The sequence below is a fragment of the Cervus elaphus genome, chromosome 10 (genome assembly GCF_910594005.1).
Source record: "Cervus elaphus chromosome 10, mCerEla1.1, whole genome shotgun sequence".
Lineage (NCBI taxonomy): Eukaryota > Metazoa > Chordata > Mammalia > Artiodactyla > Cervidae > Cervus > Cervus elaphus.
In genome coordinates this window covers 33,182,306-33,759,021 of record NC_057824.1, presented here as the reverse complement: position 1 = coordinate 33,759,021, position 576,716 = coordinate 33,182,306, and the positions used below count along the sequence as shown (strand labels likewise).

The 576,716-nt window shown below is 38.1% G+C and overlaps 5 protein-coding genes and 1 pseudogene across 6 annotated transcripts in view; 3 read left to right on the top strand and 3 right to left on the bottom strand.

Annotated features, from left to right (window-relative positions):
- LOC122702003 (phospholipid-transporting ATPase ABCA3-like) overlaps window positions 1-178,207 on the bottom strand; it is a 223,302-nt gene extending 45,095 nt beyond the window's left edge. The window contains exons 1-25 of the mRNA XM_043915525.1: window positions 178,148-178,207; window positions 177,567-177,819; window positions 175,821-175,948; window positions 160,909-161,050; window positions 150,463-150,719; window positions 144,614-144,724; window positions 143,734-143,851; window positions 124,394-124,567; window positions 120,419-120,600; window positions 115,075-115,218; window positions 106,954-107,100; window positions 91,745-91,873; window positions 72,558-72,713; window positions 72,041-72,251; window positions 68,647-68,797; window positions 65,430-65,528; window positions 49,232-49,400; window positions 48,173-48,467; window positions 39,790-40,036; window positions 39,436-39,640; window positions 34,802-35,021; window positions 32,812-32,976; window positions 20,860-21,047; window positions 18,721-18,846; window positions 18,275-18,469 (exon numbers count right to left, since the gene is read on the bottom strand). Coding sequence (XP_043771460.1) covers window positions 18,275-18,469; window positions 18,721-18,846; window positions 20,860-21,047; window positions 32,812-32,976; window positions 34,802-35,021; window positions 39,436-39,640; window positions 39,790-40,036; window positions 48,173-48,467; window positions 49,232-49,400; window positions 65,430-65,528; window positions 68,647-68,797; window positions 72,041-72,251; window positions 72,558-72,713; window positions 91,745-91,873; window positions 106,954-107,100; window positions 115,075-115,218; window positions 120,419-120,600; window positions 124,394-124,567; window positions 143,734-143,851; window positions 144,614-144,724; window positions 150,463-150,719; window positions 160,909-161,050; window positions 175,821-175,948; window positions 177,567-177,819; window positions 178,148-178,207 — 4,272 coding nt within the window. The remainder of the gene's footprint in view (window positions 1-18,274; window positions 18,470-18,720; window positions 18,847-20,859; window positions 21,048-32,811; window positions 32,977-34,801; window positions 35,022-39,435; window positions 39,641-39,789; window positions 40,037-48,172; window positions 48,468-49,231; window positions 49,401-65,429; window positions 65,529-68,646; window positions 68,798-72,040; window positions 72,252-72,557; window positions 72,714-91,744; window positions 91,874-106,953; window positions 107,101-115,074; window positions 115,219-120,418; window positions 120,601-124,393; window positions 124,568-143,733; window positions 143,852-144,613; window positions 144,725-150,462; window positions 150,720-160,908; window positions 161,051-175,820; window positions 175,949-177,566; window positions 177,820-178,147) is intronic.
- On the top strand, window positions 4,486-6,878 carry LOC122702120 (annotated as a pseudogene).
- Window positions 178,208-224,060: 45,853 nt separating the features above from the next.
- LOC122702002 (phospholipid-transporting ATPase ABCA3-like) lies at window positions 224,061-491,456 on the bottom strand. The gene is made up of 31 exons (XM_043915524.1): window positions 491,421-491,456; window positions 466,500-466,586; window positions 465,899-466,154; window positions 453,088-453,215; window positions 448,287-448,407; window positions 440,355-440,614; window positions 427,650-427,766; window positions 427,217-427,334; window positions 425,323-425,496; window positions 400,281-400,462; window positions 391,452-391,589; window positions 374,512-374,641; window positions 368,596-368,750; window positions 368,184-368,339; window positions 367,642-367,852; window positions 363,965-364,115; window positions 348,307-348,405; window positions 345,798-345,951; window positions 344,123-344,423; window positions 308,692-308,944; window positions 308,253-308,457; window positions 300,089-300,311; window positions 278,998-279,159; window positions 276,547-276,725; window positions 257,492-257,617; window positions 257,073-257,267; window positions 232,645-232,832; window positions 231,620-231,790; window positions 230,978-231,168; window positions 224,574-224,647; window positions 224,061-224,206 (listed from the first exon to the last, which is right to left on the bottom strand). Exons 2-31 carry the CDS (start codon window positions 466,557-466,559, stop codon window positions 224,072-224,074), a joined length of 5,013 nt encoding a protein of 1,670 aa, XP_043771459.1. The 5' UTR covers window positions 466,560-466,586; window positions 491,421-491,456; the 3' UTR covers window positions 224,061-224,071.
- Window positions 491,457-496,597: 5,141 nt separating this feature from the next.
- On the top strand, window positions 496,598-519,181 carry CRYM (crystallin mu). The gene is made up of 8 exons (XM_043914487.1): window positions 496,598-496,870; window positions 497,344-497,497; window positions 499,362-499,424; window positions 504,879-504,980; window positions 512,317-512,500; window positions 516,109-516,230; window positions 516,921-517,005; window positions 518,826-519,181. The coding sequence occupies exons 1-8, from the start codon at window positions 496,701-496,703 to the stop codon at window positions 518,888-518,890; spliced, it is 945 nt and encodes a 314-aa protein (XP_043770422.1). The 5' UTR covers window positions 496,598-496,700; the 3' UTR covers window positions 518,891-519,181.
- A 4,539-nt stretch (window positions 519,182-523,720) lies between these two features.
- ANKS4B (ankyrin repeat and sterile alpha motif domain containing 4B) lies at window positions 523,721-541,967 on the bottom strand. Its single transcript, XM_043914486.1, has 2 exons — window positions 541,751-541,967; window positions 523,721-525,270 (listed from the first exon to the last, which is right to left on the bottom strand). The coding sequence occupies exons 1-2, from the start codon at window positions 541,912-541,914 to the stop codon at window positions 524,196-524,198; spliced, it is 1,239 nt and encodes a 412-aa protein (XP_043770421.1). The 5' UTR covers window positions 541,915-541,967; the 3' UTR covers window positions 523,721-524,195.
- A 3,024-nt stretch (window positions 541,968-544,991) lies between these two features.
- Window positions 544,992-576,056, top strand: ZP2 (zona pellucida glycoprotein 2). Of its 2 annotated transcripts, XM_043914484.1 has the most exons (19): window positions 544,992-545,125; window positions 546,864-546,909; window positions 564,617-564,696; window positions 565,623-565,706; window positions 566,128-566,222; window positions 567,639-567,791; window positions 568,502-568,543; window positions 568,684-568,848; window positions 569,571-569,667; window positions 569,753-569,934; window positions 570,611-570,737; window positions 571,538-571,725; window positions 571,814-571,905; window positions 572,006-572,130; window positions 572,285-572,474; window positions 574,068-574,203; window positions 574,278-574,374; window positions 574,817-574,900; window positions 575,882-576,056. In XM_043914484.1, the coding sequence occupies exons 2-19, from the start codon at window positions 546,884-546,886 to the stop codon at window positions 576,025-576,027; spliced, it is 2,109 nt and encodes a 702-aa protein (XP_043770419.1). In that variant the 5' UTR covers window positions 544,992-545,125; window positions 546,864-546,883; the 3' UTR covers window positions 576,028-576,056. The 2 variants fall into 2 exon arrangements, with proteins under 2 accessions (XP_043770419.1, XP_043770420.1); XM_043914485.1 differs by lacking the exons at window positions 544,992-545,125; window positions 546,864-546,909 and adding an exon at window positions 564,401-564,521.
- The last annotated feature ends 660 nt before the right edge of the window (window positions 576,057-576,716 follow it).

Here is a 576,716-nt window from a genome sequence, read left to right as displayed (position 1 = left end):
TATAAAACTCTTAGAGGAAAACATAGGCAAAACACTCTCTGACATAAATCACAGCAAGATCCTTTATGATCCACCTGCCAGAGTAATGGAAATAAAAATAAAAATAAACAAATGGGACCTAATTAAACTTAAAATCTTTTGCATAATGAAGGACTCTATAAGCAAGGTGAAAAAGCAGCCTTCAGAATTGGAGAAAAAAGTAGCAAATGAAGCAACTGACAAAGAATTAATCTCTAAAATACAAGCAACTCACGCAGCTCAATACCAGAAAAATAAACGACCCAATCAAAAAATGGGCCAAAAAATTAAACAGACATTTCTCCAAAGAAGACATACAGATGGCTAACAAACACATGAAAAGATGTTCAACATCAGTCATTATCTAGAGTGTGTTGGAACTCTCAGAGAAATGCAAATCAAAACCACAATGAGGTACCATCTCAGGCTAGCCAAAATGGCTGCCATCACAAAGTGTACAAGCAATAAATATTGGAGAGGGTGTGGATAAAAGGGAACTCTCTTACACTGTTGGTGGATATGCAAATTAGCACAGCTGCTATGGAGAACAGTGTGGAGATTCCTTAAAAAACCGGAAATAGAAGTGCCATATGATCCAGCAATCCCACGCTGGGCATACACACTGAGGAAACTAGAATTGAAAGAGACACATGTACCTCAAAGTTCATTGCAGCACTGTTTCCAATACCTAGGACATGGAAGCAACCTAGCTGTCCATCAGCAGACAAATGGATAAGGAAGTTATGGTACATATACATGATGGAATATTACTCAGCTATAAAAAAGAACACATTTGAGTCAGTTCTAATAAAGTGGATGAAACTGGAGCCTATTATACAGAGTGAAGTAAGCCAGAAAGAGAAACATCAATACAGTGTATTAATGCATATATATGAAATTTAGAAAGATGGTAATGCCAACCCTATATGCAAGACAGCAAAAGAGACACAGATGTAAAGAACAGACTTTTGGACTCTGTGGGAGAAGGCGAGGGTGGGACGATATGAGAGAATAGCATTGAAATATGTATATTACCATATGTAAAACTGATAACCAGTGAAAATTCAATGCATGAGGCAGGGCACCCAAAGCTGGTGCTCTGGGACAACCCAGAGGGATGGGGTGAGAGAGGGGGTCAGGATGGTGGGACACATATACACCCATGGCTGATTCATGTCAATGTATGGCAAAACCACCACAATATTGTAAAGAAATTAGCCTCCAATTAAAATAAATAAATAAATTTAAAAAATAAAATGCACACTGATATGATAGCTGTCACAGTACAATCTAATAAAAGTTTTTTGAATGAAGTTAAAGACAACTAAGCACTACTAGAGCCATCTTAGTAGCCCAATGAACCTTTTCACCCATCCAATATTACTTGTTTTTCTTTTCAGATCTCCTATAGTTTCTGTTTTAGGGAGGTTGTTTCTGTGTCATTTGGTGCAAAAAATATTTGTAACTTTTCCATTTCTCTTATAAATGTTACCTTTTAGCATTAGTGCCCCTTTTGTCATCTGTGATGCTTTTAGGCCATCATTCCATCTTGTTTTATAATTAAGGCTGATTCTCCTTTTATTTTTTTCCTGGTATTTACCAATATTATGTTGTACGAATGATATCTTTTATAAATATACATTCACATGTCTTTAAAAATGTTCAAAATTTATTGAGTCTTGTTTTAATCTAACATATAATCAGTTCATCTAAATAAATATTCTTTGAATGAAAAAATAGCATTATTTTTCATTTGTTGGGTACAATGTTTATATATTTCTTTAGATTAAGCCTGTTAATTTTTCTTTTAAAATAGTCTATATAAATTATTTTTAATGTCTTTGTTCTATCATGGTAAGAAAGAAGTATGTTAAAATTAACTACTATAATCATATAAGTATCAGTTTCTCCTTGAATTCCCCTTCTTTTTTATGTTTTATAAATTTTGAGGCTGTATTCTTAAACACCTAAAATTTAAAACTATGTTTTTTCTGATGAAAACCATGTAGTTACATTCTTCTAATAGTCATTGCCTTAAAGTTTTGTTTAATATTATAGCATAAAATAGTCACATTATTATAACATAAAGTCATATATTACAACATAGTCAAATTAATAAATCAAAAGAAAAATGAATCACCTAGTTTACTTCTAGACTATACAAATAAGAACATTTTAACTTCATTTACAACATTTGGAACTTGTATCTGGGCATTGCCATATGTATCAATTCTATTATAATTCTTATTAATATTATTTTAAAAATCAATGTACACTGACATTTATTAATATGTTTATAACTTTTATTTTCTTTTCATTTTCATTCCTTTTTTTAAGTTGAATGCCTTTTGTCATGGATCAGTTTTTGTATTCTTGAAGTGTAAATGCTTTGTGCTTAGTCGTTCAGTCGTGTCTGACTCTTGCGACCTCGTGGACTATAGCCCGCCAGGCTCCTCTGTCCATGGGATTTTCCAGGCAAGAATATTGGAGTCAGTTGCCATTTCCTACTCTGTAAATGCTTTAGTATTTCCTATAGCAAGAGTGTGCAGGTAGTAAGAAATCATATATTGTTTTCTCTGAAAAAGGTTTTATTCTGTTACCACTCACCACCATATTCTGTTATCAGTTTTGTTAATGTATAATTGATGTAAAATACATTGCACATATTAAACAATGTGATAACTTTGATAAATATACAAACTGTGAAACCATCACCATAGTCAAGATAGTCAGTGTATCCAACACCCCAACAATTTTTTGTATCCCTTTGTAATCCCTGCCTCCCACTCCTCCTTACCCCCTACTCTTCAGATAATGACTGATGTACTTTCTGTCACTATGAATTAAAGTTTAAAAAGAGCTTCATGTAAAAGGAATCATATAGTATATATATCTTTAATCCAACTTCTTTCACTTGGCATAATTGTTTTGAGATTCATCCATATTGTTGTATGCATCAGTAGTTAGTTCATTGTACTGCTGGGTAGTATTCCATTGCATTCTTATATCACAATTTGTTTATCCATTCACCTATGAAGGGACATTTGGATTGTTTCCAGTTTGGGGGATATTACCAATAAAAATGCCTTCAGTTTTAAAGGATATTTTTGCTGGATATAAAAGTTTTAATCTCACTTCTGAATATTAATGCAAACTCCTAAAAAAACACATAAAATCCAGCAGCCTCCTGAAACCTGATGCCTTTTGAGCAACTAGAGTTTACTCTAGGATGCAATAATGAATTAATATTAGAAGATATGTATATATATGTGTGTATATATATATATATATATATATATATATATATATATACAATTTATCCTATTAACAGATATAAGGAGAAAATAGTAAGACCTTCTCCATGGATACTGAAAAATCATTTGATAAAATTTAATAGTCGTTCTTCTTAAAAACACTCAAAAATGAAAATAAATGGCTAATTTATTTACATGACTCATCTAAAAAGAAATCTATGTTGGATACACAATATCCTAGGCACAACATAAACAATTCTCATAGATCATAAATAACAATTAGACAAGGCAACTCCTTAACTGTTGTGGAACAAGATAGAATTGCCGCTCCATGACTATGTCTGAAATAAGACAGAGACAAGGATATAGTCTCCAATCACAAAAATAACTGAACAACTTTCTCTCTGACTAGCATATGTAACCGGTGCTTTTATTTTGACAATGACATCTGTTATCTTGCTTTAATCTTCTTACCTCTGTTTGAAAATACAAGATTTCTCCTAGTTCCTGCAGCTTCTAATCTCTATTTCTTTCTAATCTCCAGCAGAAACTCAAATCCTGTAACAATCCCTTCCCCTCTTACTTAGAGCCCTTCAATTCTTCTGTTGTGCATTTCCCTTTGCTGCAGCAAGGTAAATAAACCTAAATTTGTTTGACTACAGGTATGTTTCTACTGATTTTAGCTAAAGAGTTTTACTGTACCAATGACATATTCAAGTGGCCATGAAAGAAAATTGATATATATTTACCTACTTAGAAGTTTCTGTGGGACAAAACAATGTAAGCAAAGTCAAGAGGCAAATAAAATATATTTGGAACTCATATTACAGAGATTAATAACATATGAGGAAACAAAAGAAATAGAAATGTCAATAATTTAAAATGTATAAAGAATATGAAAAGACATCACAGGAAAGGAAATGACTTTTAAAAATATAAAATGTTGAAGTGATGTCAGAAAGATGGTGACAGAAAGTGATGTCAGAAAGAAATAGGAGGATTCTGACTTTCTCTCTCTTCACAGATGCACTGAATAAACAGCTACATAGTTGAGAGATTCTTATACTCTGAGTGACAGGAAATACTCACAACACAATAGGTTGGAAAAGCTGAGTCACATTAATGAAATAAACTCCATCCCTGGATTACAACTTGGATGTACTCCAAATCCCAATTTCTTCCTGAGGAGTGAAGATTTTGGACCACACACCTAATGTCCCAACTTCTACGGCTTCCAAATGAAAATCCAGCTCCCAAATCACCCAGCTATGAGACTGAAAGGAGCTTGGCATTTGTGTGTCCCCAGGACCATATGAGGCAAAGAAGTCATTCTAAACTGATGTGTAAGCACTTGCTCTGGTTATAAACACTTGCTCACCAGGCTCACTGTAGAAGGAGCAGGTGAAAGTACTTCAGATTCTTCCTGGAAAGGGTTAGACTGAATATTTTTCAAGCTACTGCCTGAGAATCATGTTTCTACCTAGTCTGCACCTGGGAGGTGACTGTGCAGGAAATTAGCAGAATTTTAGGAACACAGTGTATACAATGCCACATCTTTCCCAGCTGTTGCCTGAAGTTTGGGCTTTCAATTAGGTTTCATCTAGGAGCTGACAGGGCAGGCAATTTAGTAGTTTTCTAGAAGCATGTCCACATTTCCTTTCCTTCAGGGCACCGATGAAACTTGGCAAAGCATAATCTCCCAGGGGCCACTAAGAACAAAGATGGCAATTTGGACAAAAAGAAAGATTTGAGAGGCACTTAAGAATCTTTAATCAGACTGATGGGCAAGAATCATCTCCTACATGAGGCCAGTCTGTCAAGACTAGGAGAGATGGCTGTTTTATTTAAAGTATAAAAACCAATATGAACATTCGAGGAAAATGAAGAGAGAAATAAAAGAACAAACAAAAGAATAAGATAAATATCCAGAAAACTGACCCTAATGGGATGGAGATAAATAGTTTATGTGACAGAGAATTCAAAATTGTGGTCATAAAGATGCCCAAAGAGGTCAGGAGAGCAATGTTTGAAGAAAGTGAGAATTTCAACAAAGAGGAAAAAATATGTAAAAGCACTGTAAAATATAAAATCAATCCCAAATATTCATTGGAGCGACTGATGCTGAAGCTGAATCTCCAATACTTTGGCCACCTGATGTGAAGAGCTGATTCATTGGAAAAGACCCTGATGCTGGGGAAGATTGAAGGCAGGAGGAGAAGGAGGAAACAAAGGATCGGAAGGTTGGATGGCATCACCAACTCAATGGACATGAGTTTGAACAAACTCCAGGAGACAGTAAAGAACAGGGAAGCCTGGCATGCTGCAGTCCATGGCATCTCAAAGAGTCAGACATGACTTAGCAACTGAACAACAATAACAACAACTAAGCAAAAATCTCTTTATAGTGGTGAAGAATACAACAACTGAACTGAATATTTCAATAGAGAAAATAAACAGCAGACTAGATCGAGTGGAAAAAAGTATCAGTTAATTCAAAGACAGGAAAAGGAAATCATTCAATCAAGAAGAGCAAAATGTTTAAAAAAGAATAAAAAAGAGAGAAGGTAGTTTAAGGAACTTACGGGTTACAATCTAGTGTACCAATGTCTGTATTATGGGAGTCTGAAAAAGCTAAGAGAGAAAGAAAGGGACAGAAAGTTCACTCAGAGGAATAATGGTTGGCCATTCTTTGCTACCCAGAGAGGGGTGCATTGTTCTGAGTTCTTGTCATAAATTAAAGGAAAACCTCCACTACGTCTGGAGCCTTTGATGCCCAGCAAATGAAAGAGGTGTATGACCTCAAATTCCTTGCAGCAGGAACCTACTTAGGTGGCATCAACCTTAACTTTCAAATGGAACAGTTAATCTACAAAGAAAAAGTGGTAACATCTACATCATAAATCTGAAGAGAACCTGGGAGACGTTTCTGCTGACAGCTCATGCCACTGTTGCCTTGAAAACCTGGCTGATATCAGAGTCATATCCTCCAGGAATACTGGTCAGCAAGATGTGGTAAAGTTGCTGCCACTGCATCCACTCCTATTGCTGGCTGTTTCACTCCTGGAACATTCCCTAACCAGATTCAGGCAGCCTGCAAGGAGCTATGACTTCTGGTGGTTGCTAATCCCAGGGCTTACCACCAGCTTCTCCAGAGGTATCTCATGTTAGCCTACTTACTATTGCTCTGTGTAACACAGACTCTCCTTCCCACTCTGCAGATATTACCATCTATGTAACAAGGGAGTTCACTCTGTGGATGCTGTCCCAGGAAGTTCTGTGCATGCACGTATCATCTCCTATGAAAACTTGAAGGCATGAAGATCATGTCTGATCTCTACTTTTCAAAATTTTGAAAAGCAAAAGCAGGACACTTCTGAAATGGATGTAAGCATGGAGAAATTTCAAGACGAATGGATTGCTTCAGCTTCCAAATTTATTGCTACTCAGCCCTAGGTTGCAGACTAGTCTGAAGGTGCCCTCTATGCTTACTCAGAAGCTTCCTATTGAAAACTGGGACACTCAGCCTGCATTGCAGACCGGTCTGCAACTCCCAATGCTCAGGTCACTGAATGGGTAGGAACTACCACTGAAGCTATTCTCCCATAGTCTCTTTAATAGAAAATGGAATAAGGATGTTGGAAAATAAACAATTTCAAAAAAAGAAAAGAAAAGAAAGAAAAAAAAAAGTCTGAGGATGTCCCAAACTGGAGGAAGGAAAACTAAATCAAGGAAGCTGAAAGAAAGCCAAAAAGATAAACCAAAGAGATCCAGACCAAGATACATTATAATCAAATTGTCAAACGTTAAAGAGAAGTCTTGAAAGAAGAAAAAGAAAAACCTGCCAACCAAGAATACTATATTGGGCAAATCTGTCCTAAAATGAAAGGGAGATAAAGACATTCTCAGAAAAACAAAAGCTGAACTAATTTATCATTACTAGAAATGTTAAAGGAAATTCTTCAAGTTGAAATAAAGTACACTAAATAATAAAAGCCTTTGGACTTGAACACAGCAGAAAATTTGAAGAGGAATTATAGCTCAGAGTTTAAAATGTCCAGGTCATGGGCAGAAATAAAATCCTCTAGAAATACAAAATAAACTGGGTTTACACATGGGTTCAAAACTTTCACCACTCAGAAAGTACAGAAAATCTAAAATAGAAATTGAGAAAGAAGTTTGTAAACCTTTAAGACCTAGGTAGACATATGTAAAATATATAGCTAGGGAAGTTGCTGTGTAACACAGGGAACTCAGCCTGGTGCTACTGACAACCTAGAGGGGTAGGATGGGGTGGGGATAGTGAGGTTCAAGAGGAAGGAGATATATGTATACTTATGACTGATTCACGTTGTATAGCAGAAACCAACATAATATTGTAAAGTGACTATCTTCCAATTAAAACTAAATTTAAAAAAATTAATAAAATGCAAAAAATAAAATAAAGACTTAGATCAAGATGGCAGAATAGAAGGAAATGAAGTTCACCTTCTCCTACATACATCAAATACGCCGTACTTGTAGAACAATTCTAACAATGTACATTCTGAACACTGGCAGAAGAGCCCATACAAACAAATCTGCAAGAAAGACCACCACATAACTGGGTAGGATGAAGGAAAAATAAAACAGGAATTGAGATAGGATCTGCACCCTTGGGAGGGAGTTGTGAAAGAGGAAAGAGTCTCTCACCATTTGAACAAACTTTACTGAGTGGAAGATCAGCCAGGACAGGAAGAGAGCTTCAGAGGCTCAAAGGAGAGTGCAATTAGCCAAAATGCAGCAGGAGTGCAGAGAGACCAGCACAAATGTTTCTGGCCACTTTGATGCACTCCCCAGCCTGAGACATGATAAAACCAAGAGCTTGTTTTATGAAAAGGTAAACGAAATTGACAAACTTATAGCCAGGCTTACCAAGAAAAAAGAGGGAGGACCCAAGTAAACAAAATAAGTGACAAAGGAGAAATAACAACTGATCCCACAGAAACACAAAACCATAAGAGAATACTATGAACAATTACATGCCAATGAAGTCAACAACTTGGAAGAAATGGGAAAGTTTCTAGAAACATACAGTGTACCAAAACTGAACCAAGAAGAAATAGATAATTTGAACAGACCTAGAAGTGAAGTATAATTTTTAGTAAAAAAAAAATTCCCTGCAAACACAATTCTAGGACTAGGTGGCTTCACTATGGAATTCTATCAAGCATACAAGGAAGAGGTTTTACTTATCCTTCTCAAACTCTTCCATAAGATTGAAGAGGGAGGTGGGAGGGGGGATCGGGATGGGGAATACATGTAACTCCATGGCTGATTCATGTCAATGTATGACAAAACCCACTGCAATGTTGTGAAGTAATTAGCCTCCAACTAATAAAAATAAACGAAAAAAAAAAAAAAAAAAAGATTGAAGAGGAGCGGACACTCCCAAAGACATATTCTGAACAAAATACTAGCAAACCAAACACAACACATTAAAAAGAAAAATCATACACCATGACCAAGTGGGATTCACCCCAAGTTGACAAGGATGGTTCAACATTGCAAATCAATCAACATGATACACCTCATCAACAAAATAAGACAAAAACCACATAATCATCTGAATGGATGCAGAAAAAGCACTGGACCAAATTCAATATTTATTTATGATAAAAACTTTTTATAAAGTGAGTATAGAGGGAATATATTTCAACATAATGAAAACAATCTATGACAAACTCACAGACAATACTCAACAGTGAAAAGCAGAAGGTCATTCTGCTAAAATCTGGAAGAAGGATGTTCACTCTCACCACTTCTGTTCAATATAGTATTAGAAACCCTAGTCATAGCAATCAGAAAAGAAAAGGAAATAACATGTATCCAAATTGGAAGGGAAGAGGTAAAATTGTCATTATATGCAGATGTTCAGATCAGTTCAGTTTAGTTAAGTGGCTCAGTCGTGTTTGACTCTTTGCGACCCCATGAACTGCAGCACGCCAGGCCTCCCTGTCCATCACCAACTCCTGGAGTTCACCCAAACCCATGTCCATTGTGTCAGTGATGCCATCCAATCATCTCATCCTCTGTCGTCCCCTTCTCCTCTTGCCCCCAATCCCTCCCAGCATCAGGGTCTTTTCAAATGAGTCAGCTCTTCGCACCAGGTGGCCAAAGTATTGGAATTTCAGCTTCAGCATCAGTCCTTCCAATGAACACCCAGGACTGATCTCCTTTAGGATGGACTGGTTGGATCTCCTTGCAGTCCAAGGGACTCTCAAGAGTCTTCTCCAGCACCAGAGTTCAAAAGCATCAATTCTTCGGTGCTCAGTTTTCTTTAAAGTCCAAATGTCACATTCATACATGACCACTGGAAAAACCATAGCCTTGACTAGATGGACCTTTGTTGGCAAAGTAATGTCTCTGCTTTTTAATATGCTGTCTAGGCTGATCATAACTTTCCTTCCAAGGAGCAAGCGTCTTTTAATTTCATGGCTGCAATCACCATCTGCAGTGACTTTGGAGCCCAGAAAAATAGTCAGCCACTGTTTCCACTGTTTCCCCATCTATTTGCCATGAAGGATATGCAGATGACAGAATACTATATATAGAAAACCCTAAAGACTCCACAGAAAAACTACTAGAACTGATGAACAATTTCAGCAAGGTAGCAGGATATAAGATTAACATACAGAAATTGGTTCTATTTCTTTGCACTCACAATGAAATATCAGAAAGCAAATTTTTTAAAAAATCCCTTTAAAATTGCATCACATGGTAGCTCTATTTTTAGTTTTTAAAGTAACCTCTGTATTGTTCTCTGGTATTGATTCCTTCCTGAGTATTATTAATTTCAAAAATTGTGCTGTTTGTCTCTGTATGTTCATTCCTTATTTCTTCTAGGTCTTTGTTAATTGATTCTTGCATTTTCTCCATTGTATTTTTGAGGTTTTGGATCATCTTGACTATTATTCTGAATTCTTTTTCAGGTAGTTTGCCTATTTCTTCTTCATTTACTTGGACTTGTATGCTTTTAGGTTGTTCCTTCATTGTGCAGTATTTCTCTGCCTTTTCAATATATATTTTTTAACTTATTGTGTTTGAGGTCTCCTTTTCCCAGGCTTTGAGTTTGAATTCTTTCTTCTTTTTGGTTTCTGCCCCTGTAAGTTTGGTCCAGTGGTTTGTGTAAATTTCATGTAGGGTGTGATTTGTACTTGTGCTCTGGTGGGAGGAAGTGAGTTGTTTTTTTTTTTTTCTTTTTCCTCTTATGGGCAGGACTGAATGAGGTGGTAACCCTGTCTGCTGATGATTGGGTTTGTGTTTTTGTCTTGTTTCTTGTTCTGATGAGGTGTCCTGCACAGGGTGCTACTGGCAGGTGGGCTATGCTGGGTCTTGTATAAAAGTGGTTGCCTTTGTGGGAGTTCTTACTATTTGATACTCCCTAGTGTTAGGAGTTCTTAGGCAGCTTAGGGTCTTGGAGTCAGTGCTTTCACTCCAAAGGCTCAGGGCCTGATCTCTGGCTGGGAATGGAGATTCCACAGGTGGTTTGTTATGGCATTAAATGGGATTAAAACAAATACCCCAAAATGAGAAACAAAAGTCACACCCTAGACAAGTGGCAATTGCAAAATCAAGCAAACAATAGCTAAAATAATGGAATATACACACATACATATATACCCATAAGCAAAAGCAAAACAGTCCAAAAGAAAAAAAAAAAGTACAATTGATTGACCCGGTGAACAAAGGAAATCTAAAATGATATCCATCAGTTAAGAGCAAAACTAACTAAAGCACAAACTGAAAAACAAAACTAAAGCAAGGTGCCAACTGGGGAATAAAGCAATGAAAATAATGAAAATATAGTGAGAAAAAGAAAGAAGTGTAAAGTTAAATAGAGGTAGATAAAGAAGATTTATATATATTAAAGGTTAACTGCAATGAGAAAAGAACAGTAGGAAAAGCAAATAAGGGAATAAATGTAGGAAAAATAATAATAAATCTAGAAGATTAAAAAATTTAAATTTAAAATTAAAATTTAAAAGAGAAGAGAAAAAAAAGAAAATCTCACAGAATCTTATAAGGCTAACATAGAGGCAGAAGTATATAACAGAAATAAAAAGTGTGATTAAAAAAATTCTCAAAAGCTTAAATAGATTTAATAGTACTAATGAAATTGACAACTACAACAACAGAGGGGGAAAAAAGGGAAAGGGAAAAAAGAAAAAAATATCCAGAAGCAACCACAGAACAAGTCAAAATAGAAGAATAATAAATGTTTTTCTTGAGTCTGCTGTCAGCATCCTTTCCCTCGCTGGGAGTCACAGTCCACCTTGACTCTCTAGGATGCCCTCCAGTAACTGGGCTGGTCTCTGGACCTGCTGTGGGGGCAGCTCAGTCTCTAATCTGGTCCTGCTCCCGTGTGTTCTTGTCTCCAATTTTCACAGCTGTCAGAACTAGTGCGTTTTCTTTTGTGAGAGCTCTCATTGTCCTTTTATACATTCCATAGTCACAGAGTCTGCCTGGTTGATCAGGCGGATTTAATCTGCAGCTTGTACAGCTGGTGGGAAGGTTTTGGGTCTTCTTCCTTAGCCACACTGCCCCTGGGTTTCACTTGTGGTTTTATCTTCACCTCTGCCTGTGGATTGTCCACTGGAGTTTGCTGCTGAGGCTGCTCTGGAGGACTTGGGTCTGACACAGTGGGGGCCAGGTGTGGAGGTGGCACAGATGCTTGGGTGGCAGTGGCCCTGGCATCACCAGGTACTCAGAGGAGCCAGTGGTTAGGGCAGCAGGAAATATCATGCTCTTAGAAGGGCATGGCAACCCACTCCAGTATTCCTGCCTGGAGAATCCCCCAGACAGAGAAGCTTGGCAGGCCACAGTCCACAGGATCTCAGAGTTGGATATGATCAAAGTGACCCTATGTGCACAGATGTAGGACTTTTTCTAGCCTCTGGCAGCTCTGTCCCAGTGAAGAGCATGCATGGAAGTGGTGCAGTTGCTTAGATCATGGGGACCCTGGCAATGCTGGCTATGCAGGAGCACCGGCAGCTATTGTCACTGGAGATATGGTGCTACTAGGGCTTTTTCTAGCCTGTGGCAGCTCTGCCCCAGTGATGACTGAGCATGAAGGTGGTGCAGCTTCTTGGGTTGCCGGGACCTTGGCAGCGCCAAGTGTGCCGGGACACGGGCTGCTTCAGATGTAGGAACTATGGCCTTATCAGAGTCCTTTTCTAGACTCTGCCACCTCCTTCTTTTGCCTTCAGTCTTTCCAAGCATCAGGGTCTTTTGCAGTGAGAGTTGGCACTTTGCATCAAGTATTGGAGCTTAAGCATCAGTCCTTCCAATGACTATTCAGAGTTGACTTCCTTTAGGATTGATTGGTTCGATTTCCTTGTAGTCCAAAGGACTTCTCCACCACCACAGTTGGAAAGCATCAGTGCTCAGCCTTCTTTGTGGTCCAACTCTCACATACTTACATGACTACTGGAAAAACAGTAGCTTTGACTATATGGACCTTTGTTAGCAAAGTGATGTCTCTGCTTTTTAATACACTGTCTAGGTTTGTCATAGGTTTCCTTCCAAGGAGCAAGCGTCTTTTAAATTCATGGCTGCAGTCACTTTCTGCAGTCATTTTGGAGCCCAAGAAAATAAAGCCTGTCACTGTTTCCAGTTCTATTTGCCATGAAATGATGGGACTGGATGCCATGATCTTGGTTTTTTGAATGTTGAGTCTTTAGCAGCTTTTCCACTCTCCTCTTTCACCTTCACCAAGAGGCTCTAGTTCCTCTTCACTTTCTGCCATTAGTGTGGTATCATCTGCATATCTGAGGTTGTTGATATTTCTCCAGCAGTCTTGACTCCAGCTTGTTTCATCCAGCCCAGTATTTCACATGATGTACTCTGCATATAAGTTAAATAAGCAGGGTGACAATATACAGCCTTGATGCACTCCTTTCCCAATTTTGAACCAGTCCATTGTTCCATGTCTGGTTCTTGGACTGCATACAGTCCAACAGAACTTGTTGCTTCTTGATCTGCATACAGGTTTCTCAGGAGGCAGGTAAGGCAATCTGGTAGTCCCATCTCTTGAAGAATTTTCCAAAGTTTGTCATGATCCACACAGTCAAAAGCTTTAGTGTAGTCAATGAAGCAGAAGAAGATGTTTTTCTGGAACTCCCTTGCTTTCTCCATGATTCAACAAATGTTAGCGATTTGATCTCTGATTCCTCTGCCTCTTTGAAACCCGGCTTGTACATCTGGAAGTTCTAGGTTCACATACTGCTAAAGCCTAACTGGAAGGATTTTGAGCATAACCTTACTAGCATGTGAAGTGAGCACAGTTGTATGGTAGTTTGAACATTTTTTTGGCATTACCCTTCTTTGAGATTGGGATGAAAGCTGAATTTTTCCAGTCCTGTGGCCACTGCTAAGTTTTCCAAATTTGTTGACGTACTAAGTGCAGCATTTTAACACCATCATCTTTTAGAATTTTAAATAGCTCAGGTGAAATTTCATCACCTCCACTAACTTTGTTTGTACTAATGCTTTTTAAGGCCCACTTGACTTCACACTGCACGATGTCTGGCTCTAAATGAGTGACCACACCATTATGGTTATCCCAGTCATTAAGACCTTTTTGGTATAGTTCTTCTGTGCATTCTTGCCACTTCTTCTTAATCTCTTCCTCTTGTGTTAGGTCCTTACTGTTTCTGTGCTTTATCGTGTCCATCCTTGCATGAAATGTTTCCTTGATATCTCCAATTTTCTTGAAGAAATCTGTAGTCTTTCCCATTCTGTGATTTTCCTCTATTTCTTTGCATTTAAGAAAGCCTTCTTATCTCTCCTTGCTGTTCTCTGGAACTCAGCATTCAGTTGAATATATATTTTCCTTTCTCCTTTGCCTTTTACTTCTCTTTGACCTCAGCTACCTGTAAAGCTTCCTCAGACAACCACTTTGCCTTCTGACATTTCTTTTTTGGGGGGATGGTTTTCATCACTGCCTCCTGTACAATGCTATGAACCTCCATTATAGTTCTTCAGGTACTCCTTCTATCAGGTCTAATCTCTTGAATACATTAATCACCTCTACTATGTAATCACAAGGGACTGATTTAGGTCATACCTGAATAGCCTAGAAGTTTTTCCTACTTTCTTCAATTTAAGCCTGAATTTTGCAATAAGGAGTTCATGATCTGAGCCACAGTCAGCTCCCGGTCTTGTTTTTACTGACAAGTAAAAGATAGTTCTCCATCTTTGGCTGCAAAGAACATAATAGATCTGATTTTAGCATTGACCACCTGGTGATGTCCATTTGTAGAGTCTCCTGTGTTGTTGGGAAAGGGTGCTTGTCATGACAAGTGTGTTCTCTTGACCAAACTCTGTTAGCCTTTGCTTTGCTTCATTTTGTACTCCAAGGCCAAACTTGCCTGTTATTTCAGTATTTCTTGGCTTCAGCATTCCAATCCCCTGTGATGAAAAGGACATCTTTTTTTTGCTGTTAGTTCTAGAAGGTTTTGTAGGTCTTCACATAATAGGTCAACGTTAGCTTCTTTGGCATCAGTGGTTGGGGTGTAGATTTGAATTACTGTGATGTTGAATTGTTTGCTTTGGAAAGGAACCAAGATCATTCTATCATTTTTGCGGTTGCACCTTTGCTTGGCTCCCTTGCAGTAAAGTCTTTTCTTGTAATAGGCTGCACAGTGGGTAATGAGCCCGACTGCTTGGTACCATGATCAGACTGGCTAACGCCCAAAAAACTGATGATAGGCTCTGTTGTGATCAGTGTAGGATAATAGCCACTCTCAAACATTGCTGATTTAGTGCAAATTTATATATCCACATTTGGAAAACAATTTGGCAATGTCCAAAACATTGTATGCCGCATACTACATTTTGTGCAATAAATGGAAAAATAGATCTTTATAATTGATTGTATATAAAAAAAACTATAGAATAAGAAAAATGGTTTCCTTCTTGTAAGACTTGTAAGACTTGGGATGGAATGAGGCAAATGGTGGGTAGGGGTGAAAATAACTTGCTACTTGAAACCATTTTATATTGCTTTGATTTATAATTTGTATGGAGGAATACTTGCTCTTTCAGATAGCTCCTATTACTATGGGACTTCCTTAGTGGCTCAGACGGTAAAGAATCTGCCTGCAATGCAGGAGACCCAGATTCAGTCTCTGGGTCTGTAAGATCTCTTGGAGAACGGAATAGCAACCCACTCCAGTATTCTTGCCTCCATGGACAGAGGAGCCTGGCAGGCAAGAATCCATGAGGTTGCACAGAGTTGGACATGACTGAACGACTAACACACACACACCTATCACTATATATTTAAAATTTTCTTTTTAAACAACTTTTAAAATTGCTCCCCCAACCCCCATTTATACAAATATGTTCTGGTTGCTAAAAATTACAATTCTGTCTTTACCAACTCGTTAAGTTCTGGATGTCATTCTTTTCTCCATTTTTTTTGACATCTTTTTTTTCTTCTAGGGTTGATCCACATTCATTATTTCCCTATCCTCACTGTTTATTTGTCATTCCACTGCATTCCTATTTCAGTGATGTCCAGTGGACACTGTTAAGGCCTATCTTGCCTAATATCTCTGTTTCATTTTCTTCTTGACATTTTTCCTTCTTGTGGATTTTGTGATAAAATTTTATCCAGTGCTGGGAACTCTGAACATCTACATGTAAAAGAATGAAATCAGAACACTCCTTAACTCCATACACAAAAATAAACCCAAAATGGATTAAAGACCTAAATGTAACACCAAACACTATGAAACTTTAGAGGAAAACAGGAAGAACACTCTGACATAAATCACAGCAAGATCTTTTTTGACCCACTTCCTAGAGTAATAAAAATAAAAACAAAAGTAAAAAAATGGATTTAATTACATTTAAAACGTCTTGCACAGGCTTCCCCAGCTGGCTTAGTGGTAAAGAATGTGCCTGCAATGCAGGAGACACAGGAGATGTGGGTTTGATCTCTGGGTTGGGAAGATCCTCTGGACGAAGGCATGGCAACCCACTCCAGTATTCTTGCTGGGAATATCCCATGGACAGAGAAACCTAGTGGGATAATGTCGATGGGGTCACAAAGAGTCAGACATCAGTGAAGCAACTGAGCACAGCACAAAAGGTTTTGTACAAGAAAGAAAACCATAAATGAGATGAAAAGACCACCTTCAGAATGGAAGAAAATGTTTGCAAATGAAGCAACTGGGATTAATCTCCAAAATACACAAACAGCTCATGATATTTAACAGCATAAAAGCAAAAACCCAATCAACAAATGGGCAGAAGACCTAAACAGACAATTCTCCAAAGAAGACATACAAATGACCAAGAGGCACATGAAAGGATGTTCAATATTACTAACTGTTAGAGAAATGCAGACTAAAACTTCAATGAGGTGTCACCTCACTCTGGTCAGAATGACCATCATCAAAAAATCTGCAAAGACTAAATGCTGGAGAGGGTGTGGAGAAAAAGGCACCATCTTGTACTGTGATGGGGATGTGAACTGTTACAGCCACTATGGAGAACAGTATAGAGATTACTTTAAAAAACTAAAAATAGAACCATATGATCTAGAAATCCCTCTACTGGGCATATACCCTGAGAAAACTGTAATTAAAAAAGACACATGCACTTCAATGTTCACTGCAGCACTATTTACAGTAACCAGGACATGGAAGCAGCCTAAACATTCATTAACCTATGAATGGATAAAGAAAATGTGGTACTTTTATACAATGGAATATTCTCAGTCATAAAGAGGACTGAAATTGGATAATTTCTAGAGAAGTGAATGGACCTAGGCTCTGTCACACAGAGTGAAGTAAGTCAGAGAGAGGAAAACATTGTATATTAACTCATATATGTGGAATCTAGAAAATGGTACAGATGAGCCTACTTGCTGGGCAGGAATAGTGATGCAGATATAGAGAACAGACGTGTGGACACAGAGTCGGGGGAAGGAGAGTGGAATGAATTGGGAAATTAGGATTGAAATATATACACTATCATGTGTTAAATAAATAACTATTGGGAACCTTCTCTGTAGCACAGGGGGCTCAGCTCAGTGTTCTGTGAGGACCTAGATGGGTGGGATGGGTTGGAGAGAGGTCTAAGAGGGACGGAATACATGGACGCATATAGCTGATTTGCTCTGTTGTACAGCAGAAACTTGTAAAGCAACAATACCCCAATTAAAAAATATTTATCCAGATTTTCTTCCTAACTCTCTAATATTCCTCAAGTTTTTCTCCAATTATTCTCTCTCTCACTCCATGTCTTAGAAATGTTGATCCTCGGGACTCAGCCCATATCTTTCTTCTCATTGTTATACATACTCCAAATAGATTGTCTCACTTCCACAGTTTAAATTTCACTTGTACTTTGATGAATTCTGAGGGATTTATATCTCCATATCAATTCACTATCATAGATTTCAACTGTCTACTGGATATTTTCCCATTTAAATGTGTCATAAACATCTAACATTCAACATATTCTTCTCCAAATATACTCATCTCTTGTCTTTACTATCTGGATAAACAGAACTTTCACTCATTCATTGGCTCAAGATAGGTTCCTGGGCAATATCTTAGGTTCCTTTCTTTTCTTATAACCCACATCCAAATGGAGCCCAAACCTGGACAAATTTTACTTTCTCAGTATCTTTCATAATCACTTTTTAAAATCACTGTTTTATATCAAACTCCAATTATGTAAGAGCAGGTTATGTGAAATAATCATTCTTCCTGTTTTTCATTTGATTCATTTACAGGTAATCAGATTTTTTTCAGCCAGAAAGAGTATTTGCCTTTTCCCAAACTTGGGATGTTATCATGACTATTACTGTCCCTGCACTCTGTTACATTTGAGAAAATAATGTGTATGTGTGTATATATATATATATATCTCAATGCTTTCTTCCATGCCCTCCACCCATTTCTCTGGTTACCTTAGGGCACGAATTCAGTGATTAGGTCTAGAAATACCTTTCTGATATTTTCAGTGATGTTAATGCCATCAATTAACACAACTCCAGAGGTTGTGATCTCCTCTCCAGTCAACATTTTGAATGTAGTGGTTTTTCCGGCTCCATTTAATCCAAGTAATCCAAAGCACTCATACTTTGAGACTAAAAGGGAGATATTTCTCACAGCCTTTACAACTGGACACTTATAGTAAATCTGAGAAAATTAAAAGAGAACCACAGTGTACTGAAGCACTGATAATGGGTCAACCACAACCATAACCTCAGACCCTGTGGACTGTTACGTATGGACAGTTTCCGAAAAGTCTTTCCCCTTTCAGTCCTCTATTTTACCAGAATGTACATAGATCCCATAGAACTCCAATGAATTAGTAATACTACCAACAAATTCGTGGCAGGGAAGGTGGGCTAAATCTTGGTGCAAGGTTGGACACTGAATGACTTTACCTTTGAAAGTTCATTGAAAAGCAAAGGGGCAGCCGTCAACCTAGGTAACAGTTTCTGGACTCTCTTTCTTTCATTTATTACATCTTTATCTCCGTATTCCTTGATTACTTGGATGGAAACTGTAGCCTGTATTTTCAAGACAAAGATCACAGATTTGAATACACGTTAGACATTTTGGCTTAAACTGGGTGGCTTTTTGGAAAGCTGACCTGAGGGAGTAATTTCAAAGATGTCACAAAATATTTGAGTAATTTCTATTAATGAGCCTCTCTACCAATTTCCTGAGGAGGGCATGGCAACCCACTCCAGTCTTCTTGCCTGGAGAATCGCCATGGACAAAGGACCTGGCAACCTACAGTCCATAGGGTCACGAAGAGTTGTACACGGCTGAATGACTAAGCACAGCACCAATTTCCTGAACTCTTATGCACAAATTTATTCCTGACTTGCTTATTTTTTTCTTTGTCATGTGGCGTGCAGGATCTTAGTTCTTCAACTAGGGACCGAACCCGTGCTCCCTTCAGTGAAAGCCTGGAGTCTTAACCACTAGACTGCCAGGGAATTCCCATGACTTGCTTATTTTTGAAATTGTAGTCATGAACAAATTTTCTTACAAGCATGAGTAAGCAGTATGTCCTTGCCAGTGATGTGGACATTTTGTGGAGAACAAAAGCAACAATGATACTATCACTTATTACTTAGTGTGATCTGCTACAACCAAAATATATTCAAGAGAGCATTAGGTTTAAGAGAGAAGAATGAGCTACTTTTTTTGATTAGGGCCCCTTATTGGTGAAGTTTGAGCTGAGTTTGGAGAATAAACAAAAATATATTGAGAGAATGAAGGTAGGTTGGGGATGGAAGAAAGGTTGCCATTAGTAGTGGGAGCTTAAAGAAAGTTGTGTGAGAATGAAACATGGTGTGTCTTGTGAACAGTAATTTGTTACTGCTTGAGCAAAGTTTTGTTGTTTTGAACTGCTCATGTTTAATTCAAGTACTCATTTAATGGTAATGGTTGAGGAATGGATCAGGAGAATATATTCAGCTCACATGCTAATTCAGTAAACATGCTAATCACGAGAAGAGAGCTGCTTTAATTGCTTTTTTCTTTTCCAATCTCAAAATTGATAGAATGCAAGTGCTAAGAGTGAATATCCTCACCCAATTTTCAATCTTAGAGGGAAAACATTTAGTCCTTCTCTTTATGTTTACTGTAGGCTTTACATATAAACACGACTGAAGTGACTTAGCAGCAGCAGCAGTTACATGTAAACAGATGCCACTCATTAGGTTAAGGTAGTTCCTTTCTTTCCCTAGTGGTGTAGTTTTAAAAAAATCATAGAAGGTTGTTAAATGTCACATGATTTTCCTGCAATAATTGACATGAACATGTGATTTTTCTTCCTGAGATGATCAATATTGTAACATTGATTTATTTTCAAATATTAAACTAATTTTATATTCATGGAATAAATCCTACTTGTTCATTTCTTCCATTTATTCCTATATTCTTTTTTTTAAAAAGATTTATTTATTTATTTTTGGTTCTATTCAAGTGTAGATCAGTGAAAGTTCAATCACTGAATGAATGAACAATTAAAAAATCCCAAGGCAAAACTTGGAGATTGTGTGAACTATGAGACCTATGTAAAGCAATAGTTAGTAATCTGACTGGTAGAGACCCATCTCAGCCTAAGAATGTTAAAGTTTGAAACTAAGAAAGACCAGGAAAAAAAATCTTAACACAATATTTATATGTTTAATCCTAGGCAATAGGAAAAAGTCCTGACTGGTAGAGACCATGAAACTCTATAATTCTACCCAGCTTTAAAGAAGTCAATTCTATAATTACAACCAAATACACCTCAAAATCTGTACAGGCACGAGGCAGCACTTTCTATCATAGTCAGTTCATTATTATGGATTATTTTCTTGTAGGCAGAGGATTCAAAATTCAGAACTGAAAATTCAAACTAAGATGAAAGACCTGTGATTCAAATTAGTCCCAGTTAGATCTTGGTATAATTGAATGATATCTTCTTTATTAAGTAACAAAGGTAGGGATATATTAATTTATACATTCTGACCTAATGCTGAGCTTTCTTTGAGTTGTATCTAGAGTCTGTATTAGTTACTCACCTTCTTGTTGTTCATAAATATCTTATAGACATTAAATACAATTTTATGAAAGACAAAGTTTCTCAGGTTCCAGAATGTACTTTCCAGACAAAAAAGCAAAAGCAGAAAAATTAAGCCCAAGGCAGCTGATGAAATCAAAAAGTTTGCAATCCCATGTTCTCCAAAACTGTAGACATTGTTATTCTTAACTGGGGGTGATAAAAGAGATAGCCTTATTTTAAAAACTTATACAAAGTCTAAGATGACACCAAATATTAAGAAATATAGGATAAAATGAATGTTAAGTTATTTTAGAGAAGTATAGATATGAAAAATAAGCAATTGTCAACATTTTATTTGTTTCTTATTTAATCTTCACTGATATTTATGATTATTATAACAGTTCCCCTGCAAACACTTTTTTTCTCTCTCTTTTTTTTTAACCAGTTTTGATAGGCAAAAATCTTACTACATACTCAGTGAGTTTCAAAGGCTGAGCCTTTGTAAACAGAATTATCATGGATCTAGATGGTGATGATGATTGCACAACATTATGAATGTACTCACTACCACTGAAATGTATACTTTAAAATGTAAACTTTATGTTATGTGTATTTTATTACAATAAAATTAGTGTTTGTGCATACTGGCACAGAAAATGCAATTCTTACTGAAAAAAGAGTGATTGTATTATCTTCACATCTCAAAGATGCCTCCTATTTGCGTATCTAGAATTTAGATGTTTGTGTTAGCTAATTTTCTGTGTAGTAAAATCAGGAAATATCAATTATTACCTACTTACATCTAAACTTTGTTCTTTTCTTCCTCACCAGTGTTTCCAGCAATACTCTTTTCCCACTTATAGAAGAAAATGTCTTCTCACCCTGAAGGACTTTATGGACAGTAGGCATGACCTACAATAATAGCTAAAGATACCATAAATACCTGTTTGTTTTATTTAATTGCCAAGAATTCTGTTGTTTTTTATTTTTGTCGGTTGTACTTATTTGTTTAGTAACTTTTGTAAACTGTTTTTGTAAAGACTGTATTTTGTTGTTTTTGATCAGTGGAGTTTCTGTTCTGCTAACTTAGCTATTAGCTACGATTTGATGGAAATATCTTTAAATGTTTGGAGCAAAACACACATACACACAAACCAAACTTCTCCTATCCTTTTTAGATTAGCTGTGAGTTGGGGCTCTCTTAAAATAATTAACCAGTCCATGTACAATTTTTATTTAGTCCACATATCTTGCTTATGCAGGGCCTAAAGATCAGAGAGTTCATTCATAAAGTCTTATCAGGTTTCAGCCTCGAATCTGCATGTGGCACTCTGAATTATCCATTGCAAATGGTGGTTTTTGTAATTGATTATTCCCCTCACACTCAATCACTTTCCCCAGCCTCTTACTTCTTAGGCTTTTCTTTCTTGCCACTTGCTTTCCGTTTCTCGTCACTTGCCCTAGGTGGCTGTGGTTAGCATATCCCTTTAAATATTTTTGACAAAGCTGCCCAGGAGGTTGCTCCAGCCCTCAGAAAGTTCCAAGAAGAGCTAAACAGTGCACCTCCTGAACTGATTCACTGGGTCATTGCCAGACAGATCCAAAAACATAACCACAATTCTTTGAGAACAAGAATTGTTCTTTGCCCCTTCTGGTGTAAGAAAACACACCAGGAATGCAGGTTACTATCATTACAGTTACTGCTGCCTAGCTGGAAAATGGGAAGGTAGGCAGGTAAGTTAAAACTCTACATTGATTTCTTGACAAAATTGAGCAGCTTCTTCCTTCATTTTCTACTTCCTTGCTTTTTATAAGTTTTTGATTGAATTTCAGAGTTCCAGAAAATTGATTCTGACAGTTTCTGCCACCTTAATCCTTGTTTCAAGGGAGGGATAGATCCTTGGAGATACCTACTCTGTCACTTTCAGTTTCAATTTATTTTATATACTGATTTTTGGTTTTAATTCAGCAATCTAGCTAAAGATTCTAAATATTCTAGTATTTTATCTGTAGAGTTTTAAATAGCTCATGCCATATATAAAAAGAATTCCATGGCTGATTCATGTCAATGTATGGCAAAAACCACTACAGTATTCTAAAGTAATTAGCCTCCAACTAATAAAAATAAATGGAAAAAAAAGAAAAAAAAGAATTTCAAATATTACTTTATATCAGTGTTCATACTTGAAAATTATTTAAAAATGTAACATAAAATAAGCTCTCAGGAGCCTCCCACTTAACAAAATAACCAAAACATTATTAATAGCTTCCTTCTAGCTATGTTCTCCTTGATTTTACCCCTACTATCTATATTCCAGATATAATTGTCTTATTTCTTTGGAAATTTTCTAATATAATTTGACCAGAGAAATGCATTTCTATAAATATTATGTTGTTTGTAATAGTCTGTTTATGAGGTTTATAAAAATAGCATCATGTTGTTTGTAGTTATAGCAGCAAGGTTTACAAAATATTCATTGTGTTTCTAAGATTTATTCATATTGTTTGCAGCTGAAGTTCATACATTTCCACTCCTCTATGATACTCCATTATGTAGGAAGAAAAGCCTTAATTTATCATTACATTCTGCTGTTAATAGACATAAGCTATTTCCATTTCTTTTTGCAATTACAGATATTGCTGAAGAAAATATTTATTAAGGTTTTCCATCTTGGAGTAAAAATATTGGTAATTGGCATGTCAAACTTGGTTAGTGCTAACTCATTTTCTTTCTTTTTTTTTTATTTTTTATTAGTTGGAGGCTAATTACTTCATAACATTTCAGTGGGTTTTGTCATACATTGACATGAATCAGCCATGGAGTTACATGTACTCCCCATCCCGATCCCCCCTCCCACCTCCCTCTCCACCCAATTCCTCTGGGTCTTCCCAGTGCACCAGGCCCGAGCACTTGTCTCATGCATCCCACCTGGGCTGGTGATCTGTTTCACCCTAGATAATATACATGCTGTTCTTTCGAAACATCCCACCCTCACCTTCTCCCACAGAGTTCAAAAGTCTGTTCTGTACTTCTGTGTCTCTTTTTCTGTTTTGTATATAGGGTTATCATTATCATCTTTCTAGATTCCATATATATGTGTTAGTATGCTGTAATGTTCTTTATCTTTCTGGCTTACTTCACTCTGTATAATGGGCTCCAGTTTCATCCATCTCATTAGAACTGATTAACAAAATTTTAGCAAACAGAATCCAACAACATATTAAAAAAATCATACACTATGACCAAGTGGGCTTTATCCCAGGAATGCAAGGATTCTTTAATATCTGCAAATCAATCAATGTAATACACCACATTAACAAATTGAAAGATAAAAACCATATGATTATCTCAATAGATGCAGAGAAAGCCTTTGACAAAATTCAACACTCATTTATGATTCTCCAGAAAGCAGGAATAGAAGGAACATACCTCAACATAACAAAAGCTATATATGACAAACCCACAGCAAGCATCACCCTCAATGGTGAAAAATTGAAAGCATTTCCCCTGAAATCAGGAACAAGACAAGGGTGCCCACTCTCACCACTACTATTCAACATAGTGTTGGAAGTTTTGGCCACAGCAATCAGGGCAGAAAAAGAAGTAAAAGGAATCCAGATAGGAAAAGAAGAAGTGAAACTCTCGCTGTTTGCAGATGACATGATCCTCTACATAGAAAACCCTAAAGACTCTTTCAGAAAATTACTAGAGATAATCAATGAATATAGTAAAGTTGCAGGATATAAAATTAACACACAGAAATCCCTTGCATTCCTATATACTAACAATGAAAAAACAGAAAGAGAAATTAAGGAAACAATACCATTCACCATTGCAACAAAAAGAATAAAATACTTAGGAGTATATCTACCTAAAGAAACAAAAGACCTATACATAGAAAACTATAAAACACTGATGAAAGAAATCAAAGAGGACACAAACAGATGGAGAAACATACCGTGTTCATGGATTGGAAGAATCAATATTGTCAAAATGGCTATTCTACCCAAAGCAATCTATAGATTCAATGCAATCCCTATCAAGCTACCAACGGTATTTTTCACAGAATTAGTGCAACTCATTTTCAAAGTAGGAAATTATTTTCACTCACAATATGTGCGTATTTTCATTTCTCTACATTGTAATGCTTCTTGACCTCAGACTTTTAAATTTTTGTTTAGTGATAGTTCATTGTGGTCCAAGTTCATAGTTCTTTGATCACTCATGAGGTTTATGATAACTCCATATAGGCCATTTTTGGACCATATTTTATTCTTTATTTCTGTGAAATTCTTCTTCATGTATTTATTCTCCTATTTTATTCTAGATAGCATAATTTGTCTTAATTTATCATTCTTATTCCAGATAGTAATGCTTTGTTCATTATATATGTGTTAAAAAATATATTTGCTTCTGAGGCTTTTATTTCTTTAGAATGCCTCTAAATTAACAGTTTTAAATTTTAATGTAGTCAAATTTATAAATCCTTTCTTTATAATTCAGGGATTTTGTACTTATTTTCTTAGTTTGTACTTGATGTCATAAAACTATTTTAACATATTTTCTTATAAAATTCTTGAACTTTATCCTCTCTATTTCCTATGTCCACCTAGATTTTGTGTGTGTGTGGCTGTACAGGCTTCAACAGTACATGAACTGTGAACTTAACTTCCAGATGTTCAAGTTGGATTTAGAAAAGGCAGAGGAACCAGAGATCAAATTGCCAACATCCACTGGATCATTGAAAAAGCAAGTGAGTTCCAGAAAAATATCTACTTCTGCTTTATTGACTATGCCAAAGCCCTTGACTGTGTGGATCACAAGAAACTGTGGAAAATTCTTAAAGAGATTGGAATACCAGACCACCTTACCTGCCTCCTGAGAAACCGGTATGCAGGTTAAGAAGCAACAGTTAGAACTGGACATGGAACAACAGATTGGTTCCAAATTGGGAAAGGAGTATGTCAAGGCTGTATGTTGTCACCCTACTTATTTAACTTATATGCAGAGTACATCATGAGAAATGCTGGGCTGGATGAAACACAAGCTGGAATCAAGATTGCTGGGAGAAATATCAACAATTTCAGATACGCAGATGACACCACCCCTGTGGCAGAAAGCGAAGAACTAAAGAGCCTCTTGTTGAAAGTGAAAGAGGAGAGTGAAAAAGTTGGCTTAAGACTCAACATTCAATTCTCCTTCTTATGGGGCAGTGCAGCTCTAGACCAAGTTGTATCTGTTTAGGAAGGGAGAAAAAGCAGTAGCTGGCATCCATAGTAGCTTCTTCAGGTGAGTGGTGCTAGAGAGGTGTGTAGGCCAGCCACAGGGGGGAAAAAAATACTCAACAGTCAAAAAACTAAGATCATGGCACTCGGTCCCATCATTTTATGGCACATAAATGAGGAAACAGTGGAAACAGTGGCAAACTTTATTTTGTTGAGCTCCAAAATCACTGCAGATGGTGACTGCAGCCATGAAATTAAAAGACAATTGCACGTTGGAAGAAAAGCTGTGACAAACCTAGAGAGCATATTAAAAAACAAACACATTACTTTGCCAACAAAGGTCCGTCTAGTCAAAGCTATAGTTTTTCCAGTGGTCATGTATGGATGTGAGAGTTGGACTATAAAGAAAGCTGAATGCTGAAGAAATGATGCTTTTGAACTGTGATGTTGGAGAAGACTCTTGAGAGTCCCTTGGACTGCAAGGAGATCCAACCAGTCTATCCTGAAGGAAATCAGTCCTGAATATGCATTGGAAGGACTGATGCTGAAGCTGAAACTCCAGTACTTTGGCCATCTGATGCAATGAACCGGCTCATTGGAAAAGACCCTGAGGCTGGGAAAGATTGTAGGCGGGAGGATAAGGGAGGATGAGATGGTTGGATGGTATCGCTGACTTGATGGACATGAGTTTGAGTAAGCGAAGCCTGGTGTGCTGCAGTCCCTGGGGTCGCAAAGAGTTGGACATGACTGAGCTACTGCACTGAACTGAACTGTACAGAATATGGATCCACCTGTTTTTCCCTTTTTGGTTAATACACTTACTAGCATTTATTAAATGGTGTATTTCTGCCCAATAATATATGATGCCATCTCCTCTATACATCAAAATTCCATACATGCCTTGGCATAATTGAGGGCTCCCTTTTAATATAATTGTCCATTTACTTCTATCTCTATATGTCTTATAAGTCATTATGTTTACAAATATTTGCATTTCAAATCTTAGGGAATTGAACCAATACCTGAGAAGGCACCTATCAAGAAAATATCAAGCCTTGTTTTAAAAGTAAGTTTTACTAAATATTGAGCAAAGAGATGTTTTACATAAGCTAGTCTGCTGAATAAAAAAACTAGAAAATACTCCACAGTTCATTATCTGTTACTAGTATAAACTCCATATACAGTGCAAACATGGACACTATGAAAAAACAAAATAGCAGGTCAATCTTTCTCATAAACATGGATTAAAAAACTCATAGGACTATTCATCTACTTCAGTGATGAATAATCTTGCATTTTAAAAGCTTATGGAAAACTCAATTTGAAACGATTAAAAACTGTCAAGTATAATAAGCTGGTATTTAAGATGCTTGTAAATATTATTTATGTTTTTAATTTTGTAAAATAAAGATAAAAACTCATGAAATATTAACAAATGGAATAGACAGATACACAGACAATTGTGTTTATTTAAGGAATGCAAAGTGTTTAATATTTTAAAAATATATTAATATAGTTGTATGGCTTCCCTCACAGCTCAGTCGGTTAAGAATCTGCCTGTGATGCAGAAGACCCAGGTTTGATTCCTAGGTCGAGACGATCCCCTGGAGAAGGAAATGGCAACCCACTCCAGTGTTCTTGCCTGGAGAATCCCATTGACAGAGGAGCCTGGCAGGCTACAGTTCATGGGGTCGCAAGAGTTGGACACGACTTAGCAACTAAACCACCACCACCACCACCACATCGATACACTAATGGCCAAAGCCACATGGTGATCTCATATAGTCATAAAACCTATTTAAAGTAAAACGCCTCATACATAGCACTCTCTAACCTAAAAAGGGAACATAACAAATATTCAAGCATCATAATCAACAGTGAAATTACTGAGGTGTAGAGCCAACAAGTTGCAGAGCCAGGATTCAACTCATGTCATATGACTCCAGGCCATCCTCTTACTATACTGCCTTTATATAAACATAATAGTAAATTAGTGCGAGATCAACAACACCAGTTACAACGAGGGCTTCCTTGGTGGCTCAGTGGTAAAGAATCTGATTGCTAGAGCAGGAAACACAGGTTCAGTCCCTCGATCAGGAAGATCCCCTGCAGTAGGAAATGGCAACCCACTTCATTTTTCTTGCCTGGGTAATAACATGGACAGAGGAGCCTGGAGGGCTACAGTCCATGGGATCACAAAAGAGTCAGACAGGACTTAGTGACTAAAGAACAACAATAATGAGATCACCATGTTTATGGTCATAAAGAAAACCTTAATAAATAGCTCCAGTATAGTTAAATGCCAAATACTGTGACCATATCCAATAAGACTAAGTAAAGCAAAAGCAAATTATAAACAGAATATCTGAAATTAACAAAGTAGAAAACTTAAACCTTAAACCAAAATATTAAATTACATGTAAATAACTTAATTAGATATATATATCTTGATATATATCAACCCACTACAGTATTCTTACCTGGAGAATTCTATGGACATAGGACCCCAAGCTATAGTCCATGGGGTCGCAAAGAGTTGGACACAACTGAGCAACTGAACTGAACTGAACTGAACTGAAGTGACTTAGGACTCATATGCTCCAAACAAGCCTCCATTCTAGTCTTTAAATATTTAAGATCCTTCCCTGATTTAAGACTTTTCTCTTGGTCTTCCATCAATGTGAAATATTATTCCTCTCATTCTTCACTGGCTAGATCAATCTCATTCTTTTAGTCATCTAATCACACTCTGCAGTAATGACCTCCGTAAGTATTCTATCTGAAGTGACGTAAGTTACTACCTCCTTTATTTCTCTTACTGTCTTACTTCAAACGGTAACTATTGTGTCTATTTACTTACTTTCAAAATTTTTCCCACTTGCCACAACTCACATTATAAACTCCATGAAACCAGGGACCTTGTCTATCTTTTTCTATAGACAAGTGTAGGAAGTACAGCAGTCATAGAGTAAGAGTTCAAGAAAGAGAAAACAGAAGGGATCAGGAAAAGTGATAAAAAGTGAAATTATAGATGTTTTCCTGCCACTAAATAAAGACAAGAGCCTTTAGGTTGAAATTGCCATCAAACGATAAACAGAATAAAGAAGAGAAAAATCTGTCTAGACAGCTCATGGAAAAATTTCACAACACTAAGGATAACAATTTTTGCAAGACAGAAGTTTTTAGAGTAATAAAGAGGCTATCTGCAAACAAATCAAAATCAGATTAACATGAGTCCTCTTAACCAGTATAATTTAACATCAGAAATAAACTTAATATACCATATTAAAAGAATAAATGACAAAATCTCCACGTGATCTCAAAGGCAGAGAAAAAGAATTTAATCTCATTCATTTACAAAAATTGTCAATGAACTTGGAATAGAATGGAACTTCCTCAAACCAATAAAGAGGAACTAAAAAAACACTTATAGCTAAAAATCATATTTAATGGAGAATAACTGAATACCTTCCTCTTAAGGCTGGGAACAAGCAAATGTGTTTACTGCCATGGCTACTATTCAGTACTGGAAATTCTAGTCAGTGAAATGAAATAAAAATGTTTAAGAAAAAAAGAAATCTTGATTTTTGAATAGAAGAGTATTCACAAACAACATAATATTGCAAATAGAAAATCTTAAGAAATCCACATAAAAACTATTGGAATGAATAAATGAGTTAAGTTCATAAGATAGAAGATAAAAAATCATATAAGTTCATAGTATATAATATACAAAAAGTCACTGGATTTCTATATTTTAGCAATGAACAGCAGAAAGTTAACATATCCCATTTTCAATAGTAGCAAAAACATCTTAGAAATAAATTTACCAGAGAAATGCAAGACCTGTAAACTGAAAGCTATACAGCATTGCTGAGGGAAATGAAAGATCTAAATAAACAGACAGCCATTCCTTTTCATGGATTGTACGGCTCAATATTTTTAAGATTACTCATTTTCCCAGATTGATCAGTAGTATCAATGCAACATCTATTCAGATTCCAGGAGTCTTTTTTTCCCCCAGTAAATGACATGCCAATACCAAAAATTTGTAGAGAAATCCATAGGATCCACAAGAGCCAAAACAGTGTTAAAAAGATCAAGGATGGGGACTTCCCTGGTGGTCTAGTAGAGTCCACTTTTCAAAGCAAGGGACATGGATTTGACTCATGGTTGGGGAACTAAGATCCCACCTGTCATGGAGCAACTAAGCCTGTGTGCCTCATCTAGAGAAAAGCCTGTGCTCCACAAAGAAGACCCTGCATGCTGCAACAGAAGATCCTACATGCCACAACTAGAGGAATCGGGTGGAGAGGGAAGTGGGAGATGGGATCGGGATGGGGAATACATGTAACTCCATGGCTGATTCATGTCAATGTATGACAAAACCCACTACAATATTGTAAAGCAATTAGCCTCCAACTAATAAAAAATAAATGAAAAAAAAAAGAAATTAAAAAAAAGACTCAACGCAGACAAAATAAATGGTTAAATTTAAAAAAGACCAAGGATGGAGGATTATATTTCTCAATTTAAAACTTACTAAAATGCAAAAGTAACCAGAATAGTGTGGTACTGGTATAGGATAGAAATACCAATCAAGGGAACAGAATTTATACTCCAGAAATAAACTCAGGTGAATTCATTTTTAATAAAAGTGTTAATTTGATGGGGAAATGATATCCTTTTTGACAAACTGTCCTGGGACAAATCACGTTATAACCTGAATATAGACCTAGTCATGTAGAAGGCATAGAGAAAATCTTCTTGACCCTGGTTTAGACGACTTTTAAAATATGATACAAAAAAACACCATTGATAGAAGAAAATGTTGATAAACTGGATTCCATCAACGTTTAAAACTTTCAAGCTTCAAAGACACCATTAACAACTTGTGTCCAAACAAATGTCCATCAACTAATGAACAGATAAATAAATGTGGTATATCAATACAATGGAATACTATTCAGCAACAGCAAAGGATACTGAGATATGCTATAACCTGGATAAACCTCAAAAACAGTATCATAAATGAAAGAACAAAGACACAAAATAACTCTAATGATATAAATTAATATATAATGATATAAATATATGAAATATTCAGAAATACCAAATATTTTGAGGCAGTAGGTTTATTAGTGGATATTGGGCTGGACATGGAAATGAGGCTTGACTGTAAACAGGCATAAGGGGTCTTTTTCAGATGATGGAAATATTCTAATGTTAGACTGTGATAATGATTGCACAACTTTATAGACTTTTTAAAAGCAATGAATATGAAATTAATTAATGAATTAAATCTGATGACTGGTAAGTAAATAATAGCTCAATAGAGCTGTTTTTAAAAAGCAGAGAGAGAAATTTATAGTGCAAATATGATAAAAACTAAAATGTGACATAATTTTTGTTATTCAGAAATTGTAAGAAAATATAATCAATTTGTCTTTGTTGTTATTGTTCAGTAGCTAGGTCAAGTCCGACTCTTTGTGACTCCCTGGACTGGAGCATGCCAGGCTTCTCTCTTTCACTATTCCCTGGAGTTTGCTCAAACTCATGTTCATTGAGTCAATGATGCCATCCAACCATCTTATCCTCTATTGTCCCTTTCTCCTCCTGCCCTCAATCTTTCCCAGCATCAGGGTCTTTTCCAATGAGTTGGCTCCTCGCATTAGATGACAAAGCGTTGGAGCTTGAGCTTCAGCATCAGTCCTTCTGATGAATATTCAGGGTTGATTTCCTTTAGAGTGACTGGTTTGATCTCTTTGCAGTTCAAGAGACTCTCAAGAGTATTCTCTAGCACCACAATGCAAAAACATCAGTTCTTTGGCTCTCAGCCTTCTTTATGGTCCAACTCTCACATCCATATATGATTACTGGAAAAACCATAGTTTTGACCCTACAGACCTTTGTTGGCAAAGTGATGTCTCTACTTTTTAATACACTGTCTAGGTTTGCCATAGCTTTCCTTCCAAGGAGCAAGCATCTTTTAATTTCATGACTGCAGTCACTGTCCACAGTGATTTTAATAATTATATTTAATCTTGCACTGATTTAGTCAAATACCATTACATTTCCCTTTTTGTGGCTGCATATAAGTTATTTGGTTCCAGAACAAACTGCACACACACACACACACACAGTAAACAAATTTACGAACAGGAAATATGCTAATTACTACTCAATTTTTAGAGTAAATAGTAAATGTACTCATTATTTGTCAGTTCTTAGAATTAATCTGAAATATGAAATCAGCCTAAAATATGGAAAATTTAATATAATACTTTTATTTTTTCCTGATTTTGATCTGGCTGTGCATTTACCTTTATCTTGATACTTAAAACCTAGAGTCCCAAGGAACTACTTAATTTTCATTTTAAGTAAAGCATTCAGTTTCCTCATTATAAAATTGGGATAATAGTAGCTGACTTGTAGGGTACTGTGAAGATTCAAGATAATGTATGTAAAGCTACTTTCACATCATAGGTGAGTAGTAACTCATTCTAAGTTACATCTGGTGATGGCTTCATGAAATTTATTGTGGATTTTATTTTGAGGCTTCATTTCCTACCCCACCCCCCCAAGCAGTGAAAATAACTTTGGTACAGAAAAGCACTCAAATCAGCAAGTCTTACTGTCTCTGTTGAAAAAAAAGGACAAGTTTCTCTTTATCTTCCACAATCCAGGCTTGAATGTGGAAATCTAGAAAGATTTTTAAGGACTTGGGAGAACTGCATATACTCACATGAATCACTGCAGTCCACATAGATGTTTTGAAATTGGTTGGCACACAGTTTTTTCACCTCATGGTCATCAAAGAATTTGCTGATACTCATTGCAAAGTTGTAACTAGGAAGCACCATTAATGCATTATTCATTAAGGTTCTTGTGAAATCAGAAATGTCATCATCTATGATTAAAAAGATGATAGATTAGCTTTCAGTTAGAAAGCAGTGACTCTCCCATAACAACAAAGATGATCAGAGGATTTCCTAAGATGATCAGAGGATTACCAGTCTAGCAGATCATCTTTGAGAAAACACTAGTTACTAAGTCATGAAGCTTCTTCATCTTCATAGTTTGTAGTAAGGATTTGTCAGTTACAGATTTTAAAAGAAGACTTTTGCTAACAGTATTTCCCTAGGGTCTGTCTTCCACCATCTTTATGGGTGGGTCTGCTATTAAAATCCCTACCTTGGCTTGGCCTTAGATTTTCCCTTTGTTCCCTGTCCAGCCTGAAAAATGGAAAATCATGGGACTGTGAATATTACTTTGTTGTTGGCCTCTGAAATTTCTTGAGAGGTAAATGATGTGTTTAAAAAGTTTGAGTAATTTTTTGTCCAACATACATTGTTATTTTAAGTAGGAGGGCAATTTGCCTTCCAGAATCCTCCATTCTTCTGGACATGGCAGTCTCCACTGAATTTCTCATTGCCAAGTTCAATAGCCTCTTTGTCATATTTCTTTTATTTTTCACTTTGAACCAATACTCTACCCTTTTCCACTGTACTTTCTGCCCTGGGAGGATTATCTGTGTAGAATAAATCAAAGGACTTCTTTGCTCTCTGGCTCTTAGTTGGCCTAAGCAAGGCCCATAGCAAGCCCTGACTAGAGAGAGGAAGGTTTCACTAGTATGTTAACTTTGTGAAAATTTATTAAGCTATACATTTACGGTCTCTGCATTTTTCTGAATGCAAGTTATATGTCAATAAAAAGTAAATATGAGAAATACATTCTTGAAGAGCTCTGTGCTTACAGTCCTCTGTAGGGTGAATATAATGATAGAGTATGTTACAATAGAATGTGGTTCCCTGACACCTTTGGGAATAATGGAATTCTACAAAGTAGAAGTCAGGTGGCAGAACTTAACTATTAGAAGCAAGGTAGGAACCATTACTACAATAAGTAACAGGGACAGTCCACAAAATCATACTCCAGGAGAAGAGTCTTCATTATTAGAAACTGGAATTCGTAAAACCCATATTATCGGAGAGGGCTGAGTTGACTAATATAGCTCAAAATTCATGGTTATAGAGAAATTCAACAAAGGGATATTCTAGATGCAAACAAAACAAATCTTATTGGTGATAGTCACCACCAGCAACAGCATGTCTTTAAATTTCATAACCAGAAAAGGGAGAACCTACTCCTGATACTCTTTTGAAATCAGAGAAACTGGTTTAATGATGACTACATTAGTTGTCTATTTGTTTCCTTCTGAAAAACACTCATTAGGAGGTTCAAGATTATGTGCTTCATTAAATTAGGAGGAGTTATACCATAGCACCTTCCACTCTCCAGTCTCACCACCTTGCTCCAAAGTGCTCTTAAGATGTTAAAACTGAAGGATCAAGTCTCAAGAGCATGGTGTGTGTGGGGGGGTGATCTTTCAAAGGACATAAAATTTGGCACAGGTGTGCTTTAATCTTTTAATCTTTAATTTTCTAACTTTTTTTTTTTTGGTCATGAGGCTAGAATGATACTGAATCCATCGCCTTCAGAGGGCTTAGTGTCTCTCTCGTCCTCTCGCCCACTTTCTCTTTCCCTTCCCCTCTCTCTCAACCTCTGTTTCTCACATATATGTTCAATAAGCATTTGCTGACTCCAAAGAGCACAAGTTTTCAGCTTCCTGGAAAGTAAGTGTTCAGCAATTAATATTTTTATCCTCCAGCTCTTTCATCATCATTTATTTAATGCTTTTCCTGGAGAAAGGAAAAATTGTGTGAAGTCCTTACCATAGAATTTCATTATGATGTGAATGACGATACTGAACACAGTTGAAAAGTAGTTAAAGAGGGTGAGCTTGATGTAGGCAGCAGTACTGCTAGAGAACAGGAGGCTTCCAAGGTACATGAGGGGAACAACGGACCAGCCATACAGCATAAAGATCATCATTGTGTCCAGAAAATGGAAGTTTGCAACAAAGGCATCCACTCCACAGTATACGAACACTCCCTGAGACAGAGTGCAGAGGCAAAGAGCAAGGTGAAGGACACCGTATAACAAGTTGTCAAGCCAGAGAACTTGGAAAACAGCAAGCACGGCCTTCAGTAGTGCATAGATTCATTACTTAAGCAATTTTACCCATTAAAAATAAGCCTGAAGTGAGCAATCTCGTTTTCAATAGAGGACTCTCATGAACAGAATGACTATATTTCCTTTCTCTTTTTTTTCTTTTGGAAGAGCATCACTTTGTAGCACTCTCATGATTAAAATTAAATTAACTATGTCTACAGGAAGCCCAACCCTGAATTTTCCCAGAAAAAAAGTGATCTAGTGCATAGATGATTTCTCTAGAGATTTTCTTTGGATGAAAGCATGTGCATGTATGCACTTTCACCCTACCACATCACTCTGCTTGATACGCCCCCCCTCCCAAATTGTATGTAACTATTTTATATTGTTAAGTTAATCACGTTCCCATTATGGCTTGCAATTGCAATTATCTTTTATTTTTTGTCTGACTGTTGATTGTGGAAACTGATAAACCTCTTTTGCTATTGTGATTATGTAATTATTACTCACTTAATACCATTGTATGAATGGTCAACAGAAAAATAATAGAACTCTGTATCACCAGAACTAGTATCTACTAGAAAAACCTGTAATTACTTTTTAAAATCCAGATGCAAAGCAGAATTATCTTTAAATTTTTAGAAAAATATAAATACTCAGGTATTGTTTTTTTTCTCCAGAACTCCAGATATGTTTCTCATGAGCAGTCATATTTAAAACCAACTGGACTATATGATGATCTTTTACTTTTATGTAGTTTGTTTTACTTTCTCTATTTCATATTCAGTGCTCCCATTTCATTTAGTTTATGTACTCCAGTTTCTCCATCTCTTTTTTTTTTTGATGTTCTTTCTCAGCCTTTATCAAGTGTAGTAGAAAAGCTTTTGTATACATATATAAAAACATGTATAACATATTACATTACAATCATAATATATAAATATATTAAAAAAAGATTTTCTCTGTGACTGCTGTAGTTTTATGCAATCGCTTTGCATCACACCTCACATTCACACTGTCTCCTGGCTCCACTCTCTACCCCAGGCCTTTCACATCTATCTCAGGAACTCAAGGACATCCTCTTTCAATCACTTCTCCTTCCATTTGAGAATCAGACAGGGAAGCATAAATTTAGAGTGGGCAGATTAGGAAAAAGGGAACCTCTAGAACTATTAAGAAGATAATTTTCTAATAACCTATATGGTAATTGTTGGTAACTATAATTTCTCTAAAGATAGCAAGTTTGGCCCTTTTAAGTTTCACCTTTTAAAATAATTTACAAAATTATTTATCAGGGCCACTAATAAACAGAAAGAGTTAACTAAGAATAGCCACATTACAACACTGTGATGCTCTTGGAAGTAGTTTATACTTAAGCAATAATGTTTAAAGAAAATATATGAAGAGGATCAGCAATCTTGGGTGAAAACCAGCTTTAACTATAGTTGGTTTTCCCCTAATCCAAGTAAGAGAAGTAAAAAGAGTATAGTCAGCAGGAAACCACAGGTAACCTAGAAGCAGCTTCATTCCAAGGTTTATAATGCTTAGGGATGTCTTAAATTAGAACTATTCCAAAGAAAATTTAAATTTCTACTTGGAAATATGAAGACACACCCTACTTTTAGATAGAATCTGACCCAACATAGTAAGAAAGTAAATTCTCCCCAAATTACTCTACATAAAAAAGCAACAAGATTTAAAAAAATTAGATAAGCTGATTTTACAGATTACATGTAAACAAACAAAACATATCAAGATAGCCAGGAAATTCTGCAGAAGAAGGTTAATGAGGCAAGTGAGGAAGGTCAATCCATAAAAATAATTAAATATATTATAAAACTACCATAATTAAAACAGATTCGTAGAGGCATATTATAGACACATCAATGGAATATAGTAAAGAATACAAAGTGAGAGTGAAACTGAAAGTCGCTCAGTTGTGTATCTGACTCTCGGTGACCTGATGGTTTATACAGCCCATGGAATTCTCCAGGCCAGAATACTGGAGAGGGTAGCCTTTCCCTTTTCCAGTGGAATCTTCCCAACCTAGGGATTGAACTCAGAACTCCTACATTGCAGGCGGATTCTTTACCAGCTGAGCCACAAGGGAAGCCCTAAGATACTTAATATTGTTAAATTATAGGATCTTGCCTCCTCTTGTTGGGTCCAAGAATAAATCTAGCTGGTGGCATTTTACAGAACCAGAGCAGAGTGAGGGAGTGTCTCATTTAAAACAACAAAGGGATAGCCAAGTCAGATAAATAAGCAAAGCTAAGAACCCATGGAGAACTCCATCTGAGAACCATGAAAGGGAATTTTGGGAGGGGGAGAGCAAGACAGAAAGAGAAGAGGAGAGAGAGAAACCCATATACACACACACACATGCAGAACAAGCACTACCAGGCAAAAAGGATACAGAAGATATAAAGTGAAGTATGATGTTAAGACAGACAGAACTGCATATATGAGAGTAGAAATAAGTTTAAAGTACATTATTCAGGATGACTTTGAATATATAAATTACAATACACTGAAGTAAGGCTAACTAGGGTTATGAAATTGGGTGAAATTGGGTAAGTAAATTAGATCTGTGAGTCTTAATTTCCTTGACTGTAAATATGGTGAATTAAAATTACTTCAGACTTGAATGTTTTTGAATGATATAACACACACACACACACACACACACACAAACATATGGCAAATAACTTCTCATGAGCTATAAATGGCAATATTGCTCTAAGTATTAATAATGGATGGTCTTATTTATAGATCTATTAACCAGGAAATGGCAGCTGGGTGTGCCAGTCAAGTTTAAAGAACCAGAGAAAGAATGGATCCTTGGCATGGAGATGAGAAGATGCAGAGGTTTTTCTTATTGATTTCAATACTGCATTACATAGAGGGGAGATAGTAAAGAGATTGTGCTTAGATCAACTCCCCTATTCTTGTGGCAAAAGATGAGAACTGGGGCCCTCAAAAAGGATGGTGGTCTCCCCTAGTTATGCTAGTTGGCTAGTTAGCTGTGAGAAGAAACTGGCACTGAGAACGCCGGCCAGAGTCTTGCACTGTGACAAGAAAGTGCTGCTCCGCTCTTTCAGCTTTGGGGCACCTCTGTACACACTATTTGCTCACCGCTCCCATCTATGCCTCAACTGTTCCAGCCTCTGGTCCCTGCTAAGGAGCTGCTACACCTGGTGGGATGCAGCTCTCCTTCATAACTAAGCCTAGGGCTCCAAACTGATCAAAAGTTTCTCCTTTTTCCTCAAAAAACTAATTTTACCTTTCCATGGTATGTATAGTTTGAATTAGGACTTGGTAGCTCATTCTTTATAGTAGAATTAGCCACCTATGTTATATGTCCATTGTTGAACAGTGAACTATTTGAGGGCTGAGACATTGTCCTACTCGTATTTAAGTCCACCATACCTCTGATAGCCACTTGCTATGGTGGCTCAGATAGTAAATTATCTGCCTGAGGTGCAAGAGGCCCGGGTTCAATCCTTGGGTAGAGAAGATCTCCTGGAGGAGAAAATGGCAACCCACTCCAGTATCTTGTCTGCAGAATTCCATGGACAGAGGAGCCTGGTGAGCTACAGTCCATAGGGTCGGAAAGAGTCAGACACAACTGAGTGACCAACACTTTCACTTTCTTTTATAACTTTTGTACATAAAAAAACCTTACTTCCTTTACTCATGTGTCTATCCCTTTAGTAACTATACAACTTCACATCTACCTCAGCCTCAGATATGCATACAAAGTAAAAGACATTGCTAAGTTCACTAATGAGAAAATCATTACATTAAAGGACACTGTAACATCCTTACAAGCTTGCTCTTTAGTCTCAATATCTAAAATTGGGTGTCTGAGTCAAAGTTAGTTCTGCTTTGCAGATCTAGCCATTTTGGATTTGGGGCATGAATGGGAGACTACTGTGAATAGTAACAGAAAGCCTCGCTTAAGTCATGATTCTAAATTGCTACAGTCCAGTTTTACCAGAGAGCTCAGCATTGGGAATTAGTGGCAGTGAATTATCTATATGATTAGTGAGGGATAAGTAACAAGTAATAGCCCTTTTCCCTTTAGTTTTGGGCCCTGGGCATTATGCTGAGCAATTACATGGGAAGCCAATTCAAGAGAGACTTTTCAAAGAAAAGTAATTTTTTTCCAATTGAAAGAACATAAGGTAGTACACTTCCATAATGAGGTTTTCACAATATATTCTCTGGCATAATAAGCCAAAGTAGTTTCAAATTTCTTCAAGTTTTATTTCAGGATACAATTAATTGAGTAGAAATTTCCTGTGGGAGACATAAAAAAATAAGCCTTTGTGCAAATTCAGCTAACACTCACCAGTAGGAAGCAGCAGGTAATGGAGAAGTAGATGAGATCCCAGAGCAAAGCAGAGAGCCAGTAAGTCAGTAAATAGACTCCACTCACAAACTGGATGTGCTTTGCCTTAGTGGTTCTCTCGGTCACTGTCTGAACGCAAAAACTACCAATCACAACAGCCAGGCCAAAAGCCAAACATAATACTACTTGTGATCCACTTGTAGGCCTATGGAAAATGAAATAAAAGATGGAATAAATAATGAAATAAAAGTATAAAATGCTAATTTCAGTAGTTATTTTCAAATATACATTGCTACTTAACAAGGATATATATTAAGGCTCAATTCCAGTAAAAGGAAAGTCAATCATACATACACTGTGTTAGAACCGTAACGAGGGAGAGGTTGAGGCTTGTTGGAGACTTTAATGGAGGCATTGGGGCCAGAAACTGACATGAAAAGAACATTGTCGAACACCGCTAGGGATGTTGCAGCTGAATGGTATGCCTCATTATTGAAAAAAATAGTAAATACTGTATTGTTTTTCTCAACCTCAATGGAAAATGCAATCAGGGAGAAGTCACGATACTCTTTACTTTCCTTTATGTATTTCATTACATTACCTAGAATAAAGAAAGAAATTGATTAGTCAGTATGTAATAAGTCACCTACTACTTATGTCAAAGTGGAAAGACCAAAACTTTTTCCCATTGTCTCTTCCCTTTTCAATTCCCACAATGGCTACTTCAAATTTCCTCAAGAATTCTGCACCATCAGTAATCCCTACTATAAGTTTACAACTTGAAAAAACAGTAAACTACTAAGAATTTCTTGGCCTATTCTTGTCTAAAACAAACATAGTTTTTTTTTTTTTTCAAAATTGTTTTGGTTCTTCTAGGTCATTTACATTTCCTCATACATTTGAGGATTGACTTGTCCATTTCAGCAAAAAAGTCTGCTGAAATTTTGATAAGAATTGTGTTGACTGTATAGATCCACTTGGGGAAATTTTCTATCTTAATGATATTCAGTATTCCAATCCATGATATGGAATATCTCTTCATGTATCTAGAAGATTAATTTTCCTCAGAAGTATTTATAACTTTCAGTGTACAAGTCTTGCACTTCTTCTTACATTTATTTGTATGTACATTATTCTTTTTGATGCTGTTGTGAGTTTTGGTAATCTGTGTCCTCACCCCACCCCTTTAATCTTTCATTTAAATTAGATTTTAAAAATTCCAGTCTGAAAAACCTCTGCCTTTTGATTGGATTGTTTAATGCATTTATATTTAATATAATTACTGATATTCTAGTATTTATAACTGACATTTTGCTTTGTGTTTTCTATATGTCTTATCTCCTTTTTGTTCTTCTATTATGCAAGTATGCATTTTGTGTTAAATATATATTTTATAGTGTACCAGTTGTTGGTATCAATAATAAATGGACCATTGTCAGCAAAGTGATGTCACTGCTTTTTAATATACTGTCTAGGTTTATCATAGCTTTCCTTCCAAGGAGCAAATGTCTTTTAATTTCAATGCTGCAGTCACCATCCACAGTGACTTTGGAGCCCAAGAAAATAAAATCTGTCACTGCTTCCACTTTTTCTGTTTTGTTTTACTATTTCACTTTTCCTATTTGCTGTGAAGTGATGAGAGAGATGCCATGATCATATTCTTTTGAATGTTGAATTCAAGCCAGTTTTTTCACTCTCCTCTTTTACCCTCTTCAAGAGGTTCTTTAGCACCTCTCAATTTCTACCATTAGAGTGGTATCATCTACATATCTGAGTTGCTGATATTTCTCCTAGCAATCCTGATTCCAGTTTGTGATTCAGCCAGCTTGGAATTTCACATGGTGTATTCTGTATAGAAGTTTAACAAGCAGGGTGACAATATACAGACCTAACATACTCCTTTCCCATTGTGAGCCAGTCAGTTGTTCTATGTCTGGTTCTAACTGTTACTTCTTGACCTGCATACAGGTATCTTAGGAGACAGGTAAGGTGGTCTGGTACTCCAGTCTATTTAAGAATTTTCCAAAGTTTGTTGTGATCCACAGTCAAAGGCTTCAGCATAGTCAATGAACCAGAAGTAGATGTTTTTCTGGAATTCCCTTGCTTTCTCTCTGATCAAACGAATGTTGGCAATTTGATCTCTGGTTCCTCTGCCCTTTCTAAACCCAGCTTGTTCACCTGGAAGTTCTTGGTTCATGTACTGCTGAAGCCTAGATTAAAGGATTTTGAGCATTACCTTGGTCTCATGTGAGATGAGTGCAATTTTGTGGTAGTTTGAACATTCTTTGACATTGTTCTTCTTTGGGATTGGAATGAAAGCTGATGGTTTCCAGTCCTGTGGCCACTGTTGAGTTTTCTAAATTTGCTGACATATTGAGTTTAGCATTTCAACAGCATCATCTTTTAGGCTTTGAAATAGCTCAGCTGGAATTCTATCACTCCCCTAACTTTGTTTGTAGAAATTCTTCCTAAGGCCCACTTGACTTCACACTCCAAGATATCTGGCTCTAGGGGAGTGACCACACCATCATGGTTATCTGGGTCATTAAGATCTTTTTTGTATAGTTCTTTTGTGTAGTTTTGCCACCTCTTCTTAATCTCTTCTGCTTCTGTTTGATTCTTACCATTTCTGTCTTTTATCATGCCCATCTTTGCATGAAATATTCCCTTGATATCTCTAATTTTCTTGAATAGATCTATAGTCTTTCCCATTCTCTTGTTTTCCTTTATTTCTTTCCATTGTTCATTTAAGAAAACCTTTTTTAAATCTCTCCTTGCTATTCTCTGGAACTCTTCATTCAGTTGAGTTATTTTTCCCATTCTCCCTTGCCTTTCACTTCTCTTCTTTCCTTTCCTCAGCTATTTGTAAAGCCTCCTCAATCAACCACTTTGATTTCTTGCATTTCTTTTCCTTTGGGATGGTTTTGATCACTGCCTCATGTACAATGTTATGAACCTCCATCCATAGTTCTTCAGGCACTCTGTCTACCAGATCCAATCCTTTAAATCGAATTCATCACCTCCACTGTGTAATCACAATGGATTTGATTTAGGTCATACCTGAATGACTTAGTGGTTTTTCCTACCTTCTTCAATTTAAGTCTGAATTTTGCAGTAAGAAGCTCATAGTCTGAGCCACAGTCAACTCTAGGTCTTATTTCTGACTGTACAGAATATTTCCTACTTCCACTGTAATAGAAACACATTAGGATCTCTGAAGACAAAAGCAATATCTGGACATTTGTATTTTTCAAAAAATTCCAAGGTAATTCTGACATGCATCTGGATTTTAAGAAGTGATTACAGGTTTTTCTATTAAATGTTAGTTTTAGTGATATACAATTCTATTATTCTCTATTGACCAATCATGATACAGTTGTATTAAGTAAATAATACTAATAGTGACATAATCACAATAATAGAAGATGTTTATCAGCTTTCACAATCAATAGCCAAACCAAAAAAATAAAAGATAATTATATTGCAAGTCATAATGGGAACATGATTAACCTAATGATATAGAATAATTACACACAATTTGCAGGATTGAGTAGAGTGATGTGGTATGTGCTAAGCTGCTTCAATTGTGTCCAACTCTTAGCAACCCCATGGACTGTAGCCCACCAGGCTCCTCTGTCTCTGGGAGTCTCCAGACAAGAACACTGGAGTGGGTTGCCATTTCCTACTCCCGGGGATCTTCCTGACCCAGGGATCAAATCCATTTCTCTTACGCCTCCTGCAGTGGCAGGTGGGTTCTTTACAACTAGCACAACATTGGAAGCCCTAATTATTGATAAGTATCATCCTATTACACTTTTCTTAATTGTTTTGCATTTATTTTGTGTAAGTTTTTTCCTTCTCTCGTGTTTTCTGCCTAGAGAAGTTCCTTTAGCATTTGCTGTAAAACAGGTTTGGTGACGCTGAATTCTCTTAACTTTTGCTTGTCTGGAAAGCTTTTGATTTCTCCATCAAATCTGAATAAGAGTTTTGCTGGGTAGAATATTGTTGGTTGTAGTTTCTTCACTTTCATCACTTTAATATATCATGTCATGCACTTCTGGCTTGTAGAGATTCTGTTGAGAAATCAGCTATTAACCTGATGGGAGTTCCATTGTATGCTATTTATCATTTTTCCCTTGTTGCTTTTAATATATTATCTTTGTATTTATATTTTGTCAGTTTGACTACTATGTGTCAGTGTTTCCCTCCATGGTTTTATCTTGCCTGGGACTGTGTGCGCTTCCTGGACTTGGTTAACAATTTCCTTTCCCATGTTAGGAAAGTGTTCAGCTACTATGCCTTCAAATATTTTCTCAAGTCCTTTCTCTCTCTCTTCTCCTTCTGGGACCCCTATAATGTGATTGTTGGTGCAGTTAATGTTGTCCCAGTCATCTCATAAGCTATCTTCATTTCTTTTCATTCCCCGCCTCCCCGCCCCCCCCCCCCCCCCCCCCCCCCGCCATATTCTGTTCCGTGGCAGTGTTTTCCACCATTTCGTCCTCCAGGTCACTTCTCCATTCTTCTGTCTCAGTTATTCTGCTATTGATTCCTTCTAACGTATTGTTCATCTCTATTTGTTTGTTCTTTAGCTCTTGAAGGTCTTTGATAAACATTTCTTGCATCTTCTCCATTCTGTTTCTGAGATCCTGGGTCATCTTCACTATCACGATTCTGAATTCTTTTCCTGTAAGGTTGTTTATCGCCACTTCATTTAATTGTTATTCTGGGGTTTTATCTTATCCCTTCATCTGGGACATAACTCTGCTTTTTCATCCTGATTAACCTTCTGTCATGTGGCTTTTGTTCTAACACTGTGGAATTGTGGTTCTTCTGGCTTCTTCTGTCTGCCCTTTGGTGGATGAGGCCAAGAAGCTTGTGTAAGCTTCTTGATGGGAGGGACTGGTGGTAGGAAAAACTGAGTGTTGCTCTGGTGGGTGTTGCTCAATAAAGCTTTAACACAATTATCTGCTGATGGGTGTGGTTGTGTTCCCTGTTAGTTGTTTAACCTGGGGTGACCCAGCCCTGGGTCTATGGGCTCTGTGGTAGGGTTAATGGTGATCTCCAGGAGTTCTTATACCAAGCAGGACCTTAAAGGACTGCTGTTGCCAGTGCCTCTCTCCTTGTGGTGAGCACTTGCTGACCCATGCCTCCACAGGAGACCCTACAACACTAGCAGGCAGGTCTGGGTCAGTCTCCTGTGGGGTCGCTGCTCCTTTCCCCTGGGTCTTGGTTACAGCAAGATGGTTTTGTCCCTCCAAGAGTGAAGTCTCTATTTCTTCCAGTCCTGTGGAAGTCCTATAACCAAATTCTTCTGGCCTCCAACGTACCAAATTCCCTGTTGATTCCCAGTTCCTTTGTCAGATTCCCAGGCTGTGAAGGCTGATGTGGGGCTCAGAACCTTTGCAACAGTGGGAAAACTTCTTTGGGATTATTGTTCTCCAGTTTGTGGGTCACCCACCCACAGGGATTTGATTTTATTGTGATTGTGCCCCTCCTATTATCTCGTGGCTTCTTGTCTTTGGACATGGGTGACTTTTTCTGGTGGTTCCCATGCCCTCCTGTCAACAACTAGTTGTGATTCTGGTCCTCTTAAAGGAGGAGAGAAGTGCACATCCTTCTACTCTGAAATCTTGAACCAGAAGCCCACATTTTTCTTAATCTCCCTGTTTTTAGAGGAGCCCCTTACTTCCTCCCACATCTATGCCTGGCATCCCTGAGCCCGGAGTTCCTCTGATTCTATGGTTCTAACCTCATCTGCACATTGGAACCACTCTTGAAGACTTTTAAATTAATTACTTTTTTAAAGATCTAATATCCAAATACAGTCACATTTTGAGATATTGGAGGTAGGGTTTAGCATATTAATTTTGAAGGGACACAATTCAGCCCATTACTCTTTCTCTTATCATTCTGCTGTTGTTGAAAACTGGGCATATAGGATAGTGTATCAACTCTGGTATCTGAACTTCCCTGTGTGTTGTTACTGTTAATTTTGTTGTTGTTGCTGCTACTCATTTGCTTAATGATTTCTATGGACAGTTCTGTAGGTAGATTTTGTATTCTCTACAGTATGCAGCCACTTATTTCTTTGATGAACTTAAAAAAAATTCTGACCTTTAAGCCTGGCTTCTAGGGGTCAGTCTTAAATCAATATAACTTAGCAATTAGCTAAAAGATTCTTTTAAATGTCTAGAGCCAGTAAGTCTACTACCCTTGGCCAAAGAGATCTTTGAACAAAGGCACACCTTCAAATTTCAGGCAGCTTACAAGTCAGCCTCAGCTTTCATTGCTTGCTTGGGTAGGGCCTCAACATCAACTAGAAGTAAGTGACTGGATCCTTCTCATTTCCTAGGTTATTTCTGGCCATGCATACTACCATTCTGAGCTTTCTAGGTCTGCAGGAATATCAGAACTTTAAAGTCCACTGTGGTCATCTAGCTCCCCAGGTATTCCTTTAAAATTGCTTTCTGGGTAAGCTCTTATTTGGCCCAACTGAAAGCACAGCCTTAGCTACCTGTGATGCTATTACCAGTGGATTTCTATTTTTTATTTTATTTTAGTTTTTTGGATTTCTATTGCTTTAAATAATTCCCTTGGGTTAGGGATTTTCCTAAAGAGTTGAGCCCTAATTTAAATTCAATAGGAATAATGCCTTGGGAATAGAGTTTTTCAAAGAGCTTCTATTTCAGTCAAAGTGTTGGCAATCCTCATAAATGGGACTTTTAACAGGGCTCTGAAGAGATTAGCTCTTTCCATCAACTGTGAGGTTCTGGCTTTCATGGATACCACACCACTGAGGGGAGGGAGACCCATAGGAACTGTTGTTATTCAGTCACTAAGCTGTGTCCAACCCTTTGTAACCCCATGAACTGCAGCATGCCAGGATTTCCTGTCCTTCATTATCTTCCAGAGTTTGCTCAAACTCATGTCCATTGAGTTATTGATGCCATCCAACCATCTTATCATCTGTTGTCCTCATCTCCTCTTCCCCTCAGTCTTTTCCAGCATCAGGGTCTTTCCCAGTGAGTCGGCTCTTCATATCATGTGGCCAAAGTATTAGAGCTTTAGCTTCAACAACAGTCCTTCCAATGAATATTCAAGGTTGATTTCCTTTAGGACTGACTGTTTGATCTCCTTGCTGCTGTCCAATGGACTCTCAAGAGGATTCTCCAGCACTGTAGTTTGAAAGCATCAATTCTTCAGTCTTATTTGTGGTCTAATTCTTACATCAGTACATAACTGCTAGAAAATCCATAGCTAGGAATAGTTCTAAGTTAAAATGCCACAGATTTTGCTATTATTTTTTTAAATAGATGTTCAGTAGTTTTAAAAATAGACACTTTTTAGCTTGTTCTGTGCTTTTGCTTAATTTTCAATATTGTAAGTTGGTTGATTTTTAAGAATTATTTTCAAAGTATTTATGTTGCTTTTGTGGAAGAGTGGACATACAAAGAATTCAAAATTCTCCATCCACTAGGTTTTGGGCTAATTTATGGGCTTCCCAGGTGGTCCTGTGGTTAAAAAAGAAATGTTTTCCTGTCAATGTAGGAGATGCAAGAGATGCAGGTTTGTGTTAGGGTTCACAAGGGGCTGGCTCATAGCATATTGTTTAAAAATAGCCCATTATGGTTACCTGACAAACAAGGGATGAAGTCACAGTGGCCACATTGCCCTGGTGGCACACTGTTTTTTCCTTAAGGTGATATCCTGTTTTTCCCTGCTGGTGCCAGTTTCTCAAGACTATGTGACCACCCAACCACGAGACCCCTCTGACTACATGATCACAAGACCCCAGCTGCAGGCTGAAGATAAACAAAGGCCCCCTCCCTTCAGGGCACAATTTCCCATTGATAGGGTATAAGAAGGGTTGGCTGTAAAGGGAGAGTACTGGTTTCTCTCTAAAGCCAGTCACTTGCTTTCTTTCTATAATAAATCGTTCTCTGCCTGACTGCCTGGCTCATTCTCTTTTTCTCCACACTCGGCTTACAGTTTGATCTCTGGGTTGGGAAGAGTCCCTGGAATAAGAAATGGTAACCCACTATAGTGTTCTTGCCTGGAAAATTCCATGGACACAGGAGCCTGGCACACTACAGTCCATGGGGTCATAAAGAATTGGACATGACTGAGCACACATGCTTTACACATAAATGGACAGAAAAAAAAAGCTACATAAAAAGGGTTGCTTTTAGCATTTAGAAACATAATGCAGAAGAATTGTTCAGTATATTCACAGTTCTGACCAAAAGTAAACACTGAACAAATAAGTACAGCTATTTGTACTATCTTCAAAATAGTAGTTCTGAAAAATCAATCTATTAAGTCTTCAGCCACCTGTTTTTAGAAAGATCAATATTGTAAAGAAGAACCTTCAGATCTTGGAACTATTTTACCCTGTGAGAGCTTAGAGAAACATTTTTATATTCTGGTCAGAATACAAATTTGTATGCTAAATTTCACAACAACATAGTATTTTGGCTCTTTTATTCATCCTTTGAAAGGTGATACAATTAGCTGAAAGACCACTGCAGCGAGAATGCTTCCGTTAATTATTAACTTTTGTGCCCAGCTGCCGTAAAGTGTACATTTTTGATCTTTGATTTAGCTGCCTCTAAGATACTGGTAGTTAGTAGGAAAAGAAAGAAATGGGTAGCTAGATAGCATAGTTAACTTTCTTCTTTGCAAGTGATACATATAGGTCTTCATATAGCAGCAGTCTCTTTTTCCCTAAAGGTCTTACCTTGTACTTCCCGAAGTTCTTGATTCTTAAGCTTTAAAAAAATCTCAAGGTTCTTTATGAGATTTAGAGCCAAAACGGAATTCCCAGAAATTGAGTAAGGCACAATTGTTCGACCATATTGACTTAAGTCCATTTCTCTGGCAGGCATAGTATAATACAAGTTTAGAGTTGTTAAGAGGTAAGTAGTGACAAACAAAATTATTGATATATGTAGCAATGTCAACTTCCAACTGCGCCAGTTGAATAGTGCTCTCTTTAAAAACATGGAATGAAACTGCTGGCGGTAAAGTGGAAACTAAAAAGAGGAGAAGAAGATGGCGTCAGAATTACTCGTGATCCAAAGAAGATATTCAAATTGAAATTCAATGCTTAAAATTTTTATAGCAAAAGATTATTATACAAATATATTATACAAATTATACACATTATACAAATATATTCTTGAATTTAACCAAAGAAAACAAAATGGTATGGAAAAGTTTATTTGTATAAGGTATTAAGGGGAAAGACTTAACATATGGTTTCTTACCTAACTACACTGAAAATCTTGTCAAGGTGATTTTATTCAATAATATATTTGTATTATTTCTGATTGGAAAAAATTATATTTATTTATTTTATTTAACATCAAACCATAATCTTTCCATCTCTCTTTTTTAAGGGAAATATCCCCATAAAACTTGTATACAACTACTATCTTTTACTTTATTTAGTATATTAACAATGGTTCATAGTGAGAAAATGCCCCTAATCTGATAAACCAATATCTTCTAAAAGTAACTCTTGGGTCTTGCTAGAACCAAGCAAAGGGAAAATTTATTAGAAAATGAAGAGAACTTCTCAGTGATTCTGAGAAATAACAATGGTGAGAGTGGCATAGCTGTGATCTTTATCTAAAACCCATTTCTCTTGCATCAGGAAATTAATGGAGTTGTAGTACAGACTGTTCCATATCTGCTTGACTCTCCTATGGCCATACTCCAAACATCTTTTAAGTTCAGATAGTATATACACCCAAGCCAAATATACTAGTTTTACATTCTTAGTGAATATACTCACCCCAGTATTAAATTTAATGTTAGCAATTTCATTTAATCTGGTAATAACTGGTCTTTCATAATTTCTGAACACTCTCTTACTCCGATTCCTGTTTTGACTTCTTTGGCTCATCAAATGAAGAGACTGGATAGATTGACTCTCCACTTCAGAATCTGCCAGCTTATTTACCCTAAATACACACATATACACACAAAAAGCACAAAATATTTTACTTGACCATACCTTCAATCTATTTTATTTGTCAAATAGCAAACAAATTTCCAAATTTGAAGGACTCCTTGATCTTTCTTACTGATTGTTAAGTATATTGTATAAAAGCAGTATGATAATGTGAAAGTGAAAGTATTAGTCACTCAGTCCTGTCCGATTCTATGTGACCCCATGGACAGTAGCCCTCTAGTCTCCTCTGTCCATGGGGTTTTCCAGCAAGAATACTGGAGTGGGTTGCCATTCCCTTCTTCAGGGGATCTTCCTGAACCAGGGATTGAACCCTGGTCTCCCACATTGCAGGCAGATTCTTTACCATTTGAACCACCAGGGAAGACCACGTATGATAATGATGGCTCTCAATACACCAGTCAGAAGACTGATGCCAATCCATGGTAAAGTTTCTACCATTCTGTGGTAAGATGAGAAAAACAATGATAACATATTGTGCTTCATTAAGCTGAATTTATTCAAGTTAAAGCGCTTATCTTAAATCAAAGATAATAACTCTTCTTTGGATGTTAAGGTGTTCTTTATGTTATAAAATGATAGGGACTTTGGATAGTAGGTTTTGTTTTAAATCTTTACATTTTCCATTTAGTGCCTATGTCTGAAGCTGTGTCTTTTGGTATGGATGCTTAAGAAGAATGAAAAAAATATACACAAGTAATTATAACCTAAGGAAGAAAAATTCTCTGTCATTTTTCTAAAATTTTTATTCTTCATATTTTATTTATTGGTAATAATTTCCATTAGGAAAACACTACAAAATATAAAAAAATGAAAGGAAAATAGTTCCAATACCTAGAGATAACCCTGATGAAAAAATCTCCCACACACATACACATACTCTCTTACAAGCATGTGAATTGTTTTTAGGCTATTTACATGTAGTGTAATTAGTGATATATTTGAGTTTGTATCTAACATCTTGCCATTTGCTTTCGATTTATCTTCTTTTTATTTTCCAATTTAGGTGTGACTGACAAGTGAAAATTATAAATATTAAAGGTACAAAATATGATTTTCAAAAAATTTTTACTTGAGTATGTTAGCTTTGTTGCTCAGCTTGTAAACAATCTGCCTGCAGTGAGGGAGACCTGGGTTCGATCCCTGGGTTGGGAAGATTCCCTTATAGAAGGGAAAGACTATCCATTCCAGTATTCTGGCCTAGAGAATTTCATGGACTATATAGTTTACGGGGTCGCAAAGATTCAGACATGACTGAGCCACTTTCACTTTCACAGTAGCTTTACAATGTTGTGCTAGTTTCTACTGTATAGCAAAATGAATAGATTATACATATACAGAAGTAGCAAAAGGCAAAACAGGCAAATTGTACTTCATGAAAATTAAAAACTTTCATGTATCAAAAGACAATATCCACAGAATAAAAACATAACCTATAGCTTTAGTTCTTACATTTAGGTCTTTGATCCAGTTAGAATGGTGTTAACTAAGTTCTACAGTTTTCCACAAGTACACTATGGTGACTATAATTAATAATAATGTATTGTAAATTTGAAATGTTGTAGAATAGTAGATCTCAAGTGTTCTCATCACCAAAAAAGAAAATGGTAACTGTATGAGGTGATGGACATGGATATGTTAATTAGCTTTACTGTGGTTACTATTTCATAATGTATACACATATCAAACATCATGTTCTATACTGTATAGCACAGGGAATTCTACTTAATGCACTGTGGTGACCTAGATGGAAGGAGGTCCAAAAGAGAGGGATATATAGTTATTTGGACCCTTACTTAACACCACTCAAAATGGGTCAAAGACCAAAAACTATTATAGAAGAAAACATAGGACAAAAGAGTCATAACATTGGATTTGTTAATGATTTCTTGTTTATGATATCAAAGGCATAAGCAACAAAAGGCAAAATAGGCAAATTGTACTTCACAAAAATGAAAAAACTTTCATGCATCAAAGACAATCTCCACAGAGTGAAAATACAATTTACAGAAAAGCAGAAAGTATCTGCCAGTCATATATCTAGTAAAGAATTAATGTCAAGAATATACTAGGGTGGTGCAAAAGGAATTGTGGTTTTGCATTGTTGAAATTTGCTGTTTGATATTAGAATACATTCTAAATAAATGTGGTTATGTTACCCATCATTTTAATGCACATTTCTCACTATATGCTTTTTTGCTAATGACTTACTCCTTACTGTTTATTTTATATTTATTTTGGACTATGGGAGTGATGTTAGACAAAAATTAAATTCAAGAGCTTTTTTAATTTGAGTTGAAAATGGGTCATAAAAGCAGCAGAGACAACTCACAACATCAACAGTGCATTTGACCCACAAACAGATAATGAATGTATAGTGCAGTTGTGGTTCAAGAAGTCTTGCAAAGGAGATGAGAGCCTTGAAGATGAGAAGCATAGTGGCCAGCCATTAGAAGTTGACAGCAACAAACTGAGAGCCATCACTGAAGCTGATCCTCTTACAACTACAAAAAAAGTTGCCCAGGAACTCAACACTGACCATTCTATAGTCATTTGGCATTTGAAGCAATTGGAAAGGAAAAAGCTCAATAAGTGGAGTGCCTCAAGTGCTGACCAAAAAAAAAAAATGTTGTTTTGAAGTGTTGTCTTCTCTTGATCTATGCAAGAGCAATGAACATTTCTTGATCAGATTGTGATGTGCAACAAAAAGTGGATTGTGTAAGACAACCAGTGATGACCAACTCAGGGGTTGGACCAAGAAGAAGTTCCAAAGCACTTCCCAAAGAAAACTTGCCCCCAAAGAAGTTCATGTTCACTGTTTGGTGGTCTGCTGCCCATCTGATCCACTACAGCTTCCTGAATTTCGATGAAACCATTACATCTGAGAAGTATGCTCAGCAAATTGATGTGAAGCACTGAAAACTGCAATGCCTACAAACGGCATTGGTCAACAGAAAGGATCTTAATTCTTCTCCGTGGCAATGCCCAACCGCACATTGCATGACCAACACTTCAAAAGTTGAAGGAATTGGGCTACAAAGTCTTGCCTCATCCGCCATATTCACCTGACCTCTTGCCAACTGACTACCACTTTTTCAAGCATCTCAACAACTTTTTGCAGAGAAAACACTTGCACAACAAGCAGGATGCAGAAAATGCTTTCCAAGAGTTCACTGAATCCCGAAGCGTGGATTTTTATGCTACAGGAATAAACAAACTTATTTCTCATTTGCAAAAGTGTGTTGATTGTAATGGTTCCTATTTTGATTTATAAAGGATGTGTTTGAGTCTAGTTATAATAATTTAAAATTCATGGTCTGAAACCAAAATTACGTTTGCACCAGCCTAATATATATAAATTCTAAAATTCAACAACAAAAAAGAATCTGACTCAAAAATGGGCAAAGATCAAAAATAATTAAATACCTAGGCATAAATCTACCTAAGGAGACAAAACAAAGACCTGTAACTCCAAAACTATAAGATGCTGATGAAAGAAATCGAAGGAGGTATAAGCATATGAAAAGATATACCATGTTTGTGGATTGGAAGAATCAATATTGTCAAAAACTATATTATCCAAGGCAATCTACAAATTCAGTACAATTCCTATCAAATTACTAATGGCAATTTTCACAGAACTAGAACAAAAAAAATCTCAAAATTTGTATGGAGACACACAAGACCCCATATAGCCAAGTTCAAAGTTCAGTCACTCAGTCGTGTCCGACTCTTTGCGACCCCATAGAGTGCAGCACACCAGGCCTCCCTGTCCATCACCAACTCCTGGAGTTTACTCAAACTCATGTGCATTGAGTCAGTGATGCCAGCCAACCATATCATCCTCTGTCGCCCCCTTCTTCTCCTGCCTTCAATCTTTCCCAGAATCAGGGTCTTTTCAAATGAGTCAGTTCTTCCCATCAGGTGGGCAAAGTATTGGAGTTTCAGCTTCAGCATCAGTCCTTCCAATGAATATTCAGGACTGATTTCCTTTAGGATGGACTGATTTGGATCTCCTTGCTGTCCAACGGACTCTCAAGAGTCTTCTCTAACATCACAGTTCAAAAGCATCAGTTCTTCAGCACTCAGTTTTCTTTACAGTCCAACTCTCACATCCATACATGACCACTGGAAAAACTGTAGCCTTGACTAGAGAGACCACTGTTGGCAAAGTAATGTGTCTGCTTTTTAATATACTGTCTAGGTTGGTCAAAACTTTTCTTCCAAGGAGCAAGCAACTTTTAATTTCATGGCTGCAGCCACCATCTGCAGTGATTTTGGAGCCCAACAAAATAGAGTCTGTAACTGTTTCCACTGTTTCCCCATCTATTTGCCATGAAGTGATGGGACCAGATGCCATGATCTTTGTTTTTTGAATATTGAGTTTTAAGCCAACTTTTTCACTCTCCTCTTTCACTTTCATCAAGAGGCTCTTTAGTTCTTATTCACTTTGTGTCATAATGGTGGTGTCATCTGCATATTTGTGGTTATTTATATTTCTCCTGGAAATCTTGATTCCAGCTTGTGCTTCATCCAGTCCAGCATTTCTCATGATGTACTCTGCATATAAGTTAAATAAGCAGGGTGACAATATACAGCCTTGACGTACTCCTTTCCCAATTTGGAACCAGTCTGTTGTTCCATGTCCAGTTCTAACTGTTGCTTCTTGACCTGCATACAGATTTCTCAGAAGGCAGGTCAGGTGGTCTGGTATTCCCATCTCTTAAAGAATTTTCCACAGTTTATTGTGATCCACACAGTCAAAGCCTTTGGCATAGTCAATAAAGCAGAAGCAGATGTTTTTCTGGAACTCTCATATAGCCAAAGCAATCTTGAAAAATAAAAACAGCTGTAGGAATCAGGCTCCTTGACTTCAGACTATACTACAAAGCTACAGTCATCAAAACAGTATGATACTGGCACAAAAATAGAAAATAGATCAATGAAATAGGATAGAAAATCCAGAAATAAGCCCATGCACTGATGACCAATTAATCTTGACAAAGGAAGCAAGATTGCACAATGTTGGAAAGACAGTCTCTTCAACAAATATTGCTGGACAAACTGGACAGCCATATGTAAAAATGAAAATAGATCATTATTTAACTCCAGACACAAAAATAAAATGGATTAGAGGCTTAAATATGAGATCAGACACTATAAAACTCCTAGAGGAAAACATAGGTGAACATTCACTGACATAAACCACAGCAACAGTTTTTTTTAATCCAGCTCCTATAATAATGGAAATAAAAACAAAATAAATCAGACCTATTTAAACTCAAAGTTTTTGCTCAGCAAAGGAAACGATAAACAAAATGAAAAGACAACCCACAGATTGGGAGAAAATATTTGCAAATGATGTGACTGACAAAGGATTAGTCTCCAAAATTTGCAAACAGCTCATGAACAGCATAAAAACAAACAACCCACTCAAAAAATGGGCAGAAGACTTTAATAGACTTTTCTCCAAAAGAGACATACAGATGGCCAGTAGGTACCAAAAAAGATGGTCAACATTGCTAATTATGAGAGAAATGCAAATCAAAACTACAATGAGATATCACCTCACATCAGTCAGAATGACTATCATCAAAAAATCCACAAACAATAAATGCTGGAGAGGGTGTGGAGAGAAGGAAACCTTTCTACACTGCTGGTGGGAATGTAAATTGGTAGAGTCATTATGGAGAACAGCATGGAGTTCCTTAAAAAAAACTAAAAATAGAGCTACCATATGACCCTACAATCCCATTCCTGGGCATATATCCAGAGAATAACATGATCTGAAAAGATACATTCATCCCAATATTCACTGAAGCACTGTTTACAACAGCCAAGACATGAAAGTAAATGTCCATCGACTGAGATAAGGATAAAGAAGATGTGGTACACATATGAGAGGGTAACAGGCAGGAAGGCCAGGGGTCTCCAAATAGAGGAAATAGGCTGCAAGTGTCAGACATTTTTCATCTCTCTCTTAAACAGCAGGAGGAAACAAACTAGTCATATATATATATATATTTTTTCCCCTTCTCTATACAAATTTAAAAGGAGGTTTCTCTTAAAATACTGTGTTGCCATAATGACACCTGGTTCCACCTGAAGTTAACTATTCTCAAACCTTGAGTTAACCAATGCATTCTTCTTATGGAAATGTTTGTCTTAAGCTATGTTAATGTACTATGCATTTACCCCAGACTGTCTTCAAGTCAGTTCCACCTAATGGCTCAGAACCGACTTGACAAACCACTATGTTATACTCAGACATTGTTCCCTTAATCTATGTAAATAAAACTATTTGTATGGTAATCTGCCCTTCTACAAGATTCAAGTCAATCTTTTTATGGCCCGGGATGACTCGTCTGGTGCCAGGATTATCCCAAAATACATTTTATGGATGAGGGGCCTGGTGCCATTCTGAGTTTTAAGACATTCCTTTCTTTCATTAACAGACTGCTAGTAACTATCTAACATCCAGCTAAAAACTAGCAGGGGGTACTCTTTCTGTCCCCGTCTGATGCCTATGTCAGAAGCTTTCTCTATCTCTTTTATACTTTAATAAAACTTTATTACACAAAAGCTCTGAGTGATCAAGCCTCGTCTCTGGCCCCGGATTGAATTCTTCTCCTCCGGAGGCCAAGAATCCCAGCGTCTTTTCGTGGGTCAGCAACAACCTTTCATCTATATAATGGAATATTACTCAGCCATTAAGAAGAATGAAATAATGCATTTGAAGCAACATGGATGGACCTTAGAGTGTCATACTGAGTGAAGTAAGTCAGATAGAGAAGGAGAAATATTGTATGAAATCCCTTATATGTGGAATCTAAAAAGAAATGAAACAAATAAATATACTTACAAAACAGAAAGAGTCTCATAGAAAACAAACTTATGGTTGCCAGGAAGAAGGGACAATTAAGGAGTTTGAGATGGTCATGTACACACTGCTATATTTAAAAATGGATAACCAACAAGGAACTATTGCATAACACACGGAACTCCGCTCAATGTCATTGGTAGCCTGGATAGAAGGGGGCTTTGGGGTAGAATGGATACATGTATATGTGTGACTGAGTCCCTTCATTGTTCACCTGAAACTATCACAACATTGTTATTTGACTATCCCCAATACAAAAATAAAAAGTTTTAAAAAATGGGCAAAGGATTTGAATAGACATTTCTCCAAAGAAGATGTGTGAATGGGCAATAAGCACATGAAAAGATGTGAAATGTAAATCAGAACTGTAATCAGAGTCCACTTTACAGCCATTACATGGCTACTATCAAATCAACAGAAAAAAAAATGTGGGTTAGAAGTGAAGAAATTGGAATTTTTGTGCTCTCTTGGTAGGAATATAAAATGGTAGAGCCACTGCAGAGAAATGGCATTCCTTAAATAATAAAAATAGAATTAATGCAAAAGTTAATTTTGATCCATTATCTTGGTCTGAATTGAGACTTCATAAGATTTACAGTTGTAAAAGAAGATTCACAGAGTAACACTTTATCCTTTCTTATGGAGTGCCTATTCTAGCATTTGACTCATTTTTCTAGTGGGTATTCAGTATTTTGTCTCATTGGAGAGTATGATTGTATCTACACATATTTTAGCTTAATGTACTTTACCAGATGTATGTAATTAAAATCTCTTCACCCATTCAGGTTTTGCATGCCCTCAGTCCTTCTGGAGAATTTTGGTAAATACTAACTCCTTACATAGGACTTCCCTCATGGCTCAGACAGTAAAGTGTCTGTCTACAATGCAGGAGACCTGGATTCGGTCCCTGGGTTGGGAAGATTCCCTGTAGAAGGAAACGGCAACCCACTCCAGTATTCTTGCCTAGAAAATCCCATGGACAGAAGAGCTTGGTGCAGGCTACTGTCCATGACGGTGGTTCGTGACATTGTACAGGAGGCAGTGATCAAGATCATACCCAAGAAAAAGAAATGGAAAAAGGCAAAATGGTTGTCTGAGTAGGTCTTAACAAATAGCTATGAAAAGAAGAGAAGCGAAAGGTAAAGGAGAACAGGAAAGATATATCCATTTGAAGGCAGAGTTCCAAAGAACAGCAAGGAGAGATAAGAAAGCCTTCCTCAGTGATCAGTGCAAAGAAATAGAGGAAAACAATAGAATGGGAAAGATTAGAGATCTCTTCAAGAAAATTAGAGATATCAAGAGAACTTTTCATGCAAAGATGGGCACAATAAAGGACAGAAATAGTATGGACCTAACAGAAGCAGAAGATATTAAGAAGAAGTGGCAAGAATACACAGAACTATACAAAAAAGGTCTTCATGACCCAGATAATCACGATGGTGTGATCACTCACATAGCCAGACATCCTGGAATGTGAAGTTAAGTGGGCCTTAGGAAACATTACTACAAACAAAGCTAATGGTGATGAAACTTCAATTGAGCTATTTCAAATCCTAAAAGATGATGCTGTGAAAGTGCGGCACTCAATATGCCAGCAAATTTGAAAAACTCAACAGTGGCCACAGGACTGGAAAAGGTCAGTTTTCACTCCAATCCCAAAGAAAGGCAATGCCAAAGAATGCTCAAACTACTGCACAATTGTGCTCACCTCACACACTAGCAAAGTAATGCTCAGAATTCTCCAAGCCAGGCTTCAACAGTACTTGAACCATGAACTTTCACATGTTCAAGCTGGATTTAGAAAAGGCAGAGGAACCAGAGATCAAATTGCCAACATATGTTGGATCATCGAAGAAGCAAGAGAGTTCCAGAAAAACATCTACTTCTGAAGCTGAAACTCCAATACTTTGGCCACCTGATGGGAAGAAATGACTCATTTGTAAAGACCCTGATGCTAGGAAAGATTGAAGGCAGGAGGAGAAGGGAACAACAGAGGATGAGATGGTTGGATGGCATCACCGACTCAATGGATATGAGTTTGAGTAAGCTCCAGGAGCTCACGATGGACAGGCGTACTGCAGTCCATGGGGTCACAAAGAGTCAGACATGAATGAGCGACGGAAGTGAGCTGAACTGAACTCCTTATATAACATAATATGATCCAAGTTATTAATATAATTTCCCCTTATTTGTTTGAATATTGTCACATTATTTATTTAACTTATATGCAGAGTACATCATGTGAAATGCTGGGCTGGATGAAGCACAAGCTGGAATCAAAATCGCCAGAAGAAATATCAATAACCTCAGATATGCAGATAATACCACCCTTATGACAGAAAGTGATGAGGAACTGAAGAGTCTTGTGATGAAAGTGAAAGAGAGTAAAAAAGCTGGCTTACACAGTCATCAAGACAGTATGGTACTGGCACAAAGACAGAAATATAGATCAATGGAACAGAATAGAAAGCCCAGAGATAAATCCATGAACCTATGGGCACCTTATCTTCGACAAAGGAGGCAAGGATATACGATGGAAAAAAGACAACCTCGGGATGGGGAATACGTGTAACTCTATGGCTGATTCATATCAATGTATGACAAAACCTACTGGGAAAAAAAAATAAATAAAGGAAAAAAAAAAAAGACAACCTCTTTAACAAGTGGTGCTGGGAAAACTGGTCAACCACTTGTAAAAGAATGAAACTAGAACACTTTCTAACACCATACACAAAAATAAACTCAAAATGGATTAAAGATCTAAATGTAAGACCAGAAACTATACAACTCCTAGAGGAGAACATAGGCAAAACACTCTCTGACATAAATCACAGCAGGATCCTCTATGACCCACCTCCCACAATATTGGAAATAAAAGCAAAAATAAACAAATGGGACCTAATGAAACTTAAAAGTTTTTGCACTACAAAGGAAACTATAAGCAAGGTGAAAAGACAGCCCTCAGATTGGGAGGAAATAATAGCAAATGAAGCAACAGACAAAGGATTAATCTCAAAAATATACAAGCAACTCCTGAAGCTCAATTCTAGAAAAATAAACGACTCAATCAAAAAATGGGCCAAAGAACTAAACAGACATTTCTCCAAAGAAGACATACAGATGGCTAACAAACACATGAAAAGATGCTCAACATCACTCATTATCAGAGAAATGCAAATCAAACCCACAATAAGGTACCATTATGCGCCAGTCAGGATGGCTGCTATCCAAAAGTCTACAAGCAATAAATGCTGGAGAGGGTGTGGAGAAAAGGGAACCCTCTTACACTGTTGGTGGGAATGCAAACTAGTACAGCCACTATGGAGAACAGTGTGGAGATTCCTTAAAAAACTGGAAATAGAACTGCCACATGACCCAGCAATCCCACTTCTGGGCATACACACTGAGGAAACCAGATCTGAAAGAGACACGTGCACCCCAGTGTTCATCACAGCACTGTTTATAATAGCCAGGACATGGAAGCAACCTAGATGCCCATCAACAGACGAATGGATAAGGAAGCTGTGGTACATATACACCATGGAATATTACTCAGCCATTAAAAAGAATTCATTTGAATCAGTTCTAATGAGATGGATGAAACTGGAGCCCATTATACAGAGTGAAGTAAGCCAGAAAGATAAAGACCAATACAGTATACTAACACATATATATGGAATTTAGAAAGATGGTAATGATAACCCTATATGCAAAACAGAAAAAGAGACACAGATGTACAGAACAGACTTTTGGACTCTGTGGGAGAAGGTGAGGGTGGGATGTTTCGAGAGAACAGCATCGAAACATGTATATTATCTAGGGTGAAACAGATCACCAGCCCAGGTTGGATGCATGAGACAAGTGTTCGGGCCTGGTGCACTGGGAAGACCCAGAGGGATCGGGTAGAGTGGGAGGTGGGAGGGGGGATCGGGATGGGGAATACATGTAAATCCATGGCTGATTCATGTCGATGTATGATGGGAACCACTGCAATGTTGTGGAGTGATTGGCCTCCAACTAGTAGAAATGAATGAAAAAAAACAAAAACAAAAACAAACAAACAAACAAAGCTGGCTTAAAACTCAACACTCAAAACACAAAGATCATGGCACCTGGTCCCATCACTTCATGGCAAATAGATGGGGAAACAGTTGAAACAGTGACAGACTGTTTATTGGACTCCAAAATCACTGCAGATGGTGACTGCTGCCATAAAATTAAAAGATGCTTGCTCTTGGAAGAAAAGTTATGACCAACCTAAACAGCATATTAAAAAGCAGAGACATTACTTTGCCAACAAAGGTCTGTCTAGTCAAGGCTATAGTTTTTCCAGTAGTCATGTATGGATGTGAGAGTTGGACCATAAAGAAAGCTGAGAGTTGAAGAATTGATGCTTTTGAACTGTGGTGTTGGAGAAGACTCTTGAGAGTTCCCTGGACTTCAAGGAGATCAATCCAGTTAATCCTAAAGGAAATCAGTCCTGATTATTCATTGGAAGGACTGATGCTCACACTCCAACATTTTGGCCACCTGATGCAAAGAACTGACTCATTGGAAAAGACCCTGATGCTGGCAAAGACTGAAGGCAGGAGGAGAAGGGGACAACAGAGGATGAGATGGTTGGATGGTGTCACCGACTCGATGGACATGAGTTTGAAAAGCCCTGGGAGTTGGTGCTGGACAGGGAAGCCTGGTATGCTGAATCCCATGGGTTCGCAAAGAGTCAGACACGACTGAGTGACTGAACTGAACTGAACTGATTTATTTGAATTTTTTTTCTTTGTTTCTTGTTATTTTTTCATTCATTTCTACTAGTTGGAGGCCAATCACTCCACAACATTGCAGTGGTTCCCATCATACATCGACATGAATCAGCCATGGATTTACATGTATTCCCCATCCCGATCCCCCCTCCCACCTCCCACTCTACCCGATCCCTCTGGGTCTTCCCAGTGCACCAGGCCCGAACACTTGTCTCATGCATCCAACCTGGGCTGGTGATCTGTTTCACCCTAGATAATATACATGTTTCGATGCTGTTCTCTCGAAACATCCCACCCTCGCCTTCTCCCACAGAGTCCAAAAGTCTGTTCTGTACATCTGTGTCTCTTTTTCTGTTTTGCATATAGGGTTATCATTACCATCTTTCTAAATTCCATATATATGTGTTAGTATACTGTATTGGTCTTTATCTTTCTGGCTTACTTCACTCTGTATAATGGGCTCCAGTTTCATCCATCTCATTAGAACTGATTCAAATGAATTCTTTTTAATGGCTGAGTAATATTCCATGGTGTATATGTACCACAGCTTCCTTATCCATTCGTCTGTTGATGGGCATCTAGGTTGCTTCCATGTCCTGGCTATTATAAACAGTGCTGTGATGAACACTGGGGTGCACGTGTCTCTTTCAGATCTGGTTTCCTCAGTGTGTATGCCCAGAAGTGGGATTGCTGGGTCATGTGGCAGTTCTATTTCCGGTTTTTTAAGAAATCTCCACACTGTTCTCCATAGTGGCTGTACTAGTTTGCATTCCCACCAACAGTGTAAGAGGGTTCCCTTTTCTCCACACCCTCTCCAGCATTTATTGCTTGTAGACTTTTGGATAGCAGCCTTATTTGAATTTTATTGTATCAAAAGAAATAACTTTGCTCCCTACTGTGAAAAAAATAGAATTACTGTATGATCCAGCATTTCTGCTTCTGGGCATATTCCAAAAGGAATTAGAAGCAGGATTATTTTATATGACATTCAAAGCAGCATTTATTCATAATACCCAAAATTTGGAAGCAACATAAGCATCCACTGACCAATGAATGGATGAGCAAAGTGTGGTATATAATACAATGGGATACTATTCAATTTCCAAAAGGAAGGAAATTCTTCAATATGCTACATTATGTATAAACCTTGAGGACATTAAGCCAAGTGAAAGATACCAGTGAGAAAATGAAAAATACTGTATGGTTCCACTTAGAGTAGTAAAAATCATAAAGACAGAAAGTATAATGGTTGTTTCCAGGGTAGGGGTAGGAAAGAAGGGAGAGTTATTGTTTCATAGTGTTTCATACCCAGATATTCAGTTTTACAAGATGAAAAGAGTTATGGTGATGAATATTGGTGATGGTTGCACAACAATGAAAATACCACTGAACTGTATATGTAAAAATATTCAAAATGTGAAATGCACGTATATTTTAGCATGATAAAAAAAATGAAAATAAAAAAGGTTGGAAAGGAGACTCTGTAACAGACTATGACATTAACCCATAGAAGAGACAACCTAGGTGTCATGGCCCAAGGTTTTAATTTGAAATTCCCAGAAGGTGGTAGAGCATCTATTGTGGAGATAATGGTTTTAAATGACATTAATTAATTCATTTATTCATTCAAGAGCAGTATCAAATTCTGTGGCAGGTATTGTTTGGGGCCCCAAGAATAGCTAGTGAACAAAACAGACATGGTCTCTGCCCTTATGATGCTTGATCTAATTAGGCTTACAAAATAAATTTCTTATTATCATTTTGCTCCCTATGCAACTTGCCTAGAGACACACAAGATGACATTAAATGGCAAAGAGGCCATAATCATTATAAATCATTCTTATTATAGTTCATTATAAATTAATGAAGCAGCCTTTAATTTATATATATTAGTCTGTGAACTTATTTACCCTAAGTCAGCTCTGAGACACTGACAATTTTAAATCCCTGAGTCTGAGAGAATGAAATCTAGATGTAATTATGTCATTACCCTATCAAAAAAAGGGCATTTTGTAAAACCTTTGATTGGTAACCATCTGACTTTGCTAGGTAACAGCCTGAATTCTCTGAGCATTTTCATTTTGCACTTCTGCACAGTGCAAGAAACAAACTGTGTACAAATTAAATAAATTATAGAAATGTAGGGGAGGAAAATTTGCCACCCCCAAATGTCTCTTTCCATGTGGGCAAGCTGAAAACAATTGAGCCTAGAGGACTCAGGAAAGTCTTTCTTTTTACTTCCATTTAAGCCTTTGACTGTGTGGATCACAATAAACTGTGGAAAATTCTTAAAGAGATGGGAATACCAGACCACCTGACCTGTCTCTTGAGAAACCTATATGCAGGTCAGGAAGCAACAGTTAGAAGTGAACACAGAACAACAGACTGGTTCCAGATAGGAAAAGGAGTACGTCAAGGCTGTATATTGTCACTTGCTTATTTAACTTATATGCAGATTACATCATGAGAAACGCTGGGCTGGAAGAAGCACAGGCTGGAATCAAGATTGCTGGGAGAAATATCAATAACCTCAGCTATGCAGATGACACCACCCTTATGGCAGAAAGTGAAGAGGAACTAAAAAGCCTCCTGATGAAAGTGAAAGAGGAGAGTGAAAAAGTTGGCTTAAAGCTTAACATTCAGAAAACTAAGATCATGGCATCTGGTCTCATCACTTCATGGCAAATAGATGGGGAAACAGTGGAAACAGTGTCAGACTTTATTTTTTTGGGCTCCAAAATCACTGCAGATGGTGATTGCAGCCATGAAATTAAAAGATGCTTACTCCTTGGAAGAAAAGTTATGACCAACCTAGAGAGCATATTAAAAAGCAGAGACATTACTTTGCCAACAGAGGTCCGTTTGGTCAAGGCTATGGTTTTTCCAGTGGTCATGTATGGATGTGAGAGTTGGACTGTGAAGAAAGCTGAGCACTGAAGAATTGATGCTTTTGAACTGTGGTGTTGGAGAAGGCTCTTGAGAGTCCCTTGGACTGCAAGGAGATCCAACCAGTCCATCCTAAAGGAGATCAGTCCTGGGTGTTCATTGGAAGGACTGATGCTGAAGCTGAAACTCTAATACTTTGGCCACCTCATGCGAAGAGTTGACTCATTGGAAAAGACCCTGATGCTGGGAGGGATTAGGGGCAGGAGGAGAAGGGGACGACAGAGGATGAGATGTCTGGATGGCATTACCGACTCGATGGACATGAGTTTGAGTAAACTCCAGGAGTTGGTGATGGACAGGGAGGCCTGGCATGCTGCGATTCATGGGGTCACAAAAAGCTGGACATGACTGAGAGCTGAACTGAACTGAACTGAAGCTGCCTGAAATATTTTGGAAAAGGGCCTTTTCTAGGAATAGAGCTATTATGAGAGGTATCTGCTAAGAATATAGGTTAGCTGTGTGGAGGAAACTCAGGCAGGGACTATAGATTAAAGTCTATTCTGTGTCCCATAGTTTCTGCCTGGCCCAGCAAATGTATTTTTACCAAACATTTGTTTTTTTCAGCTCCATTTGAATTGTCTTCCTCCCTTTTGAATTCCAAAACCTCTACTCCCAACATCTTTTGTCTTGAGCTGAAGATGGTATTTAAGGTGAGGGTTTCAGCCATTTTAGTTAGTTACTTAGTGCTCCTGGGTCTCTCCCATGTATATATGTTACTAAACTTTTGTTTGATTTCCTCCTGCTCTATCTCGCATCAAGTTAATTCTTAGACCAGTCAGAAGCACTTAGAAAGGTAGAGGAAAATTTCTTCCTCCCCAACAGAAACACACTTAGGTCAAAATTTTAAACTCATTTCTAGTTAATTTTAAAGTCATTTAAAGTTAAAACTAGAACTTCTCCTATGGTGACATAGACATATTAATCCTTTATTTTTCTTGGTGGTGGTGGTTTATCTGTGATGTCATGTCTGACTATTGTGACCCCATGGAGTGTAGCCCACCAGGTTCCTCTGTCCATGGGATTTCCCAGGCAAGAATGCTGGAGTGGATTGCCATTTCCTTCTCCAGGGGATCATCCCCACCCAGGAATCAACCCAGGTCTCCTGCATTGTGGGTGGACTTTTGCATTACCGGCAGACTACTGTATTGCGTGCCAGATGCTTTACTGACTGAACTGTAGGGGAAGACTTTTTTTCTTGACTAACTCCTAAATCTTTTACCACAAACAATAGGGCCCAAGCTCAACATCTTCATATAGGCTCACCTGAAAATATAGAAATTCAATAGCATTATATATATATATATATATATTTAAAAAGCCATAACTGCAATGACTTTATTCCAATGCCAACTGGGTGGGGTTTGCTCTCTAACTGATGCAAGATTTTAGAGGTAGAAGTTTTGTAAGTTTTTTTAAGGTCATTATCACTCACTTAAGGAAGACTTCTTCCATGGTAGTGATTGAAGCACCAAAGTTGGCAATGCCCAGCTCTTCTTTTTTCATTTCCAGAACATTAAACAGAGCTTCGAACCTGGAAAGAGAGAAGGAAGAGGAAAGGAAAATACTAGTACAAGTCTAGAAAATACTAGCACAGCTCCTATTAAATGGAATCAGGAGAAAAAAATATGAGCACTTACTTTTTTCCCAATTAATATATAACTTTATGTCCAATTGTATTCTTCCCTATTTTTTAAAAAATTTTTTAATGTGGTAAAATGTATAAAACATTAAACTTACCGTTTCACCATTTTAAGTGTTAAATTCATTTAAGTTTAAATCCAAGCAGCATTAAATACACTCACAATGTTGCACAATTATTACCACCATGCATTTCCAGAACAATTTTATAATCCTAAAATACACCCCTTCCTCCATTTTCTCAACTTCACATTATTTTCTGTTTCTATTAATTTGCCTATTTTATGTGCCTCACATAAGTTAGAATCATACACTGCTTGTCTTTCTGTGTCTGGCTTATTTCACCTAGCATCATTTTTTTCTAGGTTCATCCATGTTGTAGCATGTATCAGAATTTAATTTCTTTTTAAGGCTGAATAATTGTTGTATGAAGACATAACTTCATATGCTGCTTATCCATTCATTCGTAAGTGGGCATTTGGGTTGTTTCTACTTTTTGGATTTTGTGAATAATGATGTGAACATTGGTGTACAAATGTCTGCTTGAGTTCCTGCTTTCAAATATTTTGGGTATACTCTAGAAATGGAATTGCTGTGATCACATGGTAAGTCTATGTTTAACTTTTTGAGGAACTAGTATACTGTTTTCCATACCAGACATACCATTTTATATACCTAATAGGAACACACGAGTTTTCAATTTTCCACACTGCTACCAATATTTATTTATTTTTGTTTGTTTTTTATTTGCCTTTCCCTAACTAAAGGAGATCAGTCCTGGCTGTTCATTGGAAGGACTGATGCTGAAGCTGAAACTCCAATACTTTGACCACCTGATGTGAAGAGTTGACTCATTGGAAAAGACCCTGATGCTGGGAGGGATTGGGAGCAGGAGGAGAAGGGGACAACAGAGGATGAAATGGCTGGATGGCATCACTGACTCAATGGACAAGAGTTTGAGTAATCTTCAGGAATTGGTAATGGACAGGGAGGCCTGGCGTGCTGCGATTCATGGGGTCGCAAAGAGTCAGACACGACTGAGCGACTGAACTGAAGTGAACTGAACTGAATGAGTAGTTATGTCAAGCATCTTTTCATGTGCTTATTGGCAAATTGTATACTTCCCTTGGATAAATGTTTATTCAAATCTTTTGCCCATTTTAAAATTAGGATATTAGAGCTTTTTGTTTTTAGATGTGATTTCAATATTGTTTTGTTCCATAATAATTTCTGGTTGGCCATGGGAAAGATACTTTGTAGCTCTTTATTCTGTAATGCTTATTGTGAAACAAATGGAAATAACAAAGAGATATTTACTTTACCAAATTTCTCCCCACTAAAACTTGATCTTTGATATGAATTCTTTTGTCCTTTTAAAAAATAATCAACATATTTTCTGTAAGTGTTAAGGACTATAGCTAGTTAATAAAAGTTAATTTATTCCCATGTGGTTCCTGCATCAAATGGGAAAAGAGTTCAAATTACAGGAGGTGTAAATCACTAAATGACAAAAAATGTAGTTACTGAAGTACAAACTGCATATCAAGAAAGAAAGATTTAATCAAATAGGTAGGTGAATTGTATGGCACCTTTGCTACTTGTGTAGTTATATCAAGGATCCTAAAGAACAGTATTACCAAGGAAGAATGAACACTGTTTTAGGTTCAAAGACTTCCCTGGTGGCTCAGATGGTAGAGTGTCTGCTTACAATGTGGGAGACCCGGGTTCAGTCCCTGGGTTGGGAAGATCTCCTGGAGAAGGAAATGGCAACCCACTCCAGTATTCTTGCCTGAAAAATCCCATGGGCGGAGGAAGCTGGTAGGCTACAGTCCATGGGGTCGCCAAGAGTCAGACACCACTTCACTTTCACTTTCTTTAGGTTCAAAAGATCTCCAGAAACCCATTGACTTCTTAAACACTCTCATTCCCAGTGAGGGACTATCAAGAATATAAATGATCAGCCTTGGAGGTGGTGGACTAAACACTCTCCATCTGCTAAATTTCCTCTGTATTTTAGTTAAATTCCATTTCCGTCTAACTTTATCCAGCTTGGATATTGGTTCTATTCTCGCCTTTCAGTTCAGTCTGACCCTGCTTCCTATGACAATTTGTCATGTGACTCCTTGTCATTTTTATTCTTTTCCTACTATAGTGACCTATTCTGTGAATTACACAGGTTATTGACATCTAATTCTGGTAGTTTTTTCTCTTTCATTAGTTGGTCTATAAATATCCTGTTACAAAAAACTTCATTGTGAACAGTCTTTCCTAACTTCATGATACATATTTTATGCTATGTTAGATAAACTCACTGCCCATGGCCCAGAAACCTGCATCATATATGTTGATATTAATCTGTGTGACTAGTTGTTCATTTCCCAGTTGCTAACCAAATTAATTATAGAGGAGAGACACACAGATGGGAATCCCAAGTAGAATTATCATCAGTGTGTCTCTCCTGTATAATTAGTTTGGCTAACTACTGAGATCAAATTCCTAGTTTTCTCTGTGTTATTGTCACCCTTGCTCCAAGATTTGCTTGTTTAAGCTGCTTTTTTTTTATCACCTTATATTTCCCTAGACTTTATTCACCACACATAAAATTTATATACCATAAGGACCATACCATTAGTTACCCCTTATTAACCAGGAAGTTATAAATATTAGGTTGTAAACCTTCCTCCGACTCTGCCACCCGCAAAAGAAAAATGGAAAGAAAAATATTAATGTCTTGAATGAACTTGAACTTACAAGGCAATTTTTTGTACAGTGAGAGAAATCTTCAGCTGTGAAATCAACTGTAGTTAGCAAATGACAGCTATAAACTCGATACTTGGTTTGTTAGTAAAATACTACCGATGAAGCTTTTGTTGTTGTGTAGACGCTAAGTACTGTCTGACTCTTTGCGACTCCATGAACTGTAGCCTGATTCACTAAACTTACTAAACCCTAAAAATTAAAATGATTTCTGGTCACCCAAACCATTCATCTAGGACTCTCTGAAACTATACCTGTGTGCATGCTTTTTGGGTAGGATAAATGATAATTCAGCTCCAAGACAGCTCTCCAAAATGGCATCTGGAATATGAGACTGAATAATTGCACAGATCTTTTCAAGATCACAATATGGTTCCTTCTCCATGAATATATGATATCCAGCACCTGAGAGAAACCATTTAGAAGACCAAATGAAGCAGTTTTATACTTTTCCATCTCCCTTTAAGAGCAAATTTTGCTCTCCTTGATTCAGTTACCTAGGTCCACAAGGAAGAAGACAGGATATGTCACAGACATTCTGCTAGGACTCTGAAGAGTCTCACACCTAAAACTTCTAAATGTTATTCTAAGAACTAAGACACTGAATAAACAGCAACTTCCTCTGTAATTTCAATCACTTTCTCAGTGAATAATAATAATCTAGTGTATACAACCAGATATAGTAGATATATGAAGAAAGGCCCCTGTTATGTGGCTACTTAGTTTTGAAACTGTTATCTTGATAAATATTCTTTTATTATCACTGGCTGTCCATCATGTATTAAGCACTAATCTTGAACCTGGGGATAGAGCAGTGAAAAAGCAGGTAAAAATTCCTGCCTAGTCGAAGGAGACAGGTAATAATTAAGAGGATTAAGTTGAAATATATACTGTATTATAAAAAATTAAACAGAGAGGAAGATATGAAACATTGAAGGAATGTTGTTAAATTGTAGACAGAGATCCATGGAAAGCCTGAGAAGACCTTAAAAAATCAGAGAACTATTATTCTTAATTAGTGCATTGCCTATATAGAAAAACTATTTTTTGGAATTTGAGGAAAATACTATCACTTTTGTATGTATACATTTCATGATACAAATGAACTTACTTACAAAACAGAGACTCACAGACTTAGAGAATGAACCTATGATTGCTAAGGGGAAGGGATAGTTAGGGAGTTTGGGATGGACATGTACACGCTGCTATATTTAAAATGGATAACCGACAAGGACCTACTGTTTAATACATGGAACTCTGTTCAGTGGGAAAGGAGTTTGGGGAGAATGGATACATGTATGGCTGAGTACCTTCTCTGTTCACCTGAAACCATCACAACATTGTTAATCAACTATGAGTGAGTGAGTGAAGTCGCTCAGTCGTGTCCGACTCTTTGCGACCCCATGGACCGTAGCCTACCAGGCTCCTCCCTCCATGGGATTCTCCAGGCAAGAGTACTGGAGTGGGTTGCCATTCCTTCTCCAATTATACCCCAATACAAAATAAAAAGTTAAATAAAACAGATGAAAGGTTGCATTTAGAATAAAAAAAATAAATGTATGCATTTCAAATGGTCATTGTATTTGCATTTATATTTCTTATTAAGATTTTAAAAAAGAATAACACTTTTCAGCATAGATCTCTTAGCTGAAATCTGACTTATTTATCTAGCTGTTAGTAGGAAAGACACTATTTCATTTTACAAATGAGGCAACCTCAGAGAATGAAGGGACTTATCCATTATTTACTAGCTTTAGAAACCAAAACTATTACAAAAATAATACATAAATAATATTATTTTTCACTTCTCAGGAATCATGACACAATAAATTTCTCAACTGTCTTGTCCTCTTACGACCTGAATCAACAGAAAGTGTCTTCTTTTGAAGAGATGCAAGGTAATTAGTGAGAGCTGAATGCTGATTTTTGATGGAATTTCCTATTCTATCAAAGAACTGAACACAAATTCTAGGCTTTTGAGTAAAATGTAAGTTCAGTTTAAGTTTATTTAAGGCTTAGCAACTATAAGAAGGGGCTTCCCTGGTAGCTCAGTTGGTAAAGAATCTGCCTGCAATGTAGGATTCCCTGGTTCAATTCCTGGGTCAGGAAGATCTGCTGGAGAAGGGATTGGCTACCCACTCCAGTATTCTTGGGCTTCCCTTGTGACTCAGCTGGTAAAGAATCCGCCTGCAATGCGGGAGACCTGTGGGAGACCTGGGTTTGATCCCTGGATTGGGAAGATCCCCTGGAGAAGGGAAAGGTTACCCACTCCAGTATTCTAGCTTGGAGAATTCCATGGACTGTATAGTCCACGGGGTTGCAAAGAGTCAGACACAACTGAATGACTCTCATTTCATTTCACTTCACTAATTATAAGAAGGGACCTGAATGTCTCAAAGTATTCTACCTTTAAAATATCTAGTTACATACTATGTATTATTTTACAATAATAATATAAGTACAATTAGTGAATGCTATTAGAAAGCATTATAAATTATCAAAAGCATACTGTTTAAATCATGTGGATCTTAACTCAGGCATCCCCAATTCAAATGGCATAAATCTAATATTAGATAGCTTCCCTCCCCCTATTTGTGATAAAGGTCCCTAGTGTTATTTGCTTAGCTGTGTCTGTCTCTTTGTGACCCCATAAACTGTATCCTGCCAGGGTCCTCTATCCATGGAATTCTCCAGGCAAGAATACTGGAGTGGATTTGCCATTTCCTTCTCCAGGGGATCTTCCCAACCCAGGGACTGAACCTGGGTGTCCTGCTTGGCAGGTAGATTCTTTACCATCTGAGCCACCAGGGAAGCCCTAGGTATAGAAATCCCTATAGAACTCAAACCTATAATGTGATCATAAACTTTGAACTAAATGGATATATAACTATGACTTATCTGGGCCACAGTTTTTTATTCTATAAAATGAAGTTGTTGTTTTGAGTATTAAATATGCTGCATAAAGTGGATACCATAATAACCAGTGTAGAAGAAATAGTTAAGGTTAGTTAAAATGAATTAAAATAGTGAATAAATGAAGAAGGAATTCATCCCTAATTACTTTCATTTACATTTATACCCTACAATTTTGAATTCCTAGGACTGTAATTTTAGCCTTCATTATCAATTTTATCTCCTAAAAAAGTTTTATCAAAGTCAAGGACTGTATTATTACACTGACATGATTCTTTCATTCTACACTACATCCAGAGTTATCTCGTCACACTGGGGATTTGATATCGGTTTGGCAAAGGAGAAACTAGGCTCATAAACAATTGATTGCTCTAGTTTCTCCCCTGAGCCAATCAATCACTCAATAAAATAAATACATCTGAGCGCACAATTGCATTCCAAAGACAAAGAAAACTGTTAGTACATGCAAAATGGGAGAAATAAGTATGGCCTTTATAGGTTGATAAAAGCATTTCCTGAGTCTAAAGCTATGTCTTTGAGGAAAAAGTAAGAACGTATAAGGAATATGTAGATTGTAAAGGGCCTTAAAAACTAACTAGAATAGTTGCCACCTAATTAATAAGACAGAGGGAGTCATTGAAGTTTTTGGTATTTAGAAAAAAATATCATTGAAATCTCATTAGAGAAATATTTTTAAGCAATCAATATCCTAAGAATAATCAAAGGGGGAGAGACCGTATGTTTTTTTCAGGAAGATTGAAGAGCCACAGCACTGCAGGGTCCCCTTGACCATGATGGCAATTCGGTCGCCCAGGATGTCCGCTTCATCCATGTAGTGAGTGGTCAGTAAGATTGTGCGATCACGTTTAAACTGCTGAAGGACGTCCCAAGTGGCTCTCCTTGAGACCGGGTCCATTCCAGACGATGGCTCATCAAGTATCACTACCTAAAAGCCGGAAGAACAGTTTCATAACCACTGAAAATTGATGCTATAGTACACGTCTGATAATTTACTATTTGAGGGGAACACTTTTAAGTGAAGACTGAGAATCTAGACTAAAAACAGTAGTAAAAGCAATCCCAAACTAAACAATTGAGCCAATACTGCCAATTTCCTCTGATCATTAGTGCCAATGTTCCCTTAAGATTCATATCAACTCTCAGGTTTTTGTCAGCTTTCTAGACTGGTTATCAGAAATCCATTTTTAGTGTCCCCTCTCCCTGCCCTCCTCCATTCTCTCTTCCTTAATACCTTGGAGCCCCCTAAAAGTGCTATAATGATGGAGAGTTTGCGCTTCATTCCTCCACTCAGAGACTTTGAAAATGTATCACGCTTTTCTAGCATGTCAAAAGCAGACAGCATATGGTTAATTTCATTAGGAGACATCTTTTGATGTATACTTTTTACCTAGAAAGAGGAGTCAGAATTTACACTATGCATTTAGCCTTATCCTTAGAAATTTCTTAGATCTTAAGTTTTCTTATATATCTATACAGATAAATAAAGTTTCTGGTAACTATATCTTTAAAACATTTTATACTACCTCTGTTCTGACGTTAGCTATATAGTATCTTCTTCCCATTGCCTCCTTTTATGTCTAGAGTTCCTAAATTTAAAAAAAATGTTTTTTCATAATTAATAGACACACCTGAAGCTCATGAACAGAGCGAAAAAAGAAACACATCTGTAGCTTCCAGATATGATGAAGTAAGCCCACACACCCCTTATCTCCTACTGAACTCAATTATTAAACCTGTAAAACTACTAAAAGGTAAACAGCAGCATTTGGAACAGGAAGAACACCATAATTTAAAGTGCCATTGAATTTTAATTGGTTGAGTTTACCGTTTTCACTTATGTATCCCATAGTCTGAACTGAAAAGCAATCCAAAGCATTCATCTGAGCACTGCAGAGCAGACAGAATAAGATTAAGGAAAAACTTTCCAGTTTTGGCTTGAAGAGTGGAAAAGAGAAAACCCCTAAAGCTCTGAGAAAGTGTAGAAGAGGCAATCCTAGTTTTTCCTCTGAGGAGGGGAAACTTCTCAATTCAATTGATTCATGCTTCAGAAAAGACATAACCAAATTTACTTGCTTTTTACCACTCTGTCTTCCTGCCACTTGGTTGTGGCTCAGTCACGAAAGTGGGTGATTTCTGGCAGGAGGACTAGAAATTGGAATCCTGGGGAACCAGAATGCTTGGGAGATAATAACAGAGAGGAGCAAGAAAGTGATACCATAAAGTTGTTCATGAACTCTTGTGTTTATCCCATTGTTTGCACATATGGATCTCATTAGTACGTGCATAGGTGAAGTCTAAGTCGCTTCAGTCACGTTTGACTCTTTGTGACACTGTGGATTGTAGCCTGCCACGTTCGTCTGTCCAAGGGATTCTCCAGGCAAGAATTCTGGTTGCTGTGCCCTCCTCCAGAGAATCTTCCTGACCTAGGGATTCAACCTGCATCTCTTTATGTCTCCTGCATTGGCAGGCAGGTTCTTTACCATGCTGATGAGTAAATTCCTAACCAGGTGTGAGCTGTGTATATGATAATATATACACAGAGAGACTGGAATAGTACTGCGAAGACTTTACACATGACATTGGACCCACAACCCACAGAGACGATATAAATAAGATGGAGAATCTCATGAAGCATTGTTGAAAATATCAAGGATAAAAATAAAAACTAACAGGCACACAAAGAATCACAAAAGTCTCAACTCATATAGTCAACAGACATTAGTGATTAGGTGGCACAGATGTTGGGATTAACATAGAAAGTATCATCAGAGAGAGCAGCTGGGAGCTGACCTGCCTGCCAGTCATGCTGTGATGGCTTCCTGGCTTTGCTGTCTTTGCTGAGGTCCCCGCTGCTGGACTCTGGCTCCAAATTTAACCTAAAGTAGGTTAAGATGGTGAAATAGAAGGATCCCAAGCTCACCTCCTCTCATGAGCACACCAAAATCACAACAATCTGCAGAACAATCATTGGTGGAAAAGTCTGAAACCTACCAAAAAAGGTCTTTTACAACTAAAGACATAAAGACGGAAACACAGTGAGACAGGTATGAGGGATGGCCTTGCAATATAATCAAACCCCATATCCCTCAGTGAGCAACCCAAAGGCTGGAGAAAATTGTACCACAGAGGTTCTTCCACAGAAGTGAGAGTTCAGAACCCCATGTCAAGCCCCCCAGCCAGGGGATCTGGCACAGGGAAGAGGAGCCCCCAGGGCAGTTGACTTGGAAGGCTGGCAGGCCTTGACTGCAAGAGCTCCACAGGATAGAGGGAAAAGAGACTTTACTCTCAAAGGGCATACAAAAAACTCACATGCACCAGGAACAAGGACAAAAGCTGTAATTTCATAAGAGCTTGGGCCACAACTACCTGCTAGCCTTGCAAGGTCTCCTGGGGAAGCAGGGGTTGGACATGGCTCACTCTGGGGACACAGACACTGGTTACGGACACATAGGGGAGAGTATTCTTCTGTATGAATTCTCTTGGAGGCTGACATCTTGCTTGGGTCATCAGCACCAAGATCAGGCCCCACCCAAAAGTCAATAGGCTCCAGTGCTAAAATGCCTCAGCTAAAATGCCTCAGTCTAAACAACTAAGTCGTTGGGGCTATATTCCCATTCATCAGCAGATGGGCTGCCTAAAGATTCTCTAAGCATACAGACAACTATAAACAAGCACTTGGACAGCTCTGCCCAGCAGAGGGCCAAGACTCAGCTCCACCCACCAGTGGGCAGGCAAGAGCCCCTCCCACCAGGAAGTTTGCACGAGCCTCTGGACCAGTCTCACCTACCAGGAGGCAGATATCAGAAGCAAGAAAATTATGGTCTTGAAGTCTACAAAATGAATCTGTGAATCCCGGCCAGGCACTACCCTTGGAACAGCTGGCTCCTGGCCCTTGAAAAGTGCAGTGCTGGGACAGAAGGCCAGCAAGGTTGAGAAACATAACTAATCTTTCACATACATAAACATACAAATATCAATTTTGACAAAACTAGGTGAAAGAGGAATATGTTTCAGATTAGGAACAATACAAAAACCTGGAAGAAAAACTAAGTGACATGGATATAGGCAATCTACTTGGGAAAGAGTTCAGCTAATTGATTATAAAGATGTTCCAAGAACTCAGGTGGAGAATGTATGCACACAGTGAGAAATCAGTTTTTTTTAAACAAAGAACTAGAAAATATAAAGAACAATGAAATAGAATTGAAGAATACAATAATTGAAATGAAAAGTACACTAGAAGGAATCAGTAGTAGACTAAATGAGGAAGAATGGATAACTGAGCTGGAAGACAGAGTAGTGGAAATCACTATGGCTGAACAGAAAAAGGAAAAAAAAGTGAAAAGAAATGAAGACAGTTTAAGAGACCTCTGGGACAACATCAAGAGTGATCATATTCATATTATAGGGGTCCCAGAAGGAGAAGAGAGAGACAAAGGCCCTGAGAAAATATCTGAAGAAGTAATAGCTGAAACGTTGCCCAACTGGGCAAGGAAACAGTCACCCAACTCCAAAAGACCAGAGAGTCCCATACAGGTTTAACCTGCAGAGGAACACACCAAGACATATAGTAAGCAAACTGACAAGAGCAGAAAATAAAGAGAGAATATTAAAAGCAACAAGAGAAAAGAAACAAATAACATACAAGGGAACTCCCATAAAGCTATCAACTGATTTTTTAGCATAAACTCTGCAGGCTAGAAGGGAGTGGCTTGACATACTCAAAGTAAAAAACATACAATCTAGAATATTCTACCCAGGAAGGCTCTCATTCAGATTTGATGGTGAAATCAAATGCTTTACAGACAAGCAAAAGCTAAAACAATTCAGCACCACTAAATCAACTTTACAAGAAACACTAAAGAATATTCTCTAGGCAGAAAAGAAGAGGCCACAACTAGAAACAAGAAAATTATGAATGGAAAGCTCACTGGTAAAGGCAAACATACACTAAAAGTAGGAAGTCATCCATACACAAAGCTAACAGGGGGGCTAAAAGACAAATGTAGTAAAATCATTTATATCCACAATAAGCAGTTAAGGGATACACAAAACAGATTATCAAAAACAGTAATCATGAGGGGACAAGAGTACAAATGTAGGGTATCTAAAATGCACTTGAAATGAAGAGAGCAGACACCTACAACAAGTGTATATATATATATATATACATACATATATATATACACACACACACACACACATATATACATATATATGAAGTGAAATGAAAGTGAAAGTGGTTTAGCCGTGTCTGAGTCTTTGTGATCCCATGGGCTATAGTCCATGGAATTCTCCAGGCCAGAATACTGGAGTGGGTAGCCTTTCCCTTCTCCAGGGGATCTTCCCAACCCAGGGATCGAACCCAGGTCTCCCACATTGCAGGCGGATTATTTACCAACTGAGCCACAAGAAAAGATGTCTGTATATATACACACATCTATATACACACTGCTATACAAAAGCCTCATGGTAAAAACAGAACAAAAATCAGTAATAGATATACACACAAAAGAGTAAAAGGAATCCAAACATACACTATAGATAGTCATCAAATCACAAGAGAAGAGAACAAAAGAAGGGGAGAAAAGAACAAGAAAAGCAAATTCAAAACAATTAACAAAATGGCAATAGGAACACACATAGCAATAATTAGCTTAAATGTGAACAGACTAAATGCTCCAAACAAAACACATAAGTGACTTAACAGATACAAAAACAGGAAAGTCACTTCAGATCTAGAGACACGTAAGAAACAGAAATAAGAAACTCACTTCAGATCTAGAGACACATATGGGCTGAAAGTGAGGGGATGGACACATGCCAAAAATGGGGTAGAGAAGGAGTGGTAGGCCTAGGCCCCCCCAGGTGTTCTTTCAGTATGGTGATGGGTAGAGGGGATAACTGAGTTCTAACCTTTATAAATAGGGAGACCCAAACCTCTAGACAGACTTATAATTTTTATCCTGATTAGCCATTTTAAACCAACAAGGGATAAAAAAAAATAACCCTGATCTAAATTAAAAAGAAAAAAATGAGGGAATGGAAAAATGTATTGCATACAAATGGAAATCAAAAGAAAGCTGGAGTAGCAATGTTTATATTGGACAAATAGACTTTAAAACAAAGACTGTCCCAAGAGAACAAGAAGGACACTGTATAATGATCAAAGGATCAAGAAAAAGATATGAGAATTTAAAATATATATGCATCTAACATAGCATCGCAACACATAAGGTACATATTAACAGATATAAACAGAGAAACTGACAGTAACACAGTTATCTGTAGTAGTAGTGAAAGTCACTCAGTCGTGTCTGACTCTTTGAGACCCTGTGGACTGTAGCCTGCCAGATTCTTCTGTCCATGGAATTCTCCAGGCCAGAATACTGGAGTGGATAGCTGTTCCCTTCTCCAGGGGATCTTCCCAATCCAGGAATCAAATCCAGGGTTCCACATTGCAGGCGGATTCTTTATCAACTGAGCCACCAGGGCAGCCCTGTTATAGTGGGAGACTTTAACACCTCATTTACATTAATGAACAGATCATCCAAATAGAAAATCAACAAGGAATCACAGGCCTTAAATGACATATTAGATCAGATTGACTTTAGTGATAGTTACAGAGCATTCTATCCAAGAGCAGTGGAATGCACATTCTTTTTAAGTACACGTGGGACATTCTCCAGGATAGATCACATGAGCCACAAAGCAAGCCTCGGTAAATTTTAAGAAAACTTAAATTATGTCAAGCATCTTGTCTGAAAATATGAGGCCAGAAATAAACTAAAAGAGAAAAACTGCAAAACCCCACAAATACTTGGAGGCTACCCAATAGGCTAGTAAATAACGAATGGATCACTAAAAAGGTTAAGCAGGAAATAAAAAATACCTAGAGACAAATGACAGTGAAAACATGACAACCCAAACCCTATGTGTGTGTGTTAGTTGCTCAGTTGTGTCCAACTCTTTGTGACCCCTTGTACTTTAGCCTGCCAGTTTCCCCTGTCCATGGGATTTTCCAGGCAAGAATACTGCAGTGGGTAGCCATTCCTTCTCCAAGGGATCTTTCTGACTCAGGGACTGAACCCAGGTCTGCTGCATTACAGGCAGGTTTTTTTACTGTCTGAGCCACCAGTGAAGCCCCCATACCCTATGGGATGCCGCAAAAGCAGTTCTAAAGAGGGGAGTTTTTGGCTTACCTTGGGAAACAAGAAAAATCTCAAGTAAACAACTTAAACTTATGCCTAAAGCAACTAGAGAAAGGAGAACAAAACCCAAAGTTTGTTGAAGGAAAGAATTCATAAAGATCAGAGAAGATATAAATGAGATAGAGTCTAAGAAAAAAATAGAAAAGATAAGCAAAACTAAAGGCATGTTCTTTGAAAAGATAAACATAATTGATAAACCTTTAGCCAGGCTTATCAAGAAAAAATGGGAGGGGGCCCAAATTAATAAAATCAGAAATGAAAAATGAGAAGTTACAACAGATACCATAAAGATACAAAGGATCATAAAAAAACTAGTTCAAGCAACTATATGTCAATAAAATGGACAGCCTAGAAGAAATGGATAAATTATTAGAAATGAACAATCTCCCAAGACTGAACAAGGAATAAATAGAAAATATGAACAGACCAGCTACCAGAACTGAATCCATAATTTTAAAACTCCTAATAAACAAAAGTCCAGGACCAGATCTCTTCACAAGTGATTTGTACCAAACATTTAGAGAAAAGTTAGCACCTACCCTTCTGAAACTATTCCAAAAAATTGCAGAGGAAGGAACACTTCTGAATTCATTTTATGAGGCTGTGCATGTGCTAAATTGTTTCAGTCATGTCTGACTATTTGCAACCCTGTGGACTGTAGCCCACCAGGCTCTACTGTCCAAGGGACTCTCCGGGCAAGAATACCGGAGTGGGTTGCCATGCCCTTCTCCAGGGGATCTTCCCAACTCGGGGATTGAACCTGTGTCTCCTGTGCCTCCTGCATTGCAGGTGGATTCTTCATCACTGAGCCACTGGAGAAGCCCCTCTATGAAGCCATCTGGTATCAAAAGCAGATGAAGATATCACAAAAAATTACAAGGCAGTATCACTGATAAACAGATGCAAAAATATTCAACAAAATACTAGCAAAATGAATGCAACAATACATTAAAAGGATCATACACCAGGATCAAATGGGATTTATCCCAAGAATGCAAGGATTCTTCAATATCCACTAGTCCATCAATGTGATACACTATATTAACAAATTTAAGTATAAAAAACCATGTGGTCACCTCAATAGATGCAGAAAAACTTCTGATAAAATGCAACATACATTTATGATAAAAACTCTTCAGAAAGTGGCCATAGAGGGAACATAACTCAGCACAATAAAGGACATATATGACAAACCCACAGCTAACATCATATTCAGTGGCAAAATGTTGAAAGCATTTCCTCTAAGATCAGGAACAAGACAGGATGGTCACTCTTCCAGCAATCAAAGGAGAGAGAGAAATAAAAGCAATCCAAATTGGAACAGAAGTAAAACTGTCACTTTGCAGATGACATGATGCTATACATAGAAAATTCTAAAGATACTCCCAGAAAACTACTAGAGCTCATTAATGAACTTGCTAAAGTTGCCAGATACAAAATTAATATACAGATACCTGTTGCATTTCTACACATTAACAGTGAAAGATCAGAAACAGAAAGTATAGAGATCATCCCATTTATCATCACATCAAAAAAAAAACAAATAAACAAAAAACCTAGAAATAAACCTATCTAATGAAGCAAAAGACCCGTACTCCAGGAACTACAAGATGGTGATGAAAGAAACTTAAGAGGACATAAACAGATGAAAATATATATCTTGCTCTTGGATTGAAAGAATCAGTGTTGTTAAAATGACCATACAACCCAATGCAATCTACAGATTCAAAGGCAGCCCTATCAAATTACCAACTACATCTTTCATCTTTCACAGAACTAGAAAAAAAAATTCATAATTTGTATGGAGACACAAAAGATCCTGAGTAGTCAAAACAATCTTGAGAAAGAAGAGTGAAGCTGGATAAATCATGCTCCTTGACTTCAAAGGAGACTATACTACAAAGCTACAATAATTAAGCCACTATGGTACTGGTACAAAAACAGACACATAGATCAATGGAACAGGACAGAAAGCCCAGAAACCAACCAGACACTTATTATCAATTAACCTATGATGAAGGAGGCAAGAATACAAAATGGAAAAAGAGTCTCTTCTATAAGTGGTGTTGAGAATACAGAACAGGTACATTTAAAAGAATGAAATTAGAACCCTCTCTAACACCACATACTAAGATAAACTCAAAATGGATTGGAGACTGAAATGTAAGACCATATACTGTCAAACACAAGACCATATACTGTCAAACTCCTAGAGGAAAACAGAGGCAGAACACACTTTGACATAAATTACAGCAATATTTTTTTGAATCCATTACCTAGAGTAATGGAAATAAAAACAAAAATAAACAAATCAGACCCAATTAAACTTAAAGGCTTTCACTCAACAAAGGAAAACATCAACAAAAAGAAAAGACAACATACAGATGGGGATAAATATTAGTAAACTTTGTTACTGACAAGAGATTATTAATAATTTACAAAATATAAAAACACCTCATGTCCTTAATAATAAGAAAAAACCCAATCAAAAAATAAGCAGAAGATCTAAATAGACATTTCTCCAAAGAAGATATACAGATGGCTAACAGCCACATGAGAAGATGCTCTATGTCACTAATTATTAGAGGAATGTAAATAAAAACTACAATGAGATATCACCTCATGCAGATCAGGATAACCATCATTAAAATGTCTACCAATAATAAATGATAGAGAATGTGTGGAGAAAAAGAACACTTCTACACTGCTGGTGGGAATGTAAATTGGTGCAGCTTCCCTTGTGGTTCAGCTGGTAAAGAATCCGCCTGCAATACGGGAGACCTGGGTTCTACCCCTGGGTTGGGAAGATCCTCTGGAGAAGGGAAAGGCTACCCACTCCACTATTCTGGCCTGGAGAATTCCATGGACTGTATAGTCCATGGGGTCGCAGAGTCAGACATGACTGAGCGACTTCCACTTCACTATGGAAAAAGTATGGAGGTTCCTTACAAAACTAAAAATAGAGTTACCATATAATCCTGCAAGCCCACTGCTGGGCATATATTCAGAGAAAACTCTAATTTGAAAAGATACATGAACCCCAAGTTTCATGTCCACTGACAGATAAATGAAGATGTGGCATATATACACAATGAAATATTAGCCACAAAAAGAATGAAATAATGCCATTTGCAACAACATGGATGGATATAATAGAGATTATCATATTAAGTGAAGTAAGCCACAGAAAGAAAAATAAGCAATATCACTTATATGTGGAATCTAAAAGTAAGATATGAATGAACTTATTTACAAAATAGAAACAGACTCACAGACATAGAAGACAAACTTCTAGTTATAAAAGGGGATAGTGGAGGGGGAGATAAATAAAAAGTTTGCAATTAGCATGTACACACTATTGTATAAAAAATAGAATAAAAACAAGGACCTACTATATAGCACAGGAAGTTATATTCACAATCTTTTATTAACCTATAAACTACTTTGCTGCATACCTGAAACTAGCACAACATTACAAATTAACTATACTTCAAGATTTTGCTTCTTCAGGAAATATTTTCTAATTTCCCCTAAACTCTGTTGGGCATACACTTCACACTGTTCATACATCTCAACTGCTGTTAAGTAATACTCCTTGGTGTTTTAATTATGCATTTATATCTTTTATTCTCTACATTTCCACTTCTTAAGGGAATAGATTGTTATAACAATCTTTGTAGTCCTGGTCCTGGCAGGTAGCTGACCTTAATAAAATGTTAAAAAAGAAAGTGCCATCAAAATAAAGAAGATATACTCAATAGTAGAATAAATATAATAAAGAGTTAGTGAACTTGAAGACAGATCAATAGGCATTATTCAATCTGAACAACTGACAGAATAAATGATATAAGAAAAATAAAGCCCAAAGGATTTTGGGGATGGACAACAAAATGTCTAATGTTCATGTCTTTGAAGTTCCAGAAGGAGACAAAAAAGTATCATGAAGAAATAATGACTGAAAACTTCCTAAGTTTGATGAGACACACAAGGCTACAGATTGAAGAAGCTGACCAAATCCCATCTAGAAAGATAAAAAGAAATCCAAGCCAGACAAATCACAAACAAATTCTTAAAATGTAAAAGCAATACTTCTTTAAGTATTGAGATCATCCAGAAAAAAAGAAAACCCAGAGAACAACCTAATTACCTACAGGGAAAAAATTCAGATGACTGTAGATTACTCATCAGAAACCATGGTGTCCAGAAAGCAGTGAAACATTTTAAGTCTTGAAGGAAAAGCACTGTCAACCCAGATTTCTGTGTCAAACAAAAATATGCTTTAGGAATGTGGTGAATTAAAGATACTCTCAGGTGAAGGAAGGCTACGAGAATTCATAGCTAACAGTACTGATCTAAAACAACTGATTAGGAGTGTTTTTCAAACATGAAAGAAATGATACTGAAAACTTGGAACATCATAAATGGTAAAAATACAACAGAAATGGTAAATAATAAAAAAACTATTATTCTCTCAAGGTTCTTTAAATATGCTACATGGTTTTAAGGAAAAAATACAACACTGTTTAATGATGTTTTCAATATATGTAGGTGTAATATATGACAACTATAGCAAAAAGGAAGGAGGATAAAATACCTATAAGGTGGTAAGGTTTCTACATTCCACATAAAAGTTGGAGAATATTGTTTCTACATAACTATGAAAACTAAGTCTATATTTTGTAAGTCCCTAGAGCAACCAGTAAAAATGTACAAAGAGATATAGTAAAAACAACAATAGACAATTTGAATTATAATATTAAAAATGTTCAAATAACCCAGAATAAGACTGGAAAGGGGAAACAGGGGGAAAAATGCAGTGAGAACAAACAGGAAACAATTAATAAAATGGCAGATTTAAATACAAACATAAAAAATAAATGCTCTAAACGCATCAATGAAAAGGTAGAGATTGGCAGATTGTATTAAAAAAACATGACCTAGCTATACAATGCAGAAACTCACTTTAATTTTAATTATATAAGTAGGTTTAAAGGGAAGTATTTGAAGAAGAAATACCATGCAAACAGAAATCAAAAGAAAGGTGAGGGACTTCCCTGATGGTGCAGTGGGTAAGACACTACCCTCCACAATGCAGGTGGTTTGGGGTCAATCCCTGGCCAGGGAACTTGATCCCGCATGCTGTGACTGACAGTTTGCATGCCACAACTAAAAGATCCCAATTGGACAATGAAGATCAAAGAACCCATGTGTCACATCTAAGATCCAGTGCAGCCAAATAAATATTTAAAATGAAAGTTGGCATGGTTATATTAATGTCAGATAGTTGTTGTTGCTTAGTCGTAAGTCGTGTCCAACTCTTTTGTGACCCCATGGACTGTAGTCTGCCAAGCTCCCCTGTCCATTGCATTTCCCAGGCAAGAATACTGGAGTGGGTTGCCATTTCCTTCTCCAGGGGATCTTTCTGACCCAGGGATCAACCTGCATCTCCTGCACTGCCTTGCAGCCAATCTCCTCTATTGCAGGTGGACGGTTTACTGCTGAGCCACCTGGGAAGACCCAATATCAGATAGCGTTGACTTCAAAGCAAAAATTAGCAGAAATAAAAGAGGGACATTACATTCTTACAGGGAAGAGCCAATTCTGACTCCATCCTGGATCTGTTTCTTTGAATTTAACCTTTGTTTTTTGTTGTTTTTGTTACAATCATATACAATGGGCTGCCTCGGGGACCCTGCCCCTCTGTCTGACTGGTAAAATGCCTTTGTTCAGCTCACAGTGAGACAAACCCATCTCACATATTTTTCAAGATAAATCGCCTTTTTACTTTTCTTTTTTTACCGCCTCTCTTTCTCTGTTCTGTAAAAGAAACTGGTATCCAGACCCTGACAAGACGGTTATTTTAGGACATTAGTCTGCTACCTTCTCTGTCATCTGGATTTCCAAGTAAAGTTGTATTCGTTGTCTTAACACCTGATCTTTGATTTTATTGGCTGGCTGTGCAGCAAGCAAAGTGAGCTTGGATTTTTGTAACAATGTTATCAAAGAATCATTTCACAAAGAAGACTTAACAATCCTAAATGTGCATATACCTAACAACAGAACTTAAATCAGAGAAAACAAAAATGACCAATTTAAACATGAATAGGGAATATATAACTATAGTTGAAAATTTCAACATTTCTCACTCAATAACAGAACTACTAAGTGGAAATCAGCAAATATACAGCAGAACTAGACAACAATTTCAAGTCTGTTGCTGTTCAGTCACTGGGTCATGTCCAATGCTTTGCGACTCCATGGACTGCAGCACACCAGGATTACCTGTCCTTCACCATCTCTCAGAGCTTGCTAATGTCCATTGAGTCAGTGATGCCATCCAACCAGAGGTTGATGCCATCAACCTCTGTCCTCCCCTTCTCCTCCAGCCTTCAATCTTTCCCAGCATCAGGGTCTTTGTCAATGAGTCAACTCTTTGCATCAGGTGGCCAAAGTATTGGAGCTTCAGCTTCAGTCCTTCCAATGAATATTCAGGGTTGGTTTCCTTTAGGATTGAATGGTTTGATCTCCTTGAAGTCCAAGGGACTCTTTTTTTTTTAATTTTTAATTAATTAATTGATTAGTTGGACGCTAATTACTTCACAACATTTCAGTGGGTTTTGTCATACATTGATATGAATCAGCCATAGATTTACACGTATTCCCCATCCCGATCCCCCCTCCCATCTCCCTCTCCACCCGATTCCTCTGGGTCTTCCCAGTGCACCAGGCCCGAGCACTTGTCTCAGGCATCCCACCTGGGCTGGTGATCTGTTTCACCCTAGATAATATACATGCTGTTCTTTCGAAACATCCCACCCTCACCTTCTCCCACAGAGTTCAAAAGTCTGTTCTGTATTTCTGTGTCTCTTTTTCCGTTTTGCATATAGGGTACATATACACCATGGAATATTACTCAGCCGTTAAAAAGAATTCATTTGAATCAGTCCTAATGAGATGGATGAAACTGGAGCCCAAGGGACTCTTAAGAGTCTTCTCCAACACCACAGTTTGAAAGCATAAATTCTCTAGCGCTCAGCTTTCTTTATGGTTCAACTCTCATATTCATACATGACTACTGGAAAAACCATAGCTTTGACCACATGAAACTTTGTTGGCAAAGTGATGTCTTTGCTTTTTAATATGCTCTCTAAGTTTGTCAAAATTTTCTTCTAAGAAGTGATCTTTTTTTATTTTCATGGCTGCAGTCATCATCTGCAGTGATTTTGGAGCCCAAGTAAGTGAAGTCTGTCACTGTTTCCATTGTTACCCAATGTTAATCTTAAGTTACTGAATCTAATTTATGTTTATAGGGAATTTCAACCAAATAGAAAACATTCTTCTCAAGTACACATGACAGTCACTAAGATAGATCTTTTCTTGGGTCATAAAAATATAGCAATTTAAAAACATTTGAAACCACAAAAAGTATGATCTCTGACCAGAAGAGAATGAAACTAAAACAGAAAGAAAACAGAACTTCTCATTATTTGATATTAAAGAATATGCATGTAGATGATCTATGCCATAGAAGAAGTCTCAAGAAACAGAAAATATTTTGAACTGAATGTAAGTGAAAATATAACAAATCATATCAAAATTTGTGGGATGTAGCTAAAGGAGAGCTTGAAGGAAAAAAAAAATCACAGCAATAAATGTTTACATTATTAAGCATTTAATTACTCTCAAATCCATTATTAATACCTATGCACTGACATAAAAAAAAAACCAAAAAAGAGTAAAAACCCCAAATGAAGTTGAAGTGTGAATATAATCAGCATATAAACATTAATAAATGAAATAAAAAGCAAAATGTAATAGAGAAAAGTAAAATAAAAGCAGGTTCTTTGAAAAGTTAAAAGGAATAAAATTTTAGTCAGAATTACAGAAAAAAAGACAATTATAACCTGTCAATATCAGGAAGAAGAGAGACATTAAAAGGGTAACAAGGGAATCCTGCAAATGTTCGTAAGATTTCAATTTAGAAGAAATACATCAATTTCTCAAAACTCACAAAGTACCATAGCTTGCCTAATTTGAAATAGATAACCTCTGAATAGTCCTGTAAATATTAAGTAAATTAATTTGTTTTTTTCCAGTTTTATGGAGATACAATTGATAAGTTAAATCTGTAAGCATTTAAGGTGTATAATTTTACATGTATACTATGTAGAAATTATCACCACAATCAAGCTAATAACACATCCATCACCTCACATAATTTCCATTTTCTTCCTTTCTTCTCCCTGTAGTGAGAAACAGTTAAGATCAAATATCTTAGAAAATTTCAGTATACAACACAGTATTGTTAACTATAATCTCATTGCTGTGCATTCAGTTCAGTTCAGTCGCTCAGTAGCGTCCGACTCTTTGCGACCCCACGAATCGCAGCATGCCAGGCCTCCCTGTCCATCACCAACTCCTGGAGTTTACTCAGACTCATGTCCATCGAGTTGGTGATGCCATCCAGCCATCTCATCCTCTGTCGTCCTCCTCTCCTCCTGCCCCCAACCCCTCCCAGCATCACAGTCTTTTCCAATGAGTCAGCTCTTCGCATAAGGTGGCCAAAGTATTGGAGTTTCAGCTTCAGCATCAGTCCTTCCAATGAACACCCAGGACTGATCTCTTTTAGGATGGACTGGTTGGAGATCTCCAGAAATTATTCTTTGTCCTTAACTGATACTTTGTTCAATCAATTGACCAACATCTCTGCACTGCCCCTTCCATCCCCAGCCTCTGGTAATTACCATTCTATTTTCTGCTCCTATGAGTTTGACAACTTTAAATTCCACATATAAGTGAGATCATGCAGTATTTGTCATCCTGTATCTAGCTTATTTTACTTAGCATGATGTCCTTTAGGTTAATTTATGTTGTCACAAATGTCAGGACTTTCTTTTTTTAAAAGGCTGTCTTCCCTAATGGCTCAGTCAATAAAGAATATGCCTGCAATGCAGGAGACCCGGGTTCAGTTCCTGGGTCAGGAAGATCCTCTGGAGAAGGAAATGGTTACCCACTCCAGTATTCTTGCCTGGAGAATCCCATGAACAGAGGAGCCTGGCGGGCTACAGTCCATAGGATCGCAAGAGTCGGACACGACTTAGTGACTAAACCACCACCACCTGTAGATACATCACATTTTCTCTATCCATTTATCTGCTGATGGACATTTCGGTTGTTTCTATCTTGGTTATCATGAATAAGAGTGCAGGTATCTCTTCAACATCCTGATTTTGTATCCTTTGGATATACACCCGAAAGTGTAACTGTTGGATCACCAATTAGTTCTTAAATAAATTGTATCTATAGTTTAAAACATCAAAAAGTAAATCTTCAGGTTCAGATGATTTTACTACTAAACTTTACCTAACATTTAAAGAAGAAATAAATTAAAATTAGTTATTTAATTAAATAAAAATAAAAAATTCTACATAATTTCTTCCATATAATAGAAGGGGAAGGAACACTTCTCAACTCATTTTACAAAGTCAGTACTACTCTGATACCGAAACAGACAAAGGCAAATCAAAAAGAGGGTACTATAGGTGAACATCCCTCATAAACTTAGTTCTGAACAAAATATTATCAATCCAATTGAATTATATATTTAAAAATGCATGACCATGTGAAATTTATCCAATGAATGTAAGGCTGGCTCAATATTTGAAAATCAATCAATCCACCATGTGTAAAAATAGTCTAAAAGAAGAAAAACTACATACTCATTAATAGATGCAGGAAGAAACTCTGATCAAACAATAAAAACTCTCCACAAAATCAAAATAGAAACAAATTCTTCAAGGTGATAAAGATTATATATGTAAAAAATCTTAATGAAGAAAGACCAAATGCTTTCCCTATGAGATCAGGAACAAATCAAGAATGCCCATACTCAATAATCATATCTGGTATCATATTCTTCCTAACCAGCGAAACATGCTAAGAAAAAGAAATAAAGGGCATACAGATTGGCACTCATAAAAGAAACCGTCCATATTCTCTGATGACCTGATTGTCTATGTATAAAACCAAGGAATCTACAAAACACTCCTAAACCTAACAAGTGAGCTTAGCAGGGTCAGAGGATAATAGGTCAACACACAAATATCAATCATTTTTCTATGTACAATTAATAAACAACTAGAAATAAAAATTCCTTAAAGTTCCAAATCATGAAATGAAACACACACACACACACCCATTTAAATAGGTATCGAATCTGTATGTGCTCAGTCACTATGTTGTGTCCTACTATTTGCAAACCCATGGACTGTAGCCCGCCAGGCTCCTCTGTCCATGAGATCTAACATAACATTGTAATGCAATTATACTACACTAGGAAAAATCAAAGCTCTCATTTAATGGAAAGAGATACTGTGTTTAAGTATTTGAAATCTCAGCATAATAACAATGTTAATTCTCTCCAAAGTGATATGTAGATTTAATGTAATATTGATAAAAATCACAGCAAAATTTTGTAGATGTATAAAATATAATACAAAAGATTTTCAGGAAAGACCAAACAGCTTAATAGATAAAATGCTTTTGGAGAAGAATATAGTTGGATGAATAGCACTATCCATATTGAGTTCTTTCATAAAGAGATATACACATATCAATGGGACAGAAAAGAGTTCAGATATAAACCTACAGAAGTATGACCACTTGACCTTTGACAAATGCACAAAAGGCAATTGAAAGATGAAAGAGTCAGTTCAGTTCAGTCGCTCAGTTGTGTCTGACTCTTTGCAACCCTATGAATTGCAGCACACCAGGCCTCCCTGTCCATCACCAACTCCTGGAGTTTACTCAAACTCATGTCCATCGAGTCGGTGATGCCATCCAGCCATCTCATCCTCTGTTGTCCTCTTCTCCTCCTGCCCTCAATTCCTCCCAGCATCAAGGTCTTTTTCCAATGAGTCAGCTCTTTGCATGAAGTGGCCAAAGTATTGGAGTTTCAGCTTCAGCATCAGTCCTTCCAGTGAACACTGAGGATTGATCTCCTTTTGGATGGACTGGTTGGATCTCCTTGCAGTCCAAGGGACTCTCAAGAGTCTTCTCCAACACCACAGTTCAAAAGCATCCATTTTTCAGCGCTCAACCTTCTTCACAGTCCAACTCTCACATCCATACATGACCACTGGAAAAACCATAGCCTTGACTAGATGGACCTTTGTTGGCAAAGTAATGTCTCTGCTTTTCAATATGCTATCGAGGTTGGTCATAACTTTCCTTCCTAGGAGTAAGCGTCTTTTAATTTCATGGCTGCAGTCACCATCTGCAGTGATTTTGGAGCCTCAAAAAATAAAGTCAGCCACTGTTTCCACTGTTTCCCCATCTATTTGCCATGAAGTGATGGGACCAGATGTCATGATCTTAGTTTTCTGAATGTTGAGCTTTAAGCCAACTTTTTCACTCTCCTCTTTCACTTTCATCAAAAGGCTTTTTAGTTCCTCTTCACTTTCTGCTATAAGGGTGGTGTCATCTGCATAGCTGAGGTTATTGACATTTCTCCCAGCAATCTTGATTCCAGCCTGTGCTTCTTCCAGCCCAGCATTTCCCATGATGTACTCTGCATATAAGTTAAATAAGCAGGGTGACAATATTCAGCCTTGACGTACTCCTTTTTCTATTTGTAACTGGTTTGTTGTTCCATGTCCAGTTCTAACTGATGACAGAGTAGTATTTTCAAAAAATGCTGTTAGAACATTAGTCATCTATATGCAAAAGTTAATATAGATCTAAACTTTACATCTTTATACAAAGCGTAACTCAAAATGGATCATAGGTATGTGTAATATGTAAAATTACAAAAGTTTAGAAGAAAATATAAAATAAAATCATGTCTTGGGGTCAGGCACAGAGTTCCAGAAAAGATAGCAAGGGCAGGAACATTAAGAAAGATATGATAAATTTAATTTTAATATTTAAAATCTTCTGCTCTGCCAAAGACATTGTCAAGAAAATGAAAAGACTAGTTACAGTTTGGGAAAAACATTTGCAAAGAATATCCATCAAAGACATTTATCCAGAATATATAAAGAATTCTCAAAAATTAAATAATAAGGAAACAAACAACTCATATTTTAAAAAGAGGGTAGAGGGTCTGAACAAACGTTATCAAAAAGACTGTAAAAATGCAGCTAAGCACATGAAAATGATCAGCATCATTAGCTATCCATGAAATGACAGTTGACACCATGATTAAACTACACATCTATTAGAATGGTTAATTTTTTAAAAGTATTAATATCAAATTCTGGCAATTATGTGGAGCAACTGAAATTCTCTTTGCTGGTGGGAGTGCAAAATGGTACAGCCAGTCTGGAGAGCTGTTTAGGTTTCTTATAAAGTTAAACACTTAAAATATGATGCATTAATCCTATTCTGAGAGAAATAAAACCCATGTTTGTACATGAAACTCAGAACACATTTATTTATATTCATTATGCTTGGAAACAACCCCAGTGTCCTTCAGTTGGTATACTGTGTTATCTCCAAACATGAAATATTATTAAGGAATTAAAAGAAACACACTGCTGAACATGCAACAGCATAGATAGATCCCAAAGGCACTATGCTCTGTGCAAGGAGATCCAACCAGTCCATCCTAAAGATCAGTCCTAGGTGTTCATTGGAAGGACTGATGCTGAAGCTGAAACTCCAGTACTTTGGCCACCTGATGTGAAGAGCTGACTCATTGGAAAAGACCCTGATGCTGGGAGGGATTGGGGGCAGGAGGAGAAGGGGATGACAGAGGATGAGATGGCTGGATGGCATCACCGACTCGATGGACATGAGTCTGAGTAAACTCCAGGAGTTGGTGATGGACAGGGAGGCCCGGTGTGCTACGATTCATGGGGTCGCAAAGAGTCAGACACGACTGAGTGACTGAACTGTGTAAGTAGATAATCTCTAAAGGTTATATACTACTTGATTCCATTTATATAATACTCTCAACATGACAAAACAACAACAATGATAAAGAATAGACCAGTAGATTTTCCCAGTAGTTATCGGTGGCGGGGGTGGTGGGGGCAGCGCGGGGGAGTGTGAGAGGGATGACTACAAAGGAATAGTGTGAGGGAGTGTTTTGGGGTGATGAAACTTCTTGTATCGTGATTGTGCTGATGGTTAAATGAGTTAAAATCACATATCTGTATATTTTAAAAGGTAAATTTACTGTATAATTTTTAAAAATTTGACTCACCATAGAGTAGAAGAAAAGGTGTTCTGATAATGTCAAGTCATTAAACAATAAATCACCCTGTGGGCAAAAGCCCAAATTTTCTCGAATTTCAGTTATATTCTTTGTGATGTCATATCCATCAATAAAGACCTCTCCTCTGGTAGGAGGGTAATGACCTACAAACAAGCCAAAGACATGACAGAACTGAACTTTGGTAAGAAAGCATATGATGTTGCAAGTTAGCATCTCAAATCCAGTCTATTTGTGAATTACTCAAAAGAATTAACACTGTCTCTTCTAAGAGAATAGTTACAGGAAAGTATCAATAGTTACACCTCAATGGCAGGATTAGCTGTCTTAATTTTTTCTTTTCATTTTTGCTTAAATTATTAATTTTCTACAATGGATTGGGTTATATTGGTAATAAAAACATTTAAATAATTTGCTATATTTCAATGTATTTGCATTGCAGTCAGTCAGTTACTATATATGTGATCCATATTAGGTACTGTGTAGATGCTAAGGAAAACATAAGATCTGGAATATGTAACTTTTGCCCTGAAGAAATTTAAATATTAATAACAATTAGTTCAGATCTTGTGGGAAATTATTTGATAATATGTAAGAAATGAAACTATAAAACCATTTAAAACACTTGAATCATTTATCCTATTTAAGAATATATTCTTTTTTACTGAGATACTGACATATAACATAGTAATTTCAAGTGTACAACATGATTTGACATTTGTATATAGTGTGAAATGAAGAAAAAAACTAGCGTTAACTAGAGTTAACATCCAGCACCATACAGTTACAAATTTTTTTCTTATTGTTAGAACTTTAAGGTTTACTCTCTTAGCAACCTTCAAATTTACAGAACAGTATTAGTAACTGTAGTCATCATGCTATACATTACAATCCCATGACTTGTTCATTTTATAACTGGAAGTTTGTACCTATTGACCCCTTTCATCCATTCAGCCTAGTCTCCATCCCCTGTCTCTGAGAACTACCAATATTTTTTTCTGTATTTATGTTTTCTGTATTTATGAGTGGCTTAAGTTTTTTTTTTTTTTTTTTTAAGATTCCACATAGAAGTGAGACTATGTGGCATTTGTCTTTATCTCATTTATTTTGCTTGGTATAATGCCCTTGAGGTCCATCCATGCTATCACAAATGGTCAGATTTTTTTTATATCTGAATAATATAGCATTGTATAATGTACTACTTCTTCATTCATCTATTCACACTTTGAACACATTCCCAGGTAATGCTGGTGATGCTGCCGGTCAGAGGACCAGACAGTAAATTAAAGTGAAAAGTGAAGTCGCTCAGTTGTGTCCGACCATTTACAATCCCAGGGACTGTAGCCTCCTCTCTCCATGGGATTTTCAGGCAAGAGTACTGGAGTGGGTTGCCATTTCCTTCTCCAGGGGATCTTCCCCATCCAGGGATCGAACCTGAGTCTCCTGTATTGTAGGCAGATGCTTTTACTGTATGAGACAGTAAATTAGGGTAAAGGTTAACTTGCTTTATAAAAGAGGCTGCAAAGAATTTTAAAGGCTTCCCAGGTGGCACTAGTGGTAAAGAATCTGCCTGCCAATGCAGGAGACACAAGACACATGGGTTTGAAGCCCGGCTCAGGAAGATCCCCTGGAGTAGGAAATGGTACACCACTCCAACATTTTTGCCTGGAAAATTCTATGGGCAGAGGAGCCTGGTGCACTATAGTCCATGGGGTCACAAAGAGTCAGACATGACTAAACAATTGAGACATGAGACATAAAAAAAGCTTAAATAAGACAGAAATTTTGCATTCATATGATAATTCCAAGATGAATTATTCAAGTTGGTAGGAAGACCAACTCCACATTTTCCTTATCTAATCATCCATCAAAGAATATGTAGGTTTTTCATCTATGTCTTGGCTATAGTAAATAATGCTGCAACAAACATTGATGTGGGGGGTGTGCATCTTTTTGCGTTAGTGTTTTCATTTCCTTCAGACATATATGAAAATTGGAATGGCTGAATGATATGGTTGTTCTATTTTTATTTTATGAGGATCCTCCATACTATTTTCCATAGTGGCTGCAGCAATTTACATTTCCACCCTGAAGGTTCCTTTTTCTCCACATCTCTGGCAATACTTGTTATTTATTTTTAATAATAGCCATTCTAACAGATGTATAGTGATGTCATCGTGGTTTTGGTTTGCGTTTCCCTGATGACAAGTGATGTTTCACTTGTCAGGTATATTTTCATGTACCTGTTGGCCATCTGTATGTCTTTATGAAAAAATGTCTCTTCAGATCCTTTGTCCGTTTTTAATTGCTTTTTTTTGCTAATGAATTATATGAATTCTTTATATATTTTGGATATTAAGTTTGTCAGAAATATATTTTGCAAATATTTTCATTTGGCAAGTTCCTTTTCACTTTACTATGCAAAAGTTTTTTAGTTTGACATAGATCCACTTATTTTTTATTTTGTCACCTTTGCTTTTGGTGTCAAATTGAAAAATTATAGCCAAGACTAATGTCAAGGAACTTGTTGCCTCTTCTATATTCTGGAAGTTTTACGGTTTCAGGTCTTATGTTCATGTCTTTAATGATTTTGAGTTGATTTTAGTGTATGATGTAAAATAGTGGTTTTTTTCATCCTCTTACCTGTGGCTGTCCAGTTTTTCCAACATGATTTATTGAAGAGATTGCACTTTCTCCTTAGTTTATTGTTGGCTCCTTTGTCATAAATTAGTTGGTCATATAAATGTGGGCTTATTTATGGGCTCCCTATTCTGTTCCTTTGATTTATGTGTCCGTTTTTATGCCAATACCATCCTGATTTGATGACTATATTTTTGTAATATTGTTTGAAATCAGGAAGCTTGATGTCTCCAGCTTTGTTCTTTCTCAAGACGTCTTTGGATATTTGCGATCCTTTGTGGTTCCACACAATTTTTAGGATTGTTTTGTTGCTGTTAAAAGTGTCACTGGAATTTTGATAAAATTGCAGTTAATCTGTAGATTGCTTTTGTTAATATGGTTATTTTAATGGTACTAATTCTTCCAATCCATGAGCATGAAATATCTTTCATTTATTTGTGTCTTCTTCAATCTGTTTTAATCACGTCTTATACTTTTCATTGTACAAGTGTTCTAACTTCTTTTTTTCCCCTAACTTCTTTGTTAAATGTATTCCACAGTATTTTATTCTTTTTGATGTAATTGTCTTTTTTTCTACATTTCCCTTTCTGATAGTCTGTTATTAGTGTATAGAAACAGAACAGATTAAAAAAAAATTTATTTGACTGTGCCAGGTCTTCATTGCTGCATGCAAATTCTTAGTTGCAGCATGTGGGCTCTAGTTCCCGAACCAGGGATCCAATCCAGGCCCCTTGCATCGGGTGTGTGGATCTTAGCCACTGGACTACCAGGGAAGTTCCAGAAAAGATTTTTATACATTGATTTTGCACCTTAAAACTTAACTAAATTTGTTTATCAGTACTAATAGTTTTTTGAGGTGTCTCTAGAGTTTTATGTATATAACCATGTTGTCTGCAAATAGTGACAAATTTACTTCCTCTTTCATGATTTGGATGCTTTTAAATTTCTTTTTCTTGCCTAATTGCTGTAGGTAGCACTTCCAGTATTGTTCTGAATAAGAGTGGCAAAGTGGGTATCCTTGTCTTGTTCCTGACATTAAAGGAAAAACTTTCAGCTTTTCACTGGTGATGATGATATGATGTGTAGGTTTGCAATATGTGGACTTTATTATGTTGAGGTCATTTCCCTCTTACCCACTTTGTTGAGCCTATATCATAAATGGATGCTCAATGATTTTTCTTCATCTATTTGGATGATTAAAAATATGTGCTCCAAAATGGAAAATTATATTCAAAGGCATCTAAATAAGGCTATTTGACTGAAGACTCAAAAGAAGAAAAGAAAATGACTAATTGCAGCATATTACCATACAGCTATTAAGAGGAACATTATATAACAATTAGAAATACCATGTCACCTTGGAAAAGATAAGTATATGGACTATGGCGATATAAGAGAATTTTAATGTGAGATTATGTTCTAAAAAGCAGAACACAAACTGCCATGTTACACAATCGGTTCAGTTCAGTTGCTCAGTCGTGTCCAACTCTTTATGACACCATGGACTGCAGCATGCCAGGCTTCCTTGTCCATCACCAGCTCCCAGAGCTTGCTCAAACTCATTGTCCATAAAGTCAGTGATGCCATCCAAACATCTCATCCTCTGTCATCTCCTTCTCCTCCTGCCTTCAATCTTTCCCAGCGTCAGGGTCCAATGAGTCAGTCCTTCATATCAGGTGGCCAAAGTATTGGAGTTTCAGCTTCAGCATCAATCCTTCCAACGAATATTCAGGACTGATTTCCTTTAGGATTGACTGGTTTGATCTCTTTGCAGGCCAAGTGACTCTCAAGAGTCTTCTCAAACACCACAGTTCAAAGCATCAATTCTTCCACACTCAGCCTTCTTCATGGTCCAACTCTCACCTCCATACATGACTACTGGAAAAACCATAGCTTTCACTATACAAACCTTTGTTGGCAGAGTAATATCTCTGCTTTTTAAAACGCTATCTAGGTTTGTCATAGTTTTTCTTCCAAGGAGCAAGCGTCTTTTAATTTCATGGTTGCAGTCATCATCTGCAGTGATTTTTGGAGCCCAACAAAATAAAGTCTGCCACTGTTTTCACTGTTTCCCCATCTATTTGCCATGAAATGATGGGACTGGATGCCATGATCTTGAAATGGGAGCGAGATCAAAGTCCCCAATTATAGTAACAACCTTTTGCTTTCCCTTCTGTTAGTTTGTGTTAACAGCTGCTGCTCATCAATCACTGCTTCCACTTCTGTGATCCTGCCTGCGGTTTACATCCATGGGAACTTGGACTACCTGCGGAGGAGAGGGATCTGAGCTGTCTGAGAGGGAAATTTACCCTGCATAAAAGACACTCAGAACAAAGCCAGGGCACTCAGCTTTTGGAGGTGACTCCACTGAGCCTGCACCAGTGCTGAATAAACCTTGCTGCTCTGCATCTTTGGGTGCTGCTTGTCTCTTTGTGTCGCCACGGTTTCTGTAACATTTTCTGGTGCATTGGCCGGGAAGCTGACAACTGAGTTGGCCCCTTGCACTACCATTGTCGGGGAACTGGAGAAAGCTGGGGCTGCTGCCTGTTGACAGATGAATAGATGCTGCCCAGGCCATTTGCCAGATCCCAACTCACTCGAGATGCGCCAGCCTCGGCCCATGCCGCTTCCTGAACTGACTCAGGAGAGCAGAAGCGGGTTCCAGGACAGGACGTCAGACAAATAATTGTCCTGGGGATATCTGACAGAGTTAGGACTCACTGTATGGTGGAAGGGGGGCCTGATCACCTCCTAGTGACAGGAGAGTAATTCAGAATAGGGTTTGTTCCCTTGGGTGGTCTGTCAACTCTGGTGTGTGGGGGAGAGTGACTGAGCTGAGAGCCAGTTCTCCACCATCTTCCAACTACGGAGCCTGAGTGGATCCTAACCTGCGCTTCTATGGTGACCTCATATGGCTCAGGGCAGTGCCAGCCTCTGGGGGATCTAATCCCTCCCTGTGAAGCTGGTCCGGTCTGGTGTTAATATTGATCTGCCAATGCTAAGAGGTGCCTAAATCTCCGTAAGGGTAGCAGCCAGGTGGGTGAAAGTGAGTGTCTCCCTTTGTTTTGTTGTGCAACACTGCCTCAGGGTGGGAACGTTCACATAAAGGGCAACTTGACTTCTAAACCCACTGTCTTAGAGTATATGGTGAAGAATTTTAAGAAAGGATTATTGGGGCTTCCCTCATAGCTCAGCTGGTAAAGAATCCGCCTGCACAAGGATATACAATGGAAAAAAGACAACCTCTTTAACAAGTGGTGCTGGGAAAACTGGTCAACCACTTGCAAAAGAATGAAACTAGAACACTTTCTAACACCATACACAAAAATAAACTCAAAATGGATTAAAGATCTAAATGTAAGACCAGAAACTATAAAACTCCTAGAGGAGAACATAGGCAAAACACTCTCCGACATAAATCACAGCAAGATCCTCTATGACCCACCTCCCAGAATATTGGAAATAAAAGCAAAACTAAACAAATGGGACCTAATGAAACTTAAAAGCTTTTGCACTACAAAGGAAACTATAAGCAAGGTGAAAAGACAGCCCTCAGATTGGGAGAAAATAATAGCAAATGAAGAAACAGACAAAGGATTAATCTCAAAAATATACAAGCAACTCCTGCAGCTCAATTCCAGAAAAATAAATGACCCAATCAAAAAATGGGCCAAAGAACTAAACAGACATTTCTCCAAAGAAGACATACAGATGGCTAACAAACACATGAAAAGATGCTCAACATCACTCATTATCAGAGAAATGCAAATCAAAACCACAATGAGGTACCATTACACGCCAGTCAGGATGGCTGCTATCCAAAAGTCTATAAGCAATAAATGCTGGAGAGGGTGTGGAGAAAAGGGAACCCTCTTACACTGTTGGTGGGAATGCAAACTAGTACAGCCACTATGGAAAACAGTGTGGAGATTTCTTAAGAAACTGGAAATAGAACTGCCATATGACCCAGCAATCCCACTTCTGGGCATACACACTGAGGAAACCAGATCTGAAAGAGACACATGCACCCCAATGTTCATCGCAGCACTGTTTATAATAGCCAGGACATGGAAGCAACCTAGATGCCCATCAGCAGATGAATGGATAAGGAAGCTGTGGTACATATACACCATGGAATATTACTCAGCCATTAAAAAGAATTCATTTGAACCAGTCCTAATGAGATGGATGAAGCTGGAGCCCATTATACAGAGTGAAGTAAGCCAGAAAGATAAAGAACATTACAGCATACTAACACATATATATGGAATTTAGAAAGGTGATAACGATAACCCTATATGCAAAACAGAAAAAGAGACACAGAAATACAGAACAGACTTTTGAACTTTGTGGGAGAATGTGAGGGTGGGATATTTCAAAAGAACAGCATGTATACTATCTATGGTGAAACAGATCACCAGCCCAGGTGGGATGCATGAGACAAGTGCTCCAGCCTGGTGCACTGGGAAGACCCAGAGGAATCGGGTGGAGAGGGAGGTGGGAGGGGGGATCGGGATTGGGAATACATGTAAATCCATGGCTGATTCATATCAATGAAATAAAAAGAAAAAAAAAAAAAAGAATCCGCCTGCAATGCAGGAGACCCCTGTTCAATTCCTGGGTCGCGAAGATCCGCTGGAGAAGGGATAGGCCACCCACTCCAGTGTTCTTGGACTTCCCATGTGGCTCAGGTGGTAAAGAATCCACCTGCAATGTAGGAGACCTGGCTTCGATCCCTGGGTTGGGAAGATCTCCTGGAGAAGGGAAAGGCTACTCACTCCAGTATCCTGGCCTGGAGAATTCCATGGACTTGTATAGTCCATGGGGTCACAGAGAATTGGACACGACTGAGTGACCTTCACTTTCACTTTTCTCTGGGGATTATGGTGTAAAATTGAGTCCTGAAAAACTGCATACTCTTAGTACCTTGGAGTGGCCCTCCTTCAGGGTTGTATGGCCCTCAGGAGGGACCTTAGATGTGCCCATAGTCTGAGCAGTGCATAGTCATAATGGGAAACCCTGGCCACCTGGACCAATTCCCATATATCAATCAATGTTCGGATATTGCCCAGTTAAGGCCCCTTTGGGTTCAATTCTATGCCACAGGTCAAAGACAGTGTAAGGTCCTAGTAGCTCAACCAAAGAAAAGGACCTTGCACTGAGAAGGAACCACCTATCCTCCAGGCTGAGGCTGAAGAAATGCCTCCAATGCCCCCACCTTAAATCCTCATGGCTCCCTCGCCAAGAGCAGTAGATCTGCATTTACCAGACAGTCCACTGCCTTCCGTTCCACCTCTTCCTCCTAATGCCTCTGAAGCCACTGTGTCCCCATGACATGCCACTCCAAAACCAATGGGTAGATGCCTCCAGTCTACCTTAGCAGCACTACATATGTCCTTATGAGAGACTCAAGGGCTGCAGCACTTTGCCGCCGACGGGCCCTACATGAGGGAGGACCCATTTTTTTTTAATACCAGCCTTTTTCCATGACTGATCTCCTTAAATGGAAACATCACACCTCCTTGTACTCTGAAAAGCCCCAAGCAATGGTTGATCTTTTAGAATCCATCTTCCAGACCCACCGCACAACCTGCGTAGACTACCAGCAGCTTCTCCTCACCCTATTCAATACAGAGGAGCACCAACGAGTAAGAAAATGGCTCCAGGCCAATGCCCCAGGGGGTCGGTTAGACATGGACAACTGGGCTCGGGAGAACTTCCTGAAGGAAGAGCCTCCCTGGTACCCCAACACTGAGAGGGTAAGAAACCAGTTGGAGACGTATCGACAGGCCCTCCTACAGAGGGTAAAAGCGGGGGCTAAGAAGCCTACTAACATGGCTAAGATTACTGAGGTGCTGCAAAAGCCAGGTGAAAGCCCAGCCGCTTTCTATGAAAGGCTGTGTGAGGTCTTTTGGGTCTTCATCCCTTTGTTCCTGAAGCCCCTGAAAATCAGTGGATGATAAATGCAGTCTTTGTGGGACTGGCCCAATTGGACATCTGAAAAAAATTACAGAGTTAGAAGGGTTTGCAGGTCAAAATGCTACAGAACTGCTAGAAATAGCCATCAAAGTCTTTGTCAATTGTGACCAAACAGCATGCTGAGAAGCAGAAAAGAAGATGAAGCAAGACACTCTTGGCAGGTGCCCTGTCAAAGCCTGCACCCCCTGGCAGGACCACCCCATAAGGCAAGAGGTCCAGATCCAAAAAGGAGAGTTCCCCTCAGCCAAGATCAGTGTGCCTATTCCAAGGAAAAGAAACACTGGAAAAGTGAGTGCCCCAGTTGCCCTGAAAAGAAAACCAAAGCTGCCGGCCCCCCAAGCCGATATCAACCTGAGCCACCCAGCACTAATCTGATTGGGCTAGCTGGAGCAGAATCCGAGTACAGGGGACTGGGCTCTCTTCAACTGTTCCCCCAAGAGCCCATGATCAGAATTAAAGTAGGGGGCCATCCAACGAACTTTATGGTGGATACAGGCACTGAACATTCAGTGGTCACCCAGTAGATAGGCCCCTTCCTGGGAAAAGAAACTACCATCATCAGGGCCGCAGGTGCCCAGACCCATAGGCCATTTTGCAACCCTCGACTATGCCGACTGGGTGACCATGAGGTAGTGCATGAATCTTTATACCTGCCCAACTGTCCTATTCCCTTGATGGGAAGAGACCTGCTTGTTAAGATGGGGGCCCAGATTTCCTTTTCTGTTGACAGGTCAACTCAGCTAAAGCTAGCAGGACTGCCCTCCTCCTTGATTATGACTCTGGCTGTAAGGAGAGAAGAAGAATGGCACCTCTTCCCCTCCAGAAGAAAGGACCATTCCTCCTGAATTAGAGACTGAGTACCCACTACTTTGGGCCAAGAAAAATCCTCTAGGTCTGGCAAAACACTATGCTCCTATCCTGATTTATCTGAAACTGGGAGTTCAGCCTGTAAAACTGTGACAGTATCCAATGCCCTGGGAGGCCTGATTGGGAATCCAGGCTCATTCAGACAGACTACTCCAACACGGACTTCTGATGAAATGCCAATCACCCTGGAACACCCCATTACTACCCGTGAAGAAGACAGGGACGCGTGACTACCATCCGGTTCAGGATTTGAGAGCTGTAATCAAGCCAACAGCTAGTCTGCACCTGGCAGTGTCTGCTCTGTGCACTCTACTAGGACTGATCCCTTCCAGAGCCGAATGGTTTACTTGCTTGAACTTGAAAGATGCCTTCTTCCGCCTCTGGGTTGCACCTGTCAGCCAACCACTATTTGCCTTTGAATGGGAAAAACCACACACGGGGAAACAAGGAACAGCTCACTTGGACGAGGCTTCCTCAGGGGCTCAAGAACTCCCCTACTCTCTTCAGCGAAGCTTTGGCCGCCGACTTGGATAAATTACACTGTGTCCTGTTGCAATACGTCGATGACCTTCTGCTGGCCAGTACAACACAGGCTTGATGCTTAGAAGGAACAAAGGCTCCCCTCTCCTTGTTAATGGAAGCTGGGCACCAGGTATCAAAGAAAAAGGCACAAATCTGTAAAAGATGAGTCAAATATCTAGGTTTCAACATCACGTGGGGCCGGCGAATGCTCGAAACTGAAAGAAGCAGTTTGCGCCATCCCTACCCCTACCACTTGCCGGCAGATCCACAAGTTGTTGGGAGCAGCAGGATTCTGCAGGATATGGATTCCTGGATTTTCAGACCTGGTCAGGCGCCTATATCAAGCTCTGAAAGGGGAGGAAAAGGCTCCCCTTGAATGGGGACCAAGCCAAGAGGTGGCATTTCAAACAGTTAAGGCAAAAATCTCTGAAAGCTTCCTGATGTAACCAGAGTTCAATCTCTGTTCATAACAAGAACAAAATGGACTTGGGAGTCTTGACCCAAGAATTCGGACCCTGGCAAAGGCTGGTGGCCTACTTGTCTAAACAGATCAATTCGGTTGTGGCCGAATGGCCACCCTGCCTCCAAGCACCAGCAGCCACTACCTTGCTAGTGAGGGAGGTTGACAGATAAACGTTAGGTTTAACAAAACCTAAATGTTAAAGTCCCACATTCAGTTGTAACCCTGATGGATATAGCAGAGGCCACCATTGGCTCATGCATGCACAGATGACTCAGTATCAAGGGTTACTATGTGAAAATTCGTGGGTAAAACTGGAAGTTGTACGGACTCTAAACCCAGCTGCCTTCCTACCAGATGAAGCAGGACCCTTGGACCATGACTGCTTGGAAATGCTAGATGAAGTATTTCCTAGTAGACCAGACCTGACTGACAAGACACTCAACAACCCAGACCTGGTCCTATAGACTGATGGTAGCAGCTTCATGGAAAATGGGGACAGGATGGCTGGGTATGCTGTGGTGTCTGATTCTGAAGTGGCAGAAGCAGAGGTGCTTCCTCAAGGATGGTCAGTGCAGAGAGCAGAGTTATGGGCATTAATCAGGGCACTGTAACTCAGCTGAGACCAGGGAGTCAACATCTATACTGACTTGTGGTATGCTTGTGTTACTCTACATGTCCACTCTACATGTCCACGGAGCCTTATCCAAGGAAAGAGGACTCCTTAGAGCAGAAGGAAAAGGGATTAAAAACCAAACCAAAAATCCTGAAGCTTCTGGAAGTAGTATGAGAACCAAAAGAAGTGGCAGTTGTCCACTGCGAAGGCCACCAGAAGGGAGGTGACCCGGTGGCCAAAGGGAACCGCCACGCTGATGCAGACACCAAGGAGGCTGCCTGGGGACAGCCGCCAGACAAACCGAACGTCCTGCTGGCCCTGAAGATACGAGTTGCCCCTAGGTACTCTCCTGAGGAGGAAAAATGGATAAAAAAGGAAGGGGGAACCAAGGCCAAGATGGAATGGTGGATCACACAGGACCACCAAGTCTATGTTCCAGAACAGCTAGCCTACAAGCTGGTCCACCAGCAACATAAACTGATTCATATAGGCAAGGTCACCTTAGAGACTTTGCTAGGCTGGTACTATCTCAGTGCTCACCTCCCCACACTCTGTTCTTCTGTCTCCCAGCAATGTGTAACCAGCTTACAAAATAATGCCTGCCAGGGGCCGAGTAGGCCAGCAGGGGCACAACATTGTGGACTATCCCCCTCTGAGGATATGGAAGTAGATTTCACTGATATCACCCCAAGTTGAGGATTTAGATACCTTTTAGTTTTTATCTGCACCTTTTCAGGCTGGGTGGGAAAGCCTTTCCTACCCAAACTGAAAAAGCTAGAGAAGTAACCAAGACACTCCTGAAAGACATTGTCCTCAGATATGGAATGTCTCTGATCACAGGGTCGGACAATGGACCAGCATTTGTAGCTGAGACAGTTCAACAGGTGGCAAAGGCTTTGAAAATCCAGTGGAAACTGCATACTGCCTACCATCCCCAGAGCTCAGGGAAAGTGGAAAGCATGAATCAAACTCTCAAACAAACCCTAGCAAAACTGCCAGGAGACCAGCTTACATGTTGACATGTTGACCAGCTTACAGTAGACATGTTACCTGTGGCCCTCTTAAAGGTGAGGTGTTCAGCCCAGGCAGGGATAGGGTTTTCACCATTTGAAATCCTGTATGGACGGCCACTCTCACTAGTCAACTTAAGGGGGTACACCAGAGAACTGGGGAACTTGGACTTATATAGGCAGCTACAAGGGTTAGGATACACAATCTCTCAAATACATGAATGGAAAATTGATATAATATCCATATAATTAGGCATAACAGTACATCCCCACCAACCAGGAGATCAAGTATGGGTAAAGGATTGGAAAATAGAGCCTTTAAAACCCATGTGGAAAGGGCCCTATTCTGTAATCTTAACTCCTCCCACTGCTCTCAAGGTGCAGGAATAGACAACTTGGATCCATTACTCCAGAGTCAAACCTGCAAGTCTGTCTGCTAGCTGAGAGAAGTGGGAAATGGCCCACAGTCTAGAGCAATCCCTGTGCCTGACTTTGTGAAGAAGGAAACAACCACCCTGAAGCCCTGATCTGGCCACATCAGAAGCTGGTCAGTCAACACAAGGCTGAAGCTTGAGGAACGAACAGGATGGACAAAAGGCCATATTGATTATTAATTGGACTGGGACTCCCCCTATTCATCTTATTCAGAATTGGGCTTTACTCTGTTTTTCCCCAAGAGTAGACTTGTATCCTAAAACTTTCCCTCTGCTTTGCCTACTTCTTCATAGTTCTTGTTTTTGGGCATCTCCTCCTACTGTGATCAGCTTAAATATGAAAACAGCATATTTTTGCCTTATAGTTCTGTTAAGTTGTAAAATCCCCTCCTCATCTGAGAGTCAGGATGATTGTTCTGAATGTATGGAATCTTTCTACCATGAAAGGAAATGGGTCCGAGGATTCACTTACTATATATACCAACTGGCTGCATGTTACAGTTCAGCTTCCCCATGCACTAGGGAAGGGAAAATCACTGGAAGGGAAAAATTAGAGCCCTCAGAGTGAAAGGCCTCTTTGGAGGATGGTTCTCTTAGCTGCTGCTGCTGCTAAGTCACTTCAGTCGTGTCCAACTCTGTGCGACCCCATAGACCCCATAGAGCCTGGCAGCCCACCAGGCTCCCTCACTAGGTTGGCTTAAAAAAATGATGGGGATGGTCGTAGTCATACTCTCTGGATGTCTGCTCCTTCCCGGTTTCATACCCCTCCTAATCAGAGTTGTAACAGGTTTCACAGAGACAGCTGTCGAATGGAGGATGGCCATCCAGTTGCTGCTTTTAAAGGGATACCAGCAGGGGCCAGAAGATGGTGTTCTGTGATGGCTGCAGATGCACCCTAAACATCAAGAGATGGGCATGAGATGGGAGCAAGATAAAGCCCCCAATTAAGTAACAACCTTTTGCTTTCCCTTCCGTTATTTTGTGTTAACAGCTTGCTCCTTATATCCGTGGGAACTTGGACCACCTGGGGAGGGGAGAGATCTGAGCTGTTTGAGTGGGAAGCTTATGATGTATAAAAGATACCCAGAACACAGCCTGGGTGCTCAGCCTTTGGAGGCGACCCCACAGAGCCGGCACCACTGCTGAATAAACCCTGCTGTTCTGCATCTTTGAATGCCACTTGTCTCTTTCCTTCGCCACGGTTTCTATAACAACCTCAGTTATTTGAATGTTGAGTTTCAAGCCAGTTTTTTCACTCTCCTCTTTCACCTTCATCACGTGGCTCCTTAATTCCTCTTCTCTTTCTGCCATATGGGTGGTGTCATCTGCATATCTGAGGTTACTGATATTTCTCCCGGCAATCTTGATTCCAGCTTGTGCTTCCTCCAGCCCAGCATTTCTCATGATGTACTCTGCATATAAGTTAAATAAGCAGGGTGACAATATACAGCCTTGATGTACTGCTTTCCCAATTTGGAACCAGTCGGTTGTTCCATGTCCAGTTTGAACTACTGCTTCTTGACCTGGATACAGGTTTCTCAGGAGGCAGGTATGGTGGTCTGGTAGTCCCATCTCTTTAAGAATTTTTCACAGTTTGTGGAAAAATAAATCACTATGTCATATGACTGAAACTAAAATAATATTTTGTAGAAAAAAAATGTTCTAACCACAATAAAAGAAAAATAAAGCATGGCGTGTATTACAGGACAAATTATATAAAGCATATTAACTATATATATTATGCATAAATTAATATTATAATGAAGGTAATGATAACTTGAATCATGACCTTGTGTTAGCTAGGCAGTCATTCTTTTAAGAAAAGTTTTAACAGACATAGAGGGAGTCAGTTCAAGTACACAAAACAGCAGAGAATATGAGTAGTGTCTGCCCCTCCTGTTAGTTTTGGCATCACTTTTGTAACAAACAGAAGCTGTTTTTATCTTGAGTATTGGGCTCAGCCCTGCTCTAGCCTCTAGGACATATACTCAATATACAGTTCATTGTTCTAATGGTCCCTAGTATTCTTTATCCATTCTTTCTTTTTAGTGAATGCAATATTTCTAAAGTATAAACCTTCATAAAATATCCTTTTATGACTTTTCATTGCTCTCAGAATAAATTCTAAACTTTAATGCATGGCTTCCCCCAATTCTTTTATGATTTGACTTTTTGATTATTCATCCATCTTCATCTTTTGCCATTATTTACATTCCTTTCATAGTCTAGTCATGTGTCTGTTCCCTGCTCTTCAGTTTTCTAGTCTTTGCTTATATAATGTTCTTCTTTACCTTCCATCATAGCTCTTTATATCTCCTATTTGCCTCATATTGATGTCACTATCCTATTCATCATGCCCAAAACAGGTTAGGTGTCATTCTTTTGGATTCTACATCTTCCTTTTCATTTATGGTGTGTTGTATGTTTCACATTTTTGTCTGTATCTCTACCAGAGTATAAAACTGAATGTAACAACTTTGAAATCACCACTGTGATATCTATTCCTATAAAAAGAGCAGGCACATTTTTAACTGGTTAAATTAATGTATTATATCATGTGAGCATCTTCATTTTAAATAATTAAAACTGTAATAATAACTACAACACTGAAATGACAACATACTTTAACACTAAAAGTTGTTGACTGATTTATAGTTTAGAAGGAACCTGACTGCTGCTTTGGATAGAGCCAAATACATACCTGTGAGAATAGACAAGGCTGTGGTTTTTCCTGTCCCATTTTGTCCTAGGAGAATAGTGATCTGCCCCTTATATAAATTCAAAGACATATTGTTTATTACTACTTTGTCACCTAATTCCTGTGGAATAAAGAAAAGAATAACTTGATATTTATCACTTATCACTTATGAAAGACACTTACATCCTATCCTTAGAAGAAACATCATATCATCAAACTCACATTGTATAAAGAAGATGATACTGTGAACAAGGAACAATACATGTAGGTGCATTGAGTTTGTATACTAGTCAAAATAAATATGAAGTCTTGGTGGCATGTATATCTATTTATACTTGGTAAGGAAAATGGAGACTTCTTTATATTTTATGTATAAAGAATATCATATTGTAATTGTGGGTTTATTAAACTGTAGCAGGATCTAGGAAAACTCACAGAAACTGCCACCAATGATTGGAAAAGTTGATGCCATGATTTCAGCCAGAAGTTTAGTTATTGATAAAAGCCTGATGGCTCAGCTGGTAAAGAAACTGTCTGCAATGCGGAAGACCTGGGTTCAATCCTTGAGTTGGGAAGATCCTCTGGAGAAGGGAAAGGCTACCCACTCCAGTATTCTGGCTTGGAGAATTCCATGGACTGTATAGTCCAAGGGATCACAAAGAGTCAGACATGACTGAGCAACTTTCACTTCACTTCAAAAGCATGTCCAGAAATTCTTAAGATTCCAAACAGCAGCTCAAATATGGCCCATTATCTATTTTTGTATGGCAAAAAAACTAGGAACAGCTTTTTATACTTTTAAAGACTTGGTAAAAAATACAAAAAGAATACGTGACAGACACTCTATGTGGATCATGGAGCCTAAAATATTTATTTGATCCTTTATAAAACATGCTTGACAACCTTTCAGAAGGGTCTTTTGAAAATTCCCACTATAGTTGACTTTTGGACAATGTGGGGGTTAATTCACATATAATTTATAGTTGGTCTTCCATATCTGTACTTCCTGCATATTGACTGATTCAACGAACCATAGACTGTGTAGTACTACAGTATTTACTTCTGAAAAATATCCACATAGAAGAGGTTGATGTATGGCAAAAACCAACACAATATTGTAGCGCAATTATCCTCCAGTTCAAGAAAATCAGAGATACCAAGGGAACATTTCATGCACAGATGGACACAATAAAGGACAGAAATGGTATGGACCTAACAGAAGCAGAAGATATTAAGAGGTGGCAAGAATACACAGAACTATACAAAAAACATCTTAATGACCCATATAACCACAATGGTGTGATCACTCACCTAGAACCAGACATCTTGGAGTGCAAAGTCAAGAGGGCCTTAGAGAGCATCATTACAAATAAAGCTAACAGAGGTGATGGAATTACAGCTGAGCTATTTCAAATCCTAAAAGATGCTGTCAAAGTGCCACCCTCAGTATGCCAGCAAATTTGGAAAACTCAGAATTGGCCTCAGGACTGGAAAAGGATGGTTTTCATTTTAATCCCAAAGAAGGGCAATGTCAAATCATGTTCAAACTACCACACAAATGCACTCATTTCACATGCTAGCAAGATAATGCCCAGAATCCTTCAAGCTAGGCTTCAACAGTATATGAACTGAGAACTTCCTGATGTACAAGTTGGGTTTAGAAAAGGCAGAGGAACCAGAGATCAAATTGTCAACATCTGCTGGATTATAGAAGAAACAAGAGAATTCCAGAAAAAACATCTACTTCTGCTTCATTGACTACACTAAAGCCTTTGACTGTGTGGATCACAACAAACTTTGGAAAATTCTTCAAGAGATGGGACTACCAGATCACCTTACCTGTCTCCTGAGAAACCTGTATCCAGGTCAAGAAGCAACAGTTAGAACCGGACATGGAACAACGGACTGGTTCAAAATTGGGAAAGGAGTACATCAAAGCCGTATATTGTTGCTCTGCTTATTTAACTTATATGCAGAGTACATCATGTGAAATGCTGGACTGGATGAAACACAAGCTGGAGTCAAGACTGCTGGAGAAATATCAACAACCTCAGATATGCAGATGATACCACACTAATGGCAGAAAGTGAAGAGGAACTAGAATCTCTTGGTGAAGGTGAAAGAGGAGAGTGAAAAAGCTGCTAAATACTCAACATTCAACAAACTAAGACCATGGCATCCAGTCCCATCATTTCATGGCAAATAGAAGTGGAAACAGTGACAGGCTTTATTTTCTTGGGCTCCAAAATCCCTGTGGACAATGACTGCAGCCACGAAACTAAAAGATGCTTGCTTTTTGGAAGAAAAGCTATGACAAATCTAGATAGCATAATAAAAAGCACAGACATCACTTTGCCACAAAGTCTTGTATAGTCAAAGCTATGGTTTTTCTAATAGTCATATACGGATGTGAGAGTTAAGCCACAAAGAAGGCTGAGCACTGAAGAATTGATGCTTTTGAAATGTGGTGCTGGAGAAAGTTCTTGAGAGTCCCTTGGGCAGCAAGGAGATCAAACCAGTCAATTGTAAAGGAAGTCAACTCTGAATATTCATTGGAAGGATTGTTGTTTTAGGATTTCAAACCCTAAAAGATGATGCTGTGAAAGTGCTGCACTCCATGTGCCAGCAAATTTGCAAAACTCAGCAGTGGTCACAGGACTGGAAAAGGTCAGTTTTCATTCCAATCCCAAAGAAAGGCTATGCCAAAGACTTTTCAAACTATCGCACAATTACATTCATTCACATGCTAGCAAAGTAATGCTCAAAATTCTCTAAGCCAGGCTTCAACAGTACATGAACCGTGAATTTCCAGATGTTCAAGCTGGATTTACAAAAGGCAGAGGAACCAGAAATCAAATTTCCAACATCCACTGGATCATCAAAAAAGCAAGAGAATACCAGGAAAACATCTACTCCTGCTTTATTGATTATGCCAAAGCCTTAGATTGTGTAGATCACAACAAAATGTGGAAAATTCTTCAACCGATGGGAATACCAGACCACCTTACCTGCCTCCTGAGAAACCTGTATGCAGGTCAAGAAGCAACAGTTAGAACCGGACATGGAACAATCAATTGGTTCCAAATTGGGAGACGACTACATCAAGACTGTATATTGACACCCTGCTGATTTAACTTATATGCAGAGTACATCATGTGAAATGCCAGGCTGGATGAAGCACAAACTGGAATCAAGATTACCAGGAGAAATATCAATAACCTCATATATGTAGATGACAGCACTTTTATGGCAGAAAGTGAAGAGAAACTAAAGAGCCTCTTTATGGAAATGAAAGAGGTGAGTGAAAAATCTGGCTTAAAACTCAACATTTAAAAAACAAAGACCATGGCATCTGGTCCCATCATGTCATGGCAAATAGATAGGGAAACAGTGGAAACAGTGAGAGACTTTATTTTTGGGGGCTCCAAAGTCACTGCAGATGGTGACTGAAACCATGAAATTAAATGAAGCTTGCTCCTTGGAAGAAAAACTGTGACCAACCTAGACAGCATATTAAAAAGTAAAGACATTACTTTGCCAACAAAGGTCCATCTAGTCAAAGCTATGGTTTTTCCAGTAGTCGTGTATAGATGTGAGAGTTGGACTATAAAGAAAGTTGAGTACCCAAGAATTGAAGCTTTTGAACTGTGGTGTTGGAGAAGACTTTTGAGAGTCCCTTGGACTACAAGGAGATCAAACCAGTCAATCCTTAAGGAAATCAGTCCTGAATATTCATTGGAAGGACTGATGCTGAAGCTGAAACTCCAATACTTTGGCTGCCTGATGCGAAGAACTCACTCACTGGAAAAGACTCTGATGCTGGGAAAGATTGAAGGCAGGAGGAGAAGAGGACAACAGAGGATGAAATGGTTGGATAGCATCACCGACTTGATGGACATGAGTTTTAGCAAGCTCTGGGAGTTGGTGATGGACAGGGAAGCCTGGTGTGCTGCAGTCCATGGGGTCGCAAAGAGTTGGACAAGACTGAGGGACTGAACTGAACTGAACTGACATGTACATTTATACATGTGTGCTAAGTCACTTCAGTTGTGTCTGACTCTTTGTGACCTCACGGACTGAAGCAGCTAGGCTCCTCTGTCCATGGGATTTTCCAGGCAAGAATACTGGAGTGAGTTGCTATGCCCTCCTCAAGGGGATCATCCCAAGTCAGGGATCGAATGCGCATCTCATGTCTCTTGTATTGGCAGGTGGGTTCTTTACCTCTGATGTCACCTGGGAAGCCCCCATAGTATACACATATGTTAATCAGGCAACGTTTAAGTGGGATAATTAGCGTTTTGGATGTTAATCAAACCTCAACAGTTTGGTTTTAAAAACACATGGATATGGCCTAGACGATGCTGTTCTTTTCAAATACAATAAATTATACAGACATTCAGAAAATATTTTAATTTGCAAATTAAAACCAATAACCTGAAAGTCTTAGTGTTATTATAGTAAAACAGAATCCAATAATAATCATAAAAGGTAAGTGGTGTGGCTACATAAACAACAATTAGAGTAGATTTAAGAGAGAAAAATATTGCCAAAGATAAGAATGTCACTTTATAATCATAAAGAGATCATAATATTACTAAATGTTTCAAGAAGACATAATATTACTAAATGTTTATTTAGCAAGCTCCGGGAGTTGGTGATGGGCAGGGCAGGCTGGTGTGCTGCAGTCAAGAAGACATAATATTACTAAATATTTCAATTTACAAGAAGACATAATATTACTGAATGTTTATATACCCAATAACAGAATTCAAAATACATGAGGCAACAATCAATAGAACTACAAAGAGAAATAGAAAAATGCAGTTATTTTCAAAGACTTTGATCCTTTCCTCTTAATAATTGTCAGAATATGTAGAATCAGTAAGGATATAGAATACTTGAAGAGCTAACAACTAACTTGTCTTAATTGACATTTTTGTATCAATTCACTTAACAGCAGCAGATTACACATTATTTTCAAGTACTTATAAAATTTATTTAGACAGATGATTGACTGAAACAAATAAGAATCAATACATTTAAAAGAACTGAAGTCATACAAGTGTCTTTCTTTGACCATAATCAGAGTTAAATTAGAAATTAATTACAAAAAAAATCTCAGGAAAATTCCCCAAGTAATTAGATACAAAATAATACATGTACAAAATCTCTTCTGGAAAATTGAAAAAGAGGAAATACTTCCCAACTCACTATATGAAGCTATCATTATCCTGGTATCAAAATGAGAAAATACCTTACAACAAATGAAAAGAGACCAATATCTATCATAAAAAAACCTAATTAAAAAGACTATAAACAAAACTTAAGAAAATTGAACCCATTAAAAAAGACATAAAAAGATTCATTTCTGGGAAGTAAGCATGAAGAGCTCCATAGACCCACTCCACAGTGGAACAAGAAATTCTGATAAAAATTAAAAAAACATGTTTCATGTTGAGGTTTGACAGAAAACTATAAAATTCTATAAGCAATTATCCTTCAGTTAAAAAATAATAATAATAAAAGAAGTTCAGAGCTGAAAAACAAACAAACAAACAAACAAAAAACAACCACTTAAAGCTTCCAGAAACTGATCTGAGAAAATACAGCAAGTGGAGAAACATTTAAGAAAATCTACTATAACTTGGTAAGAACAGCAAAGGTCTATGTTATTTAACATTTAATTGCCCTATTAATAGTTTGTTATCTAGTTTCCTTCTTCTCCTTCAGTGCCCACTTATTCCCCAATAGTCTCCACTCTGTGGAAAATATCTTGGATTTGTCTATTTCTTTTAATATGTATTGCTATGACCTTTGTTCAATTATCATTATTTCTTAGGCAAAGTACCACTGGTCTTTGTTTCCTACACTTCTTTTTAACTCCTCAATTTCCAACATCCCATTTCCCACAATGTAGTCAAAATGATCTTTTTTTTTTTTTTTTTTCTGTTAGTACACAGGGTCTGTTTATTTATTTATTTATTTATTTTTATTTTTATTTTTTTTTATTATTTTTTTTTTCCAGTGGGTTTTGTCATACATTGATATGAATCAGCCATGGATTTACATGTATTCCCAATCCCGATCCCCCCTCCCACCTCCCTCTCCACCCGATTCCTCTGGGTCTTCCCAGTGCACCAGGCCGGAGCACTTGTCTCATGCATCCCACCTGGGCTGGTGATCTGTTTCACCATAGATAGTATACATGCTGTTCTTTTGAAATATCCCACCCTCACATTCTCCCACAAAGTTCAAAAGTCTGTTCTGTATTTCTGTGTCTCTTTTTCTGTTTTGCATATAGGGTTATTGTTATCACCTTTCTAAATTCCATATATATGTGTTAGTATGCTGTAATGTTCTTTATCTTTCTGGCTTACTTCACTCTGTATAATGGGCTCCAGCTTCTTACACTGTTGGTGGGAATGCAAACTAGTACAGCCGCTATGGAAAACAGTGTGGAGATTTCTTAAAAAACTGGAAATAGAACTGCCATATGACCCAGCAATCCCACTTCTGGGCATACACACTGAGGAAACCAGATCTGAAAGAGACACGTGCACCCCAATGTTCATCGCAGCACTGTTTATAATAGCCAGGACATGGAAGCAACCTAGATGCCCAATAGCAGATGAATGGATAAGGAAGCTGTGGTACATATACACCATGGAATATTACTCAGCCGTTAAAAAGAATTCATTTGAACCAGTCCTAATGAGATGGATGAAGCTGGAGCCCATTATACAGAGTGAAGTAAGCCAGAAAGATAAAATGATCTTAAATATATATATATATTCCTCTAGCCAAATAATGACTTCCCAATGAAGCCATTTACTAACATTCCTATGCCTCCAAATACTGTTTTTTTTTTTTTTTTTCTGATCCTCAAACACATTGAGAGGGTAACAGTTAAGAAGACTAGGGGTCCCCAAGAGGCAGGAGGAAATAACTGCAAGTGGCAGACTTTTCCCCCTAATCCTATGCTGTCATGACAATTCCTGGTTCCACTTGAACTTAGCTTTTCTCAAACCTTGAGCTAACCAATGTGTTTTTCTATGGAAATGTTTTTCTTAAGCTATCTTAATGAAACTATGTACTTGCCTTGGAATCTGCCTTTCTTCAAATCCATTTCCACCAAGACTAACCTTTTTCTCAAAACTTGAACTGCTAATGGCTCTACAAACCAGCATGTCTTACTCATGGAAATGTTCTCTTAAGCTCTGTTAATGAAACTATGTATTTGCTTGGAAATCTGCCTTTCTTCAAGATTCATATCAACTATTTTATGGCTGGGGATGACCGACCTTGTGCCAATGCTATCTCAAAATGCATGCTGAGGGAGAGGGGCCAGGTGCAGCTCTCTCAGTTTTGAGGTGTTTCTTTTATCTAATTAGCAACTTGCTAACAGATATATAACTCCTTGCTAAAAAACTAGCAAGGGGGCACTCTTTCTGTCCCCTTCTGATGTCTATGTTGGAAGGTTTTACTATCACTTTTATACTTTAATAAAACTTTGCTACACAAAAGCTCCTAGTGATTGAGCCTCATCTCTGACCCCAGATCAAAATCCTCTCTCTGGAGGTCATGAATCCCGGCAGAGCTCACGGCTCAGAGCAGCAATCTTTCAACATGAAAGTCTTTCTCACCTCAGGGTTTTCAAATTTGTGACTTTCCTAAGTGTTTTTCCTTTAGCTTTTCAAATAATTGACTCTTCTCATTCTCTAGTTCAAAGGTTATCCCTTCAGAGAGGTTTTGCTTTAACTACCTTTAATGTTATCCTCTCCAACCACACACCCAAATGTTCTTATTGCATTATCAAGTTTATTTTCTTTAGAGAATTTTATTACAAAATTCAAATATCACTTGCTGTCAAATCCATTAGAGGAGATTAAAAATAAGCACAATGGGTAGAGCAAATAAGATCACATACAGAACATATATTTATATGTTCTATGAATGCTTCAGATGAAAACTATATTAACTATGATTATTTATTAAGCATCTCATTTGATTTCTTGGAATAGCTAGCTACGAATAATCCTAATAGTAGTATGTAGTATTCAGTCTTTGTAGGAAAAAGAGACTTTTGAAACAATACCTTGTACAAGTGTTTGATCTTGATACCTGTCACCAAACCAGTAGGTTCAGCCTCAAAATACTTGTTTTGAGTTATCCCAGAATCTTTCATTTTTTCTTTTTTAATTTTAATTCTTGGTTTGCTTGGTTTGAACCAGTACGAGTGCTACAAAGAAAGCCAAAGTGAAATTACCAAAGCGAACATTAAGAAATGAAGCACTCTATCTGAACAGTCTTATAACAAGTAAATCAACTGAGTCATTGTCAAAAAATAGGTGAAATGAAGAAAAGTCCAGGATCAGGAAACTTCGCTGATGAATTCTACAGATCATTTAAATAAGAGTTAACAGCAGTCCTTCTCCAAGTCTTCCAAAAAGTATAAGAGGAGGAAACATTCCATAATTCATTCTTATAAGGTCAGTGTTACCCTGACACCAAATCCAGATAAAGAGATCACAAAGAAAGTAACTATAATCCAATATATCTTATGACTATAGATGCAAAAATCAACTACTAGCAAACTGAATCTAATAAGCATATCAAAAGAAGTATACATCATGATAAAGTGTGATTTATCCCAGGAATGCAGGGGTGTTTCAACAAAAGAAAGTCAATCAATGTAATATATCACTTTAATAGAACAAATGGAAAAAACACACGTGGTCACCTCAATTGATGGAAATAAAGCCTTTGACAAAGTGTTTCAAGATAAAGAAGAAAACTATATCAAAATGATAAATCATAACAAAATGATATCAAAATGATATGAATTTTTATGAAAAAAATTCATAGATAATATCATACTCAATGGTGAAATACTGAAAATCTTTCCCCCTAATATCAGGAACAAGATAACGAGGCCTACTTTCACTTTTGCTACTCACCACTGTACTGGGAGATTCAGTCAGAACAATGAGGCAGAAAAAGAAATAAAAGGCACTCAAATTGGAAAGGAAAATGACATGATCCTACTTATTAAAAAAACCCCAAAGAATACACCATCAAACTAGTAGAGATAAACAAATTCAGCAAAGGTGCAAGGTATATGAACAATATGCAAAAATAAGTTGTAGTTTTATATACTAGCAACAAACAATACAAAAAGAAAACTAACAATTCCAGTTACAATAGAGTCCAAAAGAGTAAAATACTTGGGAATAGAGTTAACAAAAAGTGAAAGACTTGTACACTGAAAACTATAAAACTTTGCTGAAAGAATTTAAATAAGACCTACAAATAATATTTTAAATATGGCAATGTTAGTTAAGACAATCAACAAATTCAATGTAATTCTTATAAAAATTTAGATGAACATTTTTGGAGAAATACAAAAACTGAGCATTAAGTTCATATGGACTTGCAAGAGGCCCCTAACAGCCAAAACAACCTTGGCAAATAAGAACTAGGTTGGAGTACTCACACTTTCAAATTTCAAAGTTTACTATAAATATACAATAATCTAAACAGTATGGTACTGTTATAAGGATATGTATATAGGTCAAAGGAACAAAATTAAAGGTCCAGAAATAAACCAGTACATCTGTGGTCAATCTTTTCCATCAAGTGTGCTAAGTCCATTTAATGGGAAAGAATAGTCTTTTCAAATAGCGTTGTCAAGACAACAGGATATCCACATGCAAAAGACTGAAGTTGGATCCCTACCTCACACTGTACAGAAATTAAATAAAAATTGACCAATGATCTAAATATAAATGATAAAAATCACCAAACTCTTAGAAGGAAAAATAGACACTTTATATTTGTCATTGTCAAGACTTTATATTTCACAATGGCTACTAAGATATGACACCAAATTCACAGCAACAAAAGAAAAATTGGTAAATTGGATTAATCAACACTTAAAGCTTTTATGCATGAAAAGACACTGTCAAGATAGTGAAAAGACAACCCACGGGATGGAAGAAAACATTTGCAAACCATGTATCTGGTAAGAGTCTAGTGTCCAGAATATATACGAAGACAAGCAACCCAATTTTAAAACTGGCACAGAACTTGCATAGACATTTTTCTAAATAATATATACAAATGGTCAATAAGTACATTAAAAGACCTCAGCATGATTAGTCATTAGGGAAATGCAAGCCAAAACAAGATACACCTTATATCCTCAAGGGTACAATAAAAGCAAAAAAAAAAAAAAAAAGGAAAGAAACAGTTCAGTGGTTTCATTAAACATAGAATTACCAAAAACCACCAAACTGAAAACATTAAACATAGAATTACCACGCCTAGGTGCAGTCCCAAATTCCACTCATAGATATAGTTCCAAAAGACCTGAAACAGGTATTCAAACAAACACTTATACATAAATGTTCATAGCATCACTACTCAATAGTCATAGGATGTCCTGTACTTCCGACTAAGAATGAATAGATAAAGGAAATGCTTAACCTCTGTATATATACAATAGAATATTATTCAGCAATCAAAAAGACTGAAGTACTGATACATACTATAACATGGATAAACCTCAAAAACATGGTAAGCAAAAGAAGTCAGACACAAATGATCACATATTGACTGACTCTATTTCTTTGAAACATCCAGAATTGGTAAATCCATTGAAAAAGAAAGCTGATTAGTAATTACTAGGGACTTGGGATAGGGGAAAATGGGATATGACTTCTTAATGAGTAAATAATTTTACTTTTGGGTGATGAAAACATTTTGGAACTAGATATATGCGTGTATGGGGTTTCCTGGGTGGCTTAGTGATAAAGAATCCAGCTGCTAATGCAGGAGACAACAGAAGATGTGGGTTTTATCTCCAGGAAGATCCCCTGGAGGAGGAACTGGAAAGCCACTCCAGTATTATTGCCTGGATAATCCCATGGACAGAGGGATATTGTCCAGGATTCTGTCTCTGGCAGGCTATACTCCACTGGGTTGTAAAGAGTTGGACACGACCGAGCAACTGAGCATACCACATATGCATGTATATTGTAAATGTATAAAATGGTTACTTTTAACTTATATGAATTTCACCTAAATTAAAACATTAAATGTGAAAAAAATCAGGCACTATAAAATTAAAAACACTGTAGCTTGGTTTACTTTCTGAGATACAGGAAATCTGCTACATACTTTCAGGGGTTATTTTGCTGTTGTTTGGTCCCTAAGTTTAGTCTGACTCTTTGCGACACCATGGACTGTAGCATGGCAGGCTCCTCGGTCCTTCACTATCTCCTGGAGTTGGCTGAAATTCATGTCCATAGAGTCAGTGATGTTATCTAACCATCTCATCCTTAGCCACCTCCTTCTCCTTTTGCCTTCAATTTTTCCCAGCCTCAGGGTTTTTTCCAATAAGTTGGCTCTTTGTACCAGGTGGCAAAGTATTGGAGCTTAAGCTTCAGCAACAGTTCCTCCAATGACTATTCAGCATTAATTTCCTTTAAGATTGACTGGTTTGATCTCCTTGCAGTCCGAGGGACTCTCAAGAGTCTTCTCCAGTACCACAGCTTGAAAGCATCAGTTCTCCATAAAGAAGCTCAGCCTTCTTTATGGTCCAATTCTCACATGTGTACATGACTACTGGAAAAATTATATCTTTGACTATATGGATCTTTGACTATACAGACCTCAGCAAAATAATGTCTCTGCTTTTACTATGCTAACTATGCTTTCCTTCCAAAGAGAAAGCGTCTTTTAATTTCATGGCTGCTGTCACCATCCACAGTGATTTTGGAGCCCAACACAATAAAAATCTGTCACTGCTTCCATTTCCCCCCTTCTATTTGCCATGAAGTGATGGGACCAGATGCTATGATCTTAGTTTTTTGAATGCTGAGTGTTAAGCCACTTTTTAACTCTACTCTTTCACCCTCATCAAGAGGCTCTTTAGTCCTCTTCACCTTCTGCTATCAGAGCAGTATCATCTTCATATCTGAGGTTGCTGATATTTTTCCCTGTAATCCTTATTCCATCTTGTGATTCATCCAGTCTTGCATGTTGCATGATGTATTCTGCATATTAGGTTAAATAAGCAGGGCAACAATATACGGCCGTGTCATACTCCTTTCCCAGTTTTGAACCAGTCGGTTGTTTCATGTCTGGTTCTAAATGCTGCTTCTTGACCTGCATACAGCTTTTTCAGGAGACAGGTAAGGTGGTATGGTACTCCCATCTCTTTAAGAATTTTCCACAGAGTTTTGTGATTCACACACTCAAAGGCTTTAGCATGGTCAATGAAGCAGAAGTAGATGTTTTTCTGGAACTCCCTTGCTTTCTCCAGTGAGCCAATGTTTGTTGGCAAATTGATCTCTGGTTCCTCTGCCTTTTCTAAACCCTGCTTATACATCTGGAAGGTCTCAGTTCACGTACCTCTCACAATACTAAAGAATGTTCAAACTACCATACAATTGTGCATATTTCACATACTAGTAACGTTAAGCTCAAAATCCTTCAAGTCAGGCTTCAGAGGTATGTAAACTGAGAGATAGCGACAGACATCACTCTCTTGGGCTCCAAAACCACTGCTGATGGTGACTGCAGCCATGAAATTAAAAGATGTTCCTTGGAAGAAAAGCTATGACAAACCTAGACAGCATATTAAAAAGAAGAGACATTACTTAGCTGACAAAGGTCCATCTAGTCAAAGCTATGGTTTTTCCAGTAATCATGTCTGGATGTGAGTTGCACTGTAAAGAAGTGGCGCATCAACTTTCAAAAAATTGATGCTTCTGAACTGTGGTGTTGGAGAAGACTCTTCAGAGTCCCTCGGACTGCAAAGAGATCCAACCAGTCAATCCTAAAGGAAATCAGCCCTGAATATTCATTGGAAGGACTGATGTTGAAGCTGAAGCTCCAATACTTTGGCCACCTGATGCAAAGAACTGACTCATTAGAAGAGACCTTGGTGCTGGGGAAGATTGAAGGCAGGAGGAGAAGGGGACGACAGAGGATGAGATGGATGGTATCACTGACTCAATGGACATGAGTTTGACCAAGCTCTGAGAGTTGGTGATGGACAGGGAAGACTGGTGACCTGCAGTCCATGGGGTCACACAGTTGGGCTGAGCAACTGAACTGAACTGAACCCTCCACTCACCAGGACCTAAGAAACTATCACATATGAACTTAACAGGGAACATCATAGTTTACAGACACTTTTACATTTCTTTATTCTCCAAACTAAGTACTACTTGACTGAAGAACAGCTACATTACTCACAATGTTTTAATGTACAGTGTTTCAGTATCTTATTCATACTGTGCATATGTGGAAGGCCTTTAAAGTATATCAAGAAATGGCTAGTATTTCAGTATGGATGGCATGCGAATGATTCTGTACATGCCCTTGCTCATAAGGACTATGGTTTTCACAACAATAGCGGCATTAGAACTTACCATAAGAAAAAAGTACCATGGTTGGGGAATGCCATACTGCCCTGGAAAGACAGCTTCTATGTACCAGGTCACAAGGCCATACAAGAAAGCATCAATTACAAGCATTCCCATCATATAGCCAAAGGTGAGTGTATCCTCAAGGCTGGCTGGTGTCCAAATGTTATTCCAGTTAACACCATTTTCTGAAATAAAAGGAGATATATACCATAGATGACAGCTCTGTGATTGAAACAGCAAAAGGCAAAACAAAACAAAAAAGAAACAGTTGATACTCTAAATTTTACGAAGGTGAATTATTTATATGTTGATACCCTTAGTAATTAGTTCATCCAAGAAAATGATGGAATATATAATAACACTGATTTCTTTCCTCCTCCCGTGAAAATCTACAAAAATAATAGGAATGACTGAGATAATGTCAATGACTAAAACAAAAATAAAGAGTAACAAAGACAGCCAAGAAAAAAACATACCTATTAGAAACTATCCCTCTACTTTTCCTCTAATGTTAAGTTCCCACTGAAATAACCATTAGTATATATACACATTTGGAAAAACATTTAATATCACTAGAGAAGGATGATTACCAAGTAGACGAGAAAAAGAAGTTTTGCTGACAGTACTGATGGAAAGGGAAAAGCATGTCACCAAAAGATGACAAGCAGCACAACTGAAAAAGCATCAGGGTCTGCGATGAACTCCTAATGCAAATAAGAAAGATATTAAACACAATGGCCCATGAAACCCATCCTGCCTTCAACTTTAGCCCTTCTCCTATAGCTCAGCACCATGAGAAGAATATTCATAAACACGGTGTCTTTGAGAAAGCTGTATAAGCAAAGGCACTAGCCTGAGAAAAAAGAATTTGGTCAATTAAAGGTGATTATCAAAATGAGAGGCAATGAAGAGTACATTAGAAAATGTAGGAAAAAAAAGAATGCAGAATACAAACTTCGGGAAGTCTATCATAACTTGAGAAATTCTGCTACTGAAAATAAAATAGGAGTTCCTGAAAAACAAAAGTAATACAAAAAAAGAAAGAGCAAATGATTAATAAAATAACTTCACAAAAGTAACTCAGAACAGTAAAACTGTTTTAGTTTTAATTCTGTTGCAATTAAGCCGATTAAATTAATTAATTAAACTTAGTAAATTTTCTAATGCTTCATGTATAAAGTAAGAATGATCTAAGTGTCCACAAAGAAATCTTATATATATTCCTGTGATTGGCTACTCATTTGGATTAGACTGTTGTTCACAGATGAGAAAACTATCTTCAATCCTCATTAATCAATAAATGCAATGAAATTCCCACTAAAGATTAACAAGATTTTTCATAGAATTTAGCAAAGTTATCCTAAAGTTCAAGAGGTAAGCAAAATGATAATAATGACTGAAGAGCAACAGGTATGAAGACAAGACCAACAGATATTAAGACTTATTATAAAGCTATAATGAGTAAAACCACCATGGCATTGACACAAAAACTGACTAAAAAAGAATGGAAACTATTAATATCACTAGAACCAGATCCATGCATGTATTGAAACGTGATGTGAAGTAGGCGAAATGAAAAAGCAATAGAGAACAATAGACACTCCAATAAATTATTGTAAAAGCTTGATTTTCATGTGAAAAATAAATAAAATTAGGTTCTTATATAAAATAGATACAGCAATTCTATGCATATTGAAAATTCAGATGTAAAAATTTAAAAAGACAAAATTTAAAAGAAAATATAGGATTATCTTTATGACTCTGGGTATTGAAGGATTTCTTGAAGATTACACAAATGTATAAATTAAAGGAAAAGACTGACAAACCTGATTACATTATAGTATTTTTTTTGGAAAAAAGATACCATGAACACAAGTTAAATGAATCACAGTCTAAGGATAGTTATTTACATTGTGGATAACTGTAGCCATGAAATTAAAAGATGCTTGCTCCTTGGAAGAAAAGCTATGACAAACCTAGACAGCATATTAAAAAGCAGAGACATCACTTTGCAGACAAAGGTCTGTATAGTCAAAGCCATGGGTTTTCCAGCAGTCATGTATAGATGTGAGAGTTGAACCACAAAGAAGGCTAAGCACTGAAGAATTGATGTTTTTGAACTGTGGTGTTGGAGAAGACTCTTGAGAGTGCCATGGACAGCAAGGAGATCAAACCAGTCAATCCTAAAGGAAATCAACATTGAATATTCATTGGAAAGGCTGATGCTGAAGCTGCAATACTCTGGCCACCTGATATGAAGAACGGACTCACTGGAAAAGACCCTGATGCTGGGAAAGATTGAGGTCAGGAGGAGAAGGGGGTGACAGAGGATGAGATGGTTGGATGGCATAGCCGACTGAATGGACATGAGTTTGAGAAAACTCTGGGAGATAATGTAGGACAAAGAAGCCTGGTGTGCTGCAGTCCATGGGATAGCAAAGAGTCAGACATGACTGAGCAACTGAACAACAACTTAACAACATTTAGACAATTCAAATACTTTTATGTAGCAAGAAAGCCTTCCTTTTCTCCCTTAAAACTGATAGATTTAGATGCTATTTTTTACTTAGCATAAAAGATAAAATAATTCCATGGTATAAAGGATATAAAATTTTGAAATACTCCCCAATTTACCATCCATTTCTCCTTATCTTCTAATGTTCTGGCGTTTTGTGTCCTGGGAAGCAGCAATGCAAATATCCGTTTGAAAAGGATGTCCCTTCTAAAAATGAAGACAGGTAGGAAAGGCAGCCCCTCACTTCACATAAGAAAAGAAGGAAAATAAGGTACAGAGGACAGGTACATGGATCCTAGGTTTTCCTATTTCAGGGAAACCGTGGTGAAATGTTCAGGTGGGATCATGTAGAATATCCAACATTGCATGATTGGTGGCATTGTTACTGGCAGAGTAAGGCAGCTAGATAAATAAACCTGAAGTGATGTTCCTGGCCCCTCATACCTTAAAAGTCGCATTCAGAGCCTGTATAACTTTCCAAGTGTTTATAAAGGCCAAAGAGTCTCAGAGAGGGCCAGAGGAAGGCAGAGAACTGAATGAGGACTTTTAAGGCTAGATCTAGCCAGCACCGTGTTTCTACCAGATGCGGGCCAAACATAAAGAGTCACACTTCAGTCTGTGAGAGTCCATAAAGCAGCTCAGGCTAGGTACTCTACTACAGATATAAAAGATCCAGAAGATGCCACATGTATTTGAGGCCACCATGTCCTTCCCTCATAAGAGATCTCATAAATTTCCTTCCCTTCCATAGTATTTTGAAGAATATAAGAAAGAAAGAGATGTCTGAAAAACTGACTCATTCAGAAGAACCTGAGTAAATCATTAAATTAGACTTACACTTATTTTCTTCAGCAGAGTAGTGCTGAGTTTGGAGGAAAATTAGTTACAGGAAATAAAGACCTTATATATGCTTTTGACATGAAAGTAGTATAATGTATTATTGGAACAGATGTAGAAAAACTCATGTATTACTGGTGGGAGAATAAACTGATCTAACCTTTTTGAAGATTATCATAATATTAATTAAATCAAGCTATGAATACCATATTAGATATTATATTTAGGAATTTATTTATTTATATATTATTATTCATGCCGTATGAGAAAATACATGAATACAATTGAGGGCAGTAGCAAAAAGCTGGAAAATTCTTAAGCATACATTGATAAAGAATGGTTAATTAATTATAATACCTCTTTGCAATGGAATACTAAACAACTTTGTAAAAGAAAAGAGTCTATCTCTATGTGGGAAGAGGTCTAACATATATTATTAGGTAAATAAGGAAAGTTGTAGAATAGAAGGTTAGTTCACACAATTGCCTTCATAGTAAAAAAACAAATCCGGAAATAATTTTTATAGTATGTTCTTACCTCTTTACCCACTGTCCCACCCACACTGCCTCTTTCTACATTTCTAGGAATCAAATAGAAAAGGCAAAACTTGCAAGGCAAACGCTTACGTTTTGTTTCGAACTTGACAAGGAGTTTAATCCCCAGTGCCAAGGCAATATTTGGGCTAAGACAAGCAGCTACCTTCATGGCGAGGTTTATCCGTCCATAGTGTTGAGCAATGGAGTTAAATGGAAAGAAACTGGCAAAATATATGAGGCTTCCAGCAGAAGCAGCCAAACGGGCTGCAAATTAGAAGGAAATTATAAGGTCAGGTTAAAGCAATATACAAAATAATGAATTATAAATAAATTATAAATAAATTCATAAGAATACACTAAAGGATAAGAATTTAAACTCTATGAGGGAAGAGAATTTATCTTTTTCGCCCTCATATCATCGATGTCTGGAACACAGTATGTGTTCAGTAAACATTTATTAAATGAATGAATTAATGTATAGGATGACAATGTATAGGATATTTACCACGTACGATAAAAATGTGCAGTCATTTAAACAAAGAATGACCCTTACATTTGTTCCTTTCTCCATTCTAAAACTTATTTATTCATTATTACTTGGTCTGGAGAATTATAAATGCACACCATTAGTATTAACATAAATTTAATATCTTTGTGTTTCTAGAGTTTGAAATTATGGGTAGAATAATAAGCCATGGATGAAGTTTTTAACACATGCTTTCACTCTAAATCATGATAGTTAAAAGAGAATAGTTAAATGAATAGTTAATTATTGAGAGTTGGATATGATTAGGTCCATAAATACAGGCTCCTGTAAGCTAGAAGAAGAATTTTTGTCAAGATTATCATTGAGACAGGAGATCAAGATGGTGGAGTAAGAGGACGTGGTGCTCACCTCCTTTCATGAACACATAAAAAAAATACATACACATGTAGAATAATTCTCACTGAAAACTAACTGCAAACAGGTATAAAGATTATTGTAAAATCAAAGCTCTAAGAAAGATTCTCACAGACTATGATAGGATGGGAAGAAAAACAATCAGGTTGTGGAACCTGTGCCCTTGGGAGGGGAATCAGAGATTGCATGGGTGGACATTTGCCATGGCGACTGAGCAGGCTGAGCCACAGACTGGGTGTCCCAGCCCTCGGGTCCTATATGGAGAAGACAAGCCCCTTGGCTGGTTGGAGAACCATGGAGACAGAATAAAATGTTGGAGATGCCTGGACTCCACTTGTGAGGAATGTTCAGGTGCTCGCTTGCCCCAGGCAAGGCTGAGAAAGATCTTTTCCAGCAGCGGCAGGGTTTCCTGAGACCACCTCCCTACACTCCCCAGCCCAAGCCAAGCAAAAATACTAGCACTGCTCACTCCACACTACAGTGTGGCACTGGAGCTAGGGTGGTCAGGATTTAAAGACTCAAACTTGGGATGCAGAGACGACCCAGTCCCAGGGATGAGCCCACGTGGGTGGTGGCCATTTTTGGCACCTTAAGTGACGTTCTAGAAGCAACCCAGACCTTTGACGCCAGCACGGCTGCTGGGCTTCCCACAATTGCCTGTGTGCCCTTGTCCAAGCTGGAAAAACTCTCTGGCCCCACTCACAGCACACATAGTGTGGCACTAGATCTAGGACAGTCATGACCAGGGAAGAGATGTGATTATCAGCTGCATCTGAGCAGAGTGGCAGATGCCCACACAGGCAAAAACTGGACTCCTTTTAGGTGCATGTGCCCACTTGCTTCAGCATACCCCTCCTTTGAGGCAAAAGTCCTGGTAAGGACCTTGTAAAGTGAAAAGGTTACAATTATATTGTCACCCTTCTTATTTATCTGATCAACAACATCAGCTATGCAGATGACACCACCCTCATGGCAGAAAGAGCCTCTTGGTGAAGGTGAAAGGGGAGAGTAAAAAAGGACTGATGCTGAAGCTGAAGCTCCAATACTTTGGCCACCTGATGTGAAGAGCTGACTCATTGGAAAAGACCCTGATGCTGGGAAAGATTGAATGCAGGAGAAGGGGACAACAGAGGACAAGATGCTTGGACAGCATCACCAACTCAATGGACATGAGTTTGAGCAAACTCCAGGGGATGTTTAAGGACAGGGAAACCTCACATGCTGCAGTCCATAGGGTCGCAAAAAATTCAGACATGACTGAGTGACTGAACAACAAAGCATCTATTTATGGTAAAAACTCTCCGGAAAGCAGCATAAAGGGAACATAACTAAACATTGTAATGACCATTTATGACAAACCTCTGGCAAACATCCTACACAATGGTGGGAAGCTGAGAATATTTTTTTCTAAGATCATGAACATAACAAGGATGTCCACTCTCACCAATTTTATTCAACATAATTTTGCTATAGCAATCAGAGAAGAAAAAGAAATAAAGGGAATAAAAATTGGAAAAGAAGAAGTAAAACTTTCACTGTTTGCAGATGATGTGATACTATAAATAGAAGATCCTAAAGATGCTACCAGAAAACCACTAGGGCTCATCAATGAATTTGGTAAAGTTGCAGGTAACAAAATTAACAGAGAAATCTATTGCATTTCTACACACTAACAACAGAAGATCAGAAAGAAATTCAAGAAGCAATTTCATTTACCACTGTATCAAAAAGAGTAACAAACCTAGGAATAAGCTTACCTAAGGAAACAAAACACTTGTACTCTGAAAACTACAAGATGCTGATGAAAGCAACCAAAGAAGACACAAACAGATGAAAGACATGCCATGGTCATGGGTTGGAAGAATCAACATAGTCAAACAAGGAAATCTAAAGACTGAATGCAATCCCTATCAAATTACCAAAGGCATTTTTTCACAGAATTGGAACAAAATATCCAAAACCTTGTATGGAGAAGCAAAAGCCTCCATGTAGTGAAAGCAATCTCAAGAGAGAAAACAGAGCTGGAAGATCAGGCTCCCTGACTTCATATTATATTACAAAGCTACAGTCATCAAAACAGTATGGTACTGCCACAAAAACAGAAATATAGACCAATGGAAAAGGATAGAAGGCCCAGAAATAAACCCACACACCTATGGTCAATTAATCTATAACAAGGGAGGCAAGACTACATGATGCTGGAAAGACACTCTCTTTAACAAATGGTGCTGGGAAAACTAGACCGTTATATGTAAAAAATGAAATTAGATCATTCATTAACACCATACACAAAAGTAAGCTCAAAATAGATTAAAGACCTAAATGTGAGACTGCACACTACAAAACTCCTAGAGGAAAACACAGGCAGAGCATTCTCTGACATAAATTGCAACATCCTTTTCAAACCATCTCCCACAATAATGGAAATAAAAACAAAAACAAACAAATGGGACCTACTTAATCTCAATTGCTTTTGCACAGCAAAGGATACAATATACAAAATGAAAAGACAACCCAGAGACTGGGAGACAATATTTGCAAATGACTTGACCAACATTAGCCTGCAAAAACTACAAACAGTTCATGAGGCTTAACATCATCAAAACAATACAATACAATTAAAAAATGGACAGAACATCTAAGTAGACAATTCTCCAAAAAAGATATACAGATGGTCAGGAGGCACATGAAAAGAGGCTCAACATCACTAATTATTAGATAAATGCAAATCAAAACTATAATCAGGTATCACCACAAACTAGGCAAGTGGCTATTATCAAAAAATCCACAAACAATATATATTGGAGAGGTTGTGGAAAGAAGGGAACCCTCCTACACTGTTAACAGGGTATTGGTGCAGATGCTATGAACAGTATGGATGTTCCTTAAAAAACTAAAAGTAGAGCTACCATATGACCCTTCAATCCCAACGTTGGGCATATACCTGGAGAAAAAAACATGGTCCAAAAGGATACATGCACTGCACTGCTCATTGAAGCATTGTTTACAATAGCCAAGACAGGAAGCAACCTAAATGTCCATCAACAGAGGAATGGATAAAGAAAATGTAGTACATATATACAATGGAATATCACTCAGCCATTAAAAGGAATGAAATAATATTATTTGCAGCAACATAGATGGGCCTAGAGAATGTCATAAGGAGTTATTAAAGTTGGACAGAGAAAGATAAATATTGTATGACATCCCTTACATACAGAATCTAAAAAGAAATGATAAAAATGAACTAATTTATAGAAGAGAAACAGACTCACACACTTAGAGAATGAACTTATTGAAGTGCGAAGGATGGGAGGAAGGGATAATTAAGGAGTTTAGGATCAGCCTGTACACAATGCTATATTTAAAGTGGATAACCAATAAGGACCTAGTGTATATCACAGGGAACTCTGCTCAATGTTATGTGGCAAACTGGATGGGAAGGGAGTTTGGGGGAGAATGGATACCTGTATATGTATGGATGAGTCCTTAACTGTAACCTGAAACTATCACAAACTTGTTAATCAGCTATGACAGTATTAGTCGCTCAGTCATGTCTGACTCTTTGCAACCCCATGGATTAATCGTAGCCCACTAGGTTCCTTTGTCCATGGAATTCTCCAGGCAAGAATACTGAAGTGGGTTGCCATTTCCTTCTCCAGGGGCATCTTCCCGACCCAGGGATTGAACCCGAGTCTCTTACGTCTCCTGCATTGCAGGCAGATTATTTACCATCTGAGCCACCAGGGAAGCCTGTTAATCAGCTATACCTCATCACCAAAAACAGTTAAAAATAAATAAAAAATCCATCTTTTGAGGTATAACTAGGTTGCTTCCATGTCTTGGTTATTTTAAATGATGCTGTAATGAATACTGGGGTACAGATATCTCTTTGAGAAGTAATTTCAGTTCCTTTGGATGTATACCTAGAAGTGGGATTGCTGTTATCTTATGGTAACTCTATTTGTAATTTTTTGAGAAGCCTCAAAACTGTTCTACAGAGTGGCTACAACAATGTATATTCCACCAACTGTATATAAAGGTTCTTTATTCTCCATATCCTCACCAACACATGCTATATTTTGTAATCTTGGTAATAGCCAACCTAACACAATTGTGATAATTCAATTGTGACAATTGTGATAATTCAATTGTGATAATTGAATCTGAATTCCAGATTACCACATTATGAAATTTAAATTTAAATGTCAAGTTTTGAAAAAATTGACAAGGAATACAGAAAAACAAGAAAGGAGAAAATAAATCAACAGCAGTTATCCCTGAGAAAGACCAGATGGTGGACTTTCTAGATAAACAGATTTAGACAAATGTTCTAAGATGCTCACACAGCTAAAGAAAGATGAGGATAAACTCAAGAAAATGATGTATGAACAAAACAAAATATCAATAAAGAGGTGAAAAACATAGAAAGGAATAAAGAAATTCTGAAGCTGAATAATACAATAAAAGCAAGAGTTTTCACAGGCAGGAGACTCAGTGAACTTTAAGACAATACAATTGAAAAGTTCAGTTATGAGTAATATAAGGTAATAAGATAGAAGAAAAGCAAACAGTGTAGGGATCTGTGGGATAACATTAACTGGACCAACATAAGCACTGTCAGAGTGCAAGGAAAAGAAGACAGAATAAAGGAGGAATTATTTGAAGCAAGAGTGGATGAAACTTTCCCAAACTTGATGAAAACACAAATATGATTCAAGAAGCTTATCAAGAAGCTTAACAAACTCTAAGTAGCACGACCTTCAGAAGACTGACACTGAGACTCACTGTAATCAAATTGTTAAAATCTAAAGACAGAGTTTGGAAAGGAGCAAGAGAAGAGGATCACATGCAAAGATCCTCATATGATTATTGGAAGAATTTCTAAACAGAAAGCTTGAAGGTCAGGAGGCTGTGAGTGAATATATTCAGATTTCTCAAGAAAAAAAAAAAACCAGTAAAAACCAAGAATTCTTAATGCTTCAAGTTGTTCTTTTAAGACGAAGGAGAAATGAGTAACAAATAAAAAAAAATTACCTGTCCTGGAGTCTTTTAGATTGAAAGAAATATAGTTGAGACTATATGAACAAGCAAAGATCTCCAGTAAAAGTAAATTCATGTACAATTATTAAAGCTAGTATTACTGTATCAACTATACCTCAACTTAAAAAGAGGAATGCAGGAGAGTCTGAGTCAGAGATTATGTGATGATCAAAGTAGAGGTTGGAATGATGCAATAGCCAAAAGAGTTCATAAGCCAAGAAATGTTGACTGTTTTCAAAAATGGGAAAAAAGCAAGAAAATGTATTCTTCACTATAGGCTCCAAAGGAATACAGTAGTGCTTCTTTTAGCCAACTGCACACAGGATAGTCTTCAGGATAGAGCATTTGTTAGGCCACAAATCAAATCACAAAACTTTTGAGTTAAGATAAATATCATATAAATGATCTTCTTCAACTACAACAGAACTAGAATACTGGAAAGAAAATTGAAAAATTTACAATTTTGTGGAAGTTAAACAGTATACTTCTGGACAACCAATGGATCAAAAAAGAAATAGCAAGAGAAATTAAAAGGTATATAGAGATAAATGAAAATGAAAACATAACATTAAATGAACTAAAAGCAGTACTAAGGGGCCAAATTATAGCTATAACTGCTTACTTTGAAAAAGAGGTAGGATCTCCAATCAGTAAATTAACTTCACAACTTAAGGAGCTTGACAAAAACAAACAAAATTGAAAACTATCAATAAAAAATTGAAAGCTGGAATAAAGAAGGAAATGCTAATAATAAAGATTATGGCAGAAATAAATAAAATAGAGAATTAAAAAATAGTAGAGAAAATAAATACTTATATGTGGAACTTAGAAAAATGGGACTGATGAAGTTACTTGCAAAGCAAAAGTGACTTACAGCATTAGAATATGAAGCTATGGCTACCAGGGGAAAAGGTTAGGGTAAGGGATAAATCAGGAACGTGGGATGAACAAACACACACTATATACACAAGATAGACAACCAACAAGGATATATTGTATAGCACAGGGAATTCTATTCAATATTCTGTGATAACCTGAGAAAAGAATCTTAAAGAGAGTGGGTATACATATATTAATATGCATAACAGAATTACTTTGTTGTACACCTGAAACACAATATTGCAAATAAACTATACACTAATAAAACTAAAATATTTAAAAAAACACAAGAAAAAGCACTAAAACTTTCAATCCATAAGCACAGGATATCTTTCCTTTTATTTGTATTTGCTTTAATTTCTGGTCAATGACTTACAGTTTCAAGTGAGCAAGTCTTTCACCTCCTTGGTTAATTTTATTCTTTTTGATGCTATTGTAAGAGGGAAGATTTCCTTAACTTCTTTTTTGAGTAGTTCATTGTTAACATATAAAAATGTAATTGATTTTTGTATCATTTACTTTAGTGAATTTATTTTTAAAAATTTATTTAAATTGGAGGATAATTGTTTACAATATTGTGATGGTTTTTGCCTTACATTAATATGAATCAGACATAGGGCATACATTTGTCCCCTCCATCCTGTACCCACCTCCCTCCTCAATCCATCCCTCCAGGTTTTCACAGAGCACTAGCTTTGGTTGCCCTCTGGCATACATCAAACTCCCAACGACTATCTATTTTACATATGGTAATGAATATGTTTCAATGCTATTCTCTCAAATCATCTCACCTACTCCTTCTCCCACTGAATCCAAAAGTCTGTTCTTTATGCCTGTGTCTCCTTTGCTGCCTTGCACATACGGTCCTTAGTACATCTTTCTGGATTCCATAGATCATATGGTACTTGTCTTTCTCTTTCTGACTTACTTCCCTCTGTATAACAGGCTCTAGGTTCATGCACCTCATTAGAACTGCCTCAAATGTATTCCTTTTTATAGCTGAGTAATATTCCATTGTGCATATATACCACAACTTCTTTATCCATTCATCTGCTGATAGACATCTAGGTTGCTTCCATGTCCTAGCTGTTGTAAATAGTGCTGCAATGAACACTGAGGTTTTGTTGTTGTTCACTCACTCGTGTCCAACTCTTTGTGACCCCATGGGCTGTATAGCACACCAGGCTTCCCTGTCCTTCACTATCTCCCAGAGTTTGCTCAAACTCATTTCCATTGAGTCAATGATGCCATCCAACCATCTCACCCCCTATTGCCCACTTCTCCTCCTGCCCTCAGTCTTTCCCAGCATCAGGGTCTTTTCCAATGGGTTGGCTCTTTAGATCAGGTGACCAAAGTATTGGAGCTTTAGCTTCAACATCAATCCTTCTAATGAATATCCAGGGTTAACTTCCTTTAGGATTGACTTATTTGATCTCTGTGCTGTCCAGGGGACTCTCAAGAGTGTTCTCCAGCACCACAGTTTGAAAGCATCAATCCTTTGGTGCTCAGCCAGACTTAAGGTCCAACTCTCACATCTGTGCCTGACTACTGGAAAATCCATAGTTTTGGCTATATGGAACTTTGTTGGCAAAGTGATGTCTCTGCTTTTTAATATGCTCTCTAGGTTTGTCATAGCTTTTCTTCCAAGAAGCAAGCATCTTTTAATTTCATGACTGCAGTCACTGTCCACAGTGATTTTTGGAGGGATACATATGTCTTTCAAATTCTAGCTTTCTCAGGGTATATGCCTAGTAGTGGGATTTCTGTTATATGGTAGTTTTATTCCTAGATTTTAAGGGCATCTCCATACTGTTCTCCATGGTGGTTGTATTAATTTGCATTCCCACCAACACTTTAATAGGGTTCCCTTTTCTCTACATCCTCTCAGCATTTATTGTTGACTTTTTGATGACAGCGATTCTGATCGGTGTGAGATGATACTTCATGGTGATTTTGGTTTGCATTTCTCTTATACTAAGTGATATTGAGCATATATTCATGTATTTATTAGCCATCTGTCTGTCTTCTTTGGATAAATGTCTGTGTAGGCATTCTGCTTGACAGTGAATTTATTAGTAGCAACTGTGTGTGGTCTTTAGGATTTTCCACATATCAGATTATATAGTCAGCAAAGAGAGATATTTTTACTTTTTCTTATCTGGATAACTTTTACTTCTTCTTCTTGCCCAATCGTTTGACTAGAAATTCCAATACTATACGTAAAATTAGGTTACCTGTTTGACCTTTCTAACCTTTTTAAATGAATGTTTATTGCTATAAACTTTCTCTCAGTCCTGCTTTTCCTGCATCCCAAAAGTTTTGGTATGATTCTATTTGTTTTCATTTCCCTGAAGATATTTTCTTATTTTGACTCCTTCTTTGACCAAAAACTGGCTGTGTTTTTTTAAAAATCACAAATTTTAAGTTTTTTTTTCTTTTTTTGGTTTTATTCCATTGTGATTGAAAAGTAAATGGAATTTCAATCTTCTTAAGTTTTTAATGACTTGTTTTCTGACCTAATGTGTTAGGCTCTAGACTATACTCCACGTACACTTCAGAAGACTATATTCTGTTATTGGGTGAAACGTACTGTGTATGTCTATTGAGTTCATTTGGTCAATGGTGCTCAAATCTTGTTTCCTTACTGATTTTTCTCTCTAGATGATCTACCCATTTTTGAAAGTGGGGATATTGAAGTTTTCTCCTCCAACTGTATTGCTATTTCTCCCTTAATGTATTTCAATATATGCTTTATATGCTTAGGTATTCTGATGGTTGGTCCATATATAAGTTATTTCTTCTTGATGCATTGAACTTTTTGTCATCATGTAATGTCCTTTTTTGTTCCTTGTGAATTTTTAACTTAAAATCTATTTTTATGTTCTAAGTGTAGCTACCATCTCTATTTTTTGGTCAATATTTTTATGTAATGTATATTTGCATCCCTTCATTGTGAAACTAAGTGTGCCTTTAATTCTAAAGTAAGTCTTTGTAGACAATAAATCATTATATCTTTTTGTGTGTGTGTTCATTCTTTGTTTTCTGATTGGCATGTTTAATCCATTTATGTTTTAGTTATTATGGACAAACAAGGACTACTATTCCCATTTTGCTACTTGTTTCTGTCGGATCTGTCATTCTTTGTGTCTTTTACTCTCTTGCTATCTTCCTTTATGATTTGTTGATCTTTTGTAGTGAGATGTTTTGTCTCTCTTTTCCGTATGTATATATTTTAGATTTTACTTAAAATGTAACTATCTCATTTACACCAATAACAATTTCAAGTGCATAAGTCTACACTTTCAATTCTCCCCCTCAAAGTTTGCTAATTCCATCTTTTATATTGTTATGTATCAAGAATTTAAAATTTTTTATTCTTAATACTTTAACTTTTACAGTACAATTAAAAAGGATTTATTTACTATCATTACAACATTATAATACTGTATTTGTCTAGACATTTGCCTTTATCAGTGAGTCTGTGCTTTCACATGCTTTGCACTCTTCTTTATCATCCTTCTGTTTCAACTTAAAGAAGATCCTGTAGAATTTCTTTTAATGCAGATATAGTGGTGATAAATTCCCTCCAATTTTGTCTATTCCTTCAGTTTTAAAGTACAGTTTTGCTCAGGATAGCATTCTTGGTTGGCAGGTTTCTTTTAGCACTTCAAATGTATCATCTCATTCCTTCCTGGCTTTCATGGTTTCTGCTTACAAGGAGTTCCTTGAACATGATCATTCGCTTTTCTTTTCCTGCTTTCAAAACTGTATGTTTTTCTTTTAGTTCTGACCATTTGATTATAACTGAGACATTGAGACAATGTAGACTTCTTTTGGTTCATCATGTCTGGTGTTTATTTTGAGGCTTCATGAGTCTGGATGTTCACTTATCTCTCCAGATGAGAGAAACTGTTACCATATTTCATTCAATAAATTTTCTATTTCCTTTTCTTTTCTCCTTCTGAAGTTCTCATTACATATATATATATATTCATTTTTATGTGCCCCTTAATCTCTTAGACTTTCATTTTTTTCGAGCTTCTAAATTGATAATTTCAAATGTCCTATATTGAAATTTGCTGATAATTTCTTCTGCTTGATAAAGCCTGTTTTTGAATCATCTTAGCAAACATTTCCAGAGAAGGCAATGGCACCCCACTCCAGTACTCTTGCCCGGAAAATCCCATGGACAGAGGAGCCTGGTGGGCTGCAGTCCATGGGGTCGCGAAGAGTCGGACACGACTGAGTGACTTCACTTTCACTTTTCACTTTCATGCATTGGAGAAGGAAATGGCAACCCACTCCATTGTTCTTGCCTGGAGAATCCCAGGGACGGCGGAGCCTGGTGGGTTGCCGTCTATGGGGTCACATAGAGTCAGACACGACTGAAGTGACTTAGCAGCAGCAGCAAACATTTCAGTTCAATTATTAAACTCTTTGACTAAATATTTCTATTTGGTTATTCTTAAAAAACCATTCCTGTTGGCATTCTCAGTTTATGTATCATTTTTCTGAATTAATTCAGTTATGTTTTTGTCCTTTTGTAACTTGAGTTTAAAATAACTATTTTGAATCTCACCCCATGCAGTTAAGATATCCTTTCTCATGGTAGGTTACTAAATATTTATTTCTGTGTGTGTGTCTCATGTGAGTTTGCGTATTATTTTGTCATGTTTTCATGGTTCTTCCTGTTCTTTGTTGCTTTCCATTAGTGTATGCACATTTTAAGAAACTTCTACTTCTCTCAGTCTTTAAGGACCGGCTCTGATTGTGAAAGACTACCATTCAATCCAGTTAGATTCTGGGCATTTGTTCTTAGCTGCCCCATGTCCAGTATATATATATTTCCCTTAAGGAGCTCATATTATTTCACTCCCTCTATAGTCTATGACAGTTTAGTCAGTGCTCCATGTGAGGCAAGACAGAAACCAGACCCTCGCACTGTGCCCTGGAAGGCTAGAGATGTTGGGAGCCACAATCCACTAGATTCTCTTCCTCCTGGAGAAAAATCCTGTTCTACACCTTCCGTAAATCTTGCAGATCTGTTCTGGTTGTAAGATGCTGCCTGCCCCAATTCCTTTGTTCTTAGCTGCCCTGTTCACCAGGACTGTGTCAACTTCTGCAGTGCTCCCTGCATGCTCTGAAACAAGCCCCTCAGGGACTGTACTGAAAGGCAGAGGAATTACAGCTATTCTCAACTCCTCTCTCCCTTCTTGGGGAGGAGCCTGTGCCTTCAGTTCTGTGTGTTCTCTAACTCTCAGAGAGTCATGTGGATCACAGGAAACTGCTCATCTTTTTTCTTCATTTCTAACTGCTCCAGGCTTCTGTTCTGTTCCAGTTTTTTCAGCACTCCATGTGTTGCAAGAGAGAAACTAGTTCTTCAGGTAACAGAAAATGGCCAGGAATGTCAGATGTTTGTCCCACTTTCTCTTACCCTGGCCCTCCTTCAGGGACAAGTCATGGGCTGAGGTTATCTCTCATGTCTGAGCTGAAAGAGCTTGGAAGAGGGGCTAATGCAGTAAAACAAAATTGCTCTCATCTACTTACCTGTGGCTACTGTCAGTGAATACCAGGTGTAGGAGTAGGAGTAGTCAATTAAAGCAAGAAACCAAACAGTGAAGCCTTTAATCACTTACTGCAATAGTATATGCAAAAACCTAACACTGGAGAAAGCACAAGCTTTCTTATTCCATTTTATCCATGGATTCAAACAGTGGTTGAGAGTCACATGGGTCATCACAGAGGTGGCGGGGGAGGGGGCTTACTCAACTAACTGTTGAGGAAGCCCTGAATAAAAGGCTTCTTAAATTTTATGGACTTGACTAGGAGTAGAAAAGTTCTGAGTGCTAAGTCAGAGTGAAGAGAAGTGTCTTCAAGATTTCACACATCAAAGAAGTCTCTGCAGAGGTAACTGCAAAGACCTCAGCCAAAGGCCCTCAATATAGACCTAGTAATAAAGGCCAGGAATGCAGATATGCAGAAGAGCATGGTGTCAGCAGGACTACACACATTCTGAAGACTCTAGGGAAGATGGCACTCCTTACCTCTTCCAGCTCCTGGTGGCTGCCAGCATTCCTTCACAGAACTCCAAATTCTGCATTTTACAATTCTAAGTTACATAAATCCTACTTCCACTTAGGCTTCTCTACACTCAGTTCAGTTCAGTCGCTCAGACATATACGACTCTTTGTGACCCCACAGACAACAGCATGCCAGGCTTCTCTGTCCATCACCAACTCCTGGAGCTTGCTGAAACTCATGTCCATTGAGACAGTGATGCCATTCAACCATCTCATCCTCTGTCCAGCCCTGCTCCTCCTGCCTCAATCTTTCCCAGGATCAGGGTCTTTTCAAATGAGTCAGTTCTCTGCATCAGGTGGCCAAAGTATTGGAGTTTCAGCTTCAGCACCAGTCCTTCCAATGAATATTCAGGACTGATTTCCTTTAGGATGGACTGATTTGATCTCCTTGAGGTCCAAGGGACTCTCAAGAGTCTTCTCCAACACCACAGGTCAAAGGCATCAACTCTTCGGCGCTCAGCTTTCTTTATACTCCAACTCTCACATCCATACGTGACTACTGGAAAAACCATGGCCTTGACTAGATGGACCTTTGTCAGGAAAGTAATGTCTCTGCTTTTTAATATGCTCTCTAGGTTGGTCATAGCTCTACTTCCCAGGAGCAAGCCTCTTTTAATTTCATGCCTGCAGTCACCATCTGCAGTGATTTTGGAACCCCAAAAAATAAAGTTTGTCACTTTCCATTGTTTCCCCATCTATTTGCCATGAAGTGATGGGACCAGATGCCATGATCATCGCTTTTTGAATGTTGAGTTTTAAGCCCGCTTTTTCACTCTCCTTTTTCACCTTCATCAAAAGGCTCCTTAGTTCTTCTTCACTTTCTGCCATAAGGGTGGTGTCATCTGTGTATCTGAGGTTATTGATATTTCTCCTGACAATCTTGATTCCAGCTTGTGGCTTCATCCAGGCTGGCGTTTCGCATGATGTACCCTGCATATAAGTTAAATAAGCAGGGCTATTCACTTTAAAACTCTTTTAACTGTCTTTAACTATTTTCTTTACTTAAATTGAACACCACATTTGATGGATGATGTTATAATTTTGCTTCATCTATAAATCTGATCTAATAAACACAGGAGAAGTAGAATGGTCTATTATACTTATGCCTATTTTTACCCATTTACATGTTCTTTTCTTTGTGGAGTTCAGAGATTTCTGTTATCTCCCTTCTGCTCAGGAAACTTCCTTTAGCGATTCTTTAATGGTAGTTTTGTAAACAACAAATCTTTGTCTTCCTTCTTCTAAGGATTTATTTCCTATTCATTCCTGGAGGATAGTTTTCCTGGATACAGAGTTCACTGTTGGTATTTCTTTTCTTCAACACTTGGAGACACATGCTGTTTCCTTCTAGTTTAGATGAGAAGTGTGGTTATTCAAATTGACATTCTTCTATAAATAATGCATTATTTTTTCTGTGTGCTTGTTAGGTTTTTTTCATGGTCTTTAGTTTTCAGAAGTTTAATTATGATGTGTCTTGGCATGAATTTTTTCGTATTTATCCAATTTGGTGTTACCCAGTTCCTTGAGACAGTGTATGTCTGTCTTTCACCAGACTTGATAAAATTTCAGCCATTATTTTTTTGAATACTTTTTTATTTTGAAAACTTTTTCAGTCCCACATTTTTCCTACTCTTCTTTAGAAACTCCATTGATACAAATAAGTGTTAGATATGTGGTTATTGTCCTACATGTCTTTGAGATTCTATAAATTTTGCAGTGTATTTTCTCTTTATTCAGAATGTGATTCTACTGAATCTGTCTTCAATTTGACTTATTCTATCTTATCTTTATTCTACTTAAGCTTTAAACTTGCTATTATATTTTTCTATGATTTCCATTTGTTTTTTAAATAATTTCTATTTCTTTGCTGAGATTTCTATTTTCCCATTTGTTTTCATAATTTCTTGCTGAAGCCATTTTTATGATGGCTGCTTATATTGCTTGCCTACAATTATAATACCTGCTTCATCTTAGTGCTGTGTCTTTTGCCATGAATGTCATTTCTCATTAATATTGTGATTTTCCTGGTTCTTTGTATGAGTTATTTTCTATCATGTCCTAAGCATTTTAGGTAAAATGAGACTATGAATTCTAATCTTTTTTAAAAGCGGGCAGCACACAAAGGTCAGATGGGTGTGGCTGTTCCTCTTCCCTGCTGACACTTCCCTGGGAAAAGCAGGGTACTGATATACACCTCCTCACTGCAGACAGATGAGGTGGAAGTTCAGACCTCTCTCTGGCCTTGCTAACACCTTTATGAAAGTGGGGCACTGATGCATACCACCTTTTAACCTCTGACTGAGGAAGCTTAGCTCTCTACTGGGCTTCACTGATGCTACGCAACAGGAGACGTGGAAGGAGTGCTGACTAGTTTGGCACCACACTTGTTCAGCTTCTTATTGCTGTTTGGTAGATGTGGAAGGTTAGCTGATGGCAAAGGATGCTTATTAGAACCAATTTGTACTACCTCAAGTATTACTGATACTGTATGTGGATGGAAACTCAACTCACTACTGGACACTGATGGCAGTAAACTGGCAAGGGAATTATTAATTGAATAGTGCCTGACTCTGGAAAGATGGGATTGAGATGGAGGATCAACTTCTTTCTTGACTGACTCAGCCATGAATATAGAGGTGCAGCGGTTTTTCACTTAGTGTTGGGCTGGAATAGGGCAAGTATTGCCAAAATCTTTGCTATTGTTAGGGCACAAATTTCCTAGTCTTTTGGTGCGGGAAAACAGGCTTTGTGTGGAACTTTTTGTATGCTGTTAGTTATAGACTAGGCACTTCTGAAGTGCTTTTTCAAAGATATATGAGTAGCGGTAAGAAATCCCAAGGAAGTAAAGGTCAAGTCAATTCCTCAAGTTTCAAGGTTTCTAAGCAGCCTTTCTTCTTCTTTATAACTTTCAGGGACTTTCTATTCTTATTCATTGTTATATCCAAGATTTTTAATTTTGAGAACTTGGGCTGAATTAAAAATAAGTTTGATCTCCTTGCAGTCCGAGGGACTCTCAGAGTCTTCTCCAACACCACAGTCCAGAGGCATCAACTCTTTGGTGTTCAGCTTTCTTTATAGTCCAACTCTCACATCCATATATGACTACTGGAAAAACCACAGCTTTGAGTAGATGGACCTTTGTTGGCAAAGCAATGTCTCTGCTTTTTAATATGCTGTCTAGGTTTGTCATAGCTTTTCTTCCAAGGAGCAAGTGTCTTTCAATTTCATGATGGCAGTCACCTTTTGCATGATTTTGGAGCCCCCCAAAATAAAATCTGTCACTGTTTCCATTGTTTACCCATCTATTTGCCATGAAGTGATGGGACCAGATGCCATGATCTTAGTTTTCTGAATGTTGAGTCTTAAGTCAGTTTTTTCACTCTCCTCTTTCACTTTCAACAAGAGGCTGTTTAGTTCTTCTTCACTTTCTGCCATAAAGGTGGTGTCATCTGCTTATCTGAGGTTATTGATATTTATTCTGGCAATTTTGATTCCAGTTTGTGTTTCATCCAGCCCGGCATTTCGCATGATGCATACTGCATATAAGTTAACTAAGTAGGGTGATAATATACAGCCTTGATGTACTCCTTTCCCCATTTGGAGCCAGTCTGTTGTTCCATGTCCAGTTCTAACTGTTGCTTCTTGACCTGCATGAAGATTTCTCAGGAGGCAGGTAAGGTGGTCTGGCAGTCCCATCTCTTTAAGAATTTCCCACAGTTTGGTGAGATCCACACAGTCAAAGGCTTTGGTGTAGTCAATAAAGCACAGTCAAACCAGTCAATCCTAAAGGAAATCAGTTCTGAATATTCATTGGAAAGACTGAAGCTGAAACTCAAATACTTTGGCCACCTAATGTGAAGAACTGACTCACTGGAAAAGACCCTGATGCTGGGAAAGATTGAAAGCGGGAGAAGAAGGGGATGACAGAGGATGAGATGGTTGGATGGCATCACCGACTTGATGGACATGATCTTGAGTAAGCTCCAGGACAGGGAAGCCTGGCGTGCTGCAGTCCATGGGGTCACAAAGAGTTGGACATGACTGAGCAACTGAACTGAACTGAAAAATAAGTTTAAAAATATTAACTAATATTTCAATTGTTTTAGATGGGAAGAGTCATTCTAATTTAGTCTATTATACCACCAGAAATAAAAGTCCTTTTTCTTGTTTATATAAATACATTGACTCCTGTCTGACAATCTTATTTTGATTTTCAACACATCACTTTCTGTTTTAGCTCAACATACTATTTTTCTTTATCCACAATTTTGTTAATTGTTTTGTTGAGGTCCTCAAGACCACTCTGGATTCAGTCACTTTCTAGGACAATTCAAGGATATAGCATATAGTCATACTCAAGAGTTATGATGAATAAATAATGATGCTATAATAACAATGTAAGGATACAAAGCACAATCATTGAAGGGAAAAGGAGCATGTGGCAAAGTGCAGATGGAAACAGGCACAAGTTTACAAGAGTTCTCTCTTAGTGCAATCACACAGGTTATGCTTAATTCCTCTAGCAAGGAACTGTGACAACATGTATAGGCCAGATATTGATTAGAGATTGAAGGACTAAGGTTTTTGTTGGGAGCTTGTCACACAGGTGTACCTAACATATATCAAGACTCTAGACTCCCAGAAAGCAAACCTGTGTTTATTATAAAAACTGCTTGCACAAGCACTTTAGGAACCATGAGCCACTCTTACTATTAAGAGAATGGGGAGAATCTTCTAAAAATTTAAGTTCTTAGATGCCAAGCAAAGGCAAACCTTTCTAGGAAGGCTTTCTAAGGAAATGAGTTTCAGGACTGCTATGTTAATTCCTTTCATCACAATTCCAAATACTAATTGTGAATTCTGAAAACCAATCGGCGATATTTGTGATAATATGCAGGTCAGGAAGCAACAGTTAGAACTGGACATGGAATAACAGACTGGTTCCAAATAGGAAAAGGAGTACATCAAGGCTGTATATTGTCACCCTGCTTATTTAACTTATCTGCAGAGTACATCATGAGAAACACTGGGCTGGATGAAGCACAAGCTGGAATCAAGATTGCTGGGAGAAATATCAATAACCTCAGATAAGCAGATGACACCACCCTTATGGCAGAAAGTGAAGAAGAACTGAAGAGCCTCTTGATGAAAGTGAAAGAGGAGAGTGAAAAAGTTGGCTTAAAGCTCAACATTCAGAAAACTAAGATCATGGCATCTGGTCCCATCACTTCATGGCAAATAGATGGGGAAACAGTGGCAGACTTTATTTTTTTTGGGCTCCAAAATCACTGCAGATGGTGACTGCAGGCATGAAATTAAAAGAGGCTTGCTCCTTGGAAGGAAAGTTATGGTCAACCTAGAGAGCATATTAAAAAGCAGAGACATCACTTTGCCAACAAAGGTCCGTCTAGTCAAGGCTATGGTTTTTTAGGTGGTCACGTATGGATGTGAGAGTTGGAGTATAAAGAAAGCTGAGCGCTGAAGAATTGATGCCTTTGACCTGTGGTGTTGGAGAAGACTCTTGAGAGTCCCTTGGACTGCAAGGAGATCCGACCAGTCCATCCTGAAGGAGATCAGTCCTGAGTGTTCACTGGAAGGACTGATTTTGAAGCTGAAACTCCAATACTTTGTCCACCTGATGTGAAGAACTGATTCATTGGAAAAGACCTGACGCTGGGAAAGACTGAAGGCAGGAGGAGAAGGGGACGACAGAAGATGAGGTGGTTGGATGGCATCACCGACTCAGTGGACACGAATTTGGGTAAACTCCGGGAGTTGGTGAAGGACAGGGAGGCCTGGCGTGCTGCAGTCCATGAGGTCGCAAAGAGTCAGATATGACTGAGTGACTGAACTGAACTGAAGTGATTAAAGGTTATATTTTGATACTTAAAATTCTTACTGCAAAAATATATTTATACACTAAAATTATTTAATAGGGACTATACTTGTTCAATACAGAAAATACAGGAGAAATAATGCTTAATAGGTGTGGTATAAAAAAGAAATATTCCTTAATTTGGGGGGAAGTTATTAAAAATTGTCAATAGAAAATTATTTCTATAAGATCTGTAGTAGGCCAATCTGGGGTTATCTGATGATATATATCTTTCTCATGTGGGCTTTCAAGAAGAATCATTTTCCTTTGTCTATGTATGTGATACAAAGTCTTACCACATGTTAAGTACATAAAGCACATGCTGAATAAATGAATGAATGAATATCTCCTTCCCTTGATTTGCTTTCGGAAGTGATTTGAAATCAACTTCTGCAGGAAGCACTGTTTAATCTATCCTAAGTTCCAACTGGTAACAATCTTATTTTATATACTGTTTTTACACATGCATTGGGCAGTATTAAATTTCAGTGCACCCTCTACCTCCTGTAAAATCATTTCATGTGCAATTCATCTTCTATATTAGAATGTATACCAAGACTGTATGTGAGATAGCTACATGGAGCTCCCAAATATGGCCTTATTTTGGTCAATTAAAATGGTAATTCTGTTACAGAAGAAGTCTTAGACTTACCTTTATCGAAGAATGTGCTAACCATAAAGCCAAAGAATATTGAAGCAGTGGCATAACACATAAGAAAGACAAAGATGAAACTATAGTCACTGTAGCAGAAGACTGGATCATTGAAAATCTACAATAAAACAATTATGACATCATGTAAAATATGCAGTAAGCAGTACCATATAAACACAAGGGAAGAGGGAGAAAACTATGGCCCTAAAGAAACAGATCACACTGCCCAGTGACTGAAACTCAATGAGATGCCAAGTTAACTAATTGACTTATTTCTTACAGAAGGATTAATGTTTTTCTCAGAGATTTGGCAGTCTCCGAATTTCCATAAAAGCCATTTTTCATTCTCTTGAAAACCTGAGACTAACCAGTCCATACTATGATTACTTTTTCCTTCTCAAAGGATAGTTGCAGTAGGTTGCAATCCACTGGAAATAAAATGTTAGATGTAACAGCCATATACAGCATGTAACTATTAAACACTTGATACATTAAGCACCTGGAAAGTAGTGAGTGTGACTGAGGAGTTGACTTTTTGTTTTCATTGAATTTTAGTTATTTTTAACTTAAACTCAAAAGATAAAGCAGTGTCAAATACAGATGAAGTATTTCTAATGAAAATACAGTGCATAAATTGAGATGTGCTCTAAATATGAAACATACACTGGAGTTATAAGTATTTAGTACAGAAAAGAATGTAAAATATCTAAATTTTTAAATTGGTTGCATACTGAAATAATATTTTGTATATATTGGCTAAATCATATACATTATGAAAATAATTTCAACTTTTCCTTTTTAAAATTTCTAGTAGCTACTAAAATCCTAATAGTACATGTATGACTCATCTCTGTTGAATGAAACTAACACTTGCCTTGGCAAAAACTAACACACATATCAAGGAGACAATAAAGATATAAAAAAAGAAGAACGTGAAGAAATACGCAGCCCAGATCATCCAACTTCTAAGTCCAACTGTAAGCTGGTACTCCTGTAGGAAATTAAAAACAAATCAAATATTAAATATATCAGCAATTCATAACATTTTCACATACATTTAAAAACTAAATTCTCATAAAGACACATTTAAATGGATAATATGTTCATTTTATGAGTGAGAAAAATCAAGGCTCAGAAAGTCATGTGAGTTGATTACATTTATGCAGTTAGTAAGGGCAGTACTGACATTCAAATCTTTTCCTCTTGAGTTCAGAAATCTTTCGTCAACATTACACCTAGTATTAAACCAAAATGGAGAGCATTTAAAATTAAACTTTGAAATATCGAGATTAAGATCTCTTTTCCATTACATCCACTTCCAGGGATATTAGATAAATGTGTTTATGGTTTCTTTCCTTTTTTAAAAATTCAATTGTAAATTAGAAGTCAGCAGTACTTCTTATACTTGTTCTTTTTAGGCAATGAGTCTTTTCCTTCCCTCTAGCTTATCTCTGAGCTTTTTGGAACTGTGGTTTGATGTCTACCATTAATTTTGTAAAAGTCTCTGCCATTATTTCTTTAACTTTATTTTCACATTTCCTTTTTGAATTCCAATTATATACATGCTATATCATTGATGGTGTCCTATAGCTTTTCAATGTTTTCTTCTGGATCTTTACATAGTGTTTTCTTTTTGCACTTAAATTTGTGTAATTTCAACTTTCTTGTATTCAATTTTTGATTCTTTCCTCAGCAAGGTCAAGTCTACTTATGAGTCTGTCAAAGGCAGACTTCATTTTTGTCAGCACGCTGTTTTTAATTTCCAGCAATTCCATTTGACTCCTTATAGCTTGCTGTTTCCAATCAGTTCAGTTCAGTTCAGTTGCTCAGTGGTGTCTGACTCTTTGCAACCCCATGAACTGCAGCACACCAGGCCTCCCTGTCCATCACCAACTCCCGGAGTTGACTCAAACTCATGTCCATTGAGTCAGTGATGCCATCCTGTCATCCCCTTCTCCTCCCACCTTCAATCTTTCCCAGCCATCAGGGTCTTTTCAAATGAGTCAGTTCTTTGCATCAGGTGGCCAAAGTATTGGAGTTTCAGGTTCCACATCAGTCCTTCCAATGAACATTCAGGACTAATTTCCTTTAGGTTGGAATCTTCCTTTGGTTGGATCTCCTTGCAGTCCAAGGGACTCTCAAGAGTCTTCTCTAACACCACAGTTCAAAAGCATCAATTCTTTGGTGCTCAGCTGTTTCTGATAGCATTACCTATCTGATCATGCATGTTATCTGTTGCGCTGAAAAGAGAAAGCTTGACACTACTATTTTTAAAGAAGGCATGTTTGCAAGATTGGCTTTTGGTTGGTATATGGAAATTTGGCTGATAAACCACTCCCTTCACTGATATAAAACATTTTCTAAATGATAAGTGTGGCTGACTGTGCCTAAACTGTTTGTACAAATAATATGGTGTATGCTGGATATCTGCTGTCTAGGAGTTTGGAATTTTGGTATGTGGTAGGTCAAAGGTGCTTATATAATATAACCAGCATGCCAATCAAAACCTTGGATGATAAGTCTCTAATGGATTTCTCTGGACAAGAACATCACAAATATGTTGCTGGATTTTCATCACTGGTGCAAGAGTATGCCCTATGTGATCTCTTGTGAAATTACTTGTGGAAGCCTACAGGTTAATTCCTCTAGGCTTTGCCTGTGTCATTTTCTCTTATGATTCAGCTATCACCTATACTTACTCTACCATTAAAATAAACCTTAGCTGTTAGCATATCTACATGCTGAGTCACATGAATCCTTCAAGTGAATTTCAGAAAATAGGGATGGTCTTAAGGATCCTGGACACCTCTATCTTTTCCTTTAGTGCCTTAAATTATTAATCACAGTAATTTAAACTGTGAGGCATGGGTCGGCGGTGGACTGTGGCAGGGCCAGGGGCATTGAATGCCCCAGTGCTGCACAGGACCTTTTGAAAGAGGTCCTTAAATTATCTTCATTACCTTCACCAGTCTGGCCTCAGGTAAAACAAGAGGGAGGGAACACAGTCCCGCCCATCAATATGAAATTGGACTAAAGATTTACTGAGCATTGCCCCACCCATCAGAATAAGACCCAGTTTCCCACTCAGTCAGTCTCTCCCATCAGGAAGTTACCATAAGCCTCTTACACTTATCCATCAAAGGGCAGACAGAACGAAAACCACAATCACAGAAAAATAATCAAACTGATCACATGGACCACAGTCTTGTCTAACTCAACGAAACTATGAGCCATGCCATTTAGGGCCACCCAAGATGGATGGGTCATGATGGAGAGTTTTGACAAAACATGGTCTACGAGAGAAGGGAATGGCAAACCACTTCAGTATTCTTGCCTTGAGAACCCCAAGAACACTTTGAAAAGGCAAAAAGATAGGACACTGAAAGATGAACTCCCCAGGTTGGTAGGTGCTCAATATGCTACTGGAGAAGAGTGGAAAATTCTGAAAGAGATGGGAATACCAGACCACCTGACCTGCCTCTTGAGAAATCTGTATGCAGGTCAGAAAGCAATAGTTAGAACTGGACATGGAATAACAGACTGGTTCCAAACAGGAAAAGGAGTACGTCAAGGTTGTATATTGTCACCCTGCTTATTTAACTTATCTGCAGAGTACATCATGAGAAACACTGGGCTGGATGAAGCACAAGCTGGAATCAAGATTGCCAGGAGAAATATAATAATCTCAGATATGCAGATGATACCACGCTTATGGCAGAAAGTGAAGAAGAACTGAAGAGCCTCTTGATGAAAGTGAAAGAGGAGAGTGAAAAAGTTGGCTTAAAGCTCAACATTCAGAAAACTAAGATCATGGCATCTGGTCCCATCACTTCATGGGAAATAGATGGGGAAACAATGGAAACAGTGGCAGACTTTATTTTTTTGGGCTCCAAAATCACTGCAGATGGTGATTGCAGTCATGAAATTATAAGACGCTTGATCCTTAGAAGGAAAGTTATGACCAACCTAGAGAGTATATTAAAAAGCAGAGACATTACTTTGCCAACAAAGGTCCGTCTAGTCAAGGCTGTGGTTTTTCCAGTGGTCATGTATGGATGTGAGAGTTGGACTGTGAGGAAAGCTGAGTGCTGAAGAATTGATGCTTTTGAACTGTGGTGTTGGAGAAGACTCGCTTGGACTGCAAGGAGATCCAACCAGTGCATCCTAAAGGTCAGTCCTGAGTGTTCACTGGAAGGACTGATGTTGAAGCTGAAACTCCAATACTTTGGCCACCTGATGTGAAGAACTGACTCATTGGAAAAGACCTGATATTGGGAAAGACTGAAGGCAGGAGGAGAAGGGGACAACAGAAGATGAGATGGTTGAATGGCATCACCGACTCAGTGGACATGAATTTGGGTAAACTCCGGGAGTTGGTGAAGGACAGGGAGGCCTGGCGTGCTGCAGTCCATGGGGTCGCAAAGAGTCAGATACGAATGAGTGACTGAACTGAACTGTACAGTGGAGAAATAACTCCAGAAAGAATGAAGAGATGGAGCCAAAGCAAAAACAACACCCAGTTGCAGATGTGACCAGTGATGGAAGTAAAGTCTGATGTTGTAAAGAACAATATTGAATAGAAACCTGGGATGTTAGGTCCATGAATTAAGGCAAATAGGAGGTGGTCAAACAGGAGATGGCAAGAGTGAACATCGATATTTTAAGAATCAGTGAACTAAAATGGATTGGAATGGGTGAATTAAATTCAGATGACCATTATATCTGCTACTGTGGGCAACAATCCCTTAGAAGAAATGGAGTAGCCCTCATAGTCAGCAAAAGAGTCTAAAATGCAGTCCTTGGGTGCTGTCTCAAAAATAACAGAATGAACTCTGTTCATTTCCAAGGAAGCCATTCAACATCACAGTAATCCAAGTATATGCCCAACCAGTAATACTGAGGAAGCTGAAGTTGAATGATTCTATGAAGACCCACAAGATCTTCTAAAACTAACACCCAAAAAAGATGTCCTTTTCATTATATGGGACTGGAATGTAAGCACAGGAAGTTGAGAGATACTCGGAGTAACAGGCAAATTTGGCCTTAGAGTACAAAATGAAGCAGGGCAAAGGCTAACAGTTCTGTCAAGAGAATTTACTGATCATGGCAAATACCCTCTTGCAACAACACAAGAGATGACTCTACACATGGACATCACCAGATGGTCAATACTGAACTCAGATTGATTATATTCCTTGCAGCAAAGATGAAGAAGCTCTATACAGTCAACAAAAACAAGACCAGGAGCTGACTGTTACCCAGATCATGAACTCCTTCTTGCAAAATTCAGACTTTTGCAAAATTGAAGAAAGTAGGAAAAACCACTAGACCATCCAGCTTTGACCTAAATCAAATCCCTGATGATTATACAGTGGAAGTGACAAATAGATTCAAGGAATTAGATCTGATAGAGTACCTGAAGAATTATGGACAGAGGTTCGTGATATTGTACAGGAGGCAGTGATCAAGACCATCCCCAAGAAAAAGAAGTGCAAAAAGGCAAAATGGTTGTCTGAGGAGGCCTTATAAATAGCTGAGAAAACAAGAGATGCTAAAGGCAAAGGAGAAAAGGAAAGATACACCCATTTGAACACAGAGTTCCAAAGAATAGCAAGGAAAGATAAAAAAGCGTTCCTCAGTGATCAATGCATACAAATAGACGACAACAATAGAATGGGAAAGACTAGAGATCTCTTCAAGAAAATCAGAGATACCAAGAAAATATTTCATGCAAAGATGGGCACAATAAAGGACAGAAATGGCATGGACCTAACAGAAGCAGAAGATATTAAGAAGAGGTGGCAAGAATACACAGAACTGTACAAAAAAGATCTTCATGACCCATATAATCATGATGGGGTAATCATTCACCTGGAGCCAAACATCCTGGAATGCAAAGTCAAGTGGGCCTTAGGAAGTGTCACTATGAACAAAGCTAGTGGAGGTGATGGAATTCCAGTTGAGCTATTTCAAATGCTAAAAGATGATGCTGTGAAAGTGCTGCACTCAATATGCCAGCAAATCTGGAAAACTCAGCAGTGGCCACAGGACTGGAAAAGGTCAGTTTTCATTCCAATCCCAAAGAAAGGCAATGCCAAAGAATGTTCAAACTATTGCACAATTGCACTCATCTCACACACTAGCAAAGTAATGCTCAAAATTATCCAAGCCAGGCTTCAATAGTACGTGAACCAGGAACTTCCAGATGCTCAAGTTGGATAAATAAAAGGCAGGCAAAGCAGAGGTCAAACTGCCAACATCGATTACAGATTTGTCTCTTTGAAACGTTTTCTTCTTAATTTTTGGTGTGGCTTGCAATCCTTTGTTGAAAATCAGACATGTTAGCTAGGGGAGCATATATGAAGGTAAATAGGCCTATAGTGTGAGACTTCATATTAGATTAGCTAGGACCTGAGTTGTTTGAAATTTTAACTCTAGGTACTAGAAACATCAAATTCCTCTAGTGACCTTTCACTGTGTCCCTTCTTGCCATCAGGTTTTACTTTACCTTTCTGCTGCTCCACACAGTTTGCTTCTGGAAATCGGCCAGCTTGGTATTCACTCTTCCTGCTCTGTATTTGTTGTTACTGGGATATAATCTACTTCTATGGGATGCAACAACCATCCACAATGCTGAACATGCAGAAATAATCCAATCCTCTGTGTAACACAACTCTACATGCTTACAAATCCTTTAAAGAAACTTTATAAGAAAATAATTTGGATTACCTTCAATCTTTTCTCCTTTTCCCATACAATAGATCGAATGATGGAAAGTATAGTTGGAGAGAACATGAGTATGAACATCAAAGGAAGGAAACTACCAGTGAGTAAAAGTACTCCGTCATCAGGATAAGCTGGATATGGAAATCTCTGTACAAAGATGCTGACATTGTCAAACAACTGTTTAGCACTGCTCTCATGATACACAATGATGGCCTTATCTAAGGCATGCTGTATAGCCAGGAATCCTTCTCTGATGTACCCTATATGATAAAATAAACATCATCAAGTAAAACATGCTAAGGAACATCTAATCAGACACATGCAAAAAGCAAGGTAATTCAAGTCAGTCACAGCTTATCACATATAGAACCTAAACTTAGTGTTGCATCAGGGCTAACTGAACATAATAGCTCTGAGAACCTATTATAGTTCTCACACAGAAACAAGGGTTACTTCTTCAGATTGAATCTAATTCACATCTTCTAAAAATTAAATATATTTAATAAAAGTGGTAGATTTGGTAAATGTAATTCATATTTACAAAAAATGCAACTTTAAACACTGGTGAGATGAAGACTTGGAAATGTAAAATAAAACGTGAAAGTCAGATTGACAGATATATAAAGTGAATAATACAGTTTGGACCCCAAGGAAAATTGTTTCACTGAAACCAAGTTATCCATAAAGCTAAAAGGCAGTTTAGGATTTAACTTGCTTTTCTTTTACTTATTTTTTCTACTTGGAATGTGCTTTTAATTTACAAATCTAGAGTCTTATGCATTGGTAAATTAGGTGAGACTAAAAAAAAAATGATTACACTTGGGATAGACTCAAACTGCTTTTTTAAAAACTGAAGAATAGTTGATTTACAATAATGTGATAGCATCAAGTATACAGCATAGTAACTCAAGCACATTTTTTCAGATTATATTCGACTACAGGTTAGTATAAGAAACTGAATATAATTCCATATACAGTAAACTCTTATTGTTTATCTATTTTATGTATTTTGTAGTTGTTTAGTTGCTCAGTCATGTCCGACTCTTTGTGACACCATAGACTGCAGCATACCAGGCTTTCCTGTCCTTAACCATCTCCCAGAGCTTGCTCAAACTCATACCCAATGAGTTGGTGATGCCATCCAACCATCTCGTCGTCTGTTGTCCCCTTCTCCACCTGCCTTCAATCTTTCCCAGCATCAGGGTCTTTTCTAATGACTCAGTTCTTCACATCAGGTGGCCAAAGTATTGGAGCTTCAGCTTCCACATCACTTCCAATCAACATTCAGGGTTGATTTCATTTAGGATTGACTGGTTGGATCTCCTTTCAGTCCAAGGGATTTTCAAAAGTCTCCTCCAACACCATGGCTCAAAAGCATCAATTCTTTGGTGCTCAGTTACTTTTATGGTCCAACTCTCAGATCCATACACGAATACTGGAAAAGCCATAACTTTGACTATATGGACTTTAGTCAGCAAAGTGATGTTTCTGTTTTTTAATAAGCTGTGTAGGTTGGTCATAGCTTTTCTTTCAAGGAACAAGTGTCTTTTAATTTCATGGCTGCAGTCACCATCTTCAGTGATTTCAGAGCCCAAGAAAATAAATTCTATCACTGTTTCCATTGCTTCCCCATCTATATACAATGAAATGATGGGACCGGATGCCATGATCTTAGTTTTTTGAATGTTGAGTTTTAAGCCAGCTTTTTCACTCTGCACTTTCACATTCATCAAGAGGTTCTTTAGTTCCTCTTCACTTTCTGCCGTAAGGGTGGTGTCACCTGCATATCTGAAGTTATTTGTATTTCTCCCGGAAATCTTGATTGCAGCTTGTGCTTCATCCAGCCTGGAATTTTGCATGATGTACTCTGCACATAATTTAAATAAGCAGGGTGACGGTATACAGCTTTGACGTACTCCTTTTCCAATTTGGAACCAGTCTGTAGTTCCATGTCCGATTCTAAATGTTGCTTCTTGACTTGCATACAAGTTTCACAGGAGGCAGATAAGGTGGTCTGGTATACCAATCTCTTCAAGAATTTCCCACAATTTGTTGTGATGCACACAGTCAAAAGCTTTAGCACAGTCAATGAAGCAGAAGTATGTGTTTTTATGGAATTCTCTTGCTTTTTCTATGATCCAACAGATGTTGGCAATTTGATCTCTGGTTCCTCTGCCGTTTCTAAATCCAGCTTGAACATCTGGAAGTTCTCAGTTCACACACTGTTGAAGCCTAGCTTGGAGAATTTTGAGCACTACTTTGCTAGCATTTGAAATGAGTGCAATTGTGTGGTAGTCTGAGCATTCTTTGGTATTGCCTTTCTTTGGGATTGGAATGAAAACTAACATTTTGCAGTCCTGTGGCCACCGCCGAGTTTTCCGTTTGGGGGGACTCTACATGGCACGGCTCATAATTTCATTGAGTTAGACAAGTGATCCATGTCATCAGTTTGTTTAGTTTCCTGTGACTGTGGTTTTCATTTTGTGTGCCCTCTGATGTATGAGGATAAGAGGCTTGTGGCACCTTCCCTGATGGGAGGGACTGGCTGTGTGGAAAATTTGGTCTTGCTCTGGTGGGCAAGGCCATGCTGAGGAAATATTTAATCCAAGTTTCTGCTGATGGATGGGACTGTGTTCCCTCCCTTTAGTTTGGCCAGAGGCCAAACTGTGGTAAGGGTAATGGTGACGTCCTTCAAAAGGACTATGGAGCCTGCCGGGCTTCTCAAGACTGTTGTAGTCAGTGCCCCTGGCCCCACAGCAGGCCAACGTTGACTCACGCCTCCGCCGGAGACTTAAGGACTCACAGGCAAGTCTGGCTCAGTCTCTTGTGGGGAGACTGCTCCTTTCCCCTGGGTCTTGGTGGGCACAAGGTTTTGTTTGTGCCCTCCAAGTTTTTTTCCCCAGTCCTGTGGAAGTTCTGTAATCAAATACCACTGGCTTTCAAAGTCAAATTCCCAGGGGGTTCTCAGTCCCTTTGCTGGATCCCCAGTTTAGGAACTCTCTTGTGGGCCCTAGAACTTCTGCAACAGTGCAAGAACTTGTTTGGTATAATTGTTCTCCATTTCATGGGTCATCTGCTCAGTGGCTCTATAGTGGAGCTAATGGTGACCTCCTCCAAGAGGACTTATGCCTCACACCGCGCCACCCAGGTCTGATGCAGCCAGAGCCCCTGTCCCCGTGGTAGGTAACTGCTGACTCGTGCCTCTGCAGGAGACAGACACCCCAAGGTCGGTCTGGCTCAGTCCCTTGTGGAGGTCACTATTCCTTTCCCTGGGTCCTGGTGCGCACAATTATTTTTGCATCCCCTCAGCATCTGGCAGGTCTGAGACTTGATTTTAAACATGATTGCACCCCTACTACTGTCTTGTTGGGATTTTTCCTTTGCCCTTGGATGCTGGCTATCTCTTTCTGCTAGGATCCAACATTCTCCTGTTGATGGTTGTTTAGCAACTAGTTGTGATTTTGGTATTCTTGCAGGAGAAGATAAGCACACATCCTTCTACTCCAGTATCTTAGAAGTTAATCAGTTTAAGGCAAGGATGAGACTTTAATCAGGGAGCCATCTGACCGAGAAGATGGAGGGCTAACATCTCAAAGTAACCATATTATCTGGGTCTGGATGCCAGGTTCTTTTATAGATCAGAGATCAGGGGGAGGTGAGGAAGCAAAGTAAAAAGGCCATTAATCTTGCAAACATCTCCTAGAATGGCAAGCCTCAGGCAGGGGATGTGTTCATTTCTTCCCGCCATTGACAGGTGGACAGAGTTCTGAACAAAGGCACTTTAGTTTAACAGTCAGGCAGATGGGTAGGACTCTCTGAGGCAGAGCATTCTGTATGATTATAGTAACAAAAGCAATGAAAAGCAAGTCAAAGAAACAGTTTCCGACATGGAGTCAGCATTGGCTTCTTCTCCACAACATATTCGCATTCCACTCAAAGCATCTCCTTTTCTTCTGAATTCATGCTGAGGTTTCTCCCCAGAAACATCCTCAAGTCCAAGACACTTGGTTTAGAGCCTCCACAGTCATTCCCTCAAGTATGGAACCTTTTGGAAACGGAGCTATGGTTCTCACTGCTGAAGCGGCACTCCAGGCTATGGGGTGCAAGCTTGGCTTGCCCTGCCTCTTCTGTGATGCCCTTGGTCTAAGAAGCTGCTTGCATATGCCTTCTGCTAGCTGTAGTTGCATACTGCATTTTATGTATGAAAATGAAAGTGAAGTTGCTCAGTTGTGTCCGACTCTTTGTGACCCCGTGGACAGTAGCCCACCAGGCTCCTCCGCCCATGGGATTCTCCAGGCAAGAATATTGGAGTGAGTTGCCATTTCCTTCTCTAGGGGATCTTCCCGACCCAGGGATTGAACCCAGGTCTCCTGCATTGCAGGCAGACACTTTAACCTCTGAGCCACCAGGGAAGCCTAGTTACTAATTTTTTAAGGCTGGGAATCAGAATTAATTTTATACTTTTCAGTTTTTCTCGTATCAACATATAAACATTATAGAGTTATTTCTAAGCATTGCTTTTCTTTAGCTGTATCCTCCTAATTTTTCTCCTGAAACTTAACATGTTATTTTTTGGGAGAAAAACACCCTTTACACTTCCTAGATTCAGATAACTATTTCCTTTCCTATGGTAGGGAATTTTTTTTTACTATAATCTCTTCAAGTATTTTATCAGTCTCTTTCTCTTCTCCTTCAGCGATCACTATACTTTGACTGCAGATGAGTTTAATGTTGTCCCAAAGGTCTCTAAGACTGTCTGCATTTCTTTTCATTCTTTTTTCTTTATTCTGTTCTGCAGCAGTGATTTCCACCATTCTATCTTCCAGCTCACTTTATCCATTCTACTGCCTCAGCTCTTCTGTACTTTATTCCTTCCACTGTCTTTTTCATTTCAGTTATTAGATCATTCATCATCACTGTTCATCCATTCTTTAGTTCTTCTAGATCTTTGTTATACATTTCTTGTACTTTCTCTATCTGTACCTCTATATCCCAAGATCTTGCATCATCTTTATTATCATTGCTCTGATATTTTTCAGGTAGATTGCCTATCTCCTCTTTATTTAGTTGGTCTTGTAGGGTTTTACATTTCTCCTTTCTGTAACACATTTCTGTTATTTCATTTTGTCTAACTTACTGTGTTTGTGGTCTCCACTCTGAAGGCTGTAGGATTGTACTTCCTCTTGCTTCTGGTGCCTGTCCCTTGGTGGGAAGGTTCAATCCAGGGGTTTGTGCAGCTTTCCTGGTGGGAGGGAGATGAGTCTTGTTCTTCTGGTGGGCAGGGCTGTGTCAATGGGCGTGTTTTGGGGTGTCTGTGAGGTTAGTTCAACTTTAGTTATTCTAAAGTTTAGTTAGTTCCCCCTGTCTACTAATGGGTGGGGCTGTGTTCCTGTTTTTTTGGTTGTTTGGCCTGAGTCATTCCAGCACTGGAGCTTGCAGGCTGTTGGGTGGGGTTCAATATTGGGGCCAAGATGGGCAACTCTGGCAAAGCTCATGCTGATTAATATTCTGGGGCTGGAAATTCTCCAGTGGTCCAGTAGGTAGGACTTGGTGCCCCCACAGTAAGAGCTCAGGTTCCACCCCTGGCTGGGAAACCAAAACCCCACAAGTTACATGGCATGGGCAAGAAAACAAAAGAAACAAATGATAAATGAACAGACAGACAAAACCAAGACAAACCATAAAAACAACCCCCCCCCAAAAAAAGAAGGAAAACAACCAAAGAAAAAATTCCAAACCAAAACAAAGAATAAAAACAAAACAAAGCCCCCGAGAAGCAAAGATAATAATACAAAAAAACAAAAAACAGAAAAACAAAACAAAAATTAAAGTAAAACAAAAAAGAAAAATACAAAGTATGTTTAAAACAAACAAAAAATAACATTACAATTCCCTGTGGCCTCTGCTATCAGTGTCATTGCCATCCTTGTGAACCACAGTCAACTACCACCTCCTCAAGAGGCCCTCCAAGACCTCTAGGTAGGTCATGAGACCTCCTGTGGGCACTGTGGTGGGAGCTCAGATTCTGACCTGGCCCAACTTCTGCATGTGTGTGCCCACAAAGTCCACAGCTGCTAAAGTCAAACCTATCTCAGTTGTGGGACACTCACTGTCCATTTAGATGTTCCACAGGTGCTGGGTTTACTAAGTCCATCACAGGGATTTAACCCACACCTTGTGCAGCTGCAAGAAGCGGTTTCAGTTCTTCCTTAGTCACACAGCCTCTGAGACTCAGCTTAAGTTTGGGCACAAAATTTGCATGTGGGCCACCCTCAGGCATCTGCTCCCTGTTCAGATGAAACGGGGTGAGGGCGTGTTTGATTGCTTAGGTGGGAGGGAGAGAGGCTGGTGTGTGGGTACAGAGGCCTTGATGGTGGCCCCACCCTTTGGGTACCACTCAGGGTGCATCCCTCTGAGGGGAGACAATGTTTCCTCTGGGAGCAACCAGGCTGCAGAGCGCCTCAATTATGTCCCTTGAGGTTGTCTCCATGCAGCCGACAGAAGTCTTCTTAGTTGCGCTCTCCAAACCCCATGCTTTAGCGCCCAGTCCCTGCCAGCACTGGCAGACACCATCTAAGACTGAGGCATGGACCATCCTGTAAATCTTGCTCTGCCCTGCTTGCCACAGACCAGCTGCCGCACTCCTTCCTGATAGCCCTCAAAGCTCTCCTGTTTCATCTGATCTTGAGGAAGAGTGAGGGGACTTCCCTGGATATGATAACTTCTCCCCTCCTTCAGCTTCCACCCAGGGGTGTGAGTCCCACCTGTTTCTTTTTTTCTTCCTTCAGGAAAACTCCCTGGGGTTGGGAATTCCCTGGCAGTCCAGCGGCGAGGACTCAGCACTCCCACTTGGGGAGTCTGGGTTCAACCCCCAGTCAAGGATCCAAGATCCTGGCAAGCCATGTGGCCTGTCCAAAAACGAAATAAACAAAACAGACAAACAAAAATCAAAACAAATAGCAAAAATAAAACAAAACAAAACAAAGAAAAAAACAAGAAAACAACAAACCAAAAACCAAAACAAAACCAAAACAACAACAAAACAAGAAAAAAAAAAAACAACAAACAACCGCATAAAACCAAAAAGATATTCTCCGAAGAAAATAAAAATAGAATAAATGAAAATTAAAAAAGACAAAATTAAAAAAAAAATAAAACAGGAACAACAACAACAAAATTCCCTGGGGCCTCTGTTGTTAGTGTCCTTATCGCCACGGTGAGCTATAGCCAACTCCCACCTCCCCAGGAGATCCTCCAAGACCTCTAGTTAGGTCACTGGACCCACTATGGGTAGTGTGGAGTCAGCTCAAATTTTGACATGGCCCATCCCATTCCCTACCCTGTGTACGTGGCCACAAGTCCACAGCTGCTAAAGGCAGACCTGGCTCAGCTGCAGGCTCAGCAATTTTCCATTAAAATGTTCTCTAGGCGCTAAGTTCACCAAGCCCCCTGTGTGGGATTAATCTATGGTTTGTGAAGCTTGAAGGAAAGATGTCAGTTCTTGCTCAGTCTCACAGCCCTAGGGCTCTGCTTTGGTTTTGGCTGCATCTCTGTATTTGGTTCACCCACAGGTGTCTGCTTCTTGCCCAGCCAAAAAGGGGTTAAAGGCAGAAACTGGGGGGAGTACTGACCTGTTTCCCACCATTTTGCTACACATATTTTTTTCTGCCCTCTTCTATTTCTGAAGGATGTTAATTATACAGTTTATTTTAGTACATGGCATTATGAGGGAATGTTCTAATCTCATTGTTTTACATGTAGCTGCCCATTTTTTTCAGCGTAACTTATTAAAAAGACTGTTTTTTCTTCATTGTATATTCTTACCTATATAAACCGACTATAGGTCTGCGGATTTATTTCTGGGATCTCTACTCTGTTCCACTGGCCTATGTACCTGTTTTTGTGCTGCACCATTCTGTTTTGATTACTGTGTATTTGTAGTGTAGTCTGAAGGCAGGGAATATGATAGCTAGCTTCAGCTTTGTTCTTTTTTTATCAAGCTTGCTTCGGCAATTTGGAGTCTTCTGGTTCCATATAAATTTTAGGATTGTTTGCTCTAGTTCTGTGAAAAATCTCATAGGTATTTTGAAAGAGATTGTATTAAATCTGTAGATTGCTTTCAGTATGGCCATCTTAGCAATATTAACTTGCTAATTCAGCAGCATGGACCATCTTTCCCTTTCTTTGAGTCATCTTTAATTTCCTTCATCAATGTTGTATAGCTTTGTTTTTTTTAAAAAATAGAAACTTTTTTCTATGAAGGAATTGCTGTTTTTGGGCTTCAAGAGATTCTTGTGTGGTTATAAAATTGAAATATCAAGCATTGAGGTTTCTCATTCCTTCTTTGATATATTTAGTACCTATCCAAGGAAGGTCCCCCTGAGGAGGACATAGCAACCCACTTCAGTATTCTTGCCTAGAGAATCCCATGGACAGAGGAGCCTGATAGTTTGCAGTCCATATGGTCTCAAAGAGTCAGATATAACTGAAGTGAATTAGCACGAAGCAGTAGCTGTCTTAATATTCTGCTCACCTATTTGTCAATCCTTCTTAATCTCTGTATCCTTGTCTTCTTTTCTTTACTCTTCCTTAATTTAAATATTACCAAACATGCTTCATCCACCCTTCTTTTCATAACATATTCCCACTAATAGTATGGTATTAAGGAAACCCAAGCACATACTGCCTGGTGTCAAGTAATATAATACTCAAAATCAAGAAGTGAAATAACAAAACAAAATTCAGATGTCCAATGCAAAAAAAGGGTCATTCTCTGAAACATTGCAATCAATTATACAAATTGTGAAATATAGGTCACAGTCATCTTTATTCATCAATAGAAACAAAAGTTTGTGTTAGATTTAAACAAATACCAAAGATGAACATGAGTGTCATTACTTGGAGAGTGTCATTACTTGAAGAGATGCATCCACTACCATATCATTTCTCCTATTCAAACTAAATATTGCTATGATTTTGTCTCTCATAACTTCCAGGAAGAGATTTCATATTCCTTCACTTTACACATTAGATATTTAATGATCTATTTGCCTCTCAGCTTCACCTCGAATAGCCTCCTGTATAAGTCTCTATTCTCGCTATAAAAAAGAAAACAAAATACCATGTAGTCCTCTGAATGTGGCATCCTATCTTGATGTGTTCATGATCTTACTTGCACTATGTGGAATAGTACTCATTTATCTCCATCTAGCTAATTCATATAGTTACTTGTAGACTCAGCTTAAATTCTTTCTCAACAGACTACATAAAGATTATTTTTAATGACTGTCTAATATGTTCATCTATTCTCTTACTGGTTATGGCGTTTCCAATTTTTGTTGCTAATGCTAAAATGTGCATAGATTTTTTTCTTCTACTGAATATTTGCTAAATATTAAAAGCTCAAGGGCTTCCCTGGTAGCTCAGGGAAGAATCCACCTGCAATGCAGCAGACCCCGGTTTGATTCCTGGGTTGGGAATATCTGCTGGAGAAGGCATAGGCTACCCACTCCAGTATTCTTGGGTTTTCCTGGTAGCTCAGCTGGTATAGAATCTGCCTGCAGTGTGGAAGACCTGGGTTTGATTCCTGGGTTGGGAAGACCCCCTGGAGAAGGGAACAGCTACCCACTTCAGAATTCTGACCTGGAGAATTCCATGGCTGTATCGTCCATGGGGTCACAAAGAGTCGGACATGACTGAGTGACTTTCACTTTCACTTTGCATATAAATCTCAGGTATAGTTGGTAAACTCATATTACACATTAAGGGCTTTTCAAGAAAATATGCAATATGAAAATTTGAATTAAAAATTATCATCACAAGTTTTAAAGTTTTAGATCAAATCAACAGAATTATACATAGACATGAATATTCAAATAATACCAATAAATTAAAATATATGTATTTGGAAAGCAGAACACTAAACCACAATTAAATAAAGATAAGCGTATTGGTATAAGAATTGAAAGAGTTGCCCTGGTGGCTCAGTGATAAAGAATCCACCTGCCAAAGGAGACATGGGTTTGATTCCTGGGTTGGGAAGTTCCTCTGGAGAAGGAAATGGAAACCTACTCCAGTATTCTTGCCTGGGAAATCCCATGAACAGAGGAGCCTTGCAGGCTACTGTCCACAGGGTCACAAAAGATTCTGACATGAATTAGAGATTAAATAAGAACAAAGCATAATATACATACATGTATTATATATCTCTCTCTATATATATATGTTAGTTTACCAAATGTATAAGATTTAGTAATTTTTATATAATATACATTTAATTTAAAAATTACAAGAATAAAGTGATTTATTTCATATAATTATATAGATACATATATGTGTACATACACATATACACATACACACATATATACACACAATATAAATAACATATATATTATTATGCAAGTGTAATAAAAGTTAAGTATGTATATGCATTAAGAATCTGCTCACCAGGACCTCCTCCATCATGATGATCTGGATTCCTGGGTCCTACAGAGGGCCTACTAGGAAAAAGTAAGGTTGTTTTCCAGCCTATCTCGTCTGGCCATATGATAGTCCTCTGTATAGCAGCAAAACGGAGACGATACTTTACCTAGAAGTAGCAGCAGAAAACAAACAATGTTTAAAACCAAACTAAACTGAAAAGCAAATATTAGAAAATAAAGCAAAGTTAAATCCACATACGAAACCATGTGATTTGAAATTGAGACTCATCTCATATGAAAGTGGTTCTGAATGCCTGCAAGTGACAGTGACTCCAAGCACAACAAATATAATCCAATCATATTTATATTTTAAGTCCTCTCCCAATGCAGACAGTTCACAAAAAGAAGATATACAGGTGGCCCACAAATATATAAAAAGCTTCTCAATGTCACAGAATGGAATAAATACAAATTAAAACTACATTGATATCTTTCTTACCTGTCACACTGGAAAAGTCAAAACATGCTGTGTTAACATACTGCGTTGACAAAGCAGTCAACGGGCACTTTAATACATTGCTTGTAGTATGCAAAATGGCACAATAATAATGGAGAATCTGACAATGTTCCACAAAACTATATATGCATGCATTGTTTAATTCAGCAATCTTACTTTCAATAACAGACTTGGAATATAAACCTCAAACAGTATGGGAAAAAAACTACATGCACAAGATTATTTGTTGTAACATTATTTGTTGTGGAAATACAGCATACTGGAATCAACCCAACTGCTCATACATAAAAGACTGCACAAATTACAATACAGAGTTCTGTATCTGCTCAAGGTATAGTCAGAAAACAGAAACTAGATAACCTAATGGATAGGTTATACTATCTATACTAGATAACCTAATGAATAGGAGAACTCTAAGATATCAGATAGAGACAGAAGGAACTAGTCATTGGCCCTAGGACTAAGGAAACTAAACCAAGGGTTTGCAATTATTAAAAATTGCGAACTTAAATGAGAGGTCATGTAGGGATGAAAAATCAAGCCTCAAAGGAGGGGCATATATCAGCTAGTACTGGGTTATAGAGCTTGAAAGAGGGGACTTTGGACAGGGACCTTGACTTCTGAAAAGGAGCTCCAGTTGCCTAGTGCTGGGTATCTTTGAGAGGGTGTGACAAGGTTGATATTGAAAAGCGTTGAGCAATCTTCAAACTGCATTTGTCTGCCGCTATGAGAAAGAAAATGCTACTGACAAAAAAGAGAGATATTTCTGGGGTGTCATTCACAGCAACTACAAGCAGCCAGAAAGCCAACAGAAAAGTTCAAACTACTTTTTTTTCTCCAAGTCTGGCTTCTAATGTCTTTTATTAGCTGAGTCCCATAGGTGGCTGAAAAAAGCTGTAGCATCAAAAAGCAAAGTAGAAGAATGGATTTATGGCTCAAAAAGAAAAAAGAAAAAAAATTACTGACAAGTATGCTACCTTTTCCATAAAAAAGGCAAAATCAGGTGTGCATATATGATTTATATTATACATCAGGGGTAAGCTTAAATATATATATATCTATATAAACTTGTATATATGTAATATCTATATACTTTATCTATCAATATACTTAAGTTTTGGATGCACTGCAAAGAAAGTTAGACTTCAGCACACTTTCAGCCAAATAGTTCACCATTTACTAGATTTTAATATTTGCCTATAGTTTTTTTTTTTTTTTTTCCAGTGGGTTTTGTCATACATTGATATGAATCAGCCATGGATTTACATGTATTCCCAATCCCGATCCCCCCTCCCACCTCCCTCTCCACCCGATTCCTCTGGGTCTTCCCAGTGCACCAGGCCGGAGCACTTGTCTCATGCATCCCACCTGGGCTGGTGATCTGTTTCACCATAGATAGTATACATGCTGTTCTTTTGAAATATCCCACCCTCACATTCTCCCACAAAGTTCAAAAGTCTGTTCTGTATTTCTGTGTCTTTTTCTGTTTTGCATATAGGGTTATCGTTATCACCTTTCTAAATTCCATATATATGTGTTAGTATGCTGTAATGTTCTTTATCTTTCTGGCTTACTTCACTCTGTATAATGGGCTCCAGCTTCATCCATCTCATTAGGACTGATTCAAATGAATTCTTTTTGACAGCTGAGTAATATTCCATGGTGTATATGTACCACAGCTTCCTTATCCATTCATCTGCTGATGGGCATCTAGGTTGCTTCCATGTCCTGGCTATTATAAACAGTGCTGCAATGAACATTGGGGTGCACGTGTCTCTTTCAGATCTGGTTTCCTCAGTGTGTATGCCCAGAAGTGGGATTGCTGGGTCATATGGCAGTTCTATTTCCAGTTTCTTAAGAAATCTCCACACTGTTTTCCATAGCGGCTGTACTAGTTTGCATTCCCACCAACAGTGTAAGAGGGTTCCCTTTTCTCCACACCCTCTCCAGCATTTATTGCTTATAGACTTTTGGATAGCAGCCATCCTGACTGGCGTGTAATGGTACCTCATTGTGGTTTTGATTTGCATTTCTCTGATAATGAGTGATGTTGAGCATCTTTTCATGTGTTTGTTAGCCATCTGTATGTCTTCTTTGGAGAAATGTCTGTTTAGTTCTTTGGCCCATTTTTTGATTGGGTCATTTATTTTTCTGGAATTGAGCTGCAGGAGTTGCTTGTATATTTTTGAGATTAATCCTTTGTCTGTTTCTTCATTTGCTATTATTTTCTCCCAATCTGAGGGCTGTCTTTTCACCTTGCTTATAGTTTCCTTTGTTGTGCAAAAGCTTTTAAGTTTCATTAGGTCCCATTTGTTTAGTTTTGCTTTTATTTCCAATATTCTGGGAGGTGGGTCATAGAGGATCTTGCTGTGATTTATGTCGGAGAGTGTTTTGCCTATGTTCTCCTCTAGGAGTTTTATAGTTTCTGGCCTTACATTTAGATCTTTAATCCATTTTGAGTTTATTTTTGTGTATGGTGTTAGAAAGTGTTCTAGTTTCATTCTTTTACAAGTGGTTGACCAGTTTTCCCAGCACCACTTGTTAAAGAGGTTGTCTTTTTTCCATTGTATATCCTTGCCTCCTTTGTCGAAGATAAGGTGTCCATAGGTTCGTGGATTTATCTCTGGGCTTTCTATTCTGTTCCATTGATCTATATTTCTGTCTTTGTGCCAGTACCATACTGTCTTGATGACTGTGGCTTTGTAGTAGAGTCTGAAGTCAGGCAGGTTGATTCCTCCAGTTCCATTCTTCTTTCTCAAGATTACTTTGGCTATTCGAGGTTTTTTGTATTTCCATACAAATTGTGAAATTCTTTGGTCTAGTTCTGTGAAAAATACCGTTGGTAGCTTGATAGGGATTGCATTGAATCTATAGACTGCTTTGGGTAGAATAGCCATTTTGACAATATTGATTCTTCCAATCCATGAACACGGTATGTTTCTCCATCTGTTTGTGTCCTCTTTGATTTCTTTCATCAGTGTTTTATAGTTTTCTATGTAAGGACCTATACATTGCCTATAGTTTTTATTTGAGGTAAAATTTACACACAATAAAATGTACAAATCTTAACTGTACATTTCCTTAACTATGTAAGTTTTAACAAATGCATAGCTATTCTAACTCAACTACTATCAAGATAAACATTACCCTCATTCCAGAAAGTTTTCGTAATGCCCTTTGCCCATTGATCCTGACCACAGTCAGAGGTATAATTTTTCTAATTTCACTATAGATTAATTCTGCCCATTATAAAATTTCATATAAATGGCATTAAATATAATATTGTACTCTTTGATAGAAGACTTCTTTTACTCCGTATGTTTTGAAATTCATTAATATAATTGCTATTTTCAGTAATTAACTCCTTTTCATCACTGAGCAGTATTCCATAGGGGGCTTCCCTGATGCTCAGTGGTAAAGAATACACCTGCCAATTCAAGAGCTGCAGGAGATTCGGGTTCGATTCCTGGGTCGAATTCACTCCAGTAATCTGCCTAGAGAATCCCATGGAGCCTGCAGGCTACATGGAGCCTGGCAGGCTACAGTCCACCAGGTCACAAGAAGTCAGACATGACTAAGCATGCAGGAATAGAGTAATATTCCATAGTATGCCTATAACAGAGCTCATTAAGTTTATTATGAATGGTTGCTGAATTTTCTCAAAACTTTTTCTGCATCAATTGAGATTAAAAAGCTGAAAAACTGGCTCAAAATTCAACATTCAACAAACTAAGATCATGGCATCTGGTCCCATCATTCATGACAAACAGGGGAAAAAAATGGAAATGGTGACAGGCTTTATTTTCTTGGGCTCCAAAATCACTGCAGATGGTAATTGCAGCCACGAAATTAAAAGACATTTGCTCCTTGGACATAAAACTGTGACAAACCTATACTCCATATTAAAAAGCAGAGACATCACTTTGCTGACAAAGTTCTGCACAGTCAAAGCTATGGTATTTCCTGTAGTCATGTATGGATGTGAGAGCTGGACCATAAAGAAAGTGAGTGCCAAAGAATTGATGCTTTTGAATTGTGGTGTTGGAGAAGACTCTCGAAAGTCCGCTGGACAGCAAGGAGATCAAACCAGCCAATCGTAAAGGAAATCAACCCTGAATATTCACTGGAAGGACTGATGCTGAAGCTGAAGCTCCTATACTTTGGTCATGTGATGTGAAGAGCCGACTCACTGGAAAAGATCCTGTTCCTGGGAAAGACTGAGGGCAAGAGGAGAAGGGGGTGACAGAGAATGAGATGGTTGGATGGCATCATTGACTCAGTGGACATGAGTTAGAACAAACTCTGGGAGATAGTGAAGGACAGGGAAGTCTGGCATGCTGCAGTCTATGGATTTGCAAAGAGCTGAATAGGACTGAGTGACTGAACACCACCAACACCACTGTGGAAAACAGTATGGAGTTTCCTTAAAAAATTAAAATAGGGCTACCATATGATCCAGCAGTTCTATTCCTGAGTCTTTTTCAAAGAGCAAAATACTCATTTTATTTATTTTTTTTAAATTACAATTAATCATGTGGCTTTATTTTTTTTCCCATTTATTTTTATTAGTTGGAGGCTAATTATTTTACAATATTGTAGTGGTTTTTGCCATACATTGACATGAATCAGCCATGGATTTACATGTGTTCCCCATCCCGATCCCCCCTCCCACCTCCCTCCCCACCCCATCCCTCTGGGTCTTTCCAGTGCACCAGCCCCGAGCACTTGTCTCATGCATCCAACCTGGGCTGGTGGATGGTTTCATCCTTGATAATATACATGTTTCAATGTTGTTCTCTCAAAACATCCCACCCTCACCTTCTCCCACAGAGTCCAAAAGTCTGTTCTGCACATCTGTGTCTCTTTTTCTGTTTTGCATATAAGGTTATTGTTACCATCTTTCAAAGAAGACATACAGATGGCTAATAAACACATGAAAAGATGCTCAACATCACTCATTATCAGAGAAATGCAAATCAAAACCACAATGAGGTACCATTACACGCCAGTCAGGATGGCTGCTATCCAAAAGTCTACAAGCAATAAGTGCTGGAGAGGGTGTGGAGAAAAGGGAACCCTCTTACACTGTTGGTGGGAATGCAAACTAGTACAGCTGCTATGGAGAACAGTGTGGAGATTTCTTAAAAAACTGGAAATAGAACTGCCATATGACCCAGCAATCCCACTTCTGGGCATACACACCAAGGAAACCAGATCTGAAAGACACACGTGCACCCCAATGTTCATCGCAGCACTGTTTGTAATAGCCAGGACATGGAAGTAACTTAGATGCCCATCAGCAGACGAATGGATAAGGAAGCTGTGGTACATATATACCATGGAATATTACTCAGCCATTAAAAAGAATTAATTTGAATCAGTTCTAATCAGGTGGATGAAACTGGAACCCATTATACAGAGTGAAGTAAGCCAGAAAGATAAAGACCAATACAGTATACTAACGCATATATATGGAATTTAGAAAATACTCATTTTAAAAATATACATGCACCCAGTGTTCACAGTTGTATTATTTACAATAGCCAATGTGGAAGCAACATTAATGTCTATCCACAGTTAGATGGATAAAGAAGATATCATACACGGGAATATTACTAAGACACAAAAGAATGAAAATTTGCCATTTGCAACATCATAGATAGACATGTTGCTTAGAGAAAAGATAGAGAAAGACAAATACTGCTTGCTATCACTTAACTGTGGGATCTAAAAACAAAACAAATGACTATAACAAAGCAGACACAGACTCATAGATACAGAGAACAAACTAGTAGTTATCAGTGGGAGAGAGGGAAAGAAGGAGGGGCATATAGGAGTAGGGATTAAGGAATACAAACTATTAGTTTTAAAATAATGAGCCACAAGGACATATTGTACAGCACAGGGAATATAAACAAATTTTATAACTTTAAATGGTGTAAAATCTATAAAAATTTTGAAACTCCATGTTGTATACCTAAAACTACTATTGTAAATAAAAACATCTCAATAAAAAAGGGCATTGGAATTTTGATAAGGAGTGTGATGAATCTAGGTAGCTACTGGTAGTATGATTTAACAAATTATGTCTTCCTACCCATGAACTTAGGGCTTCCCAGATGTCGCTAGTGATAAAGAATCTGATGGATAATGCACGAGACATAAGAGATGCAGGTTTGATCCCTCAGTTGGGAAGATCCCCTGGAGGAGGCCACAGCAACCCACTCCAGTATTCTTGCCTCCATGGACTCCATGGACAGAGAACTCCGTGGACAGAGGAGCCTAGTGGGCTACAGTCCATAGCGTCACAAAGAATCGGACATGACTGAAGCAATTTAGCATGCATGTGCACACCCATGAACTCGGGCTGTCTTTCCATTTATTTTGGTCTTCTTTAATTTCTTTCAGCAATGTTTTGTAGTTTTCAGTGCATATTCTTTGCACCTCCTTGGATAAATTTATTCCTCAGTGTTATATCCTCTTCTCTGCCTACTCTATGATTAAGCCCATTCCAGTTCAGTTCAGTTCAATCTCTCAGTCGTGTCTGACTCTTTGTGACCCTATGGACTGCAGCACGCCGGGTTTCCCTGTCCATCACCAACTCCAGGAGTTTACTCAAACTCATGTCCATTGAGTTGGTGATGCCATCCAACCATCTCATCCTCTGCCATCCCCTTCTCCTACCGCTATCAATCTTTCCCAGTATCAGGGTCTTTCCCAATGAGTCAGCTCTTCACATCAGGTGGCCAAAGTATTGGAGTTTCAGCTTCAACATCAGTCCTTCCAATGAATATTCAGAACTGATTTCCTTTAGGATGGACTGGTTGGATCTCCTTGCAGTCCAAGGGACTCTCAAGAGTCTTCTCCAAAACCACAGTCCAAAAGCATCAATTCTTCAGCACTCAGCTTTCTTTATAGTCCAACTCTCACATCCATACATGACTACTGTAAAAACCACAGCCTTGACTAGATGGACCTTTGTTGGCAAAATAATGTCTCTACTTTTTAATATGCTGTCTAGGTTGGTCATAACTTTTCTTCTAAGGAGTAGGCATCTTTTAATTTCATGGCTGCAATCACCATCTGCAGTGATTTTGGAGCCCCCAAAAATAAAGTCTGCCACTGTTTCCCCATTTATTTGCCATGAAGTGATGGGACCAGATGCCATGATCTTAGTTTTCTGAATGTTGAGCTTTAAGCCAAGTTTTTCCCACCAGGTTATTATTTGTTACTGAATTTAATGTTTATAACTTCTTGTTATAACTTTTATTTCTCTGCTTATATTTCCTATATTTTCATTTGTTTCAAAACAGTTTTTTTTTTTATTAGTTGGAGGCTAATTACTTCACAACATTTCAGTGGGTTTTGTCATACACTGATATGAATCAGCCATAGATTTACACGTATTCCCCATCCTGATCCCCCCTCCCACCTCCCTCTCCACCCGATTCCTCTGGGTCTTCCCAGTGCACCAGGCCGGAGCACTTGTCTCATGCATCCCACCTGGGCTGGTGATCTGTTTCACCATAGATAGTATACATGCTGTTCTTTTGAAATATCCCACCCTCACATTCTCCCACAGAGTTCAAAAGTCTGTTCTGTACTTGTGTGTCTCTTTTTCTGTTTTGCATATAGGGTTATCGTTGCCATCTTTCTAGATTCCATATATATGTGTTAGTATGCTGTAATGTTCTTTATCTTTCTGGCTTACTTCACTCTGTATAAGGGGCTCCAGTTTCATCCATCTCATTAGGACTGATTCAAATGAACTCTTTTTAACGGCTGAGTAATATTCCACGGTGTATATGTACCACAGCTTCCTTATCCATTCATCTGCTGATGGGCATCTAGGTTGCTTCCATGTCCTGGCTATTATAAACAGTGCTGCGATGAACATTGGGGTGCACGTGTGTCTTTCAGATCTGGTTTCCTCAGTGTGTATGCCCAGAAGTGGGATTGCTGGGTCATATGGCAGTTCTACTTGCAGTTTTTTAAGAAATCTCCACACTGTTTTCCATAGCGGCTGTACTAGTTTGCATTCCCACCAACAGTGTAAGAGGGTTCCCTTTTCTCCACACCCTCTCCAGCATTTATTGCTTATAGACTTTTGGATAGCAGCCATCCTGACTGGCGTGTAATGGTACCTCATTGTGGTTTTGATTTGCATTTCTCTGATAATGAGTGATGTTGAGCATCTTTTCATGTGTTTGTTAGCCATCTGTATGTCTTCTTTGGAGAAATGTCTGTTTAGTTCTTTGGCCCATTTTTTGATTGGGTCATTTATTTTTCTGGAATTGAGCTTCAGGAGTTGCTTGTATATTTTTGAGATTAATCCTTTGTTTCTTCATTTGCTATTATTTTCTCCCAATCTGAGGGCTGTCTTTTCACCTTGCTTATAGTTTCCTTTGTAGTGCAAAAGCTTTTAAGTTTCATTAGGTCCCATTTGTTTATTTTTGCTTTTATTTCCAATATTCTGGGAGGTGGGTCATAGAGGATCTTGCTGTGATTTATGTCGGAGAGTGTTTTGCCTATGTTCTCCTCTAGGAGTTTTATAGTTTCTGGCCTTACATTTAGATCTTTAATCCCTTTTGAGTTTATTTTTGTGTATGGTGTTAGAAAGTGTTCTAGTTTCATTCTTTTGCAAGTGGTTGACCAGTTTTCCCAGCACCACTTGTTAAAGAGGTTGTCTTTTTTCCATTGTGTATCCTTGCCTCCTTTGTCGAAGATAAGGTGTCCATAGGTTCGTGGATTTATCTCTGGGCTTTCTATTCTGTTCCATTGATCTATATTTCTGTCTTTGTGCCAGTACCATACTGTCTTGATGACTGTGGCTTTGTAGTAGAGTCTGAAGTCAGGCAGGTTGATTCCTCCAGTTCCATTCTTCTTTCTCAAGATTACTTTGGCTATTCGAGGTTTTTTGTATTTCCATACAAATTGTGAAATTATTTGTTCTAGTTCTGTGAAAAATACCGTTGGTAGCTTGTTTTTAATTGCTGTTGCAACATGTTTTATGATGGTTGCTTTAAAATCTTTCTCAGATAATTCTAACCTCTAATTCATCTTAGTTCTCTTATCAGTAAATTGGTTCTTGGTTTGACAGATGATTTTCTATTTTATTTTGTTAATTTTGTCTATAATTTTAGGAGACTCTGGATACTATTTAAATACTTTATTTTATCAGACAGTCAGCCTATTTTATGCAGCACTGGCTTAATTTCAATGACACTTCAATTTCCAGAGCCCTTTAAATATTAATTTCGGTCTCACAGTTTATGTGGTTCCACTGGGGCTCACACTGGTCCCTGCTATTTCTGCCTAAAGGAATTCGAGTTTTCCTTCTAGGGGCAGAGGAGGCACAAGGCATAAAGACCTCCCCAGGCTAGACCTCTTCTGTGGCTGAGTTCCTCATGTCAATTCTGCCTGTTTTGCTCTGCAGGCTCCCTATATAAGACAGGATATTCAGCCCACAAGAAGGAAGAGGCTTTCCTGGTTGGGCACACGTGGCAGGGACCTGCCTGTATGGGACAGACAATTCTTTCTGAATGTGGGACTTCTTGTAGTGGAGTTTCCCTCCCACTGTTCCTTGACTGCCCTCATGGATCTGAACAGGAAAAAAGAGTCTCTGGCCCATAGGCATTGCCACTTTTTTTGTAGCTGGGACCCTCTTGATGTGGATTCCACTGGCCCACCCACTCCAGAGTCTTGCATTGAGGGATGTCTTAGGCTGGAGGTAATGAAGAGGCTTCCAGACTGGGATACTTGTGGCTGAGTACCTCTTGCTCACGTGTTTCAGTATATATTAGCAGGGGAAGGGCTTGGTAAGGAAGGAGAGTGTTTTTCCTGGCCACTAATTGTTATCAGGGTTCCCTATCCATTCCTCAGGCTAGATGTGTCAGAACTGTCTAATGTTAGAAATGCTTGCATTTGATGTGGAGTGGCATGAGCCTACTTGCTGTCTTCTATTGCCAGGTTGGAAATCAGATAATGCTGGGTCTTGGCTGTCGTCTGTTGGGTGTGATACATTAAGATGTGTGCCCCTGTGCTACTCCTCTAGGCATGAGGTCTTAAAACAACCTGCAGGGTTCTTATCACTTTTCAGAGTTCTGCTTTGCCTTTGCATTACATCCAGCTGTGCTCAGTGAGGAATGACAGAGAGAAATGAGTCCCCACCATCTTGTCCAGACCAGAAGTCAACAGTGTCTTTTGATGATAAGAAGTTCCTAAAAGTTTGATAAAAGTTAATCTATTAATGTTTTCTTTAATGGTTATCGCTTTCTGTGATCTGAAAAACTCCCAAGTAAAGATGATACTTGTCTTTGCTTTACTCTAAAAGCACTGGGTTTAGCTTTGACATTTAAATCTAAAATTCATGAGCTAATTTTTTTGTGTGTAGTATGAGGTCAGTTCAAGGTTCATTTTTTCCATATACATATCAAATCATTACAGCACTATTTACTGAAAACATCTTTCTTTCCCCATAAGATTTCTTTAGTGCCTTTTCTATTTTGAAAAATGAATGAATGAATTAATTTGGCTGCACCCGGTCTAGTTGTGGCATGTGGTATCTTCGATCTTTGTCATGGTATGTGTTATCCTTCAGTTGTGGTATGCAGCATCTTTTAGTCAAATGAGGAATCTTTAGCTGTGGCATGTGGAATCTTTGGCTGCTGCATGCAGGATCTTCAGTTGCAGCATGTGATCTCTTAGTTGTGGCATGTGCGACCCAGTTCCATGACCAAGGATTGAACCCAGGCCCTTGCATTGGGATCAGAATCCTAGCCACTAAACCACAATGAAGTCCCAAATGACTATATTAAAGAAAGCTTACTTCTGGGCTTTCTGTTCTGTGTCATAGATACATTTGTTGATCATATGCCACTAATACACTTCAATGATTACTGTAGTTTTATATGTTTTATATAAGTCTTCCAACTTTGTTATTATTTTACAAAATGGTCTATATATTTTAAGTCCCATGAATTTGCATTTGCATTTAGACCTGATAAACAGGAAGTGACAAGCATTCTAAATGCCTTAGTAAGACATTTGCTTACCACATGTTGAGAAATAAAGCCTATAAAGATTCAGGACCTTGCTAACTGGCGAGCTTTTTATGGGTCCAATGGTCTCTGAGGTATGCCAGGATATATCCTCAAAGAGTAGCTTTGCTGTACTCATAACCACTCAAAAAAAAAAAAAAAAAAAACACTGCAAAAAGTGGTGGGTCTCTTTTTTGATGAGCCTCTTTTTCAAAATTTTGGTGATGGCATATACCACATTTGAGAGAACTGGTCAGATCTATTTATGATGTAAAAATTTTCAGTGGAGTTCAGAAAAAGAAATGGGTCTGCAATAGGGGTAAAGGCACACAATATGCCTCTAGCAGGGGACCTGTTTTGTAGTTAAGGAGATACAATAATGGGCACTGGAACCACGGGATCTATAGTTCTTACTATATGCCATTATGAGTCAGAAGCAGCAGACCTGAGAGAAGAAACTGAAAACGCCTATTACATTTCAGGTAAGGATAATGCTCTGTTAATCTGGGACACGGTGCTATAGGATGTGGCCTATGTAACAATAATTGGTATATGGCTCTATGTTCTCGGTAAAACATAAGGGTAGGGGAACCAAGGCTTGGAATTAGAACTGGCCCTTCTAATCACTCCCAGAGACCTACTTGTGGAATTTATACATCCCATCCTTACAAGCTCAAGTTCTGCTGCATTAAAGGCCTTGTTTCCTGGGGTAGCAGACTTTCAAGAGGAGATACAGTAAAGCTTCCACCAAATAGCTGTACGATTATCCCCTAGTATTACTGAGCTACTCACACTGGTACACTGGTAAATAAACAAATTATGATATGAGAGGAAGCAATTAATCATGATTAAGGTTACTGTTACATAATGAAAACAGTGAGGTACATGGGGGCACCTCTTGGTGCTTACTTTTCCACAGAAAACAGTTAAGACCATTTGCAGCAGCTATGACCTGATAACTAAAGGCTCAAGAAGGGTATGGTTCATCTAAACAGGTAAGCTAGATCCTCTGAAGTGTTTGTCAAGAGTGACTAAAATCTAGAATGTGAATCTGTAAATAGTTCCTTATATAAAAACCCTTTTGTTGAAATGCATTCAGTAGTGTCTGTTCCCATACGAATTCTGACTAACAGAAACATGTGCAGGTTGTGATGAAGACAGAAAAGAAAGGGACAGGTGTGGAAGCTGAGTGGGAGTTTGAATGGGAATTCACAGTAGCATTTGTACAGTAGAGAAAATATGACCAAAGACCCCGAAACAAAAAGCAATACAGTGTTTCCAGGTAATTTCTGGAAGTTAAGTACTGCTGGAGCATAAAAAGTTTGGTAAGGCATATCAGAGATAGCCAAGTACTAGGATATTGATAGCCATATATTTGTACAAAGGACTCTGGACATTGTAAGTCACCAAAGTCTTTTCATCAGGACAGTGACCTGATCATATCTGAGATTTAGTTTGATTTCCTTGTGGATCCTTGTAGATGAACAAAAGATCTGTCAAGATAGTCACATGAGGGACTTCCCTGGTGGCCCAGTGGTAAAGAATCCACCTTTCAATGCAGGGGATGTGGGTTTGAACCCTGGTCAGGGAACTAAGATCCTATATGCTGCAGGGCAACTAAGCCCGCAGGCTACATACCACAACTAGAGAAGCCTTCGCAATGCAAAGAAGAGCCTGAAGGCCATAATCAAGACTCAGCATAGTCAAAATAGTAATAATAAATAAAATTTAAAAAGAGAAAGTCACATAAGATGTGGGAAAGCTGGTAGATATTATTAGATGGTCTATGCTACACATGAAATCATCAATAGAGATCAGAAGGTTTTAGAAAAACCATCAAAACAGACCAAGCAGAATGCAATACATTAGATCCACAGATCTTACTCATCTTAAATATTCTCACCACACGCAAAACTCGTAATTCTGTGAGGTGAGGAATATATCAGCTAACCTTACTGTGGTAATCATTTTGCAACATACACATTTCAAATCATCACACTGAATAACCTAAATTTAACAGTGTTATACGTGAAAAGAAAGTGAAAGTGAAGTCGCTCAGTTGTGTCCAACTCTTCGCGACCCCATGGACTGTAGCCTACCAGGCTCCTCCGTCCATGGGATTTTCCAGGCAAGAGTACTGGAGTGGGTTGCCATTTCCTTCTCCAGGGGATCTTCCTGACCCAGGGATTGAACCCAGGTCTCCCGTATTGCAGGCAGACGCATTACCGTCTGAGCCACCAGGGAAGTTCTATACGTGAATTATATCTCAATAAAGCCAGAAAAAACAAACAAACAGACCAAGTGCCTGAGTACACAATCTGATGTCATAAACCTAGTTCAAACATTTGGTGACACAAGCGCAGTCAATCAGAAATAAGGAAGAAAGTGAAGTCGCTCAGTCGTGTCCAACTCTTTGCGGTCCCATGGACTGTAGCCTACCGGGCTCCTCAGTCCATGAAATTTTCCAGGCAAGAGTACTGGAGTGGGTTGCCATTCAATTCCTTCTCCAGGGGATTTTCCCAACCCAGGGATCGAACCCAGGTCTCCCGCACTGCAGGCAGATGCTTTACTGTCTGAGCCACCAGGGAAGCCTTATTATTCAGCAATAATACTGAAACTTAAAATAGCACTGACGACACTTTGAGCCAATGTTTATTGTTGAGCCTACACCTATATCTGTATATGGATAATTCTGACTTGGTAAATAGAAGTTGGCACAAAAGAAAAGTCATGGAAGAATAGGACACACAGAAAGAATATGTATTGTTCTACGAGTGGTTTTATTAATCTTGCCTTCTACTGACAAGCATCTGTTTTCTAAATACAGAATTTGGCTCCATGTGGAGCTGTTACAGATTGCCCTTTGTTTTCGTCACCACCAGGATACAATGCTTATAAGATCTGCTAAGGAGGCACCAACTTCCAAGCACAGTCTTTTTCTTTCCTTCTCTTGGGTTATGCTATACTCTAATCTGGATCAATGTGGGTAAGCCTTAGAGTTTTCTCTAGAGATTTATGGAAAGACTTAAATTCTATGTCTCATTTAAAGAAAAGGCTCTTTGCATGATTGTGTTTCACTACCTTTTGCAGAACTAGAAGCACTATATGAGTAGTCCAAGAGTCCCATGAATCAGAAGTCCTGTGCCTGAAAGATACAGTTCTTCCCTTAGCATACTTCAAAAGCTACAAACACAGACATTAAAGCTACTCAAATCTGGATTCATATTCTTGCTTTATTTTATACAAGTAGTTTGATCTTGGGAAAATTAGGTTCTTCACTGATAAAATAGGGTAGATAATACAAAATTCATTAAAATCATAGAAACTAAAAATCCAGTTATAAGAAAACTATTTACAAAACTCTAAATACAACTTTCTCACCTGAAGTGGCAATGGATCATGCCTATCTTTGAAGTCACAGTCAAAAACAATGGCAGCCAGCACTTTATGAGCTCGATAGTCATACTTAATGTACTTCTCAAACTCAATTTCTGAAGAAAAACCTTGAACTATAGAGAAGTAAAATTGTTCACTTAAATAAAGACATATGATAATCCCTTCTGAAAGAAAACATATAAATTTATATGGACAAAAACCTTCTATCCAAATATGCAAATTTGAAAACACTGTTTCTTAAATACTGGTATCACAACTACTTAATGGATATTTGGGGTTCAAAATATTTTGATAAAAATTTTATAAGATTTTATTGCAATTTTAAATAATCATTATAAAGCACATACAAAGATAAGTCATTAGTGGTGAGGGAAATGCAAATTGAAATCACAATGAAATCACTTTACTGAGTGATTTCACTCAGTGAAATGACTATAAACCACTGAGATGACTATAATCAAAAAGACAGAAGATAACAAGTGCTGGAGAGGATGTGGAACCTTCATTCACTGCTAATCAGAATGTAAAATGGTGTAACAACTTTAGATAACAGTCTGGCATTTCCTTGAAAAGTTAAAAATAGAGTAAACATATGACACATTTATTCTGCTCTTGTTATATAACCAACAGAAATGAAAACTTATGTCTACATAAAACCTATAGATGAATGTTTGCAGCAGTATTATTTATAGTAGCCAAAAGGTAAAAACAACCCAAATGTCCTTCAACTGATGAAAGATATATTGTACCAATTAAATGCAGTGTATCCATACAATGGAATACTATCTGACAATGAAAAGGAATAAAGAACTGATGCATGCAACATGAGTAAACCCTGAAAACATTTTAAGTATAAGAAGAGAGTCATGAAAGACCACATATTGCATTTTATAAAGTTGATATAAAAGGTTTACATGTAAACAATTTATATTAAAGGTTCATATGTAAACCATTTATTTATATAAAAGATTTATAATATGCAAATCTGTAGACGTAAAAGGAGATTACTGTTTTTCTTATCTTGATAGGGATGGATAATTGTGGGGCTATGACTAAAGATTCTGGAATTTATTTTTGGTGATAAAAATGCTTTAAAATTAATTGTGGCAGTGGTTGCACACCTCTGTGAATATACTGAAGCCACTGAATTACACACTTCAAATGGGTGAAAGTATGGAATGTGCATTATATCTCAAAAAAGTTACTTAATTAAGGGAAACAAATCAGGAGGTGATCACTCTGTGCTTTAAAAAACAACTCATTTGATGGCTCAATACCTGTATAGTTATAATACAGGAAGGAGTCATTCAAGATAGAAATTTTCTAATCTGAACAAGAGAGGAAACAAAAGATTAGACAAAAGTTGAACAGAGCCTAAACAACCTGTGGGACAATACAAAATGTATCATCATAGTCTTAGAGGAGGAGAAAGATGGCCGTGTTAAAAAACAATTTTAAAAATAATTATTGTAAAGTCCCCCAACTTTGTGCAACTTACAGATTCAAAATGCTCAGTGAACCCCAAAGAAAAAAGCCAAAAGATAGCCACAGACACATCATAATCAAACTTTTGAAAAATAAAGACAGAAAATATCTTGAAAGCAGCCAGAGAGAAACGTTCAAATTGGGCAGTGTGATTCGTCCAACTTTATTCTTATTCTTTTCTCTACACTGTTTCAGCTCCATCAAAAACGCTAATGATAAGCTTTACAGTAAACCTTAATTTCTAACCTTTTATACTGATGTTTAGATTCCTCTTCACATTCTCAGTGATCTCTTTTACCACATCAATATTAGAAGGCACATAAATCAATTCCCATGTTTCATCATTTTGGAGGAATGAAGGCAGAGTACTGATGGGTTGAGAAGTAAAACTGTAAGGTCCAGCAACAGTTATATGAATAACAGCACGTAAGAGCAAAAGCATCACTGGAAACACCAGTGTAGTTAGGACTTCCAGTATTAAATTAAAGAACTGCCTCCTCTAGAAGAGGAACAAAAAGATTGTGTTAATTAACTTATGAGTACACATTCAAAGCAAATAGATAGTTCTATTATATTAAGTCTCTGCCAATTTCACCCTGGAACAGATAAGTTTCATATCATCCATCCAACTCCCCTAACCAGTTTTCTTACAGGTCAGACTATACTATTGATTAATGCAGTTTCATACATTTGAAAGAGCTACTTTCAGCTCTGGAATTGATTTTTCAAGTGTGTGCATGTATATAAACTCACCCCCACCCACACCCAAAATCCAAACTGCACCACATGGGCATTTATGGACATTTTCCAAGGATACCTTTACATACCTTTAAGGTAAAATTTTTCCAGAGAAGCACTGTCAACTGGTTGAGTGTCAACAAATCCATTCTTCTACAAAAAGTGTATGTTCAATTCCAGCAATGGAGAAAAAGGTTTTTTTTTTTTAATGTTAAGTTACCTAATAATGTGAACATCAAGCAAATAACAATATTACTTCTCCTAATTTTCTCCTTAATCAGTCTCAAGGTTTGATAGCAAAAATGATTTTGTATTTGAAATAAAGAAAATTAAATTGCTGGTATTTTTCTGTTCAATAATTTCCTTAATATATAATAATGTTCTAATGTGGTCAGAAAACAAAGAAGTAGCTAAACAAACAGTAAGATGTGGTTCCATTTCTCAAGATGGCATAAGTAAACAGGATCTGATATTCTTATGCTACTTTCCAAGACCTGATGGCTTCACAAGTAAATTCTACTAACACCAATCTTTCTCAAGCTTTTCAAAAAATGGAAGGGTAGGGGAACATGTCCAGATTCATTTTAGGAGGCCAGAATTATGCTGATATCAAAGCCACATAAGGACACTATGAGAAAACTACATGCAAATATTCCTGATAAATAAAGATGCAAAACTCCTGAAAATACTTGAGCAAACCAAATCCAATAGCACAATTAAAGCACCACAGATCATGATCAAGGGGAATTATCCTTGTAAGGCAAGGATGGTTCAGTATATGCAAATCAATAAATGTAATACACTAATTGCTAAAATAAAAGATAAAAATCATATAATAATCTCAACACAGAAAGAGTAACAAAATTCAACACTCTTCAATAACAGAAACTCAACAAATTGTGTACACAAACAAGGTACTTTAACATAATAAAGGCCATATATGAAATGTCCACAGCTGACATCATACATAACACTGAAAAACTGAAAGTGTTTTCTCTTAAAATCTAGAGCAAGACAAGGATACCCATTATTGCCACTTGTATTCAACACAGTAATGGACGTTTTAGCCAGGACAATTATGAAACATATCTAAATCATAAGGGAAGAAGTGAAACAGTCTATATTTACAGATAGCATGATCTTATACAGAGAAAATCCAAAGGATTCCACACACAAAAAAAAACCCTTTGGATCAAACTAATGAAAGTAATCATATGAATCCAGGAATGCTGCAGAACACAAAAATAAACATACAAAATCAGATATGTTCCTACAGACTAATAACAAGCCATCCAAAAAGGAAGTTAAGGAAACAAGTCTCACTTACACTAGCATTAAAGAATAACATACTTAGGACGCTGGAAACAGGATGCCAGAGTAGAAGGACATGAGTTGCCTCCTCTCATGAAAACACCCAAATCATACTTAACTGCTGAACAATCATCAACAAAAATGACTAGAACCTACCAAAAAAGATACTCTATATCCAAAAACAAAGAAGCCACAACAAGACAATATGAAGCATGCATTCACAATAAAATCCCATCCCACCCAGATGGGCAACCCACAAACTGGAACATATATTACAGAGACTGTCTCACAAGAACTGAGACAGAACCCCATATCAGGCTCCCCAGACTGAGGGTCTGGTTTCAGAAGAAGTCCCCAGAACATCTGACGTTGAAGAACAGTGGGGCATGATTGGGGGAACTCCGTAGCACTGTGAGAAGCACAAACTCCACTCTTGGAGAGCACACAGGGTCTTACGTATCTATGCCAGGACCCAAGGAAAAAGTAGTAACTTCATAGGAACCTGCTCCAGACCAACATGTTGATCTTACAGGGCTTCCTGGGGAGGCAGAGGACAGCTGTGGCTCGCTGGGGAAACAAGGACACTGGTGGCAGAGGTTCTAGGAAATACTCACTGGTGGGAGCTCTCCTGTAGGCCACCACACTGACACCAAGACTCATTCCATCCAATAGTTTCTGGGATGTCTCAGGCCAACAACAAGAGGGTGGGAACACAGCCCCACTCATCAGGAGACAGGCTGCCTACAGTCTTCCCAAGGCGAGAGTCACCTCTAAACAAACCCCTAATACAGCCCTGTCCACTGGAGGGACAAGACCCAGCTCTCTCCACCAGTGGGCAGGAACCAGTGCCTCCCACCAGGAAGCCTGCACAAGATTCTCAGACCAATCTTACACACCAGAGGGGATACAACAGAAGAGTAACTGCAATCCTGCACTTGGTGGAATGAAGACTGCAAACAGAAAGTTAGACAAAATGAAGTAGCAGAGGAATATGCTGCAGATGAAGGAAGAGGATATTAATAAAACTCCAAAAGAACAACTAAGTGAAGAGAAGATAGGCTACAATCTACCCCAAAAATAACTCATAGTGATGATAGTAAAGATGACCCAAAATCTCAGAAAAAGAATTGAGGAACAGACCAAAAAGATACAAGAAATCTTTAAAAAAGAGCTAAAAGAAACAAAGAACAACAAAAGAGTTGGAGAATACAATAACTAAAATGAAACACACTAAAAGGAATCAATAGTAGAAAATGAGACAGAACAGATAAGTTAGCTTGAAGACAGAATGGTGGCAATCATTGCCACAGAACAGAATAAAACAAAAGAATAAAAGAACTGAGGACAGTTTAAGAAACTTCTGTGGCAACGTTAACACAACATTAGTCCCAACATTAAACATTTGGGATGCTTGCATTATAGGGGCCCCAAAAGTTGAAGAGAGAAAGAAAGGGCCTAAGCAAAAATTTAAAGATATAAGCACTAAAATCTTCTATAACATGGGAAAGGAAACAGTCACCCAAGTCCATAAAGTGCAGAGAGTCCCAAACAGGATAAACCCAAGGAGGAAAATGCCAAGACACATACTAATCAAATTGATAAAAATTAAATACAATGAAAAAACATTAAAAGCAACAAGGGGAAAGCAACAAAAAACACACAAGGGAAATCCCATAAGGTTATCAGCTGATTTTTCAGCAGAATTCTGCACACAAGGTTGTTGCTGTTCAGTTAAATAGTTGTGTCCAGTTCTTTGCAACCCCATGGACAGCAGCATGCCAGGTATCCCTGTCCTTCACTATCTCCCAGGGTTTCCTCAAACTCATGTCCACTGAGTTGGAGATACCATCCATTCATCTCATCTTCTGTCACCTCCTTCATCTCCTGCCCTCAATGTTTCCCAGTATCAGGGACTTTTCCAATGAGTCAGCACTTCACATGAGGTGGCCAAGGTATTGGAGCTTCAGCTTCAGCATCAGTCCTTCCAGTGAAAATTCAGGCTTGATTTCCTTTAAGGGCCAGAGACGAGGCCTGATCACTCAGAGCTTTTGTGTGGCAGAAGTTTTATTACAGTGAAAAAGGGACAGAGAAAGCTTCTGACACAGACATCAGAAGGGGTATGGAGAGTGACCACCATGCTAGTCTTATCAAGGCCTTATACACTTTTTCAGTTGGTTACTAGTAATAGAAATAGATTTCAGGGACTAGATCTGATAGACAGAGTGCCTGACGAACTATGGACGGAGGTTCATGACACTGTACAGGAGACAGGGATCAAGACCATCCCCATGGAAAAGAAATGCAAAAAAGCAAAATGGCTGTCTCAGGAGGTCTTACAAATAGCTGTGAAAAGAAGAGAAGCAAAAAGCAAGGGAGAAAAGGAAAGATATTTCCATTTGAATGCAGAGTTCCAAAGAATAGCAAGGAGAGGTAAGAAAGCCTTCCTCAGTGATCAATGCAAAGAAATAGAGGAAAACAACAGAATGGGAAAGACTAGATATCACCTCAAAAAAATTAGAGATACCAAGGGAACATTTCATGCAAAGATGGGTTCGATAAAGGACAGAAATGGTATGGACCTAACAGAAGCAGAAGATATTAAGAAGAGGTGGCAAGAATACACAGAAGAACTGTACAAAAAAGATCTTCACGAACAAGATAATCACAAAGGTGTGATCACTCACCTAGAGCCAGACATCCTGGAATGGGAAGTCAACTGGGCCTTAGAAAGCATATTACAAACAAAGCTAGTGGAGGTGATGGAATTCCATTTGAGCTATTTCAAATCCTGAAAGATGATGCTGTGAAAGTGCTGCACTCATTATGCCAGCAAATTTGGAAAACTCAGCAGTGGCCACAGGACTGGAAAAGGTCAGTTTTCATTCCAATCCCAAAGAAAGGCAATCTCAAAGAATGCTCAAACTACCACACAATTGCACTCATCTCACATGCTAGTAAAGTAATGCTCAAAATTCTCCAAGCCAGGCTTCAGCAATACGTAAACCGTGAACTTCCAGATGTTCAAGCTGGTTTTAGAAAAGGCAGAGGAAGCAGAGATCAAATTGCCAACATCTGCTGGACCATCAAAAAAGCAAGAGAGTTCCAGAAAAACATCTATTTCTGCTTTATTGACTATGCCAAAGCCTTTCACTGTGTAGATCACAATAAACTGTAGATAATTCTGAAAGAGATGGGAATACCAGACCACCTGACCTGCCTCTTGAGAAACCTACATGCAGGTCAGGAAGCAACAGTTAGAAGTGGACACAGAACAACAGACTGGCTCCAGATAGGAAAAGGAGTACATCAAGGCTGTATATTGTCACCCTGCTTATTTAACTTATATGCAGAGTACATCATGGGAAATGCTGGGCTGGAAGAAGCACTAGCTGGAATCAAGATTGCTGGGAGAAACATCAATAACCTCAGATATGCAGATGACAGCACCCTTATGGCAGAAAGTGAAGAGGAACTAAAAAGCCTCTTGATGAAAGTGAAAGAGGAGAGTGAAAAAGTTGGCGTAAAGCTCAACATTCAGAAAACTAAGATCAAGGCATCTGGTCCCATCACTTCATGGCAAATAGATGGGGAAATAGTGGAAACAGTGTCAGACTTTATTTTTTTGGGCTCCAAAATCACTGCAGATGGTGATTGCAGCCATGAAATTAAAAGATGCTTACTCCTTCAAAGAAGAGTTATGACCAACCTAGAGAGCATATTAAAAAGCAGAGACATTACTTTGCCAACAGAGGTCCGTCTGGTCAAGGTTATGGTTTTTCCAGTGGTCATGTATAGATGTGAGAGTTGGACTGTGAAGAAAGCTGAGCACTGAAGAATTGATGCTTCTGAACTGTGGTGTTGGAGAAGACTCTTGAGAGTCCCTTGGACTGCAAGGAGATCCAGCCAGTCCATCCTAAAGGAGATCAGTCTTGGGTGTTCATTGGAAGGACTGAGGCTGAAGCTGAAACTCCAACACTTTGGCCACCTCATGCGAAGAGTTGACTCATTGGAAAAAACCCTGATGCTGGGAGGGATTCGGGGCAGGAAGAGAAGGGGATGACAGAGGATGAGATGGCTGGATGGCATCACCGACTCAATGGACATGAGTGTGAGTAAACTCAGGGAGTTGGTGATGGACAGGGAGGCCTGGAGTGCTACGGTTCATGGGGTCGCAAAGAGTCGGACACTGAGCTGAACTGGACAGAACAAGACCCACTCCCACAGCATCCATCTTAATATAACAGGGTTAGAACTAACAATAGAAAGGTGTTACCAGACCCACTTCCACATAAGATAACAGAATTAGTCAGAAGGTTCTTGTTAAGAAAGAGAAACATGTCCTAAAGCAAGGTACAGGGGGAGGAGCCAAGATGGCGGAGGAATAGGACGGGGAGACCACTTTCTCTCCTACAAATTCATCAAAAGAATAACTGAACACAGAGCAAACTTCACAAAACAACTTCTGATCGCTAGCTGAGGTCATCAGGCGCCCAGAAAAGCAACCCATTGTCTTCGAAAGGAGTGCTGTATAGTTGGAGAAGTCCTGAGACTACTGAAAGAATAAAACTGAAATCCAGAGGCAGGAGACTTAAGCCCAAAAACCTAAGAACACCAGAAAACTCCTGACTACATGGAACTTTAAGTAATAAGAGATCGTCCAAAAGCCTCCATATCTACACTGAAACCAACCACCACCCAAGAGCCAATAAGTTTTAGAGCAAGACATATCACGCAAATTCTCCAGCAACACAGGAACATAGCCGTGAACGTCAACATACAGGCTGCCCAAGGTCACACCTAACACATAGACCCATCTCAAAACTCATTACTGGGCACTCCATTGCTCAGAGAGAAGAAATCAAGTTCCACGCACCAGAACACCGACGCAAGCTTCCCTAACCAGGAAACCTTGACAAGCCAATCATCCAACCCCACCCACTGGGTAAAACCTCCACAATAAAAAGGAACCACAGACCTCCAGAAGACAGAAAGCCCACTCCAGACACAGCAATCTAAACAAGATGAAAAGGCAGAGAAATACCCAACAGGTAAAGGAACATGAAAAATGCCCAACAAGTCAAACAAAAGAGGAGGAGACAGGGAATCTACCTGAAAAAGAATTTAGAATAATGATAATAAAAATGATCCAAAATCTTGAAAACAAAATGGAGTTACAGATAAATAGCCTGGAGACAAAGATTGAAAAGATGCAAGAAGTGTTTAATAAAGACCTAGAAGAAATAAAAAAGAGTCAATTAAAAATGAATAATGCAATGAATGAGATCAAAAACACTTTGGAGGGAACCAAGAGTAGAATAACGGAGACAGAAGATAGGATAAGTGAGGTAGAAGATAAAATGGTAGAAATAAATGAAGCAGAGAGGAAAAAAGAAAAAAGGATCAAAAGAAATGAGGACAACCTCAGGGACCTCTGGGACAATGTGAAACGCCCCAACATTCGAATCATAGGAGTCCCAGAAGAAGAAGGCAAAAAGAAAGGCCATGAGAAAATACTCAAGGAGATAATAGCTGAAAATTTCCCTAAAATGGGGAAGGAAATAGCCACCCAAGTCCAAGAAACCCAGGGAGTTCCAAACAGGATAAACCCAAGGCGAAACACCCCAAGACACATATTAATCAAATTAACAAAGATCAAATACAAAGAACAAATATTAAAAGCAGCAAGGGAAAAACAACAAATAACACACAAAGGGATTCCCTTAAGGATAACAGCTGATCTATCAATAGAAACCTTCCAGGCCAGAAGGGAATGGCAGGACATACTTAAGGTAATGAAAGAGAATAACCTACAACCTAGATTACTGTACCCAGCAAGGATCTCATTCAGATATGAAGGAGAATTCAAAAGCTTTACAGACAAGCAAAAGCTGAGAGAATTCAGCACCACCAAACCAGCTCTTCAACAAATGCTAAAGGATCTTCTCTAGACAGGAAATGCAGAAAGGTTGTATAAACGTGAACCCAAAACAACAAAGTAAATGGCAACGGGACCACACCTATCAATAATTACCCTAAATGTAAATGGGTTGAATGCCCCAACCAAAAGACAAAGATTGGCTGAATGGATACAAAAACAAGACCCCTATATATGCTGTCTACAAGAGACCCACCTCAAAACAAGAGACACATACAGACTAAAAGTGAAGGGCTGGAAAAAAATATTTCACGCAAACGGAGACCAAAAGAAAGCAGGAGTCGCAATACTCATATCAGATAAAATAGACTTTCAAACAAAGGATGTGAAAAGAGACAAAGAAGGACACTACATAATGATCAAAGGATCAATCCAAGAAGAAGATATAACAATTATAAATATATATGCACCCAACATAGGAGCACCGCAATATGTATGGCAAACGCTAACGAATATGAAAGAGGAAATTAATAGTAACACAGTAATAGTGGGAGACTTTAATACCTCATTCACAACTATGGATAGATCAACTAAACAGAAAATTAACAAGGAAACACAAACCTTAAATGACACAATGGACCAGCTAGACCTAATTGATATCTATAGGACATTTCACCCCAAAACAATCAACTTCACCTTTTTCTCAAGTGCACACGGAACATTCTCCAGAATAGATCACATCCTGGGCCATAAATCTAGTCTTGGAAAATTCAAAAAAATTGAAATCATTCCAGTCATCTTTTCTGACCACAGTGCAGTAAGATTAGATCTCAATTACAGGAAAAAAACTGTTAAAAATTCAAATATATGGAGGCTAAATAACACGTTTCTGAATAACCAACAAATCATAGAAGAAATCAAAAAAGAAATCAAAATATGCATAGAAATGAATGAAAATGAAAACACAACAACCCAAAACCTATGGGACACTGTAAAAGCAGTGCTAAGGGGAAGGTTCATAGCATTACAGGCTTACATCAAGAAACAAGAAAAAAGCCAAATAAATAACCTAACTCTACACCTAAAGCAATTAGAGAAGGAAGAAATGAAGAACCCCAGAGTTAGCAGAAGGAAAGAAATCTTAAAAATTAGGGCAGAAATAAATTCAAAAGAAACTAAAGAGACCATAGCAAAAATCAACAAAGCTAGAAGCTGGTTTTTTGAAAAAATAAACAAAATTGACAAACCATTAGCAAGACTCATTAAGAAACAAAGAGAGAAGAACCAGATTAACAAAATTAGAAATGAAAATGGAGAGATCACAACAGACAACACTGAAATACAAAGGATCATAAGAGACTACTACCAGCAGCTCTATGCCAATAAAATGGACAACTTGGATGAAATGGACAAATTCTTAGAAAACTATAACTTTCCAAAACTGAACCAGGAAGAAATAGAAGATCTTCACAGACCCATCACAAGCAAGGAAATCGAAACTGTAATCAGAAATCTTCCAGCAAACAAAAGCCCAGGACCAGATGGCTTCACAGCTGAATTCTACCAAAAATTTAGAGAAGAGTAACACCTATCTTACTCAAACTCTTCCAGAAAATTGCAGAAGAAGGTAAACTTCCAAACTCATTCTATGAGGCCACCATCACCCTAATTCCAAAACCAGACAAACATGCCACAAAAAAAGAAAACTACAGGCCAATATCACTGATGAACATAGATGCAAAATTCCTTAACAAAATTCTAGCAAACAGAATCCAACAACATATTAAAAAAATCATACACCACGACCAAGTGGGCTTTATCCCAGGAATGCAAGGATTCTTTAATATCCGCAAATCAATCAATGTAATACACCACATTAACAAATTGAAAGATAAAAACCATATGATTATCTCAATAGATGCAGAGAAAGCCTTTGACAAAATTCAACACCCATTTATGATTAAAACTCTCCAGAAAGCAGGAATAGAAGGAACATACCTCAACATAATAAAAGCTATATATGACAAACCCACAGCAAGCATCACCCTCAATGGTGAAAAATTGAAAGCATTTCCCCTGAAATCAGGAATAAGACAAGGGTGCCCACTCTCACCACTACTATTCAACATAGTGTTGGAAGTTTTGGCCACAGCAATCAGAGCAGAAAAAGAAGTAAAAAGAATCCAGATAGGAAAAGAAGAAGTGAAACTCTCGCTGTTTGCAGATGATATGATCCTCTACATAGAAAACCCCAAAGACTCTACCAGAAAATTACTAGAGCTAATCAATGAATATAGTAAAGTTGCAGGATATAAAATTAACACACAGAAATCCCTTGCATTCCTATATACTAACAATGAAAAAACAGAAAGAGAAATTAAGGAAACAATACCATTCACCATCGCAACAAAAAGAATAAAATAATTAGGAGTATATCTACCTAAAGAAACAAAAGACCTATACATAGAAAACTATAAAACACTGACGAAAGAAATCAAAGAGGACACAAACAGATGGAGAAACATACCATGTTCATGGATTGGAAGAATCAGTACTGTCAAAATGGCTATTCTATCCAAAGCAATCTATAGATTCAATGCAATCCCTATCAAGCTACCAACGGTATTCTTCACAGAACTAGAACAAATAATTTCACAATTTGTATGGAAATACAAAAAACCTCGAATAGCCAAAGTAATCTTGAGAAAGAAGAATGGAACTGGAGGAATCAACCTGCCTGACTTCAGACTCTACTACAAAGCCACAGTCATCAAGACAGTATGGTACTGGCACAAAGACAGAAATATAGATCAATGGAACAGAATAGAAAGCCCAGAGATAAATCCACGAACCTATGGACACCTTATCTTTGACAAAGGAGGCAAGGATACACAATGGAAAAAAGACAACCTCTTTAACAAGTGGTGCTGGGAAAGCTGGTCAACCACTTGTAAAAGAATGAAACTAGAACACTTTCTAACACCATACACAAAAATAAACTCAAAATGGATTAAAGATCTAAATGTAAGGCCAGAAACTATAAAACTCCTAGAGGAGAACATAGGCAAAATACTCCCCGACATAAATCACAGCAGGATCCTCTATGACCCACCTCCCAGAATATTGGAAATAAAAGCAAAAATAAACAAATGGGACCTAATGAAGCTTAAAAGCTTTTGCGCAACAAAGGAAACTATAAGTAAGGTGAAAAGACAGCCCTCAGAATGGGAGAAAATAATAGCAAATGAAGCAACAGACAAAGAATTAATCTCAAAAATATACAAGCAACTCCTGCAGCTCAATTCCAGAAAAATAAATGACCCAATCAAAAAATGGGCCAAAGAACTAAACAGACATTTCTCCAAAGAAGACATACAGATGGCTAACAAACACATGAAAAGGTGCTCAACATCACTCATTATCAGAGAAATGCAAATCAAAACCACAATGAGGTACCATTACACGCCAGTCAGGATGGCTGCTATCCAAAAGTCTACAAGCAATAAATGCTGGAGAGGGTGTGGAGAAAAGGGAACCCTCTTACACTGTTGGTGGGAATGCAAACTAGTACAGCCACTATGGAAAACAGTGTGGAGATTTCTTAAAAAACTGCAAATAGAACTGCCACATGACCCAGAATACCACTCCTGGGCATACACACTGAGGAAACCAGATCTGAAAGAGACACGTGAACCCCAATGTTCATCGCAGCACTGTTTATTATAGCCAGGACATGCAAGCAACCTACATGCCCATCAGCAAACGAATGGATAAGGAAGCTGTGGTACATATATACCATGGAAGATTACTCAGCTGTTAAAAAGAATTCATTTGAATCAGTCCTAATGAGATGGATGAAACTGGAGCCCATTATACAGAGTGAAGTAAGCCAGAAAGATAAAGAACATTACAGCATACTAACACATATATATGGAATTTAGAAAGATGGCAACGATAACCCTATATGCAAAACATAAAAAGAGACACACAAGTACAGAACAGACTTTTGAACTCTGTGGGAGAAGGTGAGGGTGGGATGTTTCGAAAGAACAGCATGTATATTATCTAGGGTGAAACAGATCACCAGCCCAGGTGGGACGCATGAGACAAGTGCTCGGGCCTGGTGCACTGGTAAGACCCAGAGGAATCGGGTGGAGAGGGAGGTGGGAGGGGGGATCGGGATGGGGAATATTTGTAACTCCATGGCTGATTCATGTCAATGTATGACAAAACCCACTGAAATGTTGTGAAGTAATTAGCCTCCAACTAATAAAAAATAATAATAAAAAAATAAATAAATTAAAAGAAGCAAGATACATTGTTGTTATATAATCATTAGTACATCGTTTAAGGAAAAACATACCCTTCAGCAAGGTGAATTGTTTTGTTGTGTAAAAATTATCTCCAGGCTTAAAGAAAGTTAGTCTTAGAAGAAATAGATTCTTGCCATAATAACTCAGAGTTTAAGAAAAAAAACAACTTATGTGATTAAGTCAAAGCAATGTAGAAGAAAAAAAGTTTGTCCGTTTCTCCTGCTCAAGAGCCCTGAACGCCTTTCTCCTCTTCGAGGGCCTTGTACTCCTTTCCCCTCCTCGAGGGCCGTGGACTCCTTAGCAACCTACCTAAATTAACTCTTTCAGTTCGACAGCATCAATTCTTTGGCACTCAGCCTTCTTTACAGTCCAACTCTCACATCTATACATGACTACTGGAAAAACCATAGCTTTGACTATAGGAACCTTTGTTAGCAAAGTGATGTCACTGCTTTTTAATACACCATCTAGGTTTGTCATAGGTTTTCTTCCAAGAAGCAATTGTCTTTTAATTTTGCAGCTGTGGTCACCATCCACAGTGATTTTGAAGCCCAAGAAAACAAAATCTGCCACTGTTTTCATATTTTCCCTACCTATTTGCCATGAAGTGATGGGCTAGGATGCCATGATCTTTGTTTTTTGAATGCTGAGTTTTAAGCCAGCTTTTCACTCTCCTCTTTCACCTTCATCAAGAGACTCTTTAGTTCCTTTTCACTTTCTGCCATTAGGGTGGTAGCATCCAAATATCTGAGGTTGTTAATATTTCCCCTGGAAATCTTGATTCCAGCATGTGATTCATCCAGCCCAGGATTGTGCATGATGTACTCTGCATATAAGTTAAATAAGCAGGGTGACAATATATAGCCTTGAAGTACTCCTTTCCCAATTTTCAACCAGTCCATTGTTTCATGTTTGGTTCTAAATGTTGCTTCCTGACCTGCATACAGGTCTGGTATTCTCATCTGTTTAAGAATTTTCCAGTTTGTTGTGATCCATAGAGTGAAAGGCTTTAGCACAGTCAATGAAGCAGAAGTACATGTTTTTCTGGAATTCCCTTGCTTTTTCTATGATCCAACAGATGCTGGTGATTTGATCTCTGGTTCCTCTGCCTTTTTAAAATCCAGCTTGTACATCTGAAAGTTCTTGGTTCATGTACTGCAAGGTAGTGGCATTATATATTTGGTGATGAAAAGGGAAAATGTACAACCAAGAAGGATATTGTACCTAATACAACTCTTATTCAGATTTAATGAAGGAATCAGATGTTTCAGAGAGAAGGAAAGACTAAGAGAATTCAGCACCACCAAACCAGCTTCACAAAAATTCTAAGGAAATATTTCTAGGCAGAAAAGAGAAGGCTACAACTAAGAAACAAGAAAATAATGCATGAGGAAGCTCACTGGTAAAGGCAGACATATAATAAGGGCAGGAAATAAATCACACACAAATATGACATCAAAACAAGCAAAAATGAGAAGAGAATACAAATGTAGGATATTAGAAATACATTTGAAATTAAGAGAACAGCAACTTAAAACAATCTTGTACCTATATAGACTGCTATATCAAAACCTCATGATAACTTCAAATCAAGTATCTACAATAGATACACATACACAAAAAGAAAAAACAATCCAAAACACAACAAGATAGTCAGCATATTGCAAGAGAACAAAAGAGGAAGGAAAGAAAAAAGACCTACAAAACCAAAATGATGAACAAAGTGGCAATAAGAACGTACATATCTGTAGGTATCCTAAATGTAAATAGATTAAACAGTCCAATCAAAAGGCACAGACTGGCTGAATGGATACAAAAATAAGACCTCTATATATGGTGTCTACAGGGGACCCACTGAGACCTAGGGACACATACAGAATGAAAGAAAGGGCATGGGAAAAGGAAGGTATTCCAGGCAAATGAAAATCAAAAGAAAGCTGGAGTAGCAATACTAGTATCAGATGAAGTAGACTTTAAAATAAAGACTATTACAAGAGAAGAAAAAAGGATACTACACAATGTTCAAGGGACCAAACCAAGAAGAAAATATTACAATTTTAAGTACATAGGCACCCAACTTAGGAGTACCTGAAAACATAAAGCAAATGGTAATAGCTATTTGTTGTTCAGTTGCTAGGTCTGTCCAACTCTTTGCGACTCCGTGGACTGCAGCACCCAAGGCTTCCCTGTCTGTCGCCATCTCCCCGGGTTTGCTCAAATTCATGTTCATTGAGTCAGTGATGCTATCTATCTCCTCTGCCACCCTCTTCTCCTTATGCCTTCAATCATTCCCAGAAACGGGATCTTTTACAGTGAGTCAGTTCTTTGCATCATGTGGCCAAAATACTGGAGCTTCCACCTCAGCATCAGTCCTTCCAATGAATATTCAGGGTTGATTTCCTATAGGATTGACTGATTTGATCTTGCAGTCCAAGATACTTTCAAGAGTCTTCTCCAGCACAGTTTGAAAGCATCAGTTCCTCAGTGCTCAGCCTTCTTTTGGAGAAGGAAATGGCAACCCACTCCAGTAGTCTTGCCTGGAGAATCCCATGGACAGAGTGACCTGTCGGGTTACAAAGAGGGTTGCAAAGAGTTTATGGGGTCGCAAAGAGTCGGACACAACTGAAGCGACTTAGCATGAACATATCCTTCTTTATGGTCCTACTTTCACATCCATACATGACTACTGGGAAATCATAGCTATGACTATACGGACTTTCGTTGGCAAAGTGATGTCTTTTTAATATGCTGTCTAGGTTTGTCATAGCTTTCCTTCCAAGGAGGAAGCATCTTTTCATTTCACAGCTGCAGTCACCATTTGCAGTGATTTTGGAGCACAAGAAAATAAAATTTGTCACTGCTTATAGCTATAAAAGGAGACATTTATGGTGACGCAGTGACAGAGGGGGACTCTAAACACCTCACTTACATCTATGGACAGATTATATAGACAGAAAATCCCACCCACGGGGGCAGACTCCACAATTAAGAGGAACAACAACCTTTCTGCTTTCAGAAAGGAGACCCCAAATACATTAAAAAAATGGAAATACAGAGAAACATGTAGCAGATGAAGGAACATGGTAAAACCCCACAAGATCAAAGAAATGAAGAGGAAATATGCAGTTTACCAAACAAAGAATTCAAAGTAATCACAGTAAAGGTGACTCAAAATCTTGGAAATAAAATGGAGGCACAGACAAATACTCTGGAGGCACAGACTGAGAAGATGTAAGAAATATTTTAAAAGGACCTGGAAGAAATAAAGAATAGATAACCAGCAATGAACAACACAATACATAAGATTAAAAATACACTAGAGCGAACCAATACCAGAATAATTGAGACAGAAAAATGGTAAGTGAGCTGGAAGAGAGAATGGTCAAAGTGAAACAGAGGAGAGTAAAGAAAAAAGAATTAAAATAAATGAAGACACTCTCAGAGACCTATGGGAAAACATCAGTGCACCAACATTCAAATTATAGGGATCCGAAAGAAGAAGAGAACAATAAAGGGTATAAGAAAATATTTGAGATTTTAGTCAAAAAATTTCTAACATGTGAATGGAAATAATCACTCAAGTACAGGAAACCTAGAGAGTCACATACAAGATAAGCCCAAAGAGAAACACACCAAAGTGTATATTTACCAAACTAACGAAATTTAAACACAAAGAACAAATTAGTAAAAGCATCAAAGGAAAAGAAACAATAACATAAAAGTGATCCACATAAGGCTAACAGCTGATCTTTCAACAGAAACTCTGCAAGTGAGAAGATAGTAGTAGAATATACTTAAAGTGATGAAAGCAAAAAATGTACAAAGATTACAGTGCCCAGCAAGGATCTCATTCAGATTCGAAGGAGAAATCAAAAGATTTACAAAATACAAGTAAAAGCTAAGAGAATTCAGCAACACCAAACCAGCTCTTCAACAAATGCTAAAGGATCTTATCCAGACAGGAAACACAGAAAAGGATTGTAAGAACAAACCCAAAACAATAAACTAAATGGTAACAGGATCAATAATTATCAATATCAATAATTACCTTAAATGTAAATGGATTAAATTGAAAGTCACTCAGTCTATTTGTCCATGAAATTCTCCAGGCCAGAACACTGGAGTGGATAGCCTTTCCCTTCTCCAGGGGATCTTCCTGACCCAGGGATCAAACCCAGTCTCCCATGTTGCAGGCAGATTCTTTATGAGCTGAGCCACAAGGGGGGAAGCCCAAGAATACTGGAGTGGGTAGTTTATCCTTTTCCACCAGATCTTCCCAACCCAGGAATTGAACCAGAGTCTCCTGCAGGTGGATTGAAGGCAGATACTTTACCAACTGAGCTTCCTAATCAGCTTCCTTTAATACATTTTGGCTTCCTAATCCAGGAAGCCAAAATGGATTAAAGGCTCCAAACAAGAGACATAGATTGGCATTGGCTGAATGGATACAAAAACAAGACCCGTATATATGCTGTCTACAAAAGACCCAACCCACACCTAGGGAGACACACAGACTGAAAGTGAGGGGCTGTAAAAAAATATTCCATGCAAATGGAAATAAAAAGAAAGTGGAAATAGCAATAGTCGTATCAGAGAAACAGACTTTAAAATAAAGACTGTTACAAAAGACAAGGAAAGACACTACATAATGATCAAGGGATCAATCCGAGAAGATATAACAATTATAAATACATATGCACCCAGCAGAGGAGCACATCAATACATAAAGAAAATGCTAACAGGTATTAAAGGGGAAAGCAGACAGCAACACAGTAATAGTGGGAGACTTTAATACCCCTTTACCAACGGACAGATCATTCAGGTAGAAAATTAAGAAGGAAACACAAACTTTAAATCATACATTGGACCAGTTTGACCTAACTGATATCTACAGGGCTGCTGCTGCTGCTAAGTCACTTCAGTCGTGTCTGACTCTGTGCAACCCCATAGATGGCAGCCCACCAGGCTCCACTGTCCCTGGGATTCTCCAGGCAAGAACACTGGAGTGGGTTGCCACTTCCTTCTCCAATGCATGAAAGTGAAAAGTGAAAGTGAAGTTGCTCAGTTGTGTCTGACTCTTCGCGACCCCATGGACTGCAGCCTACTAGGCTCCTCCGTCCATGGGATTTTCCAGGCAAGAGTACTGGAGTGGGGTGCCATTGCCTTCTCCATATCTACAGGGCATTTCATCCAAAAACAGTAGATTTCACTTTCTCCATAAGTGCACATGGAACATTCTCTAGGATAGATCACATCTTGGGTCACAAGCCAAGCCTTGGTAAATTTTTAAAAAATGAAATTATTTCAAGCATCTTTTCTAACCACAGCACTGTAAGATTAGATGTCTACTACAGGGGGGAAAACTATACAAAACACAAACACATGGAGGCTAAACAGTACGCTTCTGGTCAACCCAGAGGTCACCAAAGAAACTAAGGAAGAAAACAAGAAATACCTAAAAGCAAATGACCACGAAAACACAACAATACAAAACCTATGAAATGCAACAGCAGTAGTACAAAGAGGGTAGTTTATGGTAATACGTGCCTATCTCAGAAACAAAAGACACATCAAATAAACAACCTAACCCTACACCTAAAGCAACTAAAAGAGAACAAAACCCCCACAAAGTTAGTAGGAGCAAATCATAAAGATCAGAGCAGTTAATAAATGAAAAAGAAATGAAAGAGATAAGAGCAAAAACCAATAAAACTAAAAGCTGGTTCTTTGATAAGATAAACAAAATTGACAAACCATTAGCTAGAACATCCAGAAATCAAGGGAGATGACTCAAATCAATCAAATTAAAAATGAAAAAGGAAAATTTACAACAAAAAATGCAGAAATACAAAGGATCATAAAAGATTACTATGAGCAACTATATGCCAATAAAATGGACAACCTCAAAGAAATGGACAAATTCTAAGAAAAGCACAGCCTTCCAAAATAGAGCCAGAAAGAAATGAAAACCATTAACACCAATCACAAGCAGGAAAATCGAAACTGTGATTAAAAAAAACAAAAGCCCAGGGCCAGATGGTTTCCCATGCAAATTCTACCAAAAGTGTACTGAAGAGGTCACACCTATCCTGCTCAAACTTCCAGAAAATTTCAGAAGAAGGAAAACTCCCAAACTCATTCTAGGTGGCCACCATCATCCTGATACCAAAACCAGACAACATACTATCAAAAAAGAAAATTACAGGCCAATATCACTAATGAATATAGATGCAAAAATCCTTGACAAAATTCTAGCAAACAGAATCCAACATGTTAACAGGATCATACATCATTATCAAGTAGGCTGTAAACCAAGGATGCAAGGATTGTTCAAAATATGCAAATTATTCAATGTGATATACTATATTAACAAATTGAAAGATAAAAACCATATGATCATCTCAATAGATGCAGAGAAAGCTTTTGACAAAATTCAACACCCATTTATAAAATCTCTCCAGAAAGTAGGCACAGAAGGAACATACCCCAACAAAATAAAAGCCATATACAACAAACCCACAGCAAACATTATTCTCAGTGGTGAAAAACTGAAGGCATTTCCCCTAATATTAGGAACAAGACAGGGGTGTCCACTCTTGCCACAATTATTCAATATACTTTTGGATGTCCTAGCCGTAGCAGTAAGAGAAGAAAAAGAAATTTAAAGAATCCAGGCTGGAAAAGAAGTAAAACTTTCACTGTTTACAGATGACATGATACTCTACATAGAAGTATGTGTAAGATGCCACCAGAAAATTCCTATGACTAATCAATGAATAAATATTGTAAAGCTTCAGGATATAAAATTAATACACAGAAATCCCTTGTATTTCTATACATTAACAGAAATATATACATAAAGTGAAATTAAGAAAACAATCCCATTCACCACTGCAAAAAAATAATAAAATATCTAGAAATGAATCTACCTAAAGAGACAAAAGACCTGTATGCAGAAAACTATAAGACACTAGAAAGAAATCAAAGATGACACAAACAGATGGAGAGATATACCATGTTCTTGGATTGAAAGAATATTGTGAAAATGACCATACTACCCAAAACAATTTACACATTCAGTGCAATCCCTTTCAAACTAACAATGGTATTTTTCACAGAACCAGAACAAAAATACACAATTTGTATGTTCACACAAAAAACACCAAATATCCAAAGCAACCTTGAGAAAAAAATGGAGCTGGAAGAATCAACCTCCCTGATTTCAGACTCTACTCCAAAGTTACAGTCATCAAGACAGTATGGTTCTGGCACAAAAACAGAAATATAGACCAGTGGAACAAGATAGGAAGCCAGAGATAAGCCCACACACCTATGGACACCTTATCTTTGACAAAGGAGGCAAGAATATACAATGGAGAAAAGACAGCCTCTTCAATAAGTCATGCTGGGAAAAATGGACAGTACAAAAAGAACACTTTTCATTCAAAACAAAAGAACAAAGAATGAAACTAGAACACTTCCTAGCACCATACACAAAAATAAACTCAAAACGGATTAAAGACTTAAATGTAAGACCAGAAACTATGAAGCTCTTAGAGAAAAACATAGTCAGTACACTCTTGACATAAATCCAGCAAGATCCTCTATGACCCACCTTCTAGAGTAACAGAAATAAAAACAGAAATAAAAAAATGGGGTCTAATTAAACTTAAAAGCTTTTGTACAGCAAAGGAAAGAATAAACAAGATTAAAAGATAACCCTTAGAATGGGGGAAAATAATTAGAACAAAATAACTGACAAAGGACTAATCTCCAAAACATACACGCAGCTTCAGTTCAGTTCAGTTGCTCAGTCGTGTCCGACTCTGTGACCCCATGAACCACAGCACACCAGGCCTCCCTATCCATCACCAACTCCCGGAGTTTACCCAAATTCACGTCCATTGAGTCGGTGATGCCACCCAACCATCTTATCCTCTGTCGTTCCCTTCTCTTCCTGCCCTCAATCTTTCCCAGTATCTGGGTCTTTTCAAATGAGTCAGCTCTTCGCATCAGATGGCCAAAGTATTGGAGTTTCAGCTTCAACATCAGTCCTTCCAATGAACACCCAGAACTGATCTCCTTTAGGATGGACAGGTTGGATCTCCTTGCAGTCCAAGGGACTCTCCAGAGTCTTCTCCAACACCATAGTTCAAAAGCATCAATTCTTCCGTGCTCAGCTTTCTTTATAGTCCAATTCTTACATCCATACATGACTACTGGAAAAACCATAGCCTTGACTAGATGGATCTTTGTTTACAAAGTAATGTCTCTGCTTTTTAACATGCTGCCTACGTTGGTGATAACTTTCCTTCCAAGGAGTAAGTGTCTTAATTTCACCACAGAGCTCAATATCAGAAAAACAAACAGCCCAATCAAAAAATGGCAGAAGACCTAAATCCTAAACAGATATTTCTCCAGTGAAGACATACAGATGGCCAATAAACACATGAAAAGATGCTCAGTTTCACTTATTATTGTGCATGTGTGTGCAGTCGCTCAGTCATGTCCAACTCTTTGCAACCCCATGGACTGTAGCCTGCCAGGCTCCTCTGTCCAGGCAGATTATCCAGGCAAGAATACTGAAGTGGGTTGCCATGCCCTCCTCCAGGGGATCTTCCCAACCCAGGAATTGAACCCAGGTCTCCCACACTGCAGGCAGATTCTTTACCATCTGAGCCACCAGGGAAGCAGAGAAATGCAAATCAAAATACAGTGAGGCATCAATTCACACCAGTCAGAATGACCATCATCAAAAAAATCTACAAACAATAAATGCTGGAGAAGATATGGAGATAAGGCAACCCTCTTGCACTGCTGGTGGGAATTTAATTGATACAGCCATTTTAGTATGGAAATTTCTTTAAAAAAAAAAAAAATCTACCATATGACCCAGCAATCCCACTACTGGGCATATACCCTGAGAAACCCACAACTGAAGAAGACACATGTACCCTAAAGTACCAGCACTATTTACAATAGCTCAGACATGGAAGCAACCTAACTGTTCATGGATGGATGGATGAATAAATAAGTTTTGATACATATATACAATGGAATACTATTCAGCCATAAAAAAGAATTAACTCAGTTTTAGTGAGGTGAATGAATTTAAAGCCTGTTTTACATAGTGAAGTAATTCAGAAAGAGAAAAACATTGTATATTAATGCATATATAGGGAATCTAGAATAAAGGTATTGATGAACCTATTTGCAGGGAAGGAATGAACATGCAAATATAGAGAATGAACTTGTGGACATGGTTAGGGAAGGAGAAAGTAGTATGAATGGTGAAAGTAGCATTGACATATATACACTACCATATGTAAAACAGATAGCTAATGAGAAGTTGCTGTATAACACAGGGAGCCTAGTCCAGGGCTCTGTAATTACCTAGAGGGGTGGGGGCGAGCAGAGGGAGGCTCAAGAGAGGGAGGTGATATATATATATATATATATATAAAATTATGGTTGAATTACATAATACTGTAAAACAATTTTCCTCCAATTAAAGAATAAGTTAAAAACAAAAGTATTTACCCAAGTTTGAAATACCTAAATACATCACTTGAATACTAACAGATATGAAAGGATAAAGAGACAATACAATAATAGTAGAGGACTTCAATATCTGACTTTCAAAAACATATATATCATCCAGAGAGAAATTTAATTAGGAAACATTATAATTGAACTCTACCTTAGAGCAAATTGACGTAGCAGAAATATGAAGAATATTCCACTCAACAGCAGCATATTCTATAGTGCACATGGAACTTTCTCCAGAAGAGATTATATATAGGTCACTTGACAAGCCTTAGGAAATATAAGAAGACTGAAATCATACCAAATATCTTTCCTGACCACAATGGTAAGAAATAGAAATCAATAATGGGAAGTAAACTGAAAAATTTACAAATGTGTGAAAATTGAACAATACATTTCTGAACATTCAATGAATCAAAGAAGAGAGGGAATTAAAAATATATCTTGAAACAAAGGAAAAAGGAAACACAGCACACCAACACTTATGGGATGCAGCCAAAGCATTTCTAACAGGGAAGGTTATAATATCAATGAATACACTGAGAGAAACAATCTCAGACAGACAACCTGACTGTAAACCTCAAGGAATTAGAGCAAACTAAGCCCAAAGTTAGAAGAAGGAAGGAAATAACAAAGGTCAAAAGCAGAAATAACCGAAATAGGGTCCATGAATACCACAGAAAAGGTTAACAAAAATAAGAATTTTTTAAAAAAAGATAAACTGACAAAGCTTTATTACACTAATAAAAGGAAAGGAGACTCAAAACTAAATCAAAAACAGAATAGGTGACTTTGCAATCGACACCACAGTAACACCAAGGATAAGGGAATACCATGAACCTAGAAGAAATCGTTAAGTTTCTAGAAACATACAACCTACTATGATGGAACTACAAAGAAATAGAAAATTTGTACAAACCAATAATGAATAAGGAGATTAGATTAGTATTTAAAAAAAAAATCTCCCGAACAACAAGAAAAATGTCCAGGACCATGTGGTTTCACTGGTGAATTCTACCAACCTCCTTCAGCCACCACACATTTAAAGAAGAATTAACACCAATCATTTTCAAAGTCTTCCCAAAAAATGAAGAGGAGAGAACATTCCTAAACTTTTACAAGGACATCAAAGACTGACAGATACACTACAAGAAAAGAAAACCAGAGGTTAATATCTTTGATAATTATAGATGCAAACAGTTTCAACTAAATACTAGCAAAACAAATTCAATAGCATATTAAAAGGATTACAGACTATGATTAACTGAGATTTATCCCTGGGTGCAAGAATGGTTTAATATATGGAAATCAATAAAAGTGACACACTATTAATAGGCTGAAAGACAAAATTCTCAATGGATGCAGAAAAGGCATTGCAAAAATTTTTCTTTCATGATTAAAAACTCTCAACAAATTGGGTACAGTAGGGATGTAACTCAACATAATAAAGGCTATATATGATCAACTTACATAGTCCTGAATGTATTAGAACATGAGAGCATTATGGTAAATGAAATAACTCAGAGGCAGAGAGATTTATATGTGAAATCATACAAAGTTAAACTAATAGTAACAGCAATACATCATGGTAAAGAGGCAACACAGAACAAGGAGGCAGTATGACACTGGACCACCATATAATATAAATATGTATAATATATACATATATGTATAATATACAATACATATATATAATTCTTATATATATAATTCTTATATAATATATAAAAAGTAATATACATGGGCTATTTTGGAGTTGTTTTTTCTGGTTTAGCTTTCTTTTGGAGGGGAGCATAGAGAGTTGTGGACGTTTTTTTGTTTTTTTTTTTCCCTTTTTCTTTGAGGGGGGACATCGGGGTAAGCGGGAGAATGCACTTTCGGGCTGGAAGTTCTGAGTGCTGGCAATGAGGTCGGCCTCCCGGGAGTCTTGGGAGCATTCCCCTGAGCAGGGGAACTTGGGAAGAAAGACCAAGGTCTGGGAGGTTCTGACACTCACCGTTCAAGCCTCTCAACCGCCACCACCTCCACCTCTGCCTCAGAAGCTGCTCCGCCCAACGCCCTACTCGCAACCGGCCCTCCGGCCCTCTCCCCCCGCCCCCTCAGGTTTGCGCCGGCAGCTGCCGCGCGGGCATGCGCCGCTTTCAGCAAAGGGGCACCGCCTCAGCCCCTTCCCCGCGCAGGCGCATACCCATCCCGGTCTCAAGCTAGCCTCAACCAGCCGAGCGCCCCCCCCCCCCCCGCCCCCGCTCTTCATATCTCCTCAGCATCCGTCAGCCCTCTCCTTCCTCCCTTTTCAGCCTACTTCACCCCATCAACCCCGCTGTCCTCAAGGCCCTACCTTGGCACCCTGTCGCTTGCTCTCCAGGTTCCTTGCCAATGGACCCTACTGGATGACCCCACAATCCTCCACAACTCGCGGGCCCCCTTCTCTTTAATATGTCAAGGTCATCTTCAGCGGAACCAGTGGCTGATGGCAGGAAGTTTAAGGAGAGTCGGTCGAGGGTAAACAGACAACTTTCAGAGGCGAGGTGCAGGTACAGGGCCCTGCAACCCCCCAGAGGCTGGCCACCCAAAAGCTTCCCCCCAGCCCCATCGCCTCGCGGGCGTAAGGCGCGCAGCCCTTTTCTCCAGCCTGCCCAGCCTACCCCTACCCTAACCCTACCACCCGTCGGCGCGTGGCGCTCTGCCCTGTCCCACCAGGTTTCCGGTTCACCCACCAGCAAACCTTTCTCCTGCTCCCCAGTTTCGTTGGTGCTTTCTCCCCTTGGCAGACCCCACCCGATTGCCCAGTTCCAGTGTAACTTAGCGAATCACAGGTTGTGAATTCTGACTGTCCGAGGTCTAATCCTCTCTCCGCTGCTTTGTGAAAGTGTTAGTCGCTCCGACTAACTGTTAGTCGTGTCCGACTCTAAGAATCCGTGGATTGTAGCCCGCCAGGCTCCTCTGTCCATGGATTTCTCCAGGCAAGAAAAATGGAGTCGGTTGCCATTCCCTTCTTCAGGGCATCTTCCCGTACCACGGATCGAACCCAGGTCTCCTGAATTGGAAGCAGATTCTTTACCATTGGAGCCTCCAGGAAAGCCAAGTATCAATTTGTTGCCTCTCAAGGGGCCAAATAGACTTTTGTTCTTGAACTGATTGACAGGTTAATCTTTGTCAGGAGGGAACAAAGATTAACAAAGGGAACGAAGATTAACAAAGCTGGGGGAACACTGCAGGACAAGGAGCTTCTGTTCATTAAGAGTGCTTTAGATTCTTCTTGCTTTTACCTTCCTGCTGCCAGCAGTAGATGTGGAGCACATTTCGTGGCACTGGCCGCCCCCCGCGCCCCGCTCCTCCCGCCCCACCATTAAGTGTGAATTTCCAGTGATTCACGGAGGTGACCACTTCTTAGCACTACCCTGCTGACAACCCTAGAGAAGAGTTTCCTGCTTGCCAGATCCAACCATTGTTGGTCAGCCTAGGCAGCCTATACGGAGGAATAATTCCTGCTTGCTCAGCAGGTATGGGACAGCTCTGGTCCAGGGACAGTGAACTTCCCCATGATGAAGTGAACCACAATTAAACCTTCTGCAAGAAGATCTGAATCCCAGCCTTACGGAGGATTCATCTTTCAAGTTTGTTTTGGCCTTGAGAATTTTCCCTCAGCATTCTCTTCACTTCTGTATAGATAATCCTTGTTGTTAAAGTGCTTGCTGGAAGATGAAGGGGGAGAGAGAGAGGGACAGTGAAAAAGACAACCAGACTAAAGGAATGTTTAAAAGGGTCATTAGCGAAGCCAGATGGGAGACTGGATACAAGTAAGAGCTTAATAAAATGAGTTGTCTCCCTTTTTTGAAGATGATCAACCTGGGAGACAAAATTTGCCATTACTGAAATCATTTGTCAAAGATCTATGGCAGGTAAGGTAATGGAACCCAGAGGAAGTTATATTACAGTTAAAAAAAAAAAAAAAACCAACAACCAAAACCTCCCAATAGAATAGAAAATAGCTTCTGGATATCACTTTATTTTTACTCACAATATCCAATTGAGGATTTAAAACCTGGAACCATCCCCAAATAGCAGCTTCATGGACTATTTACATTTTGCCATTCAACAAGGCTCATCATACTTGTCTGCTTATCTCCATGATTCTGGAGGTGTTTAGATTTCTCGTGCTGCTTAAGGAAGAACTCCATCTGCCCAAACAAGAATGAAAAGAGCTCCCTGTCTCTTGTTCCTTCGTTCCTGTCTCATTTCTCCTTCATTCCTTCTTAGTTAGAGGTGAGGTAAGGATAGAAAAGAAAATACACTATTTTAAAAAGACTGTTTCTGCTTTCTATCCTTGGATTCTAAATGTGCTTGGTAAAAAGATTCTCTTATGAATGTAAAATCTGGGCTTAAGTTTTGGAGATAATAACCCAATTTGCCCCTTAAATGTTGGTGGTTGTGGTGGTTTAGTCACTAAGTCGTGTCAGACTTTACCAACCGATGGACTGTAGCCTGCTTGGCTCCTCTGTCCATGCGATTTCCCAGGCAAGGATATTGGAGTGGGCTGCCATTTTGTTCTCCAGAGAATCTTCCTGACCCAATGATTGAACCTGCATCTCCTGCATTGCAGGAGGATTTTCTACTACTGAGCCACAGGGAAGCCCTTAAACTTTGGTTATTTATTTTAATGAGATTATTTTTGGTAAACAATTGGTGTGTGTGTGTGTGTTTAGATGTTTATGTACATATCTCTGTGTGTGTACTTATGGGAAAGATGATTTGCTCTAGTCTTTATCCTCCTTTTATCAATACCTCAGCTTTTTAAATATTTTGTTAGTAAGAACATAAACCTCTATCTCTTCAAGCTGTCCTAGTTTCATCATTTCTGGATGTTTCTGTTCAAACAATCAGAATACTCAGGAATAGGTTCTTGACCCCACACTGATAAATGCTGCTCTTTCATATTTCCAGGAGAGAAAACAGAAATTTCACCAACTGTCTTTAGACTTGCACATGCTGGATACACAGGCTGCCCATGTAAATCTACAAAGAAGGGACATGTGTTTTCTTTTGGGGTTTCTTTATTACATAGACATATTTACACTAAGATACACACATAGGAATGCCCCTCCATGTATCCAGATACAGTAGAGAGTAGTCTAAAGAAGACATAATGACTTCTGGTTGGAACTGAATCTCATGGTACCTTTTAAAAATAAGTGTCTGTGTTCTGTAGGTTAGCAAAGGTCAGGAAGACTTGTTCCAGTGTTATCTGACTGATGGAATAATCTTCTAAATTGAATTGATCTTTAGCTTCCTCCAAAATTCCGAACACCTTTAACAACAACAAAAAATGCAGTTACCAATGCAGTCTTCCCTTCCAGCCTCCAACCCATATGAGCCTCTCCACTTCTTTCAACCACTGCCAAGTTAATGGTGGAAGACAAAAGGTACAGAAGAGGGAGATGAGAAAATGCACAAATAGATAATTGAGAAACTAAAAGAAGGCAGTTTTCTGTCCTTATTCTCTTGATGGACCTGGACTAACAACAGGATTTAGGGAGCATTTCAAACTTCAAATATCTAGGGGTATTTGAAAGTAACCTCTCTGCTTCTCCTGCAATGCCAGAATTCCATTGTATATGCCTGATTATCAAATACTTCTCCCATCATTAGTGCTTTCTTAACATGTAATATTACAAAGGCATGTTTCAGCAATCACGTTTCCCCACGTATTGTCCTTGCTGGGAATGTAGTAGGTAAGGATCCCTTGATTCTGCTCCTTTAAAACACTATCTAAGAAAAGAAAGATAGGATGTGTGAATAATCTTACAGTTTTCTTTTTAAGTTGCCAAATATTGCTTTATCTACCAAATTATATATAATAGAAAAGTAAATAGATATGACTAATAGAAAAGGGACACATTTGAATATCCCACTGTTTTTGGTATGTAGGCGTGACACGGTTAATTTTTTTCAGCACATTTATTCCTGATAAGATAATCTCATGTGGACTTTATTATTGAGGGCGGTCTTTTGGGCACAAAAAAATTGTCAGCTCAACGTCCAATACAAAAAACCCGAGCCTTCTAAAATTCTAATGATATTATAAGATTTAATTTCTGAATGCAGTGCTGACAGGGGAAGATTTTCACTCTTCTTGTGTGAGCATGTATGCAGATGTAATGTTCGGGGAGAAGGAGAGCAGAACAAGGCCTCCTCACTATTTGCATTATTACACACCATGTGGAAGAGGAAATCATACACATAAATCACCAAAGTCAGGCCTTGTGTCCTGGTTTCTTTTACAGGTGAGGAAGAGCACACTGGTGTGGTGAAGGCGAAGAGGGTGGTATTCATTTCTAACTTGGAACAGATATTTTACGTTTATCAATGCTCATTTGTATATTATAAATTGGATTAACTGCATTAAAATATTTTAAAGTAAAGCATATATATTTGCAATGCTGAGTGGATTTTCTTAATATGAATTTTAATGCACCTATTGTCTCTGTATTGACACAAAGCTCTTTTTTTGTGTGAAACTTTAAATATTGACTTTAATAAATTATTCACAGCAAACACTGATGAACCTGCCTCCCTCCCATTTAGTTCAAATGATAATGATCCTATGTGCCACTTTCCTGTCTCTATCCCTCAAAAAAAAAATAATAACCAATACCTTCATTGTTATTGTGTACATTTCCTATTTTAATGTCTTTCTGCATGTACCCCTACAAGTTTAGGTGGAATGTTCCCACTTTGAAGTTTGTGTGAATGGAATCATCTAGTGTATATATTCTTTTTTATCTTCTTCCACTCAGTGCTTATAAGATTCATTCATGTCTTTGCATATAGCTATAGTTCATTCATTTTCTTTTTAAATAGTAATCTGTGTATGAATATTTCATAATTTATTTTCCATTCAGCTACTGATAGACATATGGGTTGCCTGACTGCTGTGAATATTGCTGAGTTAAATATTATTTTACTTGTCTCCTTGCCACAGGTGGATGCAAGTAAATAAGATACCTGTGGTAGAATTGTTGGGCATTACTCTTTTTAAAAGTGATTATACCAACTTCAATTTCACCCTGAGATTTGGTGAATTGGAAAGAATGTCACCCCCACAAGAAGGCTGAACAAATTCCAAATTAATGGCTTTTCTTAAACCCATCAGTTTTTCTGATGAGGCAAACTCAGGGTAAATAACTGACGCAATATTTGGGGAGAGATAGGCATCTGCAGAGAGAATCAGGATGAGAGCATTTGCTTATACAAGGCAGACTCTGCTGGATGACATACAAGCTGGTGAGAATATTTAGCTTAAAAATTTTAACATATTGCTAAAGGTAGAGTGTTGACTAGCAAGACAATATGAAACCCTTTTATTCTTTTATTTTTAACTTCTCTGATTTAATTTTTTCCAGTAGTATTTCTTATACTGGATTTTCCTTTTTAGCCAATCTGAATTTTTTTTCATTTAATGTGGGAATTAGCCTATTTACATTTATTGAAAGTAACAGTATATTCAATTATAATCCTATATTTTTAAAAATTACACATATATACATGCATGATTATAAACATAGATATAAACATATAAAATACATGTGTTTGCATCTCTACTATGTAATTGATTTTTTATTCTTCAATTTTTACATTCATGATATAGAATAATATACATTTATTTTGTTCTAATGGTTAACTCCATGCAAATATCTTTATGCTAATACCCATAAATAGTCCCTTTTTTTAAGATACCGTCTTTTGTATCCCTATTAAGATGACATTGGATATACTAGTAATCTCTTAGCTCCCTTCCCTAGCATCTAATTCATGATTCATGTCAATGTATGACAAAACCCACTGCAATGTTGTGAAGTAATTGGCCTCCAACTAGTAGAAATAAATGAAAAAAAAAAAGAAAAGAATTCACAGGAAAGAAATATTGCAAATAAATAAACCAAAATGTAGATAAAAAAAAAAAAGTAACTTTTTATTCCCACTTAACCTTTAAATGGCACTCAGTAAGCAAACTAGTTTCCATATAGTCTCTGACTTCTTCCCCACTATTTTGTATTTTATACACAGTTCTAAACCATATTTCATTTACATAATAATCTATCACCTAGATCCTCTTCATTTAGGCCTCAGTCTAGAGTTGAAAAACATTCAAAGTTTACTGATAATTCTTACGCAGAAGCTTCTCCAGCCTTTTTTAGTAGGGTGCAATTTTTGTATGTATAGTCTTCAGGGAGAACCACTGTGAATAATATTCACTGAATTCTCATGTATTCATGACTCTATGTGAATTTCATTCTTGAAGTTCATTTTGGCTGAAGAAACTCTGCCTTGCATTTTTCTTAGCATAAAATATTTTGTCACAAAGTTTTAGGTCAGTCTGTTTCTTTCCCTTATAAATTTTTTTTCTTTTCCTTGTCTTTTAATCTGGATATCCAAAGGTCCCACAACCTTTATTATTGAAACACAATATTTTAATCAGGGGCTTCCCAGGTGGTGCTAGTGGTAAAAAAAAAAAACCCACCTGCCAATGCAGGAGACATAAGAGACAGGTTTGGAAGGTACCCTAAAAGAGGGCATGACAACCCATTCTAGTATTCTTACCTGGAGAATCCCATGGACAGAGAAGCCTGGCAGGCCTCTCTAGTCCATAGGGTCACAAGGAATCCGATACGACAGAAGCAACTTTGCATGCAGTTATATTGGAATATTCCTTTTGTTGAATGACACTGGGCCAATTTTTCAGGTTGTTCTTTGAATAAGTAGGTTTGTATGATCTCAGGAAATGTTCTTGAATGAGTTTTCAGTATTTTTTCTATTTTATAGCTTTTCATCTTTGTGGACTACTTTCATAGTTGTGTTGGATTGTCTACCTTACCTCTCTCTCATTTTCTTTCTCGAATGCTTGTCTGTATTTCTGTTGGATGGTTTTATGCTTTTCTCTTGAAAATTTCATTTCTCTTGTACCTTCTATGTTTGTTTATTCTTGATAGTTAAGTATTTCTAAGATGTTCATTTAAAAATTCTAATACTGTCAGCTGTATTTTCATGTCAGCTGTTCTCTAGTGTAGTGCTGATCCTGCACACAGTGCTAATTGTCTTGCTGTATTTCACTGTCCACACTGTTCACTGAACTCAGGGTAGGCAAGGCATGAGCTCAGAGGCTGGAAGAGAACTCAAAGAACTGTAAGAATACAGACATGCTTATTCTCTCCTCACTGATGCAGCAGCCATAGCATAAGCTAACACAACACAACCTCTCTCCTGCCTGGCACAGCAGCCATAACAGTCTTCTCTCCTGGCTGACGCAGCAGCCAGAGCAATAAACATGCTATATTCTCCCCTCTCATGGCTGACCCAGCGTACACAGCCGTGACACAGCAATAATGTCACTGCTTCTTTAGGTGGAGCTCACATATCATACCACACACAACCCGCGACCAAGTGAGCACCTCGTGACATGCATGCACAGTACTACAAATGATCTCTGCTGCTACATAATCATTATTTACAAAATATGGTGTGAGACAGCCTGAACACACCATCTTGGCTAATTTGTTCTCTCCCCAAACTCCACCCCTTCAAGGTCTCTCACCGCACATTCCATGTGCAGTCCATCTTCTGTGATACTCCCTTGGTGAGTAACACTGACTCCTGGATTTACATCTTGCAACAGCAGTGGCTACAACAACAAACAGTTACATCCCCAATATATAGCAAAACCCAACACCAGGTGTCACCTGGAACTCATGTTGCAGTCCTTGCCCTCATGGGGTTAGAAGAGGCACCCACTGCATGTGGAGTTCCTTTACCTTCCATGGCCAAATCCGGTCCACCATCTGTCCTTGTGAGATTGCAGGGAAGCCTCCACAGGGTCAACTCCACCCCTGCGAGGTTTCTCATTAAGAATACACAAAAACCCCAACAGGCCCCGGGCCCACCCCTACAAGGAGGGATTTTTTTTTTTTCCCCAGTATTCACAGTCCACCCATATGATTGCATTTTTCTAAATCTGAGGACACAGCCTTTATACACTGTTCTACTAAATATACAACATAGGACACAGCCTTTACAGTACAGTGTTTTACATAGGACACAGGCTTTACAGTACACATCCACACAAATCAGCCCACAGTTGTGTCTGTGTAAACTGCATGGGGCCGCTGCCAGCTTGGGCTCCCTTCAGGTCTTCACACTTTCAAAATGTTGTCTCACATGCTGTCCCTCTATTTCTCTCAGTAACGACCCCCCCCACCCTGCACCTCCAACCCATACCCCCAGCCCATACACAGGTGCTGGGCTCAGCCATGTGTCCCAGAGTCACAAAATCAAGCTTCCAGGGTTCCTCTTGCTTTTACCAAAACTGCTTACCTAAGTCAATCAACTCTACCTGAGTATGTGATTGATACGTCGTGAACTCAGTCACATTGGGGGCCCCTTGAGGAAGTCACCCGTGGGCCACAGGCTGCTCATGCTTCACTTTCTACTTCACAGTGGGCCTCGCTGCCAAGTGGAGACCTATAGTCTCATAATGTTCATCATCACCATCATTTACTGCCTCCCTTTCAGAGATGCTGGGTTCTTGTCCTATTGTCAATATGCATTGCTCTAGTTCTTCCAAGCATCTCTGCATTTTGGACACGGGTGCACCATCAAGGAGACCACTATTCATATTCACTTTCAGGGACAGTAAGGAAAATTCACCCTGCAGTGCCAGCAGCAGTCCACGTGGCCTTATTCAGCAAAAAGGAACTCACCACCTGTAATGTCTTTCCAATGCTATCTGGTGAACCATCCACAGACACCCAGTCTTCCACCAGAACCCACACAAAGAGGATTGTGGGCACGTGGTTGTTGTTAAGTTGCTCAGTCATGTTCAACTCTTTGAGACCCTCTGGACTGCAGCAAGTCAGGCTTCCCTGTCCTTCAAGCATCTCCTGGACTTTGTTCAAACTCATGTCCATCGAGTCAGTGATGCCATCGAACCATCTCATCCTCTGCCGTCCCCTTCTCCTCCTGCCCCCAATCCCTCCCAGCATCAGGGTCTTTCCTAACGAGCCGGTTCTGCATCAGTTGGCCAAAGTATTGGAGCTATACCTTCAGCATCAGTCCTTCCATTGAATATTCAGGATTGATTTCCTTCAGGGTTCACTAGTTTGATCTCTGCAGTCTGAGGGACTCTTAAGAATCTTCTCCAACACCACAGTTCAAAAGCATTAATTCTTTGGTGCTCAGCTTTCTTTATGGTCCAACCCTCACATCCATACATGACTACTGGAAAAACCATAGCTTTGACCATATGGACATTGTCGGCAAAGTAATGTCTCTGCTTTTAATGTGGTGTCTAGGTTTGTCATAGCTTTTCTTGCAAGGAGCAAGTGTCTTTTAATTTCATTGCTTGTCACCATCTACAGTAATTTTGGAGCCCAAGAAAATAAAGTCTGTCACTGTTTCCCTTGTTTCCCCATCTATTTGCCATGAAGTGATGGGATTGGATGCCATAATCTTCATGTTTTGAATACTTAGTTTTAAACACGTTTTTTTCACTCTCCTCTTTGACTTTTGTCAAGAGGCTCTTTAGTTCCTCTTCACTTTCTGCCTTAAGGGTGGTGTCATCTGAGTATCTGAAGTTATTAATATTTCTTCCGACAATCTTGATTCCAGCTTGTGCTTCATCCAGCCTGGCATTTCATATGATGCACTCTGCGTATAAGCTAAATAAGCAGGGTAACAATATACAGGCTTCTTGTACTCCTTTCCTAATTTTGAACCAGTCTGTTGTTCCATGTCCGATTCTAAATGTTTCTTCTTGACCTGCATAAGGTTTCTCAGGAGGCAGGTAAGGTGGTCTGGTATTTTCATCTCTCTGTTTTTAAAAATTAATTTATTTATCTTAATTGGAGGCTAATTACTTTACAATATTGTGGTTTTTGCCATACACTGACATGCTGGTGTACATGTGTCCCCCATCCTGAACCCCCTCCTACTTACCTCCCCATTTCATACATCTGGGTTGTCCCAGTGCACTGGCTTTGAGTGCCCTGTTTCATGCATCAAACTTGGGCTGGTGATCTATTTCACATATGGTTATATACATGTTTCAATGCTATTTTCCCAAATCATCCTACCCTCACCTTCTTGCACAGAGTCTAAAAGTCCGTTCTTTATATCTGTGTTTCTTCTGCTGTCTTGTGTATAAGGTCATCATTACCATCTTTCTAAATTCCATATATATGCATTAATATACTGTATTGGTGTTTTTCTTTCTGACTTACTTCAGTCTGCATAATAGGCTCCAGTTTCATCCATCTCATTAGAACTGACTCAAATCTCTTCTTCTTTTATTGCTGAGTAATATTCCATTATGTATATGTATCACAACTTCCTTATGCATTTGTCTGCCAATGGATATCTAGGTTGCTTCCATGTCCTAGCTATTTTGAACAGTGCTGTGATGAACACTGGGGTGTACATGTCTCTTTCAATTCTGGTTTCCTCAGTGTGTATGCCCAGCAGTGGGATTGCTGGGTCGTATGGCAGATCTATTTTCAACTTTTAAGGAATTTCCACACTGTTCTCCATAGTGGCTGTACTAGTTTGCATTCCCACCAACAGTGTAAGAGGGTTCCCTTTTCTCTGCACCCTTTCCAGCATTTATTGTTTGTAGACTTTTTGATAGCAGCCATTCTGACTGATGTGAGATGGTACCTCACTGTGGTTTTGATTTGCATTTCTCTGATAATGAGTGATGTTGAGCATCTTTTCATGTGTTTGTTAGCCATCTGTATGTCTTCTTTGGATAAATGTCTGTTTTGTTCTTTGGCCCGTTTTTGATTGGGTCATTTATTTTTCTGGTATTGAGATGCCTGAACTGTTTGCATATTTTTGAGATTAATTCTTTGTCTGTTGCTTCATTTGTTATTATTTTCTCCCATTCTGAAGGCTGTCTTTTCACCTTGCTTATAGTTTCCTTCATTGTGCAAAAGCTTTTAAGCTTAATTAGGTCCCATTTGTTTATTTTTGCTTTTATTTCCAATATTCTGGGAGGTGGGTCATAGAGGGTCTTGCTGTGATTTATGTCAGAGAGTGTTCTGCCTATGTTTTTCTCTAGGAGTTTTAGAGTTTCTGGTCTTACTTAAGCTTTAATCCATTTTGAGTTTATTTTTGTGTATGGTGTTAGAAAGTGTTCTAGTTTCAGTCTTTCACAGGCGGTTGACCAGATTTCCCACCACCACTTGTTAAAGAGATTCTCTTTTCTCCATTGTGTATTTTTGCCTCTTTTGTCAAAGTTAAGTTGTCCATAGGCATGTGGGTTTATCTATGGGCTTTCTATTTTGTTCCATTGATCTATAATTCTGTCTTTGTGCCAGTACCATACTGTCTTGATAACTGTAGCTTTGTAATATAGTCTGAAGTCAGGCAGGTTGATTCTTCCAGTTCCATTCTTCTTTCTCAAGATTGTTGAGACTATTCGAGATTTTTCTGTATTTCCATACAAATTGTGAAATTATTTGTTCTAGTTCTGTGAAAAATGCCATTGGTAGCTTGATAGGGATTGCATTTAATCTATAGATTGCTTTTGGTAGTATACTCATTTTCACTATATTGATTCTTCTGAGCCATGAACTTCGTATATTTCTCCATCTATTTGTGTCACCTTTGATTTCTTTCATCAGTGTTTTATAGTTTTCTATATATAGGTCGAAAAATTGATGCTTTTGAACTGTGGTGTTGGAGAAGACTCTTGACAGTCCCTTGGACTGCAAGGAGATCCAACCAGTCCATCCTAAAGCAAATCAGTCCTGGGTGTTCATTGGAAGGATTGATGCTGAGGCTGAAACTCCAATACTTTGGCCACCTCATGTGAAGAGTTGAATCGTTGGAAAAGACCCTGATTCTGGGAGGGACTGGGGGCAGGAGGAGAAGGGGATGGCAGAGGATGAGATGGCTGGATGGCATCACTGACTCGATGGACATGAGTTTGAGTAAACTCCAGGAGTTGGTGATGGACAGGGAGGCCTGGCGTGCTGTGATTCATGGGGTTGCAAAGAGTCAGACACGACTGAGCGACTGAACTGACTGACTGACTGATATATAGGTCTTTTGTTTCTTTAGGTAGATATATTCCTAAGTATTTTATTTTCTTCATCACATTGGTGAATGGGATTGTTTCCTTAATTTCTCTTTCTATTTTCTCATTCTTAGTGTATAGGAATGCAAGGGATTTCTGATATCAACTTTATATCCTGCAACTTTACTATATTCATTGATTAGCTCTAGTAATTTTCTGGTGGTATCTTTAGGGTTTTCTATGTAGAGGATCATGTCATCTGCAAACAGTGAGAGTTTTACTTCTTCTTTTCCAATATGGATTCCTTTTATTTCTTTTTCTTCTCTGATTGTTATGGCTAAAACTTTCAAAACTATGCTGAACAGTAGTGGTGGGAGTGGACACCCTTGTCTTATTCCCGACTTTAGGGGAAATGCTTTCAATTTTTTGCCATTGAGGATAACATTTGCTGTGGGTTTGTCATATATGGTTTTTATTATATTGAGGTATGTTCCTTCTGTCTGAAAAAGTTGGCTTAAAGCTTAACATTGAGAAAACTAAGATCATGGCATCTTGTCCCATCACTTCATAGGAAATAGATGGGGAGACAGTGGAAACAGTGTCAGACTTTATTTTTTTAGGCTCCAAAATCACGACAGATGGTGATTGTAGCCATGACATTAAAAGACGCTTACTCCTTGGAAGGAAAGTTATGACCAACCTAGATAGCATATTGAAAAGCAGAGACATTACTTTGCCAACAAATGTTCGTCTGGTCAAGGCTATGGTTTTTCCGGTGGTCATGTATGGATGTGAGAGTTGGACTGTGAAGAAAGCTGAGCACCGAAAAATTGATGCTTTTGAACTATGGTGTTGGAGAAGACTCTTGAGAGTCCCTTGAACTGCAAGGAGATCCAACCAGTCCATCCTGAAGGAGATAAGTCCTGGGTTCATTGGAAGGACTGATGCTGAATATGAAACTCCAATACTTTGGTCACCTCATGCGAAGAGCTGACTCATTGGAAAAGACCGTGATGCTGGGAGGGATTGGGGGCAGGAGGAGAAGGGGACGACAGAGGATGATATGGTTGGATGGCATCACTGACTTGATGGACATGGGTTTGAGTAAGCCCCGGGAGTTGGTGATGGACAGGGAGGGCTGGCGTGCTGCGATTCACGGGTTGCAAAGTGTTGGACACGACTGAGCGACTGAACTGACTGACTGATGTTCCTTCTGTGCCTGCTTTCTGAAGAGTTTTATCATAAATGGGTATTGAATTTTGTCAAAGGCTTTCTCTGCATCTATTGAGATAATCGTGGTTTTTATCCTTCAATTTATTAATGAGGTGTATCACATTGATTGATTTGCAAATATTGAAGAATCCTTGCATCCCTGGGATAAAGGCCACTTGGTTTTGATGTATGATCTTTTTAATATGTTGCTGGATTCCATTTGCTAGAATTTTGTTAAGGATTTTTGCATCTATATTCATCAGTGATATTGGCCTGTAGTTTTCTTTTTTTGTGACATCTTTGTTTGGTTTTGGTATCAGGGTGATGGTGGCCTCATAGAATGAGTTTGGGAGTTTACCTTCCTCTGAAACTTTCTGGAGGAATTTGATTAGAATAGGTGTTAGCTCTTCTCTAAATTTGTGGTAGAATTCACCTGTGAAGCCATGTGGTCCTGGGCTTTTGTTTGTTGAAAGAATTTTGATTACAGTTTCTATTTCCATGCTTGTGATGGGTCTGTTAAAATTTTCTATTTCTTCCTGGTTCAGTTTTGGAAAGTTATAGTTTTCTAAGAATTTGTCCATTTCTTCCAAGTTGTCCATTTTATTGGCACAAAGTTGCTGATAATAGTCTCTTATGATCCTTTGTATTTCTGTGTTGTCTGTTGTGATTTCTCCATTTTCATTTCTAATTTTGTTGATTTGATTTTTCTCCTTTTTTTTCTTGATGAGTTTGGCTAACAGTTTGTCTATTTTATTTATCTTCTCAAAGAACCAGCTTTAAGTTTTGTTGATTTTTGCTATAGTCTCCTTTGCTTCTTTTTCTTTTATTTCTGTCCTAATTTTTATGATTTCTTTCCTTCTTCTAACCCTGGAGTTCTTAATTTCTTCTTTTTCTAGTTGCTTTAGGTATAAAATTAGGTTATTTATCTGATTTTTTCTCTTGTTTCTTGAGGTAAGTTGGTAATGCTATGAACCTTTCCCTTAGCACTGCTTTTACTGAATCCCATAGGGTCGTCATGTTTTCATTTTCATTTGTTTCTATGCATATTTTGATTTCCTTTTTGATTTCTTCCATGATTTGTTGGTTATTCAGAAGCGTATCATTTAGCCTCAATATGTTAGTATTTTTAATAGTTTTTTTCCCATGTAGTTGACATCTAATCTTACCACATTGTGATTAGAAAAGATGCTTGAAATGATTTTAATTTTTTTGAATTTACTAAAGCTCGATTTATGGCCCAGGATGTGATCTATCCTGGAGAATGTTCAGTGTGCACTTGAGAAAAAGGTGAAATTCGTTGTTTTGGGGTGAAATGTCCTATAGCTATCAATTAGGTCTAACTGGTTCATTGTATCATTTATAGTTCGTGTTTCCTTGCTAATTTTCTGTTTAGTTGATCTATCCATAGATGTGACTGGGGTATTAAAGCCTCCCACTATTATTGTGTTATTGTTAATTTCCCCTTTCACACTTGTTAGCATTTGCCTTATGTATTTCAGTGCTCCTATGTTGGGTGCACATATATTTATAATTGTTATATCTTCTTCTTGGATTGATCCTTTGATCATTATGTAGTGTCCTTGTCTCTTTTCATGGCCTTTATTTCAAAGTCTATTTTATCTTATATGATTATTGCTACTCCTGCTTTGTTTTGGTCTCCATTTGCATGAAATATCTCTTTCCAGCCCTTCACTTTCAGCCTGTATATGTCCCTTGGTTTGAGGTGGGTCTCTTGTAGACAGCATAATAGGGGTCTTGCTTTTGTAGCCATTCAGCCAGTCTTTGTCTTTTGGTTGGGGCATTCAACCCATTTACCTTTAAGGTAATTATTGATAAGTATGCCATTTACTTTGTTGTTTTGGGTTCGAGTTTAGAAACCTTTTCTGTGTTTCCTGTCTAGAGAAGATCCTTTATCATTTGTTGAAGAGCTTATTTGGTGGTGCTGAATTCTCTCACCTTTTGCTTGTCTGTAAAGCTTTTGATTTCTCCTTCATATTTGAATGTGATCCTTGCTGGGTATAGTAATCTGGGTTGTAGGTTTTCCTCTTTCTTCACTTTAAGTATGTCCTACCATTCCCTTCTGGCCTGAAGAGTTTCTATTGAAAGATCAGCTATTATCCTTATGGGGATCCTCTTGTGAGTTATTTGTTGTTTTCCCTTGCTGCTTTTAACATTTGCTCTTTGTGTTTGCTCTTCATTAGTTTGATTAATATGTGTCCTGCTTCAGTTAGGTCCATACCATTTCTGTCCTTTAATGAGCCAATCTTTGCATGAAATGTTCCCTTGGTATCTCTAACTTTCTTGAAGAGATCTCTGGTCTTTCCCATTCTGTTGTTTTCCTCTATTTCTTTGCATTGATCACTAGTAAGGCTTTCTTATCTCTCTTTGCTATTCTTTGGAACTCTGCATTCAAATGGGTATATCTTTCCTTTTCCCCTTTGCTTTTTGCTTCTCTTCTTTTCACAGCTATTTGGAAGGCCTCCTCAGTCAGACATTTTGCTTTTTTGTATTTCTTTTTCTTGGGGATGGTCTTGCTCCCTGTCTCCTATACAGTGTCATGAACCTCTGTTCATAGTTCATCAGGCACTCTGTCTATCAGATCTAGTCCCTTAAATCTATTTCTCACTTACACTGTATAATCATAAGGGATTTGATTTAGGTCATACCTGAATGGTGTAGTGGTTTTCCCTACTTTCTTCAATTTAAGTTTGAATTTGGCAATAAGGAGTTCATGATCTGAGTCACAGTCAGCTCTCAGTCTTGTTTTTGCTGACTGTATAAACCTTCTTCATCTTTGGCTGCAAAGAATATAATCAATCTGATTCCAGTGTTGACCATCTGGTGATGTCCATGTGTAGTCTTCTCTTGTGTTGTTGGAAGAGGGTGTTTGCTATGAGCAGTGCATTTTCTTGGCAGAACTCTATTATCCTTTGCCCTGCTTCATTCTGTGCTCCAAGGCTAAATTTACCTGTTAATCCAGGTGTTTCCTGACTTCCTACTTTTGCATTCCAGTCCCCTATAATGAAAAGGACATCTTTTTTGGATGTTAGTTCTAGAGGTCTTGTACGTCTTCATTGAATCATTCAGCTTCAGCTTCTTCAGCATTACTGGTTGGGGCATAGACTTGGATTACAGTGATATTGAATGGTTTGCCCTGGAAAAAAACAGAGATCATTCTGTCATTTTTGAGACTGCATCCAAATATTGCGTTTTGGATCCTTTTGCTGACTATGATGGCTACTCCATTTCTTCTAAGGGATTCTTGCCCACAGTAGTAGATATAATGGTCATCTGAGTTAAGTTCACCCATTCCAGTCCATTTTAGTTCACTGATTCCTAGAATGTTGACGTTCACTCTTGCCATCTCCTGTTTGATCACTTCCAATTTGCCTTGATTTGTGGACCTAACATTTCAGGTTCCTATGCAATATTGCTCTTTTCAGCTTGGGACCTTGCTTCCATCACCAGTCACATCCACAACTGGGTGTTGTTTTTGCCTTGGCTCCATCTCTTCATTCTTTCTGGAGTTATTTCTCCATTGATCTCCAGTAGCATATTGGTCACCTAACAACCTAGGGAGTTCCTCTTTCAGTATCCTATCATTTTGCCTTCTCATACTGTTCATGGGGTTCTCAAGGCAGGAATACTGAGGTGATTTGCCATTCCCTTCTCCAGTGGGTCACATTTTGTCAGAACTTTCCGCCATGACCTGTCTTGCCTATGGGTGTCCAGGAGTCTCCAGCGAAGGCGTGGGTTGGTGGTGGCCTACTGCAGGGTTGGGGGCATGGACTGTAGCAATACATGCATGGGATCTTTTGAGGGAGGTCACCATTATCTTCACTATAGTTTGAAAGTGAAGGTGAAGTCACTCAGTCTCGTCCAACTCTTTGCTTCCCCATGGACTGTTGCCTGCTAGGCCCCTCCACCTATGGGATTTTCCAGGCAAGAATACTGGAGTGGGTTTCCATTTCCTTCTCCAGGGGGTCTTCCCAACTCAAGGATCGAACCCTGGTCCCCCACACTGCAGGCAGACTCTTTACCATCTGAACCACCAGGGAAGCCCACCATAGTTTGGCCCCAGGTAAATAGCAGGGAACTTTTAGAACTAACACCCAAAAAAGATGTCCTTTTCATTATAGGGGACTGGAATGCAAGCCAAGTCATGTCTGACTCTTTGTGACCCCATGGACTGCAGCACACCAGGCTTCCCTGTCCCTTACCATCTTTTGGAGTTTGCCTAAGTTCCTATCTGTTGCATTGGTGATGCCATCCAGCCATCTCATCCTCTGTCACCCTCTTCTCCTTCTGCCTTCAATTTTTAACCAGCATCAGGGTCTTTCCCAATGAGTCAGGTGTTTGCATCAGGTGGCCTGTGAGCTCGACTAATATTTAATCAGGCTCTCCTGGCTCTACAGTCTGTCCTTCCTTTTTTTTTTTTTTTTTTTTTTAAAAAAAAGCATTTTCTTTAGAAAACTTGTAATTATAAATTCTTTCTATCTCTTTAAGATATATGTAACTCTTAAAAATGAAACTCTTTCCTATTTTACAACCCCAAAGTGTCTTTCTTAAGGACCTAGGAGTCATCCTTTAAAATGCAGTCAAGAAAGATAGCACCCCTATTCCCAGGAGGGTGTGAGCCAGTTTCAGTTGGTACAGACGGCCTAACCACTTTCTCTTGAAAATCTTCTCCCTGAAGTCCTCCAGCCCTTTCCCACTATTTCATTCCAGCCTTTTCCAACCCTTTTGTTTCAGCAGAGTTGAGCTCACACTGAGATCTGCCCTCACGTCCCTATTCCAGTAACTTTGCATAGAGTCTTCCTTGTCTGTTTTAACTTTGTTCTGTGCAATTTTTATTTCACATAGGAAAACTAAGATAAATGAAGCTACTTGTAGCACTTAACTGTTGCCTTAATCATCTGGGAGCAAGTGACAAGAATGAAGAAAGAACACGAAATCTGGTGCAACGGGTCAGGGGACCTGCAGCCTCAAAAGGACTGAGGTGCAGAGTCCACTCTGCGTCCAGCTTTTACTCTTGATTGTAGACTACGACTTTTTTGATATTATCTTTCCCAATACACTACACTGACATAGTCCTTGTTTTTACCCCAGGCCATTCCCTTTTAGGCTAGTTTTGGGGACAATCACCAAGTATGCAGGCAGCATTTATTCCTGATGCCGACATGGCATTCCAAGGTCCATGATTTCATGATCCCAGTCATACTTCCTTCTGGGTCTGGCTTTGGGGTTTGTAATAAGGAGATTATTCTCAAGAAAAACACAGTTTCTTAATATATGCTGTTTTTCCAGGTGCAATTTCTGTGAAATTTCTCAAGGCTGTCAGTCCATGCCCCCAACCCTGCAGTAGGCCACCACCAACCCAAGTACATCATTAGGAATTCCCACTGTATTTAACTCCCACTCTCCTTTCTGCTGTTTACTGAAGTATGTTCTGGCAATTTATTGTAATAACCCTCTAAGATGGGTACAAGTAGTATTCTTTCTCCTATAGATGAGGAAACTGATGCCTACAAAAATCAAATAATTTTCCTTAGGTTATTAGGTAAACTGAATGTTTGTGTACTCCCAACACTCTTATGTTGAAATCCTGATCCCACTGTGATCCCATCCGGAGGTGGGAAATATGGATTAGTGCTTTTATGAAACAGGCCCCTCCAACCATGTGAGGATACATCAAGCAGACACCTTGTCTAGGAACTGGGCGCTCACCAGACAAGGATCTTCACAGGGTCTTGAGCATTCATAACTGTGATAAATAAATTTCTGTTGTTCAGAAGTCCCCCAGTCTATGTTATTCTATTACAGCAACACCAACTGACTAAAACAATCTGCAAATAAATTTTGGATTAGTCCAGATTGGCACCAAAACATCTGCTTCCAAAGCCTTTTCTTTCAAATACTTAGCACAACCAAAAGAAAATTCCTGAGTATGTTTTTGTTTAATTTGTCTTGGTGAGCTCTTGTGTGTGTTTGGAGGGTAGGAGCAAGTCTTTTACTTTGGGCGCTTGTCTGTCGTGTTTTTGTTGGGCGCAGGGTGGAGGTGGGGGTGGGGTAGCTGGACAGCTTTGCCCAAGCGATGGGACTTGGAGAGGGAAAGAAAGAAAGGGAGGTCCTGGGCACTCACCGCTTGGAACTCAGAAGCGTCTCTGCCACACCCGGTCGCAAGCTGAACCTGCAGAACCTCCTCCCAACGCCCTCGGCAATCTCCCTGGCTCAGGCTCGTTGCCACTGCCGGTTGAGGACCTGGCTGATCCGAGGACCCTGTGTGTGCTGTCCCCGCTCCTTCCCAGTGCAAGCCCCCACACACCCTAGACCCCAGCTTGCCCAGACCCGCAGCCGGAGAGCGACCCCCTTGATCTGTCCACCTCCCCAGCACCCGCCAGCCTTCCCCTTCCTCCACTCTCTGAGCACTGCACCCTGTCCCCCCAACATCTCGCGCACACCTCCCAGACCCTGAAGGCCCTATCTCTGCACCCTTTCGCTTGCTCTTCCAGGTTCCTCGCCTCTGGACCCTACTGGACAAGCCCACAATCTTGTAACTCGCGGGCTCCCCGCTCCCTCATCAAAGTCACCCTCAGCGTAACCGGTGGCTTAAGGCAGGGAGGTGAAGGAGAGTCTGTCGCTGACAGTCCCCCGCCACCCCTGGCTCTGTGGGAGTTAAACAGGTAATTTCCAGAGACAAGGCACAGGCACAAAGTCCTAAAACCCCCGCGGTTGGCCACCCAAAAGCACCCCAGTCCGTAACATCGTGCAGCGGGTGCAGGACAGGCCGCCAAGGGGCCCTTTTTCCAGAGTGCACAGCCCAGCCCAGCCCTCCCCTCCACCTTCCGCACATTCAACTATGCCCTGACCCTCTAGGCGTTGGGTTTACCCCACCTCAAAACCTTTCTCCTGCTCCCACGTTTCACTCATGCTTGCTTCTTTGGCTGATCCCACCTGAATGCCCAGCTCCAGTGTAGCATAGCGAATCATAGGTTTGAATTCTGACTGTTGGAGGGCAAACCCTCTGTCTCTCTCCTGCGGCGCCAGGTATCAATGTACTGCCTCTCAAGCGCCAAATAGATCTGGGTTCTTGAATTGACGGGTTAACTTTGTCAGGAGAGGGCGCTGGAGAAATACTGCAGGAGAAGGGACTTCTGTTCATGATTGTTTTCTCTTAGATTCTTCTTGCCCTTACCTTGTCGCTGCCAGCAGTGGATGTGGAGGACATTTCGTGACACTCACCCCACCCCACCACAGCCATGGTATTAAGTGTGAATTCCCAGCGATTCACGGAGGTTACCTTCTTGGCACCAGCCTGCCAGCAACCCAGAGGAGAGTTTCCTGCTTGCCAGATCTAGCCATGGTTCCTGTTGGCCAGCCTCAGCTGCCTGGACTGGGAGCAGTATTTCCTGCTTGCTAAGCAGGTGTGGAATAGCCCTGGTCCAGGGACAGCGAACTTCCTCACCGCATCAGTTGAGCCACAACTAAACCTTTCCTTGGGGAGGAGGAACCATTTTCCAAGTTTGTTTTATGCTTGTGCTTCCCTGGTGGTTCAGATGGATAAAGAATCTGCCTGCAATGCAGGAGACCCTAGTTGGATTCCTGAGTTGAGAAGTTCCCCTGGAGAAGGGATAGGCTACCCACTCCAGGATCTCTTGTGCTTCCTTGGTAGCTCAGATGGTAAATAATTCGCCCACAATGTGGGAGACCTGGGTTTGATACCTGGGTTGGGAAGATCCCCTGGAGGAGGGCATGGCAACCCACTCCAGTATTCTTGCCTGGAGAATCCCATGGACAGAGGAGGCTGGCGGGCTACAGTCCTTGGGGTCGCAAATAGTCAGATACGACTCACCAACTAAGCACACAGAACATTTTACCTTAGCCATAGGACAGAGTCGGGGGTTCTCTTTATTTCCTTATAGCTAATCCCCATTATGGTTAATGATTCTTTTAATTATCGCTGTTCAAATTGTTGCATGGTTTCCTGATTCTTACTAGGGACACTGATAACCCTTCTGAACCTACCAATGAGGACAATAATAGCACTTCCTATCTCAGAGGGTGTCATGGGATTAAATGATCCAATGTATGTAAAGTGCTTAGTAGAGGAACTGACACATTTTTTGTTTGTTTGTTTGTTTGCTTCTTGTTGAAGGATGAAGAGATAGGATAGGTGATAAAGCCTCTCTTTTCCTATTAGACTAGAAGAATATTTTAAAGAGTCATTAGTGAAGCTAACTTGAAGCCAAGATGTAAGTAAAAGGTTAAAACAATGAGTTCCCTTTCTCTTCTAAAGATGGCCAGTCTGGGAAACAAATTTTGTAATTACTGAAGTCACTTGTCAGAGATTGATGGCAGGTATTGGAATGAAACCCAGAGAAAGTTCTATCAATTTTAAAAACAGTACAGAGAATAGCTTCTAGATATTAATTACAATATCTAATTGAGGATATAAAAACCTATACCTGGGGGACTTCCCTGGCAGTCAAGTGGTTAAGACTTCACCTTCTAGTACAGGGGGTTCAAGTTTGATCACTGGTCTGGGAGCTAAGATCCCACATGCCTGAGGTCAAAAAACCAAAACATAAAACAGAAACAATACAGTCACAAATTCAACTGAAGACTAAAAAAAAAAAAAAAAAGCCCTGCACCTCCATGCACCCTGCAATAGAACAGCTTCACTGAATTTATCTCGCAGTTTGAGGAGGATCATCCTACTTGTCTATTCATCTGCCTGTGATTCTGCAGAAGTGATTAGATTTCTCACGTTGCTTATGGGGGAACTTCAACTGCCTAAACATGAATTAGAATATGCTATCTCCCTCTCTCTACAACTCATTTCTCCTTCTTTCTTTCTTAATAAGAGCTATGCCAAGAATAGAAAAGAAAGGACACTTCTTAAAGAATGGTCTGCTTCCTTTCTTGAACTCAAAATGTTCTTAGTGCAAATGAATATATGAGTCCTCAGTCCCTTCAGTCGTGTTCCACTCTTTGCGACACTATGGACCATAGCCCACAAGGGTCCTCTGTCCACAGGATTCTCCAGGCATGAATACTGAAGTGGGTTGCTGTATCTTCCTCCAAGGGATTTTTTGGGAGGTTCTTTATCTCTAGGGCAACCTGGAAAGCCCCTTAGTGCAAATATCCTTTTACAAATGTAGAATGTTGGCTTGAGTTTTGGAAATACACAATTTATCCCTATAAACTTTGATATTAATTTAAATGGACTCTTTTGGCAAAAAATTGGTGTGTCTATTTGTGTGTGTGTTTATCTATGAAAAAGGTAATTTTTGTTCCAGGCTTTATATTCTTCTTATCTATAACTCAACTGCTAAAATGTAAAGTCATTGCTCTCTAGGCTGTACCATTCTGAGAGCTCCATCATTTCTGAATGTTTCCTTTCAGATATCCAAAATACTCAGGACAAAGCCCTGTCCCCACTCTGATAAATGATGTTGTTTCATATTTCTAGGAGAGAAAATAGAAATTTCACTAAATATCTTTAGATTTGCACATGCTGGAATCACAAGCCACTATGAAGAAGGAACATATGTTTCCTTTGAAAGACTCTTTATTACATAAATATATTTATACCAAGATATACACTCACAGGGATGCCCTTCTCTGTATCCAAGTATAGTAGAGAGTAGTCTAAGGAACGCGTAGGATCACTAGTTGCAAGTGAGTCTCAAGATGCTTTATTCTCAGCTTCTGGGTTCTGCTGGCCCGCAAAAGTCAGGAAGACTTCTTCCAGAGTTATCTGACTGATGGAATAGTCTTCTAAATTGAATTCTTCTTTAGCTTCCTCCAAAATACCAAACATCTTTAACAGCAACAACATAAAGTACAGTTACCATTGCAGTCCTGCTTTCCAGCCCACCACCCAGATGAGCCTCTCCTACACTTCCTCCAGCTGCTGCCAAGTTAATGGTGGAGGACAAACGATACAAAAGGTGGGGATGAGAATTTGAGAAGAAGCAGGTCTCTGTCCCCATTCTCTTGATGGATATAGACAAAAAGTGGGACTTAAAGGTGGAAATCTGACTTAATTAAAACTAATTCCTTGGACTATTGAAAGTAACCTAAAGTCTCTGCTCCTCTTATAGCCCATTTCATAAGACTAAATCCCAAATGCTTTAGTGCTCTCTTAACATATAATAATATTAGAAGGGCATGGTTTCTACATTCACCTCTCCCCAGCTATTGTTCTTGCTGGGAACATAGTAGTTAATGATCCCTTGATTCTCATCTTTTAATTCACTACCTAAGAAAGAAAAGATAGGATTAGACACATAATTTTGCATATTTCTTTTTAAATGTCAAAATACTGATACATCAGCTTAATTATATGTGTAACAGAGGGGTAAATAGATATGGCTAGTAAAAAAGGCGTATAATCCAAAAGTCTACCTCTTTAGTATACATGATACAGTTAATTTCTTCAGCAGATTTATTCCTGGTGTAGTAGGCTTTGTTTTATGGGTTTATAGGAATTATTGAGGACAGACTTACAGGCACAAAATGTTGTCAACTCACATGTCTAAAGGATGAAACTTGAGCCTTCTAAAATTCTAATGCTGTAAGATGTAATTCCTAAACATAGGGCTGAGAATATAAATGGGTGGGATTTTCATTCCGGCTTTATGAACATGTATGAATGTACAGCATGTTTCCTGGGGAAGAGAGAAGAGGCTTTCCTTCTTTCTTTCTTTCTTTTTTTTTTTTTTGAGAAGAGGCTTTCTTGCTATTCTCATGATCCTATGCTAGGTTAAAGAGGAAATCATACATATAAACCAACAAAGTCAGGCTGTATGTTCTTTTTCAAGTGAATAAGAATCCTCTGGTGCAAGTTGGGAGAAGAAGTGGTATACTTTCCAGATTTAGAACAAACATATTTGTTTATGCTTATCATAGTATTTTGTAAATTATTACAATTTAGAGGAGCCTGGTGGGCTGCTGTCTATGGGGTCGCACAGAATCAGACACGACTGAAGCGACTTAGCAGCAGCAACAGCAAATTAATTGAGATTTTAAATATTTTAAAATATGTTAATATAATCAAACTAGGAAGTCATTAGACTGAGGTGGCTCTAATCCCTTGACAGTCTATGTAAGGAAATAAAAACCTAAGCCAGAGCAAAAGTACTTGAATCTCAGGAAATTGACTCTAAGAACAGCCAATCACAAAGAGCCAACTACGTTTCCCCAAATAAGGTGACTGCTTAAGATCTAGCAAATCAAATATCTCCTTGCTTTTTCCCATGTCTTCTCGATAAATATCTCTCCCCTAATTCCTGTCTGTGGAGACCACCTAACCACCTTTGGTTTGGTGATGCCCAATTAGAATCAATGTACACTCTGATAAACTCTTGAAAATTTTTGATACGCATCAGATGAGTAGTTCTGACATCAAAGTGAAAGTGAAAAAAGTGAAAATGTTAGTTGCTCAGACATGTCTGATTCTTTGTGACCCCTCAAATTGTAGCCTGCCGGGCTCCTCTATCCATGGAATTCTCCAGGCAAGAATACTGGAATGAGTTGCCATTCCCTTCTCCAGGGGATCTCCCTGACACAGGGATCAGTCTGGGTCTCCTGCATTGCAGGCAGATTCTTTACTCTCTGAGCCACCAGAGAAGTAAAGTGGGATCCAAGAGGATGCCCAATAGCTCTATGAGCAAAGTGCAACCAGATGTAGGTTCTCACTGAGCCCTTTGTTTTCACTACTTTCTCACTGCCCCTGAAGGTCTTAAGTAAGTCCCTCTTGGATACCTGAGCTCCTAGCTTTTCTGTCAAGAGCTCTGTAACTTGATTTGAGGTTTTTTTTTTTTTGTTGTTGTTTTTTAACCTGACTGGGTATGGAGTTGGACTGGGTCTGACTTAAACATCATTAGCTCTCTGTCTACAACCAAACTGGGTTCAGAGTCAGCCTAGGTCTAACTTAAACTGGACTGGGTTCAGTGTGAGGCCTCTGGAAAACATTTTCTTAATGAAAGGAAAGAAGAAAATGACTTCCTCCATATTCAGAGAGTTTGGGACTCCAGCTAACTATAATGGACACAATTTATGGGTCCATGTGTTTTTATCCATTCGACTAATGTCTGTCTTTTGATTGGAGAGTTTAATAAACTTTAAATGGGCTTCATCTTTTCCTGGGCTTCATCTGAAGGATAGCTCTTCCAGTTATATTATTGTTGGTTGACATTTTTTCTTTCAATATGTTGAATATATATTTTCAGTTTCTCTCGGCTTGAAAATTTTCTGCTGATAGGTTTATGGGGTTCCCTTGTTTGACAAATTACTTCTCTCCTGCTTTTTACCTTTGACTTTTGACAAATTTATTACAGTATGCTTTAGCCCTTTTCTAGTTCAACTATTTGGAGTTCTTTGGGCTTCATGAATCTGAAAATCCATATCCCTCCCAAAGTTTGGGAACTTTTCAGCTATTATTTCTTTAAATAGACCTTCAGTCCTTTTCTCTTCTCCTTCTGGGATTTCCATAAAATATAAATTGTTTCTGTTATGGTGCCCTGTAAATTTTGTCAGCTTTCTTCATCTTTTAATCACTCTTCATTCTTTTTGCATCTCTGATTGGATAATTTCAAATGACCTATCTCATAGTTCACTACTTCTTTCTTCTGATTGGTTGAATCTGCTGAATTTTTCAGTTTAGTCATATTTTCAGTTCTAGGATTTCTGTTTGGGCTTTTTTATGGTGCCTGTTTTTTTGTTGTTGTTATTGTATTTTTCATTTTCTTTTTGCATTGTACAACTAATTTCACTTGGTTGTCTTTCTGTGTGTTCATGTAGTTCATTAAATATCTTTAAAAGGATTGTTCTAAATTCCTTGTCAGACAGCCCACAGATCTCCATTTCTTTAAGGAGTTTCATTAGTTTCTTTGGGTAGTGTTATGTATACCTGACTCTCTGTGGTCCTTGATTCCTTGAGTTTGTATCCACTTTTGATAAGTAGTCTCCTCTTGTCGAGTTTACAGACTCACTTCAGCAGGGACACACCTTCACTCATCAGCTCAGCTAGAGGTTTGGACTGTTTGTGTGGCAGCGTCCAGGGGCAGGCAGTCTTGCTAACAGGGTCTTGGCTTGGGCAAGTACACTGCTTGTGATCTGAGGTTGAAGGTGGGTGGGTGGGTAGGGCTATTGTCTGATTTCTGTGGCTGAACTGACCTTCCAGCTGAGCTGTTCAAGCATAGTGGCTGGATAGGCTCCCTGGATGGGCAAGACTCATGACTACAGGCTACCACTTCACAGTCTAGTGGTGACATTAACTGAGATCTATAATCACCTCTGGCCTGTTGAGGTACAGGCTGTGCTCCCGGGAAGGGTAAGACCACTCTTTGACTCCATGATTGGGCAAGGCTGGACACAATTGCTCTTGGGGAAGGGGTTCATATTGTGCTCCCTGACTGGATGGTGCCAATTTCTGGTCTCTATGTTCAGGTGGGACCACAGACAGGGCTTTATCTTTAGATGAGGCCTCAGGCTGTGCTCATGATTATACTGGAAAATTAACTGCACTCAAAGTTGGGTAGGACAGCAGGCCAGCCTTCACAATCTAGTAGGCTGTTGGTTGTGCTTCATTGCTGGCTAAGGCTACAGGCTGGGCTACTTTGAAGAGGGCCGCCAGTTATATTCCACAGTTGTATGGGCTCGAGGCTGTACTCTGTGGTCAGACAGGGTCACTGTCTGGGCTCTGTCTTCAAGTCAGGCCCTAGGCTATGCTCCATGAATGGGCAGAGTCACTGACTGGATTTTTTACACGAGCAAATCCATATGCTGTGTTCTGCAATTGAGCAAAGCTATAATTCTGGGCTCTGCAGGTGGGCAATATCATAGGCTAGATTCCAAGGCCATCCAAGGCCATCCTGGTGATGTATGGCCAGAGGCTATACTTAACAGTTGGGCAAGACTGTTGGTTTGGCTCCCAACCAGGCATGTCTGTAGAATGGGCTTAACAGATGCTCAAATTCACTGGCCAGGCTTTTTGGTCAGGTGGGTTGGAAGCTATACTCAGAAGTTGGGTAGAGCTGTGAATTTGCTTCTCTTCCCAGACAGGGCCATGGAACAGGCTCCATAGCTGATAGGGTTTGTTGGCTGGGGACCCAAATCAGGCAGACCTGCCCTTTGAGCTCTTTGGTCAGATAAGGCTGAAGTGCAGCTATAGGTTGGTCTCATGGTTCTTCCTAAATTTTCTGGCCAGGCTTACTGGTTAGAGGAAACTAGAGGCTATACTCAGCAGATGGTCAGGGGCTTTGAATCTACTTCTCTAGTCAGCAGGGCTATAGAATGACTCTACACCTGATACAGCTAATTGGCTAGGGACTCAAATCTGGTAGAAGTACCCTCCAAGCTCTCACACCAGACATGGCCACCAGTTCTGCTTTGCAGATGAGCAGAGCCATTGGCCTGGAACTCTACTCCAATGCTGTTGCAAGGAAGAATGTGGTTTTGCTAAGATCTGAGTGCTCAGTGCTTGAGGCACTGGCCCTCTTCTCTGTCTTTATATAGTCTCAAGTGGTAAAGTCTCACAGGTTCACCCAGTGATTCTTGAGAGTTAAGACCCAAGTGGGCCTCCAAAGAAGCATTCTGCAACTGGGGGACCTGATGAACACCACTGACTCTCTTTTCCCAAGTGGAGAAACTGCAGGTCTAAGGGAGGGTTGATACAGTCAGTGTATAGCTCCTCCTCTTACTCTTCTCATATCTCTCTTGGTTTCTATTGCCCAGGAGGTTGCTTCAACCTTACCACCAGGTTCTGGGATTTTCATAATGGTATCTTGTCTACAGATAGTTACTAGTTGGTCTTCTTATGAATATGATCTTCCCAACTGATGTTGGGAATGACCTACGTTGCCATCTTTATATCACTCTCAATATTATAAGTTTGACTCATGCTGTTACATATAGTTATTCATTCATCTCCACTTCTTCACAGTGGTAATCTGGTATACGATTATTCCATAACTTATTTTCCATTCAACTGCTGGCAGGTATAATGTGAATATCATTGATTTAAATATTTTATTTATCTCATGGCACAGGTGGATGCAAGTATAATAACATAAGGAACAGCCACCTTCAGTTGAAAATGTTCCTCAAATCACATTTCTATTAAAGTTTTTGTGTCCACATCCTCAAGGATAGGTCTCTGATGTTTAGTGTCTCTTCTTTAAGACTTGTCTTAGAGAAAGTTTCTAGGACAGCATACAGTAAATGAGACTTTCTGTTCACAGCTTTTCTTTGTAGTGATTTAGGCACTATATCTCAGAAATATTTGCTGAATGAATGCATAAATGAGTATTAAACTTAATAGACTATTAATAACAACACTGAGGTAATTCTATTTCCCATACATCTGTTCCCCAGATCTGCTCTATCTTCTATTTCTTTTTATTTTCTGCTCTCCATTCTTTTTTTTTTTTTTCTGCTCTCCATTCTTACTGTGTAATCAATCAGGCTATTTTCTATTGCTTGGAAGATAAACTTCCAACTCCTCAGCCTGACACACAATGGGGATGTCTGTGATATCTTGCTCAGCATAGCAGAATGGAAACTAAGATGAAAAAGCAGAATTAATAAAAGTCTTATCATGTTTCTTCTTCATATTTAGGAAGGAAAGATAAGAGATAGAAAAAAATAATTGCTGTCTCTGGCATTGTACCATATAGTCAAAAAAATGTTTATTGAATATAGCATGAAGAAGTGCTAGTCTTGCAAAGAAAAAAAAGTTTAGTGGTTCTTGTTTGAATTTCAGTTTCATAACTTGATTGGGACAGCAAAAGACCATAGCTATATTTTTCAGTGTGAGGTAAAAAACCTTAAAACTTTTCATGAGTGATATTATGGAAAGAATTGTGTCATTTCCCACCCCCCACTTCCACCCCCACCAAATTCATTTGCTGAAGCCCTAACCCCAGTTGATTGTGTTTGGTCATCTGTCCTTTAAGGAAGTAACTAATGATAAATGAGGTCATAAGGGTGGTACCTGGATCCACTATGGCTGATGTCTTTATAAGAAGAGTAAGAGACACCAGGCATGGATACACACAGAAAAAAAAAAAGCTGTCTGATGACACAGTGAGAGAAGGAGGCCATCTGTGGGCCAAAAAGAGAGGCCTCAGGAGAAACCAGATCTCCTGAAATCTTGATACTGAACTTCTAATCTCAAAACTGTGAGAAAATAAATTTCTGCCATTATGCCAGTCAGTCTGTGGTATCTTATTATAGCAGCCCTACTGGACTAATACAGATTATATTTACTAAAAATTGAGAATTATGTTCAAACATGATTTTAGGTATATAGGTCATATGGACAGCTCTAATGTCACAACTACCTTACTAGTTAATATACACCAAGATATTGGTGAATACTTCTGTTCTTTGTGCAAACTTCTTAGCACAACCAAACATAAAAAGTTTAAAAGAACAAGCATTCCAAAAATAATTCAACATGGAAGGGCAATTAATATCAATAATTCACAAGAAATAGTTACTGGAGATATGCAGCACATGGATGGTGAGAACAATAAATATGATTTAACACATCTATATCAAAGCTAACCCAACCAACCAAGTTTACCTGGGAAAGTTGTTTCCATAAAAGTTTTAAAATCCTCTAATTTGTTCTCTTTTTCATCAGTATTGATCTTGACTTTTAGGATGTAGACATTGCCAAATTTGTTCTTGAGATGCTGAGGGCTGCCCAGGCACATGAACTTTCCCTTCACCATGATGGCCAACTTAGTACAAAGAGCATCGCATTCCTCCATACTAGTAGAACAAAACACCAAAATGATGTGAAGCTTTAAAACATCTCTATCAGAAGATATTCTATAGTTCAAATATCCAGTATTTTGTGACCCTCTTTGAAAATGGAAGTTTCATCTGCCCCTCATCAACATCATGGCATATTTTAAAATTCAAAGTAGTAAGATCATCTACAGGATATAATGTACAGCACATGGAATATAGCCAATATTTTTAATAACTTCAAATGGAGTATAATCTATAAAAATATTGAATCACGAAGTTGCACACTTGAAACTAATATAATATTGTAAATCAACTGCACTTTAATTTTTTAAAAAGTAGTAAAAGACCAGATCCTCAAATGGAACAGTTCCTGAACTTCCTGCCTTCTCATCTCAATGAAAACTCCTTCCCATAGGTCATACCGTTATAACTCTTCTAACCCTTAACCAAGCCTCCCAGTCAGCTGCACCTGTGAGATGTTATGATGATTGCTTTGCCACTTTCACGTGTCTGTGTCACTGCATTCCAGAGAAGGCGCCGGGCTACTGGGTCCATACCAGTTGATGGCTCATCCAGGAAGACGACTGAGGGGTTTCCCATGAGGGCAATAGCAGTACTCAGTCTACGCTTGTTTCCTCCACTTCATAGTTAAGGAAGGAGAGAGAAAGCAGAAACAGAGATGGGTATATGCGACAGCAGTTTAATACATCAAAAACATATATTTAATATATATCCATTATTTACAGGAAACAATTAAATTATTTCCAAAATGCTGAGTCATAGGAAACATTCAAGATATTAAAAATGCTGATTGCATATCATTCAACCAAGGCATTGCACTTCCCATGTGGCACTAGTGATAAAGAACTGCTTGCCAATGCAAGAGATTTAAGAGACATGAGTTTGATCCCTGGGTCGGGAAGATCCCTTGGAGGAGGACATGGCAACCCACTCCAGTATTCTCGCCTGAAGAACCTCATTGACAGAGGAGTCTGGTGGGCTATAGTCAATAGGGTAACAACGAGTGGAACACACATGCATGCAAACCAAGGCATCAGATCCAAATGCAAATATATAAATCAAGTCATTTTCATTTGAAATGTAGAAAGGTGACTTTTGTATACCAGAGTTCCTTTAGATTCCCAGACATATAAACAATATATTTACCAGGCCAATACAAAGAATTTTACATGGTCCTTGAGAGACAAAGAACAGAGAATAAGGGAGAGAGATGCTTTCATTTATAATTCAATGACTACATTTGCAATTGAACCAGGATTGTGTTTCATCTCTGCAAGGGAAAATTGTGATACTAATTAGGTCTGCTTTATTGCTGATATCCCAGTACTGGCAAGGCATTAGATTATTTCCTAGTCATTGCTTCTGTTTGTCAGTGGAACTCTGGCTAGATTGTGGGCACTGATTCCAAAGATTGGAATCAGTAGAAGGCTCCTCAATATTAGCTGAAATGAGAGCATCAGTATGATATCTCACCTGTAAGTGTAAATATACTTGTCAGCATAGGATTCCAGATTCAGTGCTTGCATTGACTTCTTTATATAATTGTTAATTTTGGTCTCAGGAATCCCCCACAATCTGGCATACATGATCATTATTTCTCGAGCAGTCATGTAATCCAGTAAGGCGTCAAACTGTGGGCAGTAACCAATTTTTGATCTTACCTAAAATAAAAGAACAACAATGGACATAAGTCAACTATATCTCACTGAGCATATAGTATACACAAATAACATAGAAGACCTGACACTTTCCAGCCCATGCCTCTAAGAAGGTTATAAGCCAGAGTTTTAGTAAATAATTTCTTTCTCAGTGATTACAGAGTCATTGCTGTTATAAGCTATTGTCATGTATTAAAATTAAAACTTTGACAACCCTAAAAAGTAAAAGAGATCTAAATCAATTGTGATGTCCAGTATTGATAACTGGATGGCTATTTGTGAACTTTGGTATCTTATTTTCTCTAATAAATCTTCATTAGTTTAGCCCCAAGAGATTTCAGGATTTCATAATCAAAGACTGCCATAGAAGGAGAGCCTGGGCAGTTATACCTAGGCTAGACTCAGTGATATCCTACTTTTTGGTAGTGATGGTAAATGGACTACAAGTAGGGTCCTCCATCTCTCTGTTATATGCAATATTAGTTTGTGAGAATCATCTAATGAGCAGAATTGGGATCCTAGCTCTTATTTCAGTCACATATTAGTCATGAAAGAAGTCTGAACATATTATAAAAATTTTATAATATTCAGAGAAAATATCTGACAACATGGAATTAAATTAAAAATCAATAATAAAGCAAATATTTTAGAAACTTCAATATTTTTCATATTTCAAAATGAATTTCTAAGACTACATCCTTAATTCATGAGCTGAAAAGCTCAATTTACCTTGCAAAATATTTTGAACCTATGGGATATAGGCCACTTTAAACAACAGAGTAACAAATGAGTTTAAGTCAATGATTAAACTATTAACATAATAACATATTTGTAAAAATCAGATTCAAAGGATTCTGGGAAGATAGCTGAGTAGGGAGCACCAAGAATTTATCTCTGTCTAATAAAATTATTTTGGGACTCTATAGTCTACTGAAAGCTCTAGGGGAAGATTTGGACTGTAAATTGTGGTTAATTGCAGTCAATTTCAGTTGTTAGCATACTAGCGTCTACCATCCTCCATCCGCACACCAAGTCACATTTGTGCATAAATTCTTGAAGCAGCTTTTACACAGCTAGGAGGAGATAGGATGAGCAAACAAGATCCTGTCCTCCAAATAAAGGGCATCTGTGCTCTAATTGCTTATTGCTGCTTCTGATTGTAGAGGTACAGACCAACAAGAAAGCATGAGCCAACTAAAACTAAATAATCAGGCACTACCCCTAAAAACAAACAAACAAACAAACCAAAAAAAAAAACAACTGATGTAAATCTTCTAGACAGATACTTTAAAGTGACTATCTTAAAGGTGTTCAAGGAATTAAAAAAAGATGTGGAGAAAGTCAAGAAAATTATGAACAAAATGGAAGTACAATAAAGAGACAGAAACTATAAAGAGAAACTAAAATAAATTTTGGATTTGTTAAGCGCAACAACTAATTGAAATGAAAAATTCACTAAAAGGATTCAAAGGCAGATTAGAGTAGGCAGAATAATCAGCAGACAAAGATATGACAATGCAACATGGAAAAGAAAGCAAAAAGAATTAAAGAACAGTAGATTGAGCCTAAGGGACATTTGAAGCCATTAAGTGGATGAACATACGCACTGTAGGTGTCCTGAAGAAGAGAGTAAGAAAAGGACAGAGAGAATATTTGGATAAATGATACTAAAACTTCTCACATTTGAATACAAACATCCAAGAAGATCAAAGATTCAAAGGAGATGAATTCAAAGAGAACCACACCAAGACACATTAAAATCAAGGTTTCCAAAACCATAGACAAAAAAAGAATCTTGAAACCTGTAAAAGAAATGAGACCAATCATATACATGGAATCCTCGATAAGATCATGAGCATGTTTCCCATCAGAAATTTTGGAGGTCGGAAGGCAGTGGGCCAAAAGTACTCAAAGTGCTTTAAAAAAAACTGTCAACAGAAATCCTATATCTGGCAAAACTGCCTTTCTTTTTTTTTTTTTTTTTTTTTAATTTTTTTATTAGTTGGAGGCTAATTACTTCACAACATTTCAGTGGGTTTTGTCATACATTGATATGAATCAGCCATGGAGTTACAAATATTCCCCATCCCGATCCCCCCTCCCACCTCCCTCTCCACCCGATTCCTCTGGGTCTTCCCAGTGTACCAGGCCCGAGCACTTGTCTCATGCATCCCACCTGGGCTGGTGATCTGTTTCACCATAGATAGTATACATGCTATTCTTTTGAAACATCCCACCCTCACCTTCTCCCACAGAGTTCAAAAGTCTGTTCTGTATTTCTGTGTCTCTTTTTCTGTTTTGCATATAGGGTTATCGTTACCATCTTTCTAAATTCCATATATATGTGTTAGTATGCTGTAATGTTCTTTATCTTTCTGGCTTACTTCACTCTGTATAAGGGGCTCCAGTTTCATCCATCTCATTAGGACTGGTTCAAATGAATTCTTTTTGACGGCTGAGTAATATTCCATGGTGTATATGTACCACAGCTTCCTTATCCATTCATCTGCTGATGGGCATCTAGGTTGCTTCCATGTCCTGGCTATTATAAACAGTGCTGTGATGAACATTGGGGTGCACGTGTCTCTTTCAGATCTGGTTTCCTCAGTGTGTATGCCCAGAAGTGGTATTGCTGGGTCATGTGGCAGTTCTATTTCCAGTTTTTTAAGAAATCTCCACACTGTTTTCCATAGTGGCTGTACTAGTTTGCATTCCCACCAACAGTGTAAGAGGGTTCCCTTTTCTCCACACCCTCTCCAGCATTTATTGCTTGTAGACTTTTGGATAGCAGCCATCCTGACTGGTGTGTAATGGTACCTCATTGTGGTTTTGATTTGCATTTCTCTAATAATGAGTGATGTTGAGCACCTTTTCATGTGTTTGTTAGCCATCTGTATGTCTTCTTTGGAGAAATGTCTGTTTAGTTCTCTGGCCCATTTTTTGATTGGGTCATTTATTTTTCTGGAATTGAGCTGCAGGAGTTGCTTGTATATTTTTGAGATTAATCCTTTGTCTGTTTCTTCATTTGCTATTATTTTCTCCCAATCTGACGGCTCTCTTTTCACCTTACTTATAGTTTCTTTTGTAGTGCAAAAGCTTTTAAGTTTCATTAGATCCCATTTGTTTAGTTTTGCTTTTATTTCCAATATTCTGGGAGGTGGGTCATAGAGGATCTTGCTGTGATTTATGTCGGAGAGTGTTTTGCCTATGTTCTCCTCTAGGAGTTTTATAGTTTCTGGTCTTACATTTAGATCTTTAATCCATTTTGAGTTTATTTTTGTGTATGGTGTTAGAAAGTGTTCTAGTTTCATTCTTTTGCAAGTGGTTGACCAGTTTTCCCAGCACCACTTGTTAAAGAGGTGGTCTTTTTTCCATTGTATATCCTTGCCTCCTTTGTCAAAGATAAGGTGTCCATAGGTTCGTGGATTTATCTCTGGGCTTTCTATTCTGTTCCATTGGTCTATATTTCTGTCTTTGTGCCAGTACCACACTGTCTTGATGACTGTGGCTTTGTAGTAGAGTCTGAAGTCAGGCAGGTTGATTCCTCCAGTTCCATTCTTCTTTCTCAAGATTACTTTGGCTATTCGAGGTTTTTTGTATTTCCATACAAATTGTGAAATTATTTGGTCTAGTTCTGTGAAAAATACCGTTGGTAGCTTGATAGGGATTGCATTGAATCTATAGATTGCTTTGGGTAGAATAGCCATTTTGACAATATTGATTCTTCCAATCCATGAACATGGTATGTGTCTCCATCTGTGTCCTCTTTGATGACAAACCCACAGCAAGCATCACCCTCAATGGTGAAAAATTGAAAGCATTTCCCCTGAAATCAGGAACAAGACAAGGGTGCCCACTCTCACCACTACTGTCCAACATAGTGTTGGAAGTTTTGGCCACAGCAATCAGAGCAGAAAAAGAAGTAAAAGGAATCCAGATAGGAAAAGAAGAAGTGAAACTCTCGCTGTTTGCAGATGATATGATCCTCTACATAGAAAACCCTAAAGACTCTACCAGAAAATTACTAGAACTAATCAATGAATATAGTAAAGTTGCAGGATATAAAATTAACACACAGAAATCCCTTGCATTCCTACATACTAACAATGAAAAAACAGAAAGAGAAATTAAGGAAACAATACCATTCACCATTGCAACAAAAAGAATAAAATACTTAGGAGTATATCTACCTAAAGAAACAAAAGACCTATACATAGAAAACTATAAAACACTGATGAAAGAAATCAAAGAGGACACAAAACTGCCTTTCAAAAGTAAGGGAGAAATTGAAGCATTCACAGATTAACAAAGACTGAGGAAATTTGTTACTGTTAGATCTGCCCTCCAAGAAATGTTACAGGGAGTTTTGCAGGGTAAAATTAAAGGACACCAAGGTGTAACTCGAGGCAATATGAAAGAATAAATATTTCAATTAATGTAAATATATGAGCAATTACTATTGACAATAGCTAATACAACACAAATTTATAACTCATTTTTTTTCTACATGATTTAAAAGGTCAATATATATTTAAATTACTAGTCTAATAGTAATTATAACTATAATTACAAAACTTTGTTTTGTAAATTCACATTTTATTTTCTACATATCATTATAAAAGACTCTGGGTTGGAATGATCCCCTGAAGAAGGGCATGGCAACCCACTCCAGTATTCTTGCCTGGGCAATTCCATGGATAGAGGAGCCTGGTGGGCTATAGTCCATGGGGTCGCAAAGAGTCAGACACAACTGAAGCAACTTAGCATGCACACACATGAAAGACTAATTCATTGTTCACACAATGTATAAAGATATAATTTTGTGACATCAGCAAAAAATGGATAGAGACAGAACTATAAAGAAGCAAAATAATTGTTATTGAAGTTATGTTGCTATAAATACAATTAGGGTTATAACTTTAGATGTTAAATATAATCAACACAGTAACCACAATGAAAAATAGCTATAGAATATGCACAAAAGGATATAAGAAAGGAATTTAAATATGTTACTGCAAAAAATAAGTGACTTAACACAAGAGAAGAACATAATGTAGGAAGTACAAAGAACAAGAAAGGAAGGACAAAAAAGCAATAAGGCATATAGAAAACTAACAGCAAAATGTCAGAAATAAGTCATGTCTTACCAACAATTACTTTAAATGTATAAATTAAACAAAAAAGGAAGAATAAAAAAGCAATAAGGCATATAGAAAACTAACAGCAAAATGTCAGAAATAAGTCATGTCTTACCAACAATTACTTTAAATGTATAAATTAAACTTTCCAATTCAAAGGCAGAGATTGGCAAAATGGTTAAAACTCACAATCTAATTATATGTTGTTGTGTTATAAGAGACTCACTTTAAATCCAGGACACAAATACAATGAGAGTGAAAGGATGGAAAAAAGACATTCCATGCAAATAGTAACCAAAATGTGGTGACCCAAGAAAGAGCAGATAAAACCGAGGAGGGTCTTGGAATGTAAGAATGGAAAAACCAGACCCTTATCATCCTTCCCTCCCCCATGTTGTAACTATTAGTGGATTTCAAGTCCTTCTGATCAGTATAACCTATCTCCCCTCCTATCTCCCCATAGGGAGAAGGTATTTGCCTTACTCTTCTCCCCACCCAGTATACATGCCTCATCCAATCAGCAAATGACTCACAAGACCCCTATCCCATTCCTTGTACCCTGGGTATAAAAGTGGACTAAAGACCCCTGTTCAATGTCGATTCTCCCTTAAGCTGGCCCACTGTTCTAACAGCGTTGCCCAACCTAATAACCTTTATTTCCCTCTCATTCTGTCTCATGTCTGGAAATTCTTTTCCAACCTGTGCACAGAACACGACACCAAATAGCAGGGTAGTTATGCTTATATCAGACAAAAGAGACTTAAAATATAAAAAAGATTACAAAATACAAAGGACATGATATATTTATAAGGGTTTCAGTGAAGCAAAAAATGTAATAATTATAAATAGCTATCACCTAACAACAGACCATAAAATATATTAAAAGCAAAACTGACAAAATTGAAGGGAGAAATGAACAGTTCTATAATAATAGTGGAATACTTCAGTATTGCACTCATTAATGGATAGAATGATGAGGTGGAACATAAGTAAAGAAATAGAGGATATTAAAACACCACAAGTCAACTAGATTTAACAGACATATACAGAACATTCTAGATTTAACAGATTTACAGACACATACATAACAACAGCATAGATACTGTTTTAACATTCACATGGGACATTTTCCATAATAGAAAATATATTAAGCCATGAATTATTTCCATAGATTCAAAATGACAGCCATGATTTTACCTTCTCAACCACAAGGAGACAAATTTAGAACTCAAAGTACTTTACTTTTGCAAGAGTAAAATGGAAAAATTCACTAATTTTTGGAAATTAAACAATACACTCTTTCAAATGATGGACAAAAGAAGAAATCATGGAAGATGTTGAAAAATACTTAGAGGTGAATTAAAATCAAAACAAAATATACCAAAACTTAAAGGACCCAGTTAAAGAATGCTACAGGATAAATTAGAGCCTTGAACACTTATGTTAAACACCAAGAAAAATCCCAAATCCACAATTTAAATTTATAATTCAAAAAAATAGAACAAGGGTAAACTAAACACAAAACAAACAGAAGGAAGGAAGTAATAAAGATTAGAGCAGAAATACATGCATAGACAACAGAAAAACAATAGAGAAAAATCAATGAAACCAGAATTTAATTACTTGAACAGTTCAACAAAATTAACAAACTTCTAGCTAAATAAACTGAAAAAAGAAAGAGGACTCAAATTACTAAAATCAAGAATAAAAGTGAGAATATTACTATAGAAGTAATTGCTGCTGCTGCTACTGCTAAGTCACTTCAGTCGTGTCCGACTCTGTGAGACCCCATATAGACAGCAGCCCAGCAGGCTCCCCTGTCCCTGGGGTTCTCCAGGCAAGAACACTGGAGTGGGTTGCCATTTCCTTCTCCAATGCATGAAAGTGAAAAGTGAAAGTGAAGTTGCTCAGTCGTGTCCGACTCTTAGTAACCCCATGGACTGCAGCCCACCAGGCTCCTTGGTCCATGGGGTTTTCCAGGCAAGAGTACTGGAGTGGGGTGCCATTGCCCTCTCTGACAGAAGTAAAAAGAACTGTAAAAAGTCCTATGAAAGAAATGGAAGAAATGTACAAATAACTAGAAACATAAGACCTACCAAAACTAAAGCCTAAAGAAACAGAAAATCTGAAAGCACTTATAACTAGGTAAGTAGACTGAAAAGTAATTTTAAAAAATCTGACAAGAAAGCTTTAGACACAACAGCTTTACTGGCAAATACTACTGAGCATTTCAGGAAGAACAAGTATCAGCCCTCTCAAACTCTTCTAAAAATTGAAGAGAAGGGAACAGTTTCTAGTTCTTTCTATAAGATCGCATTATCTTGATACTAAAGCTAGGAAAAGATGATATAATGGGGAAAAAAAAAAAAAAAAACTACAGACCTTATGAACTTTGACATAAAATTTTTAAACAAAAGAGTAGTGAACCAAGTTCACCAGCATATTTAAACAATTATATACCATGATTGTGTGTGATAAGTCACTTCAGTCATGTCTGACTCTTTGCAACCCTATGGACTGTAGCCTGCCAGGCTACTCCATCTATGGGACTTTCCAGGCAAGAATACTGGAGTGGGTTGACATGCCCTCCTCCAGGGGGTCTTCCTAGCCCAGGGATCGAATGTGCATCTCTTGTGTCTCCTGCATTAGCATGCAGGTTCTTTACCACTAGTACCACCTGGGAATGGAACCCCATGACAAATTGAGAATAATCCCTGGAATGCAAGAATTATTCAATATATTAACATCAATCAATGTAACAGGTCATATTAATTTCAAGACTATAATTTATCCTGTAGAATTCTTTAATTGGGTATTATAATTTTTGAAATATTTTGTTTTGATTTTAATTCACCTCTAAATATTTTTCAACATCCTCCATGATTTCTTCTTTTAGTCATCATTTAAGAGAGTGTATTGTTTAATTTCCAAAAATTAGTGAATTTTTCTCTTTTACTCTTGTAGAAGTAAGCTACTTTGAGTTCTAACTTTACCTCATTGTGGTTGAGATGGTAATTGGGATGATGTTTATCATTTTAAACCTTATGGAAACAATTCATGGCTTAATATATTTTCTATTCTGGAAAATGTCCAATGTGAATGTTAAAACAGTATCTATGCTGTTGCTCTTGTGTATATGTTCGTATATATCTGCTAAATCTAGAGTGTTCTGTATATGTCTGTTAAATTTAGTTGGTTATTGTATTTTTAAGTCAGTGCTAAAAAGGATTTGACAAAATTCTACACTCTTTCATGATTAAAACAGCAAAATAGAAATAGAAGGAAACTGCCTCAGCATAATAAAACCGTATGTGAAAAACGCACAACAAACACTCAGTAGTAAAAGGCTGAAAGTATTTCCTCTAAAATCAGGAATAAGACAAAGGTGCCCATTGTCAACTCTCCTATTCAACACATAGTATAAGAGATCATATTGAAATCAATTAGGCAAGACAAAGGAAAAAACACCATGTCAAAACAAAAGAAGTTAAAAAAAAATTAGGGGGTTATTACATGTAGAAAACCCTAAAGATTTCACAAAAAAGCTATTAGAATAAATTAATTCAGCAAAATATCAAGAAGTTTTCATGCAAAAATCATTTGTATTTCTATATGAGAGTCGGACTGTGAAGAAAGCTGAGCGCTGAAAATCTGATGCTTTTGAACTGTGGTGTTGGAGAAGACTCTTGAGAGTCCCTTGGACTGCAAGGAGATCCAACCAGTCCATCCTAAAGGAGATCAGTCCTGGGTGTTCATTCGAAGGACTGATGCTGAAGCTGAAACTCCAATACTTTGGCTACCTCATGCGAAGAGTTGACTCATTGGAAAAGACCCTGATGTTGGAGGGATTGGGGGCAGGAGGAGAAGGGGACGACAGAGGATGAGATGGCTGGATGGCATCACTGACTCAATGGGCATGAGTTTGAGTAAACTCTGGGAGTTTGAGATGGACAGGGAGGCCTGGCGTGCTGCGATTCATGGGGTCACAAAGAGTCGGACACGACTGAGCGACTGAACTGACTGAACTGATGATACCAATAAACAATTTGAAAGGAAATTACAAAGCAATTTTACAGTAGCATCAAATAAAGTAAAATGCTTAGCAATTATCAAAGGTGGAGAAATTTTTGTACAGTGAAAAGCAGTTGCTGAAAGAAAGAAGACATAGATAAATAGAAGCAGCAAATGTTTGTGAATTGAAAGACAATACTGTTATGGAGTCAGTACTACCCAAAGTAATCTACAGATTTATACCATCTCTATCAAAACCTCAAAGGATTTTTCCCCAGAAATAGAAAAAAAAAAAATCATCGTAAAATTAAAATGGAAATTCACAGTTCTCTGAGTAACCAAACCAGTCCTGAAGAAGAACAAAGTTAGAGGATTTACACTTTTGATTTCAAAACTTACTAAAAATTTACACTAATCAAAACATCACAGTACTGCAGAAACATTGGATGACATATTCAGATTGCTGAAAAGATGAAAACCTGTAACCTGGGGGCACAGTTCTTAAGGCATGAGCCCTCCCCTCTCTGCTGGCTGAGAATTAAAGCCACCTTTCTCTTTCCTCCAAACTCTATTTCTGTATTTTTTTATTCAGCTTCAGTGGGCAGAGAAGGCCAAGATTTTGGCCAGCAACAATTCTGGGGGCTCCTCCAGGATCTGAGGGCTTCCCGGGTAGTGCTAGTGGTAAAGAGCCTGCCTGCCAATGCAAGGGACTTAAGGAACGCAGGTTAGATCCTTCAGTTGGGAAGATACCCTGGAGGAGGAAATGTCAATTCACTCCAGTGTTCTTGCCAGGAGAATCCCATGGACAGGCAAGCCTGGTGGACTAGAGTCCATAGGATCACAAAGAGTCAGCTACGACTGAAGCAACTTAGCATGCACCAGGATCTGATCATGGGCAGGTGGCCCTGCAAGGGGTCGAAAGCTGGGTCAAAAACTCAGGATCTCTCCCTCCTTTGAAAGAGCAGAGGGTTGAAGGCTTTTTCTGAGGTCACAGATTCCCTGCCATAGGGCCGTGCCCGGATCACACCCAACCCACTGACTCTACTGGGACTCCAGGCTGTAGAAGAGAATGGGAGTGAGTTTGCCCTTTGCAGCTGCCAAGGTCTCTTTTGCCTTGAGGACACATTTTTTCTTCTCTTGTCTGCATCAACCTGAACTTCCACTCTGAGAAACGCTAAATATTGGGGGATCAGAAAGAGGGCATCTAGTATGGCATGATACCCACTAGCATTTGGTAAATCCCTGAGGTGCACCTTGAGGCCTCCTGATGCTTTCCTTTTGGGGAAGTAATGCAGTTCCCTTTTGGGGGTTTCTCCCTATGGGAGGGGAGCCCTGTTTGTAAGGTGCTACTTTGAAGAATTGTCACAGGCTTAGTGGGACTTGGAAGTGACATTTCGGACAGACCTGCCATTTGGTTTTGGATTTCTGGGCATCTCTGTCATTTCCTTTTTTTTCCAGTGAATTTCCACTAACATGGTTTGGTTTGGTTTGTCTACTTTGGTTTGTGCACACAGACTTCTGACACTAACTTCTTTAGCTAGAATGGGAAGCACTTCCTATAAAGTTTCATCTCAGAGTCCCCTGAGGAAAATTCCTAGGTGACTGGCCGGCCTATAATTATGCAAGTATTTACTTAATTGGAAGTTAAAGGTGATCACACAAAAAAGTTATTTTTTCCAGGTAGCTCTTTTTCTGTTGTTGTTGCATACATTATGTAATTAACTAAGGTGATGAGAAAATAAAAAAACCTGGCTTAGTAACTTTATACAAAAACCTCCTAGGGGGAAACTTACATTTCTCCATGTTTCTGAGATGTAAATGTTCTATCTGATCTTCCTAAATCATTCTATTGTGTGTTTGTTCATGTTAGGCCTGTAAGAGGTCTTTTTATAATTTATTAGTGGCCAAATGATGGCTCCTTCTTTTTTTTTCTTTCCATTTTATTTTATTTATTTATTTATTTGTGGTTTTTGCCATACATTGACATGAATCAGCCATGGATTTACATGTGTTCCCCATCCCGATTCCCCCTCCCACCTCCCTCCCAATCCCATCCCTCTGGGTCTTCCCAGTGCATCAGCCCTGAGCACTTGTCTCATGCATCCAACCTGGGCTGGTGATCTGTTTCACCCTTGATACTATACTTGTTTCAATGTTATTCTCTCAGAATACCCCACCCTCGCCTTCTCCCACAGAGTCCAAAATTCTGTTCTGTACATCTGTGTCTCTTTTTCTGTTTTGCATATAGGGTTATCGTTACCATCTTTTTTTATTTTCTTTTTTTTCCCATTTATTTTTATTAGTTGGAGGCTAATTACTTTACAATATTGCAGTCGTTTTTGCCATACATTGACATGAATCAGCCTTGGGTTTACATGTATTGCCCATCCCGATCCCCCTTCCCACCTCCCTCCCCACCCCACCCCTCTGGGTCTTCCCAGTACACCAGCCCCGAGCATTTGTCTCATGCATCCAACCTGCACTGGTGGATGGTTTCACCCTTGATAATATACATGTTTCGATGCTGTTCTCTCAAAACATCCCACCCCCGCCTTCTCCCACAGAGTCCAAAAGTCTGTTCTGTACATCTGTGTCTCTTTTTCTGTTTTGCATATAGGATTGTCATTACCATCTTTCTAAATCCCATATATATGCATTAGTATATTGTATTGGTCTATCTTTCTGGCTTACTTCACTCTGTATAATGGGCTCCAGTTTCATCCATCTCATTAGAACTGATTCAAATGAATTCTTTTTAATGGCTGAGTAATATTCCATGGTGTATATGTACCACAGCTTCCTTATCCATTCGTCTGCTGATGGGCATCTAGGTTGCTTCCATGTCCTGGCTATTATAAACAGTGCTGCGATGAACACTGGGGTGCACGTGTCTCTCAGATCTGGTTTCCTCGGTGTGTATGCCCAGAAGTGGGATTGCTTGGTCATATCGCAGTTCTATTTCCAGTTTTTTAAGGAATATCCACACTGTTTTCCATAGTGGCTGTACTAGTTTGCATTCCTACCAACAGTGTAAGAGGGTTCCCTTTTCTCCACACCCTCTCCAGCATGTATTGCTTGTAGACTTTTGGATATCAGAAAGCTTTCTTAAATGAACAATGAAAACAAATAGAGGAAAAATAGAATGAGAAAGACTAGAAATCACTTTAAGAAAATTAGAAACACCAAGGGAATATTTCATGCAGAGACAGGCTCAATAAAGGACAAAAAAAGCAAGGAAGTAATGGAAGCAGAAGAGATTAAGAAATGGTGGCAACAGTCATCAAGACAGTGTGGTACTGGCACAAAGACAGAAATACAGACCAATGGAACAGAATAGAAAGCCCAGAGATAAATCCACGAACCTATGGACACCTTATCTTTGACAAAGGAGGCAAGGATATACAATGGAAAAAAGACAACCTCTTTAACAAGTGGTGCTGGGAAAACTGGTCAACCACTTGCAAAAGAATGAAACTAGAACACTTTCTAACACCATACACAAAAATAAACTCAAAATGGATTAAAGATCTAAATGTAAGACCAGAAACTATAAAACTCCTAGAGGAGAACATAGGCAAAACACTCTCCGACATAAATCACAGCAAGATCCTCTATGACCCACCTCCCAGAATATTGGAAATAAAAGCAAAACTAAACAAATGGGATCTAATGAAACTTAAAAGCTTTTGCACTACAAAAGAAACTATAAGTAAGGTGAAAAGACAGCCGTCAGATTGGGAGAAAATAATAGCAAATGAAGAAACAGACAAAGGATTAATCTCAAAAATATACAAGCAACTCCTGCAGCTCAATTCCAGAAAAATAAATGACCCAATCAAAAAGTGGGCCAAAGAACTAAACAGACATTTCTCCAAAGAAGACATACAGATGGCTAACAAACACATGAAAAGGTGCTCAACATCACTCATTATTAGAGAAATGCAAATCAAAACCACAATGAGGTACCATTACACACCAGTCAGGATGGCTGCTATCCAAAAGTCTACAAGCAATAAATGCTGGAGAGGCTGTGGAGAAAAGGGAACCCTCTTACACTGTTGGTGGGAATGCAAACTAGTACAGCCACTATGGAAAACAGTGTGGAGATTCCTTAAAAAACTGGAAATAGAACTGCCATATGACCCAGCAATACCACTTCTGGGCATACACACTGAGGAAACCAGATCTGAAAGAGACACATGCACCCCAATGTTCATCGCAGCACTGTTTATAATAGCCAGGACATGGAAGCAACCTAGATGCCCATCAGCAGATGAATGGATAAGGAAGCTGTGGTACATATATACCATGGAATTTTACTCAGCCGTTAAAAAGAATTCATTTGAACCAGTTCTAATGAGATGGATGAAACTGGAGCCCCTTATACAGAGTGAAGTAAGCCAGAAAGATAAAGAACATTACAGCATACTAACACATATATATGGAATTTAGAAAGATGGTAACGATAACCCTATATGCAAAACAGAAAAAGAGACACAGAAATACAGAACAGACTTTTGAACTCTGTGGGAGAAGGTGAGGGTGGGATGTTTCAAAAGAACAGCATGTATAGTATCTATGGTGAAACAGATCACCAGCCCAGGTGGGATGCATGAGACAAGTGCTCCGGCCTGGTGCACTGGGAAGACCCAGAGGAATCGGGTGGAGAGGGAGGTGGGAGGGGGGATCGGGATGGGGAATAAGTGTAAATCTATGGCTGATTCATATCAATGTATGACAAAACCCACTGAAATGTTGTGAAGTAATTAGCCTCCAACTAATAAAAAAATTAAAAAAAAAAAAAAAGAAATGGTGGCAAGAATACGCAGAAGAACTGTACAAAAACAGCTCTTAATGACCCAGATAACCATGATGGTGTGGTCACTCATGTCAAGTCAGACATCCTGGAGTGTGAAGTCAAGTGCCTTAGGAAACATTACTATGAACAAAGCTAGTGGATGTAATGGAATTCCAGATCAGTTATTACATATCCTAAAAGATGATGCTGTTAAAGTGCCACATTCATTATGGCAGCAAACTTGGAAAATTCTGCAGGAATTGGCCGCAGGAAGGGAAAAGGTCAGTTTTCATTCTAATACCAAAGAAAGGCAATGCCAAAGAAGGTTGAAATTGCTGTACAGTTGCACTCATTTCACATACTAGCAATATTATGCTGAAAATCTATCAAGCTCAGCTTCAGTAGTACATGAATAGAGAAATTCCTGATTTACAAGCTGGATTTAGAAAAGGTAGAGGAACCAGAGATCAAATTGCCAACATCTATTGTATCATTGAAAAAGCAAGGGAATTCCATAAAAATCTACTTTTGCTTCATTGACTACTCTAAAGCCTTTGACTGTGTAGATCACAACAGACTATAGAATACTCTTAAAGAGGTGGGAGTACCAGTACATTACCTGCCTCCTCAGAAATCTGTATGCAGGACAATAAGCAACATGGAACATGAAATTGGACATGGAACAAAGGACTTGTTAAAATTTGGGAAAGGAGTACATCAAGACTGTGTATTGTCACCCTGCTTATTTAACTTATCTGCAGAGTACATCATGCGAAATGCCTGGCTGGACGAAGCACAAGATGGAATCAAGATTGCCAGGAGAAATGTCAATAACCTCAGATATGCAGATGACACCACCCTTATGGCAGAAAGTGCAGAAGAACTGAAGAGCCTCTTGATGAAAGTGAAAGAGGAGAGTGAAATAGTTGGCTTAAAACTCAACATTCAGAAAACTAAGATCATGGCATCTGGTCCCATCACTATGGCAAATAGATGGGGAAACAATGGAAACAGTGACAGACTTTATTTTCTTGGGCTCCAAAATCACTGCAGATGGTGACTGCAGGCATGAAATTAGAAGACGCTTGCTCCTTGGAAGAAAAGCTATGACCAACCTAGACAGCATATTAAAAAGCAGAGACATTACTTTGCCAACAAAGGTCTGTCTACTCAAAGCTATGGTTTTTCCAGTAGTCATGTATGGATGTGAGAGTTGGACTATAAAGAAAGCTGAGTGCCGATGAACTGATGTTTTTGAACTGTGGTGTTGGAGAAGACTCCTGAGAGTCCCCTGGACTTTAAGGAGATCAAACCAGTCCCTCCTAAAGGAAATCAGTCCTGAATATTCATTGGGAAGAGTGATTCTGAAGCTGAAACTCCAATACTTTGGCCACCTGATGTGAAGAACTGACTCATTGGAAAAGACCCTGATGCTGGGAAAGATTGAAGGTGGGAGAAGGAGGGGACAACAGAGGATGAGATGGTTGGATGGCATTACCGACTTGATGGACATGAGTTTGAACAAGTTCTGGGAGTTGGTGATGGACAGGGAAGCCTGTCGTGTTGCAGTCCATGGGGTCGCGAAGAGTTGAACATTACTGAGCAACTGAACTGAACTGAATGCAATACCTGTATTTCCAAATGATGGAACTGACAAAAGGTTCATATTCAAAATATTAAACTGAATACAAAAAATAAACAACCCAATCGAAAAATGGGCAGAAGACTTGAGTAGACATTTCTCCAAAGAAGACATAGAGATGGTCACAGACACATGAAAAGATACTCAACATCAATAATTATTATAGAAACTCAAACTGAAACAACAATAACCTATCAACTCACACTTGTCAGAATGGCCAACATCAAAAAGTCTACAAATAACAGATGTTGGTGAAGATGTGAAGAAGGGGAATCTTTGTACATTGTTAGTGGAAATGTAATTGGTGCAGCCAGTGTGGAAAATTAAAAAGAATTGCCATATGATCCAGCAAATCCATCCCATGGGAATATGTTTGGAAAAAAAATTAAAATTCTAATTCAAAAAGATATATGCACGCCAATATTCATAGCAGCACTAATTACAATAGCCAAGATATTGAAGCAACCCAAATACACACTCTCTCACACAATGGAATATTGCTCTTCCATTTGCAGCAATGCGGATGAACATTGATAAATTATGATTAGTGAAATAAGTGCGACAGAGAACGGCAAATACTATATGATATCCCTAATATGAGGAATCTAAAAAGTAATGTCAATCAATGTATGTAAAAAACAGAAAGATACTTACTTATATAGAAAACAAACTGTGAGTTTCCCTAGTAGCTCAGGTGGTAAAGAATATGCCTGCAATGCAGGAGACTCTGGATTGATTGCTGGGTTGGGAAGATCCCCTGGAGAAAGGATAGGTTACCCACTCCAGTATTTGTGGGAACCATGTTTTACTGCTTTCTTGGAAATGCCTCCTAGAATTTAATTTTACTCATTTCTATTTCCTTGGTTGCTCTTCCCACCCTCCCCCCCTCCCCAACCACAACACCCTGTCCTAAAGCTAGACGTTCTGGCTGACAGATCAGATTTAGTTAGATGCTGTTCTGCACACAGAGCAACCCTCTTATCTTTAAAGACTTTTCTTTACACCTCTCATGTGATTAACTCCATACCTTCAGGAGGAAGTCTTCTTAATCCCTGAGTTCTCGTCTCTGTCTTGCTTTACTGCTCTTAGTTAAAGATTACAAGATAAGTTACCAATAAAATATGCTCTCAGTATGTTCTCAGGGAGTTGCTTCTCTGAGAACTCTCCCTGTGCTGTCTTTCAAAATCCTGTGTGTTTGTGAGAATTATTCAGCGTGAAATCACCACAAGTATTCTTGGCCTTCCCTGGTGGCTCAGATATAAAGAACCTGCCTGCAATGCGGGAGACCTGGGTTTGATCCCTGGGTTGGGAAGATCCCCCGGAGGAGGGCATAGTAACTGACTCCAGTACTCTTGCCTGGAGAATCCCCATGGACAGAGAAGCCTGGCAACTAGTGGTTACCAAATGGGAGGGAGAAATGGGCTGCAGGAAATTAGGGATGTGAGATTAAGAGATACAAACTACTAATAAAATAATAAGCAACAAGGATATGTTGTATAGCACAGAAAACTATAGCCATTTTCTTGTAATAACTTTTAATGGAGTATAATCTCTCAAAATACTGAATTATTATGCTGTGTACCTAAAACTAATATAATATTGAAAATCAACTGTACTTCAATGAAAATAATCAAAGACCTAAATTTCAGACCTGAAACTATAGAATAAAACATAGGTCAGATGTTTCACAATATTTGGCAACAATTTCTTGGGCATTACACCAATTGCTCAGCAAATAAAAGAAAAAATGGACAAAATGGATTTTATAAAAAAATTTTAAATTATGTACATATAAGCACACTATCAACTAAGTTAAAAGGCAACCCACTGAATGGAAAAAATATTTGAAAATCATCTATCTGATTAGGTATTAATAGCCAGGTTTTATAGAAAATATTGGAAATTCAATAAGAACAACTTATTCCAAAAATTGGCAAGGACTTGAATAAACATTTCTTCAAAGACTATATGTAATTGGACATTAAGTATATAAAAATGCTGACTATCAGTGATCATTAGAGAAATATAAATTGATACTACAATGAGAAACAATTTCACATCAATCAGGATAGCAACTATTAAAAGGAGAAAGTAATAGCTGCTATCTAGATTATAGAAAATTGAACCCTGAGCCATGTTGGTGAGAATGTAATACAGTATAGCTAAAAACCACGGAAGACTTTATGGCAATTCCAAAAATAAAAATAAAAGCAGAATTAATGAGCACAGCATTTTCACATACATATGGCACAAAATACTACTACAGTGAATTCAACATGGCAATAAAAGTATTATTGTACACCAAGAACAAGTGGGATTTATATCTGTGATGCAAGAATAATTCACCAAACACAAAAAATGTGATGCACCAAGTTAATAAAATGAAAGGTTAAAAATCACATGATCTTTTCAAAAAATGCTGAAAAATCATTTGGTAAATTCAGCATCCTGATAAATGATAAATGAAAACTCTGAAAACTTTAGTACAGAAGGAACATATTTCAACATAATAAAGCCTATATGTAACAAGCTCAAAGTTAACATTACACTCAGCAGTGAAGAACTGCAAGCTTTTCATTTAAGATCAGGTATAAGACACGGGTGCCTATTCTCAGCACTCCTACTCAACATAATATTGGAAGTCCTAGTCAGAGCAATAATCAAGACAAAGAAATAGAAGACATCCCACTACTAGGCATATATCCTGAGGAAACTGGAATTGAAAAAGATATATGTATCCCAATATTCATTGCAGCACTATTTACAATAGTTAGGATATGGAAGCAACCTAGATGTCCATTGGCAGGTGAATGGATAAGGAAGTTGTGGTACATATACCCAATGGAATATTATTCAGCTATAAAAAGGAACACATTTAAGTCAGTTTTAATGAGATGGATGAACCTGGAGCCTATTATACAGAATGAAGTAAGTCAGAAAGAGAAAGATAAATATTGTATATGAATACACACACATGTATGTGGAATATAGAAAGATGGCACGGTCAATCCTAAATGCAGGGCAGCAAAAGAGACACAGATATAAAGAACAGACTTTTGGACTCTGAGGGAGAAGGTGAGGGTGGGATGAGTTGAGAGAATAGGATTGAAACATATGCATTACCATATGTAAAATAGATACCAGTGGGAGTTTAATGTATGACACAGGGTACCCAAAGCTGGTGCTCTGTGAAAACCTGGAGGGAATGGGGTGAGGAGGGAGGTGGGAGAGGGGTTCAAGATAGAGGGAATACATGTATGCCTATGGCTGATTCATATTGATGTATGGCAAAAACCATCACAATATTGTAATTTTCCTCCAGTTAAATTAATTTTAAAAAACTTAAAAAAAGAAATATAAGACATCCAAAGCAAAATGGAAGAAGTAAAATTGTTTCCAGAGAAGAACTTGTACATATAAACACCAAAGGAAAAGAATCTGTTATAAACAATAAATGAACTCAGTGAAGTTGCAGGTTACAAAATCAAAATAGAAGACCACTTCTATTTCTATATACATGTGCTCGCTTTGGCAGCATATATACTATTTCTATATACAAACAATGAGCTATCTAAAAAAGAAATAAAATTATCCTATTTACAATAGCATCAAGGATAATAAAATACTTAAGAATAAAATTAGCCACAGTGGTTATATTGGTTACTTGTTTTAATAAAGACTAGCATCTTTAACTTAGTAATATGCATTTAAGGTTCATGTTATCTTTTCGCAACTTGATTGCCCACTTCTTTTCAGTGCTGTATGTACTCCATTGTATGTACGTACCTCAGTGTATATATTAATGCACCTATTGAAGGACTTCTTGGTTGCTTCCAAATTTTGGTAATTATGAATAAAGCAACCATAATAATTTGTATGCAGGGTTTTGCATGGACGTAAGTTTTCAACTTCTTTGGGAAACAACCAAGGGTACAGTTGCTGGATTGTATGGTATATTTAGTTTTGCAAAAAGCTACCAAATTTTTCAAAAATCACTTTGGCATTTTCTATTTGCACCAGTAAAGAATATTTCTGTTGCTCCATAAATACACCAGCATTTGGTATCATCAGTGTTTGGTTTTGGCCATTCTGATAGGTGTTTAGTGGTATGTCATGTTGTTTAAATTTGCATTTTCTTGATGACATAAGTTGTGGGGCTTCTTTTTCTTGATTCACAAAATCCTTTTTATTTTAAAGGTATATTTTAATGTCATCTCTTTTATTTCTAATTATATAATTTTCACAAGTCTCTCTCCTATACCCCCATCTAGTTAGAAGTATAGTTAGACTGTTTATCTGATATTTATTTTCTTTTTTAATGTAGGCATTTATTAATATGAACTTCACTCTTAGTACTGCTTTTGTTACACTCCTTAAGTTTTGGTATGTTGTATTTTTTCATTTTCATATGTCATTAAATATTTTTAAAATTCCCTTTTGATTTCTTCTATGACTCACTGTTCAAGGATAAGTGTTTACAATATTTGTGCACTTTCTCACTTTCATGCTATTACTGATTTCTAGTTTCATTCCATTTTAGTCAGAAAAAACAACTGGCATTATTTTGATCTTTAAAAAATTGTTATAGTATGTTTTGTCACCTAACATATCATCCAAACTGGAGAATGTTCTGTGTGTGTTTGGGAAGAATGTGTATCCTTCTGCTTCGGGGTTAAAAGTTCTAAATATGTCTGTTAGGTCATTTAGTTTCTAGTGTTGATCAGTTTCACTCTTTATTGATTTTCTGTCTGAATGGTTGTTTTTTTTTAATAATTAATTAATTTTTTAGAGGCTAATTACTTTATTTTTTTTTCAATTATTTTTATTAGTTGGAGGCTAATTACTTTGCAACATTGCAGTGGGTTTTGTCATACATTGACATGAATCAGCCATGGAGTTACATGTATTCCCCATCCCGATCCCCCCTCCCACCTCCCCCCCCACCCGATTCCCCTGGGTCCTCCCAGTACACCTGGCCCGAGCACCTGTCTCATGCATCCCACCTGGGCCGGTGGTCTGTTTCACCATAGATAATATACATGCTGTTCTCTCGAAACATCCCACCCTCACCTTCTCCCACAGAGTCCAAAAGTCTGTTCTGTACATCTGTGTCTCTTTTTCTGTTTTGCATATAGGGTTATCGTTACCATCTTTCTAAATTCCATATATATGTGTTAGTATGCTGTAATGATCTTTATCTTTCTGGCTTACTTCACTTTGTATAATGGGCTCCAGTTTCATCCATCTCATTAGAACTGATTCAAATGAATTCTTTTTAACGGCTGAGTAATATTCCATGGTGTATATGTACCACAGCTTCCTTATCCATTCGTCTGCTGATGGGCATCTAGGTTGCTTCCATGTCCTGGCTATTATAAACAGTGCTGCGATGAACATTGGGGTGCACATGCCTCTTTCAGATCTGGTTTCCTCAGTGTGTATGCCCAAGAGTGGGATTGCTGGGTCATATGGCAGTTCTATTTGCAGTTTTTTAAGGAATCTCCACACTGTTTTCCATAGTGGCTGTACTAGTTTGCATTCCTACCAACAGTGTAAGAGGGTTCCCTTTTCTCCACACCCTCTCCAGCATTTATTGCTTGTAGACATTGTATTGGTTTTGTCATACACTGACATGAATCCACCATGGGTGTACATGTGTTCCCCATCCTGAACCCCCCTCCCACCTCCCTCCCCATCCCATCCCTCTGGGTCATCCCAGTGCACCAGCCCCAAGCACCCTGTATCATGCATCGATTGCCTGGACTGGCAATCTGTGTCACATATGATAATATATATGTTTCAGTGCCATTCTCCCAAATCATCCCACTCTCGCCCTCTCCCACAGAGTCCAAAACACTGTCCTATATATCTGTGTCTCTTTTGCTGTCTCGCATACCTCCTAGAATATTGGACATAAAAGCAAAAATAAACAAACAGGATGAAACTGTCTGAATGTTTTATCCATTTTCTATCTTATTACTACTGCATTGATTTCTTCTTTTAGATCTATCAATATTTGTTTATATACTTAGATGTTTTGATGTTAGATTTACGTGCATTTACAATTGTTATGTGATCATGTTGAATTGACCCTCTTTATCATTGTGTAATCTTCTTTGTTTCTAAAAACATTTTAAATCAATGTATACTTTCTCTGATGTAAGTATAGCCCCTCCTGCTTTTTTTCCTTACAATTAACATGAAATATCTTTTCCTGTGTCTTCAAATTGCCAACATCCTTTGGATCATAGAAAAAGCAAGAGAGTTCCAGAAAAACATCTGCTGTATTGAGTACACCAAAGTCTTTGACTGTGTGGATCACAACAAACTGTGGAAAATTCTTCAAGAGATGGGAATACCAGACCACCTTACTTGCCTCCTGAGAAATCTGAATGCAGGTCAGGAAGCAACAGGTAGAACTGGACATGGAACAATGGACTGGTTCTAAATTGGGCAAGGAGTACGTCAAGGCTGTATACTGTCACCCTACTTATATGCAGAGTACATCATGTGAGTACATACTGTCACCTTACTGCTTATATGCAGGGTTACATGCTACTTTTATGCAGAGTACATACTGCTTATATGTCACATACTGCTTAGATGCAGAGTACATATTGTCACTTATATGCAGAGTACATCATGTGAAATGCCAGGCTAGATGAAGCACAAGCTGGAATTAAGACTGCCAGGAGAAATATCAATAACCTCAGATATGCAGATGACACCACCCTTATGAAAGAAAGTAAAGAGCCTCTTGATGAAAGTGAAAGAGGAGAGTGAAAAAGTTGGCCTAAAGCTCAGCATACAGAAAACTAAGATCATGGCATCTGGTCTCATCACTTCATGGCAAATAGATTGGGAAACAATGGAAACAGTGACAGACTTTGGCTTCTTGGCTCCAAAATCACTGTAGATGGTGACTGCAGCCATAAAATTAAAAGAGGCTTGCACCTTGGAAGAAAAGCTATGACCAACCTAGACAGCATATTAAAAAGCAGAGACATTACTTTGCCAACAAAGGCCCGTCTAGTCAAAACTATGGTTTTTCCAGTAGTCATGTGTGCATGTGAGAGTTGGACTATAAGGATACCTGAGTGCCAAAGAATTGATGCTCTGAACTGTGGTGTTGGAGAAGACTCTTGAGAGTCTCTTGGACTGCAGGAGATCAAACCAGTCAATCCTAAAGGAAATCAGTCCTGAATATTCATTGGAAGGACTGATGCTGAAGCTGAAACTCCAATACTTTGGCCACCTGATGTGAAGAACTGACTCATTGGAAAAGACCCTGATGCTGGGAAAGATTGAAGGCAGGAGAAGGGGATGACAGAGGATGAGATGGTTGGATGGCATCAACGACTTGAAGGACATGAGTTTGAGCAAGCTCCATGAGTTGGTAATGGACAGGGAAGCCTGACAAGCTGCAGTCCATGGGGCCGCAAAGAGTCTGACATGACTGAGCGACTGAACTGAACTGATGTCTTCATTTTAGTCAATTTATACCCTTGAATCTACAGTAAGTTTCTTGTAAATAGCACATAGTTGGATCTTTGTTATTCATCTATTCAGCCCCTCTGTTTCTTTTTTATTTTCTGTGAGTATAATGAATTTAATCCATTTAGATTTATTGATAGGGAAGGATTTACTATTGTCATTTTTAAGTGTTTTATTTAATCTTATAGTTCTTTTGTTCCTCTTTTTCTTCTTGTCTTCCTTTTTGTTTTGTTTTCTTTTTTTGATAGATTTTGATTTATTTCTCCTTTTATGAGTGAAACATCTAAAGATATTTCTTTGTAGTTACCAAGAGGCTTTTTAAAGCTAATACCAACTTAAGTTCATTAGCATGCAATAGCACTCCACTTCTATCTCTTATCTCTCCAGCCTTGCCAGGGATTCTTAGATCCTCCTAAACTTCTGTGCTTGTCTAAACCATTGTGTGTGTTAGTGGCCTTAGGAGATGAGGGTGTAACAAGTCCTGACAGTGCCCTGAAGGCTGAGGAAATGATCAATTCAGGCTCCTAGAAGACTACTAGTTCTTACGCACTTGTTGAAACTGCCTTTCAACTCTCCACATTCCAGGGGGGTTCATGAATGCCCCATCCTGTTTGCCCTCAGAACTAGGTGGTTTGAGAAACAGTCTTTCGGATGGTAGACAAAAAATTGAGGAGCTAAATGTGTGAAGCTGGGAGTTGGGAGTTCCATTCTGGTTGTAATGCATTATTTTGTGGGTGGGTTTTATGGTGCAAGTATGTCTCAGCTTATCCTACCCATCTTGATGTGGATATTTTCTCAGTTGTGTGATATGTAGGAGTCTTTCAACTAGTTTTGGATTCATCTCAGAGGGAATGGACCCCAGTTTAACTGTTTATTTGGTGCATCCAAGGAGGGAAAGTCAAGGGTCCTATTTTACCATCTTGCTCTCCGATAGTTTTAAAGAAAATTAAAGACACTCTTAGATTCTCTTGGTAAGGCTGTTCTAATTGCCTCACCATCTCTGACCAAAATTCTCATTTCTCTCTAGAATCCATGGGCTAAGTCAACAGTAGTGATATCAATGTCTACCATGATTCATGTCTATCATTTCCCACAAGTTGCTTTCTGACCTTCACCCACAAATCATGTTTCTCACACCTCAGGCAGTAATGATGTCTTACCTTTAGGATATTTTTGGTGATGCTGAGGCGCTCAACGAACACATCCCCAGAGGAAGCAACCTCCTCTCCAGTCAAAATTTCGAAGGTAGTAGTTTTCCCAGCTCCATTTAATCCAAGCAACCCAAAGCACTCCTGCTTTTGGATTGTAACAGAGATATTTCTCACAGCTAAAACGATTGGACTTGAAAAATACACCTTAAAAAAATACAGAAAACATAATATAGTAAAGAATACTTACAGGTCACATACAAACAATACTTCAGACTCCCATGGACCACCTCAGATAGTTTCACAAGAGTCCTTCTATTCTCTTGAGAGAATACACATAGATTCAAAGAACCACAGTAAGCCCTTAACATTAATGACATACTCTTTAATAGAAATTAAACCATTATAAGTTGTTCATCAAATTATATTACCTTTGTGAGTTCCTTAATAAGCACTGTAGCATTCAGTGACTCCTGAGAGTGCTCCAGGATTCTATTTCTTTCATTTTGTACATCTTCATCTTCAGATTCCCCAGATAATTCCTTGGATACTCTATCCTATATTTTAAAAATAAGACCATAGATATAGATGCACTTTAGACATCTGGTCTACACTGGTTGGCTTCAGGAAGGCTAAACTGAGATAATCTCAAGAATGTCAAAACAGAAGTTTTTACTCATTTCCAAATGATTTCCTGCATATCAACTCAGATCTCACATATTTCCTACATCCAAAGTTTAAAACCTATACCATGAGCAAGTAGCAAGTTCTTAACAAAATGGTCACTTCACAAAAAACTGCAATCACAACAAAACTATTAACTATAACTAATAGTTATTTTTAAATAATTTATTTTTTATTTTTATTAAATATAAAGTTATGTTTAATAATAAATGTATAAATTATAAGATATCAGAAGAGTTGAGAGTAGGGAAAGAGTAACACTTTTCTTTCAGAGAAGAAGAGTGGAATCCAAGAACAGACTCACATAAGAAATGTTTAAGATGAATTTAAATAAAATAGGAGCTCATTAGGCAACTTATGATGGAAAAAAAAGAATAGGTAAGACATCCCACAGAGGGAAAATAATATGGAAGAATACTCTATGACTTGTTTGTCATTCTTTTTATTTTGAAAGAATTTAGATGTACAGAAGGACAGGACAGCTCTAGTATACATTTTAACTTTGCCTAATGACATCATATAGTAATGATACATTGATCAAAACTAAGAAATTAACATTGGTTCAGTTCTATTAACTACAGATCTTACTGACGTTTACTGCAAAATATTTTGAATGCTTTAACACTATTTTTAGTATAAACTATTTATTTAAGCATAATATATATCTTTGTTGCTGCTATTCAGTCACCAAGTCATGTTCAACATTTTGTGACCTCATGAATGGCAGCACATCAGGCTTCCCTGTCCTTCAATATTTCACTTAGTTTGCTCAAACTCATGTCCATTGAGTTAGTGATTCCATCCAACTACTTCATCTTCTGTTGCCCACTTTCCCTCCTGACTTTAATATTTCTCAGCATCAGGGTGTTTTCCAATGAACTGGCTCTTCACATCAGATGGCCAAAGTATTGGAGCTTCAGCTTCAGCATTGGTTCTTCCAGTGAATTTTCAGGATTGATTTCTTTAGGATTAACTGGTTTGATCTCCTTGCTGTCCAAGGGACCTTCAAATGTCTTCTCCAGCACCACCGTTCAAAAGCATCAGTTCTCTGGTGCTCAGCTTTCCTTTATGGTTCAGCTTTCACATCTGTACATGACTACTGGAAAAATCGTAACCTTGACTATGTGGACCTTTACAGGGAAAGTGATGTCTCTGCTTTTTAATATGCTGTCTAGGTTTGTCATAGCTTTGCTTTCAAGGAGCAAGTGTCCTTTCATTTCATGGCTGCATTCACAGTTTTCAGTGATTTTGGAGACTAAAAAAATTAAGTCTGTCACTGTTTCCATTGTTTCCCCATCTATTTGCCATGAAGTGATGGGATCAGATGCCATGATATCAGTTTTTTGAATGTTGAGATTTAAGCCAGCTCTTAATGTTAAAAAGAGTTAGTTCCTCTTTGCTTTCTGCCATTAGAATGGTATCATTTGCATATCTGAGGTTGTTGATGTTTCTCTTGGCAATCTTGATTCCAGCTTGTGATTCTGGCCTGATATTTCACATGATGTACTCTGCCTATAAGCTAAATAATCAGGATGGCCATATACAGCCTTGACGTACTCCTTTCTTAATGTTGAACCAGTCCATTTTTCCATGTCTTGTTCTAACCGTGCTTCTTGACCGGCATACAGGTTTCTCAGGAGGCAGGTAAGGTGGTCTGGTATTCCCATCTCTGTATTTTCCATAGTTTGTTGTGATTCACATAGTCAAAGGCTTTAGCATAGTCAATGAAGCAGAAGTAGATGTTTTTCTGGAATTCTCTTGTTTTTTCTGTGATCCAATGGATGTTGGCAATTTGGTCTCTGGTTCTTCTGCCTTTCCTAAATTCAACTTGCACATCTAGAAGTTCTCGGCTAAAATAGTGTTGAAGCCTAGCTTGAATTATTTTGAGCATTACCTTAATAGCATGTAAAATTAGTGCACTTGTGTGATAGTTTGAACATTCTTTGGCATTTCCCTTATTTGGAGTTGGAATGAAAACTGATCTTTTTCAGTCGTCAGAGTGTTCCAAACTTGCTGACATATTGCTGAAACTTTAAGAGTGTCATCTTGTAGGAATTGAACTAGCTCAGCTGGAATTCCATCACCTCCATTAGCTTTGTTCCTAGTAATTCTTCCTAGGGCCAACTGACTTCACACTCTGGGAAATCTGACTCTAAGTGAGTGATCACATCATAGTGTTATGTGGGTCATGAAGAAGTCTTTTGGAGAGTTCTTCAGTGTATTCTTGCAATCTCTTCTTAATCTCTTCTACTTCTGTTAGGTCCTTACTGTTTCTGTCCTGTATTGTGCCAATCCTTACATGAAATGTTCCCTTGGTATCTCTAATTTTCTTGAAGAGCTCTCTAGTCTTTCCCATTCAATTGTTTTCCTTCATTTCTGTACATTATTTACTTAAGAAGGCTTTCTTATCTCTCCTTGCTATTCTCTGGAATTCTGCATTCAGTTGGTTATCTTTCCCTTTCTCCTCACTTCTTTTCTCAGCGACTTGTAAGGCCTCTTCATGCAATCACTTTGCCTTCTTGCATTTCTTTTTCTTGGGGTTGATTTTGGTCATTAGCTCCTGTACAATGTTATGAAACCCTGTCCATAGTTCTTCAGGCACTCTATCAAACCTAATCCTTTGAATCTATTTGTTTCTTACACTGTATAATGGTAAGGGATTTGGTTTAGGTCATACCTGAAAGGCATAGTGGTTTTCCTTACTTTCTTCAATTTAAGTATGAATTTTGGGATACAGAGTTCATGATCTGAGCCACAGTCAGCTCCTAGTCTTGTTTTTGCTGACTATATAGAGCTTTTCCATCTTTGGCTGCAAAAAATATAATCAATCTGATTTCAGTATTGACCATATGGGTGATGTTTGTGTGTGGTCATCTCTTGTGCTGTTTAAAGAGTGTTTGCTATGACCAGTATGCTCTCTTGGCAAAACTCTGATAGCCTTTTCCTTGCTTCATTTTGTACTCCAAGGCCAAATTTGCCTGCCTGTGATTCTATATATCTCTTGACTTCCTACTTTTGCATTCCAATCCCCTGTGATGACAAAGACATGCTTTTTGGTCTTAGTTCTATTACATCTTGTAGGTCTTCATAGAACTGTTTGACTTCACCTTTATCAGTGCTATTTGTTGGGATGTAGACTTGGATTACTGTGAATTTGAGTGGTTTGTCTTGAAAATGAACAAAGATCACTCTGTCTTTTTTTTTTTTCATTTATTTTTATTAGTTGGAGGCTAATTACTTTACAATATTGTAGTGGTTTTTGTCATACATTGATATGAATCAGTCATGGATTTACATGTATTCCCCATCCCAATCCCCCCTCCCACCTCCCTCTCTACCTGATCCCTCTGGGTCTTCCCAGCGCACCAGGCCCGAGCACTTGTCTCATGCATCCAACCTGGGCTGGTGATCTGTTTCACCATAGATTGCAGCCAAGTACTGCATTTCAGACTCTTTTGTTGACTCGGGGCTACTCCATTTCTTCTAAGGGATTCTTGTTCACAATAGTAGATATAATGGTCATCTGAATTAAATTCACCCAGTCCCACCCATTTTATTTCACTGATTCCTAAAATGTTGATGTTCACTCTTGCCAACACCTGTTTGATCACTTTCAATTTACCGTGATTTATGGACCTAACATTCCAGTTTCCTACACAATATTGTTCTTTACAGCATTGGACTTTACTTTCACCACCAGACATATCCACAACTAGAGGTTGTTTCTGCTTTGGCTTAGCCTCTTCATTCTTTTTGGAGCTATTTCTCTCCTCTTCTCCAGTAGCATATTGGACACCTACTGATCTGGTGGGCTCATCTTCCAGTTTCACATCTTTCTGCCCTTTCATACTGTTCATGGGATTCTCAAGGCAAGAATACTGCTATGGTTTGCCATTCCTTTTTCCAGTGGACTATATTTTGTCAGAACATATATCTAGATATGTATATAAGTCATAAATCAACATCTTAATAAGTTTTATTGTAACCAGTCTCAATAAAGTAAACAGAACATTACCCCTCAATAACAAGAAATAGGACATGTAACTCACTATGTATTGTTATACATTAATTTTGTTTTATATAAATGAAATTCTACTTTACATATTCTTTTATATCTAACTTATTTGGTGGCAATTTGTATCTGAGATTATTCTATGCTGTTGCATAAGTTATAGGCCCTTCCTTCTGATTGCTATATGCTATTGTGTGAATAGACATTTTAAAATCCATTATGCTATTGAGAGACATGTGGTTTGCTTCCTTCTTAAACTTTGCCTTATATAAATAATGTTTTGTGCACATTCTTTCAAATGTCTTTCAGTGAACATGACTATGTCTCTCTGTTGGATTTATACTTAGAAGGGAAGCTTGTAGGACTTAGTTATGCACACTTCATATGCATATAAAATAATGTTTTATTTTTTTAAAGCATAGTTATAAAATATTATATTAGCTTCCTTTTAGCTTCACATTAGCTACAAGGAAAGCCCCCTACAACATAGTAATTTCACATTAATATACACTACAAATTAATCACCACAACATCTAGTAACCATCTGTCATCATACAAAGTATTTGGAATACTATTGACAGTATTCACAATAGTGTACATTATGACCTATGACATTTATTTTAAACTGGAATTTTGTATCTCAATCTTTTTGTCTTTGTCTTTTTCTCTGAACCCTGCCATGCAATGATCACCATTGCCTCTTGTGGTCACCAGTTTGTTCTCTGCCTCTATGAGTCTGTTTCTGTTGTGTTGAGTCTCTGTCATTTGGTTTTATAGACTCCACATATAAGTATATTGTTTAGTCACTAATTTGTGTCTGACTTTTTGTGGTCTATTGACTGTATCATGCCAGGTTCCTCTGTCCTTGGGATTTTCCAGGCAATAATATTGGAGTGGGTTGCCATTTCCTTTGCCAGGGCATCATCCTGACCCAGGGACAAAACCCGCATCTCCTGCCTTGGCAGGCAGGCTCTTTACTACTGATCCACCATGAAACCCCACATATAAGTGAGGTCATAGTAATTGTCTCCATCACAAGCTGGAATCAAGATTGCCAGGAGAAATATCAACAACTTCAAATATGCAGTTGATGCCACTCTAATAGGAGAGTGAAGAGAAACTAAAGAACTTCTTGATGAGGGTGCAAGAGGCGAATGAAAAAGCTGACTTGAAACTCAACATCAAAAATTTAAGATTATGGCATTCAGTCCCACCACTTCATGGCAAATAGACGGGGATAAAGTGGAAGCAGTGACCAATTTTCTTTCCTTAGATTCCAAAATCACTGCAGATGCTGACTATAGCCATGAAATTAAAAGATGCTTGCTCCCTGGAAGAAAAGCTGTGACAAACCGAGACAGCATATTAAAAAACAGAGACATTACTTTGCTGATGAAGATCCATATAGTCAAAGCTATGGTTTTCTCTTGAGAGTCCTTTGAACTGCAAGGAGCTCAAACCCATCAATCCTAAAGGTAATAAGGTAATAAACCCTGAATATTCATTTGAAAGACTGATGCTAAAGCTGAAGCTCCAATATTTTGGCTACGTGATGTGGAAAGTCAATTCATTGGAAAAGACTGATGTTGGGAAAGATTGGAGGCAAAGGTTCTCCTTTTTGTGATTTACTGACTGTATCATGCCAGGCTGCTCTGTCTGGCTCCTCTTGTCAGGGGTAGCAGAGGATAAAATGGTTACATAGCATCACTGACTCAATGGACATGAATTTGAGCACACTCCAGGAGACAGCGGAGTATGGAGGAGCCTGGCGTGCTGTAGTCTTTGCAGTCACAGAGTCAGACATGACTTAGCGACTCAACAACATTGACAATCTGACATTTCCTTAGCATAATAACCTCCAGGACTATCTACCTTGCTATAAATAGGACACTTTCATTCCTTTTTTATGGCTGAGTAATATATTGTGTGTGTGTGTGTGTATTAAGTCACTTCAACTGGGTCAGACTCCTTGCGTCCCTATGGATTGTAGCCTGCCAGGCTCCTCTGTCCAAGGGATTCTCCAGGCAAGAATACTGGAATACGTTATTATGCCCTCCTCCAGGGGATCTTCCTTACCTAAGTATTGAACTCACATCTTTTATGTTTCTTGCATTGGTATGCAGGCTCTTTGCCACTAGCGTGGCCTGGGAAGACATATGTACATGTATATCATATCTTTTATCCATTCATTTATTGATGGACACTTGGACGGCTTCTAAGTCTTGGCTATTATAAATAATGCAGCAGTGAACATAGTGGTGCAAGTATGTTTCAGAATTAGTGCTTTCATTTTCTTCAGATAAATATTTGAAAGTGAAACTGCTGGATCATATGGTAATTCTATTTTTAATTTTTTTAGGAACTTCTATACTGTTTTCTATATTGACTGTACCAATTTACATTCCCACCAACAGTGGACCTGAGGGTTCCCTTTCTCCACATCATCACTTGCCAACCTACCTGGTATGAAGTGATATTGCTATGTGATTTTGGTTTGCATTTCCATGAAAATTAGTGATGTTGAGCATCATTTTGTGTTTCTGCTGGCCATCTTAATCTCTCTTTCTGTTAGTTCATTATTATAATGTATAGAAATGCATCAGATTTCTGTGTATTCATCTTTATCCTGCAACTTTACTGAATTCATTTATTAGTTATGACAGTTTTTGGTCTATTATAGTTTTAATAGTGTTTTGGATTTTCTGTATATAGAGTGGCATATGTAGAGTTAGTGTCTGTGGATACTAACAGTTTCACATTTCCCTTCCAATTTGGATAGCTTTTATTTCTCTTTCTTGTCTGATTGTTGTGGCTAGGACTTCCAATACTGTGTTAAATACAAGAAGTGAGAGTGGACATCCTTTTCTTATTCCTGATTTTTGAGGAAAAGCTTTCGGTGTTTCATTATTGAGTTTGATATTAGCTGTGTGTTTATCATAAAATGTCTTTATTATTTGAGACATGTCTCCTTTATACCCACTTTGTCGAGTGTTTTTATCATAAATAGATATTGGATTTTGTCAAATGACTCTTCTGCATTTATTGAAGGCCTTCTATCCATGGTTTTGTTAACATGTGCATAATATTGATTGATTTGCAGATACTGAACAAATGAATGATGGGTCATTCATTCATTCAATGAGTAATGAACTATCCAAATTCATCATTCATTCTTACACATGAAGAATCATGTGTAAAATCCTTTCAATGCATTGTTGAATTCAGTTTGCTAATATTTTGTTGAGGATTTTTGTATCTATATTCTTCAGGGATATTGGCCTGGAATTTCTTTTTTTGTAGTGTTTTTGGTTTTGCTATCAGGGGAATACTGGCCTCATGGATTATGTTTGGAAGTATTCTTTTCAATTATTTGAACTAGTTTGAGAATAGTAGGCATTAACTCTTCTTTAAATATTTGGTAGAATTCACCTGTGATTCCCTCTAGTTTTTAGACTTTAGTTTATTAGGAGTATTTTGAATACTGATTTGATTTCATTACTAGTGTTGATCTGCTAAGATTTTATGTATCTTCCTGATTGAGTCTTGGGGGATTGTGTGTTTCTAGAAATTTATCTCTTTCTTATAAGTTGTCCAATTTGCTGCTATGTAATTGTTCATAGTAAACTCATGAACCTTTGTATCTGTAGTGTCAGTTGTAAGCCTTCTTTTATTTATGATTTCATTTGGACTTTATCTCTCTGTTTTTAAAAATGAATCTGGCTAAATGTTTACCATTTTTGTTTATCTTTTCAAAGGACCAGCTTCCTGTTTCATTGACTTCTACTTTTTTAAAGTTTCTATTTATTTTGACTCTGATCTTTATTATTTCATTTCTTCTACTAACTTGGGGCTTCATTTGTTCTTTTTCTGGTTCTTTTAGGTGTGAGGTGGGATTGTTTACTTCAGATTTTTCTTGTTTACTGATGTAGACATATTTCACTAAAAAGTTTCTTAGAACTGCTTTTGCTGCAATCCATATATTTGGGAGCATTGTGTTTCCATTTTCATTTTATTTCATCTTTGATATCTTCACTGATCCATTGGATGTCTAGTAACATATTGGTTAGCTTCCACATGCTTGTGGTTTTTATAATTTTCTTCTTGTAATTCATTTTAATTTTCATACTATAATGGTCAGAAAAGATGCTTGACATGATTTCAGTCTTCTTAAATTCACTGAGATTTGTTTTGTGGCCTAATGTGAGAAAGTCCTATGTGCACCTGAAAAGAAGGGGAATTCTGTTGGGGTGGAATATTTCACATATATCTGTTAAATCAACCTGATCTAGGCTGTCTTTTAAGTATTTGTTGTTGTTCGGTTGCTCAGTTGTGTCCGACACTTTGCAACCCCATGGACAGCAGCATGCCAGGCTCCTTGTCCACCATCTCTTGGAGCTTGCTCAAACTCATGTCCATTGAGTTGGTGCCATCCAACCATCTCATCCTCTTTTGTCCTCTTCTCCCCCTGCATTCTATCTTTCCCAGCATCAAGGTCTTTCCCAGTGATTCGGACCTTTGCATCAGGTGGCCAAAGTATTGGAGCTTCAGCTTCAGTCCTTTCAGTGAATATTGAGGGTTGATTTTCTTTAGGTTTGATCTCCTCACAGACCAAGCAACTCTCAAGAGTATTCTCCAACACCACAGTTTATGTATTTATTTTTCCATTTATTTATATTAGTTGGAGGCTAATTACTTTACAATGTTGTAGTGGTTTTTGCCATACATTGATAGGACTCAGCCATGGATTTACATGTGTTCCGCATCCTGAACCCTGCTCCCACCGCTCTCCCCATTCTGTCCCTCTGGGTCATCCTAGTGCCCCAGCCCTGAGCACTTGTCCCATGCATCAAACCTGGACTGGCAATCTGTTTCACAATTGATAATATACATGTTTCAATGCTATTCTGTCAGATCATCCCCCCTCGCCTTCTCCCACAGAGTCCAAAAGTGTGTTCTATATACCTGTGACTCTTTTTCTGCCTTGCATATAGGGTTATCATTACCATCTTTCTAAATTCCACTTATATGTGTTAGTATACTGTATTGGTGTTTTTCTTTCTGGCTAATTTCACTCTGTATAATGGGCTCCAGTTTCATCCATCTCATTAGAACTGATTCAAATGTATTCTTTTTAATGGCTGAATAATATTCCATTGTGTATATGTACCACAGCTTTCTTATCCATTCATCTGCTGATGGGCATCTAGGTTGCTTCCATGTCCTGGCTATTATAAACAGTGCTGCGATGAACATTGGGGTACACGTGTCTCTTTCAATTCTGGTTTCCTCGGTGTGTATGCCCAGCAGTGGGATTGCTGGGTCATATGGCAGTTCTAATTCCAGTTTTTTAAGGAATCTCCACACTGTTCTCCATAGTGGCTGTACTAGTTTGCATTCCCACCAACAGTCTAAGAGGGTTCCTTTTTCTCCGCACCCTCTCCAGCATTTATTGCTTGTAGACTTTTGGATAGCAGCCATCCTGACTGGCGTGTAATGGTACCTCATTGTGGTTTTGATTTGCATTTCTCTAATAATGAGTGATGTTGAGCATCTTTTCATGTGTTTGTTAGCCATCTGTATGTCTTCTTTGGAGAAATGTCTGTTTAGTTCTTTGGCCCATTTTTTGATTGGGTCATTTATTTTTCTGGAATTGAGCTTCAGGAGTTGCTTGTATATTTTTGAGATTAATCCTTTGTCTGTTTCTTCATTTGCTATTATTTTCTCCCATTCTGAAGGCTCTCTTTTCACCTTGCTTATAGTTTCCTTTGTAGTGCAAAAGCTTTTAAGTTTCATTAGGTCCCATTTGTTTAGTTTTGCTTTTATTTCCAATATTCTGGGAGGTGGGTCATAGAGGATCCTGCTGTGATTCATGTCGGAGAGTGTTTTGCCTATGTTCTCCTCTAGGAGTTTTATAGTTTCTGGTCTTACATTAGATCTTTAATCCATTTTGAGTTTATTTTTATTTTTGTGTATGGTGTTAGAAAGTATTCTAGTTTCATTCTTTCACAAGTGGTTGACCAGTTTTCCCAGCACCACTTGTTAAAGAGATTGTCTTTTCTCCATTGTATATTCTTGCCTCCTTTGTCAAAGATAAAGGTGTCCATAGGTACGTGAATTTATCTCTGGGCTTTCTATTCTGTTCCATTGATCTATATTTCTGTCTTTGTGCCAGTACCATACTGTCTTGATGACTGTGGCTTTGTAGTAGAGCCTGAAGTCAGGCAGGTTGATTCCTCCAGTTCCATTCTTCTTTCTCAAGATTACTTTGGCTATTCGAGGTTTTTTGTATTTCCATACAAATTGTGAAATTATTTGTTCTAGTTCTGTGAAGAATACCGTTGGTAGCTTGATAGGGATTGCATTGCATCTATAGATTGCTTTGAACACCACAGCTTAAAAGCATCAATTCTTTGGCACTCAATCTTCTTGATGGCCCAACTTGTACATCTGTACATGACTACTGGAAAAACCATAGCTTTGACTATAGAGACTTTTGTCAGCAAAGTAATGTCTCTGCTCTTAAATACACTGTCTAGGTTTGTCATCGCTTATTTTCCAAGGAGCAAACGTCTTTTAATTTCATGGCTGCAGTCACCATCTGCAGTGATTTTTGAGCTCAAGAAACTAAAGTCTATCACTGTTTCCATTGTTTCCCCATCTATTTGCCATGAAGTGATAGGACCAGATGCCACGATGTTAGTTTTTTGAATGCTGACTTTTAAGCCATCTTTTTCACTCTCCTTTATCACTTTCATCCAGAGGCTCTTTAGTTCATCTTCACTTTCTGCCGTAAGGGTGGTGTCATCTGCATATCTGAGGTTACTGATATTCTTCCTGGCAAACTTGATTCCAGCTTGTGCTTCATCCAGTCTGGCATTTCGCTTGATGTATTCTGCATATAAGTTAAATAAGCAGGGTGACAATATACAGCCTTGACATATTCCTTTTCCAATTTTGAGTTAGACTTCTGTTCCATGTCCAGTTCTAACTGTTGCTTCTTGACATGATACGGGTTTCTCAGGAGGCAGGTAAGGTGGTCTGGTATTCCCATATTTTTAAGAATTTTCCAGTTTGTAGTGATCCACATAGTCAAAGGCTTTAGCATAGTCAACGAAGCAGTAGTAGATGTTTTTCTGGAATTCTCTTGCTTTTTCTATGATCCAGCAGATATTGGCAGTTTGGTCTCTGATTCCTCTGCCTTTTCTAAATCCAGCTTGTACATCTGGAAATTTTAGGTTTACATACTGTTGAAGCCTAGCTTGGAGGGTTTTGAGCATGACGTTGCTAGCACATGAAATGAGTGCACTTCTGCAGTTGAACATTCTTTGGCATCACCCAACTTCTGCTTCTGTTAGGCCCACACCATTTCTGTCTTATTGTACCCATCTTTGCATGAAATTGCCCTTGGTATCTGTCATATTCTTGAAGAGATGTCTAGTCTTTCACATTCTATTGTTTTCCTCTATTTCTTTGCATTGTTCACTTAGGAAGGTTTTCTTATCTCTCATATCTATTCTTTGGAAATCTGGATTCAGTTGGGTATATCTTTCCTTTCCTCTTTGCCTTTCACTTCTCTTCTTTTCTCAGCTATTTGTAAGGCCTCCTCAGATAACCATTTTGCCATGTTGAATTTCTTTTTCTTGGGGGTGATTTTGATCACTGCCTCCTGAGCAACATTACGAAACTCCATCCATAGTTCTCCAGGCACTCTATAGGATCTAATCCCTTGAATCTATTTGTCACTTACACTGTATAATTGTAAGGAATTTAGTTTAGGTCATACCTAAAGGGCCTAGTGGCTTTCCCTACTTTCTTTAATTTGGTGTGAACTTTGTAATAAAGAGTTCATGATCTGAGCCATAGTCTGCTCCTGGTCTTGTTTTTGCTGACTGTATAGAGCTTCTCCATCTTTGGCAGCAAAGAATACAATCAATCTGATTTCAGTATTGACCAGATGGGTGATGTCCACGTGTAGTCGTCTCTTGTGTTGTTGGAAGAGAATGTTTGCTGTGACCAGTGGGCGCTCTTGGCAAAACTCCTCTAGCCTTTTCCCTGCTTCATTTTGTACTCCAAGGCCAAACTTGCCTGTTGTTTAAGTATTGTGTTGGCCAAAAATTTCACTCATGTTTTTCCATAAGATGCTATGGGAAAACCCAAAGGAACATTTTTGGCCAACCCAATAGAATGTTTTCTCTTTCTGGATGGCCTATCTATTAAAACAAGTCCTCTTCTAGTTTTATACAACTGGCACTATCTTGCTTTATACCTGTATTCCTTTGTTAGGTACATAGATATTTGCAAATGTTATATCTTTTTATTGTATTGATCACTCTATAATTATGCAATGACCCTTTCGTCTCAGTACAGTGTTTGTTTTAAAGTAAAATTTAAAAATATATAATCATTGCTACCACAGCTTTCTTTTCATTTGTGTGGAAAATCTTTTCCATCAATTCTCTTTCAGTATGTATATGTCTTTACCTCTGAAGTAAGTTTTTGAGGGTTGCATACACATGGGTCTTTAAAGAAAAATCCAGTCAACTACTCTGTGTCTTTTGATTGTAATATTTATTCCATTTACATTCAAAGTAATTATTGATAGTATTTACTTATTGCTGTTTTGTTAGTTGTTTTCTGTTTAGTTCTCTGATTCTTTCTTGTTCTCTTTCCTTGTAATTTAATGACTTTCTTTAGTGCTATGTTTATATTTCTTCTTTTAAATTTTGTTATCTATTACAACTTTTTTTGTTTGTGTTTACCACGAGGTTTGTATGTAACAACCTATGTATATAGCAGCCTAAGTTGATGATCACTTGAGTTCAAACATGTTTTCAAAGTACAGTCATATCCCACATTTTATGTTTTTGATGTCACATTTTGCATCTTTTAATTTTGTATATTGCATAATTAATTGTTTTAGATACCATTTTACTACTTTTGTCTTTTAACATTCATGCTATTGTTATAGGTGGTTGATCCACTGTCTTTACTATATGTTTTATTTTACTAGTGACATTTTTCCTTTCATAATTTCCTTTTCTAGTTATGGCATTTTCTGTTTTTTCGACCTAAAGAGGTCTCTTTACTATTTCTTGTAAGGCTAGTTTAGTGGTGATAAACTCCTTTAATTTTTGCTTCTTTGGGAAACTCTCTTTCCTTGAATTCTGAATGAATCCTTTCCAGGTAGAGTATTATTGGTTATCTTTTTCTTTCAGTACTTTGAATATATGGCATCAGTCTCTACCTACCTGTAAAGATTCTGCTGAAAAATCAGTTGATAATCTTATGGTGGTTCCCTTATATGTAACTAGTTTTTTTCCCCCTTGCTGCTTTTAAGACTCTTTTGTTTTAATTTTTGTTATTTTAAGTAAAATGTATTTTGGTATGAATGTCTTTCAGTTCATCTTGTTTGGGACTCTGTGATTCTTGCACTTGAATGCCTGTTTCCTTCAATAATTTAGAAACATTTTCAGCAATTATTTCTTCAGATAGAGTTTCTGCCCCCTAATTCTCCTCCTGTAATCCCTATAATGCAAATATTATTATGCTTAATATTTTCTCAGAGGCCCCTTAAACTGTTTTCATTTTTTAAAAATTGTTTTTTCTTTTTTGCCATTCCAATTGGGTGATTTCTACAACCCTGTCTTCTAGATTGCTAATCCATTCTTCTGCATCCTCTAATGTGCTGTTAAGTTACTCAAGTGTATTTTCATTTGTTATTGTATCCTGGAGTTCTGACTGCTTCTTTTTTATATTTTCTAACTCTTTGTTGAAGTTTACTGATTTCATCCATTCCTCTGAGTTTGATGAGGATTTTTATGACTATTTCTTTGAATTCTTTATCTAATAATTGTTTATTTTTGTTTCATCTATTCTTTTTATGAGGATTTTTCCTCGCTCTTTTATTACTTTTGTTTTATGAGGTTTTGCCATGTTGTCTCTGCATTTTGCCTCACTCTCTGTTTGTTTCTATGCATTGGGTATATCAGATATAGCTCTAGGTCTTGAAAGAGTGGTGTTATGTAGATCACTGGTGTCCAGTGAATCCCAGTGGAACAACTCCCCCTGGTCATCAGAGCCAGGTGCTAGGGGTAACTTTATGTATACTAGCGTGCCTTCCTGTTGTGATTGGGTCACAATTCCTGCAGGCATGCTGCATGGCTTGGTAGCTGCTGCAATGCCCTTGCAGACTGGTTGGTCCCCATCCCAACTGTCTGAGACCTGGTCACAACTACTGTAGGTGTGCTCGTGGGCAGGATGGCCCCTCAGCATGGCTGGTTGTGAGGCCCAGCTGTGACCACTGTAGGTCTGCTGGTGTGTAGGGCTGGCGTCCAGGAAAGGGAGATGATTTGGAGGGGTGCCAGATGGGGTGGAGTGAGAGCCACTTTGAGGACTGAGCAGGGGAACTGGGTTGGGCGGGGCTGGCACTTAGCATAAGGCTGGGGTGTGCAACACAATGTTAGTTATATATCTGGAGAATTACAGAAATGATCCCCCTCCAACAGTGGATCAGCTAGGTAGAAGGAGCCTAAAAATATATGACATCCACTAGCACTTCTATTCTTTGAGAGAGTTCCACCAGATCCTACCCTTCTGGCATATGCCCTAAAATTAATCAATTAATTTTCTTCTTATATGATTCAGGTGCTTTGCAAGTCCTTGTGCTGGGACATGGATAAAGTTGAGTTTGTATACAAGCTCTTCACAAGGGGAGTTTTGATTTCCCACAGCCAACTGGTTCTCCTGGTTATAAACCCCACCAATTCTCAAAGCCAGACATTATGGGGACGTATCTTCCCAGTGCAGGTCTTTTGGGCTGGTGAGCCTGATGTGGAGCTTGAATCCCTCCATCCTTGAATATTACTTCTTGGGGTAATATTCCTCCCGTGGGTTCTGGCTAGCCCACATCTCTGCCCCTCCTACCCATCTTGATGTGGCCTTTTCTATATATCCTTAACTATATGAATTTTGTTCTGCTAGTCTTTAGGTTACTATTGGAGACAGTTGTAGTTGTGGTTTTGGCATTTCTCTGGGAACAAGTAAACTCCTATTCTGCTATCTTTATCTGACTCCTGAAGATAATGCCAGACAATTTTCTAACGGAGTATCAGTTTATATTCCCAAAACCAGTGTTTGATGGTTCCAGTTGTACTGTTTCTTCAACACTTGGTATATTTATGTGTATATTGGGGTATCTCTCAGTGGCGTTCTTTGCGCTTACCAATAACTGTTGTTGTTCATTTACATATGCACACGCTAATAAAGCAATGCTCAAAATTCTCCAAGCCAGCCTTCAGCAATATATGAACCGTGAACTTCCGGATGTTCAAGCTGCTTTTAGAAAAGGCAGAGGAACCAGAGATCAAATTGCCAACATCCGCTGGATCATTGAAAAAGCAAGAGAGTTCCAGAAAAACATCTGTTTCTGCTTTATTGACTATGCCAAAGCCTTTGGCTATGTGGGTCACAATAAAATGCGGAAAATTCTGAAAGAGATGGGAATACCAGACCTCCTGACCTGCCTCTTGAGAAACCTACATGCAGGTCAGGAAGCAACAGCTAGAACTGGACATGAAACAACAGACTGGTTCCAAATAGGAAAAGGAGTACATCGAGGCTGTATATTGTCACCCTGCTTATTTAACTTATATGCAGAGTACATCATGAGAAATGCTGGGCTGAAAGAAGCACAAGCTGGAATCAAGATTGCCAGGAGAAACATCAATAACCTCAGATATGCAGATGACAGCACCCTTATGGCAGAAAGTGAAGAAGAACTAAACACCCTCCTGATGAAAGTGAAAGAGGAGAGTGAAAAAGTTGGCTTAAAGCTCAACATTCAGAAAACTAAGATCAAGGCATCTGGTCCCATAACTTCACGGGAAATAGATGGGGAAACAGTGGAAACAGTGTCAGACTTTATTTTTTTGGCTCCAAAATCACTGCAGATGGTGATTGCAGCCATGAAATTAAAAGACGCTTACTCCTTGGAAGGAAAGTTATGACCAACCTAGAAAGCATATTAAAAAGCAGAGACATTACTTTGCCAACAACGGTCCATCTAGTCAAGGCTATGGTTTTTCCAGTGGTCATGTACGGATATGAGAGTTGGACTGTGAAGAAAGCTGAGCGCTGAAAATTTGATGCTTTGAACTGTGGTGTTGGAGAAGACTCTTGAGAGTCCCTTGGACTGCAAGGAGATCCAACCAGTCCATCCTGAAGGAGATCAGTCCTGGGTGTTCATTGGAAGGACTGAGGCTGAAGCTGAAACTCCAATACTTTGACCACCTCATGCGAAGAGTTGACTCATTGGAAAAGACCCTGATGCTGGGAGGGATTGGGGGCAGGAGGAGAAGGGGATGACAGAGGATGAAATGGCTGGATGGCATCACCGACTCGATGGACATGGGTCTGAGTAAACTCTGGGAGTTGGTGACGGACAGGGAGGCCTGGCGTGCTGCAGTTCATGAGGTCGCAAAGAGTCGGACACGACTGAGCGACTGAACTAACTGGCTGGATATTTGTATGTTCATTTTTGTAAAGTCAGTGTTCAAGTCTTTTGCTCATTTTAAAATTGGATTTTCTGTCAATTTTATTAGTGATTTTCAATTCAAAATATTTTTCCTCTGTGTGACTTGCCTTTTGACTCATTTAATGATGTCTTTTGATGATTACAGCTTCACTGTCATGGTTATATTTGCTATGTTTTTGTTCTGAAAGCTATATTGCTTTATCTTGCACACATAGATGTAGAAAAGTTGAAAGCTAAAACCAACCTGTATGAAGTAAGATGGGAATCAAAGTTCATTATGTGCTTATGGAAATCCATTTGAATCGGCATCATTAATTGAGATGAACATCCTCTCTTCACTGCATTTTGTGTCAGTTCTGTCATATTTGTGCATCTATTTCTAGACATTTTATTCCACTGTTGTCAAACTTTAACATGCACAGATTTACTTGAGTGGCTCGTTAAAGCAAGAATAATGGCTGCCATATGACCCAGCAATCCCACTTCTGAGCATACACACCGAGGAAACCAGATCTGAAAGAGACACGTGCACCCCAGTGTTCGTCACAGCACTGTTTATAATAGCCAGGACATGGAAGCAACCTAGATGCCCATCAGCAGACGAATGGATAAGGAAGCTATGGTACATATACACAATGGAATATTACTTAGCCATTAAAAAGAATTCATTTGAATCAGTTTTAATGAGATGGATGAAACTGGAGCCCATCATACAGAGTGAAGTAAGCCAGAAAGATAAAGACCAATACAGTATACTAACGCATATATATGGAATTTAGAAAGATGGTAACGATAACCCTATATGCAAAACAGAAAAAGAGACACAGATGTACATAACAGACTTTTAGACTCTGTGGGAGAAGGTGAGGGTGGGATGCTCTGAGAGAACAGCATTGAAACAAGTATACTATCAAGGGTGAAACAGATCACCAGCCCAGACTGGATGCATGAGACAAGTGCTCAGGGCTGGTGCACTGGGAAGACGCAGAGGGATGGGATGGAGAGGGAGGTGGGAGGGGGGATCCGGATGGGGAACACATGTAAATCCATGGCTGATTCATGTCAATGCACGGCAAAAACCCCTACAGTCTTGTAAAGTAATTAGCCTCCAACTAATAAAAATAAATGAAAAAAAAAAAAAAAGAATAATGGCTTCCAACTCCAAATCTTCTGGTTCAGTAGGTCAGGGATGGGGCCTGAAAAGTTGCATTTCTAAAAATCTGAGCTTATGCAGATAACCACACTTTAAGAAAAAATTATTCTTTCTGTTACATTGCTCCATTTCTCTGCCTTAATTACTATAGTTTAAAAAACACATATATGGTAGTATATGTCTACCATATTTGTTCTTTCTCAATATTTCCTTGGAGATTATTAACACTTTGCATTTCTGTGTACATTTTTAAATCACTTTACATTTCCATGTAAACTTTAGAATCAACTGATCAGATGATCATTCTATAGAGATACACACACAGGATTTTGATTGGGATTGCATTAAATCTTTAGATTAGTTTAGGGAAAATTGTCATCTCCCCATGATTGGGTTTTCCAAGGTAAGAACATGTTATATTTCTTCATTTATATAGGTCTTCTTTAGTATTTCAATTGTTTTTTTGTAATATTCCATGAAGATGTCTTATATAACTTCTGTTAGATTTATTCCTGTTTTTTTTTTTTTTAAATTCAAGTAACACCATTTGAATGTTTTTATGCTATTCAAATGACATAATGTTATATTTAACTTTTTGTTTGTGGCTTATATATAGATATACAATTGATTTTTCTATGTAGACTTTTTATTTAGCAGTAGAACAGAGACCAAAACTTTGAACTTTAAGAAAGAGTCCAGGAGATTTTGACAAATACCAACATTTGAAAACAACTGCAGTAGAGATGTGTTATTAAATATGCATTCTGTAGGCCAACAGAATCAATATCACTTGGGAGTTTATTAGAACTACACAGGGATCAAGTTAGGGTGAATGAGCAATTTTGGGAGGGAATGGTTTTCTGACACAGGAGATGTTCAAGGGAAAGCTTTCTATTATGATCAAAATATTTTACAGTATCATGTTCTGACTGGTAGAGGCCATAATGTTTAGAAACCAAAATTAAAATTATGATAAACATCTTTGATTCATATTGATCCCAGGCAACATGGAGTGATTTATATTCCTATATCTTAGTGATGAAGTTAGGCAGATAGAGACAGGCTTTTGGTCTTAGAAATATCTCTGATTCAATAAGATACTTACCTTAAATAATTTTTTGAAGATACCAAACAAAATGTAGCGAAACACAAAGGTTTTCACTTTCCACAAGGTGGTCTCCAGAAGGAATATCAAGAGGAAGAAAAGAAGTCCTGTGACAGCCATTGCAAGTAAGTATCTTCCAACTGCATCATGTTCCAAGGTATATATACTACGCTCAGTTACTGATGACAACAACAAATAAGATATGGACTTACTTTAAGAGTTAACTCAATGAACAAACTTTAAAAAGTCAACAAATAGGAAGTACTAAGGAATGGTTATCAAATAAGAGACTCTCCTTGCCCTCAAATATTGTTTTCTCTGAAAATACTTTAGATAGAGGTTTTGAAAATTGGAGCAGGAGCAGAAGAATCACCTGGTAGTGTGCTACATATACACTTTAACCTATAAGAGTTAAAGGTTAAAGTTTAGAAGTTAGTTGTAACTTAACATTTAAACTTAAGTTGTAAATGCCTAAGAGCTGGTACTTTCCCAATTACTTATGAGAAAACTTAATAATTACAAGGTTTTGAATTCGTGAAAGCAGTAGATTCATAAAAGTAGTAAATATTAAATTTCTTTTTTACTTCTAAAAAACTTCATATTAAAATATGATATACATACATGGAAATCCACCTAAGTACAGGACTCACTGAATTTTTAGAAACTGAAAATATCTATATAAGGAGCAATATTTTTCACCCAGTTTTAAACTTCAACTGCATCATATTATTTCTTTTCTCTTTTACTTTCTTCCTTTCTTTCACTCTTTCCTTCTAATTTATAATTGTGCATGCATGCATGTCTGCTGAGTCATTTCAATCATGCCTGACTCTTTGTGATCTTGTGGAGTGTAGCCCGCCACGCTCCTCTGTCCATGAAGATTCTCCAGGCAAGAATACTGGAGTGGGTTGCCATGTCCTCACCCAGGAGATTTTCCTGACCCAGGGATCAAACCTGAATCTCTTATGTCTCATGCATTGGCAGGTGGGTTCTCTATCACTAGCGCCACATGGGAAGCCCATTTATCACTGGACGTACTTTTTGTAGTTATCACTCGAGACATTACATTATGCATACATAACTTACAGAATCATGATGTTCTTCCTTTTACCAGTCTGAGTGAAGTGTAAAAATCTTTTCCATGGTTTATATCTCTTTAACATCCCCATTTATTACTGTCTTAAATATCCCCACTATATACACTGAGAACATTATCATACACTGTTACCACTTTTGCTTTAACAACCAAATTTGAGAAAACTCAAGAGGAGAAAGTATATAGTGTCCACTCATATTTTTATTTTTTTCATTGTTTTATTTTTGATGCTTCAGAATTCTTTCTTCAATCATTTATGTTTACAGAATCTCTAGAGCCAATCTTTCAGGTCTTCTAGAGGTGACAACTTTATGTAGATATTCTTCATCTGAAAATGTCTTGATTTCCCCTTCATTCTTGAAAGTTATTTCCTATCTATATGAAGTTTTGAGTAGACAGTTTTTTTATTTACTTGAAGATAATGTGCTGCTTCTTTTAGTGTTTATGCTCTCTGGTGAGAAATCCAAAAATTAGAGGAATTGTTTTGCCTTTATGGATAAGGTATCATTTTTTTCTGTAGCTGCTTTTCTTTAGCTTTCAAAGTTTAATTATGATATCTCTTAGCATGAATTTCTTCAGTCTTTTTAGAATTGAGATATAATTAATATATAACATTAGTTTCAGGTATATAACATAATAACTTGATATTTGTATATGTTGAGAAATGATCACCACAATACGTCTTATTAATATCCATCACCACACATACTTGTGTTTTTTTGTGTGTGATGAGAACTTTTAATATATACTCTCTTAGCAACTTTCAATTATACAATTCAGTATAAGTATCTATAGTTACCATTCTGTACATTACATCCCCGTGAGTTACTTATTTTATAACTGGAAGTTTGTACCTTTTAAATCCCTTCTCCGATTTTGCCCAACCTCACATCCCCCGCCTCTTGCAACCATCAGTTTGTTATCCATGAGTTTCTTTTAAAGATTCCACTTGTAAGTGAAACAATATGATATTCATCTTTCTCTGTTTGACTTATTTCACTAGGCATAATGCTCTCAAGGTATATCTGTAATGTCTCAAATGGCAAGATTTCCTCCTCATTTATGGATAAGTAATATTCCATTACATATACACCCTGTTTTCTTTATCCATTCATCCATGGCTATCATTTCTCATGAGAAAAAGCACTATGCATATGAGTGGTGAATCTTAGCTCTAACTTGTACAAGCTGTATAACAGAATAAGTTATTCAATTTTGTATAAGCTTTAGTTCAAAGAGAGAATAGCACAAAACTTGAATAACTGTGAAGATTCAGAATAATGTAGCTATTCACATGCAATAATTAATTGACTAGTTTTAACTCTGATGAGCCTTGGGTAGCCCAAGATACTTACCTGCTTTACTACAATTCATTAAGGGAGAAACCTTTTCCGGTGAAGCACATGCAAATTTTGTGTACTCGATATCATAATACCGACTGATGCTCATCCCAAAATTATGTATAGGTAACACCATCATTGCTTTAAGCAGGATGTTTTTAGAAGCAGCCTTTTCACCTGTGTTTAAAAAGATAATAACATTAGCGTGATTTATATGAAATGAACTATCCCAGGAAAGCAAAATCTCCCTAAGTTGACCAAACTAAACTGAGAAAATTACAAAGCCATAATATTATCCTTGTAAATCTCTTGCCGCTAAGTATACTGTTTCTGATATCTTGTAGTGTAGTTTGTGTTGATAATTACAAAACTGGAAAATCCTTTTGGGAAAGTTGACGTCCATATTATCTCTCTTCCTGTCACTTGATGTGAACAGTAAACTCATACTGATTATTTCTCATATTTCTTATCTTATGTGATCAATAAAAATAGTCATAATGAGAAATTAGCCTCATACTCAACAGTGAGAAAGAGATAGAGGAACATTTTAAAAGTTGAAAGAAGGTATATTTTTAAAGAACCAAACTTAAAGCTAACTGTGTGTGCATGCTTAGTTGCTCAGTCATGTCCAAGTCTTTGTGATCCTGTGGACTGGAGCCCAGCAGGCTCCTCTGTCCATGGAATTCTCCAGGCAAGAATATTGGTTGTTGCTAAGTCACTTCAGTTGTGGCTGACTCTGTGAGACCCCATAGACGGCAGCCCACCAGGCTCCCCCGTCCCTGGGATTCTCCAGGCAAGAACACTGGAGTGCATAGCAATTCTCTTCTCCAGGGGATCTTTCCAACTCAGGGATCAAACCAGATCTCCTGCATTGCAGACAGATTCCTTAACATCTGAGCCACAAGGGAAGCCCTAAAACTGAGGTTTCTCTAAATATTAAATTAATATGTATAATGTGCTATGTGCTAAGTCACCACTCTGCAACCCCATGGACTGCAGCCCACCAGGCTCCTCTGTCCATGGGGATTCTCCAGGCAAGAATACTGAAGTGGGTAGGTGTGCCTTTCTCCAGGGTATCTTCCCAATCCAGGGATTGAACCCAGATCTCCTGCAATTGCAGGCAGATTCTTTATTGACTGAGCCACCAGGGAAGGCCAAGAATACTGGAGTGGGTAGCCTATCCTTCTCCAAGGGATCTTCCTGCCCAGGAATCAAACCAGGATATCCTGCATTGCAGGTGGATTCTTTACCAGCTGAGCTACCAGGGAAGCCCATATATATAATAGTTGATGAACATACATGAGTAAATATAAAAGTAGTTATAGGTTAAGATATTAAGACTTCAAGATTGATTTAATTGGGAATAATATGTCTGAGCAAAAAGTATTTGTGAGTTACTGACAAAAGAGAGGTGATGAGCAAAGATGATAGAGGATAAATGAGGTTCTTAGGATGTAAATTTTCCAAGTGGTTAAGTCACACCAAGCATGTTCAAAGAGGATAAAAATTAGTTTAGACCCACATAATATGGTGGCCAGAAATAATAATTCTGGACATTGATTGGCCACTTTAGTACTGAAAAAAGGGAAAGTGTTAATCACTCAGTTGTGTCTGACTCTTTGCAACCCCATGGAATGTAGCCTTCCAGGCTCCTCTGTCCATGAAATTCTCCAAGCAAGAAAGCATGCTAAAAGTAGTGTCATTTCGTCTCCTTGGTTACATTTACTCCTTATAATTTTTTAATGTGATTTTAAACAGGATACTCTGAAAACTATAAAACATTGATAAAGGGAATCAAAAATTATTTAAAGAAATGAAAAGACAGACAAAGGATTAATCTCAAAAATATACAAGCAACTCCTGAAGCTCAATTCCAGAAAAATAAATGACCCAATCAAAAAATGGGCCAAAGAACTAAACAGACATTTCTCCAAAGAAGACATACAGATGGCTAACAAACACATGAAAAGATGCTCAACATCACTCATTATCAGAGAAATGCAAATCAAAAACCCACAATGAGGTACCATTACACGCCAGTCAGGATGGCTGCTATCCAAAAGTCTACAAGCAATAAATGCTGGAGAGGGTGTGGAGAAAAGGGAACCCTCTTACACTGTTGGTGGGAATGCAAACTAGTACAGCCACTATGGAGAACAGTGTGGAGATTTCTTAAAAAACTGGAAATAGAATTGCCATATGACCCAGCAATCCCACTTCTGGGCATACACACCGAGGAAACCAGATTTGAAAGAGACACGTGCACCCCAGTGTTCATCGCAGCATTGTTTATAATAGCCAGGACATGGAAGCAACCTAGATGCCCATCAGCAGATGAATAGATAAGGAAGCTGTGGTACATATACACCATGGAATATTACTCAGCCATTAAAAAGAATTCATTTGAATCAGTTCTAATGAGATGGATGGAACTGGAACCCATTATACAGAGTGAAGTAAGCCAGAAAGATAAAGAACATTACAGCATACTAACACATATATATGGAATTTAGAAAGATGGTAATGATAACCCTACATGCAAAACAGAAAAAGAGACACAGATGTACATAGCAGACTTTTGGACTCTGTGGGAGAAGGCGAGGGTGGGATGTTTCGAGAGAACAGCATGTATATTGTCTATAGTGAAACAGATCACCAGCCCAGGTGGGATGCATGAGACAAGTGCTCGGGCCTGGTGCACTGGGAAGACCCAGAGGAATCGGGTGGAGAGGGAGGTGGGAGGGGGGATCGGGATGGGGAATACATGTAACTCCATGGTTAATTCATGTCAATGTATGACAAAACTCACTGCAATGTTGTGAAGTAATTAGCCTCCAACTAATAAAAATAAATGAAAAAAAAAAAGAAATGGGGAAATATTTTAACGGATATTTAATAAAGAGAGATACATAGATGGTAAGCAAATACACGAAAAAGAAAAAAAAAAGAAATGAAAAGACATCCCCTGCTCTGGGATTAGAATAATTAATATTATTAATACAGTTATACTACCCAAAACAATCTACAGATTTAGTGCAATCCCTATCAAATGTCAATTTTCACAAAACTAGAACAAATAATTCTAAAATTCATATGGAACCATTAAAGATCCCAAGTTGCCTGACCAATTTTGAGATAAAAGAATAAATCTGGAGATATAACCCTCCCAGACTTCAGACTATACCACAAAATTACACTAATCAAAACAGTGTGGTATTGGCACAAAAACAGGCAAGAAGACCAGAAATAAGCCCATGCACATACAGTCAATTAATCTGCAACAAAGGAGGCAAAAATGAATAAAAGAGAAAAGATAGTTTCTTCAATAAGTGTTACTGAGAAAACTGGACAACCACAAATTAAACAGTGAGATTAAAACATTCCCTCACACAATATACAAAAATAAAACCCAAAATGGTTTAAAGACCTAAATGCAAGATCTGAAATCATAAAACTGTTAGAAGAGAACATGGGCTGAAAATTATAACATGAATCATGGTGGTACTTTCTTGGATCAGACTCCTGAGGCAAAAGAAATAAAATGAAAAAAAAAAAAAAACAAATAAGATCTAGTTAAACTAAAATATTTTTCACAGAAAAGGAAACCATCAACAAAGTGGAAATACAGCCTATGGAATGGGAGAAAATATTTACAAATGATGTGACAGACAGGGGTTAGTATCCAAAATATAAAAAGCAGCTCATTCAACTCAGTATCCCCCAAAACAAGCAACTCAATTTAAAAAAAAAGGGCAGAGATCTGAATAGACATTTCTCCAAAGAAGACATACAGATGGTAACAGACACTTGAAAAGATGCTCAACATTGCTAATAACTAGAGAAATTCAGACCTAAACAACAATGAGATATCACCTCACATGGGTCAGAATGACTGTCATCAAGGTCTACAAATAACAAATGGTGGTGATAATATGGAAGAAGGGAACCCTTGTACCCTGTTGGAGGGAATGTAAATTGGTGCAGTCACTGTGGAAAACAGTGTAGAAGTTTCTCAAGAAACTTCAAATGAAACTATTGCATGATCCAGTAATTCCTGTCTCTGGTATATATCCAGAAAAAAAAGAAAACACTAATTCAAAAAGATGCATGCACCCCAACATTCAAGACAACAGTAGTTACAATAACCAAGATATAGAGGCAACCCAAACACCCATCAACAGAGGAATTGTTATACATCTCAGCCACAGAAGGAATGGAATTCTGCCATTTGCAGCAACGTGAATGGACCTTGATAATATTATGTTAGTGAAATGTCAGAGAAAAACAAATACTACAGTATATATCTCATATGTGGAATCTGAAAAATAACACAAATTAATGTATATGCAAAAGAGAAACAGATTCATGGATACAGAAAAAAAACGTAGTTACCAAAGTGCAGGAGGAAAAGAGGAGAGACAAACGAGGTTTATGGTATTAGCAAATACCAACTACTATATATATAAGAGACAAGCAACAGTAACATACTCCAGAGCACAGAGAATTATACCCATTATCTTCTAATAACCTATAATGGAGTATGATCTGCAAAAATACTGAATCACTATGCTGTTCACCTGTTACCAACATAATACTGCAAATCACTTATTCTTCAATAAAAATATAAGTGGCTAATGCAGTAGATTAAACTATTAGTCTCGCTCTGTATAGTACATAAATAGCCCCTCACCTTTAAGGAGCAGAGGAAAATCTTCCCAGATAAAGAAGAGTAGTATGATTCCTCACCCCATTAACTGTTGAAAGATGCCATTTGAGGCAGGTGAGAGAAGAAATAAAAGCTGAGAAAAATATGCTGTAATGAATAATGTTTTAAAATATTTAATCTTCCAGCTCAGCATGTGTACTAATCAGCAAGAGCAGAATATCAACCAACCAGATTGGGAACAAATAATAAATAATCACTGTAGCTATCCCTGTGCATTATGACTGAACAGACCTTTTCTAGGATTTAGAGAAAAGCAGAATTGCTGTCTGCAGTTTTGGTTTTCCTCTTTATACATTCTCAGTGTCACTAATAACAATACCTTGACTTTTATGTCATGTCTGAGTAATGACAATTTAATTTCTTTCTATTTAAAAAAAATTTTTTTTAATTTTTATCTATTACTAATTACTATCTATTTCTATTACTAATTAAGACTAATTTCTATTACTAATTAAGACATTAGATGTCATGTTGATTTTCAGGGATCATTTTAAAAGATTTAGCATTGAGTATGATATTCATTGTTTTTTGTAAATGCCTTTTATGAGGTTATGGAAATATTTACTTTGCTATTAAGAAAAGTTATAATGAATCATTGTTGGATGTTTTAATGATATTTTTGCATATATCTATATTTTGTTCATTAATTTGTTAATATTGTGAATTATATTAATACACTTTCTGAGTCTATCATTTAATGAGTATATCATTTGCACTGTTTTTGTTGTTGTTCATATCCTCAGTTGCAGAACACCAGGCTTCCCTGTCCTTCACTATCTCCCAGAGTTTGCTCAAACTCATGTCCACTGGATCAGTGATGCCATCCAACCATCTCATCCTCTCTCATCCCCGTCTCCTGCCTTCAATCTTCCCAAGCATCAGGGTCTTTCCAGTGAGTCGGGTCTTCAGACCAGGTAGCCAAAGTATCAGCATCAGGAGCTTCAGTATCAGTCCTTCCAATGAATACTCAAGGGTGATATTCCTTAGGATTGGCTGGTTTAATCTCCTTGCTGTCCTTACTAGGAAATATCTAGTTTGATCAAAGTGAGTTATCTTTTCTATAGTTTACTGAATTCAGTTTCCAGCATTTTGTTCAAAATATTGCACCTGTATTTATGAGTAATTTTACCTTATAATGTTCCTTTCTTCTATTCTTTTCCATTTATGTTGTCAAACTTATACTATTTTCATATAATAGGTAGAAAAGCTGTTTTCCCCCTCTTTATTCTCTAGAAGGGTCTGTATTAAATTAGAATTCCATTTTTGAATGTTTCATAAAACTTCAATATGGGCCTAATATTTTCCTTGTAGGAAGACTTTTAATTAATAACTTAATTTCTGAATGGTTTATGGGACAATTTACATTTTATAATAACCTCAGATGTGCAGATGATACCACTTTAATGGAAGGAAGTGAAGAGGAACTAAAGAGCCTCTTGATGAGAATGAAAGACGAGAGTAAAAAAGTTGGCTTAAAATTCAACATTCAAAAAGTTAAGGTCAATGGCATCCAGTCCCATCACTTCATGGCAAATAGATGGGGAAAAAATGAAAACCGTGACAGATTTTATTTTCTTGGGCTCCAAAATCACTGTCGATGGTGGACTGCAGCCATGAAATTAAAAGATGCTTGCTTCTTGGAAGAAAAACTATGACAAATGTAGACAGTGTATTAAAAGCAGAGACATCGCTTTGCTGTCAAAGGTCTGTATAGTCAAAACTATAGTTTTCCCAGTGTTCATGTACAGATGTTAGAGTTGGACCATAAAGAAGGCTGAGTGCCAAAGAATTGATGCTTTTGAACTGTGGTGCTGAGGAAGACTCTTGAGAATCCCTTGGACAGCAAGATCAAACCAGCATGCCGTTTTGATGACCATAACTTTGCAGTACAATCTGAAGTCAAGGGATGTGATTCCTCCAGCTCCATTTTTCTTTCTCAGGATTGCTTTAGCTATTTGTTTGTTGTTTTTCCATACAAATTGTAAAAATTTTTTAACTTATTTTGTGCCAAAAACCCCTGGAAATATGCTAGGGATTGTATTGTATCTGCAGATTGCTTTGGGTATTATAGTTATATTCACAATATTGGCTCTTTCAATCCAAGAACATGGTATATCTCTCCATCGGTTTGTGTCATCTTTTATTTCTTTCATCAGTGTCACAGTGTCATGCATACTGGTCTTTTATCTCCTTAGATAAGTTATTTATTTAGATTTTTTATTCTTTTTAATGCTATGGTAAATGGAATTGGTTCCTTGATTTCTCTTTCTGGTCTTTCATTTTTAGTGTATAGGAATGCAAGAGATTTATGTGTATTAATTTTGTATATTGCAAATATACCAAGTTCATTGATAAGATCTAGTAGTTTCATGGTGGTCTCTTTAGGGTTTTCTATGTATAGTATGTTGTTATCTGCAGTGACAGTTTTACTTCTTTTTTTAAAAAAAAATTATTTATTTTAATTGGAAGATAATTGCTTTACAATATTGTGATGGCTTTGGCCATACATCAACATGAATTGGCCACAAGTATACATGTGCCCTCCCAACCTGAACCCCCCTCCCACCTCCTTCCCCACCCTGACCCCTTGGGTTGTCCCAGAGCACCAGCTTTGGGTGCCCTGCTTCATGCATCAAACGTGCACTGATCATCTGTTTTACATATGGTAATATACATGTTTCAATGCTATTCTCTAAAATCATCCCATCCTTGCCTTCTCCCACTGAGTCCAAAAGCCTGTTCTTTACATCTGTGTCCCCTTTGCTGCCCTGCATGTAGGGTCATCAGTACCATGTTTCCAAATTCCATATAATATGTTAATATACAGTATTAGTGGTGCTGGGAAAACTGGTCAACTAACATGAAAAATAATGAAGTTAGAGCACTTTCTAATAACATTCACACACAAAAAAAATCAAAATGAATTAAAGATCAAAATGGAAGGCCAGAAACTATAAAACACTTAGAGGAAAACACAGGCAGAACATTCTCTGACATAAATCACAGCAAGATCCTCTAAACCCCCCTCTTGGAGTAATGGAAATAAAAACAAAAATAAACAAATGGGACCTAAATAAACTTAAAACTTTTGCACAATGAAGGAAACTATAAGGAAGGTGAAAATGAAAAGACAACCATCAGAATGGGAGAAAATAATAGCAAATGAAACAACTGACAAATAATTAATCTCCAAAATATACAAGCAGCTCATGCAGCTCAATAGTAGAAAAAATGAAAAATCCAATCAAAAAGTGAGCAAAAGACCTAAACAAACATTTCTCCAAAGAAGACATACAGGCTGAAAAGACGATCACTCATTAGAGAAATGCAAATGAAAACCACAATGAGGTATCATCTCACACCAGTTAGAATGGCCATAATCAAAAAGTCTACAAATGCTACAAAGGGTGTGGAGAAAAGGGAACCCTCTGAAACTGTTGGTGGGAATGCAAACTGGTACAGCTACTATGGAGAACAGTGTGGAGATTCCTTTTTAAAAAAATGGATATAGAACTGCCATCAGTTCAGTTCAGTTGCTCAGTGGTGTCCGACTCTTTGTGACCCCATGGATTGCAGCACACCAGGATTCCTTGTCCATCACCGACTCCTGGAGCTTGCTCAAGCTCATGTCCATCGAGTCAGTGATGCCATCCAATCATCTAATCCTCTGTTATCACCTTCTCCTCCTGCCTTCAATCTTTCCCAGAATCAGGGTCTTTTCCAATGAGTCAGTTCTTCGCATGAGGTGGCCAAAGTAATGGAGTTTCAGCTTCAGCATCAGTCCTTCCAATGAATATTCAGGACTGATTTCCTTTAGGACTGATTGGTTAGATCTCCTTGCAGTCTAAGGGACTCTCAAAAGTCTTCTCCAACGCCGCTCAAAAGCATCAATTCTTTGGCACTCAGCTTTCTTTATGGTCCAACTCTCACATCCATACATGACTACTGGAAAACCATAGCTTTGATTAGGCGGATATTTGTTGGCAAAGTAATATGTGTGCTTTTTAATATGCTGTCTAGGTTGGTCATAACTTTTCTTTCAAGGAGCAAGCATTTTTTAATTTCATGGCTGCAGTCACCATCTGTAGTGATTTTGGAGCCAAGAAACTAAAGTTTGTCACTGTTTCCATTGTTACCCCATATATTTGTCATGAAGTGATGGGACTGGATGCCATGATCTTAGTTTTTTGAATGTTGAGTTTTAAGCCGGTTTTTTCACTCTCCTCTTTCATTTTCATCAGGAGGCTCTTTAGTTCCTATTCACTTTTTGCCATAAGGGTGGTGTCATCTGTATATCTGAGGTTATTGATATTTCTCCTGGCAATCTTGATTCCAGCTTGTGCTTCATCCAGCCCAGCATTTCACATCATGTACTCTGCACATAAGTTATATAAGCATAGTGACAATATATAGCCTTGATGTACTCCTTTCCAACTTGCAACCAGTCCATTGAACCATGTCCAGTTCTAACTGTTGCTTCTTGAGCTGCATACAAATTTCTCAGGAGGCAAGTAAGGTTGTCTGGTATTCCCATCCCTTTAAGGATTTTCCACAGTTTGTGTGATCCACACAGTCAAAGGCTTTGATGCAGTCAATAAAACAGAAGTAGATATTTTTTGGAACTCTTTTGCTTTTTTGATGATCCAATGATTGTTGGCAATTCGATCTCTGGTTCCTCTGCCTTTTCTAAATCCAGACTGAACATCTGGAAGTTCTCAGTTCATGTACTTTTGAAGCCTGGCTTGGAGAATTTTGAGCATTACTTTTCTAGCTTGTGAGATGAGTGCAATTGGACAGGAGCTTGAACTTTCTTTGGTATTGCTTTTCTTTGGGATTGGAATGAAAATTGACATTTTCCAGTCCTGTGGCCACTGCTGAGTTTTCCAAATTTTCTGGCATATTGAGGGCAGCCCTTTAACAGCATCATCTTTTAGGATTTGAAATAGCTCAGCTGGAATTCCATCACCTCCACTAGCTTTGTTCATAGTGATGTTTCCTAAGGCCCACTTGACTTCCCATTCCAGGATGTCTGGCTCTAGGTGAGTAATCACACCATCGTGGTTATCTGGGTCATGAAGATCTTTTTTGTATAGTTCTTCTGTGTATTCTTTCCACCTCTTCTTAATATCTTCTGCTTCTGTCTGGCCCATACCGTTTCTGTCCTTTATTGTGCCCATCTTTGCATGAAATGTTTCCTTGGTATCTCTAATTTTCTTGAAGAATAGATCTCTATTCTTTTCCATTCTATTGTTTTCCTCTCTTTCTTTTCATTGATCACTGAGGAAGGCTTTCTTATCTCTCCTTGCTATTCTTTGGAACTTCCATACAACCCAGCAGTCCCACTGTGGGGCATACAACGTGAGGAAACCAGAATTGAAAGAGACATGTACCCCAATGTTCATCAGAGCACTATTTATAATACCAAAGACATGGAAGCAATCTAGATGTCCATTGGCTGATGAATGGATAAGGAAGTTGTGGTACATATACACAATGAAATATTACTCAGCTATTAAAAAAGAACACATTTGAGTCAGTTCTAATGAGGTGGATGAACATGGAACCTATTTCACGGAGTGAGGTAAGTCAGAATGATAAAGACAAATACTTCTTTTCTAATTTGTATTGCTTTTATTTATTTTTCTTCTTTGATTGCTTTGTCTAGGACTTCCAGTACTATGTTGAATATAGTGCTGAGAGTGAACATCCTTGTCTTATTCCTGATGTTAGAGAAAATACTTTCAGTTTTTCACCATGGGGAATGATGTTTTCTCTGCATTTGTCCCGTATATCCCTTATTATGTTTAAGTAAGTTCCCTCCAAACCCACTTCCTGGAGAGATTTTATCATTAATGGGCTTTGAATTTTGTCAAAAGCTTTTTCTGCATCTATTGAATGGTTTTTTTATTTTTCAATTTGTTAATATGGTGTGTTCATTTGCATATGTTGATTCATTTGCATATATTAAAGAATACTTGCATTCCTAAGATCTAGTCCACTTGATTCATGTTGGATGCATGTATATTTGTTGTTGCTCTTCAGTTACTAAGTTATGTCCAACTCTTTTGTAACCCTATGGTCTATAACCCGCCAGGTTCCTCTGTCCATGGGATTTTCCAGGCAAGGATACTGGAACAGGTTGCCATTTTCTTCTCTAGGGGATCTTCCCTACACAGGGATCGAACCTATGTCTCCTGCATCAGCGGATAGATTCTTTAACAATGAGCTGCATATTTATTTACAATTGCTGTATCTTCTTCTTATGTTCCCTTGCTCATTATATAGTGTCAATCCTTTTCTCTGGTAACAGTCTTTATCTTAAAGTTTCTTTTGTCTGATATGAGTAATGTTGCTCCAGCTTTTTTTTTTTTATTTCCAATTTCATGGAATATCTTTACCTGTCCCCTCACTTTCAGTCTGTATGTGTCCCTAAAACTGAAGTAGCTCTCTTCTAGACAGCATGTACACAGCTTTTGCTTTTGTATCCATTCAGCTAGTCTCTGTCATTTGGTTGGGATACTTGATTCATTCACATTTAAGGTAATTATTGATATGCAAGTTCCTATTACCATTTTCTCAATTGTTTTGGGTTTGTTTTTGTAGGTCTTTTCTCTTCCTTTCCTATTTGTGTTCTTCTCTTAGGTTTTCCTTTATTGTGCCTATCTTTGCATGAAATGTTCCCTTGGTATCTCTAATTTTCTTGAAAAGATCTCTAGTCTTTCCCATTCTATTGTTTTACTCCATTTCTTTGCACTGATCACTGAGAAAGGCTGGAACTGGAACCCTGCATTCAAATGGGTATATCTTTCCTTTTCTCCTTTGCCTTTCACTTCTCTTCTTTCCACAGCTATTTGTAAGTCCTCCTTAGACAACCATTTTGCCTTTCTGCATTTCTTTTTCTTGGGGATGGTCTTGATCCCTGCCTCCTGTACAATGTCACAAACTTCCGTCCATAGTTCTTCAGGCACTCTATCAGATCTAATCCCTTGAACCTATTTGTCACTTCCACTGTGGATTTGATTTAGGTCATACCTGAATGGTCTAGTGGTTTTCCCTACTTTCTTCAATTTAAGTCTGAATTTGGCAATAACGAGTTCATGGTCTGAGATCCAACCAGTCCATCCTCAAGGAAATCAGTTCTGAACATTCATTGGAAGGACTGACGCTGAAGCTGAAACTCCAATACTCTGGCCACCTCATGCGAAGAACTGACTCATTTGAAAAGACCCTGATGCTGGGAAAGATTGAAGGCAGGAGGAGAAGGGGACGGCAGAGGATGAGATAGTTGGACAGCATCACCAACTCAATGGACATGAGTTTGAGTAAACTCTGGGAGTTGGTGACAGACAGGGAGGCCTGGTGCATTGCAGCCCATGGGTCGCAAAGAGTCAGACATGATCGAGCGACTGAACTGACTGACTGACTGACTTATGTTTTCTACCTAGGTAAGTCCATTTAGCATTTGTTGTAAAACTGGTTTGATGATGCCGAATTCTGTTAGCTTTTGCTTGTCTATGAAGTTTTTGATTTCTCCATCAAATCCAAATCTCCTAGAGCCTTGCTAAGTAGAATATTCTTGGTTTTAAGTTTTACGCTTTTATCATTTTAGGTATATCTCATTCCCTTCTGGCCTGCAAAATTTCTGCTGAAATATCAGCTGATAATATTATGAGGCTTCCCTTGTATGTTATTTGTTGCTTTTCCCTTGCTGATTTTAATTTCTTTATATTTAATTTTTGTTAGTTTAATATGCATCTCAGTGTGTTTCTCCTTGGGTTTATCCTGTTTGGTACTCTCTGTGCTTCCTGGAGGTGGGTGCTAATTTTCTTTTCCATGTCAGGCAAGTTTTTTACTATAATTTTTCAAATATTCTGTCTGCTCCTTTCTCTTACTCTTCTTCTTTCGAGACCCCCATAGTTTGAATGTTCCTGCTTTTAGTAGTATTCCAGAGGTCTCTAAGACTGTCCTGTTTTCATTATATTCTTTCTTCTTTGTTTAGTTCCATGCAGTAATTTCCACCATTCTATTTGCCAGCTCACATATCCATTCTTCTGATCCAGTTATTCAGTTGATTCTTTTTAGAGTATTTTTTATCTTATTGTATTGTTCATCACAGTTTGTTTTTTAATTGGAGTTCTGTAGCTTTTCCAGGTCCTTGTTAATCATTTCTTGTATCTCCTCCATCTGTGCCTCTATTCTATTTTCAACATCTTAGATCAAATTTACTATCATCACTGTGAATTATTTTTCAAGTAGATTTCCTAGCTCCTTTTCATTTAGTTGGTCTTGTGGATTTGTACCTTGCTCCTTTGTCTGCCATGTATTTCTTCGCCATCTCATTTTGTCTGACTTATTGTGTTTTTTGCTTCTTTTCTGCAGTCTGCAGGGTCATAGTTGCTCCAGTTTCTACTGTCTGTCCCCTAGTCAATGAGCGCAATCGAGGGGTTTGTGTAGGCTTCCTATTGGAAGGAACTAGTGCTTGCCTTCTGGTAGGTAGAGCTGGGTCTTATTTCTCTGGTGGGCAGGGCCATGTCAGGGGATGCGTTTTGGGATGTTTGTGAGCTTAGTACTACTTTAGCCAGCTTGTATGCTGAAGGTGGGGCTGTGTTCCTGTTATGCTGGTTGTTTGGCCTTAGGTGTTCTGGCCCTGGAGTTTGCAGACAGTTGGGTGCAACCAGATCTTGATGCCAAGATGAGGACCTCTGAGAGAGGTCATGCCAATCAATACTCTCTAGAGCCATGAATTACCTGGTGGTCCTGCAGCCAGGACTTGGCACTTCACCACAGAGCCTCAGGTTAAACCCCTCAATGGGTAACCAAGACCCTGCAAGTCATGCTGAGCCAGCAAAAGGAAACAAATATAAATCAAGACAAGCAATAAAAATAAAGCCAAATAAAAACAAAGACCACAAAGAAACAGGAAAACAACCAAACATACTAAAACCATGAGACCAAAGCAGAATAAAACCAACAAACGCAAAAAACAAAATCCAAACAAACAACAAAAACCCAGGAAAAAAACCCAAAACAAACAAACAAACAAAAAAACCCCAAAACACAAAGAAACAAAAGACAGAAACAGAACAAAAAGCAAAATAAAATAGAAACACAAAATATATGAAAAAATAGAAATAAGTAAAAGTAAAAAATAAATAGCACAATAACAACAAGAGCAACCATTCCTCGGGGCCTCTGCTATCAATGCCCTTGCCCCCAAAGGGTTGTTGTTGTTCAGTCCCTAGTCATGTCTGACTCTTTGCCACCCTTGGACTGCAACACGCCAGGCTTCCCTGTCCTTCACTATCTCCCAGAGTTCACTCAAACTCAGGTCCATTGAACTGGTGATGCCATCCAACCATCTCATCTTCTGTCATCCCCTTCTCCTTTCCCTTTAATCTTCCCTAGCATCAGAGTCTTTTCCAATGAGTCAGGTCTTCACATCAGTGGCCAAAGTATTGGAGCTTCAGCTTCAGCATCAGTCCTTCCAAGGAATATTCAGAGTTGATTTCTTTTAGGATTGACTGATTTGATCTCCTTACTGTTCAAGGGACGCTCAAGAGTTTTCTCCAGCACTACAGTTCAAAAGTATCAATTTTTCAATGCTCAGCTTTCTTTATGGTCCAACTCTCACATCCATACATGAGTACTGGAAAAACAATAGCTTTGACTATATGGACCTTTGTTGGCAATGTAATGTCTCTACTTTTTAATACACTGTCTAGGTTGGTCATAGCTTTTCTTCCAAGGAGCAAGTGTCTTTTAATTTCATGGCTGTAGTCACTGTCCACAGTGATTTTGGAGCTGAAGAAAATAGTCTGTCACTGTTTCCATTGTTTCCCATCTATTTGCCATGAAGTAATGGGACCAGTTGCCATAATCTTAGTTCTTTGAATGTTGAGTTTTAAGCCAGCCTTTCACTTTCTTTTTTCACCTTCATCAAGAGGCTCTTTAGTTCCTCTTTGCTTTCTGCCATAAGGGTGGTGTCATCTGCATATCTGAGGTTATTGGTATTTCTCCCAGCAATCTTGATTCCAGCTTGTGCTTCATCCAGTCAGGTATTTTGCATGATGTACACTGCATATAAGTTTAATTAGCAGGGTGACAGTATAAAGCCTTGATATACTCCTTTCCCAACTTTGAGCCAGGTGAGCGAGCCACAGCCAAACTTTACCCTCCTAAGAGGCCCTCCAAGACCTCTTTTTAGGTCCAGACATGGATTGGTATCAGTCTGTGACCTGTTAGGAAGCAGGATGCATAGAAATAGGTAAGAGGTGGGTGAGTGTATGTGAAGCTTCATCTTCAACTCCCCATTACTTGCATTACTGCCTGCGCCATCCTCCTACCCCCAAAACATTGTCTTTCTCAATACTGTTCTCTGCTTCCAAAAAGTTTGGGGACTGCTGCTATTTGGGGCAGCTCAGACTCTGACCTAGACCAACTCCCACATGTATGTGTCCACAAAGACCACAGCTACTAAAGCTAGACCCATGTCTGATGTGAGAGCACTTATTTTCCATTCAGATGTTCCACAGGTGTTGTATTTAAAAAAAAAAAAAAAACCCAATCATGGGTGTTTAAATCTGTGACTTTCACAGCTGTATGGAGAGATTCTAATTCTGCTTCCTTAGTCACACAGTCCCAAGAGCTCAGCTTTGGTTTTGGTCACACCTCTGCATGTGGGTTACCCTCCAACGTCTGCTCCCCACCCAGGTGAGAGGGGGTGATGAAGGCTGTGACTAACTGAGGCTTGCTTGCTTTCTTGCTTAGGTCAGAGCCCCCTCTACTGCCTACAGTGGCAGGGTCTGGCAAGAGGTGGTGGTGGACTGGAGCACGGGGGCTTGCTCAAGCCTGAGAGTGACATTGTAGCAATCCCCGGGGCATGTGCTCACTCTGGCAGGAGCCGCTCTCAGTGCCTGCAGAGGTAGGGACTGGTGTATGGGGAGAGAAGCCACAATGGCTGCCCTTTCTGCATGTGCCACTTTCAACAATGGTGCCTTGCTTCCATGGCAGTCTGTGCTTCCTCCAGAAGCATTCCCAGCTGCATAGGTCCTCACTCCAATCCCCTCAGACTGTCTCCATGCAGCCAACAGCAGTCCTCTCCCTAGATCTGCTCTCCAGATTCCATGCTTCAGCATCCATTCCCCCCACCAGCACCGGTGGATACCTGTCTCAGGCTGGGGCGTGAAGGGCTGTGGCACATACCATCTGAGTGAGTCTCACTCTGACCTGTCTGACATGGGCTTGCTGCTGCACTTTCCTCTGGTAGGCCCTGAATCTCCTCTTCTATTTCATCTGATCTTGCCACTAGTGAGGGGGTGTTCCTATGGCAGTAACCTCATCTCCTTCAGCAACCCCAAGGGGTGCATGTCCCATTTTATTTCCTCTTTACCTTGTTTTCCTCTTTTTCATCCTACCAGGTTATTAGAGGATCTTTCCCAGTTATTAGGTGTCTGAGGTCCTCTAATAATGTTCAGTATACTCTGTGCAAATTATTTCACTTGTAGATGTATTCTTGATGTATTTGTGGAGAGAGGCGAACTCCAGATCCTATTTTGCCATCTTAACCCCAAATCCTCTGTAACTTTGTAGAAAGTTTCAAGATCAAGAAACATAGAATTCCAACTTTATTCTTTTTCTACATTGTTCTCTTCATTTTCTGTGCTAAGTCGTTTCAGTTGTGTCCAACTCTTTGTGGCCCTATGGACTGTATGTAGCCGGTTAGGCTCCTCTGTCCATGGGATTCTCCAGGCAAGAATACTGAAGTGAGTTGCCTTCTCCAGGGGATCTTCCTGACTCAGGGACTAAACCTAGGTCTCCAACATTGCTGGCAGATTATTTACCATGTGAACCACCAGGAAAGCCCTGAGCCCATTCTAATTCCTTAAGAATTTTAGGATATTTTTCATTTCTGTGAAAAAAGATGTTGGAATTGTGTAGAGTTTGTGTTGAATCTGTAGACTGTTTTAGGTAGTATTATCTTAACATTGTTAAGTCTTCTAATCTATGAAGATAGATATTTTCGCATTTATTTAGGTTTTGTTTAATTTTTCCCAGCAAAGTTTTACGGTTCTCAGCACAAGTTTTCATATACTTGGTTGGAATTTTTCGTAAGTATTTAATTATTTCAGATGCTATTACAAGTGAAATTGCTTTCTTTAACTCATTTTCAAATTTTTTATCGCTGGTGTATAGAAACAAAGTTGATTTTTATGTGTTAATCCTGTAATCTGAAAGTTTGCTAGTTTTTTCATTAGCTATAGTAACCATCTTGATGGTTCTTTGGGCTTTTCCCTATATAAATCATTCTATCTGTGAAAAGAGATAGTTTTAGTTCTTTCCAACTTAAATGTTTTAAAATTTTTATTTCTCATCCAATTTCTCTGGCTACAATTGCAATTCAACGTTGAATAGCCATGGTGAAAGGGGGCATTCTTGTCTTATTTATGATTTTAGAAGGAAAACTTTCAGTCTTTCACCATTGAGTATACCTGTAGTTTTTACATAAATACCCTTTATCATTCTGAAAAAATCCTAATTATCTGGGTGTATTACCATAAAAGCACACTGAATTTTGTCAAATGTCTTTTATGAATCAGTTGGGATGATCATGTGGGATTTTTTCCCCGTTATTTTGACAATGAATGATTTGATTTTGTTTTGTTGAAATTTCCTTGCATTTCTGGTATAATTCCACTTGGTCATGGTGTAAGCATTTAAATTGCTGTTGGTCTTGTTTGCTACTGCTTTGCCAGAGACTTTCGCACATATATTCACAAAAGGTATTTGTTTCTAATTATCTTTTCTTGTGATATCTTTATCTGCCTTTGCTATAGGGAAATGGTTTCCTCAAAATGAGTAAGGACTTGTTCTCTCATATTCTATTTTTAAAGAGTTTTAGGAAAATTTATGTTACTTATAAAGTTTGATAGAACTTACCAGTTAAATCATCTGATCCTGGGTTTCTCTTTGTTGTGAGATTTTTCATTCTTCTTTTAATCTCTTTATTTGTTAGAGGTCTACTGAGATTTTCTAATTCTTCTTCAGTCAGTTTAAGTTATTTTTGTGCTCCTATGAATTTGTCCAGTAAGTTTAGATTATTTTTGTGCTCTTTTGAGTTTGTCCATTTCATCTCAGTTATCTAATTTTTGATGTGCAATCATTCAGTCTTGTACAACTTTTTATTTCTGGAAAATCAGACATAAATTCCTCACATTCATTTCTGATTGTAGTTATTTCCTTCTCTCGTTTTCCTTAGACAATCTAGCTGAAGTTCTTAAATTTTGTTGCTCTTTTCAAAGAATTTCCTTTTAGTTTCACTGTTTCTTTTACCTCTAATCTTTATCATTTTCTTCCTTCTGCTTCCTTTGACTTTAGTTTTCTCTTATTTTACTCATTTCTCAAGGTGCAAAGTTACAAAAGAAAAATAGAATAATCTTGATTTCATATTTCTTTACCTAGTTACCTTTACTGAAGATCTTTATTTCTTCATACAACTTCAAGTTATATTATAGCATAGTTTTATTTCATCCAGAATGACTCCTTTTAAAATTTCTTGTAATACAAGTTGAGTGGTAGTGTACCTACCTGTCTTTTTTTTTAAATCTGGGAGGCTCTAATTTTCTCTACATTTTTAAAGAACAGATTTGCTGGATATAGAATTCTTGATAGATAAGGTTTCTGGTTTTGTTTTTGTTTTTTTTAATTCCACAGTTTTCTGTTTTCCACGGTTTTTAATGGGAAATCCACTATTAATTTTATCAATAACTCTTTGAACTTGGTGAGATAATTCTTTCATGATGTTTTCAAGGTTCTCCTTTTTGTCTTTCTAGACTTATTATAATGTGTCTTCATGAGGATCTCTAAATTCATTCTAGATGGAGTCTGCTGAATTTCTTGTGTTTTGTAGGTTCATATCTTTTATCGAATTTGGGATGTTTTTGACTATTATTTCTCAAAATATTGTTTTTGCCTCCTTTTCTCTTTTTTCTTCTCTGGGACTATATATATATATATATATATATATATATATATATGGTCTCCCTGATGGAGTCCCAGCGATCCCTTAGACGTTATTCACTTTTCTTCACTATTTTTTCTCTTTTCCTTAGACTCAGTTGTCCTGTCTCCAAGTTCACAGAATTGGCCTGATTAAATCTGTTTTGAAACCTTCCAGTGAATTTTTTTCATTTCATTTATTATGATTTTAATTTGTTTGGTTCACCATAATTTCTTCTTATTTTGCTCAAACACTACCTCTTAATCTCCTCTCATTTTAAGCAAATGTATAATAAGACTTTGAGTATCAGAATACTGAATTTATAATGACTGAATATTATTTTGCATTTTGGCACTCTTTAAATTGTGTATAACTCTCCTCAGAGAATATTAATAAGCAGGTCATTGTCTCTGAGAAAACAAATGACCCTATAAAGTTATAGTGCTATTCTTACAATGAAACTGAATAGAAATCATGCTAAACCAACTATCCTAGAAATATTTCTTAGAGTACACCTTATTACTACAGGAAGTCAGGTTAGTATCTATTTTATAATCATTTTGTATCACATGTCATATGTAGGCAAACTGAGTAAGAGCTCTTAGATATTTCACGAGGGTATTCCAATAAAAATCTAATATTTTAGAAACTTTTAGAACTGCTTTGAATGGGACATGAACATATTCTGTACTTCATACCAGTAGTGATTAAGCAGAGTAGTTGTACTAGAGTATAATTACATTTAAAAGACTGAACTATGAACTGAGATCAGTTTTAGTACAAAATAAATTATAAAAAAATGATCACAAAAAATCCTAGAAAGTCATCAAACATTTGGTTAAAGTAGAAATTACAAGAAAAATTATAAAATATTCCTAACTCAATGATACTGAAAATACAACATATCTAAATGTGTGGGATACAACTAAATTAGTACTTAGAAGAAACTTTATAGATTTAAGTGCTCATGTATTCCAAAGGAGAGAGGTTTAAAATCATGCAATAACTGATCTTACAAAGGTAGAATAAGCGTAGCCAATTTAATCCAAGGTAACAGAAAAAAAGGAAAATAAATATAAGAACAGAAGTTCATAAAGCAGGACATAAAAACACACAACATTAATAAAACCAAAAGATAGCACTTTGAAAAGACAAAAAAAGTGGCAAATATTGATTGGAAAGAAAGGGTGGGAGAGTGTGAGTGAATACAGTATACCAGGAATGAATGAGCAGTTATCAATACTTACAAATAGACCTTAAAGAATCATAAGGAAATGTTATGAATAACTTTATGCCAATAGTTTTAGATACTTAGATGAAATGCAAAAGTTCTTTGATAAATGCCTCAAAAGTTCCACAAGGAGGTATAAGAAATCTTAATAGCCCTGTCTCAGGAAGAAAATAAATTTATAATTAACAACAAAACTTCCCACAAAGAAAACTCCAAGTGTGAGATGAGACCTTTCATTGGTGACCTCTTCTTTCCTTAAGAAAGGGAAAATATCCATTTTAGAAAAAAATCCATTTTCAGGGCTATAATATAAAGGAACTGAATTTCTGCCAACAACTCAAATAAACAAGGAAACAAATTCTCCCCGAAACCTTCCAAAAGTGGATACAGCCTTGCAGATAGTTTGATTTTACCCAATGAGACTTATTTGTTTAAAAGCTATAAGATAATAAATCTGCACAATTCACTAATTTTGTGGTAACTTACTACAGTGGCAATACAAAACAAATACAGACGAATTAATAGCAATGTGATTAAGTATCCTCATATATGTTGCTTAGTCTGCTATTCAGAAATCAATAATTTCTCATATGGCTTAATATTCCCCCTTGAATAGGTGTGCAATAAGTATTATAATAGATCTTCAGCTAGCTCAGGGAATTAATTATTTCATGGGAGGGCAAGATCTAAGGTCAATAATGGGTTGGAAGCTTATTTTTCCCAGTCTCTGCAAATCCAAGGATAGCTGGATTACTTAAAACAGATCACAATAATGTTTGTAAAGTGATTTAATAAAGGCATGCCAACAGTCTGTCTCTTAAGAAATTCCTATTTGATATCTTTGCCAGTCCAGTCAATTTGTCCTTAATCTCAAAATCAAGAGGAAAATAAAGAGATAAATATTCTGCAAATGCTATGCAAAATAAGCCTGAAGGAAGAGGATTGGGTTAGCGAAAATATCAGTGTCGTAATTTGTTTTGCATTGTACACAACATGATTCTTATAATTTTAGCGACACATAATATGGTTATTAACACTAGCATAAAACTTCCCTAGAAACCCCCAAGCAAACAACTTTGCAATGTTCCATTCTTCAAGCCAATTGCTCTTTAACTATTCCTGTGGAAAAGGGGAAATTGTTTTAAGTCCTTACCCTGAATTGCAGATATAACTAAATCTGCTGTTGCACCAAAAATCCCTGCACAGTAGTTAAATATGACGAGCTTGGTGTAGGCACTGGTGTGACTAGAAAACAGGAAACTTATCAGGTACGTGAAGGGAATGACAGACCAGCCAAACACCATGAAGATGAGCATTGTATCCAGAAAGTGGTAATTCGTGATCAATATTTTCAAGTCAGAGAACGTGAACACCACCTGAGATACAGAATACAGAAATAAAGTCAAACTGAAGAAAACTATGCAATATAATACATGAGAACACAAGTCAATAAACTCAGAGAAGGATAAATCTTTCTTTGTTAGAATACAGAGCTATTTATGAATCATATAATTTGATCTGTGATCATGGCTATGAGGTACTTCCACGTTTTCCTTATCAGTGAGAAGAACCCCTTTACTTTACTTTCTACTTGTTTTTATCTATTTGGAACAGTTTCACTTTGTTCTTTGAAAAAGATCAAAGTATATTCTTTCTGCCTCTTCACCTAACCCCCAAAAAACTCACTCAATATTTCCAGAAATTATATTCCTAGTAAGAAAACTTTTGTTAAGGTTTTCATTCTGGCGCTGTAAGCTGTGATGTTAAGGGGCCTACTTTTCACAATTCTCTATTTTTAGATTCTGCCTCTTGACTCTACTGTATTCCTAATCTGTCTCTTCCTATCTCAGCCACTCAGTTGAGAGGCAAACAAGGAAGCCCAAAGTTATAAGGGACCTAATTAAGGAAAGAGAGAACCCACAGAATTATTAAGGAAAATAAGTTTCCAGAGGTCTGCATTGTGTAAGTTATTAATTGTGGTTTTGCCAAATATTCTAGGGTTACCTATTTTGAACTATAAATGATCATGTAGCAGGATACTTGAGAAGTGAATATCAGTGTTATGTTGATAAGATCTACTATGTGATTGGTAGCAAGTTTTCAATGGTAATAGAAAAAGCAACAAAAAGCGAATATAACATTAGTGAAAATATTTGGGTATTATGGACACGACTACTTTATTTCTATCAGAGCAGACGAGAAATAGAATGAATTCAATTGCTTGCACATGTTGTGGCATGTATGATAATTTCAGTACTTTTAAAGATTGAATAATATTCCATTGTATGTATATATCATATTTATTTATCCATGTTTTCATCAGTGGACACTTGAGTTGGTTCCACCAGTTGGCTATTGTGAATAATGTTGCTATGAACAATGATGTACAAATGTTTTCAAATTCTTGCTTCCAATTCTTTTGGAATTCCACTGTTAGTGGAAATGCTAACTCATAAGGTAATGCTGTTTATTTTCTTGAGGAAGTGACAAGCTGTTTTCCACAGCAGCTTCACCATTTTAGATTCCAATTAGTGCACAGTGTTCCAGTTTCTCCACATCCTTCCTAACACTTGTCATTTTCTCTTTTTGATAGTAGTCATCTGAATAGGTATAAAGGAGTATCTTATTACTGTTTTTGGTTTGCATTCCCTTAAAGATTACTGATGTCAAGCATCTTTACATGCTCTTATTGGCCTTCTTTGGAGAAATGTCTACTCAAGCTGTAGCTCATTTTTGAATTGGGTTTGTTGGAGTTATTGTTAATTTTTGGGAATTCCTTATATATTCTGGGTATTAATTCCTTAGCAGGCATAAAATGTTAAATGTTTTCTTCCAAATTGTGGATTGCCTTTTCATTCTGTTGACAATGCCCTTTGATTTATGTGTTTTTTTTAGTTTTCATGAAGTCCAATTAATTTATCTTTTTCTTTCTTCTGCTTGTGCTTTTGCTATCACATCCAAGAAACCACTGCCAATCCAATGTTATAAAAATTTTTCCCCTTCGTTTTCTTTAAAAAATCTTACAGTATTAGCTCTTACATTTAGAACATTATCCATTTTATTTTTTTTTCCTTTATTTATTTATTTTTTTTTCAGTGGGTTTTGTCATACATTGATATGAATTTTAACTTAAGTTTTGTATACAGTTTAAGATAAGGATCCAATTTCATTCTTATATACGTGAATATGCAGTTTTCCCACCATCATTTGTTGAAAGGCTCTTCTGCACTCATTGAATAATCTTGGAACTCTTATCAGAAATCATTTGATCACATATGAAAGAGTTTATTTCTGGATTTTTTTCTGTCCCATTGGTTTATATACCAGTACCAGATTCTTTTGATTACAGTAGTTTTGTAGTAAGTTTTGAAATTAGGAAGAGTGAGTACTACAACTTTGTTCTTCTTTTTCAAAATTGTTTTAGCTATTTAGGGTGATTTTCTCCTTTTATCACTAGATACTACCCTTCTTTATCTCTTTCAACACCGTCGAACATAAAGTCTGTTTTGTCTGATATTAGTATAGCTACTTCAGCTCCCTTTTGTTTACTATTTACATGTAATATCTTTTTCTACTTTTTCACTTTCAGCTTTTTCTTCCTTTTATTCATTAGATCTAAATGAGTCTTTTATAGACAACATTTTTGATTGGGCAGTTTAATCCATCTAAATTTAATTATGATAAGGGCTTACTTTTGTCATTTTGCTATTTTTTAAGTAACTCATTTTTGTTCCACAGTTTCTCTGTTACTGTCTTCTTTTTTATTCAGTTTTCTTCTGTTGACCTGTTTTGAATCCCTTGTCTTTTACTTTTGTGTGTATTCTATAGCTATTTCCTTTGTATCATGGGTTACATATAACATACTAAAGTTATAATAATCCAATTTGAATTAATACCATCCTAACTTTAAAAACATATAAAAGTTCTACTATACAACTCCTTCCAACTCTTTGTTATTCATATTACAACTTACATTTTTATACATTGTAAGCCACTAATATGGATTTGTAACTATTTTTATACATTTGTCTTTTAAAACCTGTGGAAAAGTGGAGCGGCAAACAAAAATTTCATTGTGTTATGGATGAATGCTACATCTCCCCACTTCATATTGCCAGCTTATATCTTGAAGCCCTAAGTCCCAATGTGATTGTATTTGGGATGTAATTAGATTTAGATGAGGTCATGAGTGTGAGGCTTCCATGATGGATAGTGTCCTTAGAAGAAGAAGAAAGATGAGAGACTGCTCTCTCTCTCCCTCCCATGTATGGACGTAGTGAGAAGGTGGCCATCTGCAAGCCATGAAGAGAGTTCTCACTAGGAAACAAGTCAATCAGTACCTTGATCTTGGAGTTCCTAGTTGTCCTTCAGCTTTCATTTATCTGAAAATGTTTTAATTTCGTCCTTGTTTTAGAAAAACAGCTTGCTGGATACAGAATTCTTCAGTGACAGTTTTTCTCTTTCAGTATTTTCAAGAGGTCATCCCACTGCTTTCTGGCCTCTAAAATCTTTACTAAGAAATTGATTAGTAATATTATTTCTTAATATTACTCAGGATTATTTACACACAGGGAATTACTTCTCACTTGGAATATCCTCTCCTTGTCTTTGAATTTCAGCAGTTTAATTATCATGTTTCTCAGTATAGGTCTTGTTTGGTTATTTCTTACATGCTATTTTTTGGGATTCTTGGGGTTTTGGATTCATGTCCTTCATCAAATTTGGGAAGTTTTCAGACATTATTTCTTTAAATAATATCTTTTCACCTGTTCTTTCTCTCTTCCCCCTGGGACTCCCATAATGTGTAATTGATCCAGTTGATGGAACTCCACAATTCTCTGAGGCCTGTTTTACTTTTTGCCATTATTTTTTCCTCCTGCTCTTTCGACTTGGTCATTTCAATTTTCTTAAAGCTTACTAATTCTTTATCCTGCCTGTTCAATCTTCTGTTGAAATCCTTCAGGCTTTTTCTCAACCAGTTATTATATATTTTAGCTCCAGAATTTGTTTGGTTTATTATTACAGTTTCTGTTTGTTATTATTCTTATTTTGCTCATATAACACTTTCCTAATTTTCTTTGGTTCTTTGTATTTTCCTTTAGCTCTTTGAGCATACTTAATACAGTTTTTAATACTTATTATTTATTTGGCTCTGTTATGTCATGCAGATACTTTTGTTGTGGTGCACAGACTCTCTAGTTGTGCATGGGTTCAGTAGTTGCAGCACATACGTAGTTGTTCCACAGCATGTGGGATCTTAGTTCCCCAACCAGGGATTGAACCTGCATCCCCTGGATTGCAAGGCAGGTTCTTAATCACTGGACCACCAGGGAAATCCCAATAAATTTTTAAAAACTGAAATATAATTGATTTACAATGTTGTGTTAGTTTCTGCTATACAGCAGAGTAATTCAGTTATTCATAAATATATGTACTTTTCAATATTCTTTTTCATTATGGTTTATTACAAGATATTGAATATAGTTCCCTGTGCTATACAGTAGGATTTTGTTGTTTATCCATTCTACATATAATAGTCTGCATCTGCTAATTCCAAACTCCCAATCCATCCCTCCTTCATCCCTTTCCATCTGAGATCCAAGTTAGGCTAGGCAGAGACCAATTCTTTTAACATTCTCAAGACAGGTCAGAATGTTGTAAATAAAGTATGTTCTACTTCCTTCACTTTGAGGGAGATAACTAGCAACTGGATTGCCATCTCCTATAGACCAAGATGATGCTGCAGGAAGAAGGGGCTGAGTCAAGGGCCAGTCAAAATGCAAAAAAATTTCCTACTATTTTGAATGTGACTTTTCCTGTTTTGGGCATTCTCCTAAAGAGCAACTGCTATAGGTCTAAGACTGTTTCTCAGAGGTTGTGTAAGGTTAATTTAAACAGTTAATTCTCACCAAACTTCCGATTCAGGAAGCTCTGAACACTCCAAACAGGGTAAATGCCAACCCCCCCCCCCCCCCCAGTATAGTAATAAGGATAATATAGTAATAAGGATAAAAATCTAAGTAAAAATGAGAAATCTTTTTAAAAATCAGTGGGGATAAAAGAAGATATATTACATTCCAAAAAGTAGTAGTAGTAAAAATACCAAAACTGACTTCTTTAAAACTGATGGAAGCAAACCATGAGACATTGGAATATTATTAAAATATAGGAGGGGGAAATTCAGGAAAACATTCTTCAAAAGGTAAAGAAAATGAAATAATTTCCATGCAGATAAAATCTAAGCTTTTTTGTCACCATAACTTTCCTAAAGAAACTATCATAAGAAGTTCTTCAGGAAGAGGAAACTGATGTCATATAAAATTTCAGAATAAAAATGCAGAGCAATCAAAAAAAACTCTATGAATAAGCATGACTATTTATTGCATTAAAAGTGATAATCGGGATGGGGAATACATGTAACTCCATGGCTGATTCATGTCAATGTATGACAAAACCCACTACAATATTGTAAAGTAAATAGCCTCCAATTAATAAAAATAAATGAAAAAAAAAGTGATAATACCTTTTGGGTATGTAGAAATGAAAATGTCTTATCATAGTAATGCAAAAAGTCAGAGGGAGTCATTGAAATGATAAGGCTACAAGATCTTACCACTGTTAGGGAAGTAGTAAAAGCAATAGGTTGTAATTAACCGGAAGTGTGTGTTAATTTTAAGGCAGTCGCTAAAAGAAGCATTAACACAACTTAATAGCAGAAAAAAGGGAGAAAGAGGAAACAAAAATAGATTATTTAAATAGGAAAAAAATAAGATGATGCCATAAGCCCAAACTTCTTAGAATGCACCAAGCTAGATTGCTAGCCTGAAAAAAAAAACAGAAACTTTATATAAATACTTTAAATATAAAGACCCAGAAAATTTGAATATAAAAAGATGGAAAAAAATATACCAAAAAAACAATGATCAAAGTAGCTATGCTATTGTCAAAAAAGTATAATTTAAGGCTAGAATATCAGTACATTGAAAAGGGGGAAATGACAGTGATAAAGGGGTCAACCCACCAGGAAAATACAAATCTAAATTTGTATGCACACATCAGTATACCCATTCCACAAAGAAAATTATATGAAGCAAAATTTCAAACTATATCAAAATGTTAAAGAAAATAAAAACAAGTAGTCAAATGAACTATGGTTTTGGAGAAGACTTTTGAGAATCTCTTGGAGATCCAACCATTCAATCCTAAAGGAAATCAGTCCTAAATATTCTTTGGAGGGACTATTGTTGAGGCTGAAACTCCAATACTTTGGCCACCTGATGCGAAGAGCTGACTCAAAAATAGACCTTGATGCTGGGAAGGATTGAAGGCAGGAGGAGAAGGGGACAACAGACGATGAGACGGTTGGATGGCATCCCTGACTCAATGGACATGAGTCTGAGTAAACTCCAGGAGTTGGTGATGGACAGGGAGGCCTGGCATGCTGCAGTCCATGGGGTCGCAAAGAGTCGGACATGACTGAGCGACTGAACTGAACTGACTGAAAATGTCAGTAACAGTAGTGAGAAGAGCAGCTCAATGAGCAAAATTGACTACATGAAATAATGCCCTCAATAACAGCAGGAGACAAAGTCTTTTTATTGAAGTGTAGTTCATTTACAATATTAAGTTAGTTTCAAATGTACAGCATAGTGATTCAGTATTTTTGCAGATTGTACCCCATTACAGGTTATTACCATGCCTATAATTCCCTATGCTCTATAGTATATCCTTGTTGCTTATCTCATTTGTGAGTAGTGGTTTGTATCTGTTAAAATCTTAATTTTTCCTTCCCTTCTTATCTCTCCCCTTTGGAAATCAAATCTTATCAAATACACATAAAATATTTATAAAATTTTACCACATGCTGGATCATGAAATATGACTCAATATATTTCAAATGATTGAAAATATTCATATAATCTCCAAGAAAAGTGGTATTAAGCTGGGAATATATTTTCAAACTGCTTAGAAATCAAATCATACATGTCTAGAAAACACAGTTCAAAGGTATTTTAGAAACTAGAAAATATTTGGAAATTAGTGATTTATAAAATAATATATTATAGCTGTGGAATGTAGCTAAAGTAATCAGAAATTTTGGGAGGGGGGATCGGGATGGGGAATAAGTGTAAATCTATGGCTGATTCATATCAATGTATGACAAAACCCACTGAAATGTTGTGAAGCAATTAGCCTCCAACTAATAAAAAAATAAATAAATAAATAAATAAATAAATAAATAAGTTTTAGAATTTGTGCAAAGTATGCATAGGGTGAGGAGTAAGTATTGGTAGCGAATGGAGGAGGGAAATCATGGAGCATGAGGTAATATCTGCATTAGCTCCCCCAGTTAGTTCACGTAGTAACAAAAATAACTAGTGGCCTCAAAAAGTTGGTAAGTGGCTATCTGGCAAACCAGGAGAGGAAGGTCGCATTGAGCTCCTTGGCTACAGTAGTGCATATGACAAAGAGAAAAACATCAGGTTTTCCTCTCTACCCTGGAGCTCTCCATACCAACTTAAGCCTCTAATCCTTTTACTTTTTAACATGTAGTAGCCTAGCTCTTCCTCAGAACTAAAAGTGACAACATTCCAGCTCTACAGCCAGTACATCTCTCTTAAAAGAAACAAACAAGTTTGTTCTAACATTCACAGCAGTGGCTCATTGACCTTCTCATAGGATAGAAATATTGCTGTGGAGAAGACGCCAGGTATAAAGAGAGAAAAGCAACAAGCATAAACAGACCAAAAACCCTCCTAATTTTGCTTTTAGTAATAAAAGTTTCAATAGCTCTTCATTATCTATTCAACATTCAAATATTCAAAAACAGAAACATAAAATTTAAACAGTTGATGGCATAAAATTTAAAAATCTCGAGGGAAACTGTAAAAATTAAGCATAAGGATCTCTTTTATAACAAATAACTACAACAGATAATAAGATGGGAAAACACCAGGACCAGAAGGAAAATAATTTTAAAGTATTTGTTTTGTTCAATATGGGACTGGTCTTCTAGTGTGCATATTATATCCTTCAATAGTTGTAGAAGCTTTGGGCTGACTACATATGGGAGAGCAAGCACATAAGCCAGATCAAGAGACTCCTTTATGTTTCAGCAGACAATATTTTATTAAAAAATAATAGAAAATAGAAAAATTTCACTATGAGATGCATTCTACAAAGTATTCTCTGACATAATGAGCCAAAGAACTTTTATCTTTCTTGAGAGATGTATATTTAAGTTAATATTAGCCATATAAGACGTCTCTGGTGTTTAACAGAGAATGAACTCTTAAAATACTTGGTCTGACACTCACCAATAGTAAGCAGCAGGAAGTGAAGAAGATGAGAAAGTCCCATAGCAGAGCAGAGAGCCAGAAATTAACAGCATAAACCCCACTCAAAAACTGAATGTGCTTCGCCTTAGTGACTCTCTCATTTACTGTCAGGAGACAAAAGCCACTAACAAGAATACTCACACCAAAATACAAATTAAGGGCTAATTGTAATCCTGTCAATGCTCTACAAAAGAATGAATAAAGAGGACACATTGGTAAAGCAATAAAGTGGGAAACATTAATTTCTAACAATAACTTTAATTATTAATTTATTATAAATTTTATTTATTATCAGCAGCCATCTTATTATCTTAATTAACTTCTAAAGTTAACTTTTAATTAAATACAGGGTTGGAAAGGGAAGAAGGGATCTATTTAAAGCTTAAAGTTCAAGTTCAATGAAAAAAAGTATACATACCGATTTTCATGTCCACCAGAAGAAGAACGTGTAGGCTGAGGTCTGTTGGTGATTGTAATGGAAGCATCAGGGCCAGAAAGTGACATAAAAATAATGTTGTCTAATACAGCCAGAGATAATGGTGATGAATGATATGCCTGATTGTTGAACCAAAAGTTAACTATATTTTCACTTCCATTAACCTCAATGGAAAATGCAATAATGCATGAGTAAATGCATTCTTGACTATTCGCCAAATAGGCCATCAGATTGCCTGGAATGAGAACATAATACTGATCATGGGCTCAGCATGCAATACAGATCATTAACTATGTATTTTAGAGAGGGCGAACCAAATAATTTTACTTGCCCAATTTTTTTTTTTACCATTCCCTCAATAGCTCTGACAAGCTTTGACCATTTAACTTAAATATTTTATTCTTCAAAAAGTCAACAAATAGTAAATACTGGAGGTGGTGGTGGTTTAATCGCTAAGTCATGTCCAACTCTTTGTGACCCCATGGATTATAGCTGGCCAGGCTCCTCTGTCCATGGGATTCTCCAGGCAAGAATCCTGGAGTGGGTTGCCATTTCCTTCTCCAATAAATGCTGGAGAGGGTATGGATAAAAGGGAACCCTCTTAGACTGTTGGTGGGAAAGGAGATTGATGTAGCCACTATGGAATATAGTAAGGAAGTTCCTTTAAAAATTAAAAATAGAGTTGCCATATGATCCAGCAATTCCACTTCTAGGCATATATTCAGAAAAGATGAAAACTCTATTTGAAAAAGATAAACGCACCCCAATGTTCAGGAAACTAAGATCATGGCATCCAGTCCCATCACTTCATGGCAGATAGATGGGGAAACAGTGGAAACAGTGGCTGACTTTATTTTTCTGGACTCCAAAATCACTGCAGATGGTGATTTCAGCCATGAAATTAAAAGATGCTTACTCCTTGGAAGGAAAGTTATGACCAAACTAGACAATTAAAAAACAGAGATATTACTTTGCCAACAAAGGTCCGTCTGGTCAAGGCTATGGTTTTTCCAGTGGTCATGTATGGATGTGAGAGTTGGACTATAAAGAAAGCTGAGCGCCGAAGAATTCATCCTTTTGAACTGTGGTGTTGGAGAAGACTCTTGAGAGACCCTTGGACTGCAAGGAGATCCAACCAGTTCACCCTAAAGGAGATCAGTCTTGGGTGTTCATTGGAAGGACTGATGCTGAAGCTGCAACTCCAATACTTTGGCCACCTGATGTGAAGAACTGACTCATTGGAAAAGACCCTGATGCTGGGGAAGATTGAGGGCAGGAGGAGAAGGGGACGACAGAGAATGAGATGGTTGGATGGCATCATCGACTCAATGGACATGGATTTGGGTGGACTCCAGGAGTTGGTGATGGACAGGGAGGCCTGGTGTGCTGTGGTTCATGGGGTCGCAAAGAGTCGGACATGACTGAGCGACTGAACTGAACTGAACATAAATAGCAGTGCTATTCAGAATAGCCAAGGCACAGAAGAAACCTAAGCGCCCATCAACAAATAAGTGGATAAAGAATATTAATCCTTTATTATTCAGCCATAAAAAGAATGAGATAATGCCATTTACAGCAACATGGACGGACCTAGTGATTATCATACTAAATGAAGTCAGACAAAAGTAAACATTATGATATCACTTATAGACAAAATCTAAAAAATACTACAAATGATCTTGCAAAACAGAAACAGACACAGAGACCAAAAGAAAAAAAAAAAAAGCTACCAAAGAAGAAAAGGGGAGGAATAAACTAGGAGTATGTGATTAAGAGATACACACTATGAAATATTAAATAAACAAAAAACAAATATATGGAACAGAAAAATATACCCACTATCATGCAATAACCTATAACAGAAAAGAATCACTTTGCTGCACACCTGAACCTAACACAATATTGTAAATCAACTGCATTTAATTAAAAAATAAAAATACATGGAAAAATCTTTATTCTGTTAACAATCCACATACACCTCACACATTTTAGCTAAATTTCACTGAGAAAATATATTGCACTCGGTATTAGTTCTCTCAAACTTCTTTTCCTCCTTCAAACTGTCAGTCCCCAAACTGATTTGTAAGGACTTCCACTTCTTTATTTTTTGAATTTTAAACTTTTTATTTTATATTGGAATGTATCCTATTAACAATGTTGTGACAATTTCAGGTGGACAACAAAGGGATTCAGCCATACATATACATGTATACATTCTCCCCCAAACTCTCTTCCCGTCCAGACTGCCACATAGCAATGAGCAGAATTCCCTGTGATCTACAGTAGGATGTTGCTGGTTTATCCATTTTAAATATAGCAGAGTGTACATGTCAGTCCTAAACTCCCTAACTATCTCTTCTCCCCATTCCTCCCCATGGAGGAATAAGTTCATTCTCTAAGTCTATGAGTCTGTTTCTGTTTTGTAAATAAATTCACTTATATAATTTCTTTGTAGATTCTGCATATAAAGGATGTTATACGATATTTCTCTTTCTCTGACTTCACTCAGTATGACAATCTCTAGATTCATCCAGGTTGCTGCAAATGGAATTATTTCATACTTTTTAATGGTTGAGTAATATCCGGCTGTATATATCCACCACATCTTCTTTATCCATTCCTCTGCTGAAGCAATATTTAGGTTGCTTCCGTATCTTGGCCATTGTAAATAGTGCTGCAACGAATATAGGGGTGCATGTATCCTTTTGAAACATGTTTTTCTTTTAGTATATGCCCAAGAGTGGGATTGCAGGGTCAAATGGTAGCTCTACTTTTAGGGTTTTAAGGAACCTCTGTACTGTTCTCCCATAGTGGCTGTTGTTGTTGTTCAGTCACTCAGTTGTGTCCATCTCTTTGCAACCTCATGGATTGTAGCATGCCAGGCTTCTCTGTCCTTCACCATCTCCTGGAGTTTGCTCAAACTCATCTCCATTGAGTAGGTGATGCCATCCAACCGTCTTATTCTCTGTCGTCCCCTTCTCCTCCTGCCTTCAATCTTTCCCGGCATCAGGGTCTTTTCCAGTGAGTCAGCTCTTCGCATCAGGTGACCAAAATATTGGAGTTTCAGCATCAGTCCTTTCAATAAATATGGAGGGTTGATTTCCTTTATGATTGACTGGTTTGATATCCTTGCAGTCCAAGAGACTCTCAAGAGTCTTCTCCAGCACCACAGTTCAAAACCATCAGTTCTTTGGTGCTCAGCCATTTTTATGGTTCAACTCTCACATCCGTGCATGGCTACTGGAAAAATCATAGCTTTCACTATATGGATGTTTGTCCACAAAGTGATGTCTCTGCTTTTGAATATGCTCTCTAGGTTTGTCATAGCTTTCCTTCCAAAGAGCAAGCATCTTTTAATTTCATGGTTGCAGTCACCATCTGCAGTGATTTTGGAATCTAAGAAAATAAAGTCTTTCACTGTTTCCATTGTTTTCTCATCTATTTGCCATGAAGTGATGGGACTGGATGCCACGATCTTTGTTTTTTTGAATGTTGAGTTTTAAGCCAGCTTTTTCACTCTCCTCTTTCATTTTCATCAAAAGGCTCTTTAGTTCCTCTTTCTTTTTGCCATAAGGGTGGTGCCATCTGCATATCTGAGGTTATAGATATTTCTCCCAGCAATCTTGATTCCCCCCTGTGCTTCATCCAGGTGAGCATTTCTCATGATGCACTCTGCATATAAGTTAAATAAGCAGGGTGATAATATACAGCCTCGATGTACTCTTTTCCCAATTTTGAATCAGTCCATTGTTCCATGTCCAATTCTAACTGTTGCTTCTTGACCTGCATACAGTTTTCTCGGGAGGCAGGTAAGGTGGTCCAGTATTCCCATCTCTTTAAGAATTTTCCACAGTTTGTTTTGATCCACACAGTCAAAGGCTTTAGCTTACTCAATGAAGCAAAAGTCGACGGTTTTCTAGAATTCTCTTGCTTTTTCTATGATCCAACAGATGTTGGCAATTTGATCTCTGGCTCTTCTGCCTTTTCTAAATCCAGCTTGTAAATCTGGAAGTTCTTGGTTTGTGTACTGTTGAAGCCTAGATTGGAGAATTTTGAGCATGACCTTCCTAGCATGTGAAATATGTCCAATTGTGTGGTAGTTTGAACATTCTTTTGCATTGCTTTTCTGTGACATTGGAGTGAAAACAGACTTTTCCAGTCCTGTGTCCACTTCTGAGTTTTCCAAATTTGCTAGTGTATTGAGTGCAATACTTTAACAGCATCATCTTTTAGAATTTGAAATAACTCAGCTGTCATTCCATCATGTCCACTAGCTTTGTTCATAGTGATGCTTCCTAAGATCCACTTGACTTCATACCCCAGAATGTTTGACCCTAGGCAAGTAATCACACCATCATGGTTATCTGGGTAATTAAGATCTTCCTTTTGTACAGTTTTTCTGTGTATTCTTGCCACCTCTTCTTAATAACTTTGGCTTCTGTTATCTCCACATCATTTCTGTCCTTTATTGGCAGTACCAATTAACATTCCCACCAACCGTCTGGAAGGGTTCCCTTCTCTCTACACCCTCTCTAGCATTTACTGCTTGTGAATTTTTTGATGATGGCCATTTTGACTGGTGTGAGGTGATATCTCATGGCAGTTTTGATTTGCATTTCTCTAATAATCAGTGATATTAAGTGATTTTCATGTGCCTTTTCTCCATCTGTATGTCTTATTTGCAGGGACTTCTGCTTCTAACATTGACGATTAAGAAAAACAAATCATTATTAAGAAAAACTAGAAAACCTGAATAATTTTGTGTTTATTAAAAAAAAATGTGGTTGAATGAATCAGAAAATTAGCAAAGCAACTAGTTTTGGAAATACAAAGACCTGAGAGAAAAGGAAAACTCACCTAGTCAAAAATTTTATACTACTTTCTCCTTCTGTACAGTTGTAGAAATAGTCGAGAAGCATAGCAGAAAGTTGAGTAAAAGACTACAGTTAATAAGAACATACAGATGTTTCATGATGCTTAGAATAAAAAACAGAAGTTTCAAGCTTATCCAAGAAGTCACAGTATAAAAATCCAAGATAGAGAAGCTGATAGTAGTGAGCCTTATACTCAATCTCAGATCATGGGCCATATCAGACATGAAGCTTATTTTTTATGGTTCACAAGCTAAGAATTATTTTTATATTTTTAATTGATGAAAAATAATGTAAAAAAGATGAAGGTGGAGAAGAAGAAAGAAGAGAGAGAGGGAAAAAAAGAAGAGGGATGTGGAGGGAAGGAAGAGATGGAGATGAAGGGAGGAGGACAAGGAGGAAGAAGAAGAAAGAGGAGAAGGAAGAAGGAGAACACAGAGACTGTATGTGGACTATAAAGTCTAAAATATATACCATGTGGCTTTTGTACAGAACATGCTGGGTGGCTCTTGTTTTAGTAGCTGAAAAGAAAATGAGAAGCTTGCTTTATGCTGCTTCCACAAAAAATCATTTCTTGATTCCTAAGAGTAACAGGTGAAAGGTTAACAAACTGAAGATAAAAATGATCCTTAAAATGTTGAGGGAAATAAGTAAAGAATCAGGGAGAAAAAATCTCATTCAGGGAGAAAAACTAGAATTCAAGGCTCACTAGGAACAGAGAGATCTGGGAAATACTCTCAGCCTTTCAACAGATATATTTGAGGAGTTATATGCCAAGAGTAAAGATAAATACAATAGATCAGGTCTTACAAGGCTAAACCAATATTATATCCCTTCAATCTTATTAAAGTCAGCTATCCAGAATATAACTGACTGAGTAAATAAATAAAGCCACTCAGGAGGATAATATTAGCTTAATCCTGTATAGACTTTAGTATTTTAACATAGTGTCCAGCATTCACTAAAAATCACCAGATATCATAAATGTGATCAAGAGAAAAAAGTAGTCAAAACACACCAACTATAAGGGTTAAAATAATCATAATTTGGAGCAGGACCTCTGCCCTGGGTTGGGGAAAGTTCCCTGACATGGAGAACAATGACCTGAAATGTCAATCAGTCAATTAGCAGGACCTGGAGGGCTTTATTTAGAAAGCAGGCTGATGGCTGTGATAAATGCCCTGACAATGAGGGAGGATATCAGCCTATAAAATAATTCTATAAAAACAAGACGAGATTCAAGAACATCCCTTTTTGAGGACTGGTTCAAGACGGTGAAGTCGACCCATGTGCACTCATCTCCTCCTGCAAGAGCACTGAAATTGCAACTAAGTGTTGAACAACCATAGACAGGAATATGCTGGAACCCAACAACAGAATAAAGATACTTCACATCCAAAGACAAAGAAGCCACAACAAAATGGTAGGAGGAGTGCAATCATGATAGAATGAAATCATATACCTGCTGGATAGGCAACCCATAAACTGGAGAACAGTAATACCACAGATGGTCTCCCACTATTGTGAAGGTTCTGAGCCCCCTATCAAGCTTCCCAGCCTGGAGATCCAGCAAAGGGACTAGAAATCCCCAGAGAATCTGACTTTGAAGGCCAGCAAGATTTCATTGCAAGACTTCTACAGAGGCCCCAGTTTTGGAGGGCAGACACAAAAATCTCATGCACACCAGGACACAGAGGAAAGGAGCAGTGACTCCACAGGTGGCTGAACCAGACCTACCCACTACAGTTGCAGGGTCTCTTGCAGAGATATGGGACAGTAGTGGTTTACTGTGGGGGCAAAGGTACTGGCAGCAGCACTTCTAAGACGTGCTTCATGTGAGCACCCTGGAAGTTTCCATTAGCCCTTCCATAGAACCTGTAGACTCCAGAGCTGGTTCACCACAGCCCACACAAACAGGGGAGGAGTGCAGCCCCACCCATCAGAAAATAAATTGATTAAAGTTTTATTGAGCATGGCCCTGCTGACCAGAGAAAGACCCAGTTCTACCCACCACCAGTCTCTCCCATCAGGAAGTTTGCACAAGCCTCTTAAATAACATCATCCACCAAAGGGTAGATGGCAGAAGCAAGAAGACCTGCAATCCAGCAGCCTCCAGAATCAAAACTGCAATCACAAAATGAAAAGACAGAGAATCATGTCCCAGTTGAAGGTACAAGATAAAAGCCCAGAAAAATGACTAAATAAAGTGGAGATAGGCAAACTCCCAGAAAAGAGGATTCAGAATAACGATAGTGAAGATGATTCAGGACCTTGGAAAAATAATGGAGAAGATGCAAGAAATGTTTACCAGAAACCTAAAAGAACTAAATAGCAAACAAACAGAGATGGAAAATACAATAACTGAAATGAAAAATGCACTAGAAAGAATCAATAACAGAATAACCAAGGCAGAAGAATGAATAACTGAACTGGAAAACAGAAGGTGGAAATCACTACCATGAAACACAATAAAGAAAAAAGAATGAAAAAAAAAAAATGAAGATAGCCTAAGAAACTTCTGGGACAGTAGTAAATGAACCAATATTCACATTATAGGGATCCTAGAAGGAAAAGAGTGAGTGAAAAAAACCCAAGAAAATATTTGAAAAGATAATAGCTGAAAAATTTCGTAACATGGGAAAAGGAACAATCATCCAAGTCCAGGAAGGCAAAAAGTTCCAGGCTGGATAAAGCCAAGGAGGAATACACAGAGACACGTAGAAATCCAACTGACAAAAATTAAAGACAAAGATAAAATATTTAAAACAATAAGAGAAAAATGACAAATAACATACAAGAAACTCCCATGAGGTCATCAGCTCATTTCTCAGCAGAAACTCTGCAGGCCATAAGTGAGGAGCATGATACACTTAGAGTGATGCAATAGATAAACCTACAACCAAGAATACTGTGCCCAGGGAGGCTCTCATTCAGATTTGACAGAGAAATAAAAACTTTACAGGCAAGCAAAAGCTAAGAGAATTCAGCACCACCAACCCAGCTTTACAACAAATGCTAAAGGAACTTCTCTAGGCAGGAAACACAAGAGAAAGAAAAGATCTAAAAAACAAACCCAAAACAATGAAGAAAATGGGCATAGGAATATATATACTGATAATTACCTTAAATGTAAATAAATTAAATGCACCAACCAAAAGACATAGACTGGCTGGGTGGATATAAAATCAAGGCCCATATATATCCTGTCTACATGAAACCCACTTCACACGTTGGGACACATACAGACTGAAAGTAAGGGGGTAGGAGATGGTATACCATGCAAATGGAAATCAAAAGAAACTTGGAATAGCTATACTCATATGAGACAAAATAGACTTTAAATCAAAGACTATTATAAGAGACAAAGAAGGACAATGATTGTAGGATCAATTCAAGAAGATATAATTATAAATATATATGCACCCAACATATGAGCACCTCAATATGTAAGGCAAATATTAACAAACATAAAGGGAGAAGTTAACAGTAATATGATAATAGTGGGGAGCATTAACACCCCACTTTCATCAAGGAACAGATCATTCAGACAGAAAATGGATAGGAAAACACAAGCCTTAAAATGATAGATAAGCCTCAGTTCAGTTCAGTTCAGTCACTCAGTCGTGTTCAACTCTTTGCAACCCCATGAACCACAGCACGCCAGGCCTCCCTGTCCATCACCAACTCCTGGTGTCCACCAAGGCCATGTCCATTGAGTCAGTGATGCCATCCAACCATCTCATCCTCCGTCGTCCCCTTCTCCTCCTGCCCTCACTCTTTCCCAGCATCAGGGTCTTTTCAAATGACTCAGCTCTTTGCATCAGGTGGCCAAAGTATTGGAGTTGCAGCTTCAGCATCAGTCCTTCCAATGAACACCCAGGACTTATCTCCTTCAGGATGGACTGGTTGGATCTCCTTGCAGTCCAAGGGACTCTCAAGAGTCTTCTCCAACACCATAGTTCAAAAACATCAATTTTTTGGCCCTCAGCTTTCTTCACAGTCCAACTCTCACATCCATACATGACTACTGGAAAAACCATAGCCTTAACTAGATGGACCTTTGTGGACAATGTCTCTGTTTTTTAATATGCTGTCTAGGTTGGTCATAACTTTCCTTCCAAGGAGCAAGCGTCTTTTAATTTCATGGCTGCAATCACCATCTTCAGTGATTTTGGAGCCCAGAAAAATAAAGTCAGCCACTGTTTCCACTGTTTCCCCATCTATTTGCCATGAAGTGATGGGACCAAATGCCATGACCTTAGTTTTCTGAATGTGAAGCTTTAAAAGCAACAACTTTTTCACTCTCCTCTTTCACTTTCATCAAGAGGCTCTTTAGTTCTTCTTCACTTTCTGCCATAAGGGTGAGCCTAGAGGGACTTAATTCATATCTATAAGACATTCCATCCAAAAGGAGAATACACTTTCTTCTCAAGTGCAAATGGAACATTCTCCAAAACTGACCACATGCTGAGCCACAAGGTGAGCCTTGGTCAATTTAAGAACATTGAAATCATATCAGTCATCTTTTCTGACCACAACACTATGAGATTATACATCAATTACAGAAGAAAAAGCCTTAAAAACACAAACACATGAGGACTAAAAAAATATACTAGTAAATAACAAACAGATCACTGAAGAAGTCAAAGAGAAAATACAAAAAGTACCTAGAAACAAGTGACAACAAAAATATGATGAACCCAATCCTATGGGATATAAGAAAAGAGAGATGTTTATAGTATTACAGTCTCTCTTGAAGAAATAAGAAAAATCTCAAATAAACAACCTAACCTTACAACAAAAGCAATCAGAGAAAGAAGAGCAAACAAAACACAAAGTTAATAGAAGGAAATAAATAATATACAGAGCAGAAATAAATGGAAAAAGAACTGCTGAAGAAAAAAATAGCGAAGATTAATAAAACTAAAAGTTGATTCTTTGAGAAGATAAACAAAATTGATAAACTGTTATTCAGACTCATCAAGAAAAAAAAAAGTCTCACATCAATAAAATAGAAATGAAAAGAGAACTTAAAATTGATACCACGGAAATACAAAGGATCATGAAAGACTATTATAAGTAATAATATTCCTATAAAAGGGACAACTTGGAAGAAATGGACAAATTCTTACAAAGACACAATCTTCCAAGATTGAACTAGGAAGAAAAGAAAATATATACAGACCAATCAAAGCACTGAAATGGAAACTGTGATTAAAAAATCCTCAAACAAGAAAACCAACAAAAGCCCAGGAATAGATGCATTCATAGGCTAATTCTATCAAATATTTAGAGAAGAGATAATACTTATCCTGCTAAAACTCTTCGAAAAAAATTGCAGATGGAAGAACCCTCCCAAACTCATTCTATGAGGCCACTATCACCCTGATACCAAAACCACACAAAGTACCACACAAAAATAAAATTACACACCAATATCACTGATGAACATAGAGGCAGAAATTCTCAAGAAAACACTAGCAAACAGAATTCAGTGAGAGGGTAACAGGCAGGAAGATCAGGGGTCTCCAAATGGAGGAAATAGGCTGCAAGGGTCAGACATTTTTTACTTCTCTCTTAAGCTGCAGGAGGAAACAAACTATAAGTGTTAGATTTTTTCCCCTTCTCTATACAAATTTAAGAAGAGGTTTCTTCTTAAAGAGGTGTTGCCATGATGACACCTGGTTCCATCTGAACTTAACTTTTCTCAAACCTTGAACTAACCAATGCTTTTTTCTTATGGAAATGTTTGTCTTAAGCTATGTTAATGAACTATGAATTTACCCTAGACTCTGTCTCCAAGTCACCAACTTGACAAACCGGTATGTTTTACTCAGGCAAATGTTCTCTTAAGCTATTCAAAATGAGACTGTATTTGCTTGGAAACCTGCCTTTCTTCAAGATTCATGTTAATCATTTTATGGTCCAGGACAGCTCACTTTGTGCCAATGTTATCTCAAAATGCATGTTGTGGCTGAGGGGCCTGGTGCCAGTCTCTGAGTTTTGAGACTAATTTTTCTCTAATTAACAGCTTGCTGATAGGTATATAACATACTGCTGAAGGCTAGCAGGTGAGCACTCTTTCTGCCCTCTTCTGATATTTATGTCAGAAGCTTTCTCTACCTCTTTTATACTTTAGTAAAACTTTATTACACAAAAGCTCGGAACAATTAAGCCTCATCACTGGCCCCAGATTGAATTCTCCTCCAGAGGCCAAGAATCCCAGTGTCTTTCATGGTTCAGCATCAACCTTTCACCAACAACACATCAAAAGAATCATACAGCATGATCAAAGGGAGTTCATCCTAGGGATGCGAGGATTCCTCAATACATGCAAATCAATCAATGTAATACAACATATTAACAAATTGAAGAATAAAAACCATAAGATAATCTTAATAGATGAAGAAAAAATATTTTGCCAAAGTTCAACACACATTAATGATAAAAACTCTCCAGAAAGTGTGCATAGAAAGAATCTACCTCACCATAATAAAGGCCATATAAGACAAATCCACAGCAGATGTCATTCTCAATGGTGAAAAACTGGAGGCATTTCCATTAAGATCTGGAACAAGACAAGGGTGTCCACTCTTGTCACTACTATTCAACATAGTTCTGGAAGTCCTAGCCATTGCAATCAGAGAAGAAAAATAAGTAAAAGGAATCCAAATTGGAAAAGAAGTTGAGCTGTCACTGCAGATAACACAATACTATACACAGAGAACCCTAAAGGTGCCACCAGAAAAATGCTAGAGCTAATCAATGAATTTAGTAAGGTCACAAGAGTACTATCTAGAAATCTCTTGCATTCCTATACACTAACAATGAAAGATCAGAAAGAGAAATTAAGGAAACAGTCCTATCCAATATTGCATCAAAAAGAATAAAATACCTAGGGAAAAAGTCTGCCTAAGCAGGCAAAAGACCTGGCACAAAACAGAAATATAGATCAATGGAATAGGATAGAAAGCCCAGAGCAAAACCCATGCACATATGGCACCTTATCTTTGACAATGGAGGCAGAATATACAAGGCAGAAAAGACAGCCTCTTCAATCAGTAGTGCTGGGAAAACTGGACAGGTATATGTAAAAGAATGGAATTATAACATTTCCTAACATCATATTCAAAAATTAAACTCAAAATGGATTAAAGACCTAAGTGTAAGATCAGAAACTCTAAAACTCTTAGAGGAAAACATAGGAAAAACACAATTTGACATAAATGACAGCAAGATTCTCTTTGACCCACCTCCCAGAGTAAAGGAAATAAAAATACACAAATGAGACCTAGTTACACTTAAAAGCTTTTGCACAGCAAAGGAAACCATAAACAAGATGAAACAAAGCCATCAGAATGGGAGAAAATAATTACAAATGAAGCAACTGACAAATGATTAATCTCCAATGTATACACTTAATCTCCAATATACATAGTATTATTTCTAGTTTTTAAGGACTGTCTATACTGTTCTCTGTAGTAAGTATATCAATTTACATTTCCACCAATAGTGCAAGAAAGTTCCCTGTTCTCCACACCCTCTCCAGCATTTTTTTTAATAGATTTTTTTATGATGGCCATTCAAATGAATGTGAGGTGATACCTCATTGTAGTTTTGATTTGTATTTCCCTAATAATAAGTGATGTTGAGCATCTTTTCGTGTGTTTATTAGCCATCTGTATGTCTGTTTAGGTCTTCTGCCCACTTTTTGATTGAGTTTTATTTGTTTTTCTGGTATTGAGCTGAATGAGCTGCCTGTATATTTTGAAGATTAATCTTTTGTCAGTTATTTCATTTCCTATTATTTTCTCCCATTCTGAGGGCTGTCTTTTAACCTTGTTTATAGTTTCTTTTGATGTGCAAAATCTTATGCTTTTGAACTGTGGTGTTGGAGAAGACTCTTCAGAGTCCCTTGGACTGCAAGGAGATCCAACCAGTCCATCCTGAAGGAGATCAGTCCTGGGTGTTCATTGGAAGAACTGATGCTGAAGCCAAAACTCCAGTACTTTGGCCACCTCATGCGAAGAGTTGACTCATTGGAAAAGACCCTGATGCTGGGAGGGATTGGGGGCAGGAGGAGAAGGGGACGACAGAGGATGAGATGGCTGGATGGCATCACCGACTCGATGGACATGAGTTCGAGTAAGCTCCGGGAGTTTGTGATGGACAGGGAGGCCTGGCGTGCAGCAATTCATGGGGTCTCAAAGAGTCGTAGACTACTGAGCGACTGAACTGAACTGAACTGAACTGAAATGAAATGAAATGAAATGAATTATACAAATGAACATATGAAGAAAACAGAAATATACTCGAGTGTGCGTGCATGCTAAGTCACCTCAGCCATGTCTGACTCTTTGGGACCCTACGGACCATAGTCTGCCAGGCTCCTCTGTCCATGGAATGCTTCAGACAAGAATATTGGAGTGTATTTCCATGCCCTCCTCCACGGGATCTTCCTGACTCAGGGATCAAACCTGTGCCTCTCATGTCTCCTGCATTGGCAGGCAGGTCTTTACCACTAGTGCCACTTGGGAATACCAGAAATGGACACACACTTAAAAAACAAATTTATGGTTACCAAAGGAGAAACATGTGGGGAGGGTGGGATGAATAAGGACGCTGGGATTAGCTTATGCATACTACTGTAAATACAATAGATAATCAACAAGGACCTACTGCATGTCATAGGGAACTATACTCAATTCTCTGTAATATGGGAAAAGAATATGAAAAAGAATAGATATGTGTATGCTGTGCTAAATCACTTCTGTCATACCGACTTTGTGATCCTATGGACTGTAGCCCACCAGGCTTTTCTGTCCATGGAATTCTCCAGGCAAGAATACTGGAGCAGGTTTTCATGCCCTCCTCATATATATGTATATGTATAACTAAATCACTTTTCTGAAACTAACACTTGAAGCATTATACCTGAAAGTAACAGAACACTGTAAATCAACTATACTTCAATGCAAATTTTTTTTTAAAAAAATGAAGACTACATAAATAAATGTGAAGATATACCATGCTCATAGATTGAAAGAATTAACATTGTATAAAGACCATATTACCCAAGATGATCTACAGATTCAATATAGTTTGCATCAAAATACCAGTATCATTTTTCACAGAATTAAGATATATAATTCTGCAATTTGCATGGAAACATACAAGACCCCTAGTAACCAATACAATCTTGAGAAAGAACAAAAAGGCTGGAGGCATCATGCTCCCTGGTTTCAAATTATACTGCAGCTAATCAAAACATTATGGTACTAGCACAGTAAGAAACACACAGATCAATGTAGCCCAGAAATGAACCCTTGCTTCTCTGGTCAATTAATCTACAATAAAGGGACAAGAGTAAACAATGGAGAAAAGAAACCTTCTTTAATAACTGATGTAGGGAAAACTAGAAAGCTATATGCAAAAAGAATCAAACTGCACCATTTATCACACCATGCACAAAAGTAAACTCAAATGTTTTAAGATTTAAGTGTAAGACCTAAAACCATAAAACTCCTAGAAGAAAATGCAGGCAGAAACCTTTTTGACATTGGTCTTAGCCATATTTGGGCGGGAGGCGGGGGGTGGGGTGGGTTATGTTACCCCATGCAAGGAAAATAAACTAAAAATAAGCAAATGGAACTACATAAAACTAAAAAGCTTTTGTGCAGAGAAGAAAACTGTCAATAAAATGAAATGTTGCCTATTGAATATATTTAGGAGAATATATTTGAAAATTATATCTGATAAGGAGTAATATCCAAAATATACAAAGAATTCATACAATCCAGCATCAAAGCAAAACAAACAAACATTAAAAATGGGCAGAGGATCTGAATACACATTTTCCCAAAGAAGACATATAGACACATGTATATGGCCAATGGAGTCATGAAAAGGTACTCTACATCACTAATTATCAGAGGTTAAAATTAAAGTCAAAATGAGTTCTCACCTCACACCTGCCAGATTCATTATTATTAGGAAGGCAACAAATAACAGGAGTTGGCAAGGAGGTGGAGAAAAGGAAACTCCAGTGTGCTGTTGGTGAGAATGCAAATTTTAACTAAAATACTCTAAGACATTGCATTCATAGTGTCTGGATAAAAGTACTTATTTACAGCAGACTCTAGTAAGTTAAGAATACATGTTGAAATCTTGGGGTAAACACTGAAAGAGTAGTAAGAGAGAGAATAACAAAAAAAATAGAGAAAAATAGGAATAACACAGATAAACCATCTTACCATTTTAATTGTAAAAATCACCAGACTAAATCTCAATAAACTCAGTTGTAAGCTATTTAAAGGAGACATTCGTCTTTAAATATAACATTAAAGAAATAAATTTCAGTTGAAGAATGAATAACTGGAAGATTCACTATGCAAACACCAACAAAATGAAAGCTGGAGTATCTCTTACATAAAGTTATATAAATGTTATATATAGTAACTCATATAATGTTATATAAAATAAATTTTAAGACAACAATGCATGCCAGAATAAAGAGAAAATTTTCAAAATGATAAAATAATCTATCATTTACAAAGCATATCAATTCAAATTTCTAAGAACCAGTAACATACAGACAAAATACACAAATCAAATCATGGAATTAAAGGTGAAGACTTAAACCCAAATTATGATGAAGGATTCTAATGCATATTTCAGTAGTGGACAGGTCAGTACTAGTTAAAAAAAATGTAGAATACAACAAATAAAATAATGCAATTGAGACAGAATTTGTCATCCAAAAATTTCAGAATTTTTTTTTTTGGAGTTGGGTAAATGAAGCATTTACAAAAATAATATAATATTAGGCAATGAAACAAATGTCAAAAGATTACAAAGTATAGAAAACATTCAGTGCATATTCTTGACACAGTGTAATTAGTGGGCAAGTGACATTTTACCAGACTGACCAGTATGCAGATAACAGCTGTAAACTGGTCAAAATGCAAAACCAGTTACCTGATAGAACCCTAGAGTGAAAAGAAGCATTCAGTTGTTAGAAAGTTTCTGATCCTTTGAAGAGGGAAGTAAAACAGGATAAGATTTTCATTTTACTTCTTTTTTCCTGGGGCAGAGCTTAGTGAGAAGAACCGGAGATCAAATTGCCAACTTTTGTTGAATCATGGAGAATGTGGGGGAGTTACAGAAAAACACCAACTTCTGCTTCATTGACTACACTAAAGCTTTTGACTCTGTGGATCACAACAAACAGTGGGAAATTCTTAAAGAAATGGGAGTACCAGACCACCTTACTTGTCTCCTGGGAATACCAGGCCACCTGACCTGCCTCTTGAGAAATCTGTATGCAGGTAGAACTGGACATGGAACATGTCCAAATGGAACATGGTTCTGGTTCCAAATAGGAAAAGGAATACATCAAGGCTGTATACTGTCACCCTGCTTATTTAACTTATATGCAGAGTACATCATGAGAAACACTGGGCTGGATGAAGCTCAAGCTGGAATCAAGATTGCTGGGAGAAATATCAATAACTTCAGATATACAGACGACACCACCCTTATGGCAGAAAGTGAAGAAGAACTAAACACCCTCCTGATGAAAGTGAAAGAGGAGAGTGAAAAAGTTGGCTTAAAGCTCAACATTCAGAAAATTAAGATCATGGTATCTGGTCTCATCACTTGATGGCAAATAGATAGGGAAACAGTGGAAACAGTGTCAGATTTTGTTTTTTTGGGCTCCAAAATCACTGCAGATGGTGATTGCAGCTATGAAATTAAAAGACGCTTACTCCTTGGAAGGAAAGTTATGACCAACCTAGAGAGCATATTGAAAAGCAGAGACATTACTTTGACAACAAAGGCCCGTCTAATCAAGGCTATGTTTTTTCCAGTGGTCATATATGGATGTGAGAGTTGGACTGTGAAGAAAGCCGAGCACAAAAGAATTGATGCTTTTGAACTGTGGTGTTGGAGAAGACTCTTGAGAGTCCCTTGGACTGCAAGGAGATCCATCCAGTCCATCCTAAAGGAGATCAGTCCTGGGTGTTCACTGTAAGGACTGATGTTGAAGTTGAAACTCCAATACTTTGGCCACCTGATGAGAAGAGCTGACTCATTAGAAAAGACCCTGATGCTGGGAAAGATTGAGGGCAGGAAGAGAAGGGGACCACAGAGGATGAGATGGTTGGAAGGCATCACCACTCAATAGACATGAGTTTGAGTGAACTCCGGGAGTTGGCGATGGACAGGGAGGCCTGGCATGCTGCACTCCATGGGGTCACAAAGAGTCAGACAGGACTGAGTGACTGAACTGAACTGAAGAAACTTGTATGCTGGTCAAGAAGCAACAGAACCAGACATGGGAAAACTGACTGTTCCAAACTGGGAAAGGAGAATTTCAAGTCTGTACATTGCCACCCTGCTTATTTAAATCATATGTAGAGTACATCATGTGATGTACTGGACTGGGTTGAATCACAAATGAATCAAGATTGCCAGGAGAAATATCAACCTCAGGTATGCAGATGATGCCACTCTAATGGCAGAAAGTGAAGAGGAACTAAAGAGCCTCTTGATGAGGGTGAAAGAGAAGAGAGAAAAAATTGACTAGAGACTCACCATTAAAAACCTGAGATTATGGCATCTGGTCCTATTACTAAAAGGTAAGTAGAAAGGGAAAAAATGGAAGCAGGGACAGATTTTATTTTCTTGGTCTTCAAAATCAATGTGGATGGGAACTGCAGCCATGAAATTAAAAGACACTTGCTCACTGGAAGAAAGCTATAATAAACCTTGTGTATTAAAAAGCAAAGACATAACTTTGAAACAAAAGTCTGTATACTCAAAACTATGGTTTTTCCAGTAGTCATGTAGGAATGTGAGAGTTGGACCATAAAGAAAGTTGAACACTGAAGAATAGATGCTTTCTAATTGTGGTGCTAGAGAAGACTCTTGAGAGTCTGTTAGACTGCAAAGAGATAAAATCAGTCAGCCCTAAAGGAAAACGATTCTGAATATTCATTGGGAAGGACTGTTGCTGAAGCTGAAGCTCCAATACTTTGGCCACCTGATGCTAAGAACCGACTCATTAGAGAAGACCCTGATGCTGGGAAAGATTGAAGGGAAAAGGAGAAAGGAGAGACAGAGGATGAGATGGTTAGATAGCAACAACCACTCAATGGACATGAATATGAGAAAACTTCAGGAGATAGTGGAGGACAGAAGACTCTGGCATGCTGCAGTTCACGTGGTCTCAAAGAATCAGACACAACTTATCTTCTGAACAACAAAAACCACAATAATGAGTGATTTTGAGCATCCTTTATATGTTTATTGACCATATGTAAGTCTTCTTTGGAGAAATGTCTGCTTAGGTCCTCTGTTCAGTTGATTGGGCTGTTTTTGTAATATTGAGCTGTATGAGCTACTTATATAGTTTGGAGATTAATCCTTTGTCTATTGCTTCATTTGCAGCTTATTTTCTCCCATTCTGAGGGTTGTCTTTTTCATCTCGCTTATTGTTTCCTTTGCTGTGCAAAATGCTGGAGAGGATGTGGAGAAAAGAGAATCCTACTACACTATTGGTGGAAATGTAAATTGATACAATTACTAGGGAGAACAGTATGGAGACTCCTCAACAAACTAGGAATAAAACTACCATGACTCAGCAATCCCATTACTGGGCATACACCCTGAGAAAACCATAATTCAAAAACACACACGTACCCCAGTGTTCATTGCAGCACTCTTTGCAATAGCCAGGACATGGAAGCAACCTAGATATCCATCAACAGATGAATGAATAAAAAGATGCAGTATATATGTATGTATACATATATACACACACACACACACACTATGGAATATTATTCAGCTATAAAAAGAAATATATCAGAGCCAGCTGTAGTGAAGTGGATGAACCTAGAACCTATTATACGAGTGAAGTAAGTCAGAAAGAGAAAAACAAACATCATATATTAACAGATATATATGAAATCTAGAAAAATAGTCTTAGTAAACATATTTGAAGAGAAGAAATTGAGATGCAGACATAGGCAACAGTTTGTGTACACAGCATGAGAAGGAGGGAGTAGAACGAATTGAGTAAGTAGCATTGATATATAAACATTATCGCGTAAAATAGGTATCCCAACGAGCACTCTGTGATGACCTAAAAGGAGTGGGATGGGAGCAGGGAGGGGTTTTTCAAAAGGGAGGAAATATAGATATATAATTATGATTTACTCATGTTGTTGTGCAGCAGAAAACAGCACAGCATTGTAAAGCAATTATCCTCCAATTAAATTTTATTTTAGAAAGTTAAGACAAAACAATCAATGGGGAAAAAAGAACCACTGTTGAAAGAAAAGACAATTAACAGAAACTAAACCTAAGATTATCCAGATGTTGGAATTAGCACAGTGAGATTTTAAAACACCTGTAAATATTCTTGATGATAAATGTTTGTAATACATAAAATATATTAAAAATTAGATGAAAAATTAGGGAATTCTAGAACTAAAGGAAATAATATAATATATGGTGGGGGGAGGAACCTTTTATTGGATGCTGTTAGAGAAACGGAGACGACAAAAGAGAGAAACAACAATCTTGTTGTTCAGTCACTCAGTGGTGTCCAACTCTTTGGAACCCCATGAACTGCAGCACATCAGGCTCCCCTGTCCTTCATTATCTCCCAGAGTTTGCTCAAACTCATGTCCCTTGAGGTGGTGATGCCACTGAACCATCTCATCCTCTGTCACCCCCTTCTCCTCTTGGCCTCAATCTTTCTCAGCATCAAGGTTTTTCCAATGAGTCGGCTCTTTGCATCAGTGGCCAAAGTTATTGGAGTATCAGCTTCAGCATCAGTCCTTCCAATGAATATTCAGGGTTGATTTTCTTTAGGTTTGACTGGTTTTATCTTCTTGCTGTCCAAGGGACTCTCAAAAATCTTCTCCAACACCACAATTTGAAATTCTTCAGTACTCAGCCTTCTTTATGGTCCAACTATCACATATGTACATGACAACTGGAAAAATCATAGCTTTGCCCATTCAAGTTTTTCTTTTAGGCAAAGTGATGTCTCTGCTTTTGAATACTCTGTGAAAGTGAAAGTCGTTCAGTTGTGTCCCACTCTTTGTGATCCCATGAATTGTATAGTCCACGGAATTCTCCAGGCCAGAATACTGGAGTAGGTAGCCTTTCCCTTCTCCAGGGGATCTTCCCAACCCAGGGATCAAACTCAGGTCTCCCACACTGCAGACAAATTCTTTACCATCTGAGTCACCAGGGAAGCCCAAGAATACTGGAGTGGGTAGCCTATCCCTTCTCCAGCAGATCTTCCTGGCCCAGGAATTGAACTGGGGTCTCCTGCACTGCAGGCAGATTCTTTACCAACTGAGCTACCGGGGAAGCCCTTAATACACTGTACAACAACCTTAAGCCACACCAATAGAATTAATCAAAGAAAAGAAGGAAAAGAAATTTAAATAAATTGGGCCCTGGGGACTTGTTAGACAATATAAAAACCCTAACACACATGTAACTGAGCTTCTTTAAAAAAAATGAGAACTAAAATGCAATAGGAAATGTATTTCAAAAAATAACGTGTGATAATTTCTTGAACTTGATGAAAGAGAAACTTGTAAGTTTTTGAAAAAGCTTTATCAATTTCCATGCATGATAAAGATAACAAACCATTTAAAAATATATCAAATCTAAGGATTGAACAGCAAATATAAAGGGGACTTCTTAAAAAATATCAAAGGAAAATGACAATACTTTCGGTGGAAACAAGAATATGAATAACCACAAACTTCTGTGGGGCCCAGAAATGAATGTGATAATATCTTCAAAGGGATGAAGAAGGAAGAAAAACTGTTAACTAAGAACTGTATAAACAGTGAACATTTTGTTCAAAAAAGAAAGCAGTGTATTAGAAAAAAAAATATGGCAACTTAGGAAAATCCACCTTCCCTGTCACTTCACAAAGATTAATGTATAATCACCTATGAATAAAAGCAGGTCCAGGTGAACAATAGCCCCCACTTAAGAACACCGTATAACAAAAATCTGAGAATAATTACACAAGAACAGAGGAAGACATTTCATTTTGCCTACATTATTACACCCCACAAGCTGATATTATTCAGAAGCAGAAAGGAAAACCCCAGCTAGTAGGAGTTCCTCCTGGCAGGCAAGGAAGAGTAGGGTGAAGGACCAGCTCCTCCAGACTTGTATCACACTGGGTGAAATTACCACTTCAGTTTCACTTCACACAGACTCAGTAAAGCTGAGACTTATTGAGCAGACAAGGAAGAAAAGCACGTGCTTCAAAGCCACTGTGGTTCCGAGAACTGCTAGGCAGAAAAGAGCGGCTTTTGCCACTGGCAACTCAACAGCCATATTTTGTTCCTGTTGTTGTTCGTTCTTACAGTCATGTCCAACTCTTGGCCACCCCATGGTCTGCAGCACGCCAGGCTTCCCCGTCCTTCACTATCTCACAGAGTTTGCCCAAATCATGTCTATTAAGTCGATGATGCCATCCAACCACCTCATCCTCTGTTGTCCCCTTCACCTTCGGCCCTCAGTCTTTCCCAGCATCAAGGTCTTTTTCAATGAGTCTTCACATCAGGTGGCCAAAGTACTGGAGCTTCAGCATCAGTCCTTCCAATAGATATGCAGGGTTACCTTCCTTTAGGATTGACTGGTTTGATCTCCTTGCTGTTCAGGCAACTCTCAAGAGTTTTCTCCAGCACCACAGTTCAAAAGCATCAATTCTTTGGTGCTCAGTCTTTTTTATGGTCCAACTCTTACATCTGTACATGACGATTGGAAAAACCATAGCTTTCACTACATGGACCTTTGTGGGCAAAGGGATGTCTCCACTTTTTCAGAACTTTTCTTACAAAAAACAAACGTCTTTTAATTACATAGCTGGAGTCACCGACTGCAGTGATTTTGGAGCCCCAAAAAATAAAGTCTGTCGCTGTTTCCATTGTTTTCCCATCTATTTGCCATCAAGTGATAGTACTGGATGACATGATCTTAGAGTTTTGAATGTTGAGTTTTAAGCCATCCTTTTCACTCTCTGTTTTCATACTAATTAAGAGGCTCTTCAGTTCCTCTGCCCTTTCTGCCATAAGGGTGGTCTCGTCTGCATATCTGAGGTTATCAATATTTTTCCCCACAATCTTGATTCCAGTGTGAGATTCATCCAGTCCAGCACTTCACATGACATACTCTGCATAGAAGTTAAATAAGCAGGGTGACAACATACAGCCTTAATGTACTCCTTTCCCAGTGTTGAACCAGTTCACTGTTTCACATTCATTTCTAACTTTTGCTTCTTGACCTGAGTACAGGTTTCTCAGGAGTCAGGTAAGGTGGTCTGGTGTTCCCAACTCTTTGAGAATTTTCCACAGTTTGTTGTGATCCATACAGTCAAAAGCTTAAGCATAGTCAATGAAGCAGGAGTAGTTGTTTTTTTTTTTTTTTAATATCTTGTTTATTTTATGATCCAACGGATGTTGGCAATTTGATCTCTGGTTCCTCTGCCTTGTTGAAATCTAGCTTGTACATCTGAAAGATCTCAGTTTATGTACTGTTGAAGCCCAGCTTGAAGGATGTTGAGCATGGCCTTGCTAGCATATGAAATGAGAGCAATTGTGCAGTAGTGTGCAAATTCTTTGGCATTGCCCTTCTTTGGGGATTGGAAAGAAAAATGACCTTTTCCAGTCCTTTGGCCACTGCTGAGTTTTCCAAATTTCCTGACATATTGAGTGCAGCAACACTTTAGGATTTTAAATAGTTCATCTAGAATTCCATCACCTCCACTAGCTTTGTTCATAGTAATGCTTCCTAAGTTCCACTTAACTTCATACTCCAAGATATCTGACTCTAGGTGAGTGACCACACCATTGTGGTTATCTGAGTCATAAAACCTTTTGTTGACAGTTCTTCTGTGTATTCTTGCCACCTCTCTTTAATATCTTCTGTTAGGTCCATACCATTTCTGTCCATAATTGTGCCCATATTTGCATGAAATGTTTCCTTGGTATCTCTAATTTTCTTGAGGAGATCTTCAGCCTTTCCCATTCTATTTTTTTGCTCAAATTCTTTACATTGTTCACTTAAAAAGGCTTTCTTATCTCTCCTTGCTATCCTCTGGAAGTTTGCATTCAGTTGGGTACATCCTTTTGTTCTCCTTTGCCTTTTGCTTCTCTTCTGTTCGCACCTATTTATAAGGCCTCCTCAGAAATCCACCATGCCTTGTTGCATTTCTTATTCATGGGTGGCTTAAAAGGCTAGCTTAAAAATCAACATTCAAAAACCTAAGATCAAAAAAAAAAACAACAAAAAAACCTAAGATCATGGCATCCAGTCCCATCAAATAGATGGGGAAAAATGGAAACAGTGACAGACTTTATTTTCTTGAGCTCCAAAATCACCACAGACAGAAACTGTAGCCATGAAACTAAGACATTTGCTATTGAAGAAAAACTATGGCATACTTAAACAATTAAAAAGCTGAGACATTACTTTGCTAACAAATGTCTGTATAGTCAAGGCTATGACTTTTCTAGTAGTCATTTACGGGTGTGAGAGTTGAACCACAAAGGAGGCTAAGTGCTGAAAAATTGATGTTTTTTAACTGTGGCGCTAGAGAAGACAGTTGAGAGTTCCTTGGACAGCAGGGAGACCAAACCAGCTGATCCTAAAGCAGATCAATCCTGAAATTTTTTTGTATGGACTGATGTTGAAGCTGAAGTGCCAATACCTTGGCCATCTGATGCAAAGAGCAGACTCATTAGAGAAGACTCTGATACTGGGAAAGATTGAAGGCAGGAGGAGAAGGGGATGACAGCGGGTGAGATGGTTGGATGGCATCACCAATTCAACGAACATGCCTTTGAGAAAACTCTGGGAGAGACTGAAGGACAGGGAAGCCTGTTGTGCTGCAGCCCATGAGGTCACAAAGAGTCAGACATGACTGACTCACTGAACAACAAATTGGACAGTCAAGGCCCCTTTTGCTTCTTGTTGATCAGGCCCTGCTGTCTGTCACAGGCCAGTATCACCAAACCCACTTGTAGCTAGTCTCTCCAGCAATGCACTTGCATGCCCTTAATTCAACCCCTGTCACCAGCTTCCACTGTAGACTCCATATCCAAGTTGAGAGTGTGCCACCATAGGAGAACATGCTGACAGCTAGGGATTCCACAGGATCCAATGAGCCCATAGTTGTTCACATCCCCTGCTACCTTCCTTGGCCACCATCACTCTGCACGTGTCCACAACTGTCCTTCACCACATAGGCAGTTGCAGGTGGCACCTACAGCCAAGTGTATGCTCTAGACTCCACGGCTGCCTGATCTGATTCCTAGTTGTTTCACAGGAGGCACTGCTTAGGACACCAACAACCATTACAACCACTGAGTACCCCCAACACACACACACACACACAGTGTTTGCCAAGGACTAAACAGATGGAAGAAAAAACATTTAATGAAATACAGCATCCTTTTATGATGAAATGTTCAGCAATTTTGTAGAAGGAATATACCACCACAATAAAGGGCATATTTTAATAACACAAATCCAAGACTTCATCATACTCAACAATGAAAGGTTGAAAACTTGTGTGTTTCATAAAAATGTAAACCTTTGAATAAATGTTCAAGTAATAATTAACAAGGAAGCCAAGAATATTCAATGGGAAAAAGGCCCTCAATAAACAGTGTTGGGAAAACTAGATATCCACATGCAGAATGAATCTGGACCCCTATTTTACAACATTCACAAAATTAACTCAAAACTGATTAAGGATTTAAAAATAAGTTGAAGTTATAAAATGCCTAGAAGAAAACAGGAGAAACCTCCCTAACATTCTTCTTTATATTGGTACTTTGGATATGACACCATAATCACAATTAACAAAACTAAAAATAAACAAGTGAGAATACATCAAACTAAAAAAACTCCTACACAGCAAAGAAAACAATCAAAAAAACAAAAAGCAATCTAAGGAATGGGAGAAAATTTTCACAAACTATGTATCTGATGAAAAGCTAAAATACAAAATATAAAGGAATTCATACAACTCAATAGAAAAATAATACTAATTCAGTTTAAAAATATGCAAAGTACTGAAACAGATAGTTTTCGAAAGAAGGCATACACGGCCAACAGGTATATGAAACTGTGCTCAACATCGCTAGTCATCAGGGAGATATAAATCAAAATCACAGTAAACTATCACCTAACATCTGTTAGAATGGCTATCATATAAAAGTCAAGAGATAAGTCCTGACAAGAATGTGAAAAAAAGAGAACACTTGTATACCATTGGTAGCAATATAAAGTGGTATAGCCACTATGTAAAACACTATGGAAGTTCCTCAAAAAGTTAAAAAGATAACTACCATATGATTATTACTATGGTAGATATATACACTTCTGAGTATATATCCAAAGGAAATAAAATCACTGTCTTGAAGAAATATCTGCACCCCTCCCCATGTTCACCACAGCATTATTAACAATATGCAAGACATGGAAACAACCTAATTGTGTATCAACAGATTAATGAATAAAGATTTATGTCTATCTATTATTTATAGAGAGAAACGGTAGTTTCCTGGTCCTGGGCTGGGAGGTGGGAGAAATGGGGATATGTATGTCACAGGGCACATATTTTCTGTTATAAGTTCTGGAATCCAATGCACAGCATAGTGACTATAGTTAACAATAGCCTGTTGTATACTATTATGAGAGCCAACCTTTAAAGCTATAACCATGCAATGAAAAACTGTAACTCGCTGAGGTTATGGATTTGTTAACAAACCTTTTGCAGCAGTAATTTTGCAATATGTATGTATATTAAATCATCACATTGTATACTTTGAACATACAAACATCATTTGTCAGTTATATCTCAATAACTATGGGAAAAATAAACTTTGTGTTCAGGTCTCTTGAGATTCAATAAGAATTTTAGGATTGATTTTTCTATTCTTTTTCTTTCTCCAAATCATTAGGATTTGATAGGGCCAGCACTGAATCTGAATGTTTTTGGGGGAGTATTGACACCTTAGCAATATTAAATCTGCTGACCTATGAATATAGAGTATCTTTTCATTTATTTGTATCTTCTTTAATTTCTTTCAGCAAGGTTTGTCATTATACATGTCTTTCATCTCCTGGGTTAAGTTTATTCTTACGTATTTTATTCCTTTTTTGGTAAGAAAATGTATTTTATTTATTTATTTTTTAAATTGAAGGATAATTGCTTTACAGAATTTTGTTGTTTTCTGTCAAAACACAACATGAATAACCATAGGTATACATATATTCCCTCCCTCCCATCTTCCTCCCCATCCTACCCTTCTAGGTTGATACAGAGCCCCTGTGAGTTTCCTGAGACATAAGCAAATTCCCATTGGCTCTCTATTTTACATATGATAATGTAAGTTTCCATGTTACTCTCTCCATACATCTAACCCTCTCCCCATGTCTGTAAGTCTGTTCTCTATGTCTGTTTCTCCATTCCTGGCCTGCAAATAAATTCTTCGGTATCTTCTTTCTAGATTCTGCATATATGTGTTAGTATACGATATTTATCTTTCTCTTTCTGACATACTTCACTCTGTGTAATAGGCTCTAGGTTCATCCACCCCATTAGAAATAATTCAAATGTGTTCCTTTTTATGGCCGAGTAATATTCCATTGTGTATATGTACCACAACTTCTTTATCCATTCATCTGTTGATGGACATCTAGCTTGCTTCCATGTTCTAGCTAATGTAAATAGTGCTGCAGTGAACAATGGGATACATGTGTCTTTTTCAATTTTGGTTTCCTCAGGGTATGTGCCTAGGAGTGGGATTGCTGGGTCATATGGTGGTTTTATTCCTAGTTTTTAAAGGAATCTCCATACCGTCTTCCATAGTGGCTGTATCAATTAGCATTCCTACCAACAGTGCAAAAGGTTCCCTTTTCTCAATACCCTCTCCAGTATTTATTGTTTGCAGACTTTTTGTTGGTGGCCATTCTGACCATTGTGAGGTGATATCTCATTTTAGTTTTGATTTGCTTTTCTCTAATAACGAGCAATGTTGAGCATCTTTTCATGTGTTTGTTAGCCATCTGTGTCCTCTTTGGAGAAATGTCTGTTTAGGTCTTTTCCCCACTTTTTGACTGGGTTGTTTGTTTTTCTGGCATTGAGTTATATGAGCTGCTTGTATATTTTGGAAATTAATCCTTTGTCAGTTGTTTCATTTGCTATTATTTTCTCCCATTCTGAGGGTTGTCTTTTTGCCTTGCTTATAGTGTTTTATTCTTCTGATGCTATTATAAGTGAAATGTTTTTCTTAATTTTGTTTTTGGATTGTTCACTGTTATGTATAGAAATGCAACTAATTGTGTGTTGATTTTGTATTTTGCAACTTTTCTAAATTGATAAACTTGTGGTTTTTTTGTGGGAATTTAGGATATTTTGTATATAAGATCATGTTGAGAACAGAGGTAATTTGAACTTATCACTTTCCAATTTTGATGTCTTTTTGTCTCTTTCCTGCTTAAATTCTGTAGCTAGGACTCCAAGTATAATGTTGAACAGAAATGTAAAAGCAAATATCTTTATTTTGTTCTGATCTTAGATGAAAATCTCTCAGTGCTTCAATATTGACCATGATTTTAGCTGTGGGCTTTTGATACAAATTTATTTATTATGTTAAGGTAGTTTCCTTCTGATTCATTGAGCATTTTCTATCATAAAATAATTATCATTTTGTGAATTATATTTTCTCATCAATTGAAATAATCATGCAGGTTTTTTTTTCTTTCATTCTGTTAATGCAACATATTACATGGACTGATTTTCATGTGTTCAACCATCCTTCCATTCTAGGAATAAATCCCACTTGGTCATTGTGAATAATCCTTTTAAGGTGCATTTGCCTTATTTGATAGTATTTTGATACTGAGTTTTGCATTACATTTACTAGGGATATTGGTCTGCAGTTTTCTTATAATGTCTTTGTCTGGCTTTAGTGTCAGGGTAATGCTGGCCTTACTGAATGCATTTGAAATTGTTCTGTCTTTTACAATATTTTAGAAGAGAGGTTGAGAAAACTTGGTATTAATTCTTTTCTGAATATTTGGAAAAATTCACCTGTGAAGTCATCTGGCCCTGACTGCTCTTTGCTGGGAGTTTTTTCAAAATTACTGATTCAATTACCTTACTTTTTATAGGACTTATTTGATTTTATATTTCTTCATGATTCAGTTTTGTGCATTTCTTGGACTTTGTCGATTTCGTCTAGGTTCTCCTATGTAAAATCAGCAATAGTATTCCCTCTTTCATTTCTGGTTTAGTAATTTGAGTCTTCTCTTTCCTCCTTGTCACTTTGTAAATTTTTCTCGAATATATTGATCTTTTCAAAGAAACAACTCAATTTTGTTCATTTTCTCTATTGTGTTTCTATTCTTTATTTTGTTCATATCTGCCCTAGTTTTTATTATTCCTTCTTCCTGTTAGCCTTGGGTTTAGTTATTCTTTGTTTTCTAGTTTCTTAAGTTGTAAAGTTAGGTGGTTGCTTTGGTAGTGTTTTTTTTTTTTTAATTTACTTTTAATTCAAAGATAATTACTTGACAATGTTCTGTTGGTTTCTGCTGTATAATGCAGCATGTACAATGTACAATGCAAATCAGCAAAATGTATACATATGTCCCCTCCCTTGCGAGCCTCCCTCCTACCCCCAGCTCCATCCCACCCTTCTAGGTTGTCAGTTTTCTTCTTTTAATATAAACATCACACACTGCTTTTGTCACATTCCTTAATATGATATATTTTCATTTTCATTTGTCTCAAAGTATTAATATTTTCTAATTTCTCTTGTTATTTCTTATTTGACCTAATGATAGTTGTTTTTTTGCATTTCCACATTTGTTATTTTCCAGTTTTCTTCCCACTATTCTTATCTAGCTTCATTCAGTTATGATCAGAAAGTACACTTTGTAGGATTTCCATTTTTTAAGTTTATTAAGATTTACTCTGTGGCCTAGCATATGGTCTATCCTAAAGAATCTCTCTTGTGCATGCAAGAAAAATGTGTATTCTGCTGTTTGTTGAGGGAAGTGTCCTTTTATGTATGTTAAGTCTAGTTGATTTATGGCATTGTTCATGGTCTCTCTGTCCTTGTGGATCTTCTGTCTTATGTTCTATTTACTGTTTAAAAATATGATACTGAAGTTTCTGATTATTATTGTATAGTGTTTATTTCTCCATTGTGTCAATGTTTGCCTCACATATTTAGGATATTTGGTGCTACGTTTATAATTGCTATAGATACCCTTTTAGATTACATCCTCTTTGTGACTTAGTCTTATAACACTTTTTGGTTTAGAGTCTACTTTGCCTGATATTGGTATAGTTCATTCTGCTCTCTTTTGCTTATTATTTTCATGGAGTATCTTTTCTTATCCTCTCACTTACAACATATATGTGTCCTTGCCCAAGAAATTAAAACCCGCCACTGCTTCCACTTTTTCTCCCTCTATTTGCCATATTGTGATGGGGCAGGATGCCACGATCTTAGTTGAATGCTTAATTTTAAACCAGTTTTTTCACTCTCCTCTTTCACCCTTAGTTCCTCTTAACTTTCTGCAATTAGAGTGGTATCATATGCATGTCTGAGGTTGTTGATATTTCTCCCAGTAATCTTGAATCCAGCTTGTGGAATCAAGTTTAGCATTTTGCACAATGTACTCTGCATGTAAGTTAAATAAGCAGGGCGACAATATACAGCTTTGATGTATACCTTTTCTAAATTTGAATCACTGTATTGTTTCATGTCTGGTTCTAACTGTTGCTTCTTTCCTGCATACAGGTTTCTCAAGAGACAGGTAAGTGGTATGGTATTCCTATCTCTTTAAGAATTTTTCACATTTTATTGTGATCCACACAGTCAAAGGCTTAGTGTAGTCAATGAAGCAGAAGTAGATGTTTTTTGGAATTCCCTTGCTTTTCCTATGATCCAATGGATGTTGGCAATTTAATCTTTGATTCCTTTGCCTTTTCTAAATCCAGCTTGTACATCTGGAATTTCCTGGTCCACGTACTGTTGAAGCCCAGCTTGAAGGATTTTGAGCATTAGCTTATAGAATGTGAAATGAGCACAATTGTATCATAGTTTGAATATTCTTTGGCATTGCCTTCAGGATTGGAATGAAAACTGACCTTTTCCAGTCCTTTGGCCGTTGCTGAGTTTTCCAAATTTTCTGACATATTGAGTGCAACACTTTAACACCATCATCTTTTAGGATTTTAAATAGCTCAGCTAGAATTCCATCACGTCCACTAACTTTGTTCATAGTGATGCTTCCTAAGGTCCACTTGACTTCACACTCCAGGATGTCTGGCTCTAGGTTAGTGAGCCATCATGGTTATCCAATTTTTTAAGACCTTTTTTTTTTTTTTTCAATATATATATAGTTCTTCTGTGTATTCTTCTCACTTCTTCTTAATTTCTTCTGCTTCTCTTAGGTCCTTGCCATTTCTGTCTTTTATTGTGTTCATCTTTGCATGAAATGCTCCATTGATATCTCCAATTTACTTAAAGAGATCTCTAGTCCTTCCCATTCTATTGTTTTCCTCTATTTCTTTGCATTGTTCACTTAAGAAGGCTTTCTTATCTCTTCTTGCTATCCTCTGGAACTCTGCATTCAGTTGGGCATATCTTTCCTTTTCTCCTTTGCTTCACTTCTCTTCTTTTCTCAGCTATTTGTAAAGCCTCCTCAGACAACCATTGTGCCTTGCTGAATTTCTTTACCTTGGTGGTGTCACCAGCTTCTGTATAGTGTTGCAAACCTTCACCCATAGTTCTTAAGGTACTCTGTCTACCATTTCTAATTTGTTGAATGTATTCATCACCTTCACTGTATAACCAGAGGGATCTGATTTAGGTCATACATGAATGGATTAGTGGTTTTCCCTACTTTCTTCAATTTAAGTCTGAATTTTTCAATAAGTAGCTGATGATCTGAGCCACAGTCAGCTCCAGGTCTTGTTTTCGCTGACTGCATAGAGCTTCTCCATCTTCAGGGCAGAGAATATAATCAATCTAATTTCAGTATTGACCATCTGATGATGTCCATATGTAGAGTTGTCTCTTGTTTTGTTGAAAGAGAGTGCTTGCTATGACCAGAGCAGTTCTCTTCACAAAACTCTGTCAGACTTTGCTCTACCTCATTTTGTATTCCAAGGCCAAACTTACCTGTTAGTCCAGTTATCTCTTAACTTGTTCATTTTGCATCCCAATCCCCTATGATGAAAGGCATCCTTTTTTGTGTTAATTCTAGAAGGTCTTTTAGTTCTTCATAGCATCATTCGACTTCAGCTTCTTCGACATTAGTTGTTGGGGCATATATTTGGATTACTGTGATATTGAATGGTTTGTCTTGGAAACAAAACCAAGATCATTCTGATGTCTTTGAGACTGCACCAAAGTACTGCATTTTGGACTCTTTTGTTGGCTATGAGGGCTCCTCCATTTCTTAGGGATTCTTGCCACAATAGTAGATATAACAGTCAACTGAATCAAATTTACCCATTCACGTCCATTTTAGTTGACTGATTCCTAAGATGTGGATGTTCACTTTTGCCATCTCCTGCTTGACAACATCCAGTTTAACTTGATTCATGGACCTAACATTCCAGGTTCCTATGCAATATTATTTTTTGCAGCATTGAACTTTACTTTTAACACCAGATTTTAGCGATTTACAGTTACTTTTTATTCTTTTGTCTTTCAAATCCTATAAAAAAGTAGGATTATAAACCAAAATTGTAATAATATTGGTTTTTACTTTTATCCATGTATTTAGCTTTACTCTAGAATTTTTATTTTCATATGGCTTTGAGTTACTGTCCAGTGTCCTTTCATATCACTTTGAAGAAGAATCTTTAAATTTTCTTTTAGGGTAGATTTCATAATGAACTCCCTCAGTTTTTATCTCTGAATATCTCAATTTTTGAAGTGCAGTTTTGCTAAATATAGACTTCTTGGTTGACCAATTTTAAAGCTTTCATTAAATATATTATCCCACTGCCTTCTGACCCGCAAGGTTTTAGCAGAAAATTTCTGATAATCTCATTAAGGATCTCTTGTACATGGTTGTTTCTCTCTTGTTGCTTTCAAAATTCTTTGTCTATCAACAGTTTGATTATAATGTGTCTCACTGTGGATCTCTCTCTGGTTGTCCTACATGGAGTCTATTGAGCTTCTTGTATTAGCATATCCAAGTCTTTCCTCAAATTTGGAAAATTTTCAGCTTTGCTTTTTCAAGTAAGTTCTATGTCCCTTTCTTTGTTGCCTTCTAGGATTTCCAGAATGTGTAGCTTGGTCTGTTTTATATTGTATCATAATTCCATTAGATTCTGTTCAGTTTTCTCCCTCCCCCCCCCCCTTTTTTCTGTTCCTCAAACTCAATAGCTTCAAATAGTATGTCTTCACATTTGCTGACTTTTCTTCTTCCTGGTCAAGTCTGCTGATGAATTCCTATGGTGTAGTTTTCAATTCAGTTTTGTATTTTTTAGCTTCAGAATTTTTGTTTGATTCTTTTAAAATTTTCTGTCTTTGCTGATATTCTTACCATATATGGTTTTCTTGACTTACTTCAGTATTTTGCTCATGTTTCCTTTAACTTAGTAAACATATTTAAGAGTTAAAGTCTTTGTCCCATAAATCCAAAGCTTGTGTTTCTTTAGAGTTGGTTGAATGGAGTGTGTTCCTGTTTATTTGTATAGCATGTGATTTTTTTTTTTTTGACATTTGGGATTTGAAAAAAATTTTCTGTCTTTGCTGATATTCTTACCATATATGGTTTTCTTTACTTACTTCAGTATTTTGCTCATGTTTCCTTTAACTTAGTGAACATATTTAAGAGTTAAAGTCTTTGTCCCATAAATCCAAAGCTTGTGTTTCTTTAGAGTTGGTTGAATGGAGCGTGTTCCTGTTTATTTGTATAGCATGTGATTTTTTTTTTTTTTTTTTTTGACATTTGGGATTTGAAAAAAGTTGCTATCCTAGTCTTTGCAGATTGTATCTCAGCATAGAGAGAATTTACTAATCTGTCTGGCATAAAGGTTCCATTTTTCTCAGAACATTTCTGGGCATATATATACCCTGGGCCTATGTATATGTTTTTCCTTCATCTCTTCACTATATATGGCTGCTTTTAAATGTATTAATATCCCTATGAATTTTACCTTTGTTCTCTTTTGGGACCTTAGATGTTCTACTGTGTCGTGATACCCATAATATCTTGTCCCTGGTGCCCGCATGTCTGCAGTCCCCCTTGTAGTTTTCATACCTTGGCATCTGTCAGTACTTTCAGCAACTTTAATATAATATCCAAACTATGGCACTGTTCTCACTTGAGCTCTGAGTCAAGTAAAACAAATTCAGTTCTTTGCACAGTTCTCAAATTGGCCTGAATGTTGAAAAAATTCTACTCTTTTCATCCCAAAGGAGCAACCAGTAAATGCATAGCTTTCTACCAACTCAGTGTACTGTCCCAGAGAGGGTGATGGTGTAAAGATAAGCGAAAACACCACAGATACCCTTACAGTTTGCATGTGGCTTTTTTGACTGGGCATTCACTTGATTGTTGCAGACCCTTTACCAGTTTCTATATGAAGCTATTTTAGCTAATCTGTGTGTTTTTTTTTTTTTAACTAGCTATTTCTATAGAACAATTTGAGGCTTCTTAGCCTACTAATTTTCTCAAAGAGCTGCTCGAATAATTTTTAATTAAGACAACAGCAAGATGCTAGGGCTTCTCCAGTGACTCAGGCAGTAAAGAATCTGCCTGCAGTATAGGAGACCTGGGTTCAATCCCTGGGTTGGGAAGATCCCCTGGAGAAGGGCATGGCAATCCACTTCAGTATTCTTGCCTGGAGAATCCCCATGGACAGAGGAGCATGGTGGGCTCAGTCCAGTCCATGGGGTCACAAAGAGTCGGACATGACTGAGCGACTAAGCACAGCACAGCAAGATGCTAAAAGAACTAACAAGAAGGAAGATTTAATTTGATTGTCTTATTATTAACATATCTCTGAAATATAGTCTTTTAATTTTTGTATCAACAATATAATGTAGTGAAAAAGAACGACATTTTGAATCAGGTAAATTCATTTTCTCTCTCTCTTTCCTCTTCTCTTCTAAACAACTGTGTCATTTTTGATTAATAAATGTTCACTTAGTCATCCAGTAATGGAGGAGAAAAAATGTATGATTTACTGACAGGCTTTATGACACCAAACCTATGATGTTTATCAACATACAGTCAAGATAATGGTAGACTTCACCAACATCTCTGAATGCACTTTCACCTCTCACAATAGAACCTAAAAGATAAACTTGCTAAACTGCATAGGTTATATGTTAATATGAAGTAACACAGTTAACCAGATAGCAGCTGAAGGAAATACAAATGAAGTACCTGGAAGGAAATGGTCAGTCTTGTACAAGGACAGACTTGCCTCTTACTGGGATGATCTAGCGTAGTGTGAGTTAATACTGCAATCTCTTAAAATCTAATCCCTCCTCTAATACATACTAGGTGCATGAATTGGGGTGGCTCACTTAACATCTCCAAACCTTAGTGTCCCAAACTTTAGCAAATGTTATTGTTATAGAAATAGACAATGCAAATACTTAGAAAAGTTCTTGCCAAAAGTACGTGTTCAGTACATATAATCAGTTACTATTACTACTTTACAAGTAAATAAGTTCTGAGCAGCCTGCCCATAAAGCTTCCAGCCATACCTGTTTACCCATTTTTAGATATGGCCAATCTAGATACATATGTTATGAGGAGTCTTTCAGGATTTAGGACCATCATACCACACTGTAAGACTGGTTTTATGTGAAATTCTCTGCTACATTTCACAAAAGAAAATATTCTGGTACTTGAGTCCATTCCTTAGAAGGTGAGGGCTTCTTTGATAGCTCAGTTGGTAAAGAATCTGCCTGCAATGCAGGAGACCTGGGTTTGATCCCTGAGTTGGGAAGATCCCATGGAGAAGGGAAAGGCTATCCACTACAGTATTCTGGCCTAGAGAATTCCATGAACTGTACAGTCCATAGGGTCACAAAAAGTTGGACACGACTGAGTGACTCTCACTCACTTTCACTTAGAAGATGTAGGAAATGGCTGGTAGATGACCCATACTCCAGCACCTCCATTAATAATTAACTTTTGTAGCCAGTAATTTCTTTTTTTTTTTTTCTGTTTGATTGTAATCTTTTTAAATTTTTTAAATTTTATTATTTTTTTCACTTATTTTTATTAGTTGGAGGCTAATTACTTTACAGTATTGTAGCCAGTAATTTCAACTGATTGTTCTTGCATCTAGTTTAGTTGTCTTTATGAGACTATCAAGAAAAAAAAATAGCAAGTAACTAAATATTCCAGTTAAGACCTTTTTTGAAAGAACACAAACAGGTCTTTATCTACTAGCAGTCTTTTTTTTTTTTTTTTTTTTGAAAGAGGCTTACCGTTTACTTTATGAAGTTTCTGTTTCTTAGCCTTTAGCAAGATCTCAAGATTTTTTGTGAAATTCATGGTAAACTCAGAATTTCCAGAAACTGAGAAGGGCACAATTGTTTGACCATATTGTTCCAAATCCATTTCTCTGTCAAGTTTTTCTCCACTTATTGAAATCTCCACATCGCTCATCAAAAAATAAAAAATACCCACGAATGCTAGTATCTGCAGCAAGATCAAATTCCAGTTGCGCCACGTGAACATTGCTCTTTTTATGAACATGGCAAAGAACTGCTGACTGTAAAGAGTCCACTGACAAGACAGAAGATGGCATTACAGCATCACAATGGTCACAACATTTAATGAACTTCATTAATATTTTAATCTTATGATAGAGGATGTATACAATTTTATAAATATACCCTTGAACAGAACATAACCATAGTTCACAGACTAGGTGACAAACAAGACTTCTTATTTACATAATGTGTTGAATGCAAGGATTAAGGCTTCCATCTAATTACACTGAAAACCTCAAAAGGATCACTAACACATTCATAGTGTCTCTGACCAGGGCAACATCACATCTATCTTTCTTAGCCAATATTAAATCATAATATTTCCAAATTCTTAGCCTCTGACCACCAGGGAAGCCCCATCAATCAGTATTTTCTGAATGAAACAATTAGCATTTAGATGTTGTCACTGATTGGAAATAAGGTAGTTTAGAAGGATTCTTTCTCACATTGTTTTCTGACTTTTAGATATATTTAGATATATTTCTAGGATGACAGCATATATTAATACAAGAATCAATTTTTCTAGACTATTCTGCAAATCTTTCATTGTCTGCATCTTTATAAGAAGGGGGAAATAAAGAAGAGTGATATAGCAGAAATGTGCAAGCAAGGAGAAGAGGAAAATTACATTTTAAAGTATCCAATTCATGGCAAACATTCCAAAGGCCATATTTTACTTGGTGTTAACTCATTAAAATGTCTCACAGAGAATTAAATTAAAGCACAGATATGTCAAATAATTTGTTTAAAGTCAAATAACTATTGAATAGAGCAGGAATTCCACTTCTCTCTGGTTCAAAATTCCACACGTTAGTTGTACAATATCAACTCTGCTTCACAACTGACTCATCAGTCCCCTCAATGGAAGTATGCTCATGGGCAACTCTGAGAAATATATCTTCCACATCAGAATCCCTAATGTTTTGGGGGAAGACTATAGGGAGTATTTAGTTAAGAGAACAAGGAAAGAAATGCTTGTCAGTCCAGTGGAATTTCCCATGGTAATGAAGAAAGATACTGAATTGGGAGTAAATAGTTCACTAGGAAGTATCAATTCATTTCAATTCATACATTTAAATAGTTTTATGTACACGAATAGTGTTAACTTTTATAAGAAACTTTCTCAACTCTGAATGGACTAACAATTCAAAACTGTGATAAGTGACTCTGAGGAATAATAATGGGAAGAGTAAAAATCTAATTTCTACTATCATATTTTACTTTTGAATTTAAAAACTAAGTGAATTGTTTTACATACTACTCCTTACCTGGATTTCTTTGGCTAAGAACTCAAACTCTACTTTTAATTCAATATTAAAATGAAATATTATAACTTTTATCCCATACAAATATATACAAATATTATATTCTTAGTGAAGTTGCTCACCCCAGTATTAAATGTAATATTAGAGCGTTTACTCAAGTTGGAGGAAGAATATGGTCTCTCAAAATTTCTAGGGACATTCATATTCTGATTTGTGTCTTCACTTTCATCTTCATTTGGTAGGGCCTGCAAAGTCGGATTATGCAATTGACTGACCCTACACACACAGAAAAAGAAAATTATTTTAACCAGAATGGTGGTTTCTAAATACATAGTTCATCATAAAAATTTCAAAAATTGAGTCAAAATTAAAAAAAAAAAAAATCACTGGCTAAAAGTTGTTAAATCTGTAAAAACTGATATTGATAATATACAACAGTTTTATTTTCATAATGTTTCTAAGCTTATTTCAGAAAAATTAAACTAAAGAGGCTCTTTAGTTCTTCACTTTCTGCCGTGAGGGTGGTTACTGATATTTCTCCCAGCAATCTTGATTCCAGCTTGTGCTTCATCCAGCCCAGCATTTTGCATCATGTACTCTGCATTTAAGTTATACAAACAGAGTGACAATATACAGCCTTGATGTACTCCTTTCCCAATTTGGAACCAGCCTGTTTTTTCATGTCTTGTTCTAACTGTTGCTTCTTGAGCTGCATACAGATTTTTCAGGAGACAGGTAAGGTGGTCTGGTATTCCCACCTCTTTAAGAATTTTCCATAGTTTGTTGTGATCCACACAGTCAAAGGTTTTGGCATAGTCAATAAAGCAGAAGTAGATGTTTCTCTGGAACTCTCCTGCTTTTTCTAGGATCCAATGGATGTTGGCAATTTGATCTCTGTTTCCTCTGCCTTTTGTAAATCCAGCTTGAACATCTGGAAGTTCACGGTTCACATACTGTTGAAGTCTGGCTTGGAGGATTTTGAGCATTACTTTGCTAGCATGTGAGATGAGTGTAATTGTGCTGTAGTTTGAAAATCCTTTGGCCTTGCCTTTCTTTGGGACTGGAATGAAAACTGACCTTTTCCAGTCCTGTGGCTACTGCTGAGTTTTCCAGATTTGCTGGCATATTGAGTGCAGCACTATAACAGCACCATCTTTTAGGATTTTCCATCAGTTCCACTAGCTTTGTTCAAGCTAATGCTTCCTAAGATCGACTTTACTTCACACTCCAGGATGTCTGACTCTAGGTGAGTGACCACACCAAAATGGTTATTCAAGTCATTAAGACCTTATTTGTATATTTACTGTGTATTCTTGCCACCTCTTCTTAATCTGTTCTGCTTCTGTTAGTTTCTGTCTTTTATTGTGACCATTTTTGCATGAAATTTTTCCCTTGGTATCTCTAATTTTCTGAAGAGAACTCCAGTCTTTTCCATTCTATTGTTTTCCTCTCTATCTTTGCAATGTTCACTTAAGAAGGCTTTCTTATCTCTGCTTGCAATTCTTTGGATTACTGCATTCAATTAGGTGTCTTTCCCTTTATCCTTTGTCTTTCATTTCTATTCTTTTCTCAGCTATTTATAAGCCTTCCTCAGAAAACCACTTTGCCTTCTTGCATTTCTTTTTCTTTGGGATGGTTTTGGTCATCTCCTGCTGTACAATGTCACAAACCTCCGTCCATTGTTCTTCAGGTACTCTGCCTACCAGATCTAATCCCTTGAATCTATTTGTCACCTTCACTGTAATCATAAGTGATTTAAGTCATACCTGAACAGTCTTTGTTTTTCCATACTTTCTTCAATTTAAGCTTGAATTTTGCAATAATGATATGAGCCAGAGTCAGCTCCCAGTCTTAGTTTTGCTGACTGTATATAATTTCTCCATCTTCTGCTGCAAAGTAGATAATCCATCTGATTTCAATATTAACCACCTGGTGCTATCCATGTGTGGAGTCATCTCTTGTGTTGTTGGAAGAGAGTGTTTGCTGTGACCAGTTTGTTCTTTTGGCAAAATTCTGTTAGCCTTTGCCCTACTTCATTTTGTACTCCAAGGCCAAACTTGCTTGTTACTCCAGGTACTTCTTGAATTCCTGCTTTTACATTTCAGTCCCCTATGATCAAAAATCCATGTGGTCATTTTCGTTAGTTTTCTGTGATTGTGGTTTTCATTCAGGAAGCTATGAGATTGCAGTTCTTGCTTCTTCTGTCTTCTCTCTTTGCTCTAGGCCAGTTCTAACAATTCTACCCACAAAATACACAGATATTCAATTGTAATCCCAAAGTTTCAAATAATCTTCTTATGAAATATTCCTCTGCTCTGGGTATTCAGCACCTGGATTTAGTTTTTTGTGCAGTTTCATAGTCTCATTTTTTGCATTGCGTATCCTGCCTCCTAACTCTCTGAACTGATATTCTCACTCTAGTTCCATGAGTCACAGCAGCCTTAGCGCATAAGGCGAGCAAGGTACGTAAACTGATATGTTCGTGATTCATAGAAGATAACCATAGCTAACAATCCATTACTACTTCAATTATTTTAGCTCCACACATGATGGGTCTTGCTTTCAAAATGAAATCTGATTTTAAAGAAAAATTTTTTTTCTGCTCTCTTGCTCCCATGCATCATTACTTACTTAATGAAAACCTCTTCCATGGTAGTGATGGAGATACCAAAACTAGCAATACCCAGCTCTTCCTGTCTGTCTGTCATTTCAGTAAGTAGATCTTTAAACCTAGGAGAAGAAGTAGAAGGAGCTAGTACTCGGAAGGTGATTTTCACATTAATATTTTTGTTACACATTGGGGAAATATGTAGCTTATTCTTCGCTGCAATGCTTATCATATTTTCCATGGCTGGTGATAAATCAGGAATGTGGAATATTCCTGGAATATACACGTATGAAACTATCACCACCAAAGTCATAGACATACCCATCACTTCCCATAATTTCCTCCCATCCCTTTTATTATTTTTTATTTTTGTGGTAAAAATGCATAATCTGAGAGCCATCCTCTTAGTAAATATTAAGTATGCAGTATGGTTATATGTAGGCACTATGCTGTATAGTTGATCTCCAAAATTTATTTATCTTGCATAAACCGAAATTTTGGATAAACTGAACGTCAGCTCCCTCTTCTCCCCTCCTCCATTCATCAGCTCTGGTAACCACAATTCTACTCTCTGCTGTTAAGAATTTGACCATTTTAGATTCCATGATACAAGTGAGATCATACAGTGTTTGTTGTTCTGTGTCTGTTTTATATTACTTAGTATAATGTCCTCTAGGTCCATCCATTCATGCTGTCACAAAAGATAGGATTTACTTCTGTTTTAAAGTTGAATTATATTCCAATGTATATACATTTATTTTTTCTTTATTCATTTGTAGGTGGACACTTAGGTTGTTTTCATATCTTGCCTATTGTGAATAATGCTGCAGGGAGCATGGGAATACAGGTGTTCCCTCTGAGATCCTGATTTCAATTCTTTTTAATAAATACCCAGAAATGAGCTTGTTGGATCATGTACGGTAGTTTTATTTTTCACTTTTTGAGAAATCTCCATGGTTTTTTCCCACACAGCAAAATCGTAAGGAATACATAGTAAATGCAACTCTTAAAAGTAATTATATAGAGAAAGATTATGAGAACAGTATTGTGGTGTTTGTACATTTGTTCACATAGATATAACAGCAGACTCAAGCCCCCATAAGTCTGAGGAAGTAAGAAAACAAAAATGTATAGTGAATCAGTCAAGCTTTATTATTAGCATTATACTTTTTATGATTTAAAATGTAGTAAATTCAAATGTTTGAAGCTCCAATATTTTGGCTACTTGATGTGAAGTGCCAACTCATTGGAAAAGACCCTGATTGTGGGAAAGACTGAAGGCAAAAGAAGGGGGAAGCAGAGGATGGGATGGTTAGACAGCATCACCAGGTCAATGGACATGAATTTGAGCAAACTCCAGGAAATAGTGCGGGACAGAGGAGGTTGGTGTGTGACAGTCTGTGGGGCTGCAGAGTCAGACACAACTTAGCAACTGAACAACAACGAGAAAATTCAATTGGGATATTGAGAAGGCAGGGTAGGAGGATGTGGCACTCACATTTCCCCACAAACACATCAAAAATATACGTACATGTGAAACAATTCTCATAAAAACTAGCTAGTCAACAAAGGCTTGCAACTAAAGCTGCAAGAAAGATCTCCACATAACCAGGTAGGATGGAAAAAAGGCATTAAGTCAGGGTATTTGCCCCTGGGAGCAATCTATAAGGAGAAAATCAACACAGCCAGACCCTTTCCCTGAGGAGTAAAGAGTCTAGGCATATCAGTCCTGTGGAGGAAATGGGCCCCCTTACCAGCTGGGAAAACTGCTAAGACAGATAAATGGGCTAGAGATGCCTAGCTCCCTAAGAGTGTATACATGTTGGCTTGCTGACAATCAAGGCAGAAATAGCCTTGCACTGGAGGCTGCTGCCTCACTGCACTTTACAATTTGAAGGGAGAAACAACTGACCCTGCTCACTCCACACCACAGCCTTGTTCAAGTTCTGGGCAGAGACCCAGCCTAGCTCTGCAGAAACTGACCAGGGTGCTTGGGGTGTGAAACAGGCCAAGCTGTGGAGGTCTTCGTCAGCAGATGTAGCAATGGGGGATGTTGTCAATGTGCACAGAGGGCAGTACCACAGGAGCTTGCAGTGATAAGTGCTAAATCTCAGGCAGACAGGCCCTGGGAGAGGAGCTAATATAGCTCTGCAGAGACAGCCCAGAAAGCCTGGGGGTGTGAATCAAGTGAAATCGCAATGAACACTGTCATTGCCTAGGAGTACATAGTAGTTTGTCTCCCAGTGAGGGCACTCCAGTTCAGCTTAGCATGAGACATGGGGCAGAGAGGTCCTGAGAAAAGTGTGCCGAGAGGCAGTCCAGACCAGGTGAAAGCATGGCCACCTCAATTCAGACAGCCACAATGTCCCAACACCCAGTCACAGCCTTGTACTAGATCTGAGATGAACACAACAGAGAAATGGATAGGCATCACATACAGCCTCTCTGATTTCATGGGCCTCATATGCTTCAACAACCACCCTGTTTAGGGCAGAGCTCACACTCAAGGGCAATGGAGCCATATCAAACCTGACCCTCAGGACTTCAAATACAACAACTGAGGAGCAGACTCTGCCCCTGATAGGGTAGCAATAGCCACAGAGCAAAGAGGAAACCCCACTTTACATCTTGCACAGACTTTAAATATCCCAACACCAACCACACCCCATATTAAGGAGATAAAGGCCAGTACACTGGGCTCAGTGTCCATACCAAAACCAGTAAACACACACAGTTTGCCCAGGTATACTTCCATATAAGAGCAACCCTTGAAGTTCAAAGGGTGCTGTATGTGCTATGCTTCAGTCATATTCAGCTCTTTGTGACCCCATGGATCATAGCCCACCTGACCCCTATGTCTATGGGATTTTTCTAGCAAGAGTACCTCAAGTTCACAGTAGGTAACTGTTTCTCATAAATTCATAGAGACAGAGAAAGTCAAATAAAATAAAGTCAGAGGAACTGCTCCCAATTAAAAAGAAAATGAGAAATACCCTGAAAGAACAAATAATGAAACAGTGTTCACCAGTCAACTAAAACCAAAAAGAAGTAATAAAAATGCTAACCAAATTAAGAAAAACTATTGATACAAATGCAGATCACTATAAAAAAGGAACTGGAAAATACAAAGCTGAACCAATCAAAAATAGACAATTCAACTGCTTAGATAAAAACCAATCTAGAAGCAATGAATATTCACAAAATAACATAGAAGAATGAATACATGATTCAGGAGAGACAATGATTGAAGTCACCCAATCAGAACAGAAGACAGACTAATAAAAAATGTTAAAGCAACATATATCTATGGAATAATAAAAATTATGCCAACCTGTGCATAATAGGGGTTCCAGAAGAAGAAAAGAGAGACATGGGTACTAAAAATGTACTTGAAGAAATTATGGTTAAAAACTTCTCAAACCTAAATAAGAAACAGACATAAAGGTACAGGAAGCACAGTGTTGCAAAAAGATGAACCCAAATAGACTCACACTGAGACATATCATATTTAAAATGGCAAAAGAAAAAGATAAAGAGAAAATTCTAAATTCTAAAGGCAGCAAGAGAAAATTAAGAATCATCTACAAGGGAAGCTCCATGAAGCTATTGGTTGATATTTCTATGGAAACTTTGCAGACCAGAACGGATATAGTCAAAGGCCTGAAAGAGAAAGAGAAGGCCTGAAAGAGAAAACCCTGCAACCTAAGATACCCAAAAAGATGATCATTTATAATAGAAGAAAAGATAAAAAATTCCTCAGACAGTCAGAAACTAAAAGAATTCAGCAATACTAAACCTACAATAAAAGAAATATTGAAAAGTCTTCTGTAAATAAAGATAAACAAGAATCTACAGGAAAAAACAATCACAATAAGAAAGGCAAACAAATAAAAAGAATGAAGATTACTAAAGTAAACCAAAGTATAGATTAAAAAATAAAACAAAATTCAAAAAATTTCAAATAAATTATAACTACAATTAACAATAAAAAGACAAATATGAAAATAAGACATAAATGATAAAATCTGGAGGAGGGGAGTAGAAAAACATATCTTTTAGAATGCATTTTATTTTGAATGACAATCTTTTTAAAGCAAGTAGATACAATTGCAGATCAACATACTTGATTTTCATGGTAACAACAAATCAATGATATGCATTAGATTCACAAAAACCAAAAAGAAAGGAACTCGATCATATTACAGAAGAAAATTATCAAGCCAAAAAAGAGAAAAACAAAAAGAAGACAAGATGAACAAAGAAAAACTATAAAAACAACTGGAAAAGAAGGATTTAAATGGCTGTAAGCACATACCTATCAATAATTAATTTAAAGTCAACGGACTAAATCCTCTTATCAAATGATATAGTGTAATAGATGGGATAAAAACCAAGAACTTAGAATATGCTGCCTAGAAGAGATTCACTTCAGGGCAAAAACACACTTGCTGAAAGTGAGGGGATAGAAAAAGATGTTTCAAGCAAATGGAAATTACAGGAAAGCAGGGATAGCAATACACATATCAAAAAATAGACATTAACACAAAGGACATGAAGAAAGACAAAAAGAGCATTATATAATGATGAAGAAGCCAATACAAGAAGATAGTACACTCACCAACATACATGCATATAGGTGCACCTTAAATATTTAAAATAAGTATAATAAACACTAACAGACATAAAGAGAGGTGGACAATAGTACAATAATAGTAGGAGAGTTTAATACTTCGTTGATATCAATGGACAGATAATCTAGACAGAAAAGTAATAAGGCAACAGAGGTCCTAAATGACAAAATAGATCCATTGGAGTTGATATCTACAGGGCACTACACAATCCCCCCAAAATATAACAAAAACCAGGATACAAATCCTTTTCAAGTGCAAAGGAATGATCTAGGATAAATCACATACAACATCACAAAACAAGCTTCAACAAATTTAAAAGGATAGAAATTATTTCAAGCATTTTTTATGACCACTGTGGTGTGAAACTAGAAACCAACCCCAGAAAGTAAAACAGGAGTAGAACAAACAGCTGGAGATCAAACATGCTACTAAAAAAACCAAGAAAGTCAATGGTAAAATCAAAGAAGATACCAGAAAAAATAAAAACTCAAGGAAATGAAAATACAACCTTGCAACATCTATGGGATGTAGCAAAAGCACTTCTAATGAGGAATTTTATAGTGATTAAGGCCCTTCTCAAGAAGAAACATTTCAAATAAACAGTATTACCCACCACCTAATGGAATTAGAAAAAGAAAAACAAACAAAACCTAAAGTTGGCAGAAGTGAGGAAATAATAAAGATGAGAAAGGAAATAGAATAGGGATTAAAAGTAGAAAAAAGTCAATAAATCCAAGAATTGCTTGTTTGAAAAGATAAACAAAATTGAGAAACTTCTGGCAGGCCTCACCAAGAAGAAAAGAGAGAGGACTGAAATAAATAAAATAAGAAATGAAAGAGGAGAAGTAAAAACTGATACCATAGAAATATAAAAACATTTTTAAAAGAATATTACGAACAGTTATTTGGCAACAAATTAGATGATCTAGAACAAAGGGACAAGTTTATAGAAATATGTTGGTCTTGTTGCATAGCTGCTAAGTCATATCCAACTCTTTTACAACCCCATGGACTGCAGCCCTCCAAGTTCCTCTGTCCATGGGATTTTCCAGACAAGAATACCAGTGGGATGCCATCTCCTTCTCCAGGGGACCTTCCCAATCTAGGGATCAAGCCTGCATCTCGTGCATTGGCAGGTGAATTCTTTACCACTGAGCCACCTTGGAAGCCCTTGTAGCAATACACAGCCTGCCAAAACTGAGTCAAGAGGAAACAGAAAATTTGAGCAGACCAATCATTAGAAATAAAACTGAATATGTAATTTAAAAACAATGGTCCAGGACCAGATGCTTTCATGGCAGAACTCCACAAAACATATAAAAAAAGAGCTTACACCTATCCTGCTTTAATTATTCCAAAAAATTGAAGAGGAAGGAACACTGCAAAACTATTTCCATGAAGCCACTGTCACTCTATTACCCAAAAGAGATGAAGACACTATACCTACACATTTGACAAGTACAAGTCAATATCTTTGATGAATATAAATGCAAATATCCTCAACAAAATATTGCAAACTGAATGCAACAGTACATAAAAAAAATCAAACATAATGATCAATTGGACAATTCCAAGGTTCACAAGGATGGTTCAACACACACAAACCAATGTGATATACCACATTAACAAAAGGAAAGACAAAAATACATGGCCATCTCAGTAGACTCATAAAGAGCTTTTCATAAAATTTAGCATCCATTCAAGATAAGAACTCTCACCAAAGTGGATATAGAGGGAACATGTATAGAGGGAAAATAAAAGCCATTTATGACACACCCACTGTCAACATAATACTCTACAGTAAAAAGCAGAAAGTTTCTTCACTAAATTCGGGGAAAAGACAAGGATGCCCATTCTCACCATTCTATTCAACACGGTATTAGAAGTAGTAGCTGCAGCAATCAGACAGGAAAAGAAAATGAAAGACAACCCCATTGGAGGGGAGAAGTAAAATGGAACGATTGGTAGATGACATGATACACTATACAGAGAAACATAGAGTCTCCACATAAAATCTATTAGAAGTAATAAAATAATTCAGCAAGGTAGCAGGATACAAGATTAATACACAGAAGTCCTTTGATTTCATTACGCTAATAAGTAAATATCAGAAAGAAGAGGAAAAAGCCAATCCATTTAAAAGTCTAACTAACCCCAAAATCTAGGAAGTAGCTTAATAAAGACTGTGAAAGATCTATACACTGAAAACTATAAAATATTGATAAAGGAAATTCAAGGAGATTCCAAAAAATGGAAAACTATTACATGTTTTTTTAATTTGAAGAATTAATATTCTTAAAATGGCCATACTACCCAAAGGAATCTACAGATTAATGCAATCCCTATCAAAATGCTGATGATACTTTTAACAGCCAGAATAATCTTAACATTTGTATGCAACCACAAAACATCCAAAATTGATAAAGAAATCCCGAGAAAATAAGAACAGAGCTGAAGGTGTAACCCTTCTAGACTTCAGACATAATTAAGCTACAGTAATCAAAACAGCATGGTATTGACACAATAACAGACATTTAGATTAATGCAATAGAATAGAGTCAATTATGATAAGGGGAAAGAATATACAATGGAGAAAAGAGAGTTTCATCAACAAATGTTGTTGAGAATACTGGACAGCTACATGCAAATCAATAAAATCAGAACACTCCTTCACATCATATACAAAAATAAACTTGAAATGGTTCAGACATAAATATAAGACATGGCATCATAAAACTTCAAGAATGTTATAAAATTTTTTCTGACATAAATCATAGCAATATATTCTTAGTCTGTCTCCAAAGACAAAATAAATAGAAACAAAATGAGCAAATGGGAGCTAATTAAACTTAAGGTAAACCATTCAGTATCACAGTAATCCAAGTTTCTGCCCCAACCACTTTAGCTGAAGAAGCTGAAGTTGAGTGGTTCTACGAAGACTTAAAACACTCCTAGAACTAACACCAAAAAAGATATCCTTTTCATCATAGGGGACTGAAATGCAAAAGTAGGAAGTCAAGAGCTACCTAGAGTAACGGGCAAGTTTGGCCTTGGAGTACAAAATGAAGCAGTACAATGGCTAACAGTGAGAGGGTAACAGGCAGGAAGGCCAGGGGTCTCCAAATGGAGGAAAGAGGCTGTAAGTGCCAGACATTTTTATCTCTCTTAAACGGCAGGAAGAAACAAACCAGCAATCTGTTTTTCCTTCTCTATACAAATTTAAAAGGAGGTTTCTCTTAACATTCTGTGTTGCCATGACACCTGGTCTCACCTAAAGCTAACTACTCTCAAACTTTGAGTTAACCAATACATTCCTTTTTCGTATGGAAATGTTGTCTTAAGCTATGTTAATGAACCCCAGACTCTATCTTCAAGTTGGTTCCGCCAAACGGCCTAACTTACTTACTCAGGTATTGTTCCCCTAATCTATGTAAACGGAACTATTTGTTGGTATTCTGCCCTTCTACAAGATTCAAGTCAATCGTTTTATGGCCTGGGATGAATTATCTGATGCCATTCTAAATTTTATGACATTCCTTTCATTTCATTAACAGACTGTGAGTGACTATATAACATACAGCTAAAGACTAGGAGGGGGGTACTCTTTTGCCCCCTTCTGATGCCTATGTCAGAAGCTTTCTCTATACTTTAATAAAACTTTATTACACAAAAGCTCTGAGCGATCCAGCCTCGTCTCTGGCCCCGGATTGAATTCGTCTCCTCCGGAGGCCAAGAATCCCGCGTCTTATCGTTCAGCAACAACCTTTCAACAGAGTTTTGCCAAGAAAATGCACTGGTCATAGCAAACACCCTCTTCCAACAACACATGGACATCACCAGACAGTCAATACTGAAATCAGATTGATTATATTCTTTGCAGACAAAGATGGAGAAGCTTGAACAGTCAGCAAAAACAAGACTGGGAGCTGATGGTGGTTCAGATCATGAGCGCCTTATTGCAAAATTCAGACTTAAAGAACACGAAGAAAACCACTGGGCTATTCAGATATGATCTAAATCAGATCTCTTATGATTATACAGTAGAAATGACAAATAGTTTCAAGGGATTAGATCTGGTAGACAGAGTGCCTGAAGAACTATGGACAGAGGTTCTTAACATTGTACATGAGGCAACTACCAAAACCATCCCAAAGAAAAAGAAATGCAAGAAGGCAAAGTGGCTGTCTGAGGAGTCTTTACAAATAGTTGAGAAAAGAAGAGAAGTGAAAGACAAGGGTGAAAGGGAAAGATATACCCATCTGAATGCAGAGTTTCAGAGAATAGCAAGGAGAGATAAGAAAGCCTTCTTAAGTGAACATTGAAAAGAAATGTTCCCAGAAGAAGAAAAAGACCCCACCAGAAAACCACTAGAACTCATCAACACATTTCTTCAAAATTGCAGGATCCAAATTTATATACAGAAATCTGCTGCATTTCTATATACCAGCAATGAGCTAGCAAAAAGAGACATTAAGGAAATAATCCAAATTAGCATTGCCTCAAAAAGTATAAAATACCTAGGAATAAATCTACATAAGGAAGAAAAAGAACTGCACTTTGAAAACTATGACACTGATGAAAGAAATTGACACAAATGGAAAGATACACTGTGTTCTTGGATTGGAAGAATCAATACTGTTAAAATAACCACACTATCCAATGCAATCTCTACCAAATATTCAATGGCATTTTTCACAGAACTAGAACAAAAAAATTTTAAACTTGTATGGAAACACAAAAGACCCCCTAGTAGCCAAAACCATCTCAAGAAAGAACAGAATTGTAAAAATCAGACTCCCTGACTTCAGATAAGCATCAAAACAGTATGGAACTGGCACATACAGACACATAAGTCAACAGAACAGGGTGGAAATCCCAGCAATAAACCCATACACTTACAGTTGCTTAATCTATGACAAAGAGGAAAGAATACACAATGGAGAAAAGACGGTAAAGCAATAAATGGTGCTGGGAAACCTGGACAGCTACTTGTATAATAATGAAATTAGAACCTTCCCTAACACCATATACAAAAATAAACTCGAATGAAAGACTTAAATTTAAGACTGGATACTATTAAAGTCTTACAGGAAAACATGCGTGTAACTCTTTTTGACATAAATCACAGCAATATTTTTTTGAATTCATCTCCTAGAGTAATGGAATCAAAAGCAAAACTAAACAAATGGGACATAAATAAAATTAGAACCTTTTGCAAAGCAAAGAAAACCATTAAAAAATGAAAAGACAACCTACAGAATGGGAGAAAATATTTACAAATGATGCGACTGACAAAGAGAATAATTTCCAAAATATACAAACATCTCATACAACTTAAAATAAGAAGAAGAAAAAAAAAACCCAAACAAGCCAATAAAAAATGTGCAAAAGATCTAAATAGACATTTCTCAAAGAAGGCATTCAGATGGCCAATAGGAACATGGAAAAAATGCTCAACATTGCTAATTATCAGAAAAATATAAATCAAAACCACAATGAGTTATCAACTTACCTTAATCAGAATGGCTACAGTCAAAAAGTCTACAAATAACAAATGTTAGAGAGGCTGATTAGAAAAAAATAACCCTCCTATACTTCTGGTGGGAATGTAAATCAGTACAGCCACTATGGAGAACTATATTGAGGTCCCTTTAAAACTAAAAGTGGAATTGAGGTAGGAGATACCTACCTCTGGCCTCTGGGCCAGAAACCTGGTATTTGTCAAGTGGAGTAAAACTCAAGCTTTGTTCTAACCTAGATACTCAAAGGACAAAGTTAGTGGTAATAGCTGAGCTCTGCTAAAGTAAAGAAATACGGTGTCCACTCCTGAGGTCAAGGCAGACTTCCTTGTTGGCACTGCACAGGAAAGCTTCTTGGAGGTCAAAAAGAGAGGGGGCTCCACCCCATAGTAAGCATGAACACGCATCCATAGTGGATGCATGGATCCTTCCGCGGTGGGATCCATCTTTAAAGGGTGCACCCGCATCTTAGAGAAGGTCCATAGTGTGGAAGATCCAGGGTTCAGGTGTGAAGAACCAAACAAGATAATTGGCCAAAGGCAGACAAAGACCCACAAGGACTATCCTATATAAGTGACTTATTTCACCACCTTACTGCGCCCCTGCCACTCAGGACACCTGCGCTCCTCTCTGGATGTGTATCTCCGCCTAGTTTCTGGGTACTGTGCTCCTCCTCCTTCGAGGGGATGCCCATATTCTTTCTCTCTGCGTGTGTATCTCTGCTCTGTTTCTATGTTGGATAAACAAACTGTTTCCCTGTGTGCTCTCCCATACATTGTGCTATATCACTAACAAAAAACTTTGTACTTGTTTTTAGTTTTTGCCCCTTTGAAACATTCTTGATTTCAAACAGGGGCAAGATCCAGGGCCTCTTTGCTTCTAGACTCCAACCCTGGTGGCCTAGTGACTAGGACTCTTGGTTTTCATCCAGGTTCAGTTCAGTCCAGTCGCTCAGTCGTGTCCGACTCTTTGCGACCCCATGAATCGCATCCACGTTACCCAGGTTTAATTCCTGAGCAGGCAACTAAGATCTCTCTTCAGGACCTCTCGCTGCTCTCCCTTCAAGATCAGAATTACCATATGGTACAGCAATTTCATTTCTGGGCATGTATCCAGAGAAAGCTCTAATTTAAAAAGACATATGCACCCCAATGTTCATTGCAGCACTATTTACAATTGCCAAGACATGGAAATAACTTAACCGTCCATTAACATATGAATGGACAAAAAAGATGCGATACATATATATTGGGTAGGCCAAAAGCTTCATTCAGATTTTTTTCTGTAAGATGTTATGGTAAGACCTAAATGAATATTTTGGGCAACCCGACACAATGGAGTACTACTCAGTCATAAAAAGAAAGAAATAATTCTATTTGCAGAAGCATGGATGAAACTAGAATTTATCATACTAAATAGCCAGGCAAGGAAAGACAAATATCATATATTACTTATATGTGGAATCTAAAAAATTATACAAATAAACCTATGTACAAAACAGAAACAGACCAAAAGATAGAAAACAAACTTTTGGTTCCCAAAGTGAAAAGGGGGAAGGGATAAATTAGGAGTTTCGAATTAGCATATATATACTCCTATTTGGAAAACAGATAACCGACTGTGGCCTACTGTAGCACAGGGAACTATACCTAATATTTTCTAGTAAGCTATAAGGGAAAAGAATCTGAAAAAGAATATACATACATATATACATACATAGTAGTGTAAGTTGCTCAGTTGTGTCCGCCTCTTTGCGACCCCATGGTCTATACAGTCCATGGAATTCTCCAGGCTAGAACACTGGAGTGGGTAGCCTTTCCCTTCTCCAGGGGATCTTTCCAAACCCAGGGATTGAACCAAGTCTCCCACATTGCAGGCTGATACTTTACCAGCTAAGCTACCAGGGAAGCCCCATAAACATATATATGTATAACTTCATCACTGTGCCATACACTTGAAACTGACACAATGTTGTAAATCAACTAAATTTGAATTAAAAAAAAGAAAAAACAGGAGGCCCAGAGATTGCCCAAACTCCTTCTGCCCTGTGAGGATACAGCAAGAAGATGACTGTCTCTGAATTAGGAAACAAGCCTCATCAAACACCAAATCTGCCAATACAATTTTCTTGGATTTCTCAGCTTTCAAACTGCAAGAAATACATTTCTGTTATTTATAAACCCCTCCCCCAAATCCTGGTTTGGATTTGCCTATTCTGAACATGTCATATAAATGGAATATACAAGGTATAGCCCTTTTTAATGGAAGAAAATGTTTTATAATGTTGTGTTGGTTTCTGTTGTACAATAATGTCAATCAGTCATAATTATATACAGATACCCTCCACCTTCAGCCTCTCTCCCCTTCCCCCATCCCACCCCTCTAGGTCATCACAGACAACCAGGCTGGGCTTCTTGTGTTATATAGCAAATTCCCACTAGCTATCTATTTTACACATGATAGTGTAAATGTATCTATGTCAATGCTATTTTCTCAATTTGTCCCACCCTCTCCTTCTCCTGTTGGGTCCACAAATCTGTTCTCTAAGGATGTGACCTTTTCAGTCTAGCTTTTTTCACTTATTGTAGTAATATCAAAGTTCATCCATGCTGCCAGTTCAGTTCAGCCACTGTCATGTCGGACTCTTTGAGACCCCATGGACTGCAGCACACCAGGCTTCCCCGTCCATCACCAACTCCCGGAGCTTACTCAAACTCACGTCCATTGAGTTGGTGATGCCATCCAGCCATCTCATCCTCTGTCATCCCCTTCTCCTCCTGCCCCCAATCCCTCCCAGCATCACGGTCTTTTCCAATGAGTCAACTCTTCGCATGAGGTGGCCAAAGTACTGGAGTTTCAGCTTCAGCATCAGTCCTTCCAATGAACACCCAGGACTGATCTCCTTCAGGATGGACTGGTTGGATCTCCTTGCAGTCCAAGGGACTCTCAAGAGTCTTCTCCAACACCACAGTTCAAAAGCATCAATTCTTTGGCGCTCAGCTTTCTTCACAGTCCAACTCTCACATCCATACATGACCACTGGAAAAACCACAGCCTTGACTAGACAGACCTTTTTTGACAAAGTAATGTCTCTGCTTTTTAAAATGCTGTCTAGGTTGGTCATAACTTTCCTTCCAAGGAGTGTCATTTAATTTCACGGCTGCAATCACCATCTGCAGTGATTTTGGAGCCTAAAAAATAAAGTCTGACACTGTTTCCACTGTCTCCCCATCTATTTCCCATGAAGTGATGGGACCAGATGCCATGATCTTAGTTTTCTGAATGTTGAGCTTTAGCCAATTTTTTCACTCTCCTCTTTCACTTTCATTAAGAAGCTCTTTAGTTCTTCACTTTCTGCCATAAGGGTGGTGTCATCTGCATCCCTGAGGTTATTGATATTTCTCCCGGCACTCTTGATCCCAGCTTGTGCTTCTTCCGGCCCAGCATTTCTCATGGTGTACTCTGCATATAAGTTAAATAAGCAGGGTGACAATATACAGCCTTGACGTACTCCTTTTCCTATTTGGAACCAGTCTGCTGTCCTATGTCAGGTTCTAACTGTTGTTTCTTGACCTGCATACAGATTTCTCAATAGGCAGGTAAGATGGTCTGGTATTCCCGTCTCTTTAACATTGTTCCACAGTTTATTGTGATCCACACAGTCAAAGGGTTTGGTGTAGTCAATAAAGCAGAAGTGAAAAACAGGAATTCCCTTGCTTTTTCTAGTTTTTCGTATATGCTGTGTAACTTTTTATTAAATGTGTCTTTTGCAAATATTTTCTTCCATTCTGTGTCTTGTCTTCTAATTCTCTTGATATTGCCAAACACAGAACAAAAATTTAATTTCATTGAAGTCCAGCTTTTCAGTTATTCCTGTCATGAAAAGTGCTGTTGGTGCTGTAATTTAAATGTCATTGCCATACCTAAGGTCATCTAGTTTTCCTCCTATGTTATCTTCTAGGAGATTCATAGTTTTTTTGTTTGAATTTTAGGCTTATCACCCATTTTAAGCATCTAGGTTATTTTCTTTGTCTGTGGATGTCTGATTGTTCATTCCATCACCATTTGTTGAAAAGTATCTTTTCTCTGTTGCTTTTCCTTCCCTGTCAAAGACCAGGTGACTATATATATATATATACATATATATATATATGTATTTCTAGGTTCTCCACTTTGTTCCATTGTTCTATTTTTCTATTCTTTCTATACTACACCATCTTGATTATAGTAGTTTTATAGTTCGTTTCTGTCAGTCTTCTATTCTTTTCTTTCAATATTGTGTTGATTAATTTGAATAAACTTTTTTATAAACTTTGGGATCATTTTGTTGATACCCACAAAATAACTTACAGAGATCTTGACTAGAATTACATTGAACCTATAGATCAAGTTGGAAAGAACTGACACCTTGACAGTATTGAGTCCTCCTATTCATAAAAGTGGACTATCTTCATATTTATTTAGTATCTTTACTTCATTCATTAGAATTTGGGAGTTTTCCTCATATAGAACTTGTATGTATTTTATTAGTTTTATACCTAGGTATTTTGCTTTTGGCAATACTAATGTAATAGCATTGTGCTTGTAATTTTAAACTATATTTGCTAATTGTTGATACATAGAAAAGCTATTGACTTTTACATCAAATTTGTATCCTGCGACCTTGTTATAATCACTTACTAGTTCCAGAAGGGTTTTTTGTTTGTTTTTTTGTTTTGGTAAATTCTTTTGGACAGTATGCAAAAGATGATTGTGTTATCTGCAGAGTTTCATTCCTTTCTTTCCAATGTATGTACATTTATTTGTCTTGTGTTATTGCATTAGCTAGGACTTCCAGCATGATGTTGGAAGCAGTGGAAAGGACTTGCTTTTCTTGTTCCTGATCTTAGTGGGAAGGCTTTGAGTTTCTCACCATTATGCATGATGTAGGCTGTCGGGATTTTGTTCATTAGAAAGTTGAAGAAGTTCCCCTCTATTCATCTTCTTTTGAGAATGCCAATTAGTTTGCTTCAAGAGAATATCAAGCTGCTAACTACAACTTGAAAGAAAATGAAATTGGCACAGCCCCTGGAAGTTTATCATAAGTATTCTTATTTTCCTCTTCCCTTAATCAAGATAAACATCCCAAGTACAATTAATATTTTCTTTCTCCTTCTAGTAACTAACTTGGTTAACTGTTACGGTCAAACTGCCTGTTTCCTGTAGTTTCTAGGGCTTCTGAATGCAAGATCTACCATATAGGCCACTTTTTTCTTATTAAGTCAGCAAATCAGTTGAACAAAATTTGTGCAAATAGCCTATCATTTCTTGTCACTACTTAACACCAGACTGTAAGAAATAGAAATAAAAATACCCAAGACAAACTAAATGAAAGCTAAGTTATATGACTTCCCTCTGTGCAGACAGTGAACTCTTTAGGAATTTTTTAAAAAAATCATTATTTGTCAAATGACAGTTGCACACAAGCTTTAAAGAGTAATATTGATTTCTTATAACCCCAAACTATTATCTAACATTCTCTGGATCCATACCTGTTTGCGTACTCCTTGGGTAGGATAAATGATAATTCAGCTGCAACATTGCTCTCCAATCTGGCTTCTGGTACGTGATATTTAATCATTTTGGAGATTTCTTTAACATCACAATGACGATCCTTTACCATAATTAAGTGGTATCCCACACCTGAAAAAGTCCATTTAAAAGGTCAAAATTTTTAGAATGCAATCTGCCCCAATCAAACACATAAATATACTCTACCACCAGAAAGCACAGGATCTTGCTTATTTAAAAGTTCATTTTTACAAGGCATCAATACTGTCTTTAAGAGCAAGTGATCTTTAATCTTTGAGATTTACTGATTTCATATTTTTACCAAAATTTAAACCTGTTAATTTTTATGGGAAGAGAGTTTGGAGGAGAATGGATTCATGCATATGTATGGCTGAATCCCTTTGTTGTTCACTTGAAAGTATCATAACATTGTTAATTGCTTATACTCCAATACAAAAGAAAAAGTTTAAACATTTTTCTATTGTTTTATATATTTTAAAATTTCCTTCCTTCTGTCATTCTTTCCATACTTAATGTTCAATGATCACATTTCAGGTACATGCCATTAAAGTGGAAACTTTTACTTCACCATATTAATGAATGAAAACTTCAAAATTTCACCTCACTGTACTAGGAAGTCTTCCCTTCATCATGTGACAGTGGGCTACATGGACTATTGTCACCAAGTGTCTCTGACCCTTTTAGGATTTTATATATACACACATACATCCACACACACATTTATGTATATAGACACACATAATTATTTTCCCTGTCATACTCTTATTTTAGCATTCATCACTTTAGGCTATCTTTCTGTTATATTCTTGAATGGGGCTTCTGAATTTCATATTTCTAAATCTGTCTTATACATGCATTCACACATCAGATGCAAACCACTCTTGCTGTTTTCAATGTCCTGTCCATCAAACTTAATTTCTCACTGATTCTCCCCCAAAGACTCCTGATGCCGGCTGACTACTTCTTTGTTTCAGGGGGAAAAAAGGTGCATTTTTATGCTCATACTTTTATTACTTACTTATATAGTCTTCTAAAATAGAGGTGTTCTTTCCTTCATTGCCTTTATAAGGTCAATAACTAAAAGCACTAATATACTTAGGTAATAATTTTGTGCCTACAACTAAACTGATATAGGAATATCAACTTATATATTCCCATCTGTAAGTGAAAAAACATTCAAAAGTATGAGTCCCTTTATTTCTGATATTCACAAAATATACTGCTTAAAACTCAACTCAATATCCTCTTTGAGACAGAGTAAAGGGAAAATGGCAGCATGTTAGAGTGCAAAACAAGGGCTTTGTTGTCCAAAGAACCCAGGTCCAAAACTCTGCCACTTAACTGCATGATTGACTCAGACTTTAAGAATAAGCGGCAGTTTTCTGCTCCATAAAAATAGTGAGGTTATGAAGAGGAGATGAGATAAATGTGTATAAACATTAAATGTAACTCACCCAAAATAAATGTAACTTGAATGAATGAATTCAAACACCAAATTAATGATTAATGGGATAATGTCAGTCTTAACTATTCTCATTGATTTGTATGCTCCAATTCTGAAGCCCTGATATACTTACTGGTTTGAAACTTGTAATTTCAGAACTCAATTATATATGATATATGGCTCATTTTTAATATACTAGTCTTACTGACTAATCAGACTATATTCTTATTAAAATCAAGATTGTTTTATTTCACTATTCATTCATATCCTGTTCAATAAATTCCTATTGATCAACTACCACATTTCAAGGTGATTTCATGAAAATAAACTAGAAAGTATTTAGCTAATTACACCAGAGGGGAGTGATGCTGATTTGGCAATAGAGAAAAAAGGGTCAGAGATATTGAGTCACTCATTTTCTCCCCTACGAGTTATCAGTCTATGAACCAAATACCTTGGAAGCATTACTTCATTCCAACAAAAACTAACTTCAGTGGAAGCCAGGTGAGAGAAAGAAACATGACTTTTTGAGGTCAATAAAAGAATGAGTTTTCACTGGTCAACCACTTGTAAAAGAATGAAACTAGAACACTTTCTAACACCATACACAAAAATAAACTCAAAATGGATTAAAGATCTAAATGTAAGACCAGAAACTATAAAACTCCTAGAGGAGAACATAGGCAAAACACTCTCCGACATAAATCACAGCAGGATCCTCTATGACCCACCTCCCACAATATTGGAAATAAAAGCAAAACTAAACAAATGGGACCTAATGAAGCTTAAAAGCTTTTGTACAACAAAGGAAACTATACACAAGGTGAAAAGACAGCCGTCAGATTGGGAGAAAATAATAGCAAACGAAGAAACAGACAAAGGATTAATCTCAAAAATATACAAGCAACTCTTGAAGCTCAATTCCAGAAAAATAAATGACCCAATCAAAAAATGGGCCAAAGAACTAAACAGACATTTCTCCAAAGAAGACATACAGATGGCTAACAAACACATGAAAAGATGCTCAACATCACTCATTATCAGAGAAATGCAAATCAAAACCACAATGAGGTACCATTACACGCCAGTCAGGATGGCTGCTATCCAAAAGTCTACAAGCAATAAATGCTGGAGAGGGTGTGGAGAAAAGGGAACCCTCTTATACTGTTGGTGGGAATGCAAACTAGTACAGCCGCTATGGAGAACAGTGCGGAGATTTCTTTAAAAACTGGAAATAGAACTGCCACATGACCCAGCAATACCACTCCTGGGCATACACACTGAGGAAACCAGATCTGAAAGAGACACGTGCACCCCAATGTTCATCGCAGCACTGTTTATAATAGCCAGGACATGGAAGCAACCTAGATGCCCATCAGCAGACGAATGGATAAGGAAGCTGTGGTACATATACACAATGGAATATTACTCAGCCATTAAAAAGAATTCATTTGAATCAGTTCTAATGAGATGGATGAAACTGGAGCCCATTATACAGAGTGAAGTAAGCCAGAAAGATAAAGACCAATAGAGTATACTAACGCATATATATGGAATTTAGAAAGATGGTAATGATAACCCTATATGCAAAACAGAAAAAGAGACACAGATGTATAGAACAGACTTTTGGACTCTGTGGGAGAAGGCGAGGGTGGGATGTTTCGAGAGAACAGCATCGAAACATGTATGTTATCTAGGGTGAGACAGATCACCAGCCCAGGCTGGATGCATGAGACAAGAGCTCGGGCCTGGTGCACTGGGAAGACCCAAAGGAATCGGGTGGAGAGGGAGGTGGGAGGGGGGATCGGGATGGGGAATACATGTAAATCCATGGCTGATTCATGTCAATGTATGACAAAAACCACTACAATATTGTAATTAGCCTCCAACTAATAAAAATAAAGGGAAAAAATATGTATCTACAACCCCCCCAAAAAATTAAATAAATAAAAATATGTATCTACAAACCCCCCCCAAAAGAATGAGTTTTCTAAGTTAGAATATACTCATTGTATCATAATGAAAAATAATAGGAATAGATAGATAAATTACAAATAGTCAATTTAAATAGTTTAGATTTAATGCAATAGGACACAAGAAGTTCTGTGTAGAGGAACAAAAATGATAATAAAATCATGTTAGAGAATGTTATTCAGGCATTAGGATCCAGACAGTGATCAAAGGGAGACAGACCATAAACTTTTTTCAGGAAAATTGTAGAGCCACAGCACTGCAGAGTACCCTTCGTCATGATAGCTATTCGATCGCCCAGAATATCAGCTTCATCCATGTGGTGGGTTGTCAATAAGATGGTACGATTCTCTTTATGCTTCTGAAGGACATCCCAGGTGAATCTCCTTGAGACTGGGTCCATGCCAGATGTTGGCTCATCAAGTATCACCACCTACAGATCAGAAAAACAATTCCATGATCACATTTAATTCATGTTATGCTCTTTATGTGATAACTAACTATTTTACATGGGGGACATATGCAAGCTATAATTAAAATAAATAAAAGTCTATAATCTAGACTATAGTAAGAACTTTGCAAAATTAACAATAAATTAAAACCCCATAACCATATTATATCAACTGGATCAATGATGGAAATACCCTCTGATTATCATTTGGGAAGTTCCTTCTAGAGAGTTAGATTCATATCAGCTCATAGGTTTGTGTCAGCTCAGTTTTATATATTAGCTGGGGTAGGGACCCATGTTAGTGGTTCTTTACCTTGGAGCCTCCTATAAGTGCTATAATAATGGAGAGTTTACGCTTCATTCCTCCACTCAGTGACTTTGAAAGGGCATCACGCTTTTCTATCAGGTCAAAAGATATCAGCATTTTGTTAATTTCTTTAGAACGTATTTCTGGAGGTACTCCTTTTATCTAAAAAAAGAAGCCAGAGATTACATGGTGCTTCCAACTTTATCCTTAGAAAATTCTTTCATCAAGATTTTTCTTACAGAGCTATTTAGACATGAGCTTTTTCTTCTTTTTGCCCTCCTTTATAGTAAAAGAACAATGTCTCCAAAAAAAAAAAAAAAAGAAATTTCCACTAAATAAGGATAAAGATATTGGTTCTTTGTCACACTGCCTGAAGCATATGAAAAGAGTGGGAAAAAAGAATATATCTCTGGCTCACCACACAGTAGAAATAGAGATGTTCTGAGACTGTCAAGTGACGGAACAATATGTCTTCCTGGGGGCACAAGCCCAAGTTTCTCCTGGCTTGAATTATATCTTTTGAGATATCATATCCACGAATATACACCTTTCCACTGGTAGGACGATAGAGACCTAGAATTAAGCATAAGATATGACAGAAACTTAGTTTCAGTGAGAGAACCTGACAATACACTGTTCATTCAGTTCAGTTCAGTTCAGTCGCTCAGTCGTGTCTGACTCTTTGCGACCCCATGAATCGCAGCACGCCAGGCCTCCCTGTCCATCACAAACTCCCAGAGTTTACTCAAACTCATGCCCATCGAGTCGGTGATGCCATCCAGCTATCTCATCCACTGTTGTCCCCTTCTCCTCCTGCCCCCAATCCCTCCCAGCATCACGGTCTTTTCCAATGAGTCAACTCTTCGCATGAGGTGGCCAAAGTACTGGAGTTTCAGCTTCAGCATCAGTCCTTCCAATGAACACCCAGGACTGATCTCCTTCAGGATGGACTGGTTGGATCTCCTTGCAGTCCAAGGGACTCTCAAGAGTCTTCTCCAACACCACAGTTCAAAAGCATCAATTCTTTGGTGCTCAGCTTTCTTTATACTCCAACTCTCACATTCATACCTGACTACCTAAAAAACCATAGCCTTGACTAGACGGAACTTTGTTGGCAAAGTAATGTCTCTGCTTTTTAATATGTTATCTAGGTTGGTCATAACTTTCCTTCCAAGGAGTAAGCGTCTTTTAATTTCATGGCTGCAGTCACCATCTGCAGTGATTTTGGAGCCCCAAAAAATAAAGTCTGACACTGTTTCCAGTGTCTCCCCATCTATTTCCCATGAGGTGATGGGACCAGATGCCATGATCTTAGTTTCATTACTGTTAGTTTCATCACACTGTTCATTAGCACCTCCTTAATAGTCTGTTTGTAGACTACTTGAAAGAATTATGAGTACCTCTTACAAAGAAAGTGACTTGGTACCTTCTGGTAATGGGGAAAATTTTTTTTTAAATCTATATATTCTGGTTTCTAATGAGTATAAAAATATTAATTACTTGAGTAATAAAAAATACTTTGAAGAATTTTCTGTTTCAGTGGTCTATGCTACTGTCTATTTGACAACATATGCGAACCACAGTATAATCTTACCAACTTGTGATTCACCCAACCTGGAATTTCGCATGATGTACTCTTCATAGAAGTTAAATAAGTAGGGTAGCAATATACAGCCTTGTTATATTCCCTTCCCAACTTTGAACCAGTCATTTGTTCTATGTCCAGTTCTAACTGTTGCTTCTTGACCCACATGCAAGATTCTCAGGAGAAAGATAATGTGATAATACTTGCATCTCTTTAAGAACTTTCCTCAGTTTGTTGTGATCCACACAAAGTCTTTAGCATAGTCACTGTAGCAGAAGTAGATGTTTTTCTTGAACCCTTTTACTTTCTCCATGATCCAACGAATGTTGGCAATCTGATCTCTGGTTCCTCTGCTTCTTTGAAACCCAGCTTGCATATGTGGAAGTTCTCAATTCATGTATTGCTGAAGTCTAACTGGAAGGATTTTGAGCATAACTTTACTAGCCTATGAAATGAGCACAATTGTATGGTAGTTTGAACATTCTTTGGCATTGTCTTTCGTTGGGATTGGAATGAGACTGACCTTTTTCAGTCCTGTGATCACTGCTGAGTTTTCCAAATTTGCTGGCATATTGAAAGCAGCACTTGAACAGCATCATCTTTTAGGATTTTAAATAGCTCAGGTGGAATTCCATCACTTCCATTGGTTTATTCATGGTAATGCTTCCTAAGGTCCACTTCACACTCCAGGATGTCTGACTCTAGGTGATTAACCACACCACTATGGTTATCAGGATCATTAAGACCTTTCTTGTAGAGTTCCTCTGCGTGTTCTTGCCAACTCTTCTTAACCTCTTCTGCTCTTGTTGGGTCCTCACCATTTATGTCCTTTATCATGCCCATCCTTGCATGAAATGTTCCCTTGATACCTCCAATTTTCTTCAACAGATCTTTAGTCTTTCCAATTCTATTGTTTTCCTCCACTTCTTTGCATTGTTCATTTCAGAAGACCTTGTTATCTCTCCTTGCTATTCTCTGGATCTCTGTATTTAGTTGGGTGTGTCTTTCCCTTTTCCCTTTATCTTTGCTTCTCTTCTTTCCTCAGCTATTTTTAAAACTTCTTCAGACAACCACTTTGCTTTCTTGCATTTCTTTTTCTTTGGAATGATTTTGGTCACTGCATCCTGTACAATTCTATGAATGTCCATCCATAATTCTTCAGGCTCTTTGCCTACCAAATCTAATCCCTTGAATATACTTGCCACTCCACTGTGTAGTTGCATAATATTGTAAAAGTACCACATGCTACTAAGCTGGAAACTTTGAATTGAATAATTTTATGTTATATGACTTTGCCTCAACTAAAAATTATCATTCAAAAAATTACAAGACATAACCCTTGGGCTTCAAGCTACTTTTAATTGAGGAAACAGGTGTCTCAACAACTGTGATACATGATACAATTAATTCATTCTGCAAGTATTTATTGAAAACTTACTGTGTAAGAAATTACTCTAATCCCTTGGGACACAGTTACCAAACAGAGGTAAGGGTGGTTAATTCTGGTTGATGGGATCAGGAAGTAGCTTTTGAGCTGAATCTTCATGAATGAGTTGAAAATTTCAAAAGGGAAGTGGTGGTTTAAGCATTCCTGGTAAGGAAAAGGGAATGCACACATACGTATTAGGAAGTGCATAATACATGTTCTGAGATATCAAATGCATTGGTTTCCAATGGCTGCTGTAGCAAATTACCACAGAGTTAGTGTTAAAACAAAAGAAATTTATTCCATTACAGTTCTGGAGACTGGAAGTCTGAAATCAGTATCACTGGGGTGAAACTGAGGTGTCAGCAGGGACTCACCCTCAACAGAGACTCTGAGGGAAAAATCCATTTCTTGTCTTTTTCAGATTGTGGTGGCTGCTAATAATTCTTATGCTATGAAGCAACACTCTGGTTATCTGGGTCCAACATCACATTGCCTACTCTCTTCTTGTCTTCTATTCTTCTGCCTATCTACAATCTCCCTCTGTCTTTCACTTATGAGGACACTAGAGATTTCATTTAGATTTCATTGAGTAAACCCAGATAATCCAGGGTTATCTCATTATATATATAGCCTGGGTGTCACACCCCCCCCCCCCAACAAGCTTCTTGGCACAGAACTATCCAACCCCATGCAGGGATCTGTCTTACCAGGAAAAACCCTACTTGCCCATGACACTTGGGACCTTCAGGGTATCTGGATTGCTGGTTTTTTATCTTCCTAAGAAATATTGTGGAGCAAACCCACTTTTATTTAGGATTTATTTAGTCATTTAGTATTTGGTTCTGTGGGTCTTTTTTTTTGGTAAGTAAACAAAAACTAATTAAACAAGGTCTGTTGAAGTTGTGAATTGAACCACGTTTGACTTTTCAGTGAGGAAGAGACAGACCACTTCACTGCCCTGCCTCCTTACAAAGGTCAGGGCCCCACCTTTTTCCTCCCAGGCAGAAAGTGGAAGCCACCTTGGCTGGAGCAGCCCACCACACCAAGCAGACCCCAAGGATTTGTTGTTGTCTTTCTGGCCAGGTCTGTGCCCAATATATCAGCTTCTCCACACTACATGTTGGGCAGAGACCTGGCCAGAAGACATGGCAAGGAGACCATTATCTTCAGGGACCACTGTCACAAAATATTAAAGCATGGAATATGTTCTAAGATGAAATATATAAAAATATTTAATAAGTGGCAGTTGCTATTATGCTGAATACAACAATAACAATATTCACTAATAATTATGTGGAATTAATTAGGAAGTAATGATTAAGAAAACTAAGATCATGGCATCTGGTCCCATCACTTCATAGGAAATAGATGGGGAAACAGTGGAAACAGTGTCAGACTTTATTTTCTTGGGCTCCAAAATCACTGCAGATGGTGACTGCAGCCATGAAATTAAAAGACGCTTACTCCTTGGAAGGAAAGTTATGACCAACCTAGATAGCATATTAAAAAGCAGAGACATTACTTTGTCAACAAAGGTCTGTCTGATCAAGGCTATGGCTTTTCCAGTGGTCATGTATGGATGTGAAAGTTGGACTGTGAAGAAAACTGAGCACTGAAAAATTGATGCTTTTGAACTGTGGTGTTGGAGAAGACTCTTGAGAGTCCCTTGGACTGCAAGGAGATCCAACCAGTCCATCCTGAAGGAGATCAGTCCTGGGTGTTCACTGGAAGGACTGATGCTGAAGCTGAAACTCCAATACTTTGGCCACCTCATGCGAAGAGCTGACTCATTGGAAAAGACCCTGATGCTGGGAGGGATTGGGGGCAGGAGGAGAAGGGGACGACAGAGGATGAGATGGCTGGATGGCATTACCGACTCGATGGACATGAGTTTGAGTAAACTCCGGGAGTTGGTGATGGACAGGGAGGCCTGGCGTGCTGCAATTCATGGGGTCGCAAAGAGTCAGACACGACTGAGCAATTGACTGAGAGCTGAACTGAACTGAATGATTAAGAGCTTTTACTAAGTTTCAGAAGTATTTCAAAGATAGAAGTTAACAAATAATTGTTTTCCATCATTTCTTTCCTCAAAGATAAGGTTACTTATAGTTGACCTAAACTGGGAAATTCAGCCTTGTTCCAACCTTTCACTTGACACTCTGGTATCATTTTGGTCACTCCTATTCTCTCTCTCTCTGTTCTCTAGCCATACAATATTCCCTATTTTCTTACTTCCTAGCCCTGAATATCCTTAGAATATGCATCTCCCCTTTCTTTCATGATTCATTACACCTTGTACCAATCTCAAATTAGATTTTACTTCCCCTTTGCTCATAGACCTTACCAGCAGTATTAGATCAAGGTGAGAGGACAACTCCCAACACTCAAGCATTATTTTTTACTTCTCGAGATATTATAAAGTTCCTATTTGCTCATCAAATCCTTGCTCAACTATAAGATCTCTGAAGGGAAGGACTTTCTGCTCAACACTGCATTCTTAGTTTTCACCCACATATCTGGCATATTAATGTATACCAATGATGAGTAAAGTGTTATCTAATCTATAATTTAGTGAATCATTTGAGTAATGAGAACACTTTCTGGGATAATAGTGAAGTCATCTATCTTAATAGACAACAGGATTATTCAGAGATATGCATATGTCAAAATGCAGCAAATGAATACTTAAAATTTAAGCATTTTTTAATTAAAATTTTATTCCAAAAGAAAAATTCTAGTTAATGATATGCATTCTAAATTATTTATTAGGAAGCATCTTAATGTCTAAAATTAATTTTCAGATGCCTAAAAATGGGATCAATAGATCTGTGACAAATATATAAAATGGTAAAATCTAGGCAGTGGGTGTAAGTGTGGTCACTAAAACTCTTTCAATTGGATGTAAGTAGAAATTTTCTTATTAAATATAAAAGTATATTCATAAGAATATATAATACACATTAAACAATGTACATCAAACAAATTATAATGGTTTCCTATAAAGGGAGCAGGGAAACAGAAGAAAGTAATATAAAAGGATATTTAAAGGAATAAATAAGTGAAAGTAGAAAGGTTCTCTAGTCTTTGCATTGACCTATGAAGATGGTGCACTACAAAGTGAGAAGTGGGATGCACCTGAGAAACAAAAATAAACATTGATTTTTAAGCTTAATAATAAATGATTTACACTTTGTAAAGAGAGCAGATTAATAAACAGCCATATGTATCATTTAAATAACAATGTCAATATCAAGAAGAGTACACAAAAGCTTCAAAGCTTAATCCACAGTATCTGCGCCAAAGTAACCATGAATATTTACCTGTGAGGATAGATAAGGTAGTAGTCTTCCCTGCTCCATTATGACCAAGAAGAACAGTGATTTGCCCCTCATATAAATTCAAAGACAAGTCTTGAACTGCTAGTACTGTCATATTTTGCATTGTGAATTCCTGTGAAAAGAAAAAAAAAACCCAAAATTTATATGTATTACTATTACTTATAAAGGGCATGCATTTATATCAATTATCTATAGAATAAGAAAATAAGAGACAATTAATCTCAAAAAGTAAAATCAAAGTATAAAAGAAAAAAATCATGAACAATTATATCTGGAAGCAAAATGTGGATAGAAGTTCAAAGTAGGTCCATAAGACTTTTTCTGAACAATTTCATGGAGTCCCACTTTGATCCATTCACTGTCATGAAGCTGATATATTACAATCTGCTCCAGTCAATGTCTTTCTGCTAAATTCCTGAATCTAATGCAAAAACTCACTATATGTGGTTGTCCTATAAGCACTTCAAACTCTACTAATTAGTTAGTTCAGTCACTCAGTTGTGTCCAATTCTTTGCAACCCCATGGACTACAGCACGCCAGGCTTCCCTGTCCATCACCAACTCCCAGAGCTTGCTCAAACTCATGTCCATCGAATCAGTGATGCCATCCAATCATCTCATTCTCTGTTGTTCCCTTCTTCTCCTGCCCCCAATCCCTCCCAGCATCAGGGTCTTTTCCAGTGAGTCAACTCTTTGCATCATGTGGCCAAAGTATTGGAGTTTCTGCTTCAACATCAGTCCTTCCAATGAACACCCAGGACTGATCTCCTTCAGGATGGACTGGTTGGATCTCCTTGCAGTCCAAGGGACTCTCAAGAGTCTTCTCCAAAACCACAGTTCAAAAGCATCAATTCTTTGGCACTCAGTTATCTTTATGGTCCAACTCTCACATCCACGCATGACTACTGGAAAAACCATAGCTTTGACTAGACAGATCTTTGTCTGCAAACTAATGTCTGCTTCTTAATATGCTGTCTAGGTTGGTCATAGCTTTTCTTCCAAGGAGCAAGCTTCTTTCAATTTCATGGCTGCAGTCACTATCTGCAGTGATTTTGGAGTCCAAGAAAATAAAGTCTTTCACTGTTTCCATTGTTTCCCCATCTATTTGCCATGAAGTGATGGGACTGGATGCCATGATCTTAGTTTTTTGAATGTTGAGTTTTAAGCCAGCCTTTTCACTCTCTTCTTTCACTTTTATCAAGAGGCTCTTTAATTCTTCTTTGCTTTCTGCCATAAGGATGGCGTCATCTGTAACTGAGGTTATTGATATTTCTCCTGGCAATCTTGATTCCAGCTTGTGCTTCACCCAGCCCAGCATTTACTATGATGTACTCTGCATATAAGTTAAATAAGCAGGATGACAATATACAGTCTTGATATACTCCTTTCTCAATTTGGAACCAGTCTGCTGTTCCACGTCCAGTTCTAACTGTTGCTTCTTGACCTACATACAGATTCACGTCCAGTTCTAACTGTTGCTTCTTGACCTACATACAGATTTCTCAGGAGGCAGGTAAGGTGGTCTGGTATTCTCATCTCTTTAAGAACGTTCCATAGTTTGTTGTGATCCACACAGTCAAAGGCGTTGGCATAGTCAATAAAGCAGAGGTTTTTCTGGAATGCTCTTGCTTTTTCTATGATCCAACAGATGCTGGCAATTTGATATCTGGTTCCTCTGCCTTTTCTAAATCGCTTGAACATCTTGAAGTTCTCGCTTCACATACTGTTGAAGTCTTGCTTGGAGAATTTTGAGCATTACTTTGCTGGCATGTGAGATGAGTGCCATTGTGCAGTAGTTTGAACATTCTTTGGCGTTGCCTTTCTTTGGGATTGGGATGAAAACTGACCTTTTTCAGTCCTGTGGCCACTGCTGAGTTTTCCAAATTTGCTGACATATTGAGTGCAGCACTTTCACAGCATCATCTTTTAGGATTTGAAATAGCTCAACTACAATTCCGTCACCTCCAGTAGCTTTGTTTGTAGTGATGCTTCCTAAGGCCCACCTGATTTCACATTCCAGGATATCTAGCTCTAGGTGAGTGATCACACCACTGTGGCTGTCCAGGTCATTAAGATCCCTTTTGTATAGTTCTTCTGTGCATTCTTGCCACCTGTTCTTAGTATCTTCTGCTTCTGTTGGAGTCATTCCATTTCTGTTCTTAATTGTGCTCATCTTTGCATGAAATATTTCCTTGGTATCTCTAACGTTCTTGAAGAGATCTCTATTCTTTCTCATTCTATTGTTTTCCTCTATTTCTTTGCCCTGATTACAAGGAAGGCTTTCTTATCTCTCCTTGCTTTTCTTTGGAACTCTGCCTTCTTTTCTCAGCTATTTGTAAGGCCTCCTCAGACAACCATTTTGCCTTTTCTCATTTTTGTTTCTTGGAAATGGTCTTGATCACTGCCTCCTGTACAACGTTATGAACCTCCGTCCATAATTCTTTAGGCACTCTATCTATCAGATGAAATCCCTTGAATCTATTTGTCATTTCCGCTGTATAATTGTAAAGGATTTGATTTAGGTCATACCTGAATCATCTAGTGGTTTTCCCTACTTTTTTCAGTTTAAGTCTGAATTTTGCAATGCTGATTCTATAAAGCTTCTCCTTTTTCAGCTGAAAAGAATATAATCCATCTTATTTTGGTATTGACTATCTGGTGATGTCCATGTGTAGAGTCGTCTCTCGTGTTGTTGGAAGAGGGTGTTTGCTATGACCAGTGTGTTGTCTTGGCAAAACTCTATTAGCCTTTGCTCTGCTTCATTTTGTACTGCAAGGCCAAACTTGCCTGTTACTCCAGATATCTCTTGACTTCCTACTTTTGCATTCCAGTCCCCTATGATGAAAAGGACATCTTTTTTTTGAGTGTTAGTTCCAGAAGGTCTTGTATGTCTTCATAGAACTTCAGCTTCTTGTGGCTCTGCTGGTGAAGAATTTGCCTGTGATGTAGGAGCCCTGGGTTCGATCCCTGGGTTGGGAAGATCCCCTGGAGAAGGGAAAGGCTATCCACTCCAGTATTCTGGCCTGCAGCATTCCGTGGACTCTATAGCTCATGGGGTCACAAAGAGTTGGACACCATTGACTGACTTTCACTTTCACTCATCTGAAAATGTATTCCTCCTGCTATATTCCTTTTCTGAGTAAGTTACACCGTTATCTATCTGGATGTACAAGGCAGAAGCTTGGGATTTCCTTACCCATAGCCCCCTCTGCCTCATCTACTAAAATTTATCAGTCACGTATCCAGTGAGTCCACACTGGTTGCCTTGTTAAAAATAATGCCTGAAGGACACTGGAGCAAATTGTCAGCTTTTCCATGGTTGAGGTAGGGCTGAGAGCAGTGTCGAAACAGTGTACTGTGTGACCCTGCGCAATGGGTGACCAATGACACAACAGAGCGCAATCCCTGACGGACAGCTCTAGTGGAGGAATAGTTGGTGGTTCCTCTCCCAATGGGAGCACTGCAATACCACCTACTTCACAGTGCAGCTCAGAAAGATGAGGGGTTCCTACTCCAACAAGTAAGGTGCAGATCCTGCCCCTGATAAGGCTGTGACAACCACAGGGAAAAGAGGAGGCACTGCTTAACATGCAGGGCAGATTCTGATCACCGTTAAAACCAGTCACACCACATATCAAGGGGATAAAAGCCAGGACACATTGAGGAAAGAAGCAGCAGTCATCCATACTAAAAACAGCATTGGCATCAACAATATCAAAGCCATTCAGGCTACACAGGGATGCTACCACATAAAATAGCCCTCTAAGACCATGGTAGATAATTGTTTCTCCTAAACTCACAAAGTAAGAGAAACATAGATAAAAAGAAGTAGAGGAACAACTCCCAGATAAAAGACCAAGACAACTCCCCTAAAAGAACAAACGATGAAACAGACCTCTCCAGCCTGATAGACAGAGTGCAAAAAGGAGACAATGAAAGGCTATCAATAAAAATTCAGATTATTATATAAAGAAACTAGAAACTATAAAGAACCAAGAAAAAATAGAAATCTCATTTGCTGAGGCAAAAGCTGAGCTAGAAACAATGAACAGAAGATTGAATAATACAAAATGAATAAGTGATGAATAAATTCCAACAAAAGAAGAAAAAGTAAAGGAAGATCAAAAAAGGTACTTGAAGAAATTATGACTGAAAACTTTCCAAACCTAAAGAAGTGAAGTGAAGTGAAAGTTGCTCAACCATGTCCGACTCTTTGCAACCCCCATGGACTGTATAGTCCATGGGATTCTCCAGGCCAGAATACTGGAGTGGGTAGCCTTTCCCTTCTCCAGGGGATCTCCCCAACTCCAGGATTGAACCCAGGTCTACTGTATTGCAGGCAGATTCTTTACCAGTTGAACTACTAGGGAAGCAAAAAAACAAGAAAAGCAAAAAAAAAAAAAAAAAGAAGGAAAGAGATATGGAAGCATAGAGAGCCCCAGACCATATGAACACAAACAGACTTACACCAGACATACTATAAACTGGCAAAGAAAGAAAGTGAAAGTGTTAGTTGCTCAATCATGTCCAAGTGCATATGGAACAGTCTCTAGGACTGACCACATACAAGGACACAAGATGAATCTCAACAAATTTAAGAATACAGAAGTTACTTCAGCTATCTTTTCAGACCACAATGTCATGAAACTAGAAACCCACCACAGAAAAGAAATAAGGAAAAAAAAAAAGATTACATGAAGACTAAACAACATGTTACTAAAAAATCAGTGAATCTTATAAATAAGGAAATAAAAGTCGCCTGTATTCCACCTATGGGCTCTTTTAACAATTTTTGTTCACAGTATTGCAATTTTCCTCAATGAGACTACACACATACACACACACAATTTTCTATTCTGTATTTTCTCTAAACTTTTAGAATTTTCTCATTTCTCCATATATTCTTTATATGTGTATTTAGCTTTTAAAAATTATAATATAATATAGTAATAATCTTAATTTACTTGATAATTCTGTTTTTTTAATTTTTATTTGATAGCATCACAGTGATTTTTTTGTGTATAAATCCCTGTGTTTTTAAATTATATCTCCAAAATAGATTTTAAAAATTGAAACATTAATCAAAGGATTAAAATATATTTATTTAAGTTTATTGATAGAGATTGTTAATTATTTTTCTGTAGATTTTTTAGTTTCTATTTTATATTGGAGCATAGTTGATTAACAATACTGTGTTAAATTCAGGTGTACAGCAAAGTGATTCAGTTTTTATATATATATATATACACACACACACACACACATATATCTATTCATTTTCTAATTCTTTTCCCGTTTATTACAGAATATTGAGCAGCATCCCATGTGCTATACAGTAGCTCTTTCTTGGTTATAGTATATACACATCAATCCCAAACTCTCAGTCTAGCCCTCCTGCCAATCCTTTCCCCAGTAACCATAAGTTCATTCTCTAAGTCTGTGAATCTGTTCTGTTTTGTAAATAAGCTTATTTGTATCATGTTTTAAGATTCTGCATATAAATACTATCATATTATATGTGTCTTCTCCTGACTTGTTTCACTTAGCTTCACTGTGTCAACAAAGGTCCGTCTAGTCAAAGCTATGGCTTTTCCAGTAATCATGTATGGATGTGAGAGTTGGACTCTAAAGAAAGGTGAGCACTGAAGAATTGATGCTTTTGAACTGTGGAGAAGATTCTTGAGAGTCCCTTGGATTGCAAGGAGATTCAACCAGTCCATCCTAAAGGAAATCAGTCCTGAATATTCATTGGAAGGACTGATGGTGAAGCTTAAGCTCCAATATTTTGGCCACCTGATGCAAAGAACTGACTCATTTGGAAAAGACCCTGATGCTGGGAAAGATTGAAGCCAGGAGGAGAAGGAGACAACAGAGGATGAAATGGTTGGATGGCATCACTGACTCAATGGACATGAGTTTGAGTAAACTCTGGGAGGTGGCGATGGACACAGAGGCCTGGCGTGCTGCAGTCCATGAGGTCACAAAGAGTCGGACACAACTGAGCAACTGAACTGAACTGAACTGAGTATGATCATCTCTAGGTCCATCCATGTTGCTGCCAATGACATTATTTCATTCTTTTTAATGGCTGAGCAATATTCCATTGTATATATGTACTACCATTTCTTTCATCATTCCTCTGTTAATGGATATTTAGGTTGTTTCCATATCTTGGCTATTGTAAACAGCAATGCAATGAACATTAGGGGTGTATGTATCTTTTTGAACCATGTTTTACTCTGGATATATGCCCAGGAGTTTTGCCTCTGGACCACATTGCAGCTCCATCTCTAAGGAATCTCCCCATATTGTTCTCTATAGTGGCCCTACCAATTTACATTCCTTTCAACATTGTAGAAAAGTTCTCTTTTCTCCACACCCTCTTTAATGTTTATTTTTTGCTGATATTTTGATGATAGCCATTCCAACAGGTGTGAAGTGATACCTCATTATAATTTTGATTTCCATTTCTCTAATTATTAGCAAGGTTGAGCATTTTTCCATATGACTCTTGGCCATCTATGTTTTCTTTACAGCAATTTCTAGTTGGGTTTTCTGCCCACTGTTTTAATCTTGAGCTTCATTGTAGATTTTGGAGACTAATCACTTTGGTCATATCATTTGCAATTATTTTTGCCCATTCTGTGGGTTGTTTTCCACTTTTTATGGTTTCCTTTGCAGTGCAAAAGCTTTTGAGTTTAATTAGGCTCATTTGTTTATTTTTATTTTTATTTCCATTATTCTAGGATACAGCTCAGAAGAGATATAACTGCATTTTTGTCAAAGAGTGTTCTGCCTGTTTTCCTCTAAGAGTTTTATAGTTTTACATTTATCTTTAATACTTTTGGGGTTTATTTTTGTGTATGGTGTTAAAAAATGTTCTAAGTTCATTTGTTTTACATGTAGCTGTAGAGTTCCTTCATTGTATAGTCTTGCCTCATTTATTATAGATTAATTGACCATAGTGTGTGTGGGTTTATTTATAGGCTTTCTGCCCTGTTCCATTAATCTACGTTTCTGTTTTGTGCCAGTAGCATATTATTTTGAAGACTATAGCTTTGTAGTATAGTCTGAAGTCAGGGAGCCAGTTTCTTCCAGATGTTTTCCTTTTTCAAGATTACTTTAGCTATTCATGATCTTTTATGTTACCATACAAATTTGAAGATTTTTTTTTAAATTGTGAATAATGTCATTGTAATTTGATAGGGACTTCATTGAATCTGTAGATTGCTTTGGGTAGCATAGTCATTTTGACAATATTGACTCTTCCAATCCAAGAACATGGTATATCTTTCCATTTTTCTGTGTCATTGTCTACTTTAATATAATCAAATAAAAAGCATTTTTTATATGTTTGAAAACTTTCACTTGCAATTAGATTATTATGAGTTACTTTCAAAATAAACAATCCTTCTGTAAATAAAATATTTAAATATTAACATGCATTATGTATAAATTCCTATTTCCATGTATCAGCTTTATTTACAATGATGCACATTTGCAAAATACAGTGAAGAAGTGTGTTTTGGTTATTATTAATCTAAAAACAAAAATATATGATAAAAAACAAGTACCTCAAAATACTTTTATAATTCATATTCTTTTACTAGATTTAGCATTACTTTTTAAATACATTTATAACACTAAAGAAATAAAAATTGTTAAAGAAATGAATTCTCTAACTGAGGAACTGGAGATAATTACAAAATAATACTTATTGGCTTTTTTGCATTATAGTGAAAGAATGTACATCAGAGTTTTATTTTAAAATAGCATATAATATTGATGTAATAATACAGACAGGTAGTCTTTAGATTTGTACTGGATGAATTGTATCAATTTATCTCTGAGAATTTCCCAGCATCCTGTTTGGATACTTGGGAGTCTACAGTTTAGAGCCCAAAGGAGAGATTTGAATTGGATAAATTTGAGATTCTATCATATAGATAGTAATTAAATACACACACACACACACACACACACACATGCACACACATTATTATATAGAGAGCACTTCAATTTTTTTTAGAAGGAGGTACATTAGACATAACAAATACATGAATGCTATTAAGCCAGGAAAAATATCTTTGCATGTATGTAAAGACCTCTGGCTGAATCAGAGAGGCCATTGTTGTTGTTCAGTCGCCCAGTCACATCCAACTCATTGCGACTACATGGACTGCAGCACACCAGGCCTCCCTGTCCCTCACCATCTCTCAGAGTTTGCCCAAGTTCATGTTCATTGCACTGGTGATGCCATCCAGCCATCTCTTCCTCTGACACCCGTTTCTCCTTCTGCCCTCAATCTTTCCCAGTATCAGGGACTTTTCCAACGAATTGTCTGTTCACATCAGATGACCAAAATACTGGAGCTTAAGCTTCAGCATCAGTCCTTCCAGTGAATATTCAGGGTTGATCTCTCAAGATTCACTGATCTCCTTGCTGTCCAAGAGACTTTCAGAAGTCTTCTTCAGCACCACAGTTCAAAGACATCAATTCTTTGGCATCCTGTCTTCTTTACAGTCCATCTCTCACAACCATATGTAACCACTGGAAAAATCTCCTCTAGGGAGGCTATTAGATATGTATAAATACATAGATAAGGCTTTGCTGCAGTTTCTAAAGTACTGAACTGTCTCCTTGAAAATATGGACATTTTAGTAAATAAAAGGTATCCGAAAATGTTTTTAAAAGTGAGTCAGTGATGAAATACAAGAGCAAACTTAAAAATACCTTGAGACAAATGGCAATGAAGAACAGTCATACAGAATCAATGGGATGCAGCAAAAGTAGTTCTTAGAGAGATGTTTATAGTGATACAAGCCTTTCTAAAACAATAATAAAAATCTCAAATAAACAACCTAACCCACCACCTAGAAGAATTAGAAAAAGAACAAACAAATGTAAAGTCAGCAGAAGGAAGATGATAATAAAGATCAGAAAGAAAACAAATAGAGATTTAAAAAACACTGGAAACTTTTGATTTAAATTAGGTCCAGTTGCTTATTTTGTTTTTATTTTCATTACTCTGGGAGGTGGGTCATAGAGGATCTTGTTGCGATTTATGTCAGAAAGTATTCTGTCTATGTTTTCCTCTAAGAGTTTTATAGTTTCTGACCTACATTTAGGTCTTTAATCTACTTTAAGTTTATTTTTGTGTATGGTGTTACAAAGAATTGCAATTTCATTCTTTTACATGCAATTGACCAGTTCAGTTTTCCTGTCACCACTTGTTGAAGAGATTGTCTTTTTTCCACTGTATATTTTTGTCTCCTTTGTCAAAGATAAGGTGTCCATAGCTGTTTGGATTTATCTCTGGGATTTCTATTTTGTTCCATTGATCTATATTTCTATTTTTGTGCCAGTACCATACTGTCTTGATGACTGTAGCTTTGAGGTATAGGCTGAAGTCGGGAATGGGAGAAAATGACAGCAAAAAAGATAACTGACAAAGAATTAACCTCCAAAATATACAAGTGTTCCATGCAGCTCAATACTATAAAAATGAACAATTCAATCAAAAAGTGAGCAGAAGACCTAAACAGACACTTCTCCAAAGAAGACATACAGATGCCTAATAAACACATCAAAAGATGCTCAATGTCACTCATTAATATAGAAATGCAAATGGAAATCAAAATGAGGTATCTCACCAGTCAGAATGGCCATCACCAAAAAGTCTACAAACAGTAAATGCTGGAGAGGGTATGGTGAAAAGGAAAACCTCTTACACTGTTGGTGGGAATAAAAGCTGGTACAACCACTACGGTGAATGGGATGGAGATTCCTTAAAATACTAGAAATAAAACTGCCACACGACCCAGCAATCCCACTACTGGGCATATACCCCAAGGAAACCAGAATTGGAAAAAAACCACACATACCCCAATGTCCATTGCAGCACTATTTACAATAGCTAGGGCATGGAAGCAATCTAGATGTCCATTGGCAGATGAATGGATAAAGAAGTTGTGGATACATATACACAATGGAATATTACTCAGCTACAAAAAAGAATGCATTTGAGTCAGTTTTAAGTCAGAAAGAGAAAGAAAAATGCCATATATTGGCACATATACATGGAATCTAGAAAAATGGTCCCAATGATCCTATGTACAGGGCAGCAAAGGAGACACAGATGTAAAGAACAGACTTTTGGACTCAGTGGGAGAAGGAGAGGGAGGGATGATTTGAGAAAATAGCATTGAAACACATACATTACCATATATAAAATAGATAAGCAATGCAAGTTTGATATATGAAGCAGGGCACCCAGATCTGGTGCTCTGTGACAACTTGGAGGAACAGGGTGAGGAGGGACGTGGGAGGGTGTTTAGATGGAGGAGACACATGTATACCTATGGCTGATTCATATTGATGTATGGCAAAAACCATCACAATATTGTTAACTAATTATCCTCCAATTAAAATAAATTAATTAATTTTAAAAAAACACTAGAAGAAATTCAATAAAACCAAGAGTTGATTCTTTGAAAGGGTAAACAAAATTGATAAATCTCTGTACAGTCTCATCAAGAAAGGAAAAGAGAATATCCAGTAAATATAATTAGAAATTAAAGAAAAGAAATCACAACTGATATCACGGAAATACAAAAAATACCATAATAATAATATGAAAAATTATATGCCAATAAATTCAACAGCCTAGAAGAAATAGACTTTTTAGAAACATGCAGCTGTTCAAAACTGAAGGGCTGAATCAAGAAGAATTAGATAACTTGGATGGGTCAATCACTAAAAAAAATAGTATCCATAAAAAAAAAAAAAAACTCCCTACAAACAAAAGTCCAGAGCCTGATGGCTTCACAGGCAAATTCCTCCAAACATACAAAGAACTTGTACCAATTTTTCTCAAACTCTTCCAAAAGACTGAAGAAGAGAAAATACTTTCAAAGACATTCTGTGAAGCCACCATTACCCTGATACCAAAACCAAACAAAGACATTACCAGAAAAGATTACAGAACAATATCTTTGATAAATATTGATGTGAAAATTGTCAAAGTGTTGGCAATTGAGTTCAACAGCACATTTTTAAAAAGATCACATACCACAACCAAGTTGAAGTCATGGCTAGTTCACAAGGATGGTTCAACACATGCAAATTCATCAGTGTGAATCACCACATCAAGATAAATCAAAAACCACAAGATGATCTCAATAGCTGCAGAAAAAAGGCATTCAATAAAATTCAACATCTGTTCATGATTAAAAAAAAACTCTTACCAAAGTAGGTATTGAGGGAACATGTCTCAACATAATAAAAGTTATTTATGGCACACCAACATCCAATATGATACTGAGTTGTGAAAACTGAAAACCTTTTTGTTAAAATTCCACTCTCACTACTTCTATTCAACACAGTATGTAATTCAAAAAGTTGCATGCAACCCTATCTAGCCAAGACATGGAAACAACATAAATGCCCATCAACATATGAATAGATAAAGATGATGTGGTACACATACACTATAGAATATTACTAAACCATAAAAAGAATGAAATAATGCCATTTGAAACAACAAGGATGGATCTAGAGATAATCATACTAACTGAAGAGAAAGACAAATATATGATATCACCTATATTTGGAATCTAAATTATGAGACAAAAGTGCCTACAAAACAGAAACAGACCCCCAGTTCAGTTCAGTTCAGTTCAGTTACTCAGTTGTGTCCAACTCTTTGTGACCCCATGGATGGCAGCACTCCAGGCCTCCCTGTCCATCACCAACTCCCAGAGTTTCCTCAAATTCATGTCCATTGAGTCGGTGATGCCATCCAACCATCTCATCCTCTGTCGTCCCCTTCTCCTCCCACCTTCAATCTTTCCAAGCATCAGGGTCTTTTCAAATGAGTCAGTTCTTCGCATCAGGTGGCCAAAATATTGGAGTTTCAGCTTCAACATCAGTCCTTTCAAAGAATATTCTGGACTTACTTCTTTTAGGATGGACTGCTTGGATCTCCTTGCAGTCCAAGGGACTCTCAAGAGCCACTGCCTCCGTGTGTTCCTAGTCCACTCTATGTAGTTGCACAGATGTATGGAATTCTCTGGCAACCGTGTCTGTTGCAGAGACGCAACTTTGCTGAGTTATGGATATTTTACTGGTTGTAGACTGAAGGAGAAAGACAAAGCAACATATGCTGCTATGATGCTGACACCATCCGATCATTTCACATTTGTTTTTAATTGTGACATGTGTACCATATTAATATGTTAATAACAGAAAATACTGAACATACACAAATATATGGGGACCTGTACTATCTTCTCATTTTCTATAAATATAAGACTGTTCTAAAAATAAAATATATTTAAAGTCTATCTGTAATGGAAAAAAAAATCATCAACTTTCACGAGTGAGAAAAAACATATCTACTTGCCTCCTTGACCTTTGCAGATTAGGATATCAAGTAGAGTGAAAGCAGGTAGGTAAAATTAAGATAACATCATTTCACTTATTGATAATAGGAAATTCAGTCTTCCCAGGACCATGGTGGAGGATAAAATTAAATTATCCAGGGAGTTAGGTAAGGATAAAATAATAGAAACAGTAAGATTAAATATTTTTTAGAGAAATATGTTCGAAGCCACAGAGACAAAAATTGGTTATTTTTCAAAGACCAGTAGGTACAAGTGATGGTAGAGAGGGAGAAGTAGTCAGTAAAGGAAGAGGACGAACTCTTCAAAATATCTACTATGTGCCAAGCACTGTTTGGTTTTATATACCACATCTCACAATTAAACCATAAAGCAAACCTATATGGTAGCTACAATTCTCCACATTGCAAAGGAAGAAAATTAAGCTCAGATATTTTAAGAAATAAAAAATACATGGAAGAGGTGGGAATCAAACATATTTGTCTTAGAATTCATCTCTTAAACCCTTTCTGCTAACTTGAACAGATGCTGAGAAAAGGACGAATATAGAGAGTAATAGAAAATACTACATTATAATTAAAGTGCATCGTATCTACATTTTCTCCTTAAGTCTTCATCTTGATATTTGTTTTAAATGCCATCTCTCTGCTGATAAATTTCAAATGCATATCAGGCTTTAAATTTGCCTAAACTCTAGACTTCTAAACCTGGATGTTTGTTTAAATGGTACTTCAAACTTATATCCAAAAGAGATCTGTTATTTCCTCAAGCCTCCAGTTTTAAATTAAAAAAAAAACAAAACTAATTCTTCTCCAGTCTTTTCCATATCAGTAAATACCACCACTATCCACTCAATTTCTCAAGTCAGAAACCCAAGTCAAATGAGTTTCCTCCTTTTCCCTCAACCTGCTGCACTCTTTACAGTACTAATTACAGAAAACAGCCTTAAACTGTTCACTTCTCTCTCAAATTCACTGACACCACCCTAGTCCAAGCTGTTATGATTACAGAAACTTTCTTATTCATCTTCCTCTCAGTAATTCTCCACACCACAGTCAGAGAATATTTGCAAAGCATAAATCAGATTATGTTCTTATAGCAATCATACTCCTTTAGTGACTTTCAAATATTTTTCAAATCCAAAGTTTATTGAACTTTACTGTGACCTAATGGTTCCTACCTGATCTGGCTTCTATCTCTTCAAACTTGTTTCAACCATTTCTTCTCTGTTTGCTTCTTCAAATACATGACAATGTTTTTTCCACCTCAGAACTTGGATTTAATGTTCTGTTTTAATCTTTTATCTCTCATTTTTCAACTCCCTGATTTATCCACATCTTTCAGATTTCAACACAAAGATCACCTTCACAGAGAGGCTTTCCTTCACTATTCCATCAAAATTACTTCTCATTCTTGTTGTATGTCCAAGTTATTATCCAATCATCTTGTTTCCCTCATGATGTAATACATCCTATAATACATAATATAATCATCTTTTTTGGAGTCTTACCATTATCCCTTCAGGCAGATTTCCAGTCAGACTTCATCATTTACTCAGTGGTGGCTTCATAGAAGGTAGCACTAGCACCTCAGCAAGCCTCATCATTACCACATCCGGTGGCTTCTCTTTCCAGGACCCAAGCAAGAAGTTTCCTGTCATGTTTCTCTGTCACGAGGTTTTTCCAGTTGCCAGACACAGCCTATGGTACCTCAGCAAACTTCTTACCATTCTCGCAGCTACAGAACCACAGCCTTCAGTAAAGTAAGTTTGACCTCATCCTTGGTAGAGAGGAAGAAATGTTTCCAAGTTTGTTCTTCCAGTGAGTACTGCCTCCTGAGTCTTAGAGGTAGTGCCTATTCTCTAATCTACTATGTCTATATTCTTTAAAGTTTGATTTATTCCTATCAGTATTTTTACCTGTTTTTATTACTAAGTTCTTTGCACTAAAATTTCTGTATTACTGGGGAATAATTTCTGTTTCCAAGCTCAACTTTGAATGATACACTGACACACAGGTTTCCGCAGTTGTTATATTGATTTGTATTGCTAGAAATATAACCTTTTTCCATATCCTTGCTACAAATACTATTGTCAAATGTTTTTATTTTAGCCATTCAGATGAGAATATCAATCTTTTAATATGTTCTTTATTTCAGCATTCATAGTTCTTGTAAAATCTTTCTCTGCTAACTCCTATTTCTAGAAAAGCTGCGTGTCTGCTTCCATGGTATGTTCCTATTCTTAGTTACTGGTCACTATCTTGCACCTCTTCACATGTCTAATAATTCTTTATTTGTGCTATGCATTTTGTATAAAATAACCAAGGAGGCTCCAGCCATCTTCCATCTGAAAGTAACCCCTTTTCTTGATTAAATAGATAAGGGAAAGAGGTCATCAGTTACATCTAACCTGGAATTCAGTGGAGTGAAAAAACAATTGGAAGTTTAGAAAGATTTGAGCTATCCTAGTTCATTCTTACTCTGTAAGAACGGTCCTCTTAAACTTGTGATGGAATATCTTGCAGGTCTATATATCTTCAGTCCAGTAAGCCCAAAGGAGATTCTATTCTGTCCTTTATAGTTTTGAATATAGTTCTTTAGCTTTCTACTTGTTACAACTCCAAATATACCAGGTGTCTGGGGTGGGGAGGTCAATTGTGTGCTTTTCCTCCAGTGTGACTTTGGCTTCTGAGCTTCACAGGTTTACAGATTTCATGCTGCCTTTTAGAATCCTTGATCTAGTTTCCCAGAATCCCACTTAAAGCTCTCTACATCAGTTTAAATATCTCAAAGGGAAACTTGATCACATGGGACCGCTTCATGTTTCCAAAATGTCATGCCAGCCAACTATAACCACCAAAATGCTCAAGCGCCTCTTTATTTCAGTAGAGTTCTTATTTGGAGTAGAGGGTGCAGGGATTGATTCTCAGTCCCTAGTGAGAAAATAGCTACAAGAGAGAAAATGGCCAGTATTTCTAAGGTCAGTTTAAAAGGATTGCTTATTTTTCAGAACTGAAAATAATCTAGTCCTTAGAGCTTCTGCAGTTGTCTGATAAATATAATTTATCTGCTTTCTTCAACTGTTTTAAGTTTGAGTGTCAGACTACCAAGAACTTCCCCATCCTACTTGGAGGCAGGAGTACCCCAAACTGTTTGCTTACATTTCCTTTAAAAGGGAGATTTTATCTGAATATTTTACAACTATATTTCCAATACCAATCAGTTTCTACAACATAAAAGGTGCTAAGGAACTGTTTGTTGAACTTCTGAATAAATAAATAGTACATAAAAAAGTCCTTGGTTCTGCTAAGTACTCGTAAGTCTGGATATGCAAGTCTGGGGGAAAGAGCTAGGAAAATATGAACTACTACACAAATTAGAGGAAGCTCTCAGGGACAATGCTGGTGAAAAAGTGAAAACAGAGATGAGAAAGGATATGGGTGGTGAAATGGCTCATGTGGCTGTTAATATAACCCTATCATAAATCACAAAACTGTGATTTGAATGGACTTCCTGAGAAAATACAATGAAAATACAGTGCTACATCTACAGTGATGTGATAAAGACAGAATCATAACGCAATATGCTGGAGGCAGAGAAAACCATAATAGAATAAAAAATCCTATCCTCTTCCTAATACCCACAAATGATTAGCAGAAATTTTGAAGAGATATATGAGTTTCCACAAATTGTGAGATTAGCGGTTCAAGTTAAGCTGAAGTATCTCCTTGAGGCCCAAGAGAATGCCATTAGACATACGGGTTACCTGAATGATACATACATGAAGTATCACCTTGAGGCCCAAGAGAATGCCAGCAGATATATGGGTTACCTGAATGATACATGCCTGCAGTTAATCCAGATAAACTGATATGTCTCAGAACATGTCCTTGCAGAACACTTCAAAAGAGGATAGTGTAAACAAATGGCCTAATATATAACTTGTAGAATAAGTAAAGCCAGAGTGGTGAACAGAAATTTGTATTTACATAAGAAGTCTTCACAGTTCCAATGAAAAATTAACTCCTATGACAGAAGACTTGTAGCAGACACAGTCATCATCTATACAAAGACGAATTCTATTCAGAAGTAAATAGAGGAAAACATGGATTTTTATTTTATTTGCATAAATTTCATTTTGTCTCATTAAATAATAAGCCTGCTGACTATAACCTTTTATTAACATCATATGGGAGTAGGCTTATGGCCAGTGACAAACATTTGTTATTTTTATTGTTCAGTTGCTAAATTGTGTCTGACTCTGCAACCACATGGACTACAGCATGCCAGGCTTCCCTCTCCTTCACTGTCTCCCAGAGTCTGCTCAAATTCATGCCCATTGAGTTGGTGATGCTATCTAAACATCTTATCCTCTGCCACCATCTGCTCCTTTTGCCTTCAATCCTTCCCAGCATCAGAGTTTTTTCCAATGAGTTAGCTCTTTGCATCAGATAATTAATTTACTATGTGTTGTAAATTACTTTTCAATAGTACAGGGGAAAAGAGACCTGTTAAAAATACCTTGTACAAATGTTGAATCCTGATACCAGCCGTCAAACCAACAGGTTCTTCTTCAAAATAAGCACTTTGAACTGTACTAACAACATGCATATCTTCCTTTTTCCTAATGCTTGTAGGCCTTCCAAGCCAGTAGCCTTTCTAAGAAAAGAAGAAAAACAGAATCTATCATGTGACAGAAAAATAAAATGTTCCTAAACTTGAAAACATTTTGACTCATTTCACTTAAGTTTTGAGATGGCTTGCAGCAGATAACTTGAAAGGAAATTTGGAAGCAAATAGCCTATAATTTTAATTCCTACAGAATAACTACAAAATATGCTATTTAAAATGTCACTTTAATATGGTTCAGCAAAAAGCATCCTATCATTCTGAGTCAGTCTCTTTATTTGGACATGTGACCTAAAGATCCTTAAAGATTGCTAAGACCCTTTCAATGAATTTGTGAGTTCAAAACTGCTTTCATAAAAGCACTTTAATATATGTATTCTTTTTCATATTCTGTTCCATTATGGTATTCTCCTAGAAAATAACTCCTAGAATGTTTGGTTTTGAAGGCCAGTGGGGCTTACTTTCAGAAGTCTTAGGAGGCTAGGGGAAATAGACACTTCACTTTCAGAGGGCACACAAAAAATATCACATTCTCCAGGACCCAGAGAAGAAGCAGTAATTTGAAAGAAGCCTGGGTAATGCTGTTGGGTCTGCTAATCTTGGAGAGACCCCTGGAAAGGCATGAGGCCACTACAGCTCACCGTGTGGATACAGACACTGGTGGCAGCCATTTGGGAGAGCTTATTGTACCACATGGACACTTGCGGGCAAGCACCATTTTGGAATCCTCCTTCTAGCTGATTAGCCTTAGGGCCCAGCAATGCCCTTGCCCAACAGCCTGTAAGAATCAGCTAGGCAGCAGATGGTCTACCTCCAGACTTTCTGAGCTCACAGCACCAGCAGTATGTCTCTGCCCAGCTAGGGGCCCAGGACCTGGCCCCACACATCAATGTGCAGGCATTACAAGCAGGACCCCCAGAACCATGCAGCTGGGCCCTGTTGCATCACAGGTGGGTAGGCATCAGCCCCAGAATCCCTAGCTCTGCCCACCAGTGATCCTGCTCTAGCCTTGGAAATAGTCTCACAGGGCAGTGGGTGCATACTAACCACAAGACAACCAAAGCCCCACAGCCTGTGGTCTGAGCCCAACTACCAGCAGGCCAGCACCTGCCCTAGGACTGGCTGGGCCCTGTGCCCAGCAACAGGTCAACAAAGCTTTGAGACATGCCAGATCCCACAGGCAGCTGTGTCAGGAGCCAGTCCCAGGCACCAACAGTCCAATAATAACTCTGGGATCCCTGGGTCCCACAGCCAAACCATAGGACCTAACTCTGGCTACCAGTGAACCATCACTAGGTCTAGGGCCTGGCCTTATCCACCAGTGTGGGGGCAACAGCCCCAGGATCTCCTGGACCCCAACTCCACTTATCAACGAACCAGTAACAGGCCCAGGGCTCCACAGGGTTCAGAATCCAGCCACCTCGTGACCTGGCCCCAGAAACTAGTGTTCAGCAGCCCTTACCCAAGGAAGGGCCTGGCAACCAACCAGACCAAGGCTAACAAAGCCTGCCAGATTACCCACGGTAATCAGCCCACCACAACAGAAGGACCCACATAGCCTAAATAGGGGGCACACCTAGAACATATAGCTCTGGTAATGAAAGGTGAGTGTGCTGCTGGGATGCATTAGACTTCCCCTTCAAGGCCACTTCTCCAATGTTGAGAAATGTAACTAATATATCAAGTACACAGACATAAAAACAGCAAGTTAGGGAAAATTATGTGACAGAAGAATATGTTCCAAATGAAGAAACAATATAAAAACCCAGAAGAACTAGGTGAAGGGGCAATAGACAATCTACTTGAGAAAAATTTTAGAGTAATGACCATAAAGATCATCAAAAAACTAACGAGAAGAATAGATGCACAGAGAAGTTAGAAACTTTCAACAAAGAATTAGAAAATATAAAGAGCTAGCAAACAGAGATGAAGAACACAATAACTGAAGTGAAAAATACACTAGAAAGAATCAACAGTAGACTAAATAATATGAAGAAAAAGATCGATAAGCTGAGTATCAGTAAGACAGAGTATCAGAAATCATTGATGCTTAAAAAAAGAAAAGAATGAAAGGCAATGCAGACAGTTAACGATGCTTCTGAGACGATATCAAGCATACCAGTATTCACATTATAGGGGTCCCTGAAGGAGAAGAGAGAGAGAAAGGGTATAAACATATCCGGAGACATAATAGCTAAAAAATTCCCTAACCTGGGAAAAGAAACAGGTATCCAAAACCAGTAAGTGCAGAGAATCTCATACAGGATGAATTCAAAGAGGAACACACCAAAACACATTGTAATTAAAATGACAAAATTAAAGGTAGAGAGTACTAAAAGCAGCATAGGAAAAGCAATGCATAACACTCAAGAAAACTCACATAAGATTATCCACAATAAGCAGATAAGAGATACAGAAAATAATTAGATGTAAAATATAATATCAAAAACAGTAATCATGAGGGGAGCAGAGTACAATGCAGGATTTTTAAAATGCATTTGAAATTAAGAGATCAGCAATTACGTGTTTGTGTGTGTGTGTGTGTGTGTATGAAAGCGAAAGTTATTAGCTCAGTCTTGTCCAACTCTTTGTGACCCTACCAGGTCCTCTGTCCTTGGAATTATACATAGTGATAGTGAAGTCTCTCAGTCGTGTCCCAACTCTTTGCAACCCCATGAACTGTAGCCTACCAGGCTCTTCCATCCGAATTATATATATATATATTTATCATACATCTACATAAATATATACATATTTATGTAGATGTTAACCTCGGAGAAGGCAATGGCACCCCACTCCAGAACTCTTGCCTGGAAAATCCCATGGGCAGAGAAGCCTGGTAAGGCTGCAGTCCATGGGGTCGCGAAGAGTTGGACATGACTGAGCGACTTCACTTTAACTTTTCACTTTCATGCATTGGAGAAGGAAATGGCAACCCACTCCAGTGTTCTTGCCTGGAGAATCCCAGGGACAGAGGAGCCTGGTGGGCTGCCGTCTATGGGATTGCCGAGTTGGACGCAACTGAAGTGACTTAGCAGCAGCAGCAGCAGATAGTAACCTCACGGTAACCACGAACCAAAAATCTATCATAGAAGAAGAAAGGAAAAAAAGAAGAACTTCAAAAACAAACCCAAAACATTAACAAAATAGCAATAAGAACATACATATCAATAATTACCTTCAATGTAAATAGACTAGATGCTCTAACCAAAAGACACAGAGTGGCTGAATGGTAACACGAACATGGAACAAGACCTGTATATCTTCTTACAAGACTCGTTTCAGATGTAGACACACACATAGGCTGAAAGCGAAGGAATAGAAAAAAGGTGCTCCATGCAAATAGGTATCAAAAGAAAGCAAGAGTAGTGACATTTTATCACACAAAACAGTCTCTATAATGAAGAGTGTTATGAGACGAAGAAAGATACTACATAGTGATCAAGAAATCAATCAAAGAAGATATAATAATTTTAAACGTCTGTGCACCCAACGTTGCTGAAGCTGAAGCTCCAATACTTTGGCCACCTGACGCAAAGAGCCAACTCATTAGAAAAGACCCTGATGCTGAAAAAGGTTGAAGGCAAAAGGAGAAGGGGGCAGTAGAGGATGAGAAGGTTAGATGGCATCACCGACTCAATGGACATGAATTTGAGCAAACTGGTGTGCTGCAGTTCATGGGGTCACAAAGAGTCAGATACAACTTAGCAACTGAACAACAACGTTACTTCTATCTAGTTGATGGTTTTAGCCACCACCTCCTCAATTTCCCATCCTCCCAGACCCTGAAGCTAACCATACATTAAAAAGATTATACACAATGATCAAGTGGGATTTATCCTAGGGACATAGGTATGGTTCTATTTCCACATATCAATAGATACGATATACTCCATTAACAAACTGAAAAAGAAAAAACATATAATCTCAATAAATGGAGAAAATATTTTGACAAAATTAGAATTCCATTTATGATAAAAAAAAAAACTCTCTAGAAAATGGGTATAGAGGCAACATATCTCAACAATAATCCATGCCATATATAAAAAGCTGACATCATACTCAACAATGAAAAGCTGAAAGCAGGAACAAGACAAGGATTCCACTATAACCACTTTTATTCTACGTAGTATTGAAAGTCCAAGCCACAGCAATCAGAGAATAAAAAGAAATGAAAAGAATACAAGTTGAAAAGAAAGAAAATTCACTATTTTCAGATTACATACTATACATAGAAAATTCCTAAAGTTGCTATCAGAAAGCTACTAAGGCTCATTAATAAATTACGTAAAGTTGCCTGTTACAAAACTAGCATATAGAAACCTGTTGCAATCAATGCTCAGAAAAATAAATTAAGAAAATCAACCCATTTACAGCTGCATCAAAGGCAATAAAGTACCTAGGAATAAACTAATGTAAGGAGGTAAAAGATCTATCCTAATAAAACTATAATATACCATTAAAAGATTAAAAACAACACAAATAAATGGAAAGATATCCTTTGTTCATGAGTTAGAAGAATTAATATTTTTAAAATGACCATACTCCCCAGGGCAATGTACAGATCCAATGGAATCTCTATTAAAATACCAATGACATTTTTCACAAAACTAGAAAAATAAATTTCAAATCTGCATAGAAACACAAAAACCCCAAAGAGCCAATACAATTTGAGAAAGAACAGAGCTAGAACTATCATATTCCCTCACTTTAGACTATGCCACGAAACTACAGTTATCAAGACAGTATAGTACTGACACAAAAACAGCCATATAAATCAATCAAACAGAAAAGAGAGCCTAGAAATAAACCCACACAGTTATGGTCAATTAATCTATGACAAAGGAGGTTAAGACTGTACTAGAGAGAAGTCTCTTCAATAAATGGTACTGGGAAAACTGGTGAGCTATACATAAAATACATGAGATTAGAATGCTTTCTAACACTACATACAAAAAAAAACTCAAAATGGATTAAATACCTAAATATAAGACTGGAAACCATAAAACGCCTAGTAGAAAACATAGGAAGAACACTCTAACATAAATGATAACAATATTTTTGGGATCTCTTTCCCAAGCCAGAAGAAACAAAAGCAACAGTAAACAAGTGGGACATAATCACTTAAAAATTTTTGTAGAGCAAAGGAAACTATCAACAAAGCAAAAAGACAACCCACTGAATGGGAGAAAATACTTGCAAATGATGTAACTAATAAAGGGTTAATATCCTCCCCCCCAAAAAAAGCCAGCTCATATTACTCAACATCAGAAAAACAAGTAGCCCAAATAAAAAATGGGCAGAAGAACTGGATAGTTTTTCATACAAGATATACAGATGGCCAACAGGCACATGAAAAGATGTTCAACATTGTTAATCATCAGGGAAATGCAAACCAGAACCACAATGAGGTACCACCTTACATCTGTCAGAATCAGTTCAGTTCAGTCATGTCTGACTCTTTACGACCAGAATAGCTATCATTAAAAAGAACGCAAATAACAAATGTTGGTAAGAATGTGGAGAAAAGGGAACCTTCCTATTCTGTTGGTAGGAATGTAACTTGGTGCAGCCACTATGGAAAACACTATAAAGGTTTCTCCCAAAACTAAAAATACAACTAACTACAACCCAGCATTCCACTCCTGGGTATATATCCCCACAAAAGAAAAGCACTAATTTGAAAATATACACGCACACACACACCCCCCCACCCCCCCGCCAATGTTCATAACAGCATGATTTGCAAATGCCAAGATATGGAAACAACCTAAGTATTCATCAACATGATGGATAAGGTATAGATAGTGAAGTGAAAGTCGCTCAGTTGTGTCCGACTCTTTGTGACCCCAGGGACTGTCCATGGAATTCTCCAGGCCAGAATACTGGAGTGGGTAGCCTTTCCCTTCTCCAGGGGATCTCCCCAACTCCAGGACTGAACCCAGGTCTACTGCATTGCAGGCAGATTCTTTACCAGCTGAGCAACAAGGGAAGCCCAAGAACACTGGAGTGGGTAGCCTATCCCTTCTCCAGGGAATCTTCCCAACTCAGGAATTGAACTGGGGTCTCCTGCATTGCAGGCAGATTCTTTACCAGCTGAGCTATCAGAGAAGCCCTAAAGTATAGATGAAGTATTCCTATATATAAACATATATATGAATATGAAAATTTGTCATTTGTATCAATACTAACGGACTTGGAGGACACTATGTTAAGTGGAACAAGTCAGAAAGAGAAATATAAACACTCTGATATCACTTATATGTGGACTATAAAAAATACAACAAACTAGTGAATATAACATAAAAGAAGCAGACTCACAAATATAGAGAACAAGCTAGTGGTTACTAGTGGGTAAAGGCAAGTGGAAAGGGGCAATATAGGGGCAAGGGAATAAGTGGAACACACCTTTAGGTTATAAAACAATCTACAAGATATATTGTGTAGCATAGGGAATAAGACCAATATTCTATAACTATAAATGGAGTATAACCTCTAAAACTGTGAATCACTATGTTGTATATCTGAAATTTATATAATATTATACATTAATTATAACTCCATAAAAAGTAAAACAAATATAAAGTAAAATAGATTATTTCCCTGTTTACACTGTTGGTATTTTTATTGATGGTGTAAAAACAATATTGAGAAAAATTGTGATGACTTAAATGGTAGTATAAAACTGTACTAAATGTAATTTTTCACAACTAGACAAACACAGTAAAAACAATTGTTTAATTTAATTGCATCATTGAGGAAGGAGTAAAAGTAATTTTCTAAGTCTTACTCCCTGAATATGAATTTTTATTATTCTGTGTAATGAAAGGAGAAATATGCACAATGCATTTCTGTAGCAGATCAAAATATAAGGGGAGCCCTAAATTATTTCTCATTGTGTTGTGGGGTCAACTAGCCACTTTTTAAAATAGAAAGGCATTTTTACCTGAGAGGATGATAGACATAAAAATTATAGTTAATCAAGACTTGGCTATCTAATAGACATCTTTCTTACAAATTAACAAAGCAGTGCTTCATTTCAAGAAAAAGAACTGACAATATTTATCACCAATGAAAAAAATTGAGGTTTCTGTTGAAAAGTTAAATTTTTAAAAATTTTTATCCACTCTTGTGTAACATATTTCCAATTTTGGCAAAATACCTTGATGACTCATATTCATACTAATAAAGGTGAACCTTTGATGATGTAATAAAGAAATGTGTCATCACTTAGAAGATATGTATTAGTGAATGAATCTTTTCCAAATAATCAAGATAAATTATGACAAATTTATGCTTGGTTAAATATTTATTCAATTTGAAAGATATACTGATGGATATTATTTTAACAGATTAAGAAATGTTCAGTAATACGTTTTCAGATTCCAAACTTTAATCAATAGCTAGTAAATGATCATGAGTTAAGTTTTAGTGAACAACCATACATAAACTTAAAGCTTCCAAAATATGCCACCTTTCAAAAACTCCATGCCTATGTAAGGCTGCATTTTTTTTCAAATATTTTAAACAAAACAATAATGCAACAGATTGAATGCAGAGTCAGATACTCACTATCCAATGAGAATCCAGTTATCTTCAATTAAGCAAACATGAAAGATACTTGAAAAATATAAAACATGACACTATTCTCACTAATTTTTTTTAATTTTGAAAATAGTTTTTTCCACCAATATGTTACATAGTTCAATATATAATGGGTTTATCAGTGATATATTTAAATAAGTTGATAAATATTTTCTAAATTCTTCAGTTTTAATTTCCAAATATGATAAATACTAATAGATGTAATTGAACCTGAAGTTCCTTGGGGAGCTCAATAATTTTTAAAAATGCAGATACATGAAGCAGGGCATTCAAAGCTGGTGCTCTGGGACAACCCAGAGGGACAGGGTAGGGAGGGAGGTGGGAGTGAGTTTCAGGATGGGAGAACACATGTGTACCCGTGGTTGATTCATGTTGATATGGCAAAAACCACCACAATATTGTAATTATCCTCCAACTGAATAAATTAATTAAAAAAAAGAAAAAAATGCAGAGGTGTTCTGAGAATCACTTGCTTTAAACCACAGACTCATAAAGAAGAGGACTGAAGATGGAGGACAGATAGAAATGTTCCCCATTTTTCTATGGCTTTCAGTTCAGTTCAGTTCAGTCGCTCAGTCGTGTATGACTTTTTGCGACCCATGGACTGCAGTATGCCAGGTTTCCTGTCCATCACCAACTCCCGGAGTTTACTCGAACTCTTCTCCATTGAGTCGGCGATGCCGTCCAATCATCTCATCCTCTGTCATCCCCTTCTCCTCCTGCCTTCAATCATTCCCAACATCAGAGTCTTTTCAAATGAGTCAGTTCTTTGCATCAGTGGCTATGGCTTTAATTCTAAGTAATTTGGACTAATAGTAGAAAAAAAGCATATAATGGTAACCAGATATCTGACATAATTTATAATCTCCTCACTAAGGTCTTAAGGACCTTACCACACATTCCTTCAGATACAGATTTTTTAATAGAAAACCATTTAATTCTATTATACATGTTACAAAGTTAACTCATAATGGTTTTAGTTGAGAAGGAATTAAAGCTGTATTAATGTCATAAGACTGTGTGGAGGGTGTTAAAATTAAATAATTTTCACTCTTCAACAAACTCAGTATATAAGAACTGGAGTTTCTCTCAATAACAGAAATAATTAGAACTTACTTGCATAAAAAAATACCATGGCTTGGGCACACCATACTTTCCTGGAAAGACAGCATCTATATACCAGGTCAGAAGGCCATATAAGAAGGCATCAAATAAAAGCATTCCCATAATTTGAGCAAGAGTGAGTTCATCATCTGGACTCACTTGTGACAAGAAGTTATTCCACTTAGCACCGTCCTCTGAAATATAATAGGAAATAGTTACTTCAGGTGCCCAAATGTGATTAAAACAAAATTACCTATCAGCTTTATAATTAAACAATGAAGAAAGTGCAGTGATATTCTCTAGCTATAGATACTACTTACTACTTTCTGATACTTTAAATTTTAGGTTGCTCAAAGAGATAATGAAGTAATAGTGAAAGGGGTCTCTGCCGAGAGCCAGACATGTCGATTAAAATGTTGGTAGGTGACTGAAACAAAAACAAGCAATCATCAGAAGTCCGTAAAATAAGACTCAAAGCAATAAGCAGACCTATTGCTTAAGATGGTGGTCCTATCTCTCCATTCTCTCTCATGCTGATTTCCATCAAAATAACCAGCAGGGTATATAAAATTGGAAAGGTATTCATCAGTATAAAAAAATATTCCAGTTTCTGGTTTGCAAAAAGAACTTAAAAGTCACCACTCCATTCTAACAAGTAGGAAGCTGAACTGAAAAGTCTATAACTCTTCTTAGATCAATCAGATAAGTGAGGTCACAGGGCAATACATTGTCCCTAAAACTGGAGAGGCAGATAGGCAAATACAGAGAATATAATTTAATGGAGTAAAAAACAGAATCTCTAAAAGATCCAGTACTAGAGTAGAAAATCCTAAACTATAGTTAACAAATTGCTGGGGCCTTTCTAGGACAAGTCTAAAGAATTAAAAAGTCCAGGGGTGTTCAAGTCATAAGGAACTTGTGAATTCATGTTTTTGTCAATTTACCTCCAAGATCCTTATCAGTTTCTCACAGCAAATATAGGAGAAAATTCCCCTCATGCTTCCAGGAATTATGGAAGAAGGGAAGAAGGAACCATTTTGAAATGTGCCAGAGCATTCTATTCTTAATTAGGCCTGATTCATGAGAAAGTATTTTACCAGAGCATAACCTACCTAGGGGAAGGAAAATTCCAACCTGCTCTAATCATCTTGTCTCTTCTAAAGAGGAAAAAACCAAGAAGCACTGATGATTTCATAGATCAGCAACATAAGCTTATCGAAAGACTATAGCCCAATCATAGTACTATGGAATCCTTTCTCTCCCCACTACACCTTACCTCTACGTCACTAATGTCCTGTTTACTATATTTCCTTTTCCCTAGACCCTCATGTACACATTTTAACAAAAATTTACACAGCATTCTAAAGGGAAAAAAACACAGTTTGAAGAAACTAAAGCAGCATCAGAATCAGACTCTGATATGCAAAATGTTGGAAATATTAAACCAGGTCTATTATAGCATTGAAACATGTATATTATCATATGTGAAACAGATCGCCAGTCCAGGTTCAATGCATGAGACAGGGTGCTCAGGGCTGGTACACTGGGATGACCCTGAGGGATGGGATGGGGAGGGAGTTGGGAGGGGGGTCCAGGATGGGGAACACATGTACACCCATGGCTGATTCATATCAATGTATGGCAAAAACCACTACAATATTGTAAAGTAATTAGCCTCTGATTAAAATTAATTAATAAATAAACAAACCAGGACTATTTAAAATCATGATTAACATGATAAGGCCTTTAATGGAAAAAGTACACAGCATGCAAGAATAGACTGATAATGCAGAGAGATGGATAAGAAAGAATCAAAAAGAAATGCTAGAGTTCTTGGCATGGCTGTGGTGGGGAAAACGATGGGCAGGAAGGAGGGAGAAAAGCCTGAGAACCCACAGCTAGCTAAAGCCTCTGGAGTAATGGGACGAAGTGCCAGTTGAGAGGTGCTGAGAAGCAATGAGCTGAAGGAGAAACTTCATTTCTCAACAATGCTTATAAAGATCTGCAAGTTTGGATTTGGTAGTCAGACAACAGAAAGCATTAACTTGTTTATGAGACTTGTATCAAGTATGTCTGAACTAATAAAGCTGTTTCAGCTTTTGCTCCAATAAATCCTTTCAGTAGCAGCAGCTTTTAAAGAAGATGAAGAGAGCCAACCAGAGGAAATGCCTCCTAAAAATAAAGATGGGGGGAAATATTAGACAAACACTAACATCAGCAGGACCAAACTCCTTCAATAAAGGAAAACATGGGTTTTCTGACAACCAGGAGCTAAGGGAGGGAAATATAAAATGTCATCTTGGAAAAGTCCATGACTAAGACCTGTTAAATAAACTAGTATGAAATCAAGGTATGATGCAGATGTAATTTAAAATGAGCAGTTTCCTTTTAAAAAATAAAATTGTATATAACAATCTTTGGAGCCACTTTAAAAAAAAAACACTATCACGTGAGAGCTTGAAATTAGAAGTAATTTTTACACAGATTTCAATACATTTGCTAATTTTTTTAGTTTCATACTATTAACTTCCAAAGACTGCAGATAATAAAGAAATTAGAACCTTTTAAAGAATTGCCCCTTTTTAGATATAACTGATTAGACTAGTTCACTAAACCAGAGCAAAAGTTACTATCTATTTAAACAGCAAGCAATTACTCTTTACCTTAACTCTCTCATTACCTAGAGCAGTCTAGCTCCCAGGAACTGCCTTATAGAAAACGAGTATTGTATTAAGAGGAAAATGCTACTAGACCATGGACTAAAAGTAAATTTAGATAAAAATAACTACAGCATTTTTTCCTTATGGGCATTTGTTTTGTTTCAAGTCATCATCAAGTAGGTTAGCAATGATAGCATTGCTATCAGTGAAGACAGCTGTTTAGCTCTTTAAAAAAATATATTTTAAGACTTTCCTGGCGGTCCAGTAGTTAAGAATCTGCCATACTATGCAGGGTACACCAGTTTTGCGGGGTGTGGCGGGGAGGACCTGAGCCCACTTGCCACAATTGTTGAAGCCCCCATGCTCTAGAGCCTGTGCTCTGCTACTAGAGAAGGCCCATGCTCCACAAAGAAGAGACAGTAGAGAAAAAATAAAATAACAAAAATATATTTTAAAATTTTATGTAAACTATTAAGTATTTTAAATAGTACACTTCAACTTAATGGATCATGTCTACTTTCATTGGAGAAGACAATGGCAACCCACTCCAGTACTCTTGCCTGGAAAATCCCATGGATGGAGGAGCCTGGTAGGCTACAGTCCATGGGGTAGCGAAGAGTTGGACATGACTGAAGGACTTCACTTTTCACTTTCATGCATTGGAGAAGGAAGTAGAAACCCACTCCAGTATTCTTGCCTGGAGAATCCCAGGGACAGAGGAGCCTGGTAGGCTGCAGTTTATGGGATCGCACAGAGTTGGACAGAACTGATGTGACTTAGCAGCAGCAGCTACTTTCATTAATCTTCAAAGAACAATCCTTCACTATCAAAGTAAATCAGTATTTTGAATGTGCCTCTTTTTATGCTGTTATTAGAGCTTGAAGCAAACAATAGGAAGCTGTTAATTTTAAAATACAAACTACAACCCCAAATTTTAATATGTATATTGTTTAATATTTGGCTGCTTTTAATTTTTAACTGTATAAACACCAAATAATTACATTGCATAGAAATGGAAAGTAAAAAGATGCACTTTCTATAACATTGTCAAAGCATTTGTAAAAGCATTTACTAACGTGAAATCCAATTTGAGTTGATCTTAATACAGGATTTCTTATTATAACACTATAATATTGTATCTTAAATGTATACATTGAACAACAGCCTCTGAAAACAATGGCCTTTCAGAACACTTTCTACATTTTCCATAAAAGGAAAGTAAGTCCATCTTTAAATATTTTACGGAATCTCTGACCACATATACTTTGTTAGATCTGTGTGTCATACGGTGGTTTGAAGTTGTTTGTTTTTGTATTTTTGAGTTATATGTAAACATTTTAATGTGCTGGTTAAATGTATAGTCAAATACAAGGGAAACATGCTTTATGCTGTTTCTTCATTCATACTAACAATTTCCTTGAAAACTCCTACAGTGTTTAATTTGGAGGCAGCTTTAGACTATTCTATTGGTGAAAACTACTTGCTGAACCCTTTTAATAGGTAATTATGTCAGAGAAGCAGATTCAGTATATTGTATTATATGCTCTTATATATAATTATCCTAAATAACTCAAAGTAAAACAATGGAAATATATATGAAACTATTAGTTCCTACTTACATGATTTAATTATATCAGGATACATAAACTGAACTTGAACTTATTTTAATGTAGACACACTATCCATTTTAGTCCATTTTACTGTTTGTGTTAAAATAACATTTCTTTCCTAAATATTGTTTTCTTGACCATGGTGCACTGTTGGTGGGAATACAAACTGGTACAGCAACTATGAATAATAGTATAAAGTCTCTCAAAAATTTAAAACATATGTTCCAGTGATCCAACTAAGTATATACATATACATACATACATACATATATATATATATATATGTACACACACACATATATATATATACAGAAAAAGAAAACAGGACTTTTAAGAGGTATCTGCACTCCTATGTTCACTGTAGCATTTTTCAAAATAGCCGACATAAAAACTATCTAAGTATCTATCAATAGACAAATAAAGAAAATGTGGTATATATATTCACAATGAAATATTATTCAGCCACAAAGATAAAGAAATCTTGCCATTTGCAACAACATGGATAAATCTGAAGGATACATTATATTAAGTTAAATAAGTCAGACACAGAAAGAGAAATATTGTGTGAACTCACTTGCATGTTAACAGTATTTGCCAAGGGCTGTGCTTTGGGGGAAATGGAAAGATGCTTGTCAAAGGATTCAAGCTTCCAGCTATAAGATGAATAAATTCTGTGTAGCTAATGTACAGTATAGTGAATATAGTTAATAATTTAAATATGCTTGAAATTTGCTGAGAAGGTAGTTCTTTTCTTCCTAATGTAATTATTTATTTTAAAATTTAAATTAATTAATTTTATTTTTTTATTTTTTATTTTTTTTCTTTTTTACTGTAACAATTTATTAGTGGAAATATGTGGTTGGCCATTTAGCTCAGGCCTGCTTCTTTATCATCCACTTCTCATCTATGTGCTTTTTCTTTTTTTTTTTTTATGACTTGGAGGCTAATTACTTCACAACATTTCAGTGGGTTTTGTCATACATTGATATGAATCAGCCATAGAGTTACACGTATTCCCCATCCCGATCCCCCCTCCCACCTCCCTCTCTACCTGATTCCTCTGGGTCTTCCCAGTGCACCAGGCCGGAGCACTTGTCTCATGCATCCAACCTGGGCTGGTGATCTGTTTCACCATAGATAATATACATGCTGTTCTTTGGAAACATCCCACCCTCACCTTCTCCCACAGAGTTCAAAAGTCTGTTCTGTATTTCTGTGTCTCTTTTTCTGTTTTGCATATAGGGTTATCATTACCATCTTTCTAAATTCCATATATATGTGTTAGTATGCTGTAATGTTCTTTGTATTTCTGGCTTGCTTCACTCTGTATAATGGGCTCCAGTTTCATCCATCTCATTAGAACTGATTCAAATGAATTCTTTTTAATGGCTGAGTAATATTCCATGGTGTATATGTACCACAGCTTCCTTATCCATTCATCTGCTGATGGGCATCTAGGTTGCTTCCATGTCCTGGCTATTATAAACAGTGCTGCGATGAACATTGGGGTGCACGTGTCTCTTTCAGATCTGGTTTCCTCAGTGTGTATGCCCAGAAGTGGGATTGCTGGGTCATATGGCAGTTCTATTTCCAGTTTTTTAAGAAATCTCCACACTGTTCTCCATAGTGACTGTACTAGTTTGCATTCCCACCAACAGTGTAAGAGGGTTCCCTTTTCTCCACACCCTCTCCAGCATTTATTGCTTGTAGACTTTTGGATAGCAGCCATCCTGACTGGCGTGTAATGGTACCTCATTGTGGTTTTGATTTGCATTTCTCTGATAATGAGTGATGTTGAGCATCTTTTCATGTGTTTGTTAGCCATCTGTATGTCTTCTTTGGAGAAATGTCTGTTTAGTTCTTTGGCCCATTTTTTGATTGGGTCATTTATTTTTCTAGAATTGAGCTTCAGGAGTTGCTTGTATATTTTTGAGATTAATCCTTTGTCTGTTTCTTCATTTGCTATTATTTTCTCCCAATCTGAGGGCTGTCTTTTCACCTTACTTATAGTTTCCTTTGTAGTGCAAAAGCTTTTAAGTTTCATTAGGTCCCATTTGTTTAGTTTTGCTTTTATTTCCAATATTCTGGGAGGTGGGTCATAGAGGATCTTGCTGTGATTTATGTCGGAGAGTGTTTTGCCTATGTTCTCCTCTAGGAGTTTTATAGTTTCTGGTCTTACATTTAGATCTTTAATCCATTTTGAGTTTATTTTTGTGTATGGTGTTAGAAAGTGTTCTAGTTTCATTCTTTTACAAGTGGTTGACCAGTTATCCCAGCACCACTTGTTAAAGAGGTGGTCTTTTTTCCATTGTATATCCTTGCCTCCTTTGTCAAAGATAAGGTGTCCATAGGTTCGTGGATTTATCTCTGGGCTTTCTATTCTGTTCCACTGATCTATATTTCTGTCTTTGTGCCAGTACCATACTGTCTTGATGACTGTGGCTTTGTAGTAGAGTCTGAAGTCAGGCAGGTTGATTCCTCCAGTTCCATTCTTCTTTCTCAAGATTACTTTGGCTATTCGAGGTTTTTTGTATTTCCATACAAATTGTGAAATTCTTTGTTCTAGTTCTGTGAAAAATACCGTTGGTAGTTTGATAGGGATTGCATTGAATCTATAGATTGCTTTGGGTAGAATAGCCATTTTGACAATATTGATTCTTCCAATCCATGAACACGGTATGTTTCTCCATCTGTTTGTGTCCTCTTTTATTTCTTTCATCAGTGTTTTATAGTTTTCTATGTATAGGTCTTTTGTTTCTTTAGGTAGATATACTCCTAAGTATTTTATTCTTTTTGTTTAAATTAATTAATTTATTTTAATTGGAGGCTAATTATTTTACAATACTGTGGTGGTTTTTGCTCTAAGTGTTCTTAACACACATACACTAAGTAACTATGGTAGCTTAGCTGGTAAATATTCAGCCTACAATGCAGGAGACCCCAGTTCAATTCTTGGGTCAGGAAGTTCCCCTGGAGAAGGGATAGGCTACCCACTCCAGTATTCATGGGCTTCCCTGGTGGCTCAGATGGTAAAGAATCCACCTGCATTGTGGGAGACCTGGGTTCAATCCATGGGTTGGGAAGATCTGCTGGAGGAGGGCATGGCTACCCACTCTAGTATTCTGGCCTGGAGAATCCCCATGGACAGAGGAGCCTGGTGGGCTACAGCCCATGGGATTGCAAAGAGTTGGACAAAACTGAGCGACTAAGCATAGCACAACACATGGTGTTGTATGTGTTAATTAGCTTGAATATGATGATTATTTCACGTACGGATATAAAATCATCAAGTTGTACTGTTGCACACTTTCAAAATATATATTTTTGTGACTCATACTTCTACAAAACAAAAAACAGAATTTAAAAAGTGGCATGTTTATTTTAACTGATGTAGAAAGAGTACTTGATAATATCCAACAATTCAATTTCAATATTGAAAAGTTTAAAATCTCAACAAAATTGTAAAAAAGGGGGGGGGCACTTTCTTAATAAAAAAAATCCCCTATAAAAGATCATCTATTAAAAAAAAACCCACAACTAAAAATCACACTCAGTGGTGAAGGATAGAAAGTTTTCCTTAGTGATCAAGAACAAAATAAGCATGTCCACTCTCCCACTTCTATTCAACACTGTGTTTGATGTTATATTCATGAAAATTAGTCAAGATAAAGAAATAAAAGGCAACCAAATTGGATAGGAAGAAGAAAAACTATCTTTACTCACAGATTTTATGTACAGAAAATCCAAAAGATCCTATGAAAAAAAGAAATGTTAGAGCTAATAAGCATTCAACAAAGTTTCAGGATACAAATCCAACATACAATAATCAGTGGCATATCTACAAATCAGTAATAAATAATCAAAAAGGAAATGAAGAAAACCAAGGAATACCTCCAAAAACCAAAAAGCACTCCAAAATCAGACAAGACACTGATGCTGATGCTGGGAAATATACATATATATATATTATATATATATGTATATATATCCGCCTGCAATGTAGGAGACCCCCGTTCGATCCCTGGGTTGGGAAGAGCCCTTGGAGAAGGCAAAGGCTACTCACTCCAGTATTCTGGCCTGGAGAATTCCATGGATTGTATAGCCCATGGGGTTGCAAAGCATGGAACATGACTGAGCAACTTACACTTTCACTATTGCATTGAACCTACAGACTCTTTTAGGTATTAACAAACTACTCTTTCAATACCTAAACACAGGATGTTTTCCTACTTACCTATGTCTTTTTTAATTTCTTTCAGCAATGTTTTGTAACAGTCAATGTACCTGTTGCATTTCTTGTTTAAATATATTCATAAGCATTTTATTCTTTTAATTCTAATGTAAATGGAATGGTTTTCTTCATTTCCTTTTTGATTGTTTATTACTGATTTGTAGATATACCACTGATTATTGTATGTTGGCTTTGTATCCTGAAACTTTGTTGAATCTCTTTACTGGCTCTAACATTTTTGAAATATCAATAGCACTGCTTGCAGAAATAAAAAAGCTAAACTGTAAAATTTACATAGAATTGCAAAGGACCTTGCATAGCCAAAACAGTCTTGATAAAGAACTAGATTAGAAGACTTATACTTCTCAATTTCAAAACTGCCAAATTGTGTGGTACTAGCAAAGGATAGATATGTAGAAGAATATAATACAATTGTGGGTACTGGTAAATTTATTTTTGACAAGAATTCTATGACAAATTGGGAACAAAGTCTCTTTTCCATTAGTACTGTTGAGATAACTGGATATTCACATGCAAGTTGAACTCAACTTGCAATAAAAGTAACTTAGATTGAAAAACTCAATCTAATAGCTAAAACTATTTTTTAAAAACTGTTACAAAAGACACAGGAGCAGATACTCATTACTTTCAATTTGGCAAACAGACAATACCAAAACATAAACAATGAAAGAAGAGATAAATTGAATGTGATCAAAAATATAAACCTTTGTCTATGAAAAAGTACTATCACGAAAGTGAAAATACAACCTACAAAATAGATGAAAATATCATATATATAATAAAGGGCTTGTATCTAGGATATATAAAATGCTTACAACTGAACAAAATAAACAACTGACTTAAAAATGGGTAAAGGAGTTGTACCAATGTGCAATAATTCTCCAAAGAAGTTGTACCAATGTGCAATAACCACAAGAAAAGATGCTCAGTATCATTAGTCACTGTCATTTTTGCTGTTCAGTCACTAAGTCACGTCCAACTCTTTGTGACCTCATGGGCTATAGCATGCCAGGCTCCTCTGTCCTCAACTATCTTCCAGAGTTTGTTCAGACACATGCCCATCAAGTCAATTATGCTAACTAACCATCTTATCCTCCACAGCACCTTTCTCTTTTTGCCTTCAATATTCCCCAACATCAGGGTATTTTGCAATGAGTTGGCTGTTCAAATCAGGTGGCTAAAGAATTGGAGCTTCAGCTTCAGCAACAGTCCTTCCAATGAATATTCAGAGTTGATTTCTTTTAGTCCAAGGGAATCTCAAGAGTCCTCCACAGCACAATTCAAAAGCATCAATTCTTTGGCCCTCATGCTTCTTTATGGTCTAACTCTCACATCTGTACATGACTACTGGGAAAACCATAGCTTTGACTATACTGACCTTTGTCGGCAAAATGATGTCTCTGCTTTTTAATATGCTGCCTGTGTGTGTGCTAAATTGCTTCAGTCTTGTCTGACTCTTTGCGACCTGGACTGTAGCCCACAAAGCTCCTCTGTCCATGGGATTCTCCAGACAAGAATACTGGAGTGGGTTGTCATGTCCTCCTTCAGGGAATCTTCCCAGCCCAGGGACTGAACTGCCATCTCTTATGTCTTCTGCATTGGCAGGAGGGTTCTTTATCACTAGCGCCACCTGGGAATCCCAATACGCTGTCTAGGTTTTTAATTTCATAGCTTTCCTTCCAAGGAGCAAGCATATTTTAGTTTCATGGCTGCAGTGAGCATCCGCAGTGATTTTAGAGCCCAAGAAAATAAAATCTGTCACTGCTCCCACTTTCTCCCCTTCTATTTGCAATGAAGCGATGGGACTGGATGCCATAATTTTTAATACAGAGTTTCAAGCCAGTCTTTTCATTCTCCTCTTTTACCTCCATCAAGAGGCTGTTAAGTTCCTTTTCTCTTTCTACTATTAGAGTGGTATCATCTGCATATCTGAGGTTGTTGATATTTCTCCCTGAAAACTTGATTCCAGGTTGTGATTCATCCAGCCTGGCATTTTTGCATGATGCTCTCTGCATAGAAGTTGAATAAGCAGGGTGACAATATACAGGCTTGACGTGCTCCTTTCCCAATTTGGAACCAGTCAGTTGTTCCATGTCCAGTTCTATTGCTTCTTGACCTGCATACAGATTTCTCAGGAGTCAGGTAAGGTGGTTTGGTATTGCTATCTCTTTAAGAATTTTCCACAGCATTTTGTGATCTACACAGTCAAGGCTTAGTGTGGTCAATGAAGCAGAAGCAGATGTTTTTTTGAAACTCCCTTCATGATCCAATGAATGTTGGCAATTTGATCTCTAGTTCCTCTGCCTCTTTGAAACTCTGTACATCTGGAAGTTCTCAGTGCACGTACTACTGAAGCCTAGCTTGAAAGATTTGAGCCTAACCTTGCTAATCTGTAAATGAGTGCAAATGTACAGCAGTTGGAATAATCTTTTTTGGCATTGCCCTTTTTGGGGATTGAAATGAAAACTGACCTATTCCAGTCCTGTGGCCATTCCTGAGTTTCCAAATTTGCTGACATATTGAGTACAGCACTTTAACAGCATCATCTTTTGGATTTTAAACAGTTCAGCTGGAATTCCATCACCTCCACTAGCTTTGTTTGTAGGAATGCTTCTTAAGGTTCACTTGACTTCACACTCCAGGATGTCTGGCCGAGGTGAGTGACCACAATATCATAGTTATTTGAGTCATTAAGCCCTTCCTCACCTTCCCAGGTGGCTCAATGGTGGCTCCTGCCAATGCAGGAGAGAAAGGAACTGAGAAATATTTGAAGAGATAATAGTCAAAAACCTCACTAACATGGGAAAGAAAATATTCAAGGATGAGGAAGTGCTGGGAGTCCCAAACAGGGTATGCCAAGGAGGAAACTTACCAAGACAGTAATCAAGTTGACAAAAATTAAAACAAGGAGAAAATGTTAAAGGTAACAAGGGAAAAGCAACAAGTAACATACGAGAGAATATTCTTAAGGATATCAGATGATTTTTCAGCAGAAACTCTAAAGGCCAGAATAGAGATATTTAAAGTGGTGAAATGGTAATGTCATCTCTATTTTACAGTTGAGGAAATCAAGGCTTAAACAATTTAGTAAGAGGCATTCAGGAACTAGGGCTTGAAGTATTAATGTTAATTCTCTGGTACATTTCTGATAGATTCTCTGAGAAGTTTATTGAGCTTTAAAAAAAAAGTCACAAAACTTTGGAGTTAAGGAACGTTGATGTTTCTTGATGCTGTTAAAGTGCTGCACTCAATATGTCAGCAAATTTGGAAAAGTCAGCAATGGCTACAAGACTGGAAATGGTCAGTTTTCATTCCAGCACCAAAGAAGAGTAATGCCAAAGAATGTTCAAACTACCATACAATTGTGCTCATTTCACATGCTATAAATGTTATGCTCAAAATCCTTCAAGCTAGACTTCAGCAGCATAGTAATTGAGAAATTCCAGATCTCAATTTATATACAAGCTGTGTTTAGAAAAGGAAGAGGAGCCAGAGATCAAATAACCAACATCCACTGGATCATATAAAAAGCAACGGAAAAACATCTCTTTCTGCTTCACTGACTACATTAAAGCTTTGGTTCCATGGATCACAACAAACTGTGAAAAATTCTTAAAGAGGTGGGAGTACCAGACCACATCTTGAGAAATCTGTATGCAGGTCAAGAGGCAACAATTAGAATTCTATAACTGACTGGTTCAAAAATGGAAAAGGAGTACAACAAGGCTGTATATTTTCCCACCTTGCTTTTTTGTCTTATATGTAGATTACATTATGGGAAATGCCAGGATGGGTGAACCACAAGCTGGAATCAAGGTTTAGTTCAGTTCAGTGGCTCAATCATGTCCGACTCTTTGTGACCCCATGAACTGCGGCACGCCAGGCCTCCCTGTCCACCACCAACTCCCGGAGTCCACCCAAACCCATGTCCATTGAGTCGGTGACGCCACCCAACCATCTCACCCTCTGTCATCCCCTTCTCCTCCCCTCCTCAATCTTTCCCATCATCAGGGTCTTTTCAAATGAGTTGGCTCTTCGAATCAGGTGGCCAAAGTATTGGAGTTGCAGCTTCAGCATCAGTCCTTCCAATGAACACCCAGGAATGATCTCCTTCAGGATGGACTGGTTGGATCTCCTTGCAGTCCAAGCGACTCTCAAGAGTCTTCTCCAACACCACAGTTCAAAAGCATCAATTCTTCAGTGCTCAGCTTTCTTCACAGTCCAACTCTCACATCCATACATGACCACTGGAGAAACCATAGCCTTGACCAGACGGACCTTTGTTGGCAAAGTAATGTCTCTGCTTTTTAAAATGCTATCTAGGTTGGTCATAACTTTCCTTCCAAGGAAAATGCATTTTAGGGAGGAGAGATGGACTGAGACTCCTAGCGAAAGGACGCTGACAGCAGAGACACAAGAAAAACATTAATTATTCCTGTATTTTGACATATTCTGTAGCTGCTTCTGGACTTTTTTAATCCCGCCCCCCACACACACACCCTTTTCTGCCTTTTCTCCCTCTGTTGTTGTAGTTGTCGATTTTTTAAAGATTTTGAGAACTGTTTTTTTTTAAATCACACTTTTTATTTCTGTTATCTACCTCTGCCTCTACATTGGCCTCTTGTAGTTCTATGGGGTTTTCCTTTTTTTGTTGTTGTTTCTTTTTTCCTTTTTTCTCTATTTTTTTTTAATTTAAATTAAAAAAATTTTTAATTATTATTTTTCCTACATTTATTCCTTTGTTTGCTTTGCCTACTGTTCTTTTCCTGCTGCAGTTAATCTTTAATATATATAAATCTTCTTTATTGACCTCTGTTTAACTTTGCATTTCTATCTTCTTTCTTTTCTTTTTCTCACAATATTTGTTAGCTTGCTTTGTTTTCATTGCTTTATTCCCTAGTTGGCACCTTGCTTTAGTTTTCTTTTCCAGTTTGTGCTTTAGTTAGTTTTATTCTTAACTGGTGGATATCATTTTTTGTTTCCTTTGTTTGGGTCAATCTATTGTACTTTATTTTTATTTTGGACAGCTTTGGTTTTGCTTATGGGCACATATGTATGTGTGTATATTCCATTATTTTAGTTATTATTTGCCTAATTTTGTAATTGTCATTTGCCTGGGGTGTGGCATTTGTTTCTTGTTTTTGTGTATTTGTTTTAACCCCGTTTAATGCCATAACAACCACCTGTGGAGTCTCCATTTCTGACCACATATCAGGCCCTGAGCCTTTGGAGTTGGAGAGCTGACTCCAATTCCCTAGACTACCAGATAACTCCGAACCCTAGAGATTATCAAATAATCAGAACTCCCACAAAGGCAACCACTTGTATACAAGACCCAGCATCACCCAATTGCCAGTAACACCCTGTGCAGGCTGCCTTATCCAAAAAACAAACAAGACAAAAATACAAAACCAGTCATCAGCAGACAGGATTATCACTTCATTCAGCCCTATCAGAGGTGGGGGGTGGGGTGGGAACAGCCTCACCTCCTCCCACCAGGACAAGTCATACCCTACATGAAGCTTACCGAAATCACTGGACCAACCCTGTGAGGGCAGAAACAAAGAGGAAGAAAGAATTTGACCTCGAAGCTTGGGAAGAGGAGACCTCAAACACAAGTTAAAAAAATAATGAAAAGGCAGAGAAATACCATGCAAAGGAAGGAACCTAGAAATACACAAGTCCAAATGAATAAAGTGGCAATAAGCAAGCTATCTGAAAAAGAATTCAGAATAATCATAGTAAAGTTTATCCAAAACCCCAAAAGTAGGATAAAGAAAATGCAAGAATCAATTAACAAAGACCTAGAAGAAATAAAGCATAAACATACAGAGACAAAACTGAAATTAAAAATACTCTAGAAGGAATCAATAGCAGAATATCCGAGGCAGAATGGATAAGTGAGCTGGAAGATAGAATGCTGGAAATAACTGCTGAAGAGCAGAATAAAGTAAAAAGAATGAAAAAAAACTGAGGATAGTCTCAGAGACTTCTGGGACAATATTTTTTTTTTTTTTTTTTTTTGGGACAATATTAAATGCACAAACATTTGAATTATAGGGATTCCAGAAGATGAAGAGAAAAAGAAAGGGTATGAGAAAATTTTTGAAGAGATTATAGTTCAAAATTTCCCCAACATGGGAAAGGAAATATGGGAAAAAATATGGGAAAAGGAAACATGGGGAAAAGAGACTTAAATGTAAGACCAGAAACTATAAAACTCTGAGAGGAAAACATAGGCAGAACACTTGATGACATAAATCAAAGCAAGATCCTCTATGATCTACTTCCTACAGTAATGGAAATAAAAACAAACAAGTGGGACCTAATTAAACTTAAAAACTTTTGCACAACAAAAGAAACTATAAGCAAGGTAAAAAAAAAAAAAAAAAAAAAAACAAACCCTGAGATTGAGAGAAAACAATAGCAAAGGAAACAATTGAAAAAGGATTAATTTCCATATTTTATACAAGCAGCTTATACAACTCAATACCAGAAAAATAAATGACCCAATCAAAATGTGGGGGAAAGGCCTAAACAGACATTTCTCCAAAGATGACATACAGATGGCTAACAAGCACATGAAAAGAGGCTCAACATCACTCATTATTAGAGAAATGCAAATCAAAACTATAATGAGATACCATCTCACACCAGTCAGAATGGCCATCATCAAAAAAATCTACAAACAATAAACGCTGGAGAGCATGTGGAGAAAAGAGAATGCTCTTGCACTGTTGGTGGGGGAGTAAACTGATGCAGCCACGATGCAGCCACAGTATTGAGAGTCCTCGAAAAACTAGGAATAAAACCACCATACGACTCAGCGATCCCACTACTAGCCATATACCTTGAGGAAACCAAAATTGAAAAAGACGCAAGTACCCCAATGTTCATTGCAGCAAAATATACAATAACTAGAGCATGAAAGCAACCTAGATGTCCATCAATAGATGAATGGATAAAGCAGCAGTGGCACATATATATATTGGAATATCACACAGCCCTAAAAAGGAATGCATTTGACTCAATTTTAATGAGGTGGATGAACTTAGAGCCTATTACACAGTGAACTAAGACAGAACGAGAAAGATAAATATTGTATACTAATGCATATATATGGAATCTAGAAAGATGGTACTGATGAATTTATTCGCAGAGCAGAAATAGAGAAAAAGACATGGAGAACAGACTTATGGACATGGGGGGAGGGGAGAAAGGACAGAGTAACATGGAAACTTACATTACCATATGTAAAATAGATAGCCAACGGGAATTTGCTGTATTGACTCAGGGAACTCAAAAAGGGGCTCTGTAACAATCTAGAGGGGTGGGATGGGCAGGGAGATGGGAGGGAGGTTCAAGAGGGAGGGGACATGTGTATACCTACGGCTGATTCATGTTGATATTTGGCAGAAAAGTGCAGAATTCTTTAAAGCAATTATCCTTCAAATAAATAAATAAATTTTAAAAATGAAACACCAGGAAGAGAAATTAAGGAAATAATCCCATTTATCACTGCATCCAAAAGAATAAAATACCTAGGAATAAATCTACCTATGGAAACCAAAGACCTGTACTCTGAAAGCTAGAAGACATTGATGGAAGAAATCAAAGATAGTACAAACAGATAGAAAGATACACCTTGTTCTGGTTTGGAAGAATTTATGTTTTCAAAATGGCTGTACTACTCAAAGCACTCTACAAATTCAATGCAATTACCAATGGTATTTTTCACAGAAGTAGACCAAAAATATTTTAAATTTGTATGGAAACGAAGAAGACCCCCAAAAGCAAAAGCAATCTTCAGAATGAAAAACAGACCTGGAAAAATCAGGCTCCCTGACTTCAGGCTATATTACAAAGCTACAGTCATCAAAACAGTATGGTACTGGTACAAAACAGACATATATATCAATAAGACTGCATAATGATCCAAAAAATAAACCCAAACACTACGGTCAATTAATATATGACAAAAGATATAAGAAGATACAATGGAGCAAAGACAGTATCTTCAATAACTGGTGCTGGTAAAAATGGACAGTTACAAATAAAAAATGATTTTAGATCATTGTCTAATACTATATATGAAATAAACTCAAAATGCATCAAAGATCTAAATATAATACTATAAAACTTTTAGAGGAAAACATATGAAGGGCATTCTTTGACATAAATTATAATAATATCTTTTTGCATCCATCTCCTACAGTAATGGAACTAAAAATAAACTAAATTTAAAACTTCTGCACAGCAAAGAGATCACAAATAAATGAAAAGACAACCTACAAAATTGGAGAAAATATGTGTAAATGATGCATTCTACAAGGAATTAATCTTCAAAATATAAAAACAATACATACAGCTCAATATCAAAAACAATCTGCTCAAAGAAAATGGGCAGAACATCTAAACAGACATACAGATTGCAAAAAGGCACATAAAAAGATGCTCAACGTTGCTACTCACTACAGAAACACAAATCAAAATGAGAAAAAAAAAGCTGAAATGAGGTATATCACCTCACACCAATCAGAATGAAAGTGAAAGTAAAAAGTCACTCAGTCCTGTCTCTTTGCAACCCTACAGACTATACAGTTGGTGAAATTGGACTAGACAGCCCATGGAATTCTCCAGGTCAGAATACTGGAGTGGGTATACTGGAGTAGCCTTTCCCTTCTCCAAGGGATCTTCCCAATCCAGGTATCCTGCATTGCAGGCAGATTCTTTACCAGCTGAGCCACAAGGGAAGCCCCCAAAATACTGGAGTGGGTAGCCTATCCCTTCTCCACCGGATCTTCCTGACCCAGGAATTGAACCAGGGTCTCCTGCATTGCAGCTGTATTCTTTACCAGCTGAGCTATGGGGGGAGCCCCACCAACCAGAATGGCCATCATCAAGATATTTGCAAATAAAAGTTACACTGTTGGTGGGAATGTAAGTTGGTACAGCCCCTACAGAAAATAGTACGGAGGTTCCTTAAAAAACTAAAATTAAAACTACCATATGGTCCTGCAATCCCACTCCTGGTTACATATCTGGAGAAAATCACACTTTGAAAAGATACATGCAACACAATGTCCATTGCAGCACTATTTACAATAATCAAGACATGGATGCTAGATATCCATCGACAGATAAGTGGATAAAGAAGATGTGGCATACACACACACACACACACAGAATATTACTCAGCCATAAAAAAGAATGAAATAATGCCACTTGTAGCAATATGGATGGACCTAGAAATTATCATACTACATGAAATAAGCTAGACAGAGAAAGACACATATCATATCACTTATACATGGAATAAAAAATCAGATACATGTGAACTTGGGCTGGGCTTCCCAGGTGGCACTAGTGGTAAAGAACCCACCTGCTGATAAGGAGATGCAAGAGACCCAGGTTCAAGCCCTGTGTCAAGAAGATCATCCCCTGGAGGAGAGCATGGCAGTGCACTCCAGTATTCTTGCCTGGAGAATCCCATGGACAGAGGAACCTGGAGGGCTACAGTCCATAGGATTGAAAAGAGTCAGACACGGCTGAAGTGACTTAGCACACACAAACTTGGGCTTCTCAGGTGGCTCACTGATAAAGAATTCTCCTTCAGTACAGGAGATGAGGATTCAACCTCTAGGTCTGGAAGATCCCCTGGAGAAGGAAATGGCAACCCACTCTAGTATTCTTGCTTGGGAAATTCAGTGGATGGAGGAAGCTGGCAGCTACAGTTCATCAAGTCGCAAAAGAGTTTAGCAACTAAACAACAACAATACATGAACCTATTTCCAAAACAGAAACTCACAGACATAGAAAAGAAACTTATGGTTAACAAAGGGGAAAGGGGGGATAAATTAGTAGGTTGTGATTAATATATACACATTTCTATATATGAAAGAGATAACCAACAAAGTCCTACTATATAGCATAGAGAACTATACTCAATATTTTACAATAACATATAAAGGAAAACTACCTGAAAAGTATATATATATATATGAATACACACATACATCCATACATATATCTGAATGGCTGCACTCTACACAAGGTAGTAACAAAATAATGTAAATCAAGTATCCTTCAACTTTTAAAACATTAATTTTAAATGATTTATTGTAGTAAAGGTAAAAAATGGGGACTTAAGTCAACTATATGTCAATAATTATATTTTTTTCAATTAATTTATCTTAGGTGGAGGATAATTCCTTTACAATATTGTGATGGTATTTGCCATACAGCAACATGAATCAGTCACAGGTATACATGTGCTCATCCCAATTTTGAACTCCTCTCCTGTCTCCCTCCCCACACTATCCCTCTACGTTGTCCCAGAGGACCAGCATTGGGGGCCCTGCTTAATGCAGCTAATGTGCACTGGTCATCTATTTTACATATGGCAATATACATGTTTCAATGTTATTCTCACAAATCATCTCACCCTCACCTTCTCCCATTGAGTCCAAAAGTCTGTTCTTTACATCTGTGTCTCCTTTGCTGCCCTGTTTGTAGGATAGTCATTACCATCTTATTAAATTCTATACATATGCATTAAAATACAGTATTTGTATTTCTCTTTCAGACTTACTTCACTCTGTATAATAGACCCCAGGTTCATCACCTCATTAGAGCTGAAATTGCTTTTTATAGCTGGGTGATAGTCCACTGTGTATATGTACCACAACTTCCTTATCCATCCATTTGCCAATGGATATCTAGGTTGCTTCCATGCCCTAGCTATTGTAAATAGTATTGTAAATAGTGCTGCAATGACCACTGGGGTACACGTGTCTCTTTCAATTCTGGTTTCCTCAGGGTGTATGCCCAGCAGTGGAATTAGTGGGTTGTATGGCAGTTCTAGTCCCAGTTTTTTAAGGAATGTTCACACTGTTCTCCACAGTGGCTGTGCCAGTTTGCATTCCACCAACAGCATAAGAGGATTCCCCTTTCTGCACCCTCTCCAGTATTTGTTGTTTATAGACTTTTTGATGATGGCCATTCTGACTCATGTGAGATGATACCTCATTGCAGTTTTTATTCGCATTTCTCTAATAATGACTGATGTTGAGCCTCCTTTCATATGTTTGTTAGCCATCTGTATATCTTCTTTGGAGAAATGTTTGTTTAGTTCTTTTGCCCATGTTTTGATTGGGTTGTTTGTTTTTCTGGTATTGAGCTGCTTGAGCTCCTTGTATAGTTTGGAGATTAAGTCTTTGTCAGTTGTTTCATTTGCTATTATTTTCTCCCTTTCTGAGGGTTGTCTTTTCACCTTGCTTAAAGTTTCTTCATTGTACAAAATATTTTAGTTTAATTAGGTCCTATTTGTTTTTGTTTTTATTTCCATTACTCTGGGAGGTGGTCATAGAGGATCTTGCTGTAATTTATGTCAGAAAGTGTTCTGCTTATGTTCTCCTCTAAGAGTTTCATATTTTCTGGTCTTACATTTAGGTCTTTAATCCATTTTGAATTTATTTTTGTGTATGGTATTAGAAAGTGTTCTAGTTTCATTCTCTCACAGGTAGTTGACCAGTTTTCCCAGCACCACTTGTTGAAGAGACTGTCTTTTCTCCGTTGTATATTTTTGCCTCCTTTCAAATATAAGTTGTCCATAGGTGTGTGGATTTATCTCTGGGCTTTCGATTTTGTTCCACTGATCTATATTTCTGTCTTTCTGCCAATACCATACTGTCTTGATGACTGTAGCTTTGTAGTATAGTCTGAAGTCAGGAAGGTTGATTCCTCTAGTTCCATTCTTAATTCTCAAGATTGCTTTGACTATTCAGGCTCTTTTGTGCTTTTATATAAATTGTGAAATTATTTGTTCTAGTTCTGTGTAAAATGCCATTGTTAGTTTGATAGGTTTTGCATTGAATCTATGATTGCTTTGGGTGTTATACTCATTTTCATTATATTGATTATTCCAACCCATGAACATGGTGTATTTTTCCATCTACTTGTGTCACCTTTGATTTTTTCATATAACATAATCAGTGTTTTATAGTTCTCTGTATACAGGTCTTTTGTTCCTTTAGGTAGATTTATTCCTAAATATTTTATTCTATTCATTGCAGTGTTGAATGGGATTCATTCCTTAGTTTTTCTTTATATTTTTCATTGTTAATGTATAGGAATGCAAGGGATTTCTGTGTATTACTTTTATATCCTGCAACTTTACTATATTCATTGTTTAGGTCTAGTAATTTTCTGGTGGCATCTTTAGAGTTTTCTATGTAGAGGATCATGTCATCTGCAAACAATAAGAGATTCTTCTTTTCCAATCTGGATTCCTTTTATTTCCCTTTTTTCTCTAATTGCTGTGACTAAGGCTTCCAGAAATATGTTGAATAGTAGTGGTGAGAGTGGATACCCTTGTCTTGTTCCTGATTGTAGAGGAAACGCTTTCAGTTTTTCGCCATTGAGGATAATGTTTGCTGTGGATCTGTCGTTTGTGGCTTTTATTATGTTGAGGTGTGTCCCTTTTCTGCCTGCTTTCTGGTATGTCATAAATGGGTGTTGAATTTTGTCAAAGGCTTCATCTGCTTCAATTGAGATAATCATATGGCTTTTATCTTTCAATTTATTAATATGGTGTTTCATGTTGATTGATTTATGAATATTGAAGAATCCTTGCATCCCTGGAATAAAGCACACTTGATCATGATGTATAGTCTTTTTAATATGTTGTTGGATTCTGTTTGCTAGAATTTTGTTGAGGACTTTTTGCATCTATGTTCATCAATGATATTGCTGGGCAGTTGTTCTTGTTTTTTTTTTTTTTTTTCTTTTTTCATGGCATCTTTGATTTTGGTATCAGGGTGATGGTGGCTTCATAGAATGAGTTCAGAATGGGAGAAAATAATAGCAAATGAAACAAATAACAAAAAAATCATTTCCAGAATATACAAGCAGCTCATGAAGCTCAATATTAGAAAAATGAACCACCCAATGAAAAACTGGCAAAAGAACTAAACAGACATTTCTCCAAAGAAGACACACAGATGGCTAAAAAGCACATGAAAAGATGCTCAACTTCACTCATGTTTCAGCTCAGTTCAGTCACTCAGTTGTGTCCGACTCTTTGCGACCCCATGAATCTCAGCACTCCAGGCCTCCCTGTCCATCACAAACTCCCAGAGTTTACTCAAACTCACGCCCATCAAATCGGTGATGCCATCCAGCCATCTCATCCTCTGTCATCCCCTTCTCCTCCTGCCCCCAATCCCTCCCAGCATCAGGGTCTTTTCCAATGAGTCAACTCTTCGTATGAGGTGGTCAAAGTACTGGAGTTTCAGCTTCAGCATCAGTCCTTCCAATGAACACTCAGGACTGATCTCCTTCAGGATAGACTGGTTGGATCTCTTTGCAGTCCAAGGGACTCTCAAGAGTCTTCTCCAACATTACAGTTCAAAAGCATCAATTCTTCAGTGCTCAGCTTTCTTCACAGTCCAACTCTCACATCCATACATGACCACTGGAAAAACCATAGCCTTCACTAGATGGACCTTTGTTGGCAAAGTAATGTCTCTGCTTTTTAATATGCTATCTAGGTTGGTCATAACTTTCCTTCCAAGGAGTAAGCGTCTTTCAATTTCATGGCTGCAGTCACCATCTGCAGTGATTTTGGAGCCCCAAAAAAATAAAGTCTGCCACTGTTTCCACTGTCTCCCCATCTATTTCCCATGAGGTGTTGGGACCAGATGCCATGATCTTAGTTTTCTGAATGTTGAGCTTTAAGCCAGCTTTTTCACTCTCCTCTTTCACTTTCATCAAGAGGCTTTTTAGTTCCTCTTCACTCTCTGCCATAAGGGTGGTGTCATCTGCATATCTGAGGTTATTGATATTTCTCCCGGCAATCTTAATTCCAGCTTGTGCTTCTTCCAGCCCAGCGTTTCTCATGATGTACTCTGCATATAAGTTAAATAAGCAGGGTGACAATATACAGCCTTGACGTACTCCTTTTCCTATTTGGAATCAGTCTGTTGTTCCATGTCCAGTTCTAACTGTTGCTTCCTGACCTTTTTACAGGTTTCTCAAGAGAAATTCAAATCAGAACCACAATGAGGTATCATCTTATGCTGGTCAGAATGGCTATCATCAAAGAGTCTATAAAAAATAAATTCTGGAGAGAGTGCTGAGAAAAGGGAACCCTCTTGCACTGTTGGTGGGAATGCAAACTAGTACAGCCACTATGGAGAACAGTGTGGAGATTCCTTTAAAAACTGGGAATAGAACTGTAATGTGACCTAGCAATCTCACTGCTGGGCAGACACCTTGAGGAAACCAGAAGTAAAAGAGACACATGTACCCCAATGTTCATTGCAGCACTATTTACAATAACTAGGACATGGAAGCAACCTAGATGTCCATTGACAGATGAATGGATAAGGAAGTCATGGTACATACACACAGTGAAACATTACTCGGCTATAAAAAAGAACACATTTGAGTCAGTTCTAATGAGGTTGATGAAACTGTAGCCTGTTATACAGAGTGAAGCAAGTCAGAAAGAGAAATACAAATACTGTATATTAATACATATATATGGAATTTATAATAATGGTACCAATGACCCAATGTGCAGAGCAGCAAAGCAGATACAGATATAAAGAACAGACTCTTGATCTCAGTGGGAGAAAGTGAGGGTGGAATAATTTGAGAGACTAGCATTGAAACATGTATTTTACCATATGTAAAACAGAGGACCAAAGACATTCAATGCATGAGGCAGGGTACCCAAAGTCAGAGCTCTGCAACTACTCAGATGGATAGGTTGGGGAGGGAATTGGGAGGGGGTTCACAATGGGGGGACACACATATACCCATGGCCAACTTATGTTGAAATACGTCAAAAACCATCACAATATTGTAGCTTTCCTCCAATTAAAATAAATTAATTAATTTTTAAAAATATTGTAAATCCCCTAAATGCTCATGCATAGTTGATTGTTTGAATGAACATCCACACAATGTATCTGTAAAAAATAATGTATCTGTAAAAAATAATAAATATATCTGTACTCATAGGGAAAGATTTCTAGAATATATTTTTGGCTGAAAAAAAGCACATTGTAAATGTGTATACATTACACCAATAATTTTACTTAAAAGTGAGATAAATATGAAAATATACAGTATTGTTGATCTTCTTAGAATATAAATCACATAGAAGATAAAACAGAAATAAATAAGACTAACCACAAGGGAGCAAAGTACTGGTACAGGGAGGGAATGATTTTTATCTGAGTATACTTTATTTTCTACGATTTTACTTTTAAAAATCTGTGTTAATATCTACATATTTAGAAATTTATATTAAATAAGCAATGATGGGAGATTAAAAATGTGGCAGAAACAGATGTACATATCCATATTTCAAAAGAATAACATAACCACACTAAAAGTAATACTTTCCTCGTAACTCAGATGGTAAAGAATCTGCCTGCAATGCAGGAGACCCAGGTTCAATCCCTGGGTTGGGAAGGTCACCTGGAGAAGGAAATGGCAACCCATTCCAGGATTCTTGCCTGGAGAATCCCATGAACAAAGGAGCCTGGTGGGCTACGGTACATGGGGTTGCAAAGAGTCAGACACAACTGAGTCACTGAAAGTAATAAGAAGTACTAATCTAAATAATTTCTGAACACAGTACTTTGACTACCTAGACTCAGATTAAATGTAAAAAGATTTGCAAGCAATCGTTATACTTAAAATGTTAGTTCTTTACAGTGGAGTAGATAAACACATTTCTGTAAGCATTTATGAGTATTGCAAAATTGAGCAATTTAATAGTTATTTTAACAATGGTGGGGGTCAGATTTCTCATGGTTGGAAAGGGAAATGAATATAAGAAACTGAAAAAGGTAGGAAGAACTTATTTTTGTAGGAAGAACTCCATGACTTGTGGGGTATTAGTTCCCCAGCTAGGTATCTAATCAGGCCCTCAGCAGTGAAAACGCAGAGTCCATACCACTGGATTGCCAGGAAATTGATATTAAATTGAAACTAGATTAAACAGTGTGAACTCATATATTTTAATATATATTGAACAGAATGTCTTCAGCTTTGGTGCTATTGACATTTGGAGCTAGATAATTATATCAGCGGCAGTCCTGTACTTTGTGGGATGTTTAATAACATCTCTGACTGCTACCCACTAGATATCGGTAGCACTCCTCCACCAGTTATGACAATTAGAAACCAGAAATATCTCTAGACATTGTCAACGTTCCCTAGGTAGCCAATTTTTCCCCCAGATAGGCCACTGATATAAAGGCATGAAAACAAACAAATGAACATTTGTATATATTTACATGTACATATTTCATGTATAAATTTATACTGTATACATATATAGTATATAAATATCATTTTTATGATAAAAATAGTACAAACCAGGAAAAATATTTAAGAGGCACTAAAGTTTCCTTTTACCCACTTTCCACTTACTATACTGCCAATCCCAGATCACCTACATTTTCTTCCTAGGAATTAAATCATCAAAGTAAATTTTTTATAAAGAAAAAACCCACCCTTCATTTCCATCTTGCTTATAGTAGTAATCCCCAAAGCTACTGCAATATTTGAAATGAGACAGGAAGCCAGCTTCCCCGTGTGGCTCAACATTCCATACATGGTGATGACTATTACAAATGGAAAGAAGGTAAGATAAAAGAGGAAACCTCCAATAGAAACAGCCAGTGTAGCTGAAATGTAAGATGGAAAACATAGTCAGTACATAACATACAAAATCTTGAAGTAGAAATACCCCTATTTTACTACAAAAGAGCTCTAAAATGTAAACTCTAGAAGAGAAACTGTCTGCCCTGTTCACCATTGTGTTACCAGTGTTGTTCACTACTGTATCATCAGCATTTAAGCAGTGTTTAACAGAAAGTAGTTGTTTAATAAATACTTTGCTTGCTTAAATGAATGGATGAGTAACATGAGGAAGGAAATTTTCTGGAATTTGCCCTTTCTTATACAATAATGTGGATACTTACTTATTTAAAGAAGAATTGATCCTTACGTTTATAAAATCCTGCCTTTTAATTTTTTATTTATGGCCACTTAGCTTAATAACCTCTAGAAGTACAGCATCCCTCATCACATCATAAGAATATACCTACCTGATTACCATTTATTTTGAAACTTTTGAAACTGAAAAGCTTTAGTCACTTTCTAAATACTCAGTCTTATATTTCAAAAATTTATTTATTATATTTTATAAAAATACATTAAAAAGGCTGATAACAAAATCATCAAAGAGAGTCATCTGGGTTACAGTGATTTGTATGGTGAAAAGTGAAAGCTAGTTGCTCAGTCGTGTCTGACTCTACGATCCCATGGACTCTAGTCTGCCCGGCTCCTCTGTCCATGGAATTCCCCAGGGAAGAGTACTGGAATGACTTGCCATTTCCTTCTCCAGGGGATCTTTTCGACTCAGGGGTATGCTTGTTTTAGGCAAGTAAGTCATTCATTGATATTTGCCTACTTTATGTTACTCTTTGGCATGTCACCTTCAAGCAACACACACCAGTATTCCTACCTGGGAAATCCCATGGACAGAGACTCCTGGCAGGCTACAGAGCATGGGGTGGCAAAGTCAGAGAACTTAGTGACTGAACCACTGCCACTATCTTCAGGCTTACTTTGACATAATTCTCTCCACCCATAGCTTTCCTGTGCTCTGTGGTAGAGGGTAGTTATTTTGCTCTATTTTGTAAGAACAAGCCAATAGCAGTGTTGCTGCTGAAAACAATAAAAATACAAATTTCTCTACCATAATACATTTGCTTCATGGTACTTGCGCCCTACATGGTTGAAAGAAGGCAATATTTTAATTGCTTAGCAGATAAAATAGATATAAAAGCCAAAAAATGGTGAAGGTTTGTTTTCTGAAAAACAAAATTTACTTATTTTTAAAATAAATAATAGAAAATGACCACAGGAGAAGCAATTCTACAAATTCCCTAACTAGGCCAGTTTGAATTTATTCAGTCACACATCCCCCTTGTAAGTGAGAACAGGGCAGAAAATTCTCATTTGTTTTTGGTATATTTGATAATGTTCCAGGTATGTGATAAATGATCCAAAGACTTCACTGAGTGAGTAAATGAATAAATAAATGTTTTCACATGACCCTATTTTAGTTTATATCCTCTTGTCACATGTGATCTTATGTTGATTTTTATTCTCTTTTCCCATGCATCCTATGCTATTAATATATTAATTTTCACTAATTTTTGCCCCTCCTCTCAAATCATTTCACGTTTATATGACATGTATGTTTTTAGACAAATTTAGAATGCAAGCAGAGGCTCTATATGAAGTGGCAACTAAAGCTTAAAAGAAACTACCATATAAAATCCTCTTTTAGTCAGTTGAAACAGTTAAAATGTTTCACGGAAGGAGTCTTGTACTCACTTTTACTGAAGAATGCGCTAATCAGAAAGCCGAAGGTTATGGTGGCCATGACAAAACACAGGAAAAAGACAAAGATGAGGGATGGGTCGCTGTTTTTGAGGACAACTATAGGTGCAATCTACAATACAATTGTGAAGCCAGTTTAGTCACACTCGAAGTGGTGTCACAGGAAAACGAGGTGAAATAAAACAGCCTTAAAACATTTCCATAACCCCAAGTGAAATGGCAAAACTTAACTAAATAACTCATTTCCCACAGAAGGGATCAATGGTTTGTGTCTGCTGATAGACTGAGCAGCTTCTGAATTCCCCAGAGGGTCAATGATAAACACATCTATTATTTTGCAACCTAAAACCCATGCAGCTCCCACCCACAATTATTTTATCCCTCTCAAAGTGTAGCTGCAGCGTGATGTATTCAAACAGATACTTGCCTTGGCACATAAAACCACGCACAGTATACAGACGATGATTGAAAACATCAGAAGGAACGTGACAAAATAAGATGCCCAGAGCATACCATTACTGAGCCCTATCATGAACTGGTACTCCTGTGGGAGAGTCAACACAGAACAAATACTGTGAAAGTGCTATTTTCAAAACACACTCACAAATATTATCCGACTTAATCCCCACAAAAACTTACATAGGTTAAATATCATCATTGCCATTCTGCAAAGAAACCCAGTCTCAGAATAGTCAAATGACCCGATCAGAATCATGTAACCTAGTGAATGACAATGCTGTGATTTCCAAACCGGAATTTTGAGTAACTTACCAGTTATGGTTCTAATCTAAAAAACAGTTAATTGGAAATTTAAAACATAAAATCTAGGATCACTTTTCTTGTTATGATGTTCTGCCTCAGGACACATTGGAAGAAAGTAAATAACTTTTAATATTATTATAGATGAGAGTAGGGAAAACTACAGCCCATGGGCCAAATCCAGTCTGCCTCATATTTTTTGTAAATAAAGTTTTGTTGACACATAGCCATGCTCATTTACTTCTGTATTGTCTGTGGCTGCTTTCCTCCTATAACCGTAGAGTTGATAGTTGTGAAATGATCTGCAGGACCTAAAATATTATACTGTCTTATACAGGAAAAGTTTGCAAATCTCTAATTTAAACCAAACCTCTCCAATTTTACAGATGAGAAAACCAGACCCAGAGAGGGTAAGTTGCCTTTACACATTTAAAAAGCAGTAAACTCCCTGTTCTGGGCTCCTCCTGTTCTATCATGCTGCTTTTCCTTATTTCAGAGGCACTTTTCCCTGGAGGAGCACAGACTGGAGACAGAGTCCCTGTTTTAATCCTGACTTGCCACTTGGCAATAAGAAGACCTTAAGCCAGCTCCTTTACCTCTCTCTGCCTCAGTGTCCTCATTTATGAATACTAAGATTTGAATAAAACTATGAGCAAGAAAGAGTTCACAGTTTTAGTAATGAGCTTCATAAACTATAATTCATCAGAAGTCAATGGATACAGACATTTGATCTTTCAAGTTTTAACAAAGGCAGATCAAAATTTAGTTACAAGATGATCATTTTAATTTAAAAAGCTATTTAACAAAGCAAAATTAGTGGTACTAGTTTCTAGAGGTGATTAAAAATAGATGTTTCCTACTGGATTTGATTGCTTTCCAATGTCCTTGCAATGAATTAAGGTACATTTTATTATGCAAAGGAACCATATAAGGAAATAAAGTATTAATTAAGAGATTGGAAAACTTTAAAATAACAGATTTACTAAGAATTGGTGACAAGATAGTCCTTTGAAGCAAGTTTCAACAAAAAATCAAAATGAGAAAGTTGACAGTGAAGTAATTCACATGACACCAAAAACTCACAGGTAGCCAAACTTTAATGTGGAGATGTGTAGTGTCCACATGCACACACTGAGAGAAAGAAAAAGAAGGAGAAAAATACACTAAATCTTAAAAGATTTTGCATCTGGGTGAGTAACTGAGGGATTTATGACAGAGAGTCATGTTTTATATGTCCATTTTGTTTTCTATTAAACACGCACTGTAATAGCCATGATATTTTAAAAGTAAAATAATTTGGAATTCAGTGCCTGTATTTTCAACCAGTAAGGAATTGAAACTGACTAAAATAGCAGCTGGGCTTCCCTGGTGACACAGCGGTAAAGAATCTGCCTGCCAGTGCAGGAGATGTGGGTTTGATCCCTGGGTTGGGAAGATCCCCTGGAGAAGGAAATGGCAATCCAATCCAGTATTCTTGCCTGGGAAATCCCATGGACAGAGGAGACTGGTGGGCTACAGTCTATGGGGTCACAAAAGAGTCAAACACAACTTAGTGACTAAAAAACAACAAAGTAGCATCTAAGGCAACAATAGCCAAGACCCTTAGATAGGAGGACACTGTCTCTGCTGCTCCCTCATACAAGACATCTAATACAAAACAAAAAGTTCAGAGAAATGCAATGCTTCCCCTTCTGACCTAGATGGGGCAAATGGGACCAGATTCACCCTCCAGCTAGAAACAACGAGAGAGAGAGAGAATGGAATAATACAGCCATAGAAAAGAAGGAACTCTTGCATTTACAACATGAATGGACTTTGAGGGTGTTATGCCTAGGGAAATGAGTCAGAGAAAGTTAAACACTGTGTGATATCACTTGCATGTGAAATCTAAGAAAAAATCTTATATTAAATATCAAGAACAGATTGGTGTTTGCCAGAGGTTTGTGGTGGGGGATGGGTGAAGGTGGTTAATAGTTACAAATTTCCAGTTACAAGATAAATATGTTTTGGGAATTAATGCATAGCACAATGATAACAGTTAACAATACAGTATTGTATATTGAAAGTTGCTAAGAAAGCAATCTCAAAAAGTTCTCACCACACACACACAAATTGTATTAATATGTGGTGAGGGATATTACCTAAATTTATTGTGGTAATCATTTCACAAGGCATGCGTATATTAAATCATTATGTTGTATACCCAAAACAAATATAAATGTTATATTACATTTCAATTAAAAATAAAAATGATTGATGTAAAGTGACAGTTAATTTTTAAGACATCTTGATTTCCAAGACCTGGCAATAAAGGACAGTAATTCCTTAGAGGAGAGAAACATTGAGATAAGCCCTACACTCACCCAGCTAGCTGCTAACTAGTTGCCTGGCTGACTGGAGTGAGAACCCAGAAATGTCCCTGACAGGAGAAGACAGGGCTGCGAATCCAGGGAGGACAAAGTTTGCACAGCCAAATAACAGGGTTAACCAGAGACAGATTTCCAGAGATCTTTGGAAGGTGCTCTTATAGACTTCTTAGTATTCACCAGCATATACGTGTGAGGAATGTCCCAGGGTCGTGAAAAGGACCATTTTAAGGATTAGAGAGAAAAATATCTAGAGCTCACATTTGCCTAGAAATATTTCTTGTTTTCCCCAAAGAATAAAACCATGTAATTTATAGGCCATAGGTAGACTATCTGTAAGGATTTTGTGTTAAATTGAGCCAGATTTAGCTGTAGACCTGCATTTCTTAACCTCAGTACTACTGAAAACATATTCAGTGCAAAATATTGTCCTAACTGCCTCATATACATTGGGATTTCTCACTTAGTGGTATTTCTATTTTGGAGTAACTCCTCATTGTACAATATAGAATGTTTAACAGAATCCTTGGCCTCAGCTTATTAGGTGCCAGTAGCAATAGTTCTCAGTGTATTAATGTCTTTAGACATTACCAAATGTCCTCTGGGAGAAAACTTGCCCCCAGAAAACTTGCTTGCTGTCCTGGAATAAATGCCTGTCTGGTTCTACCTATTAGAAATTTAAAAGCAAGACCCCAAAGAACAATATTATCTCCAGATTACTTAACTCAGTCTCAAAATAAAATTGAGGAATATAGAATACAGAAAAATCCAAGTCTCAACAAAGAAATATTTACAATGTCTGACCTCCAATTAAAAACTTACCAGGTATGACATACAGTTTCAGAGTTGGGCCTATTGTCTCTACCCTTTGTTGTTCACAATTCTATGTGAACTCCCCTTTTATGAATGGGTCATGCAACTTGTTTTAACCAACAGAATGTGGCAAGAGTGATTAAATGTCACTTATGTGATTATGTTACATAGGATTATGGCACTTGTCCCACTCTGAGGCTCTCTCCCTTGCTAAATTTGATGATGCTGTTGGCCACTTTGGAAGGACCTAAAGTTATTGAGGCAAATTATTGAGGGTAGTATCTGGCCAACAGCCGAAAAGAAACTAAAATATTCAGTCCTACAACCATAAGGAATTAAATTCTACCAACAACTACATAAGCTTAAAAGTGATTCTTCTCCTAGTTGAGGTTCAGTGAGTTTACATGTGTGTGTGCTCAGTTGTGTCCAACTCTTTGCAATCCCGTGGACTGTATAGCTCACCAGGCTCCTCTGTCCATGGAATTTTCCAGACAAGAATACTGGAGTGGGTTGCCATTTCCTTCTCCAGGGAATCTTCCCGACCCAGGGATTGAACTCACATCTCTTGCATCTTCTGCATTGGCAGGCAGATTCCTTACCACTGTGCCACTTGGAAAGCCCCAGTGAGTCTATATCCTTGGGTAATACCTTGATTGCAATCTTGCAGAAAACCCAGCTAAGCCTTCCTTGACTTCAACACACAAAAAGTGTGAAATAAAAAATGTGTGCTGTTAGAAACTATTAACTTGTGTAATACTGTTAAACAGCAATAAAAACATTAAAATCTATAAATCTAGACTAAAAAGTTTAAAATCTAACCCAAAAAGTTCCAGGAAATCCAAGCACAGGAAACATGAAAAAAACAGACCAAAGCATACCATAGTCAAATTCCTGAAAACTGGGGGGAAAAAAGAAAAAGAAGAAATCTTAAAAAGGAGATTAAAAAATGATACATTATGTACAGATGGGCAGAAACAGCCATCTTATTTGAAGCAACAAGGCAATAGGTCAGATATTAAAGTACTCAAGCAAAAACATTACCTTAGAATTCTTAACAAACTTAAGTATCTTTCAAAAATGATAGCAAAATAAAGACCTTGCCAAACATGCAAAAACTGAAATAATAAATCAACAGAGGAACAGCATTACCAAAAATAAAAAAGGAAATCCATCAGGCAGAAGGAATATATAAGAAGATATAGGATGAATCTGGACCTGCTCAAGGGAAAAACAAGACAAGAAATGAGAATGACATATTTGTTGTTCAGTAGCTAAGTTGTGTCCAACTCTTTGTGACCCCATGAACTGCAGCACAACAGGTTTCCCTCTCCTTCACTGTTTCCTGGAGTTTTCTCAAACTCATGTCCATTGAGTCAGTGATGCCAACCAACCATCTCATCCTCTGTTGCTCCTGACTCCTCCTGCGCTCAATCTTTCACACTATCAGGATATTTTCAAATGAGTTTTCTCTTTGCATCAGGAGGCCAAACTATTGGAGCTTCAGCTTCAGTATCAGTCCTTCCAATGAATATTCAGGGTTGATTTCCTTTAGGAACAGCTGGTTTGATAGTCCAAGAGTCTTCTCCAACATCACAGTTCGAAAGCATCAGTTCTTCAGTGCTCAGCCATATTTATGGTCCAACTCTCACATTTGTACACGACTACTGGAAAAACCATAGCTTAGACTATACAGACCTTTGTTGGTAAAGTGATGTCTCTGCTTTTCAATATACTATCTAGGTTTGTTATAGCTTTCCTTGCAAGGAGCAAGTGTATTTTAATTTCATGGCTGCAGTCACTGCTTGTAGTGATTTTAGAGTCCAAGAAAATTAAATCTGCCACTGTTTCCACTTTTTCCCCATCTATTTGCCATGAAGTGATGGGACTGGATGCCATGATCTTAGTTTTGTGAATCTTGAGTTTTAAGCCAGCTGTTTCACTCTCCTCTCTCATCCTCAACAAGAGACTCTAGTTCCTCTTCACATTTTGCCTGTAGAGGGGTATTATCTGTATATTTTTCTGGAGAAGGAAATGGCAACCCACTCCAGTATTCTTGCCTGGAGAACCCCATGGACAGAGGAGCCTGGCAGACCATGGTCCATGGGGTCGCAGAGAGTCGGACATGACTGAGGTGACTAAGCCACACATCTGCATATTTGAGATTGTTATTTCTTCTGGCAATCTTGGTTCCTGCTTGTGATTCATCCAGCAGAGCATTTTACATGATGTACTCTGCATGTAAGTTACATAAGCAGGGTGACAACATACAGCCTTGACATACTTCTTTCCCAATTTTGAAGAAAGTATAAAACCTTTTTCCTTACTCTTTAAATCTTAACATCTTTTACCTTACTATTCAAATATCTTTAGACATGTAATTATTTTTTTTAACCAAAAATCCTAGCAATATATTGTGAAGAAGCAAAATATATAACAAAATGGCAAATGTGAATAATATAAACCCAAACCAACCGTGAAAATTACACTACTTATTACCAGAGAATTACAACTAATAAGAAACCAAAGTTAAATTGAATAAATAGTAATCATACTTGTGTGCAATCTCAAAAACAACAGAATGATCTCTGTTTGTTTCCAAGGAAAACCATGTAATATCACAGTAATCCAAGTCTATGACCCAACCATTAATGATGAAGAAGAAGTTGAATGGTTTTATGAAGACGTACAAGAACTTCTAGAACTAACATCTAAAAAGATGTCCTTTTAATTATAGGGGACTGGAATGCAAAAGTAGGCCATCAAGAAATACCTGGAGTAACAGGCAAGCTTGGCCTTAGAGTACAAAATGAAGCAAGGCAAAGGCTAACAGAATTTTCCCAAGAAAATGCACTGGTCATAGCAAATACCTTCTTCCAACAACACAAGAGGTGACTCTATACATGGACATCACCAGATGGTCAATACCAAAATCAAATTGATTATATTTTTTGTAGCTGAAGATGATGATCTTTACAGTTAGTAAAAACAAGACCAAGAGCTGACTTGTTTGTCAGATCATTAACTCCTTATTGCAAAATGCAGACTTAAATTGAAGAACATAGAGAAAACCACCAGGCCTGTCAGGTATGACCTAAATCAAATTGCTTGTGATTATACAGTGAAAGTAACAAATAGATTCAAGGGATTAGATTTGATAGAGTGCCTGAAGAACTATGGATGGAGGTTCATAACATTATACAGGATGCAGTGATCAAAATCATCCCCAAGAAAAACAAATGTAAAAAGGCAAAATGGTTGTCCAAGGAGGCCTTACAAAGAAATGAAAAAAGAATTGAAAGACAAAGGAGAAAAGGAAAGATATAACCATCTGAATGAAGAGTTCCAAAGAATAGCAAGGAGAGATAAGAAAGCCTTTTTAAGTGAACAATGCAAAGAAATAGAGGAAAACAATAGAATGGGAATGACTAGAGAGCTCTTAAAGAATATTAGAGATACCAAGGGAACATTTCATGCAAAGAGATGCACTATAAAGGACAGAAACTGTATGGGCCTAAGAGAAGCAGAAGATAATAAAATAGGTGTTAAGATTATATAGAATAACTATACAAAAGAGATACTAATGACCCAGATAACCACGATGGTATGATCACTCAACTAGAACCAAACATCCTGGAGTGTGAAGTCAAGTGGGCCTGAAGAAGCATCACTGTCAACAAAGCTAGTGGAGGTGATGAAATTCCACCTGAGCTATTTCAAATCCTGAAAGATGATGCTGTTAAAGTGCTGCTCAATATGCCAGCAAATTTGGAAAACTCAGCAGTACCCACAGGACTGGAAAAGGTCATTTTTTATTTCAATACCAAATAAAGGAAATGTCAAAGAATGTTCAAATTACTGCACAACTGCACTCATTTCACATGGTAGCAAAGTATTGTTCAAAATTCTTCCAGCTACTTCAACAGTATATGAGCCCAGAACATCCAGATGTACAAGCTGGATTTAAAAAGGCAAAGGAACCAGAGATCAAATTGCAAACATCCACTGGATCATAGAAAAAGGAAGAGAATTCCAGAAGAACATCTACTACACTAAAGTCCTTGATTGTGTCGATCACAACAAACTGTGGAAAATTCTTAAAAGAGGTGAGAATACCAGACCACCTGACCTGATTCCTGAGAAACCTCTATGCAGGTCAAGAGGCAACAGTTGGAATCAGACAAGGAACAACAGACTGGTTCCAAATTGGGAAAGGAGTACGTCAAGACTATATATTGTCAGCCAGCTTATTTAATTTATATGCAGAGTACATCATGAGAATAGGCAGGCTGGATGAAGCACAAGCTGGAATCAAGATTGTGGGGAGAAATATCAATAACTTCAGATATGCAGATGACACCACCCTTATGGCAGAAAGCAAAGAGGGAATAAAGAGCCTTATGATGAAAGTGAAAGAAGAGAGTGAAAGAGCTTGCTTAAAACTCAACATTCAAAATGAAGATCATGACATCCTGTCCCATCACTTCATAGCAAATAAATGGGGAAGCAATGAAACAGTGACAGACTTTTTTCTCTTGGGCTCCAAAATCACTGTGGACAGTGCCTGCAGCCATAAAATTAAAAGGCACTTGCTCCTTGGAAAAAAAGCTATGACAAACCTGGACAGCATATTAAAAAGCAGAGACATTACTCTGCTGACCAAGTTGTGTATAGTCAAAGCTATGGTTTTTCCAGTAATCATGTACAGATGTGAGAGCTGGACAATAAAAAAGGCTTAGGGCCAAAAAATTGATGCTTTTGAACTGTGGTGTTGGAAAAGACACTTCAGAGTTCCTTGCACAGTAAGGAGATCGAACCAGTCAATCCTAAAGGAAAGCAACTGTGAATATTCACTGAAAGGACTAATGCTGGAGCTGAAGCTCCAATGCTCTGGCCACCTGATGGGAAAAACTGACTCATTGGAAAAGACCCTGATGCTGGGAGAAATTGAAGGCATAAGGAGAAGTGGATGGCAGAGGACAAGATGGTTGGATGGCATCACCGATTCAATGGCTATGTGTTTGAGCAAACTCTGGGAGATGATGAAGGACAGGGAAGCCTGGCATATTGCAGTCTATTGCGTCACAAACAGTCAGACACAATTGATCAACTGAACAACAACAACAAAATTTTTAAACAAGTTGGAAGAGATAACCATTAGAAATCCACACGCACCTAACAAAAAGTACTTCAGCCTGGAAGGACCGAAAAATACAGCCTAAGCAAAGCTTACATGCTAAGACTTTATCAGGAGGTTCATTCATAGAACAGCAAGAACGAGAAAATTAAGATGTGACTGAGAGAAAACAAATTGAATGTAATGTGAGCACACTGGCCACAGGCTGATAAAAAGAAATGTATTCAAATGCTATTATTCCATTAAGTCAAATGGAAGCATCAAGCCTTAAGATGGTCCACTGTAGGGAGAAAGACAAAGAGATTTATGTCAACTCTTTACTACCTCTTCACTCCATGGTCAAAGTTCAGTAGGCTGGTTGACAACTTCCCTGAGTTTCTGAGTTCGGTGACCTGAAGATTCCATGAAGCCACTGTGGATGAAAGATCCCTCACTCCATGACACAAGCTCTTTCTTTGAGCCCAGAAATGAATAGAACTAGCTCCCAATGCAGGAATAATATTTGCCATTCCAAACCCTGTTCCTTAGAAGGGAGTTTAAAACAACCAGCACCAGCAATGTTATTCATAGAAGACAACGTGATGGCAATGGTGGACAGGCTCTCCATGAAGAAATAAGTCAAGTCATGCAAAACAGGTAAAAATAAGCAAATCCCATGTACTGGGTCCCCTACACGTAACATCAACATGTATAAAGCTAAAACTGACAATTAAAAGGAAAAATTAGACAACTCAACTTAGAGGGGTGGGAATGGGTGGGAGGTTGGAGGGAGATTCAAGAGGGAGGGGACATATGTACACCTATGGTTAATTTATGTTGATGTAAGACAGAAAACAAGCCAATATTGTAAACCAATCATCAATTAAAAATACATAAATATTTTAAAAAATCAATAAACATAAAGGTAGATATGTAATATACTTCTCACAATAACTGATAACAACTAATAGATAAAACATGAATATGAACAATGTAAATAACAAAATTGATGTAACATGTACAGAAAACTGCACCCTTTTAATGCTCAGCACACATTGTTTTTCAGTGCACATGTGATAACAGAACATTTGTTAAAATTGGCTATATTCTAGTCCATAAAGCATGTTTCAAGAAAATTTTAAAAAACTGAAATAAAAGACTGGCACCTAGTATGTTGTTGTGTTTTTTAAACACATTAAAAACCATTCTGTTCTATTAAGTTCACAATTGTGAGCTTCAAAATCTGCTGAATGATCCTTGATCAAATACAGATTACAAACATTCAAGAAACATTTTCATCCTTCTCATATAATGGTCTGAGAATTGTATTTTCTCTGGCTTCCAAAACAGAGGTTAATGATTTAGTAAATGTGGATGTACGTTAATTGTATGTCCTCTTTAGAGAAAGAGTACCTATACCCTACACTGATATCTGTGAACATTTGTTTATTTCAACCACATCAACTAGTAGTGATGACTTCTATTGCTGTTATGAAGATACATAAGGATCTTAATGAACTGCTAACTTTTGATCCTTAAAAAAAAAAAAAAAAAACTTGTAACACTGTTTTAAATTTATAATGGTCCTTGAAGTTTTATAAATGTCCTATGGGTCAAAGAAAAAATTAGCAAAAAAATTAGAAACTATTATGAAATATACGATAAAGAAAACATTGTATTTCAACTTACAGGTCATAACAAAAGTTGATTTGACTTAAATTCGGAGGCTTATATGCAAAGATTAGGAAAAAAGAAGGTGTAAAGAACAAGGAAGAGAATGTGGGGATACTCAGCCAGCAAAGACTGGCCACAGAATGCAGGAATCATAAAGGAAAAGACTTTATTACATTAAAATTCAGAACTTTTATAAGTGAAAGACACATTAAAGCAAGTTACAGGTTGGGAGAACATACTTGCAATACATACATCACACAAAGAACTTGTATCCAAAATATATAAAGAATCAATGAAAATCAATGAGACAAGACACACAGCCCAACAGAAAAGTGGGGAAAAGACTTTTGAATACACACTTCACAAAAGAGAATATCCATGTAGCCAAAAAGGATGTGAAAAGGGGTTCAACATCATTGGTTGACAAAGAAAATTAAATTAAAACCACAATGAGTTTACCACTATTTCCAGAATGATTGAAAGTTTAAAAGGCTAATGCCACCAGTTGTTGGCATACTTACGGAACAAGAGGAACTCTCTTCAACTATTGATAAGAGAATGAATTGGCACGAACTTTAGAAAAAAATTTCACTTTATTTAACAAGGTTGAAAATATGTATACTTTATACTCTACCAATCTTAATCTTAGGTATATATCCAACAGAAAAATGTGTACATCTTCACCAAAATACATCCTTCAATAAAAAATAAATAAATTTAAAATTAAAAAAGAATAAAAGGGAATATTTCACTATTTCACTATTGCTAATATATTAGCACATATCTGTTTTGTTTTCCTCTGATACACATGCTTTTTGCAAAAATGGGATGATTCCTGCATCGTTTCAGGATATGCTCTTTTTCATTTAACATTATATTGGGGGCCTCTCAACTGTTATTGAATAAACCTACAGCTTCATTAAAAAAAATATTCACATTGGCTTACTATAATCGGCCAATACTTGAACAACTAAATACTCATCAGCAACAGTGACAAATTGTGGTATAGTCATAAATGAAATGAAATGAACAACAATGAAAATGGCCAAATTGCATCTATACAGAAAATATCAATAGCTCCCACTGAAACAAAAGAATTGCTATTGTATGATTCTATTTAAATAAAGTTTTTAAACCAGGCAACACTCATATATGATTTTAGAATTTAAATAGTAACTATTTTTAGAGAAGAGAGATGTAGTTATTTAGATGGGATGCCAAGGAATGCCCAGATTACAGGCAATATTCTATTTCTTGGCTGGAACAGTAGTTGTGTATTCATGTTTCAAACATCTGTACACATTGGTATGTATTTATTTTAATTCAAGTTTTTTAATGAAAAATTAAATAACAAATAATTTAAACTACATGATCAACATTTGTGTAATAGGTCCTGGAGACACAGAGAGAAAATTAGTAAGCTGAAGTTTAAAGTTGAAAATAGATTTCAAGGAGATTATTCACTAAGTAGGAAAAAAGAGAAAAATATGTGGTAGTCAGAGACATGGCTAGATGATGAAAAATTAACAAGAGCTTGAAAGACAAAATGACATTTCCAAAAATGGAGAGAAAGGAACAGAATATATGCTGGCTGACATATGCTGCACACAGGGAACAAAGGGAATGGAAAGATAGCTAAGTGTTGATAGCTACATAATATTCCCTATGTACTAACAATTAAGATCTCTTTAATTATCACACAACTCTATGTGGTAAGAGTATTTTACCTCCATTTTGCAAATGAGGCCCAGAGAAGTTAAGAAAGTTACCCCAAAGTTATAGGGGTAGGAAATGGCAGTACTCAGGTGCTACACATACTATACTATACTGATAAGACTTAGGTTTCAAGCCTGGGTGATTTAGAGGGTAATACATGGCAATCCACTCCAGTATACTTGCCTGGAGAATCCCATGGACAGAGCAGCATGGTGGGCTACAGTACAGGATCACAAATCAATGGATAGATGGATAAATTAATGGCTTTCTCTCTGACCTTAGAGCCACTGCTCTTTATAATATGATCTTGATTTGACCTGATATTAAAAAGATTCTCAAATCTTGGAATTGAAGTACATATTAGGGTCATATAATTTATAAGCTTATTATGATTAGTTCTTTTTTGTTCATTTTATTCCAAAGAAGATTCAAGACATTTAATATATGACTTCTCTTCACAGCATTTTTATCAAATAGTCAATAAAATTACAAGCCAGATCAAGAATTTAGATTAAAGAAAAACACCAGCAAATTGACAAATAACATAGTATATAAATTCTATGCCCAATCTATATTTGTATATTGCTATTGTGTTATAATCATTCACTAGTAACAAATGTATAGACATAGTCTAATTCTGTGCATAAGTCTGTTCCACAAACCCAAAATGAAACAAAGAAAGTGAATTTACCTTCAGTCTGGTTTCCTTTTCCATAACAATGGTCCTGATAAGAGTAAATTCAGTTAGAGAAAATATAAGTAAAACTTCTAAAGGGAAGAGAGATATAAAAGAGAGAAAAAAATCATCTTTATAATAAGCAGGGTATGGAAATCTGGTAACAAAAATGGTGACATTTTCAAATAGCATTTCCGCAGCTCTGCCATTATGGTACACAATGATGGCCTTATCCAAGGCATGCTGCACAAGAAGGAATCCGTCTTTGTAGTACGCTAAGTGAAAAAACAAAGATTGCCAAGTTCAGTATATTAGGAAACAGCAAGGCAAACACAGAAGGCAATTGAGGTAATTCTAACTTTTAAACTCATAAAACAAAGCAAATTCACAAAACTTTTAATAGTTTGGAATATAAAGAGATAATAAATAGCATGGAATTGCATTACTACCTTCCCCAAACTAAAATACTTGCATCCAAATGTTATAGTTGGTTTATGAAATATTATCAGTCAAAAGAAATGAGAATTCAAGGAAATACCAGATATACTTTTCTATACTGGACACATGCATAGAAATGAAACTTAAAACAAGATATGACATAACTCCATTTACAATAGCATTGAAAAGAATAAAATACATAGGAAGAAACTTAACCAAAGAGGTAAATTACTTGTACACTGAAAACTACAAAGCATTCCTGAAATTAATAAAGAAGACACAAATAAATTAAAAGACATGAACTGGAAGACAATATTCATACTAATCAAAAGTTATCTACAGATTCAATATAATCTCTATCAAAACCCCAAATGCATTTTTTGTAGAAATAGACAAAAATCCTAAAATCCATATGAAATTGCAAAAGATTCTGAGTAGCCAAAATAATCCTGAACAAGAAAAACACTTGTTATTCTAAGCTGGAGGACTCACATGTCCTGATTTTAAAATATATTAGGAAGTTACAGTAATCAAAAGACTATGGTACTGGCATAAAGACAGACATAGAGACAAATGGAAAACAACAGATGATCCAGAAATAAACTCTCATATATGGTCAAATGATCTTTGCTAAGGGTATTGGGCAAAAAAATACAGTCTCTTCAAAAGAAACGGTGTTGGATAAACTGGAAGTCCACATGCAAAAGAATGAATTTGGATCCTTACCTTATACCATAATCAAAAATAAAATGAAAATGGATTGAATATCTAAACACAAGACCTGACATTGTAAAACTCTTAGAAGAAAACAATGGGCAAATCATTCATGATGTTGGATTTGGTGATGATTTCTCAGACATGACATCAAAAGCACATGGGACAAGCAAAAATAAACAAAGTAGACTACATCACACTTAAAACTGTTTCCACAGCAAAGGAAACAATCAACAGAATGAAAAGACAACCAATGAAATGGGAGAAAATATTTATAAACCATAAAATTTATAAAGGGCTAATATTCAGAATATATAAAGAACTGGTAAAACTCAACAACAACTAAACAACCATATTAAAAAATATGAATGACCTGAACAGACATTTCTTTAAAAAAAAATATACAAGGGGACAAAAAGCAAATGAAAAAAATAATCAAATTCACTAGTCATCAGGGAAATGCATATCAAAACTACAAGATGCCACCTCACACCTGTCAGGATGGCCACTACCAAAACAGAGAAACTAACAAATTTTGGTGAAGATGTAAGGAAATTGAAATCCTTGTGAACTACTGGTGGAAATATAAAATGGTGCACTTGCAATGGAAAACAGGATGGAGGTTTCTCATAATATTACAAGTAATTGCCATAAAATCCAATAATTACATTTTTTGGAATAAAGAGTTGAAAATAGGATCTCAATTAAATATCTGCACAGACATATTCATTGCAGCTTTATTCACAATAGCCAAGAGATGAAAGCAACCTAAATGTTCTTTGATAGATGAACAGATAAACCAACTGTGGTGTGTGTGTGTGTGTGTGTGTGTGTGTGTGTGTGTGTGTGTGTGTGTGTATACACCAATGCCAAAGAGGCTGAAGTTGAATGGTTCTATGATGACCTACAAGACCTTCTAGAACTGACACCAAAAAAAGATGTCCTTTTCATCATAGGAGACTGGAATGCAAAAGTAGGAAGTCAAGAGATACCTGGAGTAACAGGCAAATTTGGCCTCAGAGTACAAAATGAAGCACGGCAAAGGCTAACAGAGTTTTGCCAAGAGAATGTACTGATAATAGCAAAAATCCTCTTCCAACAACACAAGAGACAACTCTACACATGGAGATTACCAGACAGTCAACACCTCAATCAGATTAATTATATTCTTTGCAGCCACAGATGGAGAAGTTCTATAGAGTCAGCAAAAGCAAGACCGGGAGCGGACTGTGGCTCAGATCATGAAATTCTTATTGCAAAATTCAGATGTAAATTGAATAACAGAGGGAAAACCACTAGACCATTAGGGTATGACCTAAATCAAATCCCTTACGATTATACAGTGGAAGTGACAAATAGATTCAAGGGATTAGATCTGATAGACAGAGTGCCTAAAGAACTATGGATGGATATTGTACAGGAGGTGGTGGCGTAATACCATCCCCAGGAAAAAGAAATGCAAAAAGGCAAAATGGTTGTCTGAGGAGGCCTTAAAAATAGCTGAGAAAAAAGAGAAGTGAAAGGCAAAGGAGAAAAGGAAAGACAATCCCATCTGAATGCAAAGTTCCAAAGAATAGCAAGGAGAGATAAGAAAACCTTCCTGAGTGATCAGTGCAAAGAAACAGAGGAAAACAATAGAAAGGGAAAGACTAGAGATCTCTTCAAGAAAATTAGAGACACCAAGGAAACATTTCATGCAAAGATGGGCACAATAAAGGACAGAAAAGGTATAGACACAAAAGAAGCAGAAGATATTAAGAAAAGGTGGCAAGAATACACAGAAGAAAACTATACAAAAAAGATCTTGACCCATATAAGCACAATGGTGTGATCACTTACCTAGAGTCAGACATCCTGGTTTGTGAAGTCAAGTGGGCCTTAGGAAGCATCACTACAAACAAAGCTAGTGCAGGTGACGGAATTCCAGTTGAGCTATTTCAAATTCTAAAAGATGATGCTGTGAAAGTGCTGCACTCAATATGCCAGCAAATTTGGAAAACTCAGCAGGGGCCACAGGACTAGAAAAGGTCAATTTTCATTCCAATCCCAAAGAAAGGAAATGCATAAGAATGTTCAAACTACCGCACAATTGCACCCATCTCACACGCCAACAAAGTAATGCTTAAAATTCTCCAAGTCAGGCTTCAACAGTAGGTGAACTATGAACTTCCAAAAGTTCAAGCTGGATTTAGAAAAGACAGAGAAACCAGAGATCAAATTGCCAACATCTGTTGGGTCATCGAAAAAGCAAGAGAGTTCCAGAAAAAATATCTAATTCTGCTTTATTGACTATGCCAAAGCCTTTGACTATGTGGATCACAACAAACTGTGGAAAATTCTTCAAGAGATGGGAATACCAGACCACTTGACCTGCCTCCAGAGGAATCTGTATTCAGTCAAGAAGCATTAGCTAGAACAGTACATGAAACAATAAACTGGTTCCAAATTGGAAAAGGAGTATGTCAAGGCTGTATATTGTCACCAGACTTTTTTAGCTTCTATACAGAGTGAATCATGCAAAATGCCAGGCTGGATGAAGCAAAGCTGGAATCAAGATTGCCAGGAGAAATATTAATAATCTCAGATATGCAGATGATACCACCCTTATGGCAGAAAGCAAAGAGGAACTAAAGAGCCTCTTGATGAAAGTGAAAGAGGCGAATGAAAAAGCTGGCTTAAAACCCAGCATTGAAAAGACTAAGATCATGGCATCTGAACTCACTTCATGGCAAATAGGTGGGGAAACAATGGAAACAATGACAGACTTTATTTTATTTTCTCGGGCTCCAAATTCACTGCAGATGGCAACAACAGCCATGAAATTAAAAGATGCTTGCTCCTTGGAAGAAAAGCTGTGACCAAACTAGACAGCATATTAAAAAGCAGAGACGTTACTTTGCCAACAAAGGTCTAGCTAGTCAAAGCTATGGTTTTCCCAGTAGTCATGTATGGATGTCAGAGTTGGACTATAAAGAAAGCTGAGTGCTGAAGAACTGATGCTATTGAACTGTGGTGTTGGAGAAGACTCTTGAGAGTTCCTTGGACTGCAAGGAGATCAAGCCAGTCAATCCTAAAGGAAATCAGTCCTGAATATTCGTTGGAAGGACTGATGCTGAAGCTGAAGCCCCAATATTTTGGCCACTTGATGGGAAGAACTGATTCATTTGAAAGACCCTGATGTTGGGAAAGACTGAAGGCAGGAGGAGAAGGAGATGATGGAGGATGAGATGGTTGAATGACATCACTGACTTTCTGGACATGAGTTTGAGCAAGCTCCAGGAGTTGGTGATGGACAGGGAAGTCTGGCATACTGCAGCCCATGGGGTCACAAAGAGTCAGACACGACTGAGCAACTGAACTGAAATGACCTATAATGCAATATTATTCAGCCTTGAAAAAGAAGAAAATTCTGGTATATGCTACAAGATGGATAAATCTTGAGGACATTATGCACAAAAAGACAATTAATGTGTGATGTCACTTAAATGAAGTATCTAGAGTAGTCAAACTCATAGAAACATAAAATAGAATGGTGGTCTCCAAGGGCTGGAAGGAGGGGAAAATGAGTTGTTGTTGTTTAATTGGTGCAGGGTTTTAGTTTTGCAAGATTACATAGTTCTGGAGATCTGCTACACAATAATATACCTTTGTTGTGCACTTAAGAAAATGGATCTCATGTTTAAGTATTCTTATTATAATTTTTGTAAATATCACTTTCAAATTTCACTGAACTAATTCTGATCATCTCTTCTACCACTTAGCTGATTTAACTGGTCCAGGTCCTAATAATTAATACCATAGATTTTTACTGTTGATGGGGATTTAAAAGGTCACTTACTCCAAATACTCATTTTGCACCTTAAGAAACTTGGTCCAGAGTGTTTAAGATCATAAAGGTACTGACTAACAGAGTCTGAGAAAGAAACATCAAATCACTTGACTCCCAGTCACTATACTATAATGTCATTTACAAGGAGAGTATCTCTTCATACCAGTTTTTAATATTAACTTGCTATGCAGTATCATTCAATAGGTGAAATCTGTCTAATTTTTATTTCTTTATAGTAGGTTTTTTAAGGAAAGCCTCCCTTGAGGAATAGCATATATATATATTTTTTCAGTTAAAATGTTTATATTGTTTTAACAGACACTATACTGATTAAATATTGCATTAGTAGTTTCAGTCACATTTTCTTTTTTTTTTTGTGAATGTCTACAGTATCTTTATTTTTTTTTTTTTCTCAGTGGGTTTTGTCATACATTGATATGAATCAGCCATAGATTTACACATATTCCCCATCCCGATCCCCCTCCCACCTCCCTCTCCACCCGATTCCTTAAAAAACTGGAAATAGAACTGCCATATGACCCAGCAGTCCCACTTCTGGGCATACACACTGAAGAAACCAGATCTGAAAGAGAAACATGCACCCCAATGTTCATCGCAGCACTGTTTATATATTTAAATGTTTTTATGGGACCAAAGCTTCTTTTTGGTTTTAAACTACTATTTTTCCACTAAGATCATGCATTTTTCAATTAACTTACTCTCACAACTATACTTAGGATGCAGCACACTAATTTTAAAAGAGGCCACTTTTGATTAGAGAAATACACAATGTTTTTGATAAAAATGACCAGACACTACACAATCCCACCACTCTAACTTTCTTTATTTTCAGACAGCCATTCTAATTTTTATACAGACCATTATACATTTTCATAATTCTATCCATATGGCTCTGTGTTTATCAGGTTTGATAATGATTAGTTTTCATCACTACACAGTAGTCTGTCAAACTGATACATCATCATGTTCTTGATAATAGTAAACTACACATAGCTTTTGTCTTCTGCTGAATAATTTAGTAAAGACAAATTCTCAGGATTGTTAGTTAATTCAAGTCCTCTATTGTTTGTTTGTTTGTTTTTTGGGAGGTGGGGGCTTCCCTGGTGGCTCAGATGGTAAAGCATCTGCCTGCAGTGCAGGAGACCCGGGTTCCATTCCTGGGTTGGGAAGATCCCCTGGAGAAGGAAATGGCAACCCACTCCAGTACTCTTGCCTGGAAAATTCCATGGACTGAGGAGCCTGTAGGCTACAGTCCATGGGGTCACAAAGAGTCGGACACTACTGAGTGACTTCACTTTCACTTTCTATTGTTTTTTATCCCTAAAGTTAACCTATGTAATTTGTAATGTAAAAGTTCAGGAAATTATCAAAGGTGATACAAAGATACTTTTCAAGTGTATCAGTTCAGTTCAGTTGCTCAGTCATGTCTGACTCTTTGCGACCCCATGGACTGCAGCACGCCAGGCCTTCCTGTCCATCCCCAGCTCCCGGAGTTCACTCAAACTCATGTCCATTGAGTTGGTTATGCCATCCAACCATCTCATCCTCTGTCCTCCCCTTCTCTTTCCGCCTTCAATCTTTCCCAGCATCAGGGTCTTTTCAAATGAGTCAGTTCTTCCCATCAGGTGGCCAAAGTATTGGAGCTTAAGCTTCAGCATCAGTCTTTCCAATGAATATTCAGGACTAATCTCCTTTAGGATGGACTGGTTGAATCTCCTTGCAGTCCAAGGAACTCTCAAGAGTCTTCTCCAACATTACAGTTCAAAAGCATCAATTCTTTGACACTCAGCTTTCTTTATAGTCCAACTCTCACATCCATACATGACCACTGGAAAAACCATAGCTTCGACTAGATGGACCTTTGTTGGCAAAGTAATGTCTCTGCTTTTTAATATGCTATCTAGCTTTGTCATAACTTTCCTTCCAAGGAGTAAGCGTCTTTCAATTTCATGACTGCAATCACCATCTGCAGTGATTTTTGGAGCCCAAGAAAATAAAGTCTGTCACTGTTTTTCACTTTTTCCCCATCTATTTGCCATGAAATGATGGGACTAGATGCCATGGTCTTAGTTTTCTGAATGTTGAGCTTTAAGCCAACTTTTTCACTCTCCTCTTTCACTTTCATCAAGAGGCTCTTTAGTTCTTCTTCACTTTCTGCCATAAGAGTGGTGTCATCTGTGTATCTGAGGTTATTGATATTTCTCCCAGCAATCTTGATTCCAGCTTGTGCTTCTTCCAGCCCAGTGTTTCCAATGATGTACTCTGCATATAAGTTAAATGAGCACAGTGACAATATACAGCCTTGATGTACTCCTTTCCCTATTTGGAACCAGTCTGTTGTTCCATGTCCAGTTCTAGCTGTTGCTTCCTGACCTGCATACAGGTTTCTCAAGAGGCAGGTAAGGTGGTCTGGTATTCTTATCTCTTGAAGAATTTTCCAGAGTTTGTTGTGATCCACACAGTCAAAGGCTTTGGCATAGTCAATAAAGTAAAAGTAGATGTTTTTCTGGAACTCTCTTGCTTTTTCAATGATCCAACGGATGTTGGCAATTTGACCTCTGGTTCCTCTACCTTTTCTAAATTCAACTTGAATTTCTGGAAGTTCACAGTTCACATACTGTTGAAGGCTGGCTTGGAGAATTTTAAGCATTATTTTACTAGCGTGTGACATGAGTGCAATTGTGCGGGAGTTTGAGCATTCTTTAGCATTGCCTTTGTTTGGGATTGGAATGAAAACTGACCTTTTCCAGTCCTATGGCCACTGTTGAGTTTTCCAAACATAAGGTTTTTTATATGTTTGTTTTATCATAAAAACTAAATTTTAAAAACTTACTGTCACAATTCACAAAGAAACACATTTCTCACATGTTGAAAAAAAAAATGTTAAATGACTGCCAGATTGCACAACCAAAATAATAATTAAATGTGCTTAAGGATATGCTCACCAGGATTTCCTCCTTGTGGGGAGATCGGGTTCCTGGGTCCTGAAGAGGGAGGTATTGGAAAGAGAAGTTCTGTAAACCATGGAGTGTTTTTTTCAGAACGGAAACGCAGACGATATTTTACCTAGAATGAACAATAACAGAAAACAAATATTTTCAGTCAATAAACATCAAAAGGCAAATACTAGCCATGAAAGGTACATAAAATACAAAGTTAAAAGTTGTGTTTTGAGGACAAGTGAGCAACTCGGAATTCTAAATGAGGAGGAATGACAGTATCACTGTCAACAGGGAACAGGTAGCAGGACTCACATCCTATAACCACAGTCATAATTTAAAATTGACTAAATTTATATGTTTCCTCTTTCATCTCCATGGCATTTTGCCTTTGAGTTTCAAAGACACAGTAGTGGTACCTTCTTTGATCATTATGAATGAATTTTCCTCATGGAGAACTGACCTGCCTACTTCCCTAGTGGGAGAAAGAAATGGCAACCCACTTCAGTATTCTTGCCTGGGAAAGCCCACAGACAGAGAAGTCTGGCAGACTACAGTCCATGGGGTCACAAAGTGTTGGATATGACTCAGTGATTAAACAACAGCTTCTCTGGTGTCTTCCCTGGTAGCTCAGTGGTAAAGAATCCACCTGCTAATGTAGGAGACGCGGGTATGTTCCCTGGGTTGGAAGATCCCCTGGAGAAGGAAATTTCAACTCACTCCAGTATTCTTGCCTGGGAAATCCCATAGACAGAGGAGCCTGGTGGGCTATAGTCCATGGGGTCTTAAAAAGTCGGTCACCACTTAGCAACTAAACAACAGTAACAACTGGTGAAAATTCAGAAAGTTCTATTATTTCATTTCCCATAATGTTAGCCAAATATGGTAGGGCAAAAAAAATACCACTCTCTTCAAAAAAATGAATGACACAAAAGGAAAAACCCAAATGAAGAAGAGGAGGGATGATAACATTTAAATGTTGAATGTTGCCTATTTTAAGTATTAAATGAAAAAATAATGATTCACTATGTCCGAAGAGCTAAGTAAACTAAAAGGGTAAATTATCATAGAATCTGAGTAGCTTAATAAGACAAAAGATTACCATCACCAATGATCAAGGAAGCAGAACAGAGAAAGTGAGAAGGAACAGGCACATGCACTATGTCTAAGTAAAAATTTACATAATTCAGTCATTTATAAACAAAGTTTTAAGTAACTACAGCATGCTTAAATGTCTTAATACACAATCCTTGATCTCAGAGAACTCAGAAGGTATTAAGGGAGCACAGAGGAGGGACGAGGACACTTTGCACTTACAAGAGTTTTCTAGAATGAATGACAACTATCCAAAGAAAATGAGGGACCTCTAGAGAACACATTCCCTCCCAAAAAGAGGATAATGTGACCAAAGGCAGAGGAGCAAGAGACAACATAGTACATGCAAAGAACTGCTACCGGTTCAATATTGCTATAACATAAAGTTCAAAGAAAGAAGAGACAAAAATGGGGCTGGCAATCAAAAACTGGGCCAAAGATCTAATCAGACATTTCTCCAAAGAAGACATACAGATGGCTAACAAACACATGAAAAGATGCTCAACATCACTCATTACCAGAGAAATGCAAATCAAAACCACAATGAGGTACCATTACACGCCAGTCAGGATGGCTGCTATCCAAAAGTCTACAAGCAATAAATGTTGGAGAATGTATGGAGAAAAGGGAACCCTCTTACACTGTTGGTGGGAATGCAAACTAGTACAGCCGCTGTGGAGAACAGTGTGGAGATTCCTTAAAAAACTGGAAATAGAACTGCCATATGAGCCAGCAATCCCACTCCTGGGCATGCAAACCGAGGAAACCAGATCTGAAAGAGCGTGCACCCCAATGTTTATCGCAGCACTGTTTATAATAGCCAGGACATGGAAACGACCTAGATGCCCATCAGCAGACGAATGGATAAGAAAGCTGTGGTACATATACACAATGGAATATTACTCAGCCATTAAAAAGAATACATTTGAATCAGTTCTAATGAGATGGATAAAACTGGAGCCCATTATACAGAGTGAAGTAAGCTAGAAAGATAAAGACCAATACAGTATACTAACACATATATATGGAATTTAGAAAGATGGTAACGATAACCCTATATGCAAAACAGAAAAAGAGACACAGAAGTACAGAACAGACTTTTGGACTCTATGGGAGAAGGCGAGGGTGGGATGATCTGAGAGAACAGCATCAAAACGTGTATATTATCTATGGTGAAACAGATCGCCAGGCCAGGTTGGATGCATGAGACAAGTGCTCGGGGCTGGTACACTGGGGTGACCCAAAGGGATGGGATGGGGAGGGAGGTGGGAGGGGGGTTCAGGATGGGGAACACATGTAAATCCATGGCTGATTCATGTCAGTGTATGGCAAAAACCACTACAATATCGTAAAGTAATTAGCCTTCAACTAATAAAAATAAATAAAAAAAATTTTAACAACAAATACATTTGAAATAAAAAGGTTGGGGGGGGGCTGGAAGGGTATTCAGAAAGAGGTCACTGATGGCCTTGTATCCTGTGCAAAGAAACTTCTCTAGTCAGTGGAGTACCCCTGATGTCTTTAACATAGCAGAGCAACCTGATCTTTTCTGTGTCCTTAATGAATTGTTGTGGTATCCATGTGGATAGATTAAGTCTTGCCTGGGAAATTCAGCTAACATATAAAGTTCAGCTACATAAGAGCCACAGGTTGAGGACAGAAGGAGAGTATAGTAGGTCTACATTACCCATGAAGTCAGAAATCAGAGATAAGAAAAATTGTTTGGTAAAGTGTAGAAAAAGAGAACAGGTATCTGGGAAAATAACCTGGGGGAAAAATCGTCAGGAATACATTTCAAATGCTAGACACAGAGAATCAACAACAAAAATGAGGCTTGCAACTGTACCAAAGTTACTTGATATTTGGGCCACATATACCAATGAAGTTATATAAGCACAAGCATTTTTTTTTTATGAGGCAGTAATTAGGATAAAGTAGACATATTTCTTTTCATCTGTGAAAAGAATTCTTTACATATATGAAAAGAATAACATGAGTTTCTTCCCTTCTCCTGGCAAATACTTGCCTCTTAAATGCTGGATCTGGCTCTATGCATAGATACTATAGTTTGATCATTTGCCTCAACCCTACGTAGAACGTCTCTCTCTGGTAAAGAGACACACCAAGTTACCAGGTTCAAAACACTCCACCTTGAGCAATGTTATGAGAGTCTTCTTCAGTGGCTGCAGGTGTCTTAATTCTGATGCAACCTGGCTAAAGCCTAAGAGCTGTTACTAGAGACTTAGAAGAGAAATTAAGTAATTTGTTCAAAAGAAAGAAGTCTTTCCTGTTGGAATCTCTGCCAGTGTATGCATGCATGCTAAGTAGCTTCAGTTGTGTCTGGCTCTTTGTGGCCCAATGAACTGTAGTCCACCAGACTCCTCTGTCCATGGAATTGTCCAGGTAAGAATACTGGAGTGGGTTGCCATGTCCTCCTGGAGGGGATCTTCCCCACCCAGGGATCGAACCTGCAGCTCCTGTGACTATTGCATTGCAGGCAGACTCTTCACCGCTGAGCCAGTGGAAAGCCCTTGGTAGTGTATATGTATCTGCTTTTATTTTAAAAATCAAACTTAAAATATTTAAAGGACATGCAAGTTAGCTATTAGTGGCATTACGGAAGCTTCCATGGCCACCAGAGAATCAAGAATTCTCAAAGTTAAAGCAATTACCTCTTTGGATATGTAGCAACAATATATTAAAGCATGACACCAAGTGCAAAAAGAAAGAGGTATTTAGCAGGCAATTGTCCTAACAAGAGGGCAGAGAAACTCCTTCTAAAGCTCACAATCCCAGTAATTAAAGCTGCCACAGCCAAAAAAGTTCCAGACATGAGTTGGGCTGCTTTTGCGTTTATTTAATGTTCACATAGTAACAGCTTTATTATAAACTTGACTTCACATGCAAAGTCAGAATGGGAATTACACTTAAAATCAACACACTAAAAAGTTTAAATATCATATATAGGTATGTACTATCTGAAATTCCAGAGATATATAAACAGGTAACAGATATTGCTGCCCATATTTTTTATGTATCTATATTATTATTTTCTTCACCACAATTTGCAGGACTAGAAACATCTACCTCGCCAGGTAGATTGGCAAAATAAATATCCTTACTAAAGTTCCTATTACTTCATTTTTCTGAATACGAGACCTTAAGAGTGGGTGAGAGTCGCTCAGTCGTGCCCGACTCTTCGCGACCCCATGGACTATACAGTCCATGGAATTCTCCAGGCTAGAATACTGGAGTGGGTTGCCATGATCTCTTCCAGGGGATCTTCTCAACCCAGGGATAGAACCCAGGTCTCCCGCATTGCAGGCAGATTCTTTACCAGCTGAGCCACCAGGGAAACCCAAGAATAGTGGAGTGGGTAGCCTATCCCTTCTCCAGTGGATCTTCAGACCCAGGGATCAAACAAACAGGGGTCTCCTGCATTGCAGGCAGATTCTTTACCAATTGAGGTACCAGAGAAGCCATAAGACCTTAAGGTACAGTTTTATTCTCATCAGCATAATGTAATGACTAAAAGCATAGGTATTAAAATAAGTTGGAACTATTAATAGATTCAAATTCCTGCTCTTATATACAGCAGTTATTATCTTGAGCAAGTTATAACTTTTGCCATTTATAAAATCATGATGTTACCTTCATTTCATTAAACCCTTGAAGCTTTGAAATATAAAGTCTTTAGATAAAACTTTCCCACCTTAAGTGGCAATCTGTCATTACTGTTTTTGAAGTCATGATCAAATACGATAGCAGCCAGCACAAGAACAGACTGATTTTCATACTTAATATACTTTTCAAAATCTTCTTCTGAAGGAAAGCCTCGAACTGTACAGAGAAAAACAAGCATCATACAAATGCAAAATGTCTAATGATTATTCCTATCCTCCTATCATGACCATAAATACCATAATCCTGTCATAGTATTATAAAATTTAGAACATTATTACTCAAATATTGCCATCACAGATGTCCTCATGAATATCTGGGGTACACAAAATTATTACATATTATAAACTGTATATGATATTTTGAATAATGTTTAATCATTACAATAACTGTATATTAACATAAACTGGGACAGGAGAATTTTCTATTGTGTTTTGAAATCTAGTGATTTAAAGAAAAAAGGTGAAGAGAAATGACACTTATTTCTGTGGAAGTATGATATTTCAGAAACTAACCTTAAGTTGTAGAATAAAACTATATTTTCAATTATATTTCTCATTCACAAATGAATCTGTATGAAATTTGGAAATACACTCTCACAAAACCACTCATACACAATCACACACACACAAGTAACTTAACTGACTGAAGAATTTTCATAGGAATTAAAAACCACAATCACTGCTAACCAAAATGATCACATGGATCACAGCCTTGGGTACAATGAAGCTGTGAGCCAAGCTGTGCATGGCCATCCAAGATGGATGGGTCATGGTGGGGAGTTCTGACAAAACATGGTCTGCTGAAGAAGGGAATGGCAAACCACTCCAGTTTCATTGCCTTGAAAACCCCATGAACAGTATGAAAAGGCAAAAAGAAATGATACTGGAAGATGATCCCCACAAGTCGGTAGGTGCCCAATATGCTACTGAAGAAGACTGGAGAAATGACTCCAGAAAGAATGAAGAAGCTGGGCCACAGTGGAAATGACTCTCAGTTGTGGATGTGTCTAGTGATGAAAATAAGTCTGATGCTATAAACAACAGTATTGCATAGGAACCTGGAATGTTAGGTCCATGAATCAAGGTAAATCAGATGATGTCAAGGAAGAGATGGCAAGAGTGAACATCGACATTTTAGGAAATCAGTGAAAAAAAAATGGACAGTAGTCAATTAATTTGATTCAGATAATCATTATTCCTAATTGTGGGTAAGAATCCCTTAGAAGAAAGGGAGTAGCTCTCACAGTCAACAAAAGAGGGTGCAATCTCAGAAAGGACAGAATGATCTCGGTTAGTTCCCAAGACAAACTTTTCAACCTCACAGTAGTCCAAGTCTATGTCCAACCAATAATGCCAAAGAAGCTGAAGTTAAACAGTTCTATTAAGACCAACAAGATGTTCTAGAACTAACAAGAAAAAAAGATGGCCTTTCCCTCACAGGGGACTAGAATACAAAGTAAGAAGTAAAGAGATACCTGGGGTAACAGACAAGTTTGGCCTTGGAGTACAAAATGAAGCAGGGCAAAGGCTAACAGAGTTTTCTGAGATAACACACTGGTCATCGCAAACGCTCTCTTCCAAAAACACAAGAGACGACTCTACACATAGACATCATGAGATGGTCAAAACTGAAATCATATTGATTATATTCTTTGCACGCAAATATGGAGAAGATTTATACAGTCATCAGAAACAAGACCTTGAGATGAATGTGGCTCAAATCATGGGCTCCTTACTGCAAAATTCAGGCTTAACTTGAGGAAAGTATGGAAAAACATTAGGCCATTCAGGTATGACCTAAATCAAATCCCTTATGATTATACAGTGGAAGTGACAAATACATTCAAGGGATTAGGTCTGGTAGATAGAGTGCTTGAAGAACTATGGAAGGAGGTTCATAACATTGTACATGAGGTGGTGATCAAAACCATCCCAAAGAAGAAGAAATTCAAGAAGGCAAAGTGGTTGTCTGAGGAGGCCTTAAAAATAGCTGAGAAAAGAATAAAAATGAAAAGAGAGGAGGAAAAAAGTGCATAACTGAATGCAGCATTGCAGAGAATAGCAAGGAGAGATAAGATAGCCTTCTTAAGTGATCGGTGTAAAGAAATAAAGGAAAACAACAGAATGGGAAAGACTAAAGTTCTCTTCAAGAAAATTGGAGATACCAAAGGAATATTTCATGCAAAGATGGGCACAATAAAGGACATAAATGGCAAGGGCCTAAGAGAAGAAGAAGAGATTGAGAAAAGTTGGCAAGAATACACAGAAGAACTATGTAAAAAAAGGTCATAATGACCTGGAAAACCACAATGGTGTGCTCACTCACCAAGAGTCAGACACCCTGGAATGTGAAGTCAAGTGGGTCTTAGGAAGAATTACTATGAATAAAGCTAGTGGAGGTGATAGAATTACAGCTGAGCTATTTCAAATTCTAAAAGATGATGCAGGTAAGTTCTGCACTCAATATGCCAGCAAAGTTGGGAAACTCAGCAGTGGCCACAGGACTGAAAAAGGTCAGTTTTCATTCTAATTCCAAAGGCACCCAATGCCAAAGAATGTTCAAACTACCACACAATAATGCTCATGTTACATGCTCTCAAGGTAATGCTCAAAATCCTTCAAGCCAGGCTTCAACAGTATGTAGGCAGAGAACTTCCAGATGTACAAGCTGGATTTAGAAAAGGAAGAGAAATCAGAGATCAAATTGCCATTATTCATTGGATAATAGAAAAGCAAAGGAATTCTAGAAGAACATCTACCTGTGCTTCACTGACAACACCAAAGCCTTTGACTGTGTGGATCACAACAAACTGGAAAGTTCTTATGGGGGTGGGAATACTGGACCACCTTACCTGCCTCCTGAGAAACCTGTATGCAGGTCAAGAAGAAACAGTTAGAACCGAATATGGAACAATGGATTGGTTCAAGATTGAGAAAGCAGTAAATCCAGGCTGTAGAATATCACTCTGCTTATATAACTTACACAGAGTACATCATGCAAAACGCCAGGCTCAATGAAGCACAGGCTGGGATCAAGATTGCCAGGAGAAATATCAATAACCTCAGATATGCAGATGACACCACCCTTATGGCAGAAAGTGAAGAGGAACTAAAGAGCTTCTTGATGAGGGTGAAAGAGGAGAGTGAAAAAGTTGGCTTAAAACTCAGCATTCAAAGACTAAGATCATGGCATCTGATCCCATCACTTCATGGCAAATAGATGGGGAAACAGTGGAAACAGTGGCAGACTTTATTTTTGGGGGCTCCAAAATCACTGCAGATGGTGACTGCTGCCATGGAATTAAAAGATGCTTGCTCCTTGGAAGAAAAGATAGATCAATGGAACAGAATAGAAAGCCCAGAGATAAATCCACGAACCTATGGACACCTTATCTTTGACAAAGGAGGCAAGGATATACAATGGAAAAAAGACAACCTCTTTAACAAGTGGTGCTGGGAAAACTGGTCAACCACTTGTAAAAGAATGAAACTAGAACACTTTCTAACACCATACACAAAAATAAACTCAAAATGGATTAAAGATCTAAATGTAAGACCAGAAACTATACAACTCCTAGAGGAGAACATAGGCAAAACACTCTCCGACATAAATCACAGCAAGATCCTCTATGACCCACCTCCCAGAATATTGGAAATAAAAGCAAAACTAAACAAATGGGACCTAATGAAACTTAAAAGCTTTTGCACTACAAAGGAAACTATAAGTAAGGTGAAAAGACAGCCCTCAGATTGGGAGAAAATAATAGCAAATGAAGAAACAGACAAAGGATTAATCTCAAAAATATATAAGCAACTCTTGAAGCTCAATTCCAGAAAAATAAATGACCCAATCAAAAAATGGGCCAAAGAACTAAACAGACATTTCTCCAAAGAAGACATACAGATGGCTAACAAACACATGAAAAGATGCTCAACATCACTCATTATTAGAGAAATGCAAATCAAAACCACAATGAGGTACCATTACACGCCAGTCAGGATGGCTGCTATCCAAAAGTCTATAAGCAATAAATGCTGGAGAGGGTGTGGAGAAAAGGGAACCCTCTTACACTGTTGGTGGGAATGCAAACTAGTACAGCCACTATGGAGAACAGTGTGGAGATTTCTTAAAAAACTGGAATTAGAACTGCCATATGACCCAGCAATCCCACTTCTGGGCATACACACTGAGGAAACCAGATCTGAAAGAGACACGTGCACCCCAATGTTCATCGCAGCACTGTTTATAATAGCCAGGACATGGAAGCAACCTAGATGCCCATCAGCAGATGAATGGATAAGGAAGCTGTGGTACATATACACCATGGAATATTACTCAGCCATTAAAAAGAATTCATTTAAATCAGTCCTAATGAGATGGATGAAACTGGAGCCCATTATACAGAGTGAAGTAAGCCAGAAAGATAAAGAACATTACAGCATACGAACACATATATATGGAATTTAGAAAGATGGTAACAATAACCCTATATGCAAAACAGAAAAAGAGACACAGAAATACAGAACAGACTTTTGAACTCTGTGGGAGAAGGTGAGGGTGGGATGTTTCGAAAGAACAGCATGTATACTATCTATGGTGAAACAGATCACCAGCCCAGGTTGGATGCATGAGACAAGTGCTCGGGCCTGGTGCACTGGGAAGACCCAGAGGAATCGGGTGGAGAGAGAGGTGGGAGGGGGGATCGGGATGGGGAATACGTGTAAATCTATGGCTGATTCATATCAATGTATGACAAAAACCCCCCCAAAAAAATAAATAAATAAATAAATAAAAGAAAAGGAAAAAAAAAAAAAGAAAAGCTATGACAAACCTAGACAGCATATTAAAAAGCAGAGACATTACTTTGCCAACAAAGGTTCTTCTAGTCAAAGCTACGGTTTTTCCAGAGTCATGTATGGATGTGAGAGTTGGACCATAATGAAAGCTAAGCACCAAAGAATTGATGCTTTTGAACTGTGGTGTTGGAAAAGATTCATGAGAGTCCCTTGGACTGCAAGGAGATCCAACCAGTCCATCCTAAAGGAAATCAACCGTGAATATTCATTGGAAGGATTGATGCTGAAGCTCCAATACTTTGGCCACCTGATGGGAAGAACTATCTCATTGGAAAAGACCCTGATGCTTGATTGAAGATTGAAGGCGGGAGGAGAAGGGGACGACAGAGGACAAGTTGGTTGGATGGCATCACCAACTCCATGGACGTGAGTCTGAGCAAGCTCCAGGAGTTGGTGATAGAGAAGCCTGGTGTGCCACAGTTCAGGGGGTTGCAGAGTTGGACATGACTGACCAAATGAACTGACTGACATCATGCAAAATGCCAGGCTGGATGGATTACAAGCTGGAACCAAGATCGCTGGGAAAAATACCAACAGCTTCAGATATGCAGATGATACCACTTTAATGGCTGAAAGCAAAGAGGAACTAAAGCTTCCTGAGGAAGGTGAAAGAGGGGAGTGAAAAAGCTGGCTTAAAACTCAACATTCAAAAAACTACCATCTTGGCATCCGATTCCATTACTTCATGGCAAATAGGTGGGGGAAAAGATTAAGCAGTGATGGATTTTATTTTGAGGGGCTCCAAAATCACTGTGGATGGTGACTGCAGCCATGAAATTAAAAGATGCTTGCTCCTTAGAAGGAAAGCTATGAAAAACCTATACAGCATATTAAAAAGAAGAGACATCACTTTGCTGACAAATGGCTATACACAGTCAAAGCTATGATTTTTCCAATAATCATGTAGGGATGTGCGAGTTGGAACATAAAGAAGACTGTGTGCTGAAGAATTGATGCTTTTGAACTGTGGTGCTGGAGAAGACTCTTGAGGGTCCTTAAGACTGAAAGGAGATCAAGCCCAGTCAATCCTACAGGAAATCAACCCTGGATTTTCATTGGAATGACTGATGCTGAAGCTGAAGCTCCAATACTTTGGCCCCCTAATGTGAAGTGCTGATTCACTGGAAAAGACCCTGATACTGGAAAGATTGAGAGCAGGCAGAAAATGGGACAACAGAGGATGATATGGTTGGGTGGCATCACCACTTCAATGGATAGGAGTTTGAGAAAACTCGGGGAAATAGTGAAGGACAGGGAAACCTGGCATGCTGCAGTCCATGGGGTTGCAAAGAGTCAGTGGCAACTTAGCAACTGAACAACATCAATGTAAAAAAGACATTTATTAAAGTCTTTGATAGCCTCTATATCAAGAAACATAAGTAGCATGCTAAGAAATAAGTTTTTAAAAATTTATACCTATATTCAAGGATTTAAAGAAAGCCACATTGTGAAAACGTAAAAATTGACATATAGAGCCAATGCAACTCTGATAAAATTCCAAACAGAATTTTTATGTAATGTTAGAAGCTGATTCTTAAACTCGTATAGAAATACAAGGGTGAAGAACAAGGTGAGAAGGCTTCCCCTACAGGTTATCAGAACATGATAAAATTATAGTGATTAAGATAGAATCAGACTGACACTGGATATACAAATAGACCAATAGAACTCATAAGTACATACATGAATATACAGAAAATTAATTTATGATAAAAGTGGAAATACAGAGTAGTAGGTAGAGTGGTCTTTTCCATTAAAAAGTAAGAAGTCAAATGAATATCCAAATGGGAATAAATGAAATCTCCTATCATTCAAAAAAAAAAAAAAAGTTCCTTATATATTGTAGATACCTAAGCAAAACAAAAAAATCCCTGCAATACCCATGTCAGGGAGGGTAAGTTTTCCAAACAGAACACAAAAAACAATAAACTCAAAGGAAAAGATTGATATATCAGGCTTTTTAAAATTAAGAATTGCTATAAGGTGGCACCAGTGGTAAAGAACTGGCCTGCCAATGCAGGAGACATAAGAGATGTAGGTTTGATCTCTGGGTCAGAAAGATTCCCTGGAGGAGGGCATGGCAACTCAATCCAGTATTCCCAATCCAGTCCTAAATATTCACTGGAAGCACTGATGCTGAAGCTGAAACTCCAATACTTTGGCCACCTGATGCGAAGAACTGACTCATTGGAAAAGACCCTGATGCTGGGAAAGATTGAAGGCAGAAGGAGAAGGGGAGGACAGAGGATGAGACCGTTGGATGGCATCACCAACGTGATGGACATGAGTTTGAACAAGCTCTGGGAGCTGGTGATAGACAGGAAAGGCTGGCATGCTGCAGTCCATAGGATTGCAAAGAGCTGGACAAGATTGGAGCAGCTGAACTAAACTGAATTGATTCTTTTCCATTATTGTATATCACAGTACACTGAGTATGTTTTCCTGAGCTATATGGCAGGTCCTTATTCATTATACATTCTGTATATACTAGTTTGCATCTGCTAATCCCCAATTCCCAACCCTTCCATCCTCCGCCCTCCTCCCCCTTGGCAATGACAAGTTCATTCTCTGTTTGTGAGTCTGGGTTTCATAGATATATTTCTTTGTGTTGTGTTTTAGATTCCACATGTTATAGCATATGGTATTTGTCTTTCTCTCTCTAACTTACTTCTCTTAGTATGATGAGGTCTAAGTCCACCCATGTTGCTTCAAATGACATTATTTCATTCTTTTTTAAGACTGAGTAATTTTGCATTATATATGTATATATACAATGACATATGGATAGATCCCATGGAGAAGGAAATGACAAACCACCCCAGTATTCTTGCCTAGAGCATCCTGTGGACAGAGGAGTCTGGCAGGCTACAGTCTATGAGATCACAAGAGTCGGAAAAGACTGAGTGACTAAGCACACAGCAGCATATATTTATTGCTGTTTTAAGCCTTGTTTTCTCATTGATTTTATATTTCTTCTTATATCTTTCTCTTTTGTTTTTCCTTTTATGCTTTGGTGATTTTTTTTTGTATTAGGCTTACATTCTCTTCTTTTTTGTTTTTATGAACCTATTGTATGCTTTTGATTTGTGGTTAAGGGTAATTTTTTCAAGTATATTAAACCTTTCCTACATCTACTTTCTTTAGACTGGTAGTCATAGGCGTAAAGATATTCTAGGGGGAAAAAAATCTACATTTTCTTACTCTCTTCCCCCACATTTTATGATTCTGATATCCTCTTTTACATCTTCATGTCCATCCTTTTGCTGTTCCTATGGTTATTTTTGTTCATTATTGCTTCTATAGAAATGTTTTGATTTTTAAATCTACATACTGGCTTATTTCACGGCTTCCCTGGTAGTTCAGATGGTACAGAATTCGCCTGCAAAGCAGAGACCTGGGTTCAGTCCTTGGGTTGGGAAGACCTCCTGGAGAAGGAAATGGTAACTCACTCCAGTATTCTTGCCTGGAGAATTCCGTGGACAGAGGAGCCTGGCAGGCTATATCCACGGGGTTGCAAAGAATCAGACACAACTGAACAACTAACACTTTCACTATGTACTGGCTTATTTAAGTGATTTGCTTTCCAATTATGATTTCCTATTTCCTATAGATTTTTATTTCTTTTTTATTTAGAGAAGACTAAATAAAAAATAAACCTTCCTTCTTTAGGTTTGGGAAGCTTTCAGCCATAATTTCTTCAAATATATTTTCAATCCTCTTTTTCTTTTTCTTCTGTGGTTCCTATTATGTGTAGATTGGCACGCTATATACTATCCCATAAGTCTCTTGTAATATTTTCATTCTTTTCAAAATTTGACTTTTTGTCTGCTGTTCTGACTGGGTGATTTCCATTATTGTATCTTCCGGATCACTTATGCATTCTTCTGCATTATTTATTCTGCTATTCATTGCCTTTAGCTCAGCTTTCATCTTGGCGAATGAGTTGTCTAATTTTTCTTGTGTCCTTTTTATAGTTTCTATTTCCTTTTTACAGTAATCTGCATTTCTATCAATAATTTTTCTTAATTCCTTCAGAGTTTTTATTATCTCCTTTTTGAACTCAGTGTCTATTAGACTAGAGAGGTCTATTGTTTTAAAAGAGGTCTATTGTTCTTCCTTTCAGAGGAGTTCTCTTGATCTTTCAACTGGGAGTGGGTCCTCTGCCTCTTCATTTTACTTATACTTCTCTTGCTCAATGAGTTTAGGAGAAACAATTAAGTCCTGTGGTCTTAGAGGGCTATTTTTATGTGGGAGTCTCTCGGCATAACCTGTGTGGATTTAACCATTTTTGGTGTGAGAATCATTTGGTGTAGCTGTCTGCCACCTCTTTCTTCAGTGTGTGCTGGCCAGTATCCTCCTGGTAGAAAGTGTGACTGACATTGTGGTGACTAGAGACTACGCTGGATACTGACCAGGTTATCTTCTTTTTTTTTATCCCCCCCATTTACTTTTATTAGTTGGAGGCTGATTACTTTATAATATTGTAGTGGTTTTTGTCATACATTGACATGAATCAGCCATGGATTTACATGTATTCCCCATCCCAATCCCCCCTCCCACCTCCCTCTCCACCTGATCCCTCTGGGTCTTCCCAGTGCACCAGCCCCGAGCACTTGTCTCATGCATCCAGCCTGGGCTGGTGATCTGTTTCACTCTAGATAATATATATGTTTCGATGCTGTTCTCTCAAAACATCCTACCCTCGCCTTCTCCCACAGAGTCCAAAATTCTGTTCTGTACATCTGTGTCTCTTTTTCTGTTTTGCATATAGGGTTATTGTTACCATCTTTCTAAATTCCATATATATGCATTAGTATACTGTATTGGTCTTTATCTTTCTGGCTTACTTCACTCTGTATAATGGGCTCCAGTTTCATCCATCTCATTAGAACTGATTCAAATGAATTCTTTTTAAAGGCTGAGTAATATTCCATGGTGTATACGTACCACAGCTTCCTTATTCATTCATCTGCTGATGGGCATCCAGGTTGCTTCTATGTCCTGGCTATAATAAACAGTGCTGCAATGAACACTGGGGTGCACGTGTCTCTTTCAGATCTGGTTTCCTCAGTGTGTATGCCCAGAAGTGGGATTGCTGGGTCATATGGCAGTTCTAATTCCAGTTTTTTAAGAAATCTCCACACTGTTCTCCATAGTGGCTGTACTAGTTTGCACTCCCACCAACAGTGTACGAGGGTTCCCTTTTCTCTTCTTTTACCCTGTGGTTGTCACTGCCCTGTCAAGGCTGGTTCTGTCCCCTAGTTGTTGGAGTAGAAGCCCCCAGATTCATTTCTGAGCTGTTTCTGCAGTATGAGGTATGCTGGATTAGGGCTCTCCCACTAGGATAGAACCACTGAGTATTCTGCCAGGGCCGTTCACTAGATGAATACACTCTGTTGTGTCACCGGTCACCCACTGTGTGGGCTCACAAAGTAAACTGTTTCTGGCACTGCCCTTGGCCCCATCTCAACCTTGGGAATGCTGGCAATCGGCCCTGGTGTCCCTCACATGTTGTTTTCACAAGGCCATCAATGCAGATACGCTGAAGGCAGATACGCTGCAGTTCTAAGACTACAGTGGTCATGCACCTAGACCTGCTTGTGGGAGCTATGCAGCCAGCCCAGACTATCCTGCCCCTGCCCCTATATGTATGTGCCCACAAATACACAGCTGCTAAGGCCAGACCCATCCTATCCATAGGAGCACCCATTGTCCACTCAGATGTCCTATAGCTGCTGAGTTTACAAACTGGTGATGGACAGATATGTAAATCTGAGACTTGCACAGCTTTGGGGAGAGATTTCAGCCTTGCTTCCTAGGTCCCACTGTCCCTGCAGCTCAGCTGTGGTTTCAGCCTTGCCTCTGCAGTGGGTAAACCACTGAAGTCTGTTCCCAGAGCCTGCCGAGGAGGTGGCTGGGGTGTGGGAGCCCAGCGCCCATAAAGACTAGGGCCAGTACGTGGAGAAAGAAGCTGTAATGGCAACTCTACCCCTTCCTTCAAGTGCCACTTAACAATGGCTTGTTGACCAGGCTTCTATAGTAGGCCCAGACTTTTTCCTCAAACACCCCTGGTTGCTGCCTTACCACACTCCAGCCCCTTTTGGCTGTCTCTGTGCATCCAATAGAAATCCTCTCCCTGAGTCTGTCCTCTAAACACCATGTTCAGCACCCAGCCCTTGTCTGTACCATAGACATGTGTCCCAAGCTGAAGAGTTCAGGACAATGTCACAACCCATCTGTTCAGGTCTCTCTCTGCTCTGCCCACCTACCACAAGCTGGTTCTGGTGCTCTCCTCTGAGACTCTGATGCTCCCTTTCTGCCCCAGCTAATCTCCCCACCAGTGAGGGGGCGTCCCTTGGTATGAGAATCTTTCCTGTTTTTCAGCCACCTATCAGGAGCACAGGTCCTTCATTGCTGCATGTGGGCATTCTCTAGTTGTGGTGAGCAGGAGCTACTTTCTAGTTGTAATGTGTGGGCTTCTCTTGTTGCAGTGGCTCCTCTTATTGTGGAGCATGGGCTCAAGGGTACGTGGACTTCAGTAGTTGCAGTGCATGAGCTCAGTAGTTGTGGCTTGCAGGCTCTAGGGTGTGAGGGCTGAGTAGTTGCGGCACATAGGCCTAGTTGTCCCACAGCATATGATATCTTCCCAAACCAGGGATCAAACCCATGTTGCCTGCATTGGCAGGCAAATTCTTAACCACTGGACTACCAGGGAAGTCCAGTAGGTGTATTTTTAATGTATCTGTGGCATGAGGTGAGCTCCATGTCCTTCTACTCCACCATCTTGATTGGAGCCCCTAGTAAGGTGTTTTTCTTAAGTTAAAATTCTTCAGAATAGCAGTAAAAACTGAATGTGGAAGTTTTCCAAATAAAGATTTCTACATCTATCTCCTTATAGTCATTAGGCTATTTTGCTAAGGAGTTAGTTCAACTGAAAATAAAAGAATGTATCAGAAATAATCAGGAGGAGGAAAGTTTCTCAGCTTCCTTTCCTTTAAGTTAGCAGTTTATAATGAGACATGTATTAAGCTATGCCACCATGTACCTTCAACTCATCAGATCTCTATTCCAGTCTTCAGCAACACTCTCTCATGATGGCCTCAATGTGACTGAATGACAATTTGTCTTAAACTTTTTCACTGACAGACCCATAATAGGAAAAGATAAGAAGTAGCAATCTGTTCTCTGTCCTCTACCTCCACAAACAGGGGTACTTGAAAGGTAAATTAAACCAGCCCATAATAAGCACTGAAGTTCTTTGGAGAGTCATGGTTTATATTTAAAAAATTGATGGGAATTTCACATTAAGTTACATAAATATAACACTTTAATTTTTAAAGATGGTCACTTAGATGACAAAGTATATAGCATCTACCCTTCCCCCCATCTCAAAACCTTTAAAATGAAAAAAAAAATGTATAATTTTAAAAACATATAACAGGATAAATCCATGAACACACATATGTAAAAGCATGAGACAAGACTGGATGTATTCTTATCAAATTTCTGACTGTGGGGGACAAAGAAGAGAAATTGGGTGCAGAGTAAGGAGAGTGTAAGGACATAAGAATTATATAAATTTTCTATAATTCTACATTGTTTTAATTCTCTCTGTAAACAATCCTATATCACACTTAAGTAATGTATTTTACAAAATGTAAAATCAGTGACCTCAAGTAAAGTTTATGCATCCAGGAAAAAACTACCAAATTCATTGTGAGGCTTTGTGTCCTTTTGACATACTCAGTAATTTACCCTAATTTAAGAAGTACCATCAGAGACAAAGAAGATTTCGAATTATGTAACTTGTCATCTAATTCTAAATAGTATATTTTGTTTAGGTGTTTTTGATATTTTTTGACAAAGTTCATAACATTATATTTGAGATTAATGTACAAGTTATAAGGGTCACTGAAACATGACTTCTGTACAACAAATTATTAATTATTCTACAAAAATATTTTAAACATCACGATTTCTAACCTTTAAGGTTGGCATTTAAATCGTCTTTCACTTTCTCGGTAATACTTTTTGCCACATCACTTCCAGAAGGCACGTAAACCAATTCATATTCATTTTTCTTATCAGTAAGGTAAGTGGGAAGTTCATCCAAGGGAAGAGGCGGGAAAAAAGTACGTTGTTTAAATTCCCTTTTGGTTGCTTTGCGTAGAGCCAAAATCATTGCACAGAACAGCGTTGTCATGATAATTTCCACAATTAAAGAACCCATCTTCCGTTTCTACAAGAGAAACAAAATTATACTAATTAACTTTAGAGTATTACATGTGTGTATGTGTGTATTTACACTCATGTACATACATGTATACAATACATATATATATCATCCAACTTCATTCTATTAAATGAATGGTTCTCTGGAATGTCTTTTTCACCCTTTTCTCATTTCACTATTGATTTTATTGGTTTGCCCTATTGATGCTCTTCAGATTTAGAAATCTACCTTCAGTCATGGAACAAAAGGGGGGAAATACCCATAAACTGAAATGAAATGAAGGAATTATTAAATTTTTCTTTTCAAATTCATTAGCCTTTACAGCCATTTCTCAAAGATACCTCCACTTACCTTTAATATGAAATTTTTCCAGAGGAGGACGGCAAACTGGTTAAGCCACAAGGTATCCATTTTACCACAAAGAATGAAAGTCCAACACTAAAAAAGAAGAAATTTTTAAAATTTAGATTACCTGCCAAAATGTTAAGTTTAGTCAAGTAAAATGATTACTTCACTGTTCTACTCTTTTCATCAATCTTGAAAGATAATCTTTTAAAAAGCTTGCAATAAATACTTGTCTGTTCTTGTTTTATATTAATTCATTAAATTCACACCTAATGATCTTCTAATATGTGTGAAAATATTAGACAATAGAGATGCAAAGATCAGTAAGTTGCAACTCCATGTTCACAAAGAAAAATGTAAACTGTAAAAGCAAAATACTAGTTATTAAAAGGAGGGGAGAATGAACTGAAAGAGTAGCATTGCTATACATACACGATTACATACAAAATAGATAGCTAGTGGGAAGCTGCTGTATAGAACAAGGAGCTCAGCTTGGTGCTCTGTAATGACCTAGAGGGGTGGGGTGGGAGGGTGGGTTTGGAGGGAGGTTCAAAAGGGAGGGGATACAGACTAAAAGTGAAGGGCTGGAAAAAAATATTTCATGCAAACGGAGACCAAAAGAAAGCAGGAGTCGCAATACCCATATCAGATAAAATAGACTTTAAAATAAAGACTGTGAAAAGAGACAAAGAAGGACACTACATAATCAGCAAAGGAGCAATCCAAGAAGAAGATATAACAATTATAAATATATATGCACCCAACATAGGAGCACTGCAATATGTAAGTCAAATGCTAATAAGTATAAAAGGGGAAACTAACAATAACACAATAATAGTGGGAGACTTTAATACCCCACTCATACCTATGGATAGATCAACTAAACAGAAAATTAACAAGGAAACACAAACTTTAAATGACACAATAGACCAGCTAGACCTAATTGATATCTATAGGACATTTCACCCCAAAACAATCAATTTCACCTTTTTCTCAAGTGCACACAGAACCTTCTCCAGAATAGAGCACATCCTGGGCCATAAATCTAGCCTTGGTAAATTCAAAAAAATTGAAATCATTCCAGTCATCTTTTCTGACCACAATGCAGTAAGATTAGATCTCCATTACAGGGGAAAAAACTATTAAAAATTCAAACATATGGAGGCTAAATAACATGCTTCTGAATAACCAACAAATCATAGAAGAAATCAAAAAAGAAATAAAAATATGCATAGAAACAAATGAAAATGAAAACACAACAACCGAAAAACCTATGGGACACTGTAAAAGCAGTGCTAAGGGGAAGGTTCATAGCAATACAGGTATACCTCAAGAAACAAGAAAAAAGTCAAATAAATAAACTAACTCTACACCTAAAGCAACCAGAGAAGGAAGAAATGAAGAACCCCAGGGTTAGTAGAAGGAAAGAAATCTTAAAAATTAGGGCAGAAATAAATGCAAAAGAAACTAAAGAGACCATAGCAAAAATCAACAAAGCTAAAAGCTGTTTTTTTGAAAAGATAAGCAAAATTGACAAACTGTTAGCCAGACTCATTAAGAAACAAAGGGAGAAGAACCAAATTAACAAAATTAGAAATGAAAATGGAGAGATCACAACAGACAACACTGAAATACAAAGGATCATAAGAGACTACTACCAGCAGCTCTCTGCCAATAAAATGGACAACTTGGATGAAATGGACAAATTCTTAGAAAACTATAACTTTCCAAAACTGAACCAGGAAGAAATAGAAGATATTAACAGAACCCATCACATGCACAGAAATCGAAACTGTAATCAGAAATCTTCCAGCAAACAAAAGCCCAGGACCAGATGGCTTCACAGCTGAATTCTACCAAAAATTTAGAGAAGAGCTAACACCTATCTTACTCAAACTCTTCCAGAAAATTGCAGAAGAAGAAGGTAATCTTCCAAACTCATTCTATGAGGCCACTATCACCCTAATTCCAAAACCAAACAAAGATGCCACAAAAAAAGAAAACTACAGGCCAATATCACTGATGGACATAGATGCCAAAATCCTTAACAAAATTCTAGCAAACAGAATCCAACAACATATTAAAAAGATCATACATCATGACCAGTGGGCTTTATCCCAGGAATACAAGGATTCTTTAATATCTGCAAATCAATCAATGTAATACACCACATTAACAAATTGAAAGATAAAAACCATATGATTATCTCAATAGATGCAGAAAAAGCCTTTGACAAAATTCAACATCCATTTATCATAAAAAAAAAAAAACCTCTCCAGAAAGCAGGAAAAGAAGGAACAAACCTCAACATAATAAAAGCTATATATGACAAACCCACAGCAAGCATTACCTTCAATGGTGAAAAATTAAAGCATTTCCCCTAAAATCAGGAACAAGACAAGGGTGCCCACTCTCACCACTACTATTCAACATAGTTTTGGAAGTTTTGGCGACAGCAATCAGAGCAGAAGAAGAAGTAAAAGGAATCCAGATAGGAAAAGAAGAAGTGAAACTCTCACTGTTTGCAGATGACATGATCCTCTACATAGAAAACCCTAAAGCCTCTACCAGAAAATTACTAGAGTTAATCAGTGAATATAGTAAAGTTGCAGGATATAAAATTAACACAGAGAAATCCCTTGCATTCCTATACACTAACAATGAGAAAACAGAAAGAGAAATTAAGGAAACAATACCATTCACCATTGCAACAAAAAGAATAAAATACTTAGGAGTATACCTACCTGACACATATATATGGAATTTAGAAAGATGGTAATGATAACCCTATATGCAAAACAGAAAAAGAGACACAGAAGTACAGAACAGACTTTTGAACTCTGTGGGAGAAGGTGAGGGTGGGATGTTTCGAAAGAACAGCATGTATATTATCTATGGTGAAACAGATCACCAGCCCAGGTGGGATGCATGAGACAAGTGCTCGGGCCTGGTGCACCGGGAAGACCCAGAGGAATTGGGTGGAGAGGGAGGTGGGAGGGGGGATCGGGATGGGGAATACGTGTAACTCTATGGCTGATTCATATCAATGTATGACAAAACCCACTGAAATGTTGTGAAGTAATTAGCCTCCAACTAATAAAAAATAAAAAACATTTAGAAACAAAAGACTTATACATAAAAAACTATAAAACACTGATGAAAGAAATCAAAGAGGACACAAATAGATGGAGAAATATACCACGTTATGGATTGGAAGAATCAATATTGTGAAATATGTCTCTGACATAAATCATAGCAACATCCTCTATGACCCACCTCCCAGAATATTGGAAATAAAAGCAAAAATAAACAAATGGGACCTAATTAAACTTAACAGCTTTTGCACAACGAAGGAAACTATAAGCAATAGTTTTGGATACAATCTCAAAAACGACAGAATGATCTCTGTTTCCAAGGCAAACCATTCAATATCACGGTATCCCAAGTCTATGCCCCAACCAGTAATGCTGAAGAAGCTGAAGTCGAACAGTTCTATGAAGACTTACAAGATCTTCTAGAACTAACACTCAAAAATGATGTCCTTTTCATTATAGGGGACTGGAATGCAAAAGTAGGAAGTCAAGAAACACCTGGAGTAACAGGCAAATTTGGCCTTGGAGTACAGAATGAAGCAGGGCAAAGGCTAAGAGTTTTGCCAAGAGAATGCACTGGTCATAGCAAACGCCCTCTTCCAACAACACAAGAGAAGACTCTACACATGGACAACACCAGATGGTCAACACCAAAATCAGATTGACTACATTATTTGCAGCCAAAGATGGAGAAGTTCTATACAATCAAGAAAACCAAGACCGGGAGCTGACTGTGGCTCAGATCATGAACTCCTTATTGCCAAACTCAAACTTAAATTGAACAAAGTAGGGAAAGCCTCTAGACCCTTCAGGCATGACTTAAATCAAATCCCTTACAATTATACAGTGGAAGTGAGAAATAGATTTAAGGGACTATATCTGATAGACAGAGTGCCTGATGAACTATGGATGGAGGTTCATGACATTGTACAGGAGACAGAGATTAAGATCATTCACAAGAAAAAGAAATGCAAAAATGCAAAATTGCTGTCTCAGGAGGCCTTACAAATAGCTGTGAAAAGAAGAGAAGCAAAAAGCAAAGGAGAAAGGGAAAGATATACCTATTTGAATGCAGAGTTCCAAAGAATAGCAAGGAGAGATAAGAAAGCCTTCCTCAGTGATCAATGCAAAGAAATAGAGGAAAACAACAGAATGGGAAAGACTAGAGATCTCTTCAAGAAAATTAGAGATATGAAGCAAACATTTCTTATGCAAAGAAGGGCTCAATAAAGGACAGAAATGGTATGGACCTAACAGAAGCAGAAGATATTAAGAAAAAGTGGCAAGAATACACAGGAGAACTATTAAAAAAAAGATCTTCACAACCCAGATAATCATGATAGTGTGATCACTCACTTAGAGCCAGACATCCTGGAATGTGAAGTCAAGTGGACCATAGGAAGCATGACTACAAATAAAGCTAGTGGAGGTGACAAAGTTCCAGTTGAGCTATTTCAAATTCTAAAAGATGATGCTGTGAAAGTGCTGCACTCAATATGCCAGCAAATTTGGAAAACACAGCAGTGGCCACAGGACTGGAAAAGGTCACTTTTCCTTCCAATCCCAAAGAAAGGCAATGCCAAAGGTTGTTCAAACTACCGCACAATTGCATTCATCTCACTAGTAAAGTAATGCTAGTAAAGTAATGCTCAAAATTCTCCAAGCCAGGCTTCAGCAATATGTGAACCGTGAACTTCCAGATGTTCAAGCTGATTTTAGAAAAGGCAGAGGAACCAGAGATCAAATTGCCAACATCTGCTGAATCATCAAAAGAGCAAGAGAGTTCCAGAAAAACATCTATTTCCTCTTGATTGACTATGCCAAAGCCTTTGACTGTGTGGAACACACCAAACTGTCAAAAATTCTGAAAGAGATGAAAATACCAGACCACCTGACCTGCCTCCAGAGAAATCTGTAGGCAGGTCAGGAAACAACAGTTAGAACTGGTAATGGAACAACACACTAGTTCCAAATAGGAAAAGCAGTATGTCAAGGCTGTATATTGTCACCCTGCTTATTCAATTTACATGCAGAGTACACCATGAGAAACGCTGGGCTGGAGGAAGCATAAGCTGAAATCAAGATTTCCAGGAGAAATATCAATAACCTCAGATATGCAGATGACACCACCCTTATGACAGAAAGTGAAGAACTAAAGAGCCTCTTGATGTAAATGAAAGAGGAGAGTGAAAAAGCTGGCTTAAAGCTCAACGTTATAAAACTAAGATCATGGCACTCAGTCTTATCACCGCATGGCAAATAGATGGGAAAACAATGGAAACAGTGGCAAGACTTTATTTTTCTGGGCTCCAAAATCACTGCAGATGGTGACTGCAGCCATGAAATTAAAAGACGCTTACTCCTTGGAAGAAAAGCTGTGACCAACCTAGACAGCATATTATAAAGCAGAGACATTACTTTGACAACAAGGTTCTGTCTAGTCAATGCTATGATTTTTCCAATGGTCATGTATGGATGTGAGAGTTGGACTGTAAAGAAAGCTGAGCGCTGAAGAATTGATGCTTTTGAACTGTGGTGTTGGAGAAGACTCTTGAGAGTCCCTTGGAGTGCAAGGAGATCAAAGTAGTCCATCGTATTCAGGAAATCAGTCCTGAATATTCATTGGATGGACTGATGCTGAAGCTGAAATTCCAACACTTTGGCCACCTGATGCAAAGAGCTGACTCATTTGAAGATACCCTGATGCTGGGAAAGACTGAAGGTGGGAGAAGGGGACAACGGAGGATGAGATGGATGGATGGCATCACTGACTCAGTGGACATGAGTTTGAGTGAACTTTGGGAGTTGGTGATGGACAAGGAGGACGTGCATGCTGCAGTCCATGGGGTCTCAAAGAGTTGGACATGACTGAGCAACTGAACTGACTTGACACGTGGAATCAAAAAATGGTACAAATAAACTTTTTTACAAAACAGAAATGATAGTCACAAATATAGAAGACAAACTTATGGTTACCATGGGGAAAAGGGAGAGGCAATAAATTGGGAGATTGGGATTGACATATACACATTACTATATGTAAAATAGGTAACCAATAAGAACCTACTGTATAGCACAGGTAACTCTTTTCAATGCTCTGCAATGACCTATATGGGGAAAGATTCTAAAAAGAGAAGATGTATATACAACTGCTTCACTTTGCTATACAGCAGAAACTTACACAACATTGCAAATCAACTACACTCCATCCAATAAAAATTAATTTTAAAAAAGAGGATAGTATAAACAACTGTGAGACAAATGTCATAATCTAGATGAAGTGACTAACTCATAGAAACCAAGGCAACTCAAGAACAAGTAGAAAATATGAATGACTTATAATAAGAGATTGAATCTGTAATCAAAAACCTGCCAGCAAAGAAAATGCTAGAGTCAGATGGCCTGAATGGAGACTTCTATTCATGTCTAAAGAATAATTTACACAAATCCTTCTGTTTGATTTTCCAAACAACAACTAATTTCTAAATTCTTTGGCACACCAACGGAGTGTCCTGCGATTCAATTCAATTTTGAAACTAATTACCTAGAGTTAGCACAGACCCTAAAGGTTAAAGGCACAGTCCAACAAGCCTACCCTCACTTCAGACTCCAGCCACAATTAGGTTTCTCAGGTTACCCACACTTCTGCCAGGCTAACCACACATTCAGGAGTTCCCGCCATACCCCCTCAAGCTCAATAATTCGCTAGACTGACTCAGAACTCAAGAAAGTGCTATACTTACAAATACAGTTTATTCCAAATAAACAGTCAGATGAATAGGTACATAGGAGAAGCAGTGGGAGACATAGTGCTTCTATGCCTTCTCTGGTATGCCAGCAAACTGATATCTTCACCAACCCAGAATCTGACTAGATTTTTTCTGAAGAAGATATTCAAATGGCCAAAAGGTACATAAAACAGTGCTAGACATCACTGCCATTGGGGAAATGCAAATCAAAACCACAATGAGCTATTATCTTACACCTGTTAGGATAACTATTATCAGTAAGACAAAAGTAAGTGTTGATGATGTGGAGATAGGGAACCTTTGTACACTGTTGGTGGGAATGTAAATTGGTTACAGCCATTACAGAAAATAGTATGAAAGTTCCTCAAAAAATTAAAATATGACTATTATATGATGCAACAATTCTACTTCCAGGCATATATCTGAAAGAAATTAAATCACTAGGTCAAAGAGATATCTGCACCCCCATGTTCATAGCTCCATTATTTACAATAGCCAAGACATGGAAACAACCAAAGTGTCCACCAATGGATGAATGAATAAGGAAAATGTGGTATGTATATATACACAGAGAGAGAGAGAAAGGAAATTTTGCCATTGTTGCAATACAAATAGATCTTGAGGGTGTTATGCTAAGTAAAATTTCAAACATAGAAAAACAAATACTTTATGATCTCATTTACATGTGAAATCTTAAAGAAAAATCTCATAGACACAGAACAGATTCATGGTTACCAGAAGCAGGGGATGGAGGTGGGGTAATTGGATGAAGGTGGTCAAAAGGGACAAACTTCCAGTAATAAATAAATACTGGGGATGTAATGTGCAACATGCTGACTAGTTAATACCACTGTATGGTATATTTGAAAGTTAACTAAGAGAGTCAATTCTATAAGTTCTTATCATAAGGAAAAAAAGTTTATAACTATGTGAAATGACGGATATTACCTAATGTTATTGTGGCGATCATTTTACAGTATATACGTATGTCAAATCTTTGTGCAATACAACTTACATAGTATTATATGTCAATTATTTCTCAACAAACCTGGAAGAAAAAAATTACTTTCTGGAAAAAAAAGATAACTATATAGCAATATCTCTTGTAGATATAAATGCAAAAACCTCTGCTAGCTAACTGAATCCAGCAGAAAATCAAAAGGACTATACCAAGTGAGATTTATTCCAGGAATACAAGGTTGTTTCTCATGTGAACATATGAAGAATAATGCACGTATCAAGAGAATGAAGAAAAATCCCACATGACCTCAAATGATACAGAAAAAGCATTTGACAAAATCCAGCATCTTTACATAATAAAAACACTCAATGAACTCAGAATAGAAGGGAATTACCTCAGTGCATCCATTGAGTACTCTAATATTGTAATGGTGGTGTCTAAATCATTTATAACTCTAGCATAATGGTTAAAAGACAAAGGTATTAAAAATAACAGCTAAAATAATTTGTTAATAGATACACAAAATAAAAAGATGTAAATTGTGACATTAAAAAAATAAAAAGTACAAAAGAGAGTATAAAAATCTAGAACTTTTAAAAAAATCTAGAACTTGTATATGTATCAAAGTTAGGTTGTTATCAGCTTAAAATTGATTGTTATAACTAAAAGATGTTTTATGTAAACCTCATAATGACTGCAAAACAGAAACCTATAGTAGATACACAAGAGGTACAGAACTCAAAACATACTACTATGGAAAACTACCAAGTCACAAAGGAAAAGAGCAAGAGAGGAAGAAAAGAACAAAGAACTATAAAACAGCCAGAAAAAGCAATTAACAAAATGGAAAGATTAAATCTATTTTTACCAATAATTACTTTAAATGTAAATTGATTAAATTCTCCAATGAAAAGACAAAGAGTGGCTGAATGGATAAAAAGATTCACTTCAGCTTTAAGGACACACATAGGCTCAAATCAAGGGATAGAAAAAACATATCCCAGGCAAACAGAAGCCAAAAGAGAGCACTGGTAACTATAAGTCATTGCTATTGTGTAGTCACTAAGTTATGTCCAACTCTTTGGGACCTCATGCACTAGCCCACCAGCGTCCTCTGTCCATGGGATTTCCCAGGCAAGAATATTAGAGTGGGTTGCCATTTCCTGCTCCAGGGGATCTTCCAAACCCAGGGATTGAACCTGAGTTTCCTGCTTGGTAAGCAGATTCTTTACCACTGGAACGCTGTAAGTACATCAGATTAAATAGACTTTAAGTCCAAAAATGTAACAAGAGATGAAGAAGGTGTATATTATGATACAGGGATCAAGTAACTAAAAAGATACAACATTTATTAATATTCATGTACCCAACCTCAGAGCACCTAACTATATAAGGCAAATATTTAAAGAACTGAGGGAAGAAGCAGACAGCCATACAATAATAGTAGATTCCCGTCACCAGTCTCTAAGGCAGTGTGTATACCTGTGAAAATATCCCGCAGTCATGGAACCACACACTGACAGCTAGGGCCCACACAAATGCTTGTGGGCCCAGCTCTGGTGATATCTCCTGTCACTGGCCTGTACCACCAAACTCACCTGCAGCTGTCCCTACCAATTGTACACCTGTATTCATCTAGCCAGGTCCCCATTAAGCCTCCATTGCGAGCATGTCTGATGTGAGATCCTACAGCTACAACATGTATGCCAACAGTCAGGACCTCTGTTGTCCTTGGCCCTTGTTACTGACACTGGTTCCTGCCACTACATGTGTATCTGCAACCAGCCTCTGCCACTATATAGGCACCAGTTGGTGCACACACCACCACCAGCTCCACACAACTGCTGCTTGCCCTTGTATGTAGCCTCTAGACCTAGAGACACCACTAAGGATCCCAACAGCCCTTGTAGCCATTGCAGATACCCTGCTCTGCTCACCAAGAACCACATAGTTGTCAATCCTATGGACTCCTGTGGCCTGACCCAAAGAGATATCATGCCCCAACCCCTGCCCTGGACCCAGAGCTGCCACATGCCCCTGCACTTGGCAGTCTGTGACACTAGATAGAGAATCACAACACACTCCCATGCACCGAAGATCTTTCATTACCAGAGTCAGTCCATAAAGTCTGCAAGAAGTGACCATTTCTTCAGTTGTGCAAACACCTACACAAGACTACCAGAGTCACAAAGGATTGGGGAATCATGACGCCACCAAAGGAACATATCAAACTTCCAGTAACTGACCACAAACAAATGGAGATAATTTAATTGTCCAACAAAGGATTCAAAATAATTATTCTAAAGATTCTCAAGAGAACACAAATAAACAATATAAGAAAATTAGGAAAACAATACAGGAATAAAATGATAGGTTCAGTATGGAGACAAAAAACAATCCCATTTACAAAAGCATCAAAAATAATAAAATATTTAAGGAATAAATATAAGGAAGTGAAAGATCTATTCATTGGAAACTCTAAGACACTAAGGAAAGAATATGAATATACAAATAAATGGAAAGCTAGCCCATGTTCATAGATAAGAAAAGTTATTGTTAAAATGCTCCTACTGCCCAAAGTCATCTATATAAGAAATGCAATCTCTAGGTTTCCATAGCCAAGGGATAAGGGAGATGGAGAGTAGTTGGCAAAAGAGTACAAACTTTAGTTATAAGATGAATAAGTTTAGAGGATCTAATGTAAAACATGGTGACTATAGCTGATAATACTATACTGTATAACTGCAATTTGCAAAGAGAGTAAAATGTAAGTGTTCTTGCCAAAAAAAAAGAGAGCAACTTTGTGAGGTGATTGATATGTTAATAACATTGAATATAGGAATTCTTTCACAAGGTATATGTAAATCATCATGATGTATACTTCTAAATAAATGAAGAATAGCAAGGAGAGATAAGAAGGACTTCTTAAATGAACAGTGAAAAGAAATAGAGGAAAACAACAGAACGGGAAAGGCTAGAGATCTCTTAAAAAAAAAAAATAGAGATAGCGCAGAAAAAATTCACGCAAGGATTGGCACAATAAAGGATATAAATGGTAAAGACCTAACAAAGCAGAAGCAATTAAGAAGCAGTGGCAAAAATACACAGAAGAACTATACAAGAAAGGTCTTCATGACTCAGATAATGATAATGGTGTGGTCACATACCTACAGCTGCACATCCTGGAGTGTGAAGTGGGCCTTAGGAAGCATTACTACAAACAAAGCTAGTGGAGGTGACAGAATTCCAGCTGAGCTATTTAATATCCTAAAAGATGATGCACTCAGCATGCCAGCAAATTTGGAAAACTCAGCAGGACTGGAAGAGGTCAGTTTTCATTTCAATCCCAAAGAAGGGCAATGCCAAAGAATGTTCAAAGTATGTACAATTGTGTTCATTTCACATGATAGCAAGGTTATGCTCAAAATCCTTCATGCTAGGCTTCAGCAGTATATGAACTGAGAACTTCCAGCTGGTTTCAGAGAGGCAGAGAAAACAGAAATCAAATTGCCAACATTTGTTGGATCATTAAGAAAGCAAGGGACTTCCAAAAAAAATCTGCTTCTGCTTCATTGACTACGCTGAAGCCTTTGACTCTGTGGATCACAACAAACTGGAAAGTACTTAAAGAGATGGGAGTGCCAGACCACCTTACTTGTCTCCTGAAAAACCAGTATGTGGGTCAAGAAGCAACATTTAGAACCAGACAAAGAATAACTAACTGGTTCCAAATTGGGAAAGGAGTACAAACAAGGCTGTATATTGTCACCCTGTTTATTTAACTCATATGCATAGTACATCATGCGCAATGCTGGGCTGGATAACTCATAAGTTGGAATCAAGATTGCCAGGAGATATGTCAACAACCTCAGATATGCAGATGATACCACTCTAAAGGCAGAAAGCAAAGAGGAACTAAAGAGCCTCTTGATGAAGGTGAAAGAGGAGAGTGAAAAAGCTGGCTTGAGACTCAACATTTTATTTACAGGGCAACAGTGGAAAAACAAACATACAGAACAGACTTATGGACATGGGGAGAGGGGAGGAGAGGGTGAGATGTGTGGAAAGAATAACATGGAAGCTTACATTACCATATGTAAAATAGATAGCCAAAGGGAATTTGCTGTGTGGCTCAGGAAACTCAAACAGGGGCTCTGTATCAACCCAGAGGGGTGGGATGGGGAGGGAGATGGGAGGGAGCTTCAAAAGAGAGGGGATGTATGTATACCTATGGCTGATTCATGTTGAAGTTTGACAGAAAACAGCAAAATTCTGTAAAGCAATTATCCTTCAATAAAAAATAAATTAATTAAGAAAAAGAAAACCTAAATATCACAGCATCTGGTCCTATCACTTCATGGCAAATGGAAGGGAAAAAAGTGGAAGCAGTGACTGACTTTATTTTCTTGGGCTGCAAAATCACTGTGGGTAGTGACTGAAGATGCTCGCTCCTTGGAAGGAAAGCTTTGACAAACCTAGAAAGCATATTAAAAAGCAGAGACAAGATTTTGCCTACAAAGTTCTGCATAATCAAAGCTATGGTTCTTCCAGTAATCATGTACAGATGTGAGAGTTGGACCACAAAAAAGGCTGAGCACTGAGGAAATGATGTTTTCAAACTGTGGTGCTGGAGAAGCCTCTTGAGAGTCCCTTGGACTACAAAAAAATCAAATCAGTCAATTCTTAAGGAAATCAACCCTGAATATTCATTGGAAGTTATGATGTGCAGCTGAAGCTCCAATACTCTGGCCACCTGATGGAAAGAGCAGACTCACTGGAATTGGAAAAGACCCTGATCTTGGGAAAAACAGAGGCAAAAGGAGATGGGGGCAGCAGAGGATGGGATGGTTGGACGGCATTACTGACTCAATGGACATGAATTTGCACAAACTCTGGGAGATAGTAGAGGACAAAGGAGTTTGGCAAGCTGCACTCCACAGGGGTACAGAGTTGTACACAACGCAGGGACTGAACAACAACAACAAAGTAAATGAAGACATCCGCCGTTCATGTTAAATTCAATATGGTTAATACGACGCACCTGCGCGCTAAGTCACTTCAGTTGTGTCCAACACTTTGCAACCCTGTGGAGCTTTCCAGGCTCCTCTGTCCATGAGATTCGCTAGGAAAGCATACTAAAGTGGGTTACCATGCCCTCTTCCAGGAGATCTTCCTGACCCAGGGATCAAACCCACATTTCTTATGTTTCCTGCATTGGCAGGTGGTTTCTTTATCACTAGCGCCATCTGCAAAGCCCATCAATATGGCAGTACTCTCCAAATTCATCTACAGAGTCATACAACACCCAACTGTCTTTTTGCAGAAATGAACACACTCATCCTAAAATTCATACAGAATTGCAGGGAACCCTGGATAAACAAAACTTTCCTTACAACAGAAGAACAAATTATGAGATCTCACATTTCTTGATTTCAATACTTTCTACAAAATGGCAATAATCAAAACAGTATGATACTGGCATAAAATAGATAAATAAATCTAATGAAATAGAATTGAGAATCCAGAAATAAACCCATGCATCTATGATCAGTTGATTTTCAACAATATATAATAGTCTTTAGAACAAACAGTGCTTAAACAACCAAATAGGCATGAGACTGGAAGACAGGAGTAAAGCCATTTTTTTAAAGGACCAAGGGAACAGCCTTGCACAAGCAGGCTTCACAGACCCCTTAAAATAAAGTACTAAAAGCTTAGGTCTCTGAGACAATACCCAAAGACCCACAAGAGTAAAAGATAAACTCTATCTCTGTTCCATATGCACATAGTTTCCAAAGAACAAAATTGAGACTATAAATTTGCCACCTAGAAACCTTCAAGATGGCAGAAGAGTAAAATGTGGAGATCTGCATGCGGATAGCTCCTACAGAACACCTACTGAATGCTGGCAAAAGACCTCAGACTTCCAAAACATCAAGCTAATCTCCATATAATGGGATAGGGCAACAAGTATAATGGGGAAAAAATGAGAGAGGGAGACAAAGGAATCATGAAGGAACCTGTGCCTCAGGGAGGGAGCTCTGAAGGAAGAAAAGTTTCTGCACATTTGTAAACATCTCAAGGATGGGGAGGGTGGGTGGGCACTTCAGAACCTCAAAGGAGAGTGCAGCAACAGGTGTGTGGAAGGCAAATTGGAGAGACTTCTGCACACAGATCAATGCCTACCAGCACTCCCCAGTCTGAAATGCTTGCCTGCAAGCCCACTGGGGTTTGGGGCCACTGAGTGCTGAGGTTCAGAGACTCCAGGGAGAGGAATGGGGTTGATTGCCATGAAGACAGTCTGAGGGGGCCAGTATAACACAGCTGAGGAATCCAGGAAAAGCCCTGAGCCTGCCAGAGAAAGAGATCACTGTCAGGGGGACCCTCTAACTCTGTGCACTCTCAGACAGCGAGACAACACTTTCACAAGTGTCAGAGGTGGGGCGAGATGTGGTTGAAGTCTCCAACCCCAGAGGTGGGCGTGATGGCCATCACAGCTTCCATCAAACTGTGAACAGGTGCAGGTCACTGCCCACACCTTCCTGGGAGCCTGTGGAGCCCGGTACCGCCAAGGAATCCACGCCCTGGGGCCAATTCCCCTAGGAGAGTGCATGACCGATCTTAGGCTGTAGCAACTTATGGGGCTTCTGCTGCTGCAGGCACCCCTTGCACATCCCAATTGTGTCTGCCATATCCCTCCCTCTCCCCTGAGCAGTGGCTCTCACCCATGCTGGTCTGGGAGGGGAAGAGATGCCAGAGAATGGCCTACAAACAAAACAGGGGGCAAAACCAAAATTGAGCACCAGGGGCTCTATGACCAAAGAAGAGGAAGGAAATTCACTCTGGCAGTCATAGGAGTAGCAGATTAAATCCCTGTAATTGGCTTGAGATTGTGGACTTTGAGGTAACTTGTGGACTTTGGAAGCAAGTACAAGCTAGAATAAGGCCAGATCTAAGTCTGAGCTGACAACACAGTGCCCATAGCAGATCCAGAGACCTTCCTAGAAATACTGGAGGGCCTCCTGAGTAGGCAGATCGACTGGAGCTCACTGTAGCAGAGAGGACACTGACAACTGAGACCACAGGAAAACATTCTTCTTACTGCCACTCTCTCTATATATATATTTGTCTTTATCTTTTTTGTTTTGTTCTATCATTTTTCATTTTTTATTACTCCCTTAATTTTTATTTTTACTTACTTTTTCCTTATTTATGCTTTTATATTTAAATAAATTTATTTTTTCCTATTTCTACAGCACTTTTTCATTACAAACTTTTTTGCCCACGTTTTTCATTTTGTATTTTTTACTAGTCTAGTTTTTAGTGTTTGTTTTCATTTATGGGTCTGTTTATGGTTTGATTGCTCTCTTTTTTTGTTGTTGTTGTTCTGCTTTGTATTTTTTTCCTCTTCTTTTCTTTTTCTAAGTGTGAGTATGTGAAGTTCTTGTGTGTTTTCTCTGTTAAGTTTTACCTTTACCATCAGTCCCTGGGTTTTATCAGTCCATTCTTTTTTTTTAGTTTATATGTCTGACTCTTTTTTTTTTTTTTTTTTTTCTTTCTCTTTCACCCCTGTGCTGTGTGGCCTGTCAAGTCTGAGTGCTACAGCCAGGGATCAAGCCTCAAACGCCAAGGTTGGAGACCCAAGTTCAGGATGTTGGACCAACAGAGAACTCCAACCACATGGAACAGTAATTGGTGAGAAGATTCTCAAAGGCCTTCATTTCAACAATAAGATTTGACCCCACCCAAAGGCCAGCAAACTCCAGTGCCAGATGCCTCATGCCAAGCAGCTAGCAAAGGAGGAACACAATACTACCCGTTAGCAGACAGGCTACCCAAAGCCATACTATGCTCGAGATACCCCAGGTGTCTGCAGTGTTAAGGCACTGCAGCACTGCCCTTCAGAGAGACAAGACCCAGCTCTACCCACCAGAACTCAGGCACCAGTCTTCCCTACCAGGAAACCTTCAAAAGATACTAATCCAACCTCAGTCCCTGGGGGCAAGCTCCACAGGTAAGAGGAACTATGATCTTGTGGAAAGGAGACCCCAAAGAGAGTAAATTAAACAAAATTTAAGAGGAAACAGTAGCAGATGAAGGATCATGATTAAAATACACACACAAGACTAAACAAATAAAGAGGAATTAGGCAGTTTACCTGAAAAAGAATTCAGAGTAAGGATAGTAAAGGTGATCCAAAATCTCAGAAATAAGATGGGGGCACAGAAAAATAGAATGGAGACACAGATTGAGAAGATACGAGAAATGTTTAAGTACCTAGAAGAAATAAAAAACAATTAGCAATGAACAACATGATAATTGAAATAAAAAAAAACATAATAAAGGGAACCAACAGCAAAATAACTGAAGCAGAAGAATGGATAAGTGAGGCTGGAAGGTAGAAAAGTGGAAATAACTGGAGCATAGCAGAATAAAGAAAAAAGAATGAAAAGAAATAAGATAACAGTCTCAGAGGCCTTCAGGACAACAATAATCACATGAACATTTGAAAAATAGGAGTCCAAGAAGAATAAAAAAAGAAAATGTATAAGAAAATATTTGAGGAGATTACAGTAAAAAATTTCCTAACATGGGAAAGGAAACACCCACCCAAGTCCAGGAAGCCCAGAGAGGTGCACACAGGATACACGCAAGGAGAAACATTCCAAGACACACATTAAGCTAACAAAAGTTAAACATAAAAATATTAAACACAGTGAGGGAACAGCAAGAAACAATATACAATGGAATCCCCATAAGGTTAATAGCTGATCTTTCAGCAGAAACTATGCAAGCCAGAAGGGAGTGGCAGGATATACCTAAAGTGAAGAAAGGAAAAACCTACAACCAAGATTATTCTATCCAGCAAGGGACTCATTCAGATTCAACAAGGAAGTCAAAAGTTCTACAGATAAGCAAAGGTAAAGAGAATTCAACACCACCAAGCCGGCTTTACAACTAATGCTAAAGGAACTTCTCTAGAGAGGAAACACAAGAGAAAGACCTACAAAAACAAAGGAAAATTAATAAAATAAATGACAATAGGATCATACATATCAATAATTACCTTAAGTGTAAATAGATTCAATGCTCCAACCAAAACACACAGGCTAGGTGAATGGATACAAGAACAAGACCCACATATATGCTGTCTATAAGAGACACATTTCAGACCTAGAGACACATACAACTGAAAGTGTGGGTATGGAAAAAGACAGTTCATGTAAATGAAAATCAGAAGAAAGCTGAAGTAGCACTACTCATATCAGATAAAACAGACCTTAAAGTAAGACTGTTACAAGAGAAGAGGAAGGACATACACAATGGTTAAGTGACAAATACAGGAAGAAGATATAACAATTATAATTATATATGCACCAAACATAGTGGCACCTTAATATATAAGGCAACACAATAATGTGGGGGACTTAACACACCGCTCATACCAGTAGAAAGATCACCCAGACAGAAAATTAGTAAGGAAACACAAGCCTTAAATGACACATTAGGCCAATGGATCTAATTGATATCTATAGGACATTCCATCTAAAAGCAGGATAATACACTTTTACCTCAAGTGCACACAGAACATTCTCGAGGATAGATCACATCTTGGGTCCCAAATCAAGCCTCAATATATTTAAGAAAACTGAAATTGCATCAAGCATTTTTTCTGACTACAATGCTGTAAGATTAGATATCAATTACAGGGAAAAAAATTGTTAAAACACAAATATACAGAAGCTAAACAATACACTTCTGAATAACCAAGAGGCCACTGAAGAAATCAAAACTGCAATTAAAAAACACCTAAAATAAACAACAACAACAACACAACTCAAAACCTATAAGATGCAGCCAAAGAATTGTTACAAAGGAAGTCTATACTTAGGAATAAATTTACCCAAAGAAACAAAAGACCTATATATAGAAAACTATAAAACACTGATGAAAGAAATCAAAGAGGACACAAATAGATGGAGAAATATACCATGTTCGTGGACTGGAAGAATCAATATAATGAAAATAAGTATACTAAGCAAAGCAATATATAGATTCAATGCAAACCCTATCAAGCTACCAATGGTATTTTTCACAGAACTAGAACAAATAATTTCACAATTTATATGGAAATACAAAAAACCTCGAATAGCCAAAGTAATCTTGAGAAAGAAGAATGGAATTGGAAGGCGTCAACCTGCCTGACTTCAGACTATACCACAAAGCTACAGTCATCAAGGCAGTATGGTACGGCACAAAGACAGAAATATAGATCAATGGAACAAAATAGAAAGCCCAGAGATAAATCCATGCATCTATGGACACCTTATCTTTGACAAAGGAGCCAAAAATATACAATGCAGAAAAGACAATCTCTTTAACAAGTGGTGCTGGGAAAACTGCTCAACCACCTGTAAAAGAATGAAACTAGAACACTTTCTAACACCATACACAAAAATAAACTCAAATGGATTAAATATCTACGTATAAGTCCAGAAACTGTAAAACTCTTAGAAGAAAACAAAGGCAGAACACTCTCTGACATAAATCACAGCAAGATCCTCTATGACCCACCTCCCAGATTAATGAAAATAAAAACAAAAATAAATAAATGGGACCTAATTAAACTTAAAAGCTTTTGCACAACGAAGCAAACTATAAGCAACATGAAAAGGCAACCTTCAGAGTAGGGGGAAATAATAGCAAATGAAGCAACTGACAAAAATTTAATCTCTGAAATATTTAAGCAGCTCATGTGGCTCAATACCAGAAAAATAAATGACTAAATCCAAAAATGGGCCAAAGAACTAAATAGACATTTCTCTAAAGATATACAGATGGCTAACAAATACATGAAAAGATGCTCAACAAGACTCATTATCAAAGAAAAGCAAATCAAAACCACAATGAGGTACCATCTCAGGTCAGTCAGAATGGTTGCCATCAAAAAAGTCTACAAACAATAAATGCTGGAGAGGGTTTGGAGAAAAGGGAACCCTCTTTCACTATTATTGGGAATGCAAACTAGTACAACCACTATGGAGAACAGTGTGGAGATTCCTTAAAAAACTGGAAATTGAACTATATATATGACCCAGCAATTCTACTGCTGGGCATACACACTGAGGAAACCAGAATTGAAAGAGACACATGTACCCCAGTGTTCATTGCAGCACTGTTTATAATAGCTAGGACATGGAAGCAACTTAGATGTCCTTCGGCAGATGAATGGATAAGGAAGTTGTGGTACATATACACAATGCAATATTACTCAACTATAAAAAAAAGAACACATTTGAGTCAGTTCTGATGAGGTGGATGAAACTGGAACCTATAACACAGAGTGAAGTAAGCCAGAAAGAGAAACATCAATACATTATATTAATGCATATATATGGAATTTAGAAAGACAGTAACAACTACAACCCTATATTCAGGATAGAAAAAGAGACACAGATGTAAAGAACAGACTTTTGGACTATGTGGGAGAAGGCGAGGGTGTGACGACATGAGAGAATAGCACTGAAACACGTATATTACCATATGTAAAATAGATGACCAGTGCAAGTTTGATGCATGAAGCAGGGCACTCAAAGCTGGTGCTCTGGGACAACCCAGAGGGATGGGGGGGGGGGGGGCGTGAGATGGAAGTGGGGTTCAGGATGGTGGGACACATGTACACCTATGGCTGATTCATGTTGATGTATGGTAAAACTACCACAATATTGTGAAATAATTAGCCTCCAATTAAAATGAATAAATTAATTTTAAAAAGAAGGAAGTTTATAGTAATGCAAACTTACCTTAAGAAATGAGAAAAACATCAGATTAACAACCTAACCTTACACCTAAAACAACTAGAAAAGAAAGAACAAAAAGATCCAAAGTTAGAAGGAAAAAAACGATTAATATCAGAGCAGAAACAAATAAAAAATAAATGGAGGGTCCAGTATCAAGGATCAATAAAACTAAAAGCTGGTCTTTTTAGTAGACAAACAAAATCAACAAACTGATAGCTAGATTCATTAAGACAAAAAGGAAGAAGATAAATCAATTAAATTAGAAATGAAAAAGAAGTTACAACAGACAGTGCAGAAATACAAAGGATCATAAGAGACTACTGTGAGCAACTGTATGCCAATAAAATGGACAACCTGGAAGAAATGGACAAATTCTTAGAAACATACAACTTTCTAAGAATGAACCAGCAAGAAACAGAAAATATGAACAGACGAATCACAAGCACTGAAATCGAAACTGTGATAAAATCTTCCAAAAGTCCAGGGTCAGATGGCTTCACAGGTGAATTCTATCAAATGTTTAGTGAAGTGCTAATACCTATCCTGCTCAAACTCTTCCAGAAAATTGCAGAGGGAGGAAAGCTCTCAAACTCATTCTATGAGGCCACTATCATCCTGACACCAAAACCAGATGAAGATACCACCAATAAAGAAAATTACAAGCCAGTATCACTGATAAAAATAGATGCAAAAATCCTCAACAAAATTCTAGGAAACAGAATTTTCTCCAACACATTAAAAGACTCATACACCATGATCAATTAGACTTTATCCCAGGGATGCAAGTAGTCTTCAATATATGCAAATAAATCAACATGATAAACCATATTAATAAATTGAAAGATAAAAATCATATGATCTCAATAGATGCAGAGAAGTAATAAGACACTAGCAAAAAAATATAAAGAGAGAAATACACATTAAGATGATGTATAAAATAGCCACACTTATTTAAGAATGTACTCTAATATCAAATGGAAGTGATATTCAACAATGTAAAACTGCAATTACTTTTGCACCAACCTAATACCATTTTCTTGGATTGGAAGAATCAATATTGTGAAAATGACTATACTATCCAAAGAAATATACAGATTCAATGCACTTCCTATCAAATTAACAATGGCATTTTTGGCAAAACTGGAACAAAAATGTTTGCAATTTGTATGGAGACACAAAAGACCCTGAATAGCTAAACCAGTCTTGAGAAAGAAAAATGGAGCTAGAGGAATCAACCTTCCTGACTTCAGACTATACTACAAAGCCTCATTCATCAAGACAGTAGGGCACTGGCACAAAACAGAAATATATACCCATGGAACAAGATAGAAAGCCCAAAGATAAACCCGTGCACCTATAGACAATATCTTTGACAAAAGAGGCAAGAATATATAATGGAGAAAGGACAGCCTCTTCAATAAGTGGTGCTGGGAAAACTGGACAGCTGCATGTAAAAGAAATTAGAATGCTTCCAAACACCATCTACAAAAATAAACTCAAATGGATTAAGGACTTAAATATAAAGACAGAACGTATAAAACTCTTAGAGCAAAACATAAGCAGAACACTCTGACATAAATCACAGCAACATTCTCTTTGACCTACTTCCTAGAGGTAAGGGAAATAAAAATAAAAATAAACAAATAAGACCTAGTTAAACTTGGAAGCTTTTGCACAGCAAAGTAAACTATAAACAAAGTGAAAAGATAATGCACAGAATGGGAAAAACTAATTGCAAACAAAACAACTGAAAAGGATTAATTTCCAAAATATATAACCAGTTCATGCAGTTGGATATCAGAAAAACAAACAACCCAATCAAAAAATGAGCAGAAGACCTAGACAGACATTTTTCCAAAGAAGACATACAGATGGCTAATAAACACATGAAAAGGTGCTTAACATCACTCATTATTAGAAAAATGCAAATCAAAACTACCATGAGTCAGATGGTCATCATCAAAAAAATCTACAAACAATAAATGCTGGAGAGGATGTGAAGAAAAAGGAGCCCTCTCTTACACTGTTGGTGGGAATGTAAATTATATAGCCATTGTGGAGAATAGCATGGAGATTCGTTAAAAACGTAGGAATAAAATTACCATATGACCCAGCAATTCCATTACTGGGCATATACCCTGAGATAATCATAACTCAAAAGACACATGTACCCCAATGGTCACTGCAGCACTATTTTACAATAGCCAGCACACGGAAGCAATCTAGATATCCATCAATAGATGAATGGATAAAGAAGTCCTGTACATATATACAATAGAATACCACTCAGCCATAAAAAGGAACAAACTAGAATGAGTTATAGTGAGGTTGATGAACCCAGAGCCTGTTAATCAGAATGAAGTCAGAAAGAGAAAAACAAATATCATATATTAACACATATATATGGGAATCTAGAACAATGGTACTGATGAACCTATCTGCAGAGAAGGAATGGCGAAAAGACATAGAGAAGGGACTTGTGAACACCATGGGGCATGGTGAGGGTGGAATGAATTGAGAAAGTAGCATTGACATGTACACACCACCAAGTGTAAAATAGATAGTATGTGGGAAGCTGCTATATAATACAGGGAGCCCAGCCTTGCCTGGCACTCTGTGATGACCAAGAGGAGTGGGATGAGTGGGTAGTAGGGAGGCCCAAGAGGGAGGGTGTATATATATATATGTATATATATGTTAATGTATTATATATATATATAGTTATGACTGATTCACATTATTGTAAGGCAGAAATCAATACAACATTATAAAGCAATTATCCTCCAATAAAATTTTTTTATTGACACCTAGCAGAATCACTGAACTCCAAGTTCTCTGACGGCTGCTGCTGCTAAGCCGCTTCAGTTGTGTCCAACTCCTTGTGACCCCAAGGACTGTAGCCTGCCTGGCTCCTCTGTCCACAGGATTCTCCAGGCAAGAATACTGCAGTGGGTTGTTGTGCCCTCTTCCAAGTGACCTTCCTGACCCAGGGATCAAACCCATGTCTCCTGTGGCTCCTGCATTGCAGGAGGATTCTTTATCACTGAGCCACCAGGGAAGCCCAAAGACCTGACAGACATTCCCAAGATTTTTTTGCAGGACACAGATCCCCACCAGATGAAAACTGCTGACTGCAAGCATGTAGACCCCACACTGGTTGAAACCAGAAGGTTGATGATGCTTGAAATTTAACCTTGATGCCAACCAATTCAAAAATCAAACACAAGCTGATCAGGTACCTTGCAGCAACCTCCCTCACTTTGTCTTTTAAATCTGTTCCTCAAAACGTATCGTGGAGTTATTAGGCAGTCTTTTCTGCCTTCTCCCTTGTGGACAAAATATCACACAAATAAAAAACTTTGCTTGCTTAAGAGCCTTGTGGTAGGAATATTCATTTCTATGGTATTGCTGCCCAAGAATGTGGAGAGGGCCTGATAACAGGCAAATGCAAATGAATAAAGTTGGACTCTAACCTCACAATATATACAAAAATTATTTTAAAATGGATCAAACACCCAAAAGTAAGAGCTAAAACAATAAAATTTTAGAAGGAAACATAGGAAATCTTCATAACTTGGATTCAGCAATGCATTCTCAGATATGACACCAGAAGAAAACACATTAATTGAGCTTCACCAAGGCAAAAACTTTTGAGCATCGAAGAACAAGAATGTGAAAAGACAAGTCATAGAAAGGAATATTTTCAAATCATATATCTGATAAGGATTTCATATTATGAACATATAAAGAACTCTTACAATTCAACAACAAAATGACACACTAGTAAAATAACATGCAAAAGGAGCTACAGACATTTCTCCAAAAGAAATTTATACAAATGGCTAACAAGTACATGAAAGGATGCTCAATATAGTCATTAGGGAAATTTAAATCAAAACCACCATGTGCAAACACCCACTAAGAGCTATAACTTAAAATATTTTAATTTTTAAACAGAAAATAAATATTGGCAAGAATGTAGAAAACTGGAGCCCTCACACACTGCTAGTGGGAATGTAAAGTAGTATAGCAGCTGTGGAAATGTTTGGCCATTCCTCAAAAAGTTAAACATATAATTATCATATGACCTTGCAAGTTTATTCCTAAGTTTCTAGGAATAGAAATCAAACACCAATGCAAAAACATGTTCACTAAAGTTCATGGTAGCATTATTCATAATACTCAAAAAGTTGAAACAATCTGAAAGTCTCTGAGAATGGATAAACAGAATGCGGTATTATCCAAAATGCAGTTACACAACACAAAACTCAGGAACCTTGAAAACATGTCAAGTGGAAGAAACCAAACACAAAAGACCACATATTATATGATTCTATATTTACATACATGTAAAGGAAGAAATTTTCACAAACTGAGTTATGAAGAAGTCATTCTCGCTTATACATGATTTAATTTGAATTTAACACTAGCTAAAACAGCCTGTTTGTAGCCTATCAAACATAACCTTGTGCATCTGCTTTAATCACCAAAGAAAAATGTACATTGATCTAAAGTAAAAAAGTCCCTGTTAAAAATAAAGATTAAATGCCTCCCTTCCTGAGATGTCAGTGCTGATACTCCTTGGAGGTAAGACTTCTTTTCTCAGGTACCAAGGCCATACTGACACATTGTATACATTTCTACCTATTTTTGTGTGTTTGTTTTTGTGAAATCTTAAAGGAATGTATCCCTACTTGTTTGGTGTTCTTTCTGTTAGGCAGGAAGTTAGCCAAGAGCAAGGAAAGGTGGCTCCCTTCAGCTAAACATCCAGTGGTTGCCTAATCCCACCAAGCAATTTACCACCCCCACCAAATATGCCCCCATCAATACTCCAAAATAGTCAAGGGGCCAGAAAAATCACCCACCAGCCAACTAGTGGGACACGGCCAACTTTCCCTACTCTGGCACACACACACACCTCACACCATCATGTACTAAAGTAATCTTTTGGTGCCCATTGGACTCATTAACTACTTACAAATATTTCATGAATATACACATCTAATTATAACAGACTGAATTATGAAAAGGACATGTGCAGTAGAGCATCTGGTTATATAACCCGCAGCTGTCAATCAAGTCTGTAAATCCATAATCCCCTGGATTATGCAAATGACCTTGCCTTAAAATCTCTGTTCCCCAGCCTTCCAGGGCCATTGCCTCCCTTAGAATGGCCCGCCTCTCTCAAGGTATTCTCTCTGTTCTTCGTGTGTGCTCAGTTGTTCAGTGGCGTCCCACCACTTACCAACCTGTTCTTTCTTTCCTTATTGTTAAGAAACTTGCTTGCAACAGGTAGGACCTTAGACTCTTCTTTGCATCCTTACCAAGAATGAGGGCCACAGGAGGAGAGGCCTCCAGACACTCCTCCACTAACATTTGCTCTGCTGAGATATAAAACTATGCAGAAAACCACCATGGCTTCCCTGGAGCAGTTCCTCAGTTATCTGGAAGCCAGTCTCCCAGGCTGCAGTCCTCAGGTTGATTCAGTTGAAACTGTTTCCTTTTCCTATTCTCAACTGGCTTATTGATTATTTCCACTGACATAAGAAATGTCCAGAACTGGCAAATGCATACAGACAGAAAGTCAATTTGTGGTGCCAGAGGGTGGAAATGGGGAGCCTGAGGAATGACTGTTCCTGAGTACAGGGTTTATTTTAGGGAAGATTAAAATGTTCCACAATTAGTGGTGACAGTTTCACAACATAATGAATGTAATTAAAGTCACTGAATTCCAATAATTTAAAATAGTGAAACTGGTGACTTTTATCTTGATTTTCTTAAAAAGCAAAAATCCTATAGGATTAATAAAATGATATCCCTACATTATAGCTGAGATTTAGAGGTTAAGTCACTTGACTGAAGTCAAATTAAAATCAAAGCTGACTGAACCTCCTAAAACTTTCCTCCTAATCACTAAGTTACAACCAAAATAAAAAATTAAAAGTTAACTCTAATTTCCTAGTTGGGTTTTTGTGCATTTGTGGCGTTTTTGAGGAGGGGTGTCGCGCAGCGGGAGAGCGCTCTGGGAGGTCTACCGAGCAAGCAGAGCTTAGGGAGTAAGAGGGTTTAGGGAAGAGAAGAAAGGACGAGAAGGTCCGTGTGCTCACCGCTGGGGCCTCGGCAACTGCCTCCTCCTCGACGCAGAGGGGCGCTAATCAACCGAGCACCGCGCCTCCTTCCAACGCTTTCCCCAACCGCCCCGCCAGCGGCCCGCGGACAGGTTTACAGCCTCCGCCGCGTGCAGAGCTCGCAAAGGCGCAGTCCGACCCCTGTATCAGGCAGGCAGGAAGACCCAGTGAGCGCTGCCGTGGCCCCTTCCCCGCCTACGGGCCCTGGAGCCCCACTTCCCAGCTTGTCCATTCCTGGCAGCCTGCATGCTCCGGGGGCGCCCAATCCACTTTTCTCAGGCTTCCCAAATATTTCACCACTTGCTCCTCCTGGCCAACCTCACGGTCCCCTACTTCCCCGAATAGAGACTAGGAGTGAGACATTTGCCCTGGCTATGATATTTAAGGGGAAACCAACTGAATAATCAAGATAAATACTTTCATGTGACATTTAAAATTTTTTTCAAAATAAAAACCTAAAAGTACTGTGAGGTACTATAGGGGAGATAAAACAAAAGGAAGAGTCAGCAATCTTGACTATCTTTATTTAAAAATCTGTTATTTTTCTTATGGAATTTTTTGGTGTTTTTTTTCAATATTGCATTAAATTTTTGTTGTTGTTGTTGTTCTTAATCTTCAGTACTGAGTATTTTGAGTTCTGAGTATGTCCCTAACTACTGTCAGCTTCAGTGTGGTAGTGGCAGAAAGGCTAGGAAAGTGCAAGTGGCCACCTTCTCCTCAGAGTCTGTGGGGGGCTAGCAAGAAACTTCCAGAACTGCAGACCCTCTAGATGTGTCCCAGCACAAGGTCTCAGTGGAGGGCAGGGACAGGAGAGTTAACGAGCATTCTGGCTACTGGCCGCTACAAAACTAATAAGTTTATTAATATTCTTTCTAGTAAGTCATTCCTACTAACAGTGTTTTCATTATTTTAATGATACAAACTAAAAAGCATGAAGAATACTTACATAATAAACCCTGACAGCTAAGTGAAGATGAAAGTCACTCTATCATATCTGACTCTTTATGACCCCATGGACTGCCTCCCAGGCTTCTCTGTCCATGGAATTCTCCAGGCCAGAATACTGGAGTGGGTAGCCTATCCCCTCTGGAGGGGATCTTCCCGACCCAGGAATTGAACCAGGGTGTCCTGCATTGCAGACAGATTCTTTACCAGCTAAGCTACTAGGGAAGCCTGCCTGCCAGCTAAACATTTTACAAAATGAGTTCCTTTCTGCCTCACCATAACTCTGGGAGATTGGTGCTGATATTACTATCTGATTTTACAGTGCAAGTAACAGGATCAGAGTGGTTAAGTCTTGTTTAAGGTTATCCAGCATGTGCAGTGGCAGAACTAGAATTCAAATCCAAACTGGCTAACCCCACCCAGAACCCTTACTTAGGAATCACAAAATGCATTATACTCTACCAGCAAGTGATTTGGTGGGGATTTCAGCTAAAAAAGTCTTAAAACTCCATTAAAAAAACTTAGAAACAAATTGAGATGTTAGAATATCTGTTCATACAATGAATCACATCTATGAGGAAAGAAACAATATGATTTCCATGGAAACTCCTTGTAAACTAATCCTAGAAAGGTATTTTATTATTATACAAAAGTATGCTAACTCCTAGCTCAGCCAAGTGGTGTGACACCAGCAATCCCCTCTCCCTCTGCAGCATTTGGGGCCAGTGTTTGTTGTACACTGATTGATCTGCTGTCAGTCCACGCTGCAAAACCAGCTTCTGACCTATATTCCAAATTATTTCTCTATAGTTGGCCACCAGACCTGTGCTGGTCCCCTGGCATTCCAACCAGCTTCCTCAGAAACACTGCTGCTACCAGCAGGCTGGGGAGAAGAAAGAAGGCTGTCCTCCCCTTTTATGATGACTTCTTTCCAGACTCTTGAGTTAAAACCAGACCATGTTTGGCAGCTAAAATTAAGACCTGGGTGATATTACCCAAAGCCACATAAGGAAGATGATTTGAGGTGATTCAGAGACCTTTTGAATAATCTTTTGATTATTGTCTTTTGAATAATCATGCAGTTGTGCTTAGTCGCTCAGTCATGTCCAACTCTTTGTGACCCTGTCACCTGCCGGGCTCCTCTGTCCTTGGGGATTCTCCAGGCAAGAATACTGGATTGCCATGCCCTCCTCCAGGGGATCTCCCCAACCCAGGGATCAAACCCAGGTCTCCTTCATTGCAGGCAGATTCTTTACCAGCTGAGCCACCAGGGAAGCCCAAGCATGCTTTTAGTTTTAGCATCAGTAGAAACAAAATTAGCCTGCTATTGTAGTTTAATATACTATTTCAATCATTTTGAATTTGCATCAAAATAAATGTATGATTTAAAACATTTTGATGCAAATTGAAAATGATTGAAATAGTATATTAAACTACAATAACAGGTTAATTTTGTTTCTAGTGATGCTAAAAAGAATAGTAAAAGTCTTAACACAATATATTTAAAGTAAATAATAAAAGAGCTCTCAGAGGCTATTAGAGCATCCACAGAACTTGGCAGTTAGACTCCTAGCATATGTGACCACCCAAGAACTCTATTCTATCTGCCCAGGTTGTACAAATGCTGATCCTAACGAGATACTGCATATTGCATAACATTAGTTTTGAAAAGGCTTTGGATTCTTGGGACCAGCTAGTTGCCTGAGACTCCAGTCCCAACAGAACTAATTCAGTCAAGACCAATTTTCCCAGTGCTACTTTACTGAGGACCTGGCTGATGTTACACAAAGCTGTAACATGATTTGAGGTAATTTACAGACTAGTCCTGTTCCTATAAGATTTGCTAAAAACAAATACAAAAGATTTCACCTTGACCAGGGCTCAACTTTTATTCTTTTTTTAAGTTGTTGTTTTTTTTTTTTTTTTTAATGTGGACTGTTTTTAAAGTCTCTATTGAATTTGTTACCATATTGCTCCTGTTTTCTGTTTTGGTTTTTTGGCCACGAGGCGTGTGGGATCTTAGTTCCCTGACCAGGGATTGAACTGGCACCCCCTGCATTGAAGGGTGAAGTCTTACCCATTAAACCGCCAGGGAAGTCCCATGGCTCAACTTACAACAGCGAAGGGAAAAAAAGGCATCTGGCTTTCCTATTTCATTTCTCTTTTAGTTGGTATTCAGTTTGGCTTTTTCTCCCTCAGAATAATGAGCCAAACTGCTGTTTTCTTTATACCCCTGTTGTTTTCTAAATCCAATAAATGTTATATCATCATAATTATAACAACACAAATAATGAGTCATAAACACTTCTGTAATCCCAGCAGCCCTGAGCATGAACTTCTAGAGATGGTGAACTGAAGAAACAGAATTGTATAACTAAAATAAGCTTTTTTTTCACTACACTGTCTTTCATTATGAGGTGACAATTTCCTAAGAAATGCCCTAAGTAGCTCCCAATGAAAATATCAAGGGAACACAACTTAAGCACTGAAGTCTCCTCACCGGTATCCCAAGCTACACTCCTGCTCATTTCTTTCATCCTCTGTATTGGCATAAGATCCATCTTTCTAAATATTTAATCTCTTTAACCATGTAATTCCCTTCCAAAGAATCACCCTCCTTAGCCTCTTCAAGAAGCATCCCAGTCTTATGCCTGCTGCTCCTAGATAGAGCTAGTTCCTGGTTCCAGTCTTGCAAGATACTGTTTTCAAGGAGACCACATTCCTTCCACTCCTGGGTTTCACCTGGCTCGAAATGCCATCTCCCAACCTCTCTGCCAATGTAGCCTTTTGGAGTTTTGGAGTCTCACTTCAAGGGCAGATCCCAACTCCTCTGCTGATATGACATCTGATGCATTAAGCAATTTGTAACTAAGGTCATTATATCTTGTCCTGGGAACTTTCCCCTTTTCTAAAGGTGAATTAATTACTTGAATTAGTTAACCCCAAGAGAAAACTGTGCAACAGGCAGGCAACTGAGGGTGGGGATGGGAATGGGAGTGGGAAGGAGTTTGGGGTAAGAGACTCCAGATGGAGACAGAATTGAAAGGAAAATGGTTTTTAATAACCTTCTATCGCCTTACATCCAAGACCTCCTAAGATGTAGGCAATAATGTAAGAAATAGGGGAGCCTGTCACTGTTTACCCTCATCTCCTCTGTCTCATCTTTCCCTGGCAGCAGGGCCTAGACAGCAAATAATGGAGTTGGTGGAGACGAAAGTGGGGCGCCAAACACGTTTTGCAAGGAATGTGACCACAGCTAACTACAGGAATTGAGAAAGTGGACCCAAAGATACCAACTCCCAGCCCGCCCGCTGCCTCAACTCCAACCTAAGAGAAACCGCGACTGGAGCGGACCCAATTCTCCCAATCCTGCAGATGGGGGTGGGAGGAAAACGGCTCTGCTCCGCCCTCCGAGCTGGGCGGTGACCTGTAGGCGGCAGCGCTCCCCGCTTTCCCCGGCTCTCATTTAGGGCGCAGCACTGGAAACGGGGATCGCTGTGAGCGCTCTGAGGTTAGAAGTCCGGCGGCGACATGAGCTCGAGGCCGGTGTTCCTGAGCGCGGCCGATGTACAGGACCACCTCCGCAGCTCCAGCCTGCTCATCGCGCCTCTGGAGACCGCTCTGGCCAACTTCTCCAGCGGCCCCGACGGAGGGGTCGTGCAGCCCGTGCGCACCGTGGTGCCAGTCGCCAAGCACAGCGGGTAAGTGAGGAGGGCCGGGGCCGGGGCCGGAGACGCTGGAAAGGAGGAAAGGGAGGGGTGAGAAGGGAAACAGCAGGAGAAAAGAAAGGAGGGCTTCCCTAACCCCTACTAATAACACCTTTCACCTAATTTGTGCAACCCACTGTGGGCGCTTTAAAGCCGTTAGCTGGTTTCATTCAATACACTCCATATGTACGTGGCTATTGATGCAGCTATTTGGAAAAACCGAAACTCAAGAGGTGAAGCGAAGGACCCAAGGTGATGGCAGCTAGTAAGTGGCAGAACGGGGTGGTTTTTCTCACCCAGAGGCAGACTCTTGAACGTGCTCTGCACACTGCTAACGGGAACGGCAGAGGGGTTGGGGACAAAGGAGGGAGAAGGCCAGTAGGGCAATGAGTCAGGGACGTAGGGACTTGATAGGATGTCTCAGCATTGACGGGAAGGGGTTGAAACTGCTCCCTCTCTTCTTGTAGTTTCCTGGGGGTCATGCCCGCCTACAGTGCCGCAGAGGACGCCCTGACCACCAAGCTGGTCACCTTCTATGAGGGTCACAGCAACACCTCCGCTGTCCCCTCCCATCAGGCTACAGTGCTGCTCTTCCAGCCGAACAATGGCTCCCTTCTGGCGGTGAGCAACTCCCGGCCGTGTGCACAAAGCTAGGCTCAGAATTCAGGCAAGGGGGAGTACTGAATGTGACCACATATGCCCCTCCCTGAATGACTGGATGCCAGTGACTGTGAAGGTTACCTATGACTGTGTATCTGTTTCTAGGACTGCCTGAGGATGTAGCCCAGCATCAGAGACCACTGCTGCTTCCAGTGTGTGAACTTGTGGAAGTAATGATCTTGTCATTCTTGTCCTGATCTTGTCCCATACCAGTTACTGCAAATATACAGCTTGCACAAATCCAGTAGCTAAGGAAACTTTTATTTAGTGAATCTGTAACATGAAGTTACGTGAGTTACAGATTAGGGGCGCTCTCTAATACCTGGGAGTTTTTTCTAAGGGGTACACAGTGACCTGTTTTAACATTTAATGATAATATCAAAAAAATAGTAGTGGTCTGTACTTGTGAATTACTTTGTGTATGTCAGACACTGTTCTAAATACTTCATATGTATTAATGCTTTTAATTCTTAAAACCACTCTGTGAGGTAATTTTATTACCCCATTTTGTAGATGAGGAAATTGAGTCATAGAGCCACTATGCAAAACATCGCCAAGTTTACATAGCTAACAGGGGCATGGATGGACTTCATACCTACTCTGTGTAAGCCCAGGGCCTATACTGTCTTAGCATAGTAGCCTATCCTCTTCCGCCTTTCTAATTGCCACTTACTGGGCACTTATTATGTGCCAGGCAAGAGAAATTGATCTCATTCAATTCTGACAACTTTCCTCTAAAATTTTCTCAGAATTTCAGGCTCCCCAAGGAAGCTGGCCATGTATTACTCCTCCGAAAAGAGTATTTAGTTCTTGACAATTTCTGCTCACCCAATGGAAATGACATCCATACTACTCACCAAGAGTGCTTACCCAGGAAATTGGTACCACCTCAGGCTTTGGAACTAAATGACAAGGCCTGAAATTCTTTCTGAATCTGACTTCCTTGTTCATAAAATGAGAATACTGATAGTACTTGATGAGGATGAATTGAGATGAAGAATATAAACAGAGGACAGCAGAGCAAAGGATGGTGGTTATTACTAGCCAGGTGTAATTCAGAACCACCTGGGGAGATTTTAAAAGCAGTGATGTCTGGGTCCTATCCCTAGTGATCCAGATTCAGTTAGCCTAAGGATATACCTGAGCTTCAGTATCTTCACAAACCTACCCATGTGTGCAGGAGGAGTTGAGAGCCATTGAGGTAGAGTTTCAGGGCCTTTGCACAGATAACAGGTGACTTTGAGAATCTGGGGGCAAATAAAGCAAATGGGCATTTCTTGAGGGCTGGCCATATGTTAGATGGCTTCATTTATGCCAATGCTTTTAACCCTCACAAAAACCCTCTGAATGGTTGCCATTATCTTTGTTTTTACAGGTAGGAAAAACAAAGTGCCTATAGATTAAAATATTTGTTCAAAGTTGCATTTCTTAAAAGTGGAGGAATTGGTTCCAGGCAAAACACTCTCCTTGCAGACTGTTAGATGTTTTCTGGTGCTTCCCAGGTACTAGTGGTTAAGGATCCACCTGTCAATACAAGAGACACAAGAGACACAGGAGACACAGGTTCAATCCCTGGATCAGGAAGATTCCCCAGAGTGGATATGGCAATCCACTCTAGCCAGTATTCCTGCCTGGAAAATTCCATAGACAGAGGAGTCTAGTGGGCTACAGTCCATGGGGTCGCAAGGAGTCAGACACAACTGAACCCACACACACACATACACACACACAATGCTTTCTAGGGCTAACTCTTTTAGAGCATCTTCTCTCTGCTTAAGTGGTGAATGCAGGTGCCCCTTGCTCACTGTCTCTCCTTTCCTCCAAGGTCATGGATGGAAATGTCATAACTGCAAAGAGAACAGCTGCAGTGTCTGCCATTGCCACCAAGGTAAGATTAGTGCAAGCTGGTGGGTGGGATAGAGTATCTCAAATTTGAACATCTAAGAAGTGAGGAACATTTTTATTTTCTATGGGCATAGCTGAAACATCATATGCCAAATGTAGGATGTCAGGTGAGCACAGTGATTCATGAAATGATTGGCTACCATAATGAGCCCAAGATTCTGGGTACCTTACATGTGCTCTTTCTGATCATCACACCAGCCTTGATGTTTATCTCCATTTGCCAAGTATAGGGAATATGACTCAGAGAGGTCTTGCAAGTTTATCAGGATCACACAGCTAATAAGTGGCAGAGCAGGAATTTAAAACTTGACCCCTCTGACTCCCAGACTGCTTTCTTGCCCCTGATCCACACTGTTCCTGGCAGTGTGGTTGCCCCATAGGCCAGAGTCAGGACTGCACAAAAAGTAGAGGGGACAACATATCCAAGCCAGACAAATGTATTCATTCAGCAAATGTTGACTGAGATCCTATCATCTATCGGGCACTGTTGTAAATGTCAGAGATGTGGTAGTGAACAAGACAGAGGGTGACATACACAGACCTGGCAAGACAATAAATAAAATAAAAAGTGAAATACATAGTATGATTTACTTAAAAAAAAGAAAATTAACCAACAACAAACCCTTTTTGAGTTTAATAATAGGCTAGGATTTGCTCCTAAACCACACCCCACACCACCAGTTAGAAGGATGAAAATAAAGCAGAATCGAGAGTATTGGGAAGCAGTGGCATTTAAAATTATAAAGGAAAGACCTCACTGAAGTGACATTTGAGTAAAGACCGAAAAAAAAGTGAGTGATTGAAACAGGAGGAAGGGAGGAGCCCTTGAGGCGGAAGGAAGCAAGTGATACAGGTGATAATGTTTTTCTAAGCAGTGCAAGGTCATCCTACAAGAAGAACAGTATTTTTAGAGGTTAGGGTGAAGAAGAAGAGGTATCAATAGGAACAGTTAAGAGTCTGGAATCTTTCACGTTAAAGATCTGGGAGTGCTGACTTATGAGACCTAAGCATAAAGGAAATGTGGAGTCCAGTGGAGGGTTGGAGCAGCAAAGACCAGATGTTCAGATTGTGAGTATTTTAAGGTCTTCTAAACACATGATAAGGGAAGAATGTGGGGATAAATCTGGTAATTATGTAGCAAGGGATTAGACTGCAGTACTCACCTTGAGGAAATGTTTTTTGTTTGTTTGTTTGTTTGTTTAATTATATCCAGACCCAACTCAGATTGAAGTAATCAAGGGACTCTAAGGTATGTTCCCTGGTAACTTAGAGGGACTCTAACAATATTGCCCTACATTTGAAAAGGACTTTGATTTTTTCCAAAATAATTTTCAACCCATTGTCTCAACTTATTTTTGGGTTTGTGTGAGGAAGGCAGAGCAAGAATTACTGGCCTCGTTTTGTGCAGAAAGAAATGGAGACTAGGATTTCCTGAAGTCAGCACAGGTAGCTGTAGGTCTTCTTGTCCCAGGTCAATAGTTTCCAACCCAGGCTATACAGCAGCAGCCTCTGGAGTTGTTTTTTTTTTTTTTTTTTTTTAATTCAGGTTCCGAAAACCATTGAATTAAAATTGCTGAGGACAAGGCCAAAGAAGCTAGGTGTTTTAGTTTTTTATGGTTTCTAGTTAATTCTGATGATCAACCAGGTTAATTCTTCTAGACCAGCTCTCAGTTACACTATGCTTTTTTGCATGGATAAAAATATGCACTCCAAGAAATGTTCAGAATCATTGAGTTGATGCTTCAGAGTTTAGGCTTAAACTACACCACTTTTTTCCTAGGGACTTGGTTGGGCTTTTTCAATAAGGAGCAAAGATTTATTTTACTTTTTGTGCTATAGGAGTAGAATGTTTTCTTTTCCATCACTTCTGTTTTATTTAGGGCTTTCGGGAGAAGGACGAATATTAGGAAGTTCTTGGGTTTGATGGACACTGTAACTTGGTGTCTGGGTTGCACATACCCTGACCTGGGGACTCTGGCATGCTTTCTCAGGGTCACGATATGTATCAGGGTTTATTCTTGACATGCAATTATTCAACAAATACCTAGGTGCCCACCAGGCTCCATGTCCTGTACTCAGCATGGGACATGGAATGGTGACTAAAACCAAATACAGAACCTGCAGTCACGGAGCACAGAGTGCATTTGGGGAGGCAGATATTAATCTAAAGATCGCACCAGTTAATGTGAAAATTACAATCCTGACAGATACATTGAATGAAAGGGGAGCAAAACAAAAAGTGAGGTGGGGGGAGTGTCTTGCTCCAGGCTGTGGGATTTGCCAAGGCTTATGTACTTCCCCAGTGGCTCAGCTGGTAAAGAATCTGCCTGCAATGCAGGAGACTTGGGTTCAATCCCTGGATTGGGAAGATTCCCTGAAGAAGGGGACAGTTATCCACTCCAGTATTCTTGCTGGAGAATTCCATGGACTGTATGATCCATGAGGTCGCAGAGTCAGACACGACTGAGAGACTTTCACTTCTTTTGTGAGGGTTAGCTGAGCTTCAGTTCAGCTCAGTTGCTCAGTCATGTCTGACTCTATGCAACCCCATGGACTGCAGCACACCAGGCTTCCCTGTCCATCGCCAACTCCCAGAGGTTACTCAAACTCTTGTCCATCGAGTCAGTGATGCCATCCAACCATCTCATCTTCTGTTGTCCCTTCCTCCTCCTTCTCCTCCTGCCTTCAATCTTTCCCAGTGTCAGGGTCTTTTCAAATGACTCAGTTCTTCACATCAGGTGGCCAAAGTATTGGAGTTTCAGCTTCAGCATCAGTCCTTCCAATGAACATTCAGGACTAATTTCCTTTACGATGGACTGGTTTGATCTCCTTGCAGTCAGGGACTCTCAAGAGTCTCCTTCAACACAACAGTTCAAAAGCATCAATTCTTCAGCACTCAACTTTCTTTATAGTCCAACTCTCACATCCACACATGACTACTCGAAAAACCATAGCTTTGACTAGATGGACCTTTGTTGGCAAAGTAATGTCTCTGCTTTTTAATATGCTCTCTAGGTTGGTCATAGCTTTTCTTCCAAAGAACAAGCGTCTTTTAATTTCATGGCTGCAGTCACCATCTGCAGTGATTTTGGAGCCCAAGAAAATAAAGTCTGCCACTGTTTCCATTGTTTCCCCATCTATTTGCCATGAAGTGATGGGACCAGATGCCATGATCTTAGTTTTCTGAATGTTGAGCTTTAAGCCAACTTTTTCACTCTCCTCTTTCACTTTTATCAAGAGGCTCTTTAGTTCTTCTTTGCTTTCTGCCATAAGGGTGGTGTCATCTGAATATCTGAGGTTGTTGATATTTCTCCCGGCAATCTTAATTCGAGCTTGTGCTTCATCCAGCCCAGCATTTCACATAATGTACTCTGCATAGAAGTTACATAAGCAGGGTGACAGTACACAGCCTTGACATACTCCTTTCTCGATTTGGAACCGAGATCCAAAATATCTGAGCTTGCATTAGAATAATAATAGGACTTACTTGTGAGAAGCAGAGGGGAAAGTACTCCAGGCAGAGGAAAGAACCTGTGGAGAGCAAAGCCCTGTTGTTGATAAAGTCATGTGTGCTTGGGGAGCAGCAAGGAGGCTTCTTGCCTGAAAGACCAGAGGTGCAGAGAGTGTGTCCAGAGGGGAACCTGGGCTGCCCAGAGGGCCAGACCACACAAGGCCTTAGTGAATGCAAATGAAACATAGTCTTTCAAACTCTTTTAAGAAACCTAGCAGATTCATATATATGTTTTTAATTATCTGCATGCTCTAGGAAAACAATGAAGTGGCACCAATCCTATTATGATTTAATAAATATCATAAATGTTATACCATTTAGGAACAGAGATGTCACTTATAACATTATTATCAGGGCAGCAACGTGTCAAGCAAGACAGGCAAGCAGAACTACACATTTACTCTCGGAGGTTAAAGGTTACTTTTACAGGATACTGCAACAATTTCTGAAGCCCACATGTACTTCCAAGAATAGATTTATATTAACTGAGAACAGAAAAAAAAATTATTTAGTTAAAGAAAAATTACCTAATTCTCCTTACTGAGTGGGAATATAAGTTATTGTCATTTTGAAACCTTTTCAAATCAAGTTTCTTTGAACTGTAGTTGATAGCAGAAAATGGTATCTCCTGTGCAGCTGCAGGAGAGAGAATCTCTAAGCATCTGCTAATATTTAAGACTCCTTTTTGCTAGTGATTAATGATTAAAAACACTTTTGTTTTTAAGGTTGCACTCCAGAATCTCAATCATGGTAATTATTGATACAGAGCAGATCAAGATCAACTTTTGTTAAATGAAATAGAGAAAAGACAGAAGATGGTCTTATTTAACATGGATGATTTGAGGCGCAAGTGATGTCCTTTCTCAATGCCAGTAGTTCTTAACTGGAAGCAGTTAAGACCAACTGTTTCCAGAGCCCAACTGCCCCAGAGACAATTAGCAATGTTTGAAGACATTTTTGGTTGTCATAGCTGAGGGCATAGGGGGTGCTAATGGACAGAGGCCAGGGATGCTGCCAAGCTTCCTGCAGTGCAGAGTACAGCCCTCCCACCTGCCAGCCACCCAAACCCTGCCAACAAAGAATTATCCAGCCCAAATATCAGTAGTGCTGAGGTCAAGAAACCCTGCTCTATTTCTCTTAGGTAATAGTAGATACATGCCAATTCTGTGCAAATAAGACTGTCTCTGTTTTAATGGGACTTACACACCAGTACAGGAAAATAAATTTGTAAACAAACAAGTGCTATGAAGTGGTAAATTCTATCAGAGAGGTCAGAAAGGCTTTACTGGAGAGCTGATCACACAACGTCACTCCCAAATAAAGACACACATGTACCCTGAGGAGGTCCCACAAATGCCATCTCTACATTCCTCTTTAAAGGAAGACAGGCTGAGACAGGATCAAAAGAGAGTAGGCACAGCAAATGTAGTTTGAGAACCTCGGTTCACATGGATTCATGGATTCCAAAAGCAACTCAACTGCTCTGAGAAGTAGGTTGGCTTATTGTGTCCCTGAGATGAGGTAGCAGAGGAGAAAGCATGTGGGTGTTGGAGAATGAAAGATGAGGTTTTGGAGCCCTACTGTGCCATTTAATAATTACAGGGCTCTGAGCAAGATACATAACTTCTTTGGACCTCAATTTCTTTATCTGTAAGAAGAGGATAACTGTGGGAGCATCTAGCACATGGGGTCAATTGTCTGGACTAAAAGAGATCATGAAGGTTAAGCATTGGTATATTTTAAGTACTCAGTGAAGGCTTTTCTCTCCCGCCCACACCATACAGAGTGGAAATGGAAATACAAAATTATATTCCTTGATTGCCTGAGAGGTTCTGAATGAAGGTCCCTGATTCTCAAACTGTACTTGATCCTCTCCTGACTTCAAGAGTCTGTCTTGATCTTTTCTATCTCCTTTCTCTCAAATAGTTTTTGAAACCTCCCAACAGTGAAGTGCTGTGTATCCTTGGAGCTGGGGTCCAGGCTTACAGCCATTATGAGATCTTCACAGAACAGTTCTTCTTTAAGGAGGTAAGTCCAGGGAGGGAGGTGGGGGATGTGGAGAGGAAGCAGCAGTGACATTTCTCTGTACTCCTTTGTTAAGATATAAGTTATGCTGCAATCGTCAGGTTGGGAGTACCACCATCTAGACCATTCTTTTAATGGCTTGTGTGAAAGTCCCATTGGAGATGAAGAGTTGGGGGAAAGGCCTGAGTCACTTCTTCCAGTTTCTAAGTTTGTAGAGTACACTTCGGTACACAGAGCCTACTCAGTTACTTAAAGGATTGTATCATATCCATTGCATACATTCAGTTTTTCTTTTGGCCCCTTTCTGTTGCTTCTCTTAGCAGAATCTGGGGTCCTTAAGTATTCAAGGGTTAGGAATCCAGGTCTGGAGAGCAGGAGGCCACAGCGTGCCCCTTCAAAGTCTAGACATCAGTCCACCTTTCCCCATTCTGCCTGGCTCACGTTATTTTTGATACACTTGATACTGCTTATATTTGATTTTTTTTTCTATGTGTGTGAGAGGGGTGGGGCAGATTTAAGGTGTGATTTTTTATGATAGAACTAGTACCTCTGCTTTGAGAAATGAAAATATAAGGAAGGAAAAAAAAGAAAAATTCCCTTTAATCTGTTTTCAAATACAAGTAGTTGACATTTCTAGTCTTCTCTCATCTGCTTTTTATGGTTTTTTATGCTTTTCACCAAGGTTTAATTGACATGCAATATCATATTAATTTCAGGTGTACATCATAGTGATTGGATATTTATAGGCATTTCAAAGTGGTCACCATGATAAATCTGGTTACCCCTTGTCACCATACAAAGTTATTATAGCATTATTGACTATATTCTCTATGCTTCACATTGTATCCCCATGACTTAATTATTTTATAACCAGAAGTGTGTACTTCTTAATCCCCTTCATCTGTTTCCCTCATCCCCAGCTCCTCCATCACCCTTCCGGCAATCACCACAAGAGGTTTCTTTAACTTGTTCTCTGTGTGTATATATCAGTTTCTCAATTATTTTGTTTGTTCATTCATTTGAGGTTTTTCTGATTCCACATATAAGTGAGATCATATACTATTTGCCTTTCTCTGTCTGACTTATTTGGCATAGCATAAGACCCTCAAGATCCACACATTTTTGTCTCAGATCACAAGATTTCATTGTTTTTATGAATGAGCAATATTTCATTTTGTGTGTGTGTATACACACATGACAATTGCTTTATCCATTTATTCACTGATGGACACTTAGGTTGTTTCCATATCCTGGGTATTGTAAATAATGGTGCAGTGAACAGGGGGGTACCTACAGCTTTTTGCCTTACTGTTTTGTTTTCTTCAGATAAATACCCAGAACTGGAATTATTGGATCATATGGTAGTTTTTTGTTCTCTATTTTTTATTTAAATTAAAAAAATCTGTTACAATGTCATGTTGGTTTCTGCCATACAACAGTGTAAATTATACATACATCCCCTCTGTCACTAGCCTCCCTCCCCTGCCCCCATCCCATCCCTCCAGGGCATCACAGAGAGCCAGACTGGGCTCCCTGTGCTACATAGCAACTTCTCACCAGCTATTCTTACTCCTGATAGTGTATGTATGTTGATGCTACTTTCTCAACTCATGCCATTCTCTCCCTCCCACACGGTGTCCACAAGTCCATTCTCTACATCTGCATCTCCATTCCTTCCCTGAAAATAGTTTCATTAGCATCATTTTTCTAGATTCCATATATATGTGTTAACATACTATATTTGTTTTTCTCTTTCTGATGTGCTTCACTCTTTATAACAGGATTTAGGTTCATCCACCTCATTAGAACTGACCTGATTCAAATTTATTCATTTTTATGGCTGAGTAATATTCCATTGTGTATATGTACCACATCTTCCTTATCCATTCATCAATTGATGAACACCTAGGTTGCTTCCATGTGATGGGTATATGAACACTGGGCTACATGTATCTTTTCGATTATTTTTTTCTCAGGGTATATGCCCAGTAGTGGGGTTGCTGGGTCATATGGTAGTTTTATTCCTAGATTGTTAAGGAATCTCCATAATGGCTGTATCAGTTTACATTCCCACCAACAGTGTAGGAGGGTTCCCTTTTCTCCACATCCTCTCCAGCATTTATTATTTGTAGATTTTTTGATGATGGCCATTTTGACTGGTATGAGGTGATACCTAATTGTAGTTTTGGTTTTCATTTCTCTAAAAGTTAGTGATGTTGAACATCTTTTGTCTTTGCCATCTGTATGTCTTCTTTGGAGAAGTGTCTTTAGGTCTTCTGTCCATTTTGTGATTGGGCTGTTTGTTTTCCTAATATTGAGCTGTATGAGTTGCTTATTGGAGTATAGTTGATTCACAATGGTGTGTTAGTTTTAGGTATACAGAAACATGATTCATATATATGTATATTTATCTATTCTTTTTCTGATTCTTTTCCCATACAAATTATTACAGAATATTGAGTAGAGTTTCCCATGTAATACAGTTGGTCATTGTTGATTATCTGCTTTATATATAGTAGTGTGTATATGCTAATCCCAACCTCCAAATTTATCCCTCACCCTCAGCCGTTCCCCTATGGTAACTATAAATTTGCTTTTGAAGTCTTTGAGTCTGTTTCTGTTTCATAAATAAGCTCAATTGTATCATTTTTTTAGATTCCACATATGAGTGATATCATGTGATATTTATCTTTCTTTGATTTACTTCACTTAGTATGGTAATCTATAGGTCATCCATGTTGCTGCAGATGGCATTATTGCATTCTTTTTATGGCTGAGTAATATTCCATTTTATGTATGTACCACATCTTCTATATTCATTCATCTGTCTGTAGACATTTAGGTTGCTTCCATGTCTTGGCTGTTATAAATAGTGCTATAATGAACATTGGGGTGCATGTATCTTTTCAATTTATGATTTTCTCTGGATATATGCCCAGGAGTAGGATTGCTGGATCATATGGTAACTCTATTTTTACTTTTTAAAGGAACTTCCATACTGTTTTCCATATTGACTTTGCCAATTTACATTCCCACGGTGTAGGAGGGTTCCATTTTCTGCCCACTTTCCTCCAATATTTGTTGTTTGTAGATTTTTTGATTATGGCCATTCTGACCAAAGTGAAGTGATACCTCATTGTAGTTTTGATTTGCCTTTCTCTAGTAATGAGCGATATTGAGCATCTTTTCATATTGGCTTTTTGGCCATCTATATGTCTTCTTTGGAGAAATGTCTATTTAGACCTTCCACCTATTTTTTTAATAGGATTCTTTTTAAATTAAGCTGCATGGGCTGTTCGAATATTTTGGAGAATAATCCCTTGTTGGTCACTTCACTTGGAAATATTTTCACCCATTTTGTGGGTTATCTTTTCATTTTGTTATGGTTTCCTTTGCTGTACAAAAGCTTTTAAGTTTAATTAGGTCCTATCTGTTTATTTTTGTTTTCACTTCCATTACCCTAGGAAGTAGACCCAAAAAGTTACTGTTATGATTTATGTCAAAGAGTGTTCTGCCAATGTTTTCCTCTAAGAGTTTTATAGTATCTAAGCTTACATTTAGGTTTTTAATCCATTTTTAGTTTATTTTTGTGTGTAATGTTAGAAAATGTTCTAATTTAATTTTTTAAATGTGAAAAGTGAAAGTGAAAGTCACTCAGCTGTGTCCGACTCTTTGTGACCCCACACACTATACAGACCATGGAATTCTCCAGGCAAGAATACTGGAGTGGGTAGCCTTTCCCTTCTCCAGGGGATCATCCCAACCCAGGGATCGAACCCAGGTCTCCCACATTGAAAGCAGATTCTTTACCAGCTGAGTCACAAGGGAAGCCCAAGAATACTAGAGTGGGTAGCCTATCCCTTCTGCAGGGGGTCTTCCCAACCCAGGAATCAAACCGGGGTCTCCTGCATTGCAGGTGGATTCTTTACCAACTGAGCTATCAGGGAAGCCCTAAGTAGCTGTCCAGTTTTCCCAGCACCACTTACTGAAGGCACTATCTTTTCTCCATTGCATCATCTTACCTCCTATGCTAGAGAGCAATTAACCATAAATGTGTGCACTTATTTCTGGGCTGTCTATCTTGTTGCATTGATCTCTATGTCTGTTTTTGAGCCAGTACCATTCTGTTTTGATTAGTATAGTCAGAATTCAGTGGCCCTAACTCCTTGAGCACCATTTTTCTTTCTCAGGATTGCTTTGTATATTCAGGTTCTTTGGTGTTTCTATACAAATTTTTTAATTTTTTGTTCCAGTTCAATAAAAAATGCCATGAGTAATTTGTAAATTATTTTGAGTAGTATAGTCATTTTGACAATATTGCTTCTAATCCAAGAACATGGTATATCTTTCCATCTGTTTGCATCATCTTTTATTTCTTTCACCAGCATCTTATAGTTTTTGGAGTACAGGCTTTGCCTCTTTTGGTAGGTTTATTCCTACATATTTTATTCCCTTTGATGTGATGGTAAATGGGATTGTTGCCTTCATTTCTTTTTCTGATCTTTTGTTGTTAGCCCATGGAAATGTGATAGATTCCTGTGTGTTAATTTTGTATCCTGCAACTTTACTGAATTCATTGATGAGCTCTAGTGGTTTTCTTGTAGCATCTTTAGAATTTTCTGTATCACCTGCAAAGTGACAGTTTTACCTCTTCTTTTCCAATTTGGATTCCCTTTACTTCTTTTTCTTCTCTGATTGCATGGCTAGGACTTCTAAAACCATGTTGAATAAAAGTAGTGAGAGTAAGCATCCTTGTCTTCTTCTTGTTCTTAGAAGATAAGCTTTCAGCTTTTCAAAATTGGGCTATCTGTGGGTTTGTCATATATGTCCTTTATTAGGTTGAGGTATGCTACCTCTATGCTCACTTTTGGAGAGTTTTTATCATAAATGGGTGTTGAATTTTGTCAAAAGCTTTTTTTGCCAAGATGCTCATGTGATTTTACTCTTCAGTTTGTTAATGTGGTGTATCACACTGATTGATTTGCGAATATTGAAAACTTCTTGCATCCCAGGGATCAGTCCTGCTCGATCATGGAGTTTGATCTTTTAATATATTATTGGGTTCAGTTTGCTAGTAGTTTGTTGAGTATTTTTGCATGTATGGTGATCAGTGATATTAGCCTGTAATTTTCTTGCTTTGTGGTATCTTTGTCTGGTTTTGAAATCAGGGTGATGACAGCCTCATAGAATGAGTTTAGGAGTATTCCTTCCTCTGCAATTTTTGAAATAGTTTCAGAGGGATCATGTTAGCTTTTCTCTAAATGTTTGATGAAATTCACCCATAAGGTTGTCTGGTTATAGACTTTTGTATGTTGGGAGTTTTTTAATCACAGTTTCAATTTCAGTGCTTATGATTGATCTGTTCGTATTTTCTACTTCTTTCTGATTCAGTTTTGGAAGATTTGTTATCTTCTCCTAAGTTGTCCATTTATTGGCATATAGTTGCTTATAGTAGTCTCTTATGATCCTTTGTATTTATGTGGTGTCAGTTGTGACTTTTCCTTTTCCACTTCTAATTTTATTACCTTGAGTCTTCTCTGTTTTTTCTTAATGAGTTTGGCTAATGGGTTCTCAATTCTGTTTATCTTTTCAAAGAACCAGCTTTTAGTTTCATTGATATTTGCTGTTGTTTTCTTTGTCTCTGTTTAATTTATTTCTGTTCTGATCTTTACAACTTATTTCCCTATACTAACTTTGGGTTTTGTTTGTTCCTCTTTCTCTAGTTGCTTTAGGTATAAGGTTAGGTTATTTATTTGAGATTTTTCTTGTTTTCTGAGGTAAACTTGTATTGCTATAAATTTCCCTCTTAGAATTGCTTTTGCTGCATCCCAGAGGGTTTGGATCATCATGTTTTCATTTTTTATTTATCACTAGGTATTTTTTTTCCTTCCTCTTTGATTTCTTCAGTGATTCATTGGTTGTTTAGTAACATATCATTTAGCCATCACATGTTTGTGTTTTTTGCACAAACATGTAGTTGATTTCTAATCTCATAGTGATGTGAATGGTGGACTTAATAGTTTCTTTGGAAAAATATTTACTCAGGGCCTCTGCCCATTTTTAAATAAGGTTGTTTATTTTTATATTAAGTTTTGTAAGTTCTTTCTATTTTTTTAATATTAACTTCTTATAACATAGTTTTAATCATTAATCTTTTAACCATAGTTTTAATAGTTTCCACTGAATGTTGTAACATCAGTTTTCCTGATTACCTCATATTTGTATAGTATTTCATAGTTTTCTATCAAGAACGGTAGTGTGGTTAACCATTTTCTTATAACTGGGCTTATTATACTGTTTTCACCTTTATTAATGAACTTATTCACATATAACATTTATTTCTATATTTATTATATTTCCTTATGAGGGCTTCTTTAGGCCTTAGTTTCAACTGAAGGCTGGCAACTGCCACCACAGACATTAAAATATGTTAAACAAGCTAGCAAGTCCCCACTTCCTGGTGATGCCAATGACCACCTTCTCCCTGCAAGCACTTCCTAGGAATCTAGTTGTAGCTACTATTCTTGACCTTCTTCTCCGCCTCACCATTCACTCCTGTAAGTGTAAGTAAGTGTTAGTTGCTCAGCTGTGCCCAACTCTTTGTAACCCTGTGGACTGTAGCCCACCAGGCTTCTCTGTCCATGAATTCTCCAGACAAGAATACTAGAGTGGGTAGTCATTCCCTTCTCCAGGGTATCTTCCGGACCCAAGGATTGAACCTGGGTCTTCTGCATTGCAGGAAGATTCTTTACCATCTGAGCCACCAGGGAAGTCCCAATTTACTCCTGAAACCCTTCCAATTTTTAATTCCTTACGTATCCTTCAGAGATCAAGCTGTTCCATGCACAGCACTGCACATCCTGTTTGTTAATCTCACACCTGTTATGACTCCCTTACAGAGTCCCAAACATAAACTGTGAATTTGATGCTGACCTTGTCAGTTATGATTTGCATTTACATACATGTAAACTTAGGCTGAATGAGGTTAAATAGCTTCAGAAACAGTAAGTGACAGAGCAAAGTCTGATTCTAAACCTGTCTAGCTCCAGAATTTGCTCTGCTAATCACTAAGCTATATAATAGCTATTACACTACTGAGGCTGCGTGTCTCAAGCTAGAATTGAAAAATCTCCCCTCTTCCTGACAGGAAAATGGAGTAGAGAAAGGTCATTTTCACATCTGGCCCAGACAAATATTCATTCACCATAACGAATGATTTAAATAACTGCAGCCTTAAGCCTAGAGTAGTTCAACTTTTCCTTGTAACTCCTAGGTTTGATGAAACATAAACAGTCAAATAATCACAGCACCAATGTCTCTTTTATTCCCCTGAATGAAGGTGAGAATATGGAACCGCACCAAAGAAAATGCAGAGAAGTTTGTGAACTCAGTGCCAGGAGAGGTGCGGGTCTGTTCATCGGTCCAGGAGGCTGTGACAGGGGCAGATGTGATCATCACAGTCACCATGGCAACAGAACCCATTTTGTTTGGTGAATGGGTCAAGCCTGGGGCTCACATCAATGGTAAGCAGAGTGGCTCCATGAACATTGGGTGGCCAGACTCTCCCTTGACTGGACCAAGGGCCTGCATCTGCAGAGTTGTTTTACTCATGGAGAATGCCTGAGCTTTTTAATGGCCTCAGAAACATTTGAACCTTAAAGAAACAGTATGCACTCCAAAATATGAAACAAAAATCACAAACTCAAAACTAATAAATTTAATTAAAATTTTATAAAGTATAATATTATGGCAAATGATCAACTATAACTCGTTCTTAAATGTCATGAAATTTAATTACAAAAGCCAAATGACTCACTTGTTCATGGGAACTCACCAACACTTGGGATTAATTTTTTTTTAATTACAGCACAAAATACATTTTATGTGACTAAATGTATTTATGTGAATGCTTTTTCATATGTGGGGTAGGATAATTGGGACTTAAAACATAAGAGTTCCTTGGGCTCCTGAAGATCCTTAAATGACCCTGGGGGCTATAGCAAGATCTGGTCTATATTAAATACTTATTATAGCAGGTGCTGTTCTAAATTCTTTGTTATGTACTATATCACTGAATCTTGAAAACAACCTTATGAAGTAGGAACTATTATTATCATGACCTCTGTATGGTAGGTAAACCAAGGCATGGAAAGATTAAGTAACTTGCCCAAAGTCAAAGGTTTTTAGAGGTGAAGCTGGGATTTGAACTGAGGCAATATACCCTCAAAGCCTAAGATCTTAAATGATACCCTATGTTATCTTTCAGTAAGAAAACTGGAGTCTGATTAGCAAGCAATTGAAGGCTAGAGAATTTAAACACAGTATCAATGCCTCATGTTTTAGTGACAGGCACATAGTATGAACTCTAAGATCTCTGCACGCATGTGCAAGAGCCAAGTATCATGATTATTTGTTCTTTCACAAATGTGTATTGAATCCCTACCATGGTTCAGACACTGTTCTACATGCTGGGGAAGCCAAAGTAAACCAGTCATCAAGGTCACTGCTTTCCTGCTGTTTACATTCTAGAGTAGGGAGGTTGACAATAAACAAGTAAACAAATAGATGAGCTAGATAGTTCCAGCTAAAGGTTAAGTTCCCTGAAGGAAACAAAACATGTATGATTGAGGAATAGGCCATAGAAAATTGAAGGTTTCAGCCTGTATGGGACTGATATTATGAATGTGAATCCGGGGGATAGGTCTTATTGTTCTTAAAGCCATACTCGAACAGTAAGGCCATTTCTAGAAGGACTTGGAACTTCAAGAGAAGTCAGTTCTGGGTAAAATGGACAAGAGCTGAATCTTCAATAAGACTGAGTTGATTTTTTTTTTTCAGTTTTTTTTTTTTTTTTTTGGCTTAAAGCAGAACATATTTGATATCTTAGATTCTGTGGTTAGGAGTCTAGACATGGGTTAGCTAAGTCCTCTGCGCGTGCAGGATGGAAGCAAGGTGTTTTCCAGGCTGCAATATCTTCTAGAGCTTGGAGTCTTCTTCCCAGCTCACGTGGTTGTGGCAGTTCTTTGTATTGTAGGACAAGGATGCAAGTTTCCTTGGGGCTGCTCTCAGCTCCAGGAGGCTGTCCACATTTATTTTCCTGTGGACACTCTACCTTCAAAGACAGCAACAGAGAATCTCCCTCATGTTGTATACCTCTCACACTTCGAATGTCTCTCTCGGAAGAGCTAACTTGATTTTGAGTCGAGGAGTCTCTATCTTTCCCTGGTCTAAAGACAAAACTGGTTTGTGTGTTTAGAGGCAGTAAATATACTTAAGAAAAGTATGTTACAAGTGCGGTTGACGGGGAAACACCAACAACAGATTTTACTTACTTTACAGCTTGGCTGAGAGTTAGGCCCAATTCCAACCTTCCCTCCGTGCCCCTCATTCTTTCTCGGCATCCCACCAGCCAGGGTCTGACCCTCACCCAGTGTAGCCCCGCTGAAGGAAGGCCAAAGCCCAGCCTGAGTCAGGCCCCTCCCTTTGCTTCCTGGACCACCTCCACTGGCTTGAGTGGCCTTATGCAACCCTTTGAGCATTCGCCATGCTCCAAATTAGGGGGAACAAGTGCAATCAGAAGAGGGGGCTTGAGAAGCTAGGGTTTTTCCCACCAGCTTATGATTTATTTACAAGCTTCATTAGTTGGTGCTTCTGTTCTATAGAACTCCTCACACAAACAACCTTCAAGATGGACATTTTGCATCACTGTCTTTGACAATTAGAGTGAGGGAGAACAACAGGAGAGGGAACAAGTAGAGAAAACTGGATGGCAGTGAGAGAAGGCTTACAAATGCTGCCTTATATTTGTATAAAGCTTCATAGCCGTTTCCAAAGACTGGCCGCTGTGGGCTGAATCCAGCCAGCAGATGTGTTTTGTTTAGGCCATAGAGTGTTAAGTGTTCTGAAAACCAAGAAATTACACATGCAAATAGATTTCCTGCTTCTCTTTTTACAAAAAGAGCAGGGGGCCGGGGGAGGGCTATCTAAGAGTGGCCCTGCATTCTTACATGGCAACAGTTCTGCTTGAGCAGAATAGTTAGTGTCCCCTTTAGAAGGGCCTGCTTTCTTCTCTGTACTGAGGTCTCCACCATTTCTAATCCAGTTCTTCAGACCAGTGCCACTCATTTTCACTACCTTCCTGGTCCTGCAAGCATTTGATTCAGTCTCAGCATTATCCTATGTCCCAATGCCAGGAGGCATGATTCCTTGGATTCATCATTATGGTTCTGGGCTCTGCAGAGGATGTGAAACCTTGGTGCTGGGGTGCAACCAGTTTCCTGTTTACTGGGGCTTCTCTGTGTCCCTGACACTGGGCTTTTTTTTTCTCATGAGGTAAGAGAAGTGGTTGGGAATAAGGAATGGGAATGATCGAAGAGCAAGCAGACAGACAGAAGACAGAGGATTGTGGGGTATGAGTAAGCTGCAAGTGATGTCTGTTTTAGGGTTTGTGTAAGGAAGTCGCTGCTGCTGATAAGCAGAAGAAACATGAAAAGGCATGTGTTCTTTTAGAGTCATAGATGCATTTATTGGATATATAACCTTGGCACATACCTCTTCTTTGAGCCCAGTTTGTGTACCTTTTAAATGGGAATCAGACATGTAATGTACTTGTGAAGACTTGAAATAGTATGTGTGAAACATCCCAGCGATAGTAGGCACACAGTACATGAATGCTGTGTGTGTTAGTCGCTCAGTCGTGCCCGACTCTTTGCGACCCCATGGACTGTAGCCCACCAGGCTCCTCTGTCCATGAGATTTTCCAGGCAAGGATACGGGAGTGGATTGCTATTTCCTTCTCCAGGGGATCTTCCCAACCCAGGGATCGAACCTGGGTCTCCTGCACTGCAGGCAGATTCTTTACCGACTGAGCTACAAGGGCTAAGCTGCCTCAAAATATTTTTGATTAATGAGAATGGGCATGAAATGGAAAGGAGAAAATGCCAAGTGTCATTCTTGTTAGAGAGCTCAGTCTTGTTGTTTGGGAGGGAGTAGGCTTGGGGAGATGAGGCATGCCACAGTTGTTCCCACGTGTCCTCTGTCACTTCCTTTTCCCCACCCCTTTCATTCTTTGGAGCCTGCAGTATCCCCTGTGACTACTTCAAGGCTCAGGGTCTGTTTTGCTGTCATTTAGCCATCGGCGCCAGCAGACCTGACTGGAGAGAGCTGGATGACGAGCTCATGAAACAGGCTGTGCTGTATGTGGATTCCCAGGAGGCCGCCCTGAAAGAGTCTGGAGATGTCCTCTTGTCAGGGGTGAGCCATCTTTCTGTTGCTGATGTCTGACTATCCTCACCTGGATCCCCGGGTTTCATTAATACCCCCTTCTGTCTGGCCTGCTGCAGATCTCCGTAACTCCCACCTCTTTGGGGGGTTATAACTCTCAAATATCTTTCCATCCTTTCTAATTCCCTTCCAGAGTAATGTGGCCATTGTGTGGTGACATGTGTTTTCCTGTTCCCTTTGCCTTAAGAGATCAGCTTGATGGCCTTTTCCATTGAATTGGGCTTCCTATAAAGCAATAGGATTGAAAGATAGGAGCCTCTGGAAACTTCCCCAGTATGGCCAACAAATCAGGACTAGTGTTGACCGCTTTCTGACCTTTTTTCATAACCAGGGCATGGCAGTAAGAACGGGGCTGCCAAAATGAGTGTTCAGATAAGAACAAGCCTGTTTCTTCACTGATACAGTGTCCTGGCTGGACATTCCCCTGGCTGCAGATTTGTATTTCTGCAATCATGGTATCACAAAAGCAGATGTACCCACTTCTCATCCCCAGAAAAAGATTTAAGAGAGAGGCATCCTCCCTGACATCATTCCGTTTACAGAAGGTCATTTTATCAAGTTATCCCTTATCCAGGTCAGGGACACCCTGTCCTGGCTTCAGAAGCTGGTCCTAAGCCATATTAGCTCCATGACCTGGGTCAGTGTGTATTCATTTGACAGGCTGAGATCTTCGCTGAGCTGGGAGAAGTGGTGAAGGGAGTGAAACCAGCCCACTGTGAGAAGACTACCGTGTTCAAGTCTCTGGGTAAGAGTCATTGCTCCCAGGGCACAAACTTAACCAGACACAAGGTAGGTTTACCCATTGGTGGGAAGAGGAATGAGTCAGCAGGCTCTGTAACTGAATCATTGTGCAGTCTATCACTTAGGTAAATCATTTACGTCTTGGCCTAGTGGTGAAGTCCGTGAACTCTGGAACTGGGCAGTCCTGGGTTGGCTTCCCCGCTATGCTATTCCTTGGACATGCATCCTTGGGCAAGTGATCTCACCTCTTTAAGTCACAGTTTTCTCCCCACCTGTTACCTAGAGTTTTTGTGAGAATTAAATGAGATGTGTGTATAAAATGATTTGCCCATAACAAGTGTCAGCATTAAAACATTTAGACTTTGATCTAAATGAAACTCAGAGGAAGATATCCTTCAAAGGTGGAAGGGCAGGAGAAAAAGGTGTTTAAAAACAGGGAGCTTAAGAGAAATAACAGGGAGACCCAACCTAAGGGCAACCCAGACAGGAAGTACAGCCTGACCTTTTTTCCCTCTCCTTCCCTAACTTTCTGCTTGCTGATTTAAGAAGGTCTTCAATGGGGAGCACCATTACCACCTTGAGTTAGCACAGGCAGAAGCCCATCAAAGAAGGGGCTCCCTTCTTTGGCTGGTTTGCCTCTCAGCCCAGCTCTCCCATTTTAAGGAAATGGACACATATGGTAACAGAGCTAATATTCAGATCCTACATCTAAAATATTGAAGTACTCTCAAAATAGTTGGTAAATAGTTGCTGCCTGAGCCCCTCAACCTTGCCAGACCTTACATATTTTTTAATGATCAAGCAACCAAAGCGCTATTGCTTGGCAGAGTATTGAGAGTACTCTGCGCACCCAGCACCAATGCCAGTCAAAGTGTATCTATGCCTTACCATCTGTTAAATATATATTTTAATTTTTCATGCATAGAAAGACAGGCAAACACAGTATAAGCTTTATTTAGAGCCTGGTTCAGAGACATCACACTGATCCAGTTGAGTCTGAAAGAGTTTCACTGTTCCTTAGCAGATCAGAGGTCAGCTGGCCCCCTTCAGGAGACACAGCCCTGGAAACCTGATCTACACTCCTGAGCAATTTTTACTTTCTCACTTTTGGGGTTGGTTTACTGGCACATCCCTTCATCTAACAGATGCATATTTAATACCTACTGTGTATCAAGCTCCATACTGTGTACAGTAGTAGTTACAAAAATAAAAGCCAGCCCCCGGCCTCTAAGAACATATTCCCATTCCAGGTTAAGGATATTTGCCCAAAACTATAAGATAAAGGGGGAATTGCTAAAGGACTTAGGGTTTGGACTAGACCGAAGGTCCTACAAACTACAGAGCATAGGCCAAACCCAACCTACCATCTGTTTTCGTACAGCCCACAATGAAATGGTTTCTACATTTTCAAATGATTGGGGGGGAAAGTAATATTTCATGACACATAAAAATTACAAGAAATTCAAACTAAAGTGTCCATAAGGAAAGTTTTCTTGGAGCACAATCAGACTCATCTGTTTACCTGATGTCTAAAGCCACACTTGTACCACAGCAGAGGTGAGTAACTGCAAGTAATTGGCATGCAAAGTCTTAAATATTTATTATCTGGCTGTTTACAGAAAGTTTTCTGACCCCTGAACTTTGGTGAGCATTGCTTGCCTTGATTTACCCTTCACAGACTCTTCAAGCCTGGACTCACCTCTGGGTGGTTAGCCCTTGTTACCCTGGTGGACACTGTATTAAGGAACGGCCAGTTCTGGGACCTGGGCTGTTTGGGGAAAAGTTGTTCTGACAAAAGTTAAACCAAATTTCTGTCCATTCCAGGAATGGCGGTGGAAGACATGGTTGCAGCCAAATTAGTGTATGATTCCTGGTCATCTGGTAAATAAAACAAAGGAACTTTGTGTCAAGTGGATGCTACAGCTCAAAGGGTGTTAACACTAGTTGTCTCACAATCTTTTCATAATCTCTAGTTTAAAAGAAAGGTTCTAGCCCAGTGATCTGTAGTTTTATGAGTACTGTGTCTTACCTTAAACAGTGAGATCCTCTTTTGTGTTTGTAGTTTGAAAACAAAACTAAGTGGCCGTTCTGTGTCATACCAGATTATACTAGCGCTCCCTTTGCCCTGTATTTCACTGCCTTTTGTAATTCCCTGAAATAAAGCTTTTTCCAATTCTGCAGTTCTTGTTTTGGTAACTTCCATCCTTCACAGCAAGGGAAGTGAGGGGATCAAGTGTTCGTGTTCACTCCCTGAAGGCTCGCCAATGGCTGTAGTTAATTTTTTTATATTTTATTAATTAAGATACAATTTACATACCATAAAATCCACATTTTGAAGTGGTGAATATAATTCAGTGTTATCAGTATATTCACAGAGTCATGCAACCATCACCACTAATTTCAGAACATTTTCATTACTTCAAAAAGAAACCCAGTACCCATTAGCAGTCGCTTCCCATTCGTCTCAGCTTCTGGCAATCTACTAATCTACTTTCTGCTTTTGTGGATTTGCCTTTTCTGAACTTTCGTATACAAGGAATCATATATCATGTAGTCTTTTGCTTATGGCTTCTTATTATTGAGATTTCAAGCAACACAGAGCTTTCTCTATTGCTCAGAACTCCTTTGGTCACAATCGATAGAGAATGCAACTCAAATTACCTTAAATTGAATGAATGAGTGAGGGATAGAATTTATCGGCTCTTGTAATTAAGAAGTATACAGGTAACTGATTTCAGCTATAGCTGTATCCAGGGGTTCCAGTTGTTATCAGGATCAGGACCCAGTCTTGCTCCTCTGTTCCTTGCCTCTGTTTTCTTCAGTGTTGGCTCCAGTATCAAGCAAGCTCTCCCCTGATAGTGGCAGGATAGGTACCAACAGCTCTTGAAGCATAGCCTGTCCTCTTCAGCAATCCTAGCAGAAATTCTCTTCCTTAACAGTTGAAAGTCTCAGAATGGAGACACACTGGACCATCTAGGGCCTATGCCCATATGCATGACATAGTGGCGAAAGGAAATGAAATACTCTGGCCAGGTCAGATCCAGGTGACTATCATCACCTGGGGGATCTGCTTCCCCTATTATCCAGGCCTGGGTCACATGCCCCCACTTTGAATTCAGCAGTACAATCAGCCCATCTGACCACATAAGCTGACAAAAGGAAAGGAGTCTTTTACCAAAAAGAGGAGGGCTATATACCAAGTAGGCAAAATTTGTAGATATCCACTGCAGTGTCAGTACTGAAAAGGCTGTTGAGAATCATCTAGTCCAGCCTTTTCAGCTTACAGATGGGGAAGCTGAGGTGCAGGGGTGCTTTTCTCGGGTCCCCTGAATCACTAACAGAGCTGTGTTGTCCATGTCCTGCCAAAGACCCATTCAAATTCTCCCTCTCCAAGGCTCTCCTAGGCTGGTGCTAAGTCAGCAGAAAGAAAAGCATGTTATTTTGCTTTGTTTTCTTACCCAGATTCCTCCTGGCAGGTCCTCTTCATGCTCTATGTAGCTTAGCCAAAAGTTTGTCATGTCAGCCAGGTTGTCTAGCCTTTGCGCTAAAACAAAATACCCACATGATCTACTCTGCACACCTCAAGTGACTATGGAATCTTTGGGGGGATCTTAATGGTCACAACTCTAAGGAATGTGTAAAAGAGGGTATGTGATAATGAGGTTACTAAAAGCACCTTAATGCATTCATAGATTTCTTATTTCATTTTTAAGAGTCCCTGCAATAATTCGTGCTAGGCTGCTAACAGAAAAGAAATAGTCCTCACCCCAAAGAGCACAGATAACTCTCTCCAGCTATTTAGAGTTAGGGCAGGAAATGGATCTAGAATAGCTTATGCAATAAGAAGTTTTTTGCCTTTCAAGGTTATTCTTTTCCATTTCACATTGCCCATCCACCTCAAATGCTTGCTTTGTGAACTACCGAGGTCGACAAAAATCCTAGGAATCAACAGACCAGAGTAATCTGCATCCTACCTCCAGCCTAGGCATCACATCCAGTTGTTTAGCAATGTTTATTGATTATGTGCTGTGTGACGGATGGGCATTTGGTACAAGGGATATCAGTGAATAAAAGACAGAGAAAATTCCCTGTCCTAAGGGACCTTATGTTGTAGTAGGGCAGAACCTAGCTTCTCTGCTAGGGAAGTGGGCAGAGGAGAATTCCCAGGAGCTAGAACTCTTTAATTTGCCTCCTTTGCGCCTTCATATGTTAAGTTGTTGGTTTTGTTTAGTTACTAAGTCATGTCCAACTCTTTGCAACCCCATGGTCAGTGGCCCACCTGGCTCCTCTGTCCATGGGGTTTCCCAGGAAGAATACTGGAGTAGGTTGCCATCCTCTTCTCCAGGGGATCTTCCCAGCCCAGGGATTGAACTCAGGTCTCCTGTCTTGCAGGCAGATTCTTTACTGTCTGAGCCATGAGGGAAGCCCTCATATATAAGAGCCAAAGTAATTTTGTTTGGTTCATACACTTTAAACCAATTTTGCAATAATCACCGATATAGAATTTACCCTTTAAATGGAACAGGAGTTATTCATAGAAAGGTAGATGAACCTATGGAGTCTATAAGCTGGAATACTTTAATGAAAATATAATGCAACCATTTGGGGGAAAAAAATAGCTAACAACCCATGCTGGCCTCACTGTTTTATGTTATTCACTATTATTACATAAAAGGATTATGTTTGCTCCTTTTTTTTAATTCAGCAATTTGATTGAAGTTTTATGTGAGGTTTTAAAATCTGCATGCTCTCCAAATTCATATCGCTTTATCTCATCACAGAATTCATGTAAACTCCAATGGAATTGTCCTGGTGAGCGCTTCCAGTCCTGCTGGGCAAACATCCCCTTCCCATATTTCTTAGCAAACTGTTACCTCTCCAGTAGGGCAACATGGAAAAATTCCAATTAGAAACAATCAAATGCCATGAAGCAAGACTAAATGCTATGATGCTGAATTCCAGTAACATTTTTGCTGGCCTATCTTTTCTCATTTTCCCTCAGAGTACTTTTCTATTTCCTATTCTGTCTTCCAAGTATCAGAGCTGATGTCCAGCTCAAAATTCTTTGTACCACCCCCATGCCACCTCTCATTTGCTATAATACATCACCAAGCTTTCTATATTATTTTTAACCTCTGAGAGTGATATACAAAGCACTGCTGCAAAGCATCCTTTTTGTTAACAGTAGAACTCTCCTAGTGGCTTATATTTCTCCTGTATCCTAGCAGTGTCTCATCACGTAGATTCTGGCATCTACCCGGAGAGAGGATCCTGGCCTCTACAATAATGAAATACCAATAGAGAAGGACTCAGACACTACTACTTTTTTAAATGCCTTCTAAAACTACTGCTTTCGTGTACATTATTTCGTGTACAGTTGTAATTTATTCCAGAACAATGCAATGTGATATTTGTAAACATAATAATCCTATAGTAAAACATATTCAGTGACTGACAACTTTCAGCCCATTGATTGAAGAAGAATGTGCCAGTTGCTCATCAGATTTAAGCATTTGTATCCTCCAAGGTTCCTTCTGAAGTAACACAAACAGCTGTGAATCAGGAAGCATGCTGAAGCTATTTCTATGTTATACACATAGTCAGTGGTAAATTCTATTTAATGCATGTCTGGCTATAAAAATCCAGTGAAGTTTAACTATTCAAGTAGGGTTTCATCTTGAATTTGAGATTACCATTGAAATATGAGCAGCAGTGTTAGTGTTGATAGTTTATATTGTAGAACCTACATGTATTCAGATGTGCAGAAATGGTGATAGACAACAGTAAATAAGATATGTATATAATAAGCATACAAAGATTCACCTTTTACAATTGAATTTTCCCAAAAAAGAACCTAGATTTCTTTTTCCTTTTTTAAATTTCAGGAGGCATTTATGCTTAGGAAAATATCATCTAACCATCTAAAAATCATCTCATCATCTAAAAATCATCTAATCTTCTTTTCTGTATTCTTATTTTCCCCTCCCTGCCTCTCTTGTCTTAAGGAAAATCTTATTCTGCTAGGACTGCTGTAACAAAAGACCACAGACTGGGTGGCTTAAAGAACAGAACTTTATTTTCTTATAGCTCTGGAGGCTGGAAGTCCAAGATAAAAGTGATAAAAGGTTTGGTTTCTCCTGAGGCTTCCTTCTGTGGCTTTCAGATAACTGCCTTCTTGCTTTATCTTCACATGGCCTATTCTTTCTCTTCACATGGCGATGCAAGCACATCACCAGTGTATCTACCTCTTCACAGGATGACTGGAGTTAGAATCCCTAGACTCAAGATCAAAAATTAAGCATATAAATTTTGGAAGGACAAAATTTAATCCATACAGGTACTGTACATTTTATTTCATCTCTCTCTCTACCTGCCATTCTGTCTCTGTTCCCAAGAAGGAATGTTACAGACCCATTTCTATTACTTGTAAACATGTAAACATCTACTGATTAGGGTTAGACACATTCAAGTTGGGCATCAAGCCACAGGCCAATGGAGGAATTTTAGTTTCCATCAACAGGTAAAGTCATGGAGCTAAGGATCAGAAATTAGGCAGCAGCTAGTGTAATAGGAGCGGAGAAGGAAGTGGCCACCCACTCCAGTATTCTTGCCTAGAGAATCCCGTGGACAGAAGAGCCTGGTGGGCTGCTGTCCACAGGGTCGCACAGAGTCAGACACGACTGAAGTGACTGAGCATGCATGCATGCATTGGAGAAGGAAATGGCAACCCACTCTGGTACTCTTGCCTGGAGAATCCCAGGGATGGAGGAGCCTGGTGGGCTGCCATCTATGGGGTCGCACAGGGTTGGACACAACTGAAGCGACTTAGCAGCAGCAGAAGCAGTGTGATAGGAGACTATAATTTTAAGTTCAGAGTTAGGAAGTAAAGTCTTTTCTGTTCTCTGTCATCCATTTAATCCTTTCTATATTCAAAAATATCAAAAAGATAATTGAAGAGAAATGTCATTTCCTTATTCCCGTTTCTTACCTCCTTGAGTTTCTCACTAGTGGTTTATATGAATTTAGGTACAGAGTATTTCTCAGAGTAGAATTTGGCCTTCTTTCTTAGGTGGACACCTCCAAAACCGTAGAAACCCAGTAGTCTGGTATTGGGTACAGAGTAGGTATTGCCTGGAATATCTCCACGGCATCACCCCCACCTCTATAGACTCACCCTGTTGACCCAACACTCCATCAGAGATTGGTGTCAACCAACTGCCCAGGCTGTTGTAGCACCTGCTTCCTTCTATTTATGGCATTAAGAACTTTCTTCCTGGGACCCAGCTGCATTTGGATGCTCTGAAGGTCCTCATCAGAGCAAAGCAGCAGAGCTTCCAGATCAATCTGCTCTCTCATGAAAATAGGAAGGAATTCTTCCAAGTAGTGGGACTGCAAGAACACTTCCAGGGGAGTAGCATCAACCACATCTTCCTCCCAGTCCACTTCATCCTCATCCCAAGGCAGATCATCTTCATGGTTGTTTTCCTCTCCCTCTTCATCAGCCTCAGCTTCTCCTTGTCTCTGAAGCAATTCACTCGGCATTGTAAACCCCAGCTCCCTCCTGCTGTCTGAGATGTCTTCAGGGCTGAATATTCTATTCCTTCCAAAAACAACATTTCCTAGACCTGGACGGTTGAGAATGGATTCGTGTTGCATACAGCTGTCCCCCTCTGCAGATAACTGGAGCTTCTCTATGAAGTCCCCTGAGAATTCGTCTTCCTCATCCTCTCTGAACACTTCCATCACATTCTTCTGCCCACTTTTGCTCTCATGCCCTAACTGCTCTGCTGTATCTTTGTTCTTCTTGAACTTAAGCTTCAGGGTATCTTTAATACCCTTAGACAGTGACCCAAATGTGTTAGAAGCAGAAGCATTTGAAAGGGGTGACCTAGAGAAAGTTCCCTTGGAAGAAGAAAGGGTCCCAGATTCCTCCTTGCTGTATGTGCGGGCCATCTTATTTTGGTGCTTCTCCTGGAGCCTTTCACACTCTTTGATCTGCTTCTTGACATTCTTCTGAGCCTGCTCCTTCTGCCTGGTGACTTTCTTGGGGTTCATGATGTTCTGGGAGGTGGCAGCCTTATCCAGAAGAGCGACACATTCATTCCGCTCTCTGCTGGCAGCAGCATCCAGCGGAGACTGTAAGTCATTGTCCAGAGCAAAGATGTTGGCACCAAAGTTGATCAGGAACGAGACGCAGTGGGCATGACCATTGGAGGCTGCATAATGTAAAGGAGTATTTCCCCAGATGTCACATTTATTAGGATCCCCTCTAGAAGAGAAAATATAAAAAATACATACTAATTTTTTTCTCTGAAGATGAGGTCTAAGAAATAAAAAATTAAAGAACAAAATGCAAGTTAATCTTGCCTTGACATTGTTACAAGATAACTTTAAAAGTCCAGATATGTCACATTTAGGCATCACGTGACCAGAAACAATCCATATCTACCCTGTATCTTGTTTTTAGAAGCAACAAAGCTTTCTAAGAAACTCCCAAAATGAGTAACTTTCATGTCTCATTGGCCAGAATCAGATCACATCCTAGGAGAAAGGAAATAGAGCTACCTTCTTTATGTGAGATTAGACTTTTCCCCTAGATAGGATTACCCCATGCTATGCTGCTAAATGTTAACAACCATCTCATTAAGGGAAAAGAATCAAACACTGATTTATATAGCATGTGCCAATTTCTGTCGGGTATACCACCACAACACATTTTACGCACTAATATGACATTACTGGACACAGAATTTGGAAGAGAGGCATAGTAGCAATTGATTATAAATTATTCCCACCACATAGATATTTAATAGATGTACACAATCTTAAGAGCAAAGATAATATAGTAAAATGTGGTAAAATAATTAGGAATAAGTTTTGAGTATTACCTTTTTGATATAATTTATTACATTTAAGTTTATATAATTTTATTTTTAATAATGAATTGTTTATCTGATTCACACTTCCTAAAACTTAGCAATCATCTCTCCTGAGCTTGTTAGATAGAGCTGGTTCTGAAACCATATCCTGTACCTTTAAAGGATCAAGGTTCATAAGGTAGAAACAAGATAGAAACAAAAATGATAACATCAAGAACACCAAACCTGTTTCAGAGTATCAGGGAAACCACAGATATGGAAACAGCTTGCTGACAGCTCCTCCAACTGAGCATGTGCATCACACAGACGCCCTGAGAGACTCGAATGACTGAGAGTGCACTTTGGATATCACAGGCTGAAAATCCATTACATATTACATACTGGACCCTTTCACCTCTAAAACTGCACATGTAACCCATGAAGAGGCATGAAGGACTGTCCCGCCTTCACTCTTGAAACTTACACTTACTTTCCATCATGTGTTTCTAAGCAGCCTCCCCCTCTTTTACCTTTTCCACAGTAAATACTCCATTCAAAAGCCAATCAAAGAGATGAATCTAAAGCAGTGCCTCTTGTCTCCTTGTTTCCACCCTTCAGTAAAGCCTTTTCTCTCTGCCAAGACCATTGCCTTGCTCTTTCCATTGCACGGTGGGCAACAAGCCCGCTTGCTCAGTTACAGTTCCAGCTCAGTTACAGTCTTAGCTAATCTGAGTCACAGGTAAGGAAATAAATAATAACAAAACTGGTTTCCCAACAGCAAGAAAGAAAAGAGGAATGGATGCTGGGCAGGAAGCAGTGTCTAATACAACTAATATTTGTACAAAGGGTCTATTGATTCCTCACTTTACTTTCCCATTATAACGAGTGGTTTGGGCTTCCCTAATGGCTCAGATGTAAAAGAATCTGCCTATAACGCAGGAGACCCTGGTTTGATCCTTGAGTTGGGAAGATCCCCTGGAGAAGGGAATGGCTACCCATTCCAGTATTCTTGCCTGGAGAATCCCATGGACAGAGGAGCCTGGTGGGCTACAGTCCATGGGGTTGCAGAGTTGGACATGACTGAGCAACTAACACTATAATAGTTCAAGGTAGAATTGGGGGCAGTATTAGATAGCATTAAGGGTACAGGGTAGGTAAAGAAGATTTGTGGAATGAATATCTACTAGAATCCTGCCCCAGACTAAATCCCCACCCCTTGCCCTTCTCCTGTGAGGCCTTAAGTTACAAACAAGCATAAATGAAAAGTAATAACTTACTGTTAATTATGGCTCTGACCCCAAGCCACTGTTGAGAACGCTGATAATACAGGTACTAAAGGGCACCTTCCCTTGCCCTAGTCCAGACTCCAAAATCAGGATCTCTGCAGCCTTTGGCCAGGCTAGCCCCATGGGATGGCAGGAGAGAGAGTCTGAGAAAGTGTCTTAACATTCCTGGTAAGCAGCAGGTGAAACAGGAGAAAAGGTCCATGCCCTTGCAACTGACATGTTAATGCACTGTGATCCTTCTGTTCCTTGCTATTTAAAGTCTGGTCCATAGACCAGCAGCAGTAACATCACCTTCAATTTTGTTGGAAATGCAGAATCTTGGACCTCATCCCAGACTTCCTGAATCAGAATCTGAAGTTTAACAAGATCCCGGTTAAGTTCACTGCAAGTTAAGACCTGCACTAGTTAAGGTGACCCAAGCAGTGTCCTATAATTTAGTGAATCAGATTTGTATTATAATTCCTCCATGGGAAACTTTGGTTTCTTCATGCTTTTTTGTTATAAAGCACTTACACATTCACTGCCCCCACCACCACTACCACAAATCACAATCTTTCTCTTAAAAATGAAAGAGAAGGAGGAGGAGCCAAGATGGCGGAGGAGTAGGATGGGGAGACCACTCTCTCTCCTACAAATTCATCAAAAGAATAACTGAATGCAGAGCAAACTTCACAAAACAACTTCTGATCGCTAGCTGAGGTCATCAGGCGCCCAGAAAAGCAGCCCATTGTCTTCGAAAGGAGGTAGGACAAAATATAAAAGATAAAAAGTGAGACAAAAGAGCTAAGGATGGAGACCCGTCCCGGGAAGGGAGTCTTAGGTGGCATTGCTTGGGGTAGGGTCCGGGCCTGAGTGCCCTGAGGACAATCGGAGGGAGCTTCTGTGAGTTGCCAACTTGAACTGTGGGAGACCAAAAGAGAGAGAGAAAATTAACCGGCGCGAACTCACTGCCGGCCGTTCGCAGAACAAAGAGACCGAGACAGTCCAGAGAAGAGCTCGCAGGCTGCGGACCAGCCCAGCCCCGCCGGAGGCAGGAGGCAGGGGGGAGGGGAAGGTCGCTGCGAGACACAGGGCGCAGGCACCCGACCGGCGCGGGCGGGGACTGGGGCTGGGGACGCGGAGGGCAGAAGGCGCACACACCCGACTGGCGCCAGCGGAAACTGAGTCTGGGTCCGCGGAAGGGAGTGGGCGCGCCACACCTGGGGAGAGTGCGCCCACCAAGCCCCTGGCTGCCTGGACCGCTCTGACGGGGAAGGCACAGAGAGCAGGCGCAGCTTTTCCTTCCGCGCTTTTGTGGAACACCCGAGGGCTGGAACCTCGCGCAGCGCGGGGCGCGCTCCATATAGAGGAGCCGGGAGCCTGAGCAGCGCAGACGGAGAAAGCAGCGCCAGCCCCTCCCGGCAGCGCCAGCCCGCCCCCGCAGGGCCAGCCCCTCCCCGCAGCGTCAGCCCCGCCCCCGCAGCGCCAGCCCCTCCCCGCAGCGTCAGCCCCTCCCCGCAGCTCCAGCCCCTCCCCGCAGAGCAACGGAACTAGCTACCTGAATAAGAGTCCACCTCCGCCCGCCTGTGTCAGGGCGGAAATGAGGCTCTGAAGAGACCGGCAAACAGAAGCCAAATAAACAAAGGGAACCGCTTCAGAAGGGACTGGTGCAACAGATTAAAATCCCTGTAGAAAACACCGGTTACACCGGAAGGGGCCTGTAGATATCGAGAAGTGTAAGCTGGAACGAGGAGCTATCTGAAACTGAGCCGAACCCACACTGACCGCAACAGCTCCAGAGAAATTCCTAGATATATTTTTACTTTTTTTTTTTTTAAAGTAAGAAAAAAAAAATTTTTTTTCCTCTTTTTATTTTTTCTCTTTTATTTTCCTTTAAAATTCCCTATTACTCCCCCATTACTCCTTAACTTTCATTTTCATAGATTTTTACGATTTTTTTAATTAGGGAAAAAAAATTTTTTTCTTTCTTTTTTTTTCTTTTTACTTCTTTTTTTTTTCTTTCCTTTTTCTCTTCTATTTTCTATTTTTCTTTTTCTCTTATTTCTTTTAAAGTCCTCTAGTACTCCTCTACTACTCCTTAATTTTCATTTTCAATACACTATAACCTTACAAAAAAAAAAGAAGAGAAGCCCTGTTTTTAAACTGAAGATTATTCTCTCCCAATCTTGACTCTCTGTTTTCTACCTCAGAACACCTCTATTTCCTCCTTTCCCCTTCTCTTCCCAATCCAATTCTGTGAATCTTTGTAGGTGTCTGGGATACGGAGAACACTCTGGGAACAGACAGCTGCGTAGATCTGTCTCTCTCCTCTTGAGTCCCCCTTTTGCTCCTCCTGCTCATCTCTATCTCCCTCCTCCCTTTTCTCCTCTTCATGTAACTCTGTGAACCTCTCTGGGTGTCCCTAACGGGGGAGAATCTTTTCGCCATTAACCTAGAAGTTTTATTATCAGTGCTGTATAGTTGGAGAAGTCCTGAGACTACAGGAAAAATAAAACTGAAATCCAGAGGCAGGAGACCTAAGCCCCAAAACCTGAGAACACCAGAAAACTCCTGACTACATGGAACTTTAAGTAATAAGTGACCATCCAAAAGCCTCCATACCTACACTGAAACCAACCACCACCCAAGAGCCAATAAGTTTTAGAGCAAGACATACCACGCAAATTCTCCAGCAATGCAGGAACATAGCCCTGAACTTCAACATACAGGCTGCCCAAGGTCACACCTAACACATAGACCCATCTCAAAACTCATTACTGGGCACTCCATTGCACTGCAGAGAGAAGAAATCAAGTTCCACGCACCAGAACACTGACGCAAGCTTCCCTAACCAGGAAACCTTGACAAGCCAATCGTCTAACCCCACCCACTGGGTTAATCCTCCACAATAAAAAGGAACCACAGACCTCCAGAATACAGAAAGCCCACTCCAGATACAGCAATCTAAACAAGATGAAAAGGCAGAGAAATACCCAACAGGTAAAGGAACATGAAAAATGCCCACCAAGTCAAACAAAAGAGGAGGAGACAGGGAATCTACCTGAAAAAGAATTTAGAATAATGATAATAAAAATGATCCAAAATCTTGAAAACAAAATGGAGTTGCAGATAAATAGCCTGGAGACAAAGATTGAAAAGATACAAGAAATGTTTAATAAAGACCTAGAAGAAATAAAAAAGAGTCAATTAAAAATGAACAATGCAATGAATGAGATCAAAAACACTTTGGAGGGAACCAAGAGTAGAATAACGGAGGCAGAAGATAGGATAAGTGAGGTAGAAGATAAAATGGTGGAAATAAATGAAGCAGAGAGGAAAAAAGAAAAAAGGATCAAAAGAAATGAGGACAACCTCAGGGACCTCTGGGACACTGTGAAACGCCCCAACATTCGAATCATAGGAGTTCCAGAAGAAGAAGACAAAAAGAAAGGCCATGAGAAAATACTCGAGGAGATAATAGCTGAAAACTTCCCTAAAATGGGGAAGGAAATAGCCACCCAAGTCCAAGAAACCCAGAGAGTCCCAAACAGGATAAACCCAAGGCGAAACACCCCAAGACACATATTAATCAAATTAACAAGATCAAACACAAAGAACAAATATTAAAAGCAGCAAGGGAGAAACATCAAATAACACACAAAGGGATTCCCATAAGGATAACAGCTGATCTATCAATAGAAACCCTCCAGGCCAGAAGGGAATGGCAGGACGTACTGAAAGTAATGAAAGAGAATAACCTACAACCTAGATTACTGTATCCAGCAAGGATCTCATTCAGATATGAAGGAGAATTCAAAAGCTTTACAGATAAGCAAAAGCTGAGAGAATTCAGCACCACCAAACCAGCTCTTCAACAAATGCTAAAGGATCTTCTCTAGACAGGAAATGCAGAAAGGTTGTATGAACGTGAACCCAAAACAACAAAGTAAATGGCAACGGGACCACACCTATCAATAATTACCTTAAGTGTAAATGGGTTGAATGCCCCAACCAAAAGACAAAGATTGGCTGAATGGATACAAAAACAAGACCCCTATATATGCTGTCTACAAGAGACCCACCTCAAAACAAGAGACACATACAGACTAAAAGTGAAGGGCTGGAAAAAAATATTTCATGCAAATGGAGACCAAAAGAAAGCAGGAGCGCAATACTCATATCAGATAAAATAGACTTTAAAATAAAGGATGTGAAAAGAGACAAAGAAGGACACTACATAATGATCAAAGAATCAATCCAAGAAGAAGATATAACAATTATAAATATATATGCACCCAACATAGGAGCACCGCAATATGTACGGCAAACACTAACGAGTATGAAAGAGGAAATTAACAGTAACACAATAATAGTGGGAGACTTTAATACCCCACTCACAACTATGGATAGATCAACTAAACAGAAAATTAACAAGGAAACACAAACCTTAAATGACACAATGGACCAGCTAGACCTAATTGATATCTATAGGACATTTCACCCCAAAACAATCAACTTCACCTTTTTCTCAAGTGCACACGGAACCTTCTCCAGAATAGAGCACATCCTGGGCCATAAATCTGGTCTTGGAAAATTCAAAAAAATTGAAATCATTCCAGTCATCTTTTCTGACCACAGTGCAGTAAGGTTAGATCTCAATTACAGGAAAAAAATTGTTAAAAATTCAAACACATGGAGGCTAAATAACATGCTTCTGAATAACCAACAAATCATAGAAGAAATCAAAAAAGAAATAAAAATATGCATAGAAATGAATGAAAATGAAAACACAACAACCCAAAACCTATGGGACACTGTAAAAGCAGTGCTAAGGGGAAGGTTCATAGCATTACAGGCTTACATCAAGAAACAAGAAAAAAGCCAAATAAATAACCTAACTCTACACCTAAAGCAATTAGAGAAGGAAGAAATGAAGAACTCCAGGGTTAGCAGAAGGAAATAAATCTTAAAAATTAAGGCAGAAATAAATGCAAAAGAAACTAAAGAGACCATAGCAAAAATCAACAAAGCTAAAAGCAGGTTTTTTGAAAAGATAAACAAAATTGACAAACCATTAGCAAGACTCATTAAGAAACAAAGAGAGAAGAACCAGATTAACAAAATTAGAAATGAAAATGGAGAGATCACAACAGACAACACTGAAATACAAAGGATCATAAGAGACTACTACCAGCAGCTCTATGCCAATAAAATGGACAACTTGGATGAAATGGACAAATTCTTAGAAAAGTATAACTTTCCAAAACTGAACCAGGAAGAAATAGAAGATCTTAACAGACCCATCACAGGCAAGGAAATCGAAACTGTAATCAAAAATCTTCCAGCAAACAAAAGCCCAGGACCAGATGGCTTCACAGCTGAATTCTACCAAAAATTTAGAGAAGAGCTAACACCTATCTTACTCAAACTCTTCCAGAAAATTGCAGATGAAGGTAAGCTTCCAAACTCATTCTATGAGGCCACCATCACCCTAATTCCAAAACCAGACAAAGATGCCACAAAAAAAGAAAACTACAGGCCAATATCACTGATGAACATAGATGCCAAAATCCTTAACAAAATTCTAGCAAACAGAATCCAACAACATATTAAAGAGATCATACACCATGACCAAGTGGGCTTTATCCCAGGAATGCAAGGATTCTTTAATATCCGCAAATCAATCAATGTAATACACCACATTAACAAATTGAAAGATAAAAACCATATGATTATCTCAATAGATGCAGAAAAAGCCTTTGACAAAATTCAACACTCATTTATGATTAAGACTCTCCAAAAAGCAGGAATAGAAGGAACATACCTCAACATAATTAAAGCTATATATGACAAACCCACAGCAAGCATCACCCTCAATGGTGAAAAATTGAAAGCATTTCCCCTGAAATCAGGAACAAGAAAAGGGTGCCCACTCTCACCACTACTATTCAACATAGTGTTGGAAGTTTTGGCCACAGCAATCAGAGCAGAAAAAGAAGTAAAAGGAATCCAGATAGGAAAAGAAGAAGTGAAACTCTCACTGTTTGCAGATGACATGATCCTCTACATAGAAAACCCTAAAGACTCTTCCAGAAAATTACTAGAGCTAATCAATGAATATAGTAAAGTTGCAGGATATAAAATTAACACACAGAAATCCCTTGCATTCCTATATACTAACAATGAAAAAACAGAAAGAGAAATTAAGGAAACAATACCATTCACCATTGCAACAAAAAGAATAAAATACTTAGGAGTATATCTACCTAAAGAAACAAAAGACCTATACATAGAAAACTATAAAACACTGATGAAAGAAATCAAAGAGGACACAAACAGATGGAGAAATATACCGTGTTCATGGATTGGAAGAATCAATATTGTCAAAGTGGCTATTCTACCCAAAGCAATCTATAGATTCAATGCAATCCCTATCAAGCTACCAACGGTATTTTCCACAGAACTAGAACAAAGAATTTCACAATTTGTATGGAAATACAAAAAACCTCGAATAGCCAAAGTAATCTTGAGAAAGAAGAATGGAACTGGAGGAATCAACCTGCCTGACTTCAGACCCTACTACAACGCCACAGTCATCAAGACAGTATGGTACTGGCACAAAGACAGAAATATAGATCAGTGGAACAGAATAGAAAGCCCAGAGATAAATCCACGAACCTATGGACACCTTATCTTCGACAAAGGAGGCAAGGATATACAATGGAAAAAAGACAACCTCTTTAACAAGTGGTGCTGGGAAAACTGGTCAACCACTTGTAAAAGAATGAAACTAGAACACTTTCTAACACCATACACAAAAATAAACTCAAAATGGATTAAAGATCTAAATGTCAGACCAGAAACTATAAAACTCCTAGAGGAGAACATAGGCAAAACACTCTCTGACATAAATCACAGCAAGATCCTCTATGACCCACCTCCCAGAATATTGGAAATAAAAGCAAAACTAAACAAATGGGACCTAAGGAAACTTAAAAGCTTTTGCACAACAAAGGAAACTATAAGTAAGGTGAAAAGACAGCCCTCAGATTGGGAGAAAATAATAGCAAATGAAGAAACAGACAAAGGATTAATCTCAAAAATATACAAGCAACTCCTGAAGCTCAATTCCAGAAAAATAAATGACCCAATCAAAAAATGGGCCAAAGAACTAATCAGACATTTCTCCAAAGAAGACATACAGATGGCTAACAAACACATGAAAAGGTGCTCAACATCACTCATTATCAGAGAAATGTAAATCAAACCCACAATGAGGTACCATTACACGCCAGTCAGGATGGCTGCTATCCAAAAGTCTACAAGCAATAAATGCTGGAGAGGGTGTGGAGAAAAGGGAACCCTCTTACACTGTTGGTGGGAATGCAAACTAGTACAACCGCTATGGAAAACAGTGTGGAGATTCCTTAAAAAACTGGAAATAGAACTGCCATATGACCCAGCAATCCCACTTCTGGGCATACACACCAAGGAAACCAGATCTGAAAGAGACACGTGCACCCCAATGTTCATCACAGCACTGTTTATAATAGCCAGGACATGGAAGCAACCTAGATGCCCATCAGCAGATGAATGGATAAGGAAGCTGTGGTACATATACACCATGGAATATTACTAGGCGTTAAAAAGAATTCATTTGAATCAGTCCTAATGAGATGGATGAAACTGGAGCCCATTATACAAAGTAAGCCAGAAAGATAAAGAACATTACAGCATACTAACACATATATATGGAATTTAGAAAAATGGTAACGATAACCCTATATGCAAAACAGGAAAAGAGACACAGAAGTACAGAACAGACTTTTGAACTCTGTGGGAGAAGGTGAGGGTGGGATGTTTCGAAAGAACAGCATGTATAATATCTATGGTGAAACAGATCACCAGCCCAGGTGGGATGCATGAGACAAGTGCTCGGGGCTGGTGCACTGGGAAGACCCAGAGGAATCGGGTGGAGAGGGAGGTGGGAGGGGGGATCGGGATGGGGAATACGTGTAAATCTATGGCTGATTCATATCAATGTATGACAAAACCCACTGAAATGTTGTGAAGTAATTAGCCTCCAACTAATAAAAAAATTAAAAAAAAAAAAAATGAAAGAGAAGAACAACTCTCAGAGGGGTAAATAAGACCAAGCACTCAACTGATTTGCCCACCAGTTCAACGCAGTACACTTTGGCTGAGGCCTGCCTCCATGTCTCATGGTCTCCAACACAATGTGGTCTTACCTTAACTCCCCTCCGCTTTACCTTTTACCTGCAATGAGGCCTCAAGTTCAACTTTTCTAGGACTCATTGTCCTTGTCTATAAATTGAGGATAATATTACCTACTCATAGAACTATAATGTGAATAAAGTCAACATACATAAAGCATTAGAAAAGTGCTTGGCGCATAGTGAATACTCAATAAATTTTACCTGTTATCATTTCCCTTGACTCTAAACTCAAAATACTTAATTTCATATATTTTTTTCTTGTACCCATCTGGTAAATTCCTGCAACACTACAATAACCCTTCTGGCCTTTCAACACTTACAATCTTAATTCGTCAAATACACCCTGCCCTGTTTAGATAATACGTCTCAGAGGGCAAAACCTGTGTTTTTTGTCCTTTGTATGATATCTTCCATATCTCCTAGCAGATGTCTCAAACACAACCTAAAGAAGCCAAGATGTGATGTAAGTAACTTAATGGGGCCACATTTTTTTTTTTTTCAACAAAGTCATAGTTAAGTTTAAGCTCCATCTAAAAGAACAGGCACTGTTCAGCTGTGGCTAATTGCTATCCTGAATAAAAGCAGACACGATATTGCCAGAGCTTCCATTTTCCAAACAAAACCAGAAATCCAGAATCTCAGGTGAAGCTTTTTGATTTTTAAGTGTTAGCTTAAATTTAAGAGAAAATTACAGTGAGGTCCAAATTAAACATGCTTGTGGGCTAGATCCAGCCATAAGGTGACAGCTGGCAACTTCCTTCTGAAGAGAGAGAACAGTGAGTGTAAGCAGATGCACATATAGGTGACGTTACATATTTGGGACACCAGGAATATATTCAGTGTGGCCAGAGATAGAGGAAGGGAAATAAGTTCAAAGAGGAAGGAAAGAAAATGAAATTGAATATAAGGAAAGCAAGTATTAAATAACATGATTCTGTTGCACAACCATTTTCAAAAGAGGTCTAGTCAGTCTGCCTGATTTAGTTGTCTTGGATCAAAGACTCTTTCAACCTTAAAACAGTTGTGCATCTTAGGGAAGCACAGTAGCCTCAAAGATGGCATTTCACTTTTTATTTATTTTAACCAAACACCACGTTCAAAAGACTTCAAAGAGAGGTTGTAAAACATCTAAGACATTACTGCAAATATAAACATATGGATTAAATTTGCCTGACATTAGATTGGGTAAGTTAAAAAAGAAATTATTGAGAGGAGTGAGTTTGGGTGAGGATGTTACAAGTGTTAAAAGGTTGGATTAAATCCACATGCTTCAGGTCATAAAACAGGGGAATTTTCCCCACCCAAGGGAACTTAAATGATCCTTCAAAAGTAGGAAGAACATGAAGAAAACCTGAGGTGACCCTTAAAGATTGTTGCTCTCCTAAGAAACACAAAATTCCAAATTTAAAGATGAAACTGTCAGTAAGCTGATTCATGAGTTGCCCTGGAACATTTAAGTTATTTCCACTTGCAGAAATTCTATTTACAGACAACTTTCCAAATTGATGTACTACTTAAATTAAAATTTTTTCTATTGACAATTTGGGGGTTCTTCTTAACTCTGTCTTTCAATCTCTGGTGTCTTTCACATTTTTTGATAGAACCATTACACATTCCTGTCCAGATATTCAAAAACTCATCCCCCTCATTTGTTGATCTGAATCCAATATTGACGCCATATTGTTTCTGTGGTCTAAATTCATAAAATTTTTATTTGGTTTTTTTTTCTATCATTTTTTTCCCAAAAGAGAAACTCAATGAAAAGATTTTAAGTAATCATATTTTGCCCTTGCTTTTTAGTAGATTAGTACATTTTGGAAATAATTTTTATTATTGTTGCAAAATAGGCAATTTTCTTATATTAAATTACTCTGAGCATCTGTTCCATTTCAATTTCTCCTTTTGAAGTTGATTTGATTTTTTCTGGAGTTGATCTCAGAAAAGAAGATCACTTTTTCAAAAACTGTTTTTCTACAAAGAAGGAATATTTAGACTCATTAGTAATCAAATAAATGCAATTGAAAGTAATACACCACCATCTATTTGCCTATCAGATAGGCAACAAATAAAAAGAATAATAATACTCAGTTTTGGCAGGAGTGTGAGGAAATGAAGAATGCTGGAGGAAGCATAGAGTGGTTCAAATTTCCTGGCATAGTATGTGCCAAAAGACTGTAAAACATAGTGCTCCTTTGAATCAACAATTCTGCTTTAAGGAATTTATCCTGAGGAAATATCAGACATTTGTGCAAAGATGAGTGATCAAGGATGCTCATCCCATCTTATACAAAAACTGGGTTCAAATTAAATGTCATGAACAAATAACTGATTAAATAAATTGTAATGAAACTATAAAGCAGGATACTATATAGCCACTGAAAATAATGTCATGAATCTTCCTTTTAACTGCAGATGGTCAATACTCCATTATTAAATAATTAGAAGAATAATCCAGAAGAGTTTGTATACTGTGATTGCCTTTTTAAGGGCTGAACGTAGGTACATTTAAGTGTATGTTCTTAAAGGGAAACATCTGAAGGAATATATACCCAAATGTTAATCACTGTGAGAATTCATGTGATTTTTGCTTTATTAAGTATATTTTTCCAATATGACATGAAATGTTACAAGAAGTTTGTATTCCTTTGAGAATCAGAAAGGAAAAAAATTATTTTCATTTTAGAAAATAGAACCAAATTGCTTTAAAAAACCCTTGCATGTTTTAAAAGCAAAATCAAATTCTGTATAACTGAGGCCATCTTCCCAATGTAAGACAGGTAATTATTGCTTTCCATCTTTAAAAGTAAAATAGGAAGAAAAACAGTTTTTAACAAAGCCAGAGTTTGGATATTATTGCTTGCCACATGATCCATAGTTCAATCAGGTAGTCACAGAAAGACACTAAAATCATCAGACTGCAGTAGACTTCAATAAGTGATTTACATCTAAATTCAATTTTTGATTGGTTTTACTTTTTAGCCCCCTTAAATGTATGGGCATTTTGTTCTCACACAAGTGCTTAAAGATTGGCTATGATCAAAATCTGCCTGCAATGCAGGAGACCCAGTTTTGATCCCTGAGTTGGGAAGATTCCGAAATGGCAACTCACTCCAGTATTCTTTCCTGGAGAATTCTATGGACACAGGAGTCTGGTGGGTTACAGCCTATGGGGTCGCAAAAAGTCAGACACAACCGAGTGAATAGCACACATACTCAATGATCAAAATAGGTGGTGACCTGTGAAAACGCTTATAAGACATTTTTATAAGTTTATACCAGGCCAACTTAACAGATCTCAAATGCTCCTGGAGAGAAGGAAAAAAATCTGGGATGTATTAGAACTGATTCAGAAGACAAGAGTTGAGAAGGAAGGACTAACCAGGGTTAGAATGTTGATGTTCATAATCAGTTTTTAATAAATATCAAACAATTACATTGAGAGAAATTACCATGCCAAATAAATACATAAAGAGTGGATTATATGACAAAATGCTTAGGGACAAATGACTAGCCACTTGGAGAAGACATAGTTAGATCACAATCTCAAATCTTAAATCAAAGAAATAAAATATGAGTTATTTAAAATAAAAAAAACTAAAGTACTAAAGAAAATATCTGTCAATATTTAGGCATGACCTCAAAGTTGGAATTACATAGTAAAATTGATAGATTTAAGTACATAAATATATGTATTTAAATTTATGTTTTCACTGATATTAAATATCTGATGTCAAAAATATGAATTATGATTTGTGAAAATATTTGGAAATACAGTGACAAAAGGCTGATATTCTAACTTTAAAAAAATCAATGAGAAATGTTGAAGATTCCAATATATAAGTAGGACAAGGTTATAAATACTTAGCTGACAAAAGTGGAAATACAATGACTTCAAAATATAAAAAAATTTTCAACCCTGCCAGTAACCAAAGAACATTAAAGGCACATTGATATATCATTTCAAACCTACAATATTGACAGAAACAGGTGCTCACTTTCTGAAGAGCAATTTGTCAATAGACACCAAAAAAGTCTTTAAATGGTATATGTGCCTACTGATCCAGAAATTTCACTTTGAAGAATTTGTTCTCAAGAAAACATGAGTAAAGATTTATGTACAAGGATAATCATCACAGCACTATTTAAACCATGGTAAACAAGTTATTTGTTCAAAAGAGAGACTGACTAAAAAATATATTTATATATTATATTCATTAACTAGAATACTAAGAAGTTCCTGGAAATTAAACTGTAAAAGAACATATGCTGACATGGAAAAAATGTTTATGATATATTGAGTCATTAAAAAAAAACTGCATACCACACAAAAAGTGTTTACTTAGTATACTATTTCATGTATATGTACAAATAGGCATGTGTAATTATTTATATATAATATATACATTTTAATATATGTGTGCATATATTTGTAGGTTCTATATATATTTTATACGCACAATATATATATGACATAACAAGGTATTTTATTCTTTATAATCTGTGTGCATATATATAGTTTAATTTGGGGAGCTTAGTTTATGTTAATTTTGTCATAAGTAAAGACCAGTAGAACAATTTGTATAAGAAAATGTTTCAGGCTTACAAAGAGAGAGAGCGAGCATAGGAGAACATCTAGGCCCTCTCATTTAAATTGGACCTTAAAATGGGAAAGGGTTTTCAGCACTGGTTGTGAAATGGTAACTGACCTCTTGCACTTCCTGCAGAGGTTATATACTTTGAGTAGATGAAGAAAGTTTGGGAGAAGAGGAAAGATGATACAGTGTTCCAATCTGAAAGAGCTTGGCTGAAAGGGTCCAGGTAGAGGGTGATGTCTGGAAAACCTGGAAAATGGAAGTTAAAAGGAATGGAGTACATCAACTCCACTCACTTCCTCATTTAGTCTTCAACTCAGGAATTCTCTCCACCTTTGGTTCTTCTAACTCCTTAAAGTAACTCTCACTTCAATAAAGGTTGCCAACATCCAACATCCTGTCCAAGCTCAAACTTGATCCTCCTCTTCCTTCTACCCACTCAACGTTCAGTCAATTATAATCAATTCCACATCCAAATTGCCATTCATCCACGTCTCTCTGTTCCCACTGCCACTTTCCTAGTCCAGTTCACCCCTCATCTCAACCATTAAAACAGTCCCTGAACATTTTCTTTAACTGCTATACAACCGCCTGAGGAAAATTTTGTAAACAAAAAGTTACCAGGTGGCTCCCCTGCACAAACCCACCACAGTGCCTTTCCATGTCCTTGGGGAAAAGTTCAATTCCTTAAAAGAGTCTACAAGACTCTTGTGTCTGGTCTCCTCGCTTACAACTTGGCCTCTCCCCACTCAAGCCATATCCAGCCACACTTGACCTCTTCAGTGCCTAGAATACAGTACTCTTCCTCAGGAGAAACATTCTTCCTTCCACCTTCATCTGGCCAACTCCTTATCGTTCAAACTCTAGTTTAGATGCTCAAGAAAGCCTTCCCTCACTACCTAGATTGGGATACCTGTCTTATTTATTTAGTGTTCTCTCTTTATCCCTTTATAACACATTCATAACATTTCCTCTCTCAAATTTGATCACCATTTGAAGATGGGAAGAATCATATTTCTCTTGTTGATCTAGCAAAATGGTTGACACAGAGCAGATACAGGTATTAATAAATACATATGTTATATATTAATATGTATAAATTCACTTGTCTCGTTTACTCACATTTTCTTTTTTTCTTTCTTTAGTCTACTTGGAGTTATAGTTGTCAATGGTGACTAGCCCCTCCAGCAACAAGTAGAAGACAGGAGGTAGCTAATTTCTGCTTTAGAATTTGAAGGGAGAGTATATGTACATGTATGTATTTGACAGCCAGAGTGGTAATTAAGATAGGTTGAAGTTCCCTTTTATAGCTTATAAAGCCAGAAATTTCATCTAAGAACCATAAACTTGCACTTGCATTGACTCTTTTTTTTAAGGCTATGGGATTTTAATGGCACAGATGAAAAAAAGAAGAAACACATCATTTGTTCCAAGTATACTTCACATCTTAAAACCAGGTAGATCACTGATCTTTTTTAAAGAGTCTAGCATTTACATGTCATGGAAAGGAGTTTTAAAGCTACAGAATTCAAATATCTTACCCCGAAGGGAAATAATGGTGACTTAGAGTTCAGGATTTCTGTGTGTGTGGCTCATAAGGGATCGGCCACCCCATGGTGCCAGTTCTCAGGGTGGAAAGAGAATATCGCTGGGAACTTTTCTCATTTCCTCTAAAAAGACAGTTTTTACACAGACTAGAATGAGAGCAAAGTATTTTCACTAATTCCCTGCCTTTGCTCCTATCTGCAATATCCTCCCATAAACAGTTTCCAGTCAAAACCATTGGGTTGAACTTACCCTCTGCTGCAGATTATTTCTAGGGCTTCCAAGTTCCCATGGTAGGCTGCTAGGAGTGTGGGGGTCATGCCATCTTCATCAGAAAGATTCAGATCTCTCTTGGTGGCCTCCTTCAGAAGTTCCAGGTAGCTATCACTAGCAGCTTGGTGATAGCGAGTGGACATTTTTCTGCTCTCCGAAGATTTGCCAAGTATCACTCTCCAGGCCGAACAGGATGGCAGTGAAGCAGCCTTCCTACAAAGCTGGTTAATCAGTGACAAGGAACAGTGTCAGCCCAGGGCAAAGCTCACTCCAGCCTCCCTCCATGGAAAGCAGCCAGAACAATTCACAGCACTGAACTTAGACCTTTTCTCTCTGAAATGGCCATGACATTGAAAATTGAAGACTGCTGTGTTCATCTTGAATGTCTTAAAAGAGGCACATTTTTCTTGTCTCTTAACAAGTTTTGAATATAATATTGGTCATCTAGGCACAGAATGAAGAAAATAATTTCAAAACAACTCAGAACTAGGCTAGCTCATTGGAGTGGTCCATTTTTCTAAAGTGCATACATACACTTTACAATACATTGGGGTATAATTTACATATTATGAAATTCATCCATCTAAAGTGCAAAATTCAGTGATTGTTACCAAATTTGAGCTGTGTAACTGTCACCGTGAAACCAAGCAGGCCCCTGTAGGAACTTCCCAGAGACAGACCCCCTCCTTACCAGTCTATTACCCCTTGTTTGTACAAAAGCTGTAGCTTTCTAGGCCCTTTCCAAGTTCTAAAGAGCAAATTTAATCAGAGAAGAGAGAAAAGGTAGAAACAAAGAAAAAGTCAAGCAAAACAAAATATTAATTGTTTAGCCATAAAACAAAGTCAAGGGCATTTAGTTCCTCCTTAATGCTTATAGATAATATCCTAAACAACATGCTTGAGCTATTTTGCAGACACTAAACCCCTCACCAGGTGGAAAAAGTTAACTGCATGCTAACCATCAACACATAGACTCCAAACCAGTTGGAACCAGAAGGTTGATGATTGAGATTTTCAAAATATCACCCTGTTACTTTATCATCAACCAATCAAGAACTGTGGATGAGCTGGTCACAAACCCTGTGACACTTTCCCATACACTGTCTTTAAAAACCCTTCCCTGAAAGCCACTGGTGAGTTTGGGTCTTTCAAATAAAAGCTTTTGCTTGGCACCCTGCAATAAATGCTGCATTTTCCTTCACCACAACCTTATACCAGTAGATTGGCTTTGCCACACGAGTAGTGAGCAAACCCAACTTCTGTTTGGTAACAACCATAATCCAGTTTTATAACATATCTGTATCCCCTGAAATATCCCTAATGCTAATTTGTAATCACTCCTCTTTTCCACTCCCAGCCTCAGGAAATCACAAATCTGTTTTCTGTCTCTACAGATTTGCTATTGGTAGGTATTTCATGTAAATGGAATCATACAATGTATAGCCTTTTGTAGCTTCACCTAAATTTTTGAGGTGTATGCATTTTACAGCATGTAACATTATTTCTTTCCCTTTTATTTCTGAATAATATTCTACTATACTAATACATCAAATTTTCTTTATTCTTCCAACAGTTGATAGACATTTGAACTGTTTCCACATTTTGTTTTTATGAATACCGCTACCATGAATATACAAGTTTTTGTGTGGACATACACTTTCACATATCTAAGGTATAAATCAACAAATGAAATTGCTCAATTATATGGCAATTTATATTTAACTTTTTAAGAAACTGACAAATTGTTTTCCAAAGTGACTGTATAGATTTTCATTTCCATCAGCAATGTATGTAACTGTTCAGTTCAGTCACTCAGTCATGTCCGACTCTTTGTGATCCCATAGACTGCAGCTTATCAGGCTTCCCTGTCCATCACCAACTCCTGGAGCTTGCTCAAACTCATGTCCATGAAGTCAGTGATGCCATCCAACCATCTCATCCTCTGTCATTCCTTTCTCCTCCTGCCTTCAATCTTTCCCAGCATCAGGGTCTTTTCAAATGAGTTAGCTCTTCGCATCAGGTGGCCAAAGTATTGGAGTTTCAGCTTCAACATCAGTCCTTCCAGTGAACACCCAGGACTTATCTCCTTTAGGATGGACTGGTTGGATCTCCTTGCAGTCCAAGGGACTCTCAAGAGTCTTCTCCAACATCCCAGTTCAAAAGCATCAATTCTTCGGCACTCAGCTTTCTTTATAGTCCAACTCTCACATCCGTAAATGACTACTGGAAAAACCATAGCTTTGACTATGCAGACATTTGTCAGCAAAGTATGTATGTCTCTGCTTTTCAATATGCTGTTGAGGTTGGTCATAGTTTTTATTCCAAGGAGCAGGTATCTTTTAATTTCATGGCTGCAGTCACCATCTGCAGTGACTTTGGAGCCCCAAAAAATAAAGTCTATCACTGTTTTCATTGTTTCCCCACCTATTTGCCATGAAGTGATGGTTCTGGATGCTATGATCTTAGTTTTTTGAATGTTAAGTTTTAAGACAGCTTTTTCACTCTCCTCTTTCACCTTCATCAAGAGGCTTTTTAGTTCCTATTTGCTTTTTGCTATAAGGGTGGTGTCATCTGCATGTCTGAGGTTATTGCTATTTCTCCTAGCAATCTTGATCCCAGCTTGTGCTTCATCCAGCCTGGGATTTTGCATGATGTACTCTGCATATAAGTTAAATAAGCAGGGTGACAATATACAGCCTTGACGTACTCCTTTTCCTGTTTGGAATCAGTCTGTTGTTCCATGTTCGATTCTAACTATTGCTTCTTGACCTGCATGTAGATTTCTCAGGAGGAGGTAAGGTGGTCTGGTATTCCCATCTCTTGAAGAATTTCCCACAGTTTATTGTGATCTACACAGCCAAAGGCTTTGGTGTGTGAGACTGTTAGGGAAATTGAAATGGAGAAAGTCTTGTTCAGTCTTCAGAAGCAGGAGAGCAGGCTTCTGGCCTTGCTGCTGACCTGCCTGTACACTACTCAGATTCCATGCCTGCCTGCAAGCACAGAAAGTCAGGCAGCCCTTTAGATAAGAAAGTAAGTGGCTCTTGGAATTCTTGAGCCACTGGAGGTCTGGCCAACCACTTGCGGTCTAAAGAAACCCTTTGACTCACAAGATAAATAATACCATAAAAATGTTAAAGTAAAACGGGAGCTGCATTTTAGTGAGCAAACTGATGATGATATCAGTTTGCAATCTGGGATTATAAGCTGGAGCCCCTGAAAATGCAATCTGAAGTCTCACCAGTGGAGTGGACACACTGCCCGGGGTCATTTCCTAACTGGGACTCCACATTGCTGTTTACAAGGGACTTCCCAGTGCTGTTTAATTCTGGATGTTGGTCTGTGCAATTTGGTGATGTATGTGCTGTTAATTCTCTCTATTGTTTCTATTTCTTTTATTTTAATGACTGTATATTGAAGTTAAGTCAAATAATCTTCAACAAAAATTCAAATTGTTCATTTGTGTGTAATGAGTGGTTTCTTTTGTTAACAAATCCTTTGACTCTAAAATGAAAGTGAAACTTTTGGCAAAACAGGCTTCAAACTTTTTCATATCCTTGCAGCCTTTATTATTTGCCTTTTCATTTAAAGTTATCTTAGTGGATGTGAAGTGGTACCACTGTTGTTTAAATTTCTTTTTCCTAATGAGTAACAATGTTGATACTGTTTTAAGTGCTTATTAGCTATTCTTACATTTTGTCTTTAAAAATTTTATTAGGTTGTCTTATTATTATTGAATTATAAGAGTTCTTTATATGTCCTAGATAAAAATCCTTTATCAGATATAGTTTGAACTTAATGAAAATGGAAAGAAACATATCAAAATTTACAGGACACAATTAGCACAGAACTGGGGGAATTTTGCAGTTTTTAATGCTTATGTTACTAATCGAAAAGAAGAAAAATCTCAAATCATTAACTTAAACTTTTGCCTTATGGAAAGAAGGGAGAGAACAGAAAAATTAGTGTAAATAAAGAGCACAATATAAAACCAAAACATGGTTCAAATTTATCTGTAATCAAAGTAAATGTAAACAGGCCAAATTCACCAGTTAGAAGACTCAGCCATGTCTTATTTGTAATAGACACACTTAAAACATAAAATTGAAAAAAAAAGTGAAAGCAAAAAAGGAAAATTTATATCAAGAAGATACTAACAACAAATTGGTGTAGCTATATTTGTATCAGACAAAAATGTAGTTTAAGCCAAACAATTACCAAGGATAAAGAGATAGTGATGAAAGGAAAAATTTATCAAGCAAATATGATAGTTCATACTAAACTTGGTATGTACCAAGTAATATAGCCTCAAAATTGAAAAAAACAAATATTAATAGAATTTAAAGAGAAAGAACAAATCTGCTATCATAGCAAGGGATTTTAACACACTCCCTTAATATTATATATCAATCAGACTAAAGATTAGGAAAGGTATAAAAAATCTGAATACAATTTAAAAGTTTTATCTAACAACCCTATATAGAACACTGTATTCAATAGAAAATGCATGTTCTTTAAAAGCACACTAAGAATATTTGTAACATTCTGTTATATAAATAGAACCTAATAGAACCCATGCAGGCCTCAACAAACATCAAATTGTAGGTTTCATGCAGATCATATTCTCTGAAAACATTGCAATACAATTAGAACCCATCATCCTTATACAATTGATTAACTGTTTATATGTTTTTTGTGATATAAACTTTGCATCATTGTCATCATCTTGCATTGTGTTTTTTCCTTTCTTTGATGCACTATAAATATTTCCCACATTGTTCAAAATAGCTAATATGCTTGGATAATAGTTCATGGTATTGATGTGAGAAAGGTATATATTTGAAGCCTGTAACTGTTTATTCCTCGTCTATTTTGTTCAAGTCTTTATTCTAAGATAAAACCCACTCTGAAAAAGCAAAAGCTTTCATCTGCAAATCCTTAGAATAGTTAGCGCTAAAGGTCAATATTTGTTTCTTTTTTTTTTTTTTTTGGTTTCTATGAGAACAGAGGAAGCTGTAGAAGCAAAACCTGGGAGGCAACATTATTGCAACATTATTTATTTGCTTTTCTAAAAAAGGAATCTTTTTTATCCTAGAAAAAGTGAAATACCCAAACATGACTGTGGACCCTTTCAGAACAAGGTAACATTGTTTTTCTATCATTTTTGCCTGAGCCACTAAAATTTAGACACAATTGTATTCATTAATGTACTCTAAAATAGAAAATCATATGTAACCTGAGAAAGGGCTTCTTAAAGATAAATGGATTAATAGAATATTCTTTTCTACTATACAGTATTGTATTCTATTCTATTCTACAGTAATAAATGCTAAGTGCCAATCATAGAAGGAGTCTGCTAACAGATAAAGATCATGATGGTGAAAATAATGACAATGGTAAGGATGATGAGAAGAGAAGAGTAAGAATTAGGGTGGAAGCAAAGGAAAAGGAAGTCAGAGCAATTATAAAGGAGAGGAATAAGGACTGCAAATGGGAGACAAACAGGAGAAAGAAGAGTTTCTCAACTCCAGTGGTACTTATGACTTGGACTTAAACTCTTCCTATGAAATGGTAAAGCAACTGAGATACACACACTCATGTATATTTGTTGTTGTTTAGTCACTCAGTCATGTCCAACTCTTTGCAACTCCATGGATTAGAGCCTGCCAGGCCCTCTTTCCTTGGGATTTCTCAGGCAAGAATACTGGTGTGGGTTGCCATTTCCTTCTCCAGGGCATCTTCCTGATCCAGGGACATAACTCGGTTTTCCTGCATTAGCAAGATATTCTTTACCACCGAGCCCACCCCCTATATATATAAGCTTCCCTTGGTACCCTTTGGCATTTCCCTAAGAAAACTTCCTAGAGAAGATTGGATGCAGAGGGAGAAGGAAAATAGAAATAAATATTTATGAACTTGAAGCTCCTCTTTACCTCATTCCTTAAAGAGGAGGTTGAGAAAGAGGGTTGAACTTGGAGCTGGATAGAGTCCATATGGTCTAATGCAAGTTATTCCATCTATTTGAGTCTCTCTTTCTTTGTAGATAAAGTTGGAGGGAATTGCTCATGACCCTATCATCAATTCCTTATGAGGGGTTGGATAATTGTGTAGCAATTGTGACTTTTGACTATATTTTTCTTATGTAAATAAGTGTTTGAGTCTATTCCAACAGTATGCTGCTATTCTCTAGGAAGGTCAGAGAAGACCTGCCATACATACAGAGATTTTGAGGATTAGACTTAAGTGGTGATGACCATTCCTTGTATTGTTTTTCTAACTAGCTACTTAAGGCTCTCATCAACCTTCCTGTTGCAACCAACCCTGCTACCCACATCTTCCTACACCCCTGCAGTATTAGTATAACTTTAGTGAAACATCCTGCAAGTGACTTCCGTGTCACTGGTTGCTGCTTAGGTTCAGAGGAGCAGGCTCTATTTCCTTCTTTGTTTTTCTAAAACTCCAGAAACTCAACCTATTACCAGGACCCCCAAGAATGTAATTCTGAGAGCCCTTCTGCCTAGATACCACTTCTTTTTGCCAAAGACTCAGGAAAACACAGTTAATGAGCTTCCAGGGACAGTGTTTGCAGAGATTCTCTCACCAATGGGTCTCCTTTTCCCCACAGAGCAATGCCATTTTCAACTCTTCATTGTTGTGTTTATAATTTTGTGACCTCTCTTGTTTAATAGCAGTTACCTGATAGCTGAGTGGTCTGAACAGGAGTCCCATGTACCATGAAGGCAATCCTGGCCAAGTAGCCTTTGGATGGAGGATTTATTCGGGATTCTGATCTATCTATATAAGAGAGTTGTATATGATCCTTTGCTCAGGGAGAGGAAAAGAAGAGACAAAGATTAGTGTAGGTAATACTTCCAGTCCACCGCAAGAAAAACCATGCCAGCAAAGTGGAAAACAATCTTCTCTTTGTTCTGAAAAACCATTCGCTGCTCTTTGGGAAAGAAATTCAACAGCTTGTGCAACCCATGTTTTTATTAATGAGATTGCCCCCTGAACCTCAAGGGATCTGGCTTTCAAAAGCACACATTGTTTGTTCTTCAAAGCTATTCACATCTAATTACAGAGGAAATTCCCTTGTCTGGTAGGGAAGCACAATTTTTATGTAGTAAGGAAAATGGAGAGATCCAAGCAGAAAATTTACTTTTAACAAGATTACTTCATCTAATGAGTATCTGATTATAAATTCTATTGAAAATAAAAGCAATAACAGAAAGTAAATGAAAATAAAGGGGATTACAAAAGCCCTGTTGTTACCCAGAAAACTTAGATGAATCAGGCAAGGGCAGAACCAGGCCCTGTTAACACACAACTATATGTGTTGAATGGGTTTATGATATAAATATATCTGTTGCAGTAGAGACATTTTCATATGGATTATTAAGAAACATCACTTATGTGTGTATTTTTTCTCTTCGTCACAGTACTAAAACTGTTCAACCTATTTGATGTGGACTTTTTCTATTAAAAAGAGATTTCAACAACCCCGCTTTTCATTTAAACTCATAGGTAACTCAAAGTACAGAGAAACTTCCTTTCCCACACTGAAGATCATTGGTGGTGTTTTCCTTTGAAACATCGTTAAACACAAACATGAAGCAATCAAAAGAACCATTGTCTTCCCTCTTGCTTTTTCTTCTTCAAATGAAAGCATTTATGAAAATATTTAGGTGGATAAATAGAGTATTGAAATTATAATGTCCCTGAAGTATTGATGGGGTTTAATTTATTCACATAAGTTTCAAGACATTCAAAGTCCTATTTTTTTTTTTGCCAGAAAAACAGACAGAGCTGTTATTGTACCATCTGGTCTGCATGAGGCATATCTTGGCATCCCTTAACTGCACATTTTATAAATGCTAAACTCCAGATGGCAATACATTGTAACAGTGGAGAGCTTTATAAAGGTTTCCAAAAAACAAATTCTTTAAAATGTGAATATTAGATACCCTAAGCAGGGGTTATGAATTTAAATTCCATTCTTGGATTAACTGACTTTGTTAGCTGAACAAATTTCCTTTTATTTTATGCCTTTTCCCTTAATTAATTGTGGTTTTAAGAACTGAAAAGCTCAATCAACATAAATCATATTACCTGATTCCTCACCCAAAGTTTAAGTTCTATAAAAACTTCAGAAACAGTGATCACTGGGAAACCTACATTAGCTGCCATTTTGTTTCAAGATAGCAGGATTATGACACAGGGGAAGTGTATTATAGCACTCTTAAAGCAGATTATTAAATGACGTTAAAACCATTTCTCAAAGCTGACAGTTGAACTGGGAAGACAGGAAAATGTGAATGTCAAGCATTGTACTGAAATAAAGCCAGAGTACAGTAATGGTTAAGAATTAGATTCTTAAGTCATAAAGTAAACTCTTCATTTTCTTAAATTTTTTTTCTTTTTCATCTGCATTTTTCTTTTCAAAAATAAGAACAACAACTGGGATCTGGAGTTTTCATCATCCTGTACCCAAGTGGCTCAGTGATAAAGAACGCCCACCAAGCAGGAGATGCAGGTTTGATCCCTGGGTCAGGAAGATTCCCTGGAGAAGAAAATGGCAACCCACTCCAATAATCTTGCCTTGGAAATTTCATGAACAGAGGAGCATGGTGGGCTACAGCCCATGGGATCGCAAAAGAGTCATACACCACTTACCAACTAAACAACAACAACATATCTTACAATACAGTAGAAAGAATATATATCTTATAGTCACACAGAGCTGTATTTCAATCTGAGAGTTTATATTGGTTCTCTAAGGCTGCCATCTGATGTGAACAGTCAAGTCATTGGAAAAGATCCTGATGCTGGGAAAGATCGAAGGCAAAAGGAGAAGAGGGTGGCAGAGGATAAGATGGTTGGATAGTATCACCAACTCAAAGGACGTGAGTTTGAGCAAACTCCAGGATATAGGGAGGGACAGGGAGGTCTGGCGTGCTGTAGTCCATGGGGTCACAAAGAGTCGGACACAACTTAGCAACAGCATCAACAAAGGCTGCTATAAATAGTATCTCAAACTGGGTGGCTTAAACATCAGAATTTTTTCTTAGAGTTCTGGAAGACAGAAATCTGAGATCAACGTGTTGGCAGGATTGGTTTCTTCTGAGGGCAATGAGGGAAAGATTTGTCCCAGGCCTCTGTCCTTGACTTATAAAAGGTCACCTTCCCCATGTCTTGTCTTCCCTCTGTATAAGTCTATGCCCAAATTCCTTCTTCTCACAAGGACACAAATCATATTGTATTCGGGCCTACCCTAAAGACCTCATTTTAACTTAATCACCTCTGTAAAGACCCTAGTTCCAAATACAATCACATTCTGAGGTACCTAGGCTTTTTTGGAGGGGGGCAGGGGAGCTTCAACTTTAATTCTTGTCATTGTCATTTGTATGAAATATATTTTTCCATCCCTTTACTTTCAATCTATTTGTGTCTTTGGCCTAAAGTGGGTCTCTTATGGGCAGTATATTGTAGACTCCTGTTTTTTTTAATCCAATATGCTACTCTGGGTCTTTTGATTGGAGCCTTTAGTCCATTGGCTTTTAAGGTATTGATAGATATGCATTTATTTCCATTTTCAATGTTGTTTTCCTGTTGATTTTTTCTTTATCCCTTTGCTTTTCTGTTTTCCCTTTTGTGATTTGATAATTTTCTTTTGTATTATATTATGCTTATGTTCTTTTTCTTTTGGTTTTCATGAATCTATTGTATGTTTTTGATTTCCAATTACCCTGTTATTCAAGTATATTAACCTTCTCTGCTTCCTGTACCTGGATATCTGTTGAATTTGAGAAGTTATCATCCATCATTTCTTCAAATACATTTTCAATTTGCTTTTTACTTTCTTTTCCTTCTTGGATCCCTATTGTATGTAGATTGGCACACTTTATATTCTCCCATAGGTCTCTTATTTTGTTTTCATTTTTTTCATTTGATTTTTCAGTCTGTTGTTCTGACTGGGTGATTTCCATTATTCTATCTTTCATATCATTTTTCATTCTTCTGCATTATTCATTCTGCTATCATTGCCTTTAGCTTAGCTTTAACCTTGGTGAATGAGTTCCCTAATTTTTTCCTTTTACACTTCCTAGTTTCTTTTTATAGTGATCAGCATTTCTAATTCCTTCAGTATTTTCATTATCTCTTTTTTTGAACTCATGTCTATTAGACTGAAGAGATCTATTACACATCATTTGTTTTTGCAGGAAAATTCTCTTGATCTTTTTATCGGGAGTGGCTCCTCTGCTTCTTTTAGTTATGTCTCTTGTTCCATGAGTGTAGGAGAAACAATTATATACTGTGGTCTTGGAGGGGCTTTTTTCTAGGGAGAGTCCCTGTGTCATTTGTATGGATTTATTTTTTGGTGTGAATGTTATTTTTAGTGTGTCTGCCTCCTGCCTCTTTCCTCAGAGTATGCTGGCCATTACCCCTTGATAGGAGGTGTGACTGGTGTTTTGGTGACCAGAGCCTGCACTGGACATTGAGCAGCGGCTCCTCTTTGCTATGTGGCTGTCACTACCTGTCATGGGCCAGGTATGTTCCCTAGTTGTTGGGGTAGAAGCCTTCAGATCCATTTCTGAGCCGTGATTCTGAGCTGCAGTGTGAGGTAGGTGGAATTGCAGTGCTCCCCCTGGAAGAGGAGCTGCTGAGTATTCCTCTGCCAGACTGTTAACCAGTGACAGTGCTCTGTTGTGTTATCTGGCATGCATTTTGCAGGCTTATGAAGTACACTGTGGTTGGCACTGCCCTTGGCCCCAGCTCATCTTTGGAAATGCTGGCAATGAGCTCTGGTGTCTATCAGACATTGTTTTTACAAGGCCACCAGCAGAGATTCACTGAAGTCAGGTTCAATAACTGCAGAAGTTGTGCACCTGAAACTGCTAGAAACACAATGGAGACAGCTTAGACCCTGGCCCAGTCCAGGCCCCAAGTGCGAGTGCCCACAAAGTCCACAGCTGCTAAGGCCAGAGCTGTCTCAGCCATGGGGGCACCTGTTGTCCACTCAGATGTCCTGCAGGCACTGAATTTACAAAACCAGCCGTGGAGGTGTAAATCTGCAGCTCGTGCAGCCAAGGGGAGAGCTTTCATCCTTGCTTCCTAAGCCATGAAGGCCCTGGGACTCAGCTGTGGTTTTTAGCCCTGACTGCCTGTGGGCAACCCACTGGCATCTGATCCCAGAGCCTCCTGAGGCAGCTGTGGGCTGTGGGACGCCCTGAGGTGGCAGCTGTGGTACAGAGGCCTGCTGAGATGGTGGCTGTGTTCTGAGAGCCCACCGAGGTGTTTGCTGGGGCAAGTGGCTCTTCCAGAGCCCCTGGAGGCAGGGGGTAGCAAGTGGAGAAAAACGCTGCCAAGGCAGCCCCATCTCTCCCTTTTTGTATCACTCAACAATGGCACTTCAATTCTATAGTGGCCTGGGTTTCCTTCTCCACACAATCTCAGTTGCAGCCATGGCACACTCCAGCGCCTTCAGGCATCTCCATGCAGCCAACAGCACTTCCCTCTCCAGGACTGTCCTCTAAACCCCAAGTTTTAGCACCCAGCCCTCATGCAGCCTGGCAACATGTGTCTAAGGCTACAATGAGCAGGGTGTTGGCACGAATGTTTAGATAGGTCTCTCGCTCTTCTGTCTGCCACAAACCAGTTGCTGTGCCCTTCTCTGAGCCTCTGAAGCACACTTTCTGTACAGATCTCCCTGCAAGTGAGGGGGCTTCCTAGGGTACAGGAACCTTTCCTTTTTTAAGTTCCCTTCCATGGCCACAGTTCCCATCCCACTTCCTCTTTTTTTCCCTTTCATCCTACCCCAGTTACATGGAGATCTTTCTTGCCCTTTTCAGGTATTTGAAGTCTTCTACCAGTGTTCTAGAGGGGTTCTGTGGGAATTGTTCCATTTGTAGATGTATTTTTGATGTATTTGTGGAGGAGATGAGATTCAAATACTTCTAGTCCACCAATTTGATGTAAATGGATTAAATGCTTCAACCAAGAGATATAAACTAGCTGAATGGATACCAAAACAAGATCCATCTACATACTGTCTATAAGAGAACCACCTTCAGACCTAGGGACACATACAGGCTGAAAGTGAGTGTTTGGAAAAAGATATTCCATGCAAATGAAAATCAAAAGAAAGCTGGAGTAGCAATACTCTTATCAGGCAAAACAGATTTTAAAATAAAGACTGTTACAAGAGATAAGAGTTTCCCAGGTAGTGCTAGTGGTAAAGAACCTGCCTGCCAATGCAAGAGACATAAGAGATGCAGGTTCAATCCCTGGGTCGGGAAGATTCCTTGGAGGAGAGCATGTCAGTCCACTCTAGTGTTCTTGCCTTGAGAATCCCTTGGACAGAGGAACAAAGAGTCAGGCACGACTGAAGCACGAAGAGTCAGACATGACTGAAGTGACTAAGTATGCATGCACACACAAGAGATAAGGGACTTTCCATGAAGATCAAGGGATCGATCCAAGAAGAAGATATAGCAACTGTAAATGTATATGCACCCAGCCTAGGAGCACCTTGATATATAAGGCAAATGTTAACAAACTTCAAAGGGGAAATTGGCAGTAACACAATAATAGTAAGGAACTTTAGCACCCCTCTGACATAGGTGGACAGATCATCCAGCAGAAAAGCAATAAGGAAGCACAGGCCTTAAATGCCACATTAAACCAGATGGACGTAATTGCTATTTATAGAACATTTAATCTGAAATCAGCAGAATGCACATTTTTCTCAAGGGTATGGAACAGTCTTCAAGATAGATCACAAGGTAGGTCACAAGGCAAACCTTGGTAAATTTAAGAACATTGAAATCGCTTCAAGCATCTTTTCCAGCCACAACACTATGAGGTTAGAAATTAACTACAAGAAAAAATATAAAAAGCACAAACACTTGGAGGCTAAACAATGTGCTACTAAGCAGACAATGGATCAGTGAAGAAAACAAAATGGAAATCAGATAGTATCTAGAGGAAAATGAAAACAAAACAAACAAACAAACAAAAAATGACTAAAAACTATGGGACACTGGAAAAGCAATTATAAGAAGGAAGTTTACAGCACTATAACTATGTTTCAGGAAACAAGAAAAATCTCAAACAAACAACCTAATCCTATTCTAAAGCAACTAGAGAAAGAAGAACAAACAAAACTCAAAGTTAGCAGAAGGAAAGAAATCATAAAGATCAGAGTGGAAACAAATGAAATAGAGATGAAGAAAATGGTATAAAAGAATAATGAAACTAAAAACAGTTCTTTGAAAAGATGAACAAAATTGATATGTGCTTATCCAGACTCATCATGGGGAAAAAAAGGAAGAGGACTCAAATTAATAAAAGGAAAAGTAGAAAAGGAGAAGTTACAATGGACACCACAGAAATACAAAGAATCAGAAGAGACCACTACAAGCAACTATATGCCAATATAATGGAGAGCCTAGAAGAAATGGAGAAATTCTTAGAAAGGTACAATCTTCCAAGACTGAGCCAGGAAGAAATAGAAAATATGACCAGACTGATAACAAGTACTAAAATTGAAATGGTGATTAAAAACATCCAACAGGCAAAAGTCTATGACCAGATAGCTTCACATGCAAATTATATCAAACATTAAGAGTTTATACCTATTATTCTGAAACTCTGAAAAAATTTCAGAGAAAGAAACACTTTCAAACTCCTTCTATGAGGCCACCATCACCCTAATACCAAAACCAGACAAAGATATCACACACAAAAAATAAAGCCACAGGCCAATATCTCTGATGAAAATATGATCCAGCAATAACTCTTCTTGGCATATATCCAGAGAAAACCATAATTCAGTAAGATACATGCACCTCAGTGTTCATTGCAGCACTATTTACAATAGCCAGACATGGAAGGAACCTAAATATCATCAACAGAGGAATGGATAAAGAAGATATGATACATATATACAATGGAGTATTACTCAGCCATTGAAAAGAATGAAATGCCACTTACAGCAACGTGGATGAACCTAGACATTATTATACTAAGTAAAAGTAAATCAGAAAAAGACAAATATCATGTGATATCACTTATATGTGGAATCTAAAAAAATATACAAATGAACTTCTTTACAAAAGATAAATAGACTCACAGACTTTGAAAACAAACTTATGGTTACAAAAGGGGAAAAGCGGGGGGTGCATAAATGAGGAATTTGGAATTGACATACACATACTACTATATATAAACTAGATAATCAACAAAGACCTACTGTAGAGCACAGAGAACTGTACTCAATATTGTATAATAACCTATATGGAAAAGAATCTGAAAAAGAAACAACATGCGTATATGTATAACTGAATCACTTTGCTGTACAGCTGAAACTAACACAATAGTGCAGATCAACTATACTCCAATATAAAAAAAAAATTAACTATCAATTAAAAATGAAAAGATACATGCATCCTACACCCGTGAACAGAGGAGCCTGGTGGGCCACAGTCCATGGAGTTGCAAAAGAGTCGTACATGATTTAATGACCAAAAACAAAACAACAACAACAAAAAACAATACTCATAGCAGCACTGTTTACAATAGCCAAGACATGAAAACAACCTAAATATCCAAGGAATGGATAAAGAAGATGTGAGATATATAATACTCAGTCATAAAAAATGAAATAATGTCTTTTGCAGGAACATGGATGGACCTAGAGATTATCATACTAAGCAAAGTAAGTCAAAAAGAGAAAGACAAATACCATACAACATTACCTATGTGTGAAATATAAAATATGATACAAAAAATGTATCTACAAAACAGAAGCAAACTCACAGACACAGAGAACAGACTTGTGGTTGTCAAGGGGGAAGAGGGTGGGAAGGGAAGGATTGGGAGTTTGGGATTAGCAGATGCAAACTAGTGTATATAGGATGGATAAACAATAAGATCCTACTGTTTAGCATAGGGAACTATACTCAATATCCTGTGATAAATGACAATGGAAAAGAATATGAAAAAATATATATATATATGTGTGTGTGTGTGTGTGTGTGTGTGTAATGAATCACTTTTCTGTACAGCAGAAATTAACACAACATTGTAAATGAATTATGTTGTTGTTGTTCAGTTACCGAGTTATTTTTGACTCTTTGCAGCCCCATGGACTGCAGCACACCAGACCTCCCTGTCCCTCACCATCTCCCGAAGATTGCCCAAGTTCATATCCATTGCATTGGTGATGCTATCCAACCATCTCATCCTCTGATGCCCTCTTCTCCTTCTGCCCTCAATCTTTCCCAGCATCAGGGACTTTTCCAATGAGTTAGCTGTTTGCATCAGGTGATCAAAATGCTGGAGCTTCAGCTTCAGTATTAGTCCTTCCAATGAGTATTCAGGGTTGATTTCCCTTAAGATCGACTGGTTTGATCTCCTTGCTGTCCACGGGACTCTCGGGAGTCTTCTCCAGCACCCCAGTCCAAAGGCATCAATTCTTTGGCGCTCTGCCTTCTTCATGGTGCAGCTCTCACAAACATACTAGACCACTGGGAAGACCACTTGTCTTCCCATTTGTAGACCATTTGACTACAGACCTTTGTCAGCAGAGTAATGTCTCTGTTTTTCAAGACCCCGTCTAGGTTTGTCATAGCTTTCCTGCCAAGCATCAATCATCTTCTGATTTCATGGCTACAGTCACCATCCACAGTGATTTTAGAGCCCAAGAAGAGGAAATCAGTTACTACTTCCACATTTTCCCCTTCTATTTGTCATGAAGTAGTGGGGTCAGATCTTAGTTTTTTTAATATTTGGTTTTAAGCTGGCTCTTTCACTCTCTCCCTTCACCCCCATCAAGAGGCTCTTTAGTCCTTCTTCACTTTCTGCCATTAAAGTGGTATCATCCACATATCTGAGGTTGTTGATACTTCTGCCTATCTTGATTCCAGCTCGGCATTTCTCATTCAGCCTGGCCTTTTTCATGGTGTGCTCAGTATGTAGGTTAAATAAGCAGTGTAACAACAGACAGCCCTGTCATATCATACGTCAATAAAATATTTTTAAAATTGTGGGAGGCAAATTCATCCCATAACTAAGCTTTCTACTTAGTAGTTAATCAACTTGGGGGAAATTCACTTAAGGAGCCTTTATTTCCTTTTCTTATTCCTATCTTGAAGGGTATCCATCAGTGTCCAGCATAGGACCTATACACAAAGGGGGAAAATGCCCTTCCCTCCTTCCTACAGAGACTTATCAGGGTTTCTGAGGACCATCTATTCTTTCCCAGTATTCTGTGTGAAATGTGAATGATAAAGGCATGGGTTTATAAAACACCCCCTAAGAACCAGAAGAGGAAGGAGTAGATTAGAAATTTAGTGAAAGGAGATTTAACAGAATTAAGGGCTACTTGAATAGACAACCCTTCAGGAAATAGGTGGAGCTTCAACCCGTGTTACCCTAATCAAGACCCAAATTCTATAGACAGCTTGTTTGATAGCTTCAGTCCTGTGCCTCCCCTTGTCCAAAAGGTGATGGAAGCAGCTTGACTGGAAGTCTCACCAAGATTGTATCTAATGGGAGAGCTCCCTGAAGCCCATCATGATATTGCTACCAAAAGAAAAAGATCATTTGTGCTCATGCTTGTTCATGTCCAACTCTTTGCATCCCCATGGACTGTAGCCCACCAGGCTCCTCTGCCCATGGACTTTTTCAGGCAAGAATGCTGGAGTGGATTGCCATTTCCTACTCCAGGGGATCTTCCTAACCAAGGGATCGAACCCCTGTCTCTTGTGTCTCCTGCATTGGCGGACAGATTCTTTACCACTGTGCCACCTGGGAAACCAGAGACAAGGATACTGGATGGAAAAGAACATACGTCTGTGTATTTAAGTTTACTTAATTATACTTAGGTTTTATTTGTCACATACGTAGTCATTTGGTCTCTCCCATCAGAAAGCATAGCCTTAAAGCCTGTCTTTGTCTGCACTTGTACAAATGTGTGTGTTGCTTCTTTTGAGACTCCACAATTTTATGGTTGCTCAGTACATGCTCCCTCAAAAAATACCTGCACTTCCATAATGTAAAACTGGGCTCATTTTGAGATAGGAATTCTAAATAGTAGTCACACACAACTGTTGCCACAATCATGCTGCTTAACAAACCATCCAAAATTGAGTGGCTTAAAAGAACAAGCACTGATTTGACTCACAAATCTCCAGTTAACTGGTCAATGCCTCTGTGCTCAGCTGACCTCGGCGTGGCTCACTTATTCATCAGCAGTCAACTGGCAGGTCAGCTGGGAACTGGTTGCTTTAGCATGGCCCCAGCCTAGATGTCAAGGCTATGGTTTTTCTAGTAGTCATGTATGGATGTGAGAGTTGGACTATAAAGAAAGCTGAGCCCTGAAGAATTGATGCTTTTGAACTGTGGTGTTGCAGAAGACGCTTGAGAGTCCCTTGAACTACAAGAAGATCCAACCAGTCCATCCTAAAGAAGATCAGTCCTGAATATTCATTGGAAGGACTGAGGTTGAAGCTGAAACTCCAATACTTTGGCCACCTGATACAAAGAGCTGACTCATTTGAAAAGACCCTGATTCTGGGAAAGACTGAAGGCAAGAGGAGAAGGAGATGGCAGAGGATGAGATGGTTGGATGGCATCACCAACTCAATGGACATGAATTTGAGTAAACTCCGGTAGTTGGTGATGGACAGGGAGGCCTGGCGTGTTGCAGTCCATGGGGTCGCAAAGAGTCAGGCACGACTGAGCGACTGAACTGAACTGAACTGAACAGCTTAGATGACCTGTCTCTGCTCCTTGTGACTTTATCATCTGGCAGGCTACTCTGGGTTTGCTCTACAGTGAATGAAGAATGCTAAGAGAGAGTGTGTATGTATATGGGCCTCAAAAGACCTAGCCTCAGAACTGGCGCACCATCATTTCCACCACATTCTGTTGGCCAAAACAAGTCACAGAGTCAGTTAAGATTCAGACAGGAGGAGGAGTGAGGAGGACCAGGCTAACTGCCAAAGCACACTGCAAAGAATGGGAGTCCATGAAGGGGTGGAAGACTGGGACCTTTACAACTGATCTACCACATCATCTTAAGAGCTTAAACATTTTATGTTCTATCAACTGGAGGGACTATGCAGTATTGCCAAGGAAATCTTTATCTCTGTGGTGACCATTGTCCTAGCTACTAGGTATAGAGTAACCTGAAATATTTGTATGTAAATAAGTTTTAATTTAGAACTCCTGAGCCTTCTCTGTCATTCATTTAAGATGCCCTATCTTTCTATTAATAGATCAATGAAGCCTTTTATATGCCCTTGTCCAATTTCTTTATGAATCCATTTCTGTTACAAAGCTCATTAAATTTCAATTTAGCTAACAATCCAAAGGGTGAAAATGACATTAACACTATATAGTTAAAGGAGCTACCATATGTTGTTCAAGAACATTCTCATCAACATAGTCTATCTTATGTTTACAAGTTAAATTCGTATTTTATATTTGAAAGCTATGTTAAGCTATATTAGCCTACCTGATAGAAGATTCTATATTTCTTATTTATCTAATATCACTAACTTATATGGGACTTCCCTGATAGTTCAGTTGTTAAAGAATTCACCTGCAATGCAGGAGATCCCAGTTCGATTTCTGGGCCGGGAAGATCCCCTGGAGAAGGGAAAGGCTACTCACTCCAGTATTTGCTTCCTTGTGGCTCAACTGGTAAAGAATCCACCCACAATGCGGGAGACCTGGATTCGATCTCTGGGTTGAGAAGATCCCCTGGAGGAGGGAACAGCTACCCACTCCAGCATTCTGGCCAGGAGAATTCCATGGACTGTATGGTCCATGAGGTTGCAAAGAGTTGGACACAACTGAGTGACTTTCACAACCTTCCGAAGCTAAATTATAATTAGTGCCATCTTGTATTTTTAAAGCTACGTGAACTGCAAGAGAAGCATGGAGTTTTAGAACACTCCCTCACACACACACACACACACACACACACAGAACCATAATGAATTAGAATAAGCCTGGAAGTAGGTATCAGAAGACTTGGTTTCTCCCTGGAGCTCCGCTAACTTTCTGTATGACCTTGGGGAAGTCACAAAAACCTCTTAGGCTTATTTTCTTCATTTTATATTGAAGAGTTGGACTTTGAAAGTTGTATGAATCAAATCCACTCACTTGGGCAATATTTCTTTATATCATGAAGTTTGAATTCATGGGCCTTTCATCCTACAGCCTTTACAGATCACTTATATACAAATCAGATTTACTATTATCAATTTTAAATTACTTTACCTTGTTATTTATCAGCAAGACAATTCAATCAACTGAAGGAAATTTAAGAAAAAGTACCACTCCTATCTCCCTATTCCTGTTCCAAGAATGATATGTATGTTTATTTATTATGTATATTATGTATATTTATGTATATTTATAGCCAGTACAGCAAGAGCTCAAACAAAGCAAAACAGAAAACAGTTGTGAATGTCCAGCATAGCTGGATTGGTGCAGACTGCCTGGATATCTGCACTGTCTCCTCCCTCAGGTGACTCATTGGCTCCCTGGTAAATAAATGCGGACACACACGTACATACCCACACATAAACACATAAATGGATAGGAAACACATGTGTTTCTCATTTTTCTTTTTTTAAGTAAAATATGAAAACATACTAACAGCTCCAATAGTTCAGTTTATTGTGGATGTCTTTAGTATCAATATTCACAGATATCATTGAATTAATATATTTTAGTATTTGAAGATTATTTCAGAGTTTATCTAACCACCTCCTGATGATAGCAATTAGGGCATCTTCAACTAAAGTTTTTACAGTTGTGAAAAGTAAGGCAACAGAATTGGAAATTAAGAATTATGAACTATCGTTTAAAAGAACAGCATTTCAGAAAGGAAAGAGAGCTTCTGCCCAAAGGAGGCAACAATACCGCATTGTTGTTGTGCATGACAACCTAAAAGTCTCCTCAAGAAATGCCTAGTGATTAGCAGGTGAGACGAGGCCTCCCGTCAAGTAGAGACCATGGCATTCACAAAAGAGGAGAAGGAACACCTTATAGTTATAAACACACTTAAAATGTCTCATTGAAAAGAATGTGGAAAACATATTTTTGAAAGAGATCCTACTGCTTATTTAGTAAAAGATTAAGTATCTATCACTTTGGAAAGATTTGTTTTCCTAATTAGTGAAATGAGACACTACTTGATTGTAGAGAGCCATGCCTTCCTCATTCTCAAAGTTAACCACAACACATTTGTATCCTTGTGCACTTAGGCAGAATTGATTCTTAGGGGTCTGGAGCTAGCTGTTCAGTGACTGTCCCAAGTGCAGCATTGGCAGGGTTGGGCAAGGCAAATGAAATGAATCTCTGGCACACTCACCACCCTCATCACCCTCGCCAGTTCTCAGAGTGGTCCTCCTTACCTCTATGCCTCCTGCTCAGGGCTTTTGTGCTGCCCCTTCATCATGCAGAACCCCCAGTTTAGGGATCTGAGCAGAGCTTCCCTTTCCAAGGCAACACCTCACATTCTTGAGAAAAAGGTATAGCTTTGGGAGAAGCAAGCCCGGGGTGGGGCCTGGGAAGGTGGAACACATTAATCTACTACCTGACTACCTTCTTAATAGGTCCCTCTGAATCTTGCCCCTACATTGCACCCTCTAATGGATGGAATGGTCTTCATATCTCTCCAACAGTCTTCTTATCATAGTCTTAACCATCGTGGTAACAAATTACCTTCACAGTTGTAGAAAAAGTACCACTTTTTGGAAAATATGCTCAGGAGTAATTATTGTTATCATGCCTCTGCTCAGAATCTAAATCCTTTCACCACCTCTATCCTCAAAATCCTGCTTATCCTGAATTTTTCTCCCTCTCCTCCATTCCACGGGTGTATAATCAACTGATTCCCATAAAGAAGTTAAATTAATCACCAGCAATCATTCATTTTCTTGTCTACTTCCCTTCAGATATTTCCCAAGTTTTCCTGATCATAAGACTCACCTGATTTCTTAAATATACAGTACCCCAGTTTCCTCCCCTGGAGACTCTGAGTCAGCAGCTTTTGGGTGGGACACAGGAATCTGTTATATTAACAAAGAGCCCCATGTGATCATTTTAAAATTTTTAATTGGAGGATGATTACTTTACAACGCTTTGTTGGTTTCTGCCATACAACAAAGCGAATCAATAATAACTATACACATATCCCCTCCCTCTTGAGTCTCCCTCCGGCTCCCCCATCCCATCCCTTTGGGTCATCAGAGTGTCAGGCAGAGCTCCCTGTGTCATATAGCAGTTCCCCACTATTTTACACATGGTAGTGTAAATATGTCAATGCTACTTTCACAATAGTCCCACCCTCTCCTGTTGCTGTGTGCTCAAGTCCATTCTCGACATTTGTGTCTTCATTCCCTCCCTGAAGATAGGTTCATCAGTACCAGCTGTGAATGTTTTGATCAAGGAAGTTAGGGAAACCACTACTCTGATGAACAGTATTTCAGACACCTGTAACAGGGAATGAAGATTAGTCCTCAAGAAACATCATTAACACATAAAGACATAAAAAGCAACACATAAATAAATAATTGTAAATGCTACCCCACTAACTTGTACAGAATTTGAGCATTATCACCTGTCATGGAATGTGGTCTGCAGACATCAAGGTGTCTCAGTCTGGTCCTGGCCCTGACACCCAGTTGTTAAAGCTTGAGCAAGTTGTTTTCCTCAGTCTCCCCACCTATAAACTCCCAGTTCCTACACAGTATGACATTCTTATTTAGATCACTATTCCTTTTGACCCAGAATTTCTACTTCTAGTAATCTATCCTGAGAGGTAACCAGGGAAATGTACAAGTCCAGCAGATTGTTTATAATAATGAAAACAGCTAAATAATGAGAACAGCTAAACATTGATTTATCTAGACATTGAATACTATGCAACATTAAAAATGGTAATAGAGATCTTTATGTTTGATATGGAAAATGTCCATGACATATAAAGTAGTAAAAGCAGGTTACAAACATAACTTAAACTTCAATCCCAGGTTGCTATTGTTTTTTTAAGTGCTATGTTTGTAGAAAAAGACCATAGAGTTACACACCTAAGTACAAGGAGTGGATGATTTTTTCCTTTCTCTATATCCTTCTGTAATTGTCTGTATTTTTTGAAGTAAATTTAAAATCTATACTTGGAGGAAAATTATGTTTCATCCCTTTTGAAAAGGTACTTCTTCATGCACATTGCCAGGGTGATATCCACAATAACCAGGAGACCAGAAGTAACTTACAGGAAAGGTTTGCAATTTAAAGACAGTGTAAACAAGACATGTTCTTTCTTCCAAAAAAATCCCACCCCACTTTCACTCTACATTTGAGTTGTAAAGAGTTTGTCCAAAAGATCCTAAAAATGCACCAATTCATTCACCTGAGCCCATTTCAAGGAACTAAATTGACTGCAGAGCAGCTGGTGGGAAACCAAGGCAAGTGTCAGGAAGGGCAAAACTCTGCTTATTTTAAGCCTTCTGGAAAGGCTCTTCTTCCCAAATCCCTTCCTCTCAGCTGGGAGGGCTAGAGAAGATTCAGGTGACTCCAATGGGGAGAGGGCGGGGAGCAGCCCTGCTTCCTGCTATAAAAGCCAGCGCAGCACGCCCCTCTGCCTGGTTGATTTGGTGGTATCTTCGGTCATGGCATGCAGACAGAGAGGAGACAGTAGGAGACCTTCAAGCTGGTTCCATGCAGACTGGAGGTAATGCCGGGGGCAGAAGGAAGGGGACATAATGCCTTGTCTGCTGAAGTTCACTCTTCTTTAACTTTCTCCCCCATGCCTTCCTGCACCTACAGGTCATTTTTTCTATTCTTCGTCCTTTTGACTTCGGTGAACTCAATAGATGTTAATCAACTGGTGGATCCTGCCTTCCCAGGTAGGCCTCTTGGGTGAGGAAAATGCCCTTAAGCATCTCTCAAATGGACTGTAACTAGGGTGTCTCAGTTCAGTTCAGTCGCTCAGTCGTGTCTGACTCTTTGCGACCCCATGGGCCGCAGTACGCCAGGCCTCCCTGTCCATCACCAACTCCCGGAGCTTACCCATTATGGCCAGAAAACGCAAACGTGAGTTAGATGATCTCCAGTCATTCTTCTGCCTATCTTGATCAAGTCACTTCAGTTTTCCCATAGCTTACCTATAGCTTACTCTACAGCTAAATGGAAAAGCTTGGAAAAACACCTGCACTACTTTCTATTTCCTCACTGCCTCCAGCTTTACAGCACCCCACACACTCAGTCCTCATCTATGGGAGCAGTCATCTTCAAACACATACTCATGCTTAAGGAAAGCATCAACAGTAACAGGCAAAATCACTTGTATGAGGAGTTTCTCAAGATTTTCACCTGAGCCTGAGGATGCAAAGTGTCAAGCTATTGGCAGATTATTCAGTCTTTAAGAATATGTTCTTGGAGTTACCTAGGGAATCTTTAAACTTCAAATTGAAAGATCTTTAGACAAAACTTTTCCCCAATTCTTCACAGACCTACCATCTCCTTTTCCATCAGGGGTCCAGGCTGGTTCCCGCATGCATACTTATTAATCTGAATCCAGGTTTATCCTGGAATACTTCAGAAAGCCCTAGGCATTTCATTGATATCTTCATTATAGTTCTTGGTATCTTACACTGTAGTTATGTATTCCCATCAACTTGTAAGCTCCCCAGGATGGAGAATAAGCTTTGCCTCTCTCAACTGGTATCCTCCCTGATGCCTATTAGAGAGTGGAAGTTTCCTCAATACACTTCTGTAGGAAATCATGCCTCCTGTGTTCAAAGATGCCCCATGTACTTTCTTTGCTTTTCAGGTACTGTCACTTGCTATGAAGATAGAATGGTAGTAGAGTTTAAAAGAACTCTTGGCAACAAGATTCAGCATGCATCTGTGGTGGGTAAGTAATGTGTATTGTCTCATTTAAGTCTTACTTAGTAGGAAGCCCTTGGCTCAAGATCATCACCATTTCCCGGTGAACAGAGTACACAGACTCTGGAGCAGTTGGTGCTCAAATCCCACGATGTCACAGGGTCCTTGAACTGCATGGTGACTCCTAAGAATGGAAGACATTGTCTGTCTTTGGAAATCTGTCTTAATTATTTCAGGAATCCCCTAAGAAAAGTCTATCTTCAAGTCACAGCATATCTCAGAGCTTGGGTTATATCCCAGTTGGGAAAATAAAAAGTAAGAAGTGATTGAAGTACCTTAGAAATGGATTTGCAGTCTTGGTTATGTAGTTTTGGTTGGCTGTGTCACTGAAATATAAGATGTAAATACATCTTGGCCATCTCCTATCTAAGCTGCTCTTTTTTCTGTAGATTCCCTTGGTCGTAAAATGCTGAACTGCACTTATGTTCTGGACCCAGAAAAGCTCACCCTGAAGGCCCCATATGAAAGCTGTACCAAAAGAGTGGTAAGTAGTTGAGGAGTAATTTGGAAAGCAGTAACCTTGGAGTTAAAGCTTTGCAGTAGAGCAGTGGTTCTCAATCAGGGTGATCTTTCTCTGGTCATCCCAGAGAACATCCTGCAATGTTTGGAGACATTTACCACAGCTGGTAGGGGAGGAGGGAAAGAGCAGCTTCTGGTTATTTAGTGGGTACAAGCCAAGGATATTGCCAAATAACCTCCATTGCATACAGGAACTCTCAATAAAGATATATTAGGCTCAAAACTCCAATGCTGAGCTTACAAAAGCCTTGAATTGAGGCTTTGGGCTTTATTTCTGGCTCTGCCACTATCTATATGTGATTTGAAATGTTAGCTAACCTTTCTAAGCCTCTACTTGCTCACTGGAAAATGGATTATGATATCCTTCCATAAGGTATCTAAAGATGAGTGACACAAATGAAGGACTAGGCGTGACAGCAAATGATCAGACGTGAGCCATTTTGACCTACAACCCTCATGGAAAAGGGGATGCTATTTTGGTGCTGGCAAATGGAGTGCTGGTACCTCTATGCTGGAAGGCAAGCAGCAGCTAAAAAATAGGATTTTCTACTGTCAAGCAATAGTGCTACCCTATCAGGGTTATTAGGAGCGGTAAAAGAAGCCTAAGTCCTTTTCAAGCTTTATGTGCCAACAATCACTTAGGGAACTTCCAAAGTACTGAATTCATTTAGTTGACTTAATAGGTCTGGGGTACATCCTACAAGTCTTAGGTTTAACTGATTCTACTGAAGATTTCCAGTAATTAAAACTTTCCCTTCTGAAATGACCTTTCCCAACTTTAGGGGGCTTAGGGTTGCATTTCTTTAGACCAAAGGTACACAGAAGATGACCTGTGTGTGGCCACAGCCAGTCCATGATCTATGTGTGTGATGGTCATCAAGCTAAGAATGGCTTTAGTTTTTTTAAGCACTTTAAAAATGTTACAAAGTCTAAATATTTACTAATACTTTACAGAAAACTGTTAGTTGATCACTGCTTTAGACAGAGTTCCCTGGGCCAGGGGAAATGGCAAAGATGGCTCTGTCCAGCACCCAGCACAATGGCTGCTAAAGTAGGTGCTCAGCAAGTATTTCTATCTCTTGATAGAGGCAGCAAACCCAATAGGACCTTGTTACTCAGACATAGGGTGAATGTAAAGGGCAAATAAAAACTGGACTCTGAGCCCTGAAACTCAAGGACCTGTTCTCTGCCAGTGAATGTCTTTCCTGGGATATCTAAAGAGGCTAAAGAATCTCCTGGTTTAGGAATGAGGGACTTTCTAGAACTGTGGTACTGATGACTTTTAAGGGTTTTGCTAATCAGCTGAGTCAGATGGTATTTCAGAATCCCCTTTCTCGTCGAAGTTCTAGCACTCTGTCCTTACTATGCCATTTTCATACAGCTTGGCCAGCACCAGATGACCATCACATTCATGAATGACAATGCTGCCTTTAGACAAGGGAATGTCCTGTATCACGTCAGCTGTCCGGTTATGCAAGCAGGAAGACATGAACAGCATTCGGGATCCACAATCTGCTCGAAGGATTTCATGTCTGTGAGTGAAGCAGGCTGACTGCTTCTCATCCAGCTACTCCAGGGGGAATGTGGTCTAGAGAGAGCTGGACTTCAGAACAAGATGTGTATTTCACTACTGACTTGCTATGTAGTATTGGATTGATTTCTTAACTGCAATGAGACCTTTTTAAAATCTGAAGTGGGGGACAGTAACACCAACATAAGGTGACTTTAAATACTGACTGAGAAGGTAGATATAAGCGCTCAACACATCATGTTTAGCAAGAAAAAGGATTCAGTCGGTAGCTTGACAAACTGGATATTTATGTACCAGGCCCTATACCAGATGCTAGGAAATAGTAAATGATAAAAACAGCCCAATCACATACTTGTGGACTTTATAGTCTCACATGGCTAATAGCAACAGTGGACAAAAATATTCATACTTTATTATAACAATGATGGGACTGCATGGCTTGACAGGACTTAGTGTCTCAACGTACAACTGGAAGGGAGCTTTAGGTCTTCCAATCACATTTAGGTCTCGAAAGCTCAATGGGGAAATGATGTCTAAGGGTACTTATAGGATTCTTGACTGGTCCTGTGATTCTACTATATCCCACACCAGCCCTCACACTGTAAGAACCACACAGCAGTTGCTCTGGGTGTTTTCCATGTACCATCAGATAACATGACTTCAGAGATCTTCTCCAAATCAAAGCTTCACATCATCCTTTTTCTTTCTTCCAGTTTACCTTTCACTTTTTTCCTGGCATGGCTGACGACACTGAGGTATGAAAGCTATTTTTTAAATTACAAGCCTAAATTACCTTTAGTTCTAAAGGTGACATAACTTCAATCCTGGTTAAAATACTAAATAGTCTTGGAGTTAAGGTGAGCACCAGCCCTCTAAATGAAACTTTTGCCTTTAGGGTCCCAGACCTGAGATGGGATGGACCATTACAGTCGGTGATGGTGAAAGAGCCCAAAATCTGACCCTTCAAGAGGCTCTGACACAAGGGTATAATATCCTGATTGAGAACCAGAAGATGAGCATCCAAGTGTTATTTCATGCCACTGGAGTGACTCGCTACTCGGTAGGTGTGAAATCTGTTCGCACCACCATCCAGGCTCAGACCAGTATTTCTAAATGCAAGCATAACCTCTACCATTTCCTCAAATTGAGGTTATAACTCATTCAACAGCCAAGCGCTGTAATAAGTACTAAAGATGAGATACAATGGTGAACAAAAAAATGTTTCTTACTTCAATCAGTTTTTCTTCTCCGTAGATCTAAATTCACTAAACAATGTGGAGCTCTAGTAGTACTAAACTAATGGAGGTGTTCTATCATTGCCACATTTAGTGTTTACAGAAGGTACTGGCATTTTGGGGACCAACAATCAAGATACTACATTAAATCAGTTAATGTGCCAAAAGTACTTAGAACAGATCTTGGCACCTACATGTTCAAATATCAGCCATCTTAACAATACTGTTGTACATTGAGTATAAACTGCTGAATCTTAAACTTTCACTCTGAATACTGATACCGTAAAAGAGTCATAAAACAAGAGCTCTTACTGCTGAGAAATGATCAGCTACAGGTCATGAGTAGAAATCACCTTGCCAGATGTTATAAAGTATAAGATTTTAAAACTAGAGCACCTGAAGAACAACTATAGGGTGAAATACCTGAACTTACTTGGGCCAAGATGGTGCCCAATAGTTGAGTATGTTTGCCCTGACTATTTCTAGCATTGATTAAAAATTCAAGTAACTCAAGTAAACCAATGTCTTTGAAAATGCCTCTCTTCAGCAAGGTAACAGCCATCTCTACATGGTGCCTCTGAAGCTTACACATGTATCTCCTGGGCAGACGATCATCTTGTCATCACGACTCATTTGTGTTTCAGGTAAGGCCTAGGAAAGGGCAAGTCCAGTTGTGAGCCATTGTTCTAAGGGCTTAACCAAAGCTGACCATTGTGTCATTCCTTCTAGATCCTGTGACCTGTAATGCCACACACATGACTCTCACCATACCAGAATTTCCTGGGAAGTTAAAATCTGTGAGCTTTGAAAATAAGAATATTGCTGTCAACCAGTTGCACAACAGCGGGATTGTTATGGAAATAGCAAATGGCCTCAGGTTGCATTTCAGCAAAACTCTCCTCAAAACAAAAGTACGTTCCATTGAACCGTAGCCTTTTAGGCCATTGTGATTTGGCTGCTGACTTATCCATAATGCTAATTGCTAGTGTTAAAAAAAAAATTCTAAAACTTGGGAGGCCTCATTTGAACAGCTTGCATAAGTAATTCTCAAGTAACTGAAATACACTCTCAAACACCAAGTCTTTCAACTTCAATGGAAGTTCTCCTTAAGTGTCTTCATTCATTGACGAGTACAAACTGCTATTAAGCATCTAATGATGAACCTCTCATGGCCCATTAAAACAGGACAATTTGAGCCAAACAAGTGTCCCCTGCTATCCTCATGAAGCTAGTCTTGAATGATGCAATTGCCAGGGACACAGAAAAATCTTATGTTGGTGTATATGTTGCAACAACATTTTATAACTCCTGGATTTGCAGGGTACTCAGCTCTTTAGAGGTTGAATTAACAGATCAAATTCCTAGTACAAAGAGCATGCAGTGCTGGGTACTTTAGGGCATGAACTTAGAGAAATTTCCTGCCTCAGGAAGAATCCAGTCTGGAGAAGTGATGGGATCTCTTGCTCTGGTTTAAAGGAAAACCATATTCAGTCTGGAGTGTGCCTTGCAGATTTCAGCATACTTCCTTCATATCTCCTGTGCCTGCTCAACAGGCTGTGGCTGCTAACTGACATTCTTTCATTTCAGTTCTCTGAAAAATGCCTACCCTATCAGTTCTACTTATCTTCACTCAAGCTGACATTTTATACTCAACTGGAGACGGTATCCATGGTGATTTATCCTGAGTGTGTCTGCGAGTCAACAGTTTCTATAGGTAAAGATCATTTTCTTGAATGGTTCCTACATTCTACATTCTCTCTTAGCTCTTACATGGGTGAAAGTGTACAGGAGTTCAAACTCTATACTGCTTATACTTTAAGGAGAAACAGAAGACTGGTTAGACCACAAATAGCAGTCTAAGCTGCTATGATAGGAATCTAAGTAAGAGAACACTTCCAAAATACACATACAGGAAGGTTTCACAACTGTCTAATGTTTTTAAGCAACCTGGGTGTGCTTCATGTTAGAAGTCTGAGCCCACCATCTAAGTAAGATTTCTTTAAATCTGAAACTAGAGGGACTATGAGTATTTCCCCAAACTCTTAAATTCCTCAAAGAATATAGGTATTTGCTCTTGTTTACTATTGCCTCTGTGTTCCTTTATTTGTATCAGGTCAAGTCAAATAGGAAAAATTAGTTGCTGCTTCAACTTCCCCTCAAACCACTAAGATCTGTGAGTCTTGAAAGAAGGAACATTAGGACACAAGGCACTACACTTCAAGCCGCATCAGGGTTTCATCATGGGTTTCTTACCCCACTTGGTGCCTCTTGCCATGTCTCCTGCTCCTTCTTCCTTTGGATGAAAAATCCTTCTCGGATAGAGCAAGCCTCACTGCTGTCTAGGTACCTTAGGGCCTCCCCTTGTAATGCAAGCTGCTTGTCAAGTTATTTTCCCAAATAGACTTAAGACAAATTCTGTTGTCTCCTGACGAAAATCCAAACTTCACTACATGTCAAGTTGGTAATGACAATAGTCACATGGCAGACATTTTTTAAACTCCCTCCACTATATAGTTTCAGGTGAGCTATGTACTCAAGATGGGTTTATGGATGTCGAGGTCTACCGCCATCAAACAAAACCAGCTCTCAACTTGGACACCATTAGAGTGGGAGATTCCTCCTGCCAGCCAACCTTTAAAGCTCCATTTCAAGGACTGGTAAAGTTTCACATACCCCTGAATGGATGTGGAACAAGACATAAGGTTAGTATAAGATTAGTATTGGCGCATAGCAAGAGATTAAGACTTACCTTTGAGATAACTAACCACTTTCTCTAACCTTACTCTTAAGTTTGAGAATGACAAAGTCATCTATGAAAATGAAATACATGCTCTCTGGGCGGATCTTCCTCCAAGCACAATTTCCAGAGATAGTGAGTTCAGGTGTGACACAATTGCTACTTAACTTTTTTAAGTGCCAGAATAAACTCGAGCAGTCTTTTAACCTAAAATTCTCAATACCCCCACCTACCCACTCTTGTAGAATGACGGTGAGGTGCTATTATAGCAGCAGTAACATGCTAATAAATACCAACGTCGAAAGCCTTCCTCCTCCAGTAGCCTCAGTGAAGCCAGGTCCACTTGCCTTGACCCTGCAAACCTACCCAGGTGAGACATCATAACCTAAAAAATCTGCTTAAATACTTTCAGGGGACTCTTTCCTAAAATGAACTTTGCACCAGACTAGAGTAGTAGCGATGCTTAAGCTTCTGTTGCAACCATCAACTACTTGAATACCAGAGTGGCTTCTACTCCATTTCAGATAATTCCTACCTGCGACCGTACGGGGACAAGGACTACCCTGTGGTGAGATACCTCCGCCAACCAATTTACTTAGAAGTGAGAGTCCTAAACAGGACTGACCCCAACATCAAGTTGGTCTTAGATGATTGCTGGGCAACATCCACCAAGGACCCAGCCTCTCTCCCTCAGTGGAATATTATCGTGGATGGGTATGTATTCTCCACATAAGGTAGTCCAGCTAATCAAACTGCCAGTAAAAAAATAATAAAATGAAAAAAAAAAATAATAAAATGCTCTGGGGCTTGGGAGGAGCACTATATCAAAGGCCCTGATTTTTGTTCTTATTTCTTACCAACCAGTCCTCAGTCTAAGTTGACTCAAGTCTTTCCTATTACCCTTGAATCTAGAAGGATCCCTCCCAAGGAAACAATGACTTTAATACTCTAACGTCTGGGAAGAGAATAGATTTATAGTTCCTATTCATTTATTGAATAACTTTTTTGCTCATTAAGTCATGTCTAATTCTTTGTGTCCCCCTGGACTGTAACCTATCAGGCTCTTCTGCCCATGGGATTTTCCAGGCAAGAATACTGGAGTGGGTTGCCATTTCTTCCTCCAGGGGATCTTCCCAGTTGCATTGCCAGGCAGATTCTTTACCACTGGGGAGGGTGCATTTAATGCATGTGTGTGTGTCACTTAATCGTGTCTGACTGTTTGTGATCCCATGGGGTACATAGCCTGCCAGGCTCCTCTGTCCATGGAGTTCTCCAGGTTAGAATACTGGAGTGGGTTGCCATTCCCTTCTCCAGGGGATCTTCCCAACCTAGGCATCAAACCCAGGTCTCCCACATTGCAGACAGATTCTTTACCGTCTGAGCCACCAGGGAAGCACATTGAATAACTACCACATGCCAAAAAAACAGTGCTATGTACTCCAGATGCATTATTTAAACCACAACACTCCGTGAGGGACACTAGCCCCCTCACTTCATAAAGAAACCCAAGCTTACTACTTAAATAACTAGCCCAAAGTAATATTTAGTAAGTGACAGGACATGAATGGACTTCCCCAGTTGCTCAGTTGTAAGGAATCCACCTGCAATGTATGATCCGCAGGAGACCTGGGTTCGATCCCTGGGTTGGGGAAGATCCCCTGAAGGAGGGAATGGCAACCCAATCCAGTTCTCTTGCCTGAAGAATTACATAGACAGAGGAGCCTGGTGGGCTACAGTCCATAGGGTTGCAAAGAGTTGGACACGACTGAGGCTACAACCCTCTGTTAGCATTTAAAATAAAAAATGGCAGTTCTCTACCTCTTTTTATCAGCAACATGTACTAACTGCCTGGGACATAATACTCAGATTCATAAGAAATAAGCCATTGTCATCTGAAGAGTTACATAATTCTTGATGAGTTTAGTTGGCATACAAATAGGTATTGACACTATAACGCAAAGTAGAAGAAAACAGCATAAGTAACTTACAACTTCATGGATACTGTTGGTTGGTCAAATCAGAGGTATATGTAATAAACTAAAAGTACAGGCAGAGGGTCTAAAGGAAGGCATGGCAACCCACTTCAGTACTCTTGCCTGGAGAATCCCCATGGACAGAGGAGCCTGCTGGGCTACAGTCCATGAGGTCACAGACTTGAACATGACTGAGCGACTAAACACAGCACAGCACAGGTAGAAGGTACAGCAATAGTCTTGAAAGTGTTACACGTGACTGAATTTGAGCAAATGCTGAGTTTGAGCCCGAGGTGAATTAAGCTGATGTCCCACCCTGAAATGTACCTTCCAGCTGTGAATACAACCTGGACAACCACAGAACCACCTTCCATCCAGTTGGCTCCTCGGTGACCTATCCTAATCACTATCAGAGGTTCGATGTGAAGACCTTTGCCTTTGTGTCAGAGGCCCCGGTGTTCCCTCACTTGGTAAGTGATTAACTAGTTACCTGGGACAGGTTGACTAAGACATCAGTTCCACTCAACTCTTGTCTCCTCTCCAGGTCTACTTCCACTGCAGCACCTTAATCTGCAATCAGCTTTCTTCTAACCTCCCCCTGTGTTCTGCCTCTTGCCTTGTGTCATCCAGAAGCAGGCGAGGTAAAATTTTCATGTCTTCACTTAATGTGAGTTTACTTAAAGCAGGTCTCTTCCTTTTAGAATTTAGGAATGAGTGCTTTGTTTTTCATCTACTCCAGGAGCCCAAGACACCTAGGAGTCTATGATGGACAGGTTTGCAATCAGTCTCATGGACAAGTTTGTGTTTGCACATGAACTTGTAGCCTGATCTCTTTTTTTTTTTAGCCTGATCTTTTGAGACCCCCCAAACGTTATTCTTCCTGAGTCTAGGTAGACTCTGAACTTTGTCTTCTGTTATTCTTTGATAGTTCATCCTGTTTTTACAGTAAGGTGTATGCTCTCTCCTGTGAAAGGAGGCAAGATTACATAGAGCAGGGACTCCATACAGAGTAGCTCAAGGTGTTGCCTCAAAACACTCCTTACCACTACTCGTTATCCCAGAGGTCAAACTGTCTGTCTTCAGCCACAGGGGCCACTGAGGAAGAGAAGATGATAGTGAGTCTCCCAGGCCCCATCCTCCTGTTGTCAGATGGCTCTTCATTCAGAGGTATGGAATTAAAGCCTTAGGTACGTTTTTAACTGAAGCTCTTGGTTTTATGTCAAACTTAAGTGTACATAGATAACATACGTGTGTGCTCAGTAATGTTCAATTCTTTGTGGCCTCATGGACTGTAGCCCATCAGGCTCCTCTGCCCATGGAATATTTCAGGCAAGAATACTGGAGAGGGGTGCCATTTCCAACTCCAGGGGATCTTCCTGACCCAGGGATCGAACCTGCTTCTCTTGTGTCTCCTGCACTGGCAGGTGGATACTTTACTATTAATGGCCACCAGGGGAGTCCACAGATATCAAGGGCTTATGATTAAACAAGAGAAGGCATCTCTCCCCAGCAACAGGTTCTGTCAAGTGTACCCTTCCCAAATCCCTTTCCCACAAGAAGGATCATTTAGTCTACCTACTATACAGGGACCTCTCATTGTTTTGTCACTAATGCCACATTAGAATCCTTAAATCTTGGTCCTCAAATATTCGGCCTACTATAGAAGAATTTCAAGCTATGTTTCTTTAAAAAGACTAATAGGCCAGAAAACATGTGTTTGCTATTACAAAACTTTAGTCTTTATGTTAATATATCTTCATCCCAGATAGTCTTTAATTTTAGGCCTAGAACTTGAAATTAAACTCACTTAAATCACTAGCAACTAACTGCAAGAAATCATGCACTTGGGACAACTAACCGTATATATCAGTGCCAGAATGTTAAACAAGCTGGGAGTGAGATCCTTCCAGGTGTCAGCCCATATGATCTGCGTGAAAGCAAGTAGGAAGTGGGAACAACCGTGGGAGTGGAGTAAGGCGAGGAGGCTTGCTTCAGGGGAAAGACTATACTCTTTTGCAAGCTCCCAAGTGAGCCCTCTGAAGCTTATTTTCACTTCCTTCTCTGGGTAACTTTTAATTGTAAAGCTTCAGCTTCAACTTAAACCAAGTGTAAGTGATCTTAAGACTTGAATGTCTGTTTCCTTTCCAGATGCTGTGGGTTCTAAAGGGCGTGGGACTCCTGGATATGTTGCTTTTAAAACTATGGTTGCTGTGGTTGCCTTAGCAGGTGTTGTGGCAACTCTAAGCCTAATCAGCTACCTGCGCAAGAAAAGAATCACAATGCTAAACCACTAATTGTACTTTCAAATAAAATGTGGAAGTAAGCCTCTTGCTTCTTAAGTTTAGATGGAGTTCAAGGACTCTTTCTTGCAATCATTCTTCTTTAGAGACTATAGTACCTTTCCACAGTCCTTTTGAAAGGCTTTGTTCTGTGTGGATGTGAATAAGGGTATTCCTGACTTAATTCCTTCCTGTCACCAGCTTTTTCTGCCCTCTACCCCCAAAACTGGCAGTGCCAGAGAATCCAATAATGGGACTTAGTGACAGTCCACCTCTAGGGGTACATCTAGGTGACTTTAATGTCTTTTACCCTCTCCATTCATATATACAAGATGAGGGCAAGTCACTCCTAATCATTCCAATGAGTAGACAACTTCCTTGAGAACGTAAGGGATTCAGTTATTCTCCCATGCATTCCTAATCTAATTAAAGACCTGCACTCTCTTTAGGGGATGGAAAGGAAGATTCTAGTTTCATTAAGAGCAATTACAACATTCCTGGTCTCATTAAAACTAAACAGCTCAACATGAGCCTCATAGCTGAGCCTGGAGAGCTGCTTTCCCACTACCCAGTACTCAATTATTACTTCCTCCTAAGGCTACCCCCTCTTAACTAGGCTGTAATTATGCCAAAATGACTAGTCTGCCTCAAACTGTAGCTCTAACAAACCATATTCAAGATATCTAATATAGACATTAACTTGT

What these genes read in the sequence shown, in the direction of transcription:
- LOC122702002 (XM_043915524.1), bottom strand. Translation starts at nt 466,559, where the DNA reads ATGGATACCTTGTGGCTTAACCAGTTTGCCGTCCTCCTCTGGAAAAAT. An exon ending in GGAAAAATTTCATATTAAAG is followed by an intron (nt 466,155 to 466,499) that starts GTAAGTGGAGGT and finishes TTTCTCTTGTAG; the next exon opens with AAACGGAAGATGGGTTCTTT. An exon ending in AGAACAATAGCTGGGGAGAG is followed by an intron (nt 224,207 to 224,573) that starts GTGAATGTAGAA and finishes TTGCTGTTAAAG; the next exon opens with ATGTTTGGTATTTTGGAGGA.
- CRYM (XM_043914487.1), top strand. Translation starts at nt 496,701, where the DNA reads ATGAGCTCGAGGCCGGTGTTCCTGAGCGCGGCCGATGTACAGGACCAC. An exon ending in TGTCTGCCATTGCCACCAAG is followed by an intron (nt 499,425 to 504,878) that starts GTAAGATTAGTG and finishes TCTCTCAAATAG; the next exon opens with TTTTTGAAACCTCCCAACAG. An exon ending in GCCTGGGGCTCACATCAATG is followed by an intron (nt 512,501 to 516,108) that starts GTAAGCAGAGTG and finishes GCTGTCATTTAG; the next exon opens with CCATCGGCGCCAGCAGACCT.
- ANKS4B (XM_043914486.1), bottom strand. Translation starts at nt 541,914, where the DNA reads ATGTCCACTCGCTATCACCAAGCTGCTAGTGATAGCTACCTGGAACTT. An exon ending in GAAATAATCTGCAGCAGAGG is followed by an intron (nt 525,271 to 541,750) that starts GTAAGTTCAACC and finishes TTTCTCTTCTAG; the next exon opens with AGGGGATCCTAATAAATGTG.
- ZP2 (XM_043914485.1), top strand. Translation starts at nt 564,460, where the DNA reads ATGGCATGCAGACAGAGAGGAGACAGTAGGAGACCTTCAAGCTGGTTC. An exon ending in GGTGGATCCTGCCTTCCCAG is followed by an intron (nt 564,697 to 565,622) that starts GTAGGCCTCTTG and finishes TTTGCTTTTCAG; the next exon opens with GTACTGTCACTTGCTATGAA. An exon ending in GATGTGGAACAAGACATAAG is followed by an intron (nt 571,726 to 571,813) that starts GTTAGTATAAGA and finishes CTTACTCTTAAG; the next exon opens with TTTGAGAATGACAAAGTCAT.